The sequence below is a fragment of the Triturus cristatus genome, chromosome 5_2 (assembly GCF_964204655.1).
Source record: "Triturus cristatus chromosome 5_2, aTriCri1.1, whole genome shotgun sequence".
Classification (NCBI taxonomy): domain Eukaryota; kingdom Metazoa; phylum Chordata; class Amphibia; order Caudata; family Salamandridae; genus Triturus; species Triturus cristatus.
The window spans coordinates 1,069,165,784-1,069,742,499 of record NC_140588.1 but is presented as its reverse complement, the minus strand read 5'-3'; the positions used below and the strand labels follow the sequence as shown (position 1 = coordinate 1,069,742,499).

Sequence of the window (576,716 nt, the reverse complement as noted above, 5' to 3'; positions counted from 1 at the left end):
AAGACAATTTAACCTAATGTTCACCATGAAATGATCCAGTCTAGCATCTTTGTACTGCATGTAGCTGTTGCTTCACTGGAACAGAGGATCCAAGAAAGAATGGGATGGGCAGGTACAGTATTAACCTTAGAAAGTCTTTTGCAGAGTTTATGCTATTCAGTTTCGCTGACCCATCGCCCACAGAGAGAAAAAAAAAGTGCATTCAAGTGGTGTTTACTGTGGACGAGGTTCCTTCTGGCTGCCTAGTTTTAGACTAACCAAAAAAACAATGGCCAGATCTTTGTAAACAGTCTTTCTACTCTCGGGTTGATGCTCAATGTGCATTCTCCTAAAAAGTAATTGTTAAATACACTTTTAAAAGTGTCTAATTTCCAACTCTCTCCTCCCTCACCACCACCACCACCACAGCACCTCCTCTCTGATGCAGTGTAGGAAGGAACTCACCTGATATTCGTACTGAATGGGGTCCAGCTGACTGTCATTCTGAACCATCTTTCTAGCCAGTTTTTCCTTGAGCAGAAGTGCTTTATTCAATTCTATCAATTCCTTTGACATCTGTGCCTGTCGTAGGGCATGCTGGGTAGTGAAGCCATCGGATGTCCTCTTGGTGTTGGGATCAGATTCAGTTGGCTGTAAAACGAGGGTGAAAAAAAGGTTAAAAAACTACTTTTACTAATGAAAGTTAAGAGCCAGGGAGCAGGATAATTAAGGTAGGCATTTAAAATATGCAAGAATCACAAAAACCTGTACGATCCCTTCAGTTGTTGCTTGTTAATTTGATCTTCAAATTAAGACTTGGAATTTAATAGCTAAATATTAATGTGACCGCAGCTCTATTAACCTTTATAAAATCCAAAGAGAAGTAGGAAACTTAAACTAAAGCAAAATAGAAAGGAATTTATTTACTGAGCGGAGAAAGGAAAATAAAGCTACACAATACTAAAATCTTTACATCTGCGTTCAGTTGTAACCTTTACGTTACATAATGGGATTCACAGCTAGAGCAACGTTTGCAACAGCCATCAACACATTAAGCATGAACCTACTTTTTCATCCTTCTCCTCATCACTACGACCAGCTTCTGCAGCCATCGCCTCAATTGATGATGCAATGCCAGCACTTTCATCCTGCAAAAAGTAAGAAGTTAGATGAGTCAAAGGAGACCAGTATGGGGACAAACGAGATGTTCTTAATGAATTTAAATTATGCATAAAGCAATTTGTGACCGATAATGCCCGCAAGGCGCATCGATAATGCCCGCAAGGCGCATCGATAATGCCCGCAAGGCGCATCGATAATGCCCGCAAGGCGCATCGATAATGCCCGCAAGGCGCATCGATAATGCCCGCAAGGCGCATCGATAATGCCCGCACTTTCTTTCCAAAACTGGAATTTAGGTTTTGAAGTCAGTTCATGAAAGGGCCAGATGGGGCAAAAAAAATAAAGTCTGTTTGGGAAAGCAAGTGCAAGGTTGGTGGTCAACTGTCCCCTAGACTACTATCTGCCTGCAGCGAGAATTCGTGATATTTAACAGAGGGAAAGCTGATCCACGGTGTGCTCATGAAGTGTGCGGTGATTTAGTGGGTCGGAAAGACACACGTAAATGGGTTTTGTACATAACAAGACAGTATTGCGCGGAGCAGACCCTGTGATTTTGCTAATGAGCAACAGCAAAATCCTTTATTCAAGAGGCTCTGACTATTCGAATAGATTTACTCCAGAAGATTTTTTACTTGACCTCCCTTTCACTCTACCCCCACCAAAAGCATTCTTCTAGACAACGGTTGAGAATCATAAACCAAGAAACTATACCAGGAAACCCTGATCAACTCTCCCAAATGTGCCTCACATGCAGTCATACAAACTGTACTGTGAAGGACCAGTGGCTGCCTTACAAATGTTTTGAGGAGAAACTTTGTAATACAAAGTAGATGGGGCCCAACTCTTATAGGAGTCGTAAAACGCCTCAGAGGAGACATCCAATGCGTTTCATAACCATGTTTGAAGGCCAAGCAAATCTTTACAATCTGTTTCCTGACACCTATACCAATTTCAGAACATTCAAACTCTAAAGATAAGTGAACAAATCCGATCTCTGTAAATATATGGTCTCAAACCCTGGCTTCTTGGGTCTGATCGATGAAACGGTTTCCTCTCCAAGGAGGGGTGAAGAGGTGGGGGCAATTATAATAAAAAAGGGGCATGAATAAGATTGTACTGATGTGGAACTTGTGAAAGTTTGCAAATGTTTATGTATTAACCTAATTTAAAGTGGGATTGGAGTGAGAGGAGTGTTTAAAGTCATTTAAGATGAATTGTGGCCATGCCCATGTTCAGAAAAGAAATACTCAGCAGTTTAAAGGTCTGAATATAGGTCGCAATCAAATTGCATTAGTGTGACCAAGTAGATGAAATGAACCGACCGTGCTGTGTGTGTATGTGTATGGGGTTTTAAGAGTAGCCATAAGATTATGCCTCAAGGGGTCAGTCAAGTGGGAGCACATTTGTAGCAAATACGTGAGATGGTTGTGGAGAGTTAAAACAGAGGATACGTATTTTATGTGCTGTTAATTTTACTGTTAGCCAGCCAATCTGTTAATATTCACATGGTGGTGTGTGCCTAGGGAGACTCTAAGGTCATGCTTTATTTAGAACCGAGTTGAAAAAGGAGCAGGAAAACAAGCAGACCAGTAAACCGAAGGGATCTAATTTGTTCGGGACACATGCATATATGTTAGTACTGTGAATCCTTAGGACTGGCATCTAAGGCACGACCAGGATTAGGATTCCATGGTCACGGTCACTTGTAGTGAATATCAAAGATGGACAGTGCTATTAACAGCAGTGTGCAAGCTCTTTGGAAAAGCTGCATGCTTGTTAACAGCTCAGCCGTGCCAATATCGCCATATCTGGCCAATGATCACAATTTGCTGCATTCGTATTACCTGGAGCTCAACAATGACTTGCTGCAGACTGCGGATAACTTCGATGTTTTCCTTCAGCTCTTGGTCCTCCAATGTTTCCACTAGTTTCTGAAGGTCAAGCTTGCACCTGAAGGTGAAACCAAGCAAATTGAATGAGCCAATAAACTACCTCGGAAACTAGATTGACGGTCTATAAAAAGTACAAAGGAGCCCAAGTGTAATTAAGGAGAATAGGAGTTTGGCAGTACAAAATAGATCTTGATAAAAAGCAAATCCCCAAACTGAATTTGGAAACTGATAGTTTGTCCCGAGTACTCCTTGATATTAACTATCATCTCAATGTTCTCAGATAAAGAACACGCAACTGATAATATTTAAAGGTAAGTAGGTGCAGATTTAGTAGATAAAGTCAAAGTAGCAGCATGGCAAATATCTATCGAGACTTTTTTTTTTTTTTAAACAGTGAGGAAGCATGAGGCGAACGCTCCAGTTTCCATGACTTGCCACCGGAGAGAAAGATGCACAGGTTCTAAGATGCCTTCAGGTGCATTTGCGTTTAATAAAACTTGAATACAAAAATACAAATGTAGAGTAGACAGGCTCATCATGGTGGGGTTTGGACATAAATAACTTTGTCTACAACCTGTCCGTCCTAAGGATGCATCAGAACTTTCACACAGAAGACTTGGGCGACTCAGAGAAGCACAAGTCTCAGGAACTAAAGATGGACATTTACTTCTTGTGAATCTTGGAGCTTCAAACCCAAGTCTTTCAGTGAAGAGATGTCATGCAAACCTGAGGACACACATTTTATTTGGTCAAATCAATTGAGCAGACTTGAACTATAAAACGCACCCAACAAAGGCACGTCAAGAAAGTAACAGAAGCCAGCACAGAGCAGCGCCAATGGAGGGACCAGTGCATGATGTCCAGGTACCGTGAAGCACAGCTGACACCACATGGCAGTGCCTAAGAGCGCAGGGAAGTGATTGCTCAGGAATGGTTTCCCAACTAGTCTAGCACCCAAGGAAAGTAAAAAGGTGAAATATTTTGCAGAAGTAGTATTCATCAGATTGCAGATCTAGCTATGAGAAAAGACCCTGGAGAGACCTTCAGGTCACGTGTAAAATGGTATCAGTAGAATCACTTTGCAGTTGGAGGTGAAAGTCACAGCAGGGAATGTTTTAATACCCCCCCCCCCCCTGCACTACGAACCTTACAGCAATACAATACCTGTAACCTACAAGGGCTGGCAGTCGTGCTCTGATCATGAAAGCCAAGCAGACGCTCTTTTACACAACCAGTACTACACATTAGAACTGGTTCCTATACTGGGAATGTCTCTGGAAACATTGAGCTCGGCAACCTTTTTTTTTTTTTTTAATGTTTGTATGGTATGCAAATCAAGAAAACCATATGTTCCCAATAGTTAACGTTCTAAGTGCGGAGACATTTTAGACCTCACAACAAGAGATACACATTGTGTAACACCTTCCGCGGTTTGAGAGAACGTTCAAAATGTTTGCCAAAACTTTGATAGCCTACTCAAGGAGAGCCCTTTCTTAGCACTAGAGGTAGCCATCTCACCCAGCAACAGGATAACATGATCCATTTCAGTTCACATGATGTAGGCAAAGACCACAACATCAGCTATCTGCTGGAAGCTGCTCTTAGCCAGGTATTGGGTCTCTAGAGAGGACGACACCACACAATCCCAAATACAAATTTCACTATCATAACAGTAGGACAATGATGATGCAGACTAACTGAAGAAATGTACTGGCCTCTGAATTGCTCTTCCAACAAATAATGTAGCTACCAAAAAAACAAGCACAAAAAAATAACCCCAAACCTGCCACCTCATGGCCATTCTCCATTTGCAATCCAATGGATTGCCTTCCGACATAACCGGACACTGGGAGAAGCAGCCATGTCCATCACTATTCCCCATCATTCTCCCCAGCCAGGCCCACACCACCAGAGCCACTTCCTGCCATTGGACACATCAGTGAAATCCACCACTGTCCTGATTCTCCATGGATCTTACATGAACGCAGGGCTGAAACACCTGCTCTGTTGCGAATCATGCACTAGGTACCCATTTTCTTAACCAAGTTTCCAAATGCCTCATAATTGACTAAACGTGGTTGGAAGGTGCCTCCAATGATAGATTACCTGCTTCTTCGAAACAAAATCATCCTTAGAGAGACGAGGTGGGGTATGCACCGACACCAACTTGAGCATCCCTCAAGTGTGCAGAAGTCTATCCATCCCAACATCTCCATCACCACTACAGTGGTTTACTCCATATAACAGATCACTCTCCCCTACTCTAAACGTCATGCATAAACCTATCTCCCACAAAAACTATTCCACTTAAAGCATCTCTTCAAGCTTCTTCAGGAACCTCACACCAATGAACAATTTGACTAAAGCTAGGCATCTGTGAAAAATAACCAAAATGAATCAACAGATCCTGAATCCATGCTAAGCCACCTCTACCTCAGCACGGTGTGCATCCTCGACATTGTAGTCAGCCAAACTGCTGAAAGCCAAGTAGGGTTCCAAAGCATTGACCAAATGGTACTGAATTATCAAAACTGAAGAAAAAAAAAAAACTAAACCTGGAACATCAATGGCACACTGCGAGAAGCTGGGTTTGTGTTGCAGTAACCCCACCCCCAACTTTTTGCCAGACTACTGATGCACTGACTTGATGTGCCCTGGTTGCCTGCCAATCAGGTTCCAGGGCCTTTGCTTTTTCCCCAAAAAATGTACCTTGTACCCCCAATTGGCACCAAGTCAGTCCCTTGTAATAGTTACCAGGGGTACAGAGTGCATTGTGGACAGGGAAGGCCTCTAAGGACTGCATTGTACCAAAAAAACTGCACTGTGTAAACAAAGTCGAAAAAGGCGCGAATGCCGAAACGCGTCCTGGCGTTTATCTCGGACACAAACTACATTTTCCGAGAACCTTGTAGAGTGCGGTCCCCTTCATTCGTTGAGTGGAGTTTTGGATAGATATATATACATACATATATACATACATACATACATACATACACACACACACACATTAAAGGCTGCGTGTTTTGCTGCAGAACAAAGTGAAGAGTCGACATGATCAAGGATGCACTCAAAGCACCTTCAACGGCACTAGGGCGGCCGGGTGCAGAGCGCTGAGGCCCAATGTTATCCAATGGGGCATAATGGGCCTCCGGTTGGTGACTGCTGACGAGCAGGCCACAAGGTTGTGGGAGCCAAGCTCTTGGTGTTGGGCTCAGGGCAAAGGGGATCCTGTTTAGCACAAAAGTACACCTGTAGGGGCAGCAGGGTGGTGTTTTGGCATCAGGTGCCCAGTTTTCAATTGGGATTTTAGTTTTAGCTGCAGGATCGGTCAGGAAGACTTCCGGGAAGAACCAACAGCTGGACAGCGGGAATGTGCTGAGAAGTTTGATATCAAACTTCCCCGTTTTCAGTAAAGCCATTCTGGTGCTGTGGAGTTCGTAATGATAAACTCCCAGCACCATATACTCTTAATGGTATTACTGCACTTACAATGTCAAAGAATTGGCTTAGACACTGTAGAGGGACAGGGCTCATGCAGCTGTACCCTCACCACTGGTATAGTGCACCCAGCTAGAGGGGTGGCTGACCTATGTCAGGGCAGTGGGTTGTAGGCCCTGGGAACCGGATTGGCAGGGACCCAGGGCACAGAGTCAAAGTGCATCAGAAGTTTGGCAGAAAGTGGGGAGGGTTTCTGCAACAGAAACCCAGCTTCATACAATGGTACTCTAGTTACCTAGGGCCTGGGAGCTAAAGAGGGTCCCCTGTAACACTCCTCACTGGGACCATGCCACTGCTCTTGCAGCTTGCATGTCCCTGTGAGGGATAAAAACGACAAAGTCGACATGGCCCCCTGCTTGGGTGCCATGCCAGCCAACTTTGCCAGGAGGTATAAGTAAGTCACCCGTCTAGCAGGCCTCACAGCCCTAAGGAAGGGTGCACTATTCCACAGGTGAGGGCATATCTGCATGAATAGATGTGCCTCTACAATATTAGGGTCCAGTCTCATTCTTTAATATTGTAAGTGCCAGGGAAGTCAGAGTACATGGGCTTGAAATTCGACAACTCTAGTTCCACAGCACCGGGATGGCTTCACTGAACACAGGAGTGTATGGTACCAAACTACTACTTTCAATAAATCCATACTGATGCCAATGTGGGATTTATTGTATCATGTACCCAGAGGGAACCTCAGAGGTGCCCCCTGAAAACCTACCAACCCTGGTATGACCTCTGACCAGCTTTAGACAGCCCGCCACCACCAGACATGTTTCTTGACCCTCTGCTCTGGGACCTAAAACAATGCACAAACTGGGCAGAGGTGTCACACCTCCTCCTCCAAGATAGGCCACTGCTCAGAGAAGGGAGAGTCAAGGGCCTGCCACCTTTGTAATGCGCCCACAGCCTCTGCTGCTTACAGATAATTGTAGACCTCAATTTACAACCCCACTTTTGGCAGGGGAACCCAGAATATGCTGTCTTCGGCGCGAGTGAATCCGTCCCGCTGCGCTGCTGTGCCTAGACCAAAACCCTCCTGTGGGTTCTTCACCTATTTCAAATTGGACTGCCATTGTTCAGGCCCGGTGGGTGGATTGACCTCGGATGTGTACCCGGGTTGGTGCCGGTCTGCTGGACTTGAACTCTTTCATATGACCGCCTGCCTTATTCCTGACCCGACCCCCCCCCCCCCCCCCTCTCCTCTTTGCTAGGTTTACCAGTGTTCTTTCCCTTGATCCGCTGCACTTCGAGTAGTGGACATTGATGTGTGTATTGTATGCAACCTGCACATTGTTCACATTCTCCCCTACGTAAAGCGCTCCGATGCCTCTGGGTCTAGCCAGCACTATATAAAACTCTCAAAAAAATGAATAAATAGGTGTGCACACCTCTGCCAACTCCACCCCCAAGGTGGATGAGGTGAGGTGAAGCACATCTTTCAGTCCCAGTCACCTTGAAGATGGGGAGAACCCTCCAATCAGTGCCAGGTCTTTGCCCCCTCCAACAGGAGGGTGGCATAATAGAGGGTTTGCTCTTCCAAGTAAGGTGGCCATTGGACCTACCTGCTACTCATCCAAAACGTGACTAAATCTAGTATTTAGGTGGCTCCCAGAGACCGAGAAACTATGTCCGACAACCTAAGTAGTAATAAGACGCCCCAGCATGCAGAAAAGACTGAAGATGACTGCCTCGGCCCCAGCACCTACCAGCTACTGTGAACCTGCGACCAGCCTTGCAGCCAGCAACCTCTGAAAACCCTGGCAGGACTGCTGCCTTTGAAAAAGACACATCTCCAGTGGGCAGCAGACCTGTCCAAGAAGAAAAACTCCAAGGACTTCCGGATTCAGGTGGATCCGCGTCTCCTTCCCAAGACGCCCGCGTGGCTCACCGGTGAAGTGAAGTCTCCCCAGCGATCCGGACCTCAAGTCCAGCATCACTGATCTCTCCTGATCTCCACAGTGGTGCCTGCAGGGTTAATCTAGAGACTGAAATATTGTTTTCCCCATAGGAAAACATTGAACTATTCTGAAAATATTTTAAGTGTCGATTTTTCAAAGTGAAATATTTTTTATTTAAAAACCTACTTACCCTGGAGTGGCCAGACTTTCCCCCTCTCACTTTGATAATCCGATCACCAGATACGGAGCACCTAATTTCCCGTCTCTACCACCTTACCCATACTTTGCAAACACCGATCTCGGGGAGCAGTTGCCTGATGTCTGGACCTTCTGCTGTTCCCAAACACGTTTTATATCCTCCAATTATAGACAAATTATTTCATTATAATTATATTCATAGAGTATCTTACACCAGCTTTTTTTTTTTTTTTAAACTACACCCTGATGCTGCTGTCACTGGACCTAAATGTGCGGGAGAGGGTGCAGACTTTGCACACATGACGTGGAGCAATACAGGCCTACTGGACGGAGGTGCTCCAGCACATTTCTTTAATGGTGGAACAAGTGCTCTACCCCAGCCCACTATTAGCACTGCTGGGATATGTTAAGCCATTTAAAAAAGTATCAGACGATTTACTGCAATGTCGTTATTGGCTAAACAACAAATTTCCTTACTTTGGCGTAGAAATAATCGCCCAACGATCAAGGGATGGCTTAAGGATTTACAACCGTGTCACAGTAAGCGATGATTACGCTACACTATTACCGATACCATCCAGGCCTAGGAACATAATGGCAGCCACTTATAGATTACTTACAAAATGTCCCAATTACGGAAAGTATAGGGAAATACGTTTCAATCACCCACTATTACTTCCTATGCGGGACTGAGTACCAGCTTAGACCAACAAGAAAAGAATCAAGAGGCAGACTAATATAGACATACACGATTGCCCATACCCTGGTCATATGTATACTGCCTGTGTTAATGACTGTGTAACCGGAATTTATTATGATTTCACTATCCGTATTGCAAATTTGTCTTATTTCTTCATACTGCTGTTTGACATCTGCACCAGTGGCAACTGTGTGCAAACTACTGTAAAGTGCGGATTACTGACATTTGCTGTAAATCGTCGTCATAGACAGCAAGACGTATGTAACTATGTTCTTCACACACACAAAAACAAACAAAAACAAAACCAAAACAAAACCAAAACAGAAACAAACCCTTTTGACTTTCGTGTGTGGAGTTTTATATAACAAACTAGACCAATACGTATCAGAGCGCGATACATGGGCACCAGCTGCGTTACAGACTGACACATTCACACCTTCGTCTTATAAAACAAATATTTTTCTAAAATTGGTCTGCATCTCCTTGAGTAGTGTGTTCATTATTGGTCAATGTTGTGCAATAAATGTCTTACACTTCTGTATTTAGCCCAAGGTTGCTCGCCCACACTACCACTAATAGAGCACTTTGGGTTTTTCATTGAGCCCTGTACACCTTTCGGAAACTCCCGTACTCTGTGCATGGTATAACCACCTAGTGGCAATACCATATATAGAGCCAGCTTCCTAGAACAACTATTCAAAACTTCATTCAAACAAAAGTCCTCTCTGTTCAAGTAATAACGAAAAATATATTTTCAACACTTATTCAATAAGACTACAACCTCCCATTTCCCGTGTAGCTTATATACTGTATACAAGTTCATCCAGAGATATAAAGTAATTAAAATGAGACATGTAGAGCTTTAGGACAATCAAGTTAATCCAGTACATTATTGTGAGTTTTTTTAGACTCCTGCAAATCCTGAAAGGTCAAAAACTGTAAATCCATGGTCCTGCCTTACGACTGAAAAAAGGCCCATTTACCCTAATCACCAATTTGAGTAAGAGACCTTCTACGCCCTAGGAACAGATAGAAAAACCTCCATACAAAACTAACCTTCCAGCCAAAAACACCACAAGCATCTGCATTTTTGGAACCATTGAACAGTACTGTGGAATCACTACTTCTACACAGTGACTCAGGATTGCTTCCAAAACTCTGAAGCCTCAGTTCCTAATGTTGCCATGTGTTTCAAAGCAATGCACATTCCTGATAAATTCCTCAACTTTAAGGCTGCGGTGATTATGCAGAATTGTTATGTCACCAGAGCTGCAATCACAGGAATATTTTTTTTTTTTTTTTTTTTAGGGGGCAATCTCAGGGAGCCACTTTCAACAATCCAAAACTACCAATTAGGGGAATTAAAATGTTCCCCAAAATATTGCAGGCTTGGAGTTAGAACAGTAAATAAGCCTTCTGGGATGTTTTTAGGAAGGTTTCTCTTTTCCGCAAATATTCTACGGCTGGGTTTAGAATAGTACAGTTGCATCCCCAGCGTCAGGAAACTCTGCGCTGCCCTCAGGGAACAGTTAAATGGCAAGAGCACAGCATACCAAAGCTATACTGCTCCCTCACTAGTCACCGAAGGTAGGTCTTTAAAGAATTAAAATCGGACCATCTATGGCTTTGCTGCCATCAAAACCAACGTACTCCAAAAAGCAAAGTAGAAAAACTAAAATGTGATGGGTTCAAAACTTGCTCTGTTCTCTGCCACTTAATTATCTAGAGCAAAGTTACAGTCCAGATGTTTTAACGCACTATGAAATTTCAGAAAGAGGCCAGCCACATGCAAAGAAGTTAGTCCTGCTCCATAAACCGTTCAGCACGAACTACCGAAGCAGCCCTCCGACAGCTACAGAAGCATCCCAGACATCACTTTTGAGGACCATCACCAAATGGGTCCGGGGCTGCTTGTGTTTCCATTCAGAGGGGATTTTCTGGGGCCAGAATGTTGCTATTGGAGCACGAGCAAGTCAGATTGTCATATGACTAACCTGTCTGGGGGGGATAATAGGCAACAGTGCAGCTCCGGGTAATTACCATTGAGCAAGATCAACTCAAGCATCACCTCCACCATGGAACCGAGCAACTTTTCATGCAAAGGGCAAGGTTGAGCGCATGCTCACAAAGAAGCAACCAAGCAACACTAGAACGGACTTGGTCTCCCAATTATCTGAAAAGCTGTTTTTTTGTGGGAAGCTGGCTGTGTATATACTAAACCAAAGCAAGGTATAGTGTGCACAGAGTCCAGGGAGCAGATGATAAAGTAGATAATACTTTACTCTCAGTTTAGCAGTAGCTGGGTCGATAGCTACGCTTATCAGAGGGCAGTGTGGATGCATTTGTTGTACACACTCATTCAAGGCAGGAGCACGCTCAATGACTAACACCAGGCCAATGTTTGCAAAATTACTACTTTAGTAACTTTTTAGGAACAAAGCACAACTCAGTCACGGGTAAGTAAACTTTTCAGAATTGCAATACTTTCAATTACAGTTGGCAAAGGTTTGGATAAGCATTAAAAATACTTTACATGTGCATGAAATACTTTGCAAGGTCAAAGCTACATTGTACATTCTCAATGCAATCCTATGGGAGGAAAGACAGGTAAGTAATTACAGGTAAGCACTCGACTTACAAATTCAGTCAGAGGGTTTGACCATCACAGGGCAAGGGTTGGACCAAGGTAGGTATTGCACCACCAGCGGCACTGGGGCGGCCGGGTGCAGAAGTCACTGGGCCCAATGTTAGCCTATGTGTTATCCCAATGCGTTTCTATGGGGAATCTCGGTCACACACAGAGGCTGCAGGCTCAGTCCAGGAGGCTGGATGAAGGTGGCAACAGGCTTGAGAGGTAAGCTGGAATGCAGGGTATTCGGATCTGCTTTCATGGTCACCCACACTTTGTTGGTGTCACTTTTTCTAACTAGTCTGACTGGGATCCTGCTAATCAGGACCCCAGTCACTGTGCTCGCTCATTACATTGGACTATGGCAAGTACTTTGGTACGTTCCTAATTGACTACTGGTGTACTCTAAGTCCCTCGTATATGGTACCCAGGGCATAGGTACACCAGGGGTCTCCCACAGGCTGCATCATGTATTATGCCACCCGAGAGACCTTTCAAATTGACTCCAGGTCTGCCATTGCAGCCTGTGTGAGAGGGTGCTAGCACCACTCACCACAGATTTAAGATTACTTATATCGGAGGTCACTAAACTTAAAACCTATAAGTCACCCCTAAGGTAGGCCTTTTAATCCCGAAGGCAGGGTGGTTGACTTTAAGTGTGAGTGCCCTGCAATGAGCAGAACACCCCCCTACAAACCTAGGAGTCGATTCTCCCAGTTTTGCAAGTGCGGTCAACCATTGTGGACATCAAGTCAATTACAAGAGGTGTAACTATATATTGGCTGCACCGAAATCGGTCACGTTTGGTATCAATAATGTTGGAATCTAAACCAACACCGATTCCAGAGTTGGATGTAGGATCCCATGTACTGGGGGGTTCCCATAGGGAACTTCCATATATTCTAGGTACCAGCCTTTCAGGATCTGCCCACAAGCTAGTGCTGCTGCCGACCACAGACCCGATTCTGCCCTCCTGCTGCTGAGCCACGCTAGAGCAGAGGAAGGTAGAATAGGTTTCCTGTCACCGGGAGGTGTAACCACCTCCCAGACAGGACTTAGTGTATTGGACTGGGGGCGTTTGTCAGCACCGCCAGACTGGTTTGAAGAGCACATTTGGTGCCCTCCTTGCATACTCTAGTTGGAACCAGTTCAGCTCCCACTCTGGCATACAACTGGACAAAGGACATGGGAGCATCCCGCTCTGTCCAGCCCCTCCTCTGGGAGGGACCCCTGAATCATCCCAACCCTTTTGTTTGGGTACTTAAGGGCTTACCGCTGAGTGGCACTTCAGATTCGTCGAGGGACAAGATTAGATCTGAAACCACTTCATCTTCACCTGTCTGGGCACATTGGACTTCGCTTTGGGAACCAAGACTATCTGAGACTCTTGCTGCTCCTGGTCTCGTCGTACTGACAGTCTTCTGCGTCGTCTGTGCTCCATCCAGGTTCTTCTCCAGGCCTGTAGACATCCAAGATACCCAAAGGAATTTTCCTTGGAGTGAAGGAGTCACTCCCCTGCATCTGTAGGCACTGCAACCAAGTGGACCCATCTGCTCCTCTAGACGCCGAAAGGCTCAGCAACACAGGTGGTGGTGGTTCTGCAACTCCTGAGGCCTGCACGGTCTTCTCTGCAAGTTTGAAGTCAGTATCCCTCGTTGGAACCGCTGGAGCAGTACCACTGTGCACCAGATCAACTTGCCGTTGCCAAGGCTCGTTGACGTTCTCCAGAGATCTGCTACCAAGATCTTAATCCTCACCGCATTCTCTGCACTGCAGGCCTGCATCTTTGGTGAGCCTGTGCCTCTGGCCTGCAGGTCCTCTTCAGGGTCTTCTTTGGCTCCAGTGGGCTGTCCTGTTTGCTCAGGACCTGCTCAGACTGTGTTTTAGGAGTCCCGTGGACCTTGCTGGTCCCGACACTGCACCTTCTTAGTTTTCCTCATCTGTTGCTGCTGCCAAGACTTGTTGGTGCTCCCCCAAGACACCGACCCCCTGGTTCTCTACTTCTGACGTGCAACTGCTTGTGAACAGCTCCTGGTCTTCCAGTGTCACCTGGTCCTCACAGCTGCAGCTCCATGGTCACGTCAACTCTCCTGCATCTTTGTTCATCGATGATAATTGGTCTTCCGTACCTCCTGGTCACTCCCAAGTGGCATAGCCTCTGTACCCCCTGCTTGCAGATACTCCTCTTAAGGAATCCACCTTTGGATTCCTCAGGACTCTAACCTTATTCGCCAGCAGCATCTTCACTGAAGTCCTCCATTGTGGTCTATGGTGGTTTCCAACATCAATTCACACCTATGCACCTGGCTTCCCTAGTGTAGGTATCCTGGTTTTTGGGGTATCCACGTGTGGGGCTAATCCCCAACCTTCCATCTTCGACGGGGTTTCTTCAGGGTCTTCTGGGAAGGGTCCTTCTTAAAGACTGCAACCGCAACTTCCCAATTGACTTGTATTGACCTCGGAATTGTGTTTCCACTACGCACACGGCCTCCATGGGGTTCCTGTGTACTTGCCATGGGTGGTTCCTTGGGTCCCCGGCTCTTCTAAGTCTTCTAGGTTCAGTCTCGACTTCGGTTGAGGTTCGCATTCCACTTTAATAGCATATGGTTTGGTCTGCTACTGTATTTGTGCTACTTACCTGTAGTACTATTGAAGTATTGTGTGTATTGAGATTATATCTCCGGGTAGGAGATATTACAGTGTGTTCGTGTTTATAATAAATACATATTTTTATAACTACATTGTTTGGTTCTTTTTCACTTAACATACACTATTTGATTATGTTAGACCTGTCAGCCCTTTGGGTGGTCCCTCCTCATTATTTATTTTGTCCCACTTTTGCCTCAAACCCTGTTAGTATTTTTCCTTTTTGGGAACCACCAGACTTTAGTATTGCTGCAGATTCAGGGAGCCATTTTATCTACCCCTGGAACTTCTGTCTGAGGGCCTGGAGCACAAAATGGTGGCCACCTGTGACATCATCAGAACCTACTAGAACCTTCTGCAACATTCTGGAACCCTGTGACAGTTGGAGGCGGTTTGGAATGTTGGGAAGCTAAGCCAGAGTTGACAGTTGGAGCTGGCAGTTGGCACCCGACTGGTGAAGAGAGAGCAGCAGAAACCTGAAGGAGGAAGGAGTGAGGCAGCAGGGGTGGAAACTTGTGCCTGGAGTGGGGTCCATAAACCCACCCTTGATACTAGTCCCTACTGACTGAGCCCAGCCTGGAGCCCTGTGTGGGACAAAGCAAGAAAAACCATCTTAAGGACCTGGACAGCAGAAACAGGCCTTAAAAGTAAAGAACAGCAAGTACCTGACCTGGTTACTGGTAACTACCTGAAGTCCGACGTCGAGAAGCCTAGAGACCTGGAGCCCGAGGTGGAGAAGCGGCGCTGACTGGGAAGCAGACGTCGTACCCGGAGCCGCCAGAGGTCGAGAGGGGGCGCCGACGGAGGTCGTGGAGAGTACCAGAGGTCGTGGAGGAAGACACCTGAGGTCGAGTGAGCGGCGTCGACGGGGGAGTGAAGTCCGCCCTCCGGAGTCGCCGGAAACCGAGGAAAGGAGCACCGGAGGTCGGGAGTGGAGATCGCACTCCGGAGCCGCCGGAAGTCGACATCGAGCCAAGACTGCCCGACGTCATCGAACCGGAGGTCGACATCGAGCCGAGGCCGCCGACATCGAACCGGAACCGCCTACCGGCGTCGTCAAGAACTGTCATTGCGCCGAGGCCGCCGACATCGAACCGGAACCGCCTCACGGCGTCGACACGACTCCAGCGGCGTCGGAACTACATAAAAAGGGCAGTAAGTGGAATAGAGGGCGCCTAAGGCCCTGTGAAGCCCTAAGAGACCCTCCTAGGGGCTAGAGAGGTGCTGGAACCAGCTTGATTGTGCCAGGGGTGAGCTGAGACTAATACAGAGGGGTTGTGTAGTGTGGGAGAGCCAGATCTCTAGATTCCCCCTTGATCTACCTCAGTTTAGGCCTCAGCCTTGTCCAAGCCAGGGAGTATACCCCTCAGGCCATCCACCTAACCACAAGCTGTGACTGGGCCAAATCAGCCCATAGTATTTTAAATGTGATCTGATTTTACAAATGTCATTGTTGGCTGATATTATTTATTGAGGGTACTGTATTTATTGTATTTATCTAAGTTATTCCTGTGATGTATTTGTCCTGAGCTAACTTATTCCTGCACAGTATTTATTGCCTCACAGTATTTATTTGACCTGAACCTATTTATCGCACCTGTAAAGTGTTACTATTTATTTGACCTGCACTTTTTAAGAAGAAGCCTTGTGTACTGTGATTGTATTATTATTTATTTAATCAGCAACTAAGAGAAAAGAAGATAGAGATATATTTTCAGTATAATTAAGGTGTAGTGTCGTTTTTGGAACGGATGCACGCATGGTTATTGTGTGGGTATGTCGTATGCTTAACACGGTGCCTGACCCCTGACCACTCGAGCCAAGCTACCACAGTGTATGTCTGGGAAGACCCCATTACCACCACCCTTCCGGTGTGGGAGTGGGGTTTTTCTAACAGATTAGTACTGGTAAAACAAGTTGCTTTACACACCTTCTGGACTAAGCCTGAAAGCTGCTCTCCATAGCTACCACTTGGAGAGCTTTCTATGGTTTTCTAATACCACTAAAACAACCATATGGGTTGTCTAGATTGGCGCAGGGTGCTTCACTTAAGTGTGCACCATATACTAAGACAGCCGCCTACACAGATTAAGGCCTGGACACCGTCGGCTGTTTTCCCCAAGGTCGGGGGTTGAGGATGCAGGGGTGCCTTTTGGTGTTGGATTTTCTTTACCAAGGCAGGTCACAGTCAGGGGTATCCTTCGTGTGGAGGCTGCAGGTGACTTCATGGGGTTCAGGAGAGGTCAGCCACCGATTGAGCGAAGTCTGGATCGCTGGCGAGAGGTCACTGGACAAGTAAGCCACTCACTCGGCCGTGGGCATCAGGTGCAGAGTGGGCTGGGGTCACGAATACGCCTGGATCCGGAGTCCTTGGGGTGGTTTCTTTCCGCACATATCCGGTATCGATGGGAGAAAAGTGTCTTTGTTGAAGGCAACTCAGGTCCCTGGGGCTCCTGGAGGTTCTGGCTGCAGGACACGCTAGTTTATTGGAGCAGGGTCGCTGGAGGAGACAGCCACTTAGGGCTGGAGCCAAGTCAGCTGTCTTCTCCACTGCTGCACGGCTCTTCTGTCCTTCGTAGGTCCTCGAATCTGAGAAACAAGGTTCAGGGGGGCCCCTTAAACACTAAATTTAAGGGTGTTACTGAGGTTAGAGGGCAGTAGCCAATTGCAACTGTCCCTTAAGGCAACTGCACCATTCAGGTACCCCCTACCCTTTTGGGAGAGGGGCACATGCCTGTTCCTATTGGGCCACATTCTCCAACTCAAGATGAAGAATTTAAGAGAGGGGTTCACCCTCGCTTATGGCCACCCCAGGGATTTGCCAAGCTAAGGTGAACCTTCCTACTCTACTTACTAATCTTCGCCTGTCCTGCCGCCAAAAGTGGCGCTGGGACAGGGGGGCAGGCATCTCCACTAGTTGGAGCTGCTCAAATCAGCATAACACAAGGTGAGAGCCTTTGAAGCTCACCGCCAAGTGTTGCTATTTCTGCAAGGGGAGAGTTGGGAAGCACCTCCACCCAGAACAGGCTTAGTTCCTTACCACAGAGAGCACAAAGGCTCTCACCCCATGTGGACAGAAACCTGATCGGTGGTGGCTGGCTGGGCCAGTCAGCCAATACACTAGTAGTTGGTCATTTTTCAGGGGGCATCTCTAAGATGCCTTCTGAGTACAGTTTATAATAAATCCAACGCTGGCATCAGTGTGGGTTTATTATGCTGAGAAGTTTGATACCAAGCTTCAGTTTTCAGTAAAGCCATCATGGAGCTATGGAGTTCGTAATGACAAACTCTCAGCCCATGCACCCAAAATGGCTTCATTGCACTTCGTATCCAAGAAAAGTCTCAGGCACTGTAGGGGAATACTGCTCATGCAGCTATGCCCACATCTGTGGTATAGTGCACCCTGCCTTAGGGCAGTAGGGCCTGCCAGAAGGGTGACTTACCAATGCCAGAGGCAATAGTGTGTACGCATGGCACTCAGGTTGGTGTTTAGTCACCACCACACATAGCCTGCAATGGCATTGTGTATGTGTGTGGGGCCTCCCAGAGTGGCACAATACATGCCGCAGCCTTAAGGGACCCTCTCTAGTCACACAGCCCTTGGTACCACTGGTATCTTTTACAAGGGACTTATCTGTGGCCCATTGGTGTGCCAATTGTGGGAGCAATGGTACAGTTTTGGGAAAACAGGTGGTGGGGCCTGGTTAGCAGGGTCCCAGCACAGTCAAGTTTGCATCCGGAATCTGGCAAAAGGTTAAGGGGGTAGCCATGCAAAAAGGGGCACTTTCCTACACTTTTCCATTCAGAAGAATGCCCATGCCTGAAACCTTGAGACTTTATATACTTTTACCATTAATATCACTGAAGGATTTCAGAGGAAGTGTTACTGTGCCAAGACAGGGCTAGTTCTTTTCATGAGCCACTCTGCAAAAATAGGGTAACCCATCCCTGACCACACTACTGAAACATTAGCCATTAACACTTCCACCCATAAACTAAAGTCCATACACAGTTAAGCCACACCCAAACCACCTTGTCCAATCAGGGATTTGTGAAGCGCGCTAATCACCTTTGAGGGTCTCAAGGCGCTGAGGGGGGAGGGGGGGGGGGGGGGGGGGGTATCAGGTGGCCTGTAGTTTCAGGCAGGTCATGAGGCTCTTCCTGAATGTGTGCAGACGTGGGGGGGTGGGGGGGGGGGGGGGGGGGGGGAGAACGTCCTTGAGTCACCTGCTCAATAGAAATCCAGGTAAGCACCCCAACCTTCAGTGTGGATACTTACGCAGCATGCTGGCGGAGCTCCTCAATCTTGCCGCTCAGTTTCTCATTCTCCTGTTCAGTCTGAAAGAAACCAGTTACATAATGTCACATTTCTAAAAAAGATTTCGAATCAGACAGAATTATATCTTTAGGCAGAGGTATTCAAACATCTGACAGAATATCAGCAGGAGGCCCCCATCCACACTCTACCTAGAGATGAGTTACTGCTGGTAAATGCAGTTTTAAGCATTGGCATCCTTCAAAGATTCACATGCTTTAATATTAGTGTCAAGCAGACGGTACCCAATGTTCAATAGGAGCGTACATGTACAGAAACATTTGAAAAGTCAAAGTACAACATTTGCAACTCATTTTCTGACAAAGGCTAGCCAGTTAGAAGGACAAGCACCCATCTCTCTTCCTAAACAGGTTGCAATTGACCGCTTTGGCTGACCTGGTCAGACTGAGAATGCATCTATGAGCCACACTGTTATGAAGGAGACAGGATGGTCACTTGTGCATCTACAAAAGATGCCAATGTTGAAGAACTACACTTACAGGTAAATACATTTTTCCTTCAGCACTATTCCAATTTCCATTCAGATTTTCAGATATTTGACAGCTGAAGAAGTCAGCAAACACCTTTTCCTGCCCAGACATATACCTTGCAGAAAGATCTACATTGCTTTCTGTGGCCAAAAGTGACAATGGGACAGAATTTGTGGCTCCCAGCTTCAAGATATAGGACACTGTTGTGGTGTTAGCAGTTTGAATCATCAAAGTGTACTTCACATAAAAGAAACCCAGTAGGTCCAAGCTAACAGCCCTAAGCTCTAAGATTGACATGAAGTTTGGATTCTGACAGACCACATTTCCCTTAGATGCAGTCAGTTTAAATGCACCCTCATCCCAGTCGAAGCATCTTTCAAGAACATTTAGGGATTCAAGGGCTTTAATGCTCAGCCCGCCAATCGGTTGCCTCTTACAGTCAACCAATCAAAACTTTAGTCTTATTTTGACCGGTTATCTCAATATCCCTCCACATACAACTGTGCATTTATCAGTTACTGAAGCAGGCTCTGAAGAGTCATTAGAATGCATGACATGTAACCCAGTAACAGTCCCGGTGCTTAGAGATGGTATGATTGGCATTTGCTGAAACTTTTAACTTCTCCTTTGAAGTAAGAGCCTACACCTTGACAGGGACTATTCTTGCTTCCAAGAAAACAAAAGCCCTGATGGGTTTAGGGCGGACTTCTTGACAATTAGGGCTTGACCCAGTGTGGAAAGAAGCGAAGTGGTCTCTTGAACCACCCTTTACGCCAGACCATAAGGAGGACCCCTTATCAGCCAGTCGTCCAAGGTACTGACAAACCCTGGAGTCGTAGGCAGATTGCGCTGGAGGCAATGAGCTTGGTGAAGCACTTTGAACCAAAGATGGGCATTTACAATTAATCAGGGATGCTTCCTGTGAATGGGATGAATTATATTAAAATGGGTATCCTCCAATTCGATTGAGGCTAGAAAAATGACTTTCCCCCATGAAAGGGAGAATTTCCTGCACTGTGGCCATAAAGAAAATAACTTTTAATAACAAAATATTTCAGTTCAGTGGTCTTAAGTCTTAGATTGAATACCAATTATGTCACTCCATATCTTCATAGCAATTCTAATTCCATGTGGAGAAAACTCATTCCATTTATATCAGACGTATTCTGAAGGGGGGAGTGGGGGTTTGAATGTTGTCATGGATATATAGTCAACACACAAATTGCATACTTTGTTCATATCGCCTACACAGATTCACAAAGGAGTAGCTGAACTCAAAGAAGCCACCAGGGTAGCTGAAGGCACCAAGAGAGCTTGGAAGCATCCATGAGAAAGGTAGAAGGAATAGAATTACATTTCTGGGCAGATCATGATGGAGGCATAAAAGGAGGAGTAAGAGATTATGACTGACACGGAAGGAAGCCGGGATGAAAGAAAAAAAAACAAAAAAAAACCGGGAGAACGCGATAGGCATTAAGTGTAGATTCGTGACTATGCACCATTTGTATGTGGCCACTTAGCAGCACTGGCCGTGAGCTTTTAATAAAATCATTGTGCCCCTTTTCATTAAAAATTAATTACTGCTTTCACACAGGGAACAATTATAGTGCAACAGAGTACGCCCTGTCTAGTGGGCAAGATCTAAAAACCTAAACCAACAGTTACAAAGATATCGGGGCGGAGTATTGTCTGTTTTTGTTTGCCCAAATCCTTACTCCCCAACAATATCCAACATGCAGAGGTTGAGAAAGCTGTTCCAGGCTCACCACAATGACCCTCTCCAGCATGTGGGCAGTCTGCCCAGCTGCGTCACTCAGTTCACGGCACAACTTGCCATTCTCCTCTTCTAAGCACTTGTTCCGCTCCATCAAGGACTGGAGGTTTTCAGAGGGTGCCATGCTGTTTGAGAAAATAAAACTGAAGTGCTGAGACATTGGGCAAACAGACACACTGTTCTTGACAAAAAAAGACCTGTGCAAGTTCACGTAATAAGGAACAAAGTCAGCAAGTTAGAGTGGCCTATGAAATGTTCTGATCCCAACTCATGTTATTAGGTTCACTTCTCTGAAGTCTCAGCATAGAAGCACCTTGCAGCTGGCACTAGGCAGAGAGGCTATTACTCTCCATGAGCCACCGCCAGCCCTTCCACACATCCCTGATGTGCCCTCCTCTTATAACAACCACTGGACATCAGATTATCAATACCTCAGCTGGAGGTGTGGTGATTCAGAAGAGAGGACCACTCATCAGTAAAAGCTTGTAGCTGTACACGGGCCAGTAACGTTTAGTGAAGTGCTAGTTAATTGCATTCTCAACATATAAATGGATTGAAAAGCTGAATCCAACTTGAGATAACACCACCAGGTAGACGTTGCTTGTGCCAATTGCATCCCAAGCTCTAGCGATCACTATTCCTCTTGCACTATGGCAGCACTCAAAATCCACACACTTATACTTCTGATCTTCTAGATGGCGTTAAGCATTTTGAAAAGAGTCTTAGACAATCCTAAGTACATTCTTGTATTGTAATTACACTTATATAGAGCTTAAAGCCCAGACAAGGCACTGGAACACTTTATATAAAGCATCATGCTGTGCCAGATCACAAAGTTAGTGGTTCATTTCAGGGCTATTGGAATTAGCGGTGTGCTCTTAAGCAGAATATTCCCCACATTTGCTCCAATATATGTGTGGTAGATTAAACAGAGTTAAAGAGGATTCGAGTAAGTTGTGTGAGTTTACTCAAATAACGGCTGGTATTAACAGATGAGCTAGACTGAGAAATTGGGTGTGGTTGAATGTTTCAAAGAAGGACAGAAAATGATCTATGAAATGTGTGCATTTTGGAGGAATACAATAGAGATTAAGGCAAATGTACACAATTTAGAGTAGACTGTACTCAGAAGGCATTACGGAGGATAAGAGTGCAAGGAGAAGTGCATTTGAAAGAAAACTGTCAAACATTTTAAGTTGGGGTCAATTTTTCATGCAGGGTTTTAAGGAACAGGGGAAGCCTTTTGAGATGGCACCCAAACTCAGAATGCAAAACTGTAGACTAACTAACACAATAACATGTCAGAGAATGGGGCCACTGAACTCTCGTGTACAGTTCTGCTATTATATAAAAACCCAGAGCCTGGCTTTCCGTGTGCATGCAGAGTGCGTGTGCGTGTGCTCAGTGAGCACGTGACGTATGGTAGAAAGAATGTAGGAGTACTGAAGTCAGAGGGATCCATTAAGGATAACCTGGTTTAGAATAGTTCAAGATGGAGGGTGAAAATAGTTCCCTTGACAGTGGAGTGACACTGCCAGCATTTCTGTGGCTGCATAATGCAGACCCAAGGCACTGAAGTGAGGGAGAGTCCAGGACTAGCTTCAAAATGTCAAGGAAGATTACAGCAAGTCTAATTTTTCCAATTCAAACCGCTTCTTGAATTACTTCTTGTAAAGCATTTAAAGCGCCGCAGGGCTGTGTGCAGTATAAAAAATGTACACATTCAGACAGCTGTGTGTCCGCATAAGCAGTACAATCGAACTCACATACATTAGCATGCCCTCTTAGAATGTTCATACCAGCAGTGCAACTATCACTATAGGAAGTCGTGATGCTGAGGTGGCGTACAGAAGGGCTCAGGTGGTGGCAGAGATTGTGCTCTGGTGACATTCGCTCCAGAACCGAGACCCCATAACGGGTGAATAAGTACAAAATGGAGGAGGCAAATGTAGCTTCAGTACAAAGAAATCAGCACAATCTGGTGCAGCGTTTTCAGAAAAGCCTGTGCGCACAAGCTAAAAATAACTTTTTTTTTTTAAAGCAAAATTCTAATGTCAATTAAGAAAAGGTACGCCCAAGTGTTTATGGAGCACTTTTCAGGTTCACATTCAAGCTGCAGTCTCAAACATTCGAGCTGCTCGTTTTAATTGACTCACACTTTCAGATTAGTTGAAGACTGCTGTACCCACAGCAGCATACTAGCACAAAAGAAACACTACTGAACGCAGAGGAGAGAGGCATGCAAGCGACATTCACAAAAGCGGACTCCTAGACTCATTGCTCAGTACTTACTTGGACAGCACAGGCAGGGTGCCACCATGAGCTTGTAACAGCAACACCTGGAGCTCCTGGACCTAGACACATCAGAAAGTGTGAATAGCATATTATAGGTTTAATTCTATAAAAGATTTTCTTCGACCTAGTATTCAAGCCTCTGTACTACGATACACGCTTAAATATTACACACCTCTTAAAGAGCGCTTCAAACAAGTACCCACACTGCATGAATAGGTACCGCATGACTGGGTATTCAAAAAGGCAGAAATAAACTGAACAGGTGTTACCGCTCTCCAAACATTCCATGGATAAATAATTTAGTTTAAACTTGCTCTATGCTTTCAAAATCCTGTATACAAATTGTTTCTCTGCTCGGGTCAAAGAGCAGCAATACATTCAGCTTCAACATTTCAGTTACCCATCTAGTTTGCGGGACTCCAATGAGTAGTATCTACACTTGCATACAAGGGAAAAAAAATCATTCCCACACTCCGAAGAATACCTCCATGCAGGGCGCAGGTGGACAGGAGAACACTATTCCATTCCAAATCAGTACACCGCCTTTGTAAGCACACCCACCATCATTTGGCTCATTGATATCACTCTCTAGCTAGCGTTCAAGAAGGTCATCAGTTTTGAAATCTAGATTAACTTTGAGCCAGTGCAGATTCTGAGCGCTATCCTTCTTATGTATATAATCAGAGCATCTCCTAAAGGAGGATCACAATCCTGAAATTTGTACTTCTAACGGAGAAACAGGTTACTCATTGCGAAGCAGCATCTACAAAGAGAATGGGCTGTTACAAACACGCTGTAGAAAAAGCACCAGAACTGGAGAGAGCAGAGACCCACCCCTGAAGTGAAGATCAGCAATATCCTCATTGGATCTACACTACGATTCTCCGACCCTGTTCAGAGTTTAGCGACAGGAATTCACCTTTATAGTACTACCACTAGAAAACCTAGCTCCGACACTCTGGACTGTGCTGCACCAAACAGTTTGGAGGATCCAGATGGAATGGTGGGCTAGGGGATACCTGCACCTAGGCGGGACACCTCCTGAGGTAGCTATGCATTCTAGAAATCACATCACTATAAAAAGACATGCCGCGAGACCACAACGCTACAACCTTTTAGTGGACACAAAATCCTCATGCAGGCAATAAAAGGTGCCAGTACTTGGGGAACATCTGTGATAACATTACAAATATGTAATCAGTCACTGAGACCAGTATCTACTTAGGTGACTGCTTGCCCAATAAAGGAATGAGCAACAACTGACAATTGGAATTAAATTATAAAGAACAAACATTTTTTTTAAAAAACAGTCCAAAGTAGGCACAATTGGTGATGCCTTCTCAGGGCGAAACCGGTCCTAGGTTGCTTGTATTCCAGTTATGGGAGGGCCTGGTCGGACTGTTCTCATGAGGAGCAGGGTGAAGGCTGACCGACATTTGGCTGGGTCTAAACTGAGGTGGCATGGAGGGTGAAACGATGGAATGGGAGGCAGCCCGAGAGATTGCCAGTAGCTGAGATTAATTTCAGCATCTCATTCAGCACCTTGTTGGAGTGAATCTAGGTCGCAACCGATTTTTAATTACTCAGGTATAATCATGGATACATTTCTGAAGAGTTTACCAGAATACATAAAGTCTTATCCATTGTAAACTATCAACCTGTGTTTCAGAGTAGTTTGTCTGATTTCAACACTACTGTGCCGCAAACGTGTACCTCAGTGGAAGGAAGCGGTTATTTCTATTCTCAGACAGTTTCCTTACAGGGCTCAGGAAGTCTACCTGGCGCGACTCCCAAATTACTGAGGTTCTTAGAAGACTTAGTTGTTGAAAATGCTGCAATATAGAGAGAAGCACAGTATACCTGCAGCTTCAGGCGCTGGAGCTCAGCAGACTGAGGGTCCAAGTTGATGACTGGTTTGTTCTTTATCTGCCGGGCCCGGTCTGCATAGCGCAACGTGTTTAACGTCTCCTCCATGTTAGAGTCAGCAGGACTGACACACGCGATCATCAAAGTGTGGCTGTTCCCACCCAGGGAGTCTGAAGAAGAGACCAATGTTCGATCACATAAATCCAGATACAGTTCTTTGCATCCATTTTTCCACAAACAATGCAACAGTAGTTAACTGAAGTCCTAAACGTGTGTACACCCATCAATGCAAATAATTCCAGTATTATGGTTCTTTTAAAAATCAGCACTTACTCAGAATTTAGAACTTATCAAATGAATGACTCCAGCACAGTTCAACATAATCCATTTTTCCTGTAGTTCACACAGGGACAATTTAGACAGCAAGCGGTCCACTGGGTAGAAGTAAGCACAATACAGACAGGCTCTGACCTTGTAACAGCCTGGTCAGCTTCGAGTTTCTGTATGGGACGAAGCTCCCCTTCTTATTTTCTTCTCCAAGCGCACTGATGACATTGCCAAGGCACAGTAAACCTCGATTGATGTTGATCCCTGGGTGTACAGAGAAATACCATCAACATGAAGGCCAAAGCCAAGTCACAGCAAGCATTCACTATGAAAAGCAGCCTCAGGACACGGTACAGCAAGAAATATATACAAAATCAGTTCTCTCCCAGCAAGGAGAAGGAGCACAAAGACTGCATTTGAATGAAGGGGAGTTCAGGGAAATTAAAGACCGGTAGAAGACTTAAGGAAAGCAATTTCTAGGCATTGCAAGTCTCCATGGCGCAATAAACAGAGAACGTAAATACCAAATATAACTTGAGCACGCATGCGAGTTTCGTGACTAGGGGCAGCAGGATGAACACATTTCCATATGGACTGGGCTGCAGAGTTGTTCTTTTGACAGAATTGCTCCTGAGGGTTGTGCCAAATGATGTTACTTGCTGGTCATTTACAACTATTTCAGGGCAGAGCATTTCATGGGCAAGGCAGCAACATTTGTTGCTCTAGTTTCCACCTACTGCAAACTTGAGCAGCCCCAACACTTTGCCTTTATCGCTGGACTAAGTCACATAGTTAAGGGCTACTCTCTGTTGTGTAATGTAGGGACATCAGTTGGTAAAAAGCAGTGCTGCAATTTAGAAATGCGTTATTTGGCACCAGCCCTTACAGAAAGTGCCCTCTCCACACGTGCCAAAGCGCTGCTCTTGGGAGCAGGAAGTACAGGTAATAAGGTGGAGCGCATCTTACTAGCATACAGAATGCATCGCTTTGGAGAGCTTTTTTTTTTTTAAAGCTCATCCTCTTCCCATAGTGTTAATTACAGCCCTCGCTTTCACGAACCTTCCTTCAAACGATCTCCCTCTGCCTTGGTCTTTTTCTGCCTTTCGGATCCTGCCAAGTCCACCAAATGCAGCTTGGCGCGAAAGCTGCTGGTTCTGTTAGGGAGCAAGACAAAGAAAAGCAGCTCATGCATTTGGTTTGTTTATGTCCTTCATCAGAACAAGAAAAGAAAGCGACAACCGAACCCAGAAGTAGAAATAAAAGAATAGGCGGGAGGAGCAGTTCCTTTGACCGTTTATATCCACAAGCCAGAGCAATCATGAAAATGTTCCCCATTTCAGTGTAGGGACAGTAATTTGTAACTTTATCAACCCCATCAGAAGCCGTATAAAATCTTGCAGTATGGGTTGACAACTCTTCTTCCCAACCAATCAGAGCACTGACCTGACAAGGGCTTTGTTTTTGGAGAGCTTGGATTACAGCAATATTGTCTGCAAGCGTGGCCCGAAAAGCACCTAAAAGTCAAGCTACTGCAAGAGTAGGCAGTCAGTGTCACAAAATTAAAGGCCTGTACTGCTCCCAGCAGCGGAAGGAACAAAGTTACAAATTCTCAGCACCATGTTTCATGCTTGGCTAAGCCTCTACCCAAATAGCAATAGTTTTAATTTATAAAATAAACTTGCAGCCAATAGAGGTCAAGTCGGAGGCAGGACCATCTGAACACAGCTCAGTCCAGCATCTCAATAATGAGAAATTAATCATCCTGGATTAAAAAACTCAAGATCAACCTCTTTAAGGAAACAAATATTCTATCACAAAACCGGTGGTACTAATGAACAAAGGGAAGAGACCCAAACCAAGATCCCCTGAATGCAGTTCAAACCCAACCGATGCTCAGACCTGAAAACCTTGCATGAGAATTGTGTAAATCCAACCCTGGCTGCACACAGCCTTGGGCCATGCACTGTGGGGGTTTGGCTACAGGGTCTGCGGCCAAACCCCACATACAGCCAAACCCAAGCTGCGCTGTCCTTCGGCCATGCACAGTGGGGAGTTGGCCACAGAGCCTGGCCCTGGGGACTCCTTCGCCCAGGGCCAGTTATTAAAATCAACAGGGGCGCAGCCCTTCCCCTCGCACAGCCGTTAACAGCCTTGGGGACCCCATACACCCCCACGGCCACTCAAAGTAACTTACCTTTGGTAACGCTATATCTGGCAGACACAGTCTAGCCGCAGATTCCTTAACTTTGAGTTCTCCCCAGCGCCAGACTGGATCCGCAAGTTTTTCAGCAGTACCTCTGCGTGCTGGAGTCGTATGGCTCCGCAGTGACGTAGTCTCCTGATAAGACGTCAGTGGAGCCATATAAGCCCCCTCCAGCGCGCGGACGTCAGTTTGTTCGGTGATATCTTCTGCGTCAGAAAGCGGAGCCATTACAGAAACTGGTTGTGGAAACCGTGCCAAAAAAGATTAAAAAGTCTTTGAAACATTAATAACGAAGAAACAACAAATGGTATGTGAATACCAGACATGGATTTTTATGAAACCCCCAATAAAATAAATAAAACAGAGCTACATGAAATCCTGCGCCGTGGTGAATAACCCCCATATGAAGGAAGAGACCATACACAATAGACCATTTATCTGTGGTAATGAACGGCATGGCAATAGTCAAACAACCTTCAACACCAGGCTGTTTGTTGAACCACACCATTATGTGATATATTGACATTACCAATGTCAAGGTATGATGAAACCAAGAAGACTTTCAAAGAAAGAACAAATACATTCATACTGGTGTGGCACCAGAGTGAAATAGAAAACCCACCCTCACTCTACCAACCACATACATCAGGAAAGGGATGGTGTTGCAACATCTAAACAAAAACTAAGTGGCTAGGGGAAACTGTTTGTTTAACCCCAACATAGATTGAGATGGTGATCACTGGTAAACAAACCCCGTACTAAAAGGGTATAACCTTTACCTCAAAGGTCATTCGCGGGGAGGTTGGGCAAGACGTTAAGGAATCTGCGGCTAGAATGTCTCTACCAGATATAGCGTTACCGTAGGTAAATAACTTTTACATTTGATAGAGACATCTAGCCTCAGATTCCTTAACTTTAATACCACAGCTATAGGCCACTGGAAGAGGGTCTGCAAACTAATCCTACAAAAGTTTTCAGAGAGCAGCTGTGCGCTCTATAAATCCGGGTAACATAACATAACATTAGCCGGTCAAAGCCAACAACCGATCAATACATGCAAGGATAACGAAACAAGAGCTTGGCTCTTAACAGAAGGAAAAGGGTTGAAAACTGTTTAAGAACCATCTGTCAGAACACAGACCTGAACCCCTGTCCCCTAAAGGGGCAATAAAACTTGAGGACCAAAAAGGTCAAATGTACGATAAGTCATAATATGCATTGATCAATAACAAGGAATCAGAGAAAGAACTGTCCTGATAAAATCCCAAAACAGGACTTCCATATAGAAATAGGGTGGGTACTACGTCAGCAATACAATACCGTAGGCGACTTGCCATAACGCGGTCTGTCATAAGGTGGCCTAAAGAACGGACACCACAAGAATATAACAGTCATGATTCCTCACAAGATGAGAAATGCTGAAAGTAACAAGTACATCCTCTCCAGAAGACGGGAAAAGTGGATCAGACAGAATAACGTATATCAAGATCATAGGAAAAAGAAAAGCCCATTATAAAAGTCTCTAAGACTTTCATGGATGATTGCCAACCAAATAACTTTTGTCTTGAGACAAGTTGGACAAAGCCTTGCATCACAAACCTTGGGCTGACAACTTACCGCACCACAAAGTGGAGCAGGGATAGGTGTTGCCTGCATGAGGAGATATTCAGGTCTAAACTAGACCCTTTTTTTACCCTTAAGGCAGAACTTGCAAGCAAATCACGTCCAAAAGCATGCAAAGTATATACTATGAAGAGATTGAGCAAGTTGTGCGTTGCTCTAGTTCAAAGAATTAAACATTCATAACACATACATAGTCCGCTCAAGAGGAGAAAAACTGCACTAAATACACTAGTTGAGAAAAAAGACATAGAAGCGTGTAAATGTATCGGAACCCCCAAGAGGGTATCACAAGTGGAAAAGAGGTTATTTGTTCACTATCATAGCCCTTAAGAGAACATAAAACGAAGTCCAAAAAGGGCGAAGCTGTATATCAGAGATCTATAGTGAAGAACTATACTACAAAAGTAGTATTTCTGAAGAGCTATACAATATCAAACCAGTACCCCACGTAGAGTAAGTCACAAACCCAATAAGGAGTATAACCTCGAGACCAAGCTCCTCTTCAGAGGAAAACGAAGAATAAATAACCAGCTACACTGCTGTAAATGCCATCCATAGATTTCAAAAAGTCAAATCTGGAGACAAATCTTCATGATATGCAAAAAGACATAGCAGAGGTACGAAATAATCCTTAAACATAACCACAGCAGTGGATACATAAACAAACAAAAGACCCAATAAGGTCAAATTACAAATGGGCAGCAATGAGGCGTTGTACTGCAGAATCAGCATGGCTGTCAAATAAACAGGCTCCATCAAAGGGCAAGTCTTTCAAACTCTCTCGAACATTATCAGGAAGTCTGGACTAGCGCAACCAAGCGTGTCTACGGAGTGCAATTGATTGAGCCATAGCTCTGCCAACAGAATCTATGTCAATCGCAGATTTAATATAACATTTTGCTTTCTCACAGCCATCCTGCACAAGCTGAGAGTTCAGCCCTAACCCCTTCAGAAGGGGGGGGAAGCAGTTTGACAGAGTCCCACAACGTATAGGAAGCCCTTCCTAAGGCTCAAGATGTGTTCAATGACCTCAAGACCAAACCGGTCAATGCAAAGATATTCCTGCCACACATCTCCAACCAACTAGACTCTCTACCTGGTAGAAGCAAAGGAGAAACCTCCAAACTTGGGGAAACTGTAGCAGTTTGCACAACAAACCCTTTAACAGCAGGCTGTCGAGAAAGACAAGCAGGGTAGTCCAGAGCACGAAGAGGACTATGCAAAATGGCAAGATAAACAGAAATACCAGACGTCGGCCTTGCTCCAGTACCCAGGAGAATGTCAGAGAGACTCTAAAGGTTCAACGCCTGTGACACTTTGATGAAGCAGATCTAGTAATGGGTCAGATGACAGTCACCAACGGAAGCTGCAATTTTATTCCAGCAGCTCTTAATCGTCTCAGTGAAAGCTGCACTAGCCTCATTCGCCATTCGGGGCTGAGGAAGCAGATCATAAGACTTTTGCAGACTACTGTCTCCACCAAATGTCGCCAAAGAACCTCCTACCTAAAGCTGACCAAGACCAACAAAGTGGTCGACATCACCAGTATCTGCAGAGTATTCTTCCAATGCCGGAGAAATAGCAACTCAACCAGCTTTGTCCTCAATTTGTAAAGGAGAAGGTGCAGGAACTGTAGTGGCGTCCCCAGTGCATCATTATCAACCTGCATCATGAATGTGGTCTACAGCGTCATGGCGGATCGATGTCACCTAGACTCCAAAACGGGAGAGAAGAGCAGTCAACAACTTCATTCGCCTTATACAGCACCTAAGCACCACATATAGATGAAATGCAGATCAAAAGGAGGCATCTGTCTAGTACAGGTCTTGAAGATCTTAAAACCTGAAGGAATAGGCACAGTGCTCCTAGACACAAAAAGGCTTTGAAGGAGGCCAAAAACAGAAGGCCAGAGTAACCGCTGCTCTGGATCCACACTGCAACGCGGAAAAGAAGAAACTGAGGTCTGCGCTGGAGGGCACTTGTATGGCTCAGTCGACGTCCTATCCGGAGACGTCACTGCAGACCCCTACAATGCCAGTCCCCCGGCGCGCAGAGGTACTGCTGAAAAATTTAAAGATTGTCTGGCGCCTGGGGAGTATTCAAAGTTAAGAAATCTGCGCCTAAATGTCTATCAGAACAAGCATTTGCAATGCAATGAACAAGTTACTTACCTTCGGTAACGCTTTTTCTGGTGGATACAGTATCTGCCTGTGGATTCCTCACCTTGTGAATATCCCCTGCGCCAGCAACATTCGGAAACTTTTGTAGCAGTCCACGCCGATGTGGTCGAAGACTACGTCACAGAGACACGGCTCCGCTCGCGACTCTGCTGACGTCACCGGCTCCATAAGAAGACCTCATCTGCGTGATGACGTCAGTTCCGCCCCTTTTTTCCGTGCCTTCGAGGCACACGGACGGACTGACAGCAATATGTACATAAACAGTATACACAGTACACAATATGCAGATCAACACACACAGTGTGGAGAAGAAACATCAAAGCACTAGAAATAACATAATGCCCTTGACAGTCATAACACATTGAAACCATCAATAGAATTACAGCCACAGAATCACTGGTATAGAAGGATGGACAACGGGGAGGCGGGTGGGTCAGTGAGGAATCCACAGGCAGATACTGTATCCACCAGAAAAAAACCGAAGGGAAGTAACTTGTTCTTCTGATGGATACATCTGCCAGTGGATTCCTCACCTTGTGAATAGATTCCACAGCAGTCCCCACTCCCGGAGGAAGGTGTCCATCCCGCTACACCAGAAAATCCTGAAGGACGGAACGAGCAAAATGTCCGTCCCTCCTCACCTCGGTGTCCAAGCAATAATGTTTCGCGAAGGTGTGGAGGGAGGCCCAAGTTGCCGCCCTACAAATGTCCTCCACAGGAACACCCCTAGATAAAGCAGACAAAGAAGACTTTGCCCTGGTAGAATGAGCCCTCAAACCCTCCGGAGGCTCCTTACCAGCTAGGGAGTAGCAGATCTTGATGCATAGTACAATCCATCTGGAAAGGGTGCGCTTGTGCACCGCACGACCCTTTCTGCAGCCAGCAAAGCCCACAAAGAGCTGGTCATCAATCCTGTAGTCTTTTGTCCTGTCCAGGTAAAAGCTCACCGCCCTCTTAGGGTCCAAGCGGTGAAGTCTCTCCTCCTCCTTGGAAGGGTGTGGGGGAGGATAAAAGGAAGGAAGGGTAATGGATTGCCCCAGATGGAAGGGAGTTACCACTTTAGGCAAAAACGCAGCCCTGGTCCGGAGCACCATTCGTTCAGCATGCACAGTCAAGAATGGGGGTTTTGAACTAAGAGCTTGAAGCTCACTTACCCTCCTTTCCGAGGTGATTGCAATGAGGAAAACCGTTTTAAAAGACAACAACCTCAAGGGACACTTATGTAAGGGCTCGAAGGGAGAACCCATAAGATAAGTCAGTACAAGGTTTAAGTCCCATTGAGGTACAATAAAAGGAGTAGGAGGAAATTTATTTGTGAGGCCCTTGAGAAACCTAAGCACAATAGGTGATTTAAACAAGGACGGCTGATCCGGCAGGCATAGGAAAGCCGACAAAGCCGATAAATATCCTTTAACTGTAGCCACAGCAAAGCCTTGCTGAGCAAGAGAAAGGGCAAACTGCAAAATGTTAGACAAACGAGCCTTCAAGGGATCAATTGACCTCTCTCCACACCAGAGAACGAATTTAGACCATCTATAGGAGTATATGGAGTTGGTGGAGTGTCGCCTGGCCGATAAAATAACATCCACCACATCCGGCGGGAGAGAGAAAGAATTCAGGTTGCCCCGTTCAATCTCCAGGCATGAAGGTGTAAGCTCTGGAGGTGGGGGTGTAGAACCTGACCCTCCGACTGCGAGAGAGGGTCTGCCCTCAAAAGGGAGACGGAGCGGAGGGCACGAGGAGAGGTGGAGAAGATCTGTGTACCACACCCTTCTTGGCCAATCCGGGGCGATCAATATAACTTGGGCCCGGTCTTGGCGAACCTTCCTCAGAACCCGAGGAATCAAGGGTATGGGAGGAAACGCGTAAAGGAGTCGTGAGCCCCAACTAAACTGAAACGCGTCCCCTAACGCTCCCTGCAACGGATACTGGAGACTGCAGAAAGACGGGCAGTGAGCATTCTCGTGAGTGGCGAACAGGTCCACCCGAGGAGTTCCCCACATCCGAAAGACGTGACGAACTACCTCTGGATGAAGCCTCCACTCATGGTCGGCGGAGAACTGCCGACTGAGACTGTCCGCACGCACGTTCAGAACTCCGGCCAGATGATTTGCCATCAGACAAATCCGATGGTCCGGAGCCCAGGACCATAGACGCAGGGCCTCTCTGCAAAGACAAAGAGACCCCACACCTCCCTGTTTGTTTATATACCACATCGCGGTAGTGTTGTCCGTCAGGACTTGAACAGACTGACCGCGAAGGGAAGGGAGGAAGGCCTTGAGCGCCAAACGTATCGCCCGTAATTCCAGAAGGTTGATGTGCAGCAACCTTTCTTCCGGAGGCCAAAGGCCCTTGATCTCCAGATCCCCCAGATGAGCACCCCACCCTAGAGTGGATGCATCCGTAATCACTGTGGTCACCGATGGAGGTAGATGAAAGGACTTTCCTTGAGACAGATTGCCCTCCACGCTCCACCAAGACAGATCCGCTGCAGCTTCTCTGGAGATCCTCACAGACTCCCTGAGATCTCCCTTGTGCTGATACAACTGCTTGCGGAGGCACCACTGGAGCGCCCTCATGTGCCAGCGGGCATGGTTGACCAACAGAATGCAGGAGGCGAACAGACCGAGCAGGCGAAGGACCTTCAGAACTGGAACGACCGCTCCGTTGGAAAATAAAGGAATCTCCTGAATGTCGAGAATCCTTTGAGGAGGAGGGAATGCCCGACACACAGTAGTGTCCAGTACCACACCTATGAACAGGTTGCGCGGAGAGGGCACCAGGTGAGATTTGGGCACATTGATCGAAAAACCCAATCTGTACAACAGCCGAGTTGTATCCTGCAGATGGAACAGCACCTTCTCCGACGACTCCGCCTTGATCAGCCAGTCGTCTAAATAAGGGAAAACCGAAATCCCCGACCTTCTGAGATGGGCTGCCACCACCGCCATCACCTTTGTGAAGACTCGAGGTGCCGAAGTAAGACCAAACGGGAGGACCGCAAACTGATAATGTTGCGACCCTACCGTAAACCGGAGATACTTCCTGTGCGACTTCAGAATGGGGATGTGAAAATACGCATCCTGCAAGTCGAGCGACACCATCCAGTCCTCCTGATTCAGCGCCTGAAGAACCTGCGCAAGGGTGAGCATCTTGAACTTTTCCTGTTTCAGGTAAAAGTTCAGGATTCTGAGGTCCAATATCGGACGCAATCTGCCGCCCTTTTTCGGAATCAGAAAATACCAGGAGTAGCATCCCTGACCCCTCTCCTGCTCCGGAACCACCTCTATCGCACCTTTCTGAAACAACTTCAGGACTTCCTCCTGCAGGAGAAGACGGTGGTCCTCCGAGCAAGCCCCTTGGCAAGGAGGATAATTGGGAGGGAATTCCCGAAAGGGAAGGGCGTACCCATTTTCCACAAGATCCAGAACCCAGAGATCTGTAGTTACAGATTCCCAATCTTGTAGAAAATGGGTAAGCCGGCCCCCCACAGGACCAGCATGATCCGGAATGTCGAATCTAGGGCTGTTTTGCGGTGGTGGGAGGGGCTGAGGAAGAGGAGGAGGAGAGTTGACGGCCACGTGAGCGACCTCTAGGTCTTCCTCTATATCCCTTGGACAGAGCCTTGCTGCTGCTGGGTTGGTCTGTAGGAACGAAAACTCGCCCTTCCAAAGCCTCTGTATGTTTTGAAAGTACCTCTCGGCTGGGATTGAAGGCCCAACGACCTAGCCGTAGCCTTACTCCCTTTGAAGCGTCCGAGAGCTGCATCAGCCTTCTTGCCAAACAACCCAGACCCATCAAAAGGCAAGTCCAATAAAGTTGACTGTACATCAGAAGAGAATTTGGAGGACTTAAGCCATGCACCCCTCCTGGTGGCAACTGAAGACCCCATGACCCTGGCAACTGAGTCTGCTGTATCCAGGCCACTCTGAATAACCTGGCGAGCAGCCGCCTGGGCATCCGAAAGAACTTCATTGAAGCCCCCTCTATCCTCCTCTGACAGTTTTGGCGCCAACTTTTTAGCCGAGTCCATAAGCGCATGAATATAGCGCCCCAACAGACAAGTCGCATTTGAAGACTTTAACGCCATACTGGCTGATGAAAAGACCTTTTTGGCCGATTGGTCCACCTTTTTTGCCTCCCTGTCTCCTGGGACTTGAGGAAATGCCCCTTTCGACCGTCCCGAACAAGCCGCCTGAACTACTAGGCTTTCAGGTGAAGGGTGTGATGACAAAAACTCAGGATCCCCTGGAGCCACCCTATACCTTCTGGACTACCTTGGAGAGCGCAGGAGCTGAGAAAGGCTTGCACCATACATCCAGCACAGGTTCCAAAATTGCTTCGTTGAAAGGCAACAGAGGCTCTGAGACCACAGTCGGGGAGCGCAACACTTCAGTTAAAATATTGGACTTGAATTCGGTGGATGGCAATTGAAGGTCCAACAACTCAGCAGCCTTTCTAATCACCGCATGATAGGGTGCTGCGTCTTTAGAGGGTTCGTCTGATGGTGGAGTGATCTCCCACTCTGGAGACAAATCTAGTTCACTTGCCTCCTTCAACTCGAACACCTCATCGGATTCGACTAACTCCCCCTCTTCAGCCTCTTCCATCAGAAAGTGTCTCTCCTCTAGCACTCTCCGCGCTTCCCTTCTCGAACGGATCCGCACCTGCGGCGTCTGCGGCGCCGTGTTCGAATCCGGCGGCGCCGGCAGCGGCGGCGAACGCGGATCAGCTGGAACAGCCGGCGTCGAACGAAGTAGAGTCGGCGCCGGTGAAGAAGAAAGCAGCGATGTTCTCGGCGCCGGCAGCTGCCAAGACGGCGTCGCTGGGAAAAATGGCATAAACGGTGCTTGAGGGTAAACCTGCGGCACTCCCAAATTGAAAGCCATCGGACCAATCGGTGCACCAGAGGTATACATGGCCCGTGAAAACACCCCATACATTGCATGGAGATAATGCGAGGGGTCCTGACCTGGAGTAGGGAAAGCCGGATACTGGTCAGGTAACACCAGACTCGGGCCTGCCGGCGCCGACGGTGGAACTTGCGGCGTCACAGACTCACCCGGAGCCTGACGATCCTCATCCTGGCCCGGAGACCGAGCCCGAGGACTAGCTGAAGCCGGAGATGGGATCGGCGGAGATGACACTGGCACCGGAGAACCAGCCGGAGCCGGCGAAGTCACCGGAGAAGAAGGCACCGGAGGCGAAGTCGGGACAGGAGAAGGAGACACTGACTCCCTATGACGTCGAGAAGGCGACCTAGTCTTCGAAGTCGCTCCTTTATCGGAATGATGATGTGAAGAGTGCCTCCTTTTTCTTATGCTTCTTGCTCTTTGAAGCATGACCCGAAGTAGACTTGGAAGCAGACCTTGACCTCGACCTGGAAACAGACCTTCCTCTTTTCTCCTTTTTCTTCATCCGGGCGATAAAGAGCTTTGCTTCTCTTTCTTTAAGAGCCTTCGAGCTCATCTTCCTGCAACACGAACAACCTTCTACATCGTGGTCCAAGGACAAACACCAAACACAATCGTCGTGCGGGTCGGTGATAGACATATGTTTGCCACATTCACGGCAAGGCTTAAAACCAGACTTCCTTGTCGACATTTTCGAAGAAAGACAGAATTCTCAGAATAAACACAAAGTAACAGGTAATACTAGTAACGATTCCCGAAATCCGCTGGCGTAGTCGGCGCGGAAAAAAGGGAACAGACGTCATCACGCCGATGAGGTCTTCTTATGGAACCGGTGACGTCAGCGGAGTCGCGAGCGGAGCCGTGTCTCTGTGACGTCGTCTTCGACCACATCGGCGTGGACTGCTACAAAAGTTTCCGAATGTTGCTGGCGCAGGGGATATTCACAAGGTGAGGAATCCACTGGCAGATGTATCCATCAGAACTGTCTAGCATTTACGAGACTTCGAGCTATTGGTGTTGCAAATTACATTCTTTTACCCATGTGTTTTGGTTTGGAGTTGATGTGGATTTGAGGAGAATCATGTGGGTTGAATTGTTAGTTGTGATATGGCGAAGGGAAGAGCGAAGGGAAGAGCGAAGGGAAGAGCGAAGGGAAGAGCGAAGGGAAGAGCGAAGGGAAGAGCGAAGGGAAGAGCGAAGGGAAGAGCGAAGGGAAGAGCGAAGGGAAGAGCGAAGGGAAGAGCGAAGGGAAGAGCGAAGGGAAGAGCGAAGGGAAGAGCGAAGGGAAGAGCGAAGGGAAGAGCGAAGGGAAGAGCGAAGGGAAGAGCGAAAGGGGTAGGTAATTTGTGCATGAAGTGGTGAATGAACACCAGACAGAGGAGCAGAAAGTGTGTGAGAGAGAACGCAGAAGACAGGACAGCATGGGTTTGAGGGATGGAAATCTTGGAAAGAAACTGATCGGAGACCTGAAGTTAACCAATATGAGAGAGCACAAAGGCACACGAGAGCACAAAGGCACACGAGAGCACAAAGGCACACGAGAGCACAAAGGCACACGAGAGCACAAAGGCACACGAGAGCACAAAGGCACACGATGAAAAGGGTTTGGCTGAGGGAAAGAGTTGAGGTACACTGCAGTTGATGTTCTTAGGTAGCGAGGAGTAGGGCAGGAGGATGACCTGCGTTCTTACTGTGAGGTAGGATGCAATCCACCTAAGACATTAGGACAGGTGCAGTCTTTCAGTGAATGGTGGGATACAGTGTCGAATTGGGTGTGGTCCAAAATGTTGTGGTTCTCCAGATGTCTAGTATACTGGATGTGGATTGCTTTCGAGGACCTTGGCTGAGAAAGTGAACAGGGAGATGGGTCAGTAGTGCTTAGGTTCTCTGGGGTCTGCGAATGGCTTCTTCAGCAGCATCTATATGTCTGCAAGTTTCCAGTTTTGGTGGAAGTGGGCCATGGCGAGAGGAGTCGAGGACCTTGGTAAGTTCTTTCCTGAAGGATTAATTGCAGAGGTTGAATTTATGGTGTGGGCAGGGGCCTGCTGGGACACCAGAGTGGATGAACTTCATGATTAACGCAGTTTCCTTCACAGTGAGGGTGTTCCACAAGGTAAGCTGGTGTGAGTCGGTCGGCATGATGCAGTTGATGCTGTCCTCAGCAGGGTGTTGAGGTGCTTAGTCTTGGTAGATGATAATTTTGTTGTGAAAAGTCAGCGAGGGTGTTGGTAGTCGAGGGGTTGGTTAACCCCTTGACTATGCTTGATGGTTGCCTGCTGTTGGAGCGGTCCTTGATGGGGGTGGCTAGATGGTTGTTGTGTTCTTCATGAGGTGAGGATATAGCTGGGGGCATCTTTGGAGCGTTATCTGTCTTCAGGGCTCTTGCTGGAATGCCATCTTTCCTGCAGTCACGTTTCTGGGTTTTCAGTTCTTCTGTGAAACAATTGGGATGGGTGGGTTTCTTCGGTGCAAGTTACTCAGCACTTGCGTGATCCAGTCAGTGAAGTAGTCTGCCGATTGTTCTGAGTCTTCGGTGGTGGTGGTGGGTAGGCAGGAGTTGACTGCATAGGTCTATCACTGCTCAGATACCTTTGGACAGCTATGCAGTGTCTCGCTGGCGTTGGAGGCTGGGGGGTTCCGAGATGACTAAGTGGACTCAATGGTGGTTGGTCAAGGTGAACTCCTCAGTGTAGGTGTATTTTACTCTGTTACTGGCTGAGAAGATGGGATCGATCGTATTTGTCAGTTTGGGGGGGAAAGGGGGGGGGGGGATGCTGTGACCAGATGTTTGAGTCAGAGGTTGGTCATGTTGGCGTCTTCGGTGTTCTCAAGGTGGAAGTTGAGGTCTCTTAGGAGGATGTAAAGGATCAAGTCAACAGCGAAAGGGACGATGAAGTCGGGGATGGCGTTGCAGAAGGCAGGGCGGGGTCCTGGAGGTCTGTAGGCGAGGGTGCCTCGGATGGTGGTTTTGCAGTTCGTTCGGAGATGGAAGTGGAGGTGCTCCATGAAGGGGGTGGAGTAGTCTGTTGTAGTAGAGCATTTGAGGTTATCTTTGTAGATTATCGAGAAGCCTCCACGGTCTGTCGATCGGTCCCGGTGTGTGATCTTGTAGGCTCTGGCAAGGTCTGGAGCAGAAGTGGGGTTCAGCCAAGTCTGTGATGAATACAGGGCGTGGGTCGTTGTGTCCCAGATTTCTGTGGCACGTTTTCCCAGTGTGCGTGCTTATATCAGGAAGTAGAGGATCTTTCCGGAGGTCTAGCTGATGACATGGTTTGGGCGGTATCCTCGGCGATGCAGGGGAAGCGACAGTTCTGGCAGGAAAAAGGGTCTTTGGTGGTCCTGGGGGAGAAATGGGTGCGGTTATTGCCCTGGAATTATACATTCAGCATCCCTTAGGGACCTTCTTTATTACCCATGCCCTGGATATCCGGGTTACCATTTACTATGGCCTTACAGGGGTGCTCGAGTTCTTGCTCATTGGGGTACAGCTGAACACGTTTGCTGTTTTGAGGAAAGCGCACTGGGAACTGGTTTGCAGGGACCCAGTACACATCCACTCAAGAACATCAGTACCTAAGAGCAAAAAGTGGGTGATTATGTCACAAAGGGGCACTTTCCTACACTCATTGCATACTGTGTTCAATCTATATACAACTGTTAAGACAAAGTCAAGCTCAAAAATACTGAACGTCAATTCCAAAATGAATGCTCTTCTACAGACAGCTCTTATTTGTATCAACACCCTCTTCCCTCCCACTCCCCGCCGGTCATCGAACTTGCATTGAGAAATAAAGTTATGAGTAAAGAAGTTGGCACTGTAACCAGTATTCACTGTATTGAGCAGGTTTTATTCTGTACCACACTGTTTGCAGACAGTGACCCTCATGAGAAATACCTTTTAACACTGCAGTGTATCTACTAAAACAGTGTGCACTATGCAACACTTGGCAAAAAAGACAATATAAACAAAGGACAAAGTGCTAAAGATTATACCACCTGCAGCCTTATTACTGTGCTCAAAACATTACAGTTAGGCCATCTTCTGAAGCAAAACAAGCACATGGACATAGTTTCATACCTGGTGGACACATTCTTCTATGTTAAGTAGAAATTATCATGCAAAGACTATTCTGTCTAATAACTCAAGACTGCTTACAATACTTAATATGTAGTAAGTAGAATCTTTGTCCTGCTGGGAACTTTTTGCAAAAAAACTATGTGGAACACAGTGAACACAAATCGTCAACGGTTACTCTTCAATACAAAGATTATAACGTGTTCAATACGTCCACACACCTATGATGCGTTAGGAGCACATGCATTTTGTAAACACCCATTAGCTGGACACATGCTGTACAACATTAGGTAGAAGAGTACTATGGTAGTCACTCGTCACTATGTCAATTATGAAACAAACGAGCCACTAATTGGATGATGGTCGGTAATTTCAGACGTCCTAAAGGATGTCCTAGAACAGGTCATGAGAGATTTAATATGCGAGGTCACTGTGATTATACTTTACTCTGGTTTTTTTCAGTGTGTGCATACATTTCATTCGGTGTTTAAATTGCGCTCAATAGAGAACAGGCCCTTATGAGGTTCTTTACCCCTTCATTGTCCAAGTCTTGTTTTGGTACCATTTCGTTTCTATACCTGTACAGCTTGTCAAAGTACATTTACATTCTACAATGCTTCCAACTTCTCACAAAAAGAAACACATGGCATCTGTATGTTTCCACTGGTTTAAGTGAAGCACAAAACCTGCAAATAAATTATTATCAGCTTAAAACAAGAGTGCACATAGGCACACAAAAATGTTTTAGTTATGGCTCTCCTCACTAACCCATCACATGGTATTATTTCAGTCAGACACTTAGAAACGTTGGATGACCAGACTTGCAGTGGCGCGATGAGTCTATTGTAGGGAACACTTGAAAGTGACAACTATGCAAATGCCGTTTAAATCAATTCCTTGAAGCATAAATTAACTATTCGTTATGATCCATGGGGAAAAAAACTGGGTTTTAACCCCTTCAGTGCCACGCCCTTTCCCCCTCCTGTGCCGGGCGTTGCATTAGTGGGTGGGGTTCATGACGAGATAGTCTCGTCATGGGCACAGCGCAACCGTGCTCCATGACTATCATGGGCACTGAAGAGGTTAACTACAGCTCCTCTGCTCAGAGTATTAGAAGAGAAATTTCCATTTAACATTCCAATGTGCATTGCAAACCAACATTCAACTAGTACGGGGAAAGCAGAGCAGAAAGCACCAAAGGAAATAGGGGGAAGTGGGTTCAGACTGGGGGACGCAGGTTAGCATATAGCAAGACAAAACCTAGCAGCACTTGTTTCAAATTCTTCAAGTGCCCTCCCATATTTGACCCCTGGAGATTAGGCAAGCAAGCCTTTAGATCCCCAACAATAATTCATGCAGAAAGCATAAAAACTACACACTACCTGCACTAAATATAGCATTTACAATTGAGAAAATTCTCTGCCCTTTCGTGAAGCAGTCTGAAGTAATACTCGCACATACTTATCACCAATTTTTCTCTGGTCAACGGAGAGGGTGAAGATGGCATGGGAGCGTGAGGACTGGGAGTTCATGGCAGTAGAAGCCACCGTCCGACAGCTGTTGCCCAGTTCCAGGCAGGACACAGTTTCCAGAGGAGAGACCACATCGCGCTCAGTCAAACCCACAATCTGCAATAGATAGGAAAAGATTTACCCATAGAGGATCCTGAAGATGCATATACAGACTTGTAACCCTTCGAGTGAAGTTACAGAAAAAGGTTTTCACTTTAAGAACCTCTGCAAATACACAAAGGGGCTTGTCTAACGGGAAGCAAAGAACAACGTCACAAGAGGTTTAAAACAGGGGTCGTGGTACTCTATCAAGACAGTAATCTTGAAATTTGTTATAAGTCTGATATAATACAAAAGAATGCAAAACACCATCTTAAATGCATACATTTAGAACGGTTTGAAATACTACTCATGTCCTATTGTGCACTGCTCTAACACACCAGTAGTCTAGGTCAACTTCACAAAAAACCATAAATTAAACTGGTTGTGTAAAGTGCAACATTACGGTCCTATCCAGAGTGGTGGGGAGCCCATGGACACCCGACCGCTGCCCATTCTGTTGGGAGTCCTGAGAGGGAGGGGTGATGCCGGGGGAGCCAAGAACCTAGTGGGGATTGGAGTGGCACTGGCGGAGGTATTGCTAAAGGATGGCAGCTGCCTTCCCCTCCTCTAGCTCAGTGGATACAAGCGATGGATTGGTGCGCGGCACAGGAGAAAGCCAGATATGAGGCCTGGGGATGTCCCCAAAAACATGCAATGGTATGGAGAACATGGTTGGAGTAACATGGACTACCATGATGGATATGTGCAGGTGGGATACGGGGGATGTATGCAATACACTCATGTTTTACTGTACGGTTGTGCCTGCGACATGTTGGGTGGTGTAATATACTTTCAAAAACTAATAAAATTCAGTCTATGAAAAAAAGTGCAACATTGAACAGTGATTAAACAAGAATGCCAGCAAATCCGGGATAGACCAGCACTTTCTTGAAGGCCACGCATATTTACATCCATCTGAGCATATGGCATTTGAGTCATCATGGATGCCTACAAACGATTCAGGGCTTTGGGTTTAAAAACAGGGGCTGCCAGAGTGTTACCTTTATGCCTTCTTTAGGATCTTCTCGAATGTTGATCTGTGAAGATTTGTTTCCGTAACACAACAGGTCCAGGATCTCTTCATTGTAGATCTAGATATTGTGACAGAATAGGAGCAAACTATTACATTGGAGTCAGGTCTTTTGAAAAATAATATATAGATAAAAGGCGGCAGAAGCTCTACCTCCAAGTAGGATACTTTCAGTAGAAACTCCCAGTCAGGCCGCTGTTCGATTTCTCTGAACAGGGTGCGTATCACACGGGGGATAACGCCCACTGTAGGTTCATGTTCCTGGTCTTGTGTGTACGCGCCACCCATAGAGAAAGTCTTCCCTGAGCCAGTCTGGCCATAAGCTATGACGGTGGCATTGTATCCTGTGGGAAGAACGTGCAAAATGTTAAGACCCGCAAAAATCCTCAAGCTGGGTAGAAAGAAAATGCCTTTAAAATAGTAAACCACAGCGGATAATGCACAACCTACTTTACACGGTTATATTTCAGTTAGATTAGTGGGTAGATTTCTTGTTATCTTTACACAAGTCTTCACAATCTACAACCAAGCCAAAAAAAAACAGGAGAGATTTTCCCTCTACACACAACTTGTTTTTGCTCACAGGAACCATCCATTTATTCACTAGTAATAGGCTGCAAAAACACGGTATTGTCTGGATCAGTGGCTGCATTCCAAGGTGTACTGGAGACCATAGGCAAGTTTAGAACACCATAGATTCAAAATATCACGCTTTTCCCAAAACAGTTTTAATTATCTGTAGTAAAGTACTTGCAGCATAAATGGTAACCTTGTTACCCAAAGTTAAGGAAAATATTTAGGAAATTCAGACAGACACTAAGCAGCCAAGGAAAGAAAAAAAAAAGAAGGCACGGTTCCTTTAAGAACCCAAAATCTTCCATTTGCAATTGTGTATTGTACTTAGTTGCCACAGAGGCTCATTACATTTTTTTCCACAGGCATTTATCATTCAATTTGTCTCATCAGCAAACTGCCCTACAATATAAAAGGCACATACAAATCAAAATCCATCCAAATACATTACACAAGTTAACAAACATTCCATAAGAACATCCGCACAACAAGGCGCAGCATATTGTCAAATTCTATCAATTAAAAATATACAAAAATCAGTCCCCTGCAACAGGACAGGCGGCAATCAATCCTTCACCCTTCGCGCCACTGTCAGTATCGATATAACATTTCTCTAAAATATTATAGAGTGCATAGGAGCTTATAGTAAGATTACCAAAAACTAAGACTTAGCATGCAGATGAGTAGTAATTAAGGGATCGAGAAGGATTCCTGCGATTGAAATATCCTACACTTGAGACAATATCACAAGTGCTATTCCATTGCTAAGCACACTCATTTAACACAACAGGAATTATTTTATTAGCACCACTTTCACGACATATTAATTCATCTGGGCAGATTGAACTTTTCACTACACAGATACAACCCCATTAAATATAGGATTAGCAATCTAGGACACCCCCTGGTACTTTACTTTCGACATTGCTATCCATAAATAAGAAAACACTGACCTTACAGTGGGTTGCTCGTCTGCCATTAGGCAGAGATGCACCTTCACGTGCAGTCTGAGTGCCATTTAGCTTTGAAAAGGGAAGTAGCCAGGATTAACAGGCCTGGATGAACTTTGTGCAAAAAAAGTTCAAAGTGCATGCCTTTCTTTTCAAACAATGAAACAATCAGTGATTGTTCCCTTTTTGTACTGTAGGAAGCTGGCTCTTTGTGATACATCAGAAATTTGAAATACATGTAAAGCGTCCAGGGCTTTCCATGCAATCCCAAAGTACTGTTCGAGGATAGCCTGGTAGAGCAGCCTTAGGCTTCACACAAAGGCGTGCAAGACATTTGCAAACACACAATGATCAATAAATGACACTTCAAGGAGGAGATCCACACTTGATTTATAAAAATAGCAAGTCTCTTTATAAATGTTTAGGCAGAGAAAAACCGTATAGTTAAGTACGTTTTTAAATGGAAATTCTTTTCAGTTCAAAAAGTGGGTACTTAGTGCAATATTTGAGTTCTGCTAGGTTATCCTATGGAAGGATAAAGTTCTGCAAACAAGCCCAGGACAATGACTTACAGGACCAATCTCCGGGAGTGAAGGGGAGTGGTGGGCAAGGTCCAAGGCAGCACACAACCAGCAGCACACGGGCGGCTGGGTGCAGGGTGCCAAACCGTATCAGGAGCCCAATAGGTTTCTATGGAGATAGGTCACCTGAAAAAGAGGCTGTAGGCTCTTGCTGGAAGTCTGGTTGAAGCAACAGGGGGATTAAAGTCTTGCGATTCTTGGGGCCGTAGGGACACCTAGGATCCTCTTCTCCACGGCCCTAGGGCAATGGATGCAAAGGTGGCTTTAGGCGTCAGTTTTCTAACCAAGAGCAGTCACAGTCGATGGGGCCTGCGTGCAGAGGATGCAGACAAGCGAGGAGTCCATGAGGGGTGAAACCACAATGGACAGGAGCTCTGGAGGACCTTGTTGTCCCACTTGACCAACTTCAACTCTGGCTGGGGGAGACTGGTGCAGTGGTTGTGTTGGAAACGCCCGCTCCCACTCCGCAGGGTGGTGGTGGACTCCCCGAACACACTGTGGTAGCTTGGCTCGAGTGGTCAGGAAACAGGCGCAGTGCTAAGCATACAATATACCCATACAATAACCATGCGTGCATCCGTTCCAAAAACGACTACACCGTAAAAATTATGAAAATATTCTTCTTTATCTTTTTCTCTTAGTTGCTGATTGGAAAAATAAATAGGTCAATCACAATATACAAGTTTCAATTAGTGCAGGTCAAATAAATATTGGCTGTTTGATGAAATAAATAGGGGTGATCATAAATAACAGGGCATAAATACAAGTGCAATATATACAGACAATTAAATACTTTGAGGCAATAAATACTGTACCAATAAATATTGTACACCAACAAGTCCTGTGGACCTATAAATATAGTGCAGCAATAAATAGATAAAAATTCAATAAATACAGTATCCCCAATAAATAATTACAAGTATACAGCACCCCTCATATAATCAGATGACACTTCACTTCTTAAGGGCTGATTTGGCCCAGGCACAGCTTGTAGGGTTGTGGAAGGCTTGAGGGGGGAGGCTACTCCCTGGCTGGGACAAGGCTGAGGCCTAAACTGAGGTAGATCAAAGGGGGGAAATACCAATGCCCTGGCTTTCCTTCTCCACACAACCTCTCTAGGTTAGTCCCAGTTCACCCCAGGCACAGTCAGATGGGTTTCAGCACCTCCCTAGCCCCTTAGAATAGTCTCTCAGGTCTCCACAGGGCCTTAGGCGCCCTCTACTCCACTTACTGCCCTTTTTCTGATGTTCCGACGCCGCTGGAGTCGTGTCGACGCCGTGAGGCGGTTCCGGTTCGGTCTCGGCGGCCTCGGCACAATGTCAGTTCTTTGACGACGCCGGCAGGCGGTTCCGGTCCGATGTCGGTGGCCTCGGTTCGATCTCGACCTCCGATTCGACGGCGTCGGGCAGTCTCTTCACGATGTCGACTTCGGGCGGCTCTGGTCCGATGGCGCTCTCGGCTCCGATGACGTCGGCCGGCCTGGCCTCGATGTCGACTTCCGGCGACTCCGGGGTGCGATCCTCACCCCCGACCTCCGGTGCTCCTCCTCACAGGCTCCGGGCGACTCCGGAGTGCGATCCTCACTCCCGACCTCCGGTGCTCCTCTACCTCGGTCTCCGACGACTCCGGAGGGCGGACTTCACTCCTCCGATGACGCCGCTCGCTCGACCTCGGTTCACTTCCTCCTCGACCTCTGGTATTCCTCACGACCTCCGTCGGCGCCCTCTCACGACCTCAGGCGGCTCCGGGTACGACGTCTGCTACTTCAGTCAGCGCCGCTTCTCCACCTCGGGCTCCAGGTCTCAGGCTACTCGACGCCGGACTCCAGGGAAACCAGTTCTCAGGTCAGAATCTTGCTGTTTTCTTGGTTCTAAGGCCTGTTCCTGCTGTCCAGGTCCTTAGGATGGTTTTCTTCTGTCTTTTTCCCACACAGGGCTATAGGCTGGGATCCATCAGTAGGGACAAGTATCAAGGGTGGGTTTATGGACCCCACTCCAGGCACAAGTTTCCACCCCTGCTGCTTCACTCCTTCCTCCTTCACTGTTGTGCTCCTCTCTCTTCACCAGTCAGGTGCCAACTGCCAGCTCCAACTGCCAACTGCCTCTCTTATCCTCCCAACATTCTAAACGGTCTACAAATGTCAGAGTTCTGGAATCTCCTGGAATGTTCTGGAAGGTGCTGGTAGGTTCCAGTGGATGCTGGTGATGTCACAGGTGGCCACCATTTTGTGCTCCAGGCCCTCAGACAGAAGTTTCAGGGGTAGCTAAAATGGCTCCCTGAATCTGCAGCAACACTAAAAAGTCTGGTGGTTCCCAAAAAGGAAAAATTCAAACAGGGGTTGAGGCAAAAGTGGGACAAAATAAATAATGATGAGGAGGGACCACCCAAAGGGCTGACAGGTCTAACACGCGTCCCCCCCAGCTGAAAGTGGGGAGAGCTACCCAACCCCTTGGGAGTTCTCATCACTAAGGCGGAAATACCTTGAGAGACCGTCTGCATTGGCGTGGTCCACTCCAGGCCGATGTTCCACCTGAAAGTCCATCCCCTGTAGGGAAATAGACCACCTCAACAACTTGGGATTCTCCCCCTTCATTTGCATCAGCCAACGAAGGGGTCGGTGGTCGGTCTGAACTAGGAAGTGCGAGCCAAACAGGTATGGCCGCAACTTCTTCAGAGCCCATACCACTGCAAAGGCTTCACGCTCTATTGCACTCCACTTCTGTTCCCTGGGAAGTAGTCTCCGGGATAGGAAGACCACGGGTTGATCCAGACCCTCTTCGTTGAGTTGCGATAACACTGCCCCAATGCCATGTTCTGATGCATCTGTCTGGACAATGAACTTCTTGGAAAAGTCTGGGGCCCTTAAGACCGGGGCCTCGCACATGGCTTTCTTCAATTTCTCAAAGGCTTGCTGACAAGCCTCCGTCCAGACTACCCGTCGAGGTTGTTTCTTGGACGTGAGCTCCGTGAGAGGGGCTACGATGGTACCGTACCCCTTCACGAAGCGGCGGTAATATCCCGTGAGGCCCAAAAATGCTCGGACCTCAGTCTGTGTCTTGGGGGGCTCCCAGGCCATGATGGCCTCGATCTTCGCCTGGAGGGGTTGCACCGCTCCCCTACCCACCAAGTGTCCAAGGTACACTACCGACCCCTGCCCGATCTGGCACTTGCTGGCCTTGATCGTCAATCCAGCTTGTCTCAGGGCCTGGAGAACAGCTTGCAGGTGACGCAAGTGATCCTCCCAGCTGTTACTGAAGACGGCTATGTCATCCAGATAAGCAGCAGAGAAACTCTCCATTCCGGTGAGGATCTGGTTTACCAGGCGCTGAAACGTGGCAGGTGCGTTCTTGAGCCCAAAGGGCATCACACAGAACTGGTAGTGGCCATTGGGCGTGGAGAAGGCTGACCTTTCCCTTGCTCCATCAGTCAAAGAGATCTGCCAGTACCCCGAAGTAAGGTCAAAGGTACTTAGATATTGGGCAGCTCCCAGCCGGTCAATCAATTCATCCGCCCTAGGGATCGGATGAGCATCAGTTTTTGTCACTGAATTCAGTCCCCGGTAGTCCACACAGAACCTCAGTTCTGGTTGGGCACCCGGTGGTGCAGCTTTTGGTACTAACACCACCGGACTAGACCAGGGGCTGCTAGAAGGTTCAATCACTCCTAGCTCCAGCATCTTAGTGACTTCACTATGAATGCTGGCCTTCACCTTGTCTGACATCCGGTAGATCTTGGACTTCACAGGTGGGCTGTCTCCTGTGTCCACGTCATGGACGCACAGGTGAGTCCTACCCGGGACAAGGGAGAACAACGCAGAGTACTGCCCCAGGGCCTGGCGACAGTCCTCCTGCTGTTCAGGAGTTAGAGATGGGGAGAGAATCACTCCCTCCACCGACCCATCCTTTTCCTGAGACGCAAACAGATCAGGGAGAGGCTCGCTTTCCACGTCCTCTCCTCCGTCAGTCACCATCATCAAGATGACTTCGGGCCTCTCGTGGTGGGGTTTGAGGCGGTTGGCATGCAGCACCCGCAGGGGCTGACGAGGGGTCTTCAAGTCCACCAAGTAGGTAGCCTTACCCTTCTTCTCCAACACCTCAAAGGGTCCTGACCAGCGATCCTGGAGGGCACTAAGCTCTCCTGGTTCGATCACCCACACCTTCTGGCCAGGCTCCAACTCCACCGGGTGAGCGTTGTGGTCATACCACGCCTTCATTACTGCTTGGCTGGCTTCCAAGTTGTCAGAAGCTTGCTTCCACAACTTAGCCATTTGGCTCCGGAAGGCCAGCATGTAGCTCACCACATCCTGGGGGAGCTTTCTGGGAGTTCTTTCCCATCCGTCTCTCACCAGGTTAAGAGGTCCACGTACAGGGTGCCCATACAGAAGCTCGAAGGGGCTGAAGCCCACTCCCTTCTGTGGCACTTCCCTGTAGGAAAAAAGTAAACAGGGTAGGAGGACGTCCCATTTCCTCCGCAGGCTTTCAGGCAGACTTCTGATCATGCCTTTTAAGGTTTTGTTAAACCTTTCCACTAGACCATTGGTCTGGGGGTGGTAAGGAGTTGTGAACCGGTAGGTCACTCCACACTCCTTCCACATTGCCCGCATATATGCTGACATGAAGTTGGTCCCCCTGTCGGACACAACTTCCTTGGGAAAACCCACTCGGGTAAAGATTCCCATCAGGGCCCTAGCCACAACAGGTGCTGTTATGGTCCTCAGAGGTATTGCCTCTGGGTACCGTGTGGCATGATCCACCAGAACCAGGATAAACCTGTGACCAGCTGTAGTTGGTGGATCTAATGGACCCACAATGTCGATGCCCACCCTTTCAAAGGGGGTGCTAACGACAGGGAGTGGTTCCAGGGGAGCTTTCAGCTTCACCCCTGTTTTCCCACTGGCTTGGCAAGACACACATGTCCGGCAGTAGGTATCGGACGACACTTTCATCTGAGGCCAATAAAAGTGTGGGACAAGACGGGCGAAGGTCTTGTCTTGCCCCAGGTGTCCTGCCAATGGTATCTCGTGAGCCAACTCTAAAAGGAAGGCTCGATAACGTTGAGGAACTACCAAGGCTCGTGACGATCCATGTAGGGGTGCCTTGGGTTCACTGTAGAGGAGGCCATCCTCCCAGTAAACACTGTAGTTCCCTTCAACGTTCCCTGCTGCCTGGGCTTCGGCCTGTCGCCTCAGCCCCTCAAGGGTAGGGCACTCCCTCTGGCCCTGGCAGAATTCCTCCCTGGACGGGCCTCCCTCCACGTGCCACTCGGCCGGGATGGGTAGGTCCTCCAGGTTGGTAACGTCCCCCTCCGCAGACTCCTGGTCCACCACCTCCGGTGGCCTATCCGTCCTACGGGGTGGAGACGCCGAGGCAGGCTCCTCCTGTCCTCGGTTCTTCCCTTGACTGGCAGCTGGCTGGGCCTTTGTTCCAGGCTCCAGCCGGAATGAACTCCCTCTTCGGGTAGTCTCGGACCTTGTGCTAACACAGGCCCAGTCAGGTGTACCCAGCATCTCTGTGTGAGTCCGGTATTCCACCTCCTTCCAAGCGTTGTGCTCCATGTCATTGCCCAGCAGACAATCGACTGGCACGGCAGGGCTTACGGCAACTCAAAGTGAACCTGCAACCCCCCCCCATTCAAAGGGAACCTCGGCCACGGGATAGTGGCCTGTTCTGCCGTCAGCCATCGCGGCTGGGTGGAGTACATCGGGAATTACCTGCTCTGGAGACACCAGCTGGCTACGCACCATAGTCATACTGGCTCCTGTGTCTCTCAGAGCCTCCCCTCTTTGGCCGTTGATGGTGATCCACTGCCCATACTTTGCGGTATTTGCGGGCACCTGGATCTTAGGAACCATCTCCCGTTCTCCCAGGGACACTAAAGTGACACCCGCCCACTCCCTTCCCTTAGTTAAGGGCATCTCCTCCCCGAGCACTACACTAGCTACTCCGGGGGGCTTTCCTCCAGTGGGAGGGGGTGATCGTTTCTGACACTTCGGATCTCCTTTATAGTGTCCAACGCCACCGCACTCGTAGCAATGGACAACCCTTGGCTGCTGACTCTGGCCAGGATTAGGGTTTCTGGGTGGGTTAGCCTTAGAGGTGAATCCTGTTCCCTTCCCTTGGAAGTTATTTTGGGGGCCTTTGGAGAACTCCTTTTTCTTTTCCCCTCCCTCTTTCTTCTGGGGGGCGCCCTGTCCGGCCTTTTGAGTATCCCCTCCAGTCCCCCTAATGGACACCCGGGTACTAGCCCAAATGTCCGCCTCCTCAGCAAGCTTCCGGGGGCTGGTCAGCTTGCTATCCACCAGGTGTTGCCGCAGTTCAGGGAAACATTTCTCGAGTAGGTGTTCCTTCAGTACTAGGTCAAACAGCTCCTCGTAGTTCCTTACTTCACTGCCCTGAATCCAACCTTCCAGTGCCTTCTTTGCATAGTCCAGGAAGTCCACCCAATTCTGTGTGCCCAGTTTGTGACTACCCCTGAACTTCTGTCTGTACTTTTCAGGTGTTAGTCCAAACTTTCTGATGAGCGCCAGTTTCATGGTGGGGTAGTGGGTCTGCTCATCCTCTTCGAGGCCCAATAAAGCATCCCTACCAGCTGGAGGCATGTACCTATACAATCCTCCTCCCCAATACTTCACTGGAACCCCATGGGCCCTCAACGAGACCTCATAGGCTGCTAGCCACTTGGCGATGTCGTCACCCGCCCCATAGCTAGCTACTATGTCCTTTGGCAGGTAAGGTTTGGATTCCCTGGTGATTTCTTGGTCTTTGCTGCCACCATTAGGAACAGTTGGTGCCCCAATTCTTAAGATCTGAAGCTCTATCTCTTTCAGTCTTATCTCATGAGCCATCCTCTCTTTCTCCGTCTCATGAGCCAACCTCTGTTCCTCCTTCTCCTTCTCCAGCTTTGCTAAATCCCATGTGAGCTGTCTTTTCTCTCTCCGATCTGCTAACTCCACGCTGGATAAGCCCCCGCTAGAGACAGTGCTGCCCTTCCTAGAAAGTGTCCTGGGCCCTGCTGACAGGTTCCCCACCTCAGGTTGGTACATCTCAGCCCCCTCGGGGTCAGGCTCTCCATCCCTGTCTTCCTCCTCAGCCTTGCTTTCTCGGCGTGCCTCCCCCCAAGCCCTTAAGCTGGTTTGGAGTGCACCCTTCTTTGCTCCTGGGGGACAGTACACCCCCTCCCGCTGGCAAAACTCCCTGAGTTGGGCCACAGTGTACGTGTCTAAGTCTTCCAGTACAAACTCCATCTTGCCCACTCAGGTTAGAGGACAGGTTTTGTGCAGTAACAATGTAGGGGGGTACCTTTAGTAATACCTCCTCCCACCACCAGAGTAAATTTGGAAAAAACAAAAACCCACAATTAGGAAGGCCGCTGTGAGAAAACTCCCGGTGTAGGCCTATGGACTACCCACAGTTATTGTTGAGTATATGTAGGCACAGCTCTATCCCACCACTGAACACCAATTTATGTTGGAAACGCCCGCTCCCACTCCGCAGGGTGGTGGTGGACTCCCCGAACACACTGTGGTAGCTTGGCTCGAGTGGTCAGGAAACAGGCGCAGTGCTAAGCATACAATATACCCATACAATAACCATGCGTGCATCCGTTCCAAAAACGACTACACCGTAAAAATTATGAAAATATTCTTCTTTATCTTTTTCTCTTAGTTGCTGATTGGAAAAATAAATAGGTCAATCACAATATACAAGTTTCAATTAGTGCAGGTCAAATAAATATTGGCTGTTTGATGAAATAAATAGGGGTGATCATAAATAACAGGGCATAAATACAAGTGCAATATATACAGACAATTAAATACTTTGAGGCAATAAATACTGTACCAATAAATATTGTACACCAACAAGTCCTGTGGACCTATAAATATAGTGCAGCAATAAATAGATAAAAATTCAATAAATACAGTATCCCCAATAAATAATTACAAGTATACAGCACCCCTCATATAATCAGATGACACTTCACTTCTTAAGGGCTGATTTGGCCCAGGCACAGCTTGTAGGGTTGTGGAAGGCTTGAGGGGGGAGGCTACTCCCTGGCTGGGACAAGGCTGAGGCCTAAACTGAGGTAGATCAAAGGGGGGAAATACCAATGCCCTGGCTTTCCTTCTCCACACAACCTCTCTAGGTTAGTCCCAGTTCACCCCAGGCACAGTCAGATGGGTTTCAGCACCTCCCTAGCCCCTTAGAATAGTCTCTCAGGTCTCCACAGGGCCTTAGGCGCCCTCTACTCCACTTACTGCCCTTTTTCTGATGTTCCGACGCCGCTGGAGTCGCGTCGACGCCGTGAGGCGGTTCCGGTTCGGTCTCGGCGGCCTCGGCACAATGTCAGTTCTTTGACGACTCCGGCAGGCGGTTCCGGTCCGATGTCGGTGGCCTCGGTTCGATCTCGACCTCCGATTCGACGGCGTCGGGCAGTCTCTTCACGATGTCGACTTCGGGCGGCTCTGGTCCGATGGCGCTCTCGGCTCCGATGACGTCGGCCGGCCTGGCCTCGATGTCGACTTCCGGCGACTCCGGGGTGCGATCCTCACCCCGACCTCCGGTGCTCCTCCTCACAGGCTCCGGGCGACTCCGGAGTGCGATCCTCACTCCCGACCTCCGGTGCTCCTCTACCTCGGTCTCCGACGACTCCGGAGGGCGGACTTCACTCCTCCGATGACGCCGCTCGCTCGACCTCGGTTCACTTCCTCCTCGACCTCTGGTATTCCTCACGACCTCCGTCGGCGCCCTCTCACGACCTCAGGCGGCTCCGGGTACGACGTCTGCTACTTCAGTCAGCGCCGCTTCTCCACCTCGGGCTCCAGGTCTCAGGCTACTCGACGCCGGACTCCAGGGAAACCAGTTCTCAGGTCAGAATCTTGCTGTTTTCTTGGTTCTAAGGCCTGTTCCTGCTGTCCAGGTCCTTAGGATGGTTTTCTTCTGTCTTTTTCCCACACAGGGCTATAGGCTGGGATCCATCAGTAGGGACAAGTATCAAGGGTGGGTTTATGGACCCCACTCCAGGCACAAGTTTCCACCCCTGCTGCTTCACTCCTTCCTCCTTCACTGTTGTGCTCCTCTCTCTTCACCAGTCAGGTGCCAACTGCCAGCTCCAACTGCCAACTGCCTCTCTTATCCTCCCAACATTCTAAACGGTCTACAAATGTCACAGAGTTCTGGAATCTCCTGGAATGTTCTGGAAGGTGCTGGTAGGTTCCAGTGGATGCTGGTGATGTCACAGGTGGCCACCATTTTGTGCTCCAGGCCCTCAGACAGAAGTTTCAGGGGTAGCTAAAATGGCTCCCTGAATCTGCAGCAACACTAAAAAGTCTGGTGGTTCCCAAAAAGGAAAAATTCAAACAGGGGTTGAGGCAAAAGTGGGACAAAATAAATAATGATGAGGAGGGACCACCCAAAGGGCTGACAGGTCTAACAGGTTGCTTTAGGAGTCAGGTTTTGGCAGTTACGGAGGACTCTGTCCTAGCTTTATATTTCCGGCAGGGTGTAGAACAGGTCTGCTGTTCATGTGAGGTCTTGATCGAAGGCAGGCAGTCATCCCAGGTTCCTGGAGTCAACAGATGCAGGACGAGTCTACTTTGAAACAGATTTTGTCAAGAGATGCAGACAGGCTGGCAGGGTGGTTACCCAGTTGTAAGAAAGTGGCTCTGTATATAGTGTTCCCAAATGGGTACAGTGTGCACAGAATCCACAGTCCCCAGATGTTTGGCAGAGGCTAAAGTTAGATATAACCTTACTCTCTAAAGTGGTAGCTTGGTCGAGCCGTAAGGCAGTATCAGAGGACAGTGTAAAGCACTTGTGGTACACACTCAGTCAGCAAATGGTCTCACACACTCAATAACTGAACTCTAGGCCAATGGTTTGTATATAAAAATATATGATTGTTTTATTTTAGAACCAATAGGTATCAAAATATACTCTCAGAATGAGATGCTTTGGATAAATGCTTTCAATAGGCAATAGACTTGAATACAGTAGCTACAGTTGTTGCAATGGGCAACACAATTTCAAACACAATTATGCATTGAGCTCAATGGGAATTTCGAAGTAAATGCAATTAGTTACTTTTTGGATTACTTTTCTTACCACAGGACTGGATCCTAGATTCAGTCCTGGGACAGTTCCTGGAAACAGGGGAGTAAAAACGTTTTGGTTAGAAGTATGATTTTTAAGGAATATTATTGCATTTTAAAAGTTGACACTTAGAAACTTTTTCACACAGAATCACCAAGATTATCCTATGGGAGGAGATTCGCTTAGCAGGTAAGTGGGGTTATCGTTACTTTTTCTTACTCCGTGTTGGATCCTGGATCCAGCACTGGGGCATCTCCTGTAAGCAGTTGAAAGAAATAGTTTGTTATATAGGCGATTTTTAAGGAATATTTGAAAGTTTTAAAAATCGACACAGAAGAATTTCTGGTGAAAACCAGGCAATGTTATCCTATGGAAGGAAAATCAAGTTAGCGGCAAGTACAGTTGTAATTACTTTTCAGGGTCAGTGCTGGGCACCAAGATCCAGCACTGGGATCTCTCCTAATAGCAGGTGAGTAATTTTGTTTGTTATTCGGCTGATTTTAGATAAATATTTTAAAGTTTTAAAATTCTACACTTAGAAGAATTTCCAAGGTGAAACCAGTCAATGTTACCCTATGGAAGAACAGTGAGTTATCGGCTTTTGGGTAAGTACTCGACTGGCAGAGTTAAGGTTCTGGGCATAGACTCAGGTAGGTACAGTGGTTACACCCTCAGCAGCACAGGGGCAGCCGGGTGCAGAGACTTAGGCCCAATGTTATCCTATGGCGGGCAGGGGGCCCTTTGGTTGGTGGCTGCTGGCAAGCAGGCCACGCAGCTGTGTGAGCTGGGCTCCTGGTCACTTACTCAGGGCAAGTGGGGACATTTTTCATTTATTTATTTTATTTATAGAGTTTTATATAGCGCGGACTGGACCCTTGGGTATCAGAGCGCTTCACAGTTACATGTGGAACATTTGTAATACAGCACGGATAACAGCATTAATATAATATTCCTGTACATGAGTTTTATCCATTTCTTTTACAAAGTGTAATAGTATTTCTATACACATGATTCTGATGTCCTTTCCGAAAGTTCTCGATCAGACACTTGCCCGGTCGACGTTTGGGTTTTAGTTACAATGCTAAGGTGAACAGTCTAGCCAATGGAAGGAACTTGCTCATTAGGAAGATCTTTGCTTCCTTCTTGAATGTTGCTATGTTTGGAATTTTTCTAATGTTTGGGGGGAGTGAGTTCCAGATTCTGGGGGCTGCTCCGGAGAAAGCTCTGTCATACGTTTTCTTCTTCCGAAAGATGGGTGGTTTCAGCAGCAACTCTTTGGAGCTCCTACCTGGTCTGCTTCCACCCGAAAGCTCTATTTTCTGAGCTAAGTACCTCGGAGATTTGTAGTGGAGCGCTTTGTGTGTGGTACATGCCAGTTTGAATTGAATTCTGGCTTCGTATGGTAACCAGCTTAATGCTTTTAGGTGAGGTGAGATATGATCGAATTTTCTGGATCCAGTAATGAGTCTTGCGGCCGCATTGAGAGAGGCTTTTAGTGGAGCTGTGGAGATTTTTGAAAGACCTGTTAAAGTTGTACATCCATATTCAATCCTTGAAATAACCAAGGATTGGACTGCCAGTTTGAGGTCCGCTGTGGAGATGAGGTTTCATTTTTCTAATATAGTACAGGTGAAACCGGGCACTTTGTCACTGATTTGATGTGGGCTTTCATGTCTAGGTTCTTATCAAGCGTGATTCCCAGTGATTTTGCAGAATCAACTAGTGTAGGTGTGCAGTTTAATGCTGTGATCAGTTTTGTCCATTCCTTCACTTCTGTGGGTTTCTTCGGTGGTGATATTAATAGGAATTCAGTTTGAGCGTTTAGTTTCAAATGATTGCTAGATAACCAGTGTAATGATATTTTTAAGGCCTCATTCATTTTCTTTATGTCTTACAGTGAAGTTATCTTGATGTAGATCAGTGTCATCTGCGTACATGTGATAAAATATGCATGCGTCTCAGAGGATTTCTGTGAGGGGTTCGACATAAAGGTTGAATAATGATGGGGATAGTGTTGATCCTTGAGGGACTCCAATCGAATTTGGGCATGATGGGGAGAGCGTTTGGTTGACCAGGAATCTTTGAGTTCTATTCTGATGGAAGGATTCAAACCATTTCAGAACAGTTCCAGATAGTCCCATCCTGTCTTGAAGCCTGGTTAGCAGTTTTGCGTGGTCTACCGTGTCAAAGGCAGACGACAGGTCAAGAAGAACTAGTAGGCATGTTTGATTGTGATCTAGGGCCTTCAGCGCATCATCCACTATATGTAAGATTGCTGTTTCCGTACTGTGGCCTGGTCTGAATCCGGATTGGCAGTCGTCCAGCAACTTGAATTTGGCGATGTGGCTGCTCAGTTGATTTTGTACACATTTCTCAATCAGTTTGGCGAGTAGTGGGATATTGGTTACTGAGCGAAAATTATTTGGCTCTGCTGGATTCGCTGTCGATTTTTTGATGATGGGAGTTACTTGACCTGCTTTGAGGCATTCCGGTAAGATCCCTTGAGATAGTGAGGCATTTATTATCTTTGTCCATACAGGGACGACGATATGATGGATTCTTTTTAAGCATTTAGAGGGGAGGGGGTCATTGTAGTGGTTGTTAGGTTTGATATCCGAGAGTTGTCAAATGGTATTTTGGTCATATAGCTTGAAGGTTGCCCAATGTGCATTGTTTTTCAATCTCACGGTCGTTTGTTTTGGTATCATTGTTTTGTGTTGGTAATTGACTAGGGAGATTGTCGGCTGCCAGCCTGAGCTCTCTTTCTAGCGTGTTGTCCTGGTCAGTGAAGAATGTAGAGAATTCTTCGCAGCTCAGTTGAGTTTTAATGGTTTCGTGTGCAGATTTGGCCAGCTTATTAGATTGTTGTTTTAATATCTCGAATAGTCTCCGTGGTCTGATTTTGGCGCTGTCAAGTTCCAATCTAAAGTATTCCTTCTTGGAGTTTAGTACTTTTTTGTTGTACTCGTTTCTGATCTGAGTGTTTTAAGCTGGGGGATGATGGGTGCTGGCTCCATTTCCTTTCAGCAATCCTCAATTTACCCCCATCTTCATTCAATGTCTCATTAAACCATGGATTTTTATCCTTCTCAGAAATTCTTTACTTTTAGTGGCATGGTGGAGTTGACTACATTAGTCATTGATTTGGTGTAGTATTCAGTGAGTTCGTTAACATTCAGCAAGTTGTTACGCGGATCTATTCCCTTCTCACATCTTGCTATTAGTAGCTCCATAGTAGGGTCTTTGGTGTCCCGGGTCCACTTTCAGTTTGACAGGCTGCGCGGTCCTGCTCTTTTTTATATTGGGTATTGGTGGTCTGACCAATCACAAGAAGCGATTGATTGAATGGTGATATCTTTCCTCTTTGAGATTACCCAGTCTAAGGTTGCCCCTTTCGAATGGGTTGGTTGTGTGCATGCTTGAATAAGGTTTAGATCTGTGAAAAAGTCTTTAAGAGTGTCGATCTGTTTGTCATTTGTCATCCCAGTGTAAATTGAAGTCGCCTAGGAATATGTTATTAATGGGATTGTTAGTTAGCCGTGATGATCTCCATTAACTGTTCCATGAACATAGCATTATTGCCTGGTGGGTGGCAAAGCGCATGCAGGTTGCATCTTTGATTGTCTGCTGTTCTTACATTGATGCCTAGGTATTCACAGGATTCGTGAGGGTCGGACTGAATTTGGTTGTCCGAGCGGTGTATGCAGGCTATACCACCGCCTGTCTTATTTCGTCTGTCTAATCTCACGATGTTATAGCGAGGGGGCACCAGAAGATCTATAAATGGGGAAGAGGATTCCGTAAGCCATGTTTGTTAGAATAGTTACATCGATTTCCTGGCTAACTATGAGGGCAGCGATGTCTGAAGCATGTTTTGCTGCGGACCGACAGTTGAGCAGGAGGCATAGTAGTGGTTTCCCTGTATTGTTCATTTCTCGAGTATCGGCAGATAGCTGGACTTGTAGATTATTAAGGTTGGGTTTCCTATTCTTAGGCCAGGATTTTCCATTAGTATCAATCGGTACGGATTTAATTTCCTCTGCTGCTAGCTTCCGGCTCATATGAGCGCAATATGGTTAATGTTTCATCGTCGGATTGGTATTTAAGATTTCTCTCTGGTCGGTTATGTCTATTTGATACTGGCATGGTTGTCTCTCTATTCTTTTCTTGAGAGCTATGCACTGATTTATGGGCGTTTTCGACTTTGGCGTGGGTGTTTGCCGTGATTGAGTATTTTTTCCAAAGATTGTAATGCCCTTGAAATGTCCTTTGACATGTTACCCACTTTTGTTTGAAGAGCTTCAAATTCCTTTTGAGACTGAGAAGATATCATGAGAGTATGTGTCTGCCTATTTCGGGTTTTGTTGTCATTGTTTCAGGGGTAAGTGGCAGTGGGGTGGGGTGCGCTCCCTACGTCCTGTGCTCTAGATCTTACGTTACAATAAGAGTTTCTTAAAGTCATTGAAGTACCTTGTGATGTTGATGAATATGGTATGAGAGGGGTGTTAGCTTTCGTATCCTCTACTTCCAGAAGGAGGTTCCCGTTGACTGTTCTGCATGTAGTCAAAGCTCGAGATGGTGGCGTTTATACTTCGCTGAGGTGGCGTCGGTGCGGTATTGGCATATGGTGTGGAATTTTCACATGTCTCTGTATCACTTCCATCTAATGAGCCTCCTGTTAGCGTTGTGTCTCCTGGTATCATAGTAGTTTGTGGATCTAGAGCATCTAGAGGGTCTCTGATTGCGGAGTCTGTGGCGGCATTGTTGGAGGTGAGTAGTGTGTCTTGTGTGGTCCATTGTTGAACAGATAAGTCTTGAGTGGTCTACGTACTCTTTAAATGTTGGAAAAAAGTTGTCAAACTTTTCTAGCTCGTTGTTGGCTGCTTGTACAAGTACAATGCCGTTCTTGTAGATAGTTCTGCATAGCTCCGCTCTAAGTCTCGGTGACGGTGCGACCATAAACTTTGTGCCATGTGTGATGTTGTTTAGGTTTTCTACGTAGACCATCTTTGTAATGGCAGTGCACCATTTATTTGTTTTTCTGGTGAAAATCATCAAGTCGTTAATAATTATGCCTTTGTTTAGGTTGAAGTAGGGGGTTAGAGATCAGAGTTTCTGGGTGTTTTCTAATTAGGTTGTGTTTGAATTTTTTGACTGCATTCTTAGATAGGTTAGTTGGGTATTTTATGACAAAGGAGTTAGTGCCTGCTGGTTCTAAATTGAATTCCGCCATTATTTACTGAGAGGAGATTGGTTTCCGCCTAGAGGAGACTTTACTTGTATGTCATTATCTGTCTTCCGGTGCTTGCCGGTCAATTTATTGTTGCTGTGCCCTCTTCGCCCTCCTGGGTCTTATATTTCCCTTAGTTGAGTTATGCTGAGCCCTTCCAAGATGGCCGCTGTCTTATACTTCGATGTTTTAGGCTCATCTTATGTCTGTGAGGTCCTTTTCTATTTTGCTGCCCAGTCCTTTGTTGCCCTTTCGATGTTGCCATTCTTTGGGGGGTAGGGTTGATTTGTTAATATAGTGCAGTCCCTTTTCTCTTGATGGTCCGGGCATTGGGTGAAGAGAGAGCAAGAACTAAAGCAGGCTACACTGACACTGGATGCCTTAACTAGATTTCAGTACAGGTTAATACAGTTAAATTATGTCCGCGTCAGCCGCCATTTTAAAGTCAGGCAGCCAGCAAAGCAGTAATCTGCAGCCTTACTGGGGGGAAACCAGTGCGTTGATTACGAGAATCCAGCGATCCGAGCGATGTTGCTGATAAGACCTTGGCTGGTATGCAGCGCTTTAGAAAAGCGCCGCTCCAAATTGCATGCAGTCGATCACCTGGTTACATACCAGCGCCCGGCCTCGCATAGAGAGCTCCGATGCGGGTGCGCATCGTCTGATCTGTATACATCAGCATTGGGGTGTGCGTAGTCTGACCTGTATACAGCGTTTATCTAATCATCCGATGCAGACGGGACGACCCTGGGTGACCGCCGCTCTATCTTGCGATCATCTGGCTACCAGGCAACCATCGGGGGACGGTGCGCTGAACGATCTTCTCTCGTAGGGCAAGTATCTTTCCCCATGTGATCCAGAGTGCAGGCGTTAGAGAGACAGGTGGATGACTGAAGGACGGGTGGATAGTGGGGTTTGCACGGCGTTTTTACCAGTATTGGTTATCCCAAACCCCGGAGCTCTAGCAGCAAGCTCCCTCCTTAGCGGCCATCTTGCGATGTTGCACTGCCAGGGGTACTCGGGCGGCTGGGTGCAAGGTGCTTTTGAGCCGTGAGCCACTCGATGGATTTCAATAGAGAAGCTCAGTGACGAACAAAGGCTGCAAGCTCGGGGACGAAGATTCTTCAGCTGCGACCACCACTTCGAGAGGTAAGTTGGGAAGTTGGAGGATAGGTAGGCACCCAGGAGTTGGGCACAGGGGAGCCACAGGGCGCCAGGGTGCCTTTTGGCATCAGGAAATCTTACCCTCTGCTCGTCGCAGTTGGGGCAGGGGGGGGGGGGGAAATCTCTGGTGTTCAGGCTGCAGGCGTCGTCAGGAGCGTCGAGGAGGGTCCTTGGGTGCTGGATTCGGGGTCACATCCTCGTGGTCTTTGTCCACTCCGGCACAGGCCAGGCTTGGCGGATGCAGTGTGCAGGAGTCGCGGTTCCTGGTTGGCACCAGGGGCTTGTTACTTGCTTTGAGCAGAACCACTGCTCATCGGAGTCCCAGTCTTTAAGAGTCACAAGGCAGTCAGGTCCTTCGGGGTTTTTGAGGTTGCTGACCACTGGAGACGCCAGGGTTTAGCAGGAGCAGGTTCGAGGGTCGACAGGCCTGTAGGGCTGGGGCCAAATCAGTTGGTGTCTTCCTCTTGTTAGCAGTTGCACGGCAGGTCTTCTGGTTTCTTGATCTTCTTGCTTGTTTCGGGATCTGAGGAAGGTTGGTTCAGGGTGCCCCTAAATACTAAATTTAGGGGTGTTACAGGTAGGTAAAGGGAAGGAACCAATGGGGAGTTCACCCCCTATCTTGCCACTCTCCTGTGGGAGGGGGCCAGTAGTCTAGTCCTGATTGGGCAGGGCTCCCCATCTTCAAGATGGGGAGAGCCCGGAGATGTGCTTCACCTCACCTCCCCCACCTGAGGAGTGGGGTTGGCAGAGGCTGGCACACCCACTTTCCTCCCTTGGGGTTTTCCACCAGAGTGGGTGTCAGAACCGGTGGGGGCCAGTTGCTGAGTACAGCAAGTGGCCTGGAGAAGCTCACAAAGGCAGCATGCCTTTGAAGCTTACCCCCTGTCCATTCTGGGGGAGGTGACCTAGCACCTCGCCCAGGATGTGCATTGTTGCAGGCTCAGAAGTGCGGATGGCTCTACGCAGGGGTCCAGCAACATGTCTGCTGTGTGGCAGCCTAAGCAGCCCCTCAGACAGGACGTGGATTGTAGGTTAGGTTCAGGGGGCAACTCCAAGTTGCTCTCCGTCGCGCATGGTACATTAAACCCGCACTGATGCCAGTGTGGGATTTAATGTGCTAAGAAGATGTATACCAAACTTCTCAGTCTTCAGTATTGCCATCATGGTGCTGTGGAGTTCTTGTTGACGACCTGCCAGCACCATATACTCTTAATGGCAGCACTGCACTTAGTGGCCAGGAATGGACCTGGGTACTGTAGGGGCACAGGGCTCATGCTCCTGTGCCCACACCACTGGCATAGGGCACCCAGCTAGAAGGGTGACTGAGGTATGCCAGGGCAGTGTGTGTTGTGGGCATGGCACACAGGGATGTGTGCCATGTCGACTGTTTAGTTCTGCACCAAGACACTCCGCCTGCAAAGGCAGTGTGTGTGCGTGTGTCAGGGTACAGGGCCTCTAAGGTTGGCACAATAAGTGCTGCAGCCCTTAGGGGCCTTCTCTGGTCACAAGGCCCTGGGTACCATTTACCAGGGGCTGACATGTGGCCAGAGATGCCAATTGGGTTTAGGCTTCATGCAGTTTTTAGGGAAGGAACACAGGCCCTGCGTACCCGATTGGCAGGAGCCCAGGGAACACTCCTTCAAAGTACATCAGCAAAAAGTGGGGGCATACCATGCAAGGAAGATAGCATTTTCTCACACCAGTCAGCCGCTGCTTCTCTCCCCTCTGCTTCTGCAGCTCTTCGGTGTCTGTAGGAAGCTGTCTGTGTTAACACCAAAGTGAGATTTAGTGTGCAAAGAGCACAGTGGAACGCAAAAACTAGGTAGAGGTAAAGTAGATAGCACCTCACTATTTGTGGTAGTGTGATCGAGCAGTAAGGCAATATCAGAGGACAGTGTTAAGCATTTGTTGCACACACTGTCAGCAAATGAATTCATACACTCAGACTGAACTTCAGACCAATTGTTTTTGTATAAAAATATTTTTATTTATTTTATTCTCTAGAACCAAGCAAGCCTGGAACAGGTAAGCAATAAATACTTTACAGTAGTAATGCAGTTTGTAAACAGTTTGAATTTCAATTGTATATGCACTCGGTTTTGATTTACAGTACTGTTACTGGGAAATGCAAGGCTTTGGAAATACAGTACATATCCTTTGAATGGGCTTTTTAGTAAAATAACCAGTAAATTCCTTAGATTACTTTTCTTTCACAGTGTAGTTATACCTGGATACTACACTGGGACATTTCCTGTAAACAGGTAAGTAAAAGCGTTTAGTACAGTTGTAAAAGATTCATAGATTTTCCAACTCCACACTTAGAAACTTTTCATAGAAAAACAGTCAATGTTATCCTATGGAGAAAAATTGGGTTATCGGTTTAAACGCAAGTACTTTGTTGTGGCAGTTGGCGTTCTGGGGGTTAGACTCAGGGGCCCCCCAGGGGCAAGGATGCATTCTTGTTACACCCTCAACGGCACTAGGGCAGCCGGGTGCAAAGTGCTGAGGCACAATATTATCCAATAGGGCATAGGGGGACTCCAGTTGGTGGCTGCTGATGAGCAGGCCACTGGGTTGTGGAAGCAAAGCTCCTAGATTTAAGCTCAGGTCAAATGGGGGTTTAGGCCAGCACAAAAGATGCATCCTCAGCAGCACTGGGGCGGCCGGGTGCAAGTGTTTTGCCGTAGGGGTGCCCAGTAGCTTTCAATGGGGAGTCTACGGTTTGCGAAAGCACTGCAGGCTCGGGGGCGTCGGTTTGGCCACCCAAGGCCGTGGGGAGTCTAGTGCAGGGGTGCCTTTTAGGGTCGGATCTTACCATCTCCTGGTTGCGGTTGGGGAGACCTTCCGGTTTGAGGCAGGTCAGGGGTCGCCTCTGTTGTTGGATCACTCGAACTCGGGCTGTGGGCATCGGGTGCAGAGTGGTGCAAACTTGCGGAGTTGGAGTCTGTTTGAATAAATCCGGTGTTCAAAGGAGACAGTCTTTGGGATTGAAGGCAGACAGGTCCTACGGGTTTCTCAAGGCTGCTGGACACACCAGGATTTCCCTGGAGCAGGTTTGAGGTGGGGACATGCCAGTAGGACTGGGGCCCAAGTTAGTGGGTGTCGTCCTCGTTAGCTTCGGCACAGCTGTTCAGTCTTTTTCTTCTGGTTTCTTGTCTGAGGAGGCAAGGTTCAGGGGTGCCCCTAAATACTAGATTTAGGTGTGTTACGGGTAGGTAATCGGTTGGGAAAAGGTCCGTTCCCTGGGGTGGGTACACCCTCCTCCCCCATTATGCCAGCCTCCAGTGGTTGGGGGGCATTTCCCTGGTTGGTTGAGTCCCCCCCCCCCCCCCCATCTGCAAGATGGCAAGGGCTGAGAGTTGGACTACCTCGCCTCCTCCACCGGAAGGGTGGAGTTGGCAGAGGTGGGCACACCGCTCTTCATTTGTTTTCCCGCCGGTCCTCCCGCCCATAGTGGGGGTCAGAACCAGTGGGGACCAGTTGCTGAAAGCAGCAAGTGGCCTGGGGAAGCTCACAAAGGCAGCAAGTCTTTGAAGCTTCCCCTCCGTGAACCCGGCCCATCCTGGGGGAGGAGAATTGACACCTCGTCCCAGGATGTGCATTGTTTCAGGTCCCAGAGAGCAGCAGGCTCTAGACCCAGGGTCCAGAAACATGTCTGGTGGTGGCAGCTGAAAGCAGCCACTCAGCCTAGACACTAGTGGTAGGTCGTTTTTCAGGGGGCATCTCCAAGATGCCCTCTGTGTGTAAATTTTCATTAAACCCACACTGATGCCAGCGTGTGATTTAATGTGCTGAGAAGTTTGATACCAAATTTCTCAGTTTTCAGTGTAGCCATTATGGTGCTGTTGAGTTCGTAAGTAAACTCCCAGCAACATATATTCTTAATGGCAGCACTGCATTTACAATGTCTAAGAATTGACATGGACACTCTAGGGGTAGACCGCCCTAGCACCTGCACCCTCACCACTGGTATAGTGCACGCAGCTAAAGGGGAGACTGATCTGGATGAAGATCAGCCGACTGAAGCTGAACACGGATAAAACGGAGGTCCTCATCCTCGGCTCCAACCCTTCAGCCTGGGACGACTCCTGGTGGCCGACAGCACTGGGGGGAGCACCGACACCAACGCAACCAGGGAATCATCCTTGACACAACGCTCTCAAGGACCAAGAAAGTCAACGCCGTCTCCTCCTCCAACACCCTCCGCATGATCTACAGGTGGATCCCGACAGATACAAGAAGAACAGTCACCCAGGCCCTCGTCAGCAGCAGACTGGACTACGGAAACGCACTCCACACTGGAGCCCCGACCAAGCTCAAACGACTGCAACGCATCCAAAATGCCTCGGCATGACTGATCCTCGACATACCATGCCACGGCCACATCTCCTCACCCCCCACCCCCGCCCCCCCCACCTGAGAAACCTGCACTGGCTCCCCGTCAACAAGTGCATATCCTTCAAGCTCCTCATCCACACAAACAAGGCACTCCACAAGACCGGCCCAGCCTACCTCAGACTACTTTCTATCTACATCCCCAACCGCCAGCTCCGCCGACCTCGCACTCGCCACCGTCCCGCGCATGTGAAGAACCACCGGCGGGAGATCTTTCTCCCACCTCGCCTCCAAGACCTGGAACACCCTCCCACTGAGCCTACGACAGACCCAAGCCCTGCTGACCTTCAGGAGGCTACTCAAGACCTGGCTGTTCAATCAGTAGCGGTCCCAATTCCCCCCTCCCAGCGCCTCGAGACCCTCACAGGTATGTAGTGCACTCTACAAAGGTTTGATTGATTGTAAGCATAGCACCCAGGGATGTGTGCAACCCTACAGAAAGAGGGCACGTTCTCACAGAAGACACCCCATCCAATATTTATAGGACGCGAACTAATTGCCCTCACATGGGTTCCTCCATCAACTAAAGTTGTGGTGATGACCGGAAGGAACTCACATTAACTGGTGGGCAGGAAGGCAGACGTTCCAGACCTCCTGTGGCTAGGCGCCAGTCTACTAGAGGAATCGGCCCTATAGGGCTTTGGGGGATGAGGCAGACTGGGACTCTCCCTATTAGTAGATAGTCTATCAAAGGACACCTGGTCCTTCTCAGATCTCATGGAAGGATATGGTCTGCCTCATATCGAATTCTACTGCTACAGTCAACTGAGATATGCTCTCGCACCTTACTCGAGGGACGTACAGAATTTATCAGAATTTAGTCCACTGAGGCAAAATGGACTGTCCCCTACAGAGGGAAGGGAGGTTCTACAATTTTCTTTTACTACTTTGTTTATGTTACGATTAGATAAGATGGGTAGGGAAGCTTCCATGGCTGAAGGGCACAGTGTGGCATCTTCGATCCTTGGCACGAGCGGCTATGAATTGGTCATTACTCCGTTACATATGGAGAGTCTGGGAACTAGATGCAAGCGAATAACATGGAATGTGCAGTGTTCGAATAGTCCTGTAAAACGTAACCAGGTATCCGCTTATCTCCGGAATAGCAGTGGCATTTCTTAAGGAGACCTCCTTCAGGGTGTCCTGTATTAAATACCTAAGGAAAAGGTGGCATGGGCAAGCCTTGACCACGTCCTTCTAGGGATATGCCCTGGGAGCCTGGATATGGGGAGCCCTGGGGGTCACGTTCTAACACACACTAGTTTGCCTGCATGGAGAGGGAGGATAGGTCACCCTGGAAGGGGCGCTTGACACACATGATCTCCGTCTCAAACGTATACGCTTCAAACGCCGACGATGACTATATTGGTATGGTGCAGATGGTCGCGCAGGTCTCCCTAGTACGTAGGTCACCCAAGCAGGTGGCTTTAACTGTGAACTGGATGGCCAACTAGATAAATTGTGTTGGCTCTCGAAAAAAGAGAACTCCAACAATCAATTAAGGAGACTTTAACAATAGTAATCCCAAAGCTAGTTAAAGACCCCATGGAGATGGGATCGTATCGGCCTCTCTCTATGTTGAATGTGGATCTCAAATGTCTTAGTCATGTGTTGGCAGATAAGCTGCTTCTCCGTCTCCCACGACTAACGCACGACGATCAGTTGGGCTCTATCCCGCAGAGGAATACGCGACTCAACATATGTCGGCTAGCTCATGTTTTGCATACACCAGAGTTGAACGGTGACCAATAGGCTTAGCTTTTTTGGCTTTGATGGGAAAGAGCACTTATAAAAGTGGTAGTCTTGCCAAGGTGCTTATAAGTCATGCAGGGCACCTTCTAGGAGAGTAGCCAGAGTGTATTTCAAGATATGGGCTCGCTTGGTGGAGCTCCTCTGGAATGGCAAAAGATATAGACTAGGACTTGCCTCACTTTGAAGAGATTGGGAAAACGGAAGAAATGGAAGTTCCAAATTGGGAACTCTTAGCTGGCAGACCACTTACAGCACGCTGTGCAATGGCTGGACGGGAAACCCAACTGTGAGAGGTCCTTGCTGGGGGACAACCATGGTGGCCACCAGCTTGCAACACTGTTGATGGGGGGGAATTACCCACATTTGATTCGTCTGAAGGGCAGGTTTTGGGAACAGGCAGTACAGTGGGTAATAAAGGGGTGCCCTATTCCCTTAACCTTGGCATGTGGATAGTACATCCTTGGAGCAAATAGAGAGCTTGAGGTCAGTTGATAAGTGGCAGGAAGGGATGTGTGTATAATGTTGACTGACCTTTACCCAGACAGTGTTCATTACTGTTCGAAATGGGGGTCTCTAGTTGGCCATGGTTTGCACCTTTGTTCAAGTAGGGACCCTTCCTTCTAGTCAGGATAAGAGAATTACACTCCTAAAATAACCCCTGCTCACCCCATTGATCGCTTGGCATGAGCAGTCATCTTAGAGGCAGTGTGTAAAGCATTTGCACATAACCAACAGTAATACAGTGTAAGCACTACAAAAGGACACCACACCAGTTTAGAAAAATATCCAATATTTTTATATACTTTAAATACCAAAACCGATAAAATCCCACAATACAGTAGTTATTAATCTTCAGTTATCAAAATAACCTTGAAAAACAGTTCCTTGAAGTCGATAGCTTCCTCTGGGCCAGCTACGGTGTCATAGACCCGCAAAACAGTACCTTTAGAAATGCACGGTGACGGCGACCTCTCCTTGAGCTCCGAAAGCACGGCGTCCGCCAGCATCAGTTCCGGAGGTCGGTGCAGGAGTCGGGCCCTTGAAGTCATACGCGTTGCAGATCGAACTCTCCGCGGTTGAAGTCAGGAGCGCTGGTGTCGGGTGCTGCTGTGTGAAGTGCAGTGGTGCGGTGTGCTTTGCCCTCAAGTCGCGGTGCGAGCAGCGGCTTGGTGGTGGTGTCAGATGGCGTCGGTGAGACCAGGGTCGTGGTGCGAAGTGATGCGGTGCTTGTCGCAGTGCTGGCAGGTCACGTGCAAGCAGTGGCGTAGTCGTTGCTGAAGCGCTGTCGTCGGCTGATGAACTGGAGTCAATGGCGCCGGCAGGCCAAGGCTGCGGTGCGGGATGAGGGCGGTGCATCGTGTAAATTTATGAACGGTTCCCTCGAACCGCAGTGCAAGCAGCAGCGCAGCGTTTGTGTGGAGCGATGTCGTCGGGGATACCAGGGTCGCGGTGCGAAGTGATGCGGTGCTTGTCGCAGTGCTGGCAGGTCACGTGCAAGCAGTGGCGTAGTCGTTGCTGAAGCGCTGTCGTCGGCTGACGAACTGGAGTCAATGGCGCCAGCAGGCCAAGGCTGCGGTGCGGGATGAGGGCGGTGCATCGTGTAACTTTATGAACGGTTCCCTCGAACCACAGTGCAAGCAGCAGCGCAGCGTTTGTGTGGAGCGATGTCGTCGGGGATACCAAGGCTGCATCGTAATGCGAGGCGATGTGGAGTGCGGTGCCCACAGGTCGCGGTGCAAGCAGCAGCTCAGCGGCAGTGTCAGAAGGAACTGAGTCGGCAGCATCGGGTTGCTTTTTCTTCTGTTGCAACACAAAACACACCGTCCCCAGTGCTGAGGGCATTAGAACTTGAAGCCTTTGCTGTTCCTGAGACTTCTTCAACAAGGGGCAAGCTCTACCTCAAGCCCTTGGAGAAACTCACAAAAAATAGGATTGCAGAAAGTCCAGCCCAGTCCTTTCACTGCCCAAGACAGAAGCAGCCACTACAGGCCAACACATCAAAGCACTCAGCAAAGTGGTAGTTCCTCCTCACAGCTTCTCCAGCACTTCTTGGCAGTCTTCTTGGTCCAAAAGAGTTCTAAAGTTAAGGGGTTTGGGCCCCACTTTTTATAGCCCCAAATCCTTTGTCCTCTCAGGCAGAGTGTCTGTGCCCAGTCAGAACCAGTTCTGCCCTCTCTGGTGTGGTTTCCTGGCAGGAGGTAGAGACAGCATTGTCAGAGGCAGACCAGGCCATTTCAGGTGAAAGGAAATATCCTTCCCCTACTCTAAATGCAGCCCAGGTCTATTCATCCCTTTCCTGACCCACCCAGACTATCTGGAACCACTGCTCTTCGGCTGAGCAATAAAACACATACTTTCTAAAAAGTGGTATTTTCAAACACAGAACGTAAAACTCACCTCCACTAAAAGATGCATCTTTAGATTCCTCGCTCAGGCATACTAAACTTTATTTCTCTACCTAGTTCCCAGGGCCAGTTATGTTTATAAGATGGTATAAACAAACTACCCATTCTGTCCTATGGGAACAGGTAGCCTTGCAATAGTGAAAAACAAAATTGACAGTAATTCATTATCAAGACATGCCACACACCAGGACATGTCCTACCTTTCACATACACTGCACCCTGCCCACAGGGGAACCTTGGGGGTGACCGACATGTAAGAAAAGGGATGGTTAGGGCCTGGCAAGTGGTACACTTGCCAAGTTGACATGGCAGTCCCAGACTGCACACAGGCTCTGCAATGGCAGGCCTGTGTTTCACTTACAGGCGGTTTGCGTGGTTGGCACAATCCAGTGCTGCAGCCCACTAACAGCCTTTGAGTTACAGGCCCTGGCACACTCAGTGCATTTTACTAGGGACTGACAAGTAAATCAAATTTTGCCAATCATGGAAACACCAATCCATACCACAATTTACAACAGGAGCATTTGCACTTTAACAGTGAACAGCAGTGAGAAAGTGCGCAGAAACACTAAGCCAGAGTCAAAACCGGGAGGTCAGAAAGCAAAAATCAGGGGAAACACCCCAAAAGATACCAAGTCTAACAATTACCTTACAAGATGTGAGGGGGACATTCAACCTGGATCCTGGCTAGTTCCTCCATTAAGCCAAAATCTCTCCAACAGCACACCAACTATGGAATCCAAACACACACACGTAGCCATGCGGTCAATGGCAGAGGGACGAATGATTATAACTCATCTCTATTGTGCACTGCATACAGATAGGCAAGTAAAGCTGCTATATATAGAAGAAACATGGCAGCACTTAAGTGACAAACCCATCTCACCCAAGGACTGTACCAAGATGACTGCAGAGCTCTGTAAGGTGTCAGTATGTGCTAGGTTCAAGCAGACAATACATTATAGGGCATATGACCTACCTTTCCCCCCTATGCAACTGCATACCTTAAATGCATGAAGAGATCAGTGTTCCTCTATGCGGAGCCGGACTTCCTACATGTGGTATGGCACTGCCTGGTTATAGTCTCCTTCTGGCTTGAGATACTGTCCCAGCTTAAGGGTGCGTCAGGATTGCATGTCCCACGCTAAGTTAAGTGTGTGCTGCGAGTCCTCCCAGAGGACTCAAAGGCGATTAAGCAGGTGATTTGCAATACCAGGTCTCACAGCGGCAAAGAGGTGCATAGCAATCGAATGGTTAAGCCCTAGACTCCAGACAAGGAAAGCTTGGGCGAAAGATCGAAGCTAGTGGGCAGGGGCAGAAGAGGCACATACGAGTTGAGAAAGCACAAGATGCCCTACTTGCCTAGAGTGCAATAACAGGGACTGTTGGAAACCCCCCTGGTCATTCCCAAACTAAATCTGGCCAATCGAGTGGTATGGATGGGTGATGCGAGATGGAGTTACTTATCAACCTGAACTCAGCTGATAACGCACTTGGAGGACTTTTGATAAATGTACACTGAACGGAACTGATGACTACTCAGCGTGATGTGAACCATTATTTACATTGAAGCTTAAGGGAGGGGTATGAGAGGAAGTGACCACTTTACACCAGAACTGTTTGTTGTCTGGTAAATTTGAATGTCTTGCTGATAGAATGTTGCTCTGCCAATTCCTGGTTGCAACTAGGATACTGCAATAGGCTACAACACTGCTGACAGCGACGACTGATTGTCTAAGACTATTGAAAAAAAATTCATTGTAGGACGACGTGAAAAGTAATTTATCCAGTGCACAAATAAAAACTGCCAATCAGGAACTAAAAATGTAAAAAAAAAATGTAGCATGCCACTCAGACATAATTTTATATTTTTTATTTAGCATTTGAACTTAACAATCATTTTACTGGCCCAGATGCCTCACTTACCTTTAAAAATCCCTTTAATCAGAGGAGCAACAGCGCTATTGAACACTTCTTCCTGCTCCGTGGACGGATCAAACACGTAATCATAGGTGAATGATTTCTCACTGCCCAAAGTCACCTAAAGAGAAATGGGAAATTGCATTTCATGTTAAAGTGATATTCCAAACTGCTTGATTTACAATGTAAACAAGCTGTTTAATAAGTCTTAAGCTGAAGTATAGAGTTGCTCTGCTCCAAGAAAATATTACTCTGAATGCCAGAACTATGAATATTTTGTTTAATTCATGAAAATGAGATTTGGGGCTTAATTTTCATTCCATTGAACTGCTGAAACAATTATCAGCAATTCAGCTTTGTTCTCATTGGGTAGTTAGGCTGACCAATTTAAGTATTAAGGCATTTCAATGCTGGTTAGTCTCGCCAATTCCCTTTATTGTTCCAGTGCGATGGTTTACTGTTAGCTACAGTTAGCTGAACATTACAATCAGCATCTGCAAACTGCTCTTCCAGAGCCACATGTGGTTCTTAAGCAGTAGATGTAGGAAGCTGGCTCTGTATATACTATGCCAAAATCAGGTATAGTGTGCACAGAGTCCAGTGGATCCCCAGAGGCTTAAGTAGATAATACTATACTAAAAGCTCTATTTGTGATGGTGTGGTCGAGTAGTTGGGTTTATCAGAGGGCTGTTTTAAGCATTTGTTGTACACACTCATGCAAGAAATGATAACACACTCGAAGACTAAATCCTAGACCAGTTGTTTTGTTTAAACAGTTATTACTTTGTTATTTTATGTAAGGGCCAAGAGGAACTCAGTTTTAGGTAAGTAACCATTTCAAGAATAGCAATACTTCAAATGCAGCAAGTATTATGTTGTAAAGGCCTAAAAATTACTTTACAGGAGTATTAAATACTTTGGCAACATCAATGAAACAGTAGCAAACTTGACAAATGTAAGAGATAAGATATTTAATGTAATAGGCAGAAAGTGCAATGCAACTCAATGGAAGGAAAAACAGTTCCATGCAGTTACAGGAAAATAATCTATCTAGACATGCAGTCTTCGGGGGTTTGGACCAACACTGGGCAAGGGTCAACTCAAGGGAGGTACTGCACAACCAGCAGCACTGGGGTGGCTGGATGCGGAGGTCACAGGACCCAATGTTAGTCAATGTAGACCGAGGACACCTACAAGAGGTGCAGTGTACAAGTAGTACCTGCGGTTTCAGGGCACAGACCCTGTAGGTTAGAGCAAGCACGGGAGACCACAAAGCAGCACCAGTCATACACCACTAGTGGCACGGGTGCATTTGGTGCAGAGTGGGAAGGAATCTCAGTTCCAGCTGGATCTGGAGTCCTTGTAGTTGAATTCTTCTAGACCGGGCCCTTGTCCTCAGGAGATATGGTCTTTGTTGAAGAGTAGGCAGTGTTCCCCAGGTTTCTGGAAGTCTCTGGCCACAGGACAGGCAAAGTCTTCTTAGTAGGATCTTTAAGCTGGAGACAGGCCAGTAGGGCTGGGGCCAAGTCAGTCGTCTTCAAGCTTTGCTGCACGGCATCCTCTTTGATCCTCAGATTCCTGCAACCTACGAAGGGCAAAGTTCTGTGGTGCCCCTAAATACTGAATTTAAGTGCGCTATAGGTACTGGCAGATGTTAGCCAATGGGCTACTTGCCTTATAGGGTGACTACACTGTTAGTATATCCCCCTTCCTTTGGGGAGGGGACATCCCCTAACCAGATTGGCTAAAATGTTCCCATTCAAGATGGGGGGGGGGGGGGGTTCAAAGGAGGGAGGTCATCTCTGTCCAGCGCTGCTTAGAGGTGGCCCTGGCAGAGAGGGAGCACACCCCTCCTGACTACTAATTTTCAAGCCGACCTTGCTGGCAAGAGTGGAGCTCGGTCAAGGGGGCAGGCATCTTCACTAGCTGGCGAGGCCCTGGCTAGCATAATAAAGGGCAGGAGGCCTTTCAGGCTCACCGCACTGAATGCCGTTCCTGCTTGGGGGTAGGTGAGAAGCACCTCCATCCCAAGCAGGCTTTGTCCTGACCCATGAGAGCACAGGGCTCCCACATCAGGGGGGTCCGAAACAGGTCTGCATGTGGCAGGCTGGTGCAGACCAGTCAGCTGGACACGAGGGAGTTAATCAGTTTTCAAGGGGTATCTCCAAGATGCCCTCTTAGTGCATTTAGTATGGGTTTATTATGCTGAGAACTTGGATACCACACTTTAGTATCCAGTAAAGCTATAATGGAGCTGTGGAGTTCGTAATGACAAACTCCCAGATCATGTGCTCAATATGGATTCACTGCACTTGCAAAGTCCAAGAATGGACATAGACATTGTAGGGGCATACTGCTCATGCAGCTATGCCCTCACCGGTGGTATAGGGCACCCTGCGTTAGGGCTGTGAGACCTGCTAGGGGGGTGATTTACTTATGCCACAGGTAGAGTTTGTGCGATTGCCACACCAGGATGAGCGCCATGTCTACTTTCGTTTTGTCTGCACCAAAACACACAGGGCCCGATTATGAGGTCAGTCGGAAATCCTCCTACCGACAAACTGTTTCGATTCTGACTTCATGATTCCAATCTAGGCGGTCGGAATTGAAACCGGACGGTCATTCTGGCTGGCTTCCAACAGTCTCAAAAAGCCCCTTGACCAGTCGAAACCTGCACATAATCCCTATACGGTGGCGTTTCCGCTGTCAGGATTACGATGTTGGTTTTCGACATGCTTACTATGTTGGGAAGCAACTTTGGGGGCCCCTAGCAGGGCTCCCATTCAGCCACGGCTTCCGGTTAGGGGCAGAGGGGGACCTTGGGGTGCCTGCCACGCGGTGCAGGGATTAGGAGAATCTCCCATTCCTCTATGGGAGCTTGTGTTACGGCCTGTTTACAGCCGCAACACAATCTTCCCATAGAGAAAGGGGAGTATGCAACCACACCATGTGCAGTCTCATTGTAATACTACGTTCAGGACCGCTGACCCGAGGTCGGTCAGCCGTGAATCTGCAATGTCCGTTGGAGGCAAATCCAACCATCATAATCAGGGCCACAGTCTGCAATGGCAGTGTGTGTATGTGTTAGGTGAGGGGTCTCAAGGTGGCACAATACATGTTGCAGCCCTTAGAGACCCTCTGTGGTCACCTGGCCCTTGGTACCAGGAGTACCTTTTACAAGGGACTTCTAGGTGGGGCAGAGGTGTGGAAATAAATGTACAGTTTTGGAAACGAATACAGGCACTGGACACCAGATTAGCAGGGACCTAGTACACAGTCAGTCAAAGTACATCAGATATCAGGCAAAAAGGTAGGGGGTAACCATGCAAAGGTGCATAGGAAATGACCACGGAGGTCAACCATCCACTGGGCTGAGAATTTGTAAAGCAAAATCAGTTTGTCTTTCCTTACCTGAGGTTCGCCAGAAACAAAGGTGAGGCACACCTGACAGCCTTCATTAATCTCCTTGGGGACAAGGGGTCGACAGCGGAGGGCCACCTTAACTGGAATCCCATCTTCCTTCACCATTTTCTTCAATGGTCTCTCTAGAAATGTAAAGATATGTTAGACATGAACCACAGGGAGCAAAATATATTCATAAAGGAATACCCGCGGGAGAGATTGCACTCGTTCTTTAGTAGGTAAGCGAGGCAAAGCTGAATTCCAGGAGTTCAATAGCATAACTACTTCAGAATTTAAAGCAACACAACAAGAAACAATGTTAGGATTAGCAAATCTGTATTCCACTACAAAGTAAGATGATGCACGTTATCCTAAACGATAGATTCCTTCAGAGGGGCTGGGTCAGCGTGGGTGATGCAAAATTCACTTTTTGGACAATGAAGCGACAAACCCGCATTTAATAGTTCCTTAAATAGTAAAATGATTAATAGGTGTCTATAGAGGTTGCCTGGCATTTACTTCAGTGTCAGGTCTGCCTCTGGTCAGGTCATGTGCCAGGGACACAGCTGAACAATAAGCTTCGATATGGAACAATAGATATGAGAGCACACATTGACCCACTTTCGTAATGTAGTCTAATATCTTGATGCCCTTCTGAAGTTCTAAGTTATATGTACCATAACACTATAAACGGAGGTCAGATATCATAGTGCTCATGCCATAGCAGTTTTTCTACATCCTGCACTGATCAAGCATATGAACAAGGTGTACAAGAGTTCAGAGGATTCAACAGGCAAGTTTTCGCTTCCTGAGTTTTAGGCTTCTAGACATCAGGAGCAGCTGAGCCAGGGTGCCAGTACAGAAAAGGTTTAAAAGAGCCTCTTGCATAAAAAAAAAAATATGTAAAAAAAAAAAAAAAGACACGACATGATTGACTGTATTATAGCCTCAACAAAAAAAAAAAAAAAAAAAAACCACACTTATTGGGGGGGGGGGGGGGGTGAGGAGATTAACCTGAAAACCCCACAAGCTGACAGTGACAATTAACACAACCTGAATGGGTTGAAGCGTAGACGATATTTAGGTGCGCTCCCTACATCTGTCAGGCTGATTATAGAAAGAAAATGAATTAGCGTTTCACCTACAGAACAGATTGTTATTGTATACAACAGTCGTTGTGAAACTGGCAGGTAGGCATCAACTGATTGTTCTGTGGATATCTGTTAAATAAAGATAAGCCTTCATGGCAAAAGGGTTGGGGGAGCCAAGATATTGGGGTACTCTGACACAGGCTTAGCCCTAGGCCCTTCATGGTCAAAACAGGGAGAACGCTATTGGACATCTCTATACTTAACCTCTACGGCCATTACCTTTTATAAGCTCACTTAATATAACAGAACGTCAGGGCGGCGGCCCCAGCAGGAGTTAACTGTAAGTAGAGACAGACTCCAATGGGCAATCCAACTACACATCCACACAAAGGCTACAAGGGATGAGGAGAGAACCGGGCAACCGAAATATTTTTGTTTTAGAAGAAAGGAGACGTGGCAAGTTCACAATTAAGTCACAGCTGACCTGGGATTGCCTGCTAATTCAGGTAGGTTTCATCTGATAACTGAAAAGACTGGGAGTTAGAAAAAGGATGCAAGAGACATGGTCCAGAGTTCTGTACACACCAGGTACAGATGAATGGCAGGCTTAGGGTTGAGGGGTCAACTAAGTCCGAACAACAATTTCAATTTGGAAGATTAGTGTAAAATTAATAAACAAAACACCAAACTGATAGATTCAACAAGGGGGGACTAAAGATAGGAGTTTGCAATGTTTTAAGTGAAAAACAGCACAAGAAAGTACTAAATGCAAATGAGAGTCTATGTTATGGCAGACCAGAACCAAAGTGCACTTTGAAGCATTTAAAAGTCTGATACACCAAGCATGAAAACCAAGTCAAGGATTTTACCTTCAGACTTGGTCAGAAAAATGGAGTGAAAAGTAGAAAGCTGTATTGAGTGAAGTTGGACTGCCTTGGGGCAAGGTCGAGCTTAAGTCATTGGTTTAGGCAGAAAAGAATCCTGTGTGCAGCGCCTTAATGTCCACCCAGTGGTGTGACTAGGGAAATGAGCCATCCCCTTCTACTATGTCCACACAAAACCGGTTTTTGGGACGGCTTCCCTCCCACTGCGTTTGGAGCCAGCTTAACTAGTGTGGGCCTCGAGAACAAACGGTTTGCCTGCTGCCAGGTCTCGCATTACATTTGCTTGTAAAAGCGCAGGCCTCACCTTGGTCAATTTCAAGTTAAGTGCCTGGCCCATTCCAACTATCCTTATAGCAAGCAAAAGGAAAAAAAACCCCACCCCGCAACCAGGCTAGTGCATTTGTTATGGGAGCAGTTTTCACACATTGTGAGGGAGGCAATAGTAGGGCCGCTGTCCCAGGCTACTGCTAATTAGCCAAACTGGAGCTCGGACACAAAGTATACATTCCTAATAGATTTCCTCATATTTAACAAAAGTGCTCCAAATGTTTTTTTTTTAAATATACATATGCCAAAGGCTAGATTAAAATGTATACTCTTTATGTTGACATTTTCCAGGCTCGAGCTTCAGTACTGCCAGTGACATTAGGTTGTGGTGCCCATCAACTGAGGAACACGCCAACTTTCATTTCACACGTGCCACTTAAAATATCAGGCACCCATATTTAAAGGCAAAGTTTCCAACCTTTTAGAAAGTTATTTTGACAGCAGGTTTTCAGGCTACTGGAGTAAGGCTACACATGGTATGCATGAAGCGATATTTCACTGGCCAACTGTGGATGGCACAATATGTGCTGCAGTCCACAGGTGGCATTTAATTTCCAGGCCCTGGTTACGTTTTCTACATCATATACTATGGACCTGTAGGCAAGTTAAATGTCAATTGGGGATACGCAAAACTAATTATATTTTATAGGTGAGCACAGGGATTTCACTCCTGTTAAGAAGGGGTGAAGTGCACAGAGTTTTCAGTCCAGCAAAACAGAGCAAACTTGGAGGAGAAATCGTACCATAGTAAGCAATTTCCTACAATTGCCAAGATTGTGTCCCGCCATCTTGTCCCTCCTTTACTTAATTGAGGAAAGGGGCACCTAGGAGGAGGAGAATAAAAAGCATGCAGCGTCCTTCTAACTCTACTATTAGCATTACACTCTTCTCCGTGCTTGCATCACACTAAAGACAGGGGTGTAATAACACCAAAGATGTCAGAAGGTGCACTGCTGTGCACAGAATAGAAGGTGCAATACCAACAATACTCCTTAGGAAGAGGCTGCAGGGTTCCAAGGACAGACCTGGCATCAAATGCAGGTATGTGCAACATAGCACTCACCTACAGGGAAAACCCAGCACCACTCTTTAAACAGAGGCTGGGACGCTTCGAATGAAAGACCAGGACATGGTTTATAACTGCAGCTTTCACCAACACATTCTCCCCTGCACAGGTAAAACTGTCAGTCAGCACCATGCACAGTTCAATTTTGGCATTGATGGAATGTCTTGCTCTGCTTCTTTGTGTAAATCTAGACAACGCACCAATTTATCATTTGGACAGTGGGATCCAGCAGCCCCTTTCCAACCACACCCTCTTCATTGCCCCAATACAAACAAGCATTTGCAATGCAATAGGTCTCGCATTTGCAACAGTTTGAGCTCTTGGCATTGTAAATGACAATGCCTTTTATTTACGTATTGGTTTTTAAAACAAATAAGGCATAATTATTTTTAAGAGGGTTCCCCCCTCACCCCTTTCTTTTTTTACCAATATGTCTTGTATTGCCCCGCTTTACCTTTATTTACCTTTACTACTTCACTCTACAAGATGATGAAACAGTACAAAAAAGAAAAGATTATAAAGAAACAAAAGAAAACAAGTTTAAAAGAGGGATGGGAAAGAAGGTTGAGGGAGACAGTACACATGGGGGGGGGGAGGGGGAAGAAGATGAGCAATGAAGAGATACATAGAAGACAATATGAGGGATGGCGGCCTAGAGCAAGGGCTCTCGCTGTATGTATTTCAAAGTCGGCAGCAGGGAAGGGGCGGGGGTGGTGGTAAGGGGCATTTGGGAGGACGACAACCGAAGTCTCAGAACCTTCCCAGAGCTTTTCAAAGGTTTCAATCCTCCCTAAAAATCTTTGACGTCAGTGTCCGTCTCTTCCATCAAGCGCAGTGACAGCGCTTTCTACCATCCACACATCTCCCCGAAAACAGATCCACGCACCAGCATGTGGCAAGATGTGTGCAAATGATCATCTGGGGGGAGGGGGACTTTCAATCCCCAACAGTCTGCTCGCATCCGCAAAAACCATCTAGATCAAACCCTTGTGCAGGCAAATTCCAGCTCACACAGAACTAACCCCTGATCTTGTTTACATCACCCTCTATCAAATATCAACGGTACCTCAGGCTGGGAATGGCCACCCCAAGGTTGGCCACTGAGATAAACTAAAGAAGCAAAGTCAGGCAAAGAGCAGTAGAAACGTGTGAACGAGAGGTGTGCTGTCAGGCGTGCGCACAGGCAAAAAGGCACATGCAACAAAGCAAAGATCTGTAAAAAAAAAAAAAAAAAACACACACTTTTAGAATTTATAACAAGAACAAGTATTGGCTTAGCCAATACGTCTCGCCTTTGGGACCTTATAAGTGTTTAGCTATGCAGCACACAAGCTGAGAGTTTACAAACATCAGAAAGTAGAGAAGCTGATCACATTTTATGTACAATGGCAGGAACCGAACAGTTCCGCCCTGCATACCCTCTGAGCAGGATTAAGCAAGAGCATGAACAACCGATCTGTGGTGGGTGCGGAGGGAACATGGAATGTTTCCTTTCATCTTTAAAAATGCAAGACTACTTACAAGTGTCAGAATTCAAGGAAAACATGAGGATGTGCATGTGTGACTCACACTTAATATGGGACTCGGTAGGCTCTAAACCGGGAGTGGTTTGCTTTGACTCTGGGTGTCCAAAAAAAGACCAGGAGACCTCCTTGAGCAACACACTACATGGCAGGAGTAAACAGTAAAGGGGCATACAGTGGGCATCACATTGACGGGACAAACGCGGCACAAAGTGACAGGGATGGTATTAGAGCTACAGCAGTAGGAAACAGTGACAGGAAACACAAACCGTGAAAAAGACGATAGTCTGGTACTTAGGGGCGTAAGCAAGACAACACCGCAAGCATGCATTGTGCAAACACTAATGCAGCACTGAAATAAAAAAGGCTCTCACTTTCTCGCACGATGAACATATCAATAGGTTTGTCTGAATTAAAATCACCGAAGGCCATGCGTGGCTTTCGGTCCCAAAGAATTCCTGAGTGACCGGTAATCGCGACAGGTGTGCAGGTAAGGCTTCAGACACAAGCAGCAGGAGGGGCATGATGGACAAACACGGCATCTTCACGCACACTATGCGGAAGTGGTGCACTGCGAGAGGCCAAGGCTGCGTCACAATCTGGACTCCGGGAACTCATGAGACACCAGGGGAGCCTGGGAGTGACAGCACAGACCTCGATCCTGTCATTATTAGCACCACTTCTGAGTTAAACGTTTGCGACACTATCAAGTTTGTTTACGGCAACTCTACTAAGTGTTTGCTGGTGGATTTTCGTGCATCGCAGATAGAGAAAGGACTTCTTATCCCAGGGAACAAGATTCTCCTTACGGAGTAGCCATTTCTGAGGTGCAATTTTGCCCTTTCCGCGCTCGCGATTTCGCATGGTCATCAATGTGTAATAATTAATTTGAAAGGAAAAAAAAAGGTATACAAGGGATTTTATATAGTAAACAAAAAAAATTACATTTTTGATACATGCTTGCACTATTTACAAATTTTGCAATTATATTCAAGCCTTTTATTAATTATTGGCACCTGCTTTTTAATACTTATTCTAAACAGCTGCTTGAATGACGTACACAGCATAAGCGTAAGTTTCACGGACTTGCCTCTTGTTTGTCTCCATATCTGTATATCATGCTCGCGCACTTACCAAAGTAAAACATAGTCTGCTAAAATTTGGTCCTTTGTGAGGTTAGAGTCCAAGCATGCATGGTAAAGCCACTTTGAACCCCGTGTGTTTTCATATATGACACGCGCTGCATAGGCGAGACCAACAAACGCGGCCCGCGCTCTGCTTAATGACTGTTTTGAAGCGTGCTTGTGGCGGCATCCGCCTTGCGGGAGCGAGCAACAGCCAATTAGCATGCGCGCCGCTGCTCGCTCCTGCAAGGTGGATGCCGCCACGAGTGTGTGCTTGAAAATTAACAGAGCGACTGCTAAAGGCCCTCCTATGCAACATATGCGCGCTGCATAGGCAAGACCTAAAAAGCAAAAAAACAAAAAAGGGTCTAGGAGACACAACGGGTGTACACAAACTAGCAAGACGGGTGCAGGGATTTTGAAGGAGTCCCGAGCTCGCACAGCGCTTCTCTCCGTGCGTAGCAAGTCAAACATACAACGAAGTTCAGAATTCTAAATGACTTTGGTCAGATTCAAACCGGAATACAGCAAACTGGAGAAATAGGCGCAAGGGAGTATCAGAGTGCAGAGGAGATGGAGGGCTGGACGGAACTGACTGAAAAAACAGTGCCTAATGACTAATGAAGCCCACTATTTAACGCCACAAGTGAAAGATCCAGTCCGGGTGGGCGGGGCCAAAAGTGGTCAGGGCGGTAACAAGGAGGGACTAAAAAGCCTCCTTCACAATAGAAAGCCAGCGTTTAGCCTAAACTATGCCAATGGGAATAAGGGGACGGCTTTAAGTCCCCTTCGGAAAGCAGATTGATTAAAAAAAGCCCTCGCAGAGCAAGGAGCACCTGTGCGCTCCAGCTTGCTACACCCTGACCCTCTGCACCTTCATCTCCCCCTCCAACCCAAATCGCTGCTCTAAAACATGTACCACTGACAGCATCTGCACAGCTTGGAATCCCCAAGTCGGTCGCAGCCGACAGGGAAGACCAGATTGCACAAGGTCATAACTGCTCTGCGATTGCCTGAATTCTCCATCGCCTTCATTCACTGACCTTCATGTTTCAGACACTTGGTTCGCCTGGTGGATTTAATGTACGATGTAGCATTCCAAGGCGTTTCCCCCCTCCCCCCCCCCCCCCCCCCCCCCCCCAAGGCCCTGCCTCTTTGAATGCTTCTTTGATGCAGATTACTACAGAGAAGCTAAAGGACAAATAAGCAAACAGAAAACTACTTTTTTTGGGGCAGTGTGAGGTGCTTTGCTACTCCAGCTGAACCTAAATGGCTATTGCTAGCTCTCCCTTAAACAAACATCTTTTATTTGGGTGGAGTCTACAGTCTTAGAAGCAGAAGAAACTAGCATAATTGGCAAGGATAATCCAGCAAACTGTATATTCCGATGTGACAGTCTCCGCTCAACTGGCACGAACAGCTTGTGCTACCCTCGGGAGAGAATGTGGCCAAACGGCTAGGGCGGTGGACCTCGGAGCTGGGGAACCGGGTTAGAGTCTCAGCAAGGACGCTCAACATTGTGATTCTGGGCAAATCATGTAATCACCCCGTGCCTAACAAAATGAATGTGTCTGCCTGTAACGTAACTCTGTGCTCATGTACAGCGCTCTGAGGTATCGTTAGCTCTATCTAAAACAAAAATAAAAAAAAAACACATTCACAGGTCACAAGAGGTGGTCGCGGATGTGCATTCTTTTAAGATAAGGTACATTTCATTTTCAATACAACAGCCACAGTCTTAAAATACAATGTAACAAACCAGGCATCTCATCAGCATTAATCAATACAACAATAAATCTAGTACGGGCGTGGTCTGGCCACGAAGGAAGATGGCCGCCTGAACGTGAAGCTCCGCTACAAGACGGACCCTTGACGGAGGCGGCGCACTTCACACCTCAGCCGGGATCACCCTTGTGACAGATATGGTATCCTACAGCAGCGCTTTCACTTGTGGCCGAATTTCGGAACGAAACAACCCTTTTTAGGGTTAATTCAGACTAGAATACTTTCTGCTCCGGCAAGCACATCCTGGGCCTCACACCACAACAAAAAGCCTCGGCTCTTGCGTAACCGGAGCTCCTCTCACTGCATTCCTGAGAGGACTTTATTACCGTGCATAGCGGAAACGGTCTTACTTCATCCAGCGCTTCAGTAATTTTAAGCCGGTAAGAAGTATATTTGCCTTATTCATCTGTGCTCGATTCCTGCGACTAAATGACCCTTTTCAAGGTCAATTCTGACTGAAACAAATGTCATTTTACCAAGTACTTTTGAATATCGGAGCTCAGCTGTTCAACTGAAGCACCTCACACGCTGCCTTTTTGCACTCCAATTAACATAAATCGTCAGAGCTCTGAACAGTGCTTTTATAAATTCTCCAGCTCTCATCTGACATTTACAGAGAGAAAATTAGGGAATGGAGTTTAGGTCAACCAATACTTCCATACTTCTGTGGCATATCCATTTCCAGAATGTCTCCAGATAGACTGATAATGCTCATTAAAAGCTCCTTTTCATAAGGGTACAGCATTATGACTTCAGCAACTGCCACCATGTTGTCTAGTGAAAATGTTTTTCCGCTTTTGAAATATTGTGACGCATTACGCGCGTTCCGCCCAATGCCTTGAATATCCTGTCAGCCTTATACTGTATTTTATAAAGGTTCAATAATTTTATGCACAATGTAGTAAAAGATTGACCTTTCTCTTCTCATAATCTATAACTTACTAGTTACTTATACTGATATTGTTTAAGTGACAAATGCTAAATATTTTGTGCCATGAGATACTGTACATTGTCATTTGCGATAGATTATTCTTGTAATTACTACCGGTACGAGACTAATATACTTATTTTGCAAGAGCCTTCTGGATTAAGTGTGGTAAATATTTTCTATTCTCATATTAAACACTAAGTGCTCTAATTATTCACATCCGATTGACAATCGCTTTATATGTGCCTGGTTTTCACAACACTTTGAATAAAACATTTTACAGAGGTCTAATCACAAAAATGGCAACAAAAATTCCAAATTGGCTCCTTTAGCAGACGCACATAAGCAATCGCGTATTATGCCTACTAAAGGTTCACCTCCATCGCCACCTAATCCATCTTTGGTCACCTCAACTGCAGAGTCAGGAGTAACTATGAACCGTATTTTACAGGAAATCTCAACTATCAGTTGCCGTCTGACAGAAATGGATAATAACATTTCTTCCCTCACGACAGAAACTAAATCCATTAGAGCGGATATTGCGCAATTCCATCAAAAACCAGAAGAGTTGGATCGACGATTAACGGTGGTGGAAAATAGGCTAGACTCAGTCCAAAACAGGGAACAAGATCTTCTACTCCTTCGCAGTAAGCTTGTTGACTTGGAAGATCGCAGAAGGCCAGAATGCTCGGTTATTTCTATGTAAAACTCTTCCCAAGTTACTCGGTATCACTTTTGATCCGCCATTGGAAATTCAACGTGCTCATCGTATTGGACCTCCACGAAAAAACCTGGACTCTCGACCAAGGACCCTAATTGTTTGTTTCTTGAGACACGAGCAAGTCAGACAGATATTCATGTTAGCTCGCACGCAAAGATCCTACATTTAGGATGGTCATCAAATACATTTTTCAGCTGACTTCGAGAGAAACCAACGAAAGAAGGAAATTATTCCTAACTATGAGGCCACAACTACGGAAGCTGGATATCAAGTATGGCTTGTTCGACCCAGCTCATTTACGTATCACTAGCAATGGTGAATCGAAAGATTTCTACAATCCTGAAGAATTACAACATTTCCTAGACAGTCAATTCAGGACATGGATGTACAACGTATTTCTCACGATCAGCCTGATCAAACCTCTCCGCAACCTCAACAGTTGACAGATGGCAGGCGTCGCAACCTTGGTGAAGCTCGCCATCGAAGTAGAGACATGGAAAGATCTCTTCGTGCAAATGAGGATCAAACATCTGCCTTACAGTCTGTAATTACCTTCACACACAATCAACTTAAAGATAAGTCCAGATCACCCTTACAGTCTGCATCAGATGGAGAATAAGTACGGTTGCTCTATACTATCTTCACAGTTACGGCCTCAGTTAATATCTTAATATCCTTTTATCAACTTACTTGGCTTCTTAAGTTAAGCCAATCCATAACTCCTATGCTTTACTTGTACCTTGCTTTTCAGTCAGGGGGGGGTAAAAGGAGTACTACTTTTATTTATTATATGGGATTATAATATCTTACTGAGTGTTTAGCTTTATAACTGTATTTAATATGCATTTTATTTGAGATCTTTTAACAGAAGAATTCCATTCTATATTCTATTTACAATTATATACTACACTGGTCATCTGTTATATATTATGGGATGTGGTTTGAATTTTTTGCTGTTTCACTTTATGAACAGGTTCTTTAGCCATCTCTACATTGCTGATATTCTCTTAGAGACAATACGAATGTTTATGTTTATAGTGATCTATAAATTTATGTTATCAAATGTTGTTTACTATATGAATATTATGAAAAGTGTATTTATGAATGATAACTTTAATAGTTCACTTTAATTTCTGGAACTAATTTTCATTCACTCATTGCCTTTAGGTATGTTTTAATGTTTATGCTTCTTAATGGAATGAACTTCTCCTAACACATGCTACTATATGTATTCGGGCCTCCAGGTTTTTACTCTTACTAGCTTTTCTAATTTACGGTCCTGGCTAACATTCATATTAATTTTCTACCCTCCTCAGGGGGTTCGTACTCGTGGTGGTGCTCCAGTGAGCCCAGACCCGCGGTTAAAAGGTAAGTCGTAGGCAATGAACTTTTGATTCTTCTTTTCTATTTTGACAGTTAGAGGTATACGGATTCAATAGTACAGTTTGATCTACTTAATATATTCCTTTAGGAACTTTCTTTGACTTTTTCTTATATCATCTTCTATTGTTCTATACTATATTTTGTGGATGTTATATTGTTTCTTTGCTTCTCCTTCTCTATCACGTTTCTCATCCACAAGTCTATAATCTTGGTTTCAGATACTAAACTTTTTAACCTATAACACTTCTTTTCTTACACTTTACACTGAGAACTTTTCTATTAGTTCTCAGCCAGAGTACCCCTCCCTTCCCATCCTGCCCTATTCCCTCATTGTATTCCCACTACTTTATCATTTCTTTCACTTTGACTAATACATTGACTACTAATTCCTTCCGACTGTATCCCATCATGGCTAATACTCATCCTCTACCATTACGTGGAATGTCCATGGCCTCACCCATTACATTAAAAGGAAGAAGGTACTTTCTTATTTACAGTCCAAACATGTAGACATAGCTTTACCACAGGAAACACCTTGATGCGATTGAATCTGACAAACTCTGCAGAGATTGGGTGGGGAAGGTCATTCACAGCAGCATTCACAAAAAGGACCCTACAGATGCTAGCCCTGTTCGCAAATGTGGAGTTGCAATCCTTATTCGGAGATCACTTCCAGTCACAATCTCGAAGACCTGGTCGGATCCTGGTGGTCGATATGTATTTGCCAAATTACGTATTGGAAATTCTTACATTTGTCTTGGATCAATCTATGCTCAGATTGGCACCAAAAAGTCTTTTTCTTTTCAACTGAGTAGTCTTCTCACAGAAATTGATGCCTCGCAATACCTCATTGGTGGGGATTGAAATCTAGTACAAGATCCTATTCTAGACAAAACTGGTCCGTTTGATAAAACCAATGCAGCGGATAGAGCTGTCTTAAATGACATGCTCTCGGATAATGGTTTGGTTGACCATTGGAGTCTTAGTCATCCACAAGATAAAGAGTATACATTCTTTTCATCCTCGCAGGGCACGTTTTCCCACTTAGACTACTTTCTGATATCACAGAGAGCGGTCCAATTGGTCACGGAGTCCAATATCCTAGAAGCGGCCTTGTCTGATCATTCTCCTGTCCTTTTAGCTCTAGATGTAGGTCGATCACGACCAGGGCGTAAACCATGGCGTATGAGCATTCAGAGACACAGGACACCCAAGGGTAAACTTCAATTACAATCCCATCTCCAAGATTATCTCGCTAATAATCAGGGCTTTGCCACTTCCAGCAGGACTGTATGGGCAGCAGCTAAGGCCACTATTAAGGGGCAGTTAATGAGTGAGGCAGCACTCGCTAATAAGAATAATATTGCAAAACAAGCAGAATTAGAACGAGACATGCAATCTTATTCTCTTCTATATACATTAGATCCTACCTTGCATAATCGCAAATTATTGGAGCAAGCATGCATGTCCCTTAATGGTCTCTTTAAATCCAAAGCTGAATATGCTTTACAAAGAATGAAGGGGAGACATTACGAGCAAGGGGAGAAGGCCGGGCAGTTGTTAGCTGCACAATTACGTCAAAGAAATGCTGCAATGGCTTTTCCAGCTATCCGATCGACTCGAGGTGACATACTTACAAGGCCCCAAGAGATAGTTAATGAATTTGCCTCCTTTTACCAATTCTTATATACTCCAGGCAACCAAATTGACCTAGATAAGATGTCCTCTTTTCTAGCGAAGGTGAATCTTCTGCGTCTTTCTGGTGATGGTAGAGCTCTACTTGATGGTGAAATCACAAGAGATGAGCTTTCTAAAGCTATTGCTGCTCTGCCTTATCATAAAGCTCCTGGGGAGGATGGTTTCCCTGCTGAATTTTACAGATGGGCAGGTCATAGTACGATTGATACTTTGCATGCTGCATTTCTTGAGGCTGAGAGAGAATCATCATTGGGACCTCTTTTTAATAAGGCAATTATAGCTGTATTACCTAAACTTGGCAAAGACCCTCTATTATGCAGTAGCTATCGTCCCATTTCCTTTTTGAATTGTGATATTAAAATCCTGGCCAGCATTTTGGCGTCTCGACTCCGCAAAGTACTGCCCTCTTTAATACATTATACTCAAGTGGGTTTTGTTCCGGGGCGTTACTCTCGGAATCATCTCCGCACACTGGCCCATACATTGTGGTCTGCTAAACATCTTTCAGAAGATGCCTTGGCCCTTTCGCTTGATGCAGAAAAAGCGTTTGACCGCATTGAGTGGGAATACCTTTTTACTATAATGCATAGATTTGGTTTGGGTGATCAATTAATCATTAAAGTGTGTTTATTATAGGACTGCCCCTCAGCTCAGGTAAATTGTGGTGGTTTTTGGTCTAATGCATTCCCAATTCGGAGAGGAACGCGCCAGGGTTGCCCGTTGTCCACCCCCCTTTTTTCTTTTAGCAATGGAACCACTGGCTGCTGCAATCAGTGAATCTGATATTATAGGTGTCCCCCTCCCAATTGGACATTCTAAAATCTACTTGTATGCAGATGATATCCTTCTTACTCTTACTAATCTTCCCCAATCTCTCCCGTCCCTCCTTCAAATTATTAATGATTTCACCTCCTTTTCGGGTTATAAAATAAATTGGGACAAAAGTAAAGCATTACCCATTTCTGATGGCACTACAAAGGCAGCGATTCACGGATTTCCTTTTCATTGGCAGTCTTCACATCAGAGGGATTTAGATAAATGGAAAGCTCTAGGACTATCTCTTTGGGGTAGAGTTCAAGCTATCAAAATGGTCACCCTTCCGTTTTTCATTAATATTCTAGGTATGCTCCCCCTCCAGATTCCTTTGGCTACCCTTCGATCAATAGATTCCAAGATTAAGATTTTCATATGGGGCTCAGCTAAGCTACATCTTGCTATAGCAAAATTAAAAGCCCACCAGTTATAAGGAGGTATGGGTCTTCCATCCATCGAACACTATTCCCTTGCTTTACACATCTCCCAATTCTCGTATTTTCTGCCAGGAACTAAAGATCTTCCGCAATGGGTTTCCATCGAGCGACATCTTTTATCCAAGGATCCAGATCTTTCTCTTTTATATGGTAGTGGCACTAGTTCTTCTGACCCCAAAAATCCGATCTTATCAGTCATGCACAAATCTTGGCAGAGGGGACATCGTATACTAGGATCAACGCGCGTATTCATGTTCAGGCTCCCCTATGGAATAATTCAGCTATCCATATTAATGGTCGCACTTTATCCTGGCCTTTATGGAAAGCAGCTGGCATTTACTCCCCAGATCAACTTCATGATGGAAATTTCAAAATCTTCTCTCAACTATGCGAGGAATTTAATCTTCCTATACAAACACTCCTCTAAATATTCTTAACTTCAACAATGTTTGAAGAAACACTTGGGATCTCCCCCTTGGTTGCTCCAGGTGTCTCCAATACTATCTTACCTAAATTTGTGGGGGAAGCTTAAGGGAGTGACATCTGGTCTTTGTTAAAATAGAGGAAGCATAAAGGTTTTATAGTCTCTCCCATGCTCTTCAAAATAAATGGCAATCCCGTTTATCTATTTCATATACGGCTTCTGAATGGGACCAGATATTGGAGGGATTACATAAAGGAGTTTGTGAAGCAAGGCTTAAGTTTTGTATATTTAAATCCTCCATGACTGCATTGGTCACAGACTAAATTACATAAAGCTGGACTACTCTCACACTAATTGCTGGAGATGTTCCAACTCTGGTTGTGACATAGCTCATATCATTTGCGAATGTCCAGAAAACAGGTCTTTGACTTTCGTTGGCAGAACTTTGCATTCCACAAGGTCATTATCTTTACCATTTACATCTGCCACCATCCTTTTGCATGATTTACGCAACTGTCCAAACCACAAATTCGTCTCCTACATACTGCGCTAGCTACAGCAAAAATGTGTATTTTGCGCCATTGGAAGTTTCCATCTCCACCTTCTCAGGAAGAATGGCTGGTGGCAATGATGCAGACGGCCTTACATGAGCGTACAATCTATAACCTCCAGGACCAAGTTGATATTTTCCTCCAAACTTGGTCTCCTTTTTTAAAAGCTAAAATTGACGATGTTACCAACCCCACCCTCTCCCCTAATGGAAAGAATTGAATTCATTATTTTACATCCTTGTGTATTTTCTCTTTTCCTTCTCCCTTTACCATTTCATTTCCTTTCTCCCGTCTTCCTTCCCTCCCTTACTCTGGCTCTACTCTCTCACTGTTCCTTCATTCTATTCTTTAAAAAAAGGTCTCCTTTCTCTTATTTTCTTCTTCCTTCCACATCAACTTTCTACTCATCTTTAAACTTTGACGCTCTGATCTTAATATAATTATCTCGTAAAAAGTGGTTTCTTATTTACAGTTAGATTTATTCATATTTTATTATAATATATGCAATATCAACTTCTTATTCATGTTACTTCTATTTATCTATTCACTTATTTATATATGTATACATAGTATGATTCCTTACTCTATTTGTCCATATTTATCAAAATATGTATGTAATATTTATCAGTAATCCATTGTTTCACTAATCCTGCGTTACCATGTATTTTATTGTAAAATTCAATAAAAAATTGAAACAAAAAAAAATAATCAATACAACAATGTAGATGTGCCCATTGTGCTGATCCTGAAGCCACTGCTGTAAGGGACAGTACCTGTGGACGTCACTGCTACAAAAATGCTTAAATCCATAAACCAAAATAATTGCACATTACAAAAAAAACACAAACCTATTCGCTTCTTAAAGCTGCAGCATACAAAGAGCTGACTCTGCTCGACCAGCTTCGAAAGGCAATTCTAGAAAGTTTTATGATCGAGGGACGGAGGAGACAGGGCAACTTGGTAAAAAACACGAAACAGGTGAAGCTCGATACCTTAAAGTTTACTTCACTTGCAACTTCTGAAGACTTGGAACAAGGGACAAACATCTTAGTATTAATTTTCCTAAAAAGTACAACATTTTTGAAAGCTGAGTGCTACACATTCAGAAAGTCGCGCGACAAAGTATGAATCGTGACAAGAAACTATTGTTCCAAAGAACAACTAAGATATTTTGTAATGCAAGGGAAGAGGGGATGGAGGAACACTCATACTATAACAGCCAAGCTTCCACTAAGACACGGTCGTGCAAACCAACCACTGCCAAGCAGTGTTAAAATGTACATATTTACTACTCTGAGACTTAGGGAAAGAGAAGGATCCAGTTACTGTCAGCAAAAGGTATACAAAATAAAAAAAACACGCATGAGCAACAGTGGCAATCACACATTAAACTGACAGTAACGGACATGCCACTGCAATCTCAAAGATCAGAGGATAAATCAAACCAATGCATAACAAGCATATTTGTGGTTAACCTGCTAAATAAAAACTTGAGTAAATCTAGTACCAATCAAAAACAGGTGCATGCATGGTCAAGTTTGAGTTGATAGACCAACTAAAGTTCATGGCACCAAGACAATCAGGATTCAAGCAAAGGCTAATAGTAAGAGACCTATTATCAGGTCACATGCCTCAAATATGATAAGCATGTCTAGTTTACAATCGACCTGGCCTAATGTTTGCGCCAAGTCATGTAACAGAGTAGCTATTGCTACAGAAATTGCCAGATGGGTCACAGCAGCTACTTCATGAGGAACAAAGAAAGAGGTTTTGTTTTTAGAAACGGGACCAGAAAATGTGGATAGTGTATTGCATGGATCTAGTAGCTCCTCTTAAAAATTTTATTCAAAATAGTTTCAAGATCCACCAGCCACTTGCCTATTAACTAGATCGGAATCTGGAGACAACACGAGCAGGCTACTTTATAAACTTGCCAATACAGAGCAAGAAGCTAAAATAAACCCATGAGTCCAGGACGGATAGTGGAAATCGATGGTTAACTGCTGAAACAGCGAAAGCATTCACCAATTACTAAAGGAACAGATGTCTGACCGCAGCCCTCTGTGGAAAAATGTGCCATCATAGGTCAAACTATCTCCCCACGATGTTGATTCCACGTGCACTCCTCTCTCCTTTTCCTGAGGAGAAGGGCACCCCAGTTGTTGCTACCTCTATTTGCCCTGGTTATGGAAAAAATTGTTGAGTGGACCAGGGAAGATACGGAGGTGAAGGGGGTTACAGTGGGTAAAGTGTGTGGAAGGAGGCATTAGGACATGGCGCCCCTTCACACCCATGAAATTTTGCTTTCTGTTCAGCAGCCAAACTCACCACCCCAAGACTGATCTAAATATCACACAGAGGCATCAAGATTTAAAGGAAACTAGAGGAAATAGACATAAGCCCGGGAGCAGAGAGAACCATAGTCCTTTTGGGAACAGCTTTAACTGCATATTGTAGGTAACAATTTCATGTACCCCCAGGTGCAGGTTACAAGAGGCCTATGTAGATGTTGGGACTTAAATACCGGAATCGTACGCCAAGAGGCAGTATCTGGAGAGGCGGGGGGGAGACCCGATATTCACAGTGGGAAGAAGTACACGCTTCAAAATTATTTCACTACCTATGCATCCTCCCAAAACAACCATACTAGATCTCCCACACCCCCAGTCTGTCGGAGGTGAAATCCTTAGTCAGTAAACTCCTTTGGGTGGACAGCATACATTCTTTACAAAAACAGGAACGGGCTCCAAACAACGGTGGTTAGGAGAGATTTCTTCTACTGACAACTCTAGAATTAACTGTTCAGGCAAGATACCATGTACAGTTTACTACAATTAAAGTGGACACTTTGAACCCAAACGTCTTATATAAAGTTAACTCCAGCAAAGAGACTTCTGTAGTTCACATATCTTATAGTTTCAAGCTTTCTTGGGAACTACATACAGCATCGCCTCTACCCTACATTAATCTATGCGCATGCAGTCAGGAACAAAGTAAAAACAAGTGGACTTGCAGAACAATGGTCAAATCAATATCATCTGTGAAGCATACAAATGAACAATACGCAAAGGCCGAGGGGGCGCTAGGTGGCACACGACCAGGATGGCCGCACGCCTGTGAAGCCCTAGCAACCTGGCTCCAATATCCTTCACTGATCCTCCGCTGTGCTTTCTGCAGGCGGACACTGGGAATCTGCAAAATATAACTCCCGCGAGCTTCGGTGCCCCCGTGTCCTGCCCCGGAGGCCGGCAGCGCTGCGGACTAGTGCCGCGGCTGCCCACGTGGGTGGTAGGCCACGAGACACCCATTTGCGGGTCAGCAGGGGAAAAGAAAAAATACACCCGCGCTGAGCCTTTCATCCGTAAGTGACTGCGGCCGGCGGTGAGAGCTGAAGGTGCAGGCGGGTGTCTCCTGCGTGGCCCGCACTTTAAAGACTTTAAGACCCACCGTTGGCATGTCGTTGAGAGGATCGGCCTTCGAGCCAAGACAGCTTTGCTTTGGTGATCTGACTTCAGAAGGAGGGCGGTAGGTGTGAACCGCGCGCTGCAGCCCCGGGGTCTCCGCAGCCCTGGAGTGTAGCTGACTCGTGGTGCTGCGAGGACGGGCTGGGACATACTGCGGCCCCCCTTGGACTGCTGGCACCATCATCTGCTCGCCTCGTCTCCCTCTCCTGGCGGACTGGTCTTTATTGAGCCCGGTGAGCGCACGGACAACAGGCGTTTATGGGAACACTGTTTGCTACCCCCCCCCCCAGAGATGGCACGATTGGGCAATTTTCACACACACTGCGTGAACGGCTCTCGTGCAGAAACTGACAAGACCCTGGCTAAAGCTATCCTCTATAAGGAGAACCAGGCTCTAACTTCCCACATCGGAGTTGAGAGGGGGCGGCGGTGCATTCCTTGGCGCCCTTCTTCGAGGCTGGATGCCGTAGAAGCGACGGAAGACCCCAGTGGATAGTGGGATTCTGCGACTGCCTGCACTGCGTTGCGTCCCGCTCTCCCTCCGCCATCTTTCAGCCCGACAGGGTGCAGCCCTGGACACCTGACTGGGGTTATTCCTACGACTCCAGCGTCTGACATGGGCAAGCCAAATGGTCGGCAGACGCGGCTGGTGTTCGATGCAAAGAGCGGCCACGCGCTCCAATTCAGAAGACTCAAACTCAGCTACAGGAGATATGGCGCAGGCACAGCCTCCATTGCAGGGAGAGGAGGTCAAGTCGTTGCTCCTAGCCCTACAACACAGCATGACAGATCTGTCCGGGAAAATGGACACCATGAATACGCGTCTGGACTTCCTGGTCCAGAAGGTTGACAAACACGATGGGCAGCTGAAAGAACCGGAGAGGCGCATATCGGATAACGAAGATTCCACCTTTAAGCTATAGCAACATACCTCACACATGGACAAGCTGCTCAAAGTCATCATGGTGAAGAATGACGATTTGGAGGCCCGCAGTCGCTGCAACATCAGAATCATGGGAATTCCGGAGAGCACAAACACGGGCCGTATGGAGGAATATGTGGAGCACTTATTACTTGGTGTGAGTGAAGGAAATCCGTTCTCCCCACAATTCAGCATTGAGCGAGTGCATCGCTCCCTGGGACCCCAGCCTCCCCCTGGAGGTCTCCCCAGACCAATTGTGGCCAGTCTCCTCAATTATCGAGACCGGGACACCGCTCTGAGGCTGGCTAGGGAGCACAAGAACCTGCAATATAAAGGGGTGGAATTCACCATCTTTCCAGACTTCACTGTGGCAGTGCAGGAGGCGATGCGCAAGTTCATGTGAGTTAAACAGAAGCTCCATAAAGCTCAGATCCTGTACCCGGCGCGCCTACGGGTCTCATCGAGGGAGGAGCAACATCTACACCAATCCGCAACAGGTGAAGAGTTCCTAAAATCTATTCAACGTCGCTCTCCCGGAGGATCGAGTATCTAGGTCTCCCTCCCCTTAAACTGGTCGCCGACTCTGGAGAGGGGACTGTGGAGAGCTCTGAGGGACCCCTCTCGAACTGGTGCCCTCGGCAGATCTCGCTATACATGATCCGTATGAGCGGGAGCTGGGGGCCTGACAGACGGCATGCTGAACGAGAGGTGATGAGTGGTTCACTGGTGGCGGTATCCAGATAAGTGACTGTAGATCAGCGTTTCCCGAACTGTGGTCCGCGGACCCCCAGGGGTCCGTGACACATTCCCAGGGGGTCCGCGAACTGGAATGCCTTCGAGTCAGCTATTTTTAAATATTTAGAAGCATTGAAGCGCATACAAGCACTGTGAATGACAGCGCAGGGGCGGCGGGACCAAAAAAAAGCGGGCCAATCACCATTTCAGCTTAGGCCGGGGAAGCTGAAGGGTGATTGGCTTATTTTTTATAGACGCGCACGCTCCCAGTCCCACGGCAGTGCGTCTTCCCTCGCGTCTGCAGCCAGCCCAGGAGCATTTTGCCGCCCAATACCCTGTCCCGCCCAATACCCTGTCTCCGCTTCGCCTCGCTAAATACCTGCATTCCGGCACCACTACTACAGCACGTGAGTGTTTATTTATAGTTAATTTAATTTTTTTTACATTTAATCCTGTTGGGCAAGGCCAGGGGAATTAGGACGCCGTGTGTAGGCCGGGTGTACCAGTCGCGCAACACCGATTGTACTCCCGTTGTGTGTGTCGGCCCTCAGCCCGGAATGAGACTTCACCCGAGCACTTCAGAGGTATGTAAAAGCCCATTTGTACGTTATTGAGGCCTTACTGTTTCACCCCTTCTAAGAGCCCCGCGCAGCTGCGGGGCTCTTAGAAGGGGTGAAACAGTAAGGCCTCAATAACGTACAAATGGGCTTTTACATACCTCTGAAGTGCTCGGGTGAAGTCTCATTCCGGGCTGAGGGCCGACACACACAACGGGAGTACAATGGGTGTTACGCGACATTTATGTGAGACCTAGTAATTGCCGGCGGAAAGAAACACTGCAGCAGGTGCTTCTAATGTCTAAAAAGCATAAAAAAACTTTCAAAAACGGACCCAGGAAGCCAGCGGCCGGTGGGCTTTAGGGCGGTGCGACCGGTGCCATCGCACCGGCCGCTGGCTTCCTGGGTCCGTGTTTGAAAGTTTATTATGCTTTTTAGATTAGAAGCACCTGCTGCAGCGTTTATTTCTGCCGGCAATTACCAGGCCTCACATAAATGTCAAGAAAACTCCTGTGATTAATTATCTTCCTGGAGAGAGATGAGCATTTTGTATAGTTGAGGTTTTGTCTTCTGTGAAGTTAGTGCAGACGAGGGTTAATATGCCTGCTGCAAAGAACGTGTGCCAAGTAGATTACAGAGTGGGTATGATAAACAGATCAAATATTACTGCTTTCAAAAGAGACATCCTTTTGTTACTTGCAATTTATAACTTAAATTCCCAACATAGAATAGTGAGCTTTTAACTTTCACCCTGCACTGCATACACACTGCAAAGTATACAATATTAGAACATTGATTAATGTTGCAAAAAGGGTTAATTTGGCTAGAAATCGATTCTTATTATTAAAGAAAACTCCCAACTATGCTGTTTCATTTTCGCCTCGGAGTTTGTGCTTCTCCACACCAAGCACTCTTAAACTATACTGCCTACCAGTATGGATGACATGTGACTCCTACACTTTCAGTCCTTTGGCTCTTATGTAATATTTCCTATACACTGATTTACACACGTATGATTGATTGTCTCTGTGTAATGTGTGTGTGATGGAAAGTGCTCGGACACCCGGGCCTACACTCGTATTAATTCAATGCATCTGAGTGTGTGTGGTAATGGAGACTTGGTCACTGTTAAAGGGTGCTGGTGAGAGAATCCGTGGTGGAGGTGGTCATTGGGGGGGCGTCAACAAACATTGTCGCACAGGGCGCCACCAGCACTAAAGCCGGCCCTGTGCAGCTCCACTCTGCCGTTTGCTTAAACTAGATTCAGCCACCCCCCCCCACCCCGAAATCAGCCCCACTCTGCCTATGTCGTGTGTGTCAGCCCTCAGCCCGGGATGAGACCGCAGCCGAGCACTTCACAGGTCTTTAAAAGACCATTTGCACGTTAATGAGGCCTTACTGTTGTTTCACCCCTTCTAAGAGCCCCTGCAGCTCCACTCTGACTTTTGCTTAAACTAGATTCAGCCACCCCCAAATCAGCTCCACTCTGCCTATGTCGTGTGTGTGTCAGCCTGGGATGCGACCGCACCTGAGCACTTGACAGGTCTTTAAAAGACTATTTGCACGTTAATGAGGCCTTACTGTTGTTTCACCCCTTCTAATAGACCCTGCAGCTCCACTCTGCCTTTTGCTTAACATTCAGCCCCCCCCCGAAATGTTTTCTTAGCCCCCTGCCCCCCACAAAATTTGGCTCCAGTTGCGCCTCTGGTACTTACTAAATACATTACAATTTGGCTGGAATTGTCCCACCTCTGGGTAAGCCCTGTTTGCGCAGTGATTGGGTGGTATTCACTGAGTATGTCATTACCAGGTATGTTAAATATTGCACCCTTCTTAAAATTTAGGACGGTCAAACCGGCCGTAAACTTACAGGGGAAAAGTGTGCTATTTATAGTACCAAAGTACCACAGTCTGCATGTTAGCCTCCAAAAACTCAAAACAGATGCTATTTATCGTGCCCCATTTTTCTTGCTTGATTTAAATTTCGTCTCAGATTGAGGATAGTAACAAATAAGGTTTTATTCAGGACAGATTTGGAAAAAAGGGCTCTCAGACGTTCCTGCAGGTCAAGCTGCTGGCGGATTCTGCCCTCTCTCATTAGATCTGTTTGAGAGGGTTCTGTTTCTAGCTTATGATCACTCAGTCTGGGTTTGGTGACCATTTGCGTATGCCTGGTAACTTGTACCTATTCGCACTTTATGACTGGTCTGCTTGCTCCTCAGTCAGTGCAATGTGTACAGACTGCTATTGTGCTGCTGCTCTCAAAGTCTGTTTACTTTAAATATACATGCAAATGGGTTCAGCACTATTTAAAGAGAGTCCATAGTATTTAAAGGAATTTCCAAGAAGTCACTTTGATTTTCTAAATAATTCTTCTCTTTATTACATCATATCACAGGTATGGAATGTCACAGTCTTGATAGCACAAGAAAGCCATAGCCGACGCGTTTCGTCTCCTACAAGGAAACTTCTTCAGGGCGAAAAAGAACTATTGCATAGAGTTACATCAATTAAAGGAAACGCTATGTAGAGACCTTCAGTAAATATAGGACAATACCCAATAGATATATGTATCTCTGAGTGTAACGGAAACACTCGTGAAATAGTTAAATACTAGGGCGAAAGCTGCTTAAAGTCTTCCACTCAACTCAGTACCAGAGCGGCATGGTAACCCGTACTCTTCTCGTGGCGGTCTACTTTAATGTTGGCATATTCATGCACTCCTTTTGTAGAATGTTGAGAGTGATATTATCATGATCTGAATATTTCAAACACAGTAAATCTGCAGGCGCAGGGCAGCTCAGTGTTTTAGTGTTACAAGTGAAATGACTAACTGCTAGCATGAAAATGTAATATGCATTTGGTTAAAACGCTATTCTGGCTGGAAAAGTAAAACGCGACAGAAAAAAGTTGGGAATTAATGTGGTCTGATAAATGAATTGTTTCTTATGCTTTGAAGCAGTTAACTTAGCCTGTCTTGTTGCTCAAATTAGTGTATTTTCTGGTATTTATGTTTCCCTCATCTTCATTGCTTTATTTTGCTTGTGAGCAAGTGTCACTCATAGTCACTGAAATGTCACTCATAATTACACTGTATTTATGACAATATCACACACCGCAATCTGAAACCTTGGCAGCTATGATTTAGCAGCAGCCTTTCTATAATTCTTCTCGTGTGTGACGAGTGATCAGCTTGTGTGCTAGTAGCAGTGACATTATGGTTTATTCCCGCCGTCAGGGTTGGTTTCATGAAAAGTGTGGCTGCAAGTGTAGTCCACTCCAAATTATTGCATTGATTTTAAAATGGTTTATTTTAAAATGGTTTCTGCATGGCACATTATGCAATCGATGCGTGTAATGATGTTGATAATCCTCATTCTGAAAACTGTATTTACCCGAAGCAGGTGCAGCGTGATTGTCATCACAATGTCACATCATACACTGAGTACTTTCCCCCGCAGGTGACACAGCCCTGCCTTGATGGAATATGCATATGTTAAAAGCGTATGCACGCATTTAAAAAGTGTTTCCTTTTTTATTTAAATTGTAAAAATTGCTTGGGGGTCCCCGGACTCCAGTAGTGATTCAGTGGGGGTCCTCAGGAGTCAAGAGTTTGGGAACCACTGCTGTAGATGATATACGCATCTTGTTCACCCCCTTTTATGTACTTTGTTGGTAACCCTTCTGCAGCTTGGCAAATGGTAAAAACTCTGTTTGTTTGAGCCAGGGGACCCTCTCCCCCCCCCCCCCCCCTCCCCCCCGGTCGATTCTTTCCAGCTAGGACTCTGTATACAACTCGGCCCGGGTGGTAAGAGGAGTGGTTTCTGTGCTCCCCTAGTGACCCCCACCATAGGAAATCCCCCTCGCAAATGGTTGGTTCTATTTGTTTTACCTGTTCAACATGTCTTCAATTGCTTTGCAAGCTTCTTGCTAACTCGGGATGTGGGTGGGCAGGCTATTCCCGGCACGTTTGGGGTGCCGCAGGGGGTGGGGCTGGGGAGAGGTTTGGTATTGTACTTCAACGGTTCCAATATGATGCATCACCAACTGCATCTCCTGACACATAGGACATGGCTTCCAGGCAGATCGCATAGGGCATCAACTATCGCCTTTTCACATGACCATGGCATCCAACACTGACCCCTGGCGGATCAATCTACTCACGTGGAATGTTAGAGGCCTGGGAGACCCCCGAAAATGCAGACAACTCTTGGCCTACCTAAAGGGACACCAAATACACAGCCGTATTTCAGGAGAAACACCACCCCCCACAAATTGCCGTGCTTTGGGAGTAGGTGGGCACCGATTAGGGTATTCTCTTCATACTAGTCTTACTCCAGAGGCACTACTACTGATCAAAAAAGGCATTCCCTTTGTCTTGGGTGGCTCGGCAGGTGACCCCTCGGGCAGGCATTGTCTGCTGTGGGGTAGTCTAGTAGGGCAATCAATCACCTAGGTCTGTTGCTACGGCCCTAACAGATGACCCCAATTATTATACTTCGCTTTGGGGACAAATCCTGGGAGTGGGCTCCACACATGCATGTTGGGGAGGGGATTTCAACACGACGCTTTGCCCCACACTAGACCGTTCTCACCCTCAGCCCACAACTACACACGAACAAAGGAAACGGTCACAGCTCCTCCAAACTCATGGTCTGGTGGATACCTGGCGTCAGGTCACCCGGGGCAGAAAAGAAGGTACATATTACACCACCGCTCGGGCCGCCTGGACTATTGGTTTGTCTCCTGGGGGGTGCTCCCTTGGATAACCTCCGTGACCCATATGGCCATAAGGTTCGCCAACCACTCGCCTGTGCTTTTGCGGTTGACACTTCCCTGCTCTGTTGCTCCTCCTTTCAGCTGGAGGCTGGTGCTGAGGCACTCCTGGACACGGTCTTTCAGGCTGAACTGGGAATGGAGATCTCAGATTTTTTTAGCCGGAACAGGGGATCTGTTTCTAGCATTGGCACTTTCTGGGAGGCTTTTAAGGTTACTATTCATGGCTTCTGTATTGCTAAAAGCTTCGGAGTGCTTCGGGACATTCGGCGTAGCTTGCGCAGACTGGAGGGAGAACTCAAACTTTTAGAAACTGATATTTGGTGTGATCCAACAGGCAGCCGGAGAGCTGACATTAGGACCAAACTCACCAAATACATGGATACTGCAGAGCAGGAGACTCGCTTTAGAGGGAAACATTTCACTGCCCGTCGCTATGGGGAAGGTGAGAGGCCAGGTAGAGCGCTCGCCATGACCCTACAAAAGCCAAGATTTTCAAATTATATTTTAGAGGTGCAAGATGCATCCGGCACATGGCACAGGGATGGTCGTGCAATTCTGGATACGTTTACCACCTTCTATGAGACACTGTGCCACCCGGCGCTCCACGCCCCCAGATTTCAATCCCTTCCTGAAAGATATTACTTTGGGGGTGGTTGGGAGATCACCACCGAGAATTTCTAGCCACAACCTTTGAGACAGACGAATTTAAAGAAGAGATTATGAAAAATCGGGCAAGGCCCCGGGGCTCTGACGGCCTGCCAGTCGACTTCTATAAAACCTACATCGAACAGTTGATCCCCATAATAAGGGAATTTTATGATGAATCGCTGGAATCTCAGGTCTTGCCGGCATCTAAGGGAGGCCTTCATTGTATCCCTACTAAAACCAGACAAGCCTGCGGATCGATGAGATTCATACAGGCCGCTCTCCCTGATCAACACGGACGCGAAGATCCTGGCCAGACCAGGCGGGCTTCATTCCGGGGAGGGCGACTTCTCACAATTTGTGTACCCAATTTGTGTACCCGGTTCTCAGTTATGCACAGCGTTGACCTGCAAATAGCACTTGTGGCAGTCATTCTGGATGCCACGAAAGTCTTTGATTCAGTAGAATGGTATTACCCGATTACCATACTACAATGCATGGGCCTCCCAGGTGGGTTTATCTTGTGGATCCATCTTCTTTAGGCCTCCCCCACAGCTCGTGTACGTATAAATGTCTAGGTTTCGTCCCCCATCATGCTTACAAGGGGTACTCGGCAGGGATGTCCGCTCTCCCCTTTATTGTTTGCCCTTGCAATTGAACCCCTCGCGGCAAAACTCCGGCAAGTTCATCCGGAAAAGGGCCTTCGGTGTTTCCAGCGTCCCATATTGGTCTCACTATATGCAGACGATGTTACTTTATATGTAAAAATCCCGATCCAAAATCTCAACCCACTGTTGCGGGAATTCATACGCTTCGGCGGCCTGTCGGGCATCACCATTAACTGGACTAAGTCACAGATTAACGCAGCACACCTTAAGACTGAAGTCGGACCTTTAATCAAAACAAGAATTCTAAAGCATTGAGACTCGGAAAGCATGGTACTAAACCACCTAAGCGACATATACAATCCACTAAAGCTGCATCTTCAAACAGGTTCCACCCCGATCTGCCAAGAGCAAAAACGCAGCACACCAAAGCTCTTGCTGCTTCTTAAAATCATGAAAGTGCTTTTATCCTTTATAGAATGGCACCATCTGGGGCCAAAAAAACTTGCATATAAAGCAGTGTACTCAGCAAACCTTGTAAGCTAATCCAAGAAAAGCATCTTGAAACGTTTCACTGAAACAGATCCCCAAACTCCTACTCAAAATAACAATTTATTTGCCATAATTGCACAGCTAAAAGGAGATGACGCAAGTTAGCCCAGCAGCCCTTCAATAACTAATCAACATTTAGACAGCATCTTCCCTTCTTCCTCTCCATTCAGACTGAAGCACATGGAACACTAAGACGTTTACAGACTCCAGTCCACGCTCCACACCACAATACATAACTGTAAGAATGTGCACATTTATGCCAGCCACTAGCTATTGGGTGGGAATGACTCCTAGGAGTAAATCTACCTATTTTGCAGCAGGCCTGTCTTGTATTATTGCACTCGGGTCCAAAATGCAGTGAGTCTAGGCTTTTTCAAGATGGCAAAAAAGAGAAAATAAAAACAACCAACCATACTAAACTTTGGCTCTGTGGCCCCAGTGTCCTCCTACATCCAACACTAAAATCCAATTAGAAGCAGGCACCAAACCCCCAACAAACCCAGAAACAGAAGTCTGGTAGGACCAATGCAGGGCCCTCCAGCAAACGGACAGTGGATTTGAAAGATTTGTCACATGGTCTCTCCCTTTAAAGTGTGCCCAGAGTGTTTTATATGGCTCAGACTGTCAAGCAGAATTTGACACTGCATTCAATAGGAGGCCCATACCCCCACCCAGCATATTGTGAATTTGGGAGTTCTCTGCCCATTGAGGTCAGCACATTGTTTTCTCCCGACCGGCATTTCAGGCCTTATTCAAGGCTAATCACAGCAGGAGAGCTAGCCTTCTGACAGTATAGGCATGTAATGGGTAACTTGCTAAAACTGGATTTTTCTTTGGTTTTATCAAATATCCAACTAAGCTATTGAATTGGATTTGTAATAACTTAAAAAAGCAGTGATTTATTTGATTTGTTCTTTTAGCTTGTCCCTTTCCCAAGGTACAGTATTAGCATTTAATATTGCTTCCCACGGTTTGTCTGTAAGCCAGCAGCCTTCCTACAATAAAAATAGATTTTTGGGGTAGTCACAGTAACATGTCAACTTTACATTTCCACATGTTCTGCTTTTAAATACCATGCGCCCTGCCTTGTGGACTTTTTGGCCTACATAGGGTTGACTTAGTATTTAAAAGTAAGGTTGTTATTGACAGATCATGGTGCATGCTCTCCACTGATTGTCAGGCTACAATGGTAGGTCTGAAGCCATGTTTGAACTGCCACTTTGGTGGATGGCACAGCAGTCCAAAATAGCCATGTAACTTCCAGGCCCATGTAAAATGTTGGATCATACAAAATAACATAAAGGCAAGTTAAATACACCAACCAGAATATGCCAATTTCAAACATATTAAAATAGGGAGGAAAGGCATTTTACTACTTATCATGATTAAGTGCACCGAGTTCTAAAGTCGGCAAAGATATAGGTCCATGTAGGAAGCTGGCTCTGTATATATTATACCAAAGTATAGTGTGAACAGAGTCCAGTGAATCCCCAAAGGTAGGCAGAGGTAAAAGTAGATAATACCTTACTCTATTTGTGGTAGTGTGGGTGAGCAGTAATGCTTTAACAGAGGGTAGTGTTACGCATTTATTGTACAAACTCTGGCAAGAAATTATGTCACACTCAAAGACTGAACTCAGACTAATTTGTTTGTATAAAAATATTAATTCGTTATTTTATTTCTAGAACCAAGCCAGGCCTGCTGCAGGTAAGTGTAAATGGTACTTTTCAAGACAGGTTGAACAATACAAGCAAGCTGAATGAAAAATGACTGTTAAAGGTTTGTAAATACTTTGAATACAGTTGAAATTACTGTTAGATTAATTTAAGTTCGTTTTTCTACTCAGTGAGATATGCCTAGGTATTTCACTGGGACACTTCCTAGACAAATTCTATATTTGCAGTTTAAGAGTTCCATACAAACCAACTTCACACTTAAAACAATTTTCAAAGAAAAGCAGTCAATGCAATCCTACGGGAGGAAAAGGAGTTATCGGTTTACAGGAAGGAACTTGGTTGTAGGAGTTGGGTTTCTGGGGTTAGAACCAGGGTTCCCTCTGGGTCAATGATGCACTGTCAAAGAACCCTCAGCGGCACTAGGGCAGCCGGGTGCTGAGGCCCTATGTTATCCAATGAGGGATAGGGTGCCTCTGGTTGGTGGCTGCCAACGAGCAGGCCACAAGGTTGTGGGAGCAAAGCTCATGGTGTTTGGTTCAGGACAAAGGGGATCAGAGTTAGCACACAAAGTGCACCTATAGCGGCGGCTGGGTGCAGGGTGCTGTTTTGGCATCGGGTGCTCTGTTTTCAATGGGGATTGCCGGTTTTGGTTTTCAGCTGCAAGCTCGGTCCAGTCAGTCTTCCAGGAGGAACCAACAGCTGGGCAGGTAAGTTGGAGGGCTCAGATATGTAGTGCCACCCGGATTCGGGCTGTAGTCGTCTGGTGCAGTAGTGGTTCCAGGCTTCGGGTTTTTTTTGTCCTCACCAGGCTCAGTGTCTGTCTTGGGAGTTTCTTTTGAACCTTTCTGCTGTAAACAGGAAGTCTTGTCTTTGTTGAAGGCAGTCAGTCCTCCCAGGGTTCTGGATGTCACTGACAGCAGGACACAGCGACTGATGGCACAGGATCTCTGGAAACTGCAGACAGGCTGATAGGGCCGGGACCAGGTCAGTTCTCTGCAGTCTCCTCTGGTAGGTGTTTTTCGTCTTTCTTCGTAGGTTGCGGGAATTTGTCTTCTTGGTTCAGGGCTGCCCCCTAAATACTGTATTTAGGGGGTGTTTTAGGGGTCTCGAGGCAAGTAACCAATGGTCTATTGACCTTCGTGTGCTCACTGCACATGGGGGAGTTGGCACAATCCGTAATCCTGATTGGAGAGTGCAGCCCTAAAGAGTGGGCTTCACCTCGCCTTCCCCACCTCATGGGTGGGTTTGGCAGAGGTGGGCACACCTTCTGGGCTGGCTAATTTTTCGCCCCCATCTTCCTACTGTAAAGGAGTAGAGACTGGGAGGGGATGTTTGCCCTTGATAGCAAGAGAGGATGGGGGTCGTGTTACAAAGGCGGCAAGGCCTTTGAAGCTCCCCTGCCACAGATAGCTCTTACTGGCCTGAGGGAGGTGTGACCCCCTCTGCCCAGGAAAGGCTTTGTTCCTAGGCTCAGGGAGCTATGGCTCCCACCCCAGGGATCCTGAAACAGGTCTTGCGGTGGCAGGCTGGTGTGTACCAGTCAGGGAAACCACCAGAGGCTGGCTGTTTTTCAGGGGGCATCTCTAAGATGCCTTCTGAGTGCATTTTTCATTAAATCCCACACTAGCATCAGTGGGGGTTTAATGTGCAGGGAAGTTTGATACCAAACTTCCCAGAGTTTCTAATGACAAACTCCCAGCACCATATACTTTTAATGGAATTACTGCACTTACTAGGTCTAATAACTGGTCTAGACACTGTAGTGGTACAGGGCTCATGCACCCGTACCCTCACCACTGGTATAGTGCACCCAGCTAGAGGGGTGGCTGACCTATGCGAGGCAATGGGTTGTAGGCATGGTACAGGGATGTGTGCCTTGTCGACTCTTCACTTTGTTCTGCACCAAAACACAGCCTGCAGTGTGTGTGTAAAGGTTCAGGGCCTTTAACAGTGGCACAATAAGTGCTGCAGCCCCTAGAGGCCTTCCCTGGCCACGGTACCCTTGTCACCCATGGTACCTTATACAAAGGACTGACATGTGGCCAGAGGTGCCAATTTGGGTAAAAGGTACAGTTTTGGGAAAGAACACAGACCCTGGAAACCTGATTGGCTTCATGTGCCCTCGGTCCCTGCCAAAGTGCAGTAGTAGTCTAGCAAAAAGTGGGGGCGGTTACTGCAAAAGAAACCCAGCTATCTACATTCCAGCAACAGGTGACAAATCCAGGGCAAGCAAGCAGAAAAGACATTCCTACACTATCCAATGTCCCCATATGTTTATCATGCAGCAGTGCCACATTGTGCCACGCCCACATCGTTAAAGCAAGCAATCCTTGCACAAAACCTCTACAAAAAAAGCCTTTTGGTCAAGCCAACTTAGAACCACTGGCTAAGCAAAGATCACTTTTTATAAACATGAAATGGCAAAGCTAAATGGTCTGGTTTATTAAAATCACTAAAGATAGTCTTATAACATCTACAGTTCTTAAAAACTGACTGAAACACATACATAGATGCACACACACACACGTACAATTTCAAACATCTGCCACAGACCGCGTTAACCCATGGAAACCCCGACCGTGCAAATCCGGTTGTCACTCTTCTACGCATTGTATAGGATCCCACTGATGAAGTCGTAACCAATATGCCTTCCGATCCCACCCTAAGACAGATTGAGAACTGTGGGTCACAAATAACTGAGAAGAGGCATCTCAATGCATTCCATCTTGATGCTTTTCTAACCGCCTCTTTCAATGCATTTCTAGCAAAACATGGTCAGCGACCCATAACACTCAAACTCTCCAATTAAAAGTGTTGTTTCAACTCAGACAAGTCAGAACGTTGCTACCTGCACTAGCACCCCAATAAATGCAAATAACCTTATTCTGGCATCCAATGGTATCAGCTACCCAACTCCTGAACAGCTCTGCCAGACACTCTCCCAGATACAGAGAATGAAATATAGAAATGTAGTGATCCAATGGGGGCTCTTTGCTACTGGACTCAAGCTACACCCTACTGATGAGGCCCAAATAAGCAGAATCCAGTTTGTGGTTGCTTGTGTCCCTTCAGAGAAGACATGGTCTTGAAGTTTTGTGCTCGACAGTTCCTATTGCAGCAGAACCAAGTCCGATTTGGCTGGCTGCTGGTAATCTAGAAGATAATGGGCACTAATCCAAGCTTGTTTTAAGGGGTCGAGATTAGATTACTGGTATTACCGGTAGCACTGGGTGATTCACTGAATAATAAGATCTTATTACAAAAATGTAAGTGAATTACAACAATATTACCCCAAGCTATGTTAGGGGAGACCGAAAAGGCACCAGACAACCAGTTATTAAATGCTAATCACACATGCAATAACCTTCATAGTCAAAGTCGAGGTTAAAAGGTAGTTGTAGCTTAACAGCGCATACGTTCATAGTGGACACGACACAAGTCACTAAGAAAATACATTTAGTGAACAAAGTTCATATGGGCTGAAATTGAAAAAGTCGACAGCAGATGTCAACATTCTTATGCTTACCCAATGAAGATTTGAATTATGGCAGCAAAAACAGCTCAAACGCCACCAAAAACATGATGAGCAACAAATCAACACCAATAATGATAGGCGGATAGCAGGAATGCAGTCCGGGCGACAACATGACATGTACAGGCCTCCTTTGCCACCACGTAAATCAGATTTAAATTTGCGAGATTAGTGAGGTGCAGGTTTGATCTGTTCCCAAATCACAAATAAGGCCCACTTTTAAGACAATCTAACAGTACTACAGCCCTCTGACGACCAGTCAGCTCACGGTTACCATGGCATCATCCACCCGCCGTTAGACAACGGGCCAAAAGAATAATGCCGACATATTGCACTTGCTCGTCAGTGGCTCCCCACACCAAGCGCAGAGCCCTGTATGCAGGAGACAATATAAATCTTCACTTTTTGTCTGGTCACGAGCTAGTCAAAGATGCGACTTCAGACTCTTATTAAGACTACATACTAATCAATAACAAGTGTCAATAACTTATTGATAAAGCAGAGTACTGCTGACATGCCACAGGCCTATGAGAGGATTAGTCCTGCAGGCTTTTTTCTCAGGGAGGCATACTCTAGTGATCAGACTGCACCGCTGGAACATCCTTCTTAAGCACCTGGAGGAGATCCAACAGTCAATGACAAGCTCTACGATCACAAAGAGTGAACGCATGCAACAAAGCAGCAGACTGGTGGGATTCAAGCGACTGGCGCGATAGGTACGAACGACTTTAGGACGCAACATAGACTGCACGGTCAGATCAACAGTCCTAAACCCGAAAAGTAATTCATCTAGTGGCAAGTGAAGAAATGTCCCGACCACTGACGAAGTAGACTAGAAAGGTCCAAAGGTTGGATCTCGAATGAACCAATAAAATGACAGCCTAAGAGGGATCACAGAAACTCATTTGTAGCAGAGCTCTGAACCAATCACCTGAAAGGAGCCCTCCAGGGATTAAAGGGGGAAGTGCTGAGGGCTGTACTGCAAGTAAACTAGCAACCATACAAGCACAAATCGTACTATATCTCAATGTAATGGTTGGAGCGATGACAGTGCTCAGTGACATCACAAGCTGGGCGTGTTCCAAAAGGTTAGAGGCACCACATGGAGTAAACGAACTCAGCACCTCTATTTTCTTATCAGATGCCCCGCTAACCTGCAGGACAGCCACTCAGGCTACAGGTCAGCCACACTTCCCTACTCCCCAAGACAGCCCCTCCTTTCAGCAACACACTGCTGCCTCTACCACCTGGCCCAGTTCCCACATTCTCCACCCCAAGTGCAGTCAGTTTCTACCTTCGATGCAATCACTCCTTTCTCCACCATCAGTGCAGCTCCTCCCACGGTCAACACTTCAGCAAGACAGCCACTACTGCCCCTATGCTGTCCCTTCAATCCTACATCCCTGGAGTGGTGACTCTAGCTTCCACCCAGTCCTTCCTACTGGGCCATCTACAAAGAACCCCATACTTTATCCGGCCATCATGCCACCACTTACTCAGGACAATCACCCTAGTCCCCTACACTGCAAGGTCGTACATCTCTCCCTCCCTCCTCCAGAACACCCTGTTTTCTCCAGGCTCCAAGACAATCCTCCTGGCATACAAACATCATGGTAGAGATAGAGACTTCTGTCTCCCCTCCCCCGCCCCTTACAGATCGGTACACAGGTACATACCTTTTATCTAATGATGACACCCCCGCCTCCCCAGCGCAGTTGTAGTCCCCAGGGTGACAGTATGCAGAGGACTGCACCGACCCTTTCACTTCATGCTTCTTGCCTCGATCTCGGGTCACCCCGGCACAGACTGCCAGCCTCGCCCAAAGGCCACTGGCACCACCCCAGGCTCAGTACCTCCTCCGTGTGCTGCGGGTCTCCTTCCACTGGTAGGCGCCTCCCCTCAGTCCTCCGGCGGGACAGCGCCTTAGTCCCCGGTTGGTTTCTCTCTGTCCCCCGGAATCAGCACGAATTTTCCAGCCTCCTCCTCTCTCTGATATGTGCTAAGTCTTCTTACAGCGGAGACGACTCATATTAACCGCCAACTTTCAAAACTGACACAGAGCGCTGAACCAATCATGTCCCTGCCGAGCTGCACGCTGCGTCAAGACGCAAGCGCGCCACGCGTGGAACAAGGCGTAGAAAAGAGAGTTATATGACGTCACATAAAAAGAACTGCTCTGCAGCTACAAGCATTCTCATGGAAAGCGTAGAGGGTGAACATTACCGAAAGTCTACTGATCGAAAGCGCTGTGGCTTTTTTTAGGATCAATCAGCAACAGCAACATAATCTAGTAGCATGTTCAGTATAATTTTTCATTAAGCACTACTGTAAATATTTAAAAAGTACTTTTTTATATGTTGTCTACATTTCTGTTTTATAGCGCTATTATTGAAGCCATGTTTTATTCTTGGTCTGTTACAAAACAATATATAGTAAGTAATTTCCAAATGGAACAACCCGCGTTTAATTGCCCCGTCTTTTCTGGGATCAGTGAGCGTCCAAGATGGCGCCCTCCGGAGTAAACAGCGCTCGGCACTGGCTTGAGGTTACCGTTTACATTGACGGCTGGCTTGAAAGAAGCAGCATAGTTAGTGTAATGACCGGTATTCCTTCTGAGGCACAGGTGGTAAGACTCCAGGTGTGCCGCTTACAAGTTCAGCGTCTCTCACTTCTCACTGCTATCGACTCCTCAGTGTATTTAATTGCAGCTTAATGCACTGTTTATTCATTTATTTATTTTAGCGATTTAATATAGCGCGGGCATAGCCGAAGGCATCAGAGCGCTTTACAACACACAGGATACATGATTATATCGGGTTATAGTAGTAGTATTTCAATCTGACGTTTACATCGGTGATATGTACAGTAGTTTAGTTACCGCAAGAGACAGTTACACCAAGCATTGGTAAATGCATTCGGTTTCACCTATGTGATTAATAACAAGCTGTTTTTTGTTGTAAATTGTAGTTTATTCAGTAGTTGAACAATTCAAGTTACAGAAAGTCTGTTAGTGTTGTAACGTATTTACCCACTATGAGGCAATATATTGTGCTGTTCTTAATGGTATAGTGCAGCCTTAGGGCTGAAGGGGTCTACCTTGAAGCTGGGGAACAAGGTTCAAGTCTCGGCAACGATGCTTAACATCCTGTGATTCTCGGAAAATCACTTAATCTCCCCGTGCCTAACAAAAATGAATGTGTCCATCTGTAACGAAACTGGTGCTCATGTAAAGCGCTCTGATACCCGATGTCTCGGGTCTAGTTCGCGCTAAATAAAACTAAAAAAAAAAAAAAAAGTAATAGCAACATTTTGAAAAATGAAAGAGGGAACTAATAGAATGTATTGATGTACTAGCAATATTATGGTTTAGAGGAGTTCGGACAACATTTGGGCCCGGTGTCAATGCACCTGCTGCCCCATTCTAATAATGCCCCTATTGCCTGTAAGGTAACTGCACATGTGACTGCCTGTGTAGTAGTAAAATATAGCATTATTTGATGTTTAGAGGGGTTATGACAGCTTTTGGCCCCAGTGCTACTGCACCTGCTGCACTATTCAAATCATGACCCTATTGCCTGTAAGGTAACTGCACTTGTGACTGCCTGTTTAGTAGTAAAATATTTCAATATTTGGTGATTAGAGGGGTTCCTAGAGCTTTGGGGCCCGGTGTCACTTCATCTGCTGCACCATTGAAATCAAAAACCTAGTGCCTGCACAGTAACTGCACTTGTGACTGCTTATTTACTAGTTAAATATAGGAATATTTGGTGTTTAGAGGAGTTCTAACAACTTTTCACACCGGTGCCACTGCACCTGCAGCAACATCGAAATCATGGCCCTAGTGCCTGCTAGATAACTGCACTTGTGATTGACTGTTTAGTGGTAACATTTAGCAACATTCTGCATTTAGTGGGGTGCCCAGAGCTTTTGTTCCTGGTGCTACTGCACCTGCTGCACCATTCAAATCATGACCCTATTGCCTGATAGATAAATGCACTTGTGACTGTCATGTTCAGTAGTGAAATTTAGCAATAATCTGGGTTTAGTGGGGTCCATAAAGCTTTTGGCCCCAGTGCCACTGCACCTGCTGCACCATTCAAATCAAGTCCATTTTATCTGCAATTGTGACTGCCTGTTTAGTAGTCAAATATAGCAATATTATATGTTTTAGAGGAGTTCTGACAACTTTTGTGCCTGGTGCTACTGCACCATTCAAATCATGACTGTTGTCTGCAAGGTAACTGTACTTGTGGTTACCTGTTTAGGAATAAAATATAGCAATATTAGGTGTTGAGTGGAGTGCCTTGAGCATTTGGTTCAGGTGCGACTGCACCTGCTGCACTATTGAAATCATGACCCTAGTGTTTGTTCGATAACTGCACTTGTGACTGCCTGTTTAGTAGTAAAATATAGAAATATTCGGAGTTTAGTGGAGTTCTGTCAACGTTTTGGCCTGGTGCCACTGTACCTGGTGCACCATTCAAATCATGACCCTAGTACCTGAAAAATAACTGCATTTGCGACTGCCTGTTTAAATGTAAAATATAGCAATAATCGGTGATTAGTGGGGTGCCTGGAGCTTTTAGTCTCAGTGCTACTGCACCTTCCTGCACTATTGAAACCATGACCCTAGCGCTTGCTAGAGGACTGTACTTATGACTACCTGTTTAGTAGTAAAATATGGCAATATTAGTTGTTTAGAGGAGTTCTGACAACTTTTGGCCTTGGTGCCACTGCATCTGCTAAACAATTCAAATCAAGTCCCTTTTAACTGCAAGGTAACTAATTGTGACTGCCTTTTTTAGTAGTCAAATATATAAATATGTGTGTAGAGGAGTTCCGATAACTTTTGGGCCCAGTGCCACTGCACCTGCTGCACCATTCAAATCATGAACCAGTGTCTGCAAGGTAACTGCACTTGTGGCTGTCTGTGTAGTAGTAAAATATAGCATAGCTCTTGTATATTAACTTTATTTTTAACATGTAATGTTTATTGCAACATTTAGAATTTGATCATAATAACCAAATATATTAAGTTGAAAACAATCAATCTGATAATGCCTACAAAGTGCAAAGAAAAGTACAGAGGCATGAATAGGAAATGTCACAAATGTTCTAAAGCTAAAACAACTGCTTTACAAGACCAAGTAATAAAAAGCAAGCATTCCAGCATACTGTTAGAAGCTGTCTGCCTTTTCCCTGGGAAGAGATCTTATCTCGACAGTGAATGGGGCTTAAAAAGTGTGAACAGCTTTAGTAGAAGTATCATAAATGCATTCAGCCAGAGGAAGTTAACAAAAAAAAGTCCCACACAAAAGCAAATGAATATAGTAATTCAGCATTGGAACTGATAAGATATATTAAATACAAGAAATTTCACAGGCAAAAACTAAAAATTAGGCAGAGGACATACACAGTTGCAGCATCGATTTAAATGGTTGGATCATATAATGAAAGCAGATCAGGGTGCAGTGGAGAGAGGACTTAATTCTGGTTGAGGGTGAATTAATTAAGATGTCAAGGAGGAGCTTGAGGTCTTTTTAGAAGGTTGCGAGGCAGGTGGTTAGATGGAGTGAGGGAGGCAGAGAGTTCCAGATTCTAGTAGCACTACCACAGAAAGACTGGTTCGATTTCCATGGCACTCAGATCTTCCTGGGAGATTTCAACCTTCACTGGAAAGATGTGAATGATGGGGCGGTCAATAGCCGTAAATCCTTCCTGCTAGACCTCAACCTAATCCAAATTTGTGACATCCCCACGCATATTCAAGGTTCTACCTTAGATCTTGTCATTGCCATCCTTCTGGAATCGATCCTCCTGTGTGATTTGACAGACCACTATTGCATCACCCTCCTCACCCTGGATTCGGTAAGAGCTAGTAGAGTCCAGCCTAAGAACCCCAAACACTTGAAAAGATGTCTACGAAACATCAACTCGCACGATCTGACGGCTCTCTGCTATAACATCCTGTCCCCTCCTATGAACATATCTGATGTCCGTGACCTTACAGCCCATTATAACCGCTCCATGACAAATGTTTTAGACTCGGTGGCGCCGCTACCTCTAAAAAGATTGTCCTCCAAAGTCTCTGAACTATAGTTAAATGATAGTCTTAATACCGAAAGAAGGAATATAAGACTTGTGGAAAGACTGTGGAGATCCTATCCCTCCCTTGAACATCTCTACCATCTGAGATCCCTAAGAAGTATCTACAACAAACGCATCAGATGTTTGAAAGCTACCTTCTTCAGAAACCAACTAGAGCAAGCAAAAAACCGTCCAAAAAAACAGTTCGAATTCATCGAGTCTCAAGCTAGCAGTCATCCTAATCTCTCTGCATTGGGTCGTGGGACATCGTTGAACTGCAAAGAATTTGCTGATTTCTTCATGGATAAGACTACTAAGATCAAAGCTGAACTACACTCAGCCCTTGAGCACCTGTCGATCAGTCAGCCAAACACCCTCTTTCCTCCAAGGTTGGATGTCACCGTCCCTGCGCAGCCTTGCCCCCCCCAAAAACAACGCATCCTGGAGCCTTTTCAAAACCTTGGATGATAGCACTATACGCAAAACGCTGGTTACTCTGAAACCTTCTAATCATTACAACGACCCCCTGCCATCAAACCTCTTCCCTGAAATAAGACCCTCCTTACTCCCACTTTGGACTAAGATCATCAATGCTTCTATTCGGCAAGGTGCTATTCCGTATTGCCTAAAATCGGGGCAAGTGTAAGGAGGAGAGCGGGGCAGACCGGAAGTGGACTCTGACTGTGCCGCTTCAGTCCAATCCAGCAGCAGGCTAGTTTCGGACCCGGCAAGAGGGGAGGAGTCAAGGACGGAAGCAGACGCGGGACGCATAAAGCTTCCAGAGGAGGAGCTGGGTGTGTGCGAGATCGGAGGACGGAGAGCGGTGCACCCCGAGGACGGCGAGAGCGGAGCAGGAGAAGGCGGGAGACGAACAGGAGAAAGCGAGGACGGAGAAGAGGAGAACGGAACGGAGGAGGATGAAAGCGGAGCGGAGTGGAAGACGGTGGAATCAGGGTGGAGCCAACAAGACTGAGCCAGGAGAGCGTTATCCTTAAGGCGACCAATTCCGGTGGGCTGAAGGGAGGAGAAGACGCCCGGGTCCCAGCGCCACGGTCCGAGGGACGGGCCGTGGCTTAAGGCAAGTGCCTCTACGGGAACCATTCGAGTGGGGGTGGTGGGGTGGCAATGCAGGGAGGTAGGGCACTGATAGTGGTGATACACTGCAAAATTCCCCCCAGACCCATCCCACACTATTGTCTTCGGTGGTGGTAGCACAGACTGAACAAAATCCGTACCGGTACTGACCCCGCTCTATTTTTGTTTACTTTCCTCCCTTCCCTCACCCGTCGAGCATACTCATTGAAGACCAAGAGCACGGAGGTCCAAGCTCCCTCAACCTCAAGGAAGGCCCGACACAGGAAGACGCTGGATCCTGACTGTTTGTGTTTTGTTTTGTTTTATTGTTTCGGCCTGAGCCACATTCAAGAACAATCCCAGAACAACCCCTACCCTACCTGTAAGAAGTATAATAAAATAAGAGTAGTTACGCCTTCCTGAACCCAGCATCTTGTGGTCCATCTTTACATCGGACACTCTCATATCCTACAGCAAGTTACCCCTATTCTAAAGAAACCATCTGCTGATCCCACGGACCTACTTAACCACCGCCCAATCTCTAACATCCCCACGTTGGCAAAGCTCCTGGAGAAATGTGTGCTCACCCAACTGTGTAACCACATAGATTATTTCCAACTCCTAGACCAATTTCAATCTGGTGTCCGCCCGGGTCATAGTACAGAATCTGCGCTCACTCACATTAGATGATGCGCTAAGAATGCTGGATCAAAATGGATCTTGCTAATTGATCCTTCTCGACCTTTCGTCAGCATTTGACACTGTCAAACACGATAACCTAATTGACCTCCTGGAACACAGGATGGGGTTGTCTGGGCCTGTACTAAACTGGTTCTCCTCATTCCTTCACAACAGAACACAAAGCTTCAAGGTGAACCAGTCCCTTTCTCATCCTTCCTCGGTCATGCTGGGCGTTCCACAGGGTTCTGCGCTCTCACCCACGCTCTTCAACCTGTTGATGGAGCTTCTGAGAGAAATTCTGAAATCATCCAGCATTCACTATCACATGTACGCTGATGATACCCAACTATACCTGAAGATCTCCTCCCCTGAGGACATCAGGTCCCTTAACTCAGTCCTACTGAAACCCAAAGCTGGCTGACACTTAACCACTAGAAGCTAAATACTCTCAAAACGGAATTCCTCCTAATGGCACCACACAAGCAATCTCCGGTCATAGAAGAATGGATGAATCAGCTTACTGCTCTGAACTGAACGCCGCACCTCGTTGATTCTGCAACATCTCTGGGAATAATGCTAGACAAATGTCTGAACATGCAGAAGCACATCAGTGCCCTCACCAAAGGAGCGAACGTCTAACTCAGCATCTTAAGAAAAATTAAACATTTCTCCCTCCTCATGATCTGAAGGTTGCGGTGCAAGCCTTATTGATCTCAAAGCTGGACTATGGCAGCGCAACCCTTTGCGGCCTTCCTAGAGCGAAGACGGCTCCTCTTAGGGCTGCCCTCAACTCTGCTGCTAGGCTGTTAACAGGCGCTAAAAGATACAAACATATATCGCCAGATCTGCTATCCCTGAACTGGCTTCCATATGGAGCACGGAAACAGTAAGAAATTGCATGCATGGCTCACAAATCCATTCATGTCAATACACCGCTGTACCTCGCTCAAAACCTGGAGCTCTCACGTGGATCGAGAGCCTCCAGAAGCGCCAGCACTCTACTGCTCAAACCACAAAAATTCAAGAAAAGAAAAACCTACAATCAAGCCTTCTCAGGTATTGCCCCAAGGATTTGGAACTCCCTACCCCCCGAAGTCAGGCTGAATCCTTCCACTGTCCTCTTCAAAAAGGAAGTCAAAGATTTTTTGATGAATACATTTTTGCCTTAGATAGGCTGCTCAAAATGAGATTGAGTCCACCGTCGTAGATTTGTGTCCTAGCTTCCAGGGCTCCCGAGGATGCCTGGCTCTACAAGACTGTGAATGTTCATCCTTGTTTGCTATGTTTTGACTGCCTGTATCCTTCTTGATGTATAAACTGTAAAGCACTCTGATACCCTTGGTGGTCATGTTCGCGCTATATAAAACTTTCTAAATAAATAAAAAAAATGTATCATTCTCGAATGAAGGTGGGTTTTCCAGGAGCAGGGATTGAGCTTTTCTGGAACCCCTAATGGCTCCAGAGATTTTCAGCTTCTTGTTTATATAGTAGGGTGAGAAGGAGGGCAGCGCTCCGTGGATAATGCAAGCAATTTTGAATTGGGCCGACGCTTCAATGGGAAGTTATTGGAGGGTTGGCAGGGGAAATGTGGTCAAATTTCTTGAGACCTAAGACCAAGCGTGCTGCAGCATGAAGTGCTGTTCTCATGCAGGAGATTTACTTGTCGGTAGCCTCGTTAATGTCAAGATGAGGTGTAATTGAAATTAGGGTGGGAAAGGTCATGATGACCATGGTTTCTGTGTCCAGGTTCAATGTGTCTCTGAGCCAAATTTACTCTTTTTTGGGTTGCCTATATGTTTTGGTATAAGAACCAGATAGAGAGAACAGGATCTGTATGTGACCAGATGAGTCGACTGGGATGGGGTCATATGTCTGTAGATGGGGGAATTGGAGATTATCAGATCCAGAATTGCGCCTTTGTGGTGTGTAGGTTTATTGCAGAATTGTTGGAGATCGTAGGTATTGAGAAAGGAGGTAAAAGTGTCCACATAACTGTTGCCCACGTCTCCCCAGTGGATGACGAAGCCTCCAAGGAAAATATTGTCAGAGCTGATAAGTTGAGAGGTGAAGGAATCCATGCATTCCTCTATAAAGGTGTTGTTTTGATCCAGTGGGTGGTAAATCACATTCAGTCGGAGTTTGGAGGTAGTGGATATGGACAGTTCCACAGACCTGCACTAGAAGGATCAAAAGTGAGTCGATGGGAGGGTCAGACATCTCAGAGAGTTTCAGTGAATGAGTGCGAGGCCTTCACCATGTCTATCTTCTGGGCCGCGATGCAAAATGGAGTATTTGGGAGGAAGAAGAAGGTCTAGAGCGTGGTTAGATGAGACAATGAGCCACGTTTCCATGAGGATTAGGATGTCAAGGTTATGAGTCTGGATTGCGTCTGATATCTCTGGACAGTATTTGCAGATCGACAATTGTGTAGCAAGCAGTTCAGGGAGATCTGTTGTCTTTCTGACTAGGCTGTTCCAGGAGGGTAGTTGGGATTTGTATCAAGTTTAGAAGGGAAGGGCATGCACTGGGATGGTGTGTGTGAGTTTGAATGCAGTCAGAGATGATTTTGGAAATCATGCAGTCCCCTGCTGGAAGATAGGAGGAGTGGGTAGTGGATTTAGAAGCTGCATAACTCTTTAGAAGATGGAGTAGGTCAGCATTGTCTAGGGGTAGTTGTGTCCATTTGAGTATGGGTAGGCGGTAGTCTGTCGGTAAGCTGGAAGGATTTGGGGGGAGGGTCCGCAGGAGGTGATAAGGCAGGAGCGACAAGAAGACAGAGAGTCACTGTTGCAAGGTGGAAGTATTATGTTATCTGGCTGGAGGGCCTTATCATGTAATACTAACACAATACACAAAAGTGGATCGGATTCACCCTTAGAAGCCTTAGCTCGGTCCTGGTAGTGCGGCTTAGAGCAGTGAGGCATACTCAGAGTAACATGTGTTAAGCATTTCACAGTGCCAGCACTGACAGTAAGTAAATGAAAGGACTGAAAAGAAATCCGGACACCAATTTATAAAAATAGATTGCATTTTTATATCAATACAGGCACCAAAACAAACTTGATATGTTGCATACAACCGGAGTTATCGATTTTCAAAGTATTCACAATAAATGCATTGAAAGCTGTCAAATATTCGCTATTGAAGTCAATGGGGGAAAACACACTTAGCAAAACAATAGTTGCAGGGCGAGTTCGAATGACCCCTCTTGTGGATAAGGTTCTGCAGGTCCCTAGACCAAGACTCAACAGTCTTTATTTATTACCTTGCCCAAGGAGTCCAGGTGAAGAGATTACTTGGCTGTCCTTGGTGCTGACAGGATCTGTGGGAGCTGTCAAAAATGCAGCACTAGGCAAAACCACACTTATCGATGGAGTTACACTCTACCCTCAGAGAGTAGAGGCCATTGGGGTCCCAGGACCCAGGTGCAACAGCTGGATTTTTTCTACCCTGCTTGGCGGCTCCAGGTGCAGTGGTAGCTGGCAGCTGTCAATCACCTGGGCAGGTTGCGCCAAAGATACTTTGCCTCACAGTCAATGACACCATCTTCAGGATGCCGAAACCCAGCAGCGGGGATATCAGTTACAAGGTTGAAAGTCCTATGTAAAAGGGAAAAGTATATTAAAATAGACTTAGTGATCCTCAGAGACAAGGCTTTTTAATGAAAGGGTTCACTCGTCTGATTAAAATGGTGATTGCTATCGAAGGATATAATTGTCCTGGATAGCTTAGTGGGTGTTAATGGGTTGACCCACTTAGTCTATTTTAATACACTTTTCCCTTTTTCACACCACTTTCAATCAATGTACACATTCAGCCCACACACCCTCACTTCATCTAACAGTAGTTTTATATAAAGATCTCCGATAAAGTGCCCCCTCGTGGGTGCTCGTTGGGCATTGCAGCGCCGGCCCGATGAGGCGCTCGCCCGATGATAAAGCATGACACTCATTTGGGTATGTGAGGGCACTTGCTCCTATTGGAGCACATTCCCCCTCTGATTACTGTACCTATACACGCTTATTCTACCGCCTTGAAAAGAACAGCATACTCTTGTTGGATTATTACATATAGTGAAGAGCTCGTGTGCTGGACTTAATCGCTCCTACCCTCCCCCCCCCCCCGCCCCCTCTTTGATTTAAATACTTTTACTTGGGTCACCCAGGGTGAAACAATATATTGATGCAGCCCTGGTAACCCGTTTACCACACTTGCCCTGGGTACCACTGGTACCATCTACAAGGGACTTATAAGGGTGAAAGTACTTTGCTAATTGGGTTTACCAATTCACATCACTTTTTAAGGAGAAAGCTCGGGCCCTGGGGCTGGTTAGCCCCAGTGCACTATCAGAGTCAAAAACCAGCATCTAGCATTTCCAATGAGGGCAAGAAGAGAGGGGGCACCTGTAAAGGAGGCCAGTTTCTAACAGTCACAAATCTGGAATAGAGCCGATGTGAAGATGTCCATTCTTCAAGACAGGTGTGAGAACGAGGAAAGGAGCTTGTTGAACAGAGTCCAGTTACATTCAGTAATTGTGGGAGTATTGGGGTGGACTGTCTGGAACGGACCCTGAGGGTTGAGGTGTTGGTGGGAGAGGTGCTGGTTGTTGGTGTCGGTGTTGAGTGATGTTAGAGCAGGGGACAAAAAAGGTAGGGTGGACGGCGGAGACATATGGACCGACTTTGGGGATAAAAGAAGGGTGGCAGCTGCAACTGGAGTGTAAGATAATGGTTTATGGGAGGTTGGAGAGGAATGGTGTGGAGATGGTCTGTGGGAGCGATGTTAATGGTTTGCTAATGGCAGTGAACTATGGGTTGTGGGGGGCATAACAGATTGTAGAAGAGTCCAGAGTGAAAGATGTTGCCTGGGTGGATCGGAAGGGGGGGGAATGGGCTGGGGGGTGATATGGGTGGATGGAGAGGGGGATCATGGAGGATCATGGGAGGGCGAGATAAATGAAGTTGATCGTGTCCAGGATTGTGTCCTTGGTTTGGAACATTATTTTCTGATTGTTGTAAATTGATATAGAAAGATTGCCTTAGAGGCCAAAGGGGGAGAGAGCAGCATTTGAAATTGTGTCCAAAGGGGAAGTTAGAGAGAGAGGAGGATGGGAGGAAACTGGTAAGGATCTGATCCATAGGTCAAGAGGATAAGGTTGGTTTTGATGCAACTTTTGCGTTGGCAGTGGTATTGGTCTGCAAAGAGGGTTTCCGGGAAGTCTCTCAAGGTCCTGGGTTTCAATGATTTTCAATGCATGTTAGGAAAGGTTTGGGGGTATTTGATCTTGAAAGCATTGGCGCCAGATCTTGAAAGGGCGAAGGGGGGAGCTGGTAGCAGCAGGTGTCATCGACATGTTGGAAGCTGATACCAGTTGAAAAGTTATAGGTATTGACCTAAATAACCATTGCTAGGGTAAAGATGGTCGTCCCAAGGTCATCCACAGTCTTGCGAAGCGCACTGTGATCTTAGGGTTCGAAGAAGACCTCATTTGATAGACTTAGGAAGAGAGGTAGATGGGACTAGGATCCCGAAGTCATTGATATGAAGAGCTGGGTAGTTGGGGGGAATAAAGTCTATGTAGTCACCCAGGGGAAGGTGCCTTGGGTATGTGGACACAGTGACCAAAAAGCAAGGTGTTTTAAGCAGGGGTTAAGGACTAGGCGTAGCCTTGGTTCGAGTGTGGTGGCTGATGGCTTGTTTTTCCCACAGCCCCCTCCAGATGCGACTCTGGCGGGGTTGGCCATAGAGATGCTTGGAAGCCATCAGGCAGGGACTGACGTTTCCAAAGGAGGGCAGGTGTCGGCCCTACAGTGACTTCATCAACACTCAAGATATCTCCTTGTTGTAACAAGGCCTAAAATTAAACTGTAATACAAGAAGTTTAGGGGAGAGGTTGTGGCCTAACGGCTAGAGCAGTCAACCTCAAAGCTGGGAACACGGTTCGAGTCTCGGCAGGGACGCTGAACATCCTGTGATTCTGGACAAGTGGAAGAGGTGTGGGGCAGCGGCCAGGGTTCCTGACTCAAGACCACAGGGTTCACGGTTCGATCCCCAGCTCCGGCGACAGGTTAGCCCAGCACCATGTGACTCTGGGCAATAGCTTGCTTAATCTTCCAGACGGCCCGAGCGCCGGGACACCTCTCCGGAGGTAGCTGTGCACTTTACAAAGGTTGGCATTTACTTAATCTCCCCGTGCCTAACAAAAATGAACGTGTCCATCTGTAATGTATCTTGTGCTCATGCAAACCGCTCTGATACCTTCGGGTTAAGTTTGCACTATATAAAACTCTAAAAAAAAAAGTTACAAGAAAAAATACTAATACTTAAAAGAGAAAGAAAACACAAATATTAATAATATGGTAAATATAAGAGCATAGCAAAAGGATCTGAAACAGATACCTTGTACTAAGACACCATAATCCTATAATAAAATCTTCAAATCTTTTTGGTAGCTGCACAATACTACCCTTCCTCGTTGTACATTTATCAACTTTCTGCATGTTACCACAATAAGTACTGGGGAAAGAAGAAGTACCGGAATGACCCCTCTATGCAACCTGCCACATTCCCTTGGCCCATGCGCGATGTGTTAATCCAGTGCAGATTCATTTTCTTTGGATTCTGGGACTTGTAGTATTGTAAATTCCATTACAAGCCCCAGGATTCATAGAAGATAAACTTGGACAAAAGCAGCTCATCACGCATGGAGATGCCAAACTTAGCAAATATTGATATGATCCACTTCTGGACTGCACTAAACAAACTCTGTAATCCACACTCAATCCGTCAGTGTTACATGTTCCTTCATCCATCAACCACCCTGTAGTTTTACTATCGTTGATCTCAGTGTGGGTACAATTCAACATTTTATTACATTTCACAATCTTTCCAAAATGCCACATCTTAGCATCACTCAATCCAGGAGAATTGGTGAATAAAATCAACACTTCTAAAAGCTCTGAAAATTGGCTGCTGTCATTCCGCCTCCATCCTTGGTTTTGTATTTTTAACTCTGACCCAATCACCAACCTCTAACTTTACATCACACACTCCATGTTTTCGATCATAATATCCTTTTTAGTAGTCTTGAAGTTTCTTAATCATCTCAAATAAAAACTTACTTTGTCTCTGATCCCTCAATCACACAAGGCTGTCCTTGGTAAAAGATTCTCTTCTTGTTAAGATTTTAAAGATACTGAACCCTGCCATGGTAGGTGTGATCTGGTATGGCCACATCTACTTTTTGATCTGTAACTCACACATTTCACTACTTATATTAGCCATTTAGCTATTCCGATCAAAAACTCTAACGATCCACCGCACCATTTATAGCTGGATGGTAAAGGGATGTGGGTTAGCTCATATTGCCATTTCTGGCACAAAAAAGAGATATGAACCACATCTGATGCACATTGAGGCCCATTGTCACTGACGATTAACTTGGGTATGTCTTCACGTTGAAATATGTCATCCAAAATATAACAACCACATTGGCATCTGCTTTATCTACTAGACACCATTGCAGCCACTTGGAAAATAGATCTAACAAGACTATTACATATTGTCCTACTCCATTCTGATCGAAAAAATGGCCTAAAATATCAATTAAAAAAGCTTCCTACAGCCTTTCAGGGCTTTCTGTTAGAGATAGAAGTCGAAAAGTAATTTGTGTTGTTCAGCATTCCACACAATTTCTCACAGTTTCTTCTGTCTAATCTTGGCCACCAATGTTGCAATTTAAGCCCCTTTTTGTTTTCAACTATCCCTAGATTTATTTATTTAAACAACTTTAAAAGCGCACAAATACCCATAGGTGTCTCGGTGCTATGTGCTGCTGAAAGTAAGGCTTAAAATGGAAAATAACCTGTTACTTTGTTTCCTGAATGACAGCAGAGTAGGGCTAATCTTAATCTGCAAGTGCAGAGAGTTCCACAGTTTAACAGTGGCAACTGCGAAACTTCTGTCACCCCAATTGGTTCTCTTGGTTCTAGCGATGACAAGAAGATTGGCACCTGCTGATCGAAGGGATCTGATGGGGGTGAATACCTGAAATGATTTCTTCAAAAATTCCAGCCCTTTATTGTGAATGGCCTTAAGGGCAAGACAGAGAGCTTTAAATGTTGATCTGCTTCTTATGGGCAGCCAGTGGAGCCGTTGCACCACATTAGAGATGAACTTGAATTTTGGAGTACCTGACAGTAACCTGGCAGTCACATTCTGCACCAACTGCAGCTTATTAATAACCATTTCCTGGGCATTAATTAGAAGGCTATTGCAGTAATCAACTTTGGACATAGCCAGGGCGGAGATTAGCTTTCTCCGGGCCCCAACCGGAATTAACGCCAGCAATTTCTTCATCATTCTTAAAACATAAAAGGATGAGGAGACCACTGCGTTAGCATGATGTTTAAAAGACAGTTTATCGTCAAGAATGACACCCAAGTTCCTGGCTTTAGTGACCGGAATTAGGGGTGATCCCAATTTATCCGGCCACCAGCCTACAGACCACCCCATGGATAGGTTTCCAAAGACCACTACTTCTGTCTTGGATGAGTTTAATTTAACGCAATTGTTAGACCTGGCACCTTGGCGTGGGTCTCCCTTTTATTTGCTGCTGTTGCCTCATGTGTTTTTGCTGGTGTTAGATGCTTTGGGCACTGTGCCACTGTTGTCCAGTGCCACAGTGCAAGTGCTTCCTATTGTAAAGTGATGTATGGATTACTGATTCCATGATTGGCTGGTTTGGGTTACCTGTCATACCCTAGTACAGTGCACCAGGAGTGCCCAGGGCTGGTAATCCAAATGCTGCTGGTGGGCTTGCAGCACTGGTTGTGCCACCCACAGAAGCAGCCTGTAAAAGTGTGTCTAAGGCTTGCCATTGTAGAGCCTGGGTGCAGTCTGGTGCTGCCATGCTGACGGGGCAAGTACACCCACTTGCCAGTCCCTAAACCTTACCTTTTCTTCATATCAGACACCCCTATGGTAGCCCCAAGGGCAGGGTGCATTGTAAGTATAAGGCAGGACATGTCCTGGTGTGTATGGCATGTCCTAATAGTGAATTACATCCATTTTCGTTTTTCATTATTGCAAGGCTACCTGTTCCCCATAGGCCAGAATGGGCAGTTTGATTATTACACCTTATAATCCTAACTGATTCAGGGAATATGGTAGAAATTCGAGTTTAGTATGCCTGAACTCAGAATGATAAAATACATCTTTTAGTGAAGTTGGTTTTAACATTCTGTGTTTGAAAATAACACTTTTAGAAAGTAGGTATTTTCTTGTCTAACCATCCAAACCTGCCTCTGCTAGGCTGTGTATTCCTTGTCTGGAGTTTGAGTGACAGGGGCTGGAGAAATTCCAGGAGACAGGGTGAGTCAGCACAGGGCTGAATAGAGAGATCTCCATGTAGATGGGTGGGAGGAGTTGCACCTGGGACCTGAATAGGGCTGTGCCTTCCCTCCACAATGCTGGCTCCACCTCCTGTGGTGCGTCTGATGTCTCTGCCCTGCACTCTGAAAGGAAAGAAGGAGTCTTGTCAACAAAGTGCTCCAGGACTAACCAGAACTGGTTTGGACTAGGCATAGGCCTCTCTGCCTCCAGAGAACAAAGACAAATTGAGTATAAATATTGGGACCCAAACCCAAGAACTTTAGATCACTTTGGGAAACAAGAAGAAACCTTTGCTGAGGAGTGGAACCAGAGAGACTGAGGAGAGACTATCCCTAAGCTTGAGGGATTGGCCTGCAGTGGTTGCCTGACTGCCAAAGAGAGGAGAGAAGGAACGTTGTGTACTTTATTCAACTGGTGAAGGATCTCCAAGGGCTTGGGAAAAGAGCTTGCCTCCTGCTGAAGTCTCAGGGACAACAGACTTCACCCACCAGCTCCCCAAGAGTTCTTTGGAAGTGCCTGCTGTTTTGCAAGGCTTTCTGTGTCGCAAGGGGCTGGAAGCGCGACTCAAGAGTAAGAAGGGTGTCGCCGAACTGTCGCTGCCGCTTCACAACACGAAGCACCTCGCATCGCCAGAGAAGAGGATCGACGTTGCAGCAGATGCCGCCGCATCACCGGAAGGCATATCGCAGAAGAATCGTTGAGTCAACGCAGGTCCACCGAAGCGCCTCGCAATGCCTGGGGAGAGGATCGACATCGCAGTAGACGCCGCTGCATCACTGGGAAACGGGTCGCAGGGACTGTCGCGGCTCATCTCCAGAGAAGAGGATCGACGTCGCAGCAGATGCCGCCGCATCACCGGGAAGAGTGTTGCAGGGCCTGTTGTGGCTCGCATCGTGTGGAAACATCTCGCATCGCCGGAGAAGAGGATCGACGTCAGAGCAGATGCTGCCGCATCACCGGGAAGCGTGTCGCATCAAGAAGAAAGCGCCATCTTTGTTTCTTTGCACCAGATCTTCAACGCATCACCGTCCTTGCAACACTTTTGTTGTCTTGCGTTACGCATCTTAAGGTACATTGAACTCTGAGTGTCGCATTTACCATCTTAAGAGAACTAAGCTAATTCTACTATTTTAAGTACAGTATTGTGGATTTTTGTTGTTTGTGGTCTTGTGATAAGTCTATATAAAGAATACTTATTTTTTATATAAAACTTGTGTGGCATCCATCTGTAGTGTTTTCACTTGGTTACTGTATGTGTTCACAAATGCTTTACACACTGCCTCTGAGATAAGCCTGTCTGCTCGTGCCAAGCTACCAAGGGGCTGAGCAGGGGTTATTTTAGGAGTGTACCCCTTTATCCTGACTAGACGCAAGGGCCCCCTACTTGGACAAAGGTACCTACCTCTGCCAACTAGAGACCCCCAAATCTAACAGCAATGCCTTGACATCCAGGTACTGATGGCCAACATGCCATCGTGAAAGCGAGTCGATACTGCGTCCCTGTTTTTATGAACGGCGAGCACCAGTTGGGTGTCGTCTGCATATGACGTGAGAGCTAGTCCAAACAATTTGATTACTCGTGCTAAGTCGGTGACATAAATATTGAACAATGTCGGAATTAACGAGGACCCCTGCGGGACACCACATGGGAGTGAAAAGACTGGGGAACTGAAATCACCCAGACTAACTAGCTGGGTACGATTAGATAGAAATGATGACAAAAAGGCTTTTGCCTTATTGCCAATGCCTAGAGCAGAGACTCGATTGATTAGCGTGGTGTGATCAACCGTGCCAAAAGCTGCTGATAGGTCAAGTAGCACAAGTACTGCTGCACCTCCTTTGTCCAACACAAACCTGATTTCGTCAGTAGCTTTGATGAGTGCGGTTTCTGTGCTATGGCCTTTCCGAAAGCCAAACTGTGTTTCATCCAATAGCTTATTCTCCTCAATAAATTGAGCCAATTAAATGTTCATAATTTTTTCAACAAGTTTGGCTGCCAAAGGGAGATGCGCAATAGGTCGATAATGGTTTGTTTCCCCTAGATCCATATTAGGTTTTTTAACAACGGGAGAATAGAGGCCTTCTTCCATTTGGGAAGGGTAGGTGTCAGCACTAAACATCGAGTTGAAGATGTTGGTCAAGTTTGTGCCTATTAGGTCTGGGATCAATTTCAAAACTGAAGGGGGGCAAGGGTCAAACGGTGAACCTGATTTGACTGTATTTACCAAATCGATTATCAGTTCCTCTGAGACTGGCCTAAATTCCCTGAAGGCAGAACTGACCTGTCCCTCGCTATTTAAGTCCAGCTGACTCCTGTCCTCAGCAGAGGCATTAAAGTTCAAACAGATTTGCCCCACCTTAACCTGAAAGCTTAGGGCTAACGAGTCGCAAAGCGCTTGGGATGCTACCTTATCAGAGCTGTTTGCTGGCACTGCCAGTTTAGAAACCACCTGGAACAACTGTTCGGAGGAATCTTGTGCGGTTTCTATTTCTCTAGTATAATAGTTGCTCTTTTCTGTTAGTATAAGGCGTTTATAATTTGCCAGCTTATAGAGAAATCTTTCCTTGCTATCATATTCTAGGCACCAACGCCTTTCTTGTTTCCTACACCATTGTTTCTCCAGCCTCAATGCCTAAAATAATCATGGGGCAGAGGGAGTCCTCCTGTTTTTGGAAACTGTTTTATACGGAACCAGCTCAGCAAAAGCGTTCTGGAGCCAGTCCGTATAGTTTGTACTGGTCAGTTCTAAGTCCAAAACAGCTTCTGGCTGAGTATTCAAAAGACACTGTTTGAGGTGAGCCTGATCTATACAACTCCAAGCCTTAAACCGTTTAGGAGGGATTGACGAAGCGTGTGGGGGCATAGGGTCCAAAATACTAATGTCGAATAATACTGCATGGTGATCGGACCACATCAGAGGGAGGATCTCATTTACAGAGATCCCTTCATTATTCGTAAAAAGACCATCCAGCGTATGACCAGCCAAATGGGTAGGGCCACTGACTCTTTACAGGAGTCCTATCACCTCTAGCTCCGAGGTAAGGGATAAATAATCCTTATCTTCAGTGGCTTCCAAATGAAAATTTAAATCCCCTAGAATCGTAAAACTAGATTCACCGACGGCAGGTTCCAGTAGGATTCCTATCATTGATAAGAAGTCTCCCCTAGGGCCCTGTGGGCGGTAAAGGAGGATCCCCTTAAAAGACTGATGATTGGAAAGTGTTACGTTGAAATTTAATGCCTCGCATACTGTGGAGGGATCCATTTCTATCTTTACCAGTAAATCATTTCGGTGTATGAGAGCAAACCCTCCCCCTCTTTTCTTTAGTCTATCGCATCTGTGTGCCGAGATGCCGTCAGGTGTGACGATGCAGAAGTCTAGGCCGCTGAGGGGTTGGCCCAAGTTTCCGTAATAAATAAGAGATAAAGCAGATGGTTGTGCTTAACGAGAGAACCTGCACTGATAAGGGCCGAGTGAACCTTGACATTTTCTTCTTTATGCTATGTGGGCTGTGATTTGCTGAACGCCGTTTCTACCAGATTTGACTGTACCAAATCTTGGGCCTCCAGTACGAACCCACAGGTGGAGCAAAGAGCTTTGGCCCTATCGGGTAGATTCGCAGGATTTAGGCAGGTACAAATGTGCTTGCACAGTTTATCATGTTTATGGAAGGCACTCACTTCCTTACTGGTATAGGAAACTACAGCTTTCCCCATCCCTGAAATGAGTGGACCAGGGCGTGGTCCAGGCGCGGACGGGCGTAGATGGGCTCGCCTTTTGGCGTGCCAGTGGCACGCCCGCTGCGGCCGACGCACAATGATTGATTTGTAAGATCTTTGCTCTCAATATTTGATGAGGAATTTGTCACGGTTGGTCACGTTGGTTCAGCCCTCGGGATCGGATTGTTGCTAATAGGGTTCCACCTCTTGATATACCCAAGCCTGGATGCCGTAATGGCACAGGTCATTAGGAGGATCAAGTGAGGGAAGGAAAGGATGGGGACAGCAGGGAGGGAGACCTGTAAAACATAAGGAACATGATCAGTACCCTATCTAGCTTCCCTAACGTTCAGTCCCTTAACCATCCCTGATACATAGGAACATCTCTGTACCTGTAAAGAAAATAGAACAATCGGCTTCTCTGGCGTACTCTATATGGTGGTTCTAACAGTGAGTCTCCGTGGTCTGACTACATAAATGGATACATAAACATAAAAGCTTCATAGGACAATACCACAGCGTCAGCACTGAGCACAGCTACATATATAGACTTCCAATGCAACTGCGTACTTCCCCCCCTTCCACACCTACCCCCAATTAGGGCACCACCTTGCTTCACAGGGAGAGCGCGTAACCGCTACCTTGGGAAGAATCCCTGTTCAGAATGGAGTCAAGAACATACATACATCAAGACTGGTACAGACGTGTAGACACATAGAGTTATCGCTAGAGCCCTTCCTCTAATTGAGGCTGGTGAAACTGATGGAGGACTTGCGCAAAGAAGATCAAACAAGCAAAGGAAAACGCTGGGTGTCCCAGATGATAATCTGAGAATATATGAGCTTGGGTTCCTCTCGTTACCACTAGAAAGTTTGTGGCTATTCTCTGAGGGTGGTGAGTCTGAGGAGGACGGGAACTGAGCCTGAATGTCTCCGTCCAATTTCTATAACTGAGGTTGCTAAGATTGTAGCGGAAGAAGTAACCGCTACTTAGGAGACGATGGCTCTCCCTCCCCTACCTCCGCACGAGCTAGCTCGGAGCTCACCAACGGAGTAGGGGCTCTGTATCACTACTATGGGTTTTCACCGGGTTGGTGCACCGCACCCTTACCAGACCTTCGGGTCGATACTAGGCCCCCTCGGCAAAGGGGCGAACTTTAGGCACAACGTGGAACTCCGGAACAGCAGGAATCTCCACAGGATGCGCCTGTCGATGCTGCGGTCGTTGGAAAGAATTTCCGACGCGTTGTGGTCCGGCGCTGGCGTCTAAGTAGCAGACGCGTTCCGGTGACGTTGCTGTTTCGCGCACATCGTGTACGCTCCTAGGGCTTCTGGGATACGTAGTCTTGGGGAGGGGTTTCTGACCGTAAGTTCTCGAGCGCGCTCGCGTACGGCCCATAACAGTACATCCCTCCTTTCAGCGAGAGCGCGCTAGAGGACTGGGCTTCTGTGGGTTTTTCTTATGGAACGCGTTCACCAGTCGGTTGGCGTGCACGTTGTCTGCGGGTTCCCATGAGTCTTCTTCGGGTCCGTACCCCTTCCATGCAACTAGATACCATAGTTTTCTTCGATAGAACTTGGAATCCTTGATTCCCTTTACCTCGTATTCCGGAACGTCTCCCACCATGACCGGGTGGGGGCGTACCACACCAGCCGAACCTGCAGGTTTTAATAGAGAAATATGAAACACCGGGTGGATCCGTAGGTGTGAGGGTAAACGCAACTTCATGGTTACTGGACTGATACATTTCTCTATCTTGTATGGGCCTATATATTTAGGATTGAACACGCTATGCTTCTTGAAGTGAAAGTTCCGTGTTGATACCCAAACGGCGTCTCCTTTCTGGTATATAGGCCCGGGTCTTCGGTGTCGATCCGCAACTATTTTGTACTTAGATTTCGTGATCTGTAGATTCTTTTGTGTAGTCTCTAGGATTTCTCGAATGTGTTTCACTCTTTTTGAAACTTCAGGTACACTGGCTGTGTCATTCGGGTGAATAAAGGGTAAGAACCTGGGATGGTGTCCATATGAGCAGTAGAATGGTGAGGTCTTCGTGGAACTGTGGGTGGCGTTGTTGTACGCGATTTCCGCTATCCACAAGTGTTCGACCCACTTCTCGGTGCCTTGGTTCACATAACACCGCAGATATTGTTTGATGGTCTGATTGAGGCGTTCGGTTTGCCCATCCGTTTGCGGATGATAACTCGTGGATAGGGCGGTGTTAATATGGAGAGCGGAGCACCATTGTTTCCAGAACCTTGCTGTAAACTGGGATCCCCTGTCCGACACAATGACCCGGGGTATTCCATGTAATCTCACAATGTTTTTCATCATCAGGATGGCCAGTTGTCCAGCCGTGGGAACTGCCTTGCAAGCCACAAAATGCCCCATCTTGGTTAGGAAATCTATGACCACCAGGATCACGGTGTAACCAATTCCAATTCCAATTCCAAAAATTCTTTATTTCGGTCATATAGACCATAAAAGATGCAATAAAAAGAATACAGACAATAGAACATTAATAAAATACATTTGAATAAAAACAACTGTCCCAGCAAGGAATAAGTTAAAATCGCGTTTAGAAGGTTCTTTAAAAAGTTCAAGGGGCTTCAGACAATTTTTTCCTTCTGATCAACCATATAGCCATAAGAAATTTGGAAACAGCAAACACAATGTGGTCCAGGGTGCAAGTTTTCAAGATCCTATATGCTTGTGCATACTCTCTGAACCCCAGGTTCTTACAGAGTGGCGCTATCCAATATTTCCTAGGCCTTTGGTATGCAGGACACACAAACAAGATATGGGGGTCATCTTCCACGTAGTTGTTACAACAGGGGCATATTTTGTCGCCCCCATTAGTCCACTTCGAGGTATATGAATTAATAGGTAGTGTGCTATACCTCCATTGAACATACAATTTCCTTGCCAGGATAGGAAAGATAAAATCCATAAAAGGTTCAAAAGCATAAGAATTTTTGGATTCTAAAAATTTCAGGGTTAGGGTACCACTATTTTGAGCAGCCGTCAAGTGTGCGAGGGACCTGTCCTTATAAATTAGAGCCAAAGCCTTGCGCGAGATTGCGCGGCAACCTCGTGCAGGGTCCTCCCACAGATGACGAAGATTAAGGGCAGACAGTTCGTTTTCCACAAAGGTGAGCCAGGGTATTTTGCCACTTGAATTTAAGCTCATGACATGGGTAAGGTCCTCCCTATAGTGATAAAGTTCGTCCGTAGACCAGAGCCTGTGCCAGAATTTCACTGGCTTTGACACAAGCTCCTCTGCAATAGGGGGGAGGCCCATGTCCATTCTCAGAGGCTGGAGTGGCGTGGCACTTGGAAGGGCTAAAAGGCGCCTCAAAAAACTGTTTTCCACTATTGATAAGCCCTTCACCGTTTTATGTCCCCATAGCTCACTGCCATACATGGCCGCAGCCTTGGCCTGGGTCTTATAGGTTTCAAGGGCCGGGCTTATGGGCTTGAAAGAAGAAGTATTGGCCACTTTCAGGATTGCACCCGAGAGTTGGGATAATTTGGCCTTGGAACGTACTATCTGCCGATCCCATGCCAGGTTTTCCTGCAGTGTGACCCCCAGATATATGAAGGTAGACACCCTCTCAAGGCTCTCGGTCCCCAGGGTAGGATTGGGCCTAGTTTTAGTTGGTGGGTTAAAGATCATAAACTTGGTCTTTTCTGTATTCACCTCCAATCCATGCTCACTGCAGAATAGACCAAACCCATCCAGGATCCTCTGAATCCCCATTGGAGATTTTGAGAGGAGGAGGGTGTCATCGGCAAACATGATTGCCGGAACCCTCCTACCTGCCAAATAGGGGGCGTCATTATCCTTAACATTTTCCAGGTGTGATATGACATTGTTAATGAATAGACAAAACAGGGTCGGTGCCAGGACACAACCCTGCCTCACACCTCGGCGCACAGGGAACCTGGATGAAAGTCTGCCATCCCTCCCACACCTGACTTGCGCATAGTTGTTCTCGTGCAGGCGGGCCAGGATGTTAAGTAGCTGGGAGGGAATTCCTAGCTTTTCCAATACCTCCCAGAGTTTCCTGCGCGGGACTAGGTCAAAGGCTGACCTCAGATCCACAAAGACCATGTACAGTCTCCCGCCCTCAATCCTCACCGTCTTCCAGTAGAGGAGAACTAGGCGGAAGATCTGGTCCATGGTCGATGTGTTTCTCCTGAAGCCAGCCTGAAGGGGACTCAAGATGTCATTTTCCTCCACCCAGTCTAATAGATGATTCAAGATAAGGCGCGCAAAAAGCTTTTGGGGAACATCTATCAGGCTGATAGGCCTATAGTTTGCAGGGCTCAAAGGGGACCCTTTCTTGTAGATCGGAACTATTTCAGCCCCTAACCAGGAGGAAGGGATCGCCATACCTCCCAAAATGGCATTAAAAAGGACAAGAAAGTACGGGGCCCAAATATCCGGGTGATATCTAAACAAATCACCTGGTAGCTTGTCCAGCCCCGGTGCCTTCCCCAGAGCTAAGCCCTCCAGTGCCAGCTTCACCTCCCCCAGAGAAAATTCCAGGGCAATCTCTTGCAGGCAGGGGGACTCTAACACCATCCCCTCCGGCCAGAGAGTGGAATCTTGGTATAATAACCCAAAATGAGCCTCCCAAACAGAGGGGGCAATGTTGGGTTCTACTGCAGACAGCAGATCCCCTGTTCCATTGTTTACCAGAGCCCAAAATTTTCTATAATCTTTGGATTTCAGGGCTCCGGTCAGGTCATGCCAGTGGTTCCAATCCCACTCAGCCCTTGCATTGGCCAGTGCAACCTTATACCCCCTCCTAAGGGCAGCTATCTTCACCTTATCACTACCCTCTTTGATTGCAGAAAGAAGCTCAGACTTAGTTTTCCTGCAAGTGGAAGTATACCAAGTCGGAGCACGAGTCTTTTTCCTTCTAGTAGGCACGGCCGGATTGAAAACATCTGCAAGGTCCTTTACTAAGGCCAGATGAATACCAGAGAGTCTCTCATTGTAATCTGAGGGTCTAGATTGGCTGATAAGGGCATCCACCTCCTGGAACCTGGGGAGTGCTATGTCATAGAGGTTTTTTAATGCTTCTTCTTTCTCAAGTAGTTTCCCCCATTTCACTCGGCGCCTGCTTGTAGTGAGTAATATATCTCCCTGGTCGGCTAGAAAACCGGTAGTTGGCGTCCCTAAGACAGGGGCTGGGTGCTGGATCATCAGGGAAAGGGCATTGTGGTCACTATCTAACCTCGAGATCACTCTAAAATCAATAACTTTGGGCCAGAGGGAAATATCTATAAAAATGTAGTCCAGCCTTGACTCATGGTCCTTTTTATTAAAAGTACAGACCGAAGGGGTGTCAGAAGGAGTGCGCCCATTGCACGCCCTCAAGGCGAAATTCAAGGTGAGAGAGGTAAGTTGTACTGCCAACGGGGACCAAGCTTTAGGGTGAGGTGATGAAGAGGGAGGAACTCCCCAATGGTCATCTTCGGCACTAGAAACACCCTCCATTAGGCCCTCCAGGGGTTCAAAGTGGCAGTTAAAATCTCCTCCCATCACTATTTTCAAGTCCCCCGTCAATTGCCCTAAAAAGGATGAGAGGTCAGCTAGGGTGGGGGATTCTTTACCCACAGCGACTGGTCGAGAGTATACATTGACAATAGCCCACGTACTTTTGTCAGGCCATCTGAGGAGCACACACTGAATGTCCGGTGAAAGTGTGTCCATACCAACTGCCTGACACCCAATATGGCTTGCTACCCAGATTGCCAAACCTCCCGAAGGTCTCCCTCTCCCATTCGATTTTGCTGAGATTTCGAAGATGTCGTATCCCCTCCTGGCCAGTGGTGCCCTGGCCCAAGTCTCTTGAAAAAGGAGTAGATCACACTTACTAACCAAAGTTTCCCACTCCGGGGTATCCACCTTGTTAGAGATGCCAGCTACATTCCAGGACAGGATAGTCATACCAAGACCTTGGGGTTTGGGACCACCCTCACTTGGTGCAGACGGGATGTCATATACAGGGTCGCCCAAATCACCCAGGCCAGAGGTGATGGGCGACCGAGTGGGTAATTCAGCAAGCTCCACCAACTGCATTGCGGGAACAGTTAATGCATCTGGTGGATCCTCGTTAAAGACTTGAGTGCATCCCAGTATGGGCCCTTCGGCTTTTACAGGGGTCAGGGACCTTTTTTTGTAAGTGGGAACAAATGTACCTCCCCCCCTAAGTATAAAGCCATAGGCAGATTTTATCTGACCATGCGGAATGGCCCCTCTTATTGGTCAATCTACCAGTTCCAGACAGGAAAATCTGTTCTGATGGACAAAATTACCATGGGCAGGCAATGGATTGTACTTGGGTCTGTACCGAGAACCATCTACTGCAAAGCCCACTCTAGTCCAACTCTGTTCCCTCCCCACTCCTAAGTTGGAAGCTTTTGGATAGAATTGCGAGAGGGACACTACATCTATGTTGGATTTGTCCGGCCTTACCAGCCAGTTGCAAATATAAGGGGCAACCAGTGGGTTTTTAAAACTGATTATGATACAGTCCCCTACCCTATTTTTGGGAGTGATTCCAATCCATGGGATCCTTCTAACCATCAACACATCACCTTTTATATTAGGAGGGAGGGGCCTATTGGTATTAAGCCAACTAATTACTTTATTACGAAGTGAGTCCTGTGGCTCTCTGAAATCACTAGTGAGCTCAGGGACTCCTACCATAATCGCTGTGTAGGGCACAGCCTCCGGGGGCAAATTAACCACCCTACGCCTACTGTTAGGACTCATGGGGCGATTAGTGAATTCATCGTTGGCTCGCCCCCCGCTCATTAGAAGTGGTGATGTTGGTTGTTTAGATCTTCTAGGTACCGGGACAGGGGGCCTAAGTATTTGTGAGGGGGGCAATGGGGGAGAATGGCTACCTATACCACTATCTTGAACCCCTGCCGGGACCTGTATACTTGTTCCCGCAGAAGGCGCTCTGAGCCCAGCAGGATCCTGGGGAGTCGTCCGTGCACCTGGACCCAACCCCCCACTAGAACTATTCCTACTCTGTGCCTCTTCCATAGCCTTAAGTCTAGCAGCTATAGAATCCAATTTGACGGTCAGAGGCTCCAACAGGCTCCTAAGGATATCCCTAAAAGAGCCAATCAGAGCTTCGGCTGTATTTAGAGAATTTCCACCAAATACAAACGGGCCAGAAGACCCAGGTACCACTGTTGCTAACGGCGAATCTAAATGATCAAAACCGATTCCCGGGGAACTATCTACGGGAGAAGCTAGGACGCCAGAACTAGCAACTAGTGATGGGTTGATTTTATCCACTTTGGCCCTTTTTGCCCCTCTTAATTTCCTTATCCTTTTCCTTTTCGAAGGGTGGTAGACTTTCCTGCCTACAGGATCTGTTGGCGCTACAACCTGCCCTTCAACCTGTACTTTGGATGTTTCTGCACAAATAATATGCGGAGTGGACTCCACCACCCCCGAGGGGCACAGGGACTCGCTATCCCTCAAAAGGTTTGACGGGGTCCTAAGTTGTTGGAGGACAGTCTCTATTGTCTGGTCGATGCTATCCATGAGAGATAAGTGAGTGGCGTCAAATGGTGTTGGAGTGCTAATATCAATGGATGAAGAGTCCGAGGGGACCATTGAGACGGACACATTTTCAACATTTACCTCTGGGATAGTGTCTGATGCTATGCGACCTTTAGTAGCCGCAGCACTAGACTTACAAAAGAATTTATCCAGCGTGCTGGAGCACTGTTGGGCAGCCTTACTTCTAGATACTCTAGTGGCCATAGCGGGCGGGATAGTTAAAACCACTAATTGTATAGAAAAAGGAGGGGTTTGGGACAAAGACAACGATAGAGAGGGGGCCCGGTCCGGTCTCTGCCGGCCTCTAACGGCCTAAAACGGCCCGCTCTTTGCCCGGTCTTAGCCCGGGCTGCGTCCCGCGCTGCGGGAGTAGGATGTTGTGTTAAAGCCTCAGGAGGGCGGGGGGCGGGGCAGCAGGGAGAGCGGACCGGAAGCTCGTCGACGGTCTAGCAGGGACTTCTGGGAAATGAAGTCCCCGCACGCTCGCAGCCCCGCTACAGCCACACGCTTGATGCCGGTTTCCCTCCTCTGGGCTCTTCCCGGCGTGGATTGTGGTCCGCTCCTCGATATGGGCGAAGGGGCACCCGCGAAGCGGGTGCGCCGAGTGGAGTTTGGGCGCCAAGTAGGAACAGGTAAGCTCCTCCGTGAAGATCCCCTGTAAAAATCAGCAAGATGTCCCGCTAAATCCACGAAAAACAGGTGTTTTTAAGCCTCAGGAGGGCGGGGGGCGGGGCAGCAGGGAGAGCGGACCGGAAGCTCGTCGACGGTCTAGCAGGGACTTCTGGGAAATGAAGTCCCCGCACGCTCGCAGCCCCGCTACAGCCACACGCTTGATGCCGGTTTCCCTCCTCTGGGCTCTTCCCGGCGTGGATTGTGGTCCGCTCCTCGATATGGGCGAAGGGGCACCCGCGAAGCGGGTGCGCCGAGTGGAGTTTGGGCGCCAAGTAGGAACAGGTAAGCTCCTCCGTGAAGATCCCCTGTAAAAATCAGCAAGATGTCCCGCTAAATCCACGAAAAACAGGTGTTTTTAAGCCTCAGGAGGGCGGGGGGCGGGGCAGCAGGGAGAGCGGACCGGAAGCTCGTCGACGGTCTAGCAGGGACTTCTGGGAAATGAAGTCCCCGCACGCTCGCAGCCCCGCTACAGCCACACGCTTGATGCCGGTTTCCCTCCTCTGGGCTCTTCCCGGCGTGGATTGTGGTCCGCTCCTCGATATGGGCGAAGGGGCACCCGCGAAGCGGGTGCGCCGAGTGGAGTTTGGGCGCCAAGTAGGAACAGGTAAGCTCCTCCGTGAAGATCCCCTGTAAAAATCAGCAAGATGTCCCGGTGTAACCGTTATCTGCGGGTAATCCTACTATAAAGTCCACTGAGATGTTCTCCCACGGATAGCTAGGAGTGGGGAGAGGCTGTAATAGACCTTGTGGGCGTTGATGGTCTGCTTTCATTGTGGTACATATCTCACAGTCCTTGACCCATGATTTCGTATCAGGCCTCATGGACGGCCACCAAAACTGTCGGTTGAGAAGGCTAAGGGTTTTCTCTGTTCCCAGGTGCCCTTGATTCATCGGGAAGCCTTTCTTGATTTGCCATTCTCTATGACTTTTCAGCCATGTCCTCCAGACTCCTGTAGATACTCCCTTGAGCACCCCTTTAAGAAAGATGTCCGGTTGTATGACCCCTATTATTTTTGAGGGGTGAATGATAGACTGTTCGTGTGTCTCTTCTTCCAAGGGGGTCGTCTGTCGGGTTAGCGCATCTGCTTTGCGGTTTTCCACTCCTGGTCTGTACGTGATAATGAAATTATATTCCGAAAAGAATAGCATCCACCGTAGTTGTCTTGGGGTTAGGTGTCGTGCAGCCGTCATGAACTGCAGATTTCTGTGGTCAGTGTATACGATAATGACGTGCCTAGCCCCCATCAGGAAGTGTCTCCATTCCATGAAGGCGACTTTTATGGCCAACAGTTCCTTTTCTGAGATATTGTAGTTCTTCTCCGCATCATTTAGTTTCTTCGACATAAATGCCACTGGGTGTAGCTGCCCAGTGGTGGAGTGTCTTTGTGATAATACCGCCCCTAAGGCGACGGCTGATGCGTCGGCCTCAACAATGTAAGGTTTTTCAGGGTCGGGATGGGCCAGGACTGGGGCTGTCACGAATGCGTTTTTTAACTCGTCAAAGGCCGCTTGTGCTTCTTTCGTCCACAGGTACTTGTGGTTTTTCCGTAGCAATTGTGTTATTGGCGCTACAAGGTTAGAAAATTGATAAATGAAGCGCCGGTAGAAATTGGCGAACCCTATGAAGCATTGTACTTCCCTTACGTTCAAGGGGGTAGGCCAGTCCTTAATGGCTGCTATCTTTCTTTCTGCCATCTCTTGTCCGTGCGGGGTGAGCATCACCCCCAAGAACTCCACTGTGGTTACGTGGAATTCACATTTGGTCAATTTGCAGAAGAGGTGGTGCTGTCGTAGGATCTGCAATACCTTTTTCACGTGTTTCACGTGACTTTCTGGATCTTCAGAATAGACGAGAATGTCATCTATATATACAACCACGTAGTGGTCCAAGATTTCCCTTAGTACATCGTTCAAAAAATATTGAAACGCGGCTGGGGCGTTGCATAGCCCAAACGGCATGACCAGGTATTCATAAAGGCCATAGCGGGTCTTGAACGCCGTTTTCCATTCGTCGCCCTCCCTCATTCTTACCAGGTGATAGGCCCCCTTGAGGTCGAGCTTCGTGTAAATCGTGGCCTTCTTTACCTGTTCAAGCAATACGGGGATCAGAGGTAAGGGGTACCGATTCTTCACTGTGACGGCGTTTAGCGCCCTGAAGTCTATACAGGCACGTAGCTCGCCGTTAGCCTTGGGTATGAAGAAGATCGGCGAAGCAGCTGGGGATTTGGAAGGCCGAATGAATCCTAAGCTCACATATTTCTCCAGGTATTGCCGAAGATGCTTGTTCTCAGGTTCTGTTAAAGCGTAGATTCGACCACTTGGCACTATGGCTCCCGGCACCAGATCTATTTGGCAGTCATACTGTCTGTGAGGTGGAAGTTCTTCCGAGTGTCCCTCGTTGAATACCTCACGGTACTCGTGATACTCTCTGGGCAATTGAACGTCTTTCTCCGCTGCCGTGGCGATAATTAATCTGGAGGCTAGGGCGGTAGCAGGACCTTCCCATCGATTGCGGCAGAACGCCTGGCAATAGGGCGAGTTCATGAGCACGGTACGGGCTTCCCAGTTGATAGCGGGGTTGTGGCGCCTCAGCCAGGGTAGTCCTAGAATGATTCCATACTGCGGGGCATGAATCAGGTTAAAGGACAAGAGTTCGCGGTGAGATGAGCCATATTGTACCTGAATCTCTTCGGTGTTATACCCTACTGGTCCTGTGGTCAGTTCCCTACCATCCACTGCATATATTGGTTCGTGCCTGGTTTTCGGTATTAGCCGCATATTTCTGCGTCTTGCTTCTTCAATATCCATAAAGACCCCTGTGGCTCCGGAGTCGATCATGGCTGTCATTCCAACCCATTCTGTCTTTATACACAGTACCAAGGAAATGAACAAGTGTCCTTGTTCCACCATCGTCGGACTGCACAATGAAGGGATATACTTTGCTCCCCAAGAAGCCCCTTCCTCCCTTCTTGGTTCCTTTAGTTTTCCGGGGCCTTGTCCCCCACGGCCATTGCTACCTTGCCCTTGAACCTATTGGTCTTTGGTTTCACCGGACATTCTTTAACGAAATGCCCCTTTTTGCCGCAGTAAAGGCACAAGCCTTGTTTGCGTCTGGTTTCTTTTTCCTCCATGGTGAGAGCAGCCCTTATTGACCCTATGTCCATTGGTTCTCCTGAAGGCACCACACGAGCATCTGGATATCTAGGCCGCTCTAACTGGGACACCTTTCTCTCTTTCCTCTTGTGATCGCCGTGGCGTTCACTCAACCGATGGTCCAGTCTTAAGACCAGATTGATCAAATCCTCACAAGTAACTGGCTGAGGGTCTATCTGCGCGATTATATCTTTCATGTCTTCTCTCAGTCCCTGATGGAATATGGCTGCTTGTTTCGCTTCTGGCCACTTGGTTTCTGTTACTAGTCTTCGAAAGGCATTAAGGTACGTTATTAAATCCTTATTACCTTGCCTCAACTCTAAGAGTTCTCTGTCAGCTGCGTACGACTCAGTTCTCCTGTCAAACACCCTTAGGAACTCGGCCCTGAACTCTTCCCAATCATATAGGAGTGGATCGTCGCGTGTTACCAATGGTACAGCCCACTGAGCGGCATCCCCTGCCAAGTAGGAAATAAGAAAGGCGACTCTCGCTTGGTTAGTAGGGAAAGATTTTTGTTTACAGGAGAAATGAAGCATGACCTGTGTTAAAAATACCTGGACTCTGCTTGATTCCCCATGAAATCTCTCAGGTGTGGCGAGGGGTACTGAAACAGGCATTTCCACCACTACAGCGCTTGTTGGTACCGCTGCGGTTGTAGACATGCCTCCCGCATTGAAGGGGTTACGTTGCATACTTTCTACTCTAGCTCTGAGATCTGCTGTTTCTCGTCTGGACGCGGTTAGTTCTACCTGCATACTAGCAAGAGCCGTCAAAACATCCTCTAGCGTAGCCATCCTCACAATCCGACCAGGAGGGCTCAATTCGTAGGTCGGAAATTCTGTCACGGTTGGTCACGTTGGTTCAGCCCTCGGGATCGGATTGTTGCTAATAGGGTTCCACCTCTTGATATACCCAAGCCTGGATGCCGTAATGGCACAGGTCATTAGGAGGATCAAGTGAGGGAAGGAAAGGATGGGGACAGCAGGGAGGGAGACCTGTAAAACATAAGGAACATGATCAGTACCCTATCTAGCTTCCCTAACGTTCAGTCCCTTAACCATCCCTGATACATAGGAACATCTCTGTACCTGTAAAGAAAATAGAACAATCGGCTTCTCTGGCGTACTCTATATGGTGGTTCTAACAGTGAGTCTCCGTGGTCTGACTACATAAATGGATACATAAACATAAAAGCTTCATAGGACAATACCACAGCGTCAGCACTGAGCACAGCTACATATATAGACTTCCAATGCAACTGCGTACTTCCCCCCCTTCCACACCTACCCCCAATTAGGGCACCACCTTGCTTCACAGGGAGAGCGCGTAACCGCTACCTTGGGAAGAATCCCTGTTCAGAATGGAGTCAAGAACATACATACATCAAGACTGGTACAGACGTGTAGACACATAGAGTTATCGCTAGAGCCCTTCCTCTAATTGAGGCTGGTGAAACTGATGGAGGACTTGCGCAAAGAAGATCAAACAAGCAAAGGAAAACGCTGGGTGTCCCAGATGATAATCTGAGAATATATGAGCTCGGGTTCCTCTCGTTACCACTAGAAAGTTTGTGGCTATTCTCTGAGGGTGGTGAGTCTGAGGAGGACGGGAACTGAGCCTGAATGTCTCCGTCCAATTTCTATAACTGAGGTTGCTAAGATTGTAGCGGAAGAAGTAACCGCTACTTAGGAGACGATGGCTCTCCCTCCCCTACCTCCGCACGAGCTAGCTCGGAGCTCACCAACGGAGTAGGGGCTCTGTATCACTACTATGGGTTTTCACCGGGTTGGTGCACCGCACCCTTACCAGACCTTCGGGTCGATACTAGGCCCCCTTGGCAAAGGGGCGAACTTTAGGCACAACGTGGAACTCCGGAACAGCAGGAATCTCCACAGGATGCGCCCGTCGATGCTGCGGTCGTTGGAAAGAATTTCCGACGCGTTGTGGTCCGGCGCTGGCGTCTAAGTAGCAGACGCGTTCCGGTGACGTTGCTGTTTCGCGCACATCGTGTACGCTCCTAGGGCTTCTGGGATACGTAGTCTTGGGGAGGGGTTTCTGACCGTAAGTTCTCGAGCGCGCTCGCGTACGGCCCATAACAGAATTACTCTGGTCCCTCTCATTAGAAATCTCTCAACTTTCAGAGATAACTCTTCTTTCACCTCCCAAAAATACTTCTCTACACAGATTTGTTTTGGAGGCAAACTACCTGTCACATACTTCTGAACTTCACACAACACTGGGTCCCCTTCTTCCAACTGTTCTTTAGTTATAGCCTCAATTGCATCTTTGCCCACTAAAACCAAAGTGTAACCTTCCCATACTTCTGGAGTTTTATATTTAACAAGTAGGGAAGCTCCGCTGATAAAATCTTGAACTTTATTTTTGGTTCCAGGTAAGTATTGTACTTTATAATTCTAATCTGGCATCCTCAATGACATTCTTGCCTACAGTGGAGTAACTGTATCCATGTTTCCATCCTCCAGACACACACCCTAACACCACTCTTTCTGGCGAGTGGAGAGCGAGTAGCAAAAAATACAGTAGTTTCTTGACTGTTCTTTTCAATTTCAGATAGTGCCACACCTAGGCTTTTGCCACTAGCATCCGTAATAATGAGAGTTTAAATACTGGGATCAAAACTCATACAGGGAATTAATTGCCTTATAGTAGACATTTTTTATACTCTCAAAACAATTTTGAAGAACCTCTATCATGAACTATTCACTAAGCCAAGCACACTGAGGGTCATGAACTAATCAAGTATGCAAAAGAGTGAAAATAAAAGAGAGCTTCTTCTGTTATGTCTTTCCGAGCAAGCCTATGAGTAACACGTCAATCATCGATACGCGTCAGGCGACAGTTTACCGCGATGCCAAAGAGAGCCAGTAACGAAGTCCACATGGTCTACTGCTTGCCGAGTGTCCTGCCAAACTTTCGGCATTTGTTTAGAATCTATTGATACAGCGGGCCTGCTGTAGGGAGGAGCACCACCTCGTTGAAACACAAGAGGGGCTGCAGCAGGAAGTGTTCCTGAAGCCGAACCGCGCAGGCAGTTTTGAAACTAAGTGACTCTCCTGCAACATCACAGATCCTACTAAGGAAAGAAACAAACCTTTTAAACAAAATGATAACACAAACCTACTGAAGGAAAATAATTTGCTGGAAGAGGGACTACGTGTCCCAACATGCTCTATCATGAACTATTCACTAAGCCGAGCCCACTGAGGGTAATGAACTAATCAAGTATGCAAACGAGTGAAAATAAAAGAGAGCTTCTTCTGTTAGGTCTTTCAGAGCAAGCCTATGAGTAAGATGTCAATCATCGAAACGCGTCAGGCGATAGTTTACCGCGATGCCAAAGAGAGCCAGTAATGCCCTGCCAAGCTTTCGGGAATTTGTTTTGAATATATATATATTTTTTTTACTTGGCGAAAATTCTTCACCAGCATCTTGTTCAATAGCAGAAATATAATTTAAAAAATATGCCTTCCATTCAGGTAATTTTATAACTGGTTCGCCTGCAACCGGTAAAAATGCATGAAGTGGTGTGAGTGAAAATGTTTGTGATGCACACATATTTGAATTAATATGGACACTTGTTTATAACAGTTAGGAGAAGATGAGCCATTGAACACAAGAAATGTGAATACATAGAAACTGTAAATATTTAAGACCACTTAATGGCTGTGAGAAGTTGGCCTGGTATATGCTGTCCTCTAGTTATAGTGGGCACCTTGTACCAGTCCAAACAAACCCCTTATGGTGATAGGTTAAAGACAACCTTTATTGAAAGCTATCCTAGTGGTAGCTATGGAGAGCAGCCTTCAGCTAAGTCTTGAAGGAATGTAAAGCAGCTTGTTTTACCAGTCTATAATCTCTTGAATGACCAAATGAAAGGACAACCACACCAGGTATATATTTAAAATATATGTATTTAAGATAAAACACACCCCTCTAGTCTCTTTATGAGGCTGGAGTTCGAAGTACTTAATTTAGAAGTCAGTATTCAACAGTAAAAGCACAAATACACGTTTGGGCCCTAGGGGCGTACCAAACCATATACCAATAAAGTGGTATAAGAACCACAACTGAACTAGACACAAGGCCTAGAGCCTGTAGAAGTGCTTGGACCACAAGGAACCACCCAAGGTAGTGATACAGGGGACCCACGGGGGAAGCGTGCAGTGTGAAAACACAGCCGCGAAACGCCGTTAACTTCTATGGGAAATGTCGCGGTTGGAAATTAAGAGTTTAAGGACACTTAGAGGATGACTACAAGCGAACCCTTTTGGACATAGAGGTGTCTAGGGTTAACAACCACAGGAGCACCGGAGTACTCGAGTTACCTCATCCAGGGAAGCCGGGTGCATAGGTGTCTTTTGGTGTCGGGTCGCGTCGCTTTTTTCAATCGAAGCTGGCAAAGAAGTGCTGCTGCCGTGAAGAGGAGAAGTGTCCGAAGAGATTCAAGCCTGGATCGAGGATGGAAGGAACCTGAAAGCAGAGGGGACAGAGTCTGGGTCACTTACCAGTGACCAGGGGCACGATAGTCCAATGCCCACAGATGTCGGGTGTCTTGACTCTTCAGCCACGAGGTCCAGGAGGCGTCGACGATTACCAGGAGCTGGATTCGAACTGTCCCACAAAGTCTGTCGAGTGCTGCAGTGTCGGCGACCAGGATGGACCCAACAAGCCTTGGCAACGGCAAGTCACGTGGAAATAGAAGAAGGACGTCGGTGCAGACCAGCAAGGTCTGGGGGACTCACCCAGCGAGGGTAAGTCGGGGCACATCTGGAGCAACCAGGAAAGCCCAATCAGAAGAGGAGTTGCCTTTGGGGACCCACTAGCCAACGGGTTAGCGATCGCGAAGGAGCCTCGAGCAGTCGCGCTGGAAACTGGCCCACAGGTCACTCGTGGAGTGGAGGCCTGAGATCTTCGGTGCTGTAGATGCCCAAGGCTGGGGCTACTCTGAGCCAAAAGCACAACTTCAAAGAAGACTAGGAAGATGATGGACCGGCAAAAGATCACGGTGTCCAGGGGTCACGGTTCCACGTCACCCACGATAGCCACAGGCCTCAGCTTTGCTGTGGACTCAGGGTAGCCTCAGGGAAGTCTGGAAATCCACCTCTGGTAATGCAAAGACTTCGCCGTCCGGCGGGAGCTTCAGAGTTGCAGACCGGACAGTTGCTTCTTTGGTGCCTACCACTCCTTGACCCCAAGGGAGATTTCTTCAGTCTTCTAGCGAAAATAGAAAGTTGAAGGTCCAGGATATATGTTGCAGAGTTTCGCTCAGGGTAATCTAAAGTCTCAAGGACTGGGTTCCCATACTTATACTAAGTTTGGTGGTTGGACATACTATAGGGACCCACCTATGGGAGGGTTTGGAAAGAGGGGTGGTTACACCCATTTCCTTTGTCCAGTTTCGCACCAGAGCAGGGGCAGGTAGCCCCTGCAACCGGATTGAACTGGACTAGGCACAGGGACACCAAGTGTGCCCCCAGTGCAGGACTTCAAAGCACTAGAGAGTGCTCCCGCCCAGCCCCAATACACATCTGCCTGAATGGGGAGGTGGTTACAACTCCCTGGGACAGGAAACCTATTGTCCAGGCCTCCCCTGCCGGAGTTTTGGTCAGCAGCAGGAGGCCAGACCCGTGTCTGTGGCGGTGGCATCCATTTTGTGATGCCAGGGCTTTAGAAAGTCTTTACCGGGTAGACCAGTGTGAACATGTCTGCCCCTCTAGAAGGATGGAATGCTACCCCTGCCACCAGAATTGGCAGGGGGTAGTATTCCAAAGTGTTTGACACCAAACACGACATGTTTCCGTACAGCCAGTCCACAGTTAGCATTTACCACAAGGTTATAATGCACTTAAGAGTATATGGTCAGGCTGCACCACAAACAGCATCAGAGAAGGCACTCCGAACGCTGCAGAGGGGCTCTGCTCATGCAGGGGCACCCTCTCACATAAAAACCAAGCACTCTGCCTTCAGGATTGTTAAGGCCTGCCATAGGAGTGACTTATAGGTTTTATATGTGTGGTAGTGATATAGTTAGCCTATACCACAGTAAGAGGTGCATGCACCACCTTACCCAGGCTGCAGTAGCAGACCTGTGGTGTCATTTTGGAGTGCTTCCCAGGGGTGGCATAATACATGCTGCAGCCCCTGCTAGGCCTCTGACGTACCTAGACCCTGTGTACATAGTATACCATATACTAGGTACTTATAAGGCACTCCAGAATCCAATTAGAGATGTACCTAATGTACATGGAAACCATTTTAGTGAGGAAGCAGCTAGGCTGGGGTCCTGATTAGCAGGGCCACGGTCAGACTAAGGTCGAAAAACAGTGAAACACCAGCAAAAAGTGGGGGTACCCATGTGAAGCAGATCCTAATCTCCTACAATGACGCTATAGCATGCAGCCGTAATGTCAAACTCACGGATGTGGAGTTGTTATGTAGTCAGGTAAATGAGATGCAGTATGATTGTTTTCTCTGTGTAGACTGGGGCCCAGAAAAGGTTGCATACACGTGATGCATTTGTACATAAATCGAAATAAATATGGCTGCCAAGTTGCGCGAGCCAACGTTGTACATTGCACGTTGATCCTCATACTGAGCATTGCACATGGATCACTGGGAGTTCTGTAAGACTGATTCTCAATTTACTGCGCACGAGCCAGTTTTAAGCATGATGCAGTACTCACATTTTGCACAGTGCTCATCAAAAGGTATCAATGAGCCAACAAATACTAAGACCCTCAAAGTTGAAGTAAACAGTACGTTTTGTATTATCCCACACTTGCTTCCTTGGAAAAGAACTCACAACAGTACAGACTGCCAGCCCTTGCTTTAGCATTGGCCTCAATCTGGACCCGAGGCATGGGGTGTTCGGCTGGGGTCAACTGTTGACAAGTCCAGCTTCTCTTCTAACTGCTTTCAACTCATCAGTGCATTCCATAGAGATGAATGAATGTAATGACTTCATGAACACACAACAGTGAGGAGATTTCTCCCCCCCCCACTCCTATGAGCTCACTCATGACCGTTTATGCAAAAACAACAATTGATGGACAGAATGCAGAACAATGTCATACATTCACCCCAGTACAGAGATCTGGGCCTAAATCCATCGTTTTTTTGCTCGCCATGCCGTTCTAGTTTGAACCCAGCCATATGCAAATAAGTCTTGACCCTGTGCCTCAGGGTAACTGTCCAGCCCGAACTGCCAAGCCAGGTCCTCCCTGGACTGGAAACAAGCATCCTAGGACCGGTTTCGGGGTTTCACCCCTCTTCAGCCAGGATAGCTTGATTCCAGTGGCATGAAGAGCACTGGACCCACGTCTGGGCTGTTCGCCCTATGTGGGAAGGGTATGCCCGGACGTGGGTGAAACCCCGAATCCTTTCCTAGGATGCTTGATTTCTGTCCAGGGAAGAAATGGCTAGGCAGTTCAGGCTGGACTGTTCCCATGAGGCACAGGGTCAAGACTGATTTGCATATGGCCATGTCAGAACTGGGGTGGCGTGGTGAGCAAAATAAACGATGGATTAAACCCAGATCTGTGAATGAGGGTGAATGGTTTGCCAATGTGCAACATTCCGTCCATCATCTTGTGTGTTTCACAAGTACATTTATAACAATCCCGCTAGAGAGTCTCCCCAAGTTTTCTCTTGTGCACCACAGACCCAATGCCCAGGCGATCCTTTGACGTGCTAAGTCCTTTATGGCGCCTTAGCACTAACCTAGACGGGAACCTTTCAGAAGATGCAGTGTTTTCAGCCTCCTGAGGTATTGTAGTTCCCAGAAGTCTTTCCAAAAGCATTCAAGCAACTGGCCTATGCGTTGTTTCCTAATGTTTGTTCCCCTATTTGGGGTGTTTTTGCTAATTTCTCTATTCCCAAAAGGCACTACACCTTGTTGCCCCCATAACTTTTGTTGGGATCATTCCCAACCCCTACAATGTTAGAACTGGTTGTTTTGCAGCCAACAGCACGTGCGAGATGAGCTTCCCCTCCTCCCCCTGGAGTGTATGTACATCTTCAGAGGGCCTGTCCTAGAGGATCTCTGCCCACGCTTCTGTTCTATCAAGAAGGGTCCCAGGACCAGTGGACTCAGAAACTCTGCCATGGAGAAGTTCACCAAAGGCGCTCACCTGGTCTTTTCATAATATTGGATTCATTCACCAAATCTAATTAACATTACAGTTATGACAAAAACTGTGTCCATAAATTATTAAAATAATATCTTATGGCACAGAAATTGTCTACAGAAACTATATGGAAGCCAAATTAAAAAAGCACAATCCAATAGCCAAATCATTAGCCAGACAAACAGAGTTCAAAGTGTGCTCAGTGCCTGTAAAATGTGCTTCTTCAAAATTTGCCCAAATGTGCTGCGTGTCAATAAATTAAAGTCTTCTTATAGTCTTTTGAACAATATGAACAATTCATGCACACAAACTAAAAATGATTCTGACAAATTTACATGATTAACAATCTATCAACACAGGACTGATATGTTACACTAAAAATAAAAACATTTTCTCTTGCTTTCAGTCAGGACTTGTATCTTTAAAATACAATTTTACTATAAATGCCTTTGCAAGCATTCATTACATTTACATAATCATTCCATCCGAAGTAAAATAACTTTGAAATATAATGCATTCATTTGTTACTTTGCAGAATGTTTTCCTGCGTGCATTTTCATGCTGAAAGGAAGCATCGCAGAAATAAAACAACTTGAGAATATTTGCACTTCTGCCAAAACACGCTGCAGATTTTGTCCTTGTAATTTTGTATCTGTTCTCTATGGAAAGATTCGGCAGACCCGCCAGCGAGCCAGTTTAAAACCAAGCCCGATATTTTTCTATTTTACAGATTGTTGGGCCTGGCCCTTTCTTCAGGGTTATCCCCAAACCTTTTGCCTTCTTCCTCCTGTTTTTCTGGCTTCCAGACTCAAGGTACTTTACCACTGCTAACCACTGCTAACCAGTGCTAAAGTGCTTGTGCTCTCTCCCTAAAATGTAATGGTGTTTGGTTTCTCCATGATTGACATATTTGATTTACTCGTAAGGCCCTAGTACAGGGCTCCAGGTGCGCCCGGGCCTGTAAATCAAATGCTACTAGTGGGCCCGCTATATATATGTACAGAGTGCAGTGGGCATCATTCAGCAGGTAGGAAAGACACCCTCAGTGAGTGATGCCCTCACCTAATGTAGTTACTACTACAATATAGAGAACATTTCTTAATTACAACAGAAACAAGAAGGTCTGACAAGGGTTCTTTTGCCGATACATATTCTCTCAGCAGATCTCATTAATCATCAGTGTACTTATTATATACACAGTGCAAACGAACATTAGAAAAAGCATGTCACATTTCCTCCTTTGTAAGTGGCTCAGAAAGTCAGAAAAACTTTATTCGATTGTAAGCAAAAACAATCATAAAAGTGTACATAAATAAAATACAGCAAATACATGAAAGTCATAAAAACTTGGATAAAGAAGAGCGTAATGCCCAGAGGCTCATTCAGCTCATCTTTGACGTAGGTGGGACTCATCAAGGTACATTTGCCTTTTTTCACATAAACAGAAGCCTACTCATCTTTCAGTTCAATAATATAGCTTTTTGTTTGGCGCACCGCCAGTAGGTTTGCCATTACTCTGCCCGGCCAACTCATAAAACCATTGGTCGAGTTTGGCCAGTAAGTAGTTTGCTTTGTCTGTTGCCAGAGTCCTAATATGCCATCTTAGCATTTTAATTTTCCTTTATATCTTATGGGATTGTGTGCATTTATGGGTGTCTTCTAAGTTAAGGTATGAGGGCGTCTTTCATTTTCTTGAGGTGAGTTGCCTCCTCTATAAAGCTGCCCCTCACGTCTACCTTCTGTTTATTGAATAAAGAACATACAACACAAGCCAAACAAGTTGAAGACTCATGTCCTTGTAAAAGGAGCATCCGGTAAGCCCACATTCCACTGTACAAAATGCAACAGCTTAATGAGAACATTCATGTCAGGATCAACCCCATGTAAAATGCAATCAGGCCTTTCATAGCAAACTGTAGCTCAATATGGGGGAACAGCATTCCTATGAGGCTCGCCGCCATTTATCAGAACAAGCAACCCATTTTAAGGAAGGCGGAAAGAAACAAGCCTAGATGCGGGAGGGAGGGAATGAATAAAACAAGGTTCCCCTCATCTCAAACAGTGAACATGAGTCCATCTTTGATACTGCAGAGGAAGCTTTGAAGAGGTCCTGTGGATGCCTGCACAAAATATGAATACTTCCCCTGCTCTATGGGGGGCCCCTCTGAATAGAAAAGCCACAGGGAACTGTCATCACTTACACATTAAAAAAAATAACCATTAGAGAGAAACCAGAGATTAAAGACTCACAAAACAAAAAGAAGAAAAAAATAAAGAAAGAGAGACAAAAGGATGTGCTGGAAGGAAACCGCCCCTCGGGCAGCAATTGGGGAGACATCATGCCAGATCGTCGGGCCTAAGTGAGTCACTCAGGAGAATCCGGCTTCTGGCCTCTAGAATATGGCTCAAGAGAGTCCTCAAACAACTGCAAGGCCCGAAGTCTGGGAGGAAGCAAATAGGAATGCCTGATCGCAGTGAGGTAGTGTATAACAGGCTACCAAATGCGAGTGAAGCGTATGTCTGTGATTAATGCGGGCGGTGAGCAATTCAAGAGCTAAAACATTCCACAGCCGAAGGAACCAGGTGGCAATAGGAGGAGGATGCGGCTTCTTCCAAAATAGGGCTATCGACTGGGGAGCCGCTCCTAACAGATGGAGGATCAAGTGCCAGTCCGTGTATGACATAGCCGTGAGTGTTGAGGGTTTAATGCCTAAGAGCGTGACTACCGGGAAGGAGGAATAGGAAAACCCACTATCTCTTTAATGTGGCTGAGGACTTCCTTCCAAAAGACCGTGATAACTGGGCATGACCACCAGATGTAAAGGAAATCACCTCTATCCCCATGGCATCTCCAGCAAGTCGGGGGAGAGTTTGGAAACATTTGGTGCAAGCAGGTTGGGGTGTAATACCATCTCATCATTAACTTGTAGGCCGATTCACGTTGTGGCGTGCTTTGGAAAGTCTTTTGGATATCCCGCCATAACCGGGCCCATCCTTCGGGAGATATGTCTTCTTCTAGATCCGAAGCTCACCGCATCTGATATCCGTGTGGGGCGCTGAGAGCGTTGTAAAACAGTATACGTATTAGAAATCAAACCCTACGACCTCTCAAATTTGCGAAACAGGGACTCAAAGCGGTGAGTTGTCTAGTAGCTCCCTCAACATAGATCTGGTAACTAAGCCAGTGGCGTAGCTGATAATATTGCATATGTGCCCCCTCTGTGAGATGAAACTTTTGCCTGCATTGTTCGAATGTGAGAAAGTCCTTATTTTGAAAGAGGGCCTGAATGACCCGGCATTCGCCCTCTGTCCATGCACCAAATGCCTGGGTTTGCATTGCCGGGGGGAACATGGGGTTACGGGTTTGGGGATGGAAAGAATGTCAGGCCTCAGAGGACTGCCAGCTTGTTCCAATTCTCCAATACCGTCTTCGTAGAGGTGGCTATATAGGCACTGCGGGGGCGCGCTCCATGTGGGAGACACCCTTAAGAGGGCAGATGATTTAGTATAGGTACAAAGACTCATATGGGAGAATGATACTTAATATAGAGAAAGGGGACAAGAGAGGTCAATATATGACACTTATTTATTATACACAAGATGAATTCAAGTGCTCACATATTTAGTGACAACAAGCGTGACGTGCAGGTGAGAGTGAACTTTAAAAAAGAGCATCGCATTGGCAACAATAGTGAACCATTTTCTTTGTTAAATCAGTACAAAAGGTTCAAGTTGCGTGAGGTCGACGACGTTTCGAACTCAATTATTCGAGTTCATCTTCAGGACAAATGTGAGCATATGAACTTTAGCATATGGGAAGGTAAGTAATAGAAGGTGTCGACAATTGAGAGTGTAGCACCGGTGGTGTCACCACAGCGGTGAATGCCTCGAGGAAGAACGATGGCTTGAAATCAAAACTGTATCCAACCTGATCAAGTTAGGAAGGAGGGGTTCCGGTGCCGGGAATTTAATTCATTTCAGGCGGCACACGGTTCACTCAATGGGGGTCTCACGGAGGGGTGGAGCTGGTCCTGTGCGCGTGCAAGTACTTGCACGCGCACAGGACCTGCTCCACCCCCCCCTTTCTCGAGGCATTCACCGCTGTGGTGACACCACCGGTGCTACACTCTCAATTGTCGACACTTACTCAGGGCAAGTAGGGAAGTAGATTTGGATAGAGGTTGCACTCCCAGGGGCACTCAGGCAGCTGGGTGCAGGGTGCTTTTGAACCGTCGGACGCTCAATGGTTTTCTATGGAGAAGCTACAAGACGAACTAAGGCTGCAAGCTCGGGGACGAAGATTCTTCAGAAGCGACCACCACATCGAGATGTAAGTTGGGAAGCTGTAGGTTACATTTACGCTGCTAAGGAACTTGAAAGCTTACCATGATCGACCATGGGAGCAAGAAGCATTGGCTGCATTGTCAGGCGGCATGTTCCTAGATGCCACACCTGGCATGTGACTAAGCACCACCTGTGCTGCCAGAATTGCCAAATTTCTCCATGCTTGTGGCTGCCTGGAGGCGTGTCCTGTCAGCTGTTTGGAGTTCGCTTGCCAAGTAAAAATGATTTCCATGAAGAATGTGTCATTAAACCTTGTAACAGACTCTTTCCAAGATTGTGGTCAGTGCATCAGGTATTGTCAGAGGATCCCACGCTTAACTGAAGTAAGGCATTTTGTCTGTGATGTTATAGTGCTAGATGCACTCTTGTGGTCTGACACCCTGTGATGACCTTTGACTACCATTATTTTAATTGACTTTGGTGTGTAATTTTATCCTAGCCTGAATGTACGATGTCCTGCATATGCCTTGCTTCTCTTAAAGGTTTATTTCTTGTAATCTTGCAGTCTTTCAGTGAGAGCTGTCACAGAGTAGAACAGCCTTGCCAAGAACTGAACGTGTGGGATGTGCATTTGAAAGCATGATAGAGAGAGTGAGGTGTGGAATGTACATTTTGGTCTCGAAGTGCAGTGTTATGAGCAGTGGTGCTCAAATGCGCTCTGTGTTGTACATTGAGAGATGAAGTATGCTATAAGCAGTGGTGCACAAACGTGTACTGTGTTGTACATCGGTACAATTATGAAGTTCTTACTATTGGCTTTGATATGGCCTCATGTCATCCTGAATTCTGACTCTGCCTGGCTTGAGCTTTAGCTGCACGCACAACCACGCTTGCAAGTTGTTTGGGTTAATCACGTTCAAGGATTGTTTTTGTGAGAGATTGTTTAATGTACCCTGGAAGGCTTTCGTGAGCTTCGTCAATATAAAGGCTGGAACATGCGAGAATCTAGAGGGAACATGGGAACTCCTTCCTGCCATGGAATGCTTGCTTGGAAGCTGGCCAGTCCTAGTATAACTCCTTTGGCACAGGGGGAAGGTTTCTCAAACATTCTAGTGCGAGTTTTGAGACTATAAAGCTGGGGTTTATTGACAGTTGAGTTGGGTGCTCACTTACAGAGCAGACGTACTGCTGTAAGACAAAGGGAACTTGAGTCCGGGTAGAGAGTCCAAGCCAGCTGTGAACGGGCCCCCCAGGCAAGAATTGGCAAGATGTCGAGTGAACGATCGGGTGAGGTGATTTGTTTCTGACTAGTGCCATTGTGATGCGTGGTTGCAGTGGCTGTGGTCATTTGAGGTGTTTGAGGTTTTGATTATTGCCATTGTGAGGTGTGGCCAGTGGCTTTGATAATTTGAGGTGTTTTCTTTGTGATGTGTGTCTGAGTGAGGTGCACATCCAAAGTAATCATTTGATGTATTTAGTGTATATATAGCTTTCTGATCTCTTGCAGGACGTCCCATTATATCTGCTTGAGTCTTATCTCATAATATTTGCTGCTTGTTTATTCGTGGTATTATTCATGCATTTAACTGTTGCATTTGCCAAGTGTGTTATTATTGCTTACATATAAACATATATATCTCTCTAAATGTATTTGAATGTTGTTATTTTGGCATCTGGGAATACCTTTCTGTTAGAGAGCATTGTGTAAAATAAAACCCCAAGCCTTATTCTAAAAAGAGAGTCTTTGCATTTTGTAAAATAAAACCCTTTTCTAAAGGTGCTATTGTATTGTGTTATGTCTCCTGCTTCGCCGTGGGTTTAAGCCACTGTGTAGGAGATTCTGTATTATTGTATTATCTGAAAGGGGAAGCAAGTCAGATGTAATTTCCTGTTAGACCATATAGAAGGAAGCAGTTCTAATGGAAGAATGCATCATCGCCCATTTTTGTGACCTTACCGCTCACTACGTCCAATCCATGACTAACATATTTGACACCATTGCCCGGAAACAGCTAAAAAGAACTCATATCAAACACTTCAAACCCTGGATCGGTAGCAACCTTAATGAAAAAAAGTAATGTAATCTAAGGCTCGCTGAGAGACCTTGGAGAAGCTCCCCCTCCATAGCACACCTGAAGCACCTGAGGTTGGCACGAAGCTCCTACGACAACACATCCATAGATCAAAAGCAGAATACTTTAGGGTACAATTAGACAAGGCCAAAAACAGACCCAAAAAACGTATTTAAATCATCCTTCAACAAGCTATTTGCCAAGCTAACCTCCAACAGGGTGATAATGGGTCACTGTTAAATGGAAAGGATTTTTTCTATTATTTCATGGGAAAGGCAAAGAGGATTGAATCAGAACTACAACTAGCCTCCCAACGTCTACCTTCTCTGGACCAGCCCAGTCTCCTTCTAGTCACACACCTACTGTGAGCCTCTCACTTTGGCCATAGTGCCAAAAATAATGCTACCTGTAGTACTTTCAAATACCTGGATGAAGACTATATTCCCAAAGCAATAACATCAATAAATTCCTACAAAACTTTTGATGATACACTGCCTGCCACACTTATTAAAGAGATGAGTTCTTCCGTACTACCGATTTGGTCCAAAATTATGAATGCTTCCCTCTCACAAGGCATGATTTACCGATTGCCTAAAAATAGGCCAGTTCTCACCAATCCATAAAAAACTTCCGGCCAAACACTAACCTCCCGACTCTAGCAAAGTTCCTTGAAAAATGTGTACATCTTCAACTCAGTGGCCAAATTGAACAATATCTACTTCTTGACCAATGCCAATCAGGCTTCAGAATGGGTCATAGCACCAAATCAGCTATTACTCACATTGTAGATGACCGATGCCCTGAGATCGCTTGATCAGATTGTACCCTGATCGCTCCTTTGCGTTCGGCACAGTAAAACTTGACATCCTAATACACCTTGAAAATAGGATAGGGCTATCTTGTTCTGTTCTAAATTGGTTTGCCTCGTTTCTTCACAACGAGGCCTAAAGAATCAAAGTCAATCAAACACTTTCAGACATCACCCCGGTCTCAACTGGAGTGCCTCAAGGTTTCACACTCTTACCCACACTATTCAACTGAAACGTGGAACCCCTGAGTGAAATCCTGAAACAATCCAACATCCTTTACCAAATGTACGCTGATGACACACAATTGTACCTGAAAATCTCCTCACCCGACGACATCAAATCTCTCAGCTGCACTCTGCTAAAAACCCAACAATAGTTAACTCACTATCACCTCATGCTCGAAACTCTGAAAACTGAATTATTTTTGATCCCCTCCCCCCCCCCATAAACAATCTTCTTTCATAGAAGAATGGCTCAAGTAACTCACAGCTCTTAACTGCACCCCACAAGTTATCGACTCAACAAAATCACTTGGTATCACATTGGACAAACATCTAAATATGCTAGACCTTATCAGTGCAACACCACTGCTAGGCCATGTCTTCCCTGGACTAGAAACAAGCATCCTGGGACCGGTTTCGGGCTAACAGCCCTCATCAGCAAGGCTAGCTTGAATCCAGTGGCAAAGTGAGCAAGAGACCCACGTCTGGGCATACCCTGCCAACTTAGGGCCAAAAAAGCACACACAAGGAGATGATGGATGGAGCTCTGAAACTTTTCAGACACTCACCCCCAGTCACAGATCTGAGTTGAATCCATCATCATTCTTCAGCTAACTTCGCCACCCCAGTTCAGACACAGCTATATGCAAATCACATTTGACCCTGTGCCTCATGGGAACAGTCCAACCCGAACTACTAAGCCATGTCTTCCCTGGACCGGAAACAATCATCCTGGGACCGGTTTTGGGCCAACAACCCTCATCAGCCAGGCTAGCTTGAATCCAGTGGCAAAGTGAGCCCGGGACCCACGTCTGGGCATACTCTGCCAACTTAAGGCCAACAAAGCAAACGCAAGGAGATAATGGATGGAGCGCTGAAACTTTTCAGACACTCACCCCCAGTCACAGATCTGGGTTGAATTCATCAAAGAAACTGGCAATAAGATGTTCATTGTAAAGTACTGTGCTGCTCCTTGGAGTTCTGCTTAGACTCTAAGGGCCTCATCTACAAATAAATGACGCAGCGCCGCAAGCTATTTAACTGCGCCGTGCTACGTCATTTTCATAGCACAGGGATGCTTTGCATTAACAACAATACAACACATCCCTGTGCTTTCCCATGCGCTGGTGCACAATTGGCTGCCATGCACCAGCACAGGCACCCTTGCATCATTTTGCAAGGGTGCCTACACTGCGGGGATGATTGTTTTAGCGCAGGGAGAGACACCTTCCTGCACAAAAACAATCATTAATGCATTCTATGCAGCACACATCGAAAAGGGAAACAAGCATTTGCAATGCAATAGGTCTCGCATTTACGCGAGATTGAGCTATTGGCATTGCAAATGACAATGCCTTTTATTTTTGTTTTCGTTTTTAAAACATAATTAAAAGGCATTGTCATTTACAATGCCAATAGCTTAAACTTGTGTAAATGAGAGACCTATTGCATTGCAAATGCTTGTTTACCATGTCTTGCCAAAACCCTTAAAAAATTTATCTTCAACCAATTCCAGTCCTTCAAAGCCATCAATTTTCTCCATTGTCCACAAGCTGGATTTAGAGCAGGTCATAGCACAGAGTTTGCGGTAACATTGGTTTTCGACGATCTCAGGCGGAGCTTGGACTGATAAGGATGCCCTGGTTTTATTCGATCTAAGAGCTGCGTTCAACACAATTGATTGTGCCATCCTACTTTCCTGACTTAAGAACCGAGATTTTAATCAACGGTCTCTTGATCACTCTGAATCCTTTCTTACATGTCTCTTTCAAACTGTCTTTCTTCCCTTCCTCCTTTACACCAGAGGCAGAGATAGCCTGCTTTTGAGTACGACAGAGTTGTGTACTGTTTTGTTTATCCCTCGGCCCGTCCCCCATCCTCCAACAATAATGCCAATAGTGAACTAAGCGCAAGTCTGTTCTTATGTGCACTCTTTGGGTAGCCTGCATTTATATTATATATTCACAGCATTATGTTTTATTCAATCAAACACAGGAGAAGGTTTTGTACAGCATACATCCTGAAGTGGTGTATTTTGAGATCCTCATATGTGATAATGAAAAAAAGAGAGAAAGTGAAATAAAAAAAATTGCCTAGGATCACACAATTTAGTTAAGTGGAGAAGCCGGGGTTAATTCCACGTTTTTGGTTTCACATTGCGCATTCAGACACTAGGTGTATATGCTTCACTTCCCCTGCACCCACCTTACTGCCAGCCCCTCTGCTCCACCGCCACCCAGCTGGCCTCAATGTGGCTCTCCGTCACTTCACAGACCAAACCTTTTGGCCCCTGGGTACCCAGGCCCTATACCATCCTGCCTTTTCACTCTAAACTAGATAATCCCCTCCTCTAAACTAGATATAGATAATTCTCTCTCTCTCCCCCGTTCTTTAAAAGTGTCCTGAAGTTTTGACTCAATGTAAAGTGTGTGCACTTTACACCCCACACACACCTTCCCATCACCTCACCAGTTATTAAGCACTGTGATCCAGGACACAATAAGAACACCTCTCTGGCTGGTCGCTCACGCACAACAAGGATGGGATGTGGTGTAAAGGTCAGAGCTGCCAACTTTGGAGCTGGTGGAACCAGGTTCCAGTCACAGCTTCGCTCAACAGCCTGTGATTCTGGGTAAATCCCTTAATGTCCCCAAGCCCAAAAAATAATAATAAAGATGTTGTTTCGTATTGTAAAGTGCTCCAATATCTTCGCGTCGAATTCGCGCTAAATGAAACTACAAAGAAACTCACACTAACCACCCCGGTTCCCATCAACACACAACCTCTCCCAAACCGCGACCTAAGTGGGCAAAGCGTTTCCTCGCCCCACACGGGCAGTGCGTTCCTGTATAAATTTGACACTACAGAGCCGATCCGGTCTAAGTACTTGCAGGTAGACAGGTTCACTCTACCCTCAAACACGCCGCTCATTAGGGTGGCGCAGTCCGTGAGGAATCTTACAACAGCATTCTGCTCAAAGAGAAAGGGCTCTGAAAAATACCCGAAGGCACGCCATGGCCGAGATGCAACAGCCGCATGAACCACCCAAGGCCCTCCGGGCGCGAAAGAAACACCTGAATGGATGGGTGACCGCTGTCTGTTGCCATGGCAGCCTGACGTAATTACATGATTTATCATGGCAGGAGTAAGTGTGCTGGAAATCTACAACGCTGCCATGTATCGACAAAATGAAAAGGAAGGGGGAGAGGGGAGTGAGTAAGAGGGCTCGGGGGACATATCAGCATTGGAGTTACACACACCCAATCGACTGCCGCCCTGAGTGCCACGGACAGCCGTAAGACTCTCTCAGGTGGAGGACGCTAGCGCCTAAGGGCAAACACCTCACAGCGGAGAGATGTCTCACTTATTTCACTATTTACAATAGCAGCTTCTGTATAGAGTGCTTCGAAGACGAAATGTGTGACATGTTGGCTCTATGCAAATACAACATTATTATCGTGGGTGCTACTGCGCCCTCTGCCTCTCGAGCCGTCACCCTGAGCCCTCTGCTTAAAGCGCCCGCCGAAAACTGAAATGCTTCTTGGAGTCAGGGTTGGCACCTTTCTCAGGGTAGCATCTGCGGCGCAACACAAGATGACACCCCTCCTCTCCCCCTGCAGAATGTGACGCGGTCACAGGTTTACCCATATCTCAAAGATATTCATTCGCCTTGAGCTGAAAGAGGTCCCTCTGAAGTACTGAGGCCCCCTGAAAGGTTGAGGGCCCCCTGCGCCGCACAGACTAGGTGGCTCGCCCGTTTCATCTGCGGCCCCTTGTGTGCTCCTCACCCATAAAAACCACACGCAGAGGCCCCTCTGTCTATCCTCCTGAGCTATCACTGCTGAACGTGCTCATTTTTACACCTGTTCTTTACAGCGGTCAGAAACGAGATCGTGGAATGAAGCACTACAAACAAGTTATGTAAAGGACCCAGTTCAGTTCAGTTCATGAAGCTTTATTCGGTTCATAACATATGATGACCATAAAAGCGCACAGCAAAACACAGAAATACAAAAATACAAGCTAATAAAGAAACACATTTAAAAGATCATACTTTTCCTATAATAAATAGATTTACAAATAAAACTTGCAGTATAAAAACATATATCAGGGGAATTCATATTAAAAAGCAACCTCATTGCATCTTCCGTATTAAAAATACCGTATTTTAAAAACATGGGTTTTAAAAATGTAATCCTTACATTCAGGAAAAGAGTGCAAATAAGCATAAAGTGCATACTGCTTTGTTTGGAATGTCCATCGCACGGGCAACGGCCAACAGGATATCTTTTTTGTTGGGGGAAGGCCACCAAGACATGTGCCATTCCTAGCCTTAATCTGGTTAGGACAAATCTATGCGCTGGGCGGGTTACCATGATCAAGTACTGCTGGAAACCCTCATTTTCAGTGTATTTATTATATTGTTGAACAGTAGTGAGGGGACCAGACTCAACTAAACGTTTTTGGGTTCTAGACAACAAAAAGGATTTTTTCATGTCGTGTTTGACTAGAGCTCGTGGGGAATAAAAATCCAATAACAAGTTCAACCCGAAAATAGCCTGATAACTCTCAACAACATACTTGAGCCATGGGATTTTCATACAGTTATCTAATTTAAGACAGTCCTTGATAACAAGTTGGTTGAACTCAGTCTCTTCCTTGTGCCAAATTGCTTTGTAAAGTGACAAAGGCCTAAGTGAAACAAGGTCACTCAAATAGGCAGCCCCAACCTCTTTGTGAATTAACTCTGTTGAGGCACAAGCAGGAAGACACATTAATTTCTTGAGGAAGATGTTTTCTTCCCTCTGAAGACAACCGACGTTAGAGTAACCCCACAACCCCGCCCCATATAGGGCAATGGAGACACTTTTGGCCTTGTATATCTCCATCATATCTCTTATTCGTCTATCCCCTATCTTTGCGGCAAATTTAAATATGCCATAGGAGCTTTTGGCCATTTTAGTTCTTACACTTATTAAGTCCTGGGCCCTGCTACCGTCGCCCGAGAAAGTGACACCCAAATAGCAAAAATTTCTTACTTGCTGCACTTTCACTCCTTCTATAAAAAAGGCGTGATTCTTACTAGTCTTAGCCCCGCAAATCATAATATGAGTTTTACTTTTATTTATCAGAAGCTTCCTCTCCCCTATAAATTCGGAAAACCGATCCATCAGGCGCTGCAAACCAATAGGTGTCCGAGATAGGAGCACAGCATCATCCGCATAAAGCAGAACCGGCCCACCTATCCCGGCAACCTGAGGAGCATCAGCCTTAACTGTTTTCAGGATGGTTTCCACCCCGTTAATAAATAAAATAAATAACAAAGGGACGAGGACACAGCCCTGTCTAATTCCTCGTTTCACATTAAAATTCGGGGTACACTCCCCATTGACCCCATATCGCTTGCTTGCATCTTGTTATATAATCTAGCAAGGAAAAAAATGATTTCCTTAGGGGCGCCTAATTCTAACAAGACTGACCAGAGAAGCGAATGATTAACTGGGTCAAAAGCGCTACTTAAATCGGCAAAGCAAAGATACAGATTGCCACACATAGCCTTGGTATACTTGCCGATTAATAGTTCTAAGTTCAAGCACTGATCCAAAGTCCCACGGCCCTTTCTAAAACCGTATTGGGAGTTGGCAAGAATCCCATTCTCCTCTGCCCACGCTTCCAATCTAGTCAACAGCACCCTGCTCATAATCTTCACCGATGAGTCCAACAGACTGATCGGCCGATAATTACAAGCTAATGCCTTATCCCCCTTTTTGTAGATAGGGACAATAATTGAATCTCCCCATGTGGGTGGAATCAAAGTGGTTACGGCTGCATTGAGGACCAAGGTAAGTATCGGTCCCCAAATCAGCGGCTCGGCCTTATAAACATCAATAGGGACTCCGTCGGGCCCCTGGGCCTTTCCCCCCTTGCTAGCCTTAATACTGCATTCCACCTCACCGAGGGAGATGTCTAGTGGAAGCATGGGCCAATGCCTTTGCTCGTTACCAGTCGAGACACTATCTTGAAAAATAGATGAGAAATGGGACACCCAAGCCTCACTCCCCACATGAGATGATAGTTGGGGGATTATGTCATTGTGTAGGAAGGGGGAATTAATAGTAGACCAGAATAAGCGGCTGTCCAAGGTTTCTGCCGCCTGTGTTAAATTATCCCAGGCTTCCTGCTGGAGTTCTTTTTTCCTTCTAGTAAGTGCCATTTTGTAATCATATCGTAAAAGTGTGACTTGATTCTTATCCCTTGGGATATGAGCTAACGCTTTTTTAAGTTAGGAAAAAAGGGCTGTACAAGCATGGTCAAACCAACCCTTACCCTTGCCTCTCATACCCGGCTTATTTCCCGTAAATATATTATTAATAATCATATTGATAATAATAAAATTAGTCACAACGGAGGTAGGTGAACACCCTGATGTTAAAATGGTATTAATATCTTCCAAGTTTTTAGATATGATTATAGGTACTACTACTGCAGATTTTTCCCCTTTCCACCTAAGCCTAGTTCCATTTGCTCTGTGCGGCTCAATGTTAGCTAGAATTCTTGGCGCTGTCTGGTCTCTGCATTTCCATGACTCAATTCGCATGGTAATACAATTGTGATCACTCAGGTTGGAGGCGTCCCTTATCTTAATCGAACAATGGGGCACTAGACTGGATGAAACCACAATATGGTCGATGCTAGAACTGGCGTTCCTCCCAGTAAATGTAGGGATAAAATGACCACTGGTCTCTACATCAGGCCTCACCAGCTCTAAATCATAAGTTGCCATTACACTATTAATAGCCTCCCCATAGGTGTTATGTGGGAAATGAGGCGTATACTCGCCACTATTATTTTGTACCCCACAGGCCCTGGAGGAGGACAGGCCACATATTATGGAGTTAAAATCACCTAACCAAATAAGAGTAAGAATGCATTTTGCTTCTGCTACAAGCTTCATGAGGGCACTATCAAGCTCAACTATTACTTTGTGCCGGGAATTATTAAAAATATTGTTATAAAAATTTATTAATAGCGCTTCTATACCTTCTGATAGTTGCACCCAGAGAATTTGGGAATGGGTTCCAACTGATAAATGTTTAACAACCGTCAGCTTAAGGTCTACTGATATAAGAAAAAGCAGTCCCCCCTTTGCTCTTCCATGTCTGGACTCAGTAGCTTCTAAGCTGTAACATATATAACCATCAAAGCAAGGTTTAGCAGTACACCAAGATTCTTGGAGACAAAGAATATCATGTGATCTAATCAAGACCTCCCATCCCAAATTGTTTTCCTTAGAGGCCCAACCGGCTATATTCCAGCTAGCAATAGAGATACCCCTGTGGGAGCAGTTATTGAACTCTTCTTGGGCAGTATTGGAGGTGTCTCCATCACAGCATAGTTCGTTCACAGTCACACCCAAGCTTCTATCTACATCATTGATCAATTCCGAATTACCCCCAGTGACATTTGCTACTATTGATCCACTGTTATTGGTTCCCAGGTTATCATTAATCTGGAGATCCCCATGAGCTACCTTTGACACATTAGATTGTTTAGACGGACCACTAGAAATAATGGGATCTGAATGTCTTCTGATGTCAGTCATTCTGATCTAAGGAGCTCAGGGATTGGTATCTATTCTGAACAGGGATTTCAAAGACTAACCCGTGAATGGGGGGAAATAATCTATTTCAGTCGATGGTATGATTAGAAGGGGAGGCTTTATCCCTGTTAGTAGCATGGGGCGACTTACGAAGATGGTTGTAAAAATAACCCAAAGGTCGTACAATTATGTCAGTCTCATTCTGTGATATAGAGGCTGCTCTTAACAAGACCGTCGCAACATGCTGGGGGTGTTGGAAATTAACAATAACGCAGTCCCCCCAACATGACTTTCTTGTATTTCCAATCCAACTAACCTTTCTTGTAGTTATAATTTGATCAAAGAACTTAACCGGGAACCCACAATGCCTATTTAGCCAGAAAGTTGTTTTATTTTTTAGTGAGTCCTGTGACTCTGAGGAGGTTCTAGTCCGGCCAAGACCTAAGGAGGGGACATAGGATAGGACAACGACATATGGTGCACACTCAGGTGGAAGGTCTACGGATCGGTTGTTGTTAAGTGCAGCTTCCCTAACTGGTATAGCAGTCATTACAGGCTCCTGCACAGTACTGCTTGTATTACAAGCCTGTAATTCACTCCGACTTGCTGGTGCAGGTGCTACTTGGACCTGCATCGCCCGACCACCTGCTCGTGTACCTAGTGTCGCTACTTGCATAGAACAGGCACTATTGTTAATCGGTTTAAGGGCAGATTCAGCTCTAGGGCCATCCTTCACTGAGGGCCCAGGATGATTCATCTTAGTCGTAAGCCTGTCTAGGGCACTCCCCAATCTAGACACTTCGGCTGTAAGTTAGTCTATTTTGGTAGTTAATGGCTTAACAATCAGCTCAAGTTTGCTCTCTATGATACCAACTTACAGATCAAATTGCTCGGTGTTAATAGTAACTGAATTGTCCTTGGCCAGGGTCCCTTTTTCACAGACGGAGTTCTTGGGTGCAGGTTCAGCTTTTCTTCTAATAGTATTTCCTCCCCGTTTGGTGGTTACTTTTCTGCATGCCCTCACTGAACGCGGGGCCAACGGGCATTGCTGTGGAACAACCTCGGGGACTACTAATAGATCTTCAATCAGGGCACAGACAACTGAGGCATCAGAGACTACTGTGGGTAAAACTTCGGGATTACGGTAGGTGACCACAGACTCAACAATGTCAGTTATATCCTCTTCAAGGAGTCCCAGTGGCAGGTCAGACAAATTATCTCGCCCCAAGGATTTTCTTCGGTCACTGTTAATCTTGCTAACAACTTTGACCAGATAGTTATCCATAATAGACTTTTGTTTGGTCATAGTGGCACTAGTGATTATCACAGCTACTACAAAGTAAACGGGCTATGGGTCACAGGGCTGTTGATCAAATGTACGCCAATCCCGTAAACCTGGAGGCACACTCAGCTCGCAAGTTCTATCACACAGTCACGAAACACTAAATTCTGGGAGCAGCAACCAAAGGGGATGGCCCGGCCCGGCCTCGAGCGGTCCTCGGAGGGCCACAGAGGGCCCGCCCTTTGCCCGGGCTTCGTCTGGCGCCGCCCGCGCGCGTCCCGCGACGCGGAGGGAGCCTCTCCTTTTTCTGCGCCTCCGGGTGCGAAGGTAGGCGGAAGTCAGGTGGTGGTGGCGCTAAGCCCGCTGGGAGCTGTAGTCTCCCCCAACTGCGGCCGTAAACTCCGTCAGCGGCAGGGGAGACCAACAGCGTAGGCGACCCAGGTACAACTGCCAAAGCACAGGTAGGTGCAGGCTCCCCGTCTCCACTCGCAAATGCCCCGCTCCACCGAGGGAGCCTCTCCTCTTTCTGCGCCTCCGGGCGCGAAGGTAGGCGGAAGTCAGGTGGTGGTGGCGCTAAGCCCGCTGGGAGCTGTAGTCTCCCCCAACTGCGGCCGTGAACTCAGTCGGCGGCAGGGGAGACCAACAGCGTAGGCGACCCAGGTACAACTGCCAAAGCCCAGGTAGGTGCAGGCTCCCCGTCTCCACTCGCAAATGCCCCCGCTCCACCGAGGGAGCCTCTCCTCTTTCTGCGCCTCCGGGCGCGAAGGTAGGCGGAAGTCAGGTGGTGGTGGCGCTAAGCCCGCTGGGAGCTGTAGTCTCCCCCAACTGCGGCACCACCACAGCATCACTCAGCACCACCACAGCATCACTCAGCACAACAGCATCATTCAGGGCTACCACAGCATCACTCAGGGCCAGCACAGCATCACTCGGGGCCACCACAGCATCACTCAGGGCCAGCACAGCATCACTCGGGGCCAGCACAGCATCACTCGGGGCCACCACAGCATCACTCAGGGCCTGCACAGCATCACTCAGCAACACCACAGCAACACTCAGCGCCACCACAGCATCACTCAGCAACACCACTGCATCTCTCAGCAACACTAAAAGCATCACTCACGGCCAACACAGCATCACTCAGCACCACCATAGCATCACTCAGCACCACCACAGCATCACTCAGCACCACCACAGCATCACTCAGCACCACCAGAGCATCACTCGGCACCACCACAACATCACTCAACACCACATCAGTATCACTCAGCATCGCCTTTGCACTAGTACACCAGCACATCATCACTCAGCAAGACCCAAGTATCATTCAGCATCACCTCAGCATCGTCTCAGCACCAGTCACCACCACCACTACCACCTCAACATCACTCAACACCACCTCAGCCTGCTCTCGGAATCTGCCATCTGTTGATTCTCCCCTAGCGTCTGGCTGCTGCTAGTGTTATAATACAGGTACTAGTTCACAACCTTCAACCTCTAATTGTTTATGCACCCTCAAAAAAAAACTTTAACAACCATTGGAATAGGCAAAAACAAGTTGCCAGCATTGCAAGAACAAAAGAAAAATGAGGAAATTTTTTATTGTACATACATTTTTTAATATGGTCGTTCTGTTGGACATAATGCCTCCTTGGTCATATATAAGGTAACAAAAATGCTTCTGTCACTTTTTTATTACAACTTTTCAGCGTGCTGCACAGCAGCCACACTTCTGTACAGCACAGCTTAGAAACATTGGCAAAGTCAATAGCTCTGCCTAAACACTTCAAAGGCCCCAAAGGCGAGACCTATTGGCTATGCCAATGCTCGTTACTTTTAGTCCTCTACACAAATATGCAGATGTTACTGTACCTTTGCATGTAATAGTATGTTGGAGTACATGCATGATGCGCATAATATACACATGTCTGTATATGTTCACTTTCTTCTTCCAGTTTTCCGCACCCATTGAGATGCAGGATGCCGCACCTCCCCTTTCACCAGCCCGTCGGTCTACATATGGCACTGCACTCCCTGTACCCTCATCTCATGATATAGAAATGCTACAGCACTTGTAGCTGTACATGGCTGTTGATGTGAATATTATTATTATTGAGCGCCTGGTTACTCCAAAGGAGTCCCCCACGCTAGGACATCACAGACCATGACCACAAGCACTACCCCCCCCAAACCCCCCCTCCCCCGGGACCCACAGGCCTAAGACGAGTGAAGGCCCGCCCCCAGAATACTAACACCCATCCCCCGGGGGAGATTGAAAGAACCAGGTTTTACGTTTTTTACGAAACATAGTTTCAGGTGGATAGGTCCTTAATTCCAAAGGAAGATTATTCCAGGCCTTACCTGCGAAAAAACCAAAGGATCTACCTCCTGCCCGTACCTTATGAACCTTAGGCACTACCAACTTAGCGGTGCCCATAGACCTCAGATTCCGGGTAGGTCTACAAGCAGTGAGTAATGGGCGCAGATACCTCGGCCCTTTCTCATTGAGTTCACAGTGTATATCTCCATTTGCCAACATACTTTTCCAAACACAGAGATGAGACAACCAGAATCTCATCAAGTGTACTTTATTTTTTATATTACATACAAAAGAGAGTGGCCTGCCACCGTCATGTCCACCCACTCCTCTCATCGCTCATTGAAGATGCCTGGGTGGTACACGATAAAGTCATACACCAGTTGTGTGCTGTCGGACAAGTCCAGAATGCTGTGGAACAGTGTGGGGGCAAACACCATGGATAGGTTTAGCGCTGGCATGTTGTTCACACTGGACTGGAGGTGGACCCTAGAAGAAGAAAGAAAGATCCATTAGGACTCCCTGAAGGTTAGGGGTCAAGTCCATCAAAGCTGCATACAGAACAGCCAGGGAGCTGTATGCAGCTGTACCTGGTGCTGAGCAAAAACCGGAAGCGGATCAAGAAGAAATGGACTTCGTCGCTATCAGTGACAGTGCATGCGCGGCGACATAGCTCGTTCTAAAGGCCCTTGTACCCAAGAGCAGGTTTGCATATAGGCTCTGTCAGCTATGACCTTGCAGGAAGGTTGAAGGGTGGTATTTTTTTTTTTTAAACACAATTTTATTGACTTTATTACATTTCTTGCAGTATATTCATTACAGTAATTCGTCAGCGGATAAATAGAAACATTACATCAATTAGTGCGTTATATCTGACAATATATCTCTACACATGTAAGTGGGTTGAAGGGTGGTATGATGTATTTTTGCTTTGCTTTTGTCAGACATCATCTTGCTCCTAACTGTTGACACACAGAATAGGACAAGCACGCGTCACCTGCTTCTTGATTGCCATAATCAGACTACAAGTACAGACACCAAGCAAAACAAATGTAACTAGAATAAAGCAGCAATAGAAATGCATGAGGCCCTACTGGTCACACAAGTAGGGCTTGTGAGTGATAGAGGACAGAGATATGTATGAGAAAAACACTCTCCATAAGGTAACATTGGTCCACATAAGGGACTGGTAGTGGGAAAGCTTAGAAACTAGAACTTGGCTGGGCTGAGAAACATCAGCTGTGAAGGGGAATCATTGGACATATCGTATTGGGTATCGAAAAGAACATGGCGTTCAGCTGGTAGGTTGGATTTAGACAGGCAGGGACAAATGACCATAGGCAGCAGGTTCTTGAGGAAGCATTGAAAGAGGGGGTGCTTCTAATGGGGCGGGGGGGCATTACATGCGTTGGCAGAAAAGGCTCTTCACAGAGTGGGTTTATGTCTGGAGCGGCGGCGCCTGCCACTCCCTGTCTGCCCATTCAACCCATCCGTGCCTCCCTGCCCAGGGGCCCTTCATCACTTTCTTACTCCTTTTCTTTTTTCCTTTATTACATTTCCTTCCTCACCACCCCTTCTTCTGTATAGGTTTTTCACTTTTTTTTTAACAATCCTCATAGATGTCAGCCATCTACAGGAGGGTGACTACAAACTAACATAACCTTGGTTGTTTTCCTCTCTCTGTAAGCTTTACTGAGGATTACTAACTTAAAAAATATATATATATTTATTTATCATTTTCAATACATATGTACAGTAGCTCCATAGTTTAACTTATTATCAACTTAATTGTCCATACATTTGGACATTACAATTTCTTTCGCGTTTTCTCAATTTACTCTTGCACCAACATATGCAGCACATGCACTTATTACGAATCCACGGAGTCGCTTATAGCATTTGTTCTCAACAAGTCAACCTTAAGCGCCGCAAACCCCTTGGTCTGGAGGTCGTCGGGAGTTCCTCTGCACGCAGATCCAAATTCGTTTTGCAATATACCATATCTTTAATCCAATGCTGGTGTTCAGGAGCCGCTCTTCTCCCCCCCCCCTCCCCCCAATACATGTGCCCAACAGTTCCTAATACGCTCACAATCCCAGGCCAGAGGCATAACACCCGCTCCTTCCCTCCCACCCCACTTGCATCCATCGGTATCTCTGAGGCCACGCCTGTGCAGTTGAGCTGGTGTATAATACATTTGCTGTATATATTTAAAATGAATAATACGCAAGTTACAATTGGATGTTAATAGCTCTGTTAACACACAGCATCTCTCCCATTCCTCCAGTGTCATCTCGGGGTCTAATGGTTCATTCCAGCGTTCAAGGGCCTTAATGTTGGTGCCTCGGCTCTCCTCTAGCGCTGTCTTATATAATTCAGTGACGTGCTGGCACCGTGTGGGGCCAGCTAGAAATGTCTAATGTTTGGAGCACTGGTGGTTCCTCTGGGAACTCAGAGTATAGTTCCTGGATAGCTGCACGAAGTCGATAACACATTAATTAATAGGGGCGTTTTGTACTGTATATAGTTGAACGTGCGAGATGTTAGAAATGTCCCTTCTGGGTTTACATCTCCCATCTTACCTATACCTGCCCCCTGTTCTTGTGTGACCGATAAGGCTGGGTGGTGTCCTAGAGGGAGTGACGGGGCGGATAACATAAGTTTGTTGGCTTTCGCACCCAAAATCGGCCATGCGAATGTGGTGCAATGTATCATGTTTATTTCTGGGCGCGGTATTTCTCATCTCTTGTGTGGCACAATGCGGTAAAGTGGTGTGGGGCAAGCGTCTGTCTTCTGCCGTCAGATGCAGTGTGTACATGTGGGGGTTATACCAATAGTGCACAAACTGTGCCTGCGCGCAGAGATAGTATAGCTGCAAGTCTGGTTCCCCAAACCCACCCTGTTTATATGACCTGGTCAGTGCCTCCCATCACACTCTTACAAGTGTGACAATTCGGTCAATTTCAGGCCCCCAAAGTTATAAGAATGGCTTGAGCGGCAGGTAACAGTCATTTTTAATGTATATAGAATTAACTGTTGGGGTGGTCATCTCTAAATTAGCAAGACATCGCCACCGTGTGGCAGACTGTCATAAGCACCAGTGTTGTCAATTAAGTGCCGGTGCTGAGCACTGGAGACCACCGGCTCAAATTAAGCACCGAAATCATTGATAACCTCAAAGACTATGGTTTAACAACAGCACTGAGCAGGTTACGTATTTGGAATACACATGAAAACGTATCTGGCTGCTTACGAAACTGACGCACCTCTCTTCCCTGATTAGTTTCAAGTCTTGGTTAAAATGTCTTGAAGCTGCGGAGGTATTGGAAGGAAGTTCTGACCAGTATTACCACAATCTGTGTGGGAAGGAAGAGGCTCCCTCATGCAATGTACGGCTGACTCCAATGTGGGAGCTGCTGGGAATGGAGAACATTTCAGCTGGGATGGAGGGGAGAGGATGCCTCTGAGAGAGTCTGAAAGCCGCGCATAGCCTTCTTGGCTCAGTCGTGGAGAGAGCCACATGTCCAACGTACTTACAAATACTCCACCTCACACAATCCCATGGGGCGGAGTGATGAAGAACCTGACCCACAGAGCTACCCGGTGGGCACAACTCGGGATGGTCTCAGTGGCGTAGCAAGGAAAGGTGGTACCCAGTGCAGAGAATTTCTTGTCACCCCTGGCTTGACAAAATGGCAAAAATAAGTGTTCAAAGCACACATTTTTTGCCATTTCGTCACCCCCCTCAGTGATGACACCCGGGGCGGCCCGCACCCACGGCACCTCCTTTCCTACGCCACTGGGTGGTCCCCAGTAACACTCATCAACATCTCCCAAATCTGACTGGATTATGTTATTAACACACGTCTCTCTTCTTAGCTGTAGAAGTCATAGTATAGGGAGGGAGGTGAGGGGGTGGCTGGAGAAGTTGGGGTTTTGAGCTTTGTTTTTGCATTTGTCTTACTGCTGCAACATCTTCGTACCCCGCCAGCCTATGGTTGTAGGTGGGTGTACATGTAACTATGTACCTGCTATGTACCTGTGAATAAAACAGAGTTAACCATAAAGTGTCTTGATGTTTCCACAGGTAAAAAGGGTCTGATTTATGCTAGAAGTGACCTCTTGAGGGATCAGTTACACATTCTATCTGAGGTGGCTAAGTAGCCAAAACCCAACGGAATGGAATGCAGTCTGAGTAATTACCAGTGGTTGAGATTAATTCAAGCCTGTGCTCCAAAACCTTTTTGTGTTCCTCAGTAGGACGCCTTGAGCGGGTCCTGTATTCACTGTGACATAGGACTCAAGCAGCACCCTGCTGACGAGACCCAATACTGCTGAAACTGGTCTAGAGTTGATTGTATTCCTGGCTGCAGCTTGGCGATTCAGGCTGGACTGCCCCTATTGGAGCAGGACCAAGGCTGATCAGAGGTGGCAAGTGGGCAAATAAAATTTATCGAAAAGCAACCTCAATTAATTACCAGTGGCTGACATTATTTCAGACATTCCACCCATCACTTTCTGTTGTTCTCCACACATCAGTGTGTTCGAGAGGACTTTGAGGTTAGGTACTGGAGAAGCTGCCGGCCCTCCAGACAACTAGTGTGCTGCCAGGCCTGCCAGTTGTTCAGTCCCCACTAGCATGCCTGTCTTCCTGTCCACCACGTTAGCGGATGTTTGTGGCATTGTCTGGCTGGATGACCGGGCTGTCCGCAGCAGGAGAGCTTGTCTTTTTCCTGCTATCAACGTCCATTTGGAGTTATGGGTTCTTTGACCTCATTCAACAACATGCATTCAACCCAAACAAACTGAAGGGCTTCAGACCTCTTTGATGAACTTTATATTCATCCCAGTCAAGGTTTCAAACTTTGTTGAGACTGCAAGGAATGTCGATAAAGGTGCTCATGATCCGTGCGTGAGCAGCGCTCTGCAGAAAGGCAACGCCAAGCTTTTCACTTCACTTTCAGGAATAATCATAGGTCCTGATTGAGTTGGGTAACAATATACATCTGTTATTCAGCGCCTTGAGACTTTCGGGTGATACGTGCGCTATACAAAAGTACATGTTATGTTATGTTATGTTATGTTATTTAGAGATTGTCGGAGAGGGTACTCCGTCACTAAGGCTAAGGAGTACCCTCTTCACCAAACTGAGTTCAGTACATTATAGCTCTCTTGATTACTTCACTATCTAAAGATTCTCCCATGAGCCTCTCTGTTCCGCTCCTTGCTATCCCTCCATTGTCTTGCACCATCAAGTGTTTCCCTTCTGTCTGCTTATCCCCTTTCTCTTTAGCTTCCCATAGCACCCACATTTTCCTTGCCCCTGGCAAATCTATGTTTTCCTAGCACCCCCAAGATCCTACGGGGCTCTGTTGTTTCATATCTAAGTTTGTTAGCCAGATCCGAAGAGAGCCATTAAAACATTGTTACATTAGGAGAAGAAGAGCCAAGGTCCATGGATCCTGCAATTGGACTCTCACTGGGCGAAGGACGGGACCAGAATCTTCTCTACCTACTACCCGAGAGCTGTGGTAGGGATTGGTTAGCAGTAGCATGAGATCTCTTTATAAGGAGGCCTATTTATGAAATAGTCAAGCAGTGCGGCAAGCCACCTTGCGTGACAGGGAAACGGCAGCAATGTGCTGTATTTAAGGCAATATGCCTCAATCCTGCCTCTTCCTCTGTGCTGGCGCCCTTTTGGTAGCCTCGCGCCAACGACGGCACCCTTGCACCTTCCTGCACAAAAGAAATCATGAGCGGGATATTCCGATATCCATGTAAGCTGCAGAATGCATCACACGTAGAAAGAGGAAGTAACAAGGAGAAATAAAGATACTCTCCTTGTTTCACATATCTTTTTGGCACATTCCCAGGTTCACCAGTTCGGGTAAATATGGGAATGCTTCAAAAACCACGGGAGTCGCGTGGGAACACCCACTGTAACACCCATGGAACGCTTCCCTGGCGCAGAGTAAGGTGTTGCAGTGATTTGCGGTGCGTTGCCCTACTCCAGATTTATGGAGCCACTCAGGGACACACAAGCAGGCCTCGTGTGGCTTCATACACCTGACTTCAAGTTTGTGTCACTCTTGCACCGAGCAATGCAAACCACATCGTCCATAGGCCCCCCGGCCTCTACTTCGATTACACAGAGCGTATGGCTCGTTATTGCCTGGGGCTTACTCTACATGCTACATGTGAGGACAAATTGATGTTTGAAACATGGCAGAGTCTAAGGAAGGAGCATCACATCACCAATCACCGCCAGTGGCAGCGCCCAAGCTTCAGTGAAGCAGAGGAAGAGGGTAGGAATCGTATCCAGCAGTGTGGCCTCAAAGCAGAACTATGGAGGGAGTTGTAAAGACGAGCTCAAGTTCAATTTCATGTTTGGGAAACTAATGTAGAACTGTGAACACTTAGGAGGCTAGAAGATTCATCCCATCTGGAAGGACTGAGATGTCACTGGCATGTAAAAGCAAACCTTTCAACAAGAACTTGATTTCACATTAAAAAAACACAAGGACTAGTGTCATATTTACTCAGCTATAGTAAAGTTTGAAAATATAACTCAAAAACAAGTCCCTGAAAGAGATCCTGAACAAAGCAAAGTGATCTATCTATGGACAGATCACAAAGAGGTCTTCAGCAAAGGCTCGCAGATTCCAGAGGCCGCCAATTTTACTACCTGCAAAGATAGCTCGTTTGTAGGCCGTGGTCTGGCATCGTCTTTGACCCAGATGTCACAACACCATGTATACTTCGAAATTGGTTGGCAGCAGGAGCCAATGGAAGATTGAAGTCACAACATTAGGGTGAACTATAAGAAATCTGGCAAATGTGTTTCTTATTGCTCTTTACGTGGGCGTCATCTACGCTCGGTGCAAGAGCCCCTCGTGTCCTGTGGCATGTCCTCTTCTGTCGCACCCCTCAGAAGCAGCACGGAATCTCAGGAGTTCGCTCTACGGATCCAGAATCACCCGTTATGTCTCTACCAGAGTGGGCGGCCATTGTCTTGGGTAGCAGGAGAGCAGAGGTTGGGTCATTCGGGTTTATCTGGGTATGTGCCACAATGTAGGGAACTCGAGGTACTTCAAGTGCCTCATTCTTTCTGCTGAGAGTATGAAGATTCTCTCCAAGACCTGAAAACAGCACTAAAAGGTCATTTACCCCAACGTAAGGACGAAAAATGCTGCTCGCATACTGTTGTAAGCATGACTGTTTCCTACCTTGTGTTTACTGAAGTAGGAATGCGAGTTCTGTGCATGTACTCCTGTCCTCGACAGTGATGAGGGTCAGCCAGTGCAATGAATCAACACTTTAGCCGGGGCCACTTGGACTTTGTTAACCTCCTCACCATCACTGTACTATTCACTGCCAGCATCATTCTTGTGAAACATTACTTTCACTCAACAAATAGAGTAGATCAGTACTCGTGATGCTGAACGTGATCCCTTCACCAACGACTCAAGTTTTGGGTAAACAAGCAAATCCTTCTCCTCCTGATGACAGACGCCAATCTATCATTCGGGCAAAATTCAACAGAAAATTCCAAACCACCATGATTACCACCCAAGTCCTCAAGAACAACAAATTAATGTTTACTTTTAAATTAAAAGTGGGTGATGGGGATTATTTGAGTGTTGAGCTCCAAACATTTTTGCTTCAAAAATCCATTGCCTTCTGCAGATGATGAAAACCACGGTCTACCGCATTTAGGGGAATGTTGATATGTTTTAGGATTATGGTTTATGCTGCTCAGAGAGGCTTATAGCTCTGACCATGCGTGGTTTCAAGGTTCCTCGCATGTACCCCTGTGTTTCTGGAAGGATGGCTCAAACCATCTCCCATACCAATTTCTCCTCCATTACAGGCCTACTATTCAGAGAAATACACCCTATGATGTTGTTAGTACGAGGGCTCCTCAAGATTCTGATATATTCCTATGACCACTAAACGGCCAGTGAACAAAGACACCTATAGGAATCTTTTTCCTCATCCCTGCATGCTCCTGATCTTTGTTATACTCTTGTAGACCCTATGCCCATGGTATGGCACATTCCCTAGCACAGCTAGGAATCCTAGCCAGACACGAGGTCGCTATACCCAGATAATAAATCTTTGGCAGACACTGCAACTTAACCAAACTGCAATGTAGGCACATAATGTCCTCTATGCAGGTAACGCCCCCTAGCTAGACAGCATACCCTAGGCCGGTGTTGTACCATAGCTAGACGTATCACGATACGGAGACGCTGCGAACTAGCCTGACATTAAGACTACGCTGGATCCAAGACTCAGGAGACATCTTCAGACAACACAAGTTGATCCACCCACCCTAAGGTGAAGAAGGGAACAGCCCCCAGCAGGGAGAACTCACTACATACTCACGAGTGCAAATGTGCAAAAACGTCCTTCAATAGCAGCTTGTTCTGAATTGGGATTGAATCCAGGAGCGTGCTGTAAACTGCGATCCTGTCGGCCTCCTCCGTCACAGCTGCAAAAAGAACAAGATGAGCAAAATCACAGACTTGTCATTGGCCGAAGAGTGAAGGGCATGGTTCAAGCATGGCTGTGAAACACAGACATTTGAGGAACCCCTTTGTCGTTTAGGGGGAGAAGGTACTTTTCTTATGGGGCCAAATAATGAAATCTGTGCCCCAATACTTGAGGTGTGCAGCATGACCGCATGAACTATCCTAATTCCACACCGGCACTGCTTGCAGGCCTTCTGTCCAGTACTCACTGGTGAGTGTGCTCAACACCTTGCTTCCCTACCAGCCTCCAAATATTTGTTTCTATGACTTATTCAGCAAAAACTGCAATATGCAATTACCTTTGTACCACTGCATTGTTCGTGTAACTATTTCAGCCAGAACCATCAGCAAAAGCATTACAGAAGAAACGGTGTACACAGGAAGAGTTACTCGGTACATAAGAAGCTGTAATGATGGGAACATGTAGAGCGGGTGGGTGGTGGATGGTTAACTTAAACAAGACAGTACAATTAGAAGATTCAAAAGCATGAATGCCCATATTTACAATAGACGTTGCACAAAGATGGAGAGTATGTTATGTAGTTGGTAATTAGGATCCTGATGCGGCGATCTTTGAGAGCAGTCTTGAAGGAGGTTGGTGATGCAATAGCGCACATTTCAGCCGAAAGAGAGTTCCTGTTCAGAGGTCTTGGAGACGGAAGTTCTGAACCTTAGAGGTGCGCATTGAGGTTTGGAGGTGACCAGGAGGTTACGGTTGCCTGAGCGCAGATTGCAAAGTGGGATGTATCAGCACAGGATATAGGAGAGGTAGTTTAGAGAAGAGCCATTTATGGTTTTGAAGACCAGTATGAGTGGCTGATAGCTCGGTGATGGTAATTGGAGGTTGGGGCATGTTGGGTAGATTGCAAATGGTCATTCTGTTGAACTTTAGTACCTTGTCCAGTGGGAAAAAGAGCGCACAGGAGAATCTCCACCAATAGGCAGGTGCAATAGTCAAGTTTGCTGAGGCCAAGTACGTGTATTACTGCCTTGGCGGTGCAGAAGGGACTATATAGGCAACTTTTTAAAAATAATAAATAGTTAAAATCTGGCTGCTGTGGATGCACAAGATATGAAAGATTCCATACTCAAGAAAGGGTTGAAATATACACCAAGGTTTCTGGCTCAGGTCGTAAGACGTCAGATATCAGGTGAAAGTGGATCGGTGCGGAAGGAAGACCAGTGTTGATGTGTTGGGAAAGTAGATCATTTCTCTCTTTGACAAGTTTGTCTAAATAAATCTGATAGTCATCCAGTGATAGACAGCTGTGAGGCAGTTAGAGATGTTTGTATGAGGGGAGTGAATGTGGGAAAACAGAGAAAGCTTTGGGTGTCGTCAGTGTAGGGGTGATATGAAAATATGTAGGAAGCAACGATCTGGCCGAACGTCAGAGTAAGCCGCATGCCTGATGGTTAGATAGTCTACTAAGAGTATTTACATGAACGGCCTCTTTTAATGCGGTATGTGTGATGTGATCTTCCACTTTGGGACATGTGGGAGAGGAAATAGTGATTTCTATCTTACAAAGTAACATTCTAGGGTCTTCATGCAAGTGTCCTGTTATCCTGTCTGAAAAACATCACACACGATAAAATCAGACACAGAGGTATTCAGGATTTACTGTGTGCTATAACTATTGCAAGTGTGCCTGCAAAAAGATGTTTAAAATGAGACGCAGATTTAGGTGCTTACTTCAAGGTAAACAATCTCAACCAGGTAAGCAATCTCAACCAGGTAAGCAATCTCAACCAGGTCAGCAATCTCAACCAGGTCAGCAATCTCAACCAGGTCAGCAACCTCAACCAGGTCAGCAATCTCAACCAGGTCAGCAATCTCAACCAGGTCAGAAATCTCAACCAGGTAAGTAATGTCAAGCAGGTCAGCAATCTCAACCAGGTCAGCAATCTCAACCAGGTCAGCAATCTCAACCAGGTCAGCAATCTCAACCAGGTCAGCAATCTCAACCAGGTCAGCAATCTCAAGCAGGTCAGCAATCTCAAGCAGGTCAGCCATCTTTCTCATATGGAATGGCCCTTGCCTGCCCTTCACAAAGCCAACTGGTCTGGCTAAGTAAGGTATATGGGAGCATCCTATCCAGCCTCTTCGCAAGGAATTAAAAGTGAAGGGCTTTTGGTCTAATTCTAACAGTGCAAATGGTCAGTACAATCCTACGGTCTTCCCTATCTTTGACTGGTACAGAGGTCAGAGATGCTTCAGCTTCCTACATTTCTGAAGGGCACACTCGTGTTTGCAAGAACAAACCGAATAGGTCCACTAGTGAGCGGATCAGGTCACCTGCAAACATTTTATAGAACTGGAATGCAAACACGTTGCGGCTACACACTGTATTTACTTGTAGTTCCCAAATGGTCAGTAGCACTTCTTCTGACTCATTAGGCGAGTCCGTGGGGGTAGAGTTGGCATCACCAGGTTCTTCAAGAAGTGCCGCCTTGCCTTGCCATTTTCGAATTCTTTGGTATAAAGATGCCAATAGTAAGAGAGGAATGTGTACTGTTTCTCCCTCTCATGTATCTCCTTAACTCGGTCTGCCTGTTTTAGCTGGGATGTAAAATTCTTTGCTCGCTGTGTACAAAGGCGAAGGTGAGAAGTCTGTCTGCTTTATTACTTTTCTTGTAAAAGGTCTGTAAAAGGTATGCTTTGATTTTAAGAATGACAGCTCAGTCATGTTCATCCTAAGAATATTTAACTGTCCCCTTAGAGCTGCTAATTTCCTGTTTCCTAATATGGTTTGAATTTTCTTGTGTTCTTTTTCAGCTTCCTCTAACTCTGAAGTGAGTTGGGCCTCAAGACGTTTCCTTTCCCTATTATCCCTAGCTCCTAGTTCTAGCGGTGTCCCCCCCCAAGGGTTGCATTGAAGGCATCCCATTGCACTTCAAGGGGTGCACCCTGGTGTATGTTTTTTTTTTTAAGTATTGTATCCTCAACTGCAGTTCAGCTCTGTGAGCTGGGTTCCTTAGCAAGCCACCTTTCCTTACTCTAAGACTTTCTGCTCTCAGGCACCCTAACAACTTAGCATGCGTGTGTGTGTAATCAGATGTGGAGATCTCCAAAATGTCTGCCCATTAGAGTCCCTGTAAGAGTGATGTGGACATGAATATGTAATTGGTCCTGGTGTGTGACCTATGCACCTGGAGGTAAAAAGAAATCTCTATCTCCAGTGGAATGGAAGTGCCCAGTGTCTTTTAGGCCAAGCTCTGTGAAACGAGAGCACAGTCATCATGGTCGCACATGATCGAAACCCCTCCTATTTTTATGTCTGCTGATGCCATGAACTTAAATGGGCATGTCCTGCTTTTCAGCCAAAATTTGTCAGCCCTTAACAGACTGGTCTCTTGTATGAAGATAATATCTGGGTCTTCAGCTCCGATATATCTCCATATTCTGATCAGTTTATTGGCAGTCTTCTGCCCCCTCACTTTCAGAAATATTAGCCTGATAGTAACTCGTTTTCAGGTATGCTCTGTGTCATTCAGTGCTTATGATTTCATATTGATCTCTAGGAATGTACCCAACCTATTATTACAAACAGCAACTACAGATAACTGCACTTTCAAAACATAACTGTGATCCCAATGAGACCACTCCTAACCATAGGGCGTCATCTGTGGCCCACGTCATTATGGAAGTTTCTGCAACTACCTGCCGGGTGAGTAATATATCTAGGATTAAACTAGTAAGGGTGAAATACATTTTTAGCAACTCTTACCTTGAGCAGGTCTCTTATCCCTTCTCCCTGGGTAACCAGAAATCACCCTCTAAAACTTTATATTATTCATTCCAATTCGCCAGGATTGCCCCCTGCTGCCCAGTTTTGTTATTAATTGTTTTGAATAATACACTTTATTGGTCATTATTGTTGAATAAGCATGAATTGTGGACGGGGTCAGACTGGCCATAGCGGGTATCGGGCACAGCCAGTTTTGCAGTGATGTTGCAATATCAGCCCCCAGTAACAAAAGCAGCAGTGCTGGGGTCCAGTACTGTTAAGCAGCAGCGCATCACACATGCGCCACCCCCCCTAACAAAATTGCCCGAGCTGCTTTGGGTTCACAGTCCGGACCGGATTGTGGGCACCTTTAGGTCAGGTGATATTTTTTCCCTCCCTTCTGCAGGAGTTGGAATCGAAATCTTGGTCTTCTGGGCATTGTTTCCTATAAATGTTCCTAAGAGATGACTCGTACTTTCATTCTATCAGGCAGGGACTTTTGCAATTGTGTGCGCTGATGTGACCGATATGCCTGTTACTTTATACCAATGCCTTGACCACTGTTGTACTGCCATGATGTTCAAACGCCCCCAAAAAAAAAAAAATTAACAAAACAAAATGGAGGTTTTTGCCCCGCTATTTTAAAACATGTTTATTTTTAACTGCTGGTCATATATTTTCACTCCCTGATTTACTGCTCTGGCATCTCACAAAGCATTTCTAGCCCAGATGATGACCCTTTAATGATGCTGGGTCAAAACACCATTGACAATGAGTACATGACATTGATGAACTATTCCGCTATGACATCAGCAGGACCTGTGAACTGTTCGGACCTCTGAAGTTGTTATTATTGCTCTATCGCTTTCTTATACAACACACAACAGAACTCTTGTTTGACATGCCATTGTGGATTTAAATGATATTTAATCAATGGGTCCAGCTCTCTATTATCGGTTAACTGTGGAATTATGTGAACTCATTCTTTTTCCCGCTAGGGATCTCTGTTCTTGCTATGTGTAAATGCCCCTGGTGGTTTTTTGGCGGCCTCAGTTCTAGATAATTACTTTAGTTGTTGAAATATCAGCTTCATTTCAAGAAGGCAGAGAGTGGGTTACACAAGCTTCTCTTAAGATACATCATATCTATTGTTAGGTTAGATGTCTTACTCTTAAGGACAGACTGATGAAGACATCCATTGGCCGTCAGATAGCCATCTTGACCAGTGGCAGCAGAGCGTCAAGTCAGAGTGAGGTGTTTACTGTCTCTGTTTTCTCTCTAATCCCATTCTCCTTTCCTCATTTTCACTATTCCTTCCATTCGGGATAGTGGCGGATGCGGTGAGGGGCAGAAGAGCGCATAACTCCTGTTGGATCCGCAGTACCAGGTCAGTGCTTTCTATCAGTTAATCACTAGGAAGCCTTGTGAATGATCATGGACAGGGACAACTGGCTGGAGATGATTCAAGTGACTGAGCATTTTGAGCACTGCATTCTATGTGCAAATATTTTATGTAGCTTTTTCCTTTTTATGTCTTTATTTAGGTATAAAATGTACTTCCAGAGAAAATAAGGGAAGAAGATATCTGATATTCCAAATGTTGTGAGTGTTAACAGCAGTATTATGAGAAAGAATAAATTTGATGAGCACGATTAAATGAAAATGAAATACAAGACTATGGTTGTGAGCAGAGATAGTAAAACTCACTTGAGTCGGCGGATAGTTTGCAAGAGGAGTAGGCGTGAGTGGCAAAGCAGGAAAAATGAGTCACTTTTTATTTATCTAGGATTCAGTTTAAGGAAATGAGAGAACATCAACACCTCAACAAGCTTGTTGAAGAAAAGGGTCTATGGAAATCTGACTGTAAAAGGAGAAACAAATGATTAAAGTTAAATTTAGAAAAAAATACATTCAAGTACAAGATTAGTTGGAAAGTAGAAGGATCAACGGAGTCAAGCAATAAGTTTTTAAAGAAAGGACTTTTAATAATCATGTTTATTGCTTTTTCCATGAAAAGGAAAAGAAAACAGAGACAATACATGTATAATATGGACATGATTGGAAGTTTGAGTTCTAATCGTGAAACTTAAAGCTTTATCATCAGTAAACAGATGGAGTGTCAAATTACATTCCAAGGTTGGGAGATATGTACATCTTGGTATCTGATAACTGGAACACTGCACCCCTCTTCCTGCCGCTTTCATATCCGTTCCCAGTTATCTGGGCAACCCAGAACCTTATATATAGATTTTGTTAATAAATCATATACTAGTTTATATCTCTACTGCGTATGTATCTAAGGAGTAGTATTATTACCCCACTGCCTAGCAATCTCTCTGCATCGACAGTACCATCTTGTATTTAGGCAGTACTAGATCTCCTTTTATGTCCTTAATCGCCGCCTTCAAGCATAATTCAAATTGTTCTTCCAAAACCCCATCAATTCACTGTGTACACTTATCCAAAAATTCTGCATGGTCAGACATCCGCAGAACGTATGGAAGAATGTCTCAGGCTCTGCACGACATCTCACCAATGTCAGATTGTCCTTGCCCAATGATAGTATATCCTACGTAGGATTTTGAGTTGAATCAATCAAAAGATTGATTGGATGTCCATCTCCCTAGGGTATACCATGGCGTTGTTCCAGTCCATATCTTCTGGGCGTTCGTTCCATTAGTCTAGTGTGTTGTAGACTAACAGAACTAACCCGCCTCCTAACACCCCAGGCCAGAGTTCACAATAAGCAAGGACTGGAGCAACTGCGAAGTGGGATGGCTCCTTGCAACACCGAGGGACTGGCCTGCCCTCATAACCCGCGTCCAGTCTTCCGTCAAGATCCCTTTCTTTGTCATAGTGCCATCTCACAGGTCGCGCAACCCTGCACCACAAGCAGCCATCAAGCCCTGCAAAGCGCAGATATTGACAAGCCATTGGGTTCAAGCCTATGATCTCTCTATTGCCTGGAGCGGTGTTTATGGCAAAAGGATAGTTCCTTCAGCCATCTCTCCTTGCCCCAAGATCCAGTCTAACCTAGGCCTGTTCTGCAGTTGTGCAGCTGCTGCTGGAGGTGAACCTTCAGTGCAGCTTTTACCATTCCCATGTTCGGCCAAACATGTCCCAGTACACAGTTCTAGATCCCACTTCATTTTGGCCAGAAGCCTCCTCATGCTCAAGGCAACCGGATGTTACTCTTAACCAGCCATCTTGCCCTGCATAAGCACGCCCTCCAAAACAGAGGATTTTTAAGAAGCAGGAAAGATGCCGGAAGTATGGGGAGGCATTGAAAAATAGAGGCTGGTGTGGTACTGTAAATTTCGGAACCATGTATTTAACCTGGTCCTAACATGTCGAATTTGATGTCAGCAGACCGAGAATGATGAGGCTACCATGCAATTGCATTCGCGTCACTTTCAAGTGGCGAGATCACCTTTAATCGGAGTTTTGGTTCTGAAACTCGCGTTTCCATTGTAAAAACGACAGCCATTTTGATTGCCCTCACATAGGCCCAGGATTAGGCCAAGCATCGGCTAAAGGACACGCACACCTTCGTTGACTCTTCGGTGACCTGAGCAACCTAACTTCGCTGCCTGAGGCTGAACCTGTTCGGTCAGTTCCCTCCCTGCGGCCGAACGAGATTAGTATCAGGGTCCAGTTTCTTACGAAACCCCTTCTTCACACACGAACCGTGCTTAATCTTCTACACACCTGCCACTGTTTCCTACTTTATGACTTGCTTTACGAGGAGGAGGTGAGGTTCTGTGTGGGCATACAGAACAATGTTTATGTACGCTCACGAAGCCAACCCCCTGCGTTCCGTGAAAGATAATCCCAAGAATAGTGCTCTAGTTAAGGGAATTGTAGATATGATTAGGGAAGAGATTTCCTATGAGACTATCCCGAGAGATGAGACACTAGCATACATTGGATGGAATCTAACAGGATATGGAGTTACTTTGAGTGAGAATCAGCAAGCAAAGAAATCCTCCCCGATTTGGACCCCATCAGGGTCACCTATGTCTGCAAGGTAGAGGCAAGAATCCCAGAGCTCAGCTAGGGAAAAGTATCTGCGCTAAAACTTATGTTTTTGCATCTCAGACGTCCCCCTCGTTCCTGGCAGCTAAGGGTACCTATTTCGTTTGCTATGACAGGGCCTATACATGGTTGCCCTCGGACTTTTCGGGCACATGTTTTGTTTCGTTCCTGCTGCCTCCCACCTACACGACCACGGCAGATTACCATAGGACAAGGATAGTTAGAGGTGTCATCAGTCAAGATGACACTGCAGGACAGGAGTTTGGAGACTTCGTGAAGGGTTCTCTGCCGTTTTGGGGTCCAATGGTTAACAGCAGGAACATAAGGCAATTGACAAGAGTGGTTGAATCCACGGTAGTTCAAACAGCCGGTGCCCTTACTAATTTGACTGCTGAGCTCCAGTCGGATCGCCTTATGACTCTTCAGAACAGGGTCGCGTTAGACGTCATACTTGCAGACCGAGGTGGGGTATGTACTGTGATCAAATCAAGTTGCTGTGTTTTCATTCCAAATAACGCTCCGACAGTTTACCAGGCCATTTCCAAACTGCATAAGATTTCCGAGTCTATTCACGTGGATAAAGAAGATTGGTCATTGGCGGGGTGGCTCTGGGACCTGATATCCGCCTGGGGTTGGAAGATTCTGATAGTCATTGGAATGATCTTAGCCATTCTTTTTCTATTCTGTCTGTGTGTACAGTGTGCTCCAATAATTTGTGGCATCTGTGCTACATCGTGTGTAAGGAAACCTGTATCAAGAGACGAGCTAAGTAATAGGATGATGCTACAACAACACCTCTACGACTTTGTGGACATAGACCTGGACTCAGACTAGCGTGAGTATAGGTTAATTGCCTATGTAAGGGCAAAAGGAGGGTCTGTGATACTGTAAATTTCGGAACCATGTATTTAACCTGGTCCTAACATGTCGAATTTGATGTCAGCAGACCGAGAATGATGAGGCTACCATGCAATTGCATTCGCGTCACTTTCAAGTGGCGAGATCACCTTTAATCGGAGTTTTGGTTCTGAAACTCGGGTTTCCATTGTAAAAACGACAGCCATTTTGATTGCCCTCACATAGGCCCAGGATTAGGCCAAGCATCGGCTAAAGGACACGCACACCTTCGTTGACTCTTCGGTGACCTGAGCAAACTAACTTCGCTGCCTGAGGCTGAACCTGTCCGGTCAGTTCCCTCCCTGCGGCCGAACGAGATTAGTATCAGGGCCCAGTTTCTTACGAAACCCCTTCTTCTCACACGAACCGTGCTTAATCTTCTACACACCTGCCACTGTTTCCTACTTTATGACTTGCTTTACGAGGAGGAGGTGCCCGTTTTTATTGGGTGTCCGGCGATATCTGATGAAAATACTAAACCTTGCCGGGTAATTGACTAAGGGCTGGACAAACTAAAATGTGTGTTTGCCATCATGACTCTGCCTTTTTTCCCTTGTAGTGAATGTATGTGAATGATCAAGCTGTAAAATAAGGAATGTTTGCCTAAAGCATAATATTTTGTATAAAAAGAAGGCTGGCTTTGTAAGGTTGAGCAGTCTCCTGAGAATATACACAGTGTTGTACTTCTAGGATACCTGTGATTGGTCTGCAGCCAATAAATACGATCTTTGACTTCACCAAGAAGACTCTGTGTTTCTGTAGTCTGAAAAAGGAAGAACTCGAAGTCTTCGGGTGTGTTCCCTGGCACCGCTGGGTTCTGAAAAACCCAGTACTTTACTGGTAAGAAAGGAAGAAGAGGAAACAGAGGGCCTGATTTAGATCTCGGTGAACGGGTTACTCTGTCACAACAGTGATGGATATCCCGTCCACCAAAACATAAATCCCATAGGATAGGATGGGATTTATATTTCGGCCGAAGGGATATCCGTCATCGTTGAGACGGAGTAACCCATCCACCGAGATCTAAATCAGGCTCAGAGTTCCATATAAAGGGGTGGAACAGGATCACCTGGGAAGTCATTGGTTTAGCGTGAACCTTTAAAGTTAATAAATCATTCTCAAATGTAGGTCTAAATGTGTCAAAGCAAAGTGGTGGGGAGAAAAGAAAGAGCGTAAGAAGCTGAAGATGGAGTAGGAGAAGTTGCTGGTGTGGGTAGCAGAATGCGGAGGCAGAAGTAAACAAAGCGTGATTGATACTCATTTTTGAAGTAAAATAAGAGCAAAGTTGCCAGCACTGCACAAAGAAGAGAAGGATCAACCAAAAGAGGGAGCAGATGATTTAGATAAGAAAACTGATGATGTGGGTTATCAAAGCGATTAGATAAGAGGGATTGAAAGTAGGCTTCTGGGGAAGAATACCTGCCTCTCCATAACACGCTGTATTACTTGTCTCCCTATTTCTATCTACCAATTATTTGCTTAAACTGGAAAACAATAACCAAAAATATAAAATATAAAAAAAAATATGAAAATAGGGAAGAAAATCTAATGTCTTCTGCTTGTGCCAGCATTGTTCTACACGATGCACTGACGTACGCAGTGGTAAGACGGGCCGTGGAGGATTAGCTGAGGTTTCAGAAGGTTTAGGATGAGCAATGCAGTTGATCGTCTCAGAGATCATGCCAGTTAAAATATAGGTTTCATATGGGGAAGAGATGTGAAGCGGTCGGTGAGAGGCAAGGCGTTAGGAGCATATTTGCCCAAAATCAAAAGTGGAACATTTCGTAGATCACAGCGGGGGAACCTACAACTTGTGACGAAAAGGAGGGAGTGAAATGTGAGAAAAGAAGAAAATGAAAAATAGCATAGATAAGGAGAGTAAGTAAATTAAATGCAAGAAGTAAACAAAGTCAAGAGTGCCGAGAGGGGTGTGCATATGGGGCTAAGAAAGAAGAAAAACAGGTCAAGTGTGTCAATAATGATCCTAAGTGAAGGCCATACCACTTTTTAGAGATATGTAAATTTTTTTTTTTTTTTTAAACCGTTTATTGCAATCTCAAGAATATACAGGTATGGGCCTACAACCTTCCGGCCGGCCGCTAGAATGACAGGAGCATATGACATACATACAAAAACACTTGGCGTTGCAGAGGAGCAAAATCAGGAGGTATCAGCGTCGTGGGCCACATCACTCTGACCCCACAATACGGTTTCATTTTACACAAACAACACAAAAACCACACCCGCAAGGCAACCTGCAATCGACAGTAACAGCACGTGCTCCCCGAATGGGGGACCCCAGCCATCCACAGGAGTCTAAAGAGGGGAAGGGGAACAAATCGAGGACTGGGGGAATTCCGTGCTCGGGGCTAGGAAAGGAGTCAACTAAGGGGACGGGGCTGGTGAGGCCGCAGGCAGCAATGGTGGCGCGCAGATACCCCCGCGGTAGGCGTTCCAGGGGCCCCATACCTTCACCCATGCCCCAGGCTTACCCCTCGCCACATACACCACCTTTTCTCGGAACATGCACCAATCCATGTGTTCTTTCCAGGCCGACACCGCCGGGGGCCTCTGGGATCCCCACAGTTGAGCAATGTCACGCTTAGCTATCATATATCCCAGAGTCACCCATCGCGTCTGCGGAACCGAGTAGTCAGTTTGTTCCCACACATTCAGCAGGCATCTCCTCGCTTCAGGCAGCAGCGCGACATGCGTAACCACTCGCAGGACCTCATGCACACCACGCCAGAATCGCTCCACCTTCGGGCATTCCCACAAAATATGCAAAAAAGTCGCCAAAGCACCACACCCACGCTTACACAACCCATCCTCAGCATAGCCCATACGCAGAAGCCTTGGCCCCGTCATGTAAACCCGGTGGAGTATCTTAAGCTGGACGAAGCGAAGGCGAGCCGGTATGGCCACCTCCTTCGGAGAGGCCACCGCGGAAATCCAGTCTTCGTCGTCCAACTCCAGCCCGTCGGCAACCCAAGCCTCGCGGAGGCCAGTCAGCAGGCCCGAGCGGTCATTAATCAATTTTTTGTAAATAAGGGAGATCGTGCTGTCCGGAACGTGGCCATCCAGCACTCTATCCTCCAGGGGGGAAGACTCCGGGATGGAGGCGACGTCTGGGAAGACTGAGCCCAGCGCGTGACGGACCTGCAAGTACCGAAAGTATTCACTGCCCTGCAGCTGAAACTCCGTCTGCAGCGTCTCGAATGTTTTAAATCCCCCTCTCGTCCAGAGGTCCCCCACTTTACTGATGCCGATCGTGTCCCACTTCTCGAAGCCCTTCGAGGTCCACAGGGAGCCCAATCTCTCAGACGCGTACAACGGTGATGCCCGGGTCAAACGGTCCTTCCACCCCATAGCTGCGTTAGCCGCGTGCCATACTCGTACCATGACACGCGTAGGTCCCGTCAGGCGGGGGCCGGGCGCGCCAGAGTAGAGCGCTCGATTATAATCGCCACCAGGCAGGAGCATCTTGTCCATTTCAAATGCCGGGTTTAAGGCGGGCCCGTAAAGGCCATGATTAATTGCAGCCAGCTGGGAGGCCCAGTAATACCGTTTAATATCCGGGAGGGCAATCCCCCCGTCGTACCATGGGAGCGTCAACTTCGCCAGGGCAATACGCGGCCTCCCGTCCCAGAACAGGCGGCGCTGTAGACTCTCCACCTCACGGAAGTAGCGCGCCGGGACTAAATCCATAGTATTCTGGAGAGCGTACAGGAAGCGTGGCAACGACATCATCTTAAACAATGCCGCCCGGCCGAGCGGCGAAAGCGGCAGGCGCCGCCAGCGCGCGACGTCCTCCTTCAAGCGCTGGAGGGGGGGAAGCAAATTCCGCTCGTAGCGGGCCTCCGGGTCCAGAGTAATGTAAACCCCCAGGTACCGAAACCCCTGTGAGGCAATCTGGATCGGACAGCCCCGCGGGAGGACGGGAGCCTCCCCGGAAAGCACATACACACATGATTTAGCCCAGTTGATGACAAGGCCTGAATTGCGGCCGAATGAGCGCAAAACATCAACCAGGACAATCAATGATTTACGCGGGGAGGCTAGGTACAAAAGGATATCGTCAGCGTATAGGGACACGCGGTCCTCATATTCGGGGGTCCAACGGAGACCACGGATGGAAGGGTGCCACCGCAGCCACTCCGCCAGGGGTTCCAAGGCCAGCGCGAACAGGAGCGGCGACAAGGGACAGCCCTGTCGTGTGCCCCGTCCCAGCTCGAATGGGACCGATACTCTTCCATTCACCACCACCTGCGCCAATGGGCCCGAATACAACAATTTGACCCAGCTGATGAACCCCGGGCCAAATCCAAACTTCGCCAGCATGGCCCAGATGTATGGCCACTCGAGCGTGTCAAACGCCATGGTGGCGTCTAAGGACGCCAATATGGCCGGCTCCCGCACAAACGGGACACGCGCGAGCACCCCGTGCAAGCGCCGCAGATTAAGGGCCGTGTTGCGATGGGGAATAAAGCCGGACTGGTCTTGGTGGACCAGGTCGCCCACCACGCCGACCAGCCGGTTGGCTAGCACCTTGGCGAGGATTTTGGGCTCCGCATTCAAGAGCGAGATAGGCCGGTAGGATGTAACCCGGTCTCGAGGTCTCCCCTCCTTGTGGATCACCACGATTGTAGCCAGACGTTGGTCCGGCGGGAGGGAGCCCAGCGAGTGGGCCGCCAGGAACATCGCACGGAGGTGGGGTGCCAGTACATCCGGTCGCAGCTTATACAACTCGATAGGGATGCCGTTCGGGCCCATGGCCTTGCCGGATGCGACCGAGCGTATGGCGAGGGCAATTTCGTCGGCGGTAGGAGCGGCATCTAACGACACCCTGTCCTCCACCGAAAGGGAAGGCAGCGCGATATCCCTAAGCAGGGCATGGGAATCATCCTCCGAGCAGGGAGAAACCGGGGAATACACCTCGCGAAAATAATCCGCGAAACAAGAGACGATGTCTTCTGGCTCGGTGACACGCACACCATCCATCCTCTCAATCAGCGGGACCACACGACTCGCTCTCTCCTTTTTATCCAACCATGCAAGCAGTTTACCAGCCTTATCACCCACATCATACAGTCGCCCCTGTTGCTCTCTATAGAGGCCCCTGGCCGCCTCCGTGACGAGGGCCCTGTAGGCCGCCTGCTTAAGTTGTAGGACATGTAGTGCAGCATCCGTCACCCCACCCTCTAGATCACCCTCCAATTCAGCGATTTCGGCCTCCACCCGGGTCACCTCCTCCTGCTCGCGCCTCCGGGCATGGGAAATAAAGGAGAGGGCCTCCCCTCTAAGAACTGTTTTGAAAGCTTCCCACAGGGAGATAGCCGAAGGGACGGACCCCACATTCTCATCGAAATACCGCTGCAAGGATTTAATCAAATCAGCGCGAATGGTGGGGTCGCGCAGGTACCAGGCATTGATTGGAGCTACTCTGCCCTCCCCCCTCGGGAAGACATCAACGTGCAACAGGAGCGGGGAGTGATCTGAAATACCCCGCGCCAAATGGCGCACCTCTCCTACCCTCCCAACATAGGCCGCAGGGACAAGGACATAATCAAGCCGTGAGAGGCTACCATGGGCACCCGAGTGGAAAGTGTACTGCAGCTGCGTGGGATGTTTTAAGCGCCAGCAGTCCACCAATCCCAGTGTATCTAAGAAGCCGGACAGCCACGCCTGCGCCCGGGGGAGGTCCCTAGGGGGGTGACGATCCACGGTCCCAGAAACCACCGCATTGAAGTCCCCCCCAACCACCAGAAGCCCCCCCGGAAGGTCAAGGAGGAGGCGCCCTAGGTCTGCGAAAGTCGTGGACTGTAACCCCGGTGGGACGTACACTGATACAAAGACAACTACTTTACCCTCCATTCTCCCCACTAAGACAGTGTAGCGTCCCCTCTCATCATGGCGCACCTCGTCTATTTCCAACGGGAGCGAGTTCTTCACCATGATGCCCACCCCCCGTGAGCCCGACGTGAAGCCCGAGTGGGCCACCAAACGATAGCCACGCCGATTCATGGCACAAAAGGAATTACCAATAAGGTGTGTCTCCTGCAGAAAGACCACATCTGGCGAAAGTCGTTTCAAATACTGCAGGACCACACCTCGCTTAATCCTATCCCCCAGTCCGTTAACGTTCCAGGACAATAAAGTCAGGTCCCTACCCCCCATCACAAACAGAAGCCATCATTCGTCCCCCCGAGAGCACCTTAAAGACACAAATACAATAAAGGGTTTGCCTTGCGGTAAAAACAAACAACACCCCACCCCAACCCACCCATCCCAACAGAACTCCCCCCTCCCTGCACCCCTGCATGAGCCCAAATAGCCCCCCCAAAGTGCAGTGTGCCTGTCGCCCCATGAATGATTAAACTAACTAGTCCCCCAGAGGAGGAGGGAGAGCCCCCAAGAGACCCCGTACCACCTCCACAGGAGGGAGACTTAACGAACAGTCAAAAATGATGACAATGTTGTCCAGAGCAAGGCCTACTATTAGTCCCTCAGTCCTGATCCGGCGAGCCCTCCCCTCCAACCGCGCCCCCCCCACGCCCCCGGCCCCGATCCCCGGGCAAGGAGTCCAACCAGTCCCCGGCTGCCTCGGGACGATCAAAAAAGTGCATGCGGCCATCCACCTCCACCCGCAACTTAGCTGGAAAAAGCATCGCATACTTGAGGTTCAAGTCCCGTAGACGACGTTTAACTCCGAGAAAGCTCAGTCTCTGCTTCTGGACCGCTGGGGTGAAATCAGGATAGAAGTTCACATCCATATTGTCAAGTCTGACCGGTCCTTGTTGCCTAGAAGTCTGAAGGATAGCGTCTCTGTCCCGAAAGTTGAAAATCCGGGCAATGAGAGGCCGCGGAGGGGCTCCGGCCTTAGGTCTTCCTCCGGGAACCCTGTGGGCACGTTCCACCGCAAAGAATTTACTCAGCCCCCGGGGCTGGAGATGGGTGAGAATCAGATCCTCCACAAACAGGTCCGCCGCCGCCTCCTCACGTCCCTCCGGCACCCCGACAATGCGGACATTGTTCCTCCGGGCCCGACCCTCGGAATCCTCCAGTCGACGATCCATCAGGGCGCTCGCCTGGCCGAGCCGGCGCACCTCCTTTTGGAGGGCCGCCACGTCCGCCGTAAGGCCCGCAGTGGTGTGGGCCAAAGAATCGACCCGGTCATTGGTCTTGGATAAATCGGCCCTCACCAGGCCAACATTCACGTGGACCGAGTCAATCTTTTGCGCCAGTGTGTCAAAGCGCTGGTCCACCGAGGCCTTCATCTCGGCGATAGCGCCCATAACATCTCGCAGGGTCAGATCCGCGGGCAGCGTAGGAGCATCAGTTGGGCCCTCAGGGGACCGATGCGGCACCTCGGGAGATCCCTTCTGGAGGGTGTAGCGGTCCATGCTGTTGGACTGATGGGCCGCACCACGGCGGGTCGATTTCACCTTTGCCCGGTCGCCATCTTGCTTTGTGGACATGGTTTCAGTCCCCAAATCGTGCCAATCACCTCGGAAAAAACCGACAAACCAGTTCACGGGCTCCGGGGGGGGGGCAGGATGGATCACAGCCGGCGGGCCAGCAGGGCACCCCAACGAGGCCACACCACCGCACACCGCCCCGCAACCCAACCTCGCCCGAGCAGCAAGGAGGGTGCAAAAGCGAAAGCGAAAGTGCGGGGTACGCGAGTCGCCCAGCCCTGCCCGCCGCTGTTGATCACTTTGTCTCCGGATCGCCCCGCGACTCCAATCCGGGGGGCCGGCGTGGAGAAGGCCGCAAACCTCAATCGGTGCTCCCGCCGGTGTCCGAGGTCCAATTTGGAAACGGAAAACGGGTGACACCTCAGCTCGGGCTCACCAACACAGTCCCCTCATCTAGGACAGGATATTTTCAGGATTTATGTAGGAGGTCACGGAGGTCCTCGGGAGCCTCGCACCTACTCGGCCATCTTGGTTGCGCGCTAGGCTCCTCCCTCCAGAGATATGTAAATTGACGTTTAACAGTGATATGAAAGATATGATATGAAAGAAATGGTCTCTAGATTTTGGCAGAACGACTAAAGTATATTGGGGATGATAACGGATTACAAATGCAAGAACAATAGGTTTAGAGAAAGTGAGAGAGGGAAATTCATAGGCGGTAGTGGCAAGAAATGGAGCATTAGAAGAGAAATAAATTCATTGAGGGTGATGGCGAAGAACAAAGCAACCCCCATCGAGAGGGTCATAGAGAATCAGCAAACCGGAGGCAAAGGTATTTAAAGCAGCAGACACAGCTGAGGCATTCTGGGACACACACATTTCAGTGATACAAAGAAGCTGTAAATTGAGACAAAAAAATGTCAAGAGTAGTGTTATGCGTTTAATAGAAAGACCTGCTATGTATTTTTTAGCCTAAGTGAAAAGACAAAGAAGGGAAAGGAAAGTTCTGGAACTGCAGTGCCTGGGTTCAAGCAATGATGCTTCAGAAGTTAATGAACAAAGAGATTGCTTTAAAAAGCGATGCTCGCTCAATGTTGGTAGGATTCATATCTCTCACTCACCCAATTGATGTCAGGGAAACATGAAACATGTTATATAAGATTTCTGATTAAGGCATCTTTTTTTTTTTTAGCAGGGCTGCACTGAATGGCAGTTCCATACACATGAATGAAAATGCTACTTACCAGTATGCATCTGTTCTTGGCATGTAGGGCTGCTGACACTCATATCTGTGCATAGATCGCCGCCTAGTGTTGGGTCCGGATGTTTGCACGTTGTTTTCCTGGAAGAGTCTTCGAAGTATCCTGAGATAGGTGACTCCTCCCCTGGACCATAGTGCGCATGGGCATCCTCTCCATCCTCAGATTGTTTTTCGCCATTGTGGCAGTGATGGAGTAGATACAGAAAGTGATGACCATGCTTACAGTAATTCTGAGAGCTGCAGCTGCTACAGGCGCCGGGGAGGAGGGTGGGCGATATGAATGTCAGCAGCCCTACATGCCAAGAACAGATGCATACTGGTAAGTAGCATTTTCAGTTCGAGGCATGTGGGCTGCTGAATTCATATCTGTGCATAGAATATATAGCAGTACCCTCTATTAGCGGCGGCTACCAGTGCCAGCTGCAGCGGTCTGAAAAAGAGTTTTGAGAACAGCCTGTCCTACAGCTGCCTGCTGTTTTGATTGTACATCTACACAATAGTGTTTGGTAAATTTATGTGTAGTGGACCAGGTGGCTGCTCTACATATATCATGCAAAGGAATGTTTCCCAGGAAAGCCATGGAGGCCCCTAACTTACGTGTTGAGTGGGCTCGTGGGGGAATCGTTAATGTGCGTTTAGCTTTTTGATAGCAAATTTGAATACATTTAACAATCCATCTGGCTATACCTGCTTTGGAGATGGCGTTACCTTTGTGGTGTGGGGCAAAGGCAACGAAAAGTTGTTTTGTTTTCCTAAAGACTTTAGTCCTGTCTATATAGTACATGAGGGCTCTCTTTACATCCAGTGTATGGAGTGCTCTTTCTGCGACAGTTTGTGGGTTTTGAAAGAAAACGGGCAGTTCAATAGTTTGATTCATGTGGAACTGCGATATCACCTTGGGCATGAATTTGGGGTTGGTACGTAGTACGACCCTGTTGGCGTGAACCTGTATGAATGGCTCTTGAACGGTTAGTGCCTGGAGTTCACTAACTCTCCTCAAAGAAGTGATCGCTACTAGGAAAGCTACTTTCCAGGTGAGGAATTGAAGCTCGCATGAGTGCAGAGGTTCGAAGGGTGGACCCATCAGGCGTGTGAGGACCAAGTTGAGGTTCCACATTGGAGCTGGTGGGTGGCTTGGAGGAATTACACGTTTGAGTCCTTCCAAGAATGCTTTGATGGCAGGCACTCCGAATAAAGAGAGGTGCTGCCTGTTCTGGAGATAGGCTGATATTGCGGTCAAATGGACACGTATTGAGGTGTATGCCAGATTGCATCGGTATAGGTGTAAGAGGTAACAAATTATGTTTTGGATGGATGCGTCTAGCGGGTTAATGTCATTGTTATTGCAATAAATGACGAACCTTTTCCATTTGGCTGCATAGCAAGCTCTGGTAGTGGGTCTTTTAGCTTCTTTAATGATGTCCATACAGTCAGGTGGCAGGTTTAGGTAGCCAAACTCTAGGACTTCAGGAGCCAGATTGCCAGTTTCATCTGTTGCGGATCTGGGTGCTGAATCTCTCCATGGTTCTGCGTCAAATGCGCGGGTTTGATCCGCAGCCTTTGATGCGGCACCACGGAAAGTTCGAGAAAGGTGGTGTACCATGGTTGGCGTGCCCATGTTGGAGCAACCAGGACGAGTGTTAGTGAGTGTTGTCTGAGTTTGCGTGCCACCAGCGGTATCAATGGTGCTGGGGGAAAAGCGTACGCAAATCTGCCGGACCAGTTCATCCATATCGCATTGCCCTGCGACTGCGGATGTGGGAACCTGGCGGCAAAGCTTTGGCATTTTGCGTCTTCGCTTGTGGCGAATATGTCTATCTCTGGATGACCCCACTGCTGGAAGTACGGTTGGAGTACTGTTGGGTGTAACTCCCACTCGTGCATCTGGTGGCTGTGTCTGCTGAGCAGATCCGCCATCTGGTTGTCCTTGCCGGGGAGGTGTTCCGCCATGAGGAACATGTTCCTCTGAATGGCCCACTTCCACATGCTCTGAGCCAGATGAGACAACTGTGGAGAGTGTGTTCCTCCCTGCTTCTGTATGTAGTACATGGCAGTCATGTTGTCCGTCCGGATCAACACGACTTTGTTGCACAAGTGTACTTTGAATGCTTTCATTGCCAGGAAGATTGCCATCAGTTCTAGAAGGTTGATGTGCATCTTCTTTTGTTGTATTGTCCATAGTCCCTGCACTGTGTAATTGAGTACATGAGCTCCCCATCCCTGGAGAGACGCGTCCGCTGTCAGTATTATTTGTGGAACAGGCTCTTGGAACGGTCGGCCCTTGCAAAGGATTTGTGGATTCCACCAATGCAGAGAGTTGTATGCCCGACCGCTCACCAACACTAGGTCTTTTAGTTGCCCGTGAGCCTGATTCCATTGACGTGCTAAGCACTCCTGAAGCGGGCGCATATGTAGTCTCGCGTGTGGGACTATGAAAATGCAGGAGGCCATCATGCCTATCAACTGCATGAACACTCGCGCGGGAAGGGAGTGTTGGGGTTTGAACTTGGAAATCAGCATTTGCATGCTGTTGATCCTCACTAAATTTGGCTGAGCTGTGGCTGCCAGAGTGTCTATAGTCGCACCTAGGTACTGTTGTACGTGTGCGGGTTGGAGATGTGATTTCGGGTAATTTAGTGAGAACCCTAGACTGTGAAGAAGGTGAATGGTGCGGGACATGTGGCTGGCAAATTTCTGGGCTGACTTTGCCTGAACAAGCCAGTCGTCCAGGTAAGGGTAGACGTGAATGTGTTGCCTCCGTAGATGTGCAGCCACAGTAGCTAGGCACTTTGTGAAAACCCTGGGTGCTGTTGTCACGCCGAAGGGAAGAACCTTGAATTGGTAGTGCTGCCCCTGAATAGTGAACCTGAGATATTTTCTGTGCGAGGGGTGAATGGGTATGTGGAAATATGCATCTTTGAGGTCTAGCGTGGCCAGGAAGTCTCCCTGTTTGAGAAGCGGGAGGACTTGTTGTAGGGTGAGCATGTGGAAATGCTCTGAAAGAATGTAGCGGTTGAGGGGTCTCAGGTCTAGTATTGGTCTGAGTGACCCATCCTTTTTTGGTATTAAGAAGTACAGGGAGTACACCCCCGTACCTTGCTCGTGAACGGGTACGACCTCTATTGCGCCTTTTTTCAGCATACTTAGCACTTCCTGCTGTAATAGCGCTAAGTGCTCTGAGGACATAGGACGGTGTTTTGGCGGTATTGTGGGTGGAGTGGAGGTTAATTCTAGGCAGTAACCGTGTTTGATAATATCTTTGACCCACCTGTCCGTGGTGATGGAGTTCCACGTGGACAGGAACCTTTGTAGCCTTCCCCCGACAGGTGTTATGTGGTCGGGAGGAAGGGAGAGGGCGTCACTGTTTGTTCTTGGGGGAGGACCTGGTATTGCCGTATCCGCGTCCTCTGCCTTTTGTGCTGGAGCCACGATATCCACCCCGGGTGTTTTTACCGTAGGTACTTTGTGTGTTGCCCTTGTTGTAAGTTTGCTGTGACCCCTGTCCTCTACCTGCTCCTCTATTCCCGGGGCGACGAAAGGAGCCACTCCGAAAGGTCTGCGTTTGGAGAGCCCCCATGGACTTTGCAGTGTCTGTGTCCTTTTTTATTTTTTCTAGGGTGGTGTCAACCTCTGGTCCGAATAAGTAGTCGGGGTTGACCGGTTGATTGAGAATGTTATTTTGAACCTCAGGTTTGAATCCGGAGATTCGTAACCAGGCGTGTCGTCGTAACATGACGCTGGTGTTTATTGCTCTGGCAGCTGTATCTGCGGCATCCAGTGCACACTTAATGGATGCGTTTGTGAGGAGTTGTCCCTCCCTGATGAGGATCTCTGCTCCCTCTTTGTATTGGTCAGGGAGATGTTGGAGTAGGGTTTCTAATGTGTCATAGTGTGCGCGATCGTAGCGAGCTAGGAGCGCCTGGGTATTGGCAATACGCCATATGTTAGCTGCCTGGGCTGCAACCCGTTTGCCGGAGGTCTCTAGCACCTTGGACTCTTTGTCCGCGGGAGGAGCATCCCCAGTTGTCTGCGAGTGCGCCCGTTTGCGAGCATTAGCGACTACGATGGAGTCCAGAGGCAACTGGCCTTTAATGTACGTAGGGTCCCCAGGCGCCGACCTATATTTCTTGTCGATGCTGGGGTTTATTACTCTTGCCCTGGTGGGTTCTTTGAAAATGTCCTTTGCTGGTTTGAGGACACCTTCCAACATGGGTAGAGTTTTGATATTCCTTTCTGAGGATGCGAAAGTATCCATTAGAAAATCGTCCTCCATTGTGTCAGAGTGGAGTTGCACACCATGATTGGCCGCAGCACGTTCAATGAGGGCGTTGAATGCGGCAGTGTCCTCTGTGGGGGACATTTTCGCGCCATATAGCTGCGTGTCCTGTGTATCCAGAGGTGCACCCGGGTCTACAGGGTCATCCCAAGCCTGGTCAGGGTCCTGTTGGCCTTCAGGGTCCATCTCTCTGGGGTAGGGGACGTCGTCACCCATGTAGTCCTCCAAAACGTCGGTTTCGGAGGGTGTCGGAGAGAAGGACTGTGGATCTGGGTAAGAGGTATGGAGACGTTCGTAAAGAACTGGTTCCGAATCCGCTGGCAGCTTTTTCTTTAGCGGGATCCGGTAGGAGTCCAAAGCTTGTTCGGAAGATATTCTCCGCTTGTGGAGCATAAGTCTGCCGGTGTCGGCATCGATGATGTGGGACGGTGACGTCTCCGTAGGAGAGCGTTCGGCAGGTGTGATCCTAGTTTGGGTGACACGTGTTCTTATTTCAAACAGTTTGGGCGCCGTGGATGGCGGCAGGCCAAAAGTGATGTGGGGTGGTGCTGGAGAAGCTTTTTGAGCTTTTTTCGGCTCGGAGCCTGACGTGTCCTGGAGGGCTGCCTTTTCTTTGATGCGTTGCAAGGACGCTGCAACTTGTCGCACCTGGAACGCCGACGGTTCTTTGGCGCCGAGGGGTTCTGTAGAGGCAGGCGTGGACTTCTTTGGGGCCACGAGGTCATCGAGTCGAGGAGAGGTAGTAGCTGTCGAAGGCGTCGATGATTGGGCCTTCGGTGCTGCTTTCGAAGTGGTGTGCGACGCAGCAGCCATTTTGACCTTTGTGGCCGGAGCAGATTGTTTCGGTGCCGGGGGCCGAGGCGGTTTGTCGGTACCAATGGCCTTCTTCCGTGTGTCGGCGCCGACGTCGGCTGCTGCGAGTTCGGCACCGAAGTCACGTTTGGTGCGGTCGGTGCCGACGGGTTTGGCTGGCGTCGAAGGTGTAGTGGGCTTCGATCCGACCAGTGTCACTTTCAGTTTCGGTTTCTGTGGAACCGGTACGACTTTCGGTTTCGGTTTCGAGGAAGGGAAACCAGTCGTTTTGGATACTAATGGCTGTCGCTGAATGTCCGAGGCCGGGCCCGAGGGCGGGGCCGAAGAACTGCGGGATAGGTCTTGGGTAAGGCCCGAAGGCGATCCCTCCATAGCCATAGACTGACGCACTGGGATATCCTCCGTCTGTACGGGTAGGCCTTGCTCGTCACCGGAGCTACTTTCTTCGGCCCCTAAGGCCTCATCGTAGTCTCCTACCTCGGTGTCGGCTTCATCCCTGTGAAAGAGTTGTTCTTCGATGTCTTCCGATCCGGAATCGTGTTCGGAATCGGGGCTGGAGGGTAGGTTCTCCACGCCTTCCACATCTTCGTCTTCGGCGCTGAAGATGTTGGTCGGGGCCGGTGCCGCTTGCTGCGCTTCAAGTCTCGCTGCTCGTCGATTCCGGAGAGTCTTTTTGGATCGGAATCGGGCACAGGCCATACATGTGGATTCGTCGTGATCCGGTGAAAGGCATTTGTTGCACACCGGGTGGACGTCGACATGGGGATATTTCGCATTGCAAACAGGACACCGCTTGAATGGTGTCCTCGATTCCATCGTCGATGTGGGGTCGATGGTCGGATATGATGCGAAAAAGTTGTTTTTGAAGTCAGTAAACTAACAAGTAATTGTCGATACCGATCGGGAACAGTACCGACGCGAACTAAAGGCCTTTTGGCCTGAAAAAAGTTTTCCCTAACTTGAGTCAAGATAAGCACATCCGAACCCAATGGCGGAAAAAAACAATCTGAGGATGGAGAGGATGCCCATGCGCACTATGGTCCAGGGGAGGAGTCACCTATCTCAGGATACTTCGAAGACTCTTCCATGACAACAACGTGCAAACATCCGGACCCAACACTAGGCGGCGATCTATGCACAGATATGAATTCAGCAGCCCACATGCCTCGAACCTGCTTAAAACGTATTTTGGCTCTCCACCACAGCGTTGTGTTTTTGGCACCACAAGGTAATGAAGCATAAAAAATAGAAAACTGGTAAAAAAAAAAAACTTTTATAAACATTTGAGCCAAGGCCCTCACCTATGGAAAAGCTCAGCAGGACGAAGTGGTGTATAGGTCACACCAATCAACAAGAAAAAGGAACTAGTGATGGCGAAGACCTACAAAAGGAACAAGCATTTGCAATGCAATAGGTCTCGCATTTACACGAGTTTAAGCTATTGGCATTGTAAATGACAATGCCTTTTATTTATGTTAAAAAAACAAAAATAAAAGGCATTGTCATTTGCAATGTCAATAGCTCAAACTCGCGTAAATGCGAGACCTATTGCATTGCAAATGCTTGTTTTACCAAGTAAACACAATTAATTACATGTAAAGTGGCTAAACGTGCCAACAGAGACCCAATTCACCAAGTTCGCAGTGGTCGTGCCACAAAGGAGTAATGCCAGAGCAGCCGCATTTGGAACTGCGGAAGCAGTTTGAGCCCTGGTACTAACTCTACATTCTATAATTATGACAAATCAGTTAATCGCTCAGTTCCTTAAAAAAGGAATCTGAACATGTGTAATGTAATTGGGTGCTTCTGGGTCGAATACAAAAAAAATCAGAGTGCATTTACAGGAGAATACCGAAAACGTGCAATAGCCAACATTTATTTACCAACTCAGCACACTCTGTGTGCATGAGATCACATGGAGCTCTGACCAAGCATGTCAGAAAGGGACGTTGTACTGTTGAAGGGGTTTAAAAAAAACCTTATACGCGTGTGCACCCGGTGTTATAGTTTTATTGTAAATAAAATACATTTAGCGGTTTAAAGTAACCGACGGGTTACTAGCAGCCCTTCAATAATGTCAAAAATTTATATATTGGCCTTTCTGACTGTTTTCCTTGGGACAGTGTTGGATTGTACTTACGAAAGCCACTACCCAACGATCAGCATTGTTTTTGCTGCAATGAGTAGTAATTGTTTGGTTTAGTATGCAGTGGTGTTGCAAGCACATCTTTGTGGATATGGTGCTGTAAAAGCAGAGCGCTATCACTTGAGGCATGGTCAGCCGAGGCGGGTAACCCTCCAGATGTTGGGGAAATATGTTTTGTATTAGGAGGAAGCGGATTCTCGCAGGGAAGAGCCGGCCAGAGGTGGTTGCTCTGAGCAAGGCAGGGTGGAGGGCAGCACAACAGACTTCAAGAGAGAGGGCTCTTTGAGCAGACACTAAGCACCTTGTGTTGTAAAGAGCTGTAATGTCTTGCATAAAATTAGATTTTTAGCGGTCTGCGATGGTTGGAGTAGAACAGGGAAAGCAGCTTCGACCAAGCGACAGCGGGAGCAGGGTGATGGGGGATGGGAGAAGAACCAAGATAAGGGACATGATTTACAGCCATCGGCTGAGTGCATTCGGAAAGCCAAAAAACACAACATTCCTAAAACACGAGCCGAGACAAAAGAAACAAGTAGGTGCGAACGTTAAAGTGAAAGTAATCATTTCGCGGGCGCTTTGATGTTCGCAGTGGCCACGCGGCTCACTCAGAACATCAAAGCGCCCGCGAAATGTACACGGAGGATGCCAAATGGTGCGTGCGCCCGGCGCACATGCACTGTAGTTGGGGGCCTGAAAAGCACTCGTTTGCACTTCCAAATACCCGTCCTCTATAGCTCTCGCCAGAGCAGCGCTAAAGCGCTGGCTCAGGCGAGACCTAAAAATGGTTGTGGCTTATGCAGTATCAAGAGCACAAATCTCTGAAATGAATAGCTTTGGGTAGGAGTTGATTCTCTTGCTTCCATGTGGCACAATGACCTCAGGTTGGAAACAGAAGACACAGAAGTCAAACCTATATCCTTATGAGGCAGCCAAGTTATGTATGACCCGTGTGCAGAAGCGCCATTCCAAGATGGCCGCCAAAGACATGGATCCTGAATTGAGAGACTAGTAGAGAAAACCAGTACAAGATGGCCATACCTAATGGCTTCTACTGGAAATGTGTAGCACAAGGTATTTCCAGATTGGGCCATTCACATGATCTCATCCAAAATCATGGTCCCAGGCTTTGGTGGCGACTTCAGCTCTCCTGTCCGAATAACTAACTCAGTTAAAGTGCAACCTACCACTCATACTCTGCGTGGGAAAATAATCTGTGAGTAAACTTTTTTAAAGCAAAATAAGTTTAAATCATGGCTTGATTTCTGTGCCCTTGAGAGTGTAGTTTAAGTCATTCTTCTCTTCTGTGCCCAGGAGGGAGTCATAGATTTATCAATCTCACCACCAGCAAATAAGTGAGGAACCCACACTTCTCTTCCCCATCTGCACCCCCCCCCCCCCAACACCCATATTTGACTGCCACATTACCGTACCTTCACATAAGCAATTTCCAAATGTACTGTCTTTGAGGTACTCTCTCCTTGAAGAATTATGTTTTCTTTTTATTGTTTTCCCACTATTTGGCTCTCATAACAAGTTGTGCCAAAATTCCAACTCATGTGCAACTGAGAGTTTGTGAACAAAAGAAGCAAGAACCGGTTCACCGACCTGCTGCTCACCAGGACTACCGATGCAGCAATCGCCCAGGAAGAGGTAGCTGTGCTTCAACAGGTCAGACGCGCCCTACCTCCAAGTATGGGGATGCAAGGACCGACCAGAGCCGCACATCACCAATACCTGGGGTACTGGCCCCTGGCAGCAGCCAAGGCTTGTTGTGTCCAATCCGGACACCAACACCGAGGAAAACCGACCTGCACATCGAGGGACTTTAGGGACAGTGAGACACACATTGTAAGTGCCCCCCCTATCCTGTTTGCTCCTCTGCGGCAGAAACAAAGTGTGAGTCGCCGACCACTGACACATCAAAGCACCTATAAACCCGTGCCCCACAGCCCGAGTCCGGAGGACATGACAGTGCCAACAGGGTCCCCAGATCCACAGAAGCTAAATCCACCCTTGGGTTTGCCAAGACTGGACTTCCAGCAGCCGCTTGCAGCCTCTTTCTGCAGGCCCTCTCCAACCGCGAGAGACTCCAGCACCGAAACCGACGCCAAAAGACACCACTGCACCCGCAGCCCAAGGAGAAGTGAACCAAGGGTGTCCCAGTGTGCCTGAGCACCTCAAGGGTTGAGACCCCCCGTGGGTTTCCCCGGACTTGTCTACCAGTCCCTATTTGCAGACTCTTTCCAACTGGACCGTTCCTCATTGAAGTGAAGGGGACACCCGATGCCGTAACACACCTCTGCACCCCAATGCCCCAGAGCCTTCCGAGGTGACCTGTTCAGGTGGCCTTGGACCTGCTCCCATACTCCCCTAACATCCTGGAGAACAGTCCTGTAAGTTGCAGTTAAGTTCCCCATAGGATAACATTACTGCTCTCAAAAATGGCACTGTCAGCTTTTGAAAACTGTACAAATTCATAATGCTAACAGTACTTAGCTGATTCCGATGATCTTGGTAACTAAATTCATATAAAAGTATGCGTTATTTTTATAAATTGGTGTTGGATTTTTTTTATATTGAGTATGGTCTTCCTTACTGCCTGTGTGTGTGTAATAAATGCTTAGTACTACCCTCTGATTTGCCGAACTGCTCGCCCACACTACCTCAAAAGAGAGCTTTTGGGGTGTCATTTGTGCCTCTGTAATTCCTCTGGGGTTTGCCTGGACCTCTCTGGACCCCAGCTTCCTACAAGAGGGAGTCTTGCACATGGTAATTACTGAATCCTTGCAGCAAGCAGAAGTATTTGTGCAGGATACCCACCCAATCACTCCCTGACTCATAATGAGGGACATTAACTGAGCTCAAATGCTGCTCACCTGTTGCCCTCATCCACTGGGTGAGGTGCTCCTCTGTGAACAAGTCTCCAGGGTCCATTTCCCGCAAGAGTTGTTTCAGAGCCCCTGCCACCTCATGCTCTGTGTATTTGGTCAGCTTCAAGGTTGGTTTGTGAGCCTCTTTTCTCAAATAGGCCAGCAGCTCTTCTAGCCTAGACTTCGTGCTGCACTGCCGATAGATTCCATTCGTCGTCAGGGCTGCAGGAGAAGAAGAAACCATCAACTAGGAACCCATGTCAGCAAAATCAAAGGAAGCACCAAAAAACTTTACAACACCTCAGTCAATAAAAGGAAACAGAAAATAGACACATAATCCATTATAAGAGGCAATTTAAGAAGTGATAGCCATGTGGACAAAGTTGGTCTTTCTGGGAAAATCCTGTCCACAAATAACCAGAAGATGAACTCTTCAATGCTGCACTCCCGTCCACCCAGCCTACAGGACGCTGCGCCGTCTATGGCAGCTCACCGTGCTGCTCTCCCACCCACCATCCTACAGGACGCTGTTCCGTCAGTGCAGCTCACATTGCTGCACTTCCGCCCACCCATCCCGAAGGACGGTGCGCCGTCTATGGCAGCTCACCATGCTGCACTCCCGCCCACCCATCCTACAGGACGCTGTGCCGTCTGTGGCAGCTCACTGTGCTGCACTCCCTCCCCCATCCTACAGGATGTTGTGCCGTCAAGGGGCAGCTCATAGTGCTACACATCCTACAGGACGGTGCCGTCTGTGGCCGCTCACCGTGCTGCACTCCCTCCCCCGATCCTACAGGAGGTTGTGCCGTCAGGGGCAGCTCATCATGCTACACATCCTACAGGATGCTACGCCGTCTGTGGCAGCTCACCGTGCTGCACTCCTGCCCACCATCCTACAGGATGCGGTGCCGTCAGGGGCAGCTCATCGTGCTACACATCCTACAGGACGCTGCGCCGTCTGTGGCAGCTCACCGTGCTGCACTCTAGCCCACCATTCTACAGGATGCGGTGCCGTCAGGGGCAGCTCATCATGCTACACATCCTACAGGACGCTGTACAGTCAGTGGTAGCTCACCGTGCTGCACTCCTGCCCATCATCCTACAGGATGTGGTGCCATCAGGGGCAGCTCATTGTGCTACACATCCTACAGGATGCTGTACAGTCAGTGGTAGCTCACCGTGCTGCACTCCCTCCCCCGATACTACAGGATGTTGTGCCGTCAGGGGCAGCTCATCGTGCTACACATCCTACAGGACGCTGCATCGTCTGTGGCAGCTCATCGTGCTGCACTCCAGCCCACCATTCTACAGGATGCGGTCCCGTCAGGGGCAGCTCATCATGCTACACATCCTAAAGGACGCTGTACAGTCAGTGGTAGCTCACCGTGCTGCACTCCTGCCCACCATCCTACAGGATGCTGTACCGTCAGTGGCAGCTCATCATGCTACACATCCTACAGGATGCTGTACAGTCAGTGGTAGCTCACCATGCTGGTTCAGATACTCCAGGCAGTGCAGTACGGTGCCAGAGGCCGAACAACGCTTTTTTGATTTTGCTCCAGCTTTGTTGCAGGTGGGCTTCTTCTGAGCAGTGATGTCACACAGGACAGAGCACCAGTGCTCGAACTCCTTCGGGGAAAGGAACTCCAGCTCCCAGGATCTGGAATGAATAAAACAGAGGCATATCATAGATAAACTAGCCTTAGCATGCAACATAAAACCAGGTCACCATACTCATGCCAGGGCAGCTTAAAAGGTGCATCTGCCATCATTTAACCTCTCATCAGTGCCTGCCCTACCACAGCTACCCACAACTGGACGTGTAACTGCACATCTTTCTGCTCAGTAGCAGTCATTCTAGCATGGGGTCTGTCATGCTTGCCACAGCTTCACACTATTAGCCCTGTAAACAGCTGCCCCTGTCATGCCATGCCATGCCTTGCTCTGGTGCACACCACCAAGTGTGCATTTTTCTTTCTCCACAAAAAGCTATATATTTGTACTCGTGGATAGACTCCTTTCCCTATTTACTAACCAGGTTTGTGAGCACTCTTTTCTCATTATCTACCTTGGAAAAATCTCTGACCATTTTTACATTGGAAACAGGAACTGGATAACTTCTCACAGAAGTTCGAGTATGGGTTTTCCCAAACTTTAGTAGGGGTTCCTGTCCTACATAGCGTACCCGCCCCCACTGGGAGAAGCATGAGTGAGAACATATATTTACAAATTTAAATATACGTATTGTGAATCACAATCATAATTTTCCTAATAAAAACTCCATTTGTGTGTGTAAATGGAAGTTACAAATGCAATCAGTTCGGTGAATCTGGCCTCTGTTGAGGAGCAGTGAGAAGGGCTCATCAGAGCCTCAGTGAGTGTTTGAGCCTCAATCAGTGTGCTCAGATTTTCCAATAAAAGACTTTTCTGCAGAGACTCACCGATCTGGCCCAGGGCATGTCAATGGAATGCTCAGGCTGGACATTCAGACAAATTCTGGCAAGGCCCGCTCAGTGGTGGCAACTAGAAGGCACTATGTGAAAAGTTACAAGGTGACCTGACTTCTGGGTACTTTAACAATTTCATCCAACTCATTAGAGTTTTAGCCCAATACTGATTTCAGTCAGTCCTGAGAGATTGTACTCACTCCTTGGGATTGTCAGTTCATAGTTTTTATTCATTTAGTGGTTTCAGTGTCTCACGTCAATGGACCCTCAAAGCTCAATGTCTTTCACTAAACAGTGTTTTAATTATGGAGCTGTGTTACTCTTTTGAGTTTTTCGTGCCAGCTTTTTCCTTTAGTTTTCATTCCTTTCATTCTTGGGCCACTAGGAATTTAATTTTATACGATGTTTCAATACCTGTTTTTTTTACTGTCCCTGGGTTTTCAGTTACTTAAGAATGATTCCTGCATAAATATGTGATCTCTGGGCGTTTCTATTTTTAAACTCTACCTGGCCATTTCGTTCTCACTAGGGTTTACACTTCATAGTGCTTCGATTGTTCTCCTTAGACTGGAGAGACTTTCTCGTATTTTACTCCTAACTCTGTTGCTTCCAGAGTTGGCACAACCTTGAGTTTTTCACTTGCTTGTTTGGTCAATCCCAGGCTCTGTCCCCTCTATGCTGGGCAGTCGTGGTGAAGAAGGAGCCTTCCGGGAAAGGCTGTTTGAAAGGTCCCTGGACTAGTTGACAATAAGGCCTCTGGGCCTGATATGTGCTGTCTCTTTGTAGGTCTGGACAGGTGCATGGTGTCTTGTGGTGCAGACTGAGTGCTCCATGCCAAGCCGAGGAATCTTCTCGAATGCCAGAAGTAGTGGTAGCTTGGGCCTGTAGGAGGGGAGCAGAAGTCTCAATCTGCCAAAGTTCCTTCATGGTCCACATGATGAACCATCTCAAACCTTCTCAGGAGCCTGCTGTTTAGAAAAATGACCACAGGGAATGGCCCTGGAAAGCTTCTAAGGTACCCCAAACAAGCCGCCCAATGTCTCATTTGCGGTGTGACTGAAGAATAATGCAAATGTCATGGGAGGTGGAATTCTATCCCGCAACATGAATACTGTGAAGACGGCACTCATCCATGGGAACGTGTCGTCCTTCTCTCTCCTGGGTCCTCGTTTACTATACGCTTGTAATTGCTTACTCAGCGTTCTCGTACTAATAGTCCCAGATTGCGAGCGCTCTGACTTCTACATTAATATTACTTGTACATCTAACGCTTTTTTAAATGTCTCAAACAACAGTAAAGGTCTCTGTCAACAGAATAAGCATGGTGGCCTCTAGTGAAAACCTCAAATGTATAAATATTACTTGTTATGAGAGGTCTGACACTCTTGAGGGGGTCGGTGACCCTTTTTACCAGCCCCATGGTCATTATTAGTTCGCTGAAATTACTGCAGGCCGGCCATGTTCCCCTGGAGATTACGCCAACTGGAACCTCCATGAGAAACTGAAGGGGAACAGGAGTAAGTACCAGAAGAATGGGAAATGGAATATCCCATACATTGCTCATTACTCAGGCGATTGTCCGAGTTGAACCCAGAATGTCTTTAATTCTATTCCCCTCAGAGTTAATGGGACCCTCAGTATTATTAACCAGAAGTATAAGGAATTAAAAACTCCATCACTACCAAGACAGGGTCGCTAGCAATGAGGCCCTAAGTAATGCGGAAAATAGTTTGGCGAGTTCATGACACTGTTGAACTAGAGTCATAGAAGGATAGTTGAGCTTTGTCAATGGGAAGTTTGAAAAATCTAACTATAAACAGTATATCAACCAAAATATTTTGGAAGAGACAGACACCTAGAAATTGATTCAGCTACGAACCACCTTGCCTATTTCAATTTCCTGGAATCTACTTGGTCCCAGCAGGTGTGGTGTTTCGAAGCAATAGAAAATAAATACAAATTCATGCCACCTCCCCTGACAATTGTGCCATTTCTATGCCAGTAGCTCCAAGCTGGTGTCCGCTCTCCGTCTGATGGTGCCCTAGGCATCACCTACAATGATATTGAATGAAGCATCCTTGATTTCAAGGTATGTCTTTGTTCTGACACTATGCATCTTCTCTTTTCTATCTTCCATTGCAGTTTATACTTTGTTCCAGTTCATATTCTTGCTTGTCTAGTGTACTGTCCCTAAAGTCAAAAGATAGGTGGCATGGCTGAGAGATCCTTGCCACGTGGTTCACCAGACTGCAGCAGCTCATGTAAAATTACCTCTTGCATTAGACCTCCTAACCTGCTATGGGCATGTGTCCTATGTCTGAACCCATGCAACTTGGAACTCATCCTTCAACAACGAAGAGATTGGTACTTTGACAACCCACATCCCTTTCCCAAGCAGACTCCTACCCGATGACCACCACCTGCTGCAGCGTACCTCTCCTTGGTCTGGAGGCTCATCTTACGCTCTTCAAAATTAAAACCTATGAGGGAAACCAGAAATATATCATAACAGAGACATGGGAGAGGGATTTGAATAGCTTTCTGGAAGGATTACCTTTGAAGCTGAGTGCCCATAGTTCATGAGGCGGTAGAATCATCTGCTAGGGGTGGTAAGCGGAGCACACAGCTGGTGCATACATCTGTTCTGCTATAGAATTAATTGCAAGGAATGGGGAAGAGGCTGGCCAAACCACCAACGGGGGCACTGTAAGAGCAGTATACAGAGATCCCTAGGAGATGGGTCTTTCTCACTTGGACCTCTGAAGGAAGGTCAGCTCATAGATGACATTGTGCCTTGAACTCACTAATGTCCTGGATGGCGGTGAACAAGCAGCTCTGCTTCAGTGCGGCTCCGACTATGGCTATGTCCTTCGGCCTCCGCAGCGCCCAGGCCATCTGCCCAGTTTCAGATTCTTCGTCCGTTATCTTAATTTGAGTCATCCGCTCCGACTTCTCAATCACTTGGGGATCATCGCCTCCATGTGGCAGCAGTGCCTGGAAGCGAAGGAGAATCAGTGAGAAACCGAGGGCGGCAAGAAATCAAACTAATGAGGATAGAAAAAAGAAAATAAGACACAAGATTGATGGTAAGAAATTCAGCGAGGTGAAGATGGGGAGGTCGAAGAGCGTGAAGGTTACTGGTTCTTGTGTGAATTAACGTATGTGGCATGAAGAAAGGAACACGCCTCCTGTAAGCACTGCTCAATAGTTTACATGTCAGAATATCGCTGACGATTATCACGAGATAGTGTCCTAAACATTGTTAACAAACATATTGCCTCATTGAGTGTAGTTTTTTTTTATTATTACTCTATTTCTGTAAACAATATTTAGGACAGAGTATTTTTGTCAGGTGATATTTAGTCCACGACATCCTGCTACCACACCACTAATTACAATTGCAATGCAAAATAAAGTCTCTCATGTGCATAGAATCACAAGGCGAGCAGCTAATTTGTTTATCCGTCCTGTTGAAGTTGGAACCTGCCTTTACACTAGAACAAAGGGCCAGGTTTGATGTTCACTGAACGGCAACATCAAACCGAACTGTAAGAAACCCCAGATCATGGCAGAGACACACCTCGTGACCAAGTCACGTTAGCATCATGGATCGTCGGACAATCACCCCAACCTTGAGCTACTGCGGGCCTTTGTGTGTCAATTTCATGTCAAGTCAACACCATCAATGACATTTAGAATCTGCACACATCTGTAGAAGGCGTGCTACCATGGCAAATGCAAAACCTGTCCAACCAACTTCAAAACTTTTCCCAGGCCTTTGCCCACATCTGAATGATCTTTTACTTAAAATTATATAGACACCGTTAATGTCACTTCCGGAGCAGATGACGCTATGTGGAGCCGAACAACGCCACTACCGATGTGCAGGGGTACTGTTCACAAAACATTTCCGGATCCAGTCTGGCGCCTTTGGATAATTCTAGGGAATCTGCAGCTAGAAGTCTCCATCAGAAGAGTAATGTTTAAGGGATCTTTTTATGACCAGTTGTCAATACTCACTGTTACTAGATATGAATGGGAAGCAGTGGATAGAATAACAGGTTAAAAGAAAGGTTAAAGAAAAGAAAATAATTTCATTAATTCAGGAAGTAGTTCTTTATCTTTCAGTTGTTACATCAAATTGATATTGAAGCACTTCTGGCCGCAGACTAGTTTTTTTTAATGTTTGAAATGCTTTATAACACAATTATGATGAAGAATATAACGATATCAGTGTAGTTAATAAAATCAAATACAATATTGAAACAAGGGTAAAGCTAATACCAAATAGAGAAAAAAATCAAAGCATTTTGTGAGGTTTTATAAATACGAGGGCAAGGAAAAGAGAGGCGGTAGAAAAGAAAGAAAAACAGAAACAGAAAAGAAAAGAAAGATAAATAAAGGGAAGAGAGGAAATGTTAACATTGCAAAATATATATATTAATATGAACAAAATATGGCATATTAGTAAGTAACTGCAAGAAAATTATAACATATTATTCAGTATGAAAGATATATAGTATGAGGAGCATAAAAAAAAGAGAAAGGAAAGGAAGACAGAGGAAATATCATTCAAGGAGGTTTGAAATTTTCAGAGGTGATATGAGGATTTTTCTTGAGAGCCAATTTGTCTAGGTATATAGTGAGGGGTAACCAGAATAGGCCTCTGTTGAGAGTGGGAGTACAGGAGGAAGCAAATGCAACATCAAGTCTATGAAAATGACAGAGGGAATTCCACCAACATTGAATGGAGAGTTTAGTGAGAGTTTTCCAGTTACAAGATATGTGTTGGAATGCAAGAGCGAGCATGAGGTCAAATAAACCGTGACAGTGTGTGGGGAGGTCTAAAGAGTCAGAAAGGCTACCTGTAAAAAGGATAGGTAGAGAATAAGGAATAGAAATGGTGAAGAGGCGAGAGATATATAACCAAACTTCCTCCCAGAATTTAATAACAGGAGGGCATAGAAAGAAGAGATGAAGAAGATCAGAATTAGGAAGGCCACAGGTCCAACAGTTGGAGTCAGGAGAAATAGAAAAACGAAATAAAGAAACTGGAGAGAAGTAGAGTCTATGATATAGAAAGAACAAAGATTGAGTAAGGGAGGCGGAGCGGGTAATTTTTAGAGATCTGGACCAAATTTTATCCCAGAGAACAACAGACCAATCACATCCCAAATCCAACTCCCAAGCCAGTTCTAGTTTGGACTTCACGCGATCCGGATTGGGAGATAAGAAATATTTATAGATAAGAGAAGCTTTAGGAAAGCTAAAAAGAATTTTAAGAAGAGGGGATTGGGAAACAGAGGGAGATGAGGGAGGTAGAGAGTAGTAGACGTCGAGAATAATTGCCATAAGAATGGTGAATTTGTGTGAAAAGGAGCGGGGAAAATGAAATTGAGGAAATGAGCAGGGTGAGAATCCATCAAAGAGCTGATTAACCCACATGAGGCCTCTCGCAGACTAGTTTTAAACATAAATCAAAGCGTTATACTATAATAAACTTTGCAACTCAAATAAGGAACACAGTAACTCTTTCTTTCCATCCTCCCAAAGGCACTTTTCAAAATGTGCTTTAAATATCCTTTTTATTTTGCTTTATTTGTTACCACAAATGTAGTTTCCTGAGATAGAACTGTGGTTTCTCTGCTACTCTATGAACATATTCTTTGACGTCAATAAATTAGTAAACAAAATGCTGCAGGTTGATCTAAATATGTGCATTCCCCAAAAATGTGTCAAAAGCCATAGAGGGGCTCTCTTTATCGTTTCTCTCAGGGGCAAGCAATGATATTCTACCATCTTCCAAGGCATATCTGAGCCCACCAGACCCAGTCAACAACACAGAGGTTGTGTGTAATCTCTTAGCTATGATCGCCAGTCGTGCAGTATTGGTGCATTATTTGTCATGGACGATCAATAACGATCTTGGGGAACGTTCATTATTGGATGCTATAAAAATCCCTAATCATGAATTTCCGCACGAAAATAAGACTTAACAAGGTGCTTCCCACACCAGAATCTGCATGCCTCTTCCACCCGGTGACTATCACCAGATTTGACCTGCTGAAGCTTATCAGAAAAGTCTGCTCCACTTGTCATTGTGGGACCCTTGCAAACCTCTGCTTTTTTTTTATGGAGCGCAAATTCGATCCGAAGGTATTGGAGCATTTTATCGGAGAACTAGTTACAATACACAAGGACACATTCAATTTTTAAAGCAGGAGGAGGTTAAGGGATTTGACCAGAATCACAGGGTGCTGAGCCGACCTCGAAGCGAGGACCTAGTTCCCAGTTCCAAAGTGGGCAGCTCTGGTCCTTGCGCCACATCCTCTCCTGTGCTTGAATGAGAGTCACATCTCAGCATGGCGCTTGCAGGCCTTGGTCATGGTGAAAGGACAAAGCGCCCTGATATTTGCACTTAGGAAAGACTAACACTTTTATGCCGGATGAACCCATTTTATTTAAGGATGTTGCTCGCTCGAAGAAATCGAGAAGAGCCTGGATTTACCACAGACATATTGGAATGAAGAACAAGGCTATGTTCAGGACTATTTCATGAGTTTCTTCTGTTTATGAGCGACGGGGAACGGCTGGTTCATTATCAAGCACAGGTTGGAGCTTGAAAGAAGTGCCTCGAGCCTTGGATGGTGAAAACACATCCATGTTAAGGTAAGAAGGACTCGAAGGCTCGTGTCACTGCGTGCAAAGCGCAGACCGCAGCAAAACCTCAGACTCCTTCTTTTGTCTTTGTGATCCTGAATTGATACCATGTGAAGCACACGAAAGATCAAGTTAAAAGGCTGTCGGGCTCTGGTTTTGAACAGCTTCTTCAGTCTGCATAGTTCTCTTGTATTCTCAGAGAGATGTTTACTCCAGAGTTTTACTCTTCCGACTGCTAACAAGCCACCCCAGGACTTCCACACTCATGTTGAGGGCTCTGATGATGAGAGTGCAAATACCCATATGAGGTGAGGAGTATGTGAATCAAGCCAAACCAGTCAATGCCACATTCCGCTTCTTGTGCTACGTGCACGGCAGACTGCCAGTTAACCTTAAACAGCCTTAAGGGCTGGAGCCAGCATCTTCCACTGAATGCCCTTCAGACTGGCAGGCGATGCAGTGGGAGCCAGGAATCTCGCCTGTAATATTTGCCTTTGAATGTACAGATCATCGGCTCTAACAGCAGGCAGTGGAACCCACCACTGAAAGTTTAGCCAAGCTTGAAGCATTGTCTGTGAGGCAGCCACCGTCCTTGCAGCCATGATCATTAAAGCAGTGTCTGTGGGGCAGCCACCGTCCTTGCAGCCATGCAGCCACCGGCCTTGCAGCCATGATCATTAAAGCAGTGTCTTCAGGGCAGCCGCAGCCATGATCTTTAAAGCAGCGTCTGCGGGGCAGCCACAGTCCCTGCAGCCATGATCTTTAAAGCAGCCTCTGCGGGGCAGCCACAATCCCTGCAGCCATGATCTTTAAAGCACTCCAAATAACAGGGGAACCCTACTCACAACGGAACCAGGGTAATGGTTATATATAGGAAAACAGTGGTTCCAGTGGATAATACAAAATGATTTAAGCAATGAATAAGCGCAATGGCAATAAATTGAAGAGGACTTATAATGTCAGAGGATAAAACAGAATCTCTACACAGTTGAATCAATACAATATTTTATATAAAGCAGTAAATAGTGTATACATTTTTTTTAAACGTAAACATTTTTTTTGTGCATAGTGTCCCCAAGTGAAAGTTGGAACCAAAAAGTGACTGTACAAAACAAGATATTTGTTTTAGAAAAGAGGGTTTCCATAAATTAAAGCAGCGTCTGCGGGGCAGCCACCGTCCTTACAGCCATGCTCTTTAAAGCAGTGTCTGCGGGGCAGCCACAGTCCCTGCAGCCATGATCTTTAAAGCAGTGTCTGCGGGGCAGCCACCGTCCTTGCAGCCATGATCTTTAAAGCAGTGTCTGTGGGGCAGCCACCCTCCTTGCAGCCATGATCTTTAAAGCAGTGTCTGTGGGGCAGCCACCGTCCTTGCAGCCATGATCTTTAAAGCAGTGTCTGTGGGGCAGCCACCCTCCTTGCAGCCATGATCTTTAAAGCAGTGTCTGTGGGGCAGCCACCGTCCTTGCAGCCATGATCTTTAAAGCAGTGTCTGTGGGGCAGCCACCCTCCTTGCAGCCATGATCTTTAAAGCAGTGTCTGTGGGGCAGCCACCCTCCTTGCAGCCATGATCTTTAAAGCAGTGTCTGTAGGGCAGCCACCGTCCTTGCAGCCATGATCTTTAAAGCAGTGTCTGTGGGGCAGCCACCGTCCTTGCAGCCATGATCTTTAAAGCAGTGTCTGTGGGGCAGCCACCCTCCTTGCAGACATGATCTTTAAAGCAGTGTCTGTGGGGCAGCCACCGTCCTTGCAGCCATGATCTTTAAAGCAGTGTCTGTGGGGCAGCCACCGTCCTTGCAGCCATGATCTTTAAAGCAGTGTCTGCGGGGCAGCCACCGTCCTTGCAGCCATGATCTTTAAAGTAGTGTCTGTGGGGCAGCCACCCTCCTTGCAGCCATGATCTTTGTTGTTCTGCTTTTCACCAGGCAATGCAGCATAAAGCTTTCAATATCAATACAACCTTCATGAATGAAGGTCCCGGACGCAATATGCATTGTCCTTGCAGAATCAGTATCACACATCTGGAAGTACACATGAAGTTTATGAGGAGTTCCAGCCAGATGCTGGATGTACACATTAATGAGGGAAGGAGACAGGAATGACCCCTGCAAGGTCCCATAATGCAACAGAACAGCAGAAGTATGGACTCAATCTTTACGCCTGCCTTCAGCATTCAATTTCTTGACTTCTCTTCAAGACAGCAGGCCATGGGGGAAAAGGTGTGCTTACTTGTATGTGAATGTATCTGTCTCTCACCTTTGTATTGTGTTCAAAAGGGGTGCGAAGAAAGCAGATTTATGGAAAACAAACTTTAGTACAAGTGCATTTCAATGCGCCATTTTATATATTCAAATAAATCATCTAAGTTGTAAAACTGCTGGGATACCTATAGAATATTTGTGATTTGGATTAGGTGAAAGAGAGACTTTGGGAAGCTTGATAAATATTGTCTAGTCCGTGCATGTTCAGAAGTGCGTTTCATAATGTGATCCACAACATCCCTCTTTGCAGGATAGACATGTTTTGCTGACGCGAGTAGAAGAGCATTATTTCCTGTAGGGGCTTAAGGTTTGATTTCTTTAGTGAGGCAGATTGGGGTCTTCCCAGCATAGAATTTATTCCCAATGCATAGTGTTAAGATGCAGTGACGACTACTATGCGCATAAAGGATAGATTGTATAAGGCCAAGTAAAAACCGCTTCTAGAGCTCGACCTTTGGACAGGCCGAAGAAGAAGGGAACCTCTCCACTCTGTTGAATGCTTTGTTGGCGTCGGGTAAACTGCGTGGTCTTGGAAACTATATTAGTTTATGCCAAAAGGTACAAAGCATTCTCTTTGGCTAAGGAGATCCCAACAATTCACAATTCACCATACATAGTCCAGCAGCTCAAGAAAGCAAGCAAACCTTGGGTACAGATGCTATGATTATGGCTCATCATGGACCTTCTATTAAAGGTGTTCAAAACAGTGTCATTTTAGAAATTATGCACATTTTTGGGGAAGATTATTTAAACATTTCACTTAATGCACTTCGGATATCTAAAGTGAAAACTGAATCAAGGGCTTACCTTACATTCAAAAGTGACTCGAGCTACCACCAACAGGGGTGATTCAAGGGGAAAACACTTCCTACGACTTATTTTCTGCTCAAACAAGTCCCCACAGCAAAAAGTGTTCAAAATTAAACTCTTGCATTATTTCTCAAATTTCACACAATTTGCATGACACAAAATGGCATGATCACTGCTCTACAATTAACAGGGAACCATTGTGAAAGAATGTAATAAAGTGCGTTAGCATGCAGCGAAAGGCTTCCTCTAGAGAGTTCTTTGAAAACAATGTTATACCAAAAGTAATCAATTCACGTCTTGCTGAATGTAGTAGCAGGCAAGAAGTATAAACACAGAATCAGAGTCATGATTCACCTTCCATTGGAAAGAAGATGGCTTTGGGGCCTAATTAAGGCACAGTTAAACTCAAGCCAAGAAACACACTTTAATACACCATAATGAAAGTGCTTTAATTGCAAACGTTCCATGTGGACTCCTCATCCAGTTCCCGCAGAACCGAACAGTCGGCCCCCTGGTTCAATGAGAACGTTAGGACTGTAAAAAATATTGTAAACACCTCGAAAGAAAATGGTGAAAAAGTTACAACCTGGATGACAAGCACACCTATGAGCTTGCACTAAAAAACTATTCACAGATGCGCCTAGCACAAAAGCATTTTTTGAGACTAGGATTAAAGAATCCGGCAATAAATCTAAAGACATTTTTTAAATTGTAAAAAGGTTTATGAATCCAGATGCTGCTGCTAGAGTCCGACAACACTCAGCTGACAGTGTGACCTACTGGCCTCTCCTTTCCACAACAAAATGACCTCTATCCAAGCTAGCCTGCTTACTGACTCCCAGGCGGCAGCTATTCCTCTGGAGGTGGTACCTCAAGGTCAAGCTAGCAAGCCTGCTTCTGAGAAGCCTACTTCCCTTTGCAACTCCCAACTATGTCTTTGGAAGAATCACTAGTGGCCATTAAGGGTCTTAAATCGGGCACGCCATCGGACCCTTGCACTCCCAGCTTACCTGCTAAAGCGGTATCTGCTATTAATCCCATCGCCAACCGTGTTCTGAATACATCACTGTCTACTGGAATGGTGATGGACCCGTGGTAACATTAAAATTACGCTTCTACTCAAAAAACCTACAGCAGATCCCAAAATCCAGGCAAATTATCAGCCCATTTCTCTTTTTCCTGCCTTTTCTAAAGTTTCAGAAAAATTCGTAAATCTCCAAATTGCAGGATACCTAGAAATGAATGAGTTTCTGCACACGAGTCAGTCGGGTTACAGAACTGGCTGCAGCACAGAGACGGCCTTCCTTGAGATGGTCGAACATATTAGGAGCACGTTAGATAAAGGGGGTAAGGCGGTCTGGGTTATGTTGGATCCATCTGCGGCCTCAGACACCGTTTCCCATGAGGAACTGATGGCTCATCTACAATCGAGTGGTATTAATGGATTAGTCCTGAGTGGCTGACCTCCTTCTTGACTGATAGAAGGCAAAATGTGGTGACACCTTCTCTCGGAATCCCCCAAGGTTTGGCACTCAGCCCTATGTTAATTAATGCTTATCTAAGTCCCCTGGCGGTATTAGCTGAGACTTTGGGGGTGAAGGTAATATCCTATGCCGACGACACCCAACTGCTCTTCACTTGTGAAAAAGGTGAAGAACTCGATGGAGAAGCTATTAAAACCTGTCTGACCACTAACCAACTAAAATGTAACCCTGAAAAAATTGAGATTTTGTTTTTTGGCCCTATACCACAAGACCTTTGAAGGACGTTCAGGCCTAAAAGTGGTCCCCTCCCTGGCCCTCAATAGAGTACGGTAAAGAATTTAGGAATGAAAATGGACGGTGCTCTCACCTTCCAGAGTCAAATCCATTTTCTAACTGGGTCCTGTTTTGGGCTGTTACGATCCTTGAGAAAGTTCCTACCTCTCCTATCCATTGATGCGAAGAAAACGGAGTCAAGCACTAATAACTTCCAGCCTTGACTATGGCAACGCACTTTACCTGGGTCTTCCAGATTACCTTCTCCATGGATTTTAAGAGGTGCAGAATGCAGCAGCACGAATTCTTCTCAACCTTTCTCCACAAACTCATATGACCCGGTATTTTAAAGAGCTGCACGGGCTTCGGATGAAAATGAGGATTCTTTTTAAAACCCTAGTCCATAAAGCCGTACATGACAAAGAGGCAGTTTACTTGAGTGTAAGAAAGTGGCTCTGTATATACTGTTCCCAAATAGGTACAGTGTGCACAGAGTCCACAGCCCCAGAGGTTTGGCAGAGGCTAAAGTTAGATAGAACCTTACTCTCTAAATTGGTAGCTTGGTCGAGCAGTACGGTAGTATCAGAGGACAGTGTAAAGCATTTGTTGTACACACTCAGTCAGGTCTCACACACTCAAGAACTGAACTCTAGGCCAATGGTTTTGTATAAAAATATATGGTTGTTTTATTTTAGAACCAACAATAGGTATCAAAATATACTTTCTAAGAATGAGATGCTTTAGTTAAATACTTTCAAAAGGCAATAGACTTTTGAATGCAATAGTTACAGTTGTTGCAATAGGCAACACAATTTCAAACACAATATAGCATTGAGTTCAATGGGAATTTCTAGTTAAATGCAATTGATTACTTTTTGGACAACTTTTCTTACCACAGGACTGGATCCTGGATTCAGTCCTGGGACATCTCCTGTAAACAGTTGAGTAAAAACGTTTTGGTTACAGTTGTGATTTTTAAGGAATATTATTGTATTTAAAAAGTTGACAAACTTTTACACATAGAATCACCAATGTTATCCTATGGGAGGAAATTCACTTAGCAGGTAAGTAGGCTTATCGTTACTTTTTCTTACTCAGTGTTGGATCCTGGACCCAGCACTGGTGCATCTCCTGTAAACAGTTGAAAGAATGCGTTTTTGTTATACAAGCGATTTTTAGGAAATATTTGTACGTTTCAAAAATCGACACAGAAGAATTTCTGGCAAAAACCAGGCAATGTTATCCTATGGAGGAAAATCAAGTTAGCGCTAAGTACGGTTGTAATTACTTTGCAGGGTCAGTGCTGGGCACAAAGATCCAGAACTGGGATCTCTGCTGATAGTAGGTGAGTAAATTCGTTTTCGTAATTCGGCTGATTTTTAGTGAATGTTTTAAAAGTTTCAAAACTCGACACTTGGAAGAATTTCCAAATGAAACCAGTCAATGTTACCCTATGGAAGAAAAGTGAGTTATCGGCTTTTGGGTAAGTACTCGACTGGCAGAGTTAAGGTTCTGGGCATAGACTCAGGGGTCTGCCAGGGTCAGGTAGGTACAGTTGTTACACCCTCAGCTGCACAGGGGCAGCCGGGTGCAGAGAGAGTTAGGCCCAATGTTAGCCTATGGCGGGCAGGTGGGTGGCCTTTGGTTGGTGGCTGCTGGCTAGCAGGCCACGCAACTGTGGGAGCTGGGCTCCTGGTCACTTGCTCAGGGCAAGTGGTGAAGTAGATTAGGTTAGAGGTTGCACTCCCAGGGGCACTCAGGCAGCTGGGTGCAGGGTGCTTTTGAGCCGTCGGGCGCTCAATGAATTCCTATGGAGAAGCTACAAGACGAACAAAGGCTGCAAACTCGGGGACGAAGATTCTTCAGAAGCGACCACCACTTCGAGAGGTAAGTTGGGAAGCTGTAGGTTAGGTAGGCACAGAGGAGCTGGGTACAGGGGGCCGCAGGGCGCTGGGTGCAGGGGTGTCTTTTCGCATTGGGAAATCTTACCCTCAGCTGGTCGCGGTTGGAGGGGTCCCTGGTTCTGAGGTTGCAGGCGTCGTCAAACGTCGAGGTGGGTCCTTGGGTGCTGGATTCGGGGTCACAGTCGCCGGGGGGACGTCCTCTTGGTGTTTGTCCACTCCGGCTCAGGCCAAGCTTGGCGGGTGCAGAGTGTGCAGGGTTTGCGGTTCCTGGCTGGTGCCAGGGGTTGTTGCTTGTTGTTGAGCAGGACCACTGCTCGTGGGAGTCCCAGTTTCTTTAGAGTCACAAGGCAGGCAGGTCCTCCGGGGTTTTTAAGGTTGCTGACCACTGGAGACGCCGGGGTTTAGCAGGAGCATGTTTGAGGGTCGACAGGACTGTAGTGCTGGGGCTAAATCAGTTGGTGTCTTCCTTTTGTTAGCAGCTGCACGGCAGGTCTTGTTTCTTGATCTTCTTTCTTGTTTCGGATTCGGGATCAGAGGAAGGAAGGTTCAGGGTGCCCCTAAATGGTGAGTACACCCCCTATCCCGCCATTGAGGGGGGCAGTAGCCTAGTCCTGGTTGGGCAGGGCTTCCCATCTTTAAGATGGCGAAAGCCCGGAGATGTGCTTCACCTTGCCTCTCCCACCTGAGGCTGGCACACCCCCTTTCCTCACTTAGCTTTTCCCGCCGATCTTCCCGCCAGAGAGGGGGTCAGAACCGGTGGGGGCCAGTTGAGGAGTACATCAAGTGGCCTGCAGAAGCTCACAAAGACGGCATGCCTTTGAAGCTTCCCCAGTCCATCCTGGGGGAAGAGACCTAGCACCTCGCCCAGGATGTGCATTATTGCAGGCCCAGGAGAGCGGATGGCTCTCTACCCAGGGGTCCAGCAAGGCAGCCTCTCAGACAAGACGTAGATTGTAGGTTAGGTTCAGGCGGCAACTCTAAGTTGCCCTCTGTCATGCATTTTACATTAAATCCCACACTGGCATCGGTGTGGGTTTAATGTGCTGAGAAGTTTGATACCAAACTTCTCAGTCTTCAGTGCTGCCATCATAGTGCTGTGGAGTTCGTGTTGATGACCTCCCAGCACCATATACTCTTAATGGCAGCACTGCACTTACAGTGCCCAGGAATGGACCTGGGTACTGTAGGGGTACAGGGCTCATGCACCTGTACCCACACCACTGGCATAGGGCACCCAGCTAGAGGGGTGGCTGATGTATGCCAGGGCAGTGTAGGTTGTGGGCATGGCACACAGGGATGTGTGCCATGTCGACTGTTTTGTCTTGTATCCAGACACTCAGCCTGCAAGAGCAGTGTGTGTGTGTGTCAGGGTACAGGGCCTCTAAGGGTGGCACAATAAGTGCTGCAGCCCTTAGGGGCCTTCTCTGGTCACCTATGGTACCATTTACCAGGTGCTGACCTGTGGCCAGAGATGCCAATTGGGTTTTGACTGTTATGCAGTTTTTAGGGAAGGAACACAGGCCCTGGGCACCTGATTGGCAGGAGCACAGGGCACACCAAGGAAAAGTGCATAATTTTTCAGGCAAAAAGTGGGGGTGTTACTGCAACAGAAACCCACTTCCTTACATTGAGAAGGAGGATTTGTGCTTATGCCCCACCCAGAAATGTACGGTCAGCCCACCAGAAGTCCAAAAATCTGATGCGCCAGGACTGGAGGCAGATCCTTTTCTTATCTTGGGCCGATCGCCTGGAATAAGCTTCTCTTGCAACTTTGTGCCACATCAGAGATGTCCATCTTTAAGAAGAAATTAAAAACATGGCTCTTCTAACAAACATGATTTTATGCTCAGCACTACCGCAAGCAGCCTACATTTAGCGCCGGGATACTACTTGGAGTAGTATTCCGTGCGCTTTATAAATCTCAATTGTCCTCATCATCATAATATGCATGTGTGGATTCAAATGTAGAGCAACTAATATTAAAGTATTTTCAGTTTAATTGTAGAAAGCTTCTACACCACATATAGAGGGCCACCAACGTTTGAATGGAAGAAAATGTGCAAATTTGCTACACTGTGTTGTGTCGTAGAGGAACACAGATTTTAGCAGTCTGCTTGCAGCAGGGCGGGTTGAACGAAAGGTGCACAGAAAGGCACTTGTCAATAAAGTACAACATATGCAAACATTGACCAGAACAAATAAGACGGAACAATTCCTACACTGTGAAACAGAAGTGATATGGCATACTGTCAGCTATCAATGGGCTCCCATTAGCACTGGCAACCAGGAGACGCCTTACACACACAAGTACTGGGTAAAGGGCATTTTACTGATCCAAGGAATGGGTAAAGCGTTCGGGCCAGACCTTCTGACAACAAAACCACATACCCAAAGCTCAAACTAAAAAAAAATAAAAAACACCCAAGGTCGCAATGGACCACAACACAATATCCAAAACATATCATCACAAACCAACTATGTCTGCTGTGTGTAAGATCCCCTTGACTGCACTATGAGGCCACACTAATGGCAGAGTGTGCAATATACAAATGCCATTAACAAAACAGGAAAGTAACATAGTGATGGCAAGACAGTGGATGAGGGCTTCACGGCCGTGCGTGATGCAACTGGGAGATGAGATTTTGGCTACACAGCCTCAAGAACCACATCAGGCAACTGAATGCCTTGAAATTTATGGCTGCATAGACATGCTCTGTGCAAATCAGAAAACTGCTTTTTAAGGTTTATAAACAAGTGAGTGAAGAAGTAAAAGGACTTTATGATAGGGAAAAAAAGTGAGTCAGTTAGAGTAAAGCAAAAGGAAGTCTCAATCCAACTGAAGAGTAACGAAAGAGCCACGTGAAAGAGGCCGGTGTCCTGCGAGGATGCTGTTGTACGCATTAGGGCCAGCAGTCAGGGACATAGGGTGAATTTGAAGTCACTCCCAGGTTAACTGGAAATGGCAGAATGTGGAAAGTTATGCATTTAACAGGAGTGTGTTGCCAAAAGAAAGGTAATGAGAAGAAGGACCGTAAAGATAGAATACAAAGTAAATTAAACTACCCTTCCAGCTCTCGATGTGGATCGTAAGCATCATAATGTATGCCAGATGCATCCTGATGGGAGGCAGAAGCCACGCTTCTTTAGCCCCGCAACCAGGCAACAATCTGACAGTCTTAGTTAGGACCGAACCCTCCAACCAGAGGTGTTATGGCTTGTTCAATACTCAAGTTTATTTCATTATGGCCTATGGCAACCGGTGCTACTGCTTAGAGATGCTATTCTGTGCTGGATGAATGTATCACCTAATAGGAGTTGTATGCTGCAGGAGAACTTCGTACACTCAATTTAAGATTCCTTGTAGATCAGGGTTTGTTCACACGCATCCCTGAGAACTTTCTGTGCATGTCAAAGGCAGCTTGGCCTGAACTCCTTTTGCAGTTAGGTAAGAAGCTTATGGAGGGAACCACCTTCTTGAGATCAGCTCAGTTGTGGATCTAATGAGAACCGGACAGAGATGTGGAAAAGGGAATAGTATGAGAGTGGAGAGGAGGGAGCCTGTGCTGGATGCTGGAAGAGCAATAATTGAAATGAGGAAAATCTAAAGTTCTGGTGCATGGAGGATGGACAAGTGAGGAAAGAGAAGAGGGGCACAGTGGGCTCATGAAGGGGACAGCGTAGGATGAACATCAAGGTTAACTTTGCTGATAAGGTGAGTGGCTGAAAGACAGTTCGAATAGGCAGAGTCTAGGGCCGTGGGTCCAGTTGATGGAGTTATAGGCTGCTGGTGGGAAAGGTCACACAGTCTTTCTTTCCTTTCGATATCCTACTTTTTCAGTTTTTCTTTGTCTATATGTCGATGTGCCATCAAAGGGAGGATGCGGGTTATATGCAATATTTTATTTGAGTTTGTTCACAAAGAGCTTGCAAGGAATCAGAGTTTGAAAATAAGGTTGACGTTTAGTCATAAACACCTTTTCTTTTATGTTGCATTTGGATTCGGATATATTTTTAAAACAAATGGGTAAAGCACTGCATTGTTTCTTTAGACTCTGCCATAGTATGCAGGAGCAGTACGCCCCAGCAGCAGAGATCCTGACCTACGCTGCGGTAGTCGTCTTGGAAATCTCCCGCCTTCCCTGTGTCCCACCTAGACTGGGCTAGGATAAAGCAGCCCTACCTGAGCAAGGAACCGATACATCAGTGTGGCTTTCTCCGGGGTGCTGGCTTCACACCTATGGCAGTCTGTTGGGGTCCAGATCTCCACCCACTGCCTGCCACAAAAACAAATAAGGAAACACATTAAGAGAAATAACAGCTGATGGAAGGATTGCTGCGGGTTGAGGCAAAGTACAGGCTTTTAATGCTCCCCCATCCTTCCCAACCCATATGGTACGGGACAATGTTTTCAGCTTAAAGGAGTGATCTTGCTCTCCATGGTAATGGAGCTATCTGAGGCCGCAAACCTGACCTTGTGCGTACCCAGCACTGTTTTAGACACATCAATTCACATTATTGTATCAAAGGATGAATACAGCCAGCCAAAGCAGGCAACCTCTGGAAGGGAATGAGAACCAGCAGCCAGCTTGAGGCCTTGGGTCGGAAATCGTAGCACTCGACAAGCAAAGTAAACATTAACATAAATAACAAGGGTGTTCACTCTGACAATACACATCTTGAATCCTGCAAGGATCTGATCACTGTGGACAAAGCTGGGACTCTTCAAGGACAACCCATGTAAATTCTCCATAGCACAGTAGTCTCATCTCCCACACTGCAGAGAGGATCTTTAAAGGAGGTGTGGCTTCAGCGGTTTCCTGTTTGGAGCAGAATTTGGGTAGTCCTTGTAGATACAGAGATGTAGTTATGGCTCCTGATCACATAAATAAAGATGCCTGTTGCTGTGTTGGCAATTCCTCATCTCTAGTGTAATAGTGTGCCGACTGCTGGTGTGCCAATGGCTAACGCAAGTAGTGCGCATATCTGCCAGATATGTGGCGGTGCTGGGTGCCGTGGCTTTATAGATGCTGCAACAGGTTTAAAAAATGGTTGGGGCTCACAAATGGAGCCAGTGGCATATTGTGAGAAGTTGGCCTGATGTATGATGTCACTAGTTCTAGTGTACACCTTATATCAGTCCAAATACCCTTATGGTGATTGGTTGTAAAGTCAACCTTATAGACCAGCTATCCTAGTGGTAGCATGGACAAGAGCAGTCTTAGGCTAAACTCTGAATGGCATGTGAAGCCAGCTGTGATACCATATATAATCCCTTGAATACCAAATGAAAGGACACCACAACAGATATATTTATAAAATAAAGTGTATTTATTCTAGTCAAACCCTCAGCACTCTTTATGAGATTAGAGGTAAGTACAACACAGTCTTATTTAAGCATACATTAAGTCACACAGGTAAGTAATACAGTTAGGCCCTAGGGGCCACGCAAACCATATACTAAGTAAGTGGTATAAGAACCACTGTCACGGAAATAGAATAGGCCTAGGCCTAGGGAATCGCTGGGGCTACACTACACTAGCGTTAGTTAGGAAGTGGGAGGCCCACGGGATTCGTGTGCAGAGTGGAAACACTCACGCGTAATGCGTAAAAGTCAATAGCAATAGTACAGTTTAGAAAACGGTAGATTTAGGACACTTCCGGAGTAGCTAGGAAGTTGAGACTTGAAAACTAGACACTAGGATAGTTACTATCCTGATGAGCACCGGAGTACCCAAGTTACCTAGCCCACAGGCTGCGGGTGCATAGGGGTGAAGATGCGTCGTTTTCGTCGTCGACTCCTATGGATGCCTGAAGAAAGATGCTGACAGGCAGTCAGTGAAGAGTGTCCGGTGGATCCCAAGGCTGGGATCAAGAAGAGAAGAAACCTGCAAGCAGAAGGGACAGAGTCAAGGTCACTAGCCAGTGACCACGTGGAACCAGGAAGGAACCAGGCGATGTCGTGAAGATTGCAGGTGAAGGTGAAGCTTGTCGCTGCAGCCAGGAGGACCAGGAAGCGTCGAGGACGACCAGGACCAGGAGGCGAGCTGTCCCACGAAGGCTCTTGCTGTCGGCGGCGTCGAAGTTGGACTAGGACTCACCAAGCCTTGGCAAGCGGAACCCACGAAGAACGAAGGACTTGCTTCTGGTGCAGACCAGGAAGGTCTGGGGTGCTTCTTCTTTGCAGAGAAGCGGGAGCCAGTCTGGAGGAGCCAAACCAGCGCAGAAGATTTCAGGGAGCGTCGTCACAAAGGCCACTAGCCAGCGGGCAAGCAACCGGACAGACGCGGCAAGCAGGAAAATGCTGAAGGGCCCCACGCAGGACTCGTGGAGTGTGGGGGGCTGATCTTCGGTGCAGATGGTGCTTGGGGTTGGGGCTTCTCAATCCCCGGTGCACAACTTCGAGGGGACCTCAGAAGCTGCGCTTTAAGTTACTAGCCACTTTTTCCAGGTAGCCGGTCCCACGTCGCTCGTCGCCTCCACGGATCTCAGCTCTGCTGTAGATGTGGATCAGGGCACAGGGAGAAGTCTGGAAGTCAAGGCTCTGGTCAGGCTCTGCAGTCGGTTCCTCGTAGAACGTGGGCAAAGCAAAGGGTAGTCTCTTGATGGTGCCTGTTTGCACAGGGTAGCCACTCCTTGGCTACAAGGGAGATTCTTCAGTCTTCTTCTTTCGTCGAATGTCGAAGGTCCAGAGTTTCTGTTCAGTTTTGCAGGTTCAGGATAATCTAAAGTCTTGAGGCCCAACTCCCACTCTTATACTAATCTGGGGGGCTGGGATACCTGCTAGGTCACGCCTTATGGGTGGGACCTGGGAGGGGGTGGTTACACCCACTTCCCTTTGTCCAGTTTCGCGCCAGAGCTGGGGCTGGAGTGCCCCAGCGCCGGTTTGAACTGGACTATGCAAGGAACACCTTGTGTGCCCCAGGCATGTCTCATTCCTTTCAGCCCACCCTGCCCCAATACACTAAAGGCTGTCTGGGGAGGTGCTAGCACCTCCCCAAGCAGGAAACCTATTGTCCAGGCCTCCCTGGCTGGGATCACTCCCAGCAGCAGGAGGTCAGACTTGTGTCTGTGGCAGCAGCATCCATTTTGTGATGCTGAGGCTTTGGTTAGAGTTAAACAGCAAAGTAGGATTTTAACATGTCTCTCCCTCTAGAAGGGAGGGATAATATCCTCATCACCAGAAATGGTATGGGGGTATTATTCCAAAGTGTTAGACACCTTACACGACATGTTTTGATAAAGCCAAACCATAGTTACCATAACCGTTTAAGATTATAAGGCACTTTAAGAGTATATGGTAGGCTATATCATAGAACAGCTATAAGGACTTGGTTCCGAAAGCTGCAGACAGGCTCAGCTCATGCTAGAGCACCATCTCACATGTTACCAAGCACTCTGCCTCTAGGATTGTTAAGGCCTGCCATAGGAGTGACTGATAGGTACACATGTGTCTATATATAAGGGTAGATATAGGCATACTATACCTAAGCAAGGGGTGATTACACGACCTTGCCTCAGCGGAGTGATCAGCCAGTTGTGTCTGATTGGAAGGCCAGACCAGGGGTGGCATAATACATGCTGCAGCCCCTGGGAGGCCTAGGGTACACCTATGCCCTGGGTACCTAGGGTACACTGTACAGGGTCCAATAAGGTGATCCTTACCAATTGTGTATGTACCTAGGGTACATGGAGTCCATTTTACAGAGAGAGCAGACAGCCTGAGACCCTGAATGGCAGGATCTCAGGCCAACTAAGTCGAAAAACCAGCTAGACACTAGGCAAAAAGTTGGGGGTAACCATAGTCAGATATCCACCTTCCTACACAACCCCCCCCCCCAAACGAAAGGAGATAAGGCTGGCCTTGACAAGGTAAGCCTCTATTGCCTGAGTGGCCATATAAGGAAGAACCAGCACTGGCATGGTTACCCCCTGTCTCATGGTCCACTAAGCAATCCCTCATCCTAAAGATATCATAGGGTCTCCACCATAGGGAATCTCTACCTTTGGTGTGTCTTTGCAAAGTAAAAGGCTGGTGTTGAGATGGAGTACTGAAGTGAGTGTCCTCAAAGTGAGGCCTCAGCTTCCTCCAATCATCCTCCACCATGGATGCCTTTCTTCCTCTAACTGAGTTGCACTGTGCTCTCAGGGTCAGCCTCTGGCTACCTAAAGCTGGAGGCTGGGTCCCTTTTGTGGGCTTACTGGAGGGACAGGTCAGGTTTGGGGCCCTAAGGTCCCATGTTTGCCTGTGCCCAACAGAATCCCTCTGGGGGAGGTCCCTAACTACCTGTGAAGGGGATCCCTCAGGAATGTTTTTACCCATCACCTGGCTAGGGCTACTAGCCAGGCAATCCTCATTCTTTTGATGGGGGGGTTCTTGTGGACAGGGGCCCTCTTGGGGTCCACTGGCCTCCCTGACCTCTGCAGCCCTGGGCTGACTGAGGCAGGGTAGAGAGAGGCAGGCTACCTGCACCAGACTGGGTCCCACCTTGGAAGGGGCCACTGACATCAGAGGCTCTGCCAGGCCAGGCCTGGCTACCTCTGGGGCAGTTCCTTCACAAGGGGTGAGGTCAGATCCCTGAGGAGGCTGGCCTTTTCCTAATGTCTGGGGAGAGGGAGACTTTTCTTCCTCCCCACTACTCTCTGTTTGTGTGGAGTGATCCATAGTTTCAGGCTTCACTACACCTATATCAGTCTGAGTATGGGCTGAGACCATTACAGCCTTGCCAACCTTTTCAGGAAGGCACTCAGTTTGTGTTTGAGCTGTGACTGTCACAGCTCTGCCAATTTCTACAGGGAAGCCTGTCTGTGCCTGGGCTGTGGCTACCACTGCCCTTCCAACCTTTTCAGGGAGGAAATCTGCTTGGACAGGGGTTGTGACTGGCACAACCCCACTACCCTTTTGGGAAAGGCCTACCATTTTGGAATGGGTGTCTTGTTCAACTCCAGCCCAAGCTGAGAGTTCTAAGTCATTCCCCAGTAAGCAGTCCACAGGCAAGGTTGGAGACACTGCCACCCTTTTAGGGCCAGTGACACCTCCCCAGCTGAGACATACCTCTGCCATGGGATGACTGTTCTGTTTGCCATCAATGTTAGTCACCTGGTATGAGAAACCAGGCAAAAGCTGCTCAGAGGGAACTAGCCTATGGGCCACCATAGTGATGCTAGCTCCAGTGTCTCTGTAGGCCTCAGCTTTTCTACCATTGATGTAGGGTTCCTGTCTGTACCTACCCAAAGTGTTGGGACAGGCAGTGAAGTTGGCAAACCCCATGCCACCATCACAGACAAGAGTAGCTGCTGTAGGGGAATTGGCTAAGCCAGGATCCCCCTGTGTTCCCCAAGAAAACCCAACCAAATTTTTGGGGGCACTCCCACCACCTGGGGGATTACTGCTGACAGTAATAGGTGGTGTGACAGGAGTAGTTGGAGGAACAGTTTTGTTTTTAGCCTGTGGACAACTGCTGTCAGTTTTCCAATGCCCAGGAGTTTTACACACATGGCAGTAAGGCTTTTTAACTGTGGTAGAGGAGGGAGCTTGGGACCCACCACCCTGTGTGGAGTTTTGGGGCCCTGAGGAAGATTTCTCTTTTGTTTTATCCCCACCCTTTTCTTGAGGCTTGGTGGTATCTTTCTTTTGGTCACCACCCTGATTTTTAGGCCTAATCCTGGTCCTGACCCATTTATCTGCCCTCTTTCCCAATTCTTGGGGAGAGGTCAAATCTGAGTCTACCAGGTGTTGATGGAGAAGCTGGTTCTGACAATTACTAAGGATCTGCTCCCTCATAATCAAGTTGTACAATCCTGTATAGTCCTGCACCTTGCTACCATTTAAACAAACTTCCAAAGCCTTAGTGGCACAATCCACAAAATCAGACCAGTCCTGTGTCTGTGTCTTCTGGGTGTCTCTGAACAACAACCTATATTGCTCAGTGGTTAAGCCAAACCCATCTATCAGAGCACTCTTCAGGACTTTGTAATTGTTTGCATCCTCATCACTGACTGTGAGGAGCTTGTCTCTGCCTTTGTCAGAAAAGGAGAGCCACAAGATAGCTGCCCACTGACTTTGGGGTACCTGCTGTACTTTACAGGCCCTCTCCAAAGCAGTCATCCACTTGTGGATGTCATCCCCATTCTGATATGGGGGGACTATCTTGCTTAGGTTTCTATGGTCATAAGACCTATCCCTATCTCTAGGAATGTTGCTGCCACCAGTGGGTTCTGACCCACACAATTTTTGCTCTCTAGCCAGAGCAAGCTTCTCCTTGGCAAGGGCAAGTTCTTCCCTCTGAATCCTCAGATTAGCTTCCCTCATTCTGGCTTCATGCTCCTTTCTCTCAGGTGAAGTCATTCCCCTGTGAGAGGAAGCATTAGAGATGCTAGAGACATGGGAGTGGATGGATTCCCTTGAAGGGGATCTGTCCCTCCTGCTTCTCTGTGAAAGCCTACTTGTGGGTCTGTATGGGGGGACCCCATGCACACTCCCATGTAGGCTTAGGTTAGCCTGGCTAAGTCTTCCTACTTGGCCCTGGCTGTCTACCTCTTCCTCTGAAGTCCCATCTGACTCATCTGTGGTGGGTAGACCCTTATCTACAGCTATGGCACCATCCCTGGCAGCTCTTTCAGCATCATAGGCCTCCAGAAGCTCCACTAGCTGTCTAAGGGTAGGGTTTGAACCCTGTTTTATTCCTCTGGAGGTACACAAATGTCTCATCTCCTGGAATGTCAAGGTATCATATCTAGAGGGGTCTTTTGCAGACCTGATCCTCCTGAGAGAGCTTCCACTTGATCTCCTCTCAGAGACATGATCTAGTGAGGGTGTGGTGTGTGCACCTACCTACACTAGTTGTATCTACTAAACCTCTCTAGTAGTTGTAGTCAGGGTGTGTTACTCCCTTCAACCTACAACTACAAAGTCCAGTAGGACTTAAGTATTATAATCTATGTTATATGTACCTAGACAATATCTGTGTGATCTTTCAATTTAGTATCTCAAGATTACAATGGTATTACAACAGCAAGCTCAGATCCCAACCGCTGCTCACCAATGTGAGAAGTTGGCCTGATGTATGATGTCACTAGTTCTAGTGTACACCTTATATCAGTCCAAATACCCTTATGGTGATTGGTTGTAAAGTCAACCTTATAGACCAGCTATCCTAGTGGTAGCATGGACAAGAGCAGTCTTAGGCTAAACTCTGAATGGCATGTGAAGCCAGCTGTGATACCATATATAATCCCTTGAATACCAAATGAAAGGACACCACAACAGATATATTTATAAAATAAAGTGTATTTATTCTAGTCAAACCCTCAGCACTCTTTATGAGATTAGAGGTAAGTACAACACAGTCTTATTTAAGCATACATTAAGTCACACAGGTAAGTAATACAGTTAGGCCCTAGGGGCCACGCAAACCATATACTAAGTAAGTGGTATAAGAACCACTGTCACGGAAATAGAATAGGCCTAGGCCTAGGGAATCGCTGGGGCTACACTACACTAGCGTTAGTTAGGAAGTGGGAGGCCCACGGGATTCGTGTGCAGAGTGGAAACACTCACGCGTAATGCGTAAAAGTCAATAGCAATAGTACAGTTTAGAAAACGGTAGATTTAGGACACTTCCGGAGTAGCTAGGAAGTTGAGACTTGAAAACTAGACACTAGGATAGTTACTATCCTGATGAGCACCGGAGTACCCAAGTTACCTAGCCCACAGGCTGCGGGTGCATAGGGGTGAAGATGCGTCGTTTTCGTCGTCGACTCCTATGGATGCCTGAAGAAAGATGCTGACAGGCAGTCAGTGAAGAGTGTCCGGTGGATCCCAAGGCTGGGATCAAGAAGAGAAGAAACCTGCAAGCAGAAGGGACAGAGTCAAGGTCACTAGCCAGTGACCACGTGGAACCAGGAAGGAACCAGGCGATGTCGTGAAGATTGCAGGTGAAGGTGAAGCTTGTCGCTGCAGCCAGGAGGACCAGGAAGCGTCGAGGACGACCAGGACCAGGAGGCGAGCTGTCCCACGAAGGCTCTTGCTGTCGGCGGCGTCGAAGTTGGACTAGGACTCACCAAGCCTTGGCAAGCGGAACCCACGAAGAACGAAGGACTTGCTTCTGGTGCAGACCAGGAAGGTCTGGGGTGCTTCTTCTTTGCAGAGAAGCGGGAGCCAGTCTGGAGGAGCCAAACCAGCGCAGAAGATTTCAGGGAGCGTCGTCACAAAGGCCATTAGCCAGCGGGCAAGCAACCGGACAGACGCGGCAAGCAGGAAAATGCTGAAGGGCCCCACGCAGGACTCGTGGAGTGTGGGGGGCTGATCTTCGGTGCAGATGGTGCTTGGGGTTGGGGCTTCTCAATCCCCGGTGCACAACTTCGAGGGGACCTCAGAAGCTGCGCTTTAAGTTACTAGCCACTTTTTCCAGGTAGCCGGTCCCACGTCGCTCGTCGCCTCCACGGATCTCAGCTCTGCTGTAGATGTGGATCAGGGCACAGGGAGAAGTCTGGAAGTCAAGGCTCTGGTCAGGCTCTGCAGTCGGTTCCTCGTAGAACGTGGGCAAAGCAAAGGGTAGTCTCTTGATGGTGCCTGTTTGCACAGGGTAGCCACTCCTTGGCTACAAGGGAGATTCTTCAGTCTTCTTCTTTCGTCGAATGTCGAAGGTCCAGAGTTTCTGTTCAGTTTTGCAGGTTCAGGATAATCTAAAGTCTTGAGGCCCAACTCCCACTCTTATACTAATCTGGGGGGCTGGGATACCTGCTAGGTCACGCCTTATGGGTGGGACCTGGGAGGGGGTGGTTACACCCACTTCCCTTTGTCCAGTTTCGCGCCAGAGCTGGGGCTGGAGTGCCCCAGCGCCGGTTTGAACTGGACTATGCAAGGAACACCTTGTGTGCCCCAGGCATGTCTCATTCCTTTCAGCCCACCCTGCCCCAATACACTAAAGGCTGTCTGGGGAGGTGCTAGCACCTCCCCAAGCAGGAAACCTATTGTCCAGGCCTCCCTGGCTGGGATCACTCCCAGCAGCAGGAGGTCAGACTTGTGTCTGTGGCAGCAGCATCCATTTTGTGATGCTGAGGCTTTGGTTAGAGTTAAACAGCAAAGTAGGATTTTAACATGTCTCTCCCTCTAGAAGGGAGGGATAATATCCTCATCACCAGAAATGGTATGGGGGTATTATTCCAAAGTGTTAGACACCTTACACGACATGTTTTGATAAAGCCAAACCATAGTTACCATAACCGTTTAAGATTATAAGGCACTTTAAGAGTATATGGTAGGCTATATCATAGAACAGCTATAAGGACTTGGTTCCGAAAGCTGCAGACAGGCTCAGCTCATGCTAGAGCACCATCTCACATGTTACCAAGCACTCTGCCTCTAGGATTGTTAAGGCCTGCAATAGGAGTGACTGATAGGTACACATGTGTCTATATATAAGGGTAGATATAGGCATACTATACCTAAGCAAGGGGTGATTACACGACCTTGCCTCAGCTGAGTGATCAGCCAGTTGTGTCTGATTGGAAGGCCAGACCAGGGGTGGCATAATACATGCTGCAGCCCCTGGGAGGCCTAGGGTACACCTATGCCCTGGGTACCTAGGGTACACTGTACAGGGTCCAATAAGGTGATCCTTACTAATTGTGTATGTACCTAGGGTACATGGAGTCCATTTTACAGAGAGAGCAGACAGCCTGAGACCCTGAATGGCAGGATCTCAGGCCAACTAAGTCGAAAAACCAGCTAGACACTAGGCAAAAAGTTGGGGGTAACCATAGTCAGATATCCACCTTCCTACACAACCCCCCCCCAAACGAAAGGAGATAAGGCTGGCCTTGACAAGGTAAGCCTCTATTGCCTGAGTGGCCATATAAGGAAGAACCAGCACTGGCATGGTTACCCCCTGTCTCATGGTCCACTAAGCAATCCCTCATCCTAAAGATATCATAGGGTCTCCACCATAGGGAATCTCTACCTTTGGTGTGTCTTTGCAAAGTAAAAGGCTGGTGTTGAGATGGAGTACTGAAGTGAGTGTCCTCAAAGTGAGGCCTCAGCTTCCTCCAATCATCCTCCACCATGGATGCCTTTCTTCCTCTAACTGAGTTGCACTGTGCTCTCAGGGTCAGCCTCTGGCTACCTAAAGCTGGAGGCTGGGTCCCTTTTGTGGGCTTACTGGAGGGACAGGTCAGGTTTGGGGCCCTAAGGTCCCATGTTTGCCTGTGCCCAACAGAATCCCTCTGGGGGAGGTCCCTAACTACCTGTGAAGGGGATCCCTCAGGAATGTTTTTACCCATCACCTGGCTAGGGCTACTAGCCAGGCAATCCTCATTCTTTTGATGGGGGGGTTCTTGTGGACAGGGGCCCTCTTGGGGTCCACTGGCCTCCCTGACCTCTGCAGCCCTGGGCTGACTGAGGCAGGGTAGAGAGAGGCAGGCTACCTGCACCAGACTGGGTCCCACCTTGGAAGGGGCCACTGACATCAGAGGCTCTGCCAGGCCAGGCCTGGCTACCTCTGGGGCAGTTCCTTCACAAGGGGTGAGGTCAGATCCCTGAGGAGGCTGACCTTTTCCTAATGTCTGGGGAGAGGGAGACTTTTCTTCCTCCCCACTACTCTCTGTTTGTGTGGAGTGATCCATAGTTTCAGGCTTCACTACACCTATATCAGTCTGAGTATGGGCTGAGACCATTACAGCCTTGCCAACCTTTTCAGGAAGGCACTCAGTTTGTGTTTGAGCTGTGACTGTCACAGCTCTGCCAATTTCTACAGGGAAGCCTGTCTGTGCCTGGGCTGTGGCTACCACTGCCCTTCCAACCTTTTCAGGGAGGAAATCTGCTTGGACAGGGGTTGTGACTGGCACAACCCCACTACCCTTTTGGGAAAGGCCTACCATTTTGGAATGGGTGTCTTGTTCAACTCCAGCCCAAGCTGAGAGTTCTAAGTCATTCCCCAGTAAGCAGTCCACAGGCAAGGTTGGAGACACTGCCACCCTTTTAGGGCCAGTGACACCTCCCCAGCTGAGACATACCTCTGCCATGGGATGACTGTTCTGTTTGCCATCAATGTTAGTCACCTGGTATGAGAAACCAGGCAAAAGCTGCTCAGAGGGAACTAGCCTATGGGCCACCATAGTGATGCTAGCTCCAGTGTCTCTGTAGGCCTCAGCTTTTCTACCATTGATGTAGGGTTCCTGTCTGTACCTACCCAAAGTGTTGGGACAGGCAGTGAAGTTGGCAAACCCCATGCCACCATCACAGACAAGAGTAGCTGCTGTAGGGGAATTGGCTAAGCCAGGATCCCCCTGTGTTCCCTAAGAAAACCCAACCACATTTTTGGGGGCACTCCCACCACCTGGGGGATTACTGCTGACAGTAATAGGTGGTGTGACAGGAGTAGTTGGAGGAACAGTTTTGTTTTTAGCCTGTGGACAACTGCTGTCAGTTTTCCAATGCCCAGGAGTTTTACACACATGGCAGTAAGGCTTTTTAACTGTGGTAGAGGAGGGAGCTTGGGACCCACCACCCTGTGTGGAGTTTTGGGGCCCTGAGGAAGATTTCTCTTTTGTTTTATCCCCACCCTTTTCTTGAGGCTTGGTGGTATCTTTCTTTTGGTCACCACCCTGATTTTTAGGCCTAATCCTGGTCCTGACCCATTTATCTGCCCTCTTTCCCAATTCTTGGGGAGAGGTCAAATCTGAGTCTACCAGGTGTTGATGGAGAAGCTGGTTCTGACAATTACTAAGGATCTGCTCCCTCATAATCAAGTTGTACAATCCTGTATAGTCCTGCACCTTGCTACCATTTAACCAACCTTCCAAAGCCTTAGTGGCACAATCCACAAAATCAGACCAGTCCTGTGTCTGTGTCTTCTGGGTGTCTCTGAACAACAACCTATATTGCTCAGTGGTTAAGCCAAACCCATCTATCAGAGCACTCTTCAGGACTTTGTAATTGTTTGCATCCTCATCACTGACTGTGAGGAGCTTGTCTCTGCCTTTGTCAGAAAAGGAGAGCCACAAGATAGCTGCCCACTGACTTTGGGGTACCTGCTGTACTTTGCAGGCCCTCTCCAAAGCAGTCATCCACTTGTGGATGTCATCCCCATTCTGATATGGGGGGACTATCTTGCTTAGGTTTCTATGGTCATAAGACCTATCCCTATCTCTAGGAATGTTGCTGCCACCAGTGGGTTCTGACCCACACAATTTTTGCTCTCTAGCCAGAGCAAGCTTCTCCTTGGCAAGGGCAAGTTCTTCCCTCTGAATCCTCAGATTAGCTTCCCTCATTCTGGCTTCATGCTCCTTTCTCTCAGGTGAAGTCATTCCCCTGTGAGAGGAAGCATTAGAGATGCTAGAGACATGGGAGTGGATGGATTCCCTTGAAGGGGATCTGTCCCTCCTGCTTCTCTGTGAAAGCCTACTTGTGGGTCTGTATGGGGGGACCCCATGCACACTCCCATGTAGGCTTAGGTTAGCCTGGCTAAGTCTTCCTACTTGGCCCTGGCTGTCTACCTCTTCCTCTGAAGTCCCATCTGACTCATCTGTGGTGGGTAGACCCTTATCTACAGCTATGGCACCATCCCTGGCAGCTCTTTCAGCATCATAGGCCTCCAGAAGCTCCACTAGCTGTCTAAGGGTAGGGTTTGAACCCTGTTTTATTCCTCTGGAGGTACACAAATGTCTCATCTCCTGGAATGTTAAGGTATCATATCTAGAGGGGGTCTTTTGCAGACCTGATCCTCCTGAGAGAGCATCCACTTGATCTCCTCTCAGAGACATGATCTAGTGAGGGTGTGGTGTGTGCACCTACCTACACTAGTTGTATCTACTAAACCTCTCTAGTAGTTGTAGTCAGGGTGTGTTACTCCCTTCAACCTACAACTACAAAGTCCAGTAGGACTTAAGTATTATAATCTATGTTATATGTACCTAGACAATATCTGTGTGATCTTTCAATTTAGTATCTCAAGATTACAATGGTATTACAACAGCAAGCTCAGATCCCAACCGCTGCTCACCAATGTGAGAAGTTGGCCTGATGTATGATGTCACTAGTTCTAGTGTACACCTTATATCAGTCCAAATACCCTTATGGTGATTGGTTGTAAAGTCAACCTTATAGACCAGCTATCCTAGTGGTAGCATGGACAAGAGCAGTCTTAGGCTAAACTCTGAATGGCATGTGAAGCCAGCTGTGATACCATATATAATCCCTTGAATACCAAATGAAAGGACACCACAACAGATATATTTATAAAATAAAGTGTATTTATTCTAGTCAAACCCTCAGCACTCTTTATGAGATTAGAGGTAAGTACAACACAGTCTTATTTAAGCATACATTAAGTCACACAGGTAAGTAATACAGTTAGGCCCTAGGGGCCACGCAAACCATATACTAAGTAAGTGGTATAAGAACCACTGTCACGGAAATAGAATAGGCCTAGGCCTAGGGAATCGCTGGGGCTACACTACACTAGCGTTAGTTAGGAAGTGGGAGGCCCACGGGATTCGTGTGCAGAGTGGAAACACTCACGCGTAATGCGTAAAAGTCAATAGCAATAGTACAGTTTAGAAAACGGTAGATTTAGGACACTTCCGGAGTAGCTAGGAAGTTGAGACTTGAAAACTAGACACTAGGATAGTTACTATCCTGATGAGCACCGGAGTACCCAAGTTACCTAGCCCACAGGCTGCGGGTGCATAGGGGTGAAGATGCGTCGTTTTCGTCGTCGACTCCTATGGATGCCTAAAGAAAGATGCTGACAGGCAGTCAGTGAAGAGTGTCCGGTGGATCCCAAGGCTGGGATCAAGAAGAGAAGAAACCTGCAAGCAGAAGGGACAGAGTCAAGGTCACTAGCCAGTGACCACGTGGAACCAGGAAGGAACCAGGCGATGTCGTGAAGATTGCAGGTGAAGGTGAAGCTTGTCGCTGCAGCCAGGAGGACCAGGAAGCGTCGAGGACGACCAGGACCAGGAGGCGAGCTGTCCCACGAAGGCTCTTGCTGTCGGCGGCGTCGAAGTTGGACTAGGAATCACCAAGCCTTGGCAAGCGGAACCCACGAAGAACGAAGGACTTGCTTCTGGTGCAGACCAGGAAGGTCTGGGGTGCTTCTTCTTTGCAGAGAAGCAGGAGCCAGTCTGGAGGAGCCAAACCAGCGCAGAAGATTTCAGGGAGCGTCGTCACAAAGGCCACTAGCCAGCGGGCAAGCAACCGGACAGACGCGGCAAGCAGGAAAATGCTGAAGGGCCCCACGCAGGACTCGTGGAGTGTGGGGGGCTGATCTTCGGTGCAGATGGTGCTTGGGGTTGGGGCTTCTCAATCCCCGGTGCACAACTTCGAGGGGACCTCAGAAGCTGCGCTTTAAGTTACTAGCCACTTTTTCCAGGTAGCCGGTCCCACGTCGCCTCCACGGATCTCAGCTCTGCTGTAGATGTGGATCAGGGTCGGAGAAGTCTGGAAGTCAAGGCTCTGGTCAGGCTCTGCAGTCGGTTCCTCGTAGAACGTGGGCAAAGCAAAGGGTAGTCTCTTGATGGTGCCTGTTTGCACAGGGTAGCCACTCCTTGGCTACAAGGGAGATTCTTCAGTCTTCTTCTTTCGTCGAATGTCGAAGGTCCAGAGTTTCTGTTCAGTTTTGCAGGTTCAGGATAATCTAAAGTCTTGAGGCCCAACTCCCACTCTTATACTAATCTGGGGGGCTGGGATACCTGCTAGGTCACGCCTTATGGGTGGGACCTGGGAGGGGGTGGTTACACCCACTTCCCTTTGTCCAGTTTCGCGCCAGAGCTGGGGCTGGAGTGCCCCAGCGCCGGTTTGAACTGGACTATGCAAGGAACACCTTGTGTGCCCCAGGCATGTCTCATTCCTTTCAGCCCACCCTGCCCCAATACACTAAAGGCTGTCTGGGGAGGTGCTAGCACCTCCCCAAGCAGGAAACCTATTGTCCAGGCCTCCCTGGCTGGGATCACTCCCAGCAGCAGGAGGTCAGACTTGTGTCTGTGGCAGCAGCATCCATTTTGTGATGCTGAGGCTTTGGTTAGAGTTAAACAGCAAAGTAGGATTTTAACATGTCTCTCCCTCTAGAAGGGAGGGATAATATCCTCATCACCAGAAATGGTATGGGGGTATTATTCCAAAGTGTTAGACACCTTACACGACATGTTTTGATAAAGCCAAACCATAGTTACCATAACCGTTTAAGATTATAAGGCACTTTAAGAGTATATGGTAGGCTATATCATAGAACAGCTATAAGGGCTTGGTTCCGAAAGCTGCAGACAGGCTCAGCTCATGCTAGAGCACCATCTCACATGTTACCAAGCACTCTGCCTCCAGGATTGTTAAGGCCTGCCATAGGAGTGACTGATAGGTACACATGTGTCTATATATAAGGGTAGATATAGGCATACTATACCTAAGCAAGGGGTGATTACACGACCTTGTCCCAGCTGAGTGATCAGCCAGTTGTGTCTGATTGGAAGGCCAGACCAGGGGTGGCATAATACATGCTGCAGCCCCTGGGATGCCTAGGGTACACCTATGCCCTGGGTACCTAGGGTACACTGTACAGGGTCCAATAAGGTGATCCTTACCAATTGTGTATGTACCTAGGGTACATGGAGTCCATTTTAAAGAGAGAGCAGACAGCAGAAGACCCTAAATGGCAGGATCTCAGGCCAACTAAGTCGAAAAACCAGCTAGACACTAGGCAAAAAGTTGGGGGCAACCATAGTCAGATATCCACCTTCCTACACATATCATTAGAGGAGTGGGGATGTACTCATATGTCTTCAAGTCCTCGATGAGGCGTGCCTCAGCGTGCAGGATGCAACTTAGGGGGCGAGTGTGGATTCGGAGAGCCCTTGGAACAGGGGTTCCTACAATTCAGATGGAAAGCAGAATAGCAGTTCTGAAGTAGCTTTCTAGGAGGAATGGTTTCACTTTCTTCAGTGCAGAGAGCAGGCACCAAGTCATCTTGCTTTTCTTGGCCAGGCCTTTGAAAAACCATGAAACTGTTACTAGACCTGCAGCTCGAGTAACTTGAATAATCTACTTGACCTAACTGTGAAGTACTTGACCCATAAACTGGTCTTATTATGTCATCCTAGGCAAATATTTGATTTTACAGAGCCAGCCTTTTCTTCATTATCAAACACAAGAGCAACTTTCAATATGGGAGTTCAGCATTCCTGCTCACAGCCTACTTGGTTTGATTTAATAGACTTAACATTTGCTCTGTGCATAATAAGAATCTGTATAAACAATAATCTGTTGAAATTGAGTTTCAGCAAACATAGTCATTATTTGCACATCACTGAGTAAAGTGTTCTGATTTGTTTTCATCCAATCAAAATAGTTTTTTCATCACACAGAATTACAAAACAGGGCTTTCATAACTATTGAAATGTATTTTGAAATCTTTGTACAGTTTATTTTTAGCTACTTAAATGATTGTTAGAATTAAACATGACATCCTACAGCCTTTCATGTCACACTTTTTGTACAGAACGTTTGTCAGTCAGCTCACTTTACAAAATCCTTGAACTTTGCAGTCAGAGAAAGAAAGTAATTGTAGACGTAAACTGACTTTTGACTTCTTTCTTTGAACACAGAATAAATGTAACACGAAAAAACAATATTTAAAAGAATCTTTAATGCCCCTTCACTTTCTGAGTGAACAGAGCACCTGTTTGTCAGCTCGGCAGAAGGGGAGAGTAGGCCCTGAATATAGCTCGCCCTGATTAAATCGCCATAGTGAGTGGTTGAGTTGATTTGTCGAGGCATGTTGGCGATGTGCTCTTTGAGGGTGACGTTGTGGCCAGAGTGAATGCAATGGACTTGGATTTGGATGTAGTGGCGGCACTTCTATGGCGGCGTAAGGGTGTCGCTCCACTACTTTCAGCCGCCCAACCACCTTAAAAATAAAGCAGTTTTAATTGTGTATTTTATTTTCGGTGCATATTTAAACTGATGTTTGGTGGGGATTCGTAATCCGGCAGGGTAGGACTGGGTACAAAATGAAAGTCCAACATCATGTATAAAAAGTAATTATTAATCTTACAAACCAAAGAGCCAATTTGAAATAATATGGGCAGTGCCATAGCAGAACAGTAAAATTAGCTTTTCTATTTCTGGTTGTCTGAAGCGTCTCTGCCTAGAAGCCATGACCTAGTTTTCTTTTGATAAAAAATGCCTTTTTTCACAGTGGACATTTAGTCACTCACAGATTTCTGTAACCACACCTGAAACGGTCTATGTCCCTATCAATGTATAACAAGATTTCAGTAGCCAAACTTGTACGCAAGGAATGTGCAAGTGAAAGGACAGCACTCTATGCAGGTACTAACTGGGTAAATAATGACAAAAGGCTAAATGTTATCCATCCTTTACTTAAAGTTGTTCAGCATAGTGCTTACAGTTTACCATTCCACCACTGCGGAGTTAAGCTTTGGGATTAAGCTAACGTAAAGCCCATCTGCAAACATTTACCTAGTGAAGATGGAGACAATGTCTTTAGGCTGGAGCCCTCTTGGGTCAGCTGGCATTACTTCCTTTGCTCACTCGGTGACAGTCGAAGAATACTTTTACTCCTCACCACCTTCAAATGTCACCAGCCACCACCGGAAAAGGCTTGGTGTTTGAACCTGTCCAGGTTGCGTGTCACTGAGCCAAGTTTAGACTAGTTGTTGCTTGCTGTTCTTGCCAAACAGTATGAATTTTGGGCCTGATTTATATGTTGGTAGAGTGAGAACAGCGACGGCGTTCACTCTCTGCCAATGTAATAGTCCACCTTGCGAATTTAGATGCGGACAGACCATAGTTTGACAACGGCGGAGTCTACTCTGTCTCTGCCATGAGCAAACTTCTCTGATGGCCGGCAGAGTGAGGGCAGTCAGATAACTGGTATATGTCCTCCCGCCCAATTTATATGGGCAGACATGTAACCATTTTTTATGGTCTGTCACCGCCAGGCAATTCCTGGCTGTACAGGGCAGTAAAGAAAGGAAAAAAATATATATAATGACCCCCTCCTCCCCCTCTCCACCGCACCCCAATGGGAGACAGCTCCCATGGCAAGGGGGCATTTGTTTTTAGTTCCAAAAAGAAAAGCAGGATTTTCTTTTTGAAACGAACAAAAAGAAAAAAAAATCTTTGCAGACGGCTCCATCATATTTGACTTTCATCAAAGTTACAATGCATTGACAGGAAACGCCATGACAGTGGTTCCTGCCAATGATAGAAATGTCCGCTGGCCTGACAGACATTTCTTAATCTGGCAGACGGTATCTCCATCAGGGCGATTAAGTCAATTTCTACGTCACCACGCTGGAGAAATGGACCGCCTGCCAGTATATAAATCAGGCCCTCTGTCTTAGTGGGGTTAAGCTTACGGTCATCCAGGTGCGGATGCGGTGCAGGCAGTTTATGAACTGAGGACAATTTAAAGTACAGATGTCTCCAGGAGCTCCAGGAAAAAGAAGAATATGGCAGGGGACAGGTAGGGACAATGTAGGGCTCCTCGGGACATCGGGATCTTTATGGATGAGGAGATGCCCAAGTGAATGAACTGGTGTTCTGTGGACAGGCAGGGAGAGAATCAGGGAAGGATGTTTTCAGCAAATCCTATTCCAGATTCCAGGCAGAAATGATCAAAGGTGTCGAAGACGGCAGAGAGGTGCAGCACCATTAGGAGGCAGGGCTCCCCTTTGCCTATGGTCAGGAGGGCGATTATAATTTGTACGGTTGCTGCCTACAATCTTCAGCCGATCTGGCCTGTCCTGAGAGCTATTCTCGGATGGGGATAAATCAAAACCTCTCATTTATGCTTCCACGTAACGCGTAAGTCCGCAGTAGTCTATCGGTATGAATGTATGTATCAGTCCACCGTCCTCACAATCAAAATGTGCAGCCCAGCCGAGTACAGCCGCCCGTGTCTCGAGTGTCTTCGTTAATGCCTTGGAAACCCACTCGGCGGAGGTTACCGCGGACTTACGCGTTACGTGGAAGCATAAATGAGAGGTTTTGATTTATCCCCATCCGAGAATAGACCCCTGTGTGGTCTGGAATTTGTACCACACTTCAAAGTCATAACTGAATAAGAGACTAGCCTTGAGGAAGTCGTGGGACTACTATCCCTAAACGACGAAACACGTGTTGGCTGTGGCTGTGATGTTCCTCATGAAAGCTTCTTGAATAAAAGAAAAAGAAGAAGACTTGACGCATGATTCTTCAATTTGTTTTGTCTACTGTATTTGCTACTTACAAACAAAAAAAACGTTTGAATTTTCATATTTACGTGTGCTGGGGATTTGAAATAATTTGTGCTAAGCTTTGCTTCCTCCTGTAGAGTTTGTGGTTCTCTACACCTTGCAGCACCGCCATATAATTAGAAAATAGGAAACTAATGTGCAAATTCTTTGCGGCGCCGACATACCTATGACCAATACCACATAGCTGTCTGAAAACTGTCCTGAGAGCTTCTGTAAAAGATGCCTTGAGAGGCGGCATTGATAATGGTGCGTATGGATGAGAGAGCTTCCCCGGAGAGGGCTTTGATAGAGGGCAAGGGTAAGATATCCACTTGTTAGGGGTTCTCTACATTAAGGTCACTGCATGTTAATGGGGAGCACATTCGGGTAGCGCTTCTTCTACTGCGCTGCAATACATGTTAGTGGCGTATGTTTAGGTAACTCATCACCGCATACTGTTCAATGCATGTTAAGAAAGTTAGGTTACCTCCTCAGCACAATGTTCAATGCATGTCTACAGAGTGGGGCGAAGATCTGTCTTCACCAAGACCAGTCTAATGCATACCAGGGGTCACCAGTTGTGAAGGGTTGCAGTCCTACAATGGCGTGATCCAGGGGTTCACATGTACCTACCCCAAGGGGGACTTTTCCACTGTGAAAATGTCATTTAGCTCCACAGAGCATGTCAACTCCTCTGATTGGTTATCGTAAAACTGCAGCGTGTTTCCCACTATCTGGAGGGGCAGAAGATCTGAAAGAAAGGAAAAAACACCTCTTGGCAACTCCACAAATTTGCATATCCAGAGTGTGCCGACTACCACAGTAATATAGCGACTGCAAGAAGAAACATCTAGCTCCAATGCACAGAGCACAAGAAAAAACAGCCTACCACAATGAACAGGCCAAAGGCTGAGACCAGAACGCAGCAATCCAATACCCAGAGCAGAGACCTGTCCCAACAAAAAGTACATCCCTACTAGAGAACAGAGAGCTCAACTAACTCAGTGGAGAAAACACACAGACACATGACTTGAGAAAAAGTATCAAGAAAACAGATCTAACTCTGTATAAGGCAACAAAACCCCAACTCCCATACAGAGATCTGATCATTGAAAAGGCGCAAATACCAATACAAAGAAAATGTACAGAGGATTTCCACTAGAAAAGTAAACAAACGCCAATGGACAGAAGAAACCGGACACCAGAAAAAAAACATTAAGGCTAAATACAGAGAGCAAAGACCTGATCCTGAAAAAGGCAACAAACCCCAACACAGAGATTAGAGATGTGAACCTCGAAAAAGCCTCCTAACTCACTGCACGGAATAGAGACTTGAAAGTAGAAAAACACCCAAACAATCCGCAAAGGGCAGAAACTTGAGCCTAAAAAGAGACTCTTTCGGTAATATACAAGGAACAGAAAATTGACCTTTGATGAGGCATCCAGACATGAGAGTAACCACCACACTAGAGATGGACCCCCCTAGCTCCCTCTCCAATTCACCCAATACCCTGTGCTTGCTGCGCGGGTGGAAGACCATTACCTTGTGATATCCTCTGACGCTGCACTTTCTTGCTTGTACTTGGTGGGGTGGATACAGCTAGAGGTACGACTGGATCAGGAGTGGGGGTTTCTGAAAGAGAAACAGAGACACATCCAGTCAGCCACTTACATAGTCCACACCATTTACTCGGTTTCCTCTTGTGTCTATAAAACTTAGAGGTTGTTATTGCAGTAATTAATGACACTTGTTATATTACTTCTACTCATACCCCAAGGCGTCTCTAGACAATGGTGATCTAAAATACCGTTCAAACACATCTGCCTTTTGTAGGCATTTGAAGGTGAAGAGACTAGAACAGGTTCAATTGTGGTCAAGCAGTTTATTCCAAATGCCTGCTGCTCGGACAGAGAAAGAGTGCACGTCTTCAGATGTAAGCTTGAACCTGAGGGACTAATAAAATGGCATCTGATATTTTGGAGGGTCCTAAAAGGAGGGTACAAGGAGTGGTCCTAGGTCCTACGTAGACTGGATTCAGCCCTTGCAAACATCTAAACTTAAGGCTGGTAACCTAGAAAGTAACCTTGGTTTTAATCTGGAGCCAACAAGGGGCCTTTTTGAATCAGAGATCTCTTTTGCGAATATATATATAAATATATATAAACACACACATATAATGCCATTCCTGCTGAGCACAAGTTTTAATCAGGCACAGCCACTGGTGGAGTAATGATCATGTCAATTTTATTTCAGTGCATCAAAAAGACAACAGCAGGTCGAGGACGTATTTTGACTCCACTCAAGCCTTGCTCACATAGGTCGCCATTTTAGAATTAGGTGCAGTTTAATAATACAGTAGTGACTTCCAGCGATGAACATGGAATACTCATCCAATGCCTGAAATTTATGTTGATAAACTCCTAAATAAATTAAGCACTATTTGATTTGAAAATGTGATACTGTGTTGAATTTGGATGCGCTGTCACAATGCTGATAGGCATGGATAAAATACCACAACCATGATTGCACCCGAGTAGGCAGATTCACATTTCTGTTTGAAATCTGAGATTGCCACAGTTTTCATTTAATCCACAAATTACAATAAAGCCCAAGAAGGTGAGGACCTACGGGCTCACTAATGCAAACTTCTGCTACTGTGTGCTTAACTCACCGTTAACCTACATCAATTTAGTTTGTAGCGCTGTATAGTGCGTGTGTGTTGTTTGCATGTGCTGGAGGTATGTGTGCCTGTGAATGGTACAACGCATGGAAGACTCTGCAATCCATTTTGGAAGACCCAGGGCAGACTAGAGTAGCATGAGGAGGCAGAGGAATCCCCAAGACAGATGTGTGGATTGCTGCATTCCTGTGAGCTGGGTGGCACACACACTGGAGGAATTGAAATCAGGTTCTCCAGAACACTTCAAAGGGTGCTCTTTGATTCCAGGAACGGTCACTGGAAAGGGACCTTGGCACATCTGAGGAAGGAGATAGGGCTAGTAAGATAATCATAAAGAGTAGGGCTGGGGCCCAGGGATAAACTTTCAATACACATATCACTGTGGCTGACATCCAGATGTGAAGTATAGTCACTCCTATGGCCTGTGTTGTGTGATTTAGCGTCACTCCTACTATGACAGGCTGCTTTCTGGAGGAAGAGAGGGCAGAGGAGTGGGCACTTCAAAAGGAGGCAGACCCCCCCATACAAACTTCAAAAGACTCAGACTATAAATTGCATTTGGTGTCTGGAAAGAAATAGACTCTATGAAGAAGAGTTCAAGGCACCAAAATGGCCATCTGCAAAGCAAAGAGTTGGCCTGTGCGGGGAGGAGAAGCTCTACAACACTTCTGATTGTGACAATGGAGTTAAGGCCTGCAGTCTTCCAGCTGGGTGCGAAGACATCACCCAGGGAAAAGCCAAGATCCCTGTAGCCTGGAGAACCAGCACCTGCCTGCGTGCAAAGATCAGTGTGCCCTGTGAGGAAGAGGAGATTGCTGAAGGGAGCAAGAGCCAGCGGCGGATCCTGGCGAGTGGAACCCTGTAGCTTGGTGTGATGAGCGAACTACAGTTGCCTGCGTGCGGTGGGAAAGTTGGCAACCCTGTTTGCCAAACGGGCCGCTGTGAAGTGAACAGTGCAGACTGAGACATTGCCGGCATGCAGTGTGAGAGTCGGAGACCACGTATGCCAGAGGGGGCTGCTGTGAAGAGGAACTTGCCGTGCTGATCGGGCCATTGCCCAAGTGCGGAGTAAGGGTGGTGACCCTTATGCCAAATGGGGCCACTGGAAAGGACAAGCATCGTAGCCTGGTGGTTGCCGTGGTTGAGAGGAGAGGCCGCCATGGTCACGCGTGTGGGCTTAAACCCTGACTTCGGATCAGAACCACAAGCTGTCGATCCCCCACAACATGTAGGGAGGATCAAAGGCAACTTACTGTTGCACCGGAGGAGTGCCGAATAAACCCAACTGCTGCCTCTGCAGAGCCGTGAGTGTTACTCACTAAAAGCAGCCACTGCAGTTGTGCAATCCTTGCTGGAGCGGTTAAGGCTGATCGAAGGGGTAGAAGACCCTGGGTGAACTTGTATGCCAGATTGCGCTTCAGTGCTGGATGACTCTTGACTTTTCTAAAAGAGTTGGAGTGGGAATCGTGAGACTCTGACTGCTAGTTGGGCCTAACCTGAATGTCACCTATATTGAATGGGGGAAAAACCACTACCACTCGTGAAAGGGAAATGAGACTCAGGGGCCTGCCAATTGCACACTAGAGTCCTGACCTCAGGGGGCTCTGTGGAGGGTGTATGTATGCTCTATTTCACTTTGTGTTCATATAAAAGTACTCTTTTTGTCATAAAAGAAAGTATTTGATTGCACAATCATTAATGGCTGCTATAGAATGTATTTTAAGTTGTGACCCTGTGTTCACCCCCCCCCCAAGAAGGCGTGGGCTATTCCACCTGTGCTGCCATTGAAGGTCAAATGTTGAAGGGGCACTTGGTAAGGTTACTCAGAACCCATAGTAGGTTGGGCCCTGGGATATCAAGAGTAAAAAAGCCTCAACCACCATGGTTGGGCCCAGTAGCTCGTGCGTACCCTGTGGCCCTCTGAAAGGGGTTCTGGGAGGAAGAAAAGCAAACAACCCTGCCCACAGATGTCCAGCAGCAAGGGTGTAAAGAAACAGGTTTTTTGCGGGTTCACCCCCACGTTTTGCCCTCATATTGACTACTAGGAATTGATGTAATGAAACTGTATGTTTAATTGGCTTATACCCAACTGGAATCAGTTAACTTACTTCTAAGTCCCGAGAATATGATACCCAGGGTACCTAGGGCCTGTAAGCTAAAATGTCTCTCGTGGATTGCAGCACTAGTTGTTCCACGATTGTGACTAGTTGTGCCACCACAAGTGAGAGGCAGCACCGAAGTTGGACTGCACCAGCTGCTACCTGGGCTACAAAGAGAGGACTGTGTCTGTGGTCGCCCTGAGTCCCAGCAGGAGAAGAGACTCCAAGAGTCAGTTGGCTAACTTCCTCTTTCAGCACCGGGGTCACAAAAGCTGAAGAAGCCTGCCTTCGCAAGTTGATAGCCCAGGTCACGGGATTGTCGCTAACTACAGAAGTGCAGCCCGGGAGACCGCGTCTTGATGCTCAAACGTTGAACCCGAGTCTGCTGGACCCGGAGAGCCACCAGAGAGCAGTCACCCAGAAGGAAAGTTATCGTAAAGAAAAGGGAACCGCTTTTTTCGATGTGACCGGAGACCAGGAGTTCAGTGTCAACTCGACTTTCGCTGGACCCACTGTGACTTCGGGGGACATTGACTCCTCTGGTCACAATCACCCCACCAAGACCATGGACCAGGAGTAGCCCCAGAAACCCCTGTCGACCGCACTGCATCCTCTAGCATCTCCAGCATACTGCACCCCTTGCATCAGGACCTGGACTGGCGACTGCTCTTTCTTCAAAGGCAACTCTTCCTTGGAACCTGGTAGTCCCCCTGACCTATTCCCTGCCAGAGTTGGTCGCCCAAAGTAACTTGAAGTGACAACACTCAAATCTGATGAATGTTTTCTCCAAAAAGTTTCTAAGTACCAAATGCTTGCTTGTGGTGGAGTAAAAAGCTCTGCTTTATTGATCCTTCAAGTATTTGTATCTCCGGAACTTTCCGGTGCATTTTGTTTGTTTCAGTGTTCATAAATTTACAAAAATACAATCTATTCTTATAAACTGATGTTGGATTTCTTGGGAGTTGTGTTTCTTTCTTATTCAATTGTTTGGTACTGATTAATGCTTCATGCTTGTTCCTTTGTTTAACCATGACTGACTGCTCGAAGACACAGCTACCCAACGTTGAGCTAAGGTTTGACAAACGAGCCTGACTGGACTCAAGACAGGTTTGTGAGTCTATTACACGGTTGGGTCTCACAACCACATTTCCTTACAAAGGGGAAGAGGAGTAAGGTCGAGGTCTTCAGTTTTTCTCTACTCTCTGCACCATGCAACAAAGTCCTCTCTTCAGGTAGATGAATAAGAAGGTCATCTCCCAGGCAATTAATGCCTAGCTGAAAAAATGTCAGAAATGGTTTCATTAAAGTTTACAAAAAACTGAAGAAATAAAAACAAGTTTAAAAAAACTGATTTAAAAAAGGCCCTAAAAATTTGATAAGTGATGCATGACGGCAGTGCAAGTTGCTTTTAGTTTTTGTTTTGTAACTATAACTGTGGTGTTTGGCAGTGAATCTCAGAGGATATTTAAACATACACTGAGGTGTAATAAGCAAAATTAATTTCACTTTAACTTTTTTATATACTGCATATATTCACTGGAAAACATAAATTTCAAATTGAAGTTATGGTTGGCACTGTTATAAGACCTCAAAGTATGCTTATAAAAAAATAACTCAGAACAGAGGCCAGAGCAGGCAGGCATCCAAGATGGCAGCTGTTTCTTGGGGCGCCCAAACTGGCTGCGGTTTCCTTTTGTCCACAGCCCCCATGGGAGCCAGCTGGGCATAAACCGCCATTGGAGGTCATTGAACCCTAGATTCCATGTGGTTCAATTTCGGACCCTGTACTTGGCCCAGACATTCAGAGATGGGTAGGTCCTGAGCAGTCCTAACTGAGCAATTCCTGAGCACAAGCAGCATTGGGGGTATCAAACCCCCATGGAGTTACAGTCTGTGGCGTGGCTGTGTTGGCATTGGATTGTTTTACCTTTTGGGGGTAAACTCACAGAAGGTTGCAGTCGACTGGGGCTGTGAAAATTCTAGCGGCCCACTAGGAGAGCTGCAGCTGGAGACGGATGAGAAGGGGAGACTCAAGGAGGCCCAGATTGTTGAAATCCTTAATTGGAGAAAGATATGAGATTGACATTTCTCCAAAGTATAGAATTATCAAAGCCAGATGGAGGACTTCAAGTCACATAGCCCAACCTCGCAGAGTGACACACCAGACACTAGGGCCATAAGGGATGTAGAAGGGCTTTAATGAAGACAGCAACCGTAATTGCGTTCTATCTCCGACTTAAAATTTTAGATTTTCAAGAAAATGACCACATCGGCAAAGAATGTGTAGAAAGTGCAAAAAACGCTAAATGATTTGAATGAGAGTGTGCTTACAGTAAAACGACAGATGGGGCTAACAAAATGTATGGAACACCCAACACAAGTGCTGCTGAAGTTAAAAAGATAAGCAAACCCAAAGGGGATGATGGACGGAGTGTTGAACATTGCAAGCACTCATCCCCAGTCAACAGATCTGGGTTTAATCCATCATCATTCTTTAGCTCCCTCCGCCACCCCAGTTCAGACATGGCCATATGCAAATCAGTCTGACCCTGTGTCTCATGGGAACAGTCCAGCCCGAACTGCCAAGCCATGTCTTCCCTGGACCGGAAACAAGCATCCTGGGACCGGTTTCGGGTTCATAACCCTCATCAGCCAGGCTATCTTGAATCCAGTGGCAAAGTGAGCAAGAGACCCACGTCTGGGCATACCCTGCCAACTTAGGGCGAACAAAGCAAAACCAAAGGGGATGATAGACTGAGTGTTGAACATTGCAAGCACTCACCCCCAGTCAACTGATCTGTTCGCCATGTTGTATTGGCTTCTTTACTATTGCTGCAGTTTGTTCACTGTCATTACCTCCCTCATGCTTGTTGTTTTGTTCCCCTTTGGGTCTCCTTGACCTTTTTACCTAAAACTGATTTGTCTCTGGATTGCGATGTGCTGTTCTTTCCTGAACAGTTGCCTGAACTCTGACTTGCCTCAGGGTTGCGCTTGGTATTGGTTGCTGAGTTTGTTCTCCTGCTTCGTCCCTGCATTCTAGGTTCACTTTCGAATCAGAATTCCTCTGTTGATGTTACCGTCTTCCTAAGGCTGTGGCTTAGTATCCCTGCACCCCGGCTTTACAAAGCCAGTCAACACCTTCTGTGCTAAATTAATTCCAATGTTTTTGCATCAAAATAAAACCTTGTTTTTTTTACAAACCTAAGTACATTTGGCATTCATCTAAACACTATTGTGAATCCGCTGACGTACGAGAGGCGTGTGGTTGTCTACATTGCAAAACTCCAGCTCTTCTCTCTCATTCCCATTCCCTCTGCCCTCCATGGTTTAGTAGTGCAATTTTTGTACCTTCACTCATGGGCAGGGCAATATTCTGTGAAAAGGGGTAGATTCTGTTCAGACTCCAGTGATCAAGACCCGCTAATCCTCAAAGTTTCTCAGGTCACTCTACATGAGTTCGGAATCCAGTCCACTGCAAATAATAGCAAAGGGCATTACAGCTGTTCAGGAGGATTGAAAAATGTCCTCTGATGAGCCAGCCTATTGCTTCAGTTTTCTGACCCACCTTTCTTTGACCGCTGTAGATTTCAGTAATCCAGCCCCCAGTCTTTCCATTTCTTATTCTATCACTGAATCTATTGTTTGTGATGCTATTCGTGCCCACTCACGTACGGGTAGAGCTACGTTCTGGGGAGTGGGATAGATGGTCTTCAGACTGTTGATCTAGAAAGGTGAATCTTCGCAGTTGCCCAGGCCACTCTACACTTCGACATGAGTTCTGAATCCAGTCAACTTCAAATCATGGCACTAGGACCCCCCTCCCTTTTGTTTGACTCCCCGCTTGACAGAGCTGCTCGAAACGTGCCATGAAGAACTCAAAGAGGATGTACTTTTTTGGAAAAGTTTGTGAACATTCAAACGGCGCCAAAGTTCTTAAGAAAGCAAAAAATGCCTTCCCTGCCACTATTGCCACCAGTGTAATATACATGCACCTAGGGCAGTGAAAGGGTTAAATGCATCTACTATGGAACTGTGTTCTAGCAGCATGCTGCTCTGTACCTTTTGGGGAAGGGCTAAAAAAAAGACACCTTTTGAGTTTTTTCTTGCCTTTTTGTTGCTGTTGTGCAAGCCATGTTGTATGGTATGAGGGAAATTTCCAAAAGCCCTGGTGTCGCCACAGATCCTACATAACCAACCAATTCAAAACATATCAACCAGGGGTGTAACACAGACCCTGCAGCCCCTGCGTTGCGGGGTGGGGGCCCAAGCTGCAGAAAGCCCCTAAAAGCACCTTCCAGGGGGGGCCCCTCAAGTTTTATTACACCACTGACACCAACCTTATTTGGGCTGACAAATCAAGAAACATCCAAGTGTTTGCTTGTACCCTAACTTCAGCTGCCCCAGATCCTCCATCATCCACCTCTCAAGAGGTCCACCAAGTGGTCCTGGTCTCATAGCTTCCCTTACACCAGATCGTGCAACGCTGCCTAACTCAGGCAGTATCCAAGTCCTTGTCGTGGCCTAGCTTCTGGTGTGCCAGATCTTGCACCAGCACTTAAAGAAGTCCTATGAGCTGAGTTTCTGCTGCTTCTATCACCACCTAATGTCGAAATGTGTCATCCTCCTTTGGACTTACTCCTCAAGAAGGACCCTTGTTCCAATATCATGACCAAAGACATAGCTTGTTTGCACTCTTCAAAACCTGTACACCTCCGGCTGAACCCTCATCACTCAGCCACACATTATCAGAGAGTTGAGCTGGTTGGTGTTTGGAGAAACATTACGCTGACATTTCTTGCCCTCAGTGCCTTTCAGAGAAAAAAAGACAGTCATCCTGGAGTGGTGGTGCTGAGGGATCTAGGTTGTGCAAGCTTGGAGGACACGTTGCATGCCAGTGGAATGGCAATGTATACTCTTACCAGCAGGCCACAAACTCTAGAGAGTGTAGAGAGACAGCGGCCATCTTGGATATTCTTTCTCGTAGATCATGGCATCCTTTTCCAGACATTCATGGTACAATGTTGCCTCAGCTAGGACCATGCTACATGGATATCAGATTACAAGAGGCAAGACCTAATGCTTCTAAAGAATAATTCTATGGACATTTTGTATTAAAAAGAAGTATCCTGAAGTTGCATGAACCCTGAACTATTCCTTGCATTTTTAAAATTTTAGTTTAATTTGTTTATTTAGATTTTCAAGAAGAATACAGAAAACAACATAGAAGCGTTTTTTCACATGTTTCACAGATACAATAGCATTCAGAGGTAGGCGGTGGCCCTCTCTTATCCTCCCCTAAGCCATAACTCATCCACCCAACCAGGATGATTGGGGTATACTGGGGTGCCTAGTCAGTCTGAAACAGCCACTGGGGCTGACATCAGACCAGAAACCGCAATCCTTAATGGCCGGCAGCGTTGAGGCCTCCGTCAGTGGGGTAAACTATGTTGGGCGGTCCTGGAGGCAGCGCCTTGAGTGCCGGGAGATGCCGGTGCCGCCCGGGCCTTTAGCTGTGCGTGGCCGCACTGTCTGTTCCTGTCTGCGTTGGCCCGGGGCCTTCAGTGCATCGGAGTGGCCGGCTGGAGCATTGCTGGAGTTGGGGCCTCCCCTGCGGAGAAGAGCAACAGCGGAGGAGGGTTGTGGTGACCCGATGTGACTCCCTTGGGGGCCAGCGGTGCCCAAGATCTGTGTGCTGGCCACCGAGCATGGCGCAGGGACTCCGGTCAGGAGAAGCGGCCTGCCAGGGCTGTGCTGGAGTTATCCTGGGGTGAATGAGGTGAAAGTAGGCCCTACCTGGGCTAGATAGAGGGTCCACTATCCGGCAGAGGGTGGCAGCAACCATCGGAGGCCGGTGAGGAGCAAGGAGCAGTTGCACTACATGAGCATACAGTGCAGTGAGAGTCAGTCAGTGGCAAGGCCCACAGTTATGCTGATTAGTTGCGTCTTGTGAGGCAGTTGTCCAGATCATGGGACCTCGGGTTGGAGACCCGGAGGGAGCAGCTGGTGATGAACAGGAAGCAGCGCGGCCGGAGTGCCCAGATAGCTGCCCCAGGACTATTGTATTAGTTTATACCCCGCTCACCTGTACTGGAAAGCAGGGCTTGGGGGTGATCCATGAAGAGGCTGGAGCCTGGTAGAGACTGGTGAGGCAATCCCCTCCCCCCTCCTTTCTCCTGAAGCTGAGCCCGTCGAGAGTCCTTACTGGGATGCAACACCCGAGTTCAGGGTATGACCAGGAGGAGGAATTTGGTGGTGGGGGAGTATTCCCCCATGAAAGACTTTATATGGCCTAAAGAGGCACCCACAACTCAGACTAGTAAATTGGACAAGTATGCAGTGCCCAGGCAGGCGATGGTGGAGGGGGCGGCAGCATCCGGGTGTCAGGAGGCGGCGGAGCCCTCGTTGGGGGCCATAATGGCAGCTATCCATAACCTGGGAAAGACTCTTGAATCCAAAATTGACAAGGTCACTATAGAGGTAAACCTCCTCCGGACAGATATGAACAAAACCTCGGAAAAAGTCGCTGGAGCTGAGACTAACATCAGCGATCTCCAGTCCGCCATTCGAAAATTCGAAGAACAAGTGCAACGTCTGTCACACCAACACAGAATAATGGCAGCAAAGCTGGAGGAACAGGAGGGGAGGGCCTGCAGACACAATATTAGGGTGGCGGGGGTTCCTGAGAGGACAGAAGGACCCTCCATGGACCTCCTCTTTCTGGAGATCTCATTGTTAATCATCTGAAGCCCGAACGCCTCTCGAAAATGTTCTCTGGCATACGGGCGCACAGAGCACCGGTGCCTCCGCCATAGCTAGGCTCCTCACCCCCACACCCCAGAAACATCATTGCCAGGATACTAAACTACTGTGACCGCAATGCCATTTCGCAGGCTGCTCACACACGGAGGGAGCTATCCTATGAGAACACGATAAGGTTCTTTCCAGATTTCACTCTGTTGGTGCAGCGCCAACGACATACCTTTGATGAGGTTAAGAGAGCATTGAGGACAGCAAATCTTAAGTACATGATGTTGTTCGCGGGCAAGCTCCGCATGTTGGACAGTGGCAATTTGTGGTACTTTACAGCACCAAAGGAGGTGTGGGATTGGTTTGAAGGAGGGTGAGCAACCAAACAGCGACACCAGGAGTAGGACCAGCGACGGCGCGGGACCAGATTGACGGCTCTCCCCATGAGCTGCAGGAGGCCATTTCGGAGGATAGATCATTCCCGGGGGCCGCCCTCTGAGTTCGCTTCCGTGAATAGGTAATGGATGAGGGGGGGGGGGTCTAGGATGGTGGATCGAAACCACGTTGGACACAAGATTTGATTTAGCCTGGTGCGCAATGGGCTGCGGTTTGACCTCAGGTCTTCTTTCCATTTATAGGTCAGGTAAGTGATGGGCCTCACTGGGGCAGATGACTGGACATACATTAACTGCTGGAGTCATGGGGGAGTAGGAGGGCTGCCACCTTACTAGAGGTGGCAGTGCTAGCTGACCCCAGTGCATAGTGATGGTTAAGGTTGGGTGACAGGTGCTCTGCAAATTGGGGTCGTGGGTAGTTTAGACCTATGGTGCAGGGTAGCAGGGTGGAGGGTGTTATTAAAAAGGACTTGTGTCTGTACTACTCTGTTAGGCACGTTTTATGTTCTGTTTGACTTGGCTTTCAGGACACCAATACATGACATACACAACACTCAGACACACACAGATGCGGGGGAGGAGAGGTCGGTGGAGTAGGGTGGGAGGTTAGGCTAAAGTTTACCCCATTTCAGAAATGGCATTACTATCTGCAACTACATTGAATGTCTTGACGTGGAACGTCAATGGCTTAGGTGATAAAATCAAGTGCACCATGGTCCTACAGTACTTATGTCGACCGGCCCCTGACTTGGTACTTCTACAGGAGACACATCTGCATGGTAATCACTATTTAGCTCTCAACAGGTTTGGATACCCTCTACTGGCCCATGCAAGATTTTCAACATGCTCCAGAGGACTAGCGATTTTATTAAAAAATACGGTACCCTTTCTGCCGGGCCATGCATGGCGGGACCCCGCAGGCATATATGTGGTGCTAACTGGGACATGGGAGGGCCAAGCTCTCAACCTAGGCTCGATCTATGTACCACCAAAGTTTCATGCGGAGACCCTTCGGGAGCTTAGTAAAATACTACTTGATATGCCCCCAAGTGTTCTAATTTTTGGCAGGGACATGAAAGCCACAATGTCCCCAGACGTAGATAGTGCTACGATATCTCTTAGAGCCACTGAGCAGGAGCCACTGCGAGCGTTCGCGGAGGCGATGTGACTTACAGACCTGTGGAGGGTACAAAATCTGACTGCTAGGCAGTATACACACATTTCGGCGGCGCACAGTAGTAGGTCTTGCATGGATTACATTTTCACACAGTGCATACATGCGGGACGGTTCTATGAGGTGCGACTTAGAGCAAGGGGCATATCAGACCATTCACCAGTGCAGGTATTATTCCGGGGCGCTTCCCAGAAGCATACTATCCTACCACACATGTAATCATGGCACTTTAAGGACAGTGAGTTTAAGGAGAAGTTAAGGGAATGGACAGAACAGTACGTTGACGAAAACTCAGGTTCACTAAGTTAACATTGTACCCTGTGGGAGGCGTATTAAGGGGTGGCCAGGGGTCACATCCAAGCGATGGCCGGGGGCAAGTGGAAGGAACGTTGCGCTCGATGCAAGAACTAGAACAAGAAATCACAACTATTGAGGCACAGGTAGGGTGAGAGGGGACATTCGACCACACACTGGGCCATAGGCTGCGACTCCAACAGAGGGAGCTCAGGGAATTGGAGGGAAATGCATCCTGTTCCCATGCGATAGCCACACAGAGGCATCTCTATGACATGGGCGATAAGGCCAACTAATAGCATGGCGAGAGAGGAGGGACAGAGACCGGAACTGGGTCCTGGAATTGAGGTAGCAGGTCTGGTGTGGCCATAGCCGAGGCTTTTGCAACTTATTATGAGACACTATACCAGGTGGTCTCTGGTAGACGCGGAGACAGCAGTGCCAAACTGCTTAAGGACTTCCCCTTGCTGGAACTCTCGTTGGAAGATAGGGAGGAAATACATTGAGACCTGACAGCAGAGGAGATTATGGGGGCCCTCTGTGATTTACAGTCCGGAAAGGCGGCAGGCCCAAACGGGTTGCCCGCTGAACTCTATAAATGTGTGGCAGACAAAGTGGCTTAAGCAATGCTAAATATATTGCTAACAGGGGTGAGCGACGGGCGATTGCCAGAAGACCTATGATTGGCCACCACAGCTGTCATTACCAAACCGGGGACACCACCGGAGCTGTGCATTTCTTACACGCCCATCTCCCTAATTAATTTTGAAGCCAAGGTCTTGGTGAAGGTACTGGCGAATCGGTTATGTCCAATACTCTCCACAGTAATTCACTCCGACCAGTCGGAGTTTATGCCACATAGGAGTACCAAGCTGAATCTCCGATATCTATATGTAGTCATGCATGCGACACAACTGTCAGAAGCTGCAGCTCTGCTCAAATTAAAGGCCCGTATAGCATTTGATAATATCGAATGGCCATACTGGTTGGCAGTCCTGTCTAGGCTGGGTCTCGGAAGAAAGTTTCACGCCCGGGTCGGTCTCCTGTACTGCGACCCGCTGGCAAGACTCCGTGTGAATGGGATGGTATCCAGGTCATTCGTACTACACAGGGGTACGTGACAGGGCTTCCAGCTCTCCCCTAGGATTTTTGCAATGGCACTTGAGCCACTGGCAGCGTGGATGCGTAGGGACTCTCCAGTCCATGGTATTGATGTTGGGGGCAGATGGGAGGAGCGTATCTCTCTGTACGCTGATGATCTTCTAGTCTACGCACGCAGGCCCCACCAGACGTTTCACAGACTCATTCACATATTTCAACTTTTTGGCAGCTATTCAGGCTACCAGATAAATTGGGACAAGTCTCTGGTGTTTCCTTTGGCCAGTGTCATCCCACCTCTCACATCCGCTTGTGCAGCATTAGTACAATGGGAGGAATTCAAATATTTGGGTATTCGAGTCACCAAGAGAATGTTGTGGCCTTGAATCTGCACTGACAACTGGTGAGATTGCGGGAAGATGTGACCCACTGGCGATGTCTCCCAGTCTCTCTAATGGGTCAGGCAGTCCTATTCAACGTGAAGACCCTCCCTCGCCTGTTATATATGCTACAAATCACTCTGTATCAGGTCCCAAATATGTTTTTTCAGGCGATTGAAGGAGTTCTGCGCAGTCTGTTGTGAGAGGGAGGTAACCCGCGCATAGCGTTGCGTAAATTACAACAAGGGGTCTATGAGGGCGAACTGGCAGTCCCTGACATTAAGAGTTACTATCTGGCCTCTCAGCTCATTATTGTAGGAAGGTCGGATCTGACTGCATGGTTACCCCCATTTTTATTCTGGTGTTTTGCTCGTTTTTGACTAGTCTGACTGGCATCTTGCTAATCAGGACCCCAGTCTATCTGCTTTGTCCCTTAAATTGACATACATGTAGTTCTACAAATATCTACAACTGCGACATGCTCTTCACGCACACCTCATGACAGGCACACGGCTCCCTGACCATAGCCCGCCTGAGGCGCAGATTATGTTGGGGGACCTGGGGAAGGGAGGCATCTCCCGTACGCTGATCAATCATACCTCTACATCCCTAGATCAATTACGTGCTCAATGGGAGGAATGGGTAGGCACGCTGGAGGAGGAAGACTGGTGTACGCCTTCATCGAGCAGGATTTAGCCCGACCTCTGCCTGCACTAGATGTGGTCACGAACCTGCTGTTTTTTTCCATATGGTATGGGTTTGTCCTCGCTTGGCGCGGTTCTAGGGGGACATTGAGGAGGAACTCACTGAAATACTGGGGTGGGACATCCCGCATGACCCGAAACACACAATCCTGGGCACTACTGATGGGCTGGATGGGTCCAGGAACGACAAATTGTTTTTTACTACGGCAATGGTGGTGGCAAAAGGGACATAGCGGCCTTATGGAAAAGCCCTGAACCCCCATGTGTCAGTCGCTGGCGGACCGGGGTCGACTTGTGTGCCACGCAAGAAAAAACTATGTATGAAGCACATGGGTGTCCTAAGAGGTATCGGAGGATTTGGGGGAAGTGGTTGGGGGCAATGGTTTAGTCTCAAGGGGATTGTCCTAACGCAGGCAGTTTTATCACTCATATTCGGGGAATGGGTCGCGCAGATCATTGTTTGTACTCCTGGTCTTCATGGTGTCGTAATGTATGGCTAGAGCCTCTTTGTCAAAATCAATAAAAAAGTGTTTATCAAAACAAAAAAATTAACATACATGTACTTTGGTACACTCCAGGTTGGATACTGGGGTACCCTTATCAGTCCCTAGTATATGGTACACATGTACCAAGGGCATAGGTACCCCGGAGGCCTTCCATGGGCTAAAGCATGTATTATGCCACCCATGAGAGGCCCTACAAAATGGAACTCTAGGTCTCCTACTGCAGCCTGTGTAAGATGGTGCTTGCATCACTTACATTAGATATAGGTTCACTATATATAATAGTCACTACACTTAAAACGTATAAGTCACCCCTAGAGCAGGCCTTAACAATCCTGAAGGCAGGGTGCGTGGTTTTATGTGAGAGGGTGCTCCAGCATAAGCAGAGCATCTCTGCAGCCTTTAGAGACCATTCTCCCGGGTGGTCTGTGATTCAGCCGGACATATAGGTAGAGGTGCATTATAACCTCGCGGTAAATGCTATCTCAAACGGCAGCTTCGAAACATATCGAGTTTGGTGTCAAACACCTTGGAATCATACCTCCACACCAGTAACTGGTGTGAGTGGTACAATTCCACCCTTCTGAAGCAAGTTTCGTGGGGTCACTGGTCTTATCAGTGCCAGCCTTCTCGACCCAGACAGCACAAACTGGATGCTGCCGACCAGAGACACTTTTCAGCCCACCTGCTGCTGAGCCAAGCTCGAGCAGATGAATGCAGGACAATAGGCATCCTATCACAGGGAGATGTGACCACCTCCCAGACAAGATTTAGTGTATTGGGGCTGGGTGGGTGCACTCGGAGAGTGCCTGAAAGTCTGCACTTGGGCCACATTTGGTGTCCCTGTGCATAGTCCAGCTCAAACCAGTTCTGGGAGCTATTGACTCCTGCTCTGGCACGAAACTGGACAAAGGACACGGGTGTAGCCACTCCTCTGTCCTGCCCCTCCACTAGGAGGGTCCCCTGAATCTCTCCAACCCTCTTTCTGTGGGTATAAAATGAGTTACCTGGCTACAGGACATTGGAATTTACGTGGACAAGATTCAACAAAGAAGAAACCACGGACCTTCGCAGTCTGGACACCTGGACTTCGCTGGATCTCGACAGGGCTGACTTTGTCCCCCTTTCTGTCCAAAGCTTAGTTTGTGCCGTGACTCCATACAGGGTCCGTGTAGGACCTGTGGGGCACTTAAGACAACCGAAGAATCTCCCTTGGAGTGAAGGAGTCACCCCCGTGCTTTGCAGGCACCTACAGCGCAACTGACTGGTAGCTGCTCCTGAACTCCTGAGGACTCAGAAGACTTCAGCAACACAGGAGGTTGGTTCCTGAAGGTCCCTGAGGTCGATCTGCCCTCTCACCGAGTTTGAGGCCGATATCCCACGTGGGGGTTGCGTAACCTGAACCTCTGTGCACCGTGTCCATTTGCAAGTGCATATGCTTGTTGGCAATTCCCCAGCTTGTGCATTGGACTCTGGGTAGTCCTGACCCTGAGCAGTATTTGCACCAAAGAACTCCGGCCTCCTCGCACCGTGTGCTCTGTGGGCTCGTGCTTTGCAAACTTGCTCGAGTTCCCCTCGCAACTCCTGGTCCGTTGACCTGTGGGTCCCCTTGAGGGGCATCTTGATTGTTCGTGGGCTTTTCTGGTTGCTCCAGACGTGCCCTGACTATCCATTGCTTGGGGAGTCCCCTGGACCTTGCTGCTCCACACCGTAACCTGTTTGTTCTTCCTGCGTGGGTTGCTTTTGCCAAGGTTTGTTGGTGCTCCCGCGGGACACTGACCCCTCAGCACTCGACATCCTTCATGGGACAGCTCACCTCCGGCTCCTGGTTGTCCTCGACGTCTCCTGGTCCTCGTGGCTGCAGAGTCAATGTAATGTAAATGTAATGTAATGTAAATGTAAATGTAAATTGATACTTGTATAGCGCACTACTCACCCGCAAGGGTCTCAAGGCGCTTGTACGAATACCGCTGTGGAACCCATCCTGGCTTTCCCTGTGAGGCGTCCACTCCTGGGCACCCCCAAGGTGGAGGCCAGGCATCCTTTGCGTTGTGGGGGCCGTTGTGGAGATTAAGCAAGCTATTGCCCAGAGTTGCAGAGTGGGACTCCATGATTGGAATGGCACCGAGGCGAGAATTATCAGGTCCGTGGAATTTTTGAGCCCAAGACCCGCCGAGGCGGGGAATTGAACCCTGGTCCCGGGCTAGACCTCTGCATCAGGGTCTGCCGCTCTAATCATTGAGCCACACTTCTCCACTATCATCCCTCCTTCGCACCTGAAGCACCCAACATCGGTGGGCATTCGTCTCCCGAGCCCCTGGTCACTCTGAAGTGACCCAGACTCTGTCCCCTCTGCTTACAGGTTCCTTCCATCCAGAATTCAGGCTTGGATTCACCCGGACCTTTTTCACCTTCACGGCAGCAGTACTTCTTCACTTCCTTCCATAGAGAACGATAAGCGTTTCCGACGCCACTTCTGACCTATGCACCCGGCTTCCCTGGGTTAGGTAGCTCTGGTACTATGGTATCCACGGGTGGGGTGGCTCTTTAAACTCTTAAGTTTCAAAGGGTTCGCTCGAAGTCCTCCTAGAAAGGTCCTTAAACTAACTTTGCAACAGCGACTTTCCCATAGAGCTGTAAGGAGCACGTGGTCGTGTTTCCTCACTGCACCCGTCCTCCGTGGGTCTCCCGTGTCATCACCTGGGGGTGGATCCTTCGGGTCCCAGCGATTCTACGTGCTCTAGGCACTGTGTCTAGTCAAGTCGCGATTGTTATACCACTATTTTAGTATATGGTTCGGTCTCCCCCTGGAGCCCGCTGTGTATTGTGCTACTTACGACTGTTCTATTGATCCAGTATTGTGTGCTTTATGTTCTATCCTCGTGTAGAGGATAGTAGAGAGTGTTATATTAATAAATACATATTTTTATATAACTACTGTGTGGTTCTCCTTCATTTAGTCATTCAGGAGGTGATATTCTGGTAAAACAAACTGCTTTACATTCCTTCAAGATTAAGCCTGAAGGCTGCTCTCCATAGCTACCACTAGGATAGCTTTCATAAAGGTTTTCTTTGACCTCATACATCATAAGGGTTGTGTGGATTGGTACAGGGTGCCCACTTTAACTAGTGGACAGCATATACAAAGCCACCTTCTCACAATTACCATAAATTACTGGCTCTTTACATGCCCCACCGAGCCAGCATATCGAGTGGAGCGCCACGCCATGGGAAGCGGTGGTTACCCAGCCGCACTATATCACAGGAGCCGTGAGAAATCACTCGCAAAGCACACGCGGACAGTATTCCGGGCATGGCGAGTGGCAACGGAACTGCTGGGGTGGGACTCCAAATTGACAGAACAAACCTCGCTCTGGACATGCGACCTGCTGAGTGAAGTGGGGCACGTACAGGGCTTTCGTAGGTGGAACCTCACTAGAATAGATCGCTTTGGAGATATCTGGGAAAATGGGGCCATGATCAATTTTGAGGATCTACAAAACAGAATATCAGGTGGCTGATAAGGAGCGATTCCGCTGCCTGCAGTTAAGGCATGCCTTAAGATGTCACATACCGGAGGGGGAAGTGCTACCCGAATACTCCTCGCTGAAGGACCAACTATTAATTGATCAGATGCCGGATAAGGCTGTCTCTCTCACTTACCGTAAGCTCATGAACAATTTCCCGGCCCCCTGGACGGAGGCATTGGAGACAGACTTGGGGCTCCTGGAAGATGAGGACAAGAGGGAGGCCATACAGAGCCCCAGGGAGATTGCTATACGAGTACGGTTCAGATTGATCCAACTCCGGATCTTACACAGGTCGTATGCCCCCAGGACACTCCAACACCGATTGGGTCGATGCGACTTTGACCAATGCACTAGGGGTTGTGGGGAGGTTGGCTCCTCTTTCATTACCTGGGCCTGACCCAAACATCAACGCTATCGGACTGGCGTGGCCTGGGCCATGACCAATGTAGTGGAGCTTCCAGTGCAAGCACAGTGGCACCTACTGGGAGGGACAGGGAAGGTAAACAGGCCAAACACACTAAAACCTGGCTCATGCTGGCCTTGGGGTGGCAAAGAGGGACATTGCAAGAATGTGGGGGGTTGCCACTCCCCCAAAGATTAGGGACTGGGAAAACGACCTAGATTGGTGCCAACAGGCAGAGAAAGTGGTCTACCAGAGTAGAGGTTGCCCCCAAAAATGGGAGAAGACTTGGATCCCATGGGAGAAGTGTAGGAATTCATTGTGTAGGACCAGGGAGCCGCTGGACTAGAAAGGGATTGGGAATCCGCTCTGCAGTGATAAGACATTGTGAGTCCTGTATAACTTCTTCCTGCTCGCTACCCCCGTCTCTGTATTATTGCAATGGTGTACTAACCAATTGTTTCACAAAAAGAATGTTTAAAAAATATATATATAGCAAGAACCTTGGAAATAAAGTGAAGAAAAGCATGAGGTTGATGAAATAAACCAAGTCTGAAAACTAATTAAGAAAAACGCTTCTGCTGCATATAGCTTAATATTATCCACACAAAACACTAAAAAGGTTCTATCAAAGCGGTTCTTAACCTGTGGTCCAAGGACCCCCGATGCCTGCTCAGGAGGTCTGCAACTGCTTACAATATTAAATAATATTAACATATTATTAAAGTGTATATAAATACAGAAGTACAATTTAAAAATGTAAAACGTTCTGTAAATATGAAAGAATTTCAAATTTGAGGCTACAATTTAAGTTTGTATCCTCAGATTGCTTTGTGGGAGCATGCAAGTGCACCAAACAGATTATAATATGCAGAATGGGTGGCCTCAGCTGAATTTAGAAAACTCTAATCTTACCATTGAAACGTAGACTTTTTGTATGTGTGAATCAAATATTTCATCATTTGTGTATTTGTTCAATACATTCTTGTGTCTGTATTTTTGTATACTGCTTCCAGTTCAGATCTTCAAAATTGCTTACCCAGGTCAAACAGGATTACTTTAGAAGCCATCCCAGAGTCATTGGCTGATCATCCAACTACTGTAGAAGTCATTTTCATGTCATCAGACATCATCAAGGTCTTGAAGTCATCAGCAGAGCTTAGAAACTTGAGCCTGATGATTGCAGGATGACTTGAAAATGAGTATCTGACGACTTCACAAGCTGTGACTATTCGCGATGACTTCAGGAGGATTTAAGAATGAGCAGCTGATGACTTCACAAGGTGTGACTATTCGCGATGACTTCAGGAGGATTTAAGAATGAGCAGCTGATGACTTCACAAGGTGTGACTATTCCTGATGACTTCAGGAGGATTTAAGAATGAGTATCTGATTACTTCATAAGATCCAATGGTTGTTGATGGTTAGAGGATGATTTGAAAATAAATATCCAAAACTCAACAAGCATCATTTCTTTTTAACATATTGAAATTCATCCTGATGTTTTGAGAATGATTTGCTGATTACCCCAAGAATGCACCCACTATTTTGGTTTAATTTTTTGTCAGAAAGGTCCAACCTGCTGTGTGATTTAGAATTATTTGCTGATTACTACTCAGTGAACACTATTTAGGTATTAAATGAGTTTTCTTTAAATGTAAATTAGCAAACATTAGATATGTAATAACAATCACAGGTAAATATTTTAGAGTCTTTTTTATACTACATCATTTTTAGGGCTTGCGACCTGCGTTGCAGATCGCAGCCCTGCTCGCGCAGGCGAGAGCCCTTTTTTCTGGGTTGTGAAAACGGACCCTGGAGTCGCACACGCTTGTGCGTGTGCTTTTCCTTTTGGGTTCCGCTATTGGGCTTTGATTGCGTATTTTTTTTAAACAGAGCACGCAATAGGCCAAAGGCGGGCGCATTGCTCCGCCCATGGCCTATTGGTGTCTGTTACGCGCACCAAAGCCCATGTGGTTTCAATTATCGAGCCCAGACACGGACGCGATAATTGAAAACATATGGCTCGCTGTGGCGCGCGCGCACCACTCGCGGGCGTGGTTTTTTTTTGTGTGTCAGTTTCAGGCTTTCCTGTTGAGGGTATAATTAGGGGGAGGCCGCTCCCCGGCAGTAGCTGCTGCTCTAACCTCCCTGCTGCAGGCAGAAGCCAAAGCCCCTCCCCAGCCGTCGACAGCGGTTCCCTCCCTGCAGCCGGCCGCCATGGCCCTTCTCTACACTGTAATCAGGGTGCTGCTGGGAGTCTTCTTCCTGCTAGTGGGGGCATTGAGACTGACGGATCACATATCAGCTGAGATGAACCAGCAGCTGGTGAGTGGAGGGGTATTGTAATGATGATAGGAGTGAGCAGCCGAATGAGTATGTAAGTTTGCTGGTGGGGGCGTGACAGGGTCCTATCTCGTGGGGCTTTTAAAATGCATTGACAGTCCTGTTGTTTGCTGGGCTTTCCGAGGGGGCGTGTGTGCTTCAGCCATGTTGATCATGTGCGAGGGAGGGATGTGTTTTAAGTGACTCCCCCTTTAACGGACTTATATTTTAATCCTGCAGGGCTGCATGTCTATATTTTTGTCGTGGGGCGGGGCATCAATTTTTTCCCCGCATTTGCTTCAATGCTGTGATTCTTTCTGGTTTTCCTCTCCCTCCGTCTATGCCTTGGTCTTGGCGTGCGCTCCGATTGCTCCTCTTGCCTGTGTTTAAACAGGGCTCTCCGCCACCCCCCTTTCCTGGCCGAGCTTCTTGGCTCGGTAGCGACAGGGTCGCTGGCTGCTCGAGTCTACCAGTGAACGTGAGACTAAAACCATGCCCCGCTGCCAGAGCTCAAACACACCCCCCCCCCCGACGTACATCCATTAACAACCTACCTATCCTTGGCGATGCATACATGATGAGAGCAATCTCTGCAGTTTATTCCTCACTTGAATGGGTACGTTAGACTTTTTGATGTAGTGTCCTCACAACTAACTGGTGCCACAATCTGAGGAGGGTGGCACGTACCAACGTAGACCTTACCCACCTCACAAAAAAGTTCTAACTGTTCAAGGACAAGCGGGACAGATTAGGTGCAGAGTTGGTCTCTTCTAGACTTTCCCAGACACCCAGTGGTAGAATGTGCGGCCTCGGGCCAGAGCTGGTCTCTATAGGCAATTCTGGCACGGTGCCTAGCGATACAATCAGCCTCTCCCTCCCCAGGGACACCGGACCTCCCACAGCATGCCCCAATCCGTCCATCACTTCTCTGCAGGCCAATAGGCCGGGGTCCTCGGCTTATACAAATGACCCAGTGGGGGTCGCCGAACTCCAGTCATGATTAGGTGGGAGTCCAGAGAAGTCACAGGGTTAAGAACCCCTGCTCTGTCATGTTTATGGATATGTTCAAATAAAACAGGAGATATCCATGCTACATTTGAACATCTTCTCTTTGAACCAGTTTGGCTTTCTCCGTAGATAACCATTTTAATACCAGCAGTAGGAGTAAATGTATTCAAATAATCACTCACAGAACCACCTATGTTTGATCTCATATACTATACGATTAACTTAAGAAAATCAAGCTGAGACAGTACTGCAGAGTCTGAGTTCAAGAGGACCTGGTATAAACTTAAATTACAGGGGGGGCGTGGCAAAGATGGCGGCGAGATAGGACGTGTGTCTCTATCCCTCCGGCGCCGCCGTTCCTCAGCCTTGCGGTATCTCCCCTACTGGCGCCCATCCAAGCTTACCCGTGTGTCCCTTGCTGGCCGGTAATTGTTCCGGACCTGGTGGCGGTGTTTGTCTTGAGCCGCGGTGCTGGGGACTGCGCTCACGTGGCATATCCCTCACCGGCCCCGGCATTGCTGCGGCCCGACGTGAGGTCGGCGGAGAGCCTAGCGCCCGAGGTGTGCGGGGGCGGAGCACCTCCCTGGCTGTTTGGAGCTCGCTCAGTGTGGCAGCGGTACCGGTGTGACGGCGCTTGAGTGTGCCTTGTGGCAGACGCAGTTCTGGGAGCCCTTCTGTGTGTGGCGGAGACCGCCGGAACGGGCCCGCGAAATGGCGGCTGCAGTTCTGACGGCCTGACGGGACCTGGAGTGTGCAGCGGAGGTCCATCCTGAGGCCTGAGCCCTGAGCCTCGCGAGCAGCCTGCGTGTGACGGCGGGACGTGCAAGGTGAGGAGGCTCGGGTGCTGGTGCTGGAGGGCATCAGTCCGCGCATCGGCGGACGGAGCTACGCTTTGCAGGAGCAGCGCGCGGCCTACCAGTGGGGCCTGACATGTGGCTGTGGGAGAGTAGCTGAGTCAGCGCTGGGCCTCGTGACGGAGGAGGAGCGCGCACAGGCCCGGGCTGTGGACAGTAAGCTGGGCCTCCCTGGTAGGGACTAAACGATCTGCTCTGCTGTGGCCTGGTCCCGCTATCCTGCGTGCTGCAGCTGGTGTGCCTGAAGGCTTCTATGTGGCTGGTGCTGCCCTGAAGGACAGAGTGTTGACGCCTGTTGGGTCTGAAGGCGGTGTCTCTACATCAATCAAGTGCCTATGAGATAGCCTCTGGAGAGGGGTGGCTGGGTCTGTTGTGTCCTTTGCCCGCCCCCCCCGTCTGGCTCCATCTCTGCGTTAGGGGGGGTGATCGGGCTTGGCCGTCCTGGCTCTATCGCTCTGCGTGTGCCTTGGCCTTGACTGCCCAGCGAGTGGTGTTTGGTCTCGGAGGTGAGCCTTTGCTTGACCCATAGGCGCATGCCCAGCTGCAGAGGGGCGACAGCAGGTGAAGTGCGGTGTCCTCGTCGCCCAGGAGGAGTCTTGGCCTGTGCGCGCTGTTCTAGCTGGCCGGTGTAGGTGCAGTTGGGAGCTCAGGTGCTTGGCATCGGCTAGGTGGCAGCTGTGGAAGCGGAGAAGCATGTGTGCGCCGCAATGGCAACGTCTCGTGGCCGGAGGGAGAAGTCGGTGAAAGACCTTATGCAGAAGCCGGCGGGCTCATCGGCTCTACAGCCTGCAGTCGGGGTTCCAGCGATGGATGAGGAGGACGCGCCAGCGACCAAGGCCTTTATGCTTGAACTCTTCTCTGCTATCAAGGAGGACATTCAGGACCTTCGGTCGTCGCTCTCTGCTGATTTGCGCGAGGTGCGGCGGGACGTTGATGACATTGGGGAGCGGGTTGCGACACTAGAGGAACACAATCTCTGCATGGAGGACGATCTACATCAGCTTCAGCAGGAAATGTTGCGTCTGAGGGACCAGAACGGAGAGCTCCAGGCGCACGTGGAGGATTTGGAGAACCGCTCCAGACGTAACAACATTCGGATTCGTGCGGCTCTTTGGAAGAGTGAGGGCGACGACTTGCGGGCCTACGTTAGTGCTTTGTTTCTGCAGATTCTCGGGGATGAAGAGTCAGAGATTCAGTTGGACCGGGTTCATCGGGTGGGCCTGCCGCGGGGGGTCAACGCTCCCCCTCCTGATATCCTTGTCTGCGTTCATAACTTTCAGCTGAAGGAACGTATCCGGCGTAGGGCGCGGGATCTGCACCCGGTGCAGTTGCGAGGTCATCACCCCATGCTTTTCCAGGATCTGGCCACCTCCACTCTTAATAAGCGCAGAGCTTTTAGGCCCATTACCAGCCACCTTCGCGAGCACCAAATCGCTTACTCCTGGGGCCACCCGTTTAGACTAATTTTCAAGTACAAAGGCACATTGCACCAGATTCGTTCTCTAGAGGAAGCGTGTGACCTGCTGCACATTGAGAAGCCTGCTGATGAAGCGGGAGACGGGGGACCACCCCCCCGCAGACGCCGTCACTCCTCCGGGTGGCGGCGTGTAGGAGCACCGCGGGTGAGCCCTGCTCCTGACATGGCAGCTAGTAGACTGGAACGCGAGGCTGTCCTCTCTTCTGTATCGCAGGCCACGGACAAGCCAGGGACACCTTGAGTTACTTATTATGGTGACCACTTGGTTGCTTTGCCGGTGCCGGAGGGAGGAGATGTTTGGCAGTAAGTGATTTTCTCCGCGACTGAGTTGTCGAGTTAGCAACTGCGGTCGACCAGTGGCGGTTTGGGCTTGCGCCACGTTTCCCCACACTCTGAACTTTGAGACGAACTTTTGTCATGTTTTTGGTTTGCTCAATGTTTTGTATTTTGCAGGGGTTTTTTGTTTACTTGTTGTACTGGGGGTGCTTGGGTTTTCTTTTGGGGCTCCGCATCAGTTCACGGGTTGCCACGGCAGTTCGCTGGTTTGAGTCTGCTGGCCTGTGTGGCCTCTGGGGGGACGATCTAGAGCCCGGCGTTTCCCGATTACTGTGTTGGGTATGGACTTGAAAGTTGTTAGTTTAAATGTACGGGGGCTGAATAATCCTGACAAGCGGGCCGCTATCCTCTCCTTCTTAGAGAGTGCTGAGGGTAATGTATGTTTACTCCAGGAAACCCACCTGCTGGACTCGGATACTAAGCGCATGCAGGATAGACGGTTCCCACAGCAGTTCTGGTCCTCGGGTCGTCTAAGAAAAGTGGGGTGGCGATTCTTCTTAGTGCGAAATCGCAGTGCAAAGTTGTTTCCACGGTGGCAGACATAAGGGGGCGGCTGTTGGCTGTCAGGATACAATGGGGGGACGCTTGTTTGACAGTTGGGTCGCTATATGCCCCGAATGCTGGTGCTTGCCTCCCCTGATTCGGCGCTCTTGATTGGAGGAGATCTCAATGTGGTGATGGACCCTAACTTAGATAGGTCAGAGCAGCGATCAACGCAGGCTGGGAAGCAGTGGTTGACTGACTGCGGGCTGTGTGATGTGTGGCGAGTTCAGCATCCGAATGCGCGTGACCACTTATTTCTCAGTGGCACACAAAACATATGCGCGCCTTGACCACTTTTTAGCCTCTGCGTCCCTTCTCCCTTTGTTACACGCGGCGGATATCACTCCCCGCTCCCTTTCGGACCATGCTCTTATTTCGGTGCTCCTTCCTGCACGATGCTTGCGGTCAACACCCCCGGGCTGGCGTCTTCGTGACTCCCTTCTTCATTCCGAAACTGTCATCAAGCGCGTCCGAGATACTATAGTGCACTACATTTCGGAGAACGAGGTGGAGGGTACGGCCCTGGCGTCGGTGTGGGAGGCGTTGAAATTAGTAGCGCGGGGTGAGTTCATAGCGATTGCTGCATCTTACGCGAAGCTCCGCAGAGAGAAGCGTGAGGAGCTGGAGCGGGAAGTGGGAGAACTGGAGGCTGTCCATAAGCAGACCGGTGCGCCGAGGGTATGGAGGGAGTTAGAGAAGCGTCGGCGTATGCTAAAGCATCTAGATAGGGCAGAGCACACTCTTCTGTGTTTGCGGCACAAATTCTACCTCAGTTGAGATCGGTGTGGGAGGATGCTTGCTCATAGGCTAAGGACGCAAACGCAGACATCTGCAATCCACTCTATTCGGGATCAGGATGTGGTTGAGCATACCTCGGATGCCCTCAATGTTGAGACCTTCCGCCGGTTTTATCAGCGCCTTTATGCGAAAGATGATGCTCCCATGCAGGATGTAAAGGACTACTTACGGGCTTGCGATATCACTCCTTTAATTGCATCGTCAGCCGCCACGCTTGACGCCGCCATCTGTGTTGAAGAAGTGGTCTCGGCGATCTCGCGCCTCAAAGTTGCTAAGTCCCCGGGCCCGGATGGCTTCACAGCCTTGTTTTATAAAACGTTCTGCAGGAAGCTGGCTCCCCTTTTAACAAGGCCATTTAACTCCTTTCTCTTATCTGGAGCGGTGACACCCTCCATGTCTGAGGCGGCTATATCTGTGATTCTTAAACCTGGAAAGGATCCTGCGGAGTGTGGGTCGTACAGACCAATCTCCCTCCTTAATATTGATGCGAAACTCTTCGCGGGTGTTTTGGCTGCTCGACTCAGCCCCCTTATGGATGACATTATTGATCCGGATCAATCTCGTTCCATTCCGATGCGTCAGGGTGGGGATAACTCGAAGTGTATTCTGCACCTCCTGGATCTTGTTCACCGATCGCGCACGCAGGACTTCCTGCTCTTGATTGACGTGAAGAAGGCATTTGACCGCGTGGATTGGGAGTACCTCTTTGCTGTGCTGCGTGGCTTCTGGTTCGGGGATAACTTTATTCGGTGGGTCAGCTGCCTGTATGCCTCCCCCACGGCGGCAGTGAGAGTGAATGGGTGTAAGTCGGCGCTTTTCCCCATCGCCCGGTGCACGAGGCAAGGCTGTCCCTTATCCCCACTCTTGTTTGCGCTCTACATAGAGCCTTTTGCCCAGCGTATTCGGTCAAACCCTGACGTTGTGGGCCTTAAATTTGGGGCTGATACGCACAAAATCACCATGTATGCAGATGATGTCATTCTTTCGCTTACACAGCCACGGTCCGCGCTTCGTTACCTGACCCAGGAGTTATCTGCCTTTGGGGCGGTGGCGGCGTTCAAAGTCATCTTTACAAAGTCACAGATTCTGAATCTTTCCGTTCCGGTGGACCTGCAGCAAGATTTTCCCTTCCCAATGGTCGCACTCGGATGTTATGTACCTGGGCATTCGGCTGACGGCGTCCAGCCAGAAATGCCGCTCTTAACTATGCCTCGTTAATGGAGCAGACGGCCAAGGCATTGATGGCTTGGACGCGGTCCAAGTTGTCGTGGTACGGACAGATGGCGGCAGTCAAGATGACAGTACTTCCTCGTATTTTGTATATCTTTCAAATGCTCCCCTTGAGTCCTCCGCCGGGCACGCTACGAAAACTACAAGGCGTTCTGAATAGGTTTTTGTGGGATAATAAGAAACCCCGACTTGCGCTGGCGCTTGTATCTTCACCTAAGGCGCAGGGAGGGTTGGGCTTCCCTTTAGTGAGCGCTTATTACCAGGCGGCGTGCCTCCGCTACATTGTAGAATGGAACCAACCTCTTTCCAGTAAGCACTGGAATTTTATGGATCAAGCAGTGGCCGGGCGAAATATTTGGCGGGAGCTGTGGCTTCCGTGCCGACAGAGCGTGGGGGCTGTATTCCTCACCGATTATATCCCCGACCCTCAGAGTGTGGGATCGGCTTGCGGGGCCGAGGGGTTGGACCACGTTTCCTTCCCCGATGTCCCCCATCGTCGATAACCCTGATTTTCGGCCAGGATGTGCGTGTCCGATTTTTCAGCGCTGGAGGGAGGAGGGTTGTAAACGTGTAGGCTCTTTTTGACCTTGAGGCGTGATCCCCTTTCCCCAACTACGCAAATATTTTGATCTTCCAGCTTCTGATGCCTTCCGTTACTCGCAGGTTGTTCATTGGGTTACGCGCGCGGAGATCTTGGCGCTTATGTCTCGACCCCTCACGGCCTTTGAGGAGTGGCTGGTGTACAAAAAAGGGGACCGCAAGCTCATATCTGAACTTTATTCTATGATCACCTCGCGCTCACCGACATGACACACGAGGGCGCAAATTAGGTGGGAGGCGGAACTGGGAAGGCCCTTAACACACAAGGAGTGAGAACACATCTTTTATCGGGCGCTTCTAACGTTGCAGGGGCGGAATCTGCATACAAAGTGGTTGCTTATTGGTATCATACCCCGGTGCGCGTTAAGACCTGGGATGGATCCAGATCGGACCGCTGCTGGCGAGGGTGTGGTCTGCCTGGCACCCTGGTGCATTTGCTATGGCACTGCCCGAAGCTGGTACGTTATTGGACGGCCATCCTAGATGATATAGACGCGGCCTTTCGGATCACCTTGCCACGTGCTCCTGAATACACACTGTTGGGTCTTCCCCATCCTAAGTTTTTCCCATTGAAATCACTGCGGGGTAAACAGATTGCCATGGCCTTGTTGGCGGCCCTTGTTTAGCGCATTGGGGGTCACTGGTAGCCCCGGATCCCCGAGATTGGATCCTTCGACTTTGGCAGCAGCTGGCTATGGAGCGTTTGTCGCTTGGTACCGATGGGAAAGGCAGGGAATTTCCTAACTGTGGGCACCGTTATTGCAAATTCTCACTAGAGACATGAGGGAGGTTACTTGCCCGAAATATTTGCAGATCCTACAGCTCATACCTTTAGAGCCACCTGGAATAGCCAGTGCTGGAATAGCTAGATGATGGTCCAGTTCTTGGGGGCTGTAGTGTGTCATTGGTGGTAGTGCTCGAACTGATGCGGCCTCTGTCTCTTACATTAGCTTGAATTAAACGCGGGGTCGTCCTCCGGGGTGTAGACCTTCACGCTGTGTCATTCTCCTGGCTTTGCGCTCTGCCGGCAGTCTGATGTAGGCAGTTAAGCTGTGTACACTTGTTTTCGCAACCACACAATAAAACCTTGAATTCTAATCTTAAATTACTAGATCAGATATAAGGGACTATTTAAGGAGCAAAAACAGCACTAGAGACTAAAGAGGGCTTCTGCTTTGTATGAGGTTTAGCAATTGTCAGGCTAGGTGGGGCTGCTGGTCTACAACTATCAACACTGGTAACGCACAGCTGTAAACTAACCAAAGAGAGTTAATAATTTATGGGAACATGTTTGTGAGGTTTGGCTCTTCTCTTAACAGTCATGGCTAGAGTGGACAGTCCTGAATGCCAACTTCAAACCAGAGACACAGATACCACACGCTTTCAACATGATGCAAATATTCAGCCATTATAAACTGGGTTCAATAAGGAAACAGCATTTGCCTTTCACTATTCAACTTGAAACTGTTTCTTTCCATCTTTCCCAGTCAAAAGCTTCCACTTACTAGATAATCTCTAAGGCAAACAGAGACCCACATAAAGAGACCTCCCCCTGTGTTAGTCCCAAGGTGAAGGACGAGATTGTCTTGCATGAGTAACGGAGTTCGGTACTATCAATAATCTTAATTTGACTGTGACGAGGGCAAGACTGGTCATGCTGCCACTCTGGCCTTTCCCCAGGAGGCTGCAGTCTACAGATCTGCTTTCAGAGTTGGATGGTCTACCATAACTCAGCCAAAGCCCCCATGGCCCAATTACAGTATGTAAGGAAATACCTCTTTTTGTGTGGTCACTTCCATGTTTTTCAAATGATGCTGCTGTTTTTTTGACTCAGAGAGCACTGAGGCTGCTAAGCAGACCTCAGTGCCAGTGCCCGGACCTAAAGTGTATGTCGAACAGGCAGTACCCAACTGGAAATGCCTAACTTACCTGTGAGTCCCAAGGAAATGGTACCTCGGTACCCAGGGCATGTAAGTTAGAGGGGTACAACAGGGCTTGCTGCACTGATTGTGCCACCCTGAATGTCTCCCAAGTAAACAAGTCCCCCAGTCCGCCACTGCAGACTGGTAGACCAGTCGTGCACAGCTAGCCCAAATGGCAAAGGAACTATTTCCCCAGGACATGTGAATATGTCACCCCTCTGACAGGCCTACTGAGCCCTAAAGGCAAGGTGCAACATATGTCACAGGCAGAACATGTACTTCACATGTCCTGACAGTAAAACATTCTAAATTAAAGTTTTTACTGTAGAAACACCTGGTCGCCTAATTGCTGAGTACAGGGTTACATGCTGGCCCCTCAGCTGTGCTAACTCCTGAATGGTGCTACCAAAGGGGGCACTCCACGGTATCAAACAACTCCTTACATTAAGCCTGACATGTATCTCAAGTCGAAATTAATGTAACTTGTTGCAGTATGCATCTTTAGCAAAGCTGCCTCTTTGTTGCATTTAAAATCCATGTCCCTTCCTGGGCACACATGGTGCCTGGCCCTCGAGACAGCTTTCTGGCCTCCTGGAGAGACGTGACAGTGACTCTCAGGAAGAACAATAATGAGGGATTACAGGCCAGGGAGGTGTTACCTACCACCTGCAGGTAGCCACTTGGGTGTTATCCTCAAAAGGCAGGCTTCAGAGGAGAAGCCGCCATTGAAGGGCAGATGTGTTACACCAGGGAAAAGGGCTGCTCCATTGTTGAGGTAGACAGTCTGGCACAAAAGGCAGAGAGGGGAAACCAGTTACCAAACCGGTTTCACCAGAGGGTGTAGCCCTGAGGTAGCCACACCCCTGTTGTGGGCTAGTGAGGTCTGTACACCGGGAGAGGGGACTTGCCATCTTGGGAGTGGGCAAAATGATGCATCCTGCGATTGCACAGAAAGGCCACAGGAAGTGGTCACCAGGTGGAAAGGAACCTGGTAGGCCATTGCCTACCAGCCGCATCTTGTTCTAAGGGCACCTTCTGAGCTTAAAGGGGGCACCCCTGGCACCCCAGCCTCAGATCTCAACTGATTTCGGAGAAGGACTGCCCTGCTGCACTGAGGGGCCAACAAACAGAGGATGCACCGACTACGACTGCACCTGACGGCTAGCGAAGAGAGGGACCGTGGCTGTGTTGTCTTACTCAGGGAGGGAGTCAAGTCAAGAGAACACCAAGGGCCAGCTGACTGGCTACTGCTCACAATACAGTGACACACCAGCTGAAGAAACATGCTGGGGCAAGTTGGTTTCCCAAAGTCTTCAAGCCGCTACTACAGCCGCCGTGCAGCACCAAGGACCAATACCTGATGCACAGAGACGCACCTGAGTTTGCTGAGCCCGGGAGTGCTGTTGGGGAGCAGCTGGGATCCTCAGAAGGAAAGTTATCGACCCAGGAAGGATTGGCCTGTGATCGCAACAAGGGGTAACTGGTAGGACAGGCTGGAGAGAACTTCGTGGGACTACGACCCTGCAACCAGGACCCTCTCACCATCCTCTTGGACTGAGGAATTCCTGCAGAAGTCTCCGGTCGACTACATCGCATCCACAGAATCCCTAGAGAATCATCAGCATCCTACATCCCTTGCATCAGGACCACTCAATAGCAATCCATTGCAACGCAGATAAGATGCCTGGAACTGTTGAGGGACTGCTTGTCCTGTGAAGGTAACTGATCTTGAGGACCGTGCTGGTCCCCCTGACTAACTCTATGCCGCAGCGCACAAGTAATTCTAACTGACCACAAAGAGATTTACTTACGTTTTCCTTGAGAAAGTTTCTAAGTGTCCAATTCGTTGACTTTGCTAAGGCTTGTTCATGGTTGAGTGAAATAGCTTTGCTTTATTATTGTTTGTAAAATCTATATCTCTGGAACCCTCTGGTGGATCTTTTTCTTTCTAGTGTCTAAATTCTTATAAAAATACAGTTTACTTTTAAAAATGTGTGTTGGATTTCTTGAGTGCCAAATCGATTTCTTCTTTAATGGTTTTGGTGCTGTTTAAATGCTTAACATCTCTGTGTAGTCTTGCTGCTGAGTGCCACAGCCACCCTGGGTTGAGCTAGGGTTTTACAGACAAAATCTACTGTATCTAAAAAGGTTGGTAAATGTATTAAGGTCGCACAACCACACCGCAAAATACACCAGATTTCCTCACACAGTAGCAGCCTGCTGCAGCACTAGGCTTGTTTGAGTATTTAAGCCATGGCCTATTTTGGCTTCCTGAATGTGGCTTGCAAATATCTTAGAAAAATGATATACTTTTACAATAATAATCAAAAATGTGTTTCATTTACTAGTTTGCTACATGAAATGGTAAGAGCCTAGGTTTAAAGAAGAAAAACCTGCTATTCAAGTTGTTACAGGAACCAGCATCCTTTGAGCAGAAAACCCCACACACAATGCCTCATTCTCACCTTTATGTTCGTTCTGCTTGAGGAACTCCAGCTGCAGTGGCTGCCCCGCTTTCGCCGCCAGAGCGATGGGCGTGGGTTGGCCAAGCTGGCCAGAGGAGCCGGTCACCTGAGCCCCTGAAAAGACCAGCAGCATTGTTTCTGAAATGTTGTCATCACTCAATACTGCATGGCACAGCGCCTGGGGGAGGGGTGAAGAGCAACTCATTGTTAGCTTCATGATGAGAGCAAAACATATAAGAAGCAGTGAAGGGGAATAGAGCAGAGTTCCAGAAAAACACAAGGCATGAATGTGAAGGATGCCTACCTCTTTAAAACTCCTCTCATCAAACCACAATTCTTCCAACCCCACGTTCACAAACAAGAAAACTGGGGTAACAATCCCTCACCACAGCTAGACAGAGGAATGCTGGAACATCCAATGACCCTAAAAATATTGATGTAATTCTATCTTCTCAACCAATTTACCAAAAACATTCCATTGAGAACAAAATCAGCTTCATAATGAATAATATAAAAAACAAATGGGTCAAGCCACGAACACCAGCAGAATTGTGATGATCAGCGCGAACCTCCTTTATGGCCGTCGGTTACCTCTCTCTACTCAACCACCACTCCAGAATGGAGCTCTTACGCTGAACTTAGTACATCTGATGCTGCCTGTGTCCTTCCCACTTCAAATCTGTGATTTACGCAGGAAACCAGATTGCATCTTAAATGATCAAACAGATCGATGAGACGCAGCCGTCGCTATTATTAGTCAATAAGGGAGGAACCTGGGGGAATGCCTAGAAATTGGGAATACTAACTACTAAATGGGAGGGAATCAGGCAGGAGTAAGGCGTGAACTAATAAGGTCCAAGGATGGGGTAAGAAGGGGGTTTGGTTGCAACAAATACAAGCACCCACCCACAGAATAGAATGCCCATTGCGGTTCACAACTGCACTTTTATGTGCAGCTAAAAAAGGACCTAAAAAGTTGTAAATGTACTCCAGTCCAGCCTTGGAGTACGTCAAACACCACACATTTCCGCACAAAGGTACTGCAACCCACTCCCCAAGAAAACTATGGTGGCAGGGACTGAAAAGACTATCCCATAGGAAATATTGTAATTTAAAATTTTATATATATTTATTGAGATGTCATTAGTGATGTCATAGAACATGTCATGACACTGTCATAAGCAGTGCATGGTGGGGAACCTGCTTACTGTAACTGGTGAATCTGTGTGTTTGTTAGTTCAAAACATTAGTGTTCACACTGACTAATTCACCTATCTATAATGTTACTTTCGTCTTTGTTTTTTTTCAGTGAATTTCTAAGGTTTTAAAAAACTCTTTTTATTGCACCTAACTATAGCATTATTTTAATCTTAGGTTTTTTCCAATTAATTTCTAGGGCTTTTAATGTAAATTATATTGTGAGTGTATGTATGGTAGAATGACTTTAAAATATATGTTGTGTTCTGACATTATTTTAGTAAAAGAATTTTTTTTTTTTTTTTTTTTTACAAAACAGGATACGGTTGACAGTTTGCAAAATATTTGTAACGTGTGTCTGTAATAAACAGATAAATATTCAATAGAAATTGTTTATTGGCTCAGTTATTGTAACTCTGATATCAACACATTTCAGGTGTCAGGTGTCATTACTCTTGCAATGACAGGTGTGCATAGTAGGGTGTGTAGAGGGACTGGCCTCTCTGCTGAGACTTCCCTCTGTAATGATGGGTGTGTATAATAGGGTGAGTGGGGAGGTACTGCCCTCTCTTTCAGATGAAAGGTGTGCATTGTAGGGTGCGAGGAGGGACTGCCCTTTCCTTTGAGACCTCGGTCTCTGATGACAGGTGTGCGTAGTAGTGTGTGGAAGGACTGGGTTCCCTACTCTCTCTGTAATGATACGTATGCGTAGGAGGGTGTGGAGAGGGACTGGGCTTTTCAGGAGAAACATCAAAGCAACAGTATCCTAATTGTCTTCTTCGGGGTGGATAGAATTTTACAACATCCTAGAGGTGGGACAGAGAGAAACTATTACGCATTACCAAATCCAAATATATAATTGAGCTCAATACTAAAATTCCATATGGGCGCAACAGTGGAGAAGAGCTGGCAACCCATATAGGACAGGGATGATTTCATTTGCAGTATAGTTATCCTTCAGTCTCAGGATGTGATGTCACTAACATTTCTGTTTTTTAATCACTTTCACATTTTAATAAGGGGACATGTAGCATGGGTTTAGTTGTACTAATCATTATCGTACAAACTACCAGCAATTTACCAGTGGCATGTTGTTATATGAATTATATTGGTAACGCATTCCACTATGTGTGGTTATCACATGAATTTTAATGTGATATAATTTCCTGTGTATTAATGTTCTACAATCCCTTGATCATTTTCGTTTCATTTTGTACCCTTGAGTACTTTATTCACATTGTTGTTCACCATACCACATCATGCTGTGTACCTGACTCCCTTCAGCAAGATATTTTATTTGTGGCTTTTCTTGCATACATCATACTAAGGAGATGAAATTTATTTCTTAACCCCTAAGCGGTATATTGTAGGAATCATATTTATGAGGGTACATTACATCAGGATTGTTGAATCAGGATTGTCATATGCTGTTTCACGGACTATGCGGGTGGATTCTATTCATTCGAAATTTGGGTACATTACCCTAGACTGCAAATCCGCTAAGTATTGACTTCTATGTATGATTAATTGTTTAGGTACATCACCCGTGATTATGAAGGATGGATTTCATAATATCTGGTTCTGATGCAGATGCGATAATTAGCCGCTATGACAGCAATTTTTGTATGACATTATATATCTATATTTTTACATGTGATTTTAAACATTTTCAATGCATTTATTTAATGGTTGCAATGATCAAGATATATATGTTTGAAACTTTATTGCGTACACAATAACATTTTTGTATTAGTAGTATATTTTCACTTGCCATGAACAGTGCTCGAGTATTTCTATAGGAGATTGCGCACAGGTCACATACTTGAGAAAGGCTTTGCCGAAACGAGTCATTTATGGGCACAATAAACTCTTTGTGCTGTTCTTTGGTGTGCCGCTGTTTTCCTTTGGGATTGCCCCGAGATACTCACTATGTATACATATATATATCTATGTATGTATAGCTATATACATATTTATTCATACATACATAGCTATACATACATACACACATACATATGCATATGTATGTGTATGTATGTATGTATGTATGAAGGATATCTATCCATCTATGTATGTATGTAGTTATATATATATAGATTTAGAGAGGAGGTATCTAAGGGACAACTACTGTGAAGATAATATATATTGTTTATAACTAATGTTTACGATCTCACAGGACTCTCGCAAGAACGTGAATAGTAAAAAGGGATAGATGAGTTCTCAATCCACTCTATCAGTAGGAATGCATATCGAGGCCCTTGGTTTTGGGAGGACGTTTGTAAGAGATAAGTACTGTAATGATTAGAAGGTTTTTTTTTTTTTTAAAACATATTCTTTGTTTATTTTGGGGGATATGCAGCTGATAAACACTCATGTTAAAAGGTTTGGAAAACACTAAAAAAACACCACTGAAATCCACACAAAAAGTAAACACTGAAAACAGGACAGCCTAACCATTTTATTGGGTAAGAATCCGTTAAAATGTTATTGGGGTAAATGCCTGAGTGCTTGTACCATCTCTTGTCAAACACCTGCAAATTGAATTCTCATTTTCTATTGGCAGCACAAGTGACAATCACCCAGAAATGGTAGCATTCTGACCTCCTGAATAAGGATCTGCGGTTGTCAAATGTCTGGCGCCTCTATGCCATGAAGGTGTTGTTGGTGACAGATGGCTATAGATTTCAACACTTTGAAATTATACGGGCCCCTTTAAAACAGCTAATTTGTGTAACAAATATCCATGATGATTCTGACATTAAATCCTCTGTACTCCACATCCTTCCCAAATGCCCTTATGTAGTACATGTCTGGAATAAACAACAATGGGAATGGAATCTCTACCCCGAGATAACAATGATGCCTGAGCCCCACCCCAGACCCATTCTTTTAATGCTCTTCACCACTTCTAAGTTGTGATCTGTCTTGGAATTCTCTCTGGCTGCGCCTCTGGTTGACAATGTAGACTTTTTTTTTTTTTTTAAAACCTTTATTGTATACGTCAATGTGTACACAGCTTGTTACCTACATCCTGCATTGGTACAGGCCGGTAGCGATAACTCAGCATATAGAGTGATAGGCATTATAGGGCAAGTATCGACCAATTAACACAGCTCTTATGCCTACAACCCTTAAGGGCCGGCAGCAGAATAAGAATAGTAGGCTACTCATGTAAGAAGCGAATGCATAATATAAAGCCAGAAGAGGTCAGCCAAGGAGTAGTCCAGGTTACTTTCATTTATATTAACTAACTGAAAGAAAACACAACATCAGCACCCTCCCAGGGTGTGTCCACCATACACAGTATGTGGAATGCCGTATCTTACAGCACGGGGCTACGGCGCCGCGCAGCGCACCGCGGAAGAGAGTAGGAGCATGAAGTGGCGCAACGCAGCCCCGGCACGCAACGCCGCTGCTCTGGGAGGGGGGGGGGGGTGGGTATGAACCAGTCAGGAAACCAAGAAAGTGGAGTTACCATCTAAGATGCCATGCCATCTACCCTAGCAGGGAACAAGGGTCCCCGGACCCTGGAGCCAGGGGGGAACGCAGAGCCCCCGCCCATCTCCCCCGAGTCTCAGGCCTACGACGCGTGAATGCTCCGGAGAGCATGCAGCCGATCAGGATGTGTCAAGAAGCACCGCGTGAGGTGCGCACCAGGAGGAAGGGGGGCAAGCGGGGTGAGGAGATGCAGCAGTGAGGAACGCCCTTGGGGCTAGGCGCAGGTCAGCTCGAAGCGGGCGGGCAATCCCCCCCCCGAATCCTCGCGCGGGTTTCCTCCCGCCTCAGTTGAGTCCGGAGAGCGTAGAAGATATGCCTTGAGGGGCCCCCATAAGTCTTTGGGACGAGACTTGCGGGGCAACAGGTCCGCGTAATTATGAAGTTGTTCCTGCCAGGTCGACATCGTCGACAGCCAAGTCTTAAATTTGGGTGCTCGTCCTCGTCCCCACCTGCACGCCACGTGTCGCTTAGCCAGCAAGAGCCCCAGCGCGAGGAACCTCCAATGTGTCTTTAGCGCGGGGCAGGATCGGCCAAGGAGGGCAATGGCAGGGCAGGGCGCTATGTCCATCCCGACCATCACGGAAAGGGCAGCGAACACCTCAGTCCAGTACGTAGCCACTGCACGGCAGGACCACGCCAGGTGCATGAAATCTGCACCCGGCTCCCGGCACCGCTGACAACGGTCGTCATCCCGGAGTCCAAAGCGATGCAATTTGGCAGGGGTGTAATAAAGGCGATGCAGAAATTTATAATGCACCAAGCGGAGACGCGCATTGCCCGTCACCGCAGTGATGTGGGAGCAACTTTCCTCCCACTGGTCGTCCGACATGGGATCACCCAGATCGCTGTCCCAATCCCTCCGCGCCCTGAGCGAGGGGGGTGTGGGAGCCGCCTGCACATGTGTATATAGCAGAGAGACCACATGCGTCGGGGCAGGTGTCCGGAGCAGAGCGTGCAGTGGTGCCACAGTCTCCGGCTCAGCAGGGAACTGCGGCGTGACGGCCCTGATATTTTGCCGAAGGCGAACGTAAAGAAATGTGTCCATTGCAGACGGGGTAGCGTCTCCAAAAAAGTGTGCCGCCGTTCGAAAGCTCCCCTGATAGTATAGATCTCCCCACATGTGGATCGCCAACCGCGTGAGCATTCGGCGTCCCAGCTCCTCGCAGGTGACACTCAGTCTAGGATCATGTGCCAGGACCATGCGGGGAGAATAGAGAAATTTGACATCCATGTAATCCGCCAAGCGCCGCCAGGCCTGCACTGTGCAATCGACCGTAGTGGGGTCGCGAGTCCCCGGCTGAACCGCCGTGTATAGATATCCCGATGGTTGCGCAGGTCTCATGAACCCATCTTCAACTGCAAGGTGGGCCATAAGGGGGGGGGTGGAGCCAGTAAACCGCGAAATGGCCTTGGGCGCAGTCATAATATTTCTGAAAATTCGGGACGTCAAGCCCTCCCTGATGAAAGGGTAACATTAGTGTCCTTAGTCCAATCCGGGCTTGTTTCCCACCCCAGATTAGCCGAGAAATCTGGGAGTTCAGGTCCTTGAAAAAGTAAGCCCCCGGGTTATAGGGGATGTTGGTGAATAGGTATAACAATTTAGGAAGCACCACCATCTTGATCAGGGAGATGCGTCCCGCCATGGACAGAGGGAGGTGGATCCATTGTGTGATTTGGTCCGTGAGTCTATCAAGGACAGTCCCGTAGTTAGCCCTTAACATGGTTTCCTTGTTCCTGGTCACCCGAACCCCCAGATAAGTGAGCTCGTCCGATTCCCACACCAAGGGATAGTCCAACGGGAAACGCGTAGTACTGTCAGTTAGGGGGAATAAAGCAGACTTCGCCCAGTTAATTTGTATGCCCGCTATGGCTCCGAGTTTAGTCACCTCCCGCAGCAGTGGGTTAAGATTTTCTTGCGGCCTGTGGACGAACAGGGTCATGTCGTCGGCATATAACGCGATAAGGAGTTGGCGCTCCGGATAAATAAGGGAGCGGTGTTTGTGGTGTTGGCGTAGTTTGGCCGCCAGCGGCTCTATGGCAATGGCAAATAAGGCGGGAGAGAGGGGGCATCCTTGTCGGGTGCCTCAGTGGATAGTAAAGGGAGCAGAGCGGGACCCATTCAGCAGAACCGTGGCCTGAGGATGTCGGTATAACAACCGGATCCAGTCTAGGAAATTAAAGGGCACACCCATCCGTTCCAACAAGGCCAGAAGGTAGTCCCACTCCAGGGTATCGAACGCCTTAGTGGTGTCCAGGAAAACCGCCGCGGCTTCACAACTGGGGTCGATGTCTTGCATCACCGCTTGTAGGGTGCGCAGATTGTGGGATGTCGCCCGGTTGGGGACGAATCCGGCCTGGTCGGGAAGGACCAGACGCTCCATAAGCAGATTGAGGCGCGTAGCGAGCACTTTAGCTAGGATCTTGCTATCCGTGTTCAATAGGGAGAGGGGCCGATAAGAGTCGCAATGCTCCGGGGGCTTACCCGGTTTCAACAGAGATGTGATTAGGGCCTCGCGCATCGTTCCCGGCAGGATACCCTCCTCAAGGGCGGAATAATACACCCTCTTCAGTATAGGGGCAAGAACATGAATGAAGGCCTTATAAAAGTCTATCGGCAAGCCATCCGATCCCGGCGCCTTACCCGACTTCATAGACATGATCGCCTCCTTTATCTCATCAAGTTCTAGTTCGTGGTGCAGGAATTTCTGCTGGGATGGGCCCAGCCATGCTATCGCGGTGTCTTCCAGGTAGTCCTGCAGGACTATCGGGGTGGTCCTTTGAGAAGTGTATAAGCCTACGTAATGGTCGGTAAGGACTTGAAGCTGGGCCGACAGGTTCCTCTGTGGGACACCCTGGTCATCCAGAAGGGAAGACACGTAATTTCGATATCTAGGAGGACGGACCGCAACGGCCAATGCTCTGCCGGGTCTGTCTCCCTCCCCATGTATCTGCGCCACGTAAGGCTTCCCTAGAAATTTGCACTCTTTGGCGGCCGCGTCAGTGTATTCGGTCACTTTTTCCCTGAGACGTGCCGCGACCGCGCGATCATGTGGGGCCTGTGCCATTTCTTGTTCCAGGAGGAGCAGTTCAGCTTCGCGTTTGCGCACGTCTCCGCGCAGAACCTTAAGAACTCCCCCGCCGCTCGCAATGCACCACCCCCGAACGGTAACCTTGAAAGCCTCCCACACTGTAGTGAATTGGGAAACAAAGGCAGCATTACGGTCAAAGAATTCTGTCATGTCATCCTCCAGGTCTGCCATAAAGGCAGGATCCGAGAGGTGCGCGGGGTTGAGACGCCAGCTCAGGTATGGGGAGGTATCAAGGGGAATGTGGATCGACAATAAGACAGGGGAGTGATCGGAGAAAGTCCGGGCTAGGTGACGTGCCCCGGTCAGCCACGGGGCAGTGCCCGCTGAGAGGAAAATATAGTCGAGACGAGCCCATGTAGAGTGTACCGCGGAGTGATGCGTGCCCTGTCGAAGTGTCGGGTGGAGGTGTCGCCACGAGTCTACCAGCCTGTGTTCGTCCGTTAAGTATGCCAAATTGCGCTGGGTTTGCGAGTTGTGTGATGGCTGTGGGTGCGACCTGTCCATCGCGGGTCTAAGGGCGGTGTTGAAGTCTCCCCCCCAGGATGACATGAGGGATACCCAACGCGTGTATCTTCCCCCACAGATTCAGAAGCGGTGCAGGGTCATCCACGTTGGGGCCGTAGTAACATGCAAACAGTATGGTGTGTGAGTGTAGTGTTCCCCAGATCATGCAGTATCTGCCACACGTCCCCACCTCAGTACCCGCTGGTATAAACCCCACCCCCCGCCGCACCAATATGGTCACCCCTCTCGCATAAGTCGAATAAGATGAAAAGACCCTGCATGCAGCCCACCGCGATGCAAAGGGGGGGCTCCCACCCGGCCGCAAGTGCGTCTCTTGAAGCATGGCAACAGATACTTTATGTCTATCTAGGTAGCCCAGGACCTGACGACGCTTTCTCGGGTCATTCAGCCCCCGCACGTTCCAGGAAACTATCTGAAACTGCTGCGCAGGCTCAGTGTTCTCTACGCTCCCCATGGATCCAGGCCCCACAGCATCTGACCGGAATACATAGCATGGGACAAATCCCAGCAAGCATGGCAACGATATGAAAGGACATTCCTGGGGACAACTTCAAATACCCGCCCCCACCCCTTCGTAACTAGGGAGTTCGTAATAGGAAATCGAAAACAGAATACATGCCCACCCACGCCGGCAACCCCAACTGGCCGGGAATAAGGACCCCACCCTGCCCACCCTGCCCACCCATTCCCAAACAAAACCACCCCAACTAAAAAAACCTGTAGAGCAGCATCCCCTACCCCGCATGGGGGGGGGGGTGTAAAGGGGTTCGCCCGAAGGGGGGATAGTGCCCAGGGGGCGCCCAACCAGCCTCCCATCTCCCTACTTACTCCCACGAGAGCCAGATAGCTAGTCCAGCCTCTCAATGTGGGACGGAGATGGGTAACCGGACAAGTACATCTACAGTGACCAGCCCAAGCAGTAACAACATTAGAGGGTTACCTCACCGGGATGTGTAGCAGTTCAAGCAGATATATGTGGCAGTGGCACATAAGAATGTCAGTGTCACTACGGCGGGAGGGGTCAATCCTGCTGTGCCATCAGAGAGGGCGATCTAGAACGGTGTTGTCCATCTCTGTCTCGAGCATTGTCTCTCTCTTGTGGCTTTTAAGAAAGTCTTCCACCTGCTGAGGCTGCTGAAAGAAGAGTTGTTTACCACGGTGTGTTATTTTCAATTTCGCTGGATACAGCATGGCGTAAGGTATTTCCTGTGCTTGCAGTTTCTTCTTGACGGCAGAGAATTTACGTCGGGACTCCTGGACAGTGGTGGTGAAATCGGGAAAGAAGGATAAGGTTTCATTGCCGTAGCGCACGGCGCCGATTTCCCGCGCCCGGCGCAGTACGGCATCTCTGTCCCTGTAGTTCAGGAATCGAGCGATGATGGGCCGTGGGAGAGCCCCAGGGGGAGGACGGGCGGCCAAGGATCTGTGTGCCCTCTCCACGATAAGGTGTGGGGAAAAGGAGTCCCTTCCAAAGAGCTCAATCACCAGGTTTTCCACAAAGGTCTCAACCTTCCCGGTATTGGTGGATTCCGCAAGGCCTAGAATGCGAACGTTATTGCGTCGGGAACGGGCCTCCAGGTCCTCATTCTTGTCAGCGATGATTTTGAGGAGCCTGTCCATTTGTGTCAGCTGTTTGCCCGAGGCGGCCGCGCCGTCCTCAAGGGAAGATATTCGTTCCTCAGTCTCCTGGATACGGGCGTCATGCTGATCTAGTTTGGCTACGACCCCATCCAGTCGGGCATTCATGGTGTCGATTTTGGAGTCGATGGAGGAGAGGCTTTGTTTCATGCCCAGCAGGAGGGACTTCCAGTCCTCGTCTGGGGCCTCGGAGCACGAAGGTCCCCCCCCGCGCCTCCCGACGGAGGGGGTTTTTTTTTGGGCCTCATAGGGCAGTTTGGACTGACGTGTTTCGCTGCGGCCCATAGCGCGATGAGGTGTCGACCCCTCCGCTAATCCTTCTATTCCGCCAGGGGGGGGGGAGGCCCGGCCAGGACCCAACAGGGAGAGCCCTCCGTCCCCAGCAGGCCAGGCGGCGATCAAGCCCGGCCCCAAAGCAACAGGCAGGCGACGGGGGTCCGAAACCGCCCAGGCAGGTGTCCGGTGGGGTCAGTGGCAGCCACGCAAATGAGGGCGAGGGGACCAGGACAGCAGGGGACGCCGCGGGCCCAGCCGGTAGTCCGGGGCGCAGCCCGGGCCAAATCCGAGTGTGTAGATCCTAAGGCCCAGGGGCAGACAGCAGCATGTCCAGGGTCCCGCCGCACCTCAGACGGGGGGCACCAGCGTCCGCAATACGGGTCGGAGGCTCAATGGGAGGAAGGGTCCTAGCTCAGCAGGGGTCCATGCAGCCAGCCCAGGCGGCCGGACACCCCCGTAGTTCCCGCGACGTGGTCGCTCCTCAGGGTCCGCCGCTCACCCAAGGACGATGTGTAGGGAGGTTGTAGTGAATGGGGGGGCACCTTCCACGCCTCAGAGGGGGGGGACCAACACAGGCCACGGAAGTGTCCTTGGCCTCGATTAGTGTGAGGCAGTGGGGGTTATGAGGGTCCAAAGAGCCCGGGGGGGGGGGCAACACGATGCAGCAGGCCGAACAGTCAAGTTGGCGGCCAGGACGCGGCCCCCTCACGGGGGTCTACCGCGCTCCTCAGCCCACGAGTCAGTAGCAGCGTCGCTCCTCCCCACCAGCGGCAGGCAGCGTAGGGTCCGGGGCTCCCCCCCCCCCCCGGGCCCGCGGGGGGACTGACAGCAGGCGAGCCCGTTCGGAGCGAATGGGTCCAGCGCAGCTGGGCGCAATGTCGCACGGCGCGGGAGAATACCTCCGGGATGGGGGAGCCTCAATCAGCGGTCCGGAGCGGTCGCCAGCGGCCGGTAAGAATCCTCGGCGCGTCCCGTTCTTCAGCTCCCTTCACCCCGGCTACAGCCAGGCAGCAGCGTCCTAGGCAACCCGGTGTCCCCTCCGCAGTAATGCAGCGTCCCCAGCGGGTCTCCGCCCCCTCAGTCAGAAGCAGGCCTCCGATCCCCGGGGTCTCCCAGCAGACAGCAGCCGACCCGGTCAGGTCTCGCGCCGGGGTCTTCCTCCGCCCCTCAGCACACCCGCGAGTATCTCGGCTCGTCCGGGTGTGAGCGCTCCGCTTTTAGCACCGTTGGGTTCCGCAGGTTCTCACCCGTGCAGCGGTGAGGGTTGTGGTAGGAACAGGCCGGTCAGGATGGCTTGAAGGATGGTGATAATGCCCGGTCGGGCAGGAGCCTCACTACAGTGCGGCCATCTTGGTTTAGCGCCACCTAGCGCCCCAATGATTAGAAGGTTAAATCTTTTTTTTATTTTAAAACTTTGTGGTCTCGCGAGACTCTCACAGAGTCGCGAAAAGTAGGAAGGTGATGTTAGAATACACTCTGCTATGGACACTTCTTACTGTATGAAGCAGTCTTACTGGAGATGGGGTTTATCAGACTACTATGTATGCTCACTGATTTGAGAAGAGTTGCGAGTCGAATTAAAGCTCATCCAAACACCCTACTATGCACACCCATCATCTGAGAGAGAGGTCTGAAAGGAGAGCCCAGACGCACCCCACACCCTACAATGCATACCAATCATTACAGAGAGAGGTCTCAGCAGAGCGGCTAGTCCCACCACATACCCGTCATCTGAGAGAGAGGTCTGAAAGGAGAGATCAGTTCCCCTCCACACCCTACTACGCATACCAATCATTACATGTTGCATTTTATTTCACAATAAAATAGTTTTAATATTGTTTTAATAAAGTTTTGCATTTTTTCCTATAGTTTACTATAGGGAAATCTCCTCTTTGATGGGTGAGCCCTCTGCCTACTTGTAAAAAGTAAACTGACGTAACTTTACACTCATAATTCCTGTACTAACAGGCAACACCACCTGTTCTGTTGGGGTGGAGAGATGTAAGTTGGCACCAAGTAGTAAATTTACACTCAAAAATAGTAAATAAAAAAAAAATTAAGTTATTAGTAGGTGCGGTAGTAAATGTACATGAGTAAATCTATACATGTAAATTTGCCTCTCTGAATAGCGCCCTATAGGTTCCATGCATGGTCAGGTACAATAATCATTGGACCGGTGCTAGTCTGCTTTTGGGAGCATGAGAGGGGTAAGGGAACACGCCCCTGCTCAAACATTTGGCTTCCTGAGGCCGTCTGGGGGTAGGCGGCATCTGGACCCTTAAAAGACTGTATAGTTTCTGCTCAGGTTGCTCTTCGGCTTCTTCCTGCTCCTGAGGTGTACTTGTAAAGCATTAGGCAGTATTCCTGCCTACAAAACGGTCCTTGGCAAATAGTCATGTCACCAACACCTATTCTTGCCCATTTGGCAGCATGTGAATGGACGCCATTTTGTTTGGCAGTCTAGTTTCTTTTTTTGTCCCAGCCCTAGTATTGAATGAGGCTCGGTGCACTGACGCGTTAGACAGGCTGGGAGTCTCTTTTGATTTTATGTGTTTTTAACTTGCTGAATTTGCACGTAAAATAACGTCTTTTGCTAACCCTTGGTTTGACTTTGCGCATATTTTAGCTGCTATCGCATATTTTAAATCGATATAAAGAGGGAGAATCCATTTTTTTATTTCATTTCATGCTGCTCGGGGGAGCCTTTTATCTGATGGGTGCTATTTTTCGGGGACAGTTGTCTCCCTGGCCGTGTTAAATGCCAGCAAACTCCCAGTAGCACACGAACGGATGCCATTTTTTTTGGCAGTCCTCTTTCTTTTTTTGCCTCAGTATATAATGAGGCTAGGTAGCGGATGCGCTACTGGCACACCAAAGCCTGTCTGCACCCGTTCGTGTCCGGCCGGAGTCAGGACCCCTGCCCGTTTTGTCCTAGGTAGAATAAAATACTCCTCAGAGGCTATTAAATGCCTTAACCTCCTGACCAGTGAAGCCTGTTGCCACTTCCTGGACCCAGTCAATACACTTAGAACCTGCCTCATTTGCAACTATACTTTTAGATCTGCTGTAGCAAATGCGATAGACGAGCCATCCATCATTAGCAATCAGGCCCAGACTGTTCTTAGTAAGCCAGAACCCCTTTAGCACATTTTCTTAATCAGTTTCATGTCCCTCCCAAAACACAATTCAGAATTGTTAATCTTTTTAGATGACAATCACCCAGAAGCCCATTTCCTAATGGAAACATGGCTTAAAGACGACAGTTGGCCAGATATACAAAAGTAGCACTTCGCCCGGCTACTCAATGGCAAGAATCGACCGGGCTGATAAGAGGGGCAGGGGAGTGGCCATTAGCTTTAATATCAATCTTGATTGTAAGTTCACGCCAGTCTTAATCTCAGGTTGCGAAATTCTCTTATTCTCTATTAAACTTTTTCGGGATTGCTCGCTTAACGTCCGCCAGGGCCTGCCTCCGAGTTCATTCAGGCTATGCCTGACAACATAGCCTAAAACTTTACGTTACTGGGCGAACTGAATATTCATCTCGATGATAAAAAATGTACTTAGGGTACAAACAACCGACAGGACCAATCAACGATTCAGCTCTACCAACTTGTTACGTTCCCCACACATAATAAGGGCCACATATTAGATCCCATTTTTACCAACATTCCTACCATGACCGTAAAAGCCCCCATGCAAGTTACTTGGTCGGATCCCTTTTGATTCAGTTTTCCATCTCAAAAACAGAAGAACTTAAATCTAAGATACAACAATCGAGCTGGGAATTGGCCTTGTGCAACTCCATTCCGAAACTAAATGAATACATCTCCACATCCTATTCAATCTTCAAGGAATAGGTCAGTACTGCGTTAGAGGTGTTAATCCCCTTAAAAACCAGCTAGATATCCTGGTCTAGGGACAATGCTAAGTGGCTCTCGCGTGAGCTAAGAGAACTATAAAAATATTGTAGAAGATGCAAAAGGAAGTGGGGGTGCCACTGTGATAACAAACCTATAAAGAAGCTTTGAAGAAATATCAAAGCGCCATCCGTAGAGCCAGGTTAGATGATTTTGCGGTCAGGATCAGTACGTCTTTCAAATCCCTCTAAGGAAATCTACTCAATCGTCAACTCCTTTTTAAAACTCAATACCTCAAGAGAAAGCCCTCCCCCCTCTGAGGAGCATTACAAGCAACTGGCTAGCTATTTTCTGGGAAAGGTCAGGCTCACTATGACATTTTATCAGAGAACACAGACAATAATGATAGAATTAATGACAACTTTATAGCCAAGAAATCCAAAGTTGAACTTTCAACCTTTTCCACAACTGAGCAAAAATGCTAACTTGACTATAGCTAATATGGTTCAATCCAGCTCCCCGATGGATCCCGCCTCTCAGATATCCTCCTAAAAAGGGAGGATGCCATTCTGTCAGTTTTGACAGACCTATAACTCATCCCTGGAGAACTGCTGTGTCCCTAACACGTGAAAACATGCTTTCATTCGCCCTTACTAAGAAACCTTCGCTAGTCCCTGATCTGATCAAAAACTACAGGCCTATTTCGCTACACACAGGTGTCAGCAAAATTTTAGAAAAGGTGGTATATGGCAACCTATCCGATTTTTGGGAATCCAATAACATACTGCACCCTACACAAACTGGTTTTCGATCTGGTTGCAGTAGAGAACACCACTCTTGATGGCCACAGAGGACCTTAAAAAAGGCCCTGGATCAGGGCGGAGCAGCTGCGCTTATTCTTCTTGATTTAATCGCAGCACTTGAGACAGTCTTCCACTCCGTCTTACTGTGTAGACTGGAAAAAGCAGGCATTAAAGGTAGCGCTTTGAAATAGCGGTCGTCTTTCCTAAACAGGAGCTTTCAGGTTAGCAAAGGGCCCTTTTCCTCTGCGTCATTGTCTAAAATGTGTTGGGCCGGCCACAGGGCTCTTCTCTGAGACCTACGCTTTTTAATCAGTATGTCTGCCCCTCATCTGACATCATTTGTTCCCTAGGTTTCACCATGGTGTCTTACGCAGACAATACACAGATTATTGTCTGTCACCCAATATATTAGCGACCAGCTGCCTTATGCTAAACAGACAAAATGGCGGTTATGATAATTGGGAAAAACTCGTCACTGTGGGATCAACTTTATTGGCCCCATCTCTAAGCAATCACCCACTTCCCAAACTAGAATTAAAAAGTCTGGGTTTCACATTGGACAAACATGACCTCCCAGGCAAAGACAGTTGTGGTTGCGTGTTTCGGCCTTGTCAGAGCTCTTAGAAAGACCCTGACATGGCTCCCCTAGAAAGCACACAGAACAGTGGTCCATGGTCTTATACTATCTTGCTTAGACTATGACAACTACATTATTTAGACAGCCCACTATCTGTCACCAAGAAATTGCAAGTCATCCAGAATGCAGCGGCTTGAATACTGCTGGGTATACCCAAAACCCAGTCAGCTTGCCAGGCTCTCACCACACTTCACTGGCTGCCAAAAAGTAAAATAATACTATTCAAAGCACTCTGTATTGCACACTGTGCAAACACAAGGTTGGCCCGCATATCTTTCGTAACCTCATTAATCCCTACAGTGCCAACAGAGAATTGAAATCAAACAATTTAGGTCTCCTTGCCGTCCTCAGAATCAAGAGCGCCAGAGGCGGTCGCCGATTGTTTGCTTATCTTGTTCCAAAACTCTGGAACTCACTACCGATCAACCTGAGGACAAACAACATTTTTTAAGTTGTAGAAAGCAACTCAAAACCCATTTATTGGCCAAAACAGCAAACTATCCTGCCCAACCTGTCAGCGCTGGGAAACCTGTTTTGGGTAGCCATGGGCTCTATAAAAACCCTTGAATTGAATTTCACGTATCTGACAGCATCTCGGTCTTCTGAATGTTGCCATACAAATTGCTGGGCCTGCTCCAATTCACCCCATTTTTTAACATAGACCCACACAACCCCCCTCTGTCCCTCTAGCTAGACTGGTGCTGCGTAGCTTCCAAGTTTTTTAATTTGCAAACATATATCTCACACTTTCTCATCACTCTGCTAGGCACTACGCCCAAGATAAGATGACCTTTCTGGTCACTCATACACAACACCAAAACATTTCCACATAGGATCACAACAAATAAAACACTCTGTCAGCTATGCACTCTCCCAGAGTGTAGCTTGGAAGCCACCTAAAACATGTTTGGCACCCCACATCAGGGTATTAAGTGCTTTAAAAATAATACAGTACAATACAATCTCACTGGGATGATGTCATCTATTGTGACCCAATCATAGCCTTCCATAATACCTCGTTCAGGTGCATCTGTTGCCCAAAAAGTTGATGAAACCTCCGGAACTTCCCCAGCCGGTACTTGTCGAATATGAACTGCTGCCGGTCCTCATGGGAGCTCCATGGATTGATCCTCTCACTGGGGGGAACATTGAAGGCCCAAATCTTGCAGGCTCCCTGGTTACCGACCTGCGTGAAGAGCTAGAAACAGCCAGGATGCAAAAATCAGCACAGGTGACTCCAAAAGTGCATGGTAGGGTGTTAATAATACTAGCACCTTCTGAGAGAGAGAGATAGAGAGATTTATAGCGATAGGGAGCAGAGACAGACAGCTAAGGATAGATAGATAGATAGATAGATAGATAGATAGATAGATAGATAGATAGATAGATAGATAGATAGATAGATAGATAGATAGATAGATAGATAGATAGATAGATAGATAGATCAAATTTGTGGTAGCGAGAGATAGAGACAGCAAGAGATGAAAAGAGCGACATAGAAGAAGAGATCGAGACAGAGAGAAAGCAAGAGAGTAAGAGAGGAGAGAAAGAAAGATATTTATTTATGTATATGCCTGGAGAAGGACAGCAATAGAGAGACAGGGTAAAAAAAAGACAGAGCAGGGGAAGTGAGAGATAGCAGGTACAGTGAGAAGAGAAAAGGATTTGGTGAGAAAGAGGAGAGAAATAGAAAGCTAGGAAAGAGAGAGAAGATCATAACAGGTGAGTTAAGGAGAGTGTCAACGAAAGAGAAGATGCAGCACTGCAGGGGGCGACTCAAGTTTTCATAATTTTCCCGACAGTGACCAGTTATCCTATTGTCTTCTACTAAATGTATGGCTTCCCCTTGTGAGGTTCTGTTCTCTCCTTGTTCCTCCTATCTGTTCCTTTGTAACACTCCCTCTTTGAACTTCCATCTCGCTAACCTTTTTGTAGGTTTCTGTTCTTCCTCCTGAAAAAAGTAGAGCAGGGAGTGCTTACCCTAGAATTAAAAGCAACCCCTTACCCAGACACCACAAACAGCACATTGACCTCTATGAATCACAAGCAAAAGCTTAACAAGAAAACCCAAAGCGTCCGACAGTTGGGAAGTGCAAGTGTCATTTTGACAAGGAAACAGAATCCCGACATTATCATGGAAACAAAGGAAACACCTTAAACTGATGCACAGAAACTTCTTACAAAGGAAAGGCCTAATTTAAAGTGAATTAACATCAAAATGTCAATTAATTCACAAAATACATGGGAATTGGCATAGGGTAATTTGAGATTGAGACCTATTCTATTTAATTAGCCAGAACCAGTTAAGGTATAGCACAAAACAAATTAATGCAGACAAAGGGTCATGAAGGCAAGGAAAAAACTATATGATCTCAAAGTATAAGTCAGTAGAAGGACTAAAATGAGGCCTGTCTCTAAATACAGCAAGGAAAAGCTTGGCTCATGTCCCAGAAACAGCATGTTATATAGTTTTCCAAACAGCAAAACTACACTGTCAGTATGAGGTGAAACAACTGTTACATCACAACATCCAATGGAAAATCAGAAAATGATCAGATGGAAAATGACTTTTGCTCCAATACTGATGAATAATCATGCATTCTAAAACTAGAGAAAACAAAACCGCATACAAACAAAACTGCTAGCAAGAGGAAGTGGCCCTGCAAGGATACACCTCAGCTTTGCCACTTTCTCCAGGGCATCAGGAACACGAAGAGGAATACACTGCACAGATACAACAAAACAAGACTTAAACTACTTCAATTAAGGGTGTTTTACAAAATGCTGAAGGACACCTTTTTAACTCATGTTGCACAGAATGAGCAACGAAAAATGTTCATTTGTAAATGTGCAACGCACAATAAATACAAGTGACTTTGAGGCATGACTAGGCCAAATTAAAAAACTATGTTGTGATAAATACAGTTCAATTATATTACTTATTATTCACTCATGTTAACTAAACGCACATAATTTGTTAATTTTAAACTCTTTTTGTCAGAAGCAACAAAATCCCTTACGGATCTGCCCTCAGTCCCAGCTGGGATTGAAATTTCAGCCGAAGACAAAGCCAAAGCTTCATGGAACACATCTAACTACCGATGGTCAAGAAGGAGGCTGTCCAACCCTGACCTCTGCTGCAAAGGTCACACACAAATATCATGCCTTAGACAAGGCAACTTTTATTACGCTTAGCGCTTTTCATTGGGCGCTCTCACCTCTTCAATGCTTATGCGCTATTCTCTTACAATCAAATGTTTTTAAATATAACCTTCCTGTTTTATAACATTTCTTTGTCATTTGTGTTAGCTTTACCCCTGGTTTTAGCCCACGCTCGCATACCTGCACTTTAAAATCTTCATAATCACCGCGGTTTCAGCGGATCTCCCTTGCGCGTTGCACCGGCTATCGCACGCCATCTTGGGGGTAGGAAGGGACGCTTTGCGGGCGCCATTCTGTTTAGCGCTCTAGTTGTCCCGCTGACGCGCTATACCCCTATATTGACCCCCTATGCATATGAGCAGCGTTTATGCGCAGCGGGAGCTCCGTCATCACACCGGAGTCACGCCAGAGTCCAGCCCGTCTGCGCCCGTCAGCGCTAAGGACGTGCTAGGACCTGCGCAAGGTAATATGTCTTTAGGAGATTGTGGTGAAAGAGATGGTAGTTATAGATACTCCCATCTTGAGTTAGCTGCCCTTAGACCCCCATGGTCATCGTGTCATTTCTCATTTTCCCCTGAGGCTCTCTCCGATGCCCCTTGTTTTTGCTGCTGTTTTAAAAGCTGTTCGCCACAGACCGAGTGTGCTTCTAATGCATGCCCCCCCATAGACTCTGCCCCTCCCTCTATCTTGGCAAGTGAAATCGGCTTTCTTATTAACGCTAGATCGCTGGTGAAGAATAACATCGCCTTTAGGGAGTTTGTCGCTGTAAGAAAGCCATCATGGGTTTTCATTACAGAAACTTGGGCCTCTGGGTCCTCTGGGCCCGATTTGGTGGATGCTATCCCGGAGGGTTATGCGCTGGCCAGGTCGGACCGAGTGGGTCGCAGGGGAGAAGGTCTGGGGATCCTTTATAAGAATTCTCATACCTGCCGTATTTCTATTCTATCAGTCCCCTTAGACCCTCATCAGGCTCTGCACTTTTTGATAACTTCCCCCTCCGCTGCTCCCTTTGCCGGCATATTGATCTATAGGCCACCAGGACCGAGAGTGGATTTCTGCCATTCTCTGTTTAAGCTCCTAGAGCCCTATTTTGGCTGCGCCCAACTTACTGTTCTGGGAGACTTAAATTTCCACCTTGAAAATCTAGACTCCAGGGAAACTCTTTCCCTTGTGGAGTCACTGTCCGCCTGTGGTTTTCAGCAGCTGGTCACCAGCGCCACCCACCGGGCAGGTCACATCTTGGATGGGGTGTTTTCTAATGATTCGAGGCTGACGACAGATGTCCCCGTACCATTGGCCTGGTCTGATCACCTAGCGGTTCCTCTGAAGCTTTTGGCCTCCTCAGTATATACGAAGTTGAGGGGTCCCAGCAAAAGAGAACCTAGGCGTAATTATGGGAATATCTCTAACGACACTCTTGTTCCCCTAATCTCCAACATAACAACTACCACACTAAAGGACGTCAACATAGAGGCGCTTGAATTGACTGCTTCTATTGCCCAGGCGGTGAATTTGCTGGCTCCGGTCTCTTCGTTACACGGCTAGGAAGAGTCCTTCGGCCCCCTGGTTCTCTGAGTCTCTGAGAGCTCTAAGACAAGGCTGTAGGAAGCAGGAAAGGCTGTGGAGGGCGAGCTGGGACTATCAGGAAAGGGAAAAACATAAACTCCTTCTTAAGGGATATAAAGCGGAGGTCATCAAAGTAAAGCAGGAGTACTTTTCCAATCTGACTACCTCCCTTACATCCCCTAGAGAACTCTTTAAAATTGCAGATTCTCTGTGTACTCTGCAAGTACCCGACCCTATCCCCAGCTCCCAGGATCTCTGCGATAAGATCGCCCAATTTTTCCACTCGAAAATAGCTGATATTTACTCGGCCCTTGAATTGCAAAGGGCTGCGTTGCCTCCCCTCCCTCTGGCCATACCTGTTGTGGGTGATGGAATGGTGGCCCCCCCTGCATGTTTGTCCAATTTTCCACTGCTCTCCTTGCAACAGCTTGATCTGCTTCTTAGCAAGACTAGGTCAGGGTCCCCTCTGGATCCCTGTCCTCTTAAAGTTTTTAAGGAATGTCGGAAGACTCTTTTGCCCCCGTTCCTGAGTATCATGAACCGGGCATTACAGGAGGGCACTTTTCCCTCTTTGTGGAAAAGTGCTGTGGTTAAGCGTCTCCTAAAGAAGCCAACTCTGGACCCTGAAATCCTGAAAAATTTCCGCCCGATTTCACTGCTTCCTGCTCCGGCAAAGATGCTCGAAACACATCTTAATGAGCATCTGACGGCTTTTTTGGACCTCTCGGGCTGTCTTGATCACTCCCAGCATGGGTTCCGGAGACATCATAGTACGGAGTCGGCCCTGACGGTAGTGTCTAATAACATCCGTAAGGAGGTCGATCAGGGCCATACCGCCCTTCTGGTCTTGCTGGACTTGACAGCCGCCTTCGATACCCTATCTCCCTTGGTTCTAATATCTCGCCTTAAGGAGATAGGAGTGGAAGGTTTGGCTTTGAGCCTTCTGTCCTCCTTCCTTGACCAGAAGGAACAGAGGGTTAAACTGGGTGAATACCTATCTCCATCCCTTCCTGTCCAATGTGGGGTCCCCCAGGGGTCGGCTTTAAGTCCTACCCTTTTTAACATCTATGTGGCCCCACTTGCTAAGTTAATAAGATCTTATGGGATGGAGGTGGTATCATATGCCGACGACACCCAGATTATGGTGTCCCTTCCCCATTCGGGCAGTACCTCCGCTCTCAGCTTCAGGAACTGCATGGAGGCAGTTTCTCAGTGGATGATCTACAATTCACTAAAGCTGAACGGAGAAAAAAACGAGGTTCTTATTTTTGGTGGAAATAGGGACATCTGGTCCTCTGAGTGGTGGCCCCCCCTCTCTTGGAGCGTGCCCTGGGCCCACGGACCTGGCTCGTAATCTGGGGGTTCTGATCGATCCTGCCCTCTCCATGTCGCAGCAGGTTAATAGGACCGTTGCTACTTGTTGGGGTATTATTAGAATCTTGAAGAAAATCAGACATTACTTGGCCCCGCATGCCCGCAAACAGATTGTTGTCGCACTGGTCGCCTCGCGGCTTGATTACTGCAATGCTCTCTATGCTGGCATAAATAAGGGCCTTGTGGCGCTTTTGCAAACAGCTCAGAATGCGGCAGCCAAATTTGTGCTTAATGCTCCCAGGATTTCCTCAGCTACCGGTGCCAGGAAGAGTCTGCATTGGCTCCCGATCCAAGACAGGATCATTTTTAAAATCCTCTGCATGACCTATGGTGCTCTATCCGGCGTGGGAGCTGAGGGGGTGAAGGACCTGCTGGTACCTTATGTCCCGGGCAGAAACCTTCGCTCCTCGAGAAAGAATTTGCTCTCAGTTCCCCGTTTTCGAAGAGTTAAGTGGGGAGGGAGGGCCTTTTCGTCTTTAGCCCCTAAACTGTGGAATACCTGCCCCTTTGAAGTTAAAACTCAACACACGATCGCTACATTTAGGAAGGCATTAAAGACGTGGCTCTTTGCCAAGGCCTACCCGTAGTTCTGGTTCCTGGTCTGTTTGATCTTTTTTTTTTTTGTTAGGCGCCTTGATGCCTTTTGGACTTAGTTGCGCATTAGAAGTTTTCCTTCATTCATTCATTCATTTATTCATGCGATCTGTGAACGGAGTGGGATCTGTCTAAGTCTATCATCAGCGCCAGCTTAACATGTAACAAATGCAAGTTTTCTCGCTCAACCTGAGCTCAGTGTAAGGTGGATGCAACCTTTGGAAGGAAACTCAGGCCAGGACAATGAACAACACCCATCATGCAGAAGAGGGCCCCGGCATAAAAGAGAAGCTAGTTCACCAATTCTGTATGCCAAAGTGGATCCCACATAGAATGCCACCTTCATGGTCAGGAACTTGAGGTCTAACGAGGAAGGGGACTCAAAAGGATGACCTTGTAATGGTCACAACACTAAAAGGTAGAAAGTAAGGAGGGCAAAGACGGTGGACCACATGACAGGGCAAAGGGAGGTGAACCACCAAAGTCTCCCCACCAGTCAGGCTAGCACAAGGATCTCAACATGTCTGCAAAGCAGCCCATTGAGCCCTCAATGGAGAGATGGAATGATTAAGCAAGAAATCACCCCCGGGAACTGAAGTGCAGAAGGGAAACCAAAGTCAAAGGGAGACAAAGACAGATCTGAGCACCACCTCAGGAATATTCCCCAATGACAAGCATAACACATATGTCAAGGTCTACAGGATGTCTGAACAGATTCTACTGGAAGAGGAGAACCAATGGGCAAAGAGGGGATGGGACTAAAGGTAGCCTCCAGGGTGGCAGTATTGACAGTGCTGAAAGGAAAAGAAACCGTGCCCTACGGGGCCAAAAGGAATCACAACAGTTGCATGCCCCTTCTCCTTCCATATCCATGTCAGCAAGTTGATGATCAACAGGAACTACGGGAAGCATGTAGGAGTCTCCACAGCCATTTCATAGTCAGAACATTGACCCTATCGACCCACCACCAAGGATCGAGAGTTGCAGCAGGGCAGCTGAGTGTTAAACAGGGATGTTAAAAGATCCAAAAAGAGGATTTAAACCTCCTGGAAATGTAATGGGAATATGGAGAGATCTTGAGAGGAAGCAGATCCCCTTCTCAGGTGCTACAACTGCATCTACTCTCCTTCGCAAACTGCATTGGCTTCCAGTGAAGCTTAGGGTCCATTTCAAAGGCCTCTGTATGGCCCATAAAGCACTTTTTGGCAATGCCCCGGAATATGTCAAACAGCGCCTAAGGAAGTATGTTCCCGGTAGGTCCTTACGCTCTGGGTCTGTCCCAAATCTGGTCCAACCCAGATTCAATCTAAAAACTAAAGGTGGTAGTGCTCTCTCAGTGCTCATCCCTCAACTTTGGAATGGTCTTCCTTCTAGCCTCAAGGAGGAATTTAACCTTCTTTCCTTCAGGACAAAATTGAAGACATTTCTGTCTGGTACGGTAACATCTTCGGTCTAATTGGAGTTGGCAGATGGTTGGGAGGCGGTACGATGTTGTTGGTCGTCTGTTTAGCGCTTAGAGACCAGTGGTGATAAGCGCTCTATAAGAACCATATAACATAACATAACATACAACTAGACACTGTATAAACAGGGAATAGTGTAGTCCACTAGTTACAGGAGATGAAATTCCACTCAGGAGCCCACCTGAACTACCACCAAACCCAAAGACTTGGAGTAAGTCTACCCCAGACAATTTATTTATGCTACCATCACAATATTGCCTGATTTCACCAGTGCCGGTCAACCCTGTATTTGAGAGCGGAAGGGTCATGGATCCCATACCACTACGGATAGTTCCCTCCAGTCGGAAGAATGTCGACTCTCTACTAGAGACCACTGGTCCAGAGTTGACAGATCTCCCAAAATAGCAGCCACCCAAAAGAGCAGGCATTATAGTCACTACCACTGGCAATCCCAGATGAAGAGGAAGCACACTAGGCAAAGACCGCAAATCCAACCACCACTAAAGAGAGTCCACACCTTCAGAGCCACCAGGACCAAGGCCTCAAAGTACGGAGATGCTGGAATCTAATGGGCATGGAGTTTCAAAGAAGATAGGACAAGCCAATGCTCCAGGTAAGTATAGATCCGGCTCCTTTGCAGATAAAGAACTGCCACCATCTTGGAGTAGCCAATGGAGCAACCATCTTGGTGAAGACTTGAGGTGCTGATTGGAGACTGAACGGAAGTACCTATAAATGAAATTACTTCCCTGGGCACAGAACATGAGGGACCATTAACGGGTGGTTGCCACTGGGATGTGAAAGTCTGCGTCCTGTATATTCACTGATACCATGATGTTCCTGAATGTCAACAGGAAGGTGATTTTTGAGTGTTTCTATTTTGTAAGGAGTCAACTTCCCCTAACGATTGACAGCCTTCAGGTATTTGAAAGTTCTGACACCCTTGCTGGGGACTAAGAAAATGATGGAATATATCTTCAACACTGGTTATTAGAAATAAAGTGGAACTGGAATTACAAATTTCTTTTGCAGCAGAGACTGTAGAGGTTGGGAAAATGTCACTCTTTTGTAGGTCACCATGACCACGTATGTCCTTGTCGAGAAAGCTATAAACGCGCTTGATATAATACAGTCAGTGTTTGTTCCTTTTAGGGAAATAAACTATTATCCTTAAATTCTGACAGAGAGGAGAACTTGATGATACATCCATTTCTGATCATTGCACAAAGAGTTACAAAGTGCCAATTGCGTCGTCGCATTGGAAAGTCTGGCCATCTCCGAAATAGTCAGGAATGCAGTTATTTTCCCGAAGCACCATGCCTCTGCTTCTGTAGAACTCATCCTTTCCCACTAAACCTGCAAAACAGAGACAGTGGCTGTTTATGCTTGGAAGGCTGGCAATAGGAAAATTGCTTCCCAGCCCTATAAAAAAGGAAGATGGCTGTTGTCTGAAAGAAGAGGATGGTTTCTTTTACTGAAAAAGTTTTTGCATCTTGCCCTCAATCTCCTCTCAAAAGAGATGAATCCCCTTAAAGACCAGGCACATGGCCTTTGATTTCTGGGCAGCACCGTGTGCCAGTCCTTCTGGAAAAGAAGTCCCACTAGCCTATGCAGAGGGACACACAAGATAACCAAAGGGAAATCCATTTGACATTCTATCCCTTCAAAAACAGCAGAACACTCTGCTCCTTCTTTTACCACCTTGAACAACTCCTTAAAGTCATTCGGTCAACAGAAGTTCATGCACTGGTGAGAGAAACTGCATAGGGACAGTTATTGTAACCGGTGGCCTTCTGCAGTGGACAGCAGACAGGTCGATATGGCTTCCCTTGGATGCACCGTTGGCATGTCACTGGTGCATCTGCGTATGTGGTATCAAGCGATTGACAGTGGAAGGATTCACAGGCCAGAGCTCCAAGTGCATTGGACAAAAGATGCAGAAAGACAATGCAGACGTTTATGAAGGTTTGTGGATGTACGTTAGATGCAGATACTAATCCAGACATGGAGACGAGTGTGCCCAGAATATCAGCTGCATGGCTGGAGATGTTCAAGCTCTTGGTACAATCTTCAGAATCAGAAGAGAGTCTCAACCCATAAATATGTTGAGCCCTCATCCACTTTAAAGACTGAGTCAGAAGACTAGACATCAGATTGTGAGATCGTCTGCCTCCATCTTCTTGGCAAGAACTCGGCTGGGTACTAACTTTACACCCTGGCCTTATGGTAGTTGTTAGCGGGTGGTGCACTTCTGAAGATGTGACGAGGGTTAGTTGGTGGTTGTGGTACTAAGACATGGCAGCAGGTCACTGTGGTGCATGATGAGGGACATTTAAAACGTGATCCTCCGTTGTTTGTGGTTTGTCAATCTGTCACTAAGCCACTAAGTAAAGATCGTAAAAATGCCTGTTGTGAGTGCCCCATGTGCGTAGGGGTACTCCTATGCCTGACCTCAACTTCCCTGTTTACTGTGAGTCCACATACATTAACTATTTGCCTGACCCCAAGATGGTTGCCCTTTAAAACGTAGCCATGTTGCTGCTAGCCACGCTGGGGAGAGACATATAAGAACTACCATAGGATTGTTTTATTTTGTGTAAGAGACTAATCAGTGAAGAGCGCTGCATTGCGAGGAAGGCAGCTGGGAGGCAAAGCAGTGCATCACAGGCCATGCACATTACTATGCACTGATTGAAAAAAGAAAATCACATAATAGCAGCACTCTGTTGCTAGAGGGCTGGAAGTGTCAAAGATGGATACAATCATGCACCCTGCTACTTGCCCCAACTTCAAACAACACAGTGACACCTCACACACCCACTGGGGCCAAAACTGAACATTAAAGTGTAAAAAGGGTTCCAGAACCCTATTACACGGAGGAAGGCAGTCATTGATTTCCTGCAGTAACAGTTAAGAAAATATTCTCAGATAATGCATGACTCAAATATTTAGTCGGCAGTAGCTACAGAAACTGCTATAGGCTTGAGGAAAGAAAGACCAACTCCCTATCTGTGACCAATTTACTTTATGTACGACATCGTACACTAGTCGTAAACTACTTTCCAAGAGGTGACCAGTCTAGATATTTAAAAGAACAAAATGTGGTGGAATCACCTACAAATAACGTGTGCATCCTTTAATCGTCTTTATTATCGACCCCTTCCAAACGGGTTGCTAAAGGCACAGGGCTACGAGATGTGTGCCTTTAACAGTGCCCTGAAATTAATATTTGGAACTGTTGAAATAATACATAGCTGCTTTAGGGAGCAATATTCTATAAATTTTGGATCAAGTATCTTACAATTCATTTGCAAAATCAACTTAGTACATTAGAAGAATATCAACTCTGAAGTAGAGGTGATCCTCGGTAGTGCTTAACAAGTTCTTTACGCAGGTCTTAAAGCACTGACTGGGTTGGACTGCGACATTCATTTTGATTATTTAGCCCCGTTCTTTAGAGGAGGTATGTATAAAGTGCCTTGGTAAGCACTGAATTCATCCAAAGGCCAATGGTAATTATGTGCTGGTGACACTATACACTGGGTCACACTTCTGTAAAGAAGGTTTAAGGGAACCAAGGGTCTTACCTGGATCAGGGGCTCGGCCCAGATGGCGCTGTCCATTTTCAAGCTCTTGATGTTGGAGATGTTGGTCCCCAGGGATCGGTGCACGCCTGCGGAGTGAAAGGGGTTGACACTTTGTACTAAGCCACAGATGACCAGCAAGGAAGACATGCTCCTCTTTAGAGATCAAAGGCATAGCTACATAGAACACTTTTAGGGACAGGCAGCTTGAATAAGAATGCAACCACTTAACTAGTCAGATCTGTGTGACAAAAGTAAGCTTTGCTTCAGGTGATAGAAAACTGACAAGAGAGAGAGGGGGAGAGGAACGGGGGAAGAGAGAGAGAGAGAGAAAGAGAGTGTGTCTGGGTGTGTGTACCTTTATTCCCCTGTTCCTGGCAGACCCATCATCTCAGCGAGAAGTATCCTAGAATCAGTATCGAAAGTATGTGGACTATTTCTTACAGGGCCTTGTCATCAAATTACCCTCCTTTATCAACGATACCGGTGATTTTTTGTGTGGAAAATCAGTAATGTCACATGGTACTCTAATTATTTGATGATTGTTATGGATATAACACCCCTCTATACCAGTATCCATCATGTTGACGGTCTGGCTGCGGTCAAGCATATCCTTGATAATAGATCTATTCATTTACATGAGCACAACTGCATGATTTTGAGAAGGATTGACTTGTGTCTTAACAATGGCTTTTTACTGTTTAATAAGGGCTATATCAACAGCTAAGAGGGGTGGCGATGGGGGCATGCTTTCCCCCCAGTTATGCATGTCTTCATGTAGGCTGGTGGGAGGAGCATGCCCTCAGGTCATCACACAAAAATATGTGGGATACCAATGTGCGACATTTTTGGAGGCATATTGATGATGTTTTTACCATATGGGAGGGCACCGAAGAGTCGGCTCCAACATTTGTGACCTCGATCAATGACAACGAGCTTAATCTCAGATTTTCAGCTAACATGAGTAATCAAAGTGTCGAGTTTCTAGATGTTGAATTTTACATCAGGGCTTGGGAGATACAGACCAAATTACACCGCAAAAGCACCATGGGTAATTCTATTCTCCATGCCACCAGCTCGCACCCCCATCATTTGATACAGAGCATATCATACGGCGAATTTTTACGAATTCGCCGTATTTGCAGTTCAGAACATGATTTACAACACTGACAGCAAGAGGCATTAGAATGGTTCCTCATTCGAGGTTACAGACGTGCAGACCTACTAAAAGCCCTTAACAAAGCCAATTCTCATTCTAGAGAGAGGACCTGGTACTAAAAAATGAGAGAATAGCTGAACAGAAAGCAAAGGCAGAGCAAGATGAGGACAATTTACAATCCATAAGATTAGTGACTACCTACAGCAAGCAAGAGAAAAAGATCCGTAGTATTATCAATTCTCAATGGCCGATTGTCCTCACCGATATAACTTTGAAACCTATCTTGCCTGAACTACCGTATATCACATTTAGAAGAGCACCCTCTATGAGGGATGTCTTGGTGAAAACCAGCCCTGAGGTAACATCTACACAATCTTGGTTTTCCAAACCGGATTTCTTCAAATGCTTGCATGTTTGGCGCCAATTTAACCGAGTACAGGATTGCATTTAGTTTGGTACCAACTCCCATCAAAGAGCATTATACGAGCCACACCGACCATTCAGTGTACATCCTTGAATGTACTTGTGGATTAAAATACATAGGTAGCACCAAGTGTAGGAATGTGGCTCTATATATACTGTTCCCAAATAGGTACAGTGTGTACAGAGTCCACAGTCTCCAGAGGTTTAGCAGAGGCTAAAGTTAGATATAACCTTACTCTCTAAAGTGGTAGCTTGGTCGAGCAGTAAGGCAGTATCAGAGGACAGTGTAAAGCATTTGTTGTACACACTCAGTCAGCAAATGGTCTCACACACTCAATAACTGAACTCTAGGCCAATGGTTTGTATATAAAAATATATGGTTGTTTTATTTTAGAACCAACAATAGGTATCAAAATATACTTTCTCAGAATGAGATGCTTTGGTTAAATACTTTGCAATAGGCAATTGACTTTTGAATGCAATAGTTACAGTTTGTTGCAATAGGCAATACAATTTAAAAAACAATGATACATTGGGACACCCCCGCGCCGCACGGCCACCAGCTGCTGCGTGTGCCCCCTGCCTGCCCTCTGCCTCGCTGCTGCCTCGTTTGCCGGCTGCCGCCGCTGCGAGTGTTTTTTGCCTTGTTTTGACGGTATATTGTGCTTGCTTAGTTTAACCTTCTTTTTTCCCCTGTTGTAACGTTTATTTGTGCCTGTTTTATTGTATTCTCCGTGTTTGCTCTCCTTCCTTGTTGTCCGCCTACCTCGTCGCCCCCCGCCCTCCCTTCCCGCCACCGCCGCTTGTCCCCGCCCCTTTTTGACTTCTGTAACCCTCCCCGCTCCCGCCTCCCAGCTGCCCCGCCCACCCGCGCACTTGGCCTTAAATGGCGACCGTGCGACGCAGGTGAGTGTGACCCACTTGTGGGACACCCCCGCGCCGCACGGCCACCAGCTGCTGCGTGTGCCCCCTGCCTGCCCTCTGCCTCGCTGCTGCCTCGTTTGCCGGCTGCCGCCGCTGCGAGTGTTTTTTGCCTTGTTTTGACGGTATATTGTGCTTGCTTAGTTTAACCTTCTTTTTTCCCCTGTTGTAACGTTTATTTGTGCCTGTTTTATTGTATTCTCCGTGTTTGCTCTCCTTCCTTGTTGTCCGCCTACCTCGTCGCCCCCCGCCCTCCCTTCCCGCCACCGCGCTTGTCCCCGCCCCTTTTTGACTTCTGTAACCCTCCCCGCTCCCGCCTCCCAGCTGCCCCGCCCACCCGCGCACTTGGCCTTAAATGGCGACCGTGCGACGCAGGTGAGTGTGACCCACTTGTGGGACACCCCCGCGCCGCACGGCCACCAGCTGCTGCGTGTGCCCCCTGCCTGCCCTCTGCCTCGCTGCTGCCTCGTTTGCCGGCTGCCGCCGCTGCGAGTGTTTTTTGCCTTGTTTTGACGGTATATTGTGCTTGCTTAGTTTAACCTTCTTTTTTCCCCTGTTGTAACGTTTATTTGTGCCTGTTTTATTGTATTCTCCGTGTTTGCTCTCCTTCCTTGTTGTCCGCCTACCTCGTCGCCCCCCGCCCTCCCTTCCCGCCACCGCCGCTTGTCCCCGCCCCTTTTTGACTTCTGTAACCCTCCCCGCTCCCGCCTCCCAGCTGCCCCGCCCACCCGCGCACTTCGCCTTAAATGGCGACCGTGCGAACGCGCAGCGGTAACGCGCAGCGGGCGCGCCGATTGTGCGCCGAAGGCGCGCCAAAGGTAAGCCCGTCTGCGCCCGTCCGCGACCGAACCGCGCCCAGCGCCAGGACCCCTGGACCTCGACCTCGAAGACCCCGACCTACCCGCCTGACGTACTCTGCCGCCACCCTCTCCGCTCTCAACACCGGCCGACTCCCAGAATGCCACCAAGCCACCCCAAGACGCACCCACGGACCCTTCAGCTGCCACGCCTGCAAGTTCACCTGCATCCGGACCTGCCTCGCACCAGCACCCGCCAAGCCGAACACCAGCAGCACCCACCTCAAGTGCATCCTGATCAACACCCGCTCCGTCCACAGACATGCCATCGAACTCTGGAACCTCCTTGACACCACAGCTCCAGACGTTGCCTTCCTCACGGAGACCTGGATGAACGCCTCTTCAGCTCCCGATATCGCCATCGCCATCCCAGAGGGCTACAAGATCGTCCGGAGGGACCGAAACGCCAACCAGATGGGAGGAGGCATCGCCATCATCCACAGGAGCACCATCCGTCTCACGACCAGCACCGACAACACCCTGACCAGCGCCGAACACCTACATTTCCAGATCCACACCAACCCGAACACCACCCTCAGAGGCACCCTGATCTACCGACCCCCTGGACCACGCACGCAATTCAGCGAGGACATCGCCGACTTTATCAGCCCGCATGCCCTCCCCTCCGCCGACTACATCCTCCTGGGAGACCTCAACTTCCATCTGGAGAACAACAACGACCACAACACCAGCACCCTGCTCGACAACCTCGCCAACCTGGGACTCAAGCAACTGGTGTCCACCCCCACCCACCTCGCCGGACACATACTCGACGCCGTCTTCTCATCCAGCACAGACATCGACTTCAGCCACGCCACAGAGCTTCAATGGACGGACCACAGCTGCGTCCACTTCACCTTCAAGAGAACGACGTCCCACCATCACCAGCAACAGACCGCCCGCAGAAGCTGGAACAAGATCACAGCAGACCAGCTCGCCACCTCCCTGAGCCAGCACCCTCCTGCCAGCTCAGCGAACCCCAGCCAGGCCGCCGACAACCTCACGAAGTGGATCAGCAACTGCGCGGACGAACTCGCCCCGCTGAGGACCCCGCCTAGCAGACCCGGCAGCAAGAAGGCCCCATGGTTCACCGACGAACTCAAGAGCTCCAAGAAGAACTGCCGAGCCCTCGAGAAAGTCTGGAAAAGGGAACCGACACCGGACAACAGGACCTCCTACAAACTTGCCACCCGGAAACACCACCAGCTGATCCGCGCCGCCAAGAAAACAGCATTCAAGGACCGGTTGGACAACAACGCACACAACTGCAAGGAACTCTTCAACATCGTGAAAGAGCTTTCCAACCCCAGCGCAGGAAACAACGACATCACCCCATCGCAAGACCTCTGCAACTCCCTCGCCTCATACTTCCACAACAAGATCACGGACATACACAGCAGTTTCAACAACCAACCAACGCACACCATGACCGACCAACCACCCCCCCCCACCACCACCCTCCACGCCTGGACCCCGATCAGCACCGAAGACACCATCCGCACGATGAACTCCATCCACTCCGGATCACCGACCGACCCCTGCCCTCACCACGTCTTCAACAGGGCCGACGCTGTCATCGCACCCCACCTGCAAGACATCATCAACACCTCCTTCGACACCGCCATCTTCCCTGAGAGCTGGAAACACGCCGAACTCAGCGCTCTACTCAAGAAACCAACAGCGGACCCCACCGACCTCAAGAATTACCGCCCCATCTCGCTTCTCCCGTTTCCAGCCAAAGTCATCGAGAAGACCGTCAACAAGCAGATGGCCGCCTTCCTCGAGACGAACGGATCCCTCGACCCCTCACAGTCCGGCTTCCGAGCCAAACACAGCACCGAGACCGCCCTCATCGCCGCCACCGATGACATCCGAGCCCTGATGGACAATGGAGAAACAGCGGCCCTCATCCTCCTAGACCTCTCCGCGGCTTTCGACACGGTCTGCCACCGCACCCTAGTACGGCGCCTCAGCAACATCGGAATCCAGGACAAGGCGCTGGAATGGATCATCTCCTTCCTCGACGGAAGAACACAGAGAGTCCGCCTACCACCGTACAAGTCAGAGGCCTCCGAAGTCATCTGCGGCGTCCCCCAAGGATCATCCCTGAGCCCCACCCTCTTCAACGTCTACATGAGCCCCCTCGCGGCCATCGTACGCAAACACCACCTCAGCATAATCTCCTACGCCGACGACACCCAGCTGATCCTCTCCCTGACCAACGACCCCACCGCCGCCAGAGCCAACCTGCACGAAGGGATGAAAGAGGTAGCTGAGTGGATGACGACCAGCCGCCTGAAACTGAACTCGGACAAGACGGAGGTCCTCATCCTGGGCTCCTCACCCTCCGCCTGGGACGACTCCTGGTGGCCTCCCGCCCTGGGCACCGCACCCAAACCGACAGACCATGCACGAAACCTGGGCTTCATCCTGGACTCCTCCCTCTCCATGACCAGGCAAGTCAACACCGTCTCCTCGGCGTGCTTCAACATCCTACGCATGCTACGGAAGATCTTCTGGTGGATCCCCACAGAGACCAGGAAGACCGTCACCCAGGCCCTCGTCACCAGCCGACTGGACTACGGTAACGCCCTCTACGCCGGTACCACCGCCAAGCTCCAGAAGAGACTCCAGCGGATCCAAAACGCCTCAGCCAGACTCATCCTCGACATCCCACGATCCAGCCACATCTCCGGACATCTGAGAGACCTTCACTGGCTCCCCGTCAACAAGAGAATCACCTTCCGCCTCCTCACCCACGCACACAAAGCCCTGCACGACCAAGGCCCGAGCTACCTCAACAGCCGAGTCAACTTCTACGCTCCCAGACGCCACCTCCGATCAGCCAACCACGCCCTCGCCGCCGTCCCCCGCATCCGAAGAGCGACTACAGGAGGAAGGTCCTTCTCCTACCTGGCCGCCAAGACCTGGAACTCCCTCCCGTCCGACCTGCGCCTGACCCAAGACCACCTCTCCTTCAGAAAGAAGCTGAAGACCTGGCTGTTCGAGCAGTAGCGGCACCCCCCCCCCCCCAGCGCCTTGAGACCCTACGGGTATGTAGCGCGCTTTATAAGTGTCACTGATTGATTGATTGATTGAGCTCAATAGGAATTTTAAGTTAAATGTAATTGATTACTTTCAGGATTACTTTTCTAACTCCAGGACTGGATCCTAGATTCAGTCCTGGGACAATTCTTGGAACCAAGGGAGTAAATACGTTTTAGTTACTGTTGTGATTTTTAAGCAATATTTTGGTATTTTAAAAGTTGACACTTAGAAACATTTTCTAATCAAATTATTAATGTTATCCTATGGGAGGAAATTCACTTAGCAGGTATGTGGGGTTATAGTTACTTTTTCGGGTTCAGTGTTGGATCCTGGATCCAGCACTAGTAAACCACCTGTAAGCAGTTGATAGAATGCGTTTAGGTTATACAAGCGATTTTTAACGAATATTTGTAAGTTTGCAAAAGAAATTTCACAGAAAAACTGTCAATGGTTTCCTATGAGAGAAAGTTCAAGTTACCGGTAAAGTATGTTCTCGTTACTTTTGTAATCCAGTGCTGGGCTCCTAGGCTCAGTACTGGGACATCTATCTAAAACAGGTAAGTAATTACGTTTTCCCAGTTGGTACGATTTTTAAAGAATATTTGTAGTTTGCAAAAATCGACAGAAGAAATTTCACAGAAAAACAATCAATGGTTTCCTATGGAAGAAAATTGAGTTAGCGGTAAGTATGGTTTGTAATTATTTTTCAGGGTCAGTGCTGGGCACCAAGATCCAGCACTGGGATCTCTCCTAATAGCAGGTGAATATTTCCGTTTTCGTTACTCAGTTGATTTTAGGTGAATATTTTAAAGTTTAGAAACTCCACACTTAAAAGAAATTTGAAGTGAAACCAGTCAATGTTACCCTATGGAAGATAAGTGAGTTATCGGCTTTTGGGTAAGTACTCGACTGGCAGAGTTAAGGTTCAGGGCATAGACTCAGGGGTCTCCCAGGGTCAGGTAAGTACAGTTGTTACACCCTCAGCGGCACAGGGGCAGCCGGGTGCAGAGTGAGTTAGGCTCAATGTTATCCTATGGAAGGCAGGGGGCCCTTGGTTGGTGGCTGCTGACTAGCAGGCCACGCGGCTTTGAGAGCTGGGCTCCTGGTCACTTGCTCAGGGCAAATGGGGAAGTAGGTAGGAGTAGAGGTTGCACAGCCAGGGGCACTCGGGCAGCTGGGTGCAGGGTGCTTTAGAGCCGTCGGGCGCTCAATGGATTGCCATGGAGAAGCTCAAGAACGAACAAAGGCTGCAAGCTCGGGGACGAAGATTCTTCAGGTGCCACCACCACTTCGAGAGATAAGTTGGGTAGTTGGAGGATAGGTAGGTACCCAGGAGTTGGGCACAGGGGGCCGCAGGGCGCCGGGTGCAGGGGTGCCTTTTGGTGTCGGGAAATCTTAACCTCTGTTGATTACGGTTGGGGGGGTCCCTGGTTCTGAGGCTGCAGGCGTCGCCAGGAGCGTCGAGGTGGGTCCTTGGGTGCCGGATTCGGGGTCACAGCCGCCGGGGGGACGTCCTCGGGGTCTTTGTCCACTCCAGCACAGGCCAGGCTTGGCGGGTGCAGTGTGTGCAGGGTTTGCGGTTTCTGGCTGATGCCAGGGGTCAGTTACTTGCTTTGAGCAGTGCCACTGCTCGTGGGAGTCGCAGATGCTCAGAGTCACAAGGTAGCCAGGTCCTCTGGGGTTTGTGAGGTTGCTGGCCACGGGAGATGCCGGGATTTAGCAGGAGCAGGTTCGAGGGTCGACAGGCCGGTAGAGCTGGGGCCAAAGTAGTTGGTGTCTTCCTCTTCTTAGCAGCTGCACAGCAGGTCTTCTTTCTACTTGATCTTCTTTGCTAGTTTTGAATCTGGAATCTAAGGAAGGAAGGTTCAGGGTGCCCCTAAATACTACATTTAGGGGCGTTACAGGTAGGTAAAGGGCAGGGACCACTGGGTCCCTGCCCTGGGGTCGGTACACCCCCTATCCTGCCACTCTCCTGTGGGAGGGGGGCAGAGGCCTAGTCCTGATTGGGCAGGGCTCCCCATCTTCAAGATGGTGAGAGCCCGGAGATGTGCTTCACCTCGCCTCCCCCACCTAAGGGGTGGGGTTGGCAAAAGCTGGCACACCCCCTTTACTTCCTTGGGGTTTCCGGCCAGCCTTCCCGCCAGAGTGGGGGTTTAGAACCGGTAGGGGCCAGCTGCTGAGTACAGCAAGTGGCCTGGAGAAGCTCACAAAGGCGGCATGCCTTTGAAGCTTCCCCTGCCCATCCTGGGGAAGGAGACCTAGCACCTCGCCCAGGATGTGCACTGTTGCAGGCCCAGGAGAGCAGATGGCTCTCTACCCAGGGGTCCAGCAACATGTCTGCTGTGTGGCAGCCTAGGCAGCCCCTCAGACCAGACGTTGATTGTAGGTTAGGTTCAGAGGGCATCTCTAAGATGCCCTCTGTCGTGCATTGTACATTAAATCCTGCACTGGCATCAGTGCGGGTTTAAAGTGCTGAGAAGTTTGATACCAAACTTCTCAGTCTTCAATGGAGCCATCATGGTGCTGGGGAGTTCGTGTTTGACAATCTCCCAGCACCATATACTCTTAAATGGCAGCACTGCACCTACAGTGCCCAGGAATGGACCTGGGTACTGTAGGGGCACAGGGCTCATGCTCCTGTACCCACACCACTGGCATAGGGCACCCAGCTAGAGGGGTGGCTGATCTATGCCAGGGCAGTGTATGCTGTGGTCATGGCACACAGGGATGTGTGCCATGTCGACTCTTTGTTTTGTCCTATACCCAGACACTCAACCTGCAAGGGCAGTGTGTTTGTGTCAGGGTACAGGGCCTCTAAGGGTGGCACAATAAGTGCTGCAGCCCTTGGAGGCCTTCCCTGGTCCCAAGGCCCTGGGTACCTAGTGTACCATTTACCAGGGGCTGACATGTAGCCAGGGTTTGCCAATTTGGGTTTTAGGTTTCAGCACAGTTTTTAGGGAAGGAACATAGGCCCTGGGCACCTGATTGGCAGGAGCCCAGGGCACACTCAGTCAAAGTACATTCAGCCATTCAGCAAAAAGTGAGGGCATACCATGCAAGAAAGATGGCACTTTCTCACCCTCCCAACCCCCCCCCCCCCCCAAACGAAAGGTGATGAGACTAGCCTTTCCCTATGGAATCTTCATTGTCTAAGTGGAAGAACTTGGAAAGCCCATCTGCGTTGGCATGGGCAGTCCCTGGTCTGTGTTCCACTTCAAAGTCCATTCTGTGTAGGGAGATGGACCACCTTAATAGTTTTGGATTTTCCCCTTTCATCTGCAATAGCCATCTGAGAGGTCTGTGGTCAGTTTGAACCAGGAAGTGAGTACCAAACAAGTATCGCCTCAACTTCTTCAGGGACCAAACCACAGCAAATGCCTCCCTCTCAATGGCACTCCAACGCTGCTCTCTGGGGAGTAGCCTCCTGCTTATAAAAGAAACAGGTTGGTCTTGGCCTTCATCATTGGTCTGGGAAAGGACCGCTCCTATCCCTAGCTTAGAGGCATTAGTCTGCACTATGAACTGCTTGGCATAATCTGGAGCTTTTAGAATTGGTGCTGAGCACATTGCTTCTTTCAGGGTATCAAAAGCCTTTTGGCAACTAACTGTCCAGTTAACCTTCTTCTTGGAGGTGAGTTATATGAGGGGAGTCACAATGGACCCATATCCCTTCACAAAGCTCCTGTAGTACCCAGTCAAGCCAAGGAATGCCCTGACTTGGGTCTGGGTTGTTCGAGCTATCCAGTCCAGGATGGCCTGGATCTTGGGCTGTAAGGGTTGTACCTGGCCTCCACCTACAAGGTGGCCCAAGTATACCACAGTGCCCTGCCCTATCTGGCATTTGGATGCCTTGATAGTGAGGCCTGCATTTTGCAGAGCCTCTAAAGCCTTCCCAAGGTGGATCAGGTGATCCTGCCAGGTGGAGCTAAAGACAGCAATATCATCAAGATAAGCTGCACTAAAGGACTCCAACCCAGTCAGGACATAGTTCACCAACCTCTGGAAGGTGGCAGGGGCATTCTTTAACCCAAAAGGCATCAGAGTGAAATGATAATGCCCATCAGGTGTGGAGAATGCGGTTTTCTCTTTTGCTCCTGGGGCCATGCCAATCTGCCAGTACCCTGCAGTTAAGTCAAAGGTACTGAGGAATGTGGCTGCTCCCAATTTATCGATCAGTTCATCTGCTCTTGGAATAGGGTGAGCATCTGTCTTGGTGAAATAGTTGAGCCCTCTATAGTCCACACAGAACCTCATCTCTCTCTTTCCACCCGGTTGATGAGGTTTGGGGACCAGAACCACTGGGCTAGCCCAGGGGCTCTCTGAAGGCTCAATGACCCCTAACTCCAGCATCTTGCTGACCTCAGCTTTGATGCTTTCCTTGACTTGATCTGACTGTCGATAGATTTTGTTTTTGACAGGTGCACTGTCACCAGTGTCCACATCATGGGTACACCAGTTTGGCAGACCAGGGGTCAGGGAAAAGAGGCTAGGATACTGTTGCAAGACTTGCTTGCAGTCAGTCTGCTGTTGGGCAGAGAGGGTGTCTGCAAAGACTACACCATCCACTGACCCATCTTGTGGGCTGTAGGAGAGGAGATCAGGGAGAGGTTCACTCTCTGCTTCCTGTTCCTCATCAGTCACCATCAGCATGGTGATGTCAGCCCTGTCATTGTAGAGTTTAAGGCGGTTCACATGGATAACCCTTTTGGGTGTCCTGCTAGTGCCCAGGTCAACTTAGTCGGTGAACTCACTCTTTTTTACTAGGATAGGGTAAGGGCCATGCCACTGGCTTCAAGACCCACACCTGTTGCCTAGGTTGAAATTCAACCAGTGCAGCTCTTTGTTCATACCAGTGCTTCTGCAGCTCCTGGCTGGCCTCAAGATTCTTGGATGCATTTCCATGAACTGAGCCATTCTGGACCTTAGGCCAAGCACATAGTCCACTATGTCTTGTTTGGGCTCTTGGAGAGGCCTCTCACAGCCTTCCTTTACAAGACAAAGTGATCCCCTCACAGGATGACCAAACAGAAGTTCAAATGGTGAGAAACCTACTCCCTTCTGTGGCACTTCTCTGTAAGCGAAAAGCAGGCATGGCAATAGGACATCCCATCTCCATTTGAGTTTTTCAGGGAGTACCATGATCATGCCTTTCAATGTCTTGTTGAATCTCTCAACAAGGCCATTGGTTTGTGGGTGGTAGGGTGTAGTAAACGTGTACTGCACTCCACACTCCTTCCACATGTGTGTCAGGTAAGCAGACATGAAGTTGGAACCTCTGTCTGAAACCACGCCCTTAGGAAACCCTACCTTGGTGAAGACACCCAGGAGGGCCTTGGCTACTGCAGGAGCTGTAGTAGTGCTACCTAGCAGCATGATCTACTACTACTAGAATGAATTTGTTCCCTGAGGCTGTGGGAGGTTCAAGTGGACCCACAATATCCACACCTACCCTTTTAAAGGGCACCCCCATCACTGGTAGTGGGATTAGGGGGGCCTTTGGGTGGCCACCTGTCTTGCCACTGGCTTGACATTTAACACAGGAGCTGACAAACTCCTTCACCTTTTGGTGTAACTAGCCTTTCCCAAGTTTTGGTTTGCCTCAGATATCCAGCTAGGGGGATGTCATGAGCCAAAGTTAGGAGGAACTCCCTGTACTTCTGTGGCACTACCACCCTCCTGGTGGTCCCAGGAGTGGGGTCTCTTGCCTCAGCATACAGTAATCCCTCTTCCCAATAAGCTCTGTGGGTACCACTGACATCTCCCTTTGCTTCTGAAACAGCTTGCTGCCTCAAGCTTTCAAGAGTGGGGCAGTCTTGCTGACCCTGGCACAGCTCTTCCCTAGAGGGTCCCCCTGGACCCAGGAGTTCAACCTGGTAAGGGTCAAGCTCCATGGGCTCCGTTCCCTCAGGGGTATCCAAGTCCTCTCCCTGTGGAGAGGGGTCCTGAGTGGTCTGCTGTATAGAAGCTGGCTCCCCTTTTCTCTTGGTTGGTTGGGCCATTCTTACAGGCTCCAGACCTACTTTTGCACCCCTCCTCTTGCTCTGTGCTCTGGTTTGCACACACACCAGTTCAGGGATGCCCAGCATGGCTGCATGGGCTTTTAGCTCAACCTCAGCCCAGGCTGAGGTTTCCAGATCATTTCCTAGCAGATATGCAGCTGGTAACTTTGGAGAGACCACTACCTGTTTCAGGCCAGTAACCCCATCCTCCCAGCCTAATGTCACCATGGCCATGGGATGACTAGTGGTGACACTGTTAGCATTGGTGACTGGGTAAGTTTTCCCAATCAAATATTGCTCAGAGGACACCAGTGTGTCTCTCACCATAGTGACACTGGTACCTGTATCCCTCAGAGCTTCTACCCTAGTTCCATTCACCCAGGGGTATTGCAAATATTTCTTTAATTTGGGTGGCCACACAGCTACAGTTGCAAACTCCACTTCTGCCAGTGAGACTAGACTTGCCTCAGTGTGTCCCCAGATTTGCTCAGGGCACACTTCTGATCCCATCTGTAGACTTGCTGCCCCAGGAGTAGCTGTACTAAGTGCCTTAGGGGCCTTGTTGTGGGGGCAAGATTTATCTACAGTTAAATGTCCTGACTTCTTACAGTTATTACACCAGGCCTTTAAGGGATCAAAGTTCTTCCCCCTATTGGGTTGAGGCACATAGGGAGTAGTTTGGGAACCACCCCCCGGAACAGGTTTTTAGGGCCCTTTGGAAGACTCAGACTTCTTATTTTGGGGATTCTCACCACCTTTCCCCTGGGGAGGTTTTGTGACCACCTTCTTCTGGTCACCCCCAGTGGCTGTCCTGGTCACCCTAGTCTTGACCCAGTGGTCTGCCTTCTTTCCCAATTCTTGGGGAGAAATTAGACCTAGGTCTACCAAGTGCTGATGCAACTTTTCATTTGTGCAGTTACTTAATATATGTTCCTTCATGAATACATTGTTCAATCCAGTAAAATCCTGCACACCATGTCCAGCTAACCAACCATCCAGTGTCTTTACTGAGAAGTCTACAAAATCAATCCAGGACTGGGTCTGGGTTTTGTGAGCCCCCCTGAATCTAATTCTATACTCCTCAGTAGTGAATCCAAATCCCTCAATCAGAGATTTCTTCATGAGGTCATAGGACCCTGCATCTGGGTCAGAAGCCTGTCTCTGCAGTTACCAGGGAACAGTTCCCACAGGAGTGCACCCCAGAGAGGTTTCTTTACTCTTCTTATTTCACAAGCCCTCTCAAAGGCTGTGAACCATTTGGTGATGTCATCACCTTCCTCAAATTTAGGGACAATCCCTTTGGGGATTTTAGGATCAGAAGTTTCCTCCCTATCCTTATTGTTATTATTGCTGCCACCATTGATGGGTGCTAAACCCATCTCTCTCCTTTCTTTCCCTAGAGCCAGGAGCCTGGACTTTAGATCCAACCTTTTGGCCAGCTTTGCTAAAAAGCTGTCCTCTTCACTGATGGGTCCCCTAGTGAACTCTCTGGTACCTGGTTCACCTGTGTGATCTCTAGGTTCCCAGATGCTGATTCTTGGATTCAAGGGTATGGGGGCCCTTTCCTCCCTAGGGATTACTGGAGGGGAGGGGGGGGGGTCATTATCCTCCTCCTCCCTGTCAACATCTGACTGGTCATCAGCATGTTCAGATGGGTGGTCCTTAGCATACTCAGCCAAGAGCTCCTGGAGCCCTTGTTTGGTTGGATGCAGGCCCATTAGTACATTTTAAAGTTTGCACAGGGACCTCAATTCCTTGAAAGACAAGTGTAAGTAAGGTGTGAGATCGAGCTCCTCCACCAGGTCCTGCATGGTATTATTTTCACTAGTAGCTGGGTTTTTTGAGACATTCTAACCTGACTGTTCTAACCCTCTACCCTTGACTATAGTGCCTTATTTTTCTAAAATTCTAATGGGACTTAAGCAAGGCCCTGACAAGACTTTTAGTATTTTGGAAAGACCAATCAGAATAATAAAGGCAATTTTAAGAGTTCTGTTGTGTGATCAGATGATAACCAAGTACTCCAACAAATGCAACTTTGATTCCCACCGCTGTCACCAATGTAGGAAAGTGGCTCTGTATATACTGTTCTCAAATAGGTACAGTGTGTACAGAGTCCACATTCCCCAGAGGTTTGGCAGAGGCTAAAGTTAGATATAACCTTACTCTCTAAAGTGGTAGCTTGGTCGAGCAGTAAGGCAGTATCAGAGGACAGTGTAAAGCATTTGTTGTACACACTCAGTCAGCAAATGGTCTCACACACTCAAGAACTGAACTCTAGGCCAATGGTTTGTATATAAAAATATATGGTTGTTTTATTTTAGAACCAACAATAGGTATCAAAATATACTTTTTCACAATGGGATGCTTTAGTTAAATACTTTGCAATAGGCAATTGACTTTTGAATGCAATAGTTACAGTTTGTTGCAATAGGCAACACAATTTCAAACACAATGATACATTGAGCTCAATGGGAATTTTAAGCTAAATGCAATTGATTACTTTCAGGATTACTTTACTAACTCCAGGACTGGATCTTAGATTCAGTCTTGGGACAGTTCTTGGAAACAATTGAGTAAATACGTTTTAGTTACTGTTTTATTTTTTTAAGCAATATTTTGGTATTTTAAAAGTTGACACTTAGAAACTTTTTCTAATCAAATTACCAATGTTATCCTATGGGAGGAAATTCACTTAGCAGGTAAGTGGGGTTATAGTTACTTTTTCGGGTTCAGTGTTGGATCCTGGATCCAGCACTAGTATACCACCTGTAAGCAGTTGATAGAATGCGTTTAGGTTATACAAGCGATTTTTAACGACTATTTATAAGTTTGCAAAATCGACCCTGAAGAAATTTCACAGAAAAACAGTCAATGGTTTCCTATGGGAGAAAGTTCAAGTTACCGGTAAAGTATGTTCACGTTACTTTTGTAATCCCGTGCTGGGCTCCTAGGCTCAGTACTGGGACATCTATCTAAAACAGGTAAGTAATTACGTTTTCACAGTTGGTACGATTTTTAAAGAATATTTGTAGTTTGCAAAAATCGACACTTCGAAGAAATTTCACAGAAAAACAGTCAATGGTATCCTACGGAAGAACATTGAGTTAGCGGTAAGTATGGTTTTTAATTACTTTTCAGGGTCAGTGCTGGGCACCAAGATCCAGCACTGGGTTCTCTCCTAATAGCAGGTGAGTATTTCCGTTTTCGTTACTCGGCTGATTTTAGGTGAATATTTTAAAGTTTAGAAACTCCACACTTAGAAGAAATTTCAAGTGAAACCAGTCAATGTTACCCTATGGAAGAAAAGTGAGTTATCTGCTTTTGGGTAAGTACTTGACTGGCAGAGTTAAGGTTCTGGGCACAGACTCAGGGGTCTCCCAGGGTCAGGTAAGTACAGTTGTTACACCCTCAGCGGCACAGGGGCAGCCGGGTGCAGAGTAAGTTAGGCCCAATGTTATCCTATGGAAGACAGGGGGCCCTTGGTTGGTGGCTGCTGACTAGCAGGCCAAGCGGCTGAGGAAGCTGGGCTCCTGGTCACTTGCTCAGGGTAAATGGGGAAGTAGGTAGGAGTAGAGGTTGCACAGCCAGGGGCACTCGGGCGGTTTGGTGCAGGGTGCTTTTGAGCTGTCGGGCGCTCAATGGATTGCAATGGAGAAGCTTAAGAACGAACAAAGGCTGCAAGCTCGGGGATGAAGATTCTTCAGGTGAGACCACCACTTCCAGAGGTAAGTTGGGTAGTTGGAGGATAGGTAGGTACCCAGGAGTTGGGCACAGGGGGCCGGGTGCAGGGGTGCCTTTTGGTGTCGGGAAATCTTACTCTCTGTTGATCGCGGTTGGTGGGGTCCCTGGTTCTGAGGCTACAGGCGTCCTCAGGAGCGTCTAGGTGGGTCCTTGGGTGCCGGATTCGGGGTCACAGTCGCCGGGGGGACTGTGACCACACTAAGTCAAAGTATATTCAGCAAAAAGTGGGGGCATACCATGCAAGAAAGATGGCACTTTCTCACACCAAGCTCCCAGTATTTAATAGAATCCTGCAACACTTGAGGGCCATCATCAATTCAGACCCCAACTACCCGGTAGCCCGACATTTCAAACTGGTGCATCATAACAATGTGAACGAGTTAAAATATTCTGTGATTGGGGCAGTTCCCGCGCTTAGACGTGGAGATAACAGAGAAAGAACTCTACGCCAACTCGAATCACACTTCATATTGTCACTCGATACCAAGATGCCCAACGGGCTTAACACAAGTGATGACTTGCATCATTTCCTCAAATATGTTTACATCTGGTAATAAGCTTCTACACACCTATTGGTGGCTCCATCAGGTTTTCAAATCATTCTGTCTGTAGTATAAGGTGTCGTTCTTTACAACATAATGTCATACTGTCTCGATACAAACCATATCCATTTATTTTGCATCATAATGTGAGTACCTGAATCTATGGGCACTAGCCCTAAATTTTGAACTAATTGCATAAACTGGTACTTGCTATTTTAGGTTCGTACTTCACATTTATTATTGCATTTGCACTTTATTATTCGATAATCCTGTGTCGAGGCAATTAAGTTTCGTCTCTGGACAGCCCCTGTGGCCAACACATTTGTGATTCCCATGGTGATTAGGTTTTTTATACACCGAGTTGCACTATATTATTTTTCATAAGAGTATATAAGCACTGCACTTTATAGACGCCATGACTTTTGTATACATTCAGCGGGACAATGGCATGAGGTTGATTTTTATAACTGCCGTTTTTTTTAATCTGCATATTAATTTACATACAGAAGAAAGAATCGCTCTAGCAATACATTGTTTTAAGTAGTTTTTTCATCTCAGTATGAATCAATTATACAAGCACTGGCACTTTTATAGACTCTAATTTAGGAGTCAAAATGTGCTTGCATTTAATGATGTAGAAGCTGACATGCTCTATCGAGTGGGTTCTATGATGCTTTGATTATTTGAACTTTTTACCCTTGTCTTGTATTAATGAATTAACAAATGTTATGCCTTGATTATATCTCAATGTCTATTATTCACAAATTTGTATCTTTATGACCACTGTATTTATTTGATCTTTTATATATTGCATTTGATATTGAATTGTCAGCACAAGGCTGTGTGATATGGTAGAAGGTCTGTAGTCTCTATTTATCAACACAGCCGGGAAGTTTTTACAACTGATTGGGCATGCACTTGATTTAATGGTCGTATTGTCGGTGGCTTATCATGTGATCAAGTTCGAGTTTCTGCGATTGAAATGCATCATGGCAGACACTTGTCTGTTTGCATATGGAGGATGATGGAACAGAATAAAGCACTTGTTTGAAGAAGCAACTTTCTAAGTTTTGGCGTTTTTGTGGTCCGTACCTGGGAGGTCCCACAGAACAAAGGAGGTGGGCCAGGATCGAGAGTATCTATCTATCTATCTATTTCACTGAAAAAACCATAGGTTTCAGGCCTGATATAGTTAGGAATTAGCATTTAAAAAACCTTAGAAATTCACTGAAAAAACATAGGTTTTAGGGGTGTTATAGCTAGCTGGACATTTCACTCGTACAAAACCATTGAAATTCCATCGATATAGTTAGTTGAACTAACTACATCTCGCGAGCCCGCAATCCACTGCTGATGATGTCACATATTACATCATTCATGACATGGTCAGTGACATCACTGATGACATCATCCAGTGAATGTGGTTTGGTTCATTATTTAAATATGTATTATATATATATAGCAATTTGCATTGAAGAATGAGTGGATATATAAATATAAATGTCTGGATGGAGGATTTAGTAGCAGTGTGATTGACTGTTTACTTGACTAATGTGTCTCACTAAATATATTGGATAGTGACTAAACTGTGTGAATAGCTGTATCACTTTGTCAGTTGTTGTGTAAACTGCTGCACCAGTTGGTTGCTAGCTACGTGAAAGTCTATATCAGTTACTGATTAGTTAACTGAGTATTTGTATGGGAGAGTGAATGTGTGTGTGGTTCGGTGGGGGGTGTGTGACAGCCCAAAGATGTATGAATAGTTGATTCAGTAGGTATATGAAGTTAAAACTACATGTTATATCAGTTGTTTGGGTGAGTGAATATCTTTATGGGTGTGGTGATGAGCAAATATATGTCTCAATGGTACATATCCAAAAAACTAGAAAAATAAAAGCCAATGTATGTGTCAGTTGTTGTATTTAAATAAGTATACATAAGACTCAGTGATTGTATGAGTGACTGTATGGATAACTGTATACTTGTAATAGTGATTATATAACACCCTAAGTATGAGTTACTATCTATATGAATAGATGAAGTGGTGTTTGTATAAGTGTGTAGCTAAATAAAAGTAAGTATGATCCATTGTTTGCATAAGTGAGTAGGATGACTTCATAAGTCTTTAGGATGTGTGCTGGTGTGTAATGTCGATACAGGTGTATAAGTATATTTGATAGTGTTCTATTGATCATTGACAGCATGTATGAGTGAATCTATAGGTAAGTGATTAGATGTGTGTATGGATCTAGGAATCCTTGAGTGGGTGTTTAGAAACTTGTATTGGTGTGTCAATGGTTTCAAATATGGCACTCTGTATTTTACCATGAGTGATGAAAGGTTATACTAGTGTATAAACGTTGCTGAGAGGTGTTCAGCGGCCACGCCCATTTTTACAACACTCTGCAACGCAGCTCCGTGGCGCTTACTGGAGGTACCTGGTGGGCTAGTTAGCCCCTAGGGGACCTCTGGATTGAAGAGGAGTGAATTCCCCAACTTAAAACGCGCCACAGGGCGTGTTTGCACACATATCACTTCAGGCCCCGTGGCGCTTTTTAAGTTGGTGGGATTAAGTCCCCTTGAATCCTGAGGTCCCCTGGCGGCCAACTAGCCCACCAGGTACCTCCAGTAAGCGCCACAGAGCTGCCTTGCAGAGAGGTGTAAAAAGGGGCGTGGCCTCAAAACACCTCTCTTCAACGCAGCCCCCTGGCGCATACTGGAGGTTCCTGGTAGGCTAGTAGGCCTCCAGGGACCCCCAGTATTCAAGGGGAATTAGTTCCCCCTCTGCAAACGCGCCAGGGGGCGTTTGGAGGGGACGTGGCCTCCGGCAGATCGCTTTTTTTTTTTTTAAGAAGGGGGGCTTTTTCTAATTTATTGGCCCTGGGGACCCCATCTCCAGGGCCTGCCCCTAATTTCTTTTTTAAAAAAAATATAAAAATCGGGAAGGGCCCCCCCGCTCCCGAGGCCATAATTTGCCCCAGGGACCCCATCCCCCGAGGCAAGGCCCTTTAAAAAAAAATGTGTATTTTGGCTGGCTTGCCCCCCCTCCTGTGGCCACTTATGGCCCCAGGGACCCCATCCCCCGGGGCTGTTTCTTTTTTTTTGGGGGGGGGGTGTTTTTTTTGAGGAGGGGGGCCGCGTGGCCCCCCTCTCGGTTCACTACTAGCCCCGGGGACCCCATCCCCCGGGGCTGGCCCTCTTCGTTGGGGGCCGTGGGGGGGGTCCCCAATCCCCCCACAGTCCCAGCCGGCTCCCCGCGTCCTGCAGGAGCCGGCATTGCTTTTCCACATGGGGAGCAGCTAACATGCTGCTCCCCCTGTGAAAAAGCAATCTGCTTTCCTATTTGGAAGAGAGAGCAGGTTCCCTGCTCTATCTTCCAAACAGGAAAGCAGTTTGCAATGACAGGGTGGGAGCCGCGAGGCAAACTACAGTGTCCCGGGGGTGGGCACCCCGGGACACTGCAGGAGCCGGCCCTGGGGGGTGGCGGTCCCCAGGGCCTAGACAAGGCTCCAGGAGGGGGGCCGCGCAGCCCCCCTCCCACATTTTGAAGAAGCCCCGGGGGTGGTGGTCCCCGGGGCTGGGGGGGCCTGAGAGCCCCCCCCAATAATAATAAGCCCTGGGGGTGGCAGTCCCCGGGGCAGTGGGGGGGGGATTAAGACCCCTCCCACACTATTTATTGAAAATGCCCCCAGGATTTGGTCCCCCTGGGGCCAATTACCAAAGAAGCGAGGGAATCTCGCCGATTGTTTTTAATAAAAAAAATGCTTTTTGGCCCTGGGGGTCCTTGTGGGACTCCCTGAGCAGGCCTAGGGGGTCAGGGTGTTTCTACCCTGCCCCCTTTTTGCGTTTTTCGCATTTCTTTTGCTGATTTCTGGTTCTACCGAGGCACAAGATGGCTGCCAACACTTCCTGATTTGGAGTGTTGACAGCCAATTAGAATACAGCTTGTGCACGGCAGGGTGCGCTTAGGCTGCGCTTAGGCTGCGCTTAGGGTACGTGGACCCTCCGAGGCCATAGATATATATGTACTTTTCAATGTCATTTTCTCAGAAACTACTGAACGGATTTACACCATTTAAGCAAAAGGCACGAGTCTGAACTAAGGACTACCTCTTTGCCAAATTTGGTGTAATTCCGTTCTGCAGTTCGGGCTGTAGCTGCGGCTAAAGGTCCTATGGGAAATTGCATGGGGAAAACGCGTTTTGGGACCCTGCTTTTTTCTCTGCCCCCGCTTGACGAAACGGAGGTTCTCCTAAATCCTCAAAAGAAAATAGGGGGAGATAGAACCATAGATTTATTCAGCTTCCAAAGTTAATGATAATCTAATATAAGATCTTTAAAGGGGAAACCTGACAGATAGAGCTACTGTCACTGGTAGTAGTGATAGCATGATATAAAATAGCTGAGGAGTAGCATGTACATCCTGAAGAAGTACGGACAAAGTGTGTGCAGTATTGTTTAAGTTACAATGCTACTGCAGGATGGATTCTTTAGTCATCTTATAGTGATACATCTAGAATAGTCGAATGTTGTGGTTAGCCAGGGGCCCAGCTAGTTAAAAGTATAGGATGTTGTAGGAGGGAACCCGGGAGGTAGACCTTCAGCCACTGATGGTAGTGGAAGGGTCTCTTAAGGTATTGACTGGTGCGGGATAGCCTGGGTTTGAATTATGGCTCATTGGTTAAAAGAGAGCAAAGGTATAATGTTGTTTAAACCTTGGTCATAGGTCTTGAGCTGATACTTCCAGTGTTGCTCTTTTTCAAAGAGAATGTGTTCAGCATTAGTGTTGACGGTATACAGAGTTTCCAGGATCACCCATAAGGGTTCTCCCCGGCCGAGACATGTCGACCAAACCACTAGGTGTTGTGGACCAATAACTCCCCTACTTCAACACTGCAGTATTTTTACCTTTATCCCCCACCTGTTCAATAGCTGCAAACAGTTAAGGAGATCATTTTAACCTCTCACTACTGTCGTTAATCAGACAGTTGCCCTCCTGGTGGAGGACAGTAGGTCACTTGGAGTACGGAAGACTCACGGGACAGACCTGATGAAGACACTATCCATCAAACCACACGAACGGAGATAAAACATACACCGCATCTTGTGAAAGTGTGGCTGAGGGTCTCCGATACAACTTTCCTGAGATACTGGCACATTGACAAAAATTATTCATTCTCTTGATTAGAGGTTCTCCTAACTCCACCATGTACTCACTGTGTGGATGTGTTTGGGGGAAGCAGGGGGTATTAGACGTTACTAGTGAGAGACTCTTTCGATGTCTGTGGGGTCATATTTAACTCCAAACTATTGACAAGTAGTCTGATTCTTATATGTCACATGACTCGATAATTAAATAATTAAACCCCCTAATGCATATGCAAAACACGTCTAGTATCTTACAGGAGTTAACATGTTGATATGTTCCTGGGACTGTGTGAGGGATTAAAGAGGTGGGTCACCAACTACTGACATTCACTGCAGATTTCATGCCATGAGGAGCCTACCGGCACATGGCACCATAGTCAGGGGGTCCGAGTCATTGTGTAGTGGCATTGGTGGCCTCTCTTCCAGATTCAGCTAAATATGTTCCATTAAAAGCTGTTCTTTTTTGTCATCGGTAAGGAGATTAGGTTGGTTGGCACGGGTCACTGAGATACGATGTTTCATGACAGACGGTATCTCGATGATTGAGCGGCCGTGATATACTGACGCCTCACTATTAAGGCTACCCTAGACCATACTATCCTGTTCATATTTTAATTTTCTTGAATGCATCTTTTACCCGTCTGGTAATCCAGGATGTGCCACCTAAGAGAATGACTTTAATTGTGAATAAACCACAAGGCCAACAGCCACAAATGGCGCCTCAAGACTACGCCTGCAGCCATCTCACTTGTTGACTCCTGTGATTGGTTCAAGCAAGCCTTAAAATTAGTGTTGATAAGGAACACTACCTTCAGTTCTGTCCTATCTCAAACAATTGACTGAAGTTGTATCTGGCAAGAAACACATGGGTGTTAATAATATGCATATTGTATGCAGCTGTAGTAGTGATACATTTGGGCTTGTAATAAACCTAAGTTCATTTGTCATTTTCAAACCATTCTTCGAAAGACAGAATCCTTTTCCGGGCACCCACGGACATGACTGCAGTTCTGAGGTTCAGCGTTGTACATTTTTCTATCCGTGGATTGATTACATGAATGATTCCGGATGTTTAGAAGGCCCCTTACCTTTGTCTAGCCAGCATGGATTGGTAGCTGGCTGAAGCCAATAGTGGCTTAGATATCGGGGAACAATGTGTAGGCGGTGTACATGTCCTGCTCTACATACGTCCCAGATACATTGCTCAAATCGTCCAGTTGAAGTGCTCCACTTCCAAAGACCATCCTCTCAACGGTGTGTCCTTCCAGGGTTTATCAGTAATTGAACAGAAACACTAACTGTGTTTTGCTTTTGTCGAAAGGTTTCCTCTTGGCACTAGACGTCAGGGTTTTCAAAGTCGTCTCTGGTATTTCTTTCTACGTTTTTAAAGATTTTAAGGTCCACGTTTTCAATGTCAAAAACATGTCTGTTGCAAAACGTCCTTAACAACCAAAACAAGGATGTGCTTCACATCATCAGGGTCTGATTGCTTCAGACTTGGTGACATTCAAATTGAAACAGTTTAGGGTAGATGTTGGAGTTGATTTTTTTTTAGTCTGCCTCAAATCCTTCCATACTTTTTAATAGGTGTGTTAGAACAAGAACCTTGGGGTTAGACGTTTTATATAGCGGAGTATGTGTTTGCTTTGTAAATGGGGCATTTGTTGCGTCTTAAGGGAGCTTCGTAGTACAGTCTCACTCGGGTTTCTGCAGGCTATCTTTGTCAGAATCTCCAACTTCCTTGTTGGTAAAGAATTGTGTTCTGCTTGCATTTTCAATAATGTTCAAGCCTGACTTCATAAAGCCAAAAGTGCCTGCCTTACTATCTTGACAGTTTTAGATTAGCATTTTCCTCGAACATTGAACCTAGCTTTGCCCTGGTCCCTTGGTACACACCTGTCACAGACCTGCTGCTTGCCAATCCATGGTAACACCTGACTGCAACATGGAGAAAACCTGAAATAAGTTTTTCCATATCTCTCAACCAGTGACATAAAGAAACACACAAAAACTGAAATGTTGAGCACAGTGCTAAGGTTATCTCCACTATGGCTCTGCACAGCCCTCCATCACTTGGTCCCCTACCAGGGTTGAAGCCCAAGGCCAAGAACCTGGGCATCCTGTTTGATGCAGGCTTCATGTTCGACAGCCAGATCACTGCCTTAGCAGGCAGGTGCTTTGGGATATTAAAATCCCTCAAAAAGATAACCTGGCTTCTGCCAGAAGCTGCTAGGAAAACAGTAACCCAGGCTGTGGTCATCTTGAGGCTGAATTACTGCAACATCCTATATCTGGGAGTCTCTCAGTCTTGGCTGATGACGTTCCAACGCGAACAGAATTCTGAGGCTCAGCTACTGCTGGAAATCCCAGACGGTCTTCGATGGGCTCTGCTCTGCATGAACTTCACTGCCTTCCAATGAAGAAGCGGCTGTCCTTCATGGCTCTCTGCTATTTTTACAGGGCCTTTAACAATTCAGGTGCCAGCTATCTCCACCGTTTCAGCAAACCCTACCCCCTCCGAGGTGTCAGAACTTTTCAAGGCCCTGTAGGCTGAAGTCCCCAGTTATGAAAGCCAGTATTGGGGCAATTCTTTTAGCTTCCTGGCTCCCAAGCTATGGAACTCTCTGCTGCTGCTCCTAAGACAATCTAAGACTGAGCTTTAATTCCAGAAAAAATCTCAAAACATGGTTGTTCAGATAGTTCCCGGGTTTCTTTGGGCTTTCTGTGACTCTGTTCGGTAGCTAGACCTAGACCTGGTACACTTCTGTAGCGCTTTATAAATTGATTTATTATTATTAGCAATGAGGCAGTCCTTGTCGGATTGCCTTATCGGAACACTCTAAAACTTCAACACTTTTCCCTAAAACCAGACCTGTTAGCAACAAACATCAAGTCAAATATTATTCCCTTGCAGGTTTCAGTGGTGAACAGTAACAGTGAAAACTGTGAGAAAAGAACTGGAACTTTTGCAACCAACTACTAAATGCCTGCAAAAGCATTTGAACCTTTACAGAATTTAAGCTTTAAAAGAACAGAGAATAAATACATGAAAAAGATTTGTGTAGAGCAAACGGTGACCCAAGGTTAGATCCTCATTCTGGTGCCTCATGATCAGGGTAGAAGTGCCCAGAATTTAGACATCCTAGAAAAGCCATGGTTTTATATTTTATGGAAAAGACCGCTGGTTGTCAATATTCCAGATCTTGATTGGCAAATAATTCCAGTACTTATTTGCCACAAAATTATGATCTGTAAGACAAGCACACCTGAAGCGAGTAGGCCTGGAACATGTAGACTAGATAGGCCTGCCAGTCCTTCTCTATCATCACATTCCCTGATACAGGGGTTTATGCCATCTGGGTTCAGAGAAAAACTAGTCTCAGCTTTTTACAGGAAACTCTATAGCTCTTCTAAAGGCCTGGTCACAAATAAGACACCCATTCGGGCACCTCGACGGTCCTCCAGCGTTGAGGCATCTTACAGATCTCACCTTCCTCGCTTTACGGCTGGGCGACTTTTAACCACTTAGTGGTAGCCCACGATTGTCTTCCTTTTACCTTGGTGGTAGCAAACAATACGCAGGAAGACAAAGCAATGATGTGTTAGCCAGTGTGAGGGTCTCTTCTTATCGGGTCACTTGAAATGTCAGGTGAGTGTAGAATCCCTGGTTGGGAAACCTAGGGCTAGTACTTAGCTGAAGGCCATGTCTGGGCAGACCCAATAGAGATAAGAGCGAGGCCTCACCATGCCCTACCTCACTCATTGGGGTGTGAGATCATAAGTGGTGACCCGCAGGGGCTACCTCTTTACTGGTGGTAAACGTCATTGGGTCTGTTGTCCCAAATTTCTCTTTATTCCCTGTATCTTGAAGCCTCATGAAAATAATTGGGAGACCAGGTCCACCATGTTTAAACTGCTAGCTCAGGGTTCCTCCCACTGGTGATCTTTCTTCACTGTCCTCCATGCCCGAGCGTGCCAGGGCCAGAACCCTTCATGCCCCCCTATTGACGGTGCAGCTGGTGGATTGTGCTCTCACTATTATTCCTTTGACTGGAAACTTCAAACTGTTTCACACACAGACACTCCCTGCACACAGACATCCAACTGTGCTCCTACAGCACTGTTACTGATCCACTCTCAGCCCAGGCACGACCGGCGACTTCATCGTTACTTCCTGACAAATTAAATACAGTACCCTTCTCAGCGTCCTTGGCATACTTGAGACCCTCTTTTAGTTGTAAACATATGTTTACTACTGGATTTAACATTTCGATACCTCACAGGAATCAACAAAGGGATTTCTGGCACGTACATGTAAAACTGTTTGAGTGTGGAGATTTCTCCCATCAGTGTGAAGTTCTCTGCAGTAGTAAATCCCACTCAACGGAGTGAGATGTTGGTGTTCCAAAGCGTGAGTTGCCCTGTACGTTTTGCACAGTTTATAAGCAAGTACATTTGTGGGCATTGCCAAACTCTGGTTCCTACCCTGGAAATGTTAGTAGATTTTCTCCAGCTCAGGACTGGGGTACCCCTCCTTCCAGGAAGGGAAGGGGAAATTATCACCCTAGATTTGGTGGCAGTGTAGGGAAAGAGCTTTCTCCACAGATATATTATTTACAGTAACTGTGATGCTGGGTCTTGATAAATATATCAAGATAGTGGCCTCACAAAATGCCCATCACCCTCAACCCGGAGCTCATTCACAGAGTGGTGTAACTGATGTAACACTGCATCATTGAAAGTATCTGTGATCTTGGGTAAAGTCAACCACTCAACAGACTGGTCTGGCAAAGGGCCCAGTTCACAAAGATAACCTTAGAGAAAAAAGTCTAACTTTATACCTAAAGTCTACCTTTACTGGTAGTTAAGTTGAACTTTTGCTCTAATATGACCAAAAGTCTAACTTTACTACTAGTAAAGTTAGACCTTTGATCTAAACTTAGACCAAAAGTCCAACTTTAATACTAATAAAGTTAGACTTTTGAACAGAGTTAGACTTTTGGTCTAAACTTAGCATAAAAGTCTAACTTTACTAATATTAAAGTTAGACTTCAGGTCTAAACTTAGATGTTTGGTTTAAGTTTACCTTTGTGACTAGGGCCCAGAAACTTCCTGAGATGCCGGTTTCAGAGAGCACATCCAGGGCTGGCCTCACCTGCACAGTTGCTGCAGACCACCGCCACGAGGTTCACAGACACCCACTCAGGCTGAAGACACCCGCAGTCGGCGCACCGCTGGTTTTCAGGCAGGCTCCAGATCCTCTTGGCCACCTCATCAGAGCAGAGGGAGTCGTCTGCCACCCTGGACATGACAGACACCCACTCATCAGCCTCCCGCTGCGTGCTGGCACTGAAACTGAGCAAGAGACAGACATTTCAGCAGAGTCCAAACCCAAGTCTACTGTTAGGAGACCCTGCACCATCAGTAAAAATATTTCTTGACAAAAATGAAGCTTCAACCTCTTCTCTCACCACCTTCACAAGGATGTCAAGGCAACAACCCTGGTTAATCATGAGAACCAATTCCAGTTTTTTTCCCTATTCTGGTTCTTTTTTGCATTTATAATAGTGTCAAATGGAATGTCTACAACCAGGACTGGATAAGCGACATATTCCTGACAAGAAAACTTGTTAGCTCTATAATGTAAGCACTCCCACACCAGAACCCACGAGTCAGACATTGTATGTCCTCTTTGTAGCATGTTGTGATGTTCAGAAAATAACTGGCTATGTGACAATGCTATATGATTCTTAATGCTCACATGGTTATAGACATTTCCCCGAGAACAGTGTCTAAACAAAAATCAATTTACAAAAGCTATTTTAGCTACTGCACCTGCAACTTAGGCCCACATTACAACAGTTCAGTACTACTGCATCTGTGTTGCGTATCTGTAATTTTGTGGTGCGGTAAAACTGCAGGATTAACTAATCACCTATTGACCCAAATGGAAAGAAATGCAGAAATCACTGTTACTACACCAATTTCTGCATTATATTACCAAAATGCTCATCTCTTTTCTCATGGTTTTCAAAACGCGGGGATTGATTCAGTTAGGGAACCTAGAGGCTGGAATCTATTGAACATTAAATATGACAAAGTGCCTCTATGACCATAAATTCAAAACAACTTCTTCCAAAAGTAGGGAGAACCTCTTGCCTACTTTGCTGTTCAACTAATGAACTGAATTACACTTAACCACTCTGTTTTGTGGGTCAACAAGCAAATCCAAATAGAATCAATTTGAAGGCTAATCAATATTCAATTCAAACATTTAATTGAAAAAGGATTATTTCATTTTTCTTTGTTTTTTTATATATAGATGTCTCGATTGAAGTACATACATTTATACTTTACATATTCATACATAGAAAAAGTGCAATAACTATATACAGTGCGTAAATCAAATCACTTGTACATAAACAGTGTGTGTAAAAATCAACGGGTAATCATTGTACTCATATATCGGGATATTGTCTACTTCTCAATACTGAATCAATCCGTGGTCCAAAGAAAGGGGATAAAGGTCAGAGAACGCCTCTGTATGTCTGATCAATGTTTACACCACTGTTTGTTGGATAAACTGGTCAGTTTGTAAAGTTCTTTTCAATTTGGGTATGGCGGTACTCTTGGCCTTGTGATGTAAGGGAGTGAATGAAGGGTGTGCCGACGCGTTTCGACCTTCGTGTGCGGACCAGGAGGATTCAAGGAAGGTCTTCCTCAGGGCAGGGATATTTTCGTTTGTAGGACACTGCTGTCATTTGAGATCTATTTTCAACTGATTATCCTTCAAATTGATTCTATTTGGATTTGCTTGTTGACCCACAAAACAGAGTGGTTATGAGTAATTCAGTTCATTAGTTGAACAGCAAAGTAGGCAAGAGGTTCTCACTACTTTTGGAAGAAATTGTTTTGAATTTATGGTCATAGAGGCACTTTGTCATATTTAACATCTCTTTTCTCAGGCATCCAACGGCTCTGTACTACTGGAATTGTCTCGGAGTCACCCGCCTGTGATATTATCGCAGGCCTCGTAATACTATTTTATGTAGAAACAATTTGAAACTCAGAATTCGCTTCAGATGCGGCCTTGATGTGCAAACCTTTGCAGTATTTGTATTTTTCAACTACACATTTTATCACATTGAACGGAATGGTATTTATGTAGTGCTTACATTAAGAGATTTTCCTTGAATCAAACAGTTTTGCTTAAGTGCTGAAGAAAGGATTAGAACAGAGGCCTCCATGTTTCAGGGTCAGCAAATCAGCCGCCAGGTCATATCGCCTTCCTTCAAGGTGGCACATTGTATTAGAATAATCCCTACTTGGAGGGTCCAGCTCATCATCTAACCCAACCTTTTGCTAAATAGTGACAGACTCTTCTAAAGTGGCATCTTTGCATTACACGGTACTGCCCAACCTGCAGCAGATGACCTGAAAATCACAGAAGAAAATCTGAGAGCCATAATTTCAGTTTTCTGTACAATCAAAACTGCATTATTGTGTAGTCTCCCAGGTCATAAACTACTGATTAATACTTTGTTTCCTCATCTTTTGTGTGCTACTCCTGCTATGCCCTGCAAGAACTTGAGAACACTCATTTAATCAGCATTTCCTACAGAAATGATCTGTGAATCTGAGGAAGATGTGTCTGCAGGTTAGGACCAAGGCTCACTGCATTAACCAATGGAAGAATCTTTTGGAAGACAACAAGCACTGGCATCTGAAATTAAAGGTATTCTGGTGGTGTTCGTGAAAATATGCCAGAAATCCCAGTGTCATGTAAGGGTTTCAACCCCTTGAGGAAAGAGACTTCCTTCCACACTTGCAGCCCTGACTGAAATGTGCTCACACGGCTATCAAGTCATGCAACAGACCAAAACAAGAATAAGAAAGCGGGGATGGTGCCTATGGATCAATGCATTGTGCTAAAAATATGTCAAGCTATGGGAACTGGTGCTCGACCAGCATCCTTGATATCAACTCTGAGAACCCATGGCTGAAATAAGGTGCAAACTTCTGCCATGCCACAGATGGCTGCCTCTTGCTAATAGTTGTCAATGCTCAGTCTGGATACCCCTCCACTAACATTGGACCAACCACATCTGCAAATGCAGTGTATCCAAAAATGGAAAAGATGAAAGCCCCTGGAACTGAGAAACCTAAGAACCACACAAGACCTTCCCTTCAAAGGAGAGATATCTAACAACACAAGATCCTGAATTGGCAATATACCAGGTCTAGTGAGTATGTTGCTATATGCCAAATTCCTCAACCCTATCCTCCACCATGTGCAAAGCATTATTTAAGTGCAGCCCTCATGAAGGCCTGAGGCCTAAGACAAAGACTTGACTTTAGCTCCACAGCAACAATGTCAAAATGAGGCATTCATCCAAACTCACCAACATCCATGTTAGAGATTACAGAGGACGATACTAACAAAACAATGGCACAAGGACGCATGTATGGCTGGAGTCCGGCACTAACAAGTCACTGCAGAAGGAAGCGCATGCTGCAGCTGCAGGAGTCCAGCAATGACAAGACACTGCAGAAGGAAGCGCATGCTGCAGGAGTCCAGCAATGACAAGACACTGCAGAAGGAAGCGCATGCTTCAGCTGCAGGAGTCCAGCAATGACAAGACACTGCAGAAGGAAGCGCATTCTGCAGCTGCAGGAGTTCAGCAATGACAAGACGCTGCAGGAGGAAGCGCATGCTGCAGGAGTCCAGCACTAACAAGACGCTGCAGAAAGAAGCGCATGCTGCAGGAATCCAGCAATGACAAGACACTGCAGAAGGAAGTGCATGCTTCAGCTGCAGGAGTCCAGCAATGACAAGACACTGCAGAAGGAAGCACATGCTGCAGGAGTCCAGCAATGACAAGACACTGCAGAAGGAAGCGCATTCTGCAGCTGCAGGAGTTCAGCAATGACAAGACGCTGCAGGAGGAAGCGCATGCTGCAGGAGTCCAGCACTAACAAGACACTGCAGAAGGAAGCGCATGCTGCAGGAGTCCAGCAATGACAAGACACTGCAGAAGGAAGCGCATGCTTCAGCTGCAGGAGTCCAGCAATGACCAGACATTGCAGAAGGAAGCACATGCTGCAGGAGTCCAGCAATGACAAGACACTGCAGAAGGAAGCACATTCTGCAGCTGCCGGAGTTCAGCAATGACAAGATGCTCCAGGAGGAAGCGCATGCTGCAGGAGTCCAGCACTAACAAGACGCTGCAGAAAGAAGCGCATGCTGCAGGAATCCAGCAATGACAAGACACTGCAAAAGGTAGCACAAGCTGCAGGAGTCCAGCAGTGACAAGACATTGCAGGAGGAAGCGCATGCTGCAGGAGTGCGGCAATGACCTGACACTGCAGAAGGAAGCGCATGCTGCAGCTGCAGGAGTGCGGCAATGACAAAACACTGCAGGAGGAAGAGCATGTTGCAGGAGTCCAGTACTAACAAGACACTGCAGAGGGAAGCGCATGCTGCAGCTTCAGGAGTCCAGCAATGACAAGACACTGCAGGAGGAAGCGCATGCTGCAGCTGCAGGAGTGTGGCAATGACAAGACACTGCAGGAGGAAGCGTATGCTGCATGAGTGTGGCAATGACAAGACACTGCAGAAGGAAGCGCATGCTGCATGAGTCCAGCAACGACAAGACACTGCAGAAGGAAGCGCATGCTGCAGGAGTCCAGCAACGACAAGACACTGCAGAAGGAAGCGCATGCTGCAAGTGTGTGGCAATGACAAGACACTGCAGGAGGAAGAGCATGCTGCAGCTGCAGGAGTCCAGCACTAACAAGACACTGCAGAGGGAAGCGCATGCTGCATGAGTCCAGCAACGACAAGACACTGCAGAAGGAAGCGCATTCTGCAGCTGCAGGAGTTAAGCAATGACAAGACGCTGCAGGAGGAAGCGCATGCTGCAGGAGTCCAGCATTAACAAGACGCTGCAGAAAGAAGCGCATGCCTCAGGAATCCAGCAATGACAAGACACTGCAAAAGGTAGCACAAGCTGCAGGAGTCCAGCAGTGACAAGACATTGCAGGAGGAAGCGCATGCTGCAGGAGTGCGGCAATGACCTGACACTGCAGAAGGAAGCGCATGCTGCAGCTGCAGGAGTGCGGCAATGACAAAACACTGCAGGAGGAAGAGCATGCTGCAGCTGCAGGAGTCCAGCACTAACAAGACACTGCAGAGGGAAGCGCATGCTGCAGGAGTCCAGCAATGACAAGACACTGCAGAGGGAAGCGCATGCTGCAGCTGCAGGAGTCCAGCAATGACAAGACACTGCAGGAGGAAGCGCATGCTGCAGCTGCAGGAGTGTGGCAATGACAAGACACTGCAGAATGAAGCACATGCTGCAGCTGCAAGAGTCCAGCAATTACAAGACACTACTAAGAGGACACATATACTGCAGGAGTCCAGCACTATTCAGACACTGCAGAAGGAAGCGCATGCAGCAGCTGCAGGAGTGTGGCAATGACAAGACACTGCAGGAGGAAGCGCATGCTGCAGGAGTGTGACAATGACAGGACACTGCAGGAGGAAGCGCATGCTGCAGGAGTCCAGCAATGACAAGACACTGCAGGAGGAAGCGCACGCTGCAGCTGCAAGAGTGTGGCAATGACAAGACACTGCAGGAGGAAGCGCATGCTGCATGAGTGTGGCAATGACAAGACACTGCAGGAGGAAGCGCATGCTGCAGGAGTGTGGCACTAACAATATGCTGGCGAAGGAAGCGCATGCTGCAGGAGTGCGGCAATGACAAGACACTGCAGGAGGAAGCGCATGCTGCAGCTGCAAGAGTGTGGCAATGACAAGACAAAGCAGGAGGAAGTGCATGCTGCAGGAGTCCAGCAATGACAAGACACTGCAGGAGGAAGCGCATGCTGCAGAAGTGTGTCACTAACAATACGCTGGGGAAGGAAGCGCATGCTGCAGGAGTGCGGCAATGACAAGACACTGCAGGAGGAAGCGCATGTTGCAGGAGTGTGACACTAACAATACGCTGGGGAAGGAAGCGCATGCTGCAGGAGTGCGGCAATGACAAGACACTGCAGGAGGAAGCACATGCTGCAGGAGTGTGGCACTAACAATACGCTGGGGAAGGAAGCGCATGCTGCAGCTGCAAGAGTATGGCAATTACAAGACGCTACTAAGAGGACGAATGTACTGTAGGAGTCCAGCACTAACAAGACACTGCAGAAGGAAGCGCATGCTGCAGGAGTGCGGCAATGACCTGACACTGCAGAAGGAAGCGCATGCTGCAGCTGCAGGAGTGCGGCAATGACAAAACACTGCAGGAGGAAGAGCATGCTGCAGGAGTCCAGCAATGACAAGACACTGCAGAAGGAAGCGCATGCTTCAGCTGCAGGAGTCCAGCAATGACCAGACATTGCAGAAGGAAGCACATGCTGCAGGAGTCCAGCAATGACAAGACACTGCAGAAGGAAGCGCATTCTGCAGCTGCAGGAGTTCAGCAATGACAAGATGCTGCAGGAGGAAGCGCATGCTGCAGGAGTCCAGCACTAACAAGACGCTGCAGAAAGAAGCGCATGCTGCAGGAATCCAGCAATGTCAAGACACTGCAAAAGGTAGCACAAGCTGCAGGAGTCCAGCAGTGACAAGACATTGCAGGAGGAAGCGCATGCTGCAGGAGTGCGGCAATGACCTGACACTGCAGAAGGAAGCGCATGCTGCAGCTGCAGGAGTGCGGCAATGACAAAACACTGCAGGAGGAAGAGCATGCTGCAGGAGTCCAGTACTAACAAGACACTGCAGAGGGAAGCGCATGCTGCAGCTTCAGGAGTCCAGCAATGACAAGACACTGCAGGAGGAAGCGCATGCTGCAGCTGCAGTAGTGTGGCAATGACAAGACCCTGCAGGAGGAAGCGCATGCTGCATGAGTGTGGCAATGACAAGACACTGCAGAAGGAAGCGCATGCTGCATGAGTCCAGCAACGACAAGACACTGCAGAAGGAAGCGCATTCTGCAGCTGCAAGTGTGTGGCAATGACAAGACACTGCAGGAGGAAGAGCATGCTGCAGCTGCAGGAGTCCAGCACTAACAAGACACTGCAGAGGGAAGCGCATGCTGCATGAGTCCAGCAACGACAAGACACTGCAGAAGGAAGCGCATTCTGCAGCTGCAGGAGTTCAGCAATGACAAGACGCTGCAGGAGGAAGCGCATGCTGCAGGAGTCCAGCACTAACAAGACGCTGCAGAAAGAAGCGCATGCTGCAGGAATCCAGCAATGACAAGACACTGCAAAAGGTAGCACAAGCTGCAGGAGTCCAGCAGTGACAAGACATTGCAGGAGGAAGCGCATGCTGCAGGAGTGCGGCAATGACCTGACACTGCAGAAGGAAGCGCATGCTGCAGCTGCAGGAGTGCGGCAATGACAAAACACTGCAGGAGGAAGAGCATGCTGCAGCTGCAGGAGTCCAGCACTAACAAGACACTGCAGAGGGAAGCGCATGCTGCAGCTGCAGGAGTCCAGCAATGACAAGACACTGCAGGAGGAAGCGCATGCTGCAGCTGCAGGAGTGTGGCAATGACAAGACACTGCAGGAGGAAGCGCATGCTGCATGAGTGTGGCAATGACAAGACACTGCAGGAGGAAGCGCATGCTGCAGGAGTCCAGCAGTGATAAGACACTGCAGAATGAAGCACATGCTGCAGCTGCAAGAGTCCAGCAATTACAAGACACTACTAAGAGGACACATATTGCAGGAGTCCAGCACTAATCAGACACTGCAGAAGGAAGCGCATGCAGCAGCTGCAGGAGTGTGGCAATGACAAGACACTGCAGGAGGAAGCGCATGCTGCAGGAGTGTGACAATGACAGGACACTGCAGGAGGAAGCGCATGCTGCAGGAGTCCAGCAATGACAAGACACTGCAGGAGGAAGCGCACGCTGCAGCTGCAAGAGTGTGGCAATGACAAGACACTGCAGGAGGAAGCGCATGCTGCATGAGTGTGGCAATGACAAGACACTGCAGGAGGAAGCGCATGCTGCAGGAGTCCAGCAATGACAAGACACTGCAGAAGGAAGCGCATGCTGCAGCTGCAAGAGTGTGGCAATGACAAGACACTTCAGGAGGAAGCGCATGCTGCAGGAGTCCAGCAATGACAAGACACTGCAGGAGGAAGCGCATGCTGCAGGAGTGTGGCACTAACAATATGCTGGGGAAGGAAGCGCATGCTGCAGGAGTGCGGCAATGACAAGACACTGCAGGAGGAAGCGCATGCTGCAGCTGCAAGAGTGTGGCAATGACAAGACACTGCAGGAGGAAGCGCATGCTGCAGGAGTCCAGCAATGACAAGACACTGCAGGAGGAAGCGCATGCTGCAGGAGTCCAGCAGTGATAAGACACTGCAGAATGAAGCACATGCTGCAGCTGCAAGAGGCCAGCAATTACAAGACACTACTAAGAGGACACATATACTGCAGGAGTCCAGCACTAATCAGACACTGCAGAAGGAAGCCCATGCAGCAGCTGCAGGAGTGTGGCAATGACAAGACACTGCAGGAGGAAGCGCATGCTGCAGGAGTGTGACAATGACAAGACACTGCAGGAGGAAGCGCATGCTGCAGGAGTCCAGCAATGACAAGACACTGCAGGAGGAAGCGCACGCTGCAGCTGCAAGAGTGTGGCAATGACAAGACACTGCAGGAGGAAGCGCATGCTGCATGAGTGTGGCAATGACAAGACACTGCAGGAGGAAGCGCATGCTGCAGGAGTCCAGCAATGACAAGACACTGCAGAAGGAAGCGCATGCTGCAGCTGCAAGAGTGTGGCAATAACAAGACACTGCAGGAGGAAGCGCATGCTGCAGGAGTCCAGCAATGACAAGACACTGCAGGAGGAAGCGCATGCTGCAGGAGTGTGGCACTAACAATATGCTGGGGAAGGAAGCGCATGCTGCAGGAGTGCGGCAATGACAAGACACTGCAGGAGGAAGCGCATGCTGCAGCTGCAAGAGTGTGGCAATGACAAGACACTGCAGGAGGAAGTGCATGCTGCAGGAGTCCAGCAATGACAAGACACTGCAGGAGGAAGCGCATGCTGCAGAAGTGTGTCACTAACAATACGCTGGGGAAGGAAGCGCATGCTGCAGGAGTGCGGCAATGACAAGACACTGCAGGAGGAAGCGCATGTTGCAGGAGTGTGACACTAACAATACGCTGGGGAAGGAAGCGCATGCTGCAGGAGTGCGGCAATGACAAGACACTGCAGGAGGAAGCACATGCTGCAGGAGTGTGGCACTAACAATACGCTGGGGAAGGAAGCGCATGCTGCAGCTGCAAGAGTCTGGCAATTACAAGACGCTACTAAGAGGACGAATGTACTGTAGGAGTCCAGCACTAACAAGACACTGCAGAAGGAAGCGCATGCTGCAGGAGTGCGGCAATGACCTGACACTGCAGAAGGAAGCGCATTCTGCAGCTGCAGGAGTTCAGCAATGACAAGATGCTGCAGGAGGAAGCGCATGCTGCAGGAGTCCAGCACTAACAAGACGCTGCAGAAAGAAGCGCATGCTGCAGGAATCCAGCAATGACAAGACACTGCAAAAGGTAGCACAAGCTGCAGGAGTCCAGCAGTGACAAGACATTGCAGGAGGAAGAGCATGCTGCAGGAGTCCAGTACTAACAAGACACTGCAGAGGGAAGCGCATGCTGCAGCTTCAGGAGTCCAGCAATGACAAGACACTGCAGGAGGAAGCGCATGCTGCAGCTGCAGGAGTGTGGCAATGACAAGACACTGCAGGAGGAAGCGCATGCTGCATGAGTGTGGCAATGACAAGACACTGCAGAAGGAAGCGCATGCTGCATGAGTCCAGCAACGACAAGACACTGCAGAAGGAAGCGCATTCTGCAGCTGCAGGAGTTCAGCAATGACAAGACGCTGCAGGAGGAAGCGCATGCTGCAGGAGTCCAGCACTAACAAGACGCTGCAGAAAGAAGCGCATGCTGCAGGAATCCAGCAATGACAAGACACTGCAAAAGGTAGCACAAGCTGCAGGAGTCCAGCAATGAGAAGACACTGCAGGAGGAAGCGCATGCTGCAGCTGCAGGAGTGTGGCAATGACAAGACACTGCAGGAGGAAGCGCATGCTGCATGAGTGTGGCAATGACAAGACACTGCAGGAGGAAGCGCATGCTGCAGGAGTCCAGCAGTGATAAGACACTGCAGAATGAAGCACATGCTGCAGCTGCAAGAGTCCAGCAATTACAAGACACTACTAAGAGGACACATATACTGCAGGAGTCCAGCACTAATCAGACACTGCAGAAGGAAGCGCATGCAGCAGCTGCAGGAGTGTGGCAATGACAAGACACTGCAGGAGGAAGTGCATGCTGCAGGAGTGTGACAATGACAAGACACTGCAGGAGGAAGCCCATGCTGCAGGAGTCCAGCAATGACAAGACACTGCAGGAGGAAGCGCACGCTGCAGCTGCAAGAGTGTGGCAATGACAAGACACTGCAGGAGGAAGCGCATGCTGCATGAGTGTGGCAATGACAAGACACTGCAGGAGGAAGCGCATGCTGCAGGAGTTCAGCAATGACAAGACACTGCAGAAGGAAGCGCATGCTGCAGCTGCAAGAGTGTGGCAATGACAAGACACTGCAGGAGGAAGCGCATGCTGCAGGAGTCCAGCAATGACAAGACACTGCAGAAGGAAGCGCATGCTGCAGCTGCAAGAGTGTGGCAATGACAAGACACTGCAGGAGGAAGAGCATGCTGCAGCTGCAGGAGTCCAGCACTAACAAGACACTGCAGAGGGAAGCGCATGCTGCATGAGTCCAGCAACGACAAGACACTGCAGAAGGAAGCGCATTCTGCAGCTGCAGGAGTTCAGCAATGACAAGACGCTGCAGGAGGAAGCGCATGCTGCAGGAGTCCAGCACTAACAAGACGCTGCAGAAAGAAGCGCATGCTGCAGGAATCCAGCAATGACAAGACACTGCAAAAGGTAGCACAAGCTGCAGGAGTCCAGCAGTGACAAGACATTGCAGGAGGAAGCGCATGCTGCAGGAGTGCGGCAATGACCTGACACTGCAGAAGGAAGCGCATGCTGCAGCTGCAGGAGTGCGGCAATGACAAAACACTGCAGGAGGAAGAGCATGCTGCAGCTGCAGGAGTCCAGCACTAACAAGACACTGCAGAGGGAAGCGCATGCTGCAGCTGCAGGAGTCCAGCAATGACAAGACACTGCAGGAGGAAGCGCATGCTGCAGCTGCAGGAGTGTGGCAATGACAAGACACTGCAGGAGGAAGCGCATGCTGCATGAGTGTGGCAATGACAAGACACTGCAGGAGGAAGCGCATGCTGCAGGAGTCCAGCAGTGATAAGACACTGCAGAATGAAGCACATGCTGCAGCTGCAAGAGTCCAGCAATTACAAGACACTACTAAGAGGACACATATTGCAGGAGTCCAGCACTAATCAGACACTGCAGAAGGAAGCGCATGCAGCAGCTGCAGGAGTGTGGCAATGACAAGACACTGCAGGAGGAAGCGCATGCTGCAGGAGTGTGACAATGACAGGACACTGCAGGAGGAAGCGCATGCTGCAGGAGTCCAGCAATGACAAGACACTGCAGGAGGAAGCGCACGCTGCAGCTGCAAGAGTGTGGCAATGACAAGACACTGCAGGAGGAAGCGCATGCTGCATGAGTGTGGCAATGACAAGACACTGCAGGAGGAAGCGCATGCTGCAGGAGTCCAGCAATGACAAGACACTGCAGAAGGAAGCGCATGCTGCAGCTGCAAGAGTGTGGCAATGACAAGACACTTCAGGAGGAAGCGCATGCTGCAGGAGTCCAGCAATGACAAGACACTGCAGGAGGAAGCGCATGCTGCAGGAGTGTGGCACTAACAATATGCTGGGGAAGGAAGCGCATGCTGCAGGAGTGCGGCAATGACAAGACACTGCAGGAGGAAGCGCATGCTGCAGCTGCAAGAGTGTGGCAATGACAAGACACTGCAGGAGGAAGCGCATGCTGCAGGAGTCCAGCAATGACAAGACACTGCAGGAGGAAGCGCATGCTGCAGGAGTCCAGCAGTGATAAGACACTGCAGAATGAAGCACATGCTGCAGCTGCAAGAGGCCAGCAATTACAAGACACTACTAAGAGGACACATATACTGCAGGAGTCCAGCACTAATCAGACACTGCAGAAGGAAGCCCATGCAGCAGCTGCAGGAGTGTGGCAATGACAAGACACTGCAGGAGGAAGCGCATGCTGCAGGAGTGTGACAATGACAAGACACTGCAGGAGGAAGCGCATGCTGCAGGAGTCCAGCAATGACAAGACACTGCAGGAGGAAGCGCACGCTGCAGCTGCAAGAGTGTGGCAATGACAAGACACTGCAGGAGGAAGCGCATGCTGCATGAGTGTGGCAATGACAAGACACTGCAGGAGGAAGCGCATGCTGCAGGAGTCCAGCAATGACAAGACACTGCAGAAGGAAGCGCATGCTGCAGCTGCAAGAGTGTGGCAATAACAAGACACTGCAGGAGGAAGCGCATGCTGCAGGAGTCCAGCAATGACAAGACACTGCAGGAGGAAGCGCATGCTGCAGGAGTGTGGCACTAACAATATGCTGGGGAAGGAAGCGCATGCTGCAGGAGTGCGGCAATGACAAGACACTGCAGGAGGAAGCGCATGCTGCAGCTGCAAGAGTGTGGCAATGACAAGACACTGCAGGAGGAAGTGCATGCTGCAGGAGTCCAGCAATGACAAGACACTGCAGGAGGAAGCGCATGCTGCAGAAGTGTGTCACTAACAATACGCTGGGGAAGGAAGCGCATGCTGCAGGAGTGCGGCAATGACAAGACACTGCAGGAGGAAGCGCATGTTGCAGGAGTGTGACACTAACAATACGCTGGGGAAGGAAGCGCATGCTGCAGGAGTGCGGCAATGACAAGACACTGCAGGAGGAAGCACATGCTGCAGGAGTGTGGCACTAACAATACGCTGGGGAAGGAAGCGCATGCTGCAGCTGCAAGAGTCTGGCAATTACAAGACGCTACTAAGAGGACGAATGTACTGTAGGAGTCCAGCACTAACAAGACACTGCAGAAGGAAGCGCATGCTGCAGGAGTGCGGCAATGACCTGACACTGCAAAAGGAAGCGCATTCTGCAGCTGCAGGAGTTCAGCAATGACAAGATGCTGCAGGAGGAAGCGCATGCTGCAGGAGTCCAGCACTAACAAGACGCTGCAGAAAGAAGCGCATGCTGCAGGAATCCAGCAATGACAAGACACTGCAAAAGGTAGCACAAGCTGCAGGAGTCCAGCAGTGACAAGACATTGCAGGAGGAAGAGCATGCTGCAGGAGTCCAGTACTAACAAGACACTGCAGAGGGAAGCGCATGCTGCAGCTTCAGGAGTCCAGCAATGACAAGACACTGCAGGAGGAAGCGCATGCTGCAGCTGCAGGAGTGTGGCAATGACAAGACACTGCAGGAGGAAGCGCATGCTGCATGAGTGTGGCAATGACAAGACACTGCAGAAGGAAGCGCATGCTGCATGAGTCCAGCAACGACAAGACACTGCAGAAGGAAGCGCATTCTGCAGCTGCAGGAGTTCAGCAATGACAAGACGCTGCAGGAGGAAGCGCATGCTGCAGGAGTCCAGCACTAACAAGACGCTGCAGAAAGAAGCGCATGCTGCAGGAATCCAGCAATGACAAGACACTGCAAAAGGTAGCACAAGCTGCAGGAGTCCAGCAATGAGAAGACACTGCAGGAGGAAGCGCATGCTGCAGCTGCAGGAGTGTGGCAATGACAAGACACTGCAGGAGGAAGCGCATGCTGCATGAGTGTGGCAATGACAAGACACTGCAGGAGGAAGCGCATGCTGCAGGAGTCCAGCAGTGATAAGACACTGCAGAATGAAGCACATGCTGCAGCTGCAAGAGTCCAGCAATTACAAGACACTACTAAGAGGACACATATACTGCAGGAGTCCAGCACTAATCAGACACTGCAGAAGGAAGCGCATGCAGCAGCTGCAGGAGTGTGGCAATGACAAGACACTGCAGGAGGAAGTGCATGCTGCAGGAGTGTGACAATGACAAGACACTGCAGGAGGAAGCCCATGCTGCAGGAGTCCAGCAATGACAAGACACTGCAGGAGGAAGTGCACGCTGCAGCTGCAAGAGTGTGGCAATGACAAGACACTGCAGGAGGAAGCGCATGCTGCATGAGTGTGGCAATGACAAGACACTGCAGGAGGAAGCGCATGCTGCAGGAGTTCAGCAATGACAAGACACTGCAGAAGGAAGCGCATGCTGCAGCTGCAAGAGTGTGGCAATGACAAGACACTGCAGGAGGAAGCGCATGCTGCAAGAGTCCAGCAATGACAAGACACTGCAGAAGGAAGCGCATGCTGCAGCTGCAAGAGTGTGGCAATGACAAGACACTGCAGGAGGAAGCGCATGCTGCAGGAGTCCAGCAATGACAAGACACTGCAGGAGGAAGCGCATGCTGCAGGAGTGTGGCACTAACAATATGCTGGGGAAGGAAGCGCATGCTGCAGGAGTGCGGCAATGACAAGACACTGCAGGAGGAAGCGCATGCTGCAGGAGTCCAGCAATGACAAGACACTGCAGGAGGAAGCGCATGCTGCAGGAGTGTGTCACTAACAATACGCTGGGGAAGGAAGCGCATGCTGCAGGAGTGCGGCAATGACAAGACACTGCAGGAGGAAGCGCATGTTGCAGGAGTGTGACACTAACAATACGCTGGGGAAGGAAGCGCATGCTGCAGGAGTGCGGCAATGACAAGACACTGCAGGAGGAAGCACATGCTGCAGGAGTGTGGCACTAACAATACGCTGGGGAAGGAAGCGCATGCTGCAGCTGCAAGAGTCTGGCAATTACAAGACGCTACTAAGAGGACGAATGTACTGTAGGAGTCCAGCACTAACAAGACACTGCAGAAGGAAGCGCATGCTGCAGGAGTGCGGCAATGACCTGACACTGCAGAAGGAAGCGCATGCTGCAGCTGCAGGAGTGCGGCAATGACAAAACACTGCAGGAGGAAGAGCATGCTGCAGGAGTCCAGTACTAACAAGACACTGCAGAGGGAAGCGCATGGTGCAGCTTCAGGAGTCCAGCAATGACAAGACACTGCAGGAGGAAGCGCATGCTGCAGGAGTGTGGCAATGACAAGACACTGCAGGAGGAAGCGCATGCTGCATGAGTGTGACAGTGACAAGACACTGCAGAAGGAAGCGCATGCTGCATGAGTCCAGCAACGACAAGACACTGCAGAAGGAAGCGCATGCTGCAGGAGTCCAGCAACGACAAGACACTGCAGAAGGAAGCGCATTCTGCAGCTGCAGGAGTTCAGCAATGACAAGACGCTGCAGGAGGAAGCGCATGCTGCAGGAGTCCAGCACTAACAAGACGCTGCAGAAAGAAGCGCATGCTGCAGGAATCCAGCAATGACAAGACACTAAGCTGCAGGAGTCCAGCAGTGACAAGACATTGCAGGAGGAAGCGCATGCTGCAGGAGTGCGGCAATGACCTGACACTGCAGAAGGAAGCGCATGCTGCAGCTGCAAGAGTCTGGCAATTACAAGACGCTACTAAGAGGACGAATGTACTGTAGGAGTCCAGCACTAACAAGACACTGCAGAAGGAAGCCCATCACTCAGGGCCCAATGATACTCTATGACACACATGCAGATGTGTATTTTTTCATGCAGTTCCGTGACCACAAAAGCCTTTGCTTGCCTCACCAGAATTTCCGGTATGGAGTGATCACTTCCAGCGTGCCTCGGCCACCTGTCTTCACTCTGGCAATATTCATTGCGATGCTCAGGATTCCAAAGCCATCATCAAAATCCTGCAAATAAAGACAGAGGTGAGATCTACGGTGATCCAAGAAACCCAGGCTAAAACTGCAACACTCCGAAAAAAATCAAAGGATCCGGGGCCTGATGTACTATTATTCAATTCACGAAAGTGGACACACATTTGGCGCACACAAACTTGGCAAATGGAATAGGATTGTGCGAACCGCTCTATGTACAAATAGGTCAGTTCACAAAATACCGAATTGTAGAGGATCGCAGAATGACTTGCCTAACTAATATTCATAATATAGGCTGCAATTTACAACCCCTTATGACTGGGAGAATCGAAGGCCTGCAATGGGCAGCAGACCACCATGTCTGTGACTGTGTTTGAACAACAACATTTTTTGTAAACACAGCTTGTTTTCCTTAGTAGAAATGGGACTGAATTTAAAATGTACATTTTTTCTACTTCAAAGTTTCATTCAGAGTTGCCTGTGGTCCCATGCACCTCTGTCTTTTGTCCTTGTAACTTTTTTCAACACTCACAAAGAGGAAGGAAATCAAAGGGGACTCTTTGCCCTTCGCAAATCAAGTCCCATCTCATCTTGGAGCCAGTAACTGATCAATGGTCTGTGACTGGAACTACGGTTGCATCATTGACACATCAGAGCACAAATTGCAATTTGGAAGGAAAGGCCACAAAAAGCCCCTCCCAAATAGAGATTACTAGTCCATTTTAAACTCATTACTGATCCAGAAATCCTTTTCTGAACAGGACAAATGTGTTTCGTAAATACAAAAATGCTTTTAACTGGTCGCGCTCCCTCTGACTCACACGTTTTGTACATCAGACCCGAGCTGCATAAATCAGGCGTTCCCTTTTAAAAACAGGAAAGTTCTAAAGATTAAAAACAAATCTTCATGAAATGTTTTCAATTTGTTAGGAAACCAAGCAACAGGAATTACTCAAGCTGTGAATTTTAAACAACCAATAAAGACTATTTCGAAAAAGTCTTAAGTTTGTGTTTATTTCTGTTCTTTGTGCCTCTTGGAAACCCATAAGCCCAATGCCTCCCAGTCAGGCATTATGAAGACTGCTTTCTGGCAAAGGCTCCTCTTTTCATCTTTCTAAGAGAGCTATGCACAAGCCATGCCGCATCCAAGTATGTTTCAGATAGAACACTATTTATGATAATGCAAAGGAGCAAGCAGAAGCAGGGTCAGCAGTCACCACCAAGCAGAAGATCAGTGTCCAACACAAACAAAGGGGAGAATCCAGCCCAAAGCAACAGGCATGTCAGGGTAAAAAAAAAAATAGGATGGCTTCAGTAGATGTACACCAAACAGAAGATCAGATCCAAGATGCCACTGACGGGGATAAGCAGAGAAGACAAAAAAACTGTATGCTATATGTGAGAAAGTGGCTCTGTATATACTGTTCCTTAATAGGTACAGGGTGTACAGAGTCCACAGACCCCAAGGGTTTAACAGAGGTTAAAGTTAGATATAACCTTACTCTCCAAAGTGGTAGCTTGGTCGAGCAGTAAGGCAGTATCAGAGGACAGTGTAAAGCATTTGTTGTACACACTCAGTCAGCAAATAGTTCCACACACTCAATAACTGAACTCTAGGCCAATGGTTTGTATATAAAAAATATATGCTTGTTTTATTTTAGAACCAACACTTGGAATTAAAATATACTTTCTCGACAGGAGATGTTTCATAAAAATACTTTTGTATATGCAATAGACTTTTTAGTAAACAGTTACAAGTAGTTGCAGTAGGCAACTCTATTTCTAAACACAATACATTGAGTTCAATGATAAATTCTAATTATATGCAACAGATTACTTTTTAGATTACTTTTGTAATTCCAGGCTTGGATCCTAGATCCAGTCCTGGGTCAGTTCTCAGAATCAGTTGTTGAAAGTCGACTTTGGTACTGTAATGATTTTTAACCTCTTGAGTGCCCATGACGAGCTGGTCTCGTCATGGGCCGCGGTTGCGCTGTGCCCATGACGAGACCAGCTCGTCATAAACCCCGCCCGCTAATGAAACGCCCGGCACAGGGCGGGGAAAGGGGCGGGCACTCAAGGGGTTAACTAATATTTAGCTATTTTAAAAGTTAGCACTTAGAAAATATTTCAGAGCAAACAATCAATGATTCCCTATGGAAGGAAATTTAGGTTACAGGTACAGTAGGTTATCGTTACTTTTGTAATCCAGTACTGGGTGCCTAGACTCAGTACTGGGACCTTTATCCAAAACAGGTAAGTAATTACGTTTTCAGATGTTATACGATTTTGAAGAATATTTAGAAATTGCAGAAATCAACACTTAGAAGAAATTTCACAGAAAAACAGTCAATGGTTTCCTATGGAAAAAAATGAGTTAGAGGTATGTATAGTTGTGGGTACTTTTCAGAGTCAGTGCTGGGCACCAAGATCCAGCACTGGGAGCTCACCTAAGAACAGGTGAGTAAATTAGTTTTCGATTCTCGGCTGATTTTTGGTGAATATTTTGAGTTTTGAAAAGTCCACACTTAGAAGAATTTTCAAGAAAAAGCCAGTCAATGTTACCCTATGAGGAAAATGAAGTTAGCGGTTTAAGGGTAAGTACTCGACTGGCAGAGTTGAAGTTCTGGGCATAGACTCAGGGGCCCCCCAGTGTCAGGTAGGTACAGTTAGTTCACCCTCAGCGGTTTCAGGGCGGCCGGGTGCAGAGAGAGTTAGGCCCAATGTTATCCTATGAGGGATAGGGGGGCCTTGGTTGGTGGCTGCTGTCTGGCAAGCCACGCGGCTGTGGGAGCTGGGCTCCTGGTCACTTACTCAGGGCAAGTGGGGAAGTAGGTTAGAGTAGAGTTTTCACTGCCAGGGCCACTCGGGCGGCTGGGTGCAGGGTGCTTTTGAGCCGTCGGGCGCTCAATTGATTTCTATGGGAAATCGCCGGTTTGGAAAAAGACTGCAGGCTCGGGGACGAGGACTCTTCAGGTGCCACCACCACTTCGAGAGGTAAGTTGGGTAGTTGGAGGATAGGTAGGTACTCCGGGATTGGACACAGAGGGCCGTGGGGCGCCGGGTGCAGGGGTGCCTTTTGGTGTCGGGGAATCTTAACCTCTGTTGATCGCGGTTGGGGTGGCCATCTGTTCTGAGGCTGTAGGCTTCTTCAGGATTGTCGAGGGGGGTCCTTGGGTGCCGGACTCGGGGTCACAGTCGCCGTGGGGTCGTCCTCGTGGGTTTAGTTCACTCCGGCCCTGGCCAGGCTTGGCGGGTGCAGAGTGGGCTGGGATCGCGGTTCCGGGCTGCTGCCAGGGGTGAAAGGTAGGTTCTGAGTAGAGCCTCTACTCATGGGAGTCCCAGGGGATCAGAGTTCAAAGGTAGCCAGGTCCTCCGGGGTTTCTGAGGTTGCTGGCCACAAGAGATGCCGGGTTTGGAGCAGGAGCAGGTTCGAGGTCGACAGGCCGGTAGGGCTGGGGCCAAAGCAGTTGGTGTCTCCCTCTCCTTCGCAGCTGCAGGGCAGGTCTTCGTTTCTTCTTGCTCTTCTTGTAGTTTCGGAGTCTGGAATCTGGGGAAGGAAGGTTCAGGGTGCCCCTAAATACTAGATTTAGGGGCGTTACAGGTAGGTGAAGGCCAGGGACCAATGGGTCCTTGTCCTGGGGTGGGTACACCCCCTATCCTGCCTCTCTCCTGTGGGAGGGGGGCAGTAGCCTAATCCTGATAGGGTAGGGCCTCCCATCTTCAAGATGGCGAGAGCCCGGAGATGTGCTTCACCTCGCCTCCCCCACCTGAGGGGTGGGGTGGGCAGGCTGGCACATCCCCTATCCTTGTATGGGGTTTCCGGCCAAGCTTCCCGCCAGAGTGGGGGGTTGCAGTGGCCTGGGGAAACTCCTAGAGGCGGCAGGCCTTTGAAGCTTCCCTTTGCTCATCCTGGGGGAGGAGATTTATCACCTCACCCAGGATGTGCATTGTTGCAGGCCCGGGAGAGCAGGGGCTCTCCCACCCAGGGGTCCAGCAACGTGTCTGCTGTGTGGCAGCCTGGGCAGCCTCAGAGCAGACATGGATTGTAGGTTAGTTGTAAGGGGGCATCTCTAAGATGCCCTCTGGGGTGCTTGATACATTAAATCCCACACTGGCATCAGTGTGGGTTTAATGTGCTGAGAAGTTTGATACCAAACTTCCCAGTCTTCAGTGTTGCCATTATGGTGCTGTGGAGCTCGTGTACTCTTAAATGGCAGCACTGCACTTACAGTGCCCGGGAATGGACCTGGGTACTGTAGGGGCACAGGGCTCCTGCTCCTGTGCCCACACCATGGGCATAAGGCACCCAGCCAGAGGGGTGGCTGACATATACCTTGGCAGTGTAGGTGATGGGCATGGCACACAGAGATGTGTGCCATGTCGACTCTTCATTTTGTCCTGCACCCAGACACTCAGCCTGCAAAGGCAGTGTGTGTGTGTAAGGGTACAGGGCCTCTAAGGGTGGCACAATGAGTGCTGCAGCCCTTAGAGGCCTTCCCTGGTCACAAGGCCCTGGGTACCTAGGGTACCATTTACCAGGGGCTGACATGTGGCCAGGGTTTGCCAATTTGGAGTTTGTGTGTTTTAAAGAAGGAACATAGGCCCTGGGCACCTGATTGGCAGGAGTCCAGGGCACACTCAGTCAAAGTACATTGAGCAATTTAGCAAAAAGTGGGGGCATACCATGCAAGAAAGATGGCACTTTCTCACACTATACACCACGGCATGTCAATCAGATTTGAGGTCAGGCGAGGCCAGGCAAGACCTCCAGAATATAAAGCACCACGGCCGAGAAACACTTGAGAACCTAAGACAGGAAACAAAACAGTCACAGCAAAGAGAAGATGCAGCCCCTGGTCAGTGCACAGCTGAGAGCACCAAGCAAAGCACATGCCCAGAACACAACAAGATGGCACGCGACAGTAGACAAAGCAGGACGAGGGAAGACAAGCTTGCACCGTAAGAAGGAGCATAAGGGGATGAGCCAACGCAATTCAGAGCCAACAGGCTCAACCAAAAAGGCCACAGCACCCAGATGAAGCACTTCCAAGGTATCGGAGTCCCTAATCTGACAACAGGCAGCCAGGACTGTAGAACCCCAGAGGAGCCACAGGAGGCATAAGGAGTATAGCGCAGCAACAAAGGAAGCAGAGGAAGGTTCCTTCTTGCAGGAAAGGAGCAAGAACTCCCTGCCAGTGACAGGGAGCTCAGGGGACAGCCTCCCAAAGGAGAAAGACACTAAAGGAGGTGTTTGAGTAGCGGTTGACCTACATAGGCACACGTGGAGGGGAGGAGCTTGATTTCAGGTTGGCAGGGGGCATTAATCTACAGGGCACGGATACACCTCATAATGAAAGAAATGGGATAAAGAAGTGATGAGGAGGTAATGACTAATCAATCCCACACAGATTTTCTTAATAAACAATCTGATTGCCATTAACACCCATTTACTTACACACTACAAAACAGTTTGTTGGAAAACCACACTCCCACTCTGAAAGGGTGGTGGTGGTCTTCCGGACACACTGTGGTAGCTTGGCTCGAGTGGTCAGGAATCAGGCTCCGTGCTAAGCATACAACATACCCAAACAATAACCATGCGTGCATCCGTTCCAAAAACGACTCTACACCGTAAAAATTATGAAAATACCTTTCTTTATCTTCTTTTTCTCTTAGTTGCTGATTGGATAAAATAAATAACAATCACAATATACAAACTTTTTGAAAGTGCAGGTCAATTAAATACTGGCTTAATGATTCAATAAATAGGGGTGATCATAAATACTGAAGGCATAAATACAAGTGCAATACAGACAGGCAATTAAATATTCTGAGGCAATAAATACTGTAACCAATAAATATTGTGCATCAATAAATACTGTGGACCAATAAATACAGTGGAACAATAAATAGGTTAAATACAATAAATACAGTGCCCCCAATAAATACTTAAAAGCTGACAGTGACACTCATGGAATCAGATCACTTTTGATTCCTAAGGGCTGATTTGGCCCAGGCACAGCTTGTGGGGATGTGGAAGGCTTGAGGGTGTCTACTCCCTGGCTTGGACAAGGCTGAGGCCTAAACTGAGGTAGATAAAGGGGGGAAATACCAGAGACCTGGCTCTCTCTCTCCACACAACCTCTCTAGATTAGTCCCAGTTCACCCCTGGCACCTCAGAGCAGTCTCTCAGGTCTCCACAGGGCCTTAGGCGCCCTCTACTCCACTTACTGCCCTTTTTCTGATGCTCCGACGCCGCTGGAGTCGTGTCGATGCCGTGAGGCGGTTCCGGTTCGATGTCGGCGGCCTCGGCACAATGTCAGTTCTTTGACGACGCCGGTAGGCGGTTCCGGTTTCGATGTCGGCGGCCTCGGTTCGATCTCGACCTCCGATTCGATGGCGTCGGGCAGTCTTTACTCGATGTCGACTTCGGGCGGCTCCGGTCCGATGGCGACCTCAGATTCGATGACGTCGGCCGGCCTTGCCTCGATGTCGACTTCCGGCGGCTCCGGAGTGCGATCCTCACTCCCGACCTCCGGTGCTCCTCTCCTTAGGTTTCCGGCGACTCCGGAGTGCGACCTCCACTCCCGACCTCCGGCACGATTCTCACAGGTTCCGGCGACTCCGGAGTGCGATCCTCACTCCCGACCTCCGTTACACTTCACCTCGGTCTCCGACGACTCCGGAGGGCGGACTTCACTCCTCCGATGACGCCGCTCACTCGACCTCGGGTGACTTCCTCCTCGACCTCTGGTATTCCTCACGACCTCTGACGGCGCCCTCTCTCGACCTCTGGCGGCTCCGGGTACGACGTCTGCTTTTCCAGTCAGCGCCGCTTCTCTACCTCGGGCTCCAGGTCTTAGGCTACTCGACGTCGGACTTCAGGGAAACCAGCTTCCAGGTCAGGATCTTGCTGTTTTCTTGGTTCTAAGGCCTGTTCCTGCTGTCCAGGTCCTCAGGATGGTTTTTCTGACTTCTTCCCACACAGGGCTCTAGGCTGGGCTCCGTCAGTAGGGACTAGTATCAAGGGTGGGTTTATGGACCCCACTCCAGGCACAAGTTTCCACCCCTGCTGCTTCACTCCTTCCTCCTTCACGTTTTTGCTGCTCACTCCTCACCAGTCAGGTGCCAACTGCCAGCTCCAACTGCCAACTCTCTCTCTTAGCTCCCCAACATTCTAAACCGCCTCCAACTGTCACAGGGTTCTGGAATGTTCTGGAAGGTGCTGGTAGGTTCCAGTGGATGCTGGTGATGTCACAGGTGGCCACCATTTTGTGCTCCAGGCCCTCAGACAGAAGTTTCAGGGGTAGATAAAATGGCTCCCTGAATCTGCAGCAACACTAAAAAGTCTGGTGGTTCCCAAAAAGGAAAAATTCAAACAGGGTTTGAGGCAAAAGTGGGACAAAATAAATAATGATGAGGAGGGTCCACCCAAAGGGCTGACCGGTCTAACACAGTTCCTTTATCGTCCCTCATCCGTTCGAATGCTAATCACTGAACAGGTGTTTTCTGACCTTAAACCGCTTTTTCTCTTTCCTGCTTCGCTGCCTCTTCTCTTCCTCCTACAGCCTATCTGCGTGACATCTGTATCTCCATTCAAATATACCTGTGCTGTACTTGACCCTGGGTCAGCGCGCGTAAAACCTCCCACTCCTCCTCACTCTTCCTCTCCCACCATGAAGTGCTCCACTCCCCGTTGCTCCCCTTGCTTTGCTGCACCGCTCCTGCTTCCTTACCAGTTTGTTGTTGAAGACCCAAGTGCTATCGTTCGCGACCACCACAAACACCTTGGACCGAAGGTCCTTCCAAACCAGGCTCCCAGATTTCTTAATGGTGTTTTTGTTGAAGATCGGAAGCCCAATAAACTTCTCGGAAATGATGGCCTGCTGGAGAATTTGCACCCATTTGTAATGCTCCTCTGTAAAACATTAAAAGGAAAATATAAGCATATAGGCCAACCAGCTTTTCTCCCACTGCAGGGCTTTCTTAGCTCTTTGCTAGCTGCCCTCCTTCCCCTGCCCATCTCCTCTCCTCATCTGTCACCTCTCATCTCTGAAAGGTTTGCCAGTCAGGAACCTAGAAGGTCCTTTTAACTCATAATTCTAACCTCAAAAGAGGTCTATCACGCGTTCCTCTGAATTATAGCTATACTCTCTATGGAACATTCACTCGATATTCAACCGTGTAGTGGCGCTTTAATATGAAATCAATGCAATCGAGTACACGTAGCGTTCAGATATGTAATTTTACATTCCTTTTCTCGGTTACTGTGGATACTATAAATGAGTTATCTACCGACATGTTTCAAAGTGATTAGTAGAGCTATTGTTATGTTTGTCAAGATTTATTGTCATGGTACTTCAAAATGTAGGTAATTTCCCATAACACCAGTCTCCCCACAGTGGTGCTGGAACAATTTTCAGAGTGGGAGGGAATGGGGGTGGGGGAGGGGTGCCATCAGTGTTACGTCACTGAAGTCACAGGGACTGTGAAAAATCTGTGTGTCACACAAAAAATATGTGTAACAAATAAGGCATGCTCCTTCAGCAGGAGAGTGGTAAGGGGGTGGTATGTAGCTGGTGGTGTTTTATAGAGCGTTGGTGTGGTAGTGCAGTCATTGACAGCACATTTTACATTGAAATGGGCACTAAATTTGCACTGGCATGCAGTTTTACTCATAACACTATACAGCACACAAATGATAAAGTGTGGAAACAAGGTTTCAGTGAATATTTATAATCTGTCCATTACCAAGCTAGGTGTCTTAAGTTTGTTTGATCCTATTAAACGAAAATGCTACTTACCAGTATGCATCTGTTCTTGGCATGTAGAGCTGCAGATCCACACACTTAGCATTAGATCGCCATCTGGTGTTGGGCTCGGATGCTTGCACCTTGTTGTTGTCTTGGAAGTCTTTGTAGTCACGAGATAGGTGACTCCTCCCTTGGACGATAGTGCGCATGGGCATCGACTCCATTCTCAGATTGTTTTTGCCATGATGGGAAATGATGGAGTTAGTAGAAAAGAAAGAGATGTCCATGTGTGTATATCTAAGTAAGATAGAACTGAAACAGATACAGGTCCTGGGGAGGTGGGTGGGCGTGTGTGGATCTGCAGTTCTACATCCCAAGAACAGATGCATACTGGTAAGTAGCATTTTCCGTTCAGGGCATGTGAGCTGCAGATCACACACTTAGCATAGACTGTACAGCAGTGTCTCCCCTAGCGGTGGTCACCTGTATCGGTTGCAGTAGTTTGAAAGAGTTTTAAGAACAGCTTGGCCTACAGAAGCTTGTTGCTTGGCTTGCACGTCAACACAATAGTGTTTAGTGACGGTGTGTGTGGTAGACCATGTCGCTGCCTTACAAATTTCTTCTGGGGGAATATTCCCTAAGAAAGCCATGGAAGCCCCTAGTTTGCATGTGGAATGCGCTCTAGGGAGAATTGTCAATGTGCGTTTAGCCTTTTGGTGGCATATTTGGATACATTTAACAATCCACCGTGCAATCCCAGCTTTGGGGAGGGGGTTACCCTTATGAGGTGGGGAGAAAGCTACAAACAATTGTTTTGTCTTGCGAAAGGATTTAGTTCTGTCAATGTAATAAAGCAGGGCTCTTTTGATGTCTAGCGTGTGAAGAGCTCTCTGACTTTAGGAAGGAATTTTGGATTTGTTCTGAGAACCACTTTGTTACGATGTATTTGTAAGAAGGGTTCTTGTATGGTTAAAGGCTGGATCTCACTCACCCTTCTGAGAGAGGTGATTGCAATAAGGAAAGCTACTTTCCATGTGAGGAACTGAAGTTAACATTTGTGTAGAGGTTCAAATGGGGGTCCCATGAGCCTAGTAAGTACAGTGTTGAGATTCCATACCGGAGAGGGTGGTAATCTGGGAGGAATGATCCTTTTAAGGCCCTCCATAAAGGCTTTAATTGCTGGGACTCTAAAAATTGACAAGTGTAGTCTGTATTGTAAGTAAGCGGCAAGTGCTGCTAGATGTAGACGTATGGATCAGTATGCCAAATCACATCTCTGCAAGTGTAGTAAGTAGCAAATGATGTTCTGGATGGACGCAACCAGTGGATCGATATGATTGTTGGTGCAGTAAATGGCAAACCTCTTCCATTTTGCTGCATAGCAAGGTCTGGTGGTAGGGCGCCTGGTTTCTTTAATGATGTTCATACAGTCCGGTGGAAGGTTAAGATAACCGAATTCTAGAACTTCAGGAGCCAGATCGCCAGATTCATTTGAGTTGGATCGGGGTGCCTTGTCTCTCCATGGTTCTGCGTTAGTAGTGATGGGGAGAGGCGTAGTTTTTGATGTGGGACTAGTGAGAGTTCCAACAGTGTTGTGAACCACGGTTGGCGTGCCCATGTGGGAGCCACTAGGATCATTTTTAGGTGTCGTCTGAGCCAGCGCATGTGCTGGTCTGGCTAGACATTTAGTGAGTGGGCTTTAGAAATGCGACCACAAGCTTTTGCTTGTGGCCTAAAGCTTGCAGCTACGCGCGCGGGCACGCGCACAGCCGCCATCTGGCTTTCCTCCGTCATGGCCCATTAAGTGCATCGCTCTTTCACAGCCGCGCTTGCTTTCTGCATGCCCCTGCTTGTTAACGTTTGCTTTCGGTTGTTGCGCGTGTGCCTTTATTTATGTTTTCCCTGCACTGGAATTGGCGGAACCTTGCTTGTGCATTTGTTTTCAACAGAACAATTACTGAAAAGCGTGGAGTACTCTTTATGGGCACCGAATGAAATAACACTACAAAAATGAGCACAATAGCGCTTTGATCGTACTTTTGTTTTGCCGACGGGTGTTACACAACGGAGCACACTATCTGTTAATCACTTTTTACTTTACGGTATGATTAAGACCCGCAGTTGAGCTCCTCTGTGAAAGATAAAAGCACTTATTACTAAATAGGTTAACATCAGTATTAAACACCATAGACCTTTGTAAGTGCTCTAAATCATCTGATCTGTTTTTAGGAGATAATGCTTTTTGCTGTGTGTTGCGGCTGAACTGCTTCACCTATTTCTTAAAAGGTCACATTTCTTGAACCAGATTGGTAGAAAAATACAGAAGGTAATTGCAGTCAAACTTCTACATGCTTGGGTTGATAACACCTCTAGTTTTTGCCTTCTCACTCACTCCCCTAAAGGAATTTTGAGAGTTTATAGAATTTGTGCAACCACGATGAATAGGGTAGCTAAGGGGATCCTGGCTTGGGATTGTCGAGTTCAGGTCTATTTTGCCATGTTTCCAGGGCAGATCACTGGCACCCATTGTCTTTGCCCTTTTATTGTTAGGGCGCCCTCCGGGGTGGATGGGGCACTATGCTAATCAGTGGACAAGCAGTGTTATAAAGTGACTGTGGTTAAAGTGCAGATCTAGTAAGTCGTGTTACTAGGGCATGGCAATGGCTTCGCCTCACTCTGGCTATGCTTGCCCTTGCTGGCTAGAAGGTCAGATATTTCATTTATGAGCTGATGGCAGTGCAATCTGATTTTATCGCAATCCTTCCTCCTAAGGCAAGGTCAGTATCTATGTTGAAACCACAGTGGATGGATTAACACCAAGAGAGATCAAGCATTTGCAATGCAATAAGTCCTCGCATTTAGGTGAGTTTAAGCTATTGGCATTGTAAATGAGAATGCCTTTTATTTAAGTTTTAAAAACGAAAACAAAAATAAAAGGCATTGTTATTTGCAATGTGGATAGCTCAAACTCGCGTAAATGCGAGACCTATTGCATTGCAAATGCTTGTTAGACTATTGTCGGAGCTTGCGTACCACTAGTGGAATCAGTGGGAGTGGCGGAAAAGCGTACGCAAATCTGCCTGACCAGTTCATCCATATCGCATTGCCCTTGGACAGCGGGTGTGGAAACCTGGCGGCGAAGGTTGGGCATTTTGCGTTTTCGTGTGTGGCAAACAGACCTAGGTCTAGTTGGCCCCACATCTGGAAAAATGGTAGAAGAACTTGCGGATGTAGTTCCCATTCGTGAATCTGTTGTGTCTGTCGACTTAACAGATCTGTAATATGATTGTGAACTCCTGGAAGGTGTTCTGCAAGCAGGTGTATGTTTTGTGGGATGGCCCACCTCCAAATGTTCTGTGCTAGCTGAGACAGCTGTAGAGAATGTGTGCCTCCTTGTTTCTGTATGTAATACATGGCTGTCATGTTGTCCGTCCAGATCAGGACAGCCTTGTTCTGTACATGAACTTGGAATGATTTTAAAGCTAGGAATATTGCTAGCAGTTCCAGATGATTGATATGGAGCACTTTTTGTTGAGTGGTCCATTTGCCTTGAGTCGTGTGATTGAGGAGATGGGCTCCCCACCCTGTGAGTGATGCGTTTGTTGTCAGTACTATCTGTGGAACAGGTTCGAGGAACGGCCGCCCTTTGGATAAGTTTGTTGTGTTCCACCACTGCAGAGAGCGATGTGTGCGGCTGTCCACCAACACCAGATCTGAGAGTTGTCTGTGAGCCTGATTCCACTGATGTGCCAGACATTCCTGTAAGGGACGCATCTGAAGTCTTGCATAAGGTACAATAAATATGCAAGATGCCATCATGCCTATGAGTTGCATGAACATTCTGGCAGGGAGAGAGCTTTGGGTTTGAAATTTGTTGATGAGAGCTTGTATACTGGCTATCCTGGCTGGATTGGGATACGCTAGAGCTGTGGAAGTATTTATTGTGGCCCCTAGGTATTGATGTACATGAGAGGGTTGGAGTTGCGACTTGTGAACCCCAAGTTGTGCAGTGTTTGGATGGTTTGATGAGTGTGTTGAACACACTGGTTGAATGATTTGGATTTTATTAGCCAGTCGTCGAGATATGGGAAGACATGGATTTGTTGTCTTCTTAGGTGTGCTGCTACCACTGCCAGACATTTGGTAAATACTCTGGTAGCGGTGGTGACTCCGAATGGAAGGACTTTAAACTGATAGTGTTGTCCGTCCACTATGAACCTTAGATAATTCCTGTGAGCAGGATGTATGGGAATGTGGAAGTAGGAGTCCTTGAGATCTATTGTGGCAAGGAAGTCTTGCTGTTGGAGTAGTGAAAGCACTTGTTGGAGAGTGATCATGTGAAAATGATCTGAGTGTATGTACAGATTGAGGGGTCAGAGGTCGAGTATTGGCCTTAGGGTCCCGTCCTTTTTGGGGATCAGGAAATACAGCGAGTAAACCCCTGTTCACTGATGTAGTAAGGGGACTGGCTCTATGGCTTGCTTTTGAAGCAGTGAGAGAACTTCTTGTTTTAAAAGTGTAAGATGTTCTGTGGACATTGGACATTGCTTGGGTGGTATGTTTGGGGAGTAGCTGTAAGTTCCAGGCAGTAACCATATTGGATAATCTGTCTTACCCACTTGTCTGTTGTGATGGATTCCCAGACAGGCAGGAACTGTGATAATCTTCCCCCCGACTGGAGTGGAATGGTCTGGGGGGAATGGGGGGTGGAGGGAAGTCACTGTTTAGCAGCAGGGGAGGTGCGAGTGTTATTGTTATCTCGGCCTCTCCCTTTATTGTTATTCCCTCTGTATCCTCCTCTAAAATATCCTCTATTGGGGGATGTTTGGGTGGTGTTTTTAAAAGAAGATGAGGTATCTGCGCCCATGTTCTTAAAGGCTCCTCTATAAAAGGAGCGACGAAACGAGCCACGTGTTTGCGGAGACTGTAACGTTCCCATGGACTTAGCAGTCTCTGTGTCTTTTTTCATCTTTTCAAGAGCAGTGTCTACAGCCGGTCCAAAAAGTTGTTCTTGATTGAACGGCTGGTTTAGAATGGTTGTCTGGACCTCTTAATTAAAGCCTGAAATGCGTAGCCAGGCATGTCGTCTGAGCAGTACACTGGTATTAATGGACCTAGAGGCAGTGTCTGCTGCATCAAGGGCACATTTAATTGAGGCGTTTGTTATTAGTGTGCCCTTTTGGATTAGATCGTTTGCCTGAGTTTTATATTGGTCAGGCAGATGCTGTAATAGGGTTTCCATCTGGTCATAGTGGGCCCTATCATATCTAGCCAGCAGTGCTTGAGTGTTGGCTATGCGCCAGTGATTGGCCGCCTGCGCAGCTACTCTTTTGCCAGATGCGTCTAGTAATTTGGATTCTTTATCCGGGGGTGGTGCATCCCCGGAGGTTTGTGAATTGGCGTGCTTCCTAGCGTTGGAAACTACTAGTGAATCCAAAGGCAGCTGTCCTTTGATGTACGCAGGGTCGTCAGGGGCAGGTCTATATTTTTTTATTCGATGCTAGGATTAAGAATCCTGGCTCGTACGGGATCTTTGAATACGTCAGGGGCATGTTTAATGACCCCTATATTTGTACAGTTTTTTGGGACTGTTCAAATGTATCTAGAAGGAAATTCTTCTCTGCTGTGTCTGAGTGCATTGTCACACCGTGAAAAATGGCAGCCCTATTGATCAATTGTTCAAAACCAATGCTATCGTCTGGGGGAGATGGTTTTGTTGGGTATGGTTGAGGGCTTGGGAGGTCTGGTAGATCTATTGGGTCAGGGTAATCCCAATCGTCCTGTGGTGGGTCGTCTGGATCCGGAAACGGATCATTGGGGTCTCCCCCCACCCCTAGGTCATCATCATCATCATCATCTGGTGGTGGTGTATGTGGTGGAGAAGTTACAGGCAGAGGTGGTGTAACAGGTTTAGGGAGAGGAAGGGGGTTAGAAGGAAGTACAGGAGAAGAAGGAGGCATAGGTGATGTAGCAGAGTCCTTCTTCTTGACAGGCACTGGAGGGGCGTGTGCTGTGTCTAACTTCCTCTTCTTGCATGGCACAGCTGTGACATGTCCTGTTTTAGGGTTAATGTAGATTTTTCTCTGTCTGGGATCGACAGGCTCCGGATGAAAAAGTTCCTCTTCCTCGACAACCGCTTTCGGCGCAGATTTTTTCGGTTCCGAGCGGGGCTGTTGTTGAGTTTTTTGCTCTTTAGCCTTAGGAGGCATGGTAGAATCCTTAGGCTTGTTTTTCAGTTCCGAAGGTTTTGGTTTCGGAGCCGAGGTGTGATCCTTAGGCTTAGAAGTGTTTGAAGCCGGTTTATCTATGGGCCTCGAGGTGTTCAGGCCGGTTTGTCTTTCGGCGTGGAAGGAGTCGGAGCCAATTTCGGAGCAGAGTGTTTTTTCGGTTTCGGTGCTGAAGGTGCCGGTGGGACTATTACATGCGGTTTGCTCGCTCCCAAGCTACCGGAAGGCTTGTCTTTTTTCTTTGGAGCCGGGCCCGGGGGCGTGTCTTCTGAAGTGTGTTTTCGGTCACGACTGGGGCCAACAGGCGAAGTCTTGACCAGTGCCTTCTGTTTTGGTGGTGAGGTTGGGGTAGGGGCAGTAGTACCCACTCGTTGACAAGGAGTGATGGGGTCGTCCGAGTCTTCTGCCTCTGACACGATTTCCAGATCTTCGGAATCTTCTTCCGGGACATCCGGACCCTCGAAGATGTCCTCTGGTTCTGGAGCTGATCTCTGCGCCATGATGTGGCGTCGAGCCCGACGATCTCAGATAGTAATTTTTGATCGAAAAGAGGCGCAGGCTGGGCAGCTGGACTCGTCGTGTTCTGGCGTGTTCTGGCGAGAAGCACAGGTTGCAGACCTTATGATGGTCACCGTGTGGAAACTTCGCTCCCAACTGGGGGCATTTTTTGAACGGCGTCCTTTCCATGAGCTGTAGGCCTTACAGCATCGATAGGCCCAGCGGCCCGCGTCGACGACTGGAATCAAAGCGGCGAAAGGCGCGTCGAAGATTTCGATGTTTGAAGTCAATCTGAAGAGTTTGAGGAAGTTTTGCGCGTCTAAAAAGTTTGAAAGTTAAGTTTCGAACCGGAGCGAAAAAGTTGCATCCGACCAAATGGCGAAAAAAAACAATCTGAGGATGGAGTCGATGACCATGCGCACTATCGTCCAAGGGAGGAGTCACCTATCTCGTGACTACAAAGACTTGACCATGCAAAACCGTTTTCCCTAGTGTTCCCTTGTCTCGTAATTAGGAACAGCATAATTTTTGTATCTTTACTAAGTTTGGGCACGTATGCTGGACCTGTCCAAAAAGCCCAGAGTCCCTCCTTTGTGATTGCCTAAGAAGAGGGAGAACACCAAAGAGCTGTAGAAGAGGAGAGAAGAAGCAGCTGACCTGGCACCAGTCCTGCCGGTCTGTCTGCATCCCTTGCCAAACCTGCGCCAAAGTCGACTAGTCCTGTAGCTGTTGACCCCAGAAACTTCGATAAAGAACAATACCTCCCGTGGGATAGCGGAACTGTTGCCAGCATTTTGCAGCAACTCCAAAAGAAAGGACTCAGAGGCCTCAGGAACCACCAAATCCCGACACCCGAAGCAACCACTGCACCCGCCCCTACAAGCCAGAGTTGACGTGGGCCAGTTGTGCCAACAAGGTCCCCCAGCCCTCCAGAGCCCAAGTCCATCATAGTTTCACTTGTCGTGGACCCTCCGACGTCGCCTGCAGCCTCTGCACGTGGGCCTCCTCTATCACAACTGCTCCGGTAAGGAAAAACCCAACGCCTAAGGATACATCTGCACCCATCGCCCCTGGGCCATGGAGAAGAGGACCAGAGGTGCCCCCACATCCTCGAGACCCCCTTGGTTCAGCCCGATTGGCCTCCTAGCCAGAGCCTGCAGCCTCTTTTCGAAGAGACCGATATCCATGGAATAACATTGGGCTCCTGATGTTATTTTGCTTCTGGCCGGTTCCATGCTGCTGGTGGTGTACTGCTGGTGCTGCCTTGGACCTTGCCCACCACTCACCTTAACCTTAACCCCTGGAGATTGGTCCGGTAAGTCGCTGTACTATACCGGTTTGCAGAACTTGTTCTTCATCTTCATAGGATAACTTAGCTCAGAAATTGCGCTGTGCCCACTTTTTGAACTGAAAATAATGCATATTTAAATACATACTTCCCTGAACGATTTCTCTCCGATGCCTAAAGATATTTAAAGATACTTGCTATTTTTAGAAAATGGAATGGATCTCCTTCTTGAGTCGTGTGTGTCATTTATTGATCATTGTGTGTATTTTCAAATGCACTTCTTTCGGTTAAGCCTAATGTGGCTCGACCAAATTACCTCTGATAGAACACCTTGAGATTGCCTAGCAAGCCCTGCACACACAAGTGAACCCCAGGAATCTTAACACGATATATCAACTTAATGATATATCACATAAACAGCTAGCTTCCAATACAACCCCTTTTAAGAGCATTATACGTTGCAGACCTAGCTGTCCTCTCGCCTTCAACATCTATGTTAACTTGTGCCCATGAGTTCATGTAGAATGGTATCAGTAGTTTACGGAGACCACTTGCGATGTTCTGTCTGGTGAGTTTGGCCCACAGAAGTCTTCATTTCTGCAGTAATCATTACCAAATTAGGGTCCTTACAAACATATCTAGATTTTTGAAGCCATTTGACAAAACAGACAAAGGCACATACAAGTTACCCAAGGGTGAGTCCCACTGCGAGTTTGTGACTAGTGAGAACTTGCGGTCACTTGACTTGGTAAAGTCGTCAGCTACAAACTTCTGGTCGTTCTTCTTCATTGCATAATCAATCTTTTGCCAGTTGCTCTACACTGTCGATTTCTTCTTCCTAATAAACACCAGCTTGTGACCATTAAACAAGGACTTATAAAACTTTTATAGCAGAACTTGGTCATCTAAAGTTCTCGCATTGCATCCATCCTGGATATGCTGCTATGACCATCCAAGTTCGCTGCACTTGAAAGTAAATTTCTGGTCAAACCAGTGATTGATGTTCCTAATTCGGCTCACCTTCTTTGTTCCAGATAACATGTTAAGAGTAGCTTTTGTCAAGTTCTCAAATGTACTAAGATTAGCAACATGTGCCAATTTTAACGTGTCGATTTCTCTATCACGAGTGTCAAGTACAAGCCCCCACTTATAAATCATATCTTCCTTGGTGACTTATAGACGTGTGTAAAAAGTTGGGTAAGTATGATAGAAAGTGAACTTGTCAGAAAACTGAATTGTAGTCATGATAGGTAAGTCAACCTGTCAGTCCAGGACAGCAAAGGACTAGCCTGCAGCCCAATAATGAACATAGAGCTATTCGAAGGGGAGATTTAAGAACCCTCTAATACAAGCTCTCTTGTGGGAGCCTGCCATATAACATCTTTAGACATAGGTTGCAGATGCAGCTTGCTATAGTTGAACCCCTTTTATCTTGTGTGTGACTAATGAAATCCTCATAGGGAGGGCTGCCAAGACACAAACCCTGATGTAACACAGGGCTCTGACCCTTTTCCAAAGCTATCAAAAATTCTAGTGTTGAAATATCCCCCAATCATTATTGCAACGCAGGTCGGTGAGTCGAAGATGCACAATCATATTATGAATATCTCTAAGAAGCGGTTACAGATCCTTTTTTCTGTTATAATTGATCTTAACAAGAGCAGTTTTCACAATGGGCTTTTACGCTGAAAGCATGCAAACTACTACCATAAAACATTCACTAGATGTTGTGGTTAAAGTATCATCAGGCAAGTTTTCTGCAACATCACTAGATGTGATGGGTGACAAAACGGTCTCGTTGGCTAGGATACGTGGAGCATCTCCCTGAGTCCCAGGCCTAACTGCAGGCAAAAGAGAAGGTGCAACCGGTTTACTGTCATTAGAAATGATGTTGTGAGCCGTTCTTAATGAACCTTGTTGATGTTATGAAGTTATTTACAGTTAAAGCCAAGCCTCCTTCTTTGGCGGGCATTTAACACAGATGCTGTGGGTATTAATTCATGCGCAGTTCGATCAACAGTGTTAACCTGCATCACTTTGCACAGTTCGGATTCCATCTTATTAGACAGTCTTTTGGTGGGCAATAGTGTTGTGCTGACTTTTGCTTGGCCTCAAGCAATAGTACTGAGCTGATTGGGTGACCCTAATGCTATGGACATTTTTGACCGTATGGTCACTCTTGAATAGCATGAGAAATGTAGACACTTCCTGGGGTTGGGAAATCAGAAATGTTATGTTTATAGCAGCGTGAATGACCATTCTCTGCTTCTCTCCTGACAATGACCAGGTTTTCTGGGTTAGAATGTTTTTATCTGATTTTAAATCAAAATCGAGAACCACATAATATCCAACTAGCACAGTGCCAATGTAATTTTAGATACAATTTCAATTTTCAAAAATATTTATTAGTTATGAATTTTAAAAACATAAGTTTTCAACAATATCGCAGTGAGAATGTATTCGAATGCATTATGTGTTGAGGTTGTTAAGCCTCTATAAAGGTTTGTAGCTTTGTGCATTATATTGTTAATATAGTTTAACCTAATATTTATGCTATATACTTTGTAATATTTCATGTTTATACAAAAGTGGCAGTATTTTATCCATCTTTTACTTTAAACTTACCACTGCAGATAATCTCTGATGGTTTTGGATTTTCTTAAGCGGTCAGACTGTTCTGTGGCAGAGCTAACAAGTGTCTCAAGTATGGCAGAGAGTGTAGTTTTGCAATAAGATCAGGGTTTCAATAAGTGAATTTGTTGATTCTACTAGAAGTTTTGGAAACTATGTCAACAGCGGTCTCTTCACCCACATCATTTACTCCACAAAAAAGAGCATACTGTGTGCCACAGCTCGGAGTGGAGCAGGAAGATATCTTCCACTGTAGAAACTTTCATGCTCAAAGTGTGCATCTGGGCCGCCTCTAATCCCAGAAAGTGCTTTGGCACTTCAGTAGGACTTCAAAGGATTGCGATAAATGTAAAGTTCATATTTCAAGTTGTAGTTTTTGTTCACAGTAACCGTGGACAGCATTAATGCATTATTTCCTGACACATGATTTACTGTCATCACTAATAACCAGAGAAATTGAAATTTAACTTGTGACGGTGTGTCATTATGTTTCTCATTATCAGTACAAATTTGGTTTCTATTTCACCAGAAATTCTGTGTATGTAAACCAGCTCCGGAAATATGATTTCAAATTTTTAGAGCCAATTCACATTTTTGGTATCCCAAACATCTATTTACAGTATATTTATGTGCCAAGTAATAAGACACTATGCTGAAAGTCCACAGGGAAAAGCACCTTTCTACCTTAAGTGCCCCCTTACTCTTGCCTTTCTGTAGTATTAGGTTATTTTTGCAATAAGGTGGAGGAAAGCATTAGATTTGTTGCACCTATAGAAGAATTTTACTTTGTGACTGTTCACCACTTTGGTAATGGGCATAATCTGCTTCTCTCCTGACAATGCCCAAGTACCCAACTCTATATTTTATTTCTTAAATTTCTGACATACCTTGAGAGGCCGCGTTTTGATAACTAAAGACCAGTGAAGCACAGGGATCATCACTTCTGTTTCTTTTTTGCCCAATTTCACTCAAACCGACCTCTAGCCGTTCCTTCTGGATTCCTACCATAAGTGCGTAAATCACTTCAGAATATTTAAATGGCAAACACAGTCTAAACCCCCTTTTGCTGTTCCCGGGTTTTGCTTCATTTGAACAGTGTGCAATAGTTAAACACAATAGTTATTTTAAGATTAGTATTTTTTTTATATTAGATGTGTAGTCTTACACTTAAATATAGTTTCATTTTTGCTTAGAAATTGTGGATTCAGCATAAATCAAGACACTGGATTAAAACGCATTGCTTGGAACCAATTTGAAAGGTATCCAGTTCTCAGAATGTTTAGCTAAGTTTCCACAAGACAGTGAGGAACCCGAGCACAAGAAGGAAAATCGGAAACTCATTAGAGTACACTTAATATAAGGTAAGCCATGATATCTAGTGAGAGTACTGCATATGAGCAGCTATTACCAACCAGGATGAGGGAATTCCATTCTGTGGGTGAGAACAATAAGGGAGCGATAGGTCCTTGGTAACAGACACATCGAAAGGTGATGCATAGAGGACCCTATACTAGACTGCTACAACAAAACCTCAAAACTGAAAGACTACAAAAAGAAATGTTCAAAAATGTAGACTACAAAACTTAAACTCCTGTATATATGTAAACTGGCCAAAGTACTGGCCTGTGTAGAAACCCGCTGTCAAGCCATTGCCCCCCAGATGTGCAAGGGCGGAGTCTGAACAGCAATTTCACCCAGTACTTCAATATATGGCAGCAAGTTTGATGGGAGTGTGAATTTCCAATCATTCGAAATTTGTGCACGTCTAATTCTGAAGGTGCCGGCACGCCTATCAGTTTCCGCCTCCCTTCGCCAATTGCACTGGCTGCCCGTCTGTTGTCGCCTCAAAATCAAAGCACTAATGTATGCGTACAGAGCCTTTCACTCAATAGGCCCTTGTAGTGCCGCGTGTTTGCTCTGCTTTGTTCGCGTGTTTCTTGATTCCATTTCACGAGGACAAAGCAGAGCGAGAACGCGTATTCTTGGAATTCCACAAGCCCGTGTTTTCATAGATGTGTATATTTAAATGTGCATGCTCGTGGGCATTATCTCGAGCCCATAGTTGGTTAACGAGAAGTTGTTGACACTCAAAGTGAGTTATGTACGTTAGGAGAAGATCGTTGTTCATCGAGAGAGCTAGACGCTTTGAAGACGTCCGGTTGAGCCTTAGAATAAATTCGCACTACAAACTACGAGTGTCTAAGTGTATTTACTACACTTACATTTGGCGACTTGGAGCTCAACCGGAGGGAATCCACGCAATTTCTTCCTGTTCCGACGAGGTGTTTTCTACACTTATTCCAGATTGGTTCGTCAGGAATTCACCCGCCTTCACTCCGGAGTATTCTGGATATAATTGGCCGATTTGCGTATGTTTTTCTTTCACTTCACCTTATTGGTCAGCTCAACTTTCAATATGCAAGCTTCCGATCTGAAATCTGAGATCTGAAATCTGAATCTGAATCTGAAAGCTTCCGATACGCATCTCCCTCATTCACCGTCATCTGACAACTCTATAATGGTGATTTATGAATCTTCACGGAGATAGCGGTAAGAACTTTGCTCTGTTTGTATTTTCGGAAGCATCTTGTAAATGCGAGTGAGCGGTTTGTTGGATCTTCCGATTCCGTCCTTTCTTACTTGCTCATTAATTAAGCGCTGCTGTGCACATTTGGTACTTCGTGAGGATTTGGAGAAGATCTAATATATTTATTGAGTCATTCGGGCAATAGACAATTCGTGGCTTTACACGCACCAAGGTTATTTATTTATTTTTCGTTCTTCCACCTGCGCGTGAATTTTAACTTTTTTTTTTTTGCGCACAAGATTGATTGACACAAAAATCTGTTTCACCGGCGTGTAGAGCTTCTAGGATCTTTTACCTTATTAAGAAGAATTATATGATCTAACAGCCCACACCTTACACCTTCTGGATACTAAAGACTCACGTCCATCAAGGTTCTATAAATATTTTTACGCGGAACAATTCTACTTCATTCTCATTGTATTCGTACCCTAACTTAACTTTTCTTTCAGGTTCAACTTTATAGTGAATTTATTGCAGGTTTTCTGAATTTCATTACTAAACAGTCACTATGGCTACTCCTGTCACCAGTATTACGGTCAATCCACCTAAAGAATTTTTGTGCACCCCGGGAGATCCTCCTGTTCCGTGGTTACAGTGGAAAGAATATTTTATTAATTACTTATTCACCATTGACCATGCTAATAAATTATCAGCGGACAGGAAAAAGGGTTTATTAATGCACCGTTTAGGACCAGAAGGTTTAAGGGTATATAATAAGTTAAATAAAGAAGCTATTGCAGGAGATGATAATGTTTTTAACCAAGCTATCAGACAACTGGATAATTATTTTTCTCCTAAAGTTTGTATTGGTGTTACTCGTTTTAAATTTTTTAAAAGGAAACAACTTAAGGAAGAATCTTTTGATGATTTTGTGACTGCACTTCAAAAGTTAGCCATTGACTGCAGATTTGGTGCTATTGAGGAATAACTAATTAGAGACCAAGTAGTAATGCACGCTTATGATTCTTCCATTCAGGATAGATTGTGGGTAAATGGTGACAATGCACTCAAAGATGTATTAGCCATTGCCTGAAAGGCAGAATTGTCGGGTAGGTGCGCTAAAGCACTTAAAAAAGAAAATTCTGACGATGCCCAGCATGACACTGTAGCCGGAATTGTTTCTAATAGAGGTAAAGACAAGGTACCTAAATTCCCTGGGAAAAACAAAACTGGGTCAACTAAGAAAGACAAAATATACAAATGTTATCGCTGTGATAGCAAGAACTATTTGGCCAATGACAAAATTTGCCCTGCTATTAAACAGAGATGCTCCATTTGTAAAAAGATAGGCCATTTCAGCAAAGTTTGTCATGCCAAGGTTTCTAAAAGCGAACAAGTTAAATGTATTGAGGAAAGTTATGCTTCTTCCAACAATGAAGATAGTGAAGAAGATTCATCTAACTTTTTGAGCAATGTGGTTCTCAACATTCTCCATGAAAATGATTCCAGTAAACCCATGTGCCACATCTCTTTAGGGGGTGTTAACATTTACATCGCTGCTGATTCAGGTTCCCCTTTCACCATAGTGAATGAGTCAGTGTGGTCAGAAAAATTTGTAATGAAGTTAGGTCCTAAATTATTTATGCCAGATATCGCACCTCTAAGTTATCATGGTGAGCCTATTGATTTATTAGGTTACAGAGAATTGGTATTTAGATTTAAAAACAGAAATGCATTGTGTAAACTTTACGTATCTAAAAAAGGCCCTTCTGTTTTAGGATGGAAAGACCAAAGAAAACTTGACATAATTTTAGACCCTAATGGTATCGAACAAGTTCTTGTGGTAAATGAAGGGGAATCCCTAAAGAAAGTATTATACAGTAAGTTTCCTGAAGTGTGCTCAGGCAAGCTAGGAAAAATTGAAGGTTTTGAACATCTTATTCGTCTCAAACCTGACGCTTGTCCAAAAGTTCATAAATTACGCAATATTCCTTTTTCAGTTAGAGAAGAAGTTGAAAAGGAACTTAATTGCTTAATTGAAAAAGGGGTTATTGAACCTGTGGAAGCCTCATTCTGGGTTTCTCCATTGGTCGCAGCCAGGAAATCCAACGGAAAACTCAGATTATGCATTGATTTAAGACATTTGAATGACAACATTTTAGTTGACCAGTTTCCCCTTCCTAAAATTAATGAGATGATCACTAAATGCAAAGGTATGACAATTTTTTCAACAATTGATTTATCTCAAGCTTACCATCAGATTCCCTTAGTTGATTCTTGCAAACATTTAACAGCTTTTATATCTCATATTGGATGTTTCCAATACACAAGGATGCCTTTCGGCCTCGCCTCTGCGGCGGCTGTGTTTCAACGGTTGATGTTTAAAATTTTTGGGCATCTGAACTATGTGCTTATTTTTCAAGATGATATTCTGATAATGGGCAAAGATAGTCAAGAGCACAAAGCAAGATTATTTCATGTTATGTCCCTGTTAAAAAATATGGTCTATCTATTGAACCGTCCAAATGTGATTTTGCTTCAAACGTTGTAACTTACCTAGGCCATGAAATTAGCGCCTCTGGTATTCACCCCAAGACAAAATTGTTTTCTGCAATTTCCGATGCTCCTAGTCCAAAGAACAAGGATGAAGTCAAATCCTTTTTAGGGTTAGTAGAGTTTTTCTCAAAGTTTGTAAGAAATTTTTCTAGTAGAACTTTCCATATTAGAGAACTTCTTAAATCGAAGAGTACATTCTCTTGGAGTGATCTATGTCAAGAGGAGTTTAGTGATATAAAAAATGCAATAATTTCAGCTCCTGCACTTCAAGGTTTTGACCCGATGGGAAAAAATATAATCACCACTGACGTAAGTGGTACAGGAATTGGCGCAGTTTTTTCACAGGTAGATAAGAGTGGTACAGAATACATTGTAGCTTATGCTTCAAGATCATTGTCTCCAGCTGAAACTCGTTATGCAGTAATCGAAAGGGAGGCTCTTGATTGTGTTTGGGCTTTAGAGCATTTTCGCACTTTTATATGGGGAAATGAGGTTACTATCAAGTGCGACCATAAACCTTTGGTTAAAGTCTTAAAAAATGTAGGTATGATAAATGTGTCTTCTAGGCTAGCTCGTATCTCAATGAGACTTATTGATTTTTTGTACAAGGTTGAAAATCTACCTGGAAAAAAAATGCTGTAGCTGATTTTCTGTCACGATTGCCAGTCCAATTGGTAGAGAATAGGGATGAGCTGATGGACAATGTACAAGTTGCGTTACTTTGGGATCATGGTATGGAAGCGTTAAAAAAAAAAATGAATGGGAAGAGGCTCTTGCCAATGATAACTGTTTGAGAGAAGTTTTGAGATTGGTCGTTGGTGGGTGGCCTCGTAAGCCGGATGCAAATGAGATCAAACCTTTTTGGGAGGTCAGGAACGAATTGTCATGTTTAGAGGGTATCTTAATGAGAGGTGACAAGATTGTTCCCCATCAACCCTCAGAGAGAAGATTCTCGCTTTGTGCCATGAAGGACATTTGGGAATTAATAAAACAAAGTGTATTGTTAAGAGTAGGTTCTGGTGGCCAGATTTGAACATTTCTGTAGAAAGGTTAATAAGAGATTGTAATTTATGTTCTAATGCTGACAAAACTCTTAAAACTCTTAGACCTCCAATGAGTGATTTGTTTTTGTCCTAGTGCACCTTGGGAAAGTCTTGCGGTGGATATCATGGGTCCTATTGGTGATTCAGGGAAATATATCATTTCCATGATGGATGTTTTTTCTAAATGGCCCGTCCTCAAGATTATTAAAAAAGTTGATACAGAATCTGTAATTACATTTTTTGATGAAGTGTTTACATCTGAAGGTATTCCAGCTAACATTATTAGTGATAATGGTGTACAATTCACTTCAGAAACCATGACTCATTACTTATCCAAGTGTGGTATCACTCACAAAACCACTTCATTGTATAATCCAAGTGGCAATGGTTTAATTGAAAGGTATAACAGGGTTTTAAAAGGCACCATTCAATTAGCTTGCCAAAATGGTGTTCCCTGGGAAATTCAAATCTTTAAAACCTTATGGGCATACAGAGTTGCCATAGCTGATTCAACTAAGTTTTCTCCTTTTGAGCTCATGAGAGGAAGAAAACCGAGGGGTAAATGGTACCCTGGGTGAATTAAAAACTCTGGGGAAGTGTATTGGTCATCAAGTGAGGTTAAAAACAATTTATCCTTCAAACATGATGAATACAAAAAATTCTATGATGTCAAACATGGTACTAAAGATGTCAAGATTTCTGTTGGCCAATGGGTTAGGATCAAAAAACCAGGTTTTACGAAGAAGGGAGTCAGCAAATTTTTTCCACCCCAACGCATTGCATCTTTAAGGAAAAATGCAGTTGTGTTAGATGATGGAAAGTGTTGGAACTTGAAGAGAGTTGCATTGTGCAGCCCTCCCAAACTTAACATGACTGCTCAATCCCGTAAATGTGTTAGAATTCCTTGTCTACATAGTGATGTTAGTATTAGAAATGATCAACATACTTCTTCACAAAATGGGAATGTCAATGTTAGACCAAAAAGAATTGTCAAACCACCTGTTTCTTTGCAAGATTATATATGCGATTACATTTTTGTTGTTTGTGTAAGGGAGGAGATGTGTAGTGTCGCGTGTTTGCTCTGCTTTGTTCGCGTGTTTCTTGATTCCGTTTCACGAGGACAAAGCAAAGCGAGAACGCGTATTCTTGGAATTCCACAAGCCCGTGTTTTCACAGATGTGTATATTTAAATGTGCATGCTCGTGGGCATTATCTCAAGCCCATAGTTGGTTAACGAGAAGTTGTTGACACTCAAAGTGAGTTATGTACGTTAGGAGAAGATCGTTGTTCATCGAGAGAGCTAGACGCTTTGAAGACGTCCGGTTGAGCCTTTGAATAAATTTGCACTACAAACTACGAGTGTCTAAATGTATTTACAACAGCCCTATGTATCTGAGGAGAGGACTGGAAGTGTACTCTCAAGAGTAGAGCATTGCGTTCCAATGCTATGATCCTATTACAAGTTCCAAAAGTGTGCAGGGCGAGAAGGAGTGGAAGATCTTTATTTTTCCTGACTTCTAAGCGCTGGAACATCCTTCATACTGCACTCCGCGCCGTTCCCTCTGAATCAATCTTCCATAAACGGCTAAAGAGCTTCCGCTTTGCAGCTCTGCCATAGGATTTGGATTCTCAAATGTTGGATCACTGGTTTGTTGCTAGCGAGGGACGCCTCCTAGGAAGCAGCTGCGCGCTTTCAAATATGTATTGTATTGCTGTATTGTGTAGGTATTTTTGCATGGTCTTTATTTTTACAGTCCACATTTTAAATTCTATATTGTGACATCAATGAAGTGTATAGTAGAGACACATACTGAAAGGAATAGTGTGGGTGCCAGTTGGAAGGAGTGCACATAGAAGACTATGTTTTCGTTCACTATGTTGTGCGACACTGAGGGCCTTATTATGAGTAAGGTGGTCCATGGGACCGCCATACTAGTGGTGACAGGCCAACCACCACCAAATGCGGGCCCACCCACAGTATTCCATGTGTGGCGGTCGGACGACCACAGGACCGCTGCGACTGCTGGTGATTCAGGATCCTGCTGTGGCCGTACAGCTGTCAGAGGTTGAAATATGTTGTCGGTACCGTAGCGACACCGCCTAGCATATTTCGAGTTGCCTATCCACCGCCTTTTTCCTGGTGGGGAGCCCACCATGAAAAGGGTGGCGGAGAGGCAACCTTGCAGCCTCTGGTCCTGGGGGTGCATGCAGGGGCAGCACATGCTGTGCCCCCCCTGGATTTGCACCCCCAGTTCTTGCACGCCACACCGTGCAGGAAGGTGCAGCTAGCGCTCTGACAGCGTCGGTCTGCATGTTGGGCTCTTCTATGAGCCGAACAGACTGCCAGACCAGGATTTTACTCCTTATCTGGAAGGACGGCCGCACCACGGCTCTGGTGGTCCTACACCAGAAGGTGCTTTGGCACCGCCGCTTTTGGACCCCCAAATTCATAATGAGGTCCTGAGTCTCCTGGTCCTTGTCTTCTCTCCTTGTATTCATGTCTTTGAAGATTGTATCAACAGTAATCGCAATGATAAGTTGTGTTTTGTTGTGATTGATGCCAGGGGAATGCCGCATTGTGAAACATGAGCCACTGTTACCCAACTCCTGTAGGCCTGCACTTTTATCATCTATGGCAGAACCTGCAACCTCTCCTTAGTGTTTCAAACTCACCCTACAATTATTAAACTTCAATGCCTTCAGTGAACTGTACACTTTTTCGAATGGTTTCTCTGCTGCCCAAAAGCACACACACATACTCAGCATTTTAGGACGTAGCATCTGAATCTAGCTCTTGGGACGTTCTTGGCTTCCCCAGCCAGCTCTGCTCCGGAACTCACCTGCGGTACTGCTCCTGAAGGTGAGCTCCTGTCCCTGGGTGGTCACCGAGAACCTGGTATCATCTTTCTGCATCACCAACGTGATGGATGAAACCATCACAAACAGCCTTGAGTACTGCTCCTAAACCAGGGGCGATAGAAGGGGCATGTGCATTAATACAAGCAGGTGAGGGACGGACGTCATAAAGCGTACATGCATTAATACGAGCAGGTGAGGGATGGACAGCAGGAGGGGTATGTATATTAATACGAGCAGGTGAGGGATGGACGGCAGGAGTGGTATGTATATCAATACGAGCAGGTGAGGGATGGACGGCAGGAGTGGTATGTACATTAATACGAGCAGGTGAGGGATGGACAGCAGGAGGGGTATGTATATTAATACGAGCAGGTGAGGGATGGACGGCAGGAGTGGTATGTACATTAATACGAGCAGGTGAGGGATGGACAGCCGGAGGGGTATGTACATTAATACGAGCAGGTGAGGGATGGACAGCAGGAGGGGTATGTGGATTAATACGAGCAGGTGAGGGATGGACAGCAGGAGGGGTATGTGCATTCATACGAGCAGGTGAGGGATGGACAGCAGGAGGGGTATGTGCATTAATACGAGCAGGTGAGGGACGGACGTCATAAAGCGTACATGCATTAATACGAGCAGGTGAGGGATGGACAGCAGGAGGGGTATGTGCATTAATACGAGCAGGTGAGGGATGGACAGCAGGAGGGGTATGTGCATTAATACGAGCAGGTGAGGGATGGACAGCAGGAGGGGTATGTGCATTAATATGAGCAGGTGAGGGACGGACGTCATAAAGCGTACATGCATTAATACGAGCAGGTGACGGATGGGCGGCAGGAGGGGTATGTGCATTAATACGAGCAGGTGACGGATGGGCGGCAGGAGGGGTATGTACATTAATACGAGCAGGTGACGGATGGACAGCGGGAGGGGTATGTACATTAATACGAGCAAGTGAGGGACAGACGTCATAAAGCGTACATGCATTAATACGAGCAGGTGAGTGATGGACAGCAGGAGGGGTATGTGCATTAATACGAGCAAGTGAGGGATGGACAGCAGGAGGGGTAGGTGCATTAATACGAGCAGGTGAGGGACGGACGTCATAAAGCGTACATGCATTAATACGAGCAGGTGAGGGATGGACGGCAGGAGGGGTATGTGCATTAATACGAGCAGGTGAGGGATGGACAGCAGGAGGGGTGTGTGCATTAATACGAGCAGGTGAGGGATGGACGTCAAAGCATACATGCATTAATACGAGCAGGTGAGGGATGGACAGCAGGAGGGGTATGTGCATTAATACGAGCAGGTGAGGGATGGACAGCGGGAGGGGTATGTGCATTAATACGAGCAGGTGAGGGACGGACGGCAGGAGGGGTATGTGCATTAATACGAGCAGGTGAGGGATGGACAGCAGGAGGGGTATGTGCATTAATACGAGCAGGTGAAGGATGGACAGCAGGAGGGGTATGTACATTAATACGAGCAGGTGAGGGATGGACAGCAGGAGGGGTATGTGGATTAATACGAGCAGGTGAGGGATGGACAGCAGGAGGGGTATATGCATTCATACGAGCAGGTGAGGGATGGACAGCAGGAGGGTTATGTGCATTAATACGAGCAGGTGAGGGACGGACGTCATAAAGCGTACATGCATTAATACGAGCAGGTGAGGGATGGACAGCAGGAGGGGTATGTGCATTAATACGAGCAGGTGAGGGATGGACAGCAGGAGGGGTATGTGCATTAATACGAGCAGGTGAGGGATGGACAGCAGGAGGGGTATGTGCATTAATATGAGCAGGTGAGGGACGGACGTCATAAAGCGTACATGCATTAATACGAGCAGGTGACGGATGGGCGGCAGGAGGGGTATGTGCATTAATACGAGCAGGTGAAGGATGGGCGGCAGGAGGGGTATGTACATTAATACGAGCAGGTGACGGATGGACAGCGGGAGGGGTATGTACATTAATACGAGCAAGTGAGGGACAGACGTCATAAAGCGTACATGCATTAATACGAGCAGGTGAGTGATGGACAGCAGGAGGGGTATGTGCATTAATACGAGCAAGTGAGGGATGGACAGCAGGAGGGGTAGGTGCATTAATACGAGCAGGTGAGGGACGGACGTCATAAAGCGTACATGCATTAATACGAGCAGGTGAGGGATGGACGGCAGGAGGGGTATGTGCATTAATACGAGCAGGTGAGGGATGGACAGCAGGAGGGGTGTGTGCATTAATACGAGCAGGTGAGGGATGGACGTCAAAGCATACATGCATTAATACGAGCAGGTGAGGGATGGACAGCAGGAGGGGTATGTGCATTAATACGAGCAGGTGAGGGATGGACAGCGGGAGGGGTATGTGCATTAATACGAGCAGGTGAGGGACGGACGGCAGGAGGGGTATGTGCATTAATACGAGCAGGTGAGGGATGGACAGCAGGAGGGGTATGTGCATTAATACGAGCAGGTGAAGGATGGACAGCAGGAGGGGTATGTGCATTAATACGAGCAGGTGAGGGATGGACGGCAGGAGGGGTATGTGCATTAATACGAGCAGGTGAGGGACAGACGTCATAAAGCGTACATGCATTAATACGAGCAGGTGAGGGATGGACAGCAGGAGGGGTATGTGCATTAATACGAGCAGGTGAGGGACGGACGTCATAAAGCATACATGCATTAATACGAGCAGGTGAGGGATGGACAGCAGGAGGGGTATGTGGATTAATACGAGCAGGTGAGGGATGGACAGCAGAAGGGGTATGTGCATTCATACGAGCAGGTGAGGGATGGACAGCAGGAGGGGTATGTGCATTAATACGAGCAGGTGAGGGACGGACGTCATAAAGCGTACATGCATTAATACGAGCAGGTGAGGGATGGACAGCAGGAGGGGTATGTGCATTAATACGAGCAGGTGAGGGATGGACGGCAGGAGGGGCATGTGCATTAATACAAGCAGGTGAGGGACGGACGTCATAAAGCGTACATGCATTAATACGAGCAGGTGAGGGATGGACAGCAGGAGGGGTATGTGCATTAATACGAGCAAGTGAGGGATGGACAGCAGGAGGGGTAGGTGCATTAATACGAGCAGGTGAGGGACGGACGTCATAAAGCGTACATGCATTAATACGAGCAGGTGAGGGATGGACAGCAGGAGGGGTATGTGCATTAATACGAGCAGGTGAGGGACGGACGTCATAAAGCGTACATGCATTAATACGAGCAGGTGAGGGATGGACGGCAGGAGGGTTATGTGCATTAATACGAGCAGGTGAAGGATGGACAGCAGGAGGGGTATGTGCATTAATACGAACAGGTGAGGGACGGACGGCAGGAGGGGTATGTGCATTAATACGAGCAGGTGAGGGACGGACGGCAGGAGGGGTATGTGCATTAATACGAGCAGGTGAGGGACGGACGGCAGGAGGGGTATGTGCATTAATACGAGCAGGTGAGGGATGGACAGCAGGAGGGGTATGTGCATTAATACGAGCAGGTGAGGGATGGACAGCAGGAGGGGTATGTATATCAATACGAGCAGGTGAGGGACGGACGTCATAAAGCATACATGCATTAATACGAGCAGGTGAGGGATGGACAGCAGGAGGGGTATGTGCATTAATACGAGCAGGTGAGGGACGGACGTCATAAAGCGTACATGCATTAATACGAGCAGGTGAGGGATGGACGGCAGGAGGGGTATGTGCATTAATACGAGCAGGTGAGGGATGGACGGCAGGAGGGGTATGTGCATTAATACGAGCAGGTGAGGGATGGACGGCAGGAGGGGCATGTGCATTAATACAAGCAGGTGAGGGACGGACGTCATAAAGCGTACATGCATTAATACGAGCAGGTGAGGGATGGACAGCAGGAGGGGTATGTGCATTAATACGAGCAGGTGAGGGATGGACAGCAGGAGGGGTATGAGCATTAATACGAGCAGGTGAGGGACGGACGTCATAAAGCGTACATGCATTAATACGAGCAGGTGAGGGATGGACGGCAGGAGGGGTATGTGCATTAATACGAGCAGGTGAGGGATGGACAGCAGGAGGGGTATGTATATCAATACGAGCAGGTGAGGGACGGACGTCATAAAGCGTACATGCATTAATACGAGCAGGTGAGGGATGGACAGCAGGAGGGGTATGTGCATTAATACGAGCAGGTGAGGGACGGACGTCATAAAGCGTACATGCATTAATACGAGCAGGTAAGGGATGGACGGCAGGAGGGGTATGTGCATTAATACGAGCAGGTGAAGGATGGACAGCAGGAGGGGTATGTGCATTAATACGAACAGGTGAGGGACGGACGGCAGGAGGGGTATGTGCATTAATACGAGCAGGTGAGGGATGGACGGCAGGAGGGGTATGTGCATTAATACGAGCAGGTGAGGGACGGACGGCAGGAGGGGTATGTGCATTAATACGAGCAGGTGAGGGATGGACAGCAGGAGGGGTATGTGCATTAATACGAGCAGGTGAGGGATGGACAGCAGGAGGGGTATGTATATCAATACGAGCAGGTGAGGGACGGACGTCATAAAGCATACATGCATTAATACGAGCAGGTGAGGGATGGACAGCAGGAGGGGTATGTGCATTAATACGAGCAGGTGAGGGACGGACGTCATAAAGCGTACATGCATTAATACGAGCAGGTGAGGGATGGACGGCAGGAGGGGTATGTGCATTAATACGAGCAGGTGAGGGATGGACGGCAGGAGGGGTATGTGCATTAATACGAACAGGTGAGGGACGGACGGCAGGAGGGGTATGTGCATTAATATGAGCAGGTAAGGGATGGACAGCGGGAGGGGTATGTACATTAATACGAGCAGGTGAGGGACGGACGTCATAAAGCGTACATGCATTAATACGAGCAGGTGAGGGATGGACGGCAGGAGGGGTATGTGCATTAATGCGAGCAGGTGGGGGATAGACGGCAGGAGGTTTATGGGTATTAATACCACCAGGTGAGAGGCAGACGCTAGGAGGGGTATGTACATTAACACAGGCTATTGAGGGACGGATGGTAGGAGGTTTATGGGCATTAGTACAAGAAGATAAGGAACGGACGCCAGGGTTTATGTACATTAATAAGAGCAGGTGAGGGATGGACAGCGGGAGGGGTATGTACATTAATACATGCAGGTGAGGGACACAAGCTGGGAGGGAAATGTGCGGTAATAGGAGTAGGTGAAGGATGGATGCCAGGAGGGGTAAGGGCATTAATACGAGCAGGTGGGGGATGGACGGTAGGATGATGGGCATTAGTACACCAGGGGGCGTATGTAGGAAGCTGTCTCTGTATATACTATACTAAGGTGAGGTATTGTGTGCACAGAGTCCAGTGGAACCCCAAAGGTAGGCAGAGGTAAAAGTGGTTAGCACCTAACTCTCTATTTGTGGTAGCTTGGTCGAGCAGTAAGGCCTGATCAGAGGACAGTGTTAAGCATTTGTTGCGCACACTCAGTCAGCAAATGATTGTCACATACTCACAGACTTAACTTGGACCAATTGGTTTTGTATAAAAGTATTCTTTTAGTTATTTTATTTTCTAGAACCAAGCAAGCCTGGCACAGGTAAGTTGATAAATACTTTGCAGTAAATATACAGTTTGAAATGCAATTGTAAATGTACTTTGAAATGGTTACAGTTTGAATTACTGGTATGCAATACTGTGAAATGCTGTACATATACTTTGTATCAACTTTGCAATGAAAACTACAGGTAAGTTACTTTTGCATTACTTTTGAGATTACTTTTTAGATTACTTTTTAGATCACTTTTTCTACTCAGTGTGATATGCCTAGACATTACACTGGGACATTTCCTAGAGAAAAGGTAAGTAAGTCAGTTTTGCACAATAGTTATTTTTCAGGTTTTCATACAAATCAACTCCACGCTTAGAACATTTTTTAGAGAAAAACTGTCAATGGATTCCTAAGGAGAGAAATGAAGTTAATGGTTACCAGGTAAGTAATCGGTCTTTGCAGTTGAGCTGCTGGGGTTAGAACAAGAGTTCCCCCAGGGTCAAGGATGCACTCTCGTTACACCCTCAGCGGCACTAGGGTGGCCGGGTGCAGAGTGCTGAGGCCCAGTGTTATCCAATGGGGGGGTGGGGTCCTCTGGTTTGTGGCTGCTGGCAAGCAGGCCACTGGGTTGTGGGAGCAAAGCTCCTAGGGTTTAGGTAAGGGCAAAAGTGGAAACAATTTGGCACCAAAGGTGCACCCTCTGCGGCACTAGGGCGGCCCGGTGCAGGGTGCTGTTTCAAGGTCGGATGCCCTGTTATTTTCAATGGAGAACCTCCGGTTTGCAGAAGCACTGCAGGCAGGGAGAGGGAGGACGTCTGGGTGCGACCACCACTTCGAGAGGTATGTTGGGAAGTTAGGGGTTGGTTAGGCACCGTCGGTTTGGGCACACAAGGCCGTGGGGCATTGGGTGCAGGGGTGCCTTTTGGGGTCGGATCTTCTTACCAGCTCCTGGTCGCGGTTAGGGGGCCTTCTGGATTTAGGCTGCAGGCGCCGGCTGGAGGCTTTAGGCAGGTCATGGGTCGTCGGATCTTGGTTCAGGATTGCCGGGGTGACCTCCTCGTGGTGTTTGCCCACTATAGCTCGGGCTGTGGATGGCGGGTGCAGAGTGTGGCGGATTAGTGGTCTCCGGCTGCTGCCAGAGGTTGCAGTTGAACAAATCTGGTGTTCACGGGAGAAGCAGTCTTTGCAAGTGAAGGCAGGCATGTCCTCTGGGGTTTTTGAGGCTGCTGGCTGCAGGACATACAGGGATTTCGCAGGAGCAGGTTCGAGGGTGAGACAGGCCGGTAGGGCTGGGGTCAAGTCAGTGAGTGTCTTCCTCTTGTTAGCTGCTGCACGGCTGTTCGGTCCTTCTTCTTTTCTTCTTGTTTCTTGTCTGGATCTGAGGAAGCAAGGTTCAGGGGTGCCCCTAAATACTAGATTTAGGGACATTACAGGTAGGTAAAAGGCAGGGACCAATGGCTCCCTTCCATGGAGTGGGTACACCCCCTATTATGCCACCCTCCAGTGGGAGGGGGCATGTGCCTGTCCCTGGTTGGCTGAGTCTCCCCATCTTCAAGATGGCATGGACTGAGAGTTGCGGTTCACTTCGCCCCCCTACCCGAGGGGTGGAGTTGGCAGAGGTGGGCACACACTTGTTTTTCCCGCCGGTTCTCCTGCCCAAAGTGGGGGTCAGAACCAGTGGGTACCAGTTGCTGAAAGCAGTAATTGGCCCTGGGAAGCTCACAAAGGCGGCAAGCCTTTGAAGCTTCCCCTTCGTGAACCCTGCCCATCCTGGGGGAGGAGGCTTGGCACCTCGTTCGAGAATGTGCATTGTTTTAGGCCCCAGACAGCAGCAGGCTCTCGACCCAGGGGTCCAGAAACAGGTCTGGTGGTGGCAGGTGAAAGCAGCCACTCAGTCTGGACACTAGTGGTGGGTTAGTTTTCAGGGGGCATCTCTAAGATGCCCCCTGTGTGCATTTTTCAATAAATCCCGCACTGGCATCAATGTGGGTTTAATGTGCTGAGAGGTTTGATACCAAACTTCTCAGTTTTCAGTGTAGCCACTATGGTGCTGTGGAGTTTGTAATGACAACCTCCCAGCACCATATACTCTTAATGGCAGCACTGCACTTACAATGTCTAAGAATGGACTTAGACACTGTAGGGGTACAGGGCTCATGCACCTGTACCATCACCACTGGTATAGTGCACCCAACTAGAGGGGTGACTGATCTATGCCAGGGCAGTGGGTTGTACGCATGGCAAACAGGGATGTGTGCCATGTTGATTCTTCACTTTGTTCTGCACCAAGACACTCAGCCTGCAAAGGCAGTGAGTGAGTGTAAAGGTACAGGAACTCTAAGGGTGACACAATGAGTGCTGCAGCCCTTAGAGGCCTTCTCTGGTCACAGTGCCCTGGGTATCTGTGGTACCATTTACCAGGGACTGACCGGTGGCCAGAGATGCCAGTTGGGTTAGTTTTGGGGAAAGAACAATGGCCCTGGGAACCTGATTGTCAGGGACCCAGGGCACATCAAGTAAAAGTGCACCAGTTGTCTGGCAAACAGTGGGGGGGGGTTATTGCAACAGAAACCCACTTTCCTACAGACAGTCATTCAGGTCAAAGATCATAGCATAGCCTGCGATTTCACTGGTTGCCATCTGATGTCACTTCCGCCACTCACTGTGATTTGGTGAAATGGCATTGATGTACTCAGACAGGAAGTGAGGTTTACAGGTACAACTCTCAAGCGTGGGCAGAGACCCCAAAGTAGAGTATGCCTTGGAGGTGGGACTACCAAGCGGCGCCAGCAGATAAGATTCCAGGAGCCTATGAGGAGGTTGTCAGAGACCGGAAGGAGGAAGACAGCAGAGTGCAGGAGACGGAGAATGTGGTACAGAGTGAGACCGGAAAGAACAGCAGGAGCCCGAAGCGCCACCGAGGTAGCAGCCGAGGAGCGGCTAGGAGGCCAACGGCAACATGCGGCGCCCAGCCACGTGTCCAGTAGGGACGTGGCTAGAACAGGTGCATGCCCGCTTTCGGGGAACCGCAAGTTTCCACTGCAGAAACGGGAGGGAAGCGCGCTGCGTAAATCCCTGTTCCTTTTGGTGACGGCCCTTTCCCCTGCACAGTCCAGAGAGCCGACCAGGTGTATTCTTTCCTCACTCCTCCCCCCCCCCACACCAAAGACAGAGTGCAGCACTAATGGTAGTGCATCTTTTTGTTTTCTCTCTTCGTCCCCGATTGCCCCGACGACCTACGCTCCGGAGAGACGCCAAGGAGGATAAGTCTCTATCCCCCTGAGGAAGACGTCACCTGGACAGTGTTGTCTGATATTTTTGGTTAACCTACAACAATAAATAACCTTGGCAACCAAACTCGTAGTGTCCCATTTTACCTGCCCAGCGCGACGCCCCACGGTGTACATTTTGAAAAGTGCCAGAAGAAACCTACCTCTTTGCCGCTGTAAATGAAGAGTACTCTTCCGTCAAACGTGGCCCACACCACCTCGTATCTATGGGGTCAGGGAGGACATGAGTTAGTGCTTATCTTCGTGCAATTTTGGGGGCCATAAAGCGCCATCTAAATAATCGAAATCTACAACCAAAGTCATCAACTCAATACATTTAAATAACATTAAGCACATTAGGCTCCACAAGGAAGACAGCGAGTGGTTAAGATATCAAACCATAAGGATTTATCAAAAATTTTAAAGGATCACAAACTCAAGATCATCAAATTCATGTCAATCAATAAATGAATGCATTTTGCAATTATGAAGTTCAAATCAATCGAACTCATAGAAGTGAAGGAACAAATTAGTATAAGTTGTCTCATAAGGAAAAGGTTACTGCAGCACTTTTCCCACACGGAGAGCACCCTATTCTGCTCTGAGCGGTCTCGATTGGGAGAGAAGCATCTACAGGAAACGTTCTGCTCTACACAAGCTTAAATCACACAATTCAGACATTCACTACACCTGCGCATGGTTTCCACAAAACGCTCTAATCAGGTTAAGGCATACAGATACAACCTAGAGCTCATTAGTGTCTCAGGATCCTACACAATACAGCTTCTCTAGGCGTCCTTCAAACTCACAGTCATCCGCAACAAACCAGAACAATGGACCAGCCCGTATTCTGCATGTGGACTCTTGCCACTAATCAGGACATTCTACAGTTACCACGCAAAGGAAAACATTTCACATGAGAAAGAGAACAAAGACACAGCGCATTTGTTAATTGTGAGTTCTGCTTCTCCTAGAAATAAAATTCACACAACATGAAACAAGGCAACTCGCAAACATTAATCATTTAAAATACAGGCCTAAATTAGCAGTGGTCAATATAAAGGGAATGGTACACAGTTAACAGCATTTGTGAGTTCACATGTTGATACTGATAAAATGCAAAACAATTCATATGAAAAATAACCTTATCACTTGGCAAGGATTATGGGGCCCAGGCACACTATAAATACAGACAATTACACACTGTTGTGGTCTGGTGGTGCCTTCTCCACCAGTCGTCTCACAATGTCTTGTGCCCAACATTAACCCAAAATCATTGAAGCTGACCAATTCACCTCACATAATGATAAAAAACCTTCAACATGGTATCTCCTAAACAGAATTCTATCCCAGAACCGTCTGAAAAGTCACCCACAGAGTAGAAGATACACTTCAGTCAAGGCACTAGAGAAATGGCAACCCCATATCGCATTTCACATCACGTCTACAAACCAAGGGGTTGCTGTCCTTCTAGGCCACTCTGTGGTCTGTCAGAGACTTCAGAGAGGTTCTTAAGATTAAGTCACAGGTAGTTTCTCGGACAATGTGAGGGACAGAGACTCAGAACTGTGGAGCAACAGCGCCAAAACTCAAGAAGAAACAACTGTGGTTAGCAGTGTGATGAATTGAATGGAAAGAACAACTCTGATGACCTTATAAGGTCATGTATCCCAAAGCTATTTGAACATTTACATCCTTGCATATGTGCAGATTTCCAAAAGCTAGAAATTTACAAAGGTTTGCAAGAGTACTCCTGGAAACCAGTGACTCCTGGAAATGTTTGTGAATGACACATAATGACATTGGAAAGGGCTTTCTGCATGCATACATAAACACAGTGTACAAATGAGAACTGGGAAATGCCAATACTTTTTGGAAATTGGTACTTCATTTTGTTTTCCCTATCGGGAAACCCCTCTCCTCTACAATTTCATTGGTTTTGAAAAAAAAAGAAATGTTATAAGCAATTTTATTGGTTTTTGCAAACAACAGCACCATACATTGCTACTCTGTGAAAAATGACACATTTGATTAGTTCCCCAGTTGAAACTCTGCACTCCCCAAGCCGGATTCATTGCCTATTGAGACCTCAGGTTACCCCGCCTCCCCCTCCCCCCCCCAATAAATCGATTTCTGCTCGCCAGCCCCATCCATTTGCCCCATATGGGTTCATGCTTGGCAGGACATCCTCTCGCCTCGTACACCGTTTTTTCTTGCATGGCGCAGCAGTCCACCCCCCTCCGCCATTTGGCTGCAATGTCTCTTTTGGCCACCATAATGGCTGCTTCCAGGAACGACCTATTGGCTCGTGATCCGTCCAGTCCCTCTATCACTCCAAGGAGAAGGGCAAGGGGACTAAGTGGGACACCCTAGCCCAATACATCGCTCAGTTCTGCTACTATCACTGTCCACTAACTGGTGAGGAAGGTGCAGGACCAGACCATGTGATAGAAATGTGCGGGTTCCGCTGCTTATCTCAGGCTCCCTCTAAAGGACCCAGCCATTGTTCCCAGCGCTCTTTCAGAGGGTCCAGGTAGATGGGGAATTATTTATCATGGATCAGTAGACTTGAGAGACTCCTCTTTTCCCCAGGTTACCCATGAGGATTTTGGCCTCGATCGGGGTGAATTCTGGGAATGTAGTGTTTTCAGGGGCGTGAGGGGCAATAGCATGCCAGAGTTGGAGCTATTTATAGAAGTGGGTGGAGTGTAAGGAGTACGTATGTTGTAAGTCTTGGAAGGAGAATAGGTGCCCTCCCTTCCACACGTCACCCAGGTGTGTAACCCCTATCAGGTCCCAAATCCGAAACCCCTCCAGTGCTCCAACCTCCCCAAGCCATTTTCCATGCCACAGAGCCGTCTGTAATGTGAGTTTGGCATCCCCCTGAGTCTATCACAATGCAGAGCTCCATGCCAGTCACCGTTGGGATAGTTTGAGGGATCAGGGCCCCGTAGAGCATACCCGGACCTGGGAAAATCCATTAGCCAGTTTTAACATTCATTCACACACTCACTTTTCACGACCCCATTGAAACTCACACCCTCACTCATTATATGGCGAAAAAAAAAGATCTCCGCAAAGTGACCCTTCGGGTTACCCGTAGGGCATTGCAGCGCTGGGCCAATGAGGAGCACTGCCAAATGATGAAGCATGACATACCTTGGGATGGGTGAGGGCAACAAGAGACATAACTTGTGACAGTCTCTTGTTGATAGAAAAGTACCTAGTAACTTACATTTCTGTCTTCTGGTCTCATTAGAAACTGTAATCCTACTTTTGGATTAATAGTAGCTGCTTGACCGGTTCTTTCAGATGGGATACATCATCTTCCACCTCAGGCAATCGGGATTCGGCTTCTGTTATCCGGGCGGTGGCATTACAAAGATCTTGGCGGATGAGGGCCATGTCTACTCGCACTTCCTCTATTTTGGTTTCTACTGAGTCTTAGGAAGACTTAATGGCTTGCAGGATCATGGCAAGTTCTCCGTCAAGGCAAGGGGTCTTGGTCGGTGCAACCTCATTGTGGCTGTGGACACTTGCGGTGTATTGCTCCATGCAGGTTTGGGAAGTGGTGGCTTCGCCCCTTTATCTTTACCCACTGCAAAATTATATTTAGAGTGGCGGCGCAGGTCTACAACGTGTGTTCGCTGCCAGGGCATCACTTTTGAAGGTACTTGCATTATTGTGCCCAATTTCGCAGCACCCATTCCTTGCTATCTGTGTTCGGACCCGCTTCAGGGTGATGCGACGTTGTCAGAGTGGGATCCAGGGGGGTTTTCTTTCTTGATCTCGGGGTGGTCGGGAGGGCTTCAGTCTCTTCTATCCCTTGCCAGGTTCTCAAGGTGTCTGGCGAGAATGCTCCGTCTCTTCCCCTGACCTCCCGTCCCAGGCTCCGTGGTCCAGACACTGAAGTGGCCTAGGGCACTCTGGGGCGGCCTTTGATCATCAATCTAGCCTCTTCATCGCCCAGGGCGTCGCGTGGCAATAGAGGCCAGATTGCAGGGTTTGCCAATACAATTACCCCCCCCCCCCACCCCCCACCCTCACAGGGCTCCAAGGGCCCTTGGCAGGCCCTCAATAGGGGTGAAGGCATCCCGCTCTGGGGCCAGCACAGGCTATGCACCTTGCCCCTCAGTGGTTGTCCTGCCGGGCCGCAGGCCGAACGTGTCATCCTCGTGATGCCAAGGGGGGATGGGGGGGGGGATAGAAGGCACCGATGTGGGTGCAGAGGAAGTGGCCTCATGCCCCAAGTAGCACTCACTCGGAGGGTCTCTGGCAGGCGTCTTGAGTGTTGCTCTCCGCACCTCAAGTTGGCTTGGAGTACATTAAGGGGGGGCAGCCTCCACCTCTATTGTGGTCAGAGGTCTGCCGCCCCCGCAGGCCAGCCCCACACCCCCACCGATCCTGCACCCCCCTCGCTAGTTAGGCACCAGTACCTCTTGTCCGGCTCGTGCAAGAGGCCTACTCCACCCTCACTGGGGCTCCATTATCATTCAGGTCTTCAGGACAGACAGGCCTGGTGTCACAGTGAGAAGGGGCACCTAGCCATGCCACAGGTGTCCACCAGGAGGGAACATTCGCCTATAGGTGCAGCAGGCCTCAGTATCCACCACAGGCTCGGATTTGCCCAGAACCAGTCACTCTTACTCACCGCCCCCACTCCCACAAGGCATGTTGCGCTGTGGGGGGCGGCTGCCGATTCTGTGTCCTGCCGAACGCAGGTTGATCCTGGTTACCGCGTCCCCTTGAAGGAGGATTGAAGGGAGAGGCAGGATTGCAGGTGCGTTGCCGACCGGCTCGACCGCCCAGTTCCCTACGCGGCGACATTTTCCGCAGGGGGCGTCACCTCAGTGCGGACCCACCGGCAACCAATGCACCAGACGGAATCCTGCTCATCCGCAGGCCAAATGTCTGCTGCACCCCTCCCTCTCCGCACTGGTCAGCGGGGGCTCCGACCAGCCTTCAGTGAAGCACCGCTGCACCCAGTGGCCAGATATCAGCAGACCTCTCGGTCTTTGATCAGGCAGCCGCCATTTTGCCTACTCACTGGCACCGCCGGGGGCTGCGGTTTCAAGCCTTCGTGGCACCGCTCGACGCGCCCCTCAGATCGGAGTTACAATTATGTACATGGTATATTAGAGAGATGTTGCTCCTGGAGGAGTACAAGGATGCAAGCGGATGACGGAGGGGTCTGGAGCACTCCTAGAGTGCGACCGCCATCATGACGTTCGAACCCACTCCCCGGATTTGAATGGTTATTGCAGATCCTGGAAAGGAATTTACTTCTACCTTTGTTGAAAGAAACACTAGAATGGCCACTCTCTGATCCAATAGTAGAAATTATCCATGCATGATATTAAACCATCATGAGGCAATGCTTTGTATGGGTAAATGGATTTACAAGTGAAAGGTCGCCTTTTGTGAACTTACCCAAGCCAGTGACTGTGCAAACTCAGTGAATGGGAACGCTCTCATCTGGGGTATACCACTCAACATTCCAAGATATTAAGACATAAGTCCAAACTCTAAGTAGGTAAAGTTCAGAAAAATGGCAATTCTCAAGAACATTTAACATGTCATTTTCTCTGTCAAGTAAGCTTACTTCTGCTTGCCATGCCACATCTCCAGGAATCCGCACTGTTCCATTGTCAATGACAAATGTCTGGGCGCTGGGTGGAGGGACGGCCCCACTGGAACATACCATTTGGAGATGATGGGGCGCTTTGCAATAGCAGTAGGTAACAGGCGCTCTGGTTTTCTAAAAAAAAGAGAAAAAGAAGCAGTTAGAAGCAGCACACAGGGACAATTTGGAACTACAGCGAAAATGCTTATGGAAATCAGTGTTTTAAAGGAAGTGAAAACATTATTGTTACCTAAATCAGTGTTTAGAATTAATGTAAGAGATTACTAGAACCCAATGTCCTGCCTCCTATGGGGACAGCAAACTTAGAAAAGATGTCCAACCTTCTGCACCCTATCCAAGACCAAGGTCAGATTTAGGTGACAGTGCACAATATTGTAATCTCTATTAGAGAAACATTTCTTTTCTGTTTTAGTTTGTGGACACCCTGATCAGGCAAATTATAAAAATACCCATAAACCAAGCATTACCATCATTTGATGCATTTTTGCTAAACTACAAAAGAAATACTCTGTGCAGCTTAGACAGGGCGAGATGACTATGGACCTTTACCAAGAAGCCAATGCTTGATTGTTTCTTGCTGCTCAACACTGGAGCAAAGGTTATCCGGTATGTGTTCTCCCACCACAGAAACAGAGATACTTGCAGCTGCTTCTACTTTTTAGTTCCTAAGGAGAAGATGCTTCTTGTTTTCTCAGGTCTTTCCTTGAGGACTCACATCCTGGCCTCGTAGCACCTCAACTCGGTACTGTGGGCCGAGTGCCTGAAACGTCGACATTCTGGCGACTGCCTGCACCACCATCATACAGGCATGTTCTCCTCCCTGTGTCAATGCTGCTGCCAAATGGACTCTGGCTTGGCGATGATCCAGGAGACCTGCCTAGGTGGTGGTCTTTGTTTACAGAGCAGCGGGCGGCTAGCCTGCCAAACAGTTGCCCTCCTTAACAGATCGCCTGGACAAAGCTGGTCTTGAAGCTGCTTGAACTCCGTGAAGAAGAGGAGTTCTAACCATCGTGGGCTGAGGTCGTCCCAACTGAGCAGGAACATCTACACCATTCGATGCCTTGTAGTGGAAAGAGCAGGCATGCTTTTCCGTGATCGGCTCCTGAAAGCCTATAATCAGATCAACACCTGAGAGAGGTTCTCAATGGCCAACTCTGAGGAGAGATTGGAGGTCAGTCAAAAAGACAAAGGAAAGGGGGATGGGAGGGGTGACCCTAGAGGGGATAGCAGGTGGCCTGGTATACTTGCAAAGTTGCCGGGTCAATCTCCTTCCACTCGCTGTCCTCAGTCATAGTCATTCAGTCTATCACACAAAAAGGTGATGCTTAGCCAATCCCAGTGTCACAGATTCATCTAGGCCACAAGGTTGAAAATTCACGGTGCACTTCTATTCCCCTCACTAGCCAGCACGAGGGCATCGGAGCACTTTTGGCAGACAGAGTACTCATGCAACTAGGGTACTAATGGAGTCAAAGCGCTAATGAATCAGTGTACCAAGGTATAGTTGAGCATTAATGACTTTCAGAGTATGAGTGTGATCAAAGTACGAGCGGAAACTTGAGCATTAATGAGAGTCAACACTAATGGAGTCAAAGTACAAATGAAACAAGCATTAATGAACATCTGGGTAATAATGGATGCAGAGTATCAATGGAAGACAGTACCAATGAACAATAAAGTCCTAATGCAAGTTACAGTACTAATAAAGTAATGGGAGGGAGAGTACTCCTGGGAGTATACAGGCATTGAGCACTACTGACACCAGTAAACGAACGGACGTCAGAGGACTAACATATTTAGAGCGTACCAATGAGAGTCAAAGCGTCAGTAGAGTCAGGGCACTAATGGAAGCCATACTACAACTGAATCACAGTAACAGTGGAAAACAGTGGACTATTGAATTTAGAGCACTAATGGAAATCAAACTACTACACATGGAAGGCAAACTACAACTGGAATCACAGTAACCGTGGAAATCCGAGGACTGATGTATTTAGAGTACTAATGGAAATCAAACTACTACATATGGAAGTCAACCTAGAACTGGGATCACAGCAGTGGTGGAAATCAGAGGACTGATGTATTTAGAGTACTAATGGAAATCAAACTACTACATATGGAAGTCAACCTAGAACTGGGATCACAGCAGTGGTGGAAATCAGAGGACTGATGTATTTAGAGTACTAATGGAAGTCAAACTACTACAAAAGAAATCAGTAACAGTAGAAATCTGAGAATAAATGCATTCAGAGTACTAATGGAAGTTGTGGCACTATCAGATTAAACCACAGACGAAAGCGAAGGACCGGAACAGACTGCAACCGTGAGCAACAAAGCTACGGATACTCGTTACGGCAACATAATAATCCTTGAGGCTAAGAAAATCGCCTAAAAATTGAAAGGGGGCGATATTATTAGAATTGAATTCCTTGATAGACAGTGGGAAGACCATGTAAGGATACAGCAGAGAGCTATAGAGAATTTTGAAATAGCTGTGAAACAACAAAAAAAATATCCCATTGAAGCAACAGTCTACTGAGCGCTTTTGCACCGGTATTTTAAGAAACAATTATATGTGGCTTCTTGAATAACGGAAAGGATTAAAATCAAATTTTTTTCCTGAAGAAGGTGGTTTGATTGAGGATACACCACCGAAACACGTAAACGCCTGAACTTTTGTTAAATTTGATGTGAGACAGCAGCAATACATTAACAGGAAATTAATCTCCTGCGAAGCACTATCTACTATCTCAAATTAACTGTGATGAGACAAATATAACTGTCTCAATATATTCCTTTCCAAGATATTGATTGTAGAATGAATTTGTATTACTGCGACACATAATGGTTTTAATATGTTTTGCATGTCTTTTTTAACAACTGTTTGTTGTATATTTTTTTATGACTCATTGTGATATTGTCAAATTAAATATTTTTTATAAGTTCCTTAAACATCCTGTGTGGAGTAGTGATCTGATATAGTGTGATAGAGTTTGTCGGTTGGTGAATATCTGTGGTGATTTAGTGTGCAAATATTATGAAAAGTATGTCCATGGGGAACATTTATTTTTAACCTTTCAAACTACCAGATTAAGAATACAAATGTACAAGTACTAATGGAATGGGTATTAATGAGAATCTGAATACCAACGCACTTAGAGTAATAATAGGAGAAGGAGGACAACTAAAAGTTGGAGCACTAACAGGGGTCAGTAATAATTGGAGGCAAAGCGTTTTGGGTACTTATGTGCACTTGTTATAATGGAGGTCAGAGTACTAATGCTACCCAGATGGAAGTCAGTGCATGCTTCACAGCCATCTAATGCTGCTTCAGCCCTACGATGGGCCACTGGTAGAACACTCACTGACAAGGAAACCACCATCAACACACTCTTCAAAGAAAAGCTAGACACTGTCACAAAGCACCCGGATCACACTATAGCAATCGACACAATGCACCCAAAGGGATGCGCTTCACCCCTTTCATCCTGGGTGACCTAGCAGACCTCCTTGACACTCTCAAAGTCTCATCTTCCTCAAGAGTAAAGTCTGTCTCCGCAGAAGTACTCACTCCTCTGCCAATCCTAGTCTAAACCTCACTTACTCAAGGAATGTTTTAAAATGTCCTCTATCTTGGGCACATCCTCCGGCTGGTAGAGGAGCCCTACTTTTCTCATGATAACCCTGACAATGATAATTAGATGACAACCGACCGTTCCCTGGTAAGAGTATGGAGAGGGCTGTCTGCACCCAGCTGGACGGCACCAGGGGCCAGGAATGCTGCCGATTGGACACCTGTATCAACGAGGGTTTGCGTATTCAATACTCTCAGTCTAAAATGTTGAATTTGAGACCTAAAGATAGGAGGGAGTGTTGTGGCATCCTTGACCTAGCTAACACAGCGAAGCACTGTTGTGCTTACTGTAATTGGCACACTGTGCTAACCATGGATCAGGGAGAGCACGTGCCTACTATAAAGGAAGGATGAACGGTCAGGGAAAGGAGAGCTTCGGTCCAGGAGGAGATTCCATGTGCTTTGATTAATGCTTGTTCCGTGGTCAAACGTAGTGTGGGAGTACGCAAGTTGACCCAAACCCTGAACCTAGAATGTCTTTTTGTTACTGAAACCTGGGCAAAGGAGGAATCAGGGCCAGATCTGGTGGCACCCCCACCCCCAGGTTATACTATTGCCAGGGTTGACCGGTCACTCCAGCGCAGAGGTGGGGGACTGACCATTATAACCGGAAATGTGATTAACTGTACCTTAGAGTCCATCAGCTCAATTTCACAAGACACCTGGGAGGTAGCATGGTTCTAATAGCAAAACTACTCTCTCAGGCTCCTTGTTTACTGGCCTCTGGCTCTCAGGCTCAGTTCAGAGAGGCCTGGGGTCAAGTCTTGATACCCTACATTACAAATCCCAACTTTACAATATTCGGTGATTTTAATTTCCACTTGGAAGGGGTGCAATAACTCTGTTACCTTTCTCGAACTTATAATTAATTTTGCATTGACCCAACTGGTCAAATCCCCAAACCATATAGTGAGCCATGTGTTGGATGGGATTTTCACTATCCATTTGGCCTTGGTGGTGGGAGCCACTCTTCCTTTATGTTGAGCTGACCACCTAGCGGTGACTTTTGAACTTACACTGCAGAAGGGAGTAGAACAGGTGCCGTGTAAACCTATATCCTACAGGAGTTGGAACAAAATCTCCTCCACAGATATGAAATCAGTGCTAAGACAGGACTTAGTGAAAACAAAATTGCTCACAGGAATCAACCTTAGATGATTTTAATGTTTGAGTGATGGCAACAATCGACCAGGTTGCGCAGATTAAAACTAAGATCTGCACTAGAGCTAAAGCGTCCACACCTTGGTTTTCAGATGAACTGAAAGACCTCAGACCAGCAGTGTCGGAGGCAAGAAAGAAACTGGAGGGCAAATTTTACTCCAGGTGAGAAAGGTGAATATAAAGAACTGATATTTATGTATAAGCGCTCTATTTTGTGGCTGCCAAATCCTCTCACTAAGTCAACAAAATGAAATTAAGAGAGTCACCCTCTTTAACTAAAAAGAACAGGGTAGATCTAACAATCTAAAAGTCAAATTCCCTTTTGTGCTGTAACCACTAATGTTAATTCCAATAAGTATGCACTGAAAATGTACAATGATCAATATTAATAATCAACACATTTCTCCTATTTAAAAATATTTATTTATGCCTGTATACAAAAAGTTTTACTATTTTATTTAAAACAAAGTCTGTACAATTTGAACAGTCATGGACCAATTATCCGAGATCCTTCAATATCACAGCAAGGTTTAACTAATCATTATTATCACAGTCCATTTCCCCTTCATCAATTGTTAAATGAACATCATAATGCTTAAAAACAATACAATTAAAATAGGATCTTCAATATATCCATTCACGGAAAGTATATAATTGAAAAATACAGCTATCAAATCAATCACAAACAAACCATGATTTAATGCACATTCTAATATTGTGGACACGGCGTTTCGGCAGCACCTAGAAACAATCAACCGCCTTCTTCAGGGCAAATACATTTATGTACACATATTGTACATTCAGTCATTAAAACTATGAGACAGAGCTTACAAATATTGTACTAGAACACATTGTTTTTCTATTAGACAAAAATTCCATTCCTACTACTAAACAATTTAATGGCACACCTTTGGCTACGTTCCATACTGAATTTGATAATCGCATGCTATTTAATTATGTGATCTGTTCGGCAATCCTATAAATACCCTAATACTCAGGTAATATTGGAAGATTAAAATAAATTGAGATTCTCAACAACATTTGGGTATCAAACATATGACTGTGGCTCTGTATAGTCCCCAAGGGAATGGCATGGTGGAAAGGGTTAACAGATTGTTAAAAGAAACCATTCAATTGGCCTCTGTTCAGGGCGAATCTATTCATGAAGCTGTTCAAGAGAGATTATGGAGTTATCATAATACGCCTCACTCTGTCACTGGGGTTCCTCCTTTTGTTCTCTTGAAAGGACGCATTGGTTCTTCCAAGCTTAGTCCTAATTGGGTTTTGGAGCAAACAAGGTGTTCTAATAAGATCCCTAATCCTAAACATGTACGTGATACTGTTGAAAATGCTGAGGCAAAAATTAAACAATTTTATGACAAACAAAAAAGTGAAAGATATTCAACTTTCCGTTGGTGACCTGTTGGAAGCAAAAGCCTTTATTCTAATTATTTTCCCATGACACACATTGTTAAAGTTTCTAAACATGCAGTTCTAGGTGAGAATCGCAAGTGGTTGAGTAAAAGAAGTGTGGTCTGGGTGAGAAACAATTTCCATGATAATGCTGTTCTTGAAACTTCTTCTAGTTTCTCTGGTTTGTCCTTATCGAGTAATTCGTTTCATAGTCAACCAAACGAAATGTCAACTCATCATACTGGTTGTGGTGATGCCACGCTTTCTCAAGTTGTTCAAAATGAGAATTCTTCCTTCTCTGAACACGCACAATTCGATTCTTGTTTGTTGCAAGGAGAAGGGAGAAGGAGGAATGATGTTACTGTCAATACATCAGCTGCTCTTGATTCAACCTCTATGGAGGTGGAGGTTGTACCAAGGGTAATCCGAAGGAATATACGTGCTCCGTATTATTTAAAAGATTATATTCTTCAATAGTGCATTGCTCTGTTGTTTAACCAACCTTATTTTTTGTATTTTGTTTTATCTTTTATTTTTTTGATCTCAGGTTTGTTTTAGGTCTTTCATTATTTGTTTTGTAGTGTTAAAGGGGAAGATGTATTATATTTCCTTTTCTATTGGAATGGGTATTAGAATGTAAGATGTGGAATTTACGGGGGATTCGAGGTTAGCATTCGAGGTCCGGCAGTTATCCAGAGACCTCTGAAGCTGACTGCTTTGTCGGGGATGTGCTGTGTGCCACATTCAATAAAGAGGACTTCTACATCTATCTTATCTGCCTCTTAATTAACGAAAGAAAACCACTACATTTGTCTTAAACCTATTCATCAATAAGGGTTGTTTGGACTGGTACAAGGTGCCCACTATAACTAGTGGACAGCATATACCAGGCCAACTTCTCACAGACCCGTGCTCTCTTCTTGGTCTGGCGCGCTTCCCTGCAACACACTCCCTGGCAAAATAAACTATCCCAGCAAACGCCGCTTTGGCAGGGTACATGGCTGCGAGAGGTGGCACATTTAACAGGCTTCAGGAGTTGGGACCTTATCGGTATTTCACAATTGGGGTACCTATGGACTGGCGACCACATTCGCTCCTTTGCCGACTTGCAATCCAAGTAAACGCTTCATCCCTCCCATTTCTACAGATATCTGCAAGTCCGCCATGCCCTAGATACACATATCAAGTCTGGCACTTCGTTACCGGAGCACAGCCCCCTTGAAGCCCAGGTCATGATGGGCAGCCTTGGAAGAGGTGGGGTCTCCCGTATTTACCGCTCTCTAACTAATAATGGTCCCGTGTCTCTTGACCACTTGAGACTCAGGTGGGAGACATGGCTGGGTCCACTGGAGGATGAGGATTGGAGAGATGCGATGATGGCTCCCCGAATTGTTACTGCTTCGGCCAGGCTTCGCCTGGTCCAGCTCTACTACTTGCAAGCCTCCTACCTCACCCCCGGTCTTCTCCACAAAGTGGGCCTGAACCCCACCCCGGCTTGTCCGATGTGTGGCTTGGATCCTGCGGATTTTTATCACATAGTGTGGACGTGCCCACACATTGCCTCCTACTGGATCACCTTGGAAGCGGAACATACGGAGATATTGGGATGGGAAGTGCCACACAACCCTCTACACATTCTATTGGGCATCACTGATGGGTTGGACGGGTCCAGGGCGGACAAGTCATTCCTGGGTACAGCGCTAGTGGTGGCCTAGCGCGACATAGCAGCTGCATGGAAGAACTCTACCCCGCCCTCTTTGGCTAAATGGCGCCGGGGGGTGGACTGTTGTGCCGCGCAGAAGCTCCTGTTGTTTGAGGCTAGGGGCTGCCCTGCCAGGCACTGGAAAGTCTGGGGCAAATGGCTAGGTGTGCTGGACTGAAGGCTATCTTCACATCTGTGGGGTTCCACTGCTATGCTGTCGGCGGGGGGGAGAGCACTTATACTGCACTTCTTGTACCTGTACTATATGCTGGAATTCGCATGTTACACCACTGCCTGACATGCGGTATTGTTTGTTTTTTATTTCCTTTTCTCTTTTTAAAAATCAATAAAATTGGTTATCAAAAAAAAAAAAAGAGCTGTGCCTCTGGAAACAGCATTCCACTGGTATACCACTAAAAGACAGCTCAGATCATCTTCTCTTAGGAAGGTGACCATTCTTAGATTACGTAAAGCCAGGTGGGATGATCGCTCCTTTTCAGTAGCAGCAGCTAAATTATGGCACACCTTGCCAACACACATTGTGAGCTTAGAATCCTTTGTAGACCAAAAAATGCAAAGGTAGCCCCCCCCCCCCCAGGATCTAAGTGATGAAAAAAGCACCCCACCAAGGATTAAACTAGAACCAATCCTCTACTTCCAGAAGAAACTGCAAAGCACCTCGTTGAGGGACACCTCACCTGCAAAAAAATAACAAGTCCTGGACTGCCAGCACCGGAGGTTGATTGTAGAGCGTCACCGCATTCGGTACCCCTAACAAAGACTGTACCACTGTCTGTCACGAAAAGTGATCCACTGCTCTTAACTAATGAAGACGAAAAAAGTGAGGAGTGGATTGATGTTTTCCACTGGCAATTACAACAAACTGTATTCAATTCTTTCTATTCTCTGCTCACTGTGCCATTACAAGCAGGGACCAACCATATGTAAACCAGTAACACCCGGACTTCTAGTCTATACCCCCTCGTGATCCGCCTGCCCCAATGTTTCGGCTTCAATAGGCCCCTTCATGGACTGCACCTCGAGCATCCACAGCACATGTTTCTATGGGACGGACGTACTTGTGTGCTGACAGTTGTTCATTCAGTGATATTTACCATGAAACTCCGGTCGTTAGTTTCAGAGACCTGATGCCATTGCCTTTGCTGAGATACCTCTGATGCCACGGTCTCTTTTCACAGTCCAACAGGCCTTTCAGACTCTCAGGACCCTTGACACTGATTTCAGGTAGGTCGCCCCCCCTCTGCCGCCTCACGGTCCTCCTGTGACACTGCCTGTGCCTGCCCCGCTGCCTGCTTCGGCCGCTTCCTGCCCTCGTGCCACCGGTATACTTTGTGCTCTATTGTGCGTCTTTCTGCTGTAACATTGTTATATTGTGCCTCTTCTGTTGTATTTCTGCTTTTAGTTCATCCGCTTGTTGGTTTTGCTCTTCATTGTACCCCCCCCCCCGTTTTTTGCCTCCTGTATCCCCCTCCCGCTCCCCTCCCTCGCACTCTCCCACCGCTGCGTCCCTGCGGCCCGCCCCCCTGTAAGCCCATTCGCCACCCCGCTCCCGCCTCCCAGCTGCTCCTCCCTCCCACTGCCCCTCTTATGGAAGCCGCGAAGCGGTGAAGGGAGCGACCCTTGACCCCGATTTCAGGTAGGTCGCCCCCCCTCTGCCGCCTCACGGTCCTCCTGTGACGCTGCCTGTGCCTGCCCCGCTGCCTGCTTCGGCCGCTTCCTGCCCTCGTGCCACCGGTATACTTTGTGCTCTATTGTGCGTCTTTCTGCTGTAACATTGTTATATTGTGCCTCTTCTGCTGTTGTATTTCTGCTTTTAGTTCCACCGCTTGTTGGTTTTGCTCTTCATTGTACCCCTGCCCCCCGTTTTTTGCCTTCTGTATCCCCCTCTCGCTCCCCTCCCTCGCACTCTCCCGCCGCTGCGTCCCTGCGGCCCGCCCCCCTGTAAGCCCATTCGCCGCCCCGCTCCCGCATCCCAGCTGCTCCTCCCTCCCACTGCTCTCTTATGGAGGCCGTGCAGCGGACGCGCGCAGCGGGCGTGCCGCTGGCACGCCGAAGGCGCGCCAAGGCCAAGCCCGTCTGCGCCTGGACCGCGCCCAGCACCAGAAACCCTGGCCTCCACAGGAGCCAGAAGCCCCGCCTGAGATACGACACTGCCGCCCTCCACGCACTCAACACCGGCCGAAATCCCGCCTGTCATCGAACCACCCCGAAACGCACCCACGGACCCTTCACCTGCCAAGCCTGCAAATTCACCTGCCTCCGAACCTGCACCACGCCCCCCAGACCAGGCGCCAACAACAACCACCTCAGGTGTATCCTGTTCAACACCCGCTCCGTCCACAAGCACGCCGTCGAACTCTGGGACCTCCTTGACACAACAGCGCCAGACGTCGCCTTCCTCACGGAAACCTGGATGAACGCCTCCTCAGCCCCCGACATCACCATAGCCATCCCGGACGGCTACAAGATCACCCGGAGGGACCGCGTCAATCAAACCGGAGGAGGTATCGCCATCGTCTACAGGAACACCATCCGCATCATGACCAACTCAGATGACACCCTAACCGCCGCTGAACACCTTCACTTCCAGATACACACCGACCCCAAGACCACCCTCCGAGGTACCCTTATCTACAGACCCCCGGGGCCACGCACACAATTCAGCGAAGCCATCGCAGACTTCATCAGCCCGCATGCCCTCGCCTCCTCAGACTACATCCTCCTAGGGGACCTGAACTTCCACCTGAAGAACAACAATGACAACAACTCCACTACCCTGCTAGACAACCTCGCCAACCTCGGACTCAAGCAACTGGTAGACACCCCCACCCACTACGCCGGCCACACGCTTGACCCCGTCTTCTCCTACAGCAACCACGTCACCTACAGCTACTCCACCGGACTACACTGGACCGATCACAGCTGCGTCCATTTCAACTTCAGGAAGACCACGACTCACTACCACGCGCAACAGGCTCCCCGAAGATGCTGGAGCAAGATCGCCACCGCCCAGCTTACCACTTCCCTGAGCCAAAACCCCCCTACCCACACTACGGACACCAACGACGCAGCCCGCAACCTCACACAGTGGATCACCAACTGCTCCGATGACCTGGCACCACTGAAGAACCCATAAGCAAACCTGGCAGCAGGAAAGCCTCATGCTTCACCGACGACCTCAAAGACTCAAAGAAATCCTGCCGTACCCTCGAGAAAGCCTGGCACCACGAACAGACGACTAATAACCTGACTGCCCTCAAGAACGCCACCCGAAAACACCACCAGCTGATCCGCACCACCAAAAGGACTTCATTCGGAGAACGACTGGACAACAACACCCACAACAGCAAGGAACTCTTCAGCATCGTTAAAGAGCTCTCCATCCCCAGCGCCAGCAGCAACGACATCACGCCTTCGCAAGACCTCTGCAACTCACTCGCCACGTTCTTCCACCGCAAGATCGTCGATATACACGAGAGCTTCGGCACCCAGTCCACGTACCCCACCACCGCACCAATGCCCCCCACTACCACCCTCCGCGCCTGGACCCCCGTCAGCACTGAAGACACCACCCACGTGATGTATTTTTGTTAACAATAGTCCCTAGCGTAATCTTGGTTAGGAAAACTAATTCGACATAGACTTCAATGAGACCTATGTGAGTTCCTCCTGTGTCCAGCCGGACAGAGGAGCATTTAATCTTGAGTTACACAAAATTATAAGTTAGAATAGTGAAGAATGATGAAACAAGGGCACAGTCCTGTACCGAGTTTTCATCAGAGAGGGAAGGGGAGGATCAAAAAGTTAGAAAAAGTGGACAGTAATAACAGGCAAAAAGGCTTTGGAGCGATCATGGGGGCTTACAATACAGTAATCAACTTAAGTAAGCTCTAGCCAACAGCATCCACAATACATTTACACAATGGATACAATGTGGAACTGTTATAGAAAGTCGACGTGACGTTTCGATCCCTAGCTCCTAGTATACTGGGATCATCATCAGGACTGAAGGGTTTACAAACGATTGCCTGGTATGATTATAAAGCCTGTGGACGTTAATGAAGGAAGGAAGGGGAGAACAAAAAAATATATATAATCAGCATTTATATGGCAGCATTCAAAAGGAAAACAGTAGAGCGGCAATTGTGTGCTCAGGAATAGTGCCGCATGCGACAAGTGGTGATGGAAGAAACAAGTGATGATGCGACGATTTGGTCGTGTACGTGGCAGTGATGGAGTAGCCGCGCGATGGATTGTGATGAGCAGTCTTACAGTGGAGGTTGTTCCGCAAATAACAGTTGCTTGGAGAGACGTGAGAGTGATTCATCACTAAATTGCACGAATACCTTTGCAAGGGTGGAGGATGGTTCATGCGACGGTGCGGCAATTGGCGTGCGAAGCTGAGGGGTGATGGAGGAGTACACGGCAAGAAAAACTGGTGGTGGTGAGAACCGGTGGTGTGGTAGAAGTTGCATGGTAAGGTGCTTGGTGGTGAGCAAGGAGTGGGAGTGATAGTTACCTAAATTAGAACTGTAGAGCGGAACACTCTACTGAACTACACCAGTAACCACCCTAGGGTCCTTAGGGACTCATTGCCCTACTCTCAATTCCTTAGAATACACCGTCGCATGAACCATCCTCCACCCTTGCAAAGGTATTCGTGCAATTTAGTGATGAATCACTCTCACGTCTCGCCAAGCAACTGTTAATTGCGGAACAACCTCCACTGTAAGACCGCTCATCACAATCCATCGCGCGGCTACTCCATCACTGCCACGTACACGACCAAATCGTCACATCATCACTTGTTTCTTCCATCACCACTTGTCGCATACGGCACTATCCCTGAGCACACAATTGCCGCTCTACTGTTTTCCTTTTGAATGCTGCCATACGAAATGCTGATTATATATATTTTTTTGTTCTCCCCTTCCTTCCTTCATTAACATCCACAGGCTTTATAATCATACCAGGCAATCGTTTGTAAACCCTTCAGTCCAGATGATGATCCCAGTATACTAGGAGCTAGGGATCGAAACGTCACGTCGACTTTCTATAACAGTTCCACATTGTATCCATTGTGTAAATGTATTGTGGATGCTGTTGGCTAGAGCTTACTTAAGTTGATTACTGTATTGTAAGCCCCCATGATCGCTCCAATGCCTTTTTGCCTGTTATTACTGTCCACTTTTTTCTAACTTTTTGATCCTCCCCTTCCCTCTCTGATGAAAACTCGGTACAGGACTGTGCCCATGTTTCATCATTCTTCACTATTCTAACTTATAATTTTGTGTAACTCAAGATTAAATGCTCCTCTGTCCGGCTGGACACAGGAGGAACTCACATAGGTCTCATTGAAGTCTATGTCGAATTAGTTTTCCTAACCAAGATTACGCTAGGGACTATTGTTAACAAAAATACGAATTCACCCGTGGTCCTTAGCTACCTTTATCGGGTTCCCTTGTTACTTTTACTACCACCCACGTGATGAACACCATCCACTCCGGCTCCCCAGCCGACCCCTGCCCCCACCACATCTTCAACAAAGCCGACTCCATCATCGCACCCCAAATCCGGAACATCATCAACAACTCCTTCGCATCCGCTACCTTTCCGGAGAGCTGGAAGCACGCGGAGATCAGCGCCCTCCTGAAGAAACCCACCGCGGACCCCATAGACCTCTAGAACTTCCGCCCCATCTCGCTCCTCCCCTTCCCCGCAAAAGTCATCGAGAAGACCGTCAACAAGCAACTGACCGCCTTCCTCGAAACGAACGACTCCCTCGACCCATCGCAGTCCGGTTTCCGAGCGAACCACATTCGATACAGTCTGCCATCGCACCCTAACAACCCGCCTCCACCACGCCGGGATCCAAGGAAAGGCCCTGGAATGGATCACCTCCTTCCTCTCCGACAGAACCCAGAGAGTCCCTCTCCCGCCCTTCCGCGCCGCGGCCACCAAGATCATCTGCGGGGTACCCCAAGGCTCCTCGCTCAGCCCTACCCTCTTCAATGTCTACATGAGCCCCCTCGCAGCCATCGCTCGCAACCATAACCTCAACATCATCTCCTACACTGACGACACCCAGCTGATCCTCTCCCTCACCAAAGACCCCGCCACCGCCAAAACCAGCCTCCAGGAAGAAATGAAAGACGTCACGGAATGGATGAAGCTCAGCCGTCTGAAACTGAACTCAGACAAGACGGAGGTCCTCATCCTCGGACCAGCCCCCTCCGCCTGAGACGACTCCTGGTGGCCCCCTGCTCTGGGCACCGCGCCCAAGCCCAAGGACCACGCATGCAACCTAGGCTTCATCCTTGACTCCTCCCTCACGATGACCAAGCAAGTCAACGCCGTCTCATCTTCATGCTTCAACACCCTTCGCATGCTCCGAAAGATCTTCCGGTGGATCCCCACCGAAACCAGAAAGACGGTCACCCAGCTGTGGAAATTTAGCTTGCAAACTGAACATTATCTGCGCCATCTTGCCTCTCCCCAGCGCCACGCACAGCGAATGCACGGCCACCATTTTAGGCACCCCACTCTCTCCCCGCTCATTGTCAATCGCCAGCGCGGTCCCCTTGGCGCTGCGAGCATCCCCCGCGCGCTGGCCACCCCCGCTCTCTCATACAGGCCATAAACCCTCTCTTTCTGCGCGACCCTGCTACGGAACCACTTCCGACCGACAACCCATACATGGTCATGCCTCTCCTTTGATAACCTCCTTCCTCTGCGCCCCATTGTCTGAACTGGTCCCAGGCCATCACCTAGCCCTGCGGATGCAGTTTATTGCCCCTACTGTAAGGGAAACACCCCACATCAAAGGGATTACAGTAGATCAAAGCCCCTACTCCCTGAGACCCGACCGGTCACACACCCCCAGGAATTGGCGGAATACCCTGCTGCGCAATAGCCATCTCCTACTGTGGGTGGGGTGGGAACTTCTACTGTATCTATGTGTGGGATCGGATCTGAACCGGGGCTTCAGGGGAAATTCCCCCCGTACATCAAGGGAATCTCAAGAATGTACTATGTGTAATAAAGCAATAAACCAGTGTATAAGAGACCAGGTCTCAGAGATGCAGTTCGAGCACCTCGTGACGATACCTTGCTGTCTGATCTGATGTGTTCTGCTCCGACGGAATAAAACTTTGTTTCCTGCCTTCCAGTCTACGGCGCCTGCCTCTTTTATTGGTAAATTATCGAGTGGTATGAGAAGCGATTACCGCCGGGCAAATACTTGAAAGGTTATCGACTGAAACTGCCGCTACCATTTAACAATTGGCGTCCCAAACGTGGGGCCCATCAGCGACACGTGGATCCAGTGGGAGAGGTCCCGACGACAGAGTGAACGACTGCAACGATCGGGAGAGCTCCTGCCCAATAGACCCTCGTCTGGCAGCCGATCATCCGAACTTCACTGGTTCCGAGCAGACCTCTCTCGAGTGATCTACGGTCCTGACTGGGAACCATCAGGAGTGCCGCGGCAAATACGGAGAGTAGAGGACGATCGGGCGCTGGAGGCGGAAGACGAGAAACTGTCCACGCGGTCCGGGTAAGGTCGTGATACACGACAAATTGAGAAATAATTGATTGATTGTTTGATGCTTTGGAAATACTAGTATTGCTCATTGATTGTTCTTTTTGAGATATTCGCTGTCTACAAACGGGGAGGAGTAGAAATACTCTCTCTCTCTCCCTTTGCAGATAGTGAAGGGTAGGTAACGCAGACTTTTGTCCCCGTTGAAACCCGTCGTGCCTATCTTTATCTCCCCATTGATTGATTGTCCGAACATTGATTGTTTTGAAGAATAGTGCTTTTTGAGATATTCTCTGTTTGCAAATAACGTAGAATAGGAATATTCTGTCTAGTCTTTGCAAATAGTGAAGGGTAGGTAACGCAGACTTTTGTCCCCGTTGAAACCCGTCGTGCCTATCTTTATCTCCCCATTGATTGATTGATTGATTGTCCGAACACTAGTTATTCGATATTGGTTCTTTGGAGGTATTCTCTGCTTACAAATAACGAAGAATAGAGATATTCTGTCTAGTCTTTGCAAGCAGTGAAAAGATAGGTAGTGCTGACTTTTGTCCCAGTTGAAACCCGTCATGCCTATCTTCTCCCCACTGATTGGTAGTTGGTTCTGCCCGGACCGCTTATTAGAGGTGAACCACCCGGCTCCACTGGAAGGCACCCCTAATAAGGACATGTTCACTAAATATGGACTAGTCGCCGTAGCTTATAGCAAGCTGTGGCATAAATATACCAAGAAGGACCCCGAAAGTCAGTGGCCACTGATGGGATCCTTCGACGACCATAAGATAGAAGCGCTAGAAATAGCTCTGCGTAGCAACAAGACGACGCCTACTATGCTTGACAGTATCGGCATGTGGCGCAAAGAAGCGACGCAACGGAAAAAGAGGGAAGAAGTAAAAGCAGAAAAGGAATTACGAAAGGCAGCTCACCTTGCCGCTAGAAAGTTAGAAGAAGACATAAAGGAGAGAAGGGAAACTAAACTAAGACAGGAGCCCGAAACCTCAGGCCAGTACGCTGTTAGGACCCCTTCTTTGCTCTACCCTGAGTTGTCCTCCAAGCAGCGAACGAATGACGAGTTACTGTTAGGTCCCCCGATCATTTACATGCCCCCTCCGTATGCACCCTCCCAATCAATAGTGCAACACCCACAACCCCCGAACACGAGCGAAAGCAGTACAGGGGCCTCGGCCCTCACGGCCTCCGCGCCGGCTGAGCCTCTTGTGCCGAACCCAACGTCGACTACAACGCTAGACGACCATGAGATAGGAAAGAAAGAGTCCACCAGAATGAATCGATTAACTAAGGATGAACGAGCAGGAATTGACAAGATAGTAGGGACGCTGGTGGAACGAAAAGAAAGTGAGGAGTATATAACAGACGTGTATAACTCGTACACCGACAGCCGCAGACGACACTTCGTCGTACGGCTCTGTTATCACGCCCTGAATGCATATGAGGATAGGTACCACGATAAAGGTCCCGAAGGCTTAGCGGCCCTAAATAGGAAGGTAGACATTGGGGAAGAAAGAGAGGGCGATGTAGCGAACCTCTTCACTCGTACACTCGAGGTCTACCGACACCTTAAAGAACATGGACAGACCACCAAAACAGAAACCCCCATAGCAACTAAGCCCCAGGGAGGAAGGTCCGATGCCATGATGCCCATTAAAGAAGCTGCCCCCTACTGGGTCCCCCCACGGGGTCAGGGAACACACGACGACATCAACCACCAAGATGCGAAGGGAAGGGTTGTATATAACTGGGTCTACCAGCCGTGGGACCGGCAAGATATTTTGACCTTTAGAAAGACTCTACCCGACTTGAGAAAGAACCCGACTGCCTTCTACACTGAATTGGGTACAGCCTTAGGCTCAACGATAATGACGTTAGCAGATATCGACTTGTTCTTTGGGCTATGCCTGCCGGCTGATGTGTGGAAACAAATCCGGAAAGTTGACCACGCTGAGCCGTTCGGATATACCTGGGTACAACTCGATACCATAGATAAACAGCGAGAACCAGGACAGAAACCCCCGAAGGCCATCTTAGAGCTCCCAGACAAGATTGTACAAAAGCTGAAGACTCAAATCCCAGAAAGAAAGGTAGACTGGTCGATAGTGACGGCTTGCCGCCAGAAACCCCAGGAGGATGTGTCTGAATACTTCTCCCGATTCGAGACTGTGTTCTCCGATTACAGTGGCCAAGACATGACCACCGCAACCGGACATCACCTCTTTGTCCAGAATTATGTAAAGGGTCTGTCGCCAGAAGTTTCCCAGAAACTACAGACCAGCGAGAGTAGTTGGGCAGCCTCCAAACCCGCAGCAATTCTCCAGATGGCCCAGTACTACGAAAACCAGAAGAACGAGAACGATAGGGCGTCAGAGAAGAAGAAAAAGGAATTAAAGGAGAGGGTGATGATAGCACAGTTGCAAGGGGTGACCATAGGAAGGGAACCCCCAAAAGAGAGTTACCAACCAACCGCCCCTAGAAAGCTACCCCCTAGAGACCATACACCTACACCCTACAACGGACGGAGAGACTTAGATGGGAATCAATGTGCGTTCTGTAGAGGGTTCGGACACTGGAAGTCCCAGTGCCCGGTCCTTCTGGAAATGAACAAGAATAGGGACCCCAGAGACACAGCCTATGACCCCAGAAATAGAGGACAGGGACGAGGGCACACGAACAACACCATCAACGACAGGCCAGGCAGACCGAACACCTTTGATCGCCCCCGACAAAACCAGTATCAGCAGTCCGACTACGAGAGCACCCAGGACTTCGCATAGGACCGCCAGGGACAAGGGTGGGATCCAGTCGAACTCCGTGTTGACCAGCAAGGTCCTTACGTCACCGCTAAGGTCTTGGGCACAAAATCTCCATTCCTGGTAGATACTGGGGCGACACGTAGTGCGTTATCTAAACGACTGATTCCTAGGGCACCCTTGTCTGGCTCACACGTAACCTCAATAGGCTTTGACGGAACGCCCTCCACTAACCCCTTATCAGCACCAATCTCCTTTGACTTAGAAGATAACACCACTGACACGACCTTTCTGCTCTCCTCCAACACCCCCGATGCTATTATGGGGCTCGATTTGCTAAAACATTTTCGAGCCACCATCAGATGCTCCCCAGACGGAGTTCGAGTCATCCTACACGATAACCCAGATCTGTCCAGACCCTGTCACACACGGCGTATGCTCTCTATAACCGATGCTGATACGTCCCTACTCGACACATTACCTTCACATCTATGGGCTAAAACCGACTCAGATGTAGGGCGCATGGTGATCGACCCGGTACACATAACCGTCCGACCGGATGCAGTGCTCCCAAAGCTTCCACAGTATCGGATATCACCCGAAGGCGAGAAGGCATTGGTGGAAATCATCGAGTCCCTGGTCGAGGCAGGAGTGGTAGAAGAAGTAGTCAGTAATGTTTGCAACAGCCCTATCCTACCCATTGTAAAGAAGCAAGGCGAGGGGGATGAGAAAGCCTACCGTTTCATTGTTGACTTGCGAGAGGTTAACAAAGTAGTCATACCCCAGTACCCCGTAGTCTCAGACATCACCACCATCCTCACCCTGATTCCATCCACTGCCACCATCTTTACTGTTATTGACCTCAAGAACGCATTCTTTTCCATCCCCATCCACCCAGACAGCCGCTACCTGTTCGGCTTCACTTTAAAAGCCCGTTCGTACAGATTCTGCAGGGCACCCCAAGGCTACACTGAGAGTCCCAGTATTTACAGCCAAGCCCTCAAGAGGCAACTGGATGCAGTCCAACTACCCGATGGAGTGGTGTTGATACAGTACGTCGATGACATTCTTTTGGCGGCCGACACCACTCCTCTTGCTGTCACAGCCACCATTCACCTCCTCCGCTTCCTTGCGGAGAACGGTCACAAGGTCTCCAGAAAGAAATTGCAATTCTGCCAGCCCCAGGTAACGTATCTAGGCCACCTACTATCCAAAGACGGGAGGAAACTTACCCCTGACCGAATTCAAACCATCCTAGAAACCCCTGTTCCCAAAACTCAGAAGCAAGTACGATCCCTAGTGGGCCTCACCTCCTTTTGTCGACAGTGGTTGCCAAACTTCAGTCTTACCATAAAGCCTCTGCTTTCCCTGCTGGCTAAGGATGTCCCCTTCCCCCTCCCCTGGACACCTGAATGTCAATCCTCCTTCAAAGAATTACGAGACGCCCTCTGCTCGGCCCCAGTCCTAGGAACCCCAGACCACACTAAACCTTTCTCCCTCTACACCCACGAAAGGGAGGGGTGTGCGTTGTCTGTCCTAACCCAGTCCATAGGCCCTAAGCAACGCCCTTGTGCCTACTTCTCTGCCACTCTCGACCCCGTAGCCAGAGCTTTGCCCGCCTGTCTTCGAGCAGTAGCCGCCGCTGCTGTCTCTATCCGACAAAGTGAGGGGATCGTGCTCTCGAACCCCCTCACGGTATTGGTACCCCATGCTGTTGACACCCTCCTGAACCAAACCAAGACTCAACACCTGACTAGCGCACGACTGACCGGTTATGAACTGACTCTGCTTGCACCCCACATCACATTGAAACGATGCACCACTCTGAATCCAGCTACACTACTGCCTCTCCCTGACGCTGACCCCAATGCATCCCCTATACATGATTGCGTGACCCTCACCGACGAACAAACCAAGAGTAGGGTTGACCTCCGGGATACTGCCTTCCCGGACCCTGACGGAGAACTGTGGGTGGATGGCTCATGCATCAAGCTCCCCGATGGCACCACCTCAGCTGCCTATGCAGTCACCACAGCCCGAACAGTTGTTGAGACAGCCCGCATCACACAGCGATCCGCACAGGCGGCGGAACTAATTGCTCTTACACGAGCTTGCATCCTGGCAGCAGGGACAACCGCAAACATTTACACAGACAGTCAGTACGCCTTCGGGGTAGTTCACCACTTTGGGCTCTTATGGAAAGAGAGGGGATTCTTGACTTCTCATGGCACACCCATCCTGCATGGAGATCTAGTCTCTGCCCTGACCGAAGCAGTCCTCCTCCCCACACGGTTAGCTGTGATCAAATGCCAGGCACACAAGAAGGTGACAGACATTATAGGACAGGGAAATGCACTAGCTGACATTACTGCCCGGACCACAGCCGAGAATAGGTCCACGACCCGTATGTACGTGACCAGGTCACAAACTGAGAAATGGAAGGATGCTAGGGAAACAATTAGGGATATCCAACTAGCCAGCACACCACACGAGTTAACTGAATGGGCCCGGGTGGGATTGAAGGACGATGACGGTTGCTGGCGAACCAAAGACTTGAACAAATGGTTGTTACCAGATTCATACTTGATCCCCATGCTGACCATGGCTCACTCCCCCGCACACATAGGGTCTGCCCCCATGATCGAACTCATCTCTAAAGTCTGGCACAACGACAAAATACCAGACTCAGCCAAACGTCTAGTCCAACAATGCCTAGTATGCCTCCAACACAACCCTGGGAAAGGAACTGCTGTACCCCGGGGAGGGTTTGGGGTCCCCAATCACCCCTTTGAAGTCCTACAAATGGACTATGTCCAGCTAGAAAGGTGCCAAGGTTTGAAGTATGTACTCGTCATTGTGTGTGCCTTCAGCAAGTGGGTGGAAGCCTACCCAACCCATGACAACACCGCTATGACTACCGCAAAGGTACTACTGAAGGAATTCTTCCCCCGATACGGCCTTTGTCGAATTTTGTGGAGCGACAATGGCCCCCACTTCGTAGCCGAAGTTATCCAACTCATCTTAAAAGGGTTGGGTGTAAAACAGAAGTTCCATGCGGTTTTCCATCCCCAATCTGCAGGCCTGGTTGAACGACACAATGCCACATTGAAGCTTAAGATAGCAAAAATAGTCGCCACCACAGGGCTAAGATGGCCAGACGCTCTCCCACTAGCATTGCTATCAATGCGTTCCACCCCCACCAAACACCACTTAACCCCCTACGAGGTCGTCTTCGGGCGGCCCATGAACCTTTGGACTGCACCAAAACCGACATCCATCCACGACGTCCCGGACGTCCTCATGTCTGATTATCTGTACAATCTAACTAAAACGTTGTCTATCATCCATCAGCAGGTGCTGCACGCCATTCCCGATGTTTCCAGGGGCCCCGGGCACGACATCCAACCAGGTGACTTCGTCTTAGTGCGTAACTTCCAGCGCACCAAGAGTCTGGAGCCCCGGTGGACGGGCCCCCTGCAAGTCCTGATCACCACCCGAACAGCTCTTCGAGTGGAGGGGAAACGCAATTGGCTGCATGCACACCACTGCAAGAAGGTATCACCGACCCTGACAACCACGGACAACGTCACCGCCCAAGAGGAACTCCTGAACAAAGACCGACCATCCCTGAGCCGCTGCCCGGATACAGAGACACTTGAATTGATTGAATATCCCGATCCCACTGTGCCATCCAAAGAAGGGTATAACTTGCGACGAAAGGAGAGAACTTCGGCTAAGCAGACCACAGGCTAAGTGGAAATCTCAGAGCGGTAGCCTAGTCACTTCAAAGGCCACCAGGAGAGAAACTAAGCAAAGTCTGTGGTTCTGCCCGCTACCGAGTCTCTCGAAGGTGATGGAAGCGCCCGACATGAAGGTGATGGAAGCAACCGGACGTCCGAAGATCCCCTACAAAAACCCAACGACTGACCGAATGCACAGCTTTAAGACTATAACACTTTTTATTACCCTTCTCTTTTGCCTTCTCCTCATGGTCACCTTCTGGATCATGGAGGAGAACACACCCGCTCATAAGACATTGCTGACCACCGTTCAACCTACCACCACGAAGGAGCACCATCTGATCTCACTTTCACCCCAACTCCGAGAAAGGCGTAAGGAGTTCTGGAATAACTCTTTTGTGCAGTTGCTCCACCAACACAATCTTGCCACCAACGCCACTAACTGCTGGATCTGTGGATTGCTACCGCATGCCACTGGGCACTCAATCCCTTTCATCCCTTCACCTTTTTCTGTCCATGGTTCCTGCCTCGCCTGGCTGATCCTTCTGCAGGAGAGCTACAAGGACAATGCCACTTCCGGCAGAACCATGTCACACTTCTACCATGGGTTCTGGATGAACAAAACTGGTAGAACTTCCGCCCTCTTCTGCCCTCTGAGATCGAACACTTCCTTTCACATGGACATCCCTGCCAAAGAACGAGTTGAAATGCAAGTGTTCAACAATCCAGCCAGACCCACCTTCTCTTACCTCCGAAAACGGACGGCCGCCACCCTAACAGTGGCCCTGTCCGTCATCAACATCACTGGATCTGTATGCCTCGAAGGCCTGGGGGCACAGCTGGTGGGCCACAGCTCCTGCCTCATCACCCGAACATTGGATTCAGTTGACCCACCCTCCTTTGTTGCCTCCCCGAATATGTACTTCGTCTGTGGTACTAAGGCCTACACCTGGCTCCCGAGAGGTTGGGGAGGCACTTGCTACATCGCCTTTGTCCTTCCTCCGACGTATGTGGCCCCAGCAAACCATCACCGACAGAAACGGGCCAAAGACATTGTGCAGGCCGACTCCACCGGAGCACAGTTCATGGACGCAGTCAAAGGCCTTGTTCCACTCTGGGGCCCAATGGCAAACAGCCGTGCCATCCGCCACTTAACCCAGGCAGTCGAAACGGCAATGAACATTACGGCTGGTGCCCTCGCCAACAACACCGCCGAGCTCCAGGCCGTCCGCTTAGTGGCCCTTCAGAACCGCCTCGTTCTAGATGTGGTTCTGGCTGATCGTGGAGGAGCATGCCGCATCATTGGATCCAGCTGTTGTACCTACGTACCAGACAACTCACCCTCAGTCTACAAAGCAATTGAACACCTCCACAGACTATCCACAGAGGTCCATCAAGAGCAAGAAGAATGGTCGCTGGGGAGTTGGTTTCTTGGGGATTCAGTGTCTGCCACCTTTATGTTCGTTTTTTATGAACTGCATCTGCCCTAAGACTTTGAACTTTGAAACAGAGCGGATGAAAGCCCTTTATGAGGTGGAGGTCCGTAGTATTATGGGGATAAATCCGAACTAGACAAGCTGGCGAGATATGTTAAAAGGGAGGACTGTGGAAATTTAGCTTGCAAACTGAACATTATCTGCGCCATCTTGCCTCTCCCCAGCGCCACGCACAGCGAATGCACGGCCACCATTTTAGGCACCCCACTCTCTCCCCGCTCATTGTCAATCGCCAGCGCGGTCCCCTTGGTGCTGCGAGCATCCCCCGCGCGCTGGCCACCCCCGCTCTCTCATACAGGCCATAAACCCTCTCTTTCTGCGCGACCCTGCTACGGAACCACTTCCGACCGACAACCCATACATGGTCATGCCTCTCCTTTGATAACCTCCTTCCTCTGCGCCCCATTGTCTGAACTGGTCCCAGGCCATCACCTAGCCCTGCGGATGCAGTTTATTGCCCCTACTGTAAGGGAAACACCCCACATCAAAGGGATTACAGTAGATCAAAGCCCCTACTCCCTGAGACCCGACCGGTCACACACCCCCAGGAATTGGCGGAATACCCTGCTGCGCAATAGCCATCTCCTACTGTGGGTGGGGTGGGAACTTCTACTGTATCTATGTGTGGGATCGGATCTGAACCGGGGCTTCAGGGGAAATTCCCCCCGTACATCAAGGGAATCTCAAGAATGTACTATGTGTAATAAAGCAATAAACCAGTGTATAAGAGACCAGGTCTCAGAGATGCAGTTAGAGCACCTCGTGACGATACCTTGCTGTCTGATCTGATGTGTTCTGCTCCGACGGAATAAAACTTTGCTTCCTGCCTTCCAGTCTCCGGCGCCTGCCTCTTTTATTGGTAAATTATCGAGTGGTATGAGAGGCGATTACCGCCGGGCAAATACTTGAAAGGTTATCGACTGAAACTGCCGCTACCATTTAACACAGCGGCTGGACTACGGGAACGCTCTCTACGCTGGAACCACAGCCAAGCTACAGAAAAGACTCCAGCACATACAGAACGCATCTGCACGACTCATCCTGGACATCCCTCGCCACACCCACATCTCCACCCACCAGAGAGACCTGCACTGGCTCCCCGTCAGCAAAAGGATCACGTTCAGGCTCCTCTCCCACGCACACAAAGCTCTCCACGACATGGGCCCCGAATACCTCAACAACCACCTCACATTCTACTCACCAGCCCGCCAGCTCCGCTCCGCCAGCCTTGCCCTCGCCACCGTCCCACGAATTCGCAGAGCCACCACCGGAGGAAGATTCTTCTCCTATCTGGCTGCCAAGACGTGGAACTCCCTACCCACCCACCTACGACTGACCCAGGACCACCTCTCCTTCAGGAAGCACTTCAAGACCTGGCTTTTCGAGCAGTAGCAACTCTCCCCCTTCCCCCCCCCCCCCCCCCCAGCGCCTTGAGACCCGCTCGGGTGAGTAGCGCGCTCTATAAATTTTCTTGATTGATTGACTGTACAATCCACTTCTTGCTTCCACAGTCAAACATAACCTCCTACAGACACACACTGGTAGACACATGCAAACATACAACCAGAAAAACACAGAGATACCCATGTATCTACACACATAGACTTATACGTCACCAGAAGAAAACTGCTGGACAAATATAAACACACATCTAAAAATACAGACATACACACGTACTGACAGAAAAACATGCACACAACCATAAAAACAGTCACTTGGATCCAGACACATACTGACTGACACACTTATGTGCATACAATCAGAAACAAGCAATGGCAAAGCCAGCATGACTGAGTTTAACATACTAACGCGTGCAGATTTACAACATCCGCGTGAGACACACAGGAGGAGCCAGCAGGAGCAAACACAGAGGGGTTTACTTGAAAAAGTAGTTCCTCGTATAGTTCAATGCAAGGAGGTAAAATGATACATTCAAACAGCCAATAGCACTAGGTGACACAACAAATGCTCCATGGGGTGAACCAAGATGTGATTGACAAAGCCTCAAGCGAATAGCTGGAAGAGGCTGGCCGAAAAAAGCCAATGGTTGAAAGAGGCGGAGCCAAGGCCCACTGTGTATATTGTTAGCAGTAGGTTTGTTTGATATGCACACAGACCTACACAAACAATTAATCAATCAATCAATCATAGCATTTGTAAAGCGCACTACATACCCGTGAGGGTCTCAAGGCGGTAGGGGGGGGATGCTGCTACTGTTCGAAGAGCCAGGTTTTGAGGAGTCTCAGAAGGTCTTCAGTCTGCCGTAGGCGGATGGGGAGGGTGTTCCACGTTTTTGGCGCGAGGTAGGAGAATGATCTGCCGCCGGTCACTCTTCAGATACGGGGGATGGTGGCGAGGGCATGGTCTGCGGAGCGGAGCTTGCGGGGGTGTAGAGACTGAGTCGTCTGTTGAGGTACGCTGGTCCGGTGTCATGGAGCGCCTTGTGTGCGTGGGTGAGGAGCTTGAAGGTTATCCTCTTGTTGATGGGGAGCCAGTGGAGGTCTTTCAGGTGGGGTGTGATGTGGCTGCGGCAGGGGATGTCCAGGATCAGGCGAGCGGAGGCGTTCTGGATGCGTTGGAGTCGTTTCAGGAGTTTGGCCGGGGCTCCTGCGTAGAGTGAGTTGCCGTAGTCCAGTCTGCTGCTGACGAGGGTCTGGGTGACTGTCCTTCTAGTTTTGGTGGGGATCCACTTGAAGATCCTGCGAAGCATGCGGAGGGTGTTGAAGCAGGAGGAGGAGACGGCGTTGACCTGCTTTGTCATGGAGAGTATGGAGTCGAGGATGACCTCTATGTTTCGTGCGTGGTTGGTGGGTGTAGGGGGTGCTCCTAGTGCCATCGGCCACCAGGAGTCGTCCCAGGCTGAGGGGGTGGAGCCGAGGATGAGGACCTCAGTTTTGTCCGAGTTCAGCTTCAGTCGGCTGTTCCTCATCCAGTCGGCGACGGCCTTCATTCCTTCGTGGAGGTTGGTTTTGACGGTGTGGGGGTCCTTGGTGAGCGGGAGGATCAGCTGGGTGTCATCGGCGTAGGAGATGATGTTTAGGTCGTGTTGTCGGGCGACGTGGGCGAGTGGTGCCATGTAGACGTTGAACAAAGTTGGGCTGAGAGATGAGCCTTGGGGTATGCCGCAGATGATCTCGGTGGCTTTGGAGTGAAAGGGGGAGGCGGATGCTCTGGGTTCTCCCGGAGAGGAAGGAGGTGGTCCAATCCAGGGCCTTCTCTTGGATTCCGGCGTCGTGGTCTTAGTGTGTGGTGGCAGACCGTGTCGAAAGCGGCTGACAGGTCTAGGAGGATCAGGGCCGCGGTTTCTCTGTAGTCGAGCATGATCCTGATGTTGTCGGTGGCGGCGATGAGGGCAGTTTTGGTGCTGTGGTTGCTGCGGAACCCTGACTGGGATGGGTTCAGGATGTTGTTCTCTTCGAGGAAACTGGTCAGTTGTTTGTTGACGGCCTTTTCGATGACCTTCGCCGGGAACGGGAGCAGGGAGATGGGTCGGAAGTTCTTGAGGTCCTTGGGGTCCGGCTTGGGTTTCTTTAGTAAGGCAATGATCTCTGCCTGCTTCCAGCTCTCCGGGAAGGTTGCTGTCTCAAAGGAGATGTTGATGGTTTTCCGAAGGTGGGGTGCGATGGTCCTACTGGCTTTGTTGAAAATGTGGTGTGGGCAGGGGTCTTCCGAGAATCCGGAGTGGACGGTGTTCATGATCTTGATGGTGTCGTCGTCGTTGGTGTTCGTCCAGGCGAGGAGGAGGTTGGTGCGGGTGGTGGTCGTGGGAGCCGGGGGTGTCGGCTGTTGCCGGGGTGGTGACGGCATCGAAGCTATCGTGGATGTCTGCGATCTTGCAATGGAAGAAGGTGGCCAGCGAGTCGCACAGGTCTTGTGACGGTGGGATGTCGTTGGTGTTGGAGCTGGGGTTGGAGAGTTCCTTCACGATGCTGAAGAGCTCTTTGCTGTTGTGTGCATTGTCGTCGAGGCGGTCTCTGAAGGCGGTCCTTTTGGCGGATCTGATGAGTTGGTGGTGTCGGCGGGTGCCGTTCCTGTGGGCTGTGTAGCTTTCCGGTGTTCTTTTGCGGGTCCAGTTTTTTTCTAGTTTTTGGCAGGTTCGCTTGGAGGCCTAGAGGTCTTCGGTGAACCAGCTGGCTCTCTTGCTGGTGTGGGTGTTGGGGGGGTTTCTTGAGCAGGGCGAGGGTATTGGCACAGTCGTTGATCCATTGTTTGAGGTTGCGGGCGTCGGGTCGGTTGGGTCTGCGGGTGGGCTCTGGGTGAGGGCAGCGGTTAGCTGGTCCTCGGTGATCTTGCCCCAGCTGCGGCGAGGCATCTGCTGGGTGCGGTGGTGTGTAGTGGGTTTCTGGAAGGTGAAGTGGATGCAGCGGTGGTCGGTCCAGTAGAGTTCGGTGGTGCGGTCGAAGAAGACGTGGGTGCTCGCTGAGAAGATGTGGTCAAGCGTGTGGTCGGCGGAGTGTGTGGGTGCTGTGACGAGTTGTCGGTGTCCGAGGTTGCGGAGGTTTTCGATCAAGGTGGAGGAGTTGGGGTCGTTGTTGTTCTCGAGGTGTAAGTTCAGGTCCCATAGGAGGATGTAGTCCTTGAAGGCGAGGGCGTGTGTGCTGACGAAGTCGGTGATGGAGTCGCTGAACTGCGGTCGGGGGTCGGGGGGGTCTGTAGATGAGGGTGCCTCTGAGGGTGGTGTTGGGGTCGGTGCAGGTGTTCGGCGGTGCGAAGGGTGTTGTCGGCGTGTGTCGAGATTTTGAGAGTGTTTCTGTGGACGATGGCAATTCCTCCTCCTATTCCATTGGTGCGGTCCTTGCGGGTGATCTTGTAGCCTTCCGGGATGGCTACGGCGATGTCAGGTGCCGAGGAGGGAGTCAGCCAGGTCTCCGTCAGGAAGGCAACGTCTGGGGCGTTGGTGTCGAGTATGTCCCAGATTTCGACAGCGTGTTTGCGGGCGGAGCGGGTGTTGGGCAGGATACATCTGAGGAAGTTGGTTTCCATGTTGGGCAGGTTGGCAAGCCGGATGCTGGTGAAGCTGCAGTTCCGGCAGGAGAAGGGTCCTTGGGTGCGTTTCGGGGCAGCATGGCAGCAGGTGCGAGATCATCCGGCGTTGAGTGCGTGGAGAGTGCTGGTGTCGTAGCGGAGGCGGGCGTCGTGGTGTGTGCGGGGGCTAGGGTTCCTGACGCTGGGCGCGGACAGGCGCAGACGGGCTTGCCTTAGGCGCGCCTTCGGCACGCCAGCGGTACGGCCGCGCAATGTCCGGCATATATGGGGAGGTGGGAGGGAGGGATGAGCAAATGGGAGGCGGGATCAGCGAATGGGCAGTGGGCAGACAGGGGGGCGGGGCCGCAGGGTGCAGAGCGGCGTGGGAACCGAGTGGCACAGAAAGCAAAATGGGGCACAAAAGAGGGGGAAAACAGTGGCACAGAAGCAAAAAACGAGGCACAGAAGAGGGGGAAAACAGTGGCACAGAGGCAAAAATCGGGGCACAAAAGAGGGGAAAAACAGTGGCACAGAGGCAAACAAGCATTGGCATAGCCAATAGTTCTTGTGTTCGGGACCTTATAAGTGTTTAGCCATGCAACAGTTGCATAACTAAAAACTTATAAGGTCCCAAAAGCGAGACCTATTAGCTATGCAAAGCGGCCATGCGGCCGTGAAAGTGATCGCGATCACGATCAAACATCAAAGCGGCCGTGCGGCCGCGAAAATGAAAGTAATCGCGGTAAAGCGCGGCGCGCGCGCCCGCGCACATGCACTATAGCTCTAGGCTGGCCTGGTAGTACTTTTTGGAGCCCTCTCAATAAGCCTCGCCAGACCAGCGCATGCGTTGGGTCAGGCGAGACCTAAAAACGGGGCAGAAAATAGGGGGAAACAGTGGCACCGAAGAAAAAAATGGGGCACAAAAGAGGGGGGGAACAGTGGCACAGAGGTAAAAAACGGGGCGCAAGAGAGGGGGAAACAGTGGCACAGAGGCAAAAAAAACAGGGCACAGAAAATGGAGGATGAGCACACTTACGAGCGAGTCCTTAGCAGCGGCAGCTGGGGCTGGGGCACACAGGCGGAGCTGTGCGGGGGGAGCGACCTACCAGGACTGTAAGAACACGAGACACACGCACACGATGACAGGTAAATGCATTCATACACAGTTATCCCAGAACACTATACACACACACAAAGGGATATGATGACAGGTACAGAGATGTATTTTTACAAACACAGACACCCAAGAACGCACATATACATACACAGGCAGACACACATGCGAAGGCTAATATGCACACGTCTGCAACTAACAGAAAAACATGAAAGTCGGAGGGAGGCTGCTGAGTTCCCCTAGCATGGTTTGTCTCGATAAGTGGTAATTTTGGGGGTGTGAACTAGGTGTCCTTCAAGAAACTCATTAGATCTTGCAGTCCCGCCATTGCAGAACATAGATTTGTCAACATTCTTCAAGGAAACCATTATTAGCAGGAAGGTATTGAACCATGGAGAGCCAATGGTTCTGGGTTCGTGCACAACAGTAGTAAGGGAATTACATTCTGTTTCATCAGGCCATGTGTACCATCAATAGCACCAGCAGCTGTAAAGCTTCTATTTTCGCCCGGGACTGGGGCTGGCAATGTCATCAAACTTTGCAGCCAGACACGGAATAGGCAAAGACATACCTGTGATGGTGCAACGTGCACTCAGCAGTAGAGTTAGCGGAGTGTCATCATACCCGGGTATACCGTCAGTGATAAACGTAAGGTTGGGGCTACATACGAACAGGCACTCTCTGTCTGCTGGGGCGGGAGTGTGCCAGGGCCAAGAGGGTGCGGGTTGCCTGGTTAGGGCTGATATGGATGGGAGGGAGCACTAATACTGACAACCACAAGAGCACATTTTGCAGTCATAGAAGGTTAAATTGATAATTTGATGGCATGGTACCAGTTGCTTCAGTTATGCGCATTTTCCTTGGCAGTTGTCAGCGAACATTCAGAATGCAATGTTGGTGGTTAGCCTGTTGTCATGCCTTGCAGAGGTGTTTTAGCTCAGGCATGGCCAAGCATGGGTTAATGCCTGTGGTCTCCCCTGGGATTCATGTTAACACGCAGGTGGAGCAGCAGAACTTAGATGGGCTTGGGTCTGACCTCTGGTTACAGGTGCAGATCCTGGTAGGTTCACTTAGTATCCCGTCCTTGAGTTCAATGAAACGGGTACCATTGATTTGAGTAACGGTAACGGGTAATTTCTCCCGCCCTTCTGCCTTGGCTGGCAGCTATGCAGGTTGTGGAAGTTGTCATCCAACAAGGGCGATATGGTCCATATAATTGGGGGAAACCCCTGGGTTAAACACAATTGAGCTACAAAGTATTAGGAGAACACTTAAAAAAAAAAAAAAAATTATACTTTGGTTCCCCTCTGGGTCACTCTGTCCTGTCTGCTCCCTGGTATACTAGCAGAAGTTTGGGAGGGCAAGGCTTCACATAGGGTGGTGACTGACGGAATGCGATGGACATACTCCGACTCGGCTAGACTCAGATAATTGAGTGAAAGAGGAAGTAAGGCGGGCTTGTCAACTCTTACCTCCTCCTGCATTGGCACTTCCTGGCAGGAGTCGCTTGTCAAAGGTATTGCTCTTCAGCCAGGCAATGGCAACATAGGACCAACGCCTAACTATTGGTTTTAGGTCATATCAGTAAAAAATCCAAGGGGAGTTTAGAAAGGATGGGGGGCACCTGTCCAGAAGGGGCATGCTGGTCTCCGGTCCTGTATGGGCTAAGACTTGTTTTGGCTGGACCGGGAGAAGCCCGGTATTCGGCATGTTGTAAGTAAAAAGGCCTACCTTGGTGGGGGGCCCTGGTAGTGACAGTGGCCACCCCCAGAGCTGTGGAGGAGTTACAGGGCGATCCAGAGTCTGCAAGTTACCAAGGGGTACTTCGTGCAGCAGCACAGCGTGGTGCTAAGCCAAGGATACCCAGGGATGTCTTAGCGTTGTCCCCTGGAAGAACTACGGCGCCCGTTAGTCCTACGGCCGGTTGTGGGTCTGAGCAACCGGGGGCTGCCTGGAACGCTCCGCCCACCTTTTTGGGGGGCGTGAGTAAGGAAGTGGACTGGTGGACCACTAATGGGAGGGGTGGCCCCTCCCAAGTATTGGTAATCACCGATTGGCGACGGCCACGGTGTAATTTGGCTTATCAGACGGGCAGGCGGCACAAGGGTTGGCCTGCCCTGGGATCGCCCGTAAGATAACCCACCATGTTGGCATATTTGTTATGCAAATATAAACCTGCAGCAATTTTCTCCACTAAAAAGGTGTCGTGTGGTTTATTGATGTATTGTGCTGCATGTAAACTGACTACGGTTGCCGATATTGCCACTAAGGTAAATGCATTCATACACAGTTATCCAGAACACTATACACACACACAAAGAGATATGATGACAGGTACAGAGATGCATTTTTACAAACACAGACACCCAAGAACGCACATATACATACACAGGCAGACACACATGCGAAGGCTAATATACACACGTTCGCAACTAACAGAAAAACACACACAAGAAAAACAAACGCACAACGAAGTGACACACCCACAGACAAACTAACACACCCCCGAACTCTCAAAACACACACATACAGAAATCCCACCCCACCACCAAGATACACGTCGGACACCAGCAAACTTCCCAGACACTCGCGCAGACAATAACACAAACGCCACCACGCACAACACACAAATATATAGCTATATTCAGCACACACAATAACTTACTGTGTTGTCATGGAGAGAGGCCGGTAGTTGTCGTCGCACAGCCCTGGAAGCCTCCTGGGCAGCAGGGAGAACTGTTCATTTCGAACGCTGCAAGAGACGAGAAAACAGTTAAACAAGTGGCTAAGGAGTGAGAACCGGAAGTGCCGAGGGTCACAGCCTGCAGTGCACGCAGCCGGGATCCAACTCTACGGAAACGAGTGCCCTACCCCTCCTGCAGGCTACGCCCGCCCTCCCCCAGTGGCACAGCACCCCCGATGAGCTGCGGATGCTGGGGTTCGCCTCCTCTTACCGCTCACGCTCCCTTCTGTTTTTCTGTAGTTTATGTGACCACAAGTCGCCCAGAGAGGAGGAAGTCCCGCTGCTGAGGCAGCCGGAGTCGCTAAAGCGGTGTCTGCGGCTGGAGCGAGGCCTGCTCCGGGGGTCCTTCCTGGGGGTGGCAGGGGTCTGGTCAGTGCAGGGGTCCGGGGTGCTGGACTCCCGGCTAGAGAAGCAAACACTCGTGGGTTGTTGGGTGGAAGCGGTGTTATTTCTTGTGAAACCGCGGGAACTCTTTCGCAAGACTCTGCTCCAGGCACATAAGAAAGAGGTCACATGGTGTCTGCCTCCAGTGCCAGGAGTTTGGGACTGAGCCGAGGTTCTGTACGCGTCACTGAAAACCCCCCAGATGCCAAATATATGTATTCCCCATTCTGGTGGCCCTGCAGCGTCCTTCGACTTCCTGTCCATTGACATGAGCGAGGAGACCGCGGGCCCCAGTGCAAGAGAGGGAGATATATGTCCCCAGGGCCACGGGTCGGTACTAGCGGACAGCCGTAAGTGGCATACATGGGACCTGGTGTCACTGCACCTGCTTTACTAGTGGTAGCTGCATGTCTCAAAGCTCCTGTTTCCACCCGCCTTTCCCTCTCCCATCTCCGCGCCCCTTTAACCCCGCCCCTCCGTGTCTCGTGCGTTCCTGACCCTCACTTGTCTTCACCCCTGCTTCTTTCTCCCACCTCACGACCTTTAACCGCTCTACTCTCTTCTCTTCCCCTCTTCTTACTCCCAAAACTCCTGTGTTCTCTCTCTCCTGTGCCCTCAACGCCCCCCCCCCCTGTTCGCCCGCCCCCTTCTCTCACTTGTGCATCTTGTCTTCGAACTCCTTCCTGTCGCTCTTTCATGGACAACCTGCCTCATTGCTGCCCCGTTCTCCCCATCTTCCCTGTCCCCGTTAGTTCGTCTGTATCTCCTTTCCTGCCACTATTTCCCAGGGCACGAGTCGGGGGGTACACGCAGGCGGACGGCGTCCACCCGGCCTGGAATGTGGGCAGGGGCGTAGGAGACACTAAAATTCTGGGGGGGGACAGGGACAACTTTGTGCACTTTCCAGTGACCCTATACAAATCACCGCTAGTTAAACAAATACAATCGCATACTTTCGAAGTGAAATATTGAAAAAAGCAGGCATGTAGTCACAGTTTGCATGTATGCTTTATTGTTATTTACATTCATATAGTAATGAGACCAAATGTTTAAAAAAAACATATATATGAATCTTGCATCTTAATGCACAAAGCAAACAAAGGCCGCTGACTTAGGGTGGGGGTGTCGTGTTTGCAAGTGCATTATGGTTTGAAAAGTACCTGCTGCTGCATTCCTGGTCTCCAGCAATTTTCAGGCAACAATAAAAATGTGAAGATAACTTTGGTGATTAATGTTCTTTTTTTGAGAGAGATCGAAGGCTTGTCTAGTGAATGTTTTAATTCAAAAGGCCAGTGAGTTACTGCTTTTGTCTGAGATATTCTTTTGGTATTTGAAGTTTATAAGTTAAAATCCTAACATTGAACAGTGAGCTATTAACCGTCATCAAAGAGCTGCATAAAAACTTCAATGTATAGATTAGAACGTTATGATTTTTCCCCAGTCTTTCCCTATCCTAATGTTGGAAAATGGGTTCATTAGGATACAAATCAATTCTGATTATTGAAGAGAACCCCCCAACCATGGTGTTATGTTTTACATTCTGAGTTTGTGTTTCTCTAGTGTTGCAAAGCCGCCCTGGGCACTCCCCAACTTTTTGCTGACTGGTACTGGTGGTACCTGACTGACTGACCCTGGCCTCTGCCTAAACAGCCAGTGCTATTCTGAAAGAGGCACTTAAAAATACAGTGAAAACACCTACATACACTAGGGTTCACTATGGGTTAGGGCACCCCTATGATTGGCATGACCTCTCCTATAAGGCCCCAGTACATAATAGGGCAGGGGGATTAGAACTACTTTTAAGTCCCTAGAATATAATAAGGCATGGCAGTTTAGAGGCCAGCAGCCCTTTCTGCGCTTGCATGTGTGCACTGCTGAAGCCTGAGGTCAGTTTAAAAGTAGCCCTGTGTTATAGGGCTGCTTTTAAAATGCAAATTGTGCCCAAACTCGACTTTTGGGTTTGGGGAACTTACAAATTGATCAACTACAATGTTGGGGCAAAATTAAGTGGAAAAATGTTTTGCACTTAACTATGGCTGTATCATATTTGCCACATAATACATCATCTGCTGCATAATCTAACGATTTCCTCCAAAACAATTTTGTAGCTCAAACGGATCCCAAATTACTAAAATAAATGTGACTTGTGTTGCTGTGAAGTTTAGGGCCCTTTGCAAAGGTTAGTAAAGAAAACAATTCCTAAGAAAACAATTGGTCCCAGACACTCCTAATGACACTCAAGTTAATACCTGTAGGAGAGTGTAGTATGCAATCAATTCATACAACCGAAAATTTATAATGTAAAGGCACATTCAACAGGGAAATCTCATAGATGAGACACCAACCAAAGTCAATTAAATTGCAAACATCAATTTATTTCCCGCTGAATCATATTCATAAAATGCAAACTTAGGGGCTGACTACGATGGCAGGCGGACTTCAGTACCACCGCCATCGAATCGGGGAATGGGACCGCTGGCCTTCAAGGTGGAGGCCCCACGATAGGCATTACAATGCGACTGCCACTACGGTGTTCGCAGTGCCTATCTTTTACATTGCAGCAGGTGCTGCTGGCTGCATCATCCGCCGCAAAGTTAAAAAAAAAAAGGAACATGTTAAATATATCGGTGCCTGCCACATGGTGCAGTGATATGTTGTGGGGCATCATAGATGCCCCCCAGGACCCATGTCTGGGGGCCAGGGGTAAAGGGGCCTGCTACGGGCCCCCAATGTCCCTTTCGCCAGCATTTCCATGGCAGGTGAACCGCCATTGATAAGCTGGCGGGTAAGGGACATCGTAATCCCTGCTGTGGTGCATGGTAGGCACCACCAGCATTGTAGGAACCACGAGCCCCTCCACCACACCGGCAGGCTCAAGAAGCCCGTCGGGTGCGTGTTGGTTGGTCTTTCCGACCACCAGGTAACCACCCGCCATTGTAATATGTCGGGCTGTGATGCAGTCACCAATGGCGGTGGGACCGCCACCGACGGGGTGACGTGGCGATCCCACTGCCATTATAATCACCCCCTAAGTTTGGTGTGCATGAAAATCCTACATTGCCAACCCCTGGCAAGTTGCACTGCTAGTGCTGGAAAAAGGCCAATGGAGGTACCAATGGGTGAGGTGGACTGGCCTCAAGGGTCTTGTGACCTCAGTGACAGATTCACTGTCGATCTAGGATGTGCTTCTTCATATGCCTGCCCGTAAGACTGGAAGTGAACTGCAGTATGGATTGTGGTGGACAGGTCCACCTGCGGGTGCTAAGACACCTGGGCTTCTAAGGTCTATCGGGCCTTCTAAGGTGTAGCATCGGAATAAGCTCTGTCAGGAGTGTGGTATGGTGAACTGGTCATGAAGCTCTGAACATGGTTCTCCAGTTCCAAATTCAGCAGCTCTGGCCAGAGTGCCACATTCTCTCCCACACTGAACACCATACTGCCCCACTGAGAGAAACTCGCACTGCCTTCAGCACAACTCAATTGTGCTGCAACTAAATTCAAATTATGCACTAGACAACAGTAAAATGCTGCCTGAAAAAAAATGAATAATACCCTGGAAAAAGCAAACACTCATAGGGAATGCAAGAATAAGCACAGCATGTGAACTGTAATCAGAAAAAAACATGGTTACCTTAACGGTTTTAAACTCATTATTCAGAAATCAGTAAGTGATTTTGCCTGAAAAGTTCAAGACATGGCTACAGGACCAGGAAGGGACCCCTTTCAATGTCCATTGCTTATATCCTTTCAAAATGTATGCAGTTTGGTTTAAAAAAGACCACATCCCCAAACACAGAGCCGCATTTTATAAGCTAAAATAATTAAAAAGTTGAAAACGATCATATTAAAGGTTTCCACTCTACCCATCAATCAGGTATTGCAGTCCCTTTAGGAATGGCGCACTTACCCACCCTGGGAAAACAATGTTGTTCAAAGAAAGAAGATAAAAAGAAAGTAGCGCTTTCACTGGCAAACTCTGTAAAGTGGCGCTAATGTGTGTGGGTGTAAATAACAGTCTGGCCTGTCTGCTGTCCACTCTGTATTGCTTTATTTAGGTATTTAACTATTTTTTCTCTCCATTCCGAGGTTTTTCTTTTCAATAGAAAACGGTCAGAAAATGAGGACATGTACAGCCAAAGTGTTCAGCCATTTTTGGATCAATTTCACAGGGGAACAAATAAAGAAAAGGAGAGGCAAGAGAGAGTACATTAAGAGCTGCCTCTTGAAATCAGCACGTAAGCAGGAGCGAGACAGAGACAGAAAGAGATGGAGGAATAAAGAGAGGAGGGCAGCCGCCAGAGGCAGGTCAGGAGTAGTGGACACGGTCCTTGCCATGAAGGAAAAGAGACAGCGTTTATTTTTTCTCCATTCTCTGCCCTTCCCAGAACGGCTGAGCCTTCCTGTAGCATAACAAAAGGCAGAGGGCGGGTGGCCTCTGACTCCAGGCAGCTCAAGTGCATGGCCATTAGGTAGCGCTTTCGCGTGCTAATGGCCCTTCGAGAACAGAAGGGAGAGGGGAAATTCCTTTGTCCCCTCGTCCCCCCCACCCTTGTCCCCCGTGTCCCCCCCACTTCAAAATCTGGGGGGGATATATCCCCGCGTCCCCCACACTTCCTACGCCCATGAATGTGGGCCCCACTGAATAACGTGCTGAGCTCGTCCCGGTGTAATGATCAAACACCGGGACACTCTCAGCAGCGCCTGCACGCTGTCTGCTTTCCATCGGCAACAAGCATTTACAATGCAATCGGTCTCGCAATGACATTGTTTTGAGCTATTGGCATTATAAATGTTATTGTTTTTTTCCCTTCGTGAAGCATTAATCACTAATCAAATGGTGTAATGCAAAATGAGTGACGAAAAGAAAGAAAACAAGAAGCCGGGACCTCGGAGGGTTCTTGTGGGCAGGAATTCACTGTTGTCAGCGGGGAAGTGGTGTGGGGGAGGGCACTGGGACATTAACATCGGCACTGCGAGCGCGGGCAAATGAGGCAAACACAGGTTTTTTAGTGTACAAGAGCATTTGCCAATACAAAAGCAGCCCACATTTCAGATGCTGACTGCTGGTATCAGCACAGACCCTCCACCATTAACTGCTGCATTTGAGCAGTAAACCTGCAGCCTTACACCCTGAGCACAATAGTTTGCTTTTGCCATTTTCAGTTTAAGGAAGAAAGTTAGTTTCAGGCGCTGTAGTTGTATGGATTGATTCGCTTTCATTCTTTGGTTTGCTAGATTTTCTCTTCCCAGAATCTTGTGACTGAAACCGCAGGCATTGAGTGGCATAGAGTAAGGTCCCTCCATGATCTCACACTTTCTCCCATAGGAACAGCCGACGACATGCCACCGGGACTCCACTTTGCCATTCCTGACCTTATCACTTATGAATTATTGTGACGTGTTTTCTCAGATTAATTTAACCTAAGTGAACCAAGAACGCAAATCTCAGAATGTTCTCATTTGTGAAACTGAAAGACGGTACTGGAAAGGTTGGGTTCTGATGACATGGAGCTATCTAGTCACCATACCTCCTTTGGGATATTGCTCGCAGGGGGGGTGGACAAAAACTAGAAGGTACTTGCACAACATGGGAATGGCATCCCATAAACCTACGCAAAAACATGAAGACGCTAGGTATACATTTGCTCTTTGGAGGCTGAGTAAAAAAGAAATATTAGAACGCTTTTGCGGTTTCAAAATATTTAATTAACGATAAAACTGATACTCTTTTCGATGTAATTTACCTTTGATTCCAGTTATATGCAGGGCAGTGAAATATGAACCCGTTTCATGTGGACGGTCACGTGCACACTGTAGTTTCCCCGATGGAAAGATAAGGGATTGTGTAGGTGCATGGTGGCCATTACCACAACTCTGTACTTACTGCTGCACATGCATTCCTGTCTTCTCCGTATACTACCGGAACACCCCTCCGCCCCCCTGGGATCGACAGATACGACCCACATTGGTGGCAGGTGGCTGGCTAGAGGTGTTTCACTCTAGAATGTGCTTTGAATTCGTTCCCACCATGTCGCATGTTCGTTCGTTCCATTTCATATCTCAGCACGACTCCCGAAATCTGAAATGTGACTGTTATGATACTGATTCTTGCTTCGAGTCTCATGGTAACCTTACAATATTATGCATTACTGAACACTGTTGTAACGCCCGTGTTATTTGGATATGAGAAAAACCTCTAATAAAAAGCATGCTGTTTTAAAAAAAAAAAAAGTAACAAGCATAGTTATTGACTTTTTCACCTCTAACACGAGAAATAGTAACATTCTTGAAACACAATTATGGAGGAATCGGTGTTGTCTGGTTTTGGCTGAACTTTCCAGATCCTTAAAAACATGATCCGTCACGTTAGCAGCGTGAACTGCTTATGGGGAAGGGAGTGATCCGCTTGAGCGTTCAATGCTCGCAGATCATCACGACAGCCGTAAACCAAGCCATCCAGTCGGGAGGGGCCGCCTAAAAGGCTAAAGGGCGGCAACCAAAAAAGCTCATTTCCAATGGCAGGCCACCGTTTAGCATAAACGGTGATGCCAGCCAATGGAAATGAGGGGCGGGGCTTCAAGCCCCCCTTCTGAAAGTCCTCATCCACCATATATCTCGCCAAGCAAGCAACGCATGCGCGCTGCAACGCTAGGCGAGACCTAAAAACGTGCAGGCCGAGACGGGGTTTTCTTATTTAGGACTTCTGCTGGGCCCATAACAAAGGCCGAATTTGAGGGGACATCAGGCCTCCATTTGTGAGTCTCTTGGCTGGGAGCAGTCAGGAGCATCACACCTGATGCAAATGAAGCGGAGGGGAAACAAAGGCTCACACCTTGTTAGCACTTGACACATACTGCAGAGAGGCAGATTTTCACTTTGTACAGTCCCTGTTTAGGAGATAGGCATGCACTGTAAGAATGTCAGATGTGTTAGTTTTTCCAAGTATTTACACAAAGCAAATTGCATTTATGTAGGGCTCACTTCTCCCGAGGAGGCCTTCAACCAATTTAAGTACCACTATTTTTTCTTGTATAGCCCTACTCATTCCAACGCAGGGTGTCAGAGTGCTTTACATCAACACGTGCATATTACATGTACAATATATTATATAACTTTATAAATGAATGTACAGGATGTGTTACTTAAAACTGGGGCATTGCAAGGTTTAGAAGTCACATATCATCTTCCATAGCTCATTGTGCTATTATCCTCTCAATGCGCTCAAACGTACATATGATAGACTTGCTAAACATACATGTGAGGGCTTTAGAGCTGATGTCACTTCTTGTGACGCCACTTCCTGTAAAGTCGTGGCTTGTGATGCCACTTTCTATGAAGTCAATTCCTGTGATGCCATGTGTGGTGTTTTGTGCCGTGATGTTGTGCGCCGTGATGTCAGGCGCCGTGATGTCGCTTGCATACTGCCAAACTAGGTCAGTCACCCCACTTCTTTTTTTTAGGACTTGTGCCCTGCTATTTCCTCTAGCTTCTCTTTCCCCCTTGTCTTTCATTCCTTCTCTGTCTCTTCTCCACTTCCCCCTCATCTCTCCTCTCCTCCTTAATCCCCCCATCCACCCCTCTCCCTCCACCTCTAAGAGTAAACACAGAGCCCAGACCAAGGCGGACTCTGTGCTTCAATCATTCATAGCAGTAACCCACCTGTGGCTGGTACAGGGCATACTCGCCCTCCAACTCCCTTCAGCTCTAGACTTCGGTGCCACTGTACTGCTGGCTTCCGATTCATTATGAGGCTTGTTAGTCCCTCCTTATTACCCCCTTGTCGCTATTTGTTACCACCCATAAGGACTGGACCTTTTACTTGGCACGTTACATGGACTGCTTTATCTAGTGAGTGAAAGACACACAATTGATGTCCAGACGTGTGTCTCGGGCTCACTGTGCCACTGGATTCAAGCTATCCCGGCTGATGAGGGGTGAAAGCCCTAAACCGGTCCTAGGATGCTTGTTTCCAGTCCAGAGAAGACCTGGCCTGGCAGTTCGGGATAGACTGTTCACCATTGGGTGCAGGGTTAAGACTGATTTGCATATGGCTGGGTTCAAACTGGAATGGCATGGTGAGCAAAGGCCCAGATCTCTGTACTGGGGTGCGTGTATGACATTGTTCTGCCTTCTGTCCATCAATTGTTCTTATTGCATTTATCTAGTGAGTGAGCACTATTTTTGTTATTGACACTGATGGGGACAATGGCGGCTGCTTTATTTTGTCGTATTTGCATGTTGAGCGTGGCGCCCTCTTCAGGAACACCACGCTCTGTGTTTGTTTAATTACAAACTTTAATACTAAGCGCGGTGCCCGCTTCAGGGACACTGCACTCAGGTTCATTATTTTTTTAATTAATTTTAGTCATGAGCGCGGCGCCCGCTTCAGGGACACAGCGCTCTTTTTTTTTTTTACTTTAATGAGTGCGGCGTCCACTTCACGTATACCGCACTCTGCAGTGCAATAGGTGTTGCTTTTGGTATTGTAAATGACCATGCCTTTTACTTTTTTATAAAAGGCATTGCCATTTACAATGCCAATAGCTCCAAAACTCGCAGTTGTGAGACCTATTGCATTGTAAATGCTTGTTTATGTTTAAGGCTCTTGGTTTTCCATTTAAACGGATTTTTGCAAATAAATTAGGGGTGGGCGACAATTTCCGTTCCGCTCGCGGAAATTGCGACAATTCGACATTTTCGCGTTCCGCGTGGAACTCGAAAATGTCAAATTGCGGCAATTTCCGCGAGGGAACGGAAATTGTCGCCTAGAGTCCTTCCTTTCCTGTGACAGAAATTAAACCTCAACAGGAAGCACTTACAGATCTAAATAAAGCAGGGGCCCGAGTTGAAGCTCAAATTCAGTAACGCATTAATCAGCACGAAACATTCGGGACCTAGGTCGAGGCTGGGCAGGTGTGCTTTTCTCCCCATATCTACCGTCAAAAATTACCTGTGATCTTTGGTGGAGCTCTGTGCAGCCATGACTTTCTCAAGCGCAATCCCGTGTAGCTCCTGACACCAGGAGGTTCTGTCTCCTCGTCTGCTGCTCTGATCGGTCTCTGGCCCTTTAAACAAGCGGCATATGAACTGCATGGAAGCCCCGCCCCACACACCAGCGGTGGGCAACGTCTTCCCGCTCTTTCCCCCACTATGATGGACAGCTGACTTGAGGGACCCCAGGGCCGTCGGCGCTGGGGCAAAGTTAGCACTTACTGATTAGCCAGTAGAAAGTACTCGAGTAGGGGTATTGCACAAAACGGTGGCATCTTCTTGGGTAAATATGCAGGGCAGGAATCATTCTGGCACGATGCTCCTGTAACAAAAATGAAACCCCAACCGGAAGCACTAATCTCCGCGATCACGCGAAATATCACGTGATCGCGGAGATTTTGTGCCATTTCGCGATATTTGGCGAAAGGCACTTCCGCTAATTCCGCCCACCCCTAAATACAGACGGAAACATATTTTTCTTCCATCTGTATTTATAAATAGAAACGGAAAAAGACCAATAAATATGTGTACCTTGCTGCTGTCTGCCAGGAGAAGAGGAGCCTGTCCCAGTACAGGATGGGGAGAGGGCTTATGAAATTTCACTGAGCCCATGACAAAGGTCGACATTAGGAGGCCATCAGGCCTCCTTTTGGTTAAGTATCCTGGCTGGAAGCTATGGGTGGGGGCGGCTGGTGAGGAGGAAGACGCATCTCTAAAACCTATTGAGGGAAAAAAAATGCGCCCAGCTGATCACTTCACAGGTACTTAAGAGAGGCCTGCATTTGACTTAGTTCAGTCACTGGAGCCAGGAGATATAAAGGCACTGTAGAATGTTAGATGTGTTGGTTTCTCCCAGTATTTACACAAATAACAATTTAAATTCAGCTATTGGATTTATTTCTTTTATAGCGCTATAGCCCTACTCATCATGATGCAAGGTGTCAGAGCGCTTGACAATTAATCATGTGTGTAAATCAATGTATATGATGTGTTGCATCTGACAGTGAGGGTTACATTAGGAGGACTGCAATTAATTAACTTCAAGTAACAAAAGGATATTTGTTAAAAGCAGTAACCCATTTACCATCTACATAAATCCATCTGAACCTATAACAACCAATCGCGCTTTGCCTATTGAAATACATGTGGAAAAATACTAGCTGCATCTGCTGATTTTGCTTGCGGCAAAATAAAATGTGGATAAATACAGATACAATGATCAAAAAATAAATATGGATAAATACCAAATGGAGGCCTCGGAAGAAGAACTGCCTTCACTGGAGGTAAACGTCGATGAAAATGTGTTGTATGAATACAGTCCTGGGGTTTGTCACTCCCACAGGGCCAAGCTCTTCCGCCTACCTGTGTGGATAAGGTATGGCCGAGGCGCACTGCGCCGGCTTCGAATGGAAGGTGGGATCGGGGCAGGAAGGAGGCACGTGTGAGTGTAGAGCGCCACCTTGTGTTTATGAGAGTACATACAGGCCCGGATTATGAGTTTAGGTGTTATTTATGGCACATGGTAATAGGGATACCAGGGGGTACTCATATATCCTGTGCGATAAATAACACACATCACGGGTTTGTGGGGAACAACATGCGGATTTTGGTGTTTAACCACCAGAACCCGCGCGGTACAGAAAATACCGTCCAATTTTCCCTGTTAATTAACCTGCCGAGATTTAACGACAACAACGGAGGTATTTAAGGCTAAAGAGGACTATCGGATGCGTTAACCACAGCCAAACTCGTAATTCCGACAGGTGCGTAAAGTGCGTAAAGGGGTTTACGCACGGGTTGGAATTTACCGCCCGCTCGTAATCGGTGCCTTAAAGTCTTGACGTCAGTAAAGGCAGCTTGAAACTGTCCAGTGCGAAGAAGACATGCACCCCTGTGCATGAGAGGTGCACAGAAACCCCTGACTTTGTCCTAAGGTCTGGCACGAGTTCAATTCAAATTTTATTCAGCATGAACCCTACCTTATTGGCTAACAAAGAGGCATAAAGACATACATAAGCATGGGTGGAAAATATATGCAAAAATATACAAGAAGCAAATTGAAATTTAGTGACAAGCGATCGTAGGTTTCATTTGGAAAAGTAATTTGCCCGCACTCCGTCGTCAGACATCAACAAGCATTGAAAATGCAACAGGTCTCGCCTTTAATTAATCACAATTTCCACTTTTCTCTTCATTGTGACAGACACATGTCCTTTACATTTAACATTAAACAGACTTTACTTTTTTCACAATAACTTAATGACAACTCAACAAACATGAACAAAAAACTTCAAACAAATAGTATTTTAAACAGACAATAAAATTGTTGCGCTTCAGTACTCAGATATCCTATTTTTTTACAATGTGGGGATTCTAACTCATTGTTGCCTCCACATTAAATGATTGTTATGGTCCTAAAAAATAGGATATCTGAGTGTGTCTGTCACAATGAAGAAGTGTTCTCCCTGTTGCAAAGTAATTTAAATTGTCATAAACCAAATACAACTCGCAGTCAATAAATAGGCTTGCTTAGAAAAGTGGAAATTGTGATTTATGGTGTCAAAGGTATTTGCATTTCAAAAAAAGTTATTAATTACATTAGCCACGCCCCTTTGAGAGACCCCACAGTTTTGTTCATCCCACTTAAAGCCCTGCTGCTAGGGGTCAAAAAGAAAGGTGTGGACAAGGTGAGAGGACAGAGGTGTGGTTTGAGCGGGGGTGACCGTCTGCAGGCAATGAAGTGACCCGCCATTTCTGACTGAAGCGCCTCTGCTCTGTGCCATGAATACAGCGCCCGCATCTGCCCTGAGCCTCATCTTCCCTTGGGCTCTTTCCAGGCTTGAGTGCTCGCCACGCACGGTCCGGTGAGGGCAGCACTCGAAGACAAAGGCCCGCACTATGCACCTAAGCCTGATCGATGGAGCAACACAGCTGGCAGAAGCTGCTTTCGGCATCCTGTTGTGTTTGTGCTGTGCCCGTTTGCTGGGGGGTTTGTAGTGGTGGTGAGAGGTGGACTTGGCTGCGCGTGGCATGCTGTGGATTTGTGGCAGTGGGAAGAGGTCGGTGGACAAGTTGTAGCGCGGCGGGGCCTGTGTCGCAGTTCAGCAGCAGCGCGTAATAACGGACACAGGGTCACCATTCACACCTCGTGGCCGGAAGACCCCGAGCAGTCTTCGACCCATTTATTTATACCCTCGGGATGAGCCCACCCCGAGGGGTGTATGAATGCATGAGTAGATGAAACATTGTCAGAGAGAGCCCAGATGGCTCTCTACATCCCTCCTTTCTTTCAGTTCAGGACCATCAAGTTCTCCCCGGTCATGGAGACGTATATACAAAATCCTTCAGCCTCTGACTCAGGACTGGATTCGGCCGGAGACCATACTTCTGGCTCCTGACACAGGGCTCCGGGGAGGTGCCCAACGGGACACTCCCGTCCATCTCGGTAGCGATGTTCGGGCTGGTTGGCCGGACATTGTCTGCATGGTCCTGACGGACTGGCGAAGGGGTGAGCGGTGAGGTGATCTTCTCTGGGCGACACAGGGGTAGGGAGGTTCAAAGGTGATTCTTGATAACCAGACACATCTCGATTCGTATCCACCTCCGAGATCTTCTTGAAGCTAGAAACGTTCCTCGTGATGGATTGCTGTCCCCTTTTGGCCGTGACCATGGTCCCTTGAACACTGACCACTACCCACACCTCAGGCTCATAGGGAGTCCGGAACTTCCACACTGGGTGTCGGTCTTTGATCACCACGTGGTCTCCCACTCTTAGCTGCGGCTCTTGGGCTCTGCAGGCCTCGCTGGCCTGCTTATTGGTTGTTTTCCTCCTTTCTTGGATAGCAGCGTCATCCCGCTCAACAGGTACCCACATCGGATCTGACGGAATGCTATCCCGTGGAGCTCTCTTGAATAGAAGGTGAGCCGGAGCACACTTGGTGGTGCTGTGAGGTGTTTGGCAGTACGCGCCTAGGAACTGGTCCAGAGCGGCTTCCGGGTCTTCTCCGTTCTCCACAGCGATGCGCAGGGCTCGGTTAATCATTCTCATGAGTCGTTCCACTTCCCCGTTTGCTTGGGTCCATAGTGGGGTAATCTTCCGGTGGCGTACTGCTAGACTTGCAAGGTATTCCTGGAATTCTCGCCCCTGGAAGGGGGGTCCGTTGTCCGACTTGACCTCTTCAGACAGCCCCATCGTTGCGAACACTCGGTCCAGGACCTTCTTTACATGGGGGAAAGCTGTTGACGCTATCAATTCAACGATGGGGAATTTCGAGAACGAGTCGACCACGACCAGCATGTGAAGACCATCTGGAAAACTCCCAAAGTCCATATTGAGATGCATCCACGGAGTCTTACTCGCTTCTTCGGTGATTACCGGGGCTGGCGTAGGGTCCCCTCCGGTGATGGTGCAGGCGTGGCATTGTCGGACCATCTCCTCCACTTTGGAGTCCATCACTGGGAACCAGACCTTGTCGCGCAGCCTGGCTCTGGTTTTGGCCATCCCTTGGTGGCCCACATGCGCCAGCGCAAGGATTCTTCTCTGTAAGCTTTCTGGGACCACTATGAGGCGTCCCCTCAGAATGACTCCTTCTTCCCCCACACTGAGTTCGCTCCGGACGTGCCACAATTGTTGGCGAGCATGGCTGACTTCTTGTTGTAAAGCACGGGCTCCATCTATGAAATGGGCCCACCCGTTACTGTCCAGTGCTTTACGAACGCGAGAGAGTGTGGGGTCCTCTCGAGTGGCTTGACCCATTTCCTCCAGCGTCATGGCCTTGGGACATGCCCCTTACGACACCATGCTGACAAACGCTTTGGTGCTGCAGGTGTCTTCTGATGAGGTGGGTAGCCCCGCTGACTCCGGGTGACGGGACAGATAGTCTGCTGGGTTGTGAGCCCCGGGACGGTAGATCACTTTGAAATTGTATGCTTGCAACTGCACTGCTCATCGTTCGATCCTCGGTGGCGCCAGCCTTGACAATCCAGCAAACAGCGGGAGCTGCGGTTTGTGGTCCGTCACAACATTAAATTCTTGCCCACACAGGTACAAATGGAAATGTTGGCACGCCCATTTGATGGCCAGCGCTTCCCTTTCGATCTGGGCGTACCTCGTCTCAGTGTCTGTGAGAGCTTTGCTGGCATATGCGACAGGCTTCCACACTTCGGGGCCATGTTCCTGCAGGAGGACCGCACCTAGGCCCACCGGGCTGGCATCTACGACCAGTTCTGTTCGCCGTCGGGGGTGGAAGTACGCCATGACCATCTTGTCTAATAGCCCCGCTTTGATATCTTGGAACGCCTTGTTGGCCGCCGGCGTCCATTCCCACTTGTGGTCGTGGTGCGTGAGGGTGCGTAGCGGCTCGGACATGGCTGCAAGATTGGGGATAAACCGTCCACAGTATGTGGCCATCCCGAGGAAACTCCTCACTTCGGTGGTACTTTGGGGTGTGCTGGCCGCCCTGATAGCTTCCGCCTTCTTCGGGTCCACCAGGAGCCCTTCGCGGGTGAACGTGTATCCAAAGAAGTCTACACTGTCTTGATAGAAGGAGCACTTGGCTTTGTGTAGCGTCAATCCACATTCCGCCAGCCTCTTGAGCGCGGCCCGGAGGTGGGAGTGATGTTCCTCGAGCGTGGTGGAGAATACCAGAATGTCATCACTGAGGTTAATCACCCCTTGCAGCCCTGACAGCGTTTCGCGAATTGCATTCTGGAAGACCTCTGTGGCTGAAGATACTCCGAAGCTGAGCCTCTTGTACCTCCGGAGGCCAACATGGGTTGAAAAAGTGGTGATGTACCGGGTCCAGTTCCAGCTGGTGGTAGCCGGCGTTCAGGTCCAGCTTCGAGAACCATTTTGCCCCGTTGAGGTCCGTCACGCTGTCGTCCATCGTGGGGGTGATGTGCCGTTCCCTCTTCACTGCTGTATTGGGCAGTCGAATGTCGACACAGCGTCTAATGGCCTCCGGTTGTTTGGGCTTGGGCGCCACGACCAGCAGGGACACCCAGGGAGTGGGGCCTGAGACCTTCTTGATGACGTCAAGCTCTTCTAGCTTTCGCGGCTCTTCCTCTACTTGTGGGTGTAGGTTGAAAGGCACCCTCCGATGTCTAAGGGCTACCGGTCGTACTGACGGATCTATGTGGAGCTTGAACTTCTTGCCCTTGAGTTTCCCCAGGCCAGTGAAGAGTGCTGGGAACTCCTTCAGTATTGCCTCCGCATGTGAATCATGAACCTGGTTCGCGAAGAACACAAGTCCTAGGTCCTCTGCTGTGTGGCAGCTGAGTAGAGTTCCTTTCTTGCCTTCAGTGACATGGAACTGTGTCTCGGTCGAGTAGCTCCCGCTCGCGATGGTGGCATGAATGACGCTACGGAGGGGAAGAGGATCCGTGCCTCCATACGTGTATATTCGCGCCTTGGACGGCGTCAGGGGGGGTCGCAGTGACAGACGGTCATACTGATCGGAGTCCATCACATTGACAGACGCCCCGGTGTCAATGAGGGCGTGTACCTCCGTGCCCTCTACTGAGACTGAGCACATGGGAGGCGGTCTTCGCCGGGAGCCTGTCCGGCTGACATATGACACCACGAACACATCTTTGTCTTCATATATCGGGTGTTGTGCCTGTGGCTGGTCTTCCGAGCTTGGCGGCGGGTCAGCAAGCGAGACCTGGCGAACCTGCTGTGGCCCGAACCTGGGTCTCGACGACGGCTGCCGGAACCACCCACCGCGGCACACTCTGGCGTAGTGATTTAGCCTTCCACAGCGGGAGCACGTTTTTCCTTTCGCCCCACAGGCGGCTGTTGCCGGGTGATCTTCGCCACAGTACTCACACGACTCACCTGCTGGTGGTTTGGACTCCTGGCGAGTCAAAGCGGGACGCCTCTGGATGGCCTCCACCTTTTCTTCTTTGATGTGTGGGGTCCTAGGCACCGACCCCGTGGCAACCGGAGTGTGTAAGGCCGCTTCCATCTTTTCTGCCCGGGCGTCCGATAGTTCATGAGAACGAGCCAGGACCAGGATCTCATCCAGTGAGATCCCGGGCTGTCGGAGGATCAGCTTTCGCAGGAGCTTTGAGCGGCAGCCCAGGATGATCTGGTCCCGGATTTCCTCCCTCTGGCCTGTGAAGGGGCACGTGCTAGCCAGCCGGCGTAGCAGCGCATAGAACATGTCAACCGATTCGGTCTCAGTCTGCCACGCCCTCCGGAACTTGAATTTTTCGAAGTCGGGGTTGAGCTGTGGATCGAAGTGTCTATTGAGCGCGGCAACTGCCGCATCATAGTCATCATTATTCCCTGTGTTGGGGAGCGTTTCAAACAGGTCGTAAATCTCTGCTCCTCCATAGTAGATAAGGAGTGATCATTTTACGGTTCCATCGGTTTCACGTGTCCCCTTGAAATAATGATTTAGCCGTCCTACCCAGGCCTTCCATCTTGGCACAGCAGTGGCGGGATCTGAAGCCTCGCTGAACGGGGGTAGCGGTGCGACTGCAGTGTGGGTGACCACCGGTGGTGGTGGTGCTTGGGCCCCAGCGGCTGGAATTTGCCCTCCGCCTTGCTGGGCAGCCGCGCCTGCGGCAGGTGCGGCGTTCATCACGGCCAGGCAGGGGCGCGCCGGTATAGGGGTGCGGTTTGCACGTCCACGTGTAGTTCTGGGGCGTGTACTCTCGCCCGTATCCTAGTTGTGCTGGCGGTGCCGGGATCCGTGTGACTGCTGGCGGGGGCGTGGCTGACGTTGCAGCGCCGTCCTGCGTGTGGGGGGGGGGGGGGGGGGGGGGAGTGTGCGCCAGCAGAGCCAAGATGCCACAGCCCTCTCCGGTTGGTGCATTGTCCTTCCGCACTCCTGTAGGTGATGCCTGCTGTCCATGAATGAACCCCACTGCCCTTTGGATTGGGGCTACCAATGCTTGTTGGCATGCAGTGTCTGTTTGATGCTGCCAATGCTTAATGCAGTGTCTACTTGCTGCTGCCAGTGCTTGTTTTCCTTGGGATAGTCTTCTCCCCTTTCGTTTTTTAAATTTTTTTTTATTGGAGTTCACTCAGGCAGCAGAGGGGGCAGCCGTTGGGTATGAGGCCCCACAGCACGCTGGTTGATGCAGGTGGGGGCGATTGTCAGGCAGAGTAGGAGCGGGGACTTCCCTCGCAGGGCCGCTGCAGCGCCGGTAATGTCTCTCCACTCACCTCCCTCAGCGCGCGCAGAGGCGCCGCCAGCTGAACACGCTCCCATAGGCAGGGGAGGCGCGTGGGCGGGCGCAGCGCGATCGGGCCAGCAACACTGGAGGCGGCAGACAGCTCGACGCTCATTCCAGGCGGCCTGGTGGAGCGGTGCGAGCTCCGGAGACGAAAAAAAAGCAGGCAAGTAGCGGGAGAGCAGGCAATGCGGGTGGGCTCCGCGCACTCCCAGGACCAGAAGGCACGCGTGGGGTGCGACCGGCCTCGTCGCCAATGTAGCACGGCGGGGCCTGTGTCGCAGTTCAGCAGCAGCGCGCAATAACGGACACAGGGCCACCATTCACACCTCGTGGCCGGAAGACCCCAAGCGGTCTTCGACCCATTTATTTATACCCTCGGGACTAGCCCGCCCCGAGGGGTGTATGAATGCATGAGTGAATGCAACATGGTCAGAGAGAGCCCGGATGGCTCTCTACACAAGTCTGGGGGCGCAGTGCGAAGGAAGCAGTTTTAGGACACCTGGTCTCTTTGCGCCCTGCTGGGGGATTTGTTGTATTTTGTCCTTTGCCGATATGCAGAAAAAAATACTGCCACAGCGTGTTAGTTCAGACCTTCGGTAGTCAATTCTCAAAGAGGAATGTTTACAAAGAAAAACAGATACTAGCCATGGCATAAGTGCATATGTGTTGGACTTACAGAGTTGCTCCGTTGACCAGGTAGGCTGAGATGTAATAAGGATTATTCATCAGCAAACGACAAGTGAGAACTATGCCACGATAAGGCAGATCACATGAAACAAAACAAAAAGTTCTTCCTGGTGAACCTTGTGGAGGAAGGAACAGTGTATCATGTATCGCGCTGTCCCTTCTAGCAAGGCAACGACGTCAGACGGAACGAGTGATCTCTGCGCTTGAGAAAAGCGCTTGCAAACGAGGTTAATAAATAACCTGAAAATACCAACGTACGTCCTACTACACAGCTGAACATTTTCCGCAGAAAAAAATGGAGTATTGTTTTTTAGATGCTTCGGAGAACACAGCGTTGGAAACACTGATCTGAGGCAGTAGGCTGCAAATGACTGCAAGGTAAAACCGCCTACTTAAAAATCTTAAATCGCTGCTCAATGTAATTCCTTCAAATGGAAGACTGCAAGTCTTATTTTAGGTTAAGAACGAATTTAATCAAAAGTACTTCAAATCGGTCATCGAGAATAGGCTTAAAGCTTTCCTGTAGCAGAACACTGCACGCCCTGAGACCAACCACGGTCTCATCATTCTTTCTGTCATTCATCCATCCATCCACCCTATCACTCCATCCATCCACCCTTTCACTCCATCCATCCACCATTTCACTTCATCCAACCATCCTTGCAGTCCATCCATCCATCCTTCCTTTCACTCATTCATCCATCCATCCATCCTTTCACTCAGCAATCCACCCTTTCACTCCATCCATCCACCATTTCACTTCATCCAACCATCCTTGCAGTCCACCCATCCATCCTCCCTTTCACTCATTCATCCATCCATCCTTTCACTTAGCCATCCAATCATCCTTCCAGATAACCACTCATCCATCCATATACACAGCCAAGGGAAGAAAGTTTGACTCCTACGTATGTTGTGTAAAAATGATAGAAAGTAACAAAATTGTAATTACACTACTAAGATTACAGCTAACAGACTCGGCCAGACTCGTGGCTATCCTCAAAAGCAGGGCAATTCGGTATTGAGACCAATTGGTGCCATAGCATGTCAGAATGTATGCTAGATGCACGTTTAACATAACACAACAAAAACATCCGCAGAAGACGGGCAGAAGCACACAAGGGGTGTCAGGAATACACGTGTGCACTGTGTGTGCCCACTGCGGAGAGTCACAGAGGCATTGTAGGGTTCTTGTATGTCACGTCACGTCGCCTAGGATGTAATTAATACCCCGGCTTGTACGTCGGCGTGCCATGTGCTCACATCCTGGAGTGGGCAGCCACGTCAGACTGGTGTGCCACCCCAAACCGCAGGCTGATGCCCGAAGGCAAGGCGTCTCTCTGCCACAAGAGCTGCTTGCCTGCGCGCCAGCTGACCGAAAGCAGTCTCTTGTCTTGCACAGTTTAGGTTGAATGCACGCTATTCGTGCACTGCCGCTGCCGCCCAGGGCCGTGACGTGCACTGTGTGCACACTGCGGAGGGTTACAGAGGCCTTGTAGGGTTCTTGCATGTCACATCACGGCGCCTAGGATGTAATTAATACCCCGGCTTGTACGGAGGCGTGCCATGCTCTCACATCCTGGAGTGGGCAGCCACGTCAGACTGGTGTGCCACCCCAAACCGCAGGCTGATGCACGAAGGCCCGGCGTCTCTCTGCCACGGGAGCTGCATGCCTGCGCGCCAGCTGACCGAAAGCAGTCTCTTGTCTTGCACAGTTTAGGTTGAATGCACGCTATTCGTGCTCTGCTGCCGCCGCCCAGGGCCATGACATGCACTGTGTGCCCACTGCGGAGAGTCACAGAGGCATTGTAGGGTTCTCGTATGTCACATCACGTCGCCTAGGATGTCAGGATTAGTGACCCCCACTCGGGTATAACTCCATAAACGACAGGCTGCGATGGGAACCTGGTTTTGGCTTTTTAATTGATTAAAGAAGTTAATGATTCGCACCTTACTGGATGGCTGTGTTTAAAATGAGAAAACAAATCTGAAAGAAGTAGCAGGGTGTAGGGACTAAATATATAGCTCGGGCCGCTGGTTTAAGCAACCTCTTTGTTCTGGTATTTTTTAGGCTATTAACAATGTTCGTTGCGTGATTTCATATAGTCACCGATTGTCAGATGAAGATGTGATTATTTTGCAAGCGGAGCACAACTGGCGATCACATTCATTTGTGATACGAGGTCCAATCCTGTATTTTTCACGCGCAATGTGATTGAGGTTTGCGTGCAAACACGCAATAAGGAAACATATTGTGAAAAGCCCAGGTACTAGGATACATATTTAAACACGACTGTTAGCCTTTTAAAGATAGTGGGCCTCATGTAGGTAGCCAAATACCGGTCGGTAACGGCCGATTTTCGGTAAATATGCCGTTACCGACCGGTATTCAGACAAGTGAGATGTAGGAGTCCAAAAACCACTTTTCGGTAAATATGAGGCGGTAAATACCGATTCATATTTACCGAATTCCAAAATACCGAATCAGATTTACCGAATACATAATTAACGATTCGGTAAACATGAAGTGGTAAATATGAAGTGGTAAAATTTAAAATGACATGTAGGAGCACTCGGTAATTAAGAAATCCAGGAAAATCGGTAAATAAGAGTCGGTAATTAACACGGATTGAAAGCAGGTGGTAACCATCAACAATGCATATAGGCAAACCCAAAATGCAACAGCGTGGACAACATGGCCGCCATGTACGTCATTGCAAGGCGCCTACGTCTACAGGCAGCAGGACTGAGGGTGTGGCGACGGGAGGAACAAATCTACAGACAGCGCATCACACTATTCCAGCTGACTGATGCAGAGATACATGAGAGGTACAGGCTACACCCCGAAACCATCATGGACTTAATCAGGGACCTTCACCCACTCCTGGACCAGCCAATAAGAAGGGCGCACGCCATACCCCCACATGTGCAGGTGCTCTGCAGCCTACATCTGTTGGCATCCGGCAGTTATCAGGTGGTGATAGCTGCGGTGGGTGGGGTATCCCAGAGTTGCCTGTCACGTTTCTTCAGGAAGTTCCTGGATGCCATGATGCAGAGAATGCACCACTACATAAGCTTCCCAAACACACAGGCTGCACTGCAGAAAACAAAAACAGACTTTTATCACATGGCACAGTTCCCCCATGTCATCGGCTGTATTGATGGTACACACATCCCAATCTGTCCACCAGCTGATACAGAGCACATCTACAGGAACAGGAAGTCCACCCACTCCATCAATGTGCAGGTGATCTGTGATGCAGGGAACATCATCACAGATATTGTTGCAAAGTTTCCTGGGAGCACCCACGACTCTTACATCTTCCAGAATAGTGGGATCTACACACGACTGAGTGCCGGAGAATTCGGAGAGGGATACCTGCTAGGTAAGTAACAGTGACGCCCCTTGAAACCTGCAAATCATAGTGTATAGAGGCATGTTACTGATGGTTCCCTTTTACTCATCCAGGCGACAGTGCATATGCATGCCGGTCATTCATCCTCACTCCCTACCTACACCCAGCAACCCAGAGTGAGAGACGATACAACGTGGCACATAAAACAACACGCAATGTGGTGGAGCGCACGTTTGGACTACTGAAGAGCAGGTTCCGCTGCCTGCACAAGAGCGGAGGCGCACGCCAGTACAAACCCATCACCTGCTGCAAGATTATTGCCACTTGTGCAATGCTGCACAACCTTGCCACGAAAAAAGGTACAGATGTGGAACTAACATATTTTGAGGACAACGAGGATGAGTCAGGCCAGCCAGAGGGCAACGCAGCTAGAGTGCCAACTGCAATCGATGGGAGAGAGAGACGGGCAGAGATCACATGCAACTATTTCTGAGTAAGTGAGGGGACACAGCGAGTTGTGAGAAGTACTGACGTAGTTTTAATGTGGCACCACGCCATGAACACATGAACAGGCCAATCAGGCAATATACCATCTATACAAGGAGTATGTCCAGGGTTACGTCACCCAATGGGAAGTGGCTTAGCAGGGCTACATCAATGTTTGCGCATACGCGCTGCAGTGGTGGATTGCACGGCCTGTGCATCCTCACTAGAGCCAACCCCAAGCCGCCTGCTGCTCCTACGTGCTTCTGGGACGGGGGGTGTGATGCTGCTGCTGGTGTCGATGCTCTCCGCAGCATCCCCTGCAGCAGTTGTCGACGCCTGACTAGTCAATAGCACCCCTAGTGCACTTGTCACCTGCACCATCCCCCGAGACAGGTCGCTGCAGCACTGTGTTAGGCCCTCCTGCATCGTCACAGAGCGCCGGCACAGTAGAGAAGTCGCAGTTGCCAGACGGTTGAGTGCCCTGCTGGTAGTGTCCCTTCTCTGGCGTTCCCGGCGCCGTGCTTCGATGTCAGCATCTAATTTGCTGCACAACTGCTGGATTGACTGGGACATGTCCCGAATGCCCGCAGCCATGCCGCTAATGTTACTGTCCATGTTGACTAATGTTGTCCTCATCACCCGCATGTGCCTCTGGACTGACATGACTGCCTTTGATTGCAGGCGCTGTTGCTTCAACATTTGGCCCTCGAGACCCAAGAAGACACCATGGCCGTCAGTGGGTGCTGGTGGACTCTGGACACGCGACCTGCGGCGCCCTCTTGCTCCCGTCTGTGCTGCCTGTGAGGTGTGGGGCACAGTGGCATGGCTCCCTTCCTGGGGCCCGGTGCGGTCTTCTGGGCCCATGCTGTCGTCTGACGAGGTGTCTAAGGCTCGTAGCCTGGCTGCTGGACGCCTCCTCATTCTCACACCTGCAAGCGGAGATGTGGCCGGTGATTCGAACATGAGTGGCGATGCTGGCTCTGGTTGTGGTGATGCTGGCTCTGGTTGTGGTGATGCTGGCTCTCGGTGAGGTGATGCTGGCTCTGGGTGCGGCGAGGCTGGCTGTGTTGGTGGTGCGGCTGCCAGTGGGCCTGCTCCCTGGTCTGTACTTGTGCTGGCTAGAGGTGATACTTGTGGCCGGTGTGCCGTCTCTCCTGCAGCATGCCCTGTCCTGCATGATGTCACATCTGTGGACAGAAATACAACATTGGCTCAGTGTCCCCGAAGGGCTGCATTGCAAGCGTCACAATAAAACATTTCACATTCCAATATGTCCTCTGTCTCCTTGTGCCTCGAGTGCGTGACATGCCTTGTTGCCCTGTAACATTTACGTCATGGTTAGTGTTGCCCTGACTACATCTCCCGGAATGCATTGCCTGTCTGCACTGACACGTGTGGACTGCAGTGTGATTCTCGTTTCACAATGGGGGATGTGGGATAGGGGTAGGGGGGGCTACATTGCTGTGCTTTCGTCTTACCTTGGTGTGTTGCGGCTCTGGCAGAGCTGTCGGCGTCCCCAAGACCCACGACGCTCTCCTGCTGGATTGTGGCCGCCACCAGCTCCTCCAGTTCGGTGAGGGCAGGTGCCCTGTTGGTTCCACCTCCGGTCTGGCTGGCCTCCTTCTGGATGTCGCCCATCTTCCTCTTGGTTACAATCCTCAGGTCATACCAGCGCTTTTTGAGGACCTCAATGTCCCTGTGGGTCACTCCCACAGCATTGACCTGCGCCTGGATGGCCAGCCATATGTTGCGCTTTTCCGCCTCAGGCACTTGCAGGGATTGCCTTCCAAACAGCTTCTGGTGCTGCTTCACCACCTCCTCCACCAGCACCTGGAGTTCCTTGGGGCTAAATTTCAGCTTCCTCCTCCTTTCCCCTCCGTCTTTCTGTGTTCTCTGGCTGGACATGCTGTTCGTTTACCCGCTCGCACATGCAACGGCTCCCTGCCTCTCCTCTGCACTCCAAGCCTCTCCAGGGTCGGCTAATTATGTACACCTGCCTGGGTGTGGCCACTTCGGCTAATTATGTACACCTGCCTGGGTGTGGGCACTTCCTGGTTGGGTGGGCTGTCGTTGCACAGGATTAGCTGTTTCGTCAAGTCATGTGATTTTATTTACCGAATCCGTACATACCGATTCGGTATTTTCCGATTCGGTAAATACCACCTCGGTATTTTCCGATTCGGTAAATACCACCTCGGTATTTTCCGATTCGGTAAATACCACCTCGGTATTTACCGATTCGGTGAATTCCGATTCGTGATTACCGAATGTTACCGAATCGGTAACTGTTACCGAATTTTTACCTACATATAACTTACCGATTCTAATTTACCGATTCGGTACGGCTCGGTATTTAAGAACCGGTAAAATTTATTTACCTACATGAGGCCCAGTGTGAGGCGGTCTGAACTATCTGCATTCTGTGGCCTGGCCACACTGCGACAATGTCCTGCATTGTAAATACTTCAAGTGATACTCCGACATTCATTCTGTAGAGTGGTCAATATTCACGCAGCTGTGATCCTGAAGTGATTTGGTTGTGAGACTGTGGAGCAGTCTATTGAGTCGTCTGGTTTTCTTTTATAAGCAGTGGTTGAGTTATGCATCAACTGTGAAGAATATTCCTGAGTGAGCAGCTGAATGTCCTGTTCTCCACAGAAAAGAGAAGCCGCCATACTCGCAGTGAGCGAGGGACAAAACTGCTGTTGCTGGCCGCCCCTCCCCTACCCGGTGCATTCCCCGCCACTAGCCTGACACAGGGCTGTACTACACGGGAGGCCCGCATGCTCCCCCGCTCTGAGCCTGCTCTCGGTGTATATGATGTCGGAAGGAGCAGCGAGGACAGTCCGGTAAGCCCCGCTGCTGCTCTTCCACCGGGTCCCCGATGGGCGCCAGTCGCTGGGCCTCTAGTTTTCCCGGCCTCGGGCTCACAGGCTCCACTCCACACAGTCTTACCAGGCGCGTGTCAGGGGAAGGGCGGAGCCAAAGTCCCCGAGCAGGGGTGCCCCAGTGCTGCCACCCTTTCCAGCCGCAGAAGTGGTTTCAGTCCGCCCTCTCACCCCCTCCAAAGTACTGTAATAACAAGGTGTCAGAGCGTGTTCCCCAACAGACGCGAGGCTGCAAAAGTGAAAGAGGCTACTGCCTCAGCCCTGTCCTGCCCGTGACCCCATGCTACAGGCAGCTGGTGACGTAAACTGGTAGGGCGTAAAGCAAGCGTGAAAATGAAAGAAGGAACACGCTTCAGCCGATCTCTTGTCTTTATGGGGCCATGTATTTTGAAACACATGGCCCCATAAAGATAAGAAAACTTTTATTTCAGCCGAAAAGCGGACGAGCCCGTCCAAGTGGGCCAGCCGAAAAGTGGAAAAGTCTACGTCACCAATGGCTGGCCAGCGTTTAGCATAAACAGTGACGCCGGCCAATGAGAAAGAGGGGCGAGGCTTGAAACCCTTTACAGAATTCCATCTAAATAATTAAATCTTGCCAGCGAGACTGCGCATGTGCGCAGCCCACGCAGGCGAGACCTAAAAATCAGACATATTAAAGGAAGCAATGCCATTGGAAGACATGGTACTCCAGCTCTGTTTTGAACATTTTTAAAGGGGGGTGGAGGGGTGGAGGGGCGGAGTTTCAAACACTGGGTGCGCTTCCTAGAAAGGACTGTGGATTCAAGAAGGAGTTTATGGGAGCTCTGAAAGGGGTAAGGCCCACCTGAGTTGCCCACTGTGTAAGCCAGATGCTGTGGGGTTCTACGTGGGCGTAGAGAAGGGGGCGAGAGGGACCTCCCCCTCCCAAAGTTTTTTGAGTAGTGGGACACCGGCCACGACGGACTAAACCTGCAGCCAGACAAGTTTTACTATCGGATTTTATTTTTTGACGCGCAAATGTGCAATACCCCACGTTACTGAAAATTGTCTAAGATCAAACAGAGGGCTTGTGCTCTGACATTTGTGTTAAGTCGTTGTCAGAGGAGCAGGGGTTGTGGAGTGAACATTTAGGGAGTTGTTACAGGACAAAACATAAGTGAGAAACAACAGAAGAGCTCACAGTCTTTTTTATAAATGGAACCTATATGAATATTTATTAGGCCTTTCTTTTCACAGCGCCACTGGTCTGAAGAAAGGCAGTTGTTCTTTTCAGTAACTTCTCGAACACACTGCAAGACTTGTAGCAGACTGGAGATTAAGTTCAAGAGGCAGAATGTCCGGTTCACATTTTTGGCCTCACCTAATACACAGCGCTCTCCTAACAGGGAAAGAAGAAGAGAGGGTCCTGCTGAGATGGTCACACAAGCAACAATTAGCAACAGCAATTTATTTAATTAGAATCATCAGCAAATGTTAGCATTTATCAATCTTGTTCTAAACACAAATAAATCAGTCGCAATTGCCATTAAGGCAGGTCAAGAACACAATATTTGTAATTTTTCATAATTGGACTCAGTGCTCAGGTGATGATACTGAACATGAAGAAGTATAAAGGACAGAGTGAGTATAGTCTAAAAGGAACGATGGACAAACAGGTCATTTGTTGTTGTTTTCACAGATCCTCAGCATTCAAACAGATATTTAAAAACCAATCCAAAGTGTACTATTGCCTACTATGTTGATAGCGTTTCAAACCAAAATTAATTAGGGGTCATCATCAGGACAGAGAAAGGTTTGGAGCACAAGCAAGGTCTGTATATCTAACAAAAGAAAAGTGTGGATTGGTAAGGTACAGTGGAAAATGTGTAAATGTGGCCATGACACTACAGATACTCACAGAAACCAACAGTTAAAAAGATCAAGGACAGTTCTGTGAGCAAGCAAAGAAAACCAATAAAAAAAAGGCCCATGAAAGGACCATGACCAGGAAGAGACACAGCAAAATGAAATTCCCTACAAGGGACATCAAAATTCCCCAAGGGTGTGGAGTGGCATCAGCATCCAATAATAATCCACCATAAAAAGGTCAGGAAGGTAAATCAGAATATTGAGCGTCATGGGGAACCCATTAGTGTCATCGCAGTGGTAAACAAATGAGCTGTGAGAAGAGCCTTCGTCTGGTACAAGAGTCTCTTTGGAGGTCTGGAGACACCTTTGAAGCGAAAGCACTGCAGGTGTAGGCTTGATAGCAGTGAGGTGGGTGAAAGGGCCGAGAACCGTACCATGCACGTCCTAATCCCAATCAAGAATTGAACAGGTAGCCAGAGCCCTGCGCTGCACGAATCAGATTCCAGGGCACGCGTTCATGAATGAGACGCGTATTAGACAGAAGCCTTGGCTGAATAGGATGGGGAAGCAGCTCTGTGGAAATTGGAAAACACCTCGAAGGATGAAATAGCTTAAAATGAAGGTCACAATTATTGGCTCACCATGGTGAGAAGGTAGCAAGGAATTGTCTCTGGTCCCTTACCTCTATCATGAATCAGCAAGAGGGCGAGAGCCCCACTGTCAAGGGACGTGCTCAAGGATGAGGAGCGTATTTATAAAGATGGCTGCCACGCTCGCTTGTAGTGCGAGGGCCAACGAGTGGATGTAAAGGGAAATCCACAGAAAATAACAAAAACATTCTCCTGGAGTTGTAAATAATACATTTGGTTTGGAAAAGATGTATATTGAAAAACTGGAAAGATTAAAAATAGAGAAAAAGACTACCAGATTGCCCAGGTGGCTTACTAAAGGTGTCAACAGTAAATTGTGAGCTATCGTGTTGGTATCCCTTTGCAATTTCTCAAACAGAACTACCCCAACATAAAATGCTAAACAATGTGGTCATCTAGAAAGTTTTCTTTGAAGATCACGTTGTATTACTCTACAGTATGCCTCAAGTTAAAACTTACACAAAAAAAGAAAAATATGCACATTTTCAAGCGTACATGCATATAGTATACCAGTTGTACAGAGCCTGCCCAGTTGCCTTATCCTTGCCGTCTTATCTGGGCATGCTCCAAAACCCTGGTGTCCTCTGCAGTCTTGTCAGTGATTGTGCTTTGACTTGTGCTAAGCGGAATGTGATGCTATTGATGGAGCGGGTAATGCAAAAATTTGTATACCTCCTCTATTCTGCATGAAAATACTAATTATATAATCTATTTAACTATAATATTATTAAACGAGATTGTATGAATATTAACCATTATTAATATTCGAATTACACGTGGGATTTGCATTTTGCATGGCTAAATAACCTTTATGACTAAAATCTGTACGCATATTAACAATGGTATATGTGGTAAATAGAATACTGCATGATATATGTTGCTTTTGTAATGTTGCCCCAAGAGGAGGACCGAAAGGATGAATATTATGGCTTTAAATGTTGCTATATGCTAGATAAATACAAGCACATAGAGGGATTAGTAAGGGGTTAACATTAGATTCATTATTTCTATGTATTATTTACTCTTTTGTGTTTGTTTCGCTTAAGTTGGTATTTGGGCCTAAATCAAAGATGTCCGCTAACTCCACACGACGAAGTGGCCACTGTTCCATGAGGCGCGGAGTGAGCTGCGCAGGCGCGAGAATTCTCCTAAACCTTGTCACAACCTTTGTTCACCATGTACCCGAACAAGGACAGAGTGGGAAGTCAGCCAAGACAAGAGAACAATCAACCTTGCAATAAACCGGAACAAGCCGACTTTTTAACTAACTTATGACCTCACCCCTCGAACTGAACGGAGAATCTAAAACTGACATCGGACGATCTCAACCAGCCAATCACGACTGTTCCAAAATATTAAATTGTATCTTCTTTACTTTGTTGTATTATAAAAGAAGTAGTAGAATAGAGAGGGTTGTTGCCGCTTCGCTCCTACTTTTGGGTCACGTCGCTTTGTGTTGCCTTGCCACGTTTTGCGCGTTCTCCTGAATCCTTGAAGGTCCGGATGCTGCCCGATCATCTGATGACTGCGAACTTTTCTTAAAATCCACGGGCAATGATAGATGCTTGCACATCTCTGGTCCTTTGCCGATCTTTGGGACTGTAACGTGCGGAGCAAAGAACTTTGAGCTTTGGCCTGCTTTCGGACACTTTACGAAAAAATTATGCAGAGCCAATGAATTAGAGGACTCCAGATAGCCAGATTAGGTAAATATGATGTTCTGCGATTTACAAAAAATGTGATATAAAACTTTCTAAAACTTTGACGAGACAAATGCGAATTCAAATCATTATGAAATTTTAGATAAACAATTGATCAACGAGAATTCATGAGTTGTGAGTTTCATTTAAAAGATAGATTCTGAAGTCTTAAAATGTGTTTTAGCTGGTTCTAAATCACCATCAACCAATCCAACTAATTTGGTCCATTGACCGAAGTGGGAGGAGTGCCTTGATGTTTTAGGATTAAGGATCTGTAGGCGAAAGGGCGTTAATGGATATTTTGTAAATGACTTTTCCTTCCCTATAGGATATAAGGTGTTCCCCTCACATGTCCGGCGCTTGAATCACTCATTCCTCCTGTGTGTGCAGACCAGTGTGGAAGTAACGTGTGAGTGTTGGTGTTATGGGCCCCACCAATGACTGCATGTGTGAATGAGTTAGTGTGACGTCGGGTGGATATTGGTACGGGTTGTTTCCCCGTTACCCGATTTTGGGCTGGATCACTATCCCTGCCCGAAGGGTGCAGGCACAGCCATTTGACTGAATTAGAAAATGGCAGATAGATAGTTGTATGCAAGTTGTTTATAAATTTGTCTATCCAAGAGCGCCGAGACAATGAGGTTACTGTGGGCCACAGGAGTTCTAGGCAGGTAGCACAAAGGTCGATCACCAGCCTAATAAACTTCACTTGCGCTAGAAGTACCAGTGCAGAGAAGGTGGTAGATGACAGCAGTCTGTTGACAAATAGCACCATGAACGTTCTGGGTATTGACACAACAGAGTAGAAACCCTGAACTGTGAATTATAATACCCAGAAGAATGTTCTAGGACACAAGAAAGATTGGATTTGATTCAAACAAGTGCACAATTATGGACTTATGGCACCAAATCTTATGGGGAAATAGAAGATGGGATGTTAGGTCTGAATAGTCACCGTACAGGAGAGGACCCTTCTGATTCTTATTCCAAATTCCAAAAGTGAACACAGCAGGTGCTTGTGATGCACGGGAAGAGAGGTAATACGGTGTGATCATTATTATGATAATCAGTAGCATCTGCAGGTCCTTCCTTGACTGAATTAAATGTAAAGATTAGAGGACCTAGAAAACTGACAAAGGTGCCTAAACGTCTTCATAATTGGGGAAGCGGAGGGCTCAGAACAGGTATTGCTTTAGATAAATAAATGTGAAAGATTTGCCACCTCTAGGTTTGAATTGGTCTAAACCACATTATTTGCCTTCAACCTATATATAGTCCATAACACTGTGGTTATATACAGTTTGGAATCCAGATGGGGTTAAATCATTCCCAGCCCTATGGAATGAGTACCACGGAGATGTGTGATGACAGCTAAGATTCTAGTCCTAAGAAGTGCACCTCCATACCATCAGTCTTGCTAAAGGGAAGCATCCAACCTCTGGGACATGATACTGTGGCTTCACACTGCCCATCCACAACCTACCGTGTGATCTCGTATGCCTCTCTAGGGGGTGGGGAATGGGCTGACAGAAACCCACCCAGCAGGCACTTCACCACTAGGCTATATCTGGGCCATGTAAGGACGTACCTTGGAGATGGTAGTCCAATTGAAGGACCTAGGGTGGTTAGCCTATGTGGGAGGCAGGTTCTTTCAAAAGAAGAAGCTGCTGCACCGCCACCGTTCACTGGTGGAAAATATTCAGAAGGCACGTTTATACCACTTGATTATTCCTCCTATTAACCCCTTCGCTGCCAGGCCTTTTCCCCTCCTGTGCCACGCCCTTTTTTGGCTATTTGGTGTAGTGCGCGCTGAGGCCCCTGTAACTTTTTGACCACATAAGGTATCCACGCCAAATTTGCGTCCTTTTCTTCCAACATAATGGGGATTCTGAAGGTACTCAGGCTTTGTGGATTCCCCTGGAGGGGTCACAGAAATGAGCCAAAATACAGCAAAATTTAGGTTTTTTGGGGGGAAATGGGAAAAACGGGCTGCAAATGAAAGCTTCTGGGTTATTCCCTGCAAGTGTTATCAAAAAAGGGTTTGTGGGGCTGAAATCACCATTTTCCCAGCTTTTAGGGGATACCAGACTTTTGTCAGAAACCCAAAAATCTTTACACAATTTTGGCATTTTTCTGGGACATAGCCTATTTTTGCTATTTTTTGTGCTTTCAACCTCCTTCCAGTTAATGGTAGAAATGGGTACAAAAGCAATAATGGATCCTGGAAAGCTATACATTTCAGAAAAGTAGACAAAATTCTGAATTCAGCAAGGGGTCATTTGTGTAGATCCATCAAGGTTTTTTTTATAGAAACTAACAGTTAAATATAGGATAAATGGAAAATTTGTTGAATAAAAAAGACTTTTGTGTCAACGTTTTGACCTGTAACTTCTTCTAATTAGGACAGCTCTTTGAAAGAAATATACCATTACATCCGCTGGACATTTCTGGTTGTGGGGATATATAGGACTTGTAGGTTCACCAAGAACCCGACGAACCCAGAGCCAAAAACTGAGCAGCAACTTGCAATGGTTTTTTATTATGTACCGGGTATATAGTAATTATTCTGTAAAAATGTGTACATGGAAAAATCGGTATGAAAGACACCTATGTATTTCTGAAATGGGAACAAAATATAGAGTTTAGAAACAGTAGATATTTGTACATTTCCGAAATTGGGAATACTCATACTAGCATGAGAATTATCAGTCATTTTTTAGAATTACTTCTTTTTTACACAATGTCTTTCATTTGGAAGGCAGAAATGCATCGAAAGTCAATAGATAATAACAGTTCCTTTACAAATCTGAATTACCCTAAGTCTCCCGATAAAAATGGTACCTCACTTGTAGGGGTAGGCATAGTGCCCACGACAGGAAATGGCTCAAAACCCAACGTGAACACACCACATTTTCACAATGTAAAATTACCCTTTTTTAGCAAAGTGCCTAGCTGTAGTTTTTTAACCCTAGCTCTGCCGGCACCTAGGGAAACCTAACAAACCTATACATTTTGGAAACTAGACACCCAGGGGAATCCAGGATGGGGTGACTTGACTGCCTCCCACCAGGTTCTGTTACCCAGAATCCCTTGCAAACCTAACCAATTGCCAAAAAAACACTTTTTCCCCACATTTATCTGGTGGAAAGTTCTGGAATCTACTTGGATCCCCAAATTTCCACCCACCCAGTGTTCCCCAAAGTCTTCCGAAAAAAATGGTACCTCACTTGTGTGGGTCGGCCTAGTGCCCGCGACAGGAAACGGCGCAAAACTCAACGTGGACACACCTCAATTTCGTAGCGAAAAATGACCCTTTTTTGGCAAAGTGCCTAGCTGTAGTTTTTGAACCATAGCTCTGCCGGCACCTAGGGAGACCTAGCAAACCTATACATTTTTGAAAACTAGACACCCAGTGGAATCCAGGATGAGGTGACTTGACTGCCTCCCACCAGGTTCTGTTACCCAGAATCCCTTGCAAACCTAAAAAATTGCCAAAAAATACACATTTTCCCCACATTTCTGTGGTGGAAAGTTCTGGAATCTGCGTGGATCCACAAATTTCCACCCACCCCGTGTTCCCCAAAGTCTTCCGAGAAAAATGGTACGTCACTTGTGTGGGTCGGCCTAGTGCACGCGACAGGTAACTGCGCAAAATGCATCGTGGACACACCTCAATTTCGCTGTGAAAAATGAACTTTTTTTGGCAAAGTGCCTAGCTGTAGTTTTTTAACCCTAGCTCTGGCGGCACCTAGGGAAACATACTAAATCCACACATTTCTGAAAACTAGACCCCCTGGGGATTCCAGGGAGGTATGGCTTGCATGGATACCCCAATGTTTCCTTACCCAGAATGCCCTGCAAACCTCAAATTTAGCTGAAAATAAATCACCTTTTTCACACATTTTTGTGTGGGAAAGTTGTGGCATCACCGGGCTGACACAAATTTCCTACCACCCAGCGTTCCCCCGGGTCTCCCGATAAAAACGGTGCCTCACTCGTGTGGGAGGCCCAAGTACCCGCGACAGGCAAGGGCCCAAAACTTAGTGAGGCGACATGAAAATTGCCTATCTCCAAACGACCTGGTTTTGCAAGGGGGGTCACTTGGGTTTTTGGCCCGGTGCTCGGCGGCCATCTAGGGAAACCTACCAAACCCACACATTTCTGAAAACTAGACACCCATGGGATTCCAGGGAGGTATGGCTTGCGTGGATCCCCCAACGTTTCCTTACCCAGAATGCCCTGCAAACCTCAAATTTAGCTGAAAAAAAATCACCTTTTTCACACATTTTTGTGTGGGAAAGTTGTGGCATCACCGGGCTGACACAAATTTCCTACCACCCAGCGTTCCCCCGGGTCTCCCGATAAAAACGGTGCCTCACTCGTGTGGGAGGCCCAAGTACCCGCGCCAGGCAAGGGCCCACAGCGTAGTGGCAGCCCCCACCCTAAAAAAAAAACCTAAAAACTAATCCCTGGTATTTAGTGGGCTTTCTGCCCCCCCGAAGGGGCAGATTAGGGGCCAATGCCCCATCTGCCCCCCGGGGAGGCAGAAAGACTGTAGTAATTGGGGGGTGCCCGTTTTGGGCAGCCCCCACCTCTATTTTTTTTATTTTTTATTCCCTGGTGTCTAGTGGGCTTTCTGCCCCCCCGGGGGGGCAGATTGGGGGCCGATGCCACATCTGCCCCCCAGGGGGGGCAGAAAGGCTGTAATGGTGGCAGGTGGGTGGGGGCATTGGCGTGCCTGTTGCTGAGATAGCCCCCTGAGCACGTAGAAAGTAAAACTGAAATGAGCCTCTTGGCTCATTTCAGTTTCACTTTCACTGCAATGACGTCGGCGCGACGTGCGCGTCGATCGTCATTACAGGGAAAGGGGGGGGGCCTCGGGAGCTGGGGAAGCTCTTCCCCAGCTCTCGATGCTATTTTGGTTTAAAGGGAATCACTCTGGTGCCCGCACCAGAGGGATTCCCTAGGGAATGCCTCATAACGAGCTGGACTCATCATGGGCACAGCGCGACTGTGCTCCATGACGAGACCAGCTCGTCATGGGCACAGAAGGGGTTAAAAGGGACATACCAGGGATCTCACCAGCCTTACCGCATCCACTGTCAGGACACATCGGTCATACCTTCTTACTAATAGGTGTGTCTGGGCCAAAGGCTCTAGAGGACGTATTTTTTCATGCGTCGCCTCTGAACAAAAATATTTACTAAGGCAAAGATTCTTATCAAGAATAGCTATTACTTTTTGTCCCTATTGTATTCGCCCTCAACTACTAAAATATTGGGACCTAAATTTGAACTAACAAAATATTTAGAATGTAAGTACATATAGGTAAGTATAGTTTTACTACAATTAACTCCACATATATATCCCTTGACAACACATATATCTTCAAGATACGTGGATGTAGAGTTGAGAATAATAAATCGATACTTGCTTATTGTGAGGCTTGGCCCTTCTTAGGGGGATTTCCCTAAAACCTTTTGGGCTGGTTTTTGCCAACTCTTTTTTCCATTCCTTAGGACTCTGGGCACTTTCCCACTGTACAATAAATGGGAAAGTGCATGCGCTTTTCCTACACATGTCAGGTAGGGGTGCTTACTTGATTGGGTTAGGTGTCGTGCCTGTGAATACCCGGTAAGAAGGTACACCACATACCCAGGGCGGGTGAGACACTGACTAATAAGGGCACTCATTATGTCACCCACCTGAAAAATGTCTCATGCCAAGGTTGGCCGGTCTCACCCTATAGCCAACCCTGAGGGAGCGTTTCACTGCCACCAAACCAGGGTGGGTGAGTGGCTTGGTAGGTATATCTGTGTTTGCACTGCCCAGGTAGGAGTGAACTCCCAAGTGGGTTTTCCCTACGTAGGGGTTCAGCTCTCCCCCAGGGGACATTTCCCACGTATGGCCGATTCTCTTTCAAGGGCCTTAGTGCCTGGGGCACTTTCCCACTGTAAGTGCAGTGCGAAAGTGCGCGTGCCCTTCCTACACATGATAGGAAGGATGCTCACCTGAGGTTACTAAAGCACTGTTCAGGTCTGCCAAGGTCTGCCAAGGCCAGCCGGCGTGTGTTCACTCACACCTATGGTGGTTGTAAACTAGTGTCTAGCCTGCCAATGCAGGCTGGTGTGTGCACTTGTGCCTATGAGGTCCTAAAACCTGAGTCCAGCCGGCCACTGTGGGTTGGGGGTGCGCATTTGCACCAATGTTGTCTCTAAATGCGTGTCCGGCTTACCTTTGCAGGCTGGTGTGCGCACGGGCACCGATGGTGTATCTAAATATGTGTCCAGCTGCCTCACAAGCTGATGTGTGCAGTTGCACCAATATTGGCTCTAACTGCGTGTCCTGCCTGCCTTTTGAAGGCTGGTGTGCGATCGGCAGCGATGGTGTTCTAAGCATGTGTACAGCCTTTCATTGCAGGCTGGTGTGCGCACTTGCACCTATGGTGGCTCTAACTGCATGTTCCTTTTGCAGGCTGGTGTGCACTCGGCATCGATGATGTTCTAAACATGTGTCCAGCCTGCACCGATGGTGGCTCGAACTACGTGTTCTGCCTGCCTTTTGCAGGCTGGTGTGCGCACTTGCACTAATGGTGGCTCCCCTTTTGCATGCTGATGTGTGCGCACTTGCACCAATGGCAGCTCAAACTGTGTGTCCCACCTGCCTTTTTCAGGCTAGTGTGCGCACTTGCACCAATGGTGGCTCCCCTTTTGCATGTTGATGTGTGTGCACTTGCACCAATGGTGGCTCTAACTGCGTGTCCCGCCTGTCATTTGCAGGCTGGTGTGTGCTTTGCACCAATGGTTTTCTAAACATGTGTCCAGCCTGCCATCACTGCATGTTCTGCCTGCCTTTTGCAGGCTGGTGTGCGCAGTTGCACCAATGGTGTGCATAAATACGTGTCCAGTCTAACATTGGGGACTGACGTGCGTAATTGCGCTTCTACGAAGGCTGGCCTGCTTAAGCCAATATCCCTTTCACTGCCACAGAGTACCCCTGAGTACGTCTTAAAGGAGTGAAGTGAGTAGTAGGTGAAAGGCCGGGCAGGTACACCTGTGTGTCCCCTGCCCAGGTAGTGAGGAATACCTATGTGTGTTTTCACTCCCTATGAAGTTTGCTCTTCCCATAGGCTAACATTGGGGAAATGGTTGAAATCACTGCTGGCTGCAATAGTGGTTTGCGGTTGAGCAGCCTCATGATGTTTCCTATCATTGGATTTGCAGCGACAATCCCTCACCAGGGATCAAGGTGGCTTTGTCGTAATTCGTGCAGAAATGCCACAACTAGGCAGTGGGCATTTCTATGCTCCAAAACTCTTTGTGTGCCTTAGTGCTTGGCTCCAGTCCACACTGGAGGTTGGGGAGCACATCTGGGCATTCCCCAGCGATAGCTATAAAACACTGAGCATGCAACTGGAACGACAGACCTGTGCCATTTGCGGGCTGGCTCGAGAGATTAGAGGAAGAGGTTCTGACACAGATCATGGCCCCACTAAAGTTTGAGATCTTCATTCCATGGCCTCATGGCAGACAGGATGGAAATTTAGGGGAGATCACTTGAACCACCACAAACTTCAAAGCACACTCCAGTACAACGAATGGTACCATACTGCAGCAAAGGGGGAGATATAATTGTGGAGATGTGGGATTGGAGAACCTGGAACTTTGTGGTGTACACTGACAGAGGACTCTGTTGTGCACAAGGAGGATTACTGCCATTGAAAGGGACCAAATACTATCCTGAATAATGGCTGGCCTGGGCCGACTACCTGCTGCTGTGTGGCACCCAGAAGTGGGCTCTCCAAGGGCTTGTTGAGCTTTCCCCCTCTTCTTTTGGAGATCTCAGGGACTTCAAAGATCTCCTTCAAGTAACCCACACCATCTACTTGTATCACCTGGAGAGCGGTGTCCTCACAAGTGTCCACATCGTCTGCTGGAATCCAACTGATAGTGCAGCATGAGTGTGGAAGCAAGAATAGTGCCTGGAAACCGGTTTGCCTTGTACAGAGCCCTGAAGTTTTGCCTGCATTTAAGGCATGTGGCAATCACATTGTGGGGGCCTTGGCACGCTTAAGCATCTTGTTGGTGGTGAGCAGATTCACCGGTTGCGGGACCCAGCGTGGCCCAATTCATCGATCATGCTACATCTCTCTTGTGCGACACACAGGCTGCATGCTCATTGTGTGCGGTTTCCTACTCACAGGTTGCGACCCTTGGAGGTGGGGGCATAAACGTAGTAGACCCTCATTCTTCCTTGTGAGGCATTGCTGAACTTGCGCCTGTTTGTGTGACTGGAATTGTCTGGTGCCTCATTTCCAGGGAGTTATGGAATTTGCCATTTTTCGTTGTATGTGTGACTGGAGTTGTCTGGTTCAGCCAATTTTGAAGTGCTACGGGTGTTGTGCCTCATTTCAATGGAGGTACGGAATTTGCAAATTTTCATTGAATGTGTCCGTAAATCTCTGGTGCGACCCGTTTCATTGTACCAGATGTTGTGCCCGAATTACCTGGGTGTGACTCTGATCGATGTGTGCCTGAGGAGTGCCTTCTCCTTCTGAGAAGTACAAAAGGGGGTGGTGTACTGGACTGTTCCCATGAGGCACAGGGTCAGACTGATTTGCATATGGCCATGTCTGAACTGGGGTGGCAGAGTGGGCTAAAGAACGGTGATGGATCAAACCCAGATCTGTTGACTGGGTGTTAGTGTTTGATTGGCTCTGATGCTCCGTCCATCACCACCCCCTTTTGTACCGCTTTCTCCTTCCGAGAGGCCCCCCTTCTTCATTTCCCATTCATCAACTGTCCCCTCTTTGGCTCTCAGCGCGGCGGAGCAACTGCCCTCTAATCACCGGCCTTCCCCGACAACACCGTGGTGCCAGGTGGTATTGCCCGGCTCAGGCCTGGGAGGTGAGAGTGATTGACTGGGCTGGAGGAACGCTTACGAGAAAGATCAGTAATGGGTCAAGAGATTGTGATATCCCCTGGCCTTTGCAGAACTGAGCTGGTGCCAGAAGGCCATTGTGGACCCCTTTGGTGTGATCGACTATTGCCCTCAGTCTGTCTCTGCTCTGCATCCTCCGAGTGAACTTCTTGAGCGGCTGTCAAACCCCCTTTGACAACTGCCTCCTAATTGACCTTGTTACCTACCCCACCTGTTTCTCTGGGACCATGACTAACAGTGATTCAGGCTGCATGCGGCCTAGAGTCGGGGTGGGGGTCAAGATGTCTCCAATCAGTGGGTGTTAGATTGTCGAGGGGAGTTGGAGGGTGAGGGAGGCTTGAGGTCATGGAGTCTGCAGTGTATAATTAAGTGACCTTATGTGTATCAGTTGCACCGCATAAGGGTACTGAGTGAGTATGCGTGCAAACGTGTTCTGTACAGGCTTGCCTGATATCAATTGCACTGCATAGCAGTGTGGAGTGTGTGTGGGAGTGACAGTGGGTGAACCAGCTGTGATTCACGACACTGGGTGGGGGTTTGCCTGATTAGTTGATTTCTTGCCAGAAGAGCACCTCGTATGACATTGGGTTTCCATGCGTGACCTCGGCCCGTGGTGCTGCTAAAAATGTGTATATTTCTGTATATGTACATATTTTTTATACCCTCCAACTGTGTAGTATTGAATTATAAGAATTGCTAGGTTGGGCCTGGGGTGGACAACGTGTTGCACCGCATATGGGTGTTTGGGCGGGGGGTGGGGGGGAGGGTCTAGCATAGGATCTTTCATGTCCATATTGCTGACGTCAAATTCAAAATAAGCTTTATTCGGTTGGGACATACAACCATAAAAGCACAATCTATAACACATGACAAACTAAAATACCGTGATACAGATCCACATACAATATTAAAACACATACAGTTATCATTTTACAGTATCCAACAGACTATGGTTATCTTCTCTTAAAATAAACAGTAAGCGCAGAATAGCATTACATATTTACATTAGGGGGAACCATCAGGGCTTTGCAATGTCGGGTATATAGTGCGTAAGTTAAAGCAAAACTCCAGATGTAAACAATGGACTCATCGCAGCGTAACCTGATATTGATAGCAATAGCGCAGGATCAACTCGCAAAGGCTTAAAAAGTACAAAAACTAAAGTGCAAAGTGCATAGCAGCATAACACAATATTAGTAACGATGTATCATTTCACATGCTAAATGCTAAAATGCAAAGTGCAGGAGCAAAAGGACTGTCCCTAACTTAACGAGGGATAAAGGTTCGCATTAGAACAGCATACTCTTTTTTATCTTGATTGCACTTAAAATAAATGTAGCAGTATAAAAACATACATCAGGGTCGTTGAGTGCAAAAAGTAGGGTCATAGCAGCATTGATGGTATTGGTTTCATACTTTTTAAACAGAGGCTTGAGACAGACAACCCTTAAAGGCAGAAAAAGATCACATAAAAACAGAAAGTGCAAAGTGCTTTGTTTTGTGGACCCGTCACAAGGACATGGGGTAACTGGGTGCTGGTTCACCACAGGGAACGCAACCAGATGGTGCACAAGGCCTAATCTCAATCTGGTTAATACATAACGATGGGGAGATCTTGCGACTAAAGAGAGGTGGGATTGGAAACCCAGCGTACCCATATATTGGTGGTAAAACTGGTACGTGGTTTGTTTCTTAATTAATTCCCTCCTACATGCGCTCTTATGTGACAAAAAGATGTTCTTTAACTCCTGTTTAGATGTAACTGATGTCTCGTTATGCTTTCCCAGAACAGATAGATTAAACATGTCCCCATAAGTTTGAGTTAAATATCTCAACCATGGTATCTTTAGATAATTATCCAGGCATAGACAGTCGTTTATAATGGACTTAGTAAAAGTTGTCTCGTCTTTAGACCATATCGAACGCCAAAGCTGAAGCAGTCTCAATGCTATTAAATCACTCAAAAAGTTAAGACCAACCTCGCAATGAGTAGGTTCAGAGGCGGCAGAGACGGGGACACATAAAAGCTTTTCTAAAAAAGAGTTCTCTTCCACCTGTAAATCATAACAAGGTTCTGATCCCCAAATCCCGGCCCCGTAAAGGGCGACCGATGTACATCTAGCTTTAAAGATATCAATCATGTCTTTAATGCGACGATCCCCCAGATTAATGGCAAATTTAAAAACACCATGTATACTTTTCTTCAATTTGGCCCGAACCTGGCACATTTCATAATTCCATTTCCCTTCCGATGAAAAAGAGATGCCCAAATAACAGAACTTATCCACATTTTCTATTTTGTTACCCTAGATAAAAAACGGTTTCAAGCTTTTATATTTTGGGCCACATACCATTGTGAAGGTTTTGGTTTTGTTTATTACCAGCTTCCTCTGGTTAGTAAAAGCTGCAAATCCATCTATTAACCTCTGGAGGCCAACTGGTGTTCTTGATAAAAGCACGGCATCGTCCGCGTAAAGCAGGACTGGAACTTCTTTGCCTTCCACTAGCGGTGAATCTGCCTGTATCCTCTTAAGTATAGCATTGACTTCGTTAATAAACAGAGTAAAGAGTAGTGGGGCTAGTACACAGCCTTGGCGAATGCCGCGTTTTACATTAAAATTAGGGGTGCATTCGCCTTTCTGGCCATATCTAACTTTGGTTGAAAGATTTTCGTACAACCTGGCCAAGAAATAGATAATCGATTTCGGGGCCCCTAGATTGAGTAAAACAGACCATAAAATTCCATGATCAACCAAATCAAAAGCACTACTTAAATCAATAAAACATAGAAAAAGCCGACCCTGCTTGGCTTTGGTATATGTGCCGATTAAAAGCTCCAAATGAATACACTGTTCCAACGTGCCTAACCCTTTTCTAAAACCATATTGTGCCTGTGACATAATTTCATTATCCGTAACACACTCCTCCAATCTTAACAATAAAACCCTACTCATTATTTTTACAGAGAAGTCAAGTAGGGAGATTGGACGGTAGTTCTTCGCTTCTGATTTGTTACCTTTTTTATAAATAGGGATAATAACGGATTCCCCCCAAGAGGAAGGGCAACCCTCAGTTACCGCTGCGTTAAAAACTCTGGTAAGTATGGGTCCCCACAATTCTGGTATTGATTTGTACACATCAATGGGGACACCGTCAACACCCGGTGCTTTGTCTCCTTTACTATTTCCTATTCCTATCAGGACTTCATCCAAAGTTATATCAAGCGGGATAATTGGCCAAAGGCATTGGGTATTTAAATTTACTGAGGGGATATCGCTAGGTCTAAAAATACTAGAAAAATGGGCCACCCATTCTTCACAGCTTACATGAGTTAAAAGCTCTGGGACCGATCCGATTTTAAGTAATTTTGAATTCACTGTTTCCCAGAATAGCTTATTATTTGAGGTTTCTGCTGCGAATGCAAGGTTGTCCCATGCCTCTTGTTGGAGCTCTTTCTTCCTTCATTTTATATTAAGATTATATTCTTCTCTTAGCAAATGGATAACTGAACTATCCCTTGATTTATTGGAGAGGGCTATTTTCAAACGGTTCAGGGAAACAGTACAAAAGTGATCAAACCAGCCCCTAGCCTGTGTTGGTTTCCTGGGGAGTAACACAGTCAGTAATTTAGTGATATGAGCGGAGATTTTAAGGAAATTAGACAATCTGTGGCGGTTCCATCCCAAAAGATAAACAATCATCTATTTCATTACTACATGTCTGTACAATCTTTTTTTGCATGACACAGGAGCTGGAACCTCTCCATTTCAGTATTGTACCATTTGGGCGTGTAGGTATGATGTTATTCACAATTGTACATGCTTCAGCTGTCTTATGCCCCCATATATTCAGGTACATAGTAATTGAATTATGGTGACTTATAGACAATTCGACAACCTGCGGGGTAGAGCATAAATTTACAATATTGGCTGAAACTATGACATGGTCAATACAACTGTGCGCAGACCTGCTGATGTCATTCAAACACGGTTGGGCCTAGTACCGTTAGTAACAATTCCAAATGTGATTTATGCCTAGAAATACATGATGTTCATGTTGTGTCGGTTATTATGTGGGTTAAATACAAACGTTATTTTCCTACACCTTGTGTGAAGTCTCTTTTGTGACATGCAAGGTATTTATCGTGAGTGAGTGCGGTGCCAGTGCTTTACACCTTGCCTCTCTGGTAACCCTGACTGCTCAGTGACAAGTTATTCAAGGGTGAGCACAGGTTATACAGTCTGTGTAGTGTCACCTAGAATTGCCAAAAATTAGGACTTTGGTTTTAACTGTGTTGAGCTAGAGGCAGTTGTTTTTTCATCCAAACAGCGATGTTTCACATGCAACAACAACAACAATACAACAACAACAATACCATTTGTAAAGCGAGCTACATACCCGTGAAGGTCTCAAGGCGCTGGGGGGGGGGGGGGGGAGACGAAGGGGAGGCTACTGATCTAATAGCCAGGTCTTGAGGAGTCCTCTGAAAGCTGGTAGGTCTTGGGTCTGTCGTAGGATGGTGGGGAGAGTGTTCCAGGTTTTGGCGGCGAGGCAGGAGAAGGATCTGCAGTTAGCCAAGTTTGCTTTGGAGGTGCTTGATGAGTCAGGAAAAAAAAATCGCATCACTTTCTTAGAAAAGGTGATCTAAAAAGGACACAACATTGTGCAAGGTTGTCTTCTCCTGCAAAGCTCAAACGGTGTAATCCCAGTAGATGAATACAGAGCAAACCTGTGCTCCTCAACTTTCTTGCACATTCCATCTTCCCAGTCTTTTCCAACACTGCTTGATATTTCCACACCTTCTTTTAAGGTTCTGTAAATCTGTGTCCCATTTGTGGATGATACAAGGAAGTTTTCTTGTGCACAATACCACCCTTCCTTAGGAAATGCTTCTTTTCCTTTGAAATCATCGGAGCTCCATAGGCGGCTTTGGGTTACTTTCCCTGGATAAGACACGACTAATGAACTTGATGACTGAATGATTAGAAATATTGATGACGACATATCTTTGGCCATCTACAAATCTATTAAAGCACAGGAACTGAACCAAACGTAAGTGGATCAAGGATGTCTAAAGCTTTTTCTTGCCACAGACAACCAGAAATGTCTCTAAAAATCACAGGTGGCATTCTCACCTTTGTACACGTATAACTATTCCAACAATCCGCACACTCGCGTTCACTTCCTTCCATCATCAGATTCCTGGCCACCAATACCAATCACTGCATCTTTGGTTCAGTTTGCACAGACCTTGCTGCTGTGGTAGCATTTTTAAAATGCGCAAATGTGTAATGTCGGGTGAAAATTATTTCAGAAATGTGAAGGTTTTAATGATGCATAGAGTCGTAATTGATGAATTGATAATGTTGCCCATGAAGTTAGTTTACTGTGTCACGTTGAAATGTAATTAATACTTTGAAGTGGTTATGCCACATTTTCATATGAGTCCCGATTAATTTTAATATGGATGCAGTTTTGGGTGTTATGTTCATCTCACTCCTGCTCAATTCCCCTTCCCGTCAGTGTCCTGCTGCAAACCATCCCTCCTCTTGTTTTTACAAAGCACAAAGTGAATGATGTCAACGATGCAAAAATGAATTATTGTGTTAGGAAATGTGTATTGTAAATGAAGATTCCATCATGTACCCAAAGCATCATAGTAAAGAACTTCCTAAGGAAGTTCTGCTGACGAAGTTTTAATTCTATGAGCGATTGAGAAATGTTTAATTTTGTGCTGTTCATCTCCGCAGTGCAGTTGCTGAGAGAGTCGGTGGAAGATTTATCTTACCGTAAGAAAGGGGTTAGGTTTCAAATATTACGTGGCTGTTTCTGATTTGCCAATATGACCCTAACCATGATCATACCACTCTGGATTTGCAGAATCTATTAATAGAATGCGTCATTTGTGAATAAAAACTCTTGGGCTTTGCCATTGTGGGACTTATTCCAATTTACACAGAGATCATTTTCTGCACTTTGCTGCTGAGGGAATTTTTTATTTCTCTCCTGAGACTTTGCCATTTGTATCACGTTTTTAGGTCTCGCCTGACCCAGCGCATGCGCTGGTCTGGCGAGACTTATTGAGAGGGCTCCAAAAAGTGCTACCAGGCCAGCCTAGAGCTACAGTGCATGTGCGCGGGGGCGCGTGCCGCGCTTTACCGCGATTACTTTCACTTTGATGTTTGATCGTGATCACTTTCGCGGCCGCACGGCCGCTTGGCATAGCCAATTGGTCTCGCTTTTGGGACCTTATAAGTATTTAGTTATGCAACTGTTGCATGGCTAAATACGTATAAGGTCCCAAAGGCGAGACCTATTGGCTATGCTAATGCTTGTTATTGGGATGTTGTCCGTACCCTTTATGGGTTTGACTCTTGGGGTTTTGCTGTTTAGTTAGGGTTAAGTTTCATGTTTCTGTATTGCTGTAATTGAACCTTCATAGCACTTTCATGTATTTTTCTCTGACTGCATTTTCAAAAATGTCTGTAATAAATCTATTTTTCTGTAGTGTTGATCTAGATCTCAGTTACTAGTTCTACTTCATTTATTCTGTTTTACTCTGCTGGGATTTGTATTTTTCAAAGAGGAGTGCAGTCTCTAACCGTTAGATCTACTGGTGATTCTAGAGCCAAGTAAATTGAGTAAGAATTGTGGTGTTCAAAATATTGGGGTTCAGATGATTATTGGGGTTCGGCTCCCACAATGCCCTGCATGCATCATGCCAATCAAATGCTTCCTACGGCCAACAAGTGCAACCAATCTCTAAACTGTCAAAAAGAGCCAATTAAGAACAAGCAATTCCTCTCTTTCAACTTGTAAAAACATCACACACTCTCATTGGCCTTATGACGACCACCCTCACCTCAAAGTAAATTACAAACAACCTTAAGAAATGGATCCTTTCCTGATTCCTCCAACCACTGCTCCTGAGGTATACATTCCTTTGTAATAAGGCAAACTCCCCCATTATCATATGACCACCACTCCCCACATTCTTCCGCATTAGAAGGACCATCCTTTACCTTGAGAGACAATCTGCAACTTTATTTATCACCACTGGAATGTAATTCATGTAAAAGTGATAGTCCGGCAAAGCAGCTATCCACCTGCCAATCCTTGCAGATACTGCATCAAGATCTTTTTTGTTTAAAATCTCTTGTAAGGGCTTATGATCAGAGAAACCCTCTAAGCACACCGTCCACTGGAAATGCCTAAACTTCTTAATGGCCAAGTACACGGCCAAAGCCTCTTTCTCAGCTGTGGAATAGTTTCGTTTGCCTACTCTCTGGGTTCTATCGTTATGTAGTACTTGTTTTAGAACTGTACCTCAACCTAAATCACTGGCATCCATCCATGGCCAGGCCATATGGCAGCCTAGGTACAAAGCTGAGAAGTTGCTTAGCATAAACACATTCAGTTTAAAATCTAAAAATTCTTGCTGACAAGCATTAGTCCATTCAAATTCAACACCCCATCGTAGAAATCAACACATACCACAAGTCTTATGTGTAAAAATGGGAATAAATTACAAATAAAATACAGCTACCCCTAAAACGTTTTGCAAATCTTCTTTTCTCTGTGGACTAAGCAGATTCTGAACAGTTCCCACTAATTCCTTTCAGGGATGAATGCCATCTGCTGAGATCATGTGCCCAGATAATTCAGCACATCCGAGGCTATGTGTCTTTGCCTTCAAGGTCATGCCATGGTCCCTAGGTACCTCTAGTACCTTCTACTCTCTACTATTATGTTCCTCCAGTGTAGCACCAAAGATTAAAATGTCATCCAGAAAGAATTTGATTCCAGGAAACTTTCAAACACATTACTTATAAGCCTCTGAAATTTGATCATAACCCTCTGCAAAACACACAGCATAAACTGAGCATAAACCAAATGGCATTCGATTGAAATGATATCTCACAGAGTTATGAAAGACGTAAAATCTATGACTCATCAATCATTCTAACCTGATGATAGGCAGAGGTGAGATCTAATGTTATGAATAGTTTTCCACCACCTAACATCCCTACCATTTTGCTGATATTGGGAGAGGAAACCTATCTTGTACAACTCTTTTATTGATCTCTTGCAGGTCCACACAAAGTCGTCTCATGTCTCCAGACCCTGACTGAGGTATAACAGCAGTGAACAGCAATTCCACAGCTTCTCCAGACTCAAAAATACCCCCTCCACACAAATGGTCCATAACAGCTTAAAACTGATAGCTAGCCCTCTTACTTTACAAGAAATAGGTTGTGGATCATTTTCCAAACAAAAAGAATGTATATAACCATGCACACACCCAATCTTATCTGAGAATACCTCAGGGTACTAGCAAATAAATTCCCTTTGTAGGTCACTATCCTGTGTATCATTAGGATTGATAAACACATGGGAATTAGCATTTGAGGCAAGTTAAATGCCCAACTTAAAACAGTGCCACCCACCACAGGGTCATATATATACCTTACCTTCAGTCTAATACCTCAAAGTTCGATGTCGGCATCGAAGTATTCGACTAATTTGATGGGTTTACAACCATAATAGGGTCTAACATCAGGTTCTAATAAAATCTAAATCACTGGTTTTTAATTATTCATTATAGTCAAGGTGATAAATCAGCATGAGATGAGCCCGAATCCATCACCATAACGTATGCTGTTAATCTCATCGATGACTTGTAGCACCACATCATCCAAATTAGAAAGTATCTTGTTAACTTAGTCACAAGATTTACACTCCTACAACACTCTGCGAAATGGCCTCTCTTCGAGCACGCTTTACAGATAGGTTTCAGGCTGGGACAGTCTTTGTTGTTGGCCATATGACCAGAGTTGCCACAATGGAAGCAAATCCCTCTAAAGTAAATGGTTGGATTTAAGACTTAAATCACGAAGGAGTTGGTTTTACCTTTACATAATTCCTCTACACAAGCTAAAGAGAGTTCAACTTGTTTCACTCAGAGTTTAGGATCATCCTCGAGTCAGAGCTCTTGTCTAGTTGTATCAGACTTACATATTAGCATGAACGGGTCGCTTCTTCTTTCATCAGTATTGCGGCCAGATTCGCACGAGGATGCTCGTTTGCCCAGAGCGGTTATGTATTCTTCCACTATTTCATCGTGTTCTAGACCCTCATGCCAAAATGGTATTATTCAAGGACAACAGATATCTTTGGCAAATAACCCATATCTAACTTTTGATAAAAATATCAAATTCATTCAAACTTGCTTTGACATTATTATCTTCATCTGGTAAATCAGGCAAGTTTTCACACACCTCTGGCCCCCTGGGGCCCCCAGACAGGGGACCAACAAAGACGTTTTCTTTTCTGCATTTAGGTTTGAACGGCATTCATGTTGACATCGTAGTCAACAAGAAGCCTGATTTAGATCTCAGCTGACAGGTTAGTCCGTCGCAACGGTGACGGATATCCCATCCGCCGAAATATAAATCCTATAGGATATAATGAGATTTATATTTCGGCAGATGGGATATCCGTCAAAGTTGTGATGGAGTAACCCTTCCGCCGAGATATAAATCAGGCACTCAGTATTGTAGCTTCTACGGAAAAAAACAGTGGTTGATAGGTTGCTATGTTGAGTTTATTTTGAAAAGCTCCAGCCATCGTCCAACAGGTTACAGCAATCACCACAGAATGGAACCTTCACGCCAGGTTCAAGCAGCACAATCCACACCCCAGAGGTAAATTCCATGAAATAAGAACGCTGCAGCATTCCACCGAGAAAGACTAGAAAGCCAGCCCTAGATACCAAACCAAGTCATACATTCATCAAAAAGCAAGGCAGCAGGCCTTCTCCATATATGAACCCAGGATCTGGAACAACCCCCCAGTCTCCATCAGGACTGACCCAACCCTGCTCCAATGTAGAAAGATTGAAGGCACCCCAGTTTTAAGAACCCTATATCAGGATGCAGTAACAATCTGCTTCTCTCCCCGGAACCCAGCTACCTCGTCAATCATTACTAGACGGTATCCCTACCTTTATCTGCTTCTGTTCCCAGAGCCCAGCTACCTCTCCAATCATTTCTAGATGGTATCCCTACCTTTATCTGCTTCTGTTCCCAGAACCCAGCTACCTCTCCAATCATTTCTAGACGGTATCCCTACCTTTATCTGCTATTCCCAGAGCCCAGCTACCTCTAAAATCATTACTAGACTATCCCTACCTTTATCTGCTTCTGTTCCCAGAACCCAGCTACCTCTACAATCATTACTAGACGGTATCCCTACCTTTATCTGCTTCTGTTCCCAGAGCCCAGCTACTGCTTCAATCATTTCTAGACGGTATCCCTACCTTTATCTGCTTCTGTTCCCAGAACCCAGCTACCGCTTCAATCATTACTAGACTCTCCCTACCTTTATCTGCTTCTGTTCCCAGAACCCAGCTACCTCTTCAATCCTTACTAGACTGTATCCCTACCTTTATCTGTGTCTGTTCCCAGAGCCCAGCTACCTCGTCAATCATTACTAGACGGTATCCCTACCTTTATCTGCTTCTGCTCTCAGAGCCCAGCTACCTCGTCAATCATTACTAGACGGTATCCCTACCTTTATCTGCTTCTGTTCCCAGAACCCAGCTACCTCTCCAATCATTTCTAGACGGTATCCCTACCTTTATCTGCTTCTGTTCCCAGAACCCAGCTACCTCTACAATCATTACTAGACTCTCCCTACCTTTATCTGCTTCTGTTCCCAGAACCCAGCTACCTCTACAATCATTACTAGACCATCCCTACCTTTATCTGCTTCTGTTCCCAGAACCCAGCTACCTCTACAATCATTACTAGACAGTATCCCTACCTTTATCTGCTTCTGTCCCCAGAGGCCAGCTACCTCTTCATTCATTACTAGACGGTATCCTTACCTTTATCTGCTTCTGTTCCCAGAGCCCAGCTATCTCTTCATTCATTACTAGACGGTATCCCTACCTTTATCTGCTCCCAGAACCCAGCTACCTCTTCAATCATTACTAGACTATCCCTACCTTTATCTGCTTATGTTCCCAGAGCCCAGCTACCTCTTCATTCATTACTAGACAGTATCCCTACCTTTATCTGCTTCTGTCCCCAGAGGCCAGCTACCTCTTCATTCATTACTAGACGGTATCCCTACCTTTATCTGCTTCTGTTCCCAGAGCCCAGCTACCTCTTCAATAGTTACTAGACGGTATCCCTACCTTTATCTGCTTCTGTTCCCAGAACCCAGCTACCTCTTCAATCATTACTAGACGGTATCCCTACCTTTAACTGCTATTCCCAGAGCCCAACTACATCTTCAATCATTACTAGACGGTATCCCTACCTTTATCTGCTTCTGTTCCCAGAGCCCAGCTACCTCTTCAATAGTTACTAGACGGTATCCCTACCTTTATCTGCTTCTGTTCCCAGAACCCAGATACCTCTTCAATCATTACTAGACGGTATCCCTACCTTTATCTGCTTCTGTTCCCAGAACCCAGCTACCTCTTCAATCATTACTAGACGGTATCCCTACCTTTATCTGCTATTCCCAGAGCCCAACTACATCTTCAATCATTACTAGACGGTATCCCTACCTTTATCTGCTTCTGTTCCCAGAGCCCAGCTACCTCTTCAATAGTTACTAGACGGTATCCCTACCTTTATCTGCTTCTGTTCCCAGAACCCAGCTACCTCTTCAATCATTACTAGACGGTATCCCTACCTTTATCTGCTTCTGTTCCCAGAGCCCAGCTACCTCTTCAATCATTACTAGACTATCCTTACCTTTATCTGCTTCTGTTCCCAGAGCCCAGCTACATCTACAATCATTACTAGACTGTATCCCTACCTTTATCTGCTTCTGTTCCCAGAACCCAGTTACCTTTTCAATCATTTCTAGACCTGTATCTGCTTCTTCTCTCAGAGCCCAGCTACCTCTACAATCATTACTAGACTATCCCTCCCTTTATCTGCTTCTGTTCCCAGAACCCAGCTACCGCTTCAATCATTACTAGACGTTATCCCTACCTTTATCTGCTTCTGCTCCCAGAACCCAGCTACCTCTTCAATCATTACTAGACTATCCCTACCTTTATCTGCTTCTGTTTCTAGAACCCAGCTACCTCTTCAATCCTTACTAGACTGTATCCCTACCTTTATCTGCGTCTGGTCCCAGAGCCCAGCTACCTCTTCATTCATTACTAGACGGTATCCCTACCTTTATCAGCTTCTGTTTCTAGAACCCAGCTACCTCTTCAATCCTTACTAGACTGTATCCCTACCTTTATCTGCGTCTGGTCCCAGAGCCCAGCTACCTCTTCAGTCATTACTAGACGGTATCCCTACCTTTATCTGCTTCTGTTTCCAGAACCCAGCTACCTCTTCAATCATTACTAGACGGTATCCCTACCTTTATCTGCTTCTGTTCCCAGAGCCCAGCTACCTCTCCAATCATTACTAGACTATCCCTACCTTTATTTGCTTCTGCTCTCAGAGCCCAGCTACTTCTTCAATCATTACTAGACGGTATCCCTACCTTTATCTGCTTCTGTTCCCAGAACCCAGCTACCTCTTCAATCATTGCTAGACAGTGTCCCTACCTTTATCTGCTTCTGTTCCCAGAACCCAGCTACCTCTTCAATCATTACTAGACGGTATCCCTACCTTTATCTGCTTCTGTTCCAAGAGCCCAGCTACCTCTTCAATCATTACTAGACTATCCCTACCTTTATCTGCTTCTGTTCCCAGAGCACAGCTACCTCTTCAATCATTACTAGACGGTATCCCTACCTTTATCAGCTTCTGTTTCTAGAACCCAGCTACCTCTTCAATCCTTACTAGACTGTATCCCTACCTTTATCTGCGTCTGGTCCCAGAGCCCAGCTACCTCTTCAGTCATTACTAGACGGTATCCCTACCTTTATCTGCTTCTGTTCCCAGAACCCAACTACCTCTTCAATCATTACTAGACGGTGTCCCTACCTTTATCTGCTTCTGTTCCCAGAACCCAGCTACCTCTTCAATCATTACTAGACGGTATCCCTACCTTTATCTGCTTCTGCTCTCAGAGACCAGCTACTTCTTCAATCATTACTAGACGGTATCCCTACCTTTATCTGCTTATGTTCCCAGAACCCAGCTACCTCTTCAATCATAACTAGACGGTATCCCTACCTTTATCTGCTTCTGTTCCCAGAACCCAGCTACCTCTCCAATCATTTCTAGACGGTATCCCTACCTTTATCTGCTTCTGTTCCCAGAGCCCAGCTACCTCTCCAATCATTTCTAGATGGTATCCCTACCTTTATCTGCTTCTGTTCCCAGAACCCAGCTACCTCTCCAATCATTTCTAGACGGTATCCCTACCTTTATCTGCTATTCCCAGAGCCCAGCTACCTCTAAAATCATTACTAGACTATCCCTACCTTTATCTGCTTCTGTTCCCAGAACCCAGCTACCTCTACAATCATTACTAGACGGTATCCCTACCTTAATCTGCTTCTGTTCCCAGAGCCCAGCTACCGCTTCAATCATTTCTAGACGGTATCCCTACCTTTATCTGCTTCTGTTCCCAGAACCCAGCTACCGCTTCAATCATTACTAGACTCTCCCTACCTTTATCTGCTTCTGTTCCCAGAACCCAGCTACCTCTTCAATCCTTACTAGACTGTATCCCTACCTTTATCTGTGTCTGTTCCCAGAGCCCAGCTACCTCGTCAATCATTACTAGACGGTATCCCTACCTTTATCTGCTTCTGCTCTCAGAGCCCAGCTACCTCGTCAATCATTACTAGACGGTATCCCTACCTTTATCTGCTTCTGTTCCCAGAACCCAGCTACCTCTCCAATCATTTCTAGACGGTATCCCTACCTTTATCTGCTTCTGTTCCCAGAACCCAGCTACCTCTACAATCATTACTAGACTCTCCCTACCTTTATCTGCTTCTGTTCCCAGAACCCAGCTACCTCTACAATCATTACTAGACTATCCCTACCTTTATCTGCTTCTGTTCCCAGAACCCAGCTACCTCTACAATCATTACTAAACAGTATCCCTACCTTTATCTGCTTCTGTCCCCAGAGGCCAGCTACCTCTTCATTCATTACTAGACGGTATCCTTACCTTTATCTGCTTCTGTTCCCAGAGCCCAGCTATCTCTTCATTCATTACTAGACGGTATCCCTACCTTTATCTGCTCCCAGAATCCAGCTACCTCTTCAATCATTACTAGACTATCCCTACCTTTATCTGCTTCTGTTCCCAGAGCCCAGCTACCTCTTCATTCATTACTAGACAGTATCCCTACCTTTATCTGCTTCTGTCCCCAGAGGCCAGCTACTTCTTCAATCATTACTAGACGGTATCCCTACCTTTATCTGCTTCTGTTCCCAGAGCCCAGCTACCACTTCAATAGTTACTAGACGGTATCCCTACCTTTGTCTGCTTCTGTTCTCAGAACCCAGCTACCTCTTCAATCATTACTAGACGGTATCCCTACCTTTATCTGCTATTCCCAGAGCCCAACTACATCTTCAATCATTACTAGACGGTATCCCTACCTTTATCTGCTTCTGTTCCCAGAGCCCAGCTACCTCTTCAATAGTTACTAGACGGTATCCCTACCTTTATCTGCTTCTGTTCCCAGAACCCAGCTACCTCTTCAATTATTACTAGACGGTATCCCTACCTTTATCTGCTTCTGTTCCCAGAACCCAGCTACCTCTTCAATCATTACTAGACGGTATCCCTACCTTTATCTGCTATTCCCAGAGCCCAACTACATCTTCAATCATTACTAGACGGTATCCCTACCTTTATCGGCTTCTGTTCCCAGAGCCCAGCTACCTCTTCGATAGTTACTAGACGGTATCCCTACCTTTATCTGCTTCTGTTCCCAGAACCCAGCTACCTCTTCAATCATTACTAGACGGTATCCCTACCTTTATCTGCTTCTGTTCCCAGAGCCCAGCTACCTCTTCAATCATTACTAGACTATCCTTACCTTTATCTGCTTCTGTTCCCAGAGCCCAGCTACATCTACAATCATTACTAGACTGTATCCCTACCTTTATCTGCTTCTGTTCCCAGAACCCAGTTACCTTTTCAATCATTTCTAGACCTTTATCTGCTTCTTCTCTCAGAGCCCAACTACCTCTACAATCATTACTAGACTATCCCTCCCTTTATCTGCTTCTGTTCCCAGAACCCAGCTACCGCTTCAATCATTACTAGACGTTATCCCTACCTTTATCTGCTTCTGCTCCCAGAACCCAGCTACCTCTTCAATCATTACTAGACTATCCCTACCTTTATCTGCTTCTGTTTCTAGAACCCAGCTACCTCTTCAATCCTTACTAGACTGTATCCCTCCCTTTATCTGCGTCTGGTCCCAGAGCCCAGCTACCTCTTCATTCATTACTAGACGGCATCCCTACCTTTATCAGCTTCTGTTTCTAGAACCCAGCTACCTCTTCAATCCTTACTAGACTGTATCCCTACCTTTATCTGCGTCTGGTCCCAGAGCCCAGCTACCTCTTCAGTCATTACTAGACGGTATCCCTACCTTTATCTGCTTCTGTTCCCAGAACCCAGCTACCTCTTCAATCATTGCTAGACAGTGTCCCTACCTTTATCTGCTTCTGTTCCCAGAACCCAGCTACCTCTTCAATCATTACTAGACGGTATCCCTACCTTTATCTGCTTCTGTTCCCAGAGCCCAGCTACCTCTCCAATCATTACTAGACTATCCCTACCTTTATTTGCTTCTGCTCTCAGAGCCCAGCTACTTCTTCAATCATTACTAGACGGTATCCCTACCTTTATCTGCTTCTGTTCCCAGAACCCAGCTACCTCTTCAATCATTACTAGACGGTATCCCTACCTTTATCTTCTTCTGCTCTCAGAGCCCAGCTACTTCTTCAATCATTACTAGACGGTATCCCTACCTTTATCTGCTTCTGTTCCCAGAACCCAGCTACCTCTTCAATCATTGCTAGACAGTGTCCCTACCTTTATCTGCTTCTGTTCCCAGAACCCAGCTACCTCTTCAATCATTACTAGACGGTATCCCTACCTTTATATGCTTCTGTTCCCAGAGCCCAGCTACCTCTTCAATCATTACTAGACTATCCCTACCTTTATCTGCTTCTGTTCCCAGAGCACAGCTACCTCTTCAATCATTACTAGACGGTATCCCTACCTTTATCAGCTTCTGTTTCTAGAACCCAGCTACCTCTTCAATCCTTACTAGACTGTATCCCTACCTTTATCTGTGTCTGGTCCCAGAGCCCAGCTACCTCTTCAGTCATTACTAGACGGTATCCCTACCTTTATCTGCTTCTGTTCCCAGAACCCAGCTACCTCTTCAATCATTACTAGACGGTGTCCCTACCTTTATCTGCTTCTGTTCCCAGAACCCAGCTACCTCTTCAATCATTACTAGACAGTATCCCTACCTTTATCTGCTTCTGCTCTCAGAGCCCAGCTACTTCTTCAATCATTACTAGACGGTATCCCTACCTTTATCTGCTTCTGTTCCCAGAACCCAGCTACCTCTTCAATCATTACTAGACGGTATCCCTACCTTTATCTGCTATTCCCAGAGCCCAACTACATCTTCAATCATTACTAGACGGTATCCCTACCTTTATCTGCTTCTGTTCCCAGAACCCAGCTACCTCTTCAATCATTGCTAGACAGTGTCCCTACCTTTATCTGCTTCTGTTCCCAGAACCCAGCTACCTCTTCAATCATTACTAGACGGTATCCCTACCTTTATCTGTTTCTGCTCCCAGAACCCAGTTACCTTTTCAATCATTTCTAGACCTTTATCTGCTTCTTCTCTCAGAGCCCAGCTACCTCTTTAATCATTACTAGACTATCCCTACCTTTATCTGCTGTTCCCAGAGCCCAGCTACCTCTTCAATCATTACTAGACGGTATCCCTACCTTTATCTGCTTGTGTTCCCAGAACACAGCTACCTCTACAATCATTACTAGACTGTATCCTTACCTTTATCTGCTTCTGCTCTCAGAGCCCAGCTACCTCTTCAATCATTACTAGACGGTATCCCTACCTTTATCTGCTTCTGCTCTCAGATCCCAGCTACCTCTTCATTCATTACTAGACGGTATCCCTACCTTTATCTACTTCTGTTCCCAGAACCCAGCTACCTCTTCATTCATAACCAGACGGTATCCCTACCTTTATCTGCTTCTGTTCCCAGAGCCCAGCTACCTCTTCAATCATTGCTAGACGGTATCCCTACCTTTATCTGCTTCTGTTCCAAGAGTTCAGCTACCTCTTCAATCATTACTACACTCTCCCTACCTTTATCTGCTTCTGCTCCCAGAACCCAGCTACCTCTTCAATCATTGCTTGACGGTATCCCTACCTTTATCTGCTTCTGTTCCCAGAGCCCAGCTCCCTCTTCAATCATTACTAGACTATCCCTACCTTTATCTGCTTCTGTTCCCAGAGCCCAGCTCCCTCTTTAATCATTACTAGACTATCCCTACCTTTATCTGCCTCTGCTCCCAGAGCCCAGCTACCGCTTCAATCATTACTAGACTCTCCCTACCTTTATCTGCATCTGCTCCCAGAGCCCAGCTACCTCTTCAATCATTTCTAGACTGTATCCCTACCTTTATCTGCATCTGTTCCCAGAGCCCAGCTACCGCTTCAATCATTACTAGACTCTCCCTACCTTTATCTGCATCTGCTCCCAGAGCCCAGCTACCTCTTCAATCATTACTAGACTATCCCTACCTTTATCTGCTTCTGTTCCAAGAGCCCAGCTACCGCTTCAATCATTACTAGACGGTATCCTTACCTTTATCTGCTTCTGCTCCTAGAGCCCAGCTACCTCTTCATTCATTACTAGACTTTCCCTACCTTTATCTGCTTCTGTTCCAAGAGCCCAGCTACCGCTTCAATCATTACTAGACGGTATCCCTACCTTTATCTGCTTCTGTTCCAGGAGCCCAGCTACCTCGTCAATCATTTCTAGACGGTATCCCTACCTTTATCAGCTTCTGTTCCCAGAACCCAGCTACCTCTTCAATCATTGCTAGACGGTATCTGTTAGAAATGGGATTTCTGGTTGGCTAAGGCTTGCGCCACTCCACCGTGATGGACTTCCCTGCTTGAGGCGATAGAACACGGACGCGGGCCCGCAACTGCAGGGACACCCTCCTGTTCTACGCCACAGTGAACCCATGGGACTCCTTCTAAAACCACTGTCCGGACCAACTGGGCTACCCCACTGGTACTCCCAAGCTGTCCGCGGCCAAGACCAGGCCCTAGGCCACCCAGGTGCCACCGGTCCTTGCCTAACCACAGAGTGGGGGGTAGTAACCCCTGGCACATAGCGGCCATTCTCCACTCTTCCTGTCTGCAAGACAGGACTAGACTGCCACTGGTTCTCCAGCCTAGGGTCTGCACCCTTAAGCAGACCAGGAGTCTCAAGGAAGGCTCTCCTCCCCCTACCTCTTCTCCTAGTGTTCCCCCTCCTCCCGCAAGGGGTACACCTAGAACGCCATTCCAACCCAGGGTTTAACCCCTCAGGTTGCACCGGGGTCAGAGGTGGGCTCTCCCACCCTCTGCACCCCCTTCCAGAGCCCTGCTCCCTACCAACTGGGGCGGCACCTCTGGAAGAAGAACCGGTCGGGATGCTGGTTACAGACGTCCCACCCTTCAGGTCAGGCTGATCCTGAACCTGGCCTTCCAACCTCCGGCCTAGAACCTTTGGTGGAATAATCGCCTGGCACTCCAGGACTTCTGGGGATTTACACTCCATCCCCCTGAGGCTAACAAACGACACATATGTTGTGTGACTGTCTGTCTGGCGCTGATCTCCCGTCCCCTGTCCACCTGACAGTGCGCAGAGATCCCCCAGAACAGAAGTGGTGTCACCATGGTCACTACATGGGATCCTAGCCCAACTGGGTAGTCCCCGACCCACCGGCTCTTTCACTGGGAAACTCATCCCCCAATCACTCCTCACACTGGACTCCTGTACCCTCCCTACCGGAGCGGTACTGCCAGACTCTAGAACCACAGGAGCCCTGTTTACAGGCGCTCCAGGTCCTCTACTCACTAGGAGATCTTCCTCAAATGGACTAACAGGACAGCCTAGGTCCCCAACCTGGTGTTCCCTCAAGAAACCATCCAAGTCCTGAGGCAGGGCTTCGTTCGTCTGGGGACCCTCGGTCACCCTCTCACTCCTGCTCCACTGAGCCAGGCAGTGAGCCCCTACACCCTCCTCGCTATCCTGGGACCTAGCTGGGTTACACTGAGCCTCTTCCACCACGCTGGGCTGGAAGATACCGTAACCACTACTTTTGGATTCACTCCCTAATGACTCTAGAGAACCTCTAGCACTTTCCCAGCGCTCTGCTTCAACCGCAAGCTCAAAGGGCTCAGACAATCCACACCCCAACAGGTGTTGACGCAACCCCGGCACACAACAACTGAGCAGGTGTTCTTTGAGAACCAGATCATACAGGGCGTCATAAGTACGTTCCGAGTTCTGAACCACCCAATCGGACAGTGCCTCATCACATCCATCCACAAACTCCTCCCAAGACTGGTGAGACAGCTTCCTACTGCCCCTGAATTTCAACCTATACTCCTCATTCTGGGAAACAGGTACCAGACTGGGGGAACTGGGACTGGGATTTCCTACACTGAAATCTATATAGCTACCACCACTGGACTCAACCCTCCCTGGGGAGCCCAGAAAATTAAAACTGCGCGCAGGGGATAGTCTACCCTCCAGAGCTACTTTGCCTCTGGTGGAGGCCCTCTCAGCCTCCTCTATCCTCTCCTGCGCCAAGACCCTCTTAGTCTCTAGCTGTTGCTTCTTGACCTCCAGCTGCGCCATAGCCTGGGCATGCTCTAACCTGAGCTTTTCTAACGTCAGCTGGTGCTCCCTTGCTTTCCTCCTATCTTCCCACTCCTCTGGGGACAGGGAAAGGGATGAGGCGCTGCCTCCTACGCTGGACCCAGCAAGGGACGCCCTACATATGGGGTCTTCACTCTCTACTGGCGTCCAGGTACTGTCATCTTCTTCCTCCTCTTCTGAATCCTCAGGGCTCCCCACAGACCCACCACCCTCCAGGTGTGAGGCCCGGGCCCTTTCCCTACTGCGCTCAAGCTCCCTTTGATCCTTAACCCACTGGATCAGGTGGCCCCTAAGTTCGTAAAGAGTGTCTGACTCTCACCCCTATGTCTCTCTCTCTCTACAGAACCTTTCCAACTCCTGCATACTGTACCAAGCTAGATCACTGAGATCAAAAGCAGGCTCCATTCTGGCGGACGTTCTGGTGCAAAGATTACACAGGGAACCTAGGGATCTGAGCTTAACAGGAGCGCACAATTCACAAAAAGGGTTCAGCAAGCTCTCTATCCCAGAGAACTCACACTCACTTGTCTAGTGCCACACACCATTCATCCACACACAACCCTCCCCTCGGACTGGTAAGGCAGTTTCTACCACCCCTGATTCCTCAACCTGACCACAAGTGACACAGGTACCAACTCTGGGCGCAGGGCGGGGAACAAATGTACTGGACACTATTATGCTGCCACCACTGGATCCCACCTTCTGGTGAATCCAGAAAACACACTGCACTTAGGGGGATGATCTACCCTCCCGAGCTAGGGACACCTAACTCACAGTGCACAAGAAACACATTTCCAAAGAAATGACATTTAAAAGCAACCTTAGAACAATAATCCTTATACCATGTGATTTTCTAAAATGTAGAGTGTTGTGGTGCAGCCAGTTGCTGCTGCGGTACAGCGCAAACGCAAGTCCAAATCCCACCGCTGATCACCAATGTTAGAAATGGGATTTCTGGTTGGCTAAGGCTTGCGCCAAAGCCAGGCAGAAACCACCACTCTAGTCAGGGCAAGGAAGGTACATGCCAAAGATAACCCCTGCTCACCCCCTTGGTAGCTTGGCACGAGCAGTCAGGCTTATCCCGGAGGCAATGTGTAAAGCATTTGCGCGCGCACCCAGCCACAACACCCAAGGCCCACCACAAAGGAAACTCCACACAAGGTTATATATATATATAAAAATAGCCTTTGTATTATACCAAAACACATTAGATAATATTCACACAATTTACACTGCGCCAACTGGCACGGGCAGAATTTTACAAGGGATTATATGTACAGGGGACAGGGCCACATGGACCACTGTCAGGAATTAGCACTTTTAGAATTTAGCACTTAGAACATAGGATATAAAATTACTGTAGCGCAAAATAACACATGTAGCACACAACCAGTAACTACTGGTAACAGGTAAGTACCACCTACGCAACCCTAACCACCTTAGGAAAATATTGCGCTGGGAACCAGGACCTCACTAGCACCACCTGTACTAGGAGAGAAACAACCACCCAAGTATCACAATACCTGTAGGGGTATAAGCACATTACACACAACGCATAAAAACACATTCAGAGTTGCAGGTTAGGAACAATAGCGCAAAACTCACATTAGCCACCACCTGTGGCAGTCCCTAGGCCAACTGGCCTCGTAGGGGGCTAGGACGCCCTGTGTCCAGCAGAGTCAGGGCTAGACTGCTCAGGCTGCGCAAGCCAAGCGTAAAGGGCACAACCTACACGTTGCAGCTGCCCACGAAGTGCTGGGCAGCTGTGGAAGGAGCCTGGGCACCACTGTGCCTGTACATCAATTGTGCAGCGCGTAGGGGGCCTCGTGGGCTTTAGATCACCCAAAGAGAAATATGCTCCAAAACAGCGTGGGAGCCTCGTGGGCTCTAGGACACAAATATGCCCCAAAACGCTGGAGCGGCCCGCTGCCTTCCGGGGCCGGGCTCGTGACTATTATTGCCCCCGTAACATTGGAGCCTTCTCGGGGCTCGAGCAATAAATAATGCCCCCGGGTTGGAGTTCCGCTTCGGGGAACTCGCGAGCCTCGCAAGCTCTAAAAACAATGTGCCCCTTCGTTGGAGCCTCTCGGGGGCTCAAGGACACTGCCCCCTATGTTGGAGTCCCACTCGGGGGACTCGTGACAACACCGCGGCCCACGTTGGAGCCTCACAGGCTCGAGAAGCACTGCCCCCCCCCACTTCGATGGAGCGTCAGGCGCTCTGCAAACAACGATGCTGCCCCCACTCACCGGGACTCTGGCGGCTGCTCCGGACACTCCGGTGGCGGTGCTCTCTCCTCCGGTTGCAAGAGCGGGGTGGGCTCCCGCCTCTCTTTAGTGGTGACCCGGGTCTCCCTCAGCTCACGGGAGGCCCGACTACTTCCGGGGGCGCGTCACAAGCCCCGCCCGCAATCAGGGGTTCCCTGACTCCTTCCGGGACGCCGCAGGCAGCGCGGCGGCCCAGGGTTTCTCGGCGGCGATACAGTGGCAATGAGGGGTAGGCTCCCTCTTCCTTAATCATACGAGCGCGGTGGGCACCCACTCGAGGTCGCAACAATGCGGGGTGGGCACCCGCTCACCAATGAAATATAAAAACGCGGGGTGGGCACCTGCTATCAGCAAATCACTCCTTCAGGCGGCAATAATGCGGGGTGGGCACACGCGATGAAAAGCAGCAAAAAGCGGGGGAATCCCTACGTCGGGATTCCCTTGCAAAGGATCGACGTCCAGCCCTGTGTCTCTTCACGAAGGCGCTCCTCAGTCCCAACATGCAGCGCTTCTGCCCTGGGAAACACAGCGCTCCCCCAATAAGGCAAGGCTCTGGACAAAGTCTTTTAGAAGGCAGGGGGGGCAAGGGCTGGGCCCAGGGGCCAGCTCACAGGGTCCTCCAGGCAGGGAGGCAGTCCCCAGTGGCGCTCTGTCCTGGCGCCCAGCAGCAGCCCCCCCAGTTAGGATTAGCCAAGAACATCCTACTTGGGGTCACAGCCCCTTCTTATACACAGGATTCCTTTGTCTCAAGGTGCAGGAGAGGGGCGAACCAGACGCAACTGGTTCTTGAGCACTTTATTTTGCTCAGCCCCTCTCCCTATTCACAGGGCAGGCCAGTGTCATCAGTCGCACCACAGGGGGCGGAGCCAGCATTGTGTGGGGAAAGCCCAGCCCTATTCAGGACCCAGGTTTACTCTTCCCACCCATCTGGCTGCTGATCTCCCTATTCACCACTGGGTGACTCCCCCTGACTCTGGGGATCCCCTAGCCAGTCACATGATCTCAGCCAGCCAATCGCCAGACAGGGCACACATTTCATACTGCACACAGAAGTGCCCACTTCTAGAAGTGGTACTTCCACATTAGATACATGCACGCCGCACACATCATCGCGCAGCATTTCATCACACGAGTCCGTAAATACCAAACTCGCACCTGCACTCCCCACGCATCAGGAACTACCAGGGACACATACATTCCCCCATGCATTCCTATGGGAGGGCAGGTCTATCTCACCACATGCACTCAGAGTGCGCACGCACTTTACTCTGGGACACAGGGAAAGTGCGCAGAAACCAAAAATCACTACCACCAGGTTACCAGTAAAAGCAAAAAGTTCAGGGGTGAACCTGCCAGAAGGGCCAAGTCCAACAGTATCCCTACCTTTATCTGCTTCTGTTCCCAGAACTCAGCTACCTCTTCAATCATTGCTAGACGGTATCCCTACCTTTATCTTCTTCTGTCCCAGAGCCCAGCTACCTCTACAATCATTACTAGACGGTATCCCTACCTTTATCTGCTTCTGCTCTCAGAACCCAGCTACCTCTTCAATCATTACTAGACGGTATCCTACCTTTATCTGCTTCTGTTCCCAGAGCCCAGCTACCTCTTCAATCATTACCAGACTATCCCTACCTTTATCTGCTTCTGTTCCCAGAACCCAGCTACCTCTTCAATCATTGCATGATGGTATCCCTACCTTTATCTGCTTCTGTTCCCAGAGCCCAGCTACCGCTTCAATCATTTCTAGACGGTATCCCTACCTTTATCTGCTTCTGCTCCCAGAACCCAGCTACCTCTTCAACCCTTACTAGACGGTATCCCTACCTTTATCTGCTTCTGTTCCCAGAGCCCAGCTACCTCTTCAATCATTACTAGACGGTATCCCTACCTTTATCTGCTTCTGTTCCCAGAGCCCAGCTACCTCTTCATTCATTACTAGACGGTATCCCTACCTTTATCTGTGTCTGTTCCCAGAGCCCAGCTACCTCGTCAATCATTGCTAGACGGTATCCCTACCTTTATCTGCTTCTGCTCCCAGAACCCAGCTACCTCTTCAATCATTGCTAGACGGTATCCCTACCTTTATCTGCTTCTGTTCCAGGAGCCCAGCTAACTCTACAATCATTGCTAGACGGTATCCCTACCTTTATCTGCTTCTGTTCCAAGAGCCCATCTACCGCTTCAATCATTACTAGACGGTATCCCTCCCTTTATCTGCTTCTGTTCCCAGAGCCCAGCTACCTCTTCATTCATTGCTAGACGGTATCCCTACCTTTATCTGCTTCTGTTCCAAGAGCCCAGCTACCGCTTCAATCATTACTAGACGGTATCCCTCCCTTTATCTGCTTCTGTTCCCAGAGCCCAGCTACCTCTTCATTCATTGCTAGACGGTATCCCTACCTTTATCTGCTTCTGTTCCAAGAGCCCAGCTACCGCTTCAATCATTACTAGACGGTATCCCTACCTTTATCTGCTTCTGTTCCAGGAGCCCAGCTACCTCTTCAATCATTTCTAGACGGTATCCCTACCTTTATCTGCTTCTGCTCCCAGAACCCAGCTACCTCTTCAATCATTACTAGACGGTATCCCTACCTTTATCTGCTTCTGTTCCAGGAGCCCAGCTACCTCTTCAATCATTTCTAGACGGTATCCCTACCTTTATCTGCTTCTGTTCCCAGAGCCCAGCTACCTCTTCAATCATTTCTAGACGGTATCCCTACCTTTATCTGCTTCTGTTCCCAGAGCCCAGCTACCTCTTCAATCCTTACTAGACGGTATCCCTACCTTTATCTGCTTCTGCTCCCAGAGCCCAGCTACCTCTTCAATAATTGCTAGACGGTATCCCTACCTTTATCTGCTTCTGTTCCAAGAGCCCAGCTACCGCTTCAATCATTACTAGACGGTATCCCTACCTTTATCTGCCTCTGTTGCCAGAGCCCAGCTACCTTTTCAATCATTAGTAGACAGTATCCCTACCTTTACCCCTGTACAGTGCTCTGCTGCCTTTAGTCTAAGTGCCACAAAAATAGCACATACATTAACACATACATATTTAACTTGAACGTGGCCGCTGCACAATGGAATGGCAAGCACATTTGTGAATTGTTCCATACTTTTAAGCCCAATGCCTCTGATTTGGAATTCCAAGCAGGTCAACACATAGGGAAGGAGTCTCTTCTCTTACCTCTTCAGGGTCCGGGGAGCATCCTTGGAATTGGTGGCATAGAGGAGGTTTGCCTCAGAGGTGGAGGCGGTGAGCCAGCCTGCTCTGGTGTGCTGAGGCATTGAGGTAGGAGTCTTTGACAGGCAAGTGAAGGATCTGCAGCGCGTCTTAGGGACCCCAGCAGCCGACGCGGACACCGACAAACATCGGAAAGAAAAGGGAAGCCCCACCTCATCCTGCTCGTCATCCATTGGGGTCAACTAACGGGTGCTATGACGTATGCATAGCCGAAAAACCTAGGAGTAAAGATCCAAGATTCAATTTATTGCAAATTTATAATTATTGCTGTTAATATTACTTTGTGCTTTTATTATTGTTGTTATTGCCGTTGTTATTATTGATTTTATTATTAATAATATTACTATCGCTATCTCATTTTTAAAAGAGGCATTGAGATACTAAAGAAATTTGAGAAAACAGTAAAATAGACCCTGATTGTTATTTGTTGTAGGGATACTGGGGGGGGGGGGGGGGGGGTAGTGGGAGGGCTGCAATCTCGGATTCTGCCCAGTATCCCGGCAGCAAATAACAAGCACTACAAAGTATTCCACACGGAATGTGGAATAACAAACGGATCCAGGAGTACTGGGTACTTTTCGGCATGTCATTCCTTTTTACATCCAAATATTAGGACTTTTTACGCTGACGTTTAATACCAGCTGTAAACAGGTGGTAAATGGCAGTGGGGTGGGTGCTGCAGATGAGGAGGGGGTGCTGCAGGTGGGGAGGGGGTGCTGCAGGTGGGGAGGGGGGCTGCAGGTGGGGAGGGGGTGCTGCAGGTTGGGAGAGAGTGCTGCAGATGGGGAGGGGGTGCCGCAGGTGGGAGGGGGAGAGAGTGCTGCAGATGGAGTGCTTCAGATGGGGAGGGGGTGCTGCAGGTGGGGAGGGGGTGCTGCAGGTTGGGAGGGAGTGCTGCAGGTGGGGAGGAAGTGCTGCAGGTGGGGAGGGGGTGCTGCAGGTGGGGAGGGGTTGCTGCAGGAGGGGAGGGGTTGCTGCAGGTGGTGAGGGGGTGCTGCAGGTGGGGAGGGGTGCTGCAGGTGGTGAGGGGGTGCTGCAGGTTGGGAGGGGGTGCTGCAGGTTGGGAGGGGGTGCTGCAGGTTGGGAGGGGGTGCTGCAGGTGGTGAGGGGGTGCTGCAGGTGGTGAGGGGGTGCTGCAGGTGGGGAGGGGTGCTGCAGGTGGGGAGGGGTGCTGCAGGTTGGGAGGGGGTGCTGCAGGTGGGGAGGGGGTGCTGCAGGTGGGGAGGGGGTGCTGCAGGTGGGGAGGGGGTGCCGAAGGTGGGGAGGGGGTGCAGCAGGTGGGGAGGGGGTGCAGCAGGTGGGGAGGGGGTGCCGCAGGTGGGGAGGGGGTGCTGCAGATGGGGAGGAGGTGCTGCAGGTTGGGAGGGGTGCTGCAGGTTGGGAGAGGGTGCTGCAGGTTGGGAGGGGGTGCTGCAGGTTGGCAGGGGGTGCTGCAGGTTGGCAGGGGGTGCTACAGGTGGGAGGGGGAGAGAGTGCTGCAGATGGGGAGGGAGTGCCGCAGGTGGGAAGGGGTGCTGCAGGTGGGAAGGGGAGAGAGTGCTGCAGAGGGAGTGCTGCAGGTGGGGAGGGGGTGCTGCAGGTGGGAGGGGGAGAGAGTGCTGCAGATGGAGTGCTGCAGATGGGGAGGGGGTGCTGCAGGTTGGGAGGAAGTGCTGCAGGTGGGAAGGGGGTGCTGCAGGTGGGAAGGGGGAGAGAGTGCTGCAGAGGGAGTGCTGCAGATGAGGAGGAGGTGCTGCAGGTGGGGAGGGGGTGCTGCACGTTGGGAGGGGGTGCTGCAGGTTGGGAGGGAGTGCTGCAGGTGGGAGGGGGAGGGAGTGCTGCAGAGGGAGTGCTGCAGATGGGGAGGGGGTGCTGCAGGTGGGGAGGGAGTGCTGCAGGTGGGAGGGGGAGAGAGTGCTGCAGAGGGAGTGCTGCAGATGGGGGGGTGCTGCAGGTGGGGAGGGGGGCTGCAGGTGGGGAGGGGGTGCTGCAGGTTGGGAGAGAGTGCTGTTGGGAGAGAGTGCTGCAGATGGGGAGGGGGTGCCGCAGGTGGGAGGGGGAGAGAGTGCTGCAGATGGGGAGGGGGTGCTGCAGGTTGGGAGGAAGTGCTGCATGTGGGAAGGGGGTGCTGCAGGTGGGGAGGGGGTGCTGCAGGTGGGGAGGGGGTGCTGCAGGTGGGAGGGGGAGAGAGTGCTGCAGAGGGAGTGCTGCAGATGGGGAGGGAGTGCTGCAGGTGGAAGGGGGAGAGAGTGCTGCAGAGGGAGTTCTGCAGATGGGGAGGGGGTGCTGCAGGTGGGGAGGGGGTGCTGCAGGTGGGGAGGGGGTGCTGCAGGTTGGGAGGGAGTGCTGCAGATGGGGAGGGGGTGCTGCAGGTGGGAGGGGTGAGAGTGCTGCAGATGGAGTGCTGCAGATGGGGAGGGGGTGCTGCAGGTGGGGAGGAAGTGCTGCAGGTGGGAAGGGTGTGCTGCAGGTGGGAAGGGTGTGCTGCAGGTGGGAAGGGGGAGAGAGTGCTGCAGAGGGAGTGCTGCAGATGGGGAGGAGGTGCTGCAGATGGGGAGGGGGTGCTGCAGATGGGGAGGGGTGAGAGTGCTGCAGATGGAGTGCTGCAGATGGGGAGGGGGTGCTGCAGGTGGGGAGGAAGTGCTGCAGGTGGGAAGGGGTTGCTGCAGGTGGGAAGGGGGAGAGAGTGCTGCAGAGGGAGTGCTGCAGATGGGGAGGAGGTGCTGCAGGTGGGGAGGGGGTGCTGCAGGTTGGGAGGGAGTGCTGCAGGTGGGAGGGGGAGAGAGTGCTGCAGAGGGAGTGCTGCAGATGGGGACGGGGTGCTGCAGGTGGGGAGTGCTGCAGGTGGGAGGGGGAGAGAGTTCTGCAGAGGGAGTGCTGCAGATGGGGAGGGGGTGCTGCAGGTGGGGAGGGGGGCTGCAGGTGGGGAGGGGGTGCTGCAGGTTGGCAGGGAGTGCTGCAGATGGGGAGGGGGTGCTGCAGGTGGGGAGGGGGTGCCCCAGGTGGGGAGGGGGGAAGGAGTGCTGCAGGTGGGGAGGGAGTGCTGCAGGTGGGGAGGGGGTGCTGCAGGTGGGGAGGGGGTGCTGCAGGTGGGGAGGGGGTGCTGCAGATAGGGAGTGAGTGCTGCAGATAGGGAGGGGTGCTGCAGGTTGGGAGGGGGTGCTGCAGGTTGGGAGGGGGTGCTGCAGGTTGGGAGGGGGTGCTGCAGGTTGGGAGGGGGTGCTGCAGGTAGGGGGAGGGAAGGGCACTCCAAGTCAGGGCAATACTGGTGGCTGCCGCTGTAGAGCAGAAAGGAGATGGGCGGGGGCTGGGCTGCACCTCCTCCCACAGCCCCGGCTGCAGTTTCCTCGGATGCAAATCTTCACCCAGGTCTGGTGTTTCTGAACCTGAAGTTATTGGGTATGTAAACACCAGGTCACTGTTTGATGCCTGGAGCGGTATCTGCTATGGGGACACCGCACCAGACAACACAGTGCGAGTGTTAAACCATAACCAGGGGGGAAAGTACGTCCTTTGCATATCAAGGTAAAGAAGTGTACACGGGTAGGTGAAGCTTTCCTGAGGCTATTGCTTAGAGGAAGTTGAAGGGGGGTTGGGAGCACACTGCCTCACATCCCAGCACAGTTCGCCGCTTTGCATTGTGGTAAATGCAGCTTTGGAGACGCACCTGAGACCCGTGAAGGCTTTGGCAGCATTTCAAGCAACCCCAGATGAAACTGTTTTTGGGAACAACTGAAATCCATAAACACGTGTCTAGCGATGTACGGCACTATCTGAATCAACTTTGGCGAAAACCTACAGTTAATATTGAAGCGCTAATTGTGTTCTGCATGTGCCATAATGCAAAGGGACGAACTGTGCCGGGGTGTGAGGCAGTGCGCTCCCAACTCCCTGTCTGTTTAAAAGGCTCCTGTGGGCCAGCAAGCTGACGAGCTTTGGAGACGCACCTGTGTGCCTGTGAGTGGTACTGGGAACTGTGAAGGCTTTGGAAACATTTCCAGCAACCGTAGATAACATCGTTTTTTTTTAACTCTACTGATGAAAGATGAAATCCCAAAAACGTGTCTAGAGATGTACAGCACAGTCTACACCAACTTTGGTGAAAATCTACAGTTAATATTGAAGTTAGCGCTAATTGTGGACTGCATTTACCATAATGCAAAGGGGCAAACTGTGCTGGGATGTGAGACAGTGCGCTCCAAAAAAAACCCTTCTGCCTAGAGAAAGTCCCTAGGGAGCCAGGCACAAGCCAGGCATGCCTGAGAGGTGAAAGTTTCAGCTCCAGTCCTACCAGCCTCCCAGAGACACTGGCCTGTTTGGAAATACTCAGGACATTAGCTGGTCAAGGTGCATCATAAACCGAGACCTGTGGTCATAGCAACTACTGGTGCCAAAAACCGGCTTTAAATAATGTGACAAGTAGGGAGACATGAAGCAAGAGAGGCTAATGGCTCACAAGGGTTGATCAGCATAAAAGAAGTCCTGGGATGTGTTACAGGAACTCAGTGCAGAGGAGGGAAGCCCTTTGGAGTGACGCTAGTGACACCAAAGTCACCGCTCTGCAAGAGCAGGACACCCAGAGCCAGGAGTCCAGAGCCGGAGGATTCCACTCTAGTTTGCTCCCTCTCTATACCTTTGAGAAAGAGCATAGGTTAAAGTGACGTTTTAATTAGGCATGATAATAATAGCTTTCCTTATATTACAAAAAAAGCGAAATTCACTGACAAAACAAAGGCTAAAGAGAGGTTATAGTTAGGTGGTGAAATAAGGTAAAGATTAATATTTAAAAATAAAAATAAATTGAAATGAATCAGTTGCAGTTTACTGAGCGAACTATAACTTGCAGCCCTGCCAGGCACGCTTGATGACCTCACTACTTAGCTCGTGACTTATTTGTTTTGCGAACAGACTGCATTCTGGGGAAAGTACAGGATTTTGTGTATCGCGCGAGAACAGGAAGTGGTGGTAAAAATAACACCACAAGCCACTGAAAGCAGAGATGAGTCATAAGTAGACTGTGGGAAGCAGAGGCAGTAACCACAGTGCCATGTGGGCAGCCTTGCTGGGGGAACAGGACTGATCAGCAGGAGGCGTACACGGGCGTGATGCAAGAGTGCCCGGCGTGACACTCACGCACCGTCACTGATCCACACCACAAACGCACAGCACAAGAGCTTTCTCACAGTGCTGAAACGGCAAGAGTCATCATTCTGTGGCCGCTGCTTCAATCAGATATGCGGAAAGAAATAGTAACAAGCATTTACAATGCAATGGTCTCGGCATTGTTAACCCCTTCAGTGCCCATGACGAGCTGGACTCGTCATGGGCTGCGGTGGCGCTGTGCCCATGACGAGTCCAGCTCGTCATGAACTCCGCCCGCTAATGAAAGGCGCGGCACTGGGCGGGGAAAGGGGCGGGCATGCAAGGGGTTAAAGTTAGAGCTATTGGCATTGCTCATGACATTATTTTTGTTTATGTTTTTGTTTTTAAAACATTTAACCTCTTCAATGCCCATGACGAGCTGGTCTCGTCATGGGCCGCGGTTGTGCTGTGCCCATGACGAGACCAGCTCGTCATAAACCCCGCCCGCTAATGCAACGGCCGGCACAGGGCGGGGAAAGGGGCGGGCACTGAAGGGGTTAAAGAAACGGCATTGTTATTTACAATGTCAATAGCTTAATCTCTCTCAAATGCGAGACCTATTGCATTTGCACCCACACACAGAGCCACACACACAAAGCCACCCACACACACAGAGCCACCCACACAGAGCCACCTACACACACACACACACACACAGAATTACCCACACACAGACAGAGCCAGCCACGCATAGAGCCACCTACAAAAAAAGCCACCCACACAGAGGCACACACATACACACACACACACACACACACACACACACATAGAGCCTACCACACACACACACAGATCTTAGAGTGGCTGTTGGGGAAATCAGGGTCTAAAGACGTGAAAGACTATATTCCGCTCACCTGGGCCGGTATCCCGCAACACTCGCTCCAGCTGCGGGAAGGTAAATTCGGGCAGCTCCAGCAGCGTCCCGTACCGCTCCAGGAATGAGCAGACCACCGCGAAATCCGGCAGGTGTCTTCTTCCACGGGCGCCTGCGTCTCCGCTGCCTCCGCGGCCACCATCATGGACCTGCTGGGGAAGGAGGGGGGCGACCAGGCTCGAGCCTCCGGAGGAGCCCGCCGCGATCCCACAATGCACCGAAAGAGGCAGCAGAAGCAGCACAGGTTGCGGTGACGCTCCTCCCCGACTGCCCTCTCGCTCTCCCTCCCCCCTTCCCCCGGGAGCGTTCTAGTCTGGCCTCGTGTGACACGAAATGAAAACAAAAGAGCATAGAGATCTAGTGGTTTGAGAGCGGAGATCGAGTGGGAATAGACAACGGACGACAAGCTGAAGATTTCGTTCGTTGGTCTACAAGGTAGCCATTTTGAGAATAAAGCGGGGGTCCAGAAACGAGTCAGTCAAGAAAAAATTATTATTTAAAAACTAAAGAGACTGACATATTTTAAATGTTTATACAAAAGCTCTCTAAAGCATTTTTATAAGATATTGTACCTTTTAAACGCTACTCTGTTTTATATGAGCTGAAAGCTTAGATGCTTACACACACACACCCTGCCCAAGTCAACTGCTGAGAGGCGATCTTAACCCCTGCCCTGTGATGTAGGTTGCTTGCCACGTACATCGTTTTAGCCTCGGGCAACGACGGACAGAGCGGGGCCCCTTACACACGAGCATGGTGCCCGGGTAGGTGAGGTACAATCCCAGATTATGTGGGGTGATGACTACACCCTTTGATCTAGAGGATTTAGATTACTGAAGGTTGTATTAATCTCTCTTTTTTCAACCTTATATATGTTAGTCACATTTTCACAATTATCGATGTGTCTTTTTGCAGTAGCTTGTGTTTGTGCAACATAGGTCCTGACGAAAGCCGGAGGCAGGTAAACCCTGCTGGCTGAAACATGTTGACCTTAACATAGCAGTTATTCGTCAACACTGCTATAACCTTGTTACACTCTTTTAATCAAGGTGTGTAGATTGCTTGGAATATTGAGAACTATCCCTTCTACATAACCTTTTTTAGCTTTCACCAACTTTCCTTTTTTGCACTGCACTTCATAGGATTTTTTCCTCTTTCTGTATCCTGAGGAAATATGAATTTTGTGATCAGTTATGTCCCCTATCGTAGACCCCAACGGCTCCATGTACATGCTATACGTACATGTATGTTCCCTCCTGCTCCAGTTTTGAAGACGCAAATATATGTGCGTCCACCGTCAATATGTCCTCTTTCAGATCCACCATGAATGGGTCAGATATTCCTTTTCTAAGTATGAAAGGCCACCGACTTTATGTGGTTCACTTTCCACATTTTACAGATTCAGGCGAGTAGGCCCGAATTCTGTCATCAAGCCTTTTCCTGCCTTCTGCCTCTGAAAGCTCCAGTCTGAGCCTGCATCTGTGACCATGAACTTTGTCTCACTCCCTGCGCGGCTAACGGTGCCTGATCCAGCCCGTCGCCTGCCAAGAACTGTATTTCACCTTCAAGATTATCTCCTCCGCCCCTCATCCGAGGCATTCCTGTCTAGCAGTTTAGGTAAACATTCCTCCAGCTACCGTGCAAAGGGGCCAGGCCTCGCTGTCCTCATGCAAGTAATTCATAGCCCTGTTACCATGGAATATTCCTACCCCCTCGCATCTAGTGTAGACACTTAGACGCTTGTACACGCACTAGTCAGTATAGTCAGTATAGAATAAGATTCTATCCTAAGAGACCTCTCTTTTTGGATAACACAGTTCTTTAAACATAGGATATTAGATATGATTTGGGATTAGGTTGACATAACCCCAGACTTTTGTCTCCACATGTAGAGCTAAATGTCAAGTCCCTTTCTCCCTCTAGTTGCACGTCAATCACACGTCATGCGGCTGCGCACGCATCTCTGCCAAATATTTCTGCCGACATTGCAGGATTCTCTTATGGATCCACCCACTAATGACATCATGTATGATGACGTTGTCTAGTTACGCCTGTTCTAGTTACGCATGCATAGTTTATTTTTCTTATCAGTTAATACGCCTACTACATCTGTTTTACTGTAATGCCTTTTCTATAAAAATGATTACCTGTCAATAATATATGCCCTTCCTTCCTGAACTTTCGTGGTGATGGAATAGAACGCCTACAATTTAAATTGTATTCCTTTGTATAGGAATAAAAGCCTTTTTAAACCTCTAATACCACGGATTCTGCCTCTCATTTTACTGAGTTATTTTTAATAGACTTTACCGCATAAAAAATAGTACCGGTAACGAAATATTTACCACATAAATTGGCGCCCGAACAGGGACACTTTCTCATCTCACGCGCCGGCGGTGCGTTGCAGGCCCGGTCTCCTGCCACAGCTGAACGGACAAAAACGCGTACCCGCAGGATTTCCTGTATCTCCCTCCGGCCAAGCGGGGACGACTGAGGCTGCGATCAACACCCAGACGAGGCGGTGAGAAGTGCGAAGTATCCCGACCAGAGCCTAGCTGAGAGAGCAAGATCCGAGGTATACAGAGACCCGCCAGGTTCCAAAGTTCCGAGTCCAGTCCGGTCCAGTCCAGTTTCAGTTCCGTTCCGAGGCCTTCCGTTCCGAGCTACCCGGTGAGTACCATTATCGGGGAGGCATTTAACGTGCACATAGTCTGTGCCGGTCAAGACGGGTTTGGGTACACAAATCCGGTCTGCACTGTTTTAGCAGTGTATCTGTACTGTTTAGCAGTATATATAGTATGTTTTGAAGTATTATCTAGTGTCAGTATTATGTCAGTAACTAGTTTTCTATTAGTTATCATTATTCGTAAAACTGTTAAGTATTAAATGTTTTAAATACGTTCTATATACTGTGGTGTGAATGACTGTTCATTATTGTGTTTTTGTAAAGTGTGTTCTAGTCATAAGGTCTAAAAATGCCGCTCTTCTCGAAATTAAGACAGATCAAAACTAGAAAAGGAGTACTCGAAGAAGCTGTTCCCATCCCACCGAGGGACACTCCAGGGTACTTTATGTATCATAAGCATGGCCTAGATGCCGTATTATTTCTTGATTTATGGGTGGACTACACCAAAGAATTACCAGAGAGTCAGAGATGGCCCGCAGCGGGGACCTGGGATGCAGATTGCATCATGAGAGTAGAAGAAGAATTATGGAAAAAGAAAGCCAGACAGTCACAGAAAGATGCCATTGAATTATGGCGTAAAGAATCATATAGACGTACAGAAAAATCACTCAGACAGGAAGAGAAAGGTAGAGAGAATTCAAATGAAACCCGAGAAAATCTATTACTTGAGGAAGGTACCCGAGTAAAATCAGAACAAGTAGACAGACAAAGAAACGCTCTTATGAATGGTATGTATCCACTGCTGGCCGAAGGGTTACCTAAGGCTACTCCGGAAATACCAAAAGACTTGCCACCTCCATTGTTTCCGATAAAAGCACATCCCAAGGGGCATCCTAGAACCGCACAAGATGTTTTCCTTTCCTCCTATTTAGATGACGCAGCTCCCGAGTATGCTAATACCGCACCACATAGACCGCTTGCCGATGATGCTCATCGCCAAAATTCTCCGTCTGTACCTCCACAACAACAAGCTTCGACACACATTCCGACAAACACATCTGTTTCTACAGTTTTTCCCGCAACGACGGTTGCTGTCTCACCTTCAACAAATCCTTTTACGTCCAGCACCCCAGACGGTGCTATAGGAGGTACGACAGACATTTTTTCTACGCCACCCAGAGGAGATAAATTTTCCCTTAGAGAATTAGCACACCAACGTACGCCCAAACTAGCAACCCCCGACATGCTCAAGGAACTTCTAGTAGATTGTAGATATGATCCTGTACCCGGTAAACGGGACGAAATGCTGCTGTCATCATTACGTATTCGACGAGCTGCAATATATTTAACGAAGCTACCAGGAATGGCTACACATTTAGAAAATATATATCACTTTGTCCAGTCAGGACGAGGTCCTGAAAGTATTAGCAGAGCCATGGAGTACCAGAAAGTGGAGGTACAGGGACAACTGTTACGTTTCCTCATAAACTGTGTAATCAGAAATCAAGACCGGCCAGGGGTAAATCCGGAAGAAATGCAAAAACTTGTCACTTGGGGTAAGAATATATCAGAAGGAAGACATGATAAACTGTTATGTATAGTAGTTATGTACCGAAAGATCCGTAAAGAAGTAGAACGAATACACGAAGAAAGATTAGAGGTAGACCCCACTGACCTAAACAGAGAGGAGGGGGAGCAAGAATCAGACCAAGCAGATACAATAGCTTATGTAGGTAGAGGAAGATCCCATAATAATACCAGAGGTTTTAACGACCCAATACGTCCAATACGTCCAGAATGTAATAGACATCTTCCAAACCCTATGCTAAATACAAAATCCCCTGAACACTTATTCCAAGCCGCTGATAAATTACTCCGAGATCGAAGGGGGTACCACGTGCTCGATTCCATGGACGAACAAGAATTAGCCAGGTCAGCAGTACAATGGGCTGACAGTCCCGGCGAATACAATGACGATGTACTTGCACACTCGTTTCTGAATCTAGACCCATATGAACAGCGTTTAGCTAGTATATACATGATTCAACACCTCCTTATATTATATAAAAACCAACACTCCGATCCAGGACCCTTACCTGACATATTGACAGAACTACTCACGAACATATGGAGAGGGTCAGGTACTGATTTGATTAAGGAAATTCTAGAATACCGAAACCAATATTTAAATTTCGTATGCCCAGAAAACGTTCCAGTTCCCATCATGGGGAGAAAAATGTATCACATAGATAGACAGAATCCGTTACGCGAAGTGCACCCAATCAGAGGTGCCGGTGATAATTTTACACGCGTGTTTGTGTACACGCCTATAACTAAACTGGAATTATTAGAAATGAAGAAAGTAGTACCCAGTCATGACAAGGACCCAGCAGGTTTCCACCGTGAGATAAAAGACATGTTACTCATGGGAGAGTATACCTACCCCGATATTATGAAAATATTGAAGGTCCTATTACCCGCCGGTGTTTATGAGAAACTCAAAGAAAAGGAATGGGAGGTGGGAGACCAAAAGATAGATTGGACAGCATTAGAAAACGAAGAAAGGGCCCGAGCTGCAGGAGCAGGGCTTGGGGAAAAGACTACCGCACTAGCAGGATTACTAATACAGGTATTGCCACGTTTATTAACTACGAAAAAGGAAGACTGGGGTGCAATCTCAGCCTGTAAACAAAAACCAGATGAAGACACCAGTGATTTTTATTCCCGATTTGAAAAATGTTTTAGTATAAATAGTGGTATAAAAGCCAGTAGTGAGTCATATCCACATCTGTTTGTGACAAAATTAGTTGAAAATTCTTTGCTACAAGTCAAGAATAGAGTATTGAAATTCGAAAGCACCTGGCAAGGTAATACCCCATCACAGATGCTACAGATGTTACAATATCACCACAATAGAATTAGAGAAGAACAAGAACATGAACAAAGACGTATGAAAGATACGAAAATGAAAATGCTTGTTGCACAATCAGTTCCAGCCGATAGTCACCAAAAGGGTGATTCCGCAAGTCCTTCGAAAGGGACATGCAACTACTGTAAACAACCAGGTCATTATATACACGATTGCCCAGTCCTGAAACATAATATTGCCACAGGTAGAACACATGAGAGACCACGTCCACCTAGACAGGATCAGAATCAACAACTAATGCCTCAGCAGGCACAACCTAGGTTAGCTCCGCAACAACTAGCTCCGCAACAGGCAGCTCCACAACAGATCGTAGTACCACCACAAGCGCAGCCTGTTGCTGCAACACAAGCAACAACACAACAAATGTATCAGTATGCACAAACAGATTATCCCGATTATCAACGATACTCATGAGATAGCCTAGAGAGGGAAGTTGGCTTACCCCTTATCGAGGTTCCTGTAGACCAAGAGGGACCTTATGTACATAGTGAACTATTAGGGGAAGACAGAAAGTTTCTACTTGATACAGGGGCAAGCAGAACAACTATAAGACGCAGTGAAGTTCCAGGGGCACCCCTCTCAGGCTCCCAAAATATTTCCCTTGGATTCTCAGGAAAACCTATAATTAATGACGTAACACAACCTCTTCCACTTACAGTCGGTCCATTAACACGTACTACAGATTTATTGCTTACTAAATCATGTCCAGAAAACTTGTTAGGTATAAAAACATTGAAAGCTCTAGGAGCCATAATATGTTGCTCTCCGGAAGGAGTACGACTATTTTTACGTGACTTTAAAGGTCACTACGTATCCAGAGACATGGATCACCGACTGCAGAATTTACCTACACATTTATGGGCACAAGGCCCCACTGATGTTGGTTGCATGAACATTACACCATATCGAGTTACACTGAAATCAGGAGTGGTACTACCACGAATGCGACAATACAAGTTACCACCAGATGCTGTAGTGGCTTTACTGCAAATCATTGACGAGCTTATTGCCCAAGGAGTGGTTGTCGAAACAGACTCCAATGTATGCAATTCCCCGATAATTCCGATTCTTAAAAGAACGGATCCAAAAGCACCACCAGTATACCGATTGGTTATTGATCTGCGCGAATTAAATAAATGCATTGTACCACAATACCCTGTGGTCCCAGATATCTCCTCATTACTCACAGCTATTGACTCAGAAGCAACGTTTTTTACTGTAATTGATCTCAAGAATGCTTTCTTTAGTGTCCCAATTGATCCAGAAAGTCAATACTTATTCGGTTTTAGTTTAAATGGACGAAGTTTTAAATTCACACGCGCACCTCAAGGATTTACAGAAAGCCCCAGCATCTATAGCCAAGCACTGAAACGAGAACTTGACAGTATCCACATGCCAGTTAACACTGCCTTGCTTCAATATGTCGATGATCTGCTGATCACCGCCCGAAGCGAACATGAATGTGAAAAAGCGTCACTGACGGTTTTAAAATTTCTGGCCGACAAGGGGCACAAGGTGTCCCCTTCCAAGCTGCAATTCTGTGTCCAGCGAGTTGTTTATCTTGGGCACTCGCTGTCCAAGGAGGGAAGGCAGCTTACACCCGACCGCATCCAGTTAATTGCTAACATGCCACCACCCAAGACACAAAAGGAGGTGCGGGCTTTTATAGGCCTCACTTCATACTGTAGGCAGTGGATCCCTCAATATGCATTTCTAGCAAAACCACTCATCCAGTTGACAACACAGGAGGCAGCCACATCGACTGTCCTCCCTTGGACTCCAGAACATACACATGCCTTTGAATGCTTAAAGAAAGCTTTATGTCAAGTACCTGTCCTAGCAACACCATGTTACAGTAAACAGTTTACACTCTTTGTTACAGAACGCGAAGGTACTGCTTTGTCAGTACTCACTCAGGAACAAGCAGGATCACACAAACCGTGTGCTTATTTCTCTAGTACATTAGATCCAGTAGCTCAGGCACTTCCAGCGTGCCTAAAATCAGTGGCAGCAACAGCTTTAGCAATCCGACAAAGCGATGCCATAGTGTTAGGACATCAACTGACAGTACAAGTACCACATGCAGTAGAGGTTCTCTTGAACCGCACACAAACACAACACTTGACTATAGCAAGACTCACCGGTTACGAATTAACATTGTTTCAGCCACACATAGAAATCAGACGTTGTAATACGTTAAATCCTGCCACACTGTTACCAGTAGGCGGAACAGATCCATTGGCACACGATTGTGTCGAAGTCATTACTATCACGACGAAACCCAGACAAGACTTGACAGATATCCCTTTGACAGATCCAGACTTGACATTATATGTAGATGGGTCATGTATGAGAACAAGTACAGGAGAGTTAGTGGCCGCTTACGCAGTCACAACAGACACTGAAGTCATTGAAACAAATTGTATTAACACTTTGTCAGCTCAAGCAGCAGAGCTCATCGCTCTGACACAAGCCTGTATTCAAGCCACAAATAAAAAAGTCAACATATACACAGATTCACGTTATGCATTCGGAGTCGTCCATGACTTCGGCGTACTGTGGCGAGAGAGAGGTTATTTAACTTCTCACGGTGCCCACATCCAACACGGACCCCTCATTCAAGCCCTATTAGACGCGATTCATTTACCTACTGCAATATCGATTATGAAATGCAAAGCCCACACAAAAGTTACCAATATCATTTCTCAGGGTAATGACCTAGCTGACATAACAGCTAAACAGACTGCTCAGAATCAGACTCTCACAACTGACGTGACAAAGACAATAGTCCTGACACCAACGCATTGCATGACAGTTAAGGATCCCGCCCTTGATGTAATTGACATACAGACACATGCTACACCAGAAGAAATAAAGAAATGGACTGAATTAGGAGGGATCCAAACAGATCAAGGATGGATGACGAAGGAAAAATCTATATGGTTTCTTCCCGACTCAATGGTCCAAGTCATCATTAATACTATACATAGTCCAGCGCACCTAGGAGAAAAAGCTATGCTAGACAGCATTCAACACATTTGGTTCAACAAACACTTGCGAGCCGCAGCGAAACAAAAAGTTTGTACCTGTATGATATGTTGTCAGTTTAATCCAGGTAAAAGCATCCCCGTAGAGCAGGGTGGATTCCAAACTCCCGATCACCCTTTTGAAGTCCTCCAGATGGATTATATCCAGATGGAACGATGTCGAGGATTCAAATATGTTCTCGTAGTTGTCTGTGCTCTTTCCCGTTGGACAGAAGCATACCCGGTTTCAGATTACACTGCCCCGACTACTGCCAAACAGTTAGTTCGAGAATTCTTCCCACGGTACGGTTTACCACGTGTTGTCTACTCAGATAACGGCCAGCCGTTCTCATCCGAACTAATGAAACACGTTTCCCTTCTATTAGGTTATCAATGGAAATTCCACTGTGTCCGACATCCCGAGGCGGCAGGTCTCGTGGAACGCCATAATCAAACTCTGAAAATTAGATTGTCCAAAATATGTAGAGAAAAAGGAGTCGATTGGATAGTAGCTTTACCAGTTGCGCTCTTTTACATGAGAATGGTAGCACATTCTCGAACAGGGCTATCCCCGTATGAGGTGATCTTCGGTAGACCACCAAATATGTGGGGGACGCCTATACCTCGTAAAATAACGGACGTTGACTGTAATATGCTGACAGATTACCTGGCTTCCTTGATGTCTGCACTACAATCTTGTCGTTCACAGGTATCCGCAGCTTTTCCCGACAATACTGAGGTGAAACCCCATGACGTGGTTCCTGGAGATCTGGTTTTAGTCAGGAATTTCGACCGGAAGACCCAACTGGATCCTAGGTGGAAGTCACCGAAGTTGGTTTTACTTACCACAAGGACAGCTGTGAAAATCGAAGGAAGAAAAGGGTGGCTACACTCGAGCCATATCAAGAAATTTTATGGACTACCATCCAGCGTAGAGACTCAACCCTGTATTCCCTCACAAACAGACTCAAAGCTCCCCTTGGTTGAGCAATCGAACTCAGAACTGTATAAACTAAAATTGAGGTCCAGTAAGTCAGACAATTTGATTGTTTAAGTCCTCTCCAAGGTGAATCGGTTGAATTTGTCTCTGACATGTATCCTCTGGACCGGAATAGAGAAAGAAATAATGAAATGCTGCTCAAGAAGCATGCGTATTGTAAATCATTTCGTAGTCATTGTACAGTAACATTATTAATTTTATTTTTTCTAAGTCTTTTGATCATCATTATCAGCATCCTATTGCATATGTATTACCCTGTTCCTAAACATGCTTATAATATAACTGCAGAACATTCTTTTAGTGAATTACCTCCACATGAATTGTCTTATAGATTTGCGCTGCGCAACAACACTTTCATTAGTATGCTACATCATTCCCATCAAACCAGCAATGCCACAAATTGTTGGATATGTGGCCGACTCCCTCCCTATCAGAGCTATAAGGGAGTTTTGCCCCTCTTTCCCTATCCGTTCACACACAATGGCTCCTGTGGAGCATGGTTTAGTTTGATTAATTCCCTAGATTCGAATTCCGCAGTTTATCAAGACAACTGGGTATGGGGAAACCTGAACTTAGTTTTGCTTAAAGTCTGCTACCCTAACAAGGAGGGACTTCCCAAAAGAACAGGAACTGATCTAGAAAATGAAGTATATGGATTAGGTAATTTTACACTTAACCTCATGATCCTGAACGTTGAATCTGAAGCTACACCAATCTTGCCCGCCATGTCCGTATTCCCAGTAAAAGGGGAATTATGTATAAGAAAGAATGGCTCCATACACATGGGCCATAGTAAATGCACCACTGTAATAAAATTCAGTGATCAAGGCAAGTCTACATTTAGAGCTTCTCGTCATTCCTACTTTATATGTGGCCAGACCGCATATATACGCCTACCTCTAGATTGGGATGGTACCTGTTACATAGCATTCCTTCTACCACCTGTTTTCCTAGCTCCTCCTGATTATCATAGAAATACTCATTTAGTACACAATAGACAGCAGAGAGATCTCCCAATTGTCGATTACACTGAAACAGCATGGGAAAAATACACAGATTTCAATAAAGGTTTCTTCCCCTATATAGGTACAGTTACTAATAGTAAGCTAATACGTAGATTAACCAGAACCCTTGAAGCAGTAGTGAACGAAACTATTTCCGCCTTAGGCAATTTAACAGAAGAGCAGTCTGCTATGCGGATTGTTGTGCTTCAAAATCGTCTTGTCCTTGACGTCATCCTAGTTGATAGGGGCGGAGCTTGTAGGGTCATCGGATCAAGTTGTTGCATTTTCATACCAGAAAATTCGCCGTCAGTATATAAAGCCATAACACGCCTTCATAAGATTGTAAGCCAGATACACCAGAGTCCAGGCACCTGGACTTGGTCCGGTTGGTTCTGGGGCGTGTTGTCAGCCTGGGGATGGAGAATGCTCTCCTTCCTAGGTATTGGCTTTCTCATACTATTCAGTTGCTGCTTATGTCTACAATGTGGGCCAGCGATTTGTGGTCTGTGTGCCACCTCGTGTATCCCACATCCAAGTTTTCGTTCGAGATCCCGGAAGAAGAAAGAAGAACAAATGATGCTATATGAACAGATCGATGGATTGATGAAGATCGATATCTCCTAAGGGTCCGAAGGGGACAAGGAGGGAATGAGGAAATATGAATTTTGTGATCAGTTATGTCCCCTATCGTAGACCCCAACGGCTCCATGTACATGCTATACGTACATGTATGTTCCCTCCTGCTCCAGTTTTGAAGACGCAAATATATGTGCGTCCACCGTCAATATGTCCTCTTTCAGATCCACCATGAATGGGTCAGATATTCCTTTTCTAAGTATGAAAGGCCACCGACTTTATGTGGTTCACTTTCCACATTTTACAGATTCAGGCGAGTAGGCCCGAATTCTGTCATCAAGCCTTTTCCTGCCTTCTGCCTCTGAAAGCTCCAGTCTGAGCCTGCATCTGTGACCATGAACTTTGTCTCACTCCCTGCGCGGCTAACGGTGCCTGATCCAGCCCGTCGCCTGCCAAGAACTGTATTTCACCTTCAAGATTATCTCCTCCGCCCCTCATCCGAGGCATTCCTGTCTAGCAGTTTAGGTAAACATTCCTCCAGCTACCGTGCAAAGGGGCCAGGCCTCGCTGTCCTCATGCAAGTAATTCATAGCCCTGTTACCATGGAATATTCCTACCCCCTCGCATCTAGTGTAGACACTTAGACGCTTGTACACGCACTAGTCAGTATAGTCAGTATAGAATAAGATTCTATCCTAAGAGACCTCTCTTTTTGGATAACACAGTTCTTTAAACATAGGATATTAGATATGATTTGGGATTAGGTTGACATAACCCCAGACTTTTGTCTCCACATGTAGAGCTAAATGTCAAGTCCCTTTCTCCCTCTAGTTGCACGTCAATCACACGTCATGCGGCTGCGCACGCATCTCTGCCAAATATTTCTGCCGACATTGCAGGATTCTCTTATGGATCCACCCACTAATGACATCATGTATGATGACGTTGTCTAGTTACGCCTGTTCTAGTTACGCATGCATAGTTTATTTTTCTTATCAGTTAATACGCCTACTACATCTGTTTTACTGTAATGCCTTTTCTATAAAAATGATTACCTGTCAATAATATATGCCCTTCCTTCCTGAACTTTCGTGGTGATGGAATAGAACGCCTACAATTTAAATTGTATTCCTTTGTATAGGAATAAAAGCCTTTTTAAACCTCTAATACCACGGATTCTGCCTCTCATTTTACTGAGTTATTTTTAATAGACTTTACCGCATAAAAAATAGTACCGGTAACGAAATATTTACCACAATCCTTCACACCTGGTGTGCTGCTGGGCAATATTTACTAGCCAGCTTGAGCAACAGAGCTTCTAACTTGCGAGACAATCCCCATGATCAAGGGATATATCTCTGCCAATAGTTGGATTACCAAATGAGATTAATGATCATGAGAGTCATCTTTCTCTCACTATTTCTCGATTCGCTGAGCACTATTGATGGTTATCCATGCTCTGCTCATGGTTAGTGTTGGTTTAGTGCACTCTGGCTCCTTCTTGCTCGTCATTTTCGTGCTGTTTTGCTACTAGACCCCCAGTTTCCGTTTTTGTGTTCAGAAGGAGGGGGGTGACCAGGCTCGAGCCTCCGGAGGAGTCCGCCGCGATCCCACAATGCACCGAAAGAGGCAGCAGAAGCAGCACAGGTTGCGGTGACGCTCCTCCCCGACTGCCCTCTCGCTCTCCCTCCCCCCTTCCCCCGGGAGCGTTCTAGTCTGGCCTCGTGTGACACGAAATGAAAACAAAAGAGCATAGAGATCTAGTGGTTTGAGAGCGGAGATCGAGTGGGAATAGACAACGGACGACAAGCTGAAGATTTCGTTCGTTGGTCTACAAGGTAGCCATTTTGAGAATAAAGCGGGGGTCCAGAAACGAGTCAGTCAAGAAAAAATAATTATTTAAAAACTAATTTTGGGAACAAATCCAATTCCAAGAGACTGACATATTTTAAATGTTTATACAAAAGCTCTCTAAAGCATTTTTATAAGATATTGTACCTTTTAAACACTACTCTGTTTTATATGAGCTGAAAGCTTAGATGCTTACACACACACACCCTGCCCAAGTCAACTGGTGAGAGGCGATCTTAACCCCTGCCCTGTGATGTAGGTTGCTTGCCACGTACATTGTTGTATTTTTTTTTTTTTGCTGTTCTTTTTTATATAGCGCGAACTCGACCCGCAGATATCAGGGCGCTCTATGTGATCCCCAGTTGCCTTGCAGACACATGTATTTTTAGGCACGGAGCGATTTGTCCAGCTGCCTCGCACGAGACACCGACCCGGTTCCTCAGCTTCAAAGTCGGCCGCTCTAGCCAATAACGCCTCTATTCAAAGCCTCTGCTAGTGACGCTAGAAACTATTGGCACCCAAGGGCCAAGATTAAAGAGGGCAGAACAAAAACGAGCTTTGAAGCTTCCAAAATTGTAGTGTGCTTCAAAAGCAGGACATAGCTCTTAAAGCACCTGCGGTTTTTAAAAATATTTTTTTGAGGAGCTGTATTTTTTCAGGTGGGATCTTAAACTTACATGTAAGATGAGATGGCCCTAGCCAGACTCGAAGACGGCCCCTTCCTCTGTCACAGGTACATATTACCCAGGGTTGCAAAAAAACACGACACCAGGCAGCTCAGATCAAAGGGCGCATGCAGGCTTCCAGGTGACTAGAATTTCAGAAGATGCTGTTCAGAGCGCCTGCTTCTGAGAGGAATGAACAATAACAGAACATCCGACATGCCTGTAGTGACATGGGAGCTTCGTGAAAACCTGAACCAATGTCACGACAGTAACGCTCACTACAGTGATGGGAATTCCGTGCGTCTTATTACTCCGGCTTGTGTAAGCAAAGACGGTAAAACAACAGTCCTCTGGGGTCAGAAAGAGAGCACTGCACCGATTGGTTCAAAACCTGTCAATCAAAGATAAAAAAAACAACAATCATGGTAAGACCCTTCCCCGATTCGTTCCAAAAAGCACGTAAACAATGTGACACGATACTTTGCGCGTGATTAATGGAGGCATGTAAAATTTAATTTTAAAAATGAAGGGGGTAAAAAGCCCTAATGCGTTTATGTGTTCGCAGAAGGAGGTATTTAACGAATTTCATTTTCTTTAAAACAAGTTTCTTGTCCATTGGCGAAAAGTCACTTCTCTAATTTAAAGAAACCGACCTATTGCAATTTGGCCGCGCAATTCTTACCACAGTTCTTACTTTATTGCTTTGCATACTAGTCTTTTGGTTCTCACAGGAAATAGTTCCTGTGACTTGCCCTCCAAAGAGTTTCCGGGTTGGCGTATATGTGGATGTTTGTGGCTGTCCTGATGCTAGAACGGCTATTAGTAGACCCAGCTGCTCGCTAGTGAGGAGCAACAAGAGGAAAACCAGAAAGTAAGTCTACTTTTGTTGCCCTTCCATCTCGATCAAGCTCCCAATCTGCAAAACTAAAGAAGACCTGTGAAGTGAGACTTTGTCAAGGTGGTGTTTGGTTTTATGGCAAAAGTTTTCAAACATTTTTGTTCTGAACTCCTCTAAACAAAATGTTTTGAATTTGAGCCTCCTTCGAAACATAATGGCAAGGGTTGGGTAAGCGGGAAGAGCAGGACTTAGCGCAGGGATGAGTCTTTTCAGATCATTACAGGGGTTCTTGACCAGTAGCACAAAATGCACAGTATTTGGGAGACTTATACAAGAGCAAATGCATCGAACAACAAGCACACCACTGCCTTTCTCCGAGGCGAAGCAGAAATGCCTCGGAGAAAGGCAGCGGCGTTTTTGGATTCAGGGGCGTGTTTTTCTTTTCTCTCCTCTTGCCATTGGCTGGAGGAGATAATTAGAAAAGTTGCAAAAAACACGCCCCGAATCCGAAAAGGACGGGGCCTGTTCGGAGTGACGGACCTCTTCTCCAATGTCTGGCCAGCATTCAAGAGGCCAGCCAATGGAGAAGAGGGGCGGGTTCAAGCCCCTCTTCTCCAAGTCATTATATCTCGCGAGTGAGACTGCGCAAGCGCAGCCTTCGCTAGCCGAGACCTAAAAATGTAACAGAGCATTGGGCAAAAACTCACAAAAATGAAAAAAGTAAAACATCAGATAAGATGTAAAAAGTAAACAAAATTAAACCAACATTTCCACCGGAAGCAAAAGATAAACATAATCCTGGTTTCAAAAACAATAAATCAAGAGCCTTTTGGTCAAAAGGTGTCCACTAGAGGGCAGAAACACACCAGGAGTACTCAGGAAGAAACCTCAAGCCAAAGATGCTCACAGAAGCTGGTAGGGCTGGGGAGGGGGAGGGGGAGAGGGGTGCTCGAGGCTGCCTCACTTGGTGATGTTGCTGGCTTATGAGTGCGTAGGTTGGACTTCGGCATTCACTTCAGGGTATTCAGGACTAGCTCCTTCGGGCCACTCCACTTTATGCTGGTTTGTAATATTCTCCTTCCAATTAACATTTTGTTACCAATCGTGGCTCCAATGATGCGAAGTCTTGAAAATGAAAGTTATGCTCTTCCTCAGGAATCGGTGTCAGAACAAGGGGAATGAGACCAACCCGACTACAGGGGTTCGACATTGGGAATCCAAATATTGGATTAGAAAGCCCTCACACACCCAGCTGGGTGTCATGCTTCATCATCTGGGCTGCTCCTCGTCGGGGCAATACCCAATGGGCTCCCTATAGTAGGGGCACTTTAGCGGAGATCTTCTTCCAATAGCCGTATGGTGAAGTGGGGTTGAGGGGCGAGAAATGTGTAGATGTGTGAATTGTAAGTGTATTTTAAAATAGGGCTGGGAGTGCCTGTGAGAACAATTTTAATCAATAGGTCCCCTACCCTAAATAAAAACAAAGCATAGGGCGCTCTGCTAAGTTAATGTCTTAGTTTTAAGCGTCCCTATTGAAAAACGGTCAACATGTTTCTCGCTCAATGTAGATTCCACATGCGATTCTTCAGGACCAATACTGTGAAGACTATCTACACTTTTAGAACTGGTGACATGGAATCATACCCACATCAACCAAGAAACTACCTATCAGTGTACCTGTCTGACCTTGAGCTACCCAATCTTGTCAACTAACCAGGTCTCAACAGTACCCGGTAGGTTCAAACACGAGGAATTCCTCATGTAAGTTGTGTCAATGTCACGTCTCTTCTCGACCTACCCACTTCTACCGGGTCCGGGAGGTCCAATGATGCGGACTCACTGAAAACTCCTGCCCGTCCTGAATAACTAGTATTCCTGTTCTCACCAGTTTCCACTGACCTGTTGCCTTTAACGATTTCCCTGAGCATGCTTCGCGGCCTTAGATTTCCCTGAATCCTGACAGTAACATAGGTTGTCGTTCTCTCCAATCATTTCTGCAGGACTTCATGCAAGAAAAAGCACTAGTGAACTGCATCAAAGGAAACTCCAACTGCTGCAAGGAGATCAAATGGATCGTTAAGGATTACTTCTCGCTCGCATCCACTGCCACTAACATCGCTGCCTCCCAGCAACTCTGCGACAACCTATACGACTTCTTCCAATGCAAAATCGTTAACATCTACAGCAACTTCACACACCAACCCCAGAGAACTCTTTGATAACCTACCCACCACCAGCCAAGATGGCCACCTGACCGAATGGACAACCCTCATCAGAAATGACACATCAGCAATCATGCCGACCATCCACTCAGGGGCCCAACTGACCCATGCCCCCACCACATCTACAACCTGGGAACATCCCCAGTCAGCACCACACTGACCCACATCATCAACACCTCCATCATGTCTGTCACTTTCCCGGATGAATGGAAACTTGCAGAAATCAACGACCTCCTCAAACAGCCCACAGCCAACCAGAATCAACTGAGCAACTTCTGACCCAGTGATTTAGAGGGCCATCAACAAGCAACTCACAACCCACCTCGAACCTCACCATCTTCTAGACAACACTCAATCAGGATTCATAAAGAGCCACAGCAGCAAAACAGCACTCATCACGGACATCAATGACATTTGAATGATACTGGTACAAGGAGACACAGCGGCCCTCATCCTGCTCGACCTCTCTCCTGCCTTCGACCCGGTCTCCCACAACACCCTAATCAGAAGACTCCATGAGATTGGCATACAAGGATCCACTTTCAAATAGATCTGTTCCTTCCTCCCTTCCAAAGGGTCAGGCTGCCATCCTTCACATCAGAGACCAAAAAATTGATATGCGGAGTACCACAGGGATCGTCCGTCAGCCCCACCCTTTTCAACATATATATGACACAGCTTGTCAACATCATCCAATCACAAGACATCCCTGTCATCTCCTATGCAATGACACCCAACTCATCCTCTCCCAGATGGACAAAACAACCACAGCCAGAACCAGCTTCACTAACTGCATGACCAAGGTAATAGACTGGATGCAAACCAACAGCCTGCAGCTCAACTCAGACAAGATGAAGTACTGATCTTCGTCAGCAAGACCTCCCCATGGAACTCCACCTGGTGACTGTCGGAGCTAGGGAAAACACCCACAGACCATGCAAGAAATGTAGGGCTCATCCTAGGCAGCAAGCTCAGCATGACAGCTCGTCAACACAGTGTGCACCTCCTCCTTCCATAGCCTGCGCATGATGCACAAGCTCTTCAAATGGTTACGTCAGAACACCAGACAGACTGTCACACAAGCACCCATCACCAGTAGACTGGAGTACGGCAACACTCTACACTGGAATCTCCAAACAACTCCTACACAGACTCCAGACCATCCAGAACACCACTGCAAGATTTATACTTGACCTTTCATGCCGCACCCACATCACACTGCACCCCAGGAAGCTTCACTGGCTCCCCATCCACAATCACAGCCAATTCAAACTTCTCACACACACATACAAAGCCCTGCCCAACACAGGACCAGAATACATGAACAGCCGCATACATTTTCATCAACCCACCAAACACCTACGCTCTGTCTCACTCACACACATTCCTCGCATCCGCAAAAGCAAAACTGGAAGTTGCTCATTCTCCTACATCGCACCCAAGATATGGGACGACCTCCCTCCACACATCAGATCCTCCTCCTCACTTCTTGAGTTCTGCAAGAAGCTGAAGACCTGGTATAAACACCTTGGGGACCACAAACCTACACACCTGCTCAAGTGCCTGGATACCCTCTCAGGTAAATAGAGCCCTTTACAAATCAATATAACATTCATTGTCTTCCTAGCAGCACATCAGTTATCTGGGAATTCTGAAACTGGTCGAGCAGCCTCATCCAGCATGGAAGCTCCCCTGTCTCTTAGCTCCTAAAGGAGGCAAGTTTCCTAGGACACCAGTAGCAATTTACAGCTCACTATCAACTATTCCCAGTAACAAGCAATCATTCCAATTGATCAAGGTTAGAATGACCTTGAGGGCCTTTTCAGGGAACGCACCCTCTAAGTTCATATGGCAAGATTTGTAGGGCACAGACGTTCATGACAGAGTTAGGGACCGCTCTTTGAGTTTTTTTCTTCAGCAGGATTCCACCTTGGCACGAGGAATTAGAGATCTCCTTCTGCCCAGGTGTGATTCGCTATAGCACCCGAACCAAGCTGTAACCGACTGATGAGCACATAGCTAAGACAAAACCGATCCTTGTTTGCTTGTGTTCCGGTTCAGTGAGGACCTGGCCTTGGAATTCGGGCTGGACTGTTCCCACTGGAGCAGGGTGAAGGTGGATTGGCATTTACCAAACTGAGGTGGCATGGTGCGCAAAATAACAGTGGATTGGGAGGCGGCCCGAGTAATTACCAGTGGTTGAGATTAATTCAAGTATTCCATCCATCACCATTTTGTATCTCCTCTTCTCAGCTCCTGAAGTTCCAGTAGAGTGAATAATAGTTGCTAAAGAGAAATTCTAGAGTGCAAGTGGTAGGACCCCTAAACCAATTGTAGTAACCAGGCTGAGGCAATGAGTTGTAAGCTGGTTATTTATTTGGCTACATAAGACACAGAGCCTGTGGACCAGCTCTGCCAACAGCCTCCACAGACAACCAATACAGAGGGTTGCTAGGACACGAGCATTTCATAAACAAATACATCATAGTCATAGTACATGTTTAAAGATACATCACAACATATCTTCTTTTTCTACCAATAACAAAAACAACAAAAAAAAACAACAAACATATACTAATAAAATAAAACTATACCCTGTATCTAGTGGGTTTAACGATAATTCTAGAACTCCTCCTGTAAGGCATTTGAACAGGATCAGAGCAAACCTTTTCCATTGAAACAGACGTACCATTCTTTTCTTTAACCTTAACTATCCTATTCAGGTTCCACCAGTGACCACCATCAACCATAACAGCATTTCTATCTATTTTCACAACTTTGACAGGTACACTGAATTTGCTGTTACCTTTCATGGAATGAATCCCAGATTTAATTTTGACCATGTCTCCCACATTAAGTGGAACTTTTTTTACACTGTTCCGTGAATCAAAATACTCCTTCTGCTTTGTTTGAGTGATGGCCATTTTCTCACTGGCTAAAGACATCAATTGACTAACATCAGATTCTGACTTGACCCACTTGCTCATCCATGCAGGTCTAAAACTGGTGTTGGGCTAACGCCCGCGTAGTAACTCAAAAGGCGAAATTCCTGTAGAGGAGTGTGAAGTCGTTCTGTAGAACCACACCATCGTGTTTAAAGATTTACAAATGTCCTCCTGCTCTCGCCCACTTGACACACTCGCCCACCACACGATTCATACGCTCAACTAAGCCATTTGTTTGCGGGTGATAGAGCGAACTTTTATAGTGTTTAACCCCTGTGTCTGCCAGAAACGTTTCAAATTCTGAGCTAACAAATTGTTTTCCATTGTCTGAGACAAGAGTCTCAGGCAGTCCCTCTCTCATCCAAACCTCTTTTAGAAAATCCACTACAACTCTAGTGTTCGCTTCCTTAACCATCTTCACTTCTGGCCACTTAGATGCATAATCCATCATGACCAAAATGAAACGACAACCCCCAGGGAGAATTTCATAAGGCCCCATAACATCTATACCCACTTTTAACCAAGGACCCTTAGGACACTCAATGGGGATCAAAGGAGGAACAGACACTTTCAAGGCTTTATCAGATGCACCACAAACACAACAATTAACAACGACCATGTCAATCTCAGCGTCCATACTAGGCCACCAGTACGTGTCACAAATGCGTCGTTTTGTAAGGGTAGAACCCAGATGACCTTCATGTGCCTTGTGGATGATAATCTTGCGAAACACCTCAGGAGGCACAAATTTATCCCCCCTTAACAACACACCATCTTCAACAGAAAGCTTATCACCAATCTTGCAGAAAGCTTGAAGAGAGACTGGAAGAGCCTTTTCTCTAGGCCAACCATTCCTAACAAGAGGAAGAACTTCACGAATCAGTGGATCAGAATCTAAAGCATGGACCCAATCAATCTCCGAATTGAGATTAAACTCAGGAAGATCTAGCACAGCAACAAGACAATCATCACAATCCTCATTAGAAAAACCTTCTAAACTAACCTCATCCATTTCATTAGTTATGACAGGAAAGCGGGAAAGGAAATCCGCACGCATAGTCTTCCCACCAGAAATGTGTTGTATTCTGAAATGATACTGCAATAGTTTAGTCACCATATGCATGATTCTAGGAGAGCAATATTTGCTGACACCACCCCCCAAAATGTTCAGGAGTTGTTTGTGATCAGTCAACAATAAAAAATGCTTTCCCCAAATGTAAGGTCTAAATTTTTCTATGGCCCACAAACATGCCAACAACTCCTTTTCGATTACCGAATACTGCAACTCAGGAGTCCGCAACACGTGAGATGCAAAACATACCGTGTTCTCACAGTTTCTCTCCCATTGGGTTAAAGTGGCACCAATCCCTACCTGACTAGCATAAACCGTTACACAGCAAGACAAATTTGGGTCAAAAGGTTCTCCTTGACTGAAATGTTCAGCATGCAATCTGTTAACCCACCACCTTCATTTCCAGAATTGCCAGGAGATCCTCCAGTTCACTGAGAAGTTTGGTATGATGCCTTTCAGATGTATTTGGGTGCTATTGGTGCCTTACGTTTCAGTGCAGAGAGAAAGAAATGTCTTTTGCTACACTCTCCAGGATTTGAGGGAAGGTCAATCTTCAAACATCTGCCTGCACTATCACAAGAGGAACTCCACGGCATAGATGAGTATGAGGAAACGATCATTAAATTAAGGACCAGGTTTGACAAGCAACCTAGTCTTATGGTGTTAAGACACAATTTCTTTAAAAGAAAACAGACTGATGGAGAAGACGTGGATGCCTACATTTCTGTTCTCAGAAGGCTAGCGGCAGATTGTAAATTCGAAAACTTCACAGAGCAACTTATCAGAGATCAGTTCACCTGTCATTGCAAAGAGAAAAGTATACGTCAAAAATTACCTAGTTTGGGTAATCCCACTTTGGATGAAGTGATAAAAATAGCCAAAAGTATTGAGATTTCAATTGTCTCACTTAAAGAATTAGAAGTTAAACCTGTTGAGAGTGTAAAGGTTATTAATGTCAACACTTCTGTTAAACCACGAAGTAAAGCAGTCGTTTCTTCTAACCCTTCTCTTAAAACAAAGTCAGACGCAGTAAGTCCATCATATGGAAATAGTTCCAATAAGTGCATGGGATGTGGGAATCCTCCGCATAACAAAGGTTCTTGGTGCCCTGCGAGTAATGTTATGTGTAATTACTGTAAAAAGATGGGGAATTTTGCCAAAGTATGTCTCAAGAGGAGCAGGAATGTTAGAAAACCTACGGTTTGCACTGTTGAATCTGAGTGCGACTCCGATCCTGAGGTCATCTCTGTGGTACGAAGTGTGGGTGAAAACCTTTCTCAAGACCTGAATCAAGGGGTGGTTGTTGGCGACCCTTCCTCATGTGTAGATCCCATCGTGGATATCAATATTGGCAACCACACAGTTACGTTGTTAGTAGACTCAGGAGCAAAAATCACAATGATTACACAAGAACTTTTTGATGCAACTTGGAAAGGTTCTCTTGTTCTTTCTCCTCCTGATCGTTCTCCCGTTTCTTACGAAGGACGGAAAATAGATTTATTGGGGTTTTTCGAAGAAGAAATGGCATTTAAAGACAGGAAAATAAAGGGGAAGATTTACGTTGCAGTGAAAGGTCTTGACATATTGGGGTGGTTCCACCAGGGGCTCTTTGGAATGATATTGAAACCTGGAACTAAAGAACAGGTCTTGGTTGTAGACTGTGAAGATGTTAGTCTTTCTTGGGAAAAAAAATCCCAGAAGTATTTAGTAAGGATTTAGGGAAGATCAAGGGCTTTAAGCACAAAATCATAGTCAAAAATAGAGCTACTCCGATTAAACATAAATTAAGAGGAGTTCCATTTAGTATTAGAGCAGATCTATAAGCAGAACTGAAGGGATTGTGTGACCGAGGGATAATCGAACCTACAGATTCTTCATTGTGGTTATCTCCCTTAGTCGTAGCGAGAAAAAGGGGGGGGGATCTTAGAGTCTGTGTGGATTTGAGATCCCTTAATAAAGAGATATGGGTACGAATCGACCCATTTGTTTTGTTTTGAAAAAAAGAACCAACTTTACCCTCGTAGTAACTGTGAGCAGTGGTACGATGTTCACAATTTTTAAGATGAGGGGTGAGAGTTCTTAGCATTCATAGCTTTAGCATAATATCAGAAAGTACCTTCATATTTTGTGCAGGTCAGGCTTCGTTTCTGATGAGCTGACGAAGTAAACTTGTAGCGGAATTGCAGAGCCTTTGTGGATCATTGAATCAGCCAACTGCTCTGTTGAAGACTTGAAATCATCCGCTCTTTTGAAGGCTTGAAGATAGCTGCGCCGCATGGGTTCTTATATGTAGCCAAAAATCGTTGCCATAAATATGTAGTAACCAGGCTGAGGCAATGAGTTGTAAGCTGGTTATTTATTTGGCTACATAAGGCACAGAGCCAATGGACCAGCTCTGCCAACAGCCTCCACAGACAACCAGTACAGAGGGTTGCTAGGACACGCGCATTCCATAAACAAAAACATCATAGTACATGCTTAAAGATACATCACAACACCAATCAAACACATCGACAAAGTCCTCACACTTTCCCATTAATGAGATGCGTTTCACGCCCTTGTCTTGGTAAGCCAAATCTCCCAGAGTTCCTAGCAAGGGGCACTCTGCCTCACAGAACGTGCTCTGACCAAGCTCTGACCAACCCTAAGGTAAGCAAACCTGCTCCTCTCTCCTACAAAGGGATGGCAGCACCTTCTCGTGACAAAGTTTACAGGATTTCCCACTGGGCAGAAAGCCAGAGAGTCTGGGAGGGGCCTTCAGCTGTATCTGCTGTGGTTACTTAGGTCTATTCACATCTGTGGCTGGACAAGGAAGGTCACCTCTTCCCACTCACCGCTGAGCAATTTTGATAGCAGATTTTATTTGCATTTTTATTACACAGTGGAACACACATAAGGTTGAATCACACTGAGCAGAAAGCGTCACGTCAGTTGACATTCCACACTGCCCCACATTACACCCCCAGCTTGAGGGTTTATCCCAATATTTAAACACATAGATCCGTATCTGATGACGCGACCTAGGGTGTCGGCTTGGACCCCTCATGGTAGTAATCATTCCACTTCTCCCGGATCCTGTCACATTTTGGGGGTAGTGACAGGCATGGTTTCCGTACATCTGTCTACAGCGATTGAGCGCCAGTTTCATTTACAACGTTGGGCGCGTGAACGGACTCCATGCCTGAACCAATATCCCTTGGCGGTCACCAGGACTAAACCAATGACGGGTTTTCTGTAGTTATTAGAGTTAAGTTAAAGCCAAGTACATTTAAAAGGCCATTGATGAACAAGGGATAACAGCAGAGTGTAACCTCCCATAGGACAGAACATTGTATGTGTAAGCTCACATTCACCCGTGGGCATCTAGGTGCTGAATAAAAGATATTTATTGTTACCCAGCTCAAGGGTACTCATTTTATTGACCTCAGAAGGATGAAAGGCTGAGTGGATCCACTGGGATTTTAAACTGTGGCCACGAGATCAAACATAGGCTCATATAATGGACGCATTAGTTCACTAAGCCACCAGGACCAGTTTGCACATTGGTCCACTGTGGCTGCAACACACGGACTTCCTAAACTGGATGGAGGATGTCCCTCCTTTCTTCGTTATGTCTCAAATAGTGGGCGTGGGAGTCGTAGAGCTTTAAGTGGCCTGGGCACCTCTGGGTTTCAGACCCGGTAATAATTTAAAATGGACATTGAAACGGTTCCTTCTCGGGCCATGAAGTCTGGTCATTTACTTCTCATGCAAAAACACTGATCGATTTCTGAACAATAATTTTAAACAAGTATTGCAAATACAATAGGTCTTGCATTTGTTAGTGTGGAGTTATTGGCATTTTAAATGTCAATGTTTTTTTACCTAGCCATGTTGCAAGGTGCAGTACCATATGTGGCCAATAGAGGTACTATGGGCCATATGGTAAAGCAACATGGCTAGGTAAAAAACATTGGCATTTATAATGCCGATAACTCCAAGAAATGCGAGACCTATCGCTTATAGTTTGGCAAGCCGCTCGGATGAAAAGAAAGACGCGGCTCACCAAAGTCTATTTTTTCAATATTGTAAACTTTTCATAAGCAGCACAGCACGGTGCCTGGGCTGCGCTGCCTACTAAAAGCATATCATATTGAAAAAATAGAGTTTGGGGAGTCGTGCCCAAGAAAAGAAAATCTCGGCCACCATTGTTAAAGATAAATACGTGCCTTCCTGCCGTGTGCAGAGTGTAAGCCAAAGAGGGAGAGCTTCTCGCGCCTCCTGCAACAGCAGCTAGGAGGTCATGAATAAAATAATGCTCACAGACTGTAAATGAAACATAAGGGGTAACAACACATGCAACAGGGGCAATCCTCGTTGAAGGTTACAAATGGAGAAAAGGCAGTACTAAACAGAGACTAGTAAGCCTATTCACAAATAAAAACCCACCATTTACAAAGGACAGTAAGAGGAGCCAATTAAAAAGCTGGACGGAAAATGGGTGGAGCTTCAAGTCCATACCTGAATACAGCAGGTCTCGAAGAGACTGCGAAAGCGCTGCCTAGGTGAGACCTGAAAAACGTTAAGGTAATCCATGTCACTCAACACTCCAAGAAAGCCAGCTGGTTCTCTCCCGCCCTTCATGAGTCCAGACGGCTTGAGAAGAGATGGAGAAGCAGCAAGACCTCGAAAGACCACTTGGCCTTCAAAACTGCTGTCACAGCACACCACAACCTCATTAGAACAACAAAGAAAGCAGCTGTACGCCAACGCACTCAATAGCAAAGAACTTTTCGCTGTGGTCAAAGAATTCGCCAAACCCAGTACAGACGCAGCAGACATCCCAACCTCCCAAGACCTCTGCAACAACCTCGGCACCTTTTTCCACCGCAAGATTAAGGAGATAGAAGACAGCCTCGATACACAAGACCCTCCCACCCCACCCACAACCACCGCACCCAATGACACCGGACCCCAGCAGACTCTGCTCAGCTGGACCCCCCCCTCACTGTTGACGACACCCTCAAGATCATGAAGAGCATCCACTCCATAGCCCCCTCGGACCCCTGCCCGCACACCACATTCAGAGCCGGCATCTCCATCACCCCCGAACTCTGCCACAACATCAACGGCTCCATCCTCTCCGCCACCTTCCCGGAAGACTGGTAACATGCAGAGATCAACTACTTGCTGAAGAAACCCTCTACCGACCCAACGGACCTCAAGAACTTCAGACTCATCTCTCTGCTTCCCTTCCCATGCAAGCTCACCGAGAAGGCCATCAACACCCAACTTTCTGAGTTCATTGAAGTGAATCACATCCTGGACCTCTCCCAATACGGCCTCCAAAGCAACCACTGCAAGAGACCACCCTCCAGATGATGTCCGCACCCTCCTTGACTGAGGCGAAACTGCAGCCCTCATCCTCTTGAACCTCTCGGCCACCTCCAATACCATCTCCCTTCGCACCCTATGCACAAAACTCCACGATGCCGGCATCTGCGACAAAGCCCTGGAACGGATCCGCTCCTTCCTCACCGGCCAAACACAGAGAGTCAGACTACCACCGTTCCACTCTAAATCCACAGAGATCAGTTGCGGAGTACCTCAGAGCTCCTCCCTGAGCCCCACTCTCTTCAACATCTACATGGCCCCGCTTGCAGCCATCGTCAGGAACCACGGACTGAACATCGTCTCCTACTCCGACAACACCCAGCTGATTCAATCCCTCACCAATGAACCAACAGTCGCCAAGAACAACTTCTTCGACGGGATAAAGGCTGTCACCGCCTGGATGAAGAACAGCTTCCTCGAGCTTAACTCAGAGAGGACCGAAGTCCTTATCGTGGGCTCCGCCCCCTCTGCCTGGGATGACTCCAAGTGGCCCGTAGCACTTGGAACACCACCCCACACCCATGCACGAAACCTCAGCATAATCCTGGACTCCTTGCTCACCATGAACCACCAGATCAACACAGTCTCATCATACTGCTTCTGTACACTACGCCTGCTCTGAAAGATCTTCAAGTGGATTCCCACCGAGTCCAGAAAGACGGTCACCTACGCACTCATCAGCAACAGACTCGACTACGGCAACTCACTCTATGCTGGCATCACTCAGAAACTCCTCAAGAAACTGCAGAACATTCAGAACGCCTCCGCCAGACTCATCTTCAACATCCCCCGCCGCAGCCACATCACCGGCCATCTGAGAGACCTCCACTAGGTCCCAGTCAACAAAAGAATCACCTTCAAGCTCCTCACACACGCCTACAAAATCCTCCACAGCACGGGACCTGCGTACCTCAACCACCCCCTCACATTTCACGCGTCCTTTCAGAGACCTCTGTCCGCCCTGATCACAGTCCAATCTATCCGCAAAAACCACGGCTGGAGAAAAATCCTTCTCCCATCTCTCCACCTCAGGAAATCACCATCACAGCCTCAATTCAGGAAGGACCTCAAGACCTGGCTCTTTGTCTGAACCACAGTGCCTTCGACAGCTCAGCAGTCCCTACCCCTCTCACCCCACTCCGCCGCTTCCCGGCGCCTTGAGACCCTTACGGGTGAGTAGTTGCGCTTTACAAGACACCTGGTTGATTGATTGATGTCTTCCCTGCTTATATTTCACATGCTTTCTTAACCTTGCTTCCCCTAAGAGTGTTCTTTTTTTCCAGGCAGCATATTTCTCTCATAAAGTGCATTATCTGAATTGAGTCACACTCTGTTGTTTATAATGGGGTATGATTCAGTTGTGACTGCAGCTAGTGCCAGTAAGTGGGGCAAAAATGTGTTGAGAATATTTGGACATCCAATCCTTGGCCTCTCTGCAGAGCGCATAGGGCAATAGTCACGTGTGCAAGTAGCAGTTGTGATTCTATGCGAATAGCATGGCACTTTATGGGAATTTTTGTGCATAACTAAGCCACGCCCTTAATTATATAGGCCCCACCACTTTCTGGCCCCCCTTACTTTTTCATCTGATTTAAAGCCCTTCTTATAAGCCCCAACCTTTCCTTTGTGTAGTGTATTTGGTGAGGGTACTTACATTGATTTTTGTTAGATACAGGATATCTTTTTCTGGGGGAGCGGCAACTTAGTTCATTTTATTTCGAGGAGGTTACATTCTGGTATGTTCTCAGAGACACTGATGCACAGTGTAAGTGCACGTCTCAGATGGAGAAGCCAGAAGCGCTGGGACTGAAGTAATGAGAATGCCGCTGCCCGCATCCCAAGCAGTGGGACATCAGCAGGGCAGCATGTTAGTGGCCGCCCGTCGGAGCCTTCCCCCTTGCTGCCTCGCGCGCTAGGCCTACGCCCACTAAAGTATAACCCCCTATAGTTTGGAGCTGGAGGCGGGCCATTGGGGGCGCGGCTTGCCCCCCTACTTGGGAGGCCCTCTCGCCCAGTTCCTCCTCTGTTTCCTGCGCGCCGCTCCAGCCTGGACACGCGATTTCCCGACCGCCACACCTCGGTACCTGTTGTGGCCGCTACCTCCGCCCCCCCCCCCCACCTTCGGCGACGTCGTGCTTCCGAAGTCCATACATCCGGTCCCCAGGTCTGGTTGGTAGGCCATTCCTACATCATGAGGATGGAACGCTGGGCAGCACACAGGAACTGGTCGCAGAACTTTGCTACTACACAGCTTGTGTGGTTGGGTTCCCCGGGCATGAAATGGAGTGAAGCCCGCGGCACAATTGAGCAGCGCCTGGCAGTTGTAGGGGTCCAGCCCTCTGTTATCATCTTGCACTTAGGGGGTAATGATCTGGTTGCCAGGGGGAGGAGGGCTCTGCTCCTGTCGATGCAAACTGACTTACAGGCCATTAGCCAAGCCGGGGGGTCATGCGAGGTCTGGTGGTCTGAAATCGTCCCCCGTAGGGTTTGGAGAGGGGCTAGGTCCCCGGCGGCGGTAGAGCGGTCCCGTAGGAGGCTTAATAGGTCCATGCAGAAATTCATTGAGCGCAGGGGCATGGGCTTCATCAGACATGCTTTGATCCAGGAGAAGGTTGAGGGGTATTATGAGGCTGACGGGGTGCACCTGTCCAGGGTAGGGATGGACATGTTCCTGCTTGACGTACAAGAGGCACTGGCTAGCAAGGGACATCAGTAACACTTGTTAGGAGAGGGGGGCTCTGGCAGCGACGGTAGCCTCCCCAGAGCTGTGGCGGAGTTACAGGGCGATCTGGATGCAGACGGGTACAGTAAGGGTACCTCTGCGACAGGCGGTACAGTAAGGGTACCCCTGTCCGGCACAGTAAGGGTGCCCGAGCCAAGGTCCAGGAGCCGAAGGGGGTTCTGGGAAGAACGCGACGGCGCCCCGTTAGTCCTTCGGGCGGTTGGGGGGCCTGACCAACCGGGGGTGTGCCACAACACGCTCCGCCCCTGTCGGAAGGGGCGGGAGTAGGAGACAGATCACGTGACCCAGTGGATGATCTGTAAATATTTATGTGCCACACTGCCGGGCATCGACCCACCGTGTGTGCTGGCTCACCAGGCGGGCGGAGCAGCTAGGGGCTGCTTGCCCTGGATCGCCCGTAAGATAACCCAATTTTATTATCATACTGTGTTGTATGAAATAAACCTGCAGCAGTTCTTCACCCACAAATAAAGTGTCAGTGTAATCTTTGGGTGACGTCTGTGTATGCGTGTTGACTGAAGCGGATGACGGTGTGGTCACTACTCCTCTTGAAGAGAGAATGATTGTTTGATGGCGTTGTTTGTAGTTACTTACACGTCCAGGCTCCAGCGCTGACTCGCCGATTGTGTCCAAGCCCGTAAAACATTTTAGGGTTGCTACTTTGGGAAGACATATCCCTAGCCATAGTGGCATCTGTCACTACATTTTACTGAGGAGCCTATTTTGACGAGGGGCGTGGCTGGACGCCACACAAGATGGCCGCTGCTCGTGGCCTCCATGCGACTTTGGCGCCTCTCAGACGAGAAGCGAGGACCGGGCCTGCCATCTCTGCATCTGCAGTCGGCAGCGGACGTTGGAAGGAAGCCGCTCCACCAACATGACCACATTTTACGATTGCAGGAGCAGTGACTGCGTTTCACCACACGGACACCGCTGCATTCCCGAGGCCGCCATTTCCAACGCGCCTCACCTGAGGTCATTTGATTCTACCGCGTGCAATCAGCCCCGCCTGCCCCAATGCCCTCGGCCCCTGAGCTGTCAGGCCAGGACGGCACAGTACAACTCATGCGCTTGAAGGGCGACATTTACAGCAGCAAAACTGCCTAGTGTGCCCGTTCCAGTTTTCTCTCATGTGACATTCTTTACTTTGTACCTTTCAGAGTGAGGAAGAACCTGTTTTTTTCTACCAATCTCTTTCACACTAACCAGTGCCTCTCTATTTCAGACCACTTTTAAGCGACTTGCCAGTGTTTTTTTTCCTTTCTCACGACCCTGCCTCTCTGGCCTTATATGGGGAGAAATCACAAAACGCAAAAAAGTCAGCTATTCATCCTCTTGTTCCACGTCTGCAACTCCACTCTGTGTTCTGCGCACTCATCAAACAACATCTTTTCTGTCAACAGCCGTCACTGTGGAAAACGCTTCAGAATTTATAAGAGAGTTTTCTCTCTCTCACTAAATCGTGCACTCATTTGACCCTAGAAGACATCATGGAAGATTATGAGCCCTAAAAACTTTCATGGTTGATACTAATGCCTCGTTACAACCAGGAAAAATGGTCTTCGCTCGACCAACGCAGCTCAACCTTGGAACAAAGAGTCAGAAATCTTGAAGACTAACAAGCCTATTTACCAATTAGAATCCAGCATTTATGAAGGACAATGACACAAGCCAATGGCAAATATGGGCAAAGAGTGGGCGGGGCTTCTATACCATACTCGACTACAACAAGTCTCGCCGAGCAGCGCATGCGCGCTGGCTCTAGGCACAACCTAAAAATGGGGTCATCGTTTTTTCTCATAAATCCCTTAAAATCACCACAACATCAAGACACAGGGGGTCGTTGGATACTAGTCACACTCACAATTGATAATACCACTCTTCTATCCTCACCCTCTATGCCCAACCCATCCATGTCCCAGTTTTTGGCAGAACCTTTCACACACTATATTCGAGCAGGCCTCGGATGATTGAATGCTGGGAGGTGACTGTAATCGAGTCCTTGACCCTTTTTTGGACAGACATTCCACCTCATGCTTTGTTCCCCTTGCATCCCGCAAGGCTTTCAAAAACCTAATTTCTCAACACTCTCTGTCAGATTCCTAGCGACTATACAACCCTGACCTCTTGGAGTACTCCTTTTACTCCCCCACTCGCCACTCTCAATCTAGACTTGATCATATTTTCCTTAGTAAAGATGTATTGCAACACGTGGTCAATTCGGAGACTGGTACTATTTTAATCTTGGACCATGCGAGTGCTAGCTGACTTAGGCATCCTAGTTCTTAGACCTAACGCATCCTCTTGGGGTTTCAATCATGACTTACTTTCAGATGCCTCTTTCCTAGCCTCCTAGACTGCTTTCATTAAGAAATACTTCCAATTTAATGACAATGATCACTCACAATGTCACTCTGTTTGGAATGCCTTTAATGCAGCCTCTAGAGGATTTATCATAGGTTATGTTCATGCAAAAAGAAAGTCTGCGAGACAAAAATCTGCTGCTTTATTCGCATGCATAAAGTTCCTTGAACATAATTACTATACCCATAACACCAGATCTTGATGCCTTGATCACAGTTAAGTTAGAATTCAATAAGTATACAACCGAACAAGTTTGTGGTACACTTCTTAAAGTTAATGCCAAATATTACAGTGGTAATAACAGAGCTGAATCACTTTTGGCTCGCTATTTAAAATGCAGAAAGGAAAAAGACAACTATAAAATCCATTATTGACAACAGTGGCATAAAGCAGTTCTGGTATGTAGATATTGAGACATGCCTTGCTTCGTATTATAAGGACCTATATACTCCAGAACGCACACCTTCAGAAGACTCCCTTAATAATTATTTCTCTATCCTTAAATGTAGAGCATTACCACTGGCTGATCACTCATCATTTGAACAAACGCTTCAAATGGCAGAACTTTATACGGTCCTACAGTCCCTACCTAAAGGCAAAGCAGGAGGTCCAGATGCTTCACAGTCAAATTTTATCTCCACACTGCTAAACTCCTCTTCACCAAACTCTTCAAACTACTTTACTTCACAAGTTCAAACTCCGCTTCTGGCTTCTTTGAAGAAGCTATTTACTCCCTAAATAAGATTGTGATCTGATCCATCTCTTTAATGAAAACCGATTGTAAAATATTTGTCAATGTTTTAGCTCTCCTCTTGCTCCCCTTTATGCCTCATCTCACAGACGTACACCAATCTGGTTTCATTCCCATTAGAAATGTTGCAGATAATTCTCGCACTTTTTAAAACATTAACAATAAAGCTTATAAGATCAATGACCCCTTAGCTGCACTATTTTTAGATGCAGAAAAAGGACTTTGATCGGGTTAACGGGTGTATCAAAGTCTCAGTCCTAATTTTCAACACAGGTAGTCAAAAAGTATTATCCCTTGGTGATAATAGTTCGTAAAAATGATTAAATTAATCTTATTCACACCCCAAACTTTGAGCCCATGTGTTAGAACATCACAATTTCAAAAAACCATAATGATCACTATATTTCCTAGAAAGTTTTTTTATTTATATCAAATTTGTTAAAAACACAGTACCAATATGATTAAAAGTAGACATAAAACTGTCTAATGCTATAAAAAACAGTATATGTGACACAACCTCTCAAATAGTAACCTCCCTTAAAAAGACGTTTAACTGTAACATACAGATCACAGAGAGACAACAAAAGACACTGGTTTTTTTGTCATTAATTTACATATCCGTTTTGACAATGAACCTCTCTCAAATTTTCATCCTAAACCTTGTCTCTAATTATATCTTGTTAGGAGAACTTCTGCCAACGGATTATGTTTTCAACACCCCATCTCATTGTTATACTCCTCACCACACTCCTTGGTTATAACAAATGGTATTCGATCTCCCTTCTTTCCTCTTAATAGGTGAACTCATCAGGGATGCCCCTTATCATCCCTTATTATTTGTTTTAGCTCTCGAAACTTTTCTTCACCAGCTACAAACTTCGGATGAATTTACAGGATTCATAATTAACAATACGCACATTACATTTTCAGCACATGCTGACGATATTCTTTTATTTATGTCACATCCAGATCGTTCCCTTCCTGCTTTCTTCCATTAACTCAATCTCTACTCTCCTATATCAGGCTATAAACTTAATGTAGATAAAACAGAAGCATTACCACTTAATACATACTGTTCTAAATCTATTTTTTTGAAGCAGGCCTCTACTAGAATTCTTCCAAAAGTAAATGCTTGGGAGTCTGGTACAGTAACCCCTTCAGTGCGGCACGGATTACCGCGCTGTGCTGAAGTTCCGTGCGCGGACGGGGCCATGACTGAGCGGTTCCGTCATGCGCACAGCACGACCGACGCGCATGACGGAACCGCTCCGTCATACGCATCAAAGGGGTTAAGAACACACTTAAGATTAATTCATATGTCTTATAGGACAAACTTCTAACTTTCTCTCAAAAATGGTCTCCGTTACAGCTCTCCGGGTCGAGCCGCCTAGACACTATCAAAGTAATGCTCCTTCTTAGTATCAACTTCTGTCCCATTATGCTTCCTGTGAAGTTACCCAAGCCCTTATTTTTTAGCTTAATAGATAAGATTCTGTCCAACTTTTTATGGCAGAGTAAACCCTCCTGAATCTCTCTCTTGAAATTAAAAGTTCCCAAATACCTGGGCGGAGTTAACTTTCCAGACTTTCTTAACTAGCCTAGGGTTTTTGGCATCAAACAACTACAACTCTACCTGTCTACACCGACTGATGCTCCACAGAAGCTGTGGTTCTTTCTGGAACAAGCTCTGCTTACACCCTTCTCTCATAAACACAATCTCTTTATGTCCACCCCCCCAGAATTTTTGTTTCCTAGTTCTGTCTCTCATGCTTGTAGTATACTGAAACATTACTTTATTTCACACCTCACCCACAATAACCAATTCTTTAACAGTCCTATTTGGCATAATAATCTACTTAAGAGGTGGGGTAAGACTTTATGTTGGAAGGCATGGGTGAACAAAGGTATCCTTCTTATCTCACAACTATATTATTCAAATTCCTTTATTCCATTTTCTGAGCTATCATTTATATACAATCTTCCACCCCATATGTTCATCCAGTATCATGAAGTCTGTACCCTGGTCTAAGATACTCTTAAACAGCATTTCCCTCATGAACCCCCACATCCCAGCTCTTCTCCTCGCCCAATTGCAGCATCCCCTCACCCTAAAGCGGCCGGCATATACAACTTTTAAGAATGCCTGGTTCAACTAGGTCAAAACACAGAGGGAGTCGGATCTCAGTGTTGTCTGGACAATCCTTGTGCGAGATAGACTTTGGAGCAAAATTCATTCCAACCCTCTCAAACATTATATTTTTTTTATAATACACTTGTTTATTCATCCCTTGTCTTTTTGAACTCAAACTTATACATCAAGGTACTCGCTGGCGCTGCAGCACCCGCCCAGGCACTGATTTTCACATGTTCGTTTCCTGTCCAGTTCTGTCCTCTTTCTAGACTTTGATATGGAGTCACATCGGAGCCATCGCACAGGTCTGCACACCTCTCTCACATGACCTACTGTCTTTGGGTAGCTTGCATGAGATCTGGAATCCACATAGAATCCACGGGAATCTAGTGGCTCTCCGGCTTTCCAGGTTATTACCTTGAATTGGAAATGTACAGATATCATCTCACTTCTATGTTGGTGGAATTCAGTCTGTTACCATCACTGAACGGACAGTTATAAAACGGACTCGATGCAATTATACATCCAGCGTCATCAGCTATGGATGCCACTCAGTAACTAACTTTCAGGCACTGCTAAGGCAATGGATTTTTACCCTCCCACCTAACTGTCGACTTCACACTTTAATGCATATCTTACAATGTGCCTATCTCTATTACTGAATACGTTATATTTTGTTACTATTTCTGATGTATTTACAGCCATTCATTCTACACACCCATACGGCTATAACTCCTTTTCACTCCTTACAGCTTCTCCCTTTTATCTTTTTTCTAATCTCCCATTTTTCTCTAATCTTCTTTTTCTTTTATTCAAAGCTCATGGTATGATCTCACATTGTCATCCTTGCTCAAACTTTCGTTTTTTCCATTGTGAAACAGGTGCAATTTACCATCTAGTTGTTACAAGTTCACTATTTACATGTTTGCATTTGCAATATGTTTCTAATGTAATTTGCTATATGCTCAATAAAATATCTTTTTTGTGACGAGAATTCTTCCAGACCAGACAAATAGTTTCAATAGCCAGGGGCATCCAGAATTGCATGTCTTGTTTCATGTTTTCCGCTTGAAGAGTTATATTTTAGTCCCAATCTCTATTTCAATTTTCTGAGACATTTACGCCCCGGTATTTTACTCTGTACCTATTTTTTTTTTTGCAGTTTTAAGTAGTCCAAATTCGACTCAAAGGTATTGAAGTGCTTTACATATGCTTTATATATAAATATATAATCAGGGTTATAGCAGAGGAGCATCACCCCACTGCTGAAATCAGCAGATCAAAACATGCGCATTTGGATCTGTCAGCACAAGAGCCACATTTGATGCAAAGTCAGCAACGCATCATTGTTGGACCACTTTGGACTCAAAGGTCCTACAGAGAATGATCCACACTGGAGGGCGATCCCTGTGCTAACGGCCCCACCTACAGGCGCAGACAAGAACTCATTACTGAACAAAGAGGTACTTAAGTGGATACTTCGCACCAACAGCTTACACACTGGCTTGAACAGAGCAGAGGAATGGACTAAGTTATAACCCTACTACTTGGTCCCTCTATGACCACACTGCACGTAGCTTGTCGCCAGGTTTCTGAAATGTTCCATAAATAGGTCTCATTTGCTAAGTGCCTGCTACATGAACGGACTGAATGGACGTGGGTTTAGGACATTGGTTAAGTGATGTAATATGGCATGTAATCGCAATCCTGTTCACACCTTGCTCTCATTTCTGATTTCTTGCTCACTCTAATGTTACCCACACCAAATTGACAATTCTCTTGAATTGATGAGAGTAATTTTCTGCTGTAAATTGCTCTTCCAACCACTTTCCTCTGTGGCCTTTTCTGCCTTTTGCAGTATGACAATGAACTCTATAAGTACTTATGTTATAAAAAATGTATCATTTTAATTCAAGCACTTAGAATTTTCTCTATGTACCTTCTTCCTTACTCTGACCAACAGGAACCTGCACGCTTGGTGTTTGCTCCATTAACCGGCGATAGTTGCCGAAACTCTTTACTTACGGTAAGCGGCCCCTCACTTGCCTACTCCGGCTGCACCCCCGGCCACCACAAGTGCGTGTACGTCCTTGACCATTGAAATGTTTCATCCTTTCTAGATCTGCAGCCCAATTCTCTCCTCACGCTCTCAATGTGCAATTTTAATCTGGTTGGACACATTATTTTACCATCAGGTGCATGCCCTGCAACCTCTTTCTTTATTATTATTGTCTCTAGATTTATGCATGCTCACCTCGACAATTTAATGTTTGCACCGCTGCCACAAGGATTGGTCTACAATCCCCTTAAGGAATTGTGGCACCCCAATGGGTGCTTAGGTATAGGTCAGTCTTTTCAAATGCTCTTAACTCTGATCCCATGTACAGACCATTCACTTTCTTATTCTGGGTCTAGCGTACCCAGTTTTTAACCTTGTCACTCGCATGTGTTTCATCACGTTCCTTGCAATACTTCATCTACAGTGTGATGCACGTTCGGTTGACACTTAGCCGCGTACATGCATGGATTGAGTGGTCTCCATCCACCATGGCTTAAATTATCGTTAATCAAATTCTAACTCTTTTCTCGCCCCCCTTTCCCGACAGAATACCCCTCTCTCTCTTCCCTGTCCATCTCCCTCTACCCTCTATATTTTCATTTTTCCCTACAGGCATTTGATCGTCCCAGACAGTCACTTAAGTCCTGATGATGATCCCCATATTGTAAAGTGGGATTGAAACGTCATTGACAAATAGTACCAGGACTACTGCAAATGTTTACTTATAATTATGATAGGATTTGGTACTCTAAACTGACATGTGACATAACCTGTTATTATTACAGTCACCAGGAAATGTCTGAGCTTTGAAAGTTTTATTTCTTGTTGCTCTCCACTTTCATTTTTTTCTGTGTACGTTATAAAATTGAATAAATTCATGTGTAGATCAACTTGGATTTTCTAGCATAGAATTCATTTTTCTTCTATGGCTTATGCTTAGTGATTTTCCTCAGTAAGGGACCCCTTGTTCCTTTATTTAAAAAACACAATCATGAATTCCAGGCAAACAGCTGAGCAGATTGACAACATGGGGAGTTAAACTGGTTGAGATTTCCTAAAATCATTGTAGATCGCAATATATCTTTGTTGTAAAATGTTACAATTGTCATATATGGGTATTGTTTTATTATATTTGGCTATTTAATGAGTTAAACCAAAGGGGATGATGGACGGAGTGTTGAACATTGCAAGCACTCACCCCCAGTCAACTGATCTGGGTTTAATCCATCATCATTCTTTAGCTCACTCCACCACCCCAGTTCAGACATGGACATATGCAAATCAGTCTGACCCTGTGCCTCATGGGAACAGTTCATGCCAAACTGCCAAGCCATGTCTTCCCTGGACCGGAAACAAGCATCCTGGGGATGGGTATGCCCAGACGTGGGTCCCGTGCTTTCCATGCCGCTGGAATCAAGCTATCCTGGCTGAAGAGGGGTGAAACCCAGAAACCGGTCCTAGGATGCTTGTTTCCAGTCCAGGGAGAACCTGGCTTGGCAGTTCGGGCTGGACTGTTCCCATGAGGCACAGGGTCAAGACTGATTTGCATATGGCTGGGTTCAAACTGGAATGGCATGGTGAGCAAAAAAATGATGGATTTAGGCCCAGATCTCTGTACTGGAGTGAATGTATGACCTTGTTCTGCATTCTGTCCATCAACTGTTGTTTTTCCATTTGTCACCCCGAGTGGGACGGGTATGCCCAGATGTGGGTCCCGTGCTTTCCATGCCGCTGGAATCAAGCTATCCTGGCTGAAGAGGGGTGAAACCCCGAAACCGGTCCTAGGATGCTTGTTTCCAGTCCAGGGAAGACATGGCTTGGCAGTTCGGGCTGGACTGTTCCCATGAGGCACAGGGTCAAGACTGATTTGCATATGGCTGGGTTCAAACTGGAATGGCGAGCAAAAAAATGATGGATTTAGGCCCAGATCTCTGTACTGGAGTGAATGTATGACCTTGTTCTGCATTCTGTCCATCAACTGTTGTTTTTCCATTTGTCACCCCGAGTGGGACGGGTATGCCCAGATGTGGGTCCCGTGCTTTCCATGCCGCTGGAATTAAGCTATCCTGGCTGAAGAGGGGTGAAACCCCGAAACCGGTCCTAGGATGCTTGTTTCCAGTCCAGGGAAGACATGGCTTGGCAGTTCGGGCTGGACTGTTCCCATGAGGCACAGGGTCAAGACTGATTTGCATATGGCTGGGTTCAAACTGGAATGGCATGGTGAGCAAACAAACAATGGATTTAGTCCCAGATCTCTGTACTGGGGTGAATGTATGGCATTGTTCTTCATTCTGTCCATCAACTGTTGTTTTTGTATTTAATGAGTTAAAACCAGACAGGCATCAAAGCATAAGTACATATTTATCAGTTTAATAAATGTGTAAATATACAAGCTCTGACTTAATTTATGCAGAAAGCACAACATAAATATGGATAAATATTAATTATAAGGCCAAACAATAAATATGGATAAAAACAGACGGAGATGTTAAAAAACATAAATACCATAAAACCGGGAGCCCTACTCATACCCCGCTATAATACCCCATTCGTGACAACAACAAAAACAGGATCCCGTCTATAATCTGGCCTCCGCATCTGGAGTTTGCCTTTAAGAATGTTGTAAGGAAGGATCCTCCTGCTGGGTCGCCCAGAAGACTCTTGCTAAATTTCTTGGGTTAGTAAAATGGGCTAGGAAGGGCTTCATCTGTGTTATTCTGCCTAAGTTGTCTTTTAGACTTCAGCATCCTCTGGGGTTTGTGTTCTGACAATTCCTGAGAAGAAAAGGGAGCTTCCTTCAGCCAGTTTTTCTCTTTTTCGAGGTTTGCTTTCCCCGAGTTATCTATCCCCAAGATTAGGGTCTCTGTTCATTTCGGGATCACCCCTACTTCAGCTTCCACATCTCTCCGTCCAGACTTGAGCTATTCTTTTTATCCCTATGTACACACGGATATGAATCCATGACCCAGTGCTCAATTTGAGCTGGTAGTTTCCGGTGTTCGGCACCGCCACTTAATTGCCGGAACCTGCACTTATGAAAGCTGCCACATGGTGGTGCTGTTTGTGTAATTTGAAGACAAGTAGAAAAACAATTGTTTGTTAATTCAATATACAGTCAAAACAACAAATACCTGCCACCCAAGCCACTCTTTTTTTTTTTTAAACATATTTTATTTATCAAGAACACATATCATGCAGGTCCCTGGAACCCAGAGAGCACTGCCCAATCATTATCACATCTCAATGTCTTGTCATTTTTCTTTATATATTAAAATAATGCAGGGCATTTCAAACCAAATATAGCCCCATGGAATCTGAAATTCCCCCCCGGGTCCCACCCCCCGACCGCTAACCTACCCATGGCTGGCAATGAAATATAATGCTCTCCCTCCATTCGCCCAGCTGACCCACCGTCTGCATTGCTTCGCTCGGGGGACATTCCACCACAGACCAGTCACACCCGCTGTTCGTCCCGCCCAACCGCCGGCGGCTCCAGAAATATCCCCCTGTAGTCAGCCCAGCTCTTCCAGATTTTATAGTGCTTGCGGGGGCACCCCCTAGCCTCAAACACCGGGAGCTCTAGACCCATGTTAAAGTCCAGACCCCTCTTCCATACATTGATTGAAGGGGCAACCGGCGCCTTCCATGCCCTGGCCGCATCTCTTTTAGCCAGAGTCAGACCTAATAACAACAAATGCCTCTTATATATGTTACCCCCAACGGCATCCATCACATGGAGAAGAACCAACCTAGGCTCCGATGGCATGTCCCACCCCAACACCTCCGCAAGGCACCCAAGGACCCCCCCCTCCAAAAGCAGGATAGGCCCTGACAAGACTACACCGTATGGAGGAAATCCCCCTCCGCATGTCCACAGCAGAGACACTCCGGGGAGGCGATCAGGCCTGCCCGCCAAAGTCGCTGCCTAGTATAATACACCCTGTGAAAAAATTTAAATAGGATCAGGCGGAGGCGCATCGCCACCGCCGCCCCGCGAGGAGACGCCAGCGCCTCCATCCAGTCTGTGTCATCCAATGGGCCTACGTCCTCCACCCACCGGTCTCTAAGAGTCTGCAGGGTTGGGGCCCCATGAATGACCAAGGCTTGATATATTCGAGAAATCTTGCGCTCCCGGAGGTCCCCATAAAGACCCTGGCTTCCAGCGGGTTAAACTCGGCTATTTCATCTACGCCCTCCAAATATGGAGTGATTGCGTGCCGGAACTGTAGATACTTGAGAAACTGCGATGAGGGCATGCTGAACTCTCCCCGCAGGCACTGGGAGGACTTTAATGTTACACCCTGCACCACATCCCCAAGCGTGGATATGCCGATGCGGTACCATCCCACGAAGCCGGACAATGCAGCCGATTGGGGCAAGCGACCATTATGCCACAGTGGGGCCTCCAACGTCACCCAAGCCATTCTTAAGACTTTGGCGGCCTCGAACAACCTGAATTGTCAGACTTGTTGCAGTAGGATGGTTAGTAGTTGAGTAAGTACAGTGGGAATGTGCGGTGCAAACTGCGGTGGCCTCCTGATAATAATAATAATAATCCACATTTGTAAAGCGCGAACAATCACCCGTAAGGGTTTCTAGGCGCTGGGGGCCGTCGGGAAGCTTAAGCAAGCTATTGCCCAGTCACATGGTGCTGGGCTAATCTGCCGCTGGCGTCGGGGATCGAACCGTGATCCACAGATTCCGGAGTCAGTCGCCCTGGCCGCGGCGCCACACCTCTTCCAGATGAGGGCCCCAGCACTTATATTTTTTCCAAATTAATCACTTTCATGACTCTCACTGCGTGGACATTTCTGGTAAGTGTGGGGCTTGTCTGGATGCTTTGGCCTTGTAAGTGTCAATTGGGTGACCACGTGGACGGGGGCACGGGGGTTCTACTGGATTTGATCCTCTGGGATCCACTGGATGAGGTTTCATCATTGCTGTCTTGTAGAGGGCTTACATGGAGACCATCAATGAGGTTGTACAAGGAGTTTTGCCCCATGTTATGGCTGGTCTCATACAGTTTCCTATAAAAAGGGACCAAATTCCCCGCATTAGGCCCGAGTCTGTTAGCTACTGTGGTGTATCCGTACTCATGGTAAATACTGCCTAATCTGATCTCACCTACTGTTCAGCCAATAATATCAGCTAAACCTTGTTGTCTCCTTGGTCATAAACTCTACTCAGGGACGTAGGACAAGCTTTGTGCAGTCCCGGCATGCAGCAGAGTAGCGCAGCCATGTCCAGTTCATATTGAAGAATATCTGATGCCCTCTCACTCACCTTATTTCAAGCTCGAAGGCAGACACCAATCTCGGCCTTCCTAATTTCATTCAGTTTCTCTGTAATGTTTTTCTTATGACTCCCACTGCCTGCATCTCAACCATCGATGAGCTTTGAGCACATCTCCTTTGAAGTCTGTGCAGAGGCCCAAGGTCAACCAGTGCAATGTGTATATGGTACTTGGGCTCCTCTCCAGCCTGGAAGGTTTGAATCCCCTTACTACAAAATATGTAAGCATTCATAACTAAAAAGCTACAACAGGTCATCTCTGCAAACACAAACACTAAAGTAGATAATTTCAAATATGAACTATGAAAACAGAATTAAGTTATCAGGCACTGTTAGATACCGGTGAGGGTAGAAGCATCAGTAGATGCCACCAGACCATAATATTGGTTAAATGACCATGTTTCTGATGAAAGATGAGCTGCTTGTTGGGCGTCAGCTTCTATGAAACCACTGACTCCATGACTCCTGCAGCCTACTTCTTATGATGATGAAACCATCTCTGCTCTGATTAACTACAGTCTAAATACCCATCTGGCATTCTTGGGCAAGATCACTGAGAAGGACTTCGTCACACAGCTTCATGAGAACATCAAAGTAATGGTTCCTTCCACAAGTAACGTAATCTCCTCGTAGAACAGTTTTTTTCAGGTTACCTCTGCAGTGAAATTTAATAAAGGTGGTGTCGTCATGAGCTGTATCACTTCTACTCTCCCTAGCCTTTTGGCGCCCATGTTTTATATAACGGAGGCATAGAAAGTGATGTAGAATTCGTGGAGGTGCGGACTCCTTGGGAAGAAACTAGACGCTCCAATGGATACCCCTTCTGAGCTCTGCGCCAGCACCTCATACTTGGAATTGGAAAATACCAAATACCTGTTGTTTTCACACTCAGGCTAATGATTTAATGACCCCTCTTTCTTTTAAAGCATGCCTGCCTTTCTACAAAAGATCTAGTGATCAGCATAGGCATTCATTCTCCACATATCGCTGTGCACTCTGTGCGGTACTGTTATTGTCTTGTAACAATCTGTCTTCTTAGGCGCTTATTTTTTTTTCTCTTAACAGGCATCTACCTGGACTTCACATCAGACATGCTTTCTGCAGGTAGTGATAGTGTCAGGCCCCATTCAGGGGGGGCAATGGGGCAGGCTGGGGATACTGGGCCCACACGCTGATGGCGGAGGTTAGCTGCCAGTGGGTGTCCCAGGGCCCATCCAACGAGGCATTTCCCAACTGAGCCAAGCACAACCCCTTCCACACTGGACTCTCAGAGTAGCATGAGCGAGCACTCACAGACTTCTTAGGGAGGCAGGGAGGGGGCGCTCAAGCAACACAATCAACAAACACACTAATATTAAGGTCCAGCCTAGTGCTTATATTTTCAAGAAATAAAGTACTTTCATCACGCAGTTGTTCTAAACACAACACCATTAGATGATTACACAAGTCAGTGTTACCCCCCCACTATCTCTGGGTTCCCTCCCCTGGGGGATTCCAGGATAAACCTGGCTCAGGTGCAGTTTATATCTGCCCACAATAAAATGTGTTCTGATTGCAATTGGTTCTATCCTTCGTCGGGATGGGTGACACTTACTGAATCCTCACTTTCTGCCGTGTACTGGGGCTGACCCTCATCTATACCAGGCAGAGGATGAAGTGAATCAGCTAGTTCCTGGGATGTCAGACCTGGGCGCAGGACATGTCTAACAGAGTGCCCACCCAGACTCGGATTGGGAACTCACCACGCGGGGCCAGGCCACAGTGGTCTTCATCTGGAGCGGTGATGTGGCCTTGCCTGGGCTGAAACAGCTACAGCCTGAGGGTCAGGTGGCAGCAGTTGTTAGGTTGCAGCTAGACAGCGCTTGCACTGTCCCTTTAAAACATGTTGTATATACTTTGTGGGCTTCAGCTCGCCCATAGGTTTCCCATTGGCTGTCTCCATTGTCGCTCTCCTAATCTTTCTCCCCATTTGTCCATGGCAAGCATGCCTTATGCCTCTTCTTGTGTTTAGCCCTCCCCAAGAGCAGGGACCAATTACTACTATCCATCCACTCCTCCAAATTAATAAACATTTTAGGACCTTATTTATTTCTTTAAGAGTCCACTTCAGGAGCGATCATGTTTTCACTTGCTTCGAGCACCTTTTCTGTAAACAGGCCACCCAAGCAGCCATACCACCACAGTCAATATCACCACTAACTCCAAAACCAATTCAAAAAGCACCAGGACAACACCAGCAAAGGCCGTGTGTTGATTCTATGTCCACCACCCCGTTCTCAGACAGGCAGAGAATCTCCTACCACTCGCACTGGCTGCCCAACAGAGAAACACAAAAAGAACAATTGATGGACAGAATGATGAACAATGTCAAACATTCACCCCAGTACAAAGATCTGGGCCTAAAGCCATCGTTTCCCCCCCCCCCTTGCCATTCCAATTTAAACCCAGCCATAAGCAGGCGGGGCGTAGCCGAGCCGAGCTGCAAGATGGCCGCCGTGTAACGGGGCTCTGCCGGCCGAACGCCTAAATCCGTCAGTTCATCCGTATTACGCCGACATCCTGTCCCGACAAAGCTGAGGCGGAGGGTGCCCGGACGTAGAGGCATCGATCCCTGCAATCCGGACCGAAATCGGTGGCGGCGATCCGGAGCGGTGTTCCCTTGATGCCCAGGCGGCGGCTCTCCTGACTCGCGGCCGGGGATCCCAGCTACGCAAGTCCCGTGTCGCGGGCCGGAACATGACGTGTAAAGGCCGCGGCTGCCGGAGGGGGACGAATCCTGCTGTCCCTGGCGCCCCGGACGGCCCGGGGGGCCCTAATCTGCGGCGATCTCCCCGCCTCCTGAAAATCTACGCGAGCACTGACTGGACGGCCCTGGGGCTGCGGGAGCGACGCCGATCCTGCTACCCTCGACGGTGCCCCGGGTAGTGAAGTGCGCCTTCCTTCTGCCTCCGCCCGGTGCATAAATATCGAACTACGGGGATCCAAGGGCTGCGGAGTGTGTGCCTGCTGTACGGTCGCCCCAACTACTGGGCACTAGCTGTGAGCCCATTTGGAGGGCCTGTCCCGGCCGCGGACCCGCGCTTGGTGAGAGCTGCAGGCCTGCTGAGCCCGACTGTGCGTTGAAGATTCCCGCTGGCGGCGAAGGCGGCCGGGCGGCCTTGGGAGGGAGCAGATTGGGCATGGTGGGCCCGTGACTTTGTCCAGACTCGGAGGCCTGTGCATACTCTGTTGGGCCCCTTTTTCCTACCCACCCTCCCGCTGAGACTCTGATGGGGTGACCCCTTTGCTGCGCCATGGGGAAGACGGATGATAAGCAGAGGAAGCTCCAGTTTGGGAAGCACATGGCTCAGGACACTGAAACTGTCCCAGCGTCCCAGACGGTGGTCCCTGAAACGCAGCTGGCGCAGACGCAGGATGCCGAAGATGTCAAGAGCATGTTTCGGGAGCTGAAGGGCTGCCTAAAGGAGATAGACGGCAAGTTGGACTCCATGGCCCGGCGACTGGACGGAATATCGCACAAGGTGGATCAACATGAAGAGCGACTGGCGGCGGTAGAGGCGCGGGTTGCCGACTGCGAAGAGAGTAACGGTGATACCCGGGAGCAGCTGCTGCGCATGGACAAGGTCCTGGAGGTGATAAAGGGTCGCAACGAAGATTTGGAAGCCCGCTCTCGCAGAAATAACGTGAGAATTATTGGTATTGTGGAATCCACGAACATTGGCAATATGGAGCACTTCGTTGAAGGGATGTTCCGCGACCTGTTTGGTGAGGCCCTGTCGGCCATGTTCCTGGTTGAGAGGGCACATCGCACTCTGGGACCACGGCCGGTGCCGGGGGCGCCGCCGCGCCCGATCCTTGCCAGGATCCTCAACTACCGAGACAGAGACACGATCCTACGGCTGGCACGTGAAAGAGGTGAGCTTACATTCCAAAACATGGCGATATCACTATTTCCCGACTTCACTCAGGCTGTGCAGGCCGCCAGGCGTGAATTCCTCCCGGCGAAGCGGATCTTCCAGAAAGTGGGGACAAAATATGCGATGTTATATCCTGCTAAGTTACGGGTCCACCACGGGGGGAAACCGATGGTCTTCACGGCTGCGACGGAAGCACTCAAATTTGCGAGGCAGGCGGAGCGGACGCTGAGAGACAAACGTTCCGGGCAGGGGACACCGCCGCACGACCAGCTAAGTGACGTTGAGTAACTAGGCCTACATTTTATGTACTCGTGAAACTGGAACATATAGAGACGCCGGACAGCTTGGTTGTACTGTATATCACTTGATGCTCTAATACGGGGACTCTGAACTTATAGCGTGTTGTGGCTGCCGTGGGGAACGGAGAGGCCAAGGGATACGAGGTTCGGGGACTACTCCTGAACATTGGCAGAGAACTTGTGAGGGGATCGATGTTGGGCTTACCCCGCCGCAGGCAGATAGTGTATATGTCAATGGGCGGTAATGTTCGGCCACCCTGTCGCCTTTTGGACAGGGGAGTATGCCGGTGACCCACGCCCTCACAGGGATGATTCCCGTAATTTCACTGATGCAATATTGTTGTTGGGTGGGGTGGGGGGGGGCAAAGGTCTCAACCTGATTGGGGGGTTGGAGTGGGTGGTAAGGGGATTTGGTTAATGTTGTTTGGTTTTCTTACACTGCACTATTTGAATATACTACTACAGGATGAGGTGGCCCTGCTGTTGACCGCTGCCATGTTCTTATTGTTGGTACGAAATTCAGAGCGAAAGCTCTTCCTGCGGACCCAATGCGCGCTGCCGCTGCTGACCTCATTGCTGCGTAGGATACACCACCGCACACATACCTGACCGCGCTGCGTTGTTTCACTTGGAATATTCGTGGTCTGAATGACCATCGCAAGATCAGATTGAACCATGCATATCTGACACGACACCACGTTGACATCTGTTTCCTTCAGGAAACGCATTTGCCCCAAGTAGCCGGGGTGAGGCTTCGACATGCTAGATGGGGCGAAATACACACGTCCGGCTACTCCAGCTACTCCCGGGGAGTGGCCATTTTAATACGGCGAGGCCTACCCGGGCAAACATATCGGGTGCATGCCGACGCTGAGGGGCGCTACATAATATTGCAGGGGAAGCTTTTTCACATGCCAATGACACTAGTCAACATATATGGCCCAAACTCGGACGACCCTGATTTCTTCCGCCACGTCTGGCACAAGACACAGTCGCTGGGAGAGGGTGCATGCATGTGGGGCGGCGACTTCAATGCGGTGATCTCGCAGGAACTAGACAGGGAGGGAGCGGCCCGCGTACATCACCCGCATGTGGCTGACCTCCTCCGTGGCCTAGTGACGGACTATCAGCTATTAGACTCGTGGCGCGTTCTGCACCCCGAGGTACGGGAGGGCACCTGCTTCACCCCACACAGGGGAGCTTGGTCCAGGTTAGATTTTTGGCTTTTAACCCCACAGGTGCATGCATGGGTGTCGGACGTCGCGCACAGGGCGCGCACCCTTTCTGACCACTCGCCAGTGGAACTGCTGCTACGCGTGCCACAACCATATGTGACGCCCTTCGCGTGGCGCTTACCAGCACAGGCCCTGACCGATCCGGTGTTTCGGGAAGATATATACCAACGCGTTACGGAATATTTTGAACAGAACACTGGCTCTGTTGCGTCGGAAGGCACCCTGTGGGACGCTTTCAAGGTGGTGATAAGAGGTCACTGCATCGCGGGACAGGCCACAGTGTTGAAGACCATCAGGGGAACGCTGAAGCGGCTGGAAGACAGCCTGCATACTCTGGAGGTGCAGTACTGTTCGGACCTATCGGCGACAACTCTGGCGGAAACACGCACCAAGCTCACGGAATACCAGGCTGAAGCCGATAGGGAGCTTAAGTTTCTGACTAAACAGGCTGTGGCCCGCAGATATGGCGAGGGGGACCGACCGGGCAGGACGCTCGCTCTATTGCTGCGTTCGCAGCGGCCATCCCCCTTCATCTCCTCAGTGGCGACACCGGAGGGCGGGCATGCGTATACTCCTCCAACAATTCTAGATACGTTTCGGACTTTTTAATAAAGAATTGTACCGCACCCGGGGTGCGCCGCCGCTGTCGGAGCTGTCGGGATACTTTGATACGATCCAGCTCATTTGGTTCAATGCACACCAAAAGGGGTACTTTGATCGCCCCTTTGAGATAGAAGACGTTAAAAGAGGCGATAGGAGCATTGGCGGCCGGGAAAGCGCCGGGACCGGATGGGTTACCGGCGCAATTCTACAAGGAATATGCGGATCTGCTGGCCCCCAAACTACTGGCAGTATATACTGAGGCCGTTGAAGCGGGTGTGCTCCCGGAATCGATGAGAGAGGCGGTCATTATCGCCCTCTTAAAACCGGATAAAGACGCGCAACACTGCGATTCCTATAGGCCGCTGTCCTTAATTAATACGGATGCAAAGATTTTCGCGAAAATGCTAGCATTGCGGTTGCAACCGGTACTGCCACTCATGATACGCCCCGACCAATCGGGCTTTGTGCCGGGCCGCTCTACGTCTCACAATCTTCGAACTTTATTTGGTGTGCTACATTACTTAGCCCCGCATGTACAAGCCGTAGCGGTGCTGTTGGACGCAACAAAAGCGTTCGACTCCCTGGAATGGGGATTCCGGTTTCCCTTGCTGCAGCGAATGGGTATGAGTGAGGCATTCATTGGCTATATTCGCTTGCTGTATACCAACATCACTGCCCGGGTACGGGTTAACGGGCTAGTCTCTGCGCCCTTTGCCATCGGGAGGGGTACGAGACAGGGCTGCCCCTTATCGCCCCTGCTATTTGCCATCGCCACAGAACCCTTGGCGGCTCGTATCCGACAGCACCACGCAAACCGGGGCATAGGCTTTTCGTCGAGGGCACTGACCGTGTCTTTATACGCGGATGATATTACCTTATATGTAACCGACCCGCGGGAAAACCTTTCGCCCATGACCGGAGAATTGATAGAGTATGGCTAGCTATCAGGTGTAACCATTGTAGGAGAGTAGGGTCTGCTATCCTATGGTCACCCCAAATTTTTGCTTTTTGCTTCACTGGTTTTTGACATATTGAGGCTGTGGGCCTGCCAATCAGACCCCCAGCCTGCTGTTCTCTCTACTAAATTAAAACTATGCTCCCTAGGTGCATAACCAATTGGAAGTGGATCACCCTGTCAGCCCCTGTACCAGTGTACACTAGGTACCCAGGGCATTGGTGTACCCAAGGCCTTCCAGGGGCTGAAGCATGTATTATGCCACCCCAGGCTTGGCCTAACAATTTGACACAACTGGCTGATCACTCAGCTGGGGTAAGTTGGTGTAATCACCTCTTACTTAGGTGTAGTATACCTATACCTAACCTTAAATGGGACACATGGTAACCTATAAGTCACTCCTATGGCAGGCCTTAACAATCCTGGAGGCAGAGTGCTTGGTTCCATGTGAGATGGTGCTCTGGCATGAGCTGAGCCTGTCTGCAGTGGTCGGAACAACTTCCTTCTACTGTTTCCAGATATCGTCATACCATATACTCTTAAGTGCATTATGAACCTCGCGGTTAAATGCTAACTTTGGTTTGGCTTTATCAAAACATGTCGAGTAAGGTGTCATACGAATTGGAATACTAACCCCTCGCCAATTCTGGCGACGGGGTTAGCATTCCACCCTTCTAGAGGGACACGACATGTACAGTACCTGAAACCCGGGTAAAATCAGACATATCCTCAGCTCCACAAAATGGATGCTGCCACCACAGACACAAGTCTGCCCTCCTGCTGCTGGGAGTCCTTCCAGCTTGGGAGGTGTGGACAAAGGGTTTCCTGCCAGGGGAGGTGCATGCACCACCCCAGACAGGATTTTGTGTATTGGTCAGGTAGGGCTTGAAAGAAACCAGACATGCCTGTGGCTCACAAGGAGCCTCGGCGCATATGCCAGTTCAAACCGGTCCTGGGGCACACCAGTCCCGGGCCTGGGGCGAGCTGGACAAAGGATTGGGGGTGTAACTACCCCCCTTCCTGGTCCCACCCATAGGGAGGGACCTAGCAGGTAGTCCGGCCCCTAGAATCCGCTTAAAGGTAGGAGCTGTGTCCTAAGACTTCAGACATCCTGGAATCAACTTGAAACTAAGAAGAAGACGGGAACTTCGACGCTCTGCTGCACAGAGGACTGAAGCCAATCTCCCCTGTGGTCAGGGAGTGACCACCTTGCTAACGCAAGCACCATCCAGCGAATCAACGTCTGCTTTGCCGCCGCCTCCCGCCGGAGGCCGAGCCCAGAGACTGACAAGACCTGGACCTCCAGACCTCTCACCGCCCGATCCACAGTCCCTGAAAAGAAGAGACCCGTGGAGGCACCGAGACCCGTGGAGCCAGCCATCTTGAAACGACCACGACAAGCTGACAAGTGCAACAACCGAGGCTCCCTCCAAGTTGTGCTTTGGGATCTGAGAAGCCCAACCCTCGAGCAGCACCTGCACCAAAGGTGAGCCCTCCAGCATCTCCACAATCTGCGTGGGGCCCTTCTGCATTTTGCCTTTCGACGCGCCTAACCGGTTGCTGGCCCGCTGGCTAGTAGCCATCTTGGCGACGAACTTTACAAAATACACCGCTGGTCTGGTTGCTCCAGACTGGCCCTTGCTCCCCTCCAAAGGAGCAGTCCTTCTGACCTTGCTGGTCAGAACCATCAGCTTATTTCATCTCCTACAACAATTGCTTTTGCCAAGGCTTGTTTGCTTCGATCAAGTCGCCGACACCGCCGACAGCGAGAGCCTGCGTGGAACAGCTCGTGAACCGACTCCTGGACGTCGTCGACCTCCAGGGACCACGTGGCTGCAGAGACAAGCTACACCTTTCTTCCTGTTTGCACCCGACATTGCCTGGTACCCACCTGGTGCCACGCTGGTCACTGGCTAGTGACTGTGAACACTGTCCCCTCTGCTTACAGGTCTTCAACATCTCCGATCCACTCTTGGATCCACTGCATCTCTCCCGGACCGACCGCCTGCAGCATCTTTGCCTTCAAGCTCCACGGAACAGATAGAAGAAACCCGACGCACTTCGAGGCCTATGCACCCGCTTCCTGTGGGTGAGGTAAAGCTGGCACACCTGTGCCCAAGTGTAGTATTACATCTCTAGTGCCTGTGTTCCAAATCTTGAGTTCCTAGTCCATCCGGAAGATCCTCTTTGCAGTAACTTTGTACTTTTTACGCACCCATTGAAACCTATGGGAGCACGCGTGTGACTATTTGCTCTGCACACGCCACCCGTGGACCTCCTGGTCACTAACTGACGTTAGCTCCTTGTAGGCCCAGCGATTCTAGAGGCCCTAGGCCTTTTCCCTTTTCTGTTCGTGGTACTTATACCACTATTTTAGTATATGGTTCGAGTGGCCACCAGGGCCTATCCATATAAAGTGCAACTTCTGTGTATTCTACTGTAATCTTGTTTGACGATTTGTGCTCCTGTGCTCATAAAGAGACTAGGGGATACTTTGAGAAATAAATACATATATATTTTGAATATATATCTGTGTGGTGTCCTTTCATTGGTATAAAAGGGGGTTGCATTTGGTAAAACAGCTGGCTTAACACGCTTCACGAGTTTAGCCTCAAAGACTGCTTAGCCTACGCTACCACTAGGGCAGCTAGTCCGAAAAGGTTGACTTACAACCACACCATAAGGGTTGCTTGGCATGGTACAAGGTGATCACTGTAACTAATGAGCATCATATACCAGGCCAACTTCTCACATTGGTGAGCAGTGGTTGGATTTGAGCTTGCTGTGTTTTACCATTGTAATCTCTTGGTTACCAATTGAAAGATCACATAGGTACCTGTAGGTACATATAAAACAAGATTAGATATACATAAGTTCTACTGAACTTAGTTGTTGTAGAGCAAAGGGAGTAGCACACCCTGACTACAACTACTAGATAGGTTTAGTAGGTAAACCCAAGTGTAGGTAGATTGCAACACATCCACCCACACTTAAGAGCAATGGCTGGGGCAGAGGGGTCCACTGTACCCATCTCTGTTGAGAGTGACCCCCAGAGGGCACCATCCAGCTTTGCTACCCTTAACCAGAATGAGCTCAGGCATTTGGCAACTCTTAGAGGCCTTAAACAGCCCAAGAACCCTACCTCTGCTGAGCTCAGAGAACTCTTGCAAAATGATGAAAATCAGAGAGAGCTCAAGAAAGCTTCCCATTTAGCCCCCTTAGGGTCAGGAACAGGAGGCCCCCCTTCTGAAGATGCTACAGAGGTACCCAGTTCCAATAGCCATCCCTTAGATGAGAATCATACTACAGGGGAGGAAAGTGGTGAGGATACAGAAAGTAGTGAGGATGAAGGGAGAACTAGCCCAGTGCCAAGTGTTATACTTGGCCCAGCTAAACTAAGACTATTGGGGACTGACAATGGGTTTACCCCATTGGATCTCCCCAGTGGACTTAACACAGGGCTTGGGAGGCAAAGGAATCGCTCAGGTGACTCCAATGCTTCTCATGGCTCTAGAGGCTCTCAAGGTCACTCCAGGAAAAGGATGACCACCCCTCAGAGGAGGGAACATGAGGCCAGAATGCAGGAAGCCCAGCTGAGGATCAGGAAGCAGGAGCTAGAAGTAGCCCTGATGGAAGAAAAACTGAACAAGGCTAAGCAACCTAGAGAGAGTGGGTCTATACCCACTGGTGGCAGCATTGTCCCTAAGGACAAAGATAGGGTCTTTGATAATAGGAACCTGTCTAAGGTTGTGCCCCCCTACAAAAGTGGGGATGACATCCACAAATGGATAACTGCTCTTGAGAGAGCCTGCAAGGTACAGCAGGTTCCTGAAGACCAGTGGGCAGCAATCCTCTGGCTCTCCTTTGAAGGAAGAGGCAGAGACAGACTCCTCACTGTTAGAGAAGAGGATGTCAGAAACTACAGAGTTCTGAAGAGTGTTCTGGTTGATGGGTTAGGCTTAACCACTGAACAGTACAGGTTAATGTTCAGAGACACCCAAAAGACACAGACTCAGGACTGGTCTGAATATGTTGAATGTGCCACTAAGGCTTTGGAGGGTTGGTTGCTGGGAAGTAAGGTATCTGATTTTACAGGATTGTATAATTTGATGATGAGAGAACAGATTTTAAACAACTGTCAAAACCAGCAACTGCATCAACACTTGGTTGACTCTGATCTGACCTCTCCCCAAGAATTGGGAAAGAAGGCAGACAAATGGGTCAGAACCAGGGTTAAGCAAAAGAACCAGAACCAGGGCCAAGGGGGTGATCAGAAGAAAACAGACCAAAAGGGTGGAGATCAGAAACCTAAAGACCAGAAGTCTTCAACAGGGCCCCAAACTACTGCTAAGGAGGGTGGGTCCCAACAACAGTCCAAAAAGAAGAAAGAAGGTCAAAAGAAACCCTGGTGCAATCATTGCAAAAATACAACTCACTGGACTAGTGATTGCAAAAAGGGTGGAGCCCCCAACACTGTTGCCCCTAAGGCACCTGCTCCTAGTACTACTGTTAGCAGTGTTGGTCCCCAGACAAAGGGTGTAGTGGGAATCACTATGGGAACTGAAGGAGATTCTGACTTAGACAGAACCCTGACACAGGCAGTCTTGATCTGTGATGGGGACATTGATTTGTCCCGGACTGTGAGCCCCAGTAACCTGGGCAAGTACAGACAGACTCCTTTAATAAATGAAAAAGTGGCTCAAGCCTACAGGGACACATGTGCCAGTGTCACTATGGTGACACCAGGCTTTGTGGACCCTGGACAGTACATACCAGGTGAGAACTACCTGGTGACCAATGCCAGCAATGCCACTACTTCACATAGTGTGGCAGTTGTTAACTTCTCATGGGGAGGGGTAACTGGCCTCAAAAGGGTTGTGGTTAGTGCAGACCTCCCAGTAGAATGTTTGTTGGGCAATGACCTAGAGAGTTCTCTATGGTCAGAAGTGGAGTACAGGACTCATGCAGAGATGTTAGGTATATCATCACATGTCCTTGCTGTGACCAGGTCACAGGCCAAAAAGTGCCTCACTGAGCCTCAGGTCTTGGATCCTGGAACAATGGACCAAGCACCTACCAAGAAGAAGAACAGGAGGGTCAAGGCTGTGCCTTCCCCCCTGCCTCAGAGTGATGATCAGCCTTCCCAGGAAGCTGATCTAGAGGACCCTGAAGGAACTGTCCCTGAAGAGCTTGAACCTGATCGGGTTGAGTTTCTGGGGACAGGGGGACCTTCAAGGGCTGACTTGAGGCAGGCTCAGTTATCCTGTCCCTCTCTTGAACCCCTCAGGCAGCTGGCTGCTGCTGAGGCTGCTGGGAATGCTCAAGGTACCCATAAAGTGTATTGGGATGAAGGGCTCCTTTATTCAGAGGCTAGAGACCCCAAGCCTGGTGCTACCAGGAGGTTGGTTATACCTCTGCAATTTAGGGGCTTCCTTCTTACCTTGGCCCATGATATTCCTTTAGCAGGACACTTAGGCCAGAATAAGACTTGGGACAGGCTTGTCCCTCACTTTCACTGGCCTCATATGAATGAAGATACAAAGGAGTTTTGTCGCTCCTGTGTGACCTGCCAAGCCAGTGGCAAATCAGGTGGCACAACAAAGGCCCCCCTAATACCACTACCTGTGGTGGGGGTCCCCTTTGAAAGAGTGGGAATAGACATAGTGGGTCCCATGGATCCTCCCACTGCATCTGGGCACAGATTTATACTGGTGGTAGTGGATCATGCCACCAGGTATCCAGAGGCAATTCCCCTTAGGACCACTACAGCTCCTGTTGTGGCCAGGGCCCTGCTGGGAGTATTCTCCAGAGTGGGGTTTCCTAAGGAGGTAGTATCTGACAGAGGTACCAACTTTATGTCAGGATACTTGACAGCTATGTGGAAGGAATGTGGTGTCAACTACAAGTTCACCACCCCTTATCACCCACAATGCAATGGGCTTGTTGAGAGATTCAACAAGACCCTAAAGGGTATGATCAAAGGATTACCTGAAAAGCTCAGGCGAAGATGGGACATCCTTCTACCCTGCCTTCTGTTTGCTTACAGAGAGGTCCCACAAAAAGGAGTTGGCTACAGCCCCTTTGAATTGTTGTTTGGGCACCCTGTAAGAGGCCCACTGTGTTTAGTGAAGGAAGGATGGGAGTTACCTCTCAAAAAGCCTAAGCAAGACATAGTGGACTATGTACTTGGTCTCCACTCCAGGATGGCTGAGTATATGGAGAAGGCATCCAAAAACCTTGAGGCAAGCCAGGCCTTACAGAAAGCTTGGCATGACCAAAAGGCTGTCTTGGTTGAGTTTCAGCCAGGACAGAAGGTATGGGTGTTGGAGCCAGTGGCCCCAGCAGCACTCCAAGACAAATGGTCTGGACCCCATACAATCCTGGAAAAGAAGGGAGAGGTCACCTACTTGGTGGACCTAGGAACTCCCAGGAGTCCCCACAGGGTACTCCATGTTAACAGGCTTAAAGCATATGTTGACAGGGCAGACATGGGCTTGCTCATGGCTACAGACGAGGGACAGGAGGAAGAGAGTGACCCTCTCCCAGACCTGTTGTCTCAGAACCCTGAAGATGGCTCAGTTGAAGGAGTGACCCTTGGAGGCAACCTCACTGCCCATCAGCAGACTGAATGTAGACAGGTTCTACAATCATTTTCACATATGTTTTCCTTGATACCTAGTCAAACTGACTGGTGTACCCATGTGGTGGACACTGGTGACAGTCTGCCTGTAAAGAACAAGCTTTACAGACAACCTGACCACGTCAGGGACTGTATAAAGGCTGAGGTACATAAAATGCTGGAATTAGGTGTCATTGAACCCTCAGAGAGCCCCTGGGCTAGCCCAGTGGTTCTGGTCCCCAAACCTCACACCAAAGATGGCAAGAGAGAGATGAGGTTCTGTGTGGATTACAGAGGACTCAATGCTGTCACCAGGACAGATGCACACCCCATTCCAAGGGCAGATGAGCTCATAGACAAACTAGCTTCTGCAAAGTTTTTGAGCACATTTGACTTGACAGCTGGCTATTGGCAAATCAGATTAGCTGAGGAGTCTAAGGCCAAAACAGCATTCTCAACCCCAGGTGGGCACTACCAATTTGTGGTGATGCCCTTTGGTCTGAAGAATGCACCTGCCACCTTCCAAAGGCTGGTGAACCAAGTCCTTACTGGGTTGGATGACTTTTGCGCAGCATATCTTGATGACATTGCTGTCTTTAGCTCCACCTGGGAGGATCACCTGATCCACCTGAAGAAGGCTCTTGAGGCTCTGCAAAGGACAGGCCTCACTATCAAGGCTACTAAGTGCCAGATAGGGCAGAGTAAGGTTGTATATTTGGGCCACCTTGAAGGTGGAGGCCAAGTTCAACCACTGGAGAGTAAAATACAATCCATCAAGGATTGGTCCCCTCCAACCACCCAGACTCAAGTTCGAGCTTTCTTGGGCTTGACTGGGTACTACAGGAAGTTTGTCAAGAACTATGGGTCCATTGTGACTCCTCTTAATGATCTGACATCCAAGAAGATGCCCAAAAAGGTTCAGTGGACAGTAAGCTGTCAAAAGGCATTTGATGACCTGAAGGAGGCCATGTGCTCTGCACCTATCCTGAAAAGTCCTGACTACTCCAAAGAGTTTATTGTCCAAACAGATGCTTCTGAGTTGGGTGTGGGAGCTGTGCTGTCACAACTTAATGTAGATGGTCAAGACCAACCCATTGCTTTTATTAGCAGAAGGTTGACCCCCAGAGAGAAGAATTGGTCAGCTATTGAGAGGGAGGCCTTTGCTGTGGTGTGGGCCCTGAAGAAGCTGAGGCCATACTTGTTTGGCACTCACTTCAAGATTCAGACCGACCATACGCCCCTCTTGTGGCTAAATCAGATGAAGGGTGAAAACCCCAAACTGCTTAGGTGGTCCATTTCCCTACAGGGGATGGACTTTACAGTGGAGCACCGGCCAGGTACTGACCATGGGAATGCAGATGGTCTCTCCAGGTACTTCCACTTAGGACATGAAGACGAGACTGGTCAAGGCTAGTTTAATGTCCCAGCGTTTGGGGGGGGGGGGGGGGGGGTGTGTAGGAGAGTAGGGTCTGCTATCCTATGGTCACCCCAAATATTTGCTTTTTGCTTCACTGGTTTTTGACATATTGAGGCTGTGGGCCTGCCAATCAGACCCCCAGCCTGCTGTTCTCTCTACTAAATTAAAACTATGCACCCTAGGTGCATAACCAATTGGAAGTGGATCACCCTGTCAGCCCCTGTACCAGTGTACACTAGGTACCCAGGGCATTGGTGTACCCAAGGCCTGCCAGGGGCTGAAGCATGTATTATGCCACCCCAGGCTTGGCCTAACAATTTGACACAACTGGCTGATCACTCAGCTGGGGTAAGTTGGTGTAATCATCTCTTACTTAGGTGTAGTATACCTATACCTAACCTTAAATGGGACACATGGTAACCTATAAGTCACTCCTATGGCAGGCCTTAACAATCCTGGAGGCAGAGTGCTTGGTTCCATGTGAGATGGTGCTCTGGCATGAGCTGAGCCTGTCTGCAGTGGTCGGAACAACTTCCTTCTACTGTTTCCAGATATCGTCATACCATATACTCTTAAGTGCATTATGAACCTCGCGGTTAAATGCTATCTTTGGTTTGGCTTTATCAAAACATGTCGAGTAAGGTGTCATACGAATTGGAATACTAACCCCTCGCCAATTCTGGCGACGGGGTTAGCATTCCACCCTTCTAGAGGGACACGACATGTACAGTACCTGAAACCCGGGTAAAATCAGACATAGCCTCAGCTCCACAAAATGGATGCTGCCACCACAGACACAAGTCTGCCCTCCTGCTGCTGGGAGTCCTTCCAGCTTGGGAGGTGTGGACAAAGGGTTTCCTGCCAGGGGAGGTGCATGCACCACCCCAGACAGGATTTTGTGTATTGGTCAGGTAGGGCTTGAAAGAAACCAGACATGCCTGTGGCTCACAAGGAGCCTCGGCGCATATGCCAGTTCAAACCGGTCCTGGGGCACACCAGTCCCGGGCCTGGGGCGAGCTGGACCAAGGATTGGGGGTGTAACCACCCCCCTTCCTGGTCCCACCCATAGGGAGGGACCTAGCAGGTAGTCCGGCCCCTAGAATCCACTTAAAGGTAGGAGCTGCGTCCTAAGACTTCAGACATCCTGGAATCAACTTGAAACTAAGAAGAAGACGGGAACTTCGACGCTCTGCTGCACAGAGGACTGAAGCCAATCTCCCCTGTGGTCAGGGAGTGACCACCTTGCTAACGCAAGCACCATCCAGCGAATCAACGTCTGCTTTGCCGCCGCCTCCCGCCGGAGCCCGAGCCCAGAGACTGACAAGACCTGGACCTCCAGACCTCTCACCGCCCGATCCACAGTCCCTGAAAAGAAGAGACCCGTGGAGGCACCGAGACCCGTGGAGCCAGCCATCTTGAAACGACCACGACAAGCTGACAAGTGCAACAACCGAGGCTCCCTCCAAGTTGTGCTTTGGGATCTGAGAAGCCCAACCCTCGAGCAGCACCTGCACCAAAGGTGAGCCCTCCAGCATCTCCACGATCTGCGTGGGGCCCTTCTGCATTTTGCCACTCGACGCGCCTAACCGGTTGCTGGCCCGCTGGCTAGTAGCCATCTTGGCGACGAACTTTACGAAATACACTGCTGGTCTGGTTGCTCCAGACTGGCCCTTGCTCCCCTCCAAAGGAGCAGTCCTTCTGACCTTGCTGGTCAGAACCGACAGCTTATTTCATCTCCTACAACAATTGCTTTTGCCAAGGCTTGTTTGCTTCGATCAAGTCGCAGACACCGCCGACAGTGAGAGCCTGCGTGGGACAGCTCGTGAACCGACTCCTGGACGTCGTCGACCTCCAGGGACCACGTGGCTGCAGAGACAAGCTACACCTTTCTTCCTGTTTGCACCCGACATTGCCTGGTACCCACCTGGTGCCACGCTGGTCACTGGCTAGTGACTGAACACTGTCCCCTCTGCTTACAGGTCTTCAACATCTCCGATCCACTCTTGGATCCACTGCATCTCTCCCGGACCGACCGCCTGCAGCATCTTTGCCTTCAAGCTCCACGGAACAGATAGAAGAAACCCGACGCACTTCGAGGCCTATGCACCCGCTTCCTGTGGGTGAGGTAAAGCTGGCACACCTGTGCCCAAGTGTAGTATTACATCTCTAGTGCCTGTGTTCCAAATCTTGAGTTCCTAGTCCATCCGGAAGATCCTCTTTGCAGTAACTTTGTACTTTTTACGCACCCATTAAAACCTATGGGAGCACGTGTGTGACTATTTGCTCTGCACACGCCACCCGTGGACCTCCTGGTCACTAACTGACGTTAGCTCCTTGTAGGCCCAGCGATTCTAGAGGCCCTAGGCCTTTTCCCTTTTCTGTTCGTGGTACTTATACCACTATTTTAGTATATGGTTCGAGTGGCCACCAGGGCCTATCCATATAAAGTGCAACTTCTGTGTATTCTACTGTAATCTTGTTTGACGATTTGTGCTCCTGTGCTCATAAAGAGACTAGGGGTTACTTTGAGAAATAAATACATATATATTTTGAATATATATCTGTGTGGTGTCCTTTCATTGGTATAAAAGGGGGTTGCATTTGGTAAAACAGCTGGCTTAACACGCTTCACGAGTTTAGCCTCAAAGACTGCTTAGCCTACGCTACCACTAGGGCAGCTAGTCCGAAAAGGTTGACTTACAACCACACCATAAGGGTTGCTTGGCATGGTACAAGGTGATCACTGTAACTAATGAGCATCATATACCAGGCCAACTTCTCACATTGGTGAGCAGTGGTTGGATTTGAGCTTGCTGTGTTTTACCATTGTAATCTCTTGGTTACCAATTGAAAGATCACATAGGTACCTGTAGGTACATATAAAACAAGATTAGATATACATAAGTTCTACTGAACTTAGTTGTTGTAGAGCAAAGGGAGTAGCACACCCTGACTACAACTACTAGATAGGTTTAGTAGGTAAACCCAAGTGTAGGTAGATTGCAACACATTCACCCACACTTAAGAGCAATGGCCGGGGCAGAGGGCTCCACTGTACCCATCTCTGTTGAGAGTGACCCCCAGAGTGCACCATCCAGCTTTGCTACCCTTAACCAGAATGAGCTCAGGCATTTGGCAACTCTTAGAGGCCTTAAACAGCCCAAGAACCCTACCTCTGCTGAGCTCAGAGAACTCTTGCAAAATGATGAAAATCAGAGAGAGCTCAAGAAAGCTTCCCATTTAGCCCCCTTAGGGTCAGGAACAGGAGGCCCCCCTTCTGAAGATGCTACAGAGGTACCCAGTTCCAATAGCCATCCCTTAGATGAGAATCATACTACAGGGGAGGAAAGTGGTAAGGATACAGAAAGTAGTGAGGATGAAGGGAGAACTAGCCCAGTGCCAAGTGTTATACTTGGCCCAGCTAAACTAAGACTATTGGGGACTGACAATGGGTTTACCCCATTGGATCTCCCCAGTGGACTTAACACAGGGCTTGGGAGGCAAAGGAATCGCTCAGGTGACTCCAATGCTTCTCATGGCTCTAGAGGCTCTCAAGGTCACTCCAGGAAAAGGATGACCACCCCTCAGAGGAGGGAACATGAGGCCAGAATGCAGGAAGCCCAGCTGAGGATCAGGAAGCAGGAGCTAGAAGTAGCCCTGATGGAAGAAAAACTGAACAAGGCTAGGCAACCTAGAGAGAGTGGGTCTATACCCACTGGTGGCAGCATTGTCCCTAAGGACAAAGATAGGGTCTTTGATAATAGGAACCTGTCTAAGGTTGTGCCCCCCTACAAAAGTGGGGATGACATCCACAAATGGATAACTGCTCTTGAGAGAGCCTGCAAGGTACAGCAGGTTCCTGCAGACCAGTGGGCAGCAATCCTCTGGCTCTCCTTTGAAGGAAGAGGCAAAGACAGACTCCTCACTGTTAGAGAAGAGGATGTCAGAAACTACAGAGTTCTGAAGAGTGTTCTGGTTGATGGGTTAGGCTTAACCACTGAACAGTACAGGTTAATGTTCAGAGACACCCAAAAGACACAGACTCAGGACTGGTCTGAATATGTTGAATGTGCCACTAAGGCTTTGGAGGGTTGGTTGCTGGGAAGTAAGGTATCTGATTTTACAGGATTGTATAATTTGATGATGAGAGAACAGATTTTAAACAACTGTCAAAACCAGCAACTGCATCAACACTTGGTTGACTCTGATCTGACCTCTCCCCAAGAATTGGGAAAGAAGGCAGACAAATGGGTCAGAACCAGGGTTAAGCAAAAGAACCAGAACCAGGGCCAAGGGGGTGATCAGAAGAAAACAGACCAAAAGGGTGGAGATCAGAAACCTAAAGACCAGAAGTCTTCAACAGGGCCCCAAACTACTGCTAAGGAGGGTGGGTCCCAACAACAGTCCAAAAAGAAGAAAGAAGGTCAAAAGAAACCCTGGTGCAATCATTGCAAAAATACAACTCGCCTTCGAGCTAATTCACTTGGAAATCGCTCGCGGCCGGACATAAGATATGAACTTGGCCTTGAATGCCCCGGATACGGTTTGAATAGAGCGAGAGACTGTTTACCTTTCGAACATCAGCTAGGCCTCTACACTGACGCACAATTATTGAGCGATTGCCGGGCCCAATATGTGACGGACACTGACACACGAGGACCCGGGTCTCATTGACCTTGACGGATCCATATAAGAGTTGGTTGCCCCATTTTCGTCCTGAGGAAGATCCGCACGGCCGAGGCTCTAAATTACCCTCGCGGCCACAAGACGGATCGAAACGTCGACGCCCCTAGTACCTGGTCTGGACCACACACGCTGTTTAAAAACGTGCACCACAAGAAATTATCTCTGTGTGAATTGAAATGTAAAATTGTGTATTTACCATACATGTGGCCAGTCCCGATGGAACGGTGAATTATAACCGTTTCTTTTTGTTTAGAAAATATCAATTTCTATCTCTCTTATGCCACTACTTTGAAGTCTTTTCACATCCCTTCTTCACTTGAGCACCTTTTCCACGCACGTTCCATCTGGAGCAACCTTCTATTATGAATGATTTATGATTGAACTGCTTTGATTATTGAAAACGACTATATTAGTACTGTATACCATTGGCATGAAGAATTAAATGCATGGTTGAGTAAAACATTGGGTATTGCATTTTTACTGTTTATATATAGTAACTGAATAATGTATCCATTACTTTGAGCGGGAGAAGTCGGTTATTCTACCTTTGACGGCCGGGACGACTCGCTTTTCCCCGAATTGCCCGCTGAAGTGGGCGGACGGGCCGGTGCGATACTTGGGGGTCTGGATCAGCACTGATATGCAGCAAAAATGGTCGGAGAATTATGGGCGGACACTGGGCTGGGTCGAGGAGCGGGTCGGCCGCTGGAAGCATTTGCCCCTTTCGCTGGTGGGCAGGATTGCGGTGGCCAAGATGGTCATCCTGCCGAAGTTCTTATATCTCTTCGGGAACATTCCGCTGCCCCTGACTGCTAGTTTTTTGCGCCAATTGCGCTCGCAGATGGTGGAGCTGGCGTGGGGTGGTAGGCAGCCGAGGGTGGCGTGGGAGACCCTCACCCTCCCGCAGCGACAGGGAGGCCTGGCGGCGCCGAATTTCCCGCTCTACGCCTACTGCACGCAGGCACAGTTTTTACACCACTGGGTCCACCCAACGCCGTTCCAGCCACATGTGGCGATAGAAACGGATAGAGCGGCACCGTTGCCACTCGCCGTGGCCCTATATGCGCCGCACAAGCGGAGATGCGCTGACATAGACCCGGTGCACGCACTGAGATGGGCCTGGGATGGGCTGAGGCGCAGGGCTGGACTGGACCTCTTGTATGCCGGATCGATGCCGCTGCGAAATAACCCGATGTGGTCCCCGCTGCAGAATATGCGCACTGGCGAGCGGGCTGCGGTGCACGGCCTTCGCACAGTGGGCAATTTATTCCCGGGGGGTTCCTTCATCACGCTGGAGCAGATGTGTGGCGAGGAGGCTCCGACGCTGTTAGACACGCTACTTTACTGCCAGTTACGCCACACAGGTCAAAAACTGTTTCCCACGTTTCCGGCTCCTCCGCCAGATTTACCAGCCCTGGAGAACGTGCTGGCGGTGGAATCAGGACGCAAGCTTATATCCAGATTGTACCAACGTATGCAATCTAGCCATCCTGTAGGGATCCCGGCGGCCCGTGAGCTGTGGTCTGCGGAATTGGGTTCCGACATTTCTGATGAACACTGGGATCTATGCTGCAGACTCCTGGGGGTCTTATCCCCCAATTACCGACTTCGCCTGATACATTTTAAATATATTCATATGGTATATCGTACCCCTCACCGGCTCCACCGCATGGGATTGAGAGATTCCGATGCTTGCTGGCGGTGTCGCGCGGGCGGGGCGACCTTCATACATATGGCATGGGACTGTCCCCCGCTGGCGGCTTTCTGGGTCAAAGTGTTAAACATAGTGGGAACGATCACTGGTCTGCAGATCCCATGCACCCCGCAGGCTACACTGCTAGGTAGATTGCCTATGGTCAAGCCCAAACACCGGAAGTTGCCAGCGATGCTTATCCTACTAGCCAAACGCCAAGTTGTGATGCACTGGGGGGTGGCTACAGCGCCTAATATTAGGGACTGGGTTCGAAGCGTAGTATATTGCCAGTCGCAGCTAGCGCTATATTGGGAGATGATGCCGATGCGTTCCAGGCCAAAGGATATCTGGGAGCCCTTTACTCACTGGTTGGCGCAGACAACGCTTCAAGAACTGTAATTTTCATGTACATGCCCTGATATTGCTGGGAGACGGATGCGGGTCGGATTGCATGTAGGGCACGCTAGACTACATAGATGGGTCATGAGACAGTACGGCGGGAGGGGGTGGGCGGTTGGATGGGTCAAGCGCATGGTGTTCGAACACTTTGTGAGGGAGCATATCTATAGCATTACTGGCGGTGAAGTGATGGGCGGCTGTCTCGTCCATAACATGTTATATGTACACAGCAGTGGGTTGTGTTGTTTTCTGTTGTTTAAAAATGCAAATAAAAAGAATTTAAAAAAAAAAAAAAAACCCAGCCATAAGCAAATAATTATTGACCCTGCTCCCCATGGGAACAGTCCAGCCTGAAATACCAGGCCAGGTCCTCCCTGGATCAGAAACAAGCATCTTGGGCCGGTTTCGCGGTATCACCCCGCATCAGCAAGGCTAGCTTGACTCCAGTGGCATGAGAGCACAGGACCCAAGTGTAGGCATACCCATCCCACTCGGGGAGACAAATGCAAAAAGAACAATTGATGGACAGAATGATAAACAGGTAAACGGCAGCACCGCTCCTGGAGTTGCGATATCCGAGAGCAGGGAAGGCTGTATTGGAGGTTTGGCTACACCCCTCTTTTTACACTTCCTGCTTCCTTCTTCCTGCTCTATTAGGCGGGCGCCGGCGATATCGGTCGGGCACACACACTTAGCGCCAGCCCTGTCACTGCTCCCAGTGCTACCTACCCTCCCACCCCCGCCTGACATCATTCACCCACCATATTCCCCCACCCTCAAAGGCTGAGGAGAAGCACCCTATGCACAGCACATGCGTAAAACCAGAGGCCACATTAGGGCCAGGCAACATGCTAAGACAGCGTATTTTAAACTACACTGGCTTTCATTCTGCTCGCAGTGGTTTACAATTTTGCGGTTTGGTGTATTACTTAGCACGAAAAGTCTCTTGTTCTAGCCACATCCACTAAATCCTGCTTTGAGTGACGCAGCTATTTGGAGAGGAGCAACCTGGGAGCCTATAACGAACGAGCTTTCAACGATCTAGGTCCTTTGGTGGTTGCACATATGAGGGAGAAACCATTCTTCCAATTCTCTACAAGAGCTACTGTCCTGTCGCTGGGTTTCAAAACAACGTCAGTAAAAGCATAAAAGGACTCCAGCCAAGATATGTGCCGTCACGTGCGGTGTGTGTGTTTTTAGGTCTCGGCTCTAGTCTCGGAAGAGACCGGTTGTATATACTTTGTGGGCCCGTGGTTACACAAAGAAGTAAAGGTGCAACTGCTGTGGGTGTTTGGGTGCTGCAACTGCATGGGGAACACTTACCATCTAGCCATGCAATGTTGAAACACATTTATGAGCAAAGTGCCATCTTTCTGCATGGTTGCCCCCACTTTCTGCTGAATTGCTGATGTGCTTTGACTGAGTGTGCCCTGGGCTCCCGCTAATCAGGTACTGTAGGAAAGTGGCTCTATATATACTGTTCCCAAATAGGTACAGTGCGTATAGAGTCCACAGACCCCAGAGGTTTGGCAGAGGCTAAAGTTAGATATAACCTTACTCTCTAAAGTGGTAGCCTGGTCGAGCAGTAAGGCAGTATCAGAGGACAGTGTAAAGCATTTGTTGTACACACTCAGTCAGCAAATGGTCTCACACACTCAAGAACTGAACTCTAGGCCAATGGTTTGTATAAAAAATATATGGTCGTTTTATTTTAGAACCAACAATAGGTATCAAAAATATACTTTCTCAGAATGAGATGCTTTTGTTATATACTTTGCAAAAGACAATTGGCATGAAATGCAATAGTTACCGTTTATTGCAATAGGCAACACAATTTCAAACACAATAATACATTGAGCTCAATGGGAATTTTAAGTTATAAGTTATGTGCAATTGATTACTCTCAGGATTACTTTTCTAACTCCAGGTCTGGATCCTAGATTCAGTCCTGGGACAGTTCTTCGAAACAAGTGAATAAATATTTTTTAGTTACTGTTGTGATTTTTATGCAATATTTTGCTATTTCAAAAGTTGACATTTTGAAACTTTTTCTAATCAAATTACCAATGTTATCCTACGGAAGGAAATTCACTTAGCAGGTAAGTGGGGTTATGGTTACTTTTTCTAGGTCAGTGTTGGATCCTGGATCCAGCACTAGTGTACCACCTGTAAGCAGTTGAGAAACTGCGTTTAAGTTACACAGGCGATTTTTAAGGAATATTTATACATTTGCAAAATCGACACTTAGACGAAATTACGGGTAAAGTATGTTATCGATACTTTTGTAATCCAGTGCTGGGCTCCTAGCCTCAGTACTGGGGCATCTATCTAAAACAGGTAAGTAATTAGGTTTTCACAGTTGCTACGATTTTTAAAGAAGATTTGTAGTTTACAAAAATCGACACACAAGAAATTTCACAGAAAAACAGTCAATGGTTTCCTATGGGAGAAAATTGAGTTAGTGGTAAGTACGGTCGTAAGTACTTTTCAGGGTCAGTGCTGGGCACCAAGATCCAGCGCTGGGATCTACCCGGATAGCAGGTGAGTATTTCCTTTTTTGTTACCCGGTTGATTTTAGGTGAATATTTTAAAGTTTAGAAACTCCACACTTAGAAGAAATTTAAGAAGAAGTCAGTCAATGTTACCCTATGGAAGAAAAGTGAGTTATCGGCTTTTGGGTAAGTACTCGACTGGCAGAGTTAAGGTTCTGGGCATAGACTCAGGGGTCTCCCAGGGTCAGGTAAGTACAGTTGTTACACCCTCAGCGGCACTGGGGCGGCCGGGGCAGAGTGAGTTAGGCCCAATGTTATCCTATGGGAGGCAGGGGGGCCTTGGTTGGTGGCTGCTGACTAGCAGGCCACGCGGCTGTGGGAGCTGGGCTCCTGGTCACTTGCTCAGGGCAAATGGGGAAGTAGGTAGGAGTAGAAGTTACACTGCCAGGGCCACTGGGTGCAGGGTGCTTTTGAGCCTTCGGGCTCTCAATGGATTGCTATGGAAAAGCTCATGGATGAACAAAGGCTGCAAGCTCGGGGACGAAGATTCTTCAGGTGCCACCACCACTTTGAGAGGTAAGTTGGGTAGTTGGAGGATAGGTAGGTACCCAGGAGTTGGGCACAGAGTGCCGCAGGGCGCCGGGTGCAGGGGTGCCTTTTTGGTGTCGGGAAATCTTACCCTCTGTTGATCGCGGTTGGGGGGGGGGGGTCCCTGGTTCTGAGGCTGCAGGCGTCGTCAGGAGCGTCGAGGTGGGTCCTTGGGTGCCGAATTCGGGGTCACAGTCACCGGGGGGATGTCCTCGGGGTCTTTGTCCACTCCGGCACAGGCCAGGCTTGGCGGGTGCAGAGTGTGCAGGGTTTGCGGTTCCGGGCTGATGCCAGGGGTTAGATACTTGCTTTGAGCAGAGCCACTGCTCATGGGAGTCCCAGATGCTCAGAGTCACAAGGTAGCCAGGTCATCTGGGGTTTGTGAGGTTGCTGGCCACAGGAGGTGCCGGGATTTAGCAGGAGCATGTTCGAGGGTCGACAGGCCGGTAGGGCTGGGGACAAAGCAGTTGGTGTCTTCCTCTTCTTAGCAGCTGCAAGGCAGGTCTTCTTTCTTCTTGATCTTCTTTGCTGTTTTAGGATCTGGAATCTGAGGAATGAAGGTTCAGTGTGCCCCTAAATACTAAATTTAGGGGCGTTACAGGTAGGTAAAGGGCAGGGACCACTGGGTCCCTGTCCTGGGGTGGGTACACCCCCTATCCTGCCACTCCCCTGTGGGAGGGGGCAGTGGCCTAGTCCTGATTGGGTAGGGCTCCCCATCTTCAAGATGGCGAGGGCCCGGAGATGTGCTTCACCTCGCCTCCCCCACCTGAGGGGTGGGGTTGGCAGGGCTGGCACGTCCCCTGTCCTTACTTGGAGTTTCCGGCCAGTCTTCCCGCCAGAGTGGGGGGTCAGAACCGGTGGAGGCCAGTTGCTGAGTACAGCAAGTGGCCTGGGGAAGCTCACAGTGGCGGCATGCTTTTGAAGCTTCCCCCTGTCCATCCTGGGGGAGGAGACCTAACACCTCGCCCAGGATGTGCATTGTTGCAGGCCCAGGAGAGCGGGGTCTCTCCACCCAGGGGTCCAGCAACATGTCTGCGGTGTGGCAGCCTAGGCAGGCTCCTAGACCAGACGTGGATTGTAGGTTAGGTTTCAGGGTGCATCTCTAAGATGCCCTCTATAGTGCTTTGTACATTAAATCCCACACTGGCATCAGTGCGGGTTTAATGTGCTGAGAAGTTTGATACCAAACTTCTCAGTCTTCAGTGTTGCCATTATGGTGCTGTGGAGTTCGTGTTTGACGAGCTCTCAGCACCATATACTCTTAAATGGCAGCACTGCACGTACAGTGCCCAGGAATGGACCTGGGTACTGTAGGGGCACAGGGCTCAAGCTCCTGTGCCCACACCACTGGCATAGAGCACCCAGCTAGAGGGGTGGCTGATGTATGCCAGTGCAGTGTGGGTTGTGGGCATGGCGCATAGGGATGTGTGCCATGTCGACTCTTTGTTTTGTCTTGTACCCAGACACTCAGCCTGCAAGGGCAGTGTGTTTGTGTTAGGGTACAGGGCCTCTAAGGGTGGCACAATAAGTGCTGCAGCCCTTAGAGGCCTTCCCTGGTCACTGTGACCAGGAAAGCCCTCTAAGGGCTGCAGCACTCATTGTGCCACCCTTAGAGGCCCTGTACCTTTACACTCACAAACTGCCTTTGCAGGCTGCATGTCTTGGTGCAGAACAAAGTAAAGAGTCGACATGGCACACAGGGATGTGTGCCATGCCTACAACCCACTACCCTGGCATAGATCAGTCACCCCTCCAGCTGGCTGCCCTATACCAGAGGTGAGAGTAAAGGTGCATAAGCCCTGTACCCCTACAGTGTCTAAGTCCATTCTTAGACATTGTAAGTGCAGTGCTGCCATTAAGAGTATATGGTGCTGGGGGTTTGTCATTACGAACTCCACAGCACCATAATGACTACACTGAACCCGAGACGTTTGGTATCAAACTTCTCAGCACATTATACCCACACTGATGCCAGTGTGGGATTTAATGGAAAATGCACACAGAGGGCATCTTAGAGATGCCCCCTGAAAAACGACCTACCACTAGTGTCCTGGCTGAGTGGCTACTTTCAGCTGCCACCACCAGACATGTTTCTGGACTCCTGGGTCGAGAGCCTGCTGCTCTCTGGCCTGAAACAATGCACATCCTGGGACGAGGTGCCCAGCCTCTTCCCTCAGAATGCGCCTTCCACAAAGCGGAAGCTTCAAAGGCTTGCCGCCTTTGTGAGCTTCCCCAGGCCGCTTACTGCTTCCTGCAACTGGTCTCCACTGGTTCTCCCACTTTGAGCAGGAGAACCGGCGGGAAAAACAAGAGAGGAAGAGAGGTGTGCCTACCTCTGCCAACTCCACCCCTCAGGTGGGGGAGGCGAGGTGAAGCACAACTCTTAGTCCCCGCCATCTTGCAGATGGGGGGACCCAGCCAACCAGAGGGAGGCCTATGCCCCCCTCCCACTGGAGGGTGGCATAATAGGGGGTATACCCACCCCAAGAAAGGGACCCATTGGTCCTAACCTTTACTTACCTATAACTCCTCGAAATCTAGTATTTAGGGGGCACCTGAACCTTGCTTCCGCAGACAAGAAACCAGATGAAGAAAGGAAGAAGGACCGAACAGCTGTGCAGAAGGTAACATGAGGAGGACGCCTACTGACTTGGCCCCAGCACTACCGGCATGTCCCCACCTCGAACCTGCAGAAGCGAAACTCCTGTGTGTCCTGCAGCCATCAGCCTCAAGAACCCCGAGGACCTGCCCTGCCTTCAAGAGAAAAGACTCCGTCTCCCGTAAACACCGGATTTGTTCACCAACAGACTCCAGGTCCGGCAAAGTCTGCGAGTCTGCACCACTCTGCACCTGACACCCACAGTCTGAGTTTGAGTGGCCCAACACCGAGAGGAGGTCTGCCTGGCATTCCAGACCAGAGATCCAGTGACCCCTGACCTGTCTCAAGCCTCCAGCTGACACCCACAGCCTTAAACTAGAATGTCCCCCCAACCGTGACCAGGAGCTGGTAAGAAGATCCAACCCTAAAAGGCACCCCTGCACCCAACGCCCCACGGCCTAGGGTAACCCAACCGACGGTGCCTAACCAATCCCCAGCATCCCAACTTACCTCTCCAAATGGTGGTCGCACCCAGAAGACCTTTGTCCCCGAACCAGCAGTATGTTTGTAAACCGGGGACTCCCCATTGAAAGCTACAGGGCACCCTACACCAAAACAGCACTCTGCACCCGGCCGGCCCAGTGCCGCTGAGGGTGTACCTTTTGTGCTGTCTTGAACCCCCATTTGCCTTTCCACAACCCAGTGGCCTAGTCAGCAGCCACCAACAGGAGGCCCCCTAACCCCCATTGGATAACATTGGGCCTCAGCACTCTGCACCTGGCCGCCCTGGTGCCACTGAGGATGTTAACAAGAGTGCATCTTTGACCCTTGGGGACCCCTGAGTCTACCCCCAGAACCACAACTCCCACAACTGAATACTTACCTTGGAACCGGTAACCCTATTTTCCTCCATAGGATAACATTAACTGTTTTTCTGTGTGGAGTTGGAAAACCTAAGAAATCCTCTTAAAATTGTACTATATAACAAAAACGCTTTTACTCACCTGTTTACAGGACATGTCCCAGTGTAGTATCCCGGTATACTGCACTGCGTAAGAAAAGTGATCTGTAAAGTAATCTGCTTGACATTCTACTAATAAGCCAAGCCAATACAAAGTATATGTACAGTATATCTAAAGCATTGCATTACTAGTAGCTCTACTGTAATCAAATCAAAAGTGCATATACAATTGCAATTCAAACTGTTAACAAACTGCATTACTACTGTAAAGTATTTATTGCTTACTTGTGCCAGGCTTGCTTGGTTCTAGAAAATAAAATAACTAAAAGAATATTTTTATACAAAACCAAATTGGTCTGAGCTCAGTCTTTGAGTGTGTGAAATCATTTGCTGACTGAGTGTGTACAGCAAATGCTTAACACTACCCTTTGATACAGCCTTACTGCTCGACCACGCTACCACAAATAGAGTGTGAGGTGCTATCTAACTTTACCTCTGCCTACCTTTGGGGTTCCACTGGACTCTGTACATACTATACCTCACTTTGGTATAGTATATACACAAAGCCAGCTTCCTACGACATTAACATTGACAAAGCCAATAGCACTCGCACTGCAGAGACGATTGACTTTGCCAATACTTGTTGAGGTCCCAAATGTATTGAAGATCGGTGCAGCCCTGACTGGGCTTACGAAAATCAGGCCGTTGTAGACGTCATCTGGGCCATATGAAATCACGCAGTTGCTGTCCTCATCCGGGCCTTCAGCGATCACACAGTTACAGCCCTTTACGCCCTTCAGCAATCATGCATTTGCAGCTCCAAATGGGCAGACAAGGAGCTCAGCGCAACAGTTCAAGCAACCGAGATGAGAGACATGGTGGGCAACAAGGGTCCTCCCTCGTTCACTCTTGAGCAGTCCGCTCCACCTGGATGTCTCACAAGCTTGGAGGCATACTGGGCCTCAGTTCCCCTGGACAATCTATCTTCCGGTAGGGACAGGCAGACTTCTTCGCTCTTTGCAGGCAAGCTTCTTGTTGCTTTGGAGCACACCCACAGCTTCTCCAGGACACACTTCAGAATGCAGGTGATGCCCCTCGCCTCACGGTGCCTGGCTGTCAGACGTACACCAGCCCTGGTTTCACAGTAGTCCTTTGTAGAGCACTTCCTTCCTTGGTCATAAATGACTTGGAACTGGAACAAAGTGAGCTGGTCTGTATCCCACATTTTCACATACCTTCTAGATGGGAGCTATAAATCCACCGCCTCAAACAGTGGAAGCGATCTGGAGTGATTCTCCTTTCAAGTGTCCTCTCCAGGCTTACTCTCCAGACACATACTTTAGTACAGTGATGCTTCTCACAGTCGGTAGCATCCGTGCTGTCTCCATACTTGAGAACCCACAACAGAGGCACAGAAAAGGCGTGAGGTGTCTACACCTGGCTGTCACCAGCCCAACTGGAGCAGTAATCAGAGACAGACAAAAAGTACAGGTCTCACCAAGAAACTCTCTCACCCGTGACAACAGAGTCCCACCGACCATGACTAATCGGCAGCTCCTCGATAAAGAGACTTTCTATGGCCAGCCCGGGCTTCTTTCTGTGCACTTCAGTGTCTGGGTCTCCTCCCTCCAGCTACAGGAACGCAAGCAGTGCACGTCCACGGCCTGGGAGCGGAGACCTCACCCTTCATCGTGTACGAGGTCAGGCACAAGACCAATATGGAGTGCGGTGGATGGACGAAGAGAGGTACACGGGGGAACCAGGTGGAAAACACATGCACTCTCATGGAGTGCTTAACCAAAAAGTAAGAAGTAGGGTCTGAAAAGTAAGGTGTAGAAGGACACAAGCAATGAGGCCCAGGTCCAGGAAAGGGACAATCAAGAAGAGGAAGGAAAGCCCGCACGAGGCCGCCTTCTTAGGTGGCTTTATTGAAAGCAGGCCACGTATTGCGAGGATCAATAGGTTTTCTTATTCCCACTGCACAGCAACTGAAATGTACAAGGCAATCAGATATGAAGTTTATACAAATGTGAATCTGCCCAGAGAGCACCTCCCCCTCCCAATCCCCCCCACCACCAGGGTTCACAGCAACACCCTACCATAGAGCTCCTTCTCAACGCTGAGATATTGATGTCCATAGAGAAGTACCGCAGGTTGAGAGATGGCTACAAACAACATCAAAATGTTTCTTGTTCTTTGATACGACTTAGCTTTACTGGATCTCTAGGTGCAAAGTTTCAGGTGGGAATAAGTTATTTGAGAGTAAACAAATGAAGGCCGCAGCTTTCAATGAAAATAACAATCAATGAATTGAAAACAGATCTTAAAGAATGACGGCTTCTCCAGAGATGAAGAGCCATGTTTAGTGAGAGGGTGGTGGTGGTCAGGGTAGGGATGTTAGGATGGTGGAGGAAAGGGTGGCAGTGAGGGTGGTGGTTATATAATGCTGGTGGTGCGGCTGGATGTGGTGACTGGTTAAAATAGTGGTGTGAGCGTAGTGGGCTTTGTGGTGGTGGCAGGGTGATGGTATTAGTGGTAGGGTAGTAATAGTCTGGTTAGGGTGGTGCTGATTATTAGGGTGATGGTGGTGGTTAGGGTGGTTGTTTTAGTGGTGGTTTGCATGTTGCGTAGGGTAGTTTGGGTGGTGCTGCTTAGGGTGCTTGTGGTGGTTAGGGTTGGGTAAAGGAGGGTAGAGATATGGTGGTTTTTTAGGGTGGTGGTGGGTCGAGTGGGTGTTGTTTAGCTAATCTGATGGTGATTAGGGTGGTGGTTATAGTAGGAATGTGGTGGTGGAAAGGATGGTGGTAGTTAGGATAGTACTGGGAGGTGTGTGTTGGTAGGGTGGTGCTGGTAGGCTGGTTAGGGTGGTAGTGGTTAGGGTGGTGATGGGTAGGGTGGTGGTTATGATAGGATTGTTGTGATGGTTAGGGTAGGGTGTTGGTAGGGGTAGAGTGTGAAGGTTGGTTAGGGAAGTGGTTAAGTGGTGGTGGTTATGGTGGTTGTGCTGGTTGTGGTGGTAGGGTGGTGGGGAATGTTAGGGTGTTAATTAGGGTGGTGATTAGGATGGTGGTTTAGGGTTGGGTGGTGGCTAGGGTAGCGTACTGGTGGTGGTTAGGGTTGCGGTTACTGTAGGGTGGTGTTGGTGGGGCTTAGGGTGGTGGTAGTTAGGATGGTGGTGTTGGTGGTTAGAGTGGTGGTGATGGTAGGGGTGGAAATGTGGTGGTAGGGTGGTGTGGTAAGGTGTTGATGGTAGGGTGGTGTGGTGTTGGTAGGGTGGTGGTAGGAGGGGATGGTTGGATAATGATACACATACTGATGAGGGAGTGGGTGATGGTGGAAGCGTGGTGTGGTGGCGACATACTTACGGGGAGCCAAGGAACAAGTAACAAGGACAAAGAAGGAAAAAAATAAAAAACATTAAAAAGTACATCAATCCCAGCACGAGCAGTGGGAAGACACTAATCAAAAAGAAGCAATCAGTACGTGCTCCACAGAAGGGAGAAACGAACGCAGAGAAAGTGAAAGCAGACCGATGCACGGACCAGCAAAAAAGAGTGGTGGCCAACGAATGGTAAGCAATGGTCTGGCTGCAAGAACTTTTTAGTAAAGACCTAAAAAGGTCTGGACACACTGTTAATTTCTCTTAACCACAGTATGGTGCCACCACCACCCTAAGCACCATACCCACGGCAGGGACAGTACTGTGAGGGGGGACGGCACACTTGTTGCACCCCCTCCCAGCCAAAGGATAGGTCCAGGACCTCATATAGTCAGGGAGAGGGCTAGTCCTCAGTGTGCATGCTTGGATGAGTGTGACTCCTCGTACACCATACGGGGACATTCCCGTCTCAATGGTTTGTACATGCGACACAGTGTTTGCCTACTAGTTCATATTTCGAGTTGCAGTTATCTTTCTGTTTATATCTAGTCCGGTTAATAATCTTATGAATTATATATTTATTCTGGCACTATATTATCACGCTGGTTGCCATGGCAATGATAGAACAACGAATATGAGGATAAACACTTCTACCTGTTCATCAAATACTCAGCCGCCAGGCTTCCCAGGTCCATGAACTATGTGCTGCTCCAGTCCAGGCTTTTTTTCTTTGAATTCTGGAACTTATAGTCCTGTTTTATAATGGAGTCAAGCTATCCTGGCTGAAGAGGGGTGAAACCCCGAAACCGGTCCCAGGATGCTTGTTTCCAGCCCGGGGAGGACCTGGCCTGGCAGTTCGGGCTGGACTGTCCCCATGAGGCACAGGGTCAAGACAGATTTGCATATGGCCATGTCTGAACTGGGGCGGCATGGTGAGCAAAAAATAGGATGGATTTAGGCCCAAGTCTCTGTACTGGGGTGAACGTTTGACTTTGTTCAGCATTCCGTCCATCACTTGTTCTTTTAGGATTTTTAATGGAATAAACAAGACTACAAGTCCCGGCATTCTAAGGAAAAAAACGCTGGCTTGGAGCAGCACGTCACGCACGGACCTGGGAAACTCGGTAGGGCTGCAAAGGGTGACATTTCTGTGAAATTATAGAAAACATGGATACGATTCTGAACGGTTTGGGCCTCTGTATTAATTTTGAGGTTATAGTTTAGTCATTTTAAGTTTACTGTGGGCATCTGTAACAAGTTCTGGTAATGTTACTCACTGACGTCACTTCCTGAGACGTCGCTGATTATGCTGGTTATCACGTTCCTGTTGAACGGTGTTTCCCTGATGCCTGCCGGAAGTGCTCAGTGCCTCTCAGCTGCTACTGGCCTCCAGCCAGGCGACCATCCTCTCTGACGTCAATAAAAAACACCGTTAACATTGTGGCTAGACTGATCAAAGGACAACTTAAAACACTTTCCTTTATTCCTTCGCCCACAGTGCTTTGCGTGCCAGGAGATCTTAGCTCTCACTTGCGATGCGAAAAGTTGAACTACAAGTCCCAAAATGCAACCTGCTTTTGAAAACTCCCAGGACTTAGTGGCTCGAACTCGGGACGGCAGTGCCTGACACCTGTGCTGGGAGGACCCACAACCCCTGTCTAAAGACAGCGGTTCCCTTATGACGACCAAAGAAAAAGGCCCGGAGTAAGGGGATAAGACAGTCCGGGGGCTCAAGTCCCAAAGAAAGCGCAGTGGGTTGTCGCACCTGCTGCATACATATGCATAGCTGGCACGCTTCCCAGGTCCACTCGTGTTCTGCTGCTTTAGGACAGGTTTTTTTTTTAGTTCTGGAACTTGTAGTCCTGTTTTATAATCGACTACAAGTCCCATAATTCAAAGATAAAAACTGGAATAGAAGAGCACGTTACGCAGAGAGTATGAACGAGCCAGGTTTGTTACAAGGCCGCAGGCCTCTCACCTTTCCAAACTCCAGCAGCTCAGACAGTCTGTGAACACTCTTTCGATTCAGGGGCTTGTAAGAAAAAAACTGAACTTTTCGGAGATAGGCGTCATCAAGAGCGCCTCCAACCAGCCCAGCTATTTAGTCCAAAACAGTTGGCAGGCTCGAAAGTCTTATAAACAGGCAAGGAAAAAAAGAACATTCAATAACATACATTCAAAGTAAAAAAAAAAAGCGAGCGTTCAATACCTGTGCTCCTGGGGTACCTGGAAACCGGGAAGGTACGTGGGGTGGATCAGCGCCCTCACACCTACGGCTGCCAGCCCCGACGCCGAGAGGCCAGCCCTGGACACCCCGGAGAGAGGCCAGCCCTACACCCCCAGGAGAGATGCCCGTCCGCCTCCTAGGTGCCGCTCGTCAGCTGACGCACCCGGGTCCGCACTGCCCAGCTCAGGAGGGCGAGGCACCTGCTGGCACAGACTTTGGACTTCACGGTGCCCGAGCCGTGCCAGTGCGTAGGGATTGAAAACCACCTGCTTCTGCGGCAGCTCTGCACGAGGCGTGGATGATGAAAAGCAGCGCGCAGGCTTCCAGGAAGAGAAAAGGAGGTCTGGAGATAAACACGCCCCTGCGCTGACCTGTCATATTGGGAAGACGGTGAAGGTCCTACACCGGGGCACAAGGCGAGGGTAGACGGCGTCTACCCGGCAAGAGACGGGCCCACAGGTGTATGCTTAACTTGTCCCGGTGTAACCTTAGACTCCGAGACACACGCAGCAGCATCTTCTCTATAGACACGCCCATGCGCTGACCTGTCATATCTCGAAGACGGTGACGGTCCTTCACCGGGGCACAAGGGTTCCGTGCACCCTTTATCCACAGGGTGCACGGCGTCTACCCTGCAAGAGACGGGCCCCACAGGTGTATGCTTAACTTGTCCCGGTGTAATCTCGGACGCTGAGACAGACACAGTCAGCAGCATGCAGAGTGGGGAAGGGGCTAACGAGAGTCCATCTGGGCCCATAACAAAGGGCCTGACTGGGAGCTATCGGGAGCCTCACTTTGATGCAGTGGAGGGGGTACAAAGGCACCGCCTCACAGGCACTTAAGTGAGAAAGGCTTTGGGCTTTCTTCAGCCCCTGTTTATAGGAGGTGTGCCTGCACTCGAAGAATGTCAGCTGTGTTGGTCTGTCCCGGTATTGTCTTTTATTTGTTTTAAATAACAAAACATAGAGGCATTGTCAGTTACAATGCCAATAGCGCAAACTCGTGTAAATACGAGACCTATTGCATTGCAAAGGCTTGTTTAGGATTTGTGCACTGTCTTTAACCATACCCGGAAACCAGGCCTGGGCTAGGGCTGCGGAGTGCCAAGCGGCCACCGGTCCTGCGTGCCAGCTTCAGCCGTTCCTGGCTAATTATCCAGCAGCAGGGAGGGAGCCTTTATGAGAATTGTAGCTTCACTTTCAACACTGACTGTGTGTGGCCGAGCATCAAAGCACTGGTGAATGAACATCCAGGACTGGATGGAGGGCCTCACATGGCACCGGGTCACTTGTGTTCAGCAGACTCACACCGTGCAGATTTCTGGTGCAAACTGAAGTACAAGGTGCACTCGAGCTGATGAACGTTTAGTTCCGGGGTGAGGTGTGACCGCAAATCAATACATTTAGATACCGCGGGGCACATTTCACCCCACAAAAATGACAGAGAGGTAGATTTGGAAACCAATGAAGGGTCATTAATGGATTTGCAAAGTTACAAACTCCAATCATCAAAATGAGTCGTAAAGCAGTTATCAATACATGAAAGCATTAGTCAACATGATTCAAATCAATTCAGAATCACAAATACTAACTGTTTGAATTTGACAAAATAAATGAAAGCAGACTCGGGAAGCTCACTCATCTGCTGAGCTCGAGAAGTCGGGAATGTGGGAGAGAAGTGGGGCCGAAGGTGTCGCAAGTAAAGCCTCTACAGGCAGAATCAAATCCGCCATGATTTAGTCCAGTAAGAGGGTGGGGAGGTCTTTAACCCTTCGGGCGACGGAAAAGAGACCAGTTCTGAAGAGAGCGAGGAAGGCGTCTCTTCTGAGGAGAAGTGACAGGGGCACCTGAATCTAACCCGCGAAGCACTGCACAGTTTAAAATATGTCTCCAGCAAAAGATACCATCTGCGCGATTCCCATGGAGGGAGCCACCAGGCTGAGACACGTCTGGTAACAAACGCAGCCCTTCTCCACAGAGGGCGGGCGATGGCGTCTCGGCCGCGTGACCGTCAGCTGGACATCTCGTGGCGATGAAACAATGTGGTCAGAACGGACCCACTCACGGGTGCTGGGCCATTATTTCACTGTCCACGGAACACACACAGGTAAACATTCACACCAAAAGGAAACCAGAGATGCATCTAATGAACGCCGCCTGGTACAGCTCGGCTCCCGTAGTGACCAAGAGGAAAGAATGCCCAACGAGCAGAAATCACAGCAACTAACAATGAGCCATTTTGAGACCGATATTAACCGTGGTCAACTTAGGGTGAACATCACATAGTAAATATGTGTGTGTGCTGCGGGTTAATGTAAATGTACCTGCAAATCATTTAAAATCTTATCATCACAAAGTGCAGCTGTGAGGATGTCCATTCTGCTTAGCTCCAGGACAGCCGGCCCCTGTTGCACCTCTGACCTCAGGGAGCCGAGGAGGTTCCAGGTGAGACACTGATACCCCTGACCTGGTCACCATTTGTCCCTCTGAGGAGCCCCAGAAGAGACTCGCCTGCCTTCAGTACTATCCTCCACTTGAGTCAGCGGCTCAGTCGGACACATCAACCCACAGATGTTCCAGGCTTGGTCGAACACATCACCCCACAGATGTTCCAGGTGAGGCACAGATACCCCTGACCTGGTCACCATTTGTCCATCTGAGGAGCCCCAGAAGAGACTCGCCTGCCTTCAGTTCTATCCTCCACTTGAGTCCAAGCCTCAGTCGGACACATCAACCCACAGATGTTCCAGGTGAGGCACAGATACCCATGACCTGGTCACCATCTGTCCCTCTGAGGAGCCCCAGAAGAGACTCGCCTGCCTGCAGTACTATCCTCCACTTGAGTCCACGGCTCGGTCGGACACATCAACCCACAGATGTTCCAGGCTCGGTCGAACACATCACCCCACAGATGTTCCAGGTGAGGCACTGATACCCCTGACCTGGTCACCGTCTGTCCCTCTGAGGAGCTCCAGAAGAGACTCACCTGCCTTCAGTTCTATCCTCCACTTGAGCCATGGCTCGGTCGGACACATCAACCCACAGATGTTCCAGGTGAGGCACTGATACCCATGACCTGGTCACCGTCTGTCCCTCTGAGGAGCTCCAGAAGAGACTCGCCTGCCTTCAGTTCTATCCTCCACTTGAGTCCACGGCTCAGTCGGACACATCAACCCACAGATGTTCTAGGTGAGACACTGATACCCCTGACCTGGTCACCATCTGTCCCTCTGAGGAGCCCCAGAAGAGACTCGCCTGCCTTCAGTACTATCCTCCACTTGAGTCCAAGCCTCAGTCGGACACATCAACCCACAGATGTTCCAGGTGAGGCACTGATACCCCTGACCTGGTCACCATCTGTCCCTCTGAGGAGCCCCAGAAGAGACTCGCCTGCCTTCAGTTCTATCCTCCACTTGAGCCATGGCTCGGTCGGACACATCAACCCACAGATGTTCCAGGTGAGGCACTGATACCCCTGACCTGGTCACCATCTGTCCCTCTGAGGAGCCCCAGAAGAGACTCGCCTGCCTTCAGTTCTATCCTCCACTTGAGCCATGGCTCGGTCAGACACATCAACCCACAGATGTTCCAGGTGAGACACTGATACCCCTGACGTGGTCACCACCTGTCCCTCTGAGGAGCTCCAGAAGAGACTCGCCTGCCTTCAGTACTATCCTCCACTTGAATCTACGGCTCGGTCGGACACATCAACCCACAGATGTTCCAGGTGAGGCACTGATACCCCTGACCTGGTCTTCATTTGTCCCTCTGAGGAGCTCCAGAAGAGACTCGCCTGCCGTCAGTTCTATCCTCCACTTGAGTCCGAGGCTCAGTCGGACACATCAACCCACAGATGTTCCAGGTGAGGCACTGATACCCCTGACCTGGTCACCATCTGTCCCTCTGAGGAGCCCCAGAAGAGACTCGCCTGCCTACAGTACTATCCTCCACTTGAATCTACAGCTCGGTCGGACACATCAACCCACAGATGTTCCAGGTGAGGCACTGATACCCCTTACCTGGTCTTCATCTGTCCCTCTGAGGAGCCCCAGAAGAGACTCGCCTGCCTTCAGTACTATCCTTCACTTGAGTCCAAGCCTCAGTCGGACACATCAACCCACAGATTTTCCAGGTGAGGCACTGATACCCATGACCTGGTCACCGACTGTCCCTCTGAGGAGCTCCAGAAGATACTCGCCTGCCTTCAGTTCTATCCTCCACTTGAGTCCACGGCTCAGTCGGACACATCAACCCACAGATGTTCTAGGTGAGACACTGATACCCCTGACCTGGTCACCATCTGTCCCTCTGAGGAGCCCCAGAAGAGACTCGCCTGCCTTCAGTACTATCCTCCACTTGAGTCCACGGCTCGGTCGGACACATCAACCCACAGATGTTCCAGGTGAGGCACTGATACCCCTGACCTGGTCACCATTTGTCCATCTGAGGAGCCCCAGAAGAGACTCGCCTGCCTTCAGTACTATCCTCCACTTGAGTCCACGGCTCGGTCGGACACATCAACCCACAGATGTTCCAGGTGAGGCACGGATACCCCTGACCTGGTCACCATTTGTCCATCTGAGGAGCCCCAGAAGAGACTCGCCTGCCTTCAGTATTATCCTCCACTTGAGTCAGCGGCTCAGTCGGACACATCAACCCACAGATGTTCCAGGCTCGGTCGAACACATCACCCCACAGATGTTCCAGGTGAGGCACTGATACCCCTGACCTGGTCACCATCTGTCCCTCTGAGGAGCCCCAGAAGAGACTCGCCTGCCTTCAGTACTATCCTCCACTTGAGTCCACGGCTCGGTCGGATACATCAACCCACAGATGTTCCAGGTGAGGCACTGATACCCCTGACCTGGTCAACGTCTGTCCCTGTGAATGACCCCTCAACTCACCCGTTTTCAGCACTGGCCTCCACGTGAGTCCCAGTCTCGGTCACCGACACCTCCCCCAGCAGAGTTCATCGCCACGGTCATCTGCCAGCAGCCCTTCCTTCTGTTCCACCCTCAGCAGATCATGGTAGGAGAGAGGTGCTTGCCCCATTTTATCAGGGGTTCAAGGGTCACGTGGGGGTGGGGGGGTGAGAAGTTGGCCTGCAATATGCTTTCCACTAGTTACAGTGGGCACCTTGCACCAGTCCAAACAACCCTTATTGATGATAGGTTTAAAGACAACCTTTATTGAAAGCTATCCTAGTGATAGCTATGGAGAGCAGCCTTCAGACTAAGTCTGGAAGGAGTGTAAAGCAGCTTGATTTACAAGATTATAACCTCTTTAATTACTAAATGAAAGGAGAACCACACCAGGTATATATAAAATATATGTATTTATTCCTAAAAACTCCCTACTAATCTCTTTATGATCCAAGATACACAATAATACAGTTCTAAAACGACAGTAAATAGCACAATATACAATGGTCCCTAGGGGCGGACCAAACCATATATTAAGAAAGTGGTATAAGAACCACGACTTGACTAGACACAGTGCCTACAGCACGTAGAATCGCTGGGACCTCAAGGAACCACCCAAGGTAGTGACACAGGAGACCCATGGGGGACGCGTTCAGTGTGAGAACACAGGCACGAGCCCCGTACTATTCTATGGGAAAGTCACGGTTGGCATTTTAGAAGTTAAGGACACTTAGGAGAGGATTTTGAGCAAACCCCTTTAGACTTAGGGGTTCTAGGGCCAGTACCCACGAGAGCACCGGAGTACTCGAGTTACCTCACCCAGGGAAGCCGGGTGCATAGGTGTCAAATGGTGTCGGGAATCGTAGTTGATTTCAATGGCAATCTGCTGCAAAGTGCTGCTACTGGGAAGAAGAAAAGTGTCCGGTGTGATCCAAGCCTGGATCGAAGATCAGAAGAACCTGAGAGCAGAGGAGACCGAGTCTGGGTCACTTGCAAGTGACCAGGGGCACGATAGACGAATGCCCACGATGTCCGGTGCTTCAGGTGCGAAGAGGTGAAGCTTGACTCTGCAGCCACGAGGACCAGGAGGCGTCGACGATAACCAGGAGCTGGATTCGAGCTGTCCCACGAAGGATGTCGAGTGCTGCAGTGTTGGTGCCCGGATTGGACCCAACAAGCCTTGGCAACAGCAACCCACGCAGGAAGAGAAAAGATGCTCTGATGCGAACAAGCAAGGTCCTGGGGACTCCCCAAGCAATGGAGAGTCAGGGCACGTCTGGAGCAACCAGGGAAGCCCAATTGGAAGTAAAGTTGCCTTCACAGGGACCCACCAGTTGATGGACTAGGGATCGCAAAGGGACCTCGAGAGAAAACACAAAGGGCCAGCTCACGGAACACTCGTGGAGTGTAGGTGTGCGTTCTTCGGTGCAAATGCTGCTCGGAGTCATGGATACAAGTAAACCAAAGCTCAGCCGCAGGAGTCGTTGAAAAGGTGATGCTTCTGCAAAGTGACGCGGTGTCCAGGGGTTCGGGTTGCACGGTCGCCACGAAGGATACGGGCCTCAAACTTTCTGTGGGCACTGATCAACCTCTAAGACCACGGAAACCCACCTCCTGTGTTGCAAAATTCTTTGGAGGCTGGGGGGAGCTTCGGAGATGCAAACTGGTCAGATGCGTCTTTGGTGCCTGCCTTGCAGGGGACTAACTCCTTTACTCCAAGGGAGATTCTTCAGTCATCTAGTTCAATGTAGATTGTCGAAGTTCCAGGATTCAGTATCAGAGTTTCGTCCAGGTGTAATCTAAAGTCCTGTAGCCAGGGATTCCAATCTTATACCCAAGGAAGGGGTGGGACAAACTCTGGGGACCCACCTATGGGAGGGTCAGGAAAGAGGGGTGGCTACACCCATTTCCTTTGTCCAGTTTCGCGCAAGAGCAGGGGCTGGTAGCCCCTGCAACCGGTTTGAGCTGGACTATTGACAGGGACACCAAATGTGCCCCCAGTGCAGACTTCAAAGCACTCTTGGAATGCACCCACCCAGCCCCAATACACTAAAGCCTGTCTGGGAGGTAGTGACACCTCCCTGTGACAGGAAACCTATTATCCAGGCCTCCCCTTCCGGAGTTTCGTCCAGCAGCAGGAGGGAAGACTCGTGTCTGTGGCTGGCACAATCCATTTTGTAATGCCAGGGCTCTGTTAGCTGGTACCGGGTATACCAGTGCGGTCATGTCTCTCCCTCTAGAAGGGTGGGATCATGGTGTGGGGGTATGATTCCAAGGTGTTTGACACCAAACACGACATGTTTCTGTGCAGCCATCCCAAAGTTAGCATTTACCGTTTAGTTAAAATGCACTTAAGAGTATATGGTTGGCTGCATCACAAACAACCCCGGAATAAAGGTTCTGAAGGCTGTAGAGAGGCTCTGCTCATGCATGGGCACCCTCTCACATAAAACCCAGCACCCTGCCTTCAGGATTAGTAAGGCCTGCCATAGGGGTGACTGATAGGTTTGTATGTGCAGTGATATGAAGAGATATAGTGAACCTATATCTCAGTAAGGGGTGCATGCACCACCTTACACAGGCTGCTGTAGCAGTCCTGTGGTGTCATTTTGGATGGCTTTCCATGGGTGGCATAATACATGCGGCAGCCCCTGGTAGGCCTCTGGGGTACCTATGCCCTGGGTACATAGTATATCATATATTAGGGAATTATAAGGGTACCCCAGAATCCAATCTGGAGTGTACCTAAAGTACTTGTAATCAATTTTTGGGAGAATGCAGATAGGCTGGGCTCCTGAATAACAGGATCCCAGCCAAACTAAGTCCAAAACCAGCAAAACACCAGGAAAAAAGTGGGGGCACCCATGCAGTCAGATGCAGTCAGATTCCACCTTCCTACAGGGGGTGGGTGAGCAGTAGGTCTGTCTAGAGCAGAGGTTTAGGTCTGTGGAGTTCCAGCACATCATTCCTTTCAGATCAGGGCTGGAGTCAGTGAAGGAAGAAACTCGAGCAGAGGTCTTGGTTCAGGCCCCAGTATTTCATATTTAGTGATTCATAACAACAAGTTAGATCTTAAAGCTGATTGTTCAGTGATGCGAGAGCTTAAAGAAAAGCATGTGATCCGTGATCCAGAGTTCAATGGGGCAGAGGCGTGGCTAAATAGAACAAACTATTCTCTAACTATTAGGTTGGTTTTTCACATACAGGTAACGAATAGTTTACCTGTCGGTGTAGTTTTGCAGCTTGAAGATCTTTCTGGATTCACTATGCTGTGCATTATTCCGCGATCTTGTGGTTGGTCCGGATTCGTAGTCTTTCTTTTGTTTTTTTTTTTGTTTTTCGTAGCCCAGGTGGTTTGGTGTACCTCTCGTGACGTCGGCGCGCTTCCTGCGGAAGTCCCACCTTGGGTGCGCCATCTTCGGGTTCTTTTTTCCCTTGTTTTGTTCTTTTGTCTTCTTTTTATTTTTTTTTAACCCCAGGCGGTTTTAGTCTTGTTTATTCTCCAAGTCTCTTTTCAGTATTTTATTCTTCTCAACCTCACTTGTTATTCCACCTTGCTCTCCTGCCTCATCTTTCTGGCGGAGGTGGGTGGGTCCGCTAGTGAATCCAGAAAGATCTTCAAGCTGCAAAACTACACCGACAGGTAAGAAACTATTCATTTTGCAGCGTGAATCTTTCTGGATTCACTATGCTGTGCATAGACTTTGTAGCGGTTTGCTATTTTTGTGGCGGCTGGGTGGAAGATGAGCGTTGAATATATGTTGGAGCACCTTCTGTCCTACTTGTGCTTCCTTGTTCATCTGTATGTCCACGCAGTAGTGCTTAGTGAACATGTGAACCGAAGCCCAGGTTGCCGCCAGGCATATGTCCTGAATGGGCGTGTTTGCCAGAAAGGCAATTGTTGCCCCCTTCTTCCTTGTGGAGTGTGCCTGTGCCCCCTCCGATAGTTCTTGCCCTGCCTGCATGTGGCAGAATTGTATTGTTAGCGCGATCCATCGTGCGATGGTGCCCTTGGTCACTGGTCTACCCAGGAAACTGGTAGCGAATGACACGAAAAACTGTTTTGTTTTCCTGTGTTCCTTAGTTCTCTCTATGTAGTGCATCACCGCCCTTCTGGCGTCGAGAGTGTGAAGTGCCCTCTCTGCGCCCGTTGTCGGGTTTTGGAAGAAACTTGGTATTTGAATGGTCTGGTTCATATGGAAAGCGGACACCACCTTTGGCATGAAGTGTGGGTCCGTCCTCATGACGACTCTGTCCTTGTGGATCTGTATGTAGGGCTCCTGTAGTGTTAACGCCTGCAGTTCGCTTACCCTGCGTAGCGATGTTATTGCTACCAGGAAGGCTGTTTTCATGCTCAGCAATTGTAGAGAGGCTTTGTGTACGGGCTCAAAGGGCGCCTTCATGAGTTCAGTCAGGACTAAATTGAGGTTCCATGCCGGCGGCGTCATTCTTTTAGGTGGTGCTGATCTTCTAGCTCCCTCGAGGAATCTCTTTACTACCCGAGAGGTAAAGAAACTCCCTCCCGTCTACCCTCGTGTGTACGCTACAATCGCCGCTAGGTGGACTCTTAGTGACGACGAGCATAGATTAGATTTTAGTAGGTGTGTGAGGTATCTAAGCACCGTTGATTCCTTGGTCATTTTGTTTTGCAGTTTATTTCTGGTGCACCAAATAGTAAACCTTTTCCATTTATCTCCATAGCATTTCCGGGTCGTTGGCCTCCTAGCCTCACGCAGCACTCGCATAGTTCTTCGAGGTAGCTTAAGGTGTGCGAACTCTAGGTCCTCAGGAGCCAAGCCGCTAGACTGAGGCTCTCTGGCTCTGGGTGTAGAACCTCTCCGTTCTGCATGGAGAGTAAGTCTTTGATTTTTTTGAATTTGTGTGGGGGCCCTCTGCCATCTCCACTATCTGAGAGTACCACGTTTGTCTTGCCCACTGTGGTGCTACTAGGATCAGCGTCATGTTGCTTGTCCTGCATTTGTTGAGTACCCTGTGCATCAGTGGTTTTGGTGGAAAAGCGTAGGCAAATGTTTTTGAGCAGCTTATCCATAGGGAATTCCCCTGCGATTGTTTTTCTGGTTGTCTGGATGCGAAGTTTTGGCATTTTGCATTCTGGCGTGTTGCAAATAGGTCTATTGTAGGTTTCCCCCACCTTCTGAATAGTTTTTGCGTTTCCCATCCATTGAGCTCCCACTCGTGGGATGCCGAAGTCTGTCTATTTTCAGTGGGATTGCCCATCTCCAGATCTCCTGAGCCAGTTTGGATAGGGGGAACGATTGCGTTCCTCCCTGCTTGTTGATGTAGAACATCGTTGTAGTATTGTCTGTTTGTATCAACACTCTTTGGTTGTACAGCTGCCTCTGGAAAGCCTTCAGGGCTAGCTGTACGGTCTTCAATTCCAGGTAGTTGATGTGTTTGACCGCATCCGTTGGAGTCCACAGACCTCTCACTCGGAGCTTGTTCATGTGTGCACCCCATCCCCTCTGGGATGCGTCTGTGGTGATGGTCACAGTTGGGTTTGGAGGTGTCAAGGGTTTCCCTGTTATGATGTTTTCCCTGTTCCACCATGTTATCTCTTCCTGCACTGCGTGCGTTACAACCACTAGATCCTCCCAACTTCCGTTTGCTTGTGACCATTGTTGTTGCAGCCATTCTTGGAATGGTCTCATGTGTAGGCCTACATTGGGGACTAGGTGTATGCATGACGCCATCATCCCCATGATCTTGCTCGCCGTTCTCACTGTCAGAGCTCGCCCCTTCTGGTAGAGACGTGTCTCCTTCAGCAGGGCTTCTGTTCTCCTGTTGCTGGGCATGACGGTGTTGTTTATGGTGTTGATCTGTGCCCCCAGGAAGATCTTCACCTGTTCTGGTTCCATTGATGATTTCCCCCAGTGAATCGAGAACCCTAGACTTGTTAGTGTATTTGTCACTATTTCTGCGTGTTCCTCGCACTTGTCGCGAGTACTTGCTTTGATTAGCCAGTCGTCCAGGTAAGGGTATACATGGATGCCTT

At 47.9% G+C, this 576,716-nt stretch overlaps 2 protein-coding genes across 6 annotated transcripts in view; both read right to left on the bottom strand.

The window, feature by feature from the left end:
• The window catches only part of KIF4A (kinesin family member 4A), a 286,675-nt gene extending 176,647 nt beyond the window's left edge, over positions 1-110,028 (bottom strand). For 2 of the 3 annotated variants that reach the window (XM_085608378.1, XM_085608380.1), the window contains exons 1-15: positions 109,800-110,028; positions 75,734-75,867; positions 72,329-72,443; positions 43,418-43,608; positions 43,236-43,325; positions 42,083-42,249; positions 26,687-26,781; positions 25,772-25,891; positions 25,295-25,470; positions 23,432-23,493; positions 21,132-21,264; positions 18,839-18,897; positions 2,946-3,051; positions 1,047-1,127; positions 445-630 (exon numbers count right to left, since the gene is read on the bottom strand). In XM_085608378.1, coding sequence (XP_085464504.1) covers positions 445-630; positions 1,047-1,127; positions 2,946-3,051; positions 18,839-18,897; positions 21,132-21,264; positions 23,432-23,493; positions 25,295-25,470; positions 25,772-25,891; positions 26,687-26,781; positions 42,083-42,249; positions 43,236-43,325; positions 43,418-43,608; positions 72,329-72,443; positions 75,734-75,850 — 1,698 coding nt within the window. In that variant the 5' untranslated portion in view covers positions 75,851-75,867; positions 109,800-110,028. Of the gene's footprint in view, positions 1-444; positions 631-1,046; positions 1,128-2,945; positions 3,052-18,838; positions 18,898-21,131; positions 21,265-23,431; positions 23,494-25,294; positions 25,471-25,771; positions 25,892-26,686; positions 26,782-42,082; positions 42,250-43,235; positions 43,326-43,417; positions 43,609-72,328; positions 72,444-75,733; positions 75,868-109,622; positions 109,750-109,799 lie in introns of those variants that run through there. The other variant, XM_085608379.1, reaches the window with a different exon arrangement.
• Positions 110,029-166,334: 56,306 nt separating this feature from the next.
• Positions 166,335-565,992, bottom strand: LOC146829685 (arf-GAP with Rho-GAP domain, ANK repeat and PH domain-containing protein 1-like). Of its 3 annotated transcripts, XM_085608376.1 has the most exons (21): positions 565,765-565,992; positions 484,195-484,469; positions 420,681-420,767; positions 388,423-388,578; positions 382,985-383,045; positions 373,969-374,089; positions 353,342-353,523; positions 345,529-345,635; positions 329,928-330,127; positions 302,935-303,020; positions 292,204-292,386; positions 275,666-275,843; positions 243,646-243,735; positions 242,736-242,853; positions 223,051-223,144; positions 208,286-208,475; positions 207,916-207,961; positions 204,522-204,694; positions 203,041-203,256; positions 175,445-175,550; positions 166,335-167,545 (listed from the first exon to the last, which is right to left on the bottom strand). In XM_085608376.1, the coding sequence occupies exons 2-21, from the start codon at positions 484,422-484,424 to the stop codon at positions 167,389-167,391; spliced, it is 2,781 nt and encodes a 926-aa protein (XP_085464502.1). In that variant the 5' UTR covers positions 484,425-484,469; positions 565,765-565,992; the 3' UTR covers positions 166,335-167,388. The 3 variants fall into 3 exon arrangements, with proteins under 3 accessions (XP_085464502.1, XP_085464501.1, XP_085464503.1); XM_085608375.1 differs by lacking the exons at positions 484,195-484,469; positions 565,765-565,992 and adding an exon at positions 420,970-421,586; XM_085608377.1 differs by lacking the exons at positions 175,445-175,550; positions 484,195-484,469; positions 565,765-565,992 and adding an exon at positions 420,970-421,421.
• Between the last annotated feature and the right edge of the window lie 10,724 nt (positions 565,993-576,716).

Excerpts from the sequence above, each read along its gene's own strand:
- LOC146829685 (XM_085608375.1), bottom strand. The coding sequence starts at position 421,412 with ATGTCAATGGACAGGAAGTCGAAGGACGCTGCAGGGCCACCAGAATGG. Across the intron at positions 374,090-382,984 it reads TCATTTACAGCGGCAAAGAG|GAGCAGTACTCAAGGCTGTT; the intron begins GTAGGTTTCTTC and ends CCCCTGGTTTAG. Across the intron at positions 223,145-242,735 it reads GTGGAAAAGTCCCCCTTGGG|GCAGTGGGTGGAGATCTGGA; the intron begins GTAGGTACATGT and ends TTTTTGTGGCAG.